Genomic DNA, 541,869 nt, shown 5'->3' on the forward strand with positions numbered 1-541,869 from the left:
TTTTGGCCAGCTTGAAGGAGCAACCTGGTGCTTCAATGCTGCTTTGTGAAATAGGAATAGAAATGCAGGAGAGAAACAGCAAGTCAGGTTTTAACTGAGCTAAACTTCTCAGGAACATATCTGGAACACGGACTACTGTGTGCTTAAACTCCAAAATTTCCACATCTGCATAACAGTCAAAGTACTTATGCAGTAAAACAATCCTGTGCTACCAGTGGCTACTAACTCCAGAAGTGGGTAGTTTGCATGAGCATAAATGCCTAATTTGCACTTGCAGGTGTCCAGGTATGAAAATCAGATGCAGAGAAATAGAGAGGAAATTGTGCCCGGCTGCAGTAAGTTTATGTGGCTGTGCTGCAGCTAGATCACTGAAAGCTCCCAGCAGCACATTTATTTTTGTTGGTGACTGATCTACCGAACTTCAGCTTGAACTGGTTCCCAATGAGTTTAAACTGATTCAAAATAAGTCTCTCTTAAGTAAGAATATGTCTCCCTCAGACTGGTTTCAGCTAAAAACAAAAAAAATCATATCCAACACTCAACAGTCAGGTGCTTAAAACAGCACAACCAACTGGTCCAATTAGGTGATCCTCCTGCTGTGGTAAGTGTTGGGGTAATCTCCCCTTGAATGTAGCTGGGTTGGGTCACTTAGTGATTGTTGGGTCAGCTGGTGACTGATCAATAGGTCAATATGTCAATAGCTATTAGGTCAGCAGATCAGAGGTCAATGGGTCAAAGGTAACCAGGCCAAAAGTCAATGTGTATTAGGTTAAATGGTCACTAGGTCAAAGATCAATAGCTCAAAGGTCGTTCTACCTGCACTGAAGGACTGTTATGACAGATTGAATCCAAAGTTGTGAACTAAATGAACATCATCAGCATTGTATGTGGATGGTCCATTGACTATGGGAATGTTATGTGTGTATCAAAAAGCAAGATAGACGATGGTAATTAGGATATGTAGAAACTGTGACAGCAGAGCATGATGTAAAAGGTATGGATTAAAGGGTGGATTTTGTCTTGAGTCCTGATCAAAAGCTAAAAAAATCATTGGGTCAAAGGCCAGGGGGTGAAGGGTCAAAGGCCAAGAGGTCACAAAAAGACTGAGTGCCTGAGCACAAACAACTTCTGTGCCAAGGACCCCCCATCAACTAGAGCTACCTTGTGACCAGACTGATCCTCCTGTTTCCTCCCGACACAGCTAATAAGGCTATCCCCCATCTCCTATTTTGCATTTTATGTTTTGTGGACACTCTGAGATGGCTGAGAGCATGGAAAGCAGCATGCAAAGGAGAGCTGCAGACCTCTTGTCTGAGTGGGGCTAAGAAAATTGCTGATTTGATTTGTGTGGAGTGGTGAGTCTGCAGCAAAGCTCATGGTGAGATTTGTGGTGTCATGCCTGGTGATAGTAAGCCAGAGCTGAAATTCAAAGTGCGATGTTTATTTTGAAGAAAAGCACAGGAATCACTCCCTGGAGCTAAAGAGCATGGGAAGAGCTCTGTGCTGATCCCAGCGGGCACTGCACACACACCTTGGGGTGTGCCTGGGGTGTTTCTGTGGCATTTCAGTATCTGTCAGAGCTGATTTTTTTTAAATCAAAGTCAGAAAAGTCCATGATGGCGTGAAGAGATGGGGAACAGAGATGAGGGAAGGGAAAGCAATGCAGCATGGGGTTCGCAGTAAGAATTTTAATGCACCCAAACAGCAATGCTGGACAGAAATATCAGTCAAACCCATACCATGACTGAGACTAAACATCTAAAACAGAGGCTAGAAAGAGGTGGATGAGAAAGTAATTGGCATTAGAGGTTCAGAGCTTACATTCAAATGGTGCTGAAACTAAGGTGGTTATGCCCAGAGACGTAAGTATGATCCTTTGGGTAGATCGGTTTGTGCTAAAATCTACCAGAAGTGCCTAAAAAACAGGTGTGTCCTGTCCATGGCACAGTGCTGGTTCATGCAGAGCCTTCTGAACACCAACCAGCCCAGCCAGAAGGGCTTTGTCACAGCTACAAACTCTTCAAGATGACAAAAGCACAATTCAGAGCCCCTGGATGAGTACTGTAATGAATGTTGCTTCTGGTGATTCTGGAACTCTGGGATTTTGAGAGCTGAGTCTTACTAGTTCTTCTAGGAGGTTCTGCTGGGTGCTCCAGAGCCCAGCCTTTGGACCTGGGGTTCTGGAAGAAGAAGTGAGCACTGTGGCCATCCATCTGCTGGACACAGCTGTGTTGACTTCAGGACAATCTCCCCTTCACACGTGGGTGTGCTGGGTGAATTTAGACCTGGCATTGCAGCTACCTGCCCAGGGTGGAGGAGATCCCTCTTGCTCCAGAGGATGTCTGTGGGTTGCCTGGCTTACATCCAACGGAGGTTTCTCATAGTACCACCTTTTCAGAAGTTTGTTCACCTGACTGTGGTCTGTGATACCCCAGAGAAGATCTTCCTCTCTCTCTTTCTCTCCAGGCAAGTCAAAGCTGTGCTGTCTGATTTCTTTCCGCATGCTTTCAAAGAAGTGAAGGATGCATTGGTGAGCAAAGAGCCGGCTGTGCTCACAGCAGGTTTCTTCAAAAATCTTCTGCTCGATGTCGATGTAGTTACTCCAGTGACGCATCTGGAGGAGGGCAGCCTGGTTGAAGCAAGGTGTGAGCCAGCGGGCAAGGAAAACAGCTATGATGAGGATCAACAAAATGCTCCAGCCAAGGGCCTGGGTGATGAGAAATAAGCAGAAGAACAGGATCAACATAAGCATAAGGACAGACGCAAGCTGTTTGCTTGTACTGCTGAGAAAGGACTTTGTGTGAATGTGCACTGGGACTCCTGTCTTTATCTGTCCTTTAAACCCAGCTCCTGAAACTGCATTTAGGCTCAGAGTGCTGGGGAGCCTGTCACCTCTTCCCAGCAAATACATGACATTTATCTGTGCATCAATAGTTCAGTAGAATAACTCTTTGCAAGAAGTCTGGAGCATTTGCTTTAAGCATGGGAGTGCCTTAGATGAAGGGGATTTGATGCTCTTCTGCTGGCACCCACTTATCTCCACTGAGAGCCACCTGCTACCTACACAGGCTCTGAGGCCAGGTGTCCCACTCTCACATTGTTCCTGAGCAAACTGCTTTCACCTGTCTCAGCTTTCACTGTCCTTAAAGCAGTGGCTCCTATGTGCAAAGTTAGAAAATTTCTTTGGTTCTAAGCAGGCAGGGTCTTAGCAGGCCCTGATATTCTTCACAATCTGCTTTTTACTATATGGGTTTAGAATGTGCTGGTTCTTTCAGAAGCAAAATTCTGTCAATAAAAAAAAATACTTTCCTTCCTTCTTTTTCTCTCTTCCCAGGTGACTTTGGAGATTGTCACTGAGGGCAATGGCATTTTGGGGGTGTAAGGCAACAAAGAACAGCCCTGCTACCAGCCAGTCCACAGCAAAGCTGTGCTGAATGAAGAGCAGGTGCCCTGAGCACCTCCCAGCCATGGGGCTGAGCTGGCAGCCACTTACCTGGGACCAGCAGCGTAGGTACCTGGACACTGCCCTGCGGGATGTGCTGTTCCTCATCAGCTCATCCTCCTTGCAGGGCACCCTGATGAGCATCTCCTGTGCCTGTGCCAAGGTGGCATTGGCAAAGCCCACAAACTTCTTGGGGTCCACAGAGCTGCTGAAGGCGCAGATCAGGCATTTGCCATCCAGGAGGGTAATCACGATCCAAACGGCTGGGGCAACCATGGCTCGCTGCATGATGGAGCAGCACATGTACCTGAAGTAAAAGAGAACTCAGCTTCTCTCTGGGAAATCCCATTTCTTCAAGGTCTTCTCATCGTGCTGTGTGTGACCTGTGTTCTGGGCAATGGTTTGTCTGTAACAGGGTGAAGCTGGTTGTCCTTGCCATTTTACTGGTATGTCTGCAGTAACTGAGCTGAAGGGAAGGAAATCACAATGCTGTTGATAAAGAATGACCACAATGGTAATGGTACTCTTTTTTGCACATACAAGCATATCATCCTGCACATTTATGGAAAACCCACACATGCACTGACCATGTCCCAGACTCCACACTCGTGGGGCGAAGTGTGGAAATGAGTTTAGAAGAAGTTGGCTTACCAGAAGGAGGAGAGATACAGAGAGAAGACAGGATAGAGGAAAGGTGGAAGGGAGGGCTCTGCTCCTGGTGCAAACCCCACCTGATGACAGCCAGGTCCTTTCTCCTGTGTCCCTGTGGCCGCCTCCACTCCTCCATCATCACCAGGGATTGTCTGTTGAGGATGAGGCCGCAGAGGAAGAGGGCGATGGGGGGCATAAACATGATTCCCAAGCCATATGCCATGTTGTAATGGGGCAGGCAGGGACAGCTGAAGTCAAGGCAGGTATAAATCTTTACACTGGCCAGGGCTAACAACCCACAGATCCCATTCATTACAGACTCTGAGTTGGACTGGAAGTACTGGAAGATCATCCGGAAGCGGTCCATTCTGCTCTTTCAGTCAATTCTCCTCCAAGGAAACTGTTTCCCTTCGTCCCCCTTTCTGCCCCCTTGGGGATGAAGAGAATGGAAGAGGATGGACAGCTTTCAGAGCTCCTTTTTTCACCCCGTGCTATCTTCTGGTATGGCAGTTGGTAGTTTCTGTACCTGATCAGGGGAAAGGAAGCGAGTCCAATTTGCTGATCTTCACCACTGCTGCCACTGTTTCTTTTTGGTGAAGCAGTCCCCCAGCCCTGGGAGTACAGGGAGGAGGCAGGAAGAGCATGCTTGGCTTTGAACCCACCCCGTTACCACTCAAACAGATTTCCCTAAATGAAAATTGCCTGGAAGGACCAGCCCTGCAGTCCGGTGGCTGCGAGAACTGATGGCTTTCCCAGTCTGGAACGGCACCTTGTGGCAAAGACTTTGTACTGCAGAGACATTCCTGGCACACTCACATCAGTATCTGAGACCTTTGCACTGGGGCAGCTCACATTTCCCATAAATGATACCGGCGTTGAAGCAGGTGAATGACAAAAGATACCATCTGGTGTGAGAGAGGTTGTTGTGAGAATATGGTTGTGTTTGCTTCTAAAGCCTCTGCTGGTGTTGCTGTGTGTCGTGCAGCTCTGCCTGCCAGTGACACTGCTTCCAAACGGCTTTAATGTTTGTTGGGGTTCTCATTTAATGGCTCTGTGTTTATGTGATGACTGGGGTAGGGAAAATTTTACACGCATTGTAGAATGATTACTTTAGAGAAATCATTTTGCCTTTCCAGCTCTCCTGAGCAAAAATATAGAAAATATTTCCTTACAGGTTAAAAAAAAAAAAAATATGAAAAGAGTAGCAAGCATCCTCTGTTCTCTGGGTGCTGGAAGATGCAAGGGAGTCTTAGTCTTGCTTCTTCGGAACAGTCACCTGGCCTGGGTGGTAGAAGTCCGAACATCTTGAACATCTTGTGGCAATTATTGTGCACTGCTGTGATCTGGGATCTTGCCAGTAACTCCAAGCTGAGATGAGGGATCATTGAATCACAGGAGAAAGATGATATTCTTTCTTTTGTTGCAAAAGGAGTTTTCTAGAATGAGAGAGAAAGAACCCTGGAGATAAGTGAATTGCTAAACACGGGCAAATGTTAAACATACCTCTCAAAACCAAAGATATGATTATTTAGCTTTCTCTTGTATGACATGGGCACTATCTTCTGAGCTAGACAGCTGCTCTTTTACAGATCATGTTCAGAACTGCTCAGCACACTTCTACAGACCATGTGGGACAGACATTTGGTTTTGGCCCAGGTAGCAAAAATGCTGAGTCACGAAGAAGTGATTGAACACCTGGTGAGAGGGCAGGGCCAACCCAGGGGAGCACAGGTGCAAGCAACAGGTGCAAGCAATGCCCCTGAGCAACTGGAAGGGGTGGAGCCAGGATCCGACCCTTCCCTGACCTCATTTAAGGGCTGACAGTGGAAGGGGTGGTATTTTGCTGGAGATCCCTGCTTACTGGAGGCCTTCCAAAGGTAAGCAAATTTTCTTCTTTTGTTTCTACATTCACAGCTGCTGCGTTTGGGCTTATCCTCATTTGCTGTAATTTAGAACTTTGCCACCCTGCTATTATTTCTGTGCTTTCCATCACATTACAGCATTACAGCCCAACACCACAGTATCGGAGCACTGGGAAAGGGAGAGGGACACCCTTCCCTATTTCTTTGTGGGTGTAAAATAGCATTTATGGTTTCATGGCTTCTTTATGTAAGATGATGGAGAGAGTGTTGTTATGGGCACAAGAAGCCCTTGCCCCATAGGTGAGAGCCCTTTTGGTGTGCCACAACCTTCTTGCTTTGGGGAAAAGGATAATTTCACTGATGAAATTTGTGTTGATCGTTTAAAGTAGGGCAAACTTGGTGGGATGGTGTGGTCAGCTTGGTGGCTGCTTTGCAGTCCCTGTGTTGTTCTAGGGCAGAGTTGGCACCCAGGAGTAGATATTTCACCTAACTCCTGGTCTGCTGGAATCAGGCCATGGCCACCCCCTCCTGTGATGAGGGAGATCCTGGTTTACCTTATTAGGAGCTGTTTGCAGTAGTTTATAACTTTAAAAAAGGAGCCCAAATTGTTGCCCTGCTCCTTTCTGTGCTTCTGCTCCATGTGGTGGGGACCACCTGAGTGCTTTTGCTGAGCTGAGCACTTCCCCAGGTGAAGCAAATAATGAGTAACAACCACTAAATAATTAATGAGATGCCAGCAATAATATTGGTAGCATTGTGAGATGTAGTTTGTTTCCAGTAATACTGTTCTCTGGTGATTGGATGCTCCTGTGCTCTGCCTTATAACTTCATTAAAGCACCAACATACAGCTAACTGCTAGTGAGGAAATGGCTTAGTTTTGTATTCTTCTTCTTAAGAACTCATTATATATTGCTCTCCTGGCCATTAAAGCTTAACTTCTTAGCTTATGTGAAAGCCTTCTTTCCTGATCTCTGCATTATCCCAACCTTGACCTAATTTGCACTATTTCTGACTAAAAGAGCTTTTTTTCAAGACCATTTATTTGCTTGGCTTTGAGCTGATGTTGCAGCAAGATCAGTTAAGACGGAGTCTCTTCTCATCTTGAGAATGAAATAGGGAATAGAGTGGAGAATTAGGGAATCAGGTTGACTGCTTAATATCCTCAGTGATTTTCATTCTTTTCTGATCTGCTAACACTTGCACATCTTTTAAGGGAGTTGCAGACCTTGATAGCAGACTTAAGGATGCTGACATTTGACTAGCTTGTCTTGTTATTTTTCTCAGACTCTTAAAATTAGGCTCTGGCCCTGGGGAGTCTACAGTTTGTTATCAGTGGTTTTCAGCCTGCAAACTTTTATTGATGCAGCAGTTTGTCTTCAGTATGCAGAGATGTCATAGAAACTGCTGAGGTGTTCAGAGGGGAATATGGCTTGGGTGAGGAAGCCCAACTCAGTGTGGTGACCCTGGGCTGGGCAGCCCTTGGTGCTGGCACAGTCCTACTCTTGTGTCACTTCCTCATTCTGGGCCTTCAGTACTGGAATCATGACTCCTACACCACCAGTTAAATTAACAACTGTACAGATACATCAAAGACCCATAGGTAAGTCAAGGCTAAAAGCTGAATCTACTACTGTAGTTTTTACCATCTTCTAGAGAAACTCTTGGTCGGTGAGTTTGAGTGCTCTCAATGTGTTTGGCTACTTTGGCTACTCACCTCTAGTGTTTGGGCTGGTTTGCTGTCATCCTTCTCTTGGCTGCTCCAATCTTACTTAATTTAACATGGTTGTGTTTCAGTACTTCCAGACAAGTTGTGCTGAGTAAGGTTTGTGTTGAATATAAGGAGAAACACTCTTTATCCAAAAGAGTGGTTGGGCACTGGCACAGGCTGCCCAGAAAGGTAGTGGAGTCACTGTCTGTGGGGGTTTTCAAGAAATGTGGAAGTGTTACTTAGGGATGTGACTTAGTGGGCAATACTGGTGGTGAGTAGATGGTTGGGCTAGGTGATTTTAGAGGTCTTTTTCACCTTCATGATTCTATCTCAGCCAAGAAGAGATGGTATGGAAGGAAGTACTTTCTGTTGTCACCAGCAACTCGGGAAGTAACCATTTAAGTTACTGGATGAGCCTCTTGAATTTACAAGGTGTGAACCATAGCACAGATTTCCTAAAGCTCTCCCGTGGCTACAGATATGCTGTTGTAACATGAATTCACCTGTTCTTGTTATGATCGGGCTTGACTTCAGGGCCTCTGGGGTGCACAAATGATGATATGAGTTCACTAGAGACTATCTGATTAATGTGACAGATCATCTGTAAGGAGTAATACTTTATTTCTGTAATTTATACCTTGAAAAGGAAAGGAGTTTCTAAAAACAAATTATCAGGAAATTTGACTTCCCCTCCTCTCCCTCCCACGCCACAGGGAAATATCTTTAACTGTGTCCTTCAGTAAAGCTGACTGTGGTTTTTGAGGCAGGCACAGAGTTATGAAGAAGCACCCCAATGTCACTGCTGTGGGATATGGTGCATTAGAGCTGGGGCTTTAAAACATCCACAGAGCATGTAAATCTGCTGCTTCACAGTAGCTGCAATTCATCTGCAGGCAACATTAGAGTCCTGTTTTGTGAGGTTGTCTTGTCGCCCAGCTCTTGCCCATCCCTGTGTACAACAGCTGCCTTCTCACATCATTAATAGTCTTGTGTGTATTTATGTGATTTATAGAGGGCTGAATGTCTTCAGAATGTGCAGAATGCAAGTGCTATTATCTGATTGTGGCAATCCTGCCTTCTTCCAAGGAAAATAGCAGCCTGCCTTGACTTCTCAGAAGGTCTTTCCTTTCACCAACAGCTGATTTACTTTTTGATGACTGATGAGTTGCAAATGATTCTGATGGTAGATTTCATCTATGCTTAGTCATGATATGAAAAACTAAGATATCCTAGGAAGATCAGGATACTTGGACTTATAGCACAATTTTTCTTTCACTGTCCAACTCTTACTATTCTCTATCATGCTCTGATTTTGGAGCCTGCCTCCGAACTTATGAATTTCAGAGCACAAGATCTAATAGCTGCTGGGAGGAAGAGGTGGCTGCAGGTTGCTGTGGGTCTGGGGCTGCAGTGCTGGCACCTGGCGTGTTTCTTCTGACTGCACCTAGGAATGTGACTGAGAGAATTCACACATTTTTAGAAGAAGCAATCCCAAGAAATCAACAAACTTATCGCGCAGTGATTTGGATGAAAAAAACAAACAGCCATCCCAACCCCAGCTAGTCCTTGTAGACTACTATGGACAAAACCATGCCATTTCCATTTGGTTCTTCACAAAGCAACTCTGTCCTCTGATCCTCAGAGCACAGAATACTTTAGGAAGACAAAATTAAGGAGTCCATAACTCTACTGAATTCTAACTGTTGTGGACTCAGCAGAGAAATGGTCTTGTAGGGCATGTAATTTTCCGAATCCTCTGCGTCAAGCCAAATCCTTGTGGTCCTGCAGGCAATGATTACCTGCTGTGCCTTCTGCCTTGCAGAGGATAATCATCTCCTCACTTTCCCTTTTGCAACATCCTCTCTCCAACCACTCCTGTGTTTTTGAAGCAAATATCCCACACACTGTGATGCTGGCTGATAGGATCCTGTGGCATTGTAATTACCACCCTCTGCTCCTTCATGCTTTAATCAAGACCCTCTGCTGGTAAACACTCCAATCTCTTCTCCTGTTGCTCTGTAGTGGGTGCTTGTCCCTTTGAGATACTTCCTGTCTTTAAAGCTCATGAAATTTACCTTTTTCTTTAGCTGATGGCAGCCCTTCTCTGCAAAATAACATGCTATAATGACTCTACAGAAAATACTTGAGGTTTCAGCCAGGGTCCCTCAGCAGCCTGTGCTCAAGAAGCTTTCTTGCAGCTCCCAAAGCTCCCAGCCAAAGAGCGACACCTCCAGCATCTTCAACCTGTTTAGTTCCCCCACACCCTCCATGGTATTTGCCCCATTTTCACCAGCCTCTCCTTCCCATCTGATCTCCTGCTTTCGTTGCTGAGAGCTACCCTTGTTCCTTATGAGTAAATATCTCTGTGTGGTTTCAGCTGATTTTTGGGAGGGAACAAGCTAGCAAACAGGCTATGAAATGACCACAAATTTGCCTTGCTGCTGCTAGTTGCCAGGAGCTGATTTTGCTCTGATATTTGCTGGCTCCAAACCACAGCTTTGTGATCTGAGCAGTGGAGCAGAACTATTCGCCATATAAGTGCAAGGCAAGGGTTGTATTTTGGATTATTTCAGATTATCAAATTCTCAATCTCTGGGTCTGATATAATCATTGTTTTGTTATCTTAAAGTGAGCTCTGGAAGCAGAAAGAAGCATTTCAACTCATCTCTTGCTTTCAAATTCCTTCCCAAAATGAGGTTAGATCCCATCTCAATGGGACCATTGTAAGGATGGAGAAGGTGAAGGTAATAACTCTAAGACACTGGAACAGGCTGCCCAGGGAGGTGATGGGCTCATCATCTCTGGAGGTTTTCAAGACAAGTGTAGATGTGGCACTGAGTGACATTGTCTAGAGCACTTGCAGGAATGGGCTGATGGTTGTACTCGATGATCTTTGCGGTCTTTCCAACCTTTATGATTCTGTGAAAATGCCTGTCTTGGCAGTGGGCCGTAACTGCTAGCAATGCTGTAGCTAGGACTTTGACCTTTTCAATTCGTGGAAAAGAAGGTTGAATGATGGAATCATAATTTGTAAGCATCTATTTTGGCTGCTGCATCAAATATAAGAACATCTAATGAGCTCCACTGGCATGGAACTCACATCTCAGCAAATTCAGACTGGAAAGGAGCTGCAAGTTTTAATAGACAGCCATTTAAACACTGTAAAAAGAAAAAAGTCTAATAGTGGGGTAGACTTGCAACTTTAAAGGAGATTTTGCTTTTCAAACATCTTGCAGACAGTGAGAATATCAGCATTAATTCGTAGGCAGAGAAGCAAATTTGCCTTTTGAATCCAGTACGTAAAACTCATGTAGAGACTTTGAGAAGAGATGATAATGTCAGGAGTATGTTAATCTGTAGATGAGAGCTGAAAATATCTATCTGTAGATGTAGTGAATAATGCTGCCTGCAGGACTGTAGTGACAGCGTGAACAACTGGAGTATTTATTCTTATGGGAAGGCAATGTTTAGTCCCTATGTTCACGTTCATCAGAGCCCAGTGATGGCATCTGATTTCATATTGTAATCCTTTGTGCAGACTGGAAATCTGGAGAAAAGAACAGATCTGCCAGCAACATTATTCAAATAATCCCTGCTGGGGACTTGTGCTTCTCCTCTGTTCTTCCCTGGTTTGGTTGTGCATTTTGAGATTTGTTTTGAAATGCACGCTGGCTGTTCCTGGCTGTCAAGCCAGAATTAAGGCTGACACTTGCCTGTGGGGTTTGTCTTCACTGCTAGGGCAGAATTGTACTCTGGTGAAATAGAATAAAAAGAATAGTTGCACCTGTTTTGCTGAATTCAGTAGTCCCTGATATTTTCCTGGTGAGAAGTGCTTCCCATTGTGAACACACTACAGACTGTCTTTGAGAATCAGCAGGACTACACAATACTAATCTTGACATTTCTGAAGTTCTGGCTGATTCCCACCATTTGAGTCAAAGAGTAAAGAAAAACTGTGACTTCAGATGCTAGCAGCAAATTGCACATCTGTGGCCATCGGTGTTACAGCCTTTGTAGACTGGGATGAGAAGGTGACTGCTTGTTATTTCCAGGTCCAGTCAAATTGAGTGCAATTAGATAGGAATACCAATGGAGGCAAGGAGGGAACTGAGCATTCAATAAAAGCATGGGTCTGTGTCTGGGGCCAAGAGCTGTCAGCAGCCCATCTGGTGAGGAATGTGCTGTGAGGGGAAGGATCTGGACCAAAAAGGTGTTACAACATTACCAGTCCTCAAATGTAGTGTGGTTGGGAAATAAAACTATAAAATAACTTTGCCTGTAGGCAAAGCAACAAATACTTTGACAGTTAACTTTTGGATAGCGTGCCAGAGTTCTTCCTTTGACAATCTAAAGCGTAGGTGCTGGGGGATGTCAAGCACATTTAGACACAGTCTAGTAGCCCTTGACACACTTGCCCTTCTCTAACTGGCCATGTTTCTAAAGGTTTGTTTTTCACTGTTTTTCCCAGGAGGCTGATTTCTCGGCAGGATGCAGTGTTGGTTAGCAATGACCCAATTAGAAATCTGAGCACCTCCACTGTTAATTTGGGAAGTAAATCTAATTAAAAGCAAATATTTGGATGCAGAAATAGGAATGGGATATGAGACTTGCACTAGTATCTGTTGTTCCTGCTTTAACAGAAAACCATTTAGATCTGCAAAGACTGCAGGATCTCCTTTGGAAGGGAAATATCACTCAGATTTCATCCTTTCCTCTGACTGCCACTTCTGTAGAAATGTCCACCATCTTGACCATGATGTTGAAAAGACTGAAGGGAGAGTCTATTGACAAAGGAGTTGTTTTGAGAGAGAAATTACTCAAAAGTCAAGTGAATCAATATGAAGACCACTGCAATGCTGGCAAATATATGAAGCTGGTAGATGCACCTCAGTGTGCTGGGGGAAGTCTGAATTGTTGTACTTCTGGGAGCAGGGGTCCGGTCTGCCTGACAGGCAGTGATACACTGAAGAGAAAATCAAAGAGCTAATTATTAGCTATGCTAAAATCCAGTTAGATTTCTCTTGTAGATCAAAGGATCCTTTAAAGAGGGAGGAGCTGATTCCTATGGAAATAACTCCTGCTCGGCACAGGGCTTTCATGTGAGCGGTAAGATCTGACTGCTGGGATATGGTACAAATGTGGTTGCTCTCTACTGGTTGGAGTTTTCTTAAGTGGGAGGAGGCACCCTTTGACTTGCTCTGATGTGCACATGGGGCTCAGCCCCAGTGTGGGGAGCACAAGAAGCTTGAGTTAAAAGCGACTTAAGCCATCCCCACCTAAGTGTTGAAGGGCTTTGGGTGAGATTTGCATGCCAGAGCTCAAAAAAAAAAAAAAAATGCGACCAGCAAGTCTAACAACCCTATTTATTCTACCCTGTTGATAGCTGTCTTCATACTATTAATTTTGAACATAGTTCATGGGAAACATAAGCAACGCTTTGTAAAATGACTGATAGAAATGTGAAGGATCTCTAAGTTCTGTTTGTCAGTGTGAGGATCAGACCCTTACTATGACTTCTGTCCCATAAGCAGACACGCATTGTTCATTAAAATTGAACATCCTAAATGAAGCAAAGGAAGCGATTCTTTTACTTTTTCTATTTTCCTTGCTCTTTCATATAGTGCTGTTATTGGATTTGCTATGGAACTTTTCATACAAGTGAAAGAACAGGAGAAACTACACAATGGTGAAATAAAGGTGTGTGTACAAGTAACTTGATCTAGGTCCATAAAAACCCATTTGGGGAGATGTGTGAATGCTCAGAGCTGTTTCATTCTACACACTACAGAACCAGTGTGTCATGAAGGATGGAAACTTCCTTCTTTTCCACTCACAGAAAACATGTACCTATATTTCTTATGAAAGAGTTGATACATGGTTTAGCTTTAAAGATCACCTGTTATGATTTCCTTTGTTGACTGATGTCTGAGCACTGTGTAAGTGTTGGTGAGGTTTTGCATCATCAGTCTCTGCACTTTAAGCTAGTATTTCTAGATATATCTTCTAAAGCGGTGCTGGATGCTGCTGTGAAATCTGTTGTCCATAGTTTTGTGCCCCAAAAGGACAAGAGCTGGTCATTTGCAAGCAGCCTCTTGTCACTCTGTTCCATCTTGATTCACAGTGCTGAGTTTTCTCATCCTTTTACCTGGTACTGCTTCAGTTTCAGAGGTGGCAGTGATGGGGACAAACCTACCCAACACAGCTGCTGCAGTGTGTTTTGTTTTGGGGTGATGCATCATCTGATCTGGCAGTAAGCAGAGTCCTGCCTTCAGTATGGACAAATCTTTCCAAGTGAAGCCAACCACTGCCAAAAGAGGAATAGTTTACGTAGGTATGAAATCTGACTACTGATAGTAACATTTTGGGTGAAGAGAAGGAAGGAGCAATGAATTCTGGGGTATCAAGAAGGCCTGTTCTCAGCTGCCTTTAATTCAGGCAATTTAAAAAGCAGCCAAGCAAACTAGGATATTATCCCAACTAGGCACAGTATCTCCCAAATCATCTTTTTCTCCCTGCAGCATGCAGATGTGTATGTTGTATGGATAGGTGTGCCTTTTTTCTTCCATGCCTGTAGAAATTCTGATGCTAGGCTGCTTATAACTTGGGCCAATAAAACAGCATCCATCTTCTGCAGATTCTTCGATATACAAGGCAAAGAACTAGATGAATGTGTGTTTGAAGCTAGCAGGGCCCAGTAAAACAAAGCTTAGTCTGGTCGTCCTTCTCTAGCAAGATCTTCTCTCACATGACAGTAGATGCTCCCCTCGCGCTGTCTCACTGCTTCTCCTCCTCCAGTCTCTCTGACATATGCCAGAGCTGAACAGCTGAAGCTCATCCTTGCAGCTGGCTTTTGGGTAATTCTTGAGAATTCATGGATGTTCTCTTGACTTAAAGCAGTAGATGTTCTGTGAGCAGATGAGACTGCGCAGCATTTTTCTCCTCACATTCATTTATAGTGATAATCAAGATGTTAGCATCTTTTGTGGAGCTGATGCTTGTTTCAGATAAAATTTGTGGGTGGGTTGCATTATCTTGATTGATCTCTCAGCACAGATTGCAAGTGAGTGGTCAGCTGCCTGTGCACAAATACAGGAAGGGAATGATAATGCATTGCAAACTCACCCTGCTCTACCATACAGCATAGAATTGCTGGAGTTGGAAAGGACCTTTAAAGGCTGTCTAGTCCAACTCCTCTTGCCATGAGCAGGGACAGCTGTAGCTAGATCAGGTTGCTCAGAGCCTGGTCCAGCCTGCATCATCTCCACCAGATCTGCATTCCTTGATGGGATTGGTGCCCAGAAACTGCATGTCTGTACTCAATTCCGTTGATACCACTCATACTAAGAAACCATGTTCTTACTTACTGGCATGGAAGTCCTACAGCTCTGGCAAGCTGATTAAAGGGTCTCTGCTGCTGAAGCACAAGAAAAAAGCAAAAACCCAGAATTGATATGATCCTCTTTTGCCTATTAAGGGCCCCTGTAGCAGACTGTATTTCTCATGCTGCTCAATATTTTCTGCAGGGAGAGCTGGCACAAGTTGGCAGGGACAGAAGCAGCCTCTCCTTGCTCCTTATACAAACAGAGCATGCACTAATTCAGAGGCTCTTTGACAAAGTGAACCAAGATCAGATCACAGCAGAACCTTGGTGCTGTTTTGTATTCCTCCTTGCTTGGTCCTTATGGAGTAAGCCCATCCCCACAGCAAGTTCCCATGGTGAGCAGTATGCATGATGCATGTGTGAGTGCCTGTGATTTAATGGATGACTGCACAGGGATACTCCCTGTGTAATTATATGGATGTACCCAATGCCTACAGTCCAAAACTGAAAAAAAAAAAACTCCAGAAAAGTATAAGTCCCCTCTCAAGAAATTCAAGGACAGGCACAGAGAGATTACAGAGACTGCTGGCTACCAACAATTAGATTCAGCAGGATGGAAGGTGTTGTATGGCAAAGTGACAGGGAGCTGCTTGCCTAATAGTAATTCTAGCCTTGTATTTGTGGCTGAAAATAGTGTTCACAGGGAATATGAATATGAACAAAAGGTGTGACTGTCCCACCTCTGCAAATGAGTTTCCTGCTGGTGGGTTCACTGTGGGGCCAGAGCAGGACCCAACATTCCTACACCTATTATTGAGCAGTGTTTGAGAAGGAGCTTCAGCCCTGTGTGATAGTAATGCCTGACTGGTGTAATCAGCCTTCCAGAGAGAAGGAGGAAGGGTGCAACACCGTGGCACACAGCTCGCCTGTATTGCAGAGCAGGGCCTCGTGGTTCCAGCTAGCCTGTCCTGTTGCATGGAGGAAGAATTCTCATCCCGATGCCAGCATCAATTTTTGTCACACATCTTCAATTTTTCTTATCTCTTACCAGTCAACCTCAGAAAGGCTTTCAGAAGTTTTATATCTGAGTGGTTTCAAAGAACAGTGCTTTTTGGTCTTTTGGGTGGGGGCTTCATGGCAGTAACAGTTGTATTGTGAAAATATTCACATGTAACCTGTGACATAGAGGAGATTTTCTGATATTCCCTTGAGGAGGCAGAGTGGAGGTAGACAGACAAAAATCACCTTTTGGAAAGCTGCTGACCAGTAGAAATGTCATTCAACTGGAGGAGGACTGAGATGTTCTCTCTGACACTGCTGAGCTGAAGCAGTTCTTCGCCTTCAGCATCTACTGACATCCCAGGCGAAGCATGCAAAAGCATCTCCGGAACCTACAATGCTCTTTGAAGCGAAGTGAACGTAAACATGCAGACGCACGTCCAACACAGGTGTTTCATAGCCGGGACTCCCCACCCCGTACCAGTCCGGGGTCCGAGTTCCGCTTCCACACGTGTCCCCACCTGTGGCACCAGCGGTGGCACATCTGGGCTGCGCACCCTCTCCCTCCCGGAGCGGAACAGCTGTCTCCATAGCGACGGGGAGCGGCGGGGGGGGCTCGGTGCCGCCGCCCCGCCCCGCCGTACCGAGTCGCCGCGGAGCCGAGCGGAGCCGGCGCGGCCCCGCGGAGGGCAGCGGCAGCGCGGGGCTATGGGGACGGGAGCGGGGCTGTGAGCGCGGCCGGAGCGCCGCCCCCTCCCCGGTACCACCGCAGCTCCACGGGAGAGACCCCGCGCGGTGCCGCCCGGCTCGGCTCGGTTCGGATGCGGCCATGGGCAGCCGCTTCTCCAGAATCCCCGCGCTGCCCCGCGGCGGGCAGGGCCGGCTGCACCGCGCCCGTCACCACCACCTCAAAGGTACGGCACCCCGTTGCGCCCCGAGGTGGGATGGGCACCCGGGCAGGACGGAAACCCTGCGCCGTGTAGGGACCCAGTTTGGGATGAGCACCCAGAGCACCACTGGGCGCTGCGGGGTGGGATGCCCTACGCTTGGCGCTCCACGTGCGGGTGCCCTTCGTGTGCGGCCGCGCCCCGGGAAAGCACGAGGACAGCGTGTTGGAGGTGACGGAGCACCGAAGTGTCCCCAGGTGTCTCTCTGCGAATGACTCCTTTGCTTTTGCATCTTTTCCGGGTGCTTCAGAGATCTATCTGTGTGGTGTGGGCTATCAGTCCCGTTTGCAGGAGGGCAGGGGATGTATGGGGTATCCTGCCCAGCTTGTGTGGTTATTCTGAAATCCCTTTGCCGAAATCCTGGAGCGCCATCAGGACGCAATCAGATGGAGCTGACTTCTGTAAGGCGAGCAAGTGGGAGCGACTGTCGATGTCTCCTCTGTCCCTGCCCTTTTTTTGCCCTCTTTTGCTCTAACAGAAAATAACCTGTCCTTCTGGAAGGGGATTTCTTGGGCAGCAGTGCACACTGTGTGTGTTTGATGTGACCTTTTGTTAAGCACATTAATGCAGATGAGGCACAGAATGATGGGGAGAGGATGTCCAACATCCCTCTGTAAGCAAGGAGCAAGGCAGATGCTGTTCCCACAGCTGTTTCAGGTGGTTAATACTTGTTGCATCTTCCTTGGTGTTGTGGAATTTGCAGCCACCAGTATGGGAAATAGGGATGTTCTCCCTCGTTTGTACTGAGATTTTGGATGCTTCTTTGGTATGGTTGAGGGGAGTGGAATGGGTTAATGATAAGCTGGGCAACTGGTTATCCTTTCCTTCCACCTTTCTGCTCCCTTCCTCTGTGCCTGGATGGTATAGAGAAGTTGCCTGAGCTGAGGATGATTATACCACAGCTTTCTTAATGGCCGTGCGAGGAGATGTGAGGAATGCTTACTGTTCTGTCACAGACAGTGGCTGTGCTTAGAATTAAACCTGCAAGGAGAGGGTATTGAACTCTCCATGGTGAACGTTCATCCCCTGTCAATGGAAACCAGAAGGTACATGCGATGCTGTAGTAGCTGGTGTGCAATTGTGAAGTGCCAGGGAGGATTTATCTCCACGAATTGTGCTGTCAGCTGGAAGTCTTTCTGGAGCAACCTTAAGCAGATAAGAATTTATAAACTGGAGCCAGAAGGGACACTGCCACTTAATCCATTATCAGTGGCTTACGTGAGCTTTCTGAGATGGATCACCCGACCAGGGGTGTGTGTGGGGGGGGACTAATGGCACTTTTGTTTGTCTTGTTCTTCCTTTAATTTCCATTTTAATTGAATTCCTACCTGTGCCAAGGCAGCAAGTAGAAATATTCCCTATCTGTAACGTAGCAGAACAGTAAAATCATTTTAGTTTTGAGTAAAGAGGAAGATTCCTTTGTTGTAAAAATCAAGCAACTGCCAGGGACAATATGTGCCTTTTCTGTCTTTTTTTTGAAACCAAACTGCCTCGGGTCCTACATTTAAATGCAGAATAAACAAGTCTGATTGGATCTGACAGGTTCCTGTAAAATGGTCTGGAGGCAGAGCAGTGAAAGTACGAATGTCACACAGTGGTGTTACAAATCTGCCATTTAACATTTGGTAATGCGTGTTTTAATTGAAGGTCCCTGGTTCTGCCCTGGATGCCTGGCTCTGCAAGCGGCACAGAGCTTTGTAATGCGGTCACCACGGAGCACTCTCCCACTCAGTGCCAGGGCTGATAGGCTCCTTGCTGAAGAAGCTGCACTATGGTGATCTGGGGGCTGTGATGTCAGCTTCTGCCTTACAAGCTCATCTCTGCTGTATAAGAAGGTCTCCATATTGATAGATCTGCTTCCCATGTGCACTGAAAGTTTTTGTTTTCTTTCCTATTTGTCCTGCTTAAAAATGTTTCTCTTTAGTTGAGCAGGTCTTCTGAAGGCCACGTGATGCTTTTGGTGATACTGAAGGCGTAACACAGAAATAAAATCTGGAACTCTAAGTTGATTGTTTTAGAGCTGCTTTCAGAGCTGGGTGGTGCTTAAAATGGGATCTGCCCAGCCTTTATAGAAGGGCTTTGAGTTGCTGTTAGATAGAAATCACTAGTTGCAAGGATTTTAGGACCTTTCCCAAAGCACTCAGTCCCCCTCAGTGCTGGTGTCACTGTTGTGCCTGCAGGCTTTAATCAGAGAATCACAGAGTGGTTGGGTTGGAAGGGATCTTAAACCCACCCAGTTCCAAACCCCTGCCATGGGCTGGGTGCCACGCACCAGGTTGGGCCCCAGGTGGCCTTGGGTGGCTACAGGGATGGGAGACCAGTGTGGAGACAGTGAAAACTAAAGTCAGTGGAACATGAGACATCCAGGACTTCAGCTGTTCAGATGCCACAGCCCTGATCAGGTGTTAACCTTAAAGTTAACAGCCAGTGGCTGGAAGGAGGTCTTCCTTTCGATGGTATAATGATGAGACTAAAGTGACATTATTGTCAGCATTCCTGTGAATTCTTCACTTCTCATAATGCAGATGTAGCTTGGGGTGACAGAAGATGATCCGTTGTGTACTTTCTTAATGAGCAAGAAACTGTGATTATCTGATAACGATCTCTTTATGATGTAGACTGATAACTCCAGCAAATATTTGCTCTCCACCCTCCCTGAAGCATCCTTTGTGACTGCCACCAAGAAGGTGTGTGCAGCTGTTTGGTGTGGAACGCAGTGTGGACTGCATACCCTCTCTGGGCTGTGGTGCTGCTGTTCCAGGATGCTAGGAATGATTTTTGCTGGTTCTTGGGTTAGAGGTGAGGTGTGGGACCTCAATTCCACCTCCCGGTCTCTGTGGAGAAGTGGCTTTATATCCTCACTTGTCCTTCATGTCCTCAGTTGTAAGGCTTAGCCAGTTCTGTGGACCGCAGATCAATATTACATTTTAAAAGCTAAGAGGCATTACTGTCTCCTCTCTTCAGTCTTCTTCAGCCTGCCAGGCAGGTTTGCTGCTCTTTCCTGATCCTCCTCTTGCCTCAGAAGGCTGCACTCCGTGGTGAGTGACAGCCTGCGGGATTTCTTCCTATCATTTTTCTCATGGGTTAATGCACCTGTGATATTTATGCTAAAGAATGCATGCACTACAGTTGAGACAGCCTGAGGTAGTCAGAGACACTCTTCTCAGTGTTGGCTGATTACTCATGGGTTATTCTCTATTATTTGCATGGCAGCGGCATCTGGAGTCTCCCGTGGAGATCTGAGTCATGCTGGGCTTGGTGCTTCTGTGGTCCCTGTCGGAAAACTGCTCTGTACATGCTGCTCAGATAAATCTAACTCATGTGCCTGGGTGGTCTCTGCAGGACACTGTGGGGTTTGTGTCTCTGGAGTACCGTGTGAAGCCAGCTGGTACCTTGCTAGGACATTTTTGGCCAGCGGGGATGCTAGTCATGATGATATACCTTACAGGCTTATGTAGTTTTTGTCTGCATTTTTGCTCTTGCTGTTCTGAATGTTATATGTGTCACTGACACATAAATAAGTCGGACATTTTTCTCCTTTCGCTGGTATTTTATGAGTCTCTGAAATAAATGCAGAAGATAGTGATCTGCCTGTTGTATGCACTGCAATAATTACATACTGTTGACAGGAAAGAATATTGCAATGCCAGCTCTGTTTCTTGCATTTGCAAGATAAAACCAAATAAAAGGACATGAGCAGCTGATGAACGTGGGGACTGGAGGTTGATGTGCAAGCATAGCACTGAGAGAATGTCGATAGTGATGCCATGGGTTCACCTCAGCTCCCATTCCTGTTGCAATTGATTCTTCCTCCAAGTATCATTTCATTTTTCTTCCAGCCTTAGGAAGTCAGAAGATTTGCTGTTCCAGGCAAGGTTGCCTCCAGCTTCCTGCCCTTCTGCTTTTGTTCTGCCTTGGGTTGTTCATTTCCCTCTGACCACTGGTGTGCCTGGCTTGTAGGTGGAAGGGTTAGGCTGGTTCTGGTTCTCAGGTTTATACGACCTTTTCTCAAGCACTCTGTTCTTTCCCCATGTTGCTGAACTTTGATTTATTGCATTTAAGCTACCTAAAATTGCTCAGTGTTCCAAACACAGCAATTTATTGATGTTGCTTTTATTTTCAGTTCTCCTTTTCATGAGGTACAGGAGCCTGTTGGTGAAGCAGGTAACGGTGCAGCTTGTCAGAAATTTCCCAGAAAATCATGTTGTTAACAAAGCACTACGTTTCTTAAGGGAAGACCTAGAAACCAAAACAGGCTATTGAGCTGAAAATATTAGTCCAAGTCTCAGTAGCAGTTAGAAAAAGCAAATGAAATATTAGGAATTATAAGAGAAGCCAAACAGAAATAGAGGCCACGAGTAAATTATAGTATAAATCTGAGTCTAGTTCTGGTTCTTCACCTTTCACCATCTTAAAGATAAAGGAGAACCAAAAACAGGAGGGCAACAAGGGTGGATAATCAAAGGTCTGGAATAATTTAATGTAAGGAATGATTGAATAAGCTTGAACTCTAACCTCTGATGCAGAGGGGTGGTAAATGACAGAGATCTAAAAGTCACAACTGACGCACAGAAAATCCACTTTTCACTGTTTTTTCCAGTACAAGGACCAGGAGGACATCTAATGGAGTTGGTAGATTTCAGGTCCCTTTGAACAGAAAGAGGCTGCAGTCATCTACAGTGGCTAGTAGCTCTCAGAGCTCATGAATAGTAGATGTTATAAGTGCAAAAATGGGTCCAATTTTACAGGAGATTGGAGGAGGTCATGAAAGAGGATTTCTTTGAAGTTTGCTAGATACAAAGACCGCACATTCACCCTGCTCTTATGGGCTTTCCTAAGACTACTCATATTCAGCTGATAATGACAATGCTGAGCTGAGAATTCAGAAATTCTCCACACCGGTGAGAGAGGGAGCTGGGATGTTCAGAGATTGCAGTGATGGCTGAAGGCATGCAGCTTGCCCCTGATGTTGGCCAGCTTCTAGCTGGATACATCCTCTTTGCTGTGAGTATCCCTGCCCGGGTACTTGCAGAGTGGTTCATCACCATGGCAGCCTCAGAGTCTTGCACAGAACAGAGCATCCAGGCTTTATCTGGGAGACAGCAGGGATTGCCATGAGGTTCACTTGCAAACTCCCACTATGTCTCTCATGGATGAGGCTGTGTCTCCTGCTTCCTGGAGTTTTTCACAATAAAGGTGCTTTTGCATGGGTTGGCTTTTTTGAATAAGAGAAAGTAGTTTCTCTTAGCTTGCTTTGACACCCCAAGGGGTCTAAGCAGCCCCCATTTTGTTTAGTTTCCAAGACTGCTGAAATGCCAGATTTTGTGGAGAACTCTGTATCTGGGGAAGGTTTCTAATACAGAGGCTTGGAAGGTTTCTAATACAGAGGCTTGGAAGATTTCAGATTTGGCAGCTGTTCTTACCTACTGCTGCTAGGATAATTGCAAGAACCAGCTTCTTCTGCATCACTGAAATTGTTGCCCATGGCAAGTACACAAGTACGTGTTGTTATGTTTACGGTATGTAACTTTGCTGCAGCTACTTGTTTCAAGGTGAGAATCCACGTGTTCTCTAGCTTAGGCAGCCTTGAAATTTTCAAACAGCTGAGGAATGCAGTTCTGAACTGTCCTGAGGGGTGGGGTCTGCAGTACCTGTGTTTTGGTAGCACCTCCATCCTGCAGTCTCCATCTATGGCTGATTTGAGATTTATCTGATTGATGGCACCCTGCTTACAATCAGTGACAAATCCCAAAGTTATTTCTGACTTTAATCACAGCACTGTGCAGGTGCTTAGTGCTGTGCTGCAAATTGACAAATCCCAAAGTAGTTTTGAGGACAGGAGCTGAATTTTAAACTTACAGCCTGGCAATGTTAACCACAGCTTCTGCTGTGACTGCAACATGTATACACAAACCTGATCTGCCTCCTAACCTAGCATCATAGGGTACTGCTGGCTGTGTAGCTGGGGATGAAGATAGGCACGTGAATCATATTTGAAGGTCCAGGTTGATACATCTCCATAGTTGAAAACTTGCCCTGGCTCAATTTTATCTCCTATCACTCTGGGGCATCTCTAGCTGGTAAAAGCAAGCTGTGTATAAGATTCTAGTTCATGTTTGTATAATATTAGTTATCTGGCCTTCCAGTGACAGGATTAAAATAGGATTGTGCTCTAAAATTACAGAGTAGAGGATGCCATGGTGGCATTATGTGCATACAACACTGTTAGACAGCTTTGGTTTATCTCTTTGCTGAAGCATAAGGAAGGATTCGCAGCTCACTGGCTCAAACCTTAAAGCTATTTTATGCAAAAATCTGGAAAGTAAATGCTAATAGTTCTCAGTCAGCCTCTTGGATAAACTACTGTGCAATTTTTTTGTTGGTTTAAAAAACCCAGTGCTTCACACATTGTGTAAACATTTTTTGGAAAACTAATACTAAGATCTTAGACAAAATAAATTCTGAAGTTCTGGCATTTCTTGCAGAGTCTCCCTTCTTTCTTTGTTCCTTCTTATTCAGTATTTGAGTTTCGTGCTGCTAATACTGACAATTCCAGCTGTTCCTGTATGTGTGGGCTTACACATATGTGCACGGGCATAGGCAGGGATTTCCTGCTGCCTGGTAAACTCATCACTTGACTGGTATGGCCAGAACACACACGCTGTCTAGCATGGAGTCTAGAGAAGACTGGCAACTTGCTTGTAATTTTCCACTTGCATGACAGTCCTTTTGGCAGAGCAGTGGATGGGGAGTTCTGTAACTGTCCAGGGCCAACTATTGCTGATGGGACAGGTCTGTGGGCTGGTTGTGGGGTGGCTGCAAGCATTCTCTGTCCAACGTAGATCTGCCTTTGCCTGGAATGACTTTGCCTTGTTTGTGATCCCTGTATTGCGCTCCCTGTTGCTTGTCTCATGAAGGGGGATTGGAGGCAACCTATCACGCATAATTAAAGATTTATATTTGATTTGGGAAACCACTGCTGCATATTTTGCTAGCCAGACCAGGAGAGTATGCTGGGAAGCAATTGTGTGAATGATGGAAGAGGGAGAAAGTTGATGAAAGGTTGTGTGGAAAATTGAATTGAAGAGGAAGAAAGTTGATGAAAAATTCTATTGGCCCAGTGGAAATGTTTCTACTGTTGGTGTATCTTTTAAAAAAAATCATTTTGGGTAATTAGAAAGGTGGTATTTGCTTTCAAACAAAATGCTTTGAAAATCTCTTGGGTGAGAGCAGCAAATGGATCAGATTGGCAGGTTTGGAGCATTTCCATTCATTTTCAAACAGGATTCAGAAGAGGCTATGGGTCCATTTCCTAAAATGGTGGGAAAGATGGTGCCAACAAGAGCTTTTCTTCTCGGCAACAGTTGCACCTATCCTGAAAAGGTGATTTTTTTTTTTTGTTTTTTTTTTTTTAGTGGTAATAGAATTGGATTTGGTAAACTGTGTTTCTCTATATGAGAGGTCTCAGTGCTTACATCCATTAAATTTTATAACAAATGAGAAGAATTCTTATCTGAAAAACATATTTACAGTCATTGAAAATACTGTATTTGTGCAGAGAACTTGCTAAAAGGCAAATAAAACTTTTCAGGATAGAATTTTCTAACAGGCTTGCATAAGTTTTTGTTTTGGGTTATGCTTTGAGAAGAGGCCTCGTCCTACTGAGGCATGAAGTAAGAAGCTTCTGAAGAGACAAAGCTCAGTGAGATGCTGAGCAAAGGTAGAAATACGGGATCCTTTATCCCAGAGAAATTGATCAGAAGCACTTTTGAGGTAGTGACTTCTTACCTGGGGAGCTGAATAAGAGCATGAATGTCTTTGTGAACAGCCTCTGTCTGGACATCCCTCTGGCTTCATTTTACTTGAAAGCTGGAGATCTCACCCTGACCCTGTCAGAATAAAAGTGATCATGTTATGCTTGATTCATTCTAATTCACATTGACTTCCCATATGTCAACATATGATTTAAATACCCCACTGATCATCTTTTATACTCTGTTAGGCATAAGCTCTGCTTGATTTCCCTTTAACTGCTACTTGGATGGAGATGTGACTATGTTTTGTGCTCTGCTGCTCATCAACACCATCTAAAGTAAAGACAGAATTGGACTCTTAACTTGCTGCTGGACAGCTTTGGCAGATAAGCTGAGTAGCAGTAAATCCAGAGTTTATTTGCTTTCCAGATTACAACCTTTTATCAGAGGTTCAAATCTCCTTCTTGAATGGTATCTGTGCAACTGAGTATTTAATTGTTTTAGTATTACTCTAAATTTCTCTTGTTTGAGCAAGTGGTGCAATTGCATTTTTAAATTACATATATTTATATCTCACAGAATCACTTTCTCCATGAGAAATGTTTATCTTTTGTACTTAGCAAGTATTTACTGGGTGGGAGGGAAAGAGATGGTTTCCCACAGAAATAGACTCCCCTTAGAGGACAGGATGCAAATAACTGTAAAAGTCACAAACAGAATCTGTGTTTTACAGAATCATAAAATCATTAGGATTGGAAAAGACCTCTAAGATTACCCAGTTCAATCATCAACCCATCCGCATCATTGCCACTAACTGCATTCCTCAGTGCCACATTTTCACGGTTCTCCAACACCCCCAGAAAAGGTGACCCCACCACCTCCCTGGGCAGCCTGTGCCAATACCTCACCACGCTTTCTGAGAAGAAATTTTTCCAACTATTTAAGGCAAATCTCACCTGGTGCAATTCGAAGCCATTCCCTCTTGCCATTACCCAGGAGAAGAGGCCAACCCCCACCTCGCTATGACTTCTTTTCAGGAATTTTAGAGCAATAAGATCTCCCCTGAGCCTCCTCTTCTCCAGACTAAACAGTCCCAGTTCTCTCAGCTGCTCCTTATAAGACTTGTGTTCCAGACTCTTCAAACAATTATATTCCTTAACGGATATAAAATTAAAGACCAAAAGAACCTAAATCTATGAATAGCTTTCATTTTTAAAGTTTTAGAGTTGTAATGCTAAGTAATAATTACAGACCCCAGAGCTTTACTCATCCACTTGAGACTTCAGGCCATGGCTTAGTGGGCAATATTGGTGGTAGGTGGATGGTTGGACTAGATCATCTTAGGGGTCTTTTCCAACCTGTATGATTTTATGTCCTGCATTCATTTTGACAGAAAGTCAAAAAAAAAAAAAAAAAAAAAAAGTAACCTATGCTGGATGATTTATGGTCTTTATGGACAATTTGGTGCTCAGTGCATTGTTTTGGGCAATTGTTCTCAGCCTGGATTGACTGCATTGGTGGACTTAGAAAAAGAGTAAAAATCTGTTTGGGATTTCAAGCAAAGAGGTCCTGCAGGTGGGATGTGTTGCAACGAATGAAGTGAGCTGTGCTGTTCCCCATGCTCTGCATTTGGTGGCTGAGCAGATATCATTGGCCTCATGTTGTCAGCCCAGTGTGAAGCCCAGGAGGAGAAATTACCGAATGATGTATGGGAATGGTGACTAAGGGTAAACTCCCAATTTGGAAATGTTAATGTTACATCCATTATTAATAACCCCACTATGAAAGAAAAAAAAAAAACTGCTGCAAATAGAGCTGTGGCACAGAGAAGTGGCAGGCAAAATTAAAATTTTATTCTTGCCATGGTCTTACAGTAAAGGTTTTGTGATACACACCCGGCAATGCCACTATAAATAGTCTCGTTATCTAATCTTCCAACTCAGACTATGACAGAAGATTACAAATAGGGAAACAGTGCCGTGTAGCTTTTAGCTATTTTCCCACTGCTTCCCTGGCTTCTGATGGAGCTTTATTGCTGTGCTCCTTGTAATTCAGATGGAGACAACATTATTCACGAGTACAGCATGTCACTAGCAGGAGAAGAGTTCAGATAAAACCCAGAAGATTTATGACATAGTTTAGATAAGGCCACATAGGAACTGGGAGGAGGGAAGCAGTAAGTCAGAGCCCAGCAGTGTATCTCAGGGTGTGGTGAGAACATCCTCATGTCAGCTCTGCTGGCTCACACACAGAGCATTATGAAGATGGAGGTGCAGGTGGAAGGGATGTCACATCCTCTCCTCCCCTCTCCCTGCCCTGCTGGGGATGCAGATGCTCAGTTCTGACCCTTCCCTGGAGCTCTACATCGCTTGTATCAAGGTACCTGTAGGCAGTGAGGAGAGCTGAGTCCTGGGAAAGGGTTAAAAATGCTCTTTTGTGGTCTTTGTATATGGACATGACCGATCCTTTCCCACAGAGGACTGCTTCCTCAACCTTTATTGAGTAATGCAATCTTGCTGTGGCCATGGGAAGAGATGGGGGGGAGTATGGCTGTTGTAAAACCTTAGCTCCATGAGACTCAGACCATCCTCTTTTTCCTAAGGTAGACTGATGTCTAGGAAAGTAAAATGATTCATTTATATTTTGCACAACTAAGTGTCAGGAAGACTGTGTTCGTCTTCTTTTATATCCATCAGTTCCTACAGAGTCCATGTCATCCAGTTTTGTTTCCCTGAGAGATACTGGGACTCAAGGGCTTCCCTTGCATCCCCAGCCCATGGAGGCAGCCAGCAGGTGTTCTTCTCCACATCTCTAGTTCACAGCACCCCCAGCATCCTGCTGAGCTGAGGCAATCACATTCAGCTCTGCTGACTCACTGCCTCTTGCAGCCCTCTGAAAAGCATCCTTAAATAGTGCTGAAAACAAATGAGCCAGAGGACGTTCCTGACTCTGCCTGGTTCAACTGAGATCTAATGTTGATAGCAAATTGAGTTATTTCCAACCCCTCACCCCATATTCTGGCATTTCAGCTTAAATTCCCAGGCATAAGCAATCAAAAGTTATGGATCAAAAACTTCCTGGGCATGGGCATTCTCAAGCTGTTCATCAGGAAGGAGAATTACCTTCTTGTGATTAGATTCTGCAAGCAGATCAAATTTGCTGCTGGAACAGAGGTTTTATATATAGTAAAATGCTCCCAGGTGTGCTTTTAGTAGTGCTTCTGGGTGCTAAGGATTGATTAACAAGAGGCACCCAAACCATATTATGGCTGAGGCAGAGCAGGGTTCTTTTGCTCTGATCCAGGGAGCTGATTGAATTCAGTGACAGATGCCAAATATTTATGTCCTTGCCTGAGTTTATCTGTTAAATTAGAAAGTGTTAAAAGCTGGAGTTATTTTGGGAATAAATGCATTAAATAGTGATGGAGAGCTCCAGATAGGTATTGGTGGGATGGTATTTTATTTTTATGGATGCTTGTCCAAAGTGTATTATTCAGAACATCAGAATAGAAAGCTGCAAGGATAACACATTGCACTAGATTTACAGTAGAATACTTGAGCTGAGTTTGGAGAGCCTGGTGTCTTTCTTTGTGACATTGCTTGGAATCATAAATAATGCAATTATAGAATCGTAAAATCACTGAAGTTGGAAAAGACCTCTAAGATCACCCAGTCCAATCATCTACTTACCACCTACCAGGGAAAGTAAGTTATATTTATTGTATATGCATAATTGCATATATTATAAGCAATTGGAATTTTTGCTGCAAGGTTCCTGGCAGTTGCAATAAGGGGAGAATTATTTTAAGTATGTTATTTAGCACGTTGATAAATGTCCAAACTCTAGAGAAGCTGTTATTTGCCTTGAAAACCATTGCAAACACATCTTTTGGTTCCTTTTGCTCATTCTCCCTCCAACCAGTGATTTTCCTCCATTTGATTTATTCTGTAGTGTTGACAGTAGTGTGGTTTTTTGTTTAATTTATTCTGTAACTTTACCTAAAATAGATTCTGACCTTTAATTTTGTTTATAGCTTGCATATAATTCTTTATAGTTTCAAATTCTTTTTTTGTTTTTTTGTCACCTTCTTTAATAAGTTGGGTTTTTTTGTTTGTTTTTTCTTTTACCCTTATCTAGTCTTTCCAGCTTTCCACGGGCCATCTTGAAACCCTTGAATCATATGATCATTCAGGTTGGAAATAACCTCTATGATCATCTAATCCAACCATCCACCTACCACCAATATTGCCCCATTAAACCATAAATGGTGACAATTAACAGCTGAACCAAGATTCAGGGTAAGGTTAAACATCAGACCCATAAACTCCAGGCAAGTTGTCCCATTTCCAGTGCCTCTAGGCCATCTTGTGCCTCAGATATTAATACATATCTGCTCCTTACAAATTGCCTTCTGCTATGCTCCATCAAATAATGCAATGCTGTAATTATTTGTGACAGTGAAAATCTCCAAAAGCATTCAAATAAAAGCCAAAGCATGTCCTGTGTAGGAAGGTTATAATACAAAGATGGCTTGCTTTGCCTGCAGGTCACATTGACACACAAGGCAGAAATACCCATACAAGATGAGCCCTAGATGTGCTAGATTTAAGGGGGAACTCCGTTGCTGCTGCCATGGGACTATTTTCAGGTGCTTGGCTGAATGAATGACCCAAATATAGTTTAAGTCTGCGACTGTTTAATTTTCATAGCAATGCAAATACACTGGGTGAAGGCTAGGAGCTCTGCATCTGATTTAGCAGTGTTGCTTTAGCAACATCGTGCAGGATGCAAATAGTCTCCTTGGTAACACTTCCTAAGTGGCATTAGATAAACGCTGGTTACAAACAGGGAAGCAGATCAGGAGAGACATGCTCTTGTCCTGTACCTTTTTATACCCCAGACATAACGATTAGTGGTGCTTCTGGGCTGGGATCACGTACAGGAGCTGCCTCAAAACCAGATTTGGGTTCCTCTGTTGAGTTTTAAAGACCTTTTTCTGGGAAGCAGCAGCACAGTGGGGACTGAAGGTGACAAATGGGGTTACTTAGTGCTCAGAGAGACAGGGCAGTTGCTTCTGCTGTTGACAGTGTCATATAGAAAGAGCCACGAATAGAGGTAGCTTTTCCAACTCTCATAATTGATTTTCTTTTTTTTTTCCCCCTGGGGAGAAACTGCAGGGCTTACACGAGAATCCTAGCTTTTGTTTAACCCCCACCCCTCCAATTCTGTATACTTCTCTTTTGTGTACAAAAGCTGCAAGGTATAAAATGAATATGACCTAATGGCTCAAAAATCAAAAAACATACAAAAGATCTGCCAATGCTTTTGTTCTACATTGATCTTTGTTTTAATCCCACTGGTTGATGTCTGAGGATCTCATCCAAAGAATGTGAATGCATGGCAATGTCAGCTGGAGCACATGAAAGATGGTGGTGAATTGTGCCAAGTTTGTGAGGGCATCAGAAGATTCTGGTTAAGGATGGAAGCTTGTAGCAGCAGATGGTTTTATTTTATCATGAGCTTGTCCTGCTTTAGCAGAAGCAGACATTTGGTGAACTTCTGCACTTTTTTTTTTTTTTTTTTTTTTTTGAAAAAGGCATACTATTTGGCAGAGTCTGTTGTGGTAGGACAAGGGGAAATGGTTTCAAATTAGAACAGGGGAGATTCAGATTTTATATAAGGAAGAAGTTTTTACAATAAGAGTGGTGAGGCACTGGCACAGGTTGCCCAGAGAGGTGGTGGCTACCCTAACCCTGGAGACACTCAATCTAATTCAGAGCCTTGCAGTCAAGCACATCCAGAACTGTGACATATAGGTCCGTGCACGAGCCCAGGGACTTGAGACCAGCCAGTCCAAGGTCCCCTCTTCATGCTGACAGTGTGCAGCACCTTGCAACTTAGATACATGTCAACAGGCTGACTGCAGTTTTTCCTCTTCTAATATAAAAGAGAATTCAAATGTCAATAGCCTCTCTTTATAAGGAGAACTAAATAAAATCAAAGCCACATCCCCCACAGCCCTTTTTTTTTTTTTTTTTTTCTCTCCCAGATCCTCTTGGAATCCATCCATCTTTATATCGCCCTTATCTCGTGGCCTCCACTCTAAATGTCAGCACTAATTAATGGGACCTTGGCCCTCAGATGATTAACAACAAAGCGTTTGTTTGTGAGATGGGGGCCCTCAGGTCTCACCTTTCCCAGGGTGAGGAGCTGGGGCTGTCAGTCTGGTGCGTGACAAGCTGCAAGAGGTCTAAAGCAACACTTTGCCTCAGGGTGCCATACACAAACAAGTGAAACTTGACTGGGTGGGAGAAACGTTTCCTAAATCTCGTAGAGGTTATATCAGCACTGGGGAGCTGTTTAGATGCTGGGATGCTGTTCCAGCCCTAAGGCAAGATGTTGCTGCAGTCTCTGTGCAGCGCAACGGCCTTGCTGCCATGTGTCTTGGTCATGGTGCTTTAGGGTCTCCAAGTAAAAATAGATGGAGCAGATAGAGCCAAGATGTAGATCACGGTCTTGCAATGAAGAACTGGTGACTCCTACAGGTGCAGGTGGTGTGGTGGCCACGTGTATGCTATAGAGAGGAACCCAAGTGCCCTATCTGGCACGAGACCCTTTTTCATCAGCCTCCTCCTGACCCTCAGCCCCGACTTATCATAGCATCATACAGAAAAGGTTTGGGTTGGAAGGGAACTTAAAGATCGTCTGCTTATGAACCAACTGGATATCGATAGGGTTGCTGATAGCTAGATCAGGGCCCAGGGCCCCATCAAACCCAGCCTTGAGCACTTCCAGAGCTGGGGCATCCACAGCTCTGGGCAGCAGTGCTAGGTCTTCACTTCCCTCTGAGTATAGTACTTCCTCCTAACACCTAACTTAAATCTTCCCTCTCTTAGTTGAAAGCCATTCCTTATTGTACTGTCACAGTTCACTACTTTCTCTTTTCCTTCCCCAAAAACCAGTTAGAAGAGATGACAGCCAAAACTTTCTCCCAAGCAGCCAGGGTGGTGCGGGGTGACTCTGGCTTGGACAGACATCTCTCATTCAGCATTCGCCCCTGACAACAGATGACTTTTGGCAGCCCTCTGCTTGCTCAGATGGGTTTATTAGCTCTTGTGTATGCTTTCTCTGCAGCTGGAGCTGCTCTCATGACCGAGCAGGCATTGGCAGTATCTCTTGTTGGTACCCTTGTCTGTTATTTTTTATATCTTTAGTGGACCTAAAGTGTTGTGCACTAACATAAATGATCTCTTTGATAAGCATCTTTTAGTAGAATATTAATGTATATAATTAAGATAGTATTTGGTTGTTGAATCACACTGTTCATCCCCAAATTGGCTTAATTACACAGCTACTCCTCTTGAAGGAGGCTGGTTTTGTTTAAAAGCTTAAATATGTAGATAGGGGCTAAATTTCTTCCTTTAAGGAGACCACCTCCATTTGGGATTTTCAGCTATTTCATCAACATTGTTTTCTCTGTTTTAAGGATGGGAAGAAGTAGATGGAGACACCCAGGGTCAGGCTGGATGGGCTCTGAGCACCTGATGGAGCTGTAGGTGTCTCTGTTCATTGCAGGGGAGTTGGACCAGATGGCTTTAAGGGTCCTTTCCAAATCAAACGATTCTATGACTACTGATTTTTCTTTTAATCCTCTACACAGAGAGCAAGGCACAGAGTCCTTTGATTGATTGATTTTGTAGTTTCTGAGCTACTGAGGGTAAAAAGCTTGAGGATATCATATCCCTTGGATTTGTTCTCATGTAATTTCAGTGGTTTTTCTCTCTCTGACACCTTGAAACTCAGGTATCCCTACCAGCCAAAGTCTGTGGGGTAAGGCACCCACTTCGTTAGCAAACAGTAAAACTAGCTAGATCAGCAGCCTCAGCCTCTCCATGTTATAATGACATGAAAGAAAAAATGCCTCCAGACAACTCTGCAGCATTATTTCAGCTTTCTGTGAGGCAGCTGAGAAGTTATGATCAATTTCACTATCAATTCTTCAGCTTTGAGCATTGCTGCTGTAAACTGTCAGTATCTCCTGTGAGTATGTTAGTGTTGGGAAGTATGCAGTAAATCAGATTATAGCTGCCCTTTATTAACCCAAAGCACAAGACTTCAGCAGTAGAGGCTTGATTCAGGGAAAATGAATGAGGATAGTTAAAGTCAAATATAAATAGAGCTCATTAAAAAACAAACAAACTGGCCTCTGTTTCATTATGTGACTCTTAACTGCACCAGGAGTACAGAAGCAGTTCTCATTAAAGTCCCCTGGCAGCCTTGTTCTCTTCATCTTCTTCTGCACACTTACAAGCTATAGGAGCTCTCAGGGATGTGAAACCAATCTGTGCCTTGTAATGGGGGAAGGAGAAGGAAAACAAACAGAATAAAAGGAGCTCAGCTCTGCCAGAAGCTCAGCCGTACCAGCACATCCACATTCCACAGAAACATGGAATGGTTGGGTTAGAAAGGACCTTAAAGTCCATCCAGTTCCATTTCTTCTTTGTGCTGGGTGCCACCCACTGGATCAGGGCACCATCCAGCCTGGCCCTGGGCACCTACAAGGATGGGGCATCCAGACCACTGCACCTAGGGCCCCTCTCCTCTGCTCTCAGCATAAAGCTACAGTCAGACTTACGCTCCCTGTCCTGGTGTAGGAGGTGCTCCTTTCTGCTGTGTTTTGAAGTACATATGTTTTGGGGGAAGAGAGAAAGTCCAAAAACTGTGATTTACTCAGAGTATGGAGAAAATCCAGCAAAAGTGATAAAACACAGTGTATAGCTGTCTGTGCTGAAGGAGCAAAGGTGGCAGAATGGCATCCAGAATACCCCATTCACCAGTGCTAAGTGAGGCTGCAATGATTGCTTTGGTGAATGGGAATTGCTTGCCTTCCTGAGGTGCTGAACTCGTAGGTACAGAAAGGGTGCCACATGTACCCTTCTCTTGAACATCTCCAGAGACAGTGACCTCACCACCTCCCTGGGCAGCCTGTCCCAATGCCTCTTCGCTCTTCTGAGACAAACTTTCTCATAATATCCAACCGGAAAGGTGTATTAAAGAAGAGATGGCATGAATCTCATTACGACTAGTGTAATAGCACAAATGGGAGATTAATATTCTGCTGAAGGGAAAAAAAAAACTGCGATATCTCTTGAGTAAACTTGTTCCCACTGGAGAACTGGAGAGCTTAACAGCAAACAGCAGCTGTATGCCATTTACAATTGCAGCTCTTGGAAGAAGTGTGGAGCCCGCAAGGGAAATGTCTGCATTGTGCTTTATGTTATCATTTCCCTCTGCTACAAGCACCAGTTCAAACGCACTCTTAACCCCAGTTCAGCCTCAGCTTTAGTAGCAGTGGATCAGGATACCTAAGCCTTTGGTCTTTTAAAGCAATATATTACCTGCCCTTGCTCAGCACAAGTTTAGCATGTATACCAGCCATGAGGGCTTCCTCCATTCTAATTTTACGTGGAAAATCATTCCAAAGTTTTAATTAATTTTAATTCATGATTGCAGAGCAATTTTAGCGAATGCAGATGGAAATCAGTAGAGAAATATTTGTCTTGCGTTAGCGTTTTTCATGCATACGTTTCACAGAAAGAGTTGCAGCTTACTCAGAACCTGGACTGGACCGTGCCTGGCTGTTTAATTACTGTTTACACAGAAATAATTTGCAAAGTGTTATTTTCTGCAATCAATGCACTCCAGTCCAATAAATATTTAACGCTTCCATCTGCCATTTTCAAGTCAGCTATCAACCCTCTTTGATGAAGTCTGTGAAACAGTTGTCTGCTGCTGATGCAAAGAAAGCTTTGAGATCCAGCTCGTGCAGAAACCTAGAAAAAAGCAAATTTTCTACACCCAGCTGGTTTCTCTTTTCTAGATTTAACATGCCTAGGGAGACCATTACGTATGGACAGAGGTTTTTGGCAGACATACTCATGCAGCATCTTTAGCAGGGAGGAGGGGTGGAGGACACCTCTGTCCACATGGGTAGGAGGGAACCGGGTGGGATGTGGACCTCTCCTCCTGCAGAACAGCTCCTCACTCCGGCTGCACAGTGACAATTTGATTAGTGGTATTCATGGAGGATCTGGAGCACTCTGGATGGCAGTGCCCTGTGCCAATGCAAATGTCATCGCTCGCAGCACAACATGGGGGCCTTGATGATTAGTTCTGTTTTACTGTTTTTCTAGTATAATTATGTTTAATTCATGTGTTGTTTCATCAGAGTGTCTGTCACTCATGGCTTGGCCTCATCTTCTTAAATAGCTGGATATAAAATTACAATGTGTTCCTCCAGTGAGACCATATTTCCCGAACATCATGACAGCTTTATTATGACACAGGGCTCTCTGTTTAGCTGAACAGATACAGTGAATTATCCTTTTAAAAAATCAGAATCGCTTCCATTGGGTCACTCCCTGTTCAAGGTTACTCTGAATCAACATCACAGGCATCTACAGCCATGGCAGTTGTGCGTGGCATTTAAGCTGGGTCAGGGTGGGCTGTACTTAACTGGGTGGCAAACTGAATAGCACCAGATGGAGCAGGGCTAATTTTTCAGCAGAAACTGTTCTGTCTTTGTGTCCTTCCACAGCTTGGTGGCAGCTTCCAGAGAAAGGAGAGAAATAGTGAGAGCGATCCCTATGTCCCCATGGTGCCTAACATTCCTAATGACCCTGGAAGAGGGTTGCTGCCAGTCCCAGCACATTTTAAATACCACTTTTGTAAATGGCCACCATGGGCTGATGGCAGATCATAGAATCATAAAGGTTGGAAAAGACCTCCAAGATCATGAAGTCCAACACCAATCTATCCCCACCATGCCCACTAACCACGTCCTTCAGTGCCACATCTCCACGTTTCTTGAACACCTGCAGGGACAGTGACTCCACCATCTCCATGGGCAGCCTATGCCGTGCATACAAAAGTGTAGTTCAGACAGTGTTTTTCCAATTTACTCAAGTTATCACCCAAAGCTCTTTCCCACTATACTCCTGAATGTGGTAAGACCAACCTGCCCAAGCCTAGTGGGACTGTAATGAAACTCCTTCTTGGAGCTCTTCTGCTGTGCAGCTGGACCTAGTAGCTGCAGTTGTTGCACTGGGGACATATGGCAGCAAAGCTCTTCTGCCCAGGAAGGTGGTGGGGTCACTATCTCTGAAGGCGTTAAAGAACTTAATGTGGTGTTGAAAGACATGGTTAGTGGGTGTGGTAGGGTTGGGTTGATGGTTGGATTGCCTGATCTTAGCGGTCTTTCGAATATTAATGTTTCTATGGTTCTATGATTCTGTTATTTTGGAAGCACTTCATGAATTTGCCGCAGTGGCTGGAGGGCCTTTGGGATGGTTGGAGATATCAATCAATTGAATAATGACATGTGTGGATTGAAAATTTCACTGGATTACGGGACAAGCATTGGAATACCTCTGCAATGGGCTGTTGCTGCGTGGCTGGGAACCACAGTCACTTGCTGGTTTTGGTGTTCATGTAAGTGGTGATGTCTCAGAAAAGGGGGGAAAAAAAAGATGGCTGTAGGGAAGTGTATTGGAAACATAGTTTGCAGTATTGCTTTGGTGCAAGACTTTTTTAAAAAAATATTTTTTATTCAACACAGCTTTTAAAATTTGTAGGGCATTTGCCGAATGGCTGGCTGCCCTATGTCTTCATTAAACAGCATCCAACCTCAGGAAACCCCCAGTGGCTGGAAACAAATATTAAATTAAGCAATGCTTTTGGCTAATGGCTAAGCCTCCATAGCCAGCAATGTGTTGTCCTGGGCAGTTTTCTTGCTGCTTTTATGTGAGTTTTGGGGGGAAGCCAGACCTACTGTGCGCAGGTGAAGGGTGGGGAAGATGAACTGGTTTACAGCTTCATGCACCAAATTGAGACTGAGACAGTCCCGAAGGGCCTGGCACTTTCTGTTTTCATCATCTCCTCTGCAGCAATCTCTGTAGGAAAACATAATTTGAACACTGCAGAAATCTGCTTGTTAATGGAAGATGACATGGTCTACTAGGCACAGCAGGGCTTAGTGGAGATAAATCCCTCTGCTTGATGTTCCCAGCTCTCCCACGCATACACCAAGGTATTCACCTTGCTGTGCCTATGTACAGAGATAAAGGAGAGACGTGGATTTGCACTGCTGTTGTTGTGGCCTAATTCTAACCAGAACCCAGTGGCAGGAAGGAGAAGGTTCCTGACTCCTGCTGCTGGCATTTACACCAATTTAGTTACTCTGAGAGATCCCAGGCAGTTTGAGCTGATTGATGTTGGGTCAGCTGCAGGTCACCATTTCCTGTACCCCATTTCTTTTGAAAGGATCATACCATGTGCCTTTGCTGAACATTACACTTAATTGGAGTGATGTATAGAAGACTGAAGGTGTCTTTGAACTCAAACTGTGGTTTGTCATTTGACCAACTTATGAGATTGATCTCATGAGCTCTTGTGAGATTTTGGGGAGATTGTTCACCTGCTGACATCTCTTCTACTTTCTGTAACAGTTCTGCATGAACAGGATGTTCCTGAGGATGACCACATTTGCACTGGTCTGTAGGAAAAATAAGATTTTTTTTTTCAAACTCATGTTCTGTACTGAGTTATTTAGGTTAAGAACAAAAACAAACAAACAAAAAGTAGGGTTTGCTCTCTACAACTCCCTAAAAGGAGGTTATCGTGAGGGATCAGCCTCTTATCCCAGGTAACAGCAACACGAGGGAATGGCCCCACGTTGCACCAGAGGAGGTTCAGGTTAGGTATTAAGAAAAAACTTCTCCAAAAAGGTGATTGGGCACTGGCATAGGCTGCCCAGGGAGGTGGTGGGGTCATCGTCCCTGTAAGTGTTCAAGAAACAGATGTGGCACTGGAGCACATGGTTAGTGGCCATGTTGAGGATGAATTGATGGATGGTTGGACTAGATGATCTTAGAGGTCTTTTCCAACCTGAATGATTCTATGAAAGGCTGGAACCTGGCTCAGGAGAGCAGGATGTTCAGATACAGCAGCCCCCAGCGTGGGGTAGATCTTTTATCCTCTGTAGTGTCTTGCAGGGCAGCCAGTGCAGAAGGAGCCTTGTCAAAGAAATAAGCAAAGGCAAACTGGGCAATACCAGCATTCCTTAGTAGTGCATTTCCTGGGTTTTAGAGTAATTCTGTGAAGCAGGAATTTAACAGAACAAACCTGGCTGGTAACTCTTCTGGTAAATAATAAAAAATTAGCTCTGACTAGTTTCCTTTCTGCCATTTGTCTGAAGTTTCCTTTCTTCCATTTGTCAGCTTTGCAGGTGCTGTCACTGGGTAACATTCAGGCCCAGAGACTAACATACGTCTGCACACCCCTCGGCCTGATATAAGCCTTCTTAAAATACCTTTTCTACGTCCTGTACCTCTGTTCTTGGTGCATTTCATCCACTGTATGGAAAGCAGCAGCCTCCTTCCCTCATCTAGCATAGGGATTGTTTCTCTATTTCTCAGGAAAGACTGAAATAAGAACCTGCACAATCTGGTTTTCCTTTCCTACATTAATAGCATTTGCTGGTGCTAAGAGACCTGTGGTGCCCAAGGCAGCAGTGTGGATTGTGTGCTTTTCTTACTTAATGACCAAGAGGTGTCAGAGACAGGTGATAAATCTCGTTAAGCATCAAGTGTTGATTGAAAGGTCTTGCATTTACCCAGGTGGGAAATGGTGCCTTTGTTGCTGTGCTTTCCTGCTTTTCTTCTGGCTCACTTTATGGCAGTAAAAGCTTGGAATTAATTTGCTTTGGTTGGAATTAATTGGTATTGACTGAAAGGGGCTGCTGAGTCATCTCCTCCAATCTGCATATTAATGCCACCCGGTTCTCTTTCACCCTTTCCAGCTGGTCTGAAAGCAGAGGGTGAGAAGATATTTGGACAGGATCAGCTTCTGGCTTTCAAAGTGGTAATAACTGGTGTTGATGGAGTTCATCTCATGGTAAGCTAGAGGATCCAGTTAAGAGCTATGGTCTATATGTTCTGATGCAGTAAGTAGGGCTTGGCGAGTACATGCTCTGTCTTCAAGGTTGTTCATCAGTCTTGCAGAGGTCTTCTATATAGTTGTGTGACTGGTCTGTCAAGTTTTATTTTGCTCTGCATCAATAGAAACAGCTCTAAGTGCCCAGAACTTCAAGTTTGTTCTTTTTTTCTGGCTGGTGTTTTTAAAGAAAAAGAGAATTAATTAGAATAGCCACTTGAGTAAGGTAATGTTATTTCCAGCTTTCTAAGAAAGTGTTGGAAAGGGAAAGCACAAACCTTTGCTATATTTGGCAGCTTCCTTGGAAACTTTATCCCTGTATGAGAATGCATTAAAAATAATGCTCTCTGGCAGCACTTTTGGAATCTAGAATTGAAAAGGTAGTAACCAGCTCTGTATCACAGGCTTATGTCTTTGTGAAATCTGCAATCGTGAAAATCTCAGAGTTGTGACTCAATCTTCTGGAGAGGAAAGCTGCTGGGCATGCTTAATTTTAATGACTTTTCAGTATTATGTTGTTCTTTCTCTTTCCCCAAGCTCCGGAATGAGGTTTACACTTCCATACGATAATAGAGGATGAACTCTACAGACTCTCTTTAATGACCAATTCTTCTGTTTAAGTTTCCTTGGAGCTTCTCCGCTGATGCCTGCTGCTATATTGTCTCTTTGGCTGGGATTTCATCCAAGTTTGCTAGCAGAGATGAGGTTTAGCCTCTGAGTTTGGACCTAGCTCTGAGTTTTCCTGGAGTGCCAACTGGCCTGCTGTTGGGTACCAACTGTACCGACTCGCTAATAAATCATATAGTCCTGGGTGATAAAAATCAGCATCTAAATTTAGGATACCAGGGAAAGTGGTAGTTGTTTTTCAGTGGGGGAATATTTTTCTCTGAGCTGCTACTAATCAGATGTGTGTTGTTGGAAACACACCTTTATTTTCTTTGTACCTCCTTTTCCCTTATTATTGTGTAAAGACTTCACCTATTCATTGCTTCTCACAATGCAACGGCTTGTTGATGTTTAGTGTTCTGAAACTGGACTACTGCTGGCAATCTACAGTTTAAAAGTGGGTTGGAATAATGAAACCACAGGTGCAATCCATGCTTGGAAATAGCAGTGGTTGATGTTGGCCTTGAGAGTGTTGTTTGTTTGTTTTTCAGGTAGCAGTGAAATCCGTATAGATGTGGTACAGATGCGTCTGGGGCTGTGGCTCCTGTTCATCCTCATCTGTTCTGGTACATGTCCTGAAGAATTGCTTTGCTAAGTGCGTTTAGAGGGAGTGACTTCACAGCTATCTTTGGCTGCAAGCTATTGCTCTAATTCCCTGAAGACTGGTCTCTTGTTGGAATCATTGTTTCTCCTGCTTTTTCATGTTCCTTTTTCCACAGCCATTACTTTGGCTCTCTGTCACTTTGAGCTGTGTGGTACGGGCTCAGGTCCTTGTCACATCCTTTGTTGTGCAGTGATTTGATGCTCTCTTGCAGTTGATTGCACTTAGTCTTTTGCATTGAATTTTGTGCACCTGGTTACTGGGAAGACTGACTTAGACATTCAGGAAAAAAAAACTATGTCTATGAGACTGAAGAGATATCTTAAAGAACTAAGATCAAAAGAGCTGAATGAGTACCAAGCAAAGCCTAAATAAGTAGGTTTGCCTATAATGCATTTGATAGGTGCAAACATGAAGGAGGCTCACTATGTTCACTGGGGATACAGAAAGAATGAAACAAAAGGGGAAAACTTGATGTATTCAGCAGGTAAACTCTGAGACATCACTGTGATAGAGAAGCCACAGGCCTTCTACAGTAGAGAAATTAACAGACTTTGAAAAGAAGATTATTCTGGTCCTGCAGTCTGCTCACTGGAATTAATGTATGGTAAGTCTTCATCACCCTTACACCTTCACCCTGGTGGTGTGAACACAAAACTTATGCTAACCACACAGGGATTTGAGTTTTCCTGGCTAATGTCTGAAAAACTGAGGCTTGTAGCAGAAAAGTCCGGTATTGTTATCCAAGGAGGTTGATGTGCTGCCCTGCCTTTAGCATGTCTTCTCTTGCTTTGTTACAAAACATCTTTGTCCTCTTTCTTCTCCAGTTTCTTGAGATCCATCTAAGAGCTCAGGATCACCCTGCATGGAGCAGAGCTGCCATTGCTTTCCCTTCAGCAGCCTCTAGCGAGGAATGATACAGCTGGAGCGGGGCACAGCTCCTCTTTACTGCATCCTGCTGACTTTGTGGAACAGCCAGAGCAGTGAGCTGGTGTCTGGAGTCTGGGATTAATTGTTTTAATCTCTGTGTTGTAAGCAAGGATTGATGAATAGGAAGAAAAAGCTTCTTTTTTTCCCCAGGCAGCTAATGTGGGGGATTTTTTTTTTTTTTTTTGTCATTTCAGATGAGGGAGAAATAGCACTATCTAGAGGTGAATGAGTCATTTTTCTGAGTCACCAATAGTGGGATGAGGGGATTTAATATTTGTGAATCAGAAGCAAAAAGTACAGCCTGTTCTCTACTTGGTTGAGAGAGGAAATAATAGACACCTTGAGAAAGCACCTTCCTTTCCAGCAGAAGCATGTTTTAGGTCCCACTTGGAATGACTGTGATTTCTGGGCCCCGTGGCCCTGCTGGTCTGACTGCACCCAAAGGTGCTTTTTGCCTCTGGGCTTTTCTGGACCTCAGGCCCCTTGTGTCTAGCACTACTGGTGACTTCTTTGGTGTCACCTTGCTCATAGAATCATAGAATTGTTAAGGTTGGAAAAAAACACTAAGATCATGTAGTTCAACTGTCATCCCACCACCATGCCCTCCTATTGCTCACTGCTCACCTTCCCTTCTACAGTATGAGGGCAGAGCTGGGAGTTTCAAGTTTATTAAGCAAGACTTTGTGCCTTAAGCATCCCATTCTCTTTCCCACAAAGAAAATGTGCAAATTACTCACAGGCAGCAGGAGGGGTGGCAAGCAAACAGAAGTGGTAAATAACGTGTTGACTGTGTGATAACTCCAATTCCTGCTCCTGGGTGCAGTGTGTGTGTTGTGGATCCTTGGTTCAGCTGAGACCATCCAGAGCAGGGGGGGCATGCAGCAGGGCTGGTGGAATGTGGGGCTGTCTCCTCATGTCCGCCAGCTGTCACTGTTGCAGCATGCACAGGGGTGCATGTTGTCTGGCTGTGATTGCATTTGCTCCCATGAGCACTGACACCCCTGCAAGTGGCCCCTTGGCTGCATCCTGATAGAGGCTGCAAAATGTATAGGAAGATGTTTGCTGCTCCAAGCAGCCAAGGGAGGTTTGGTTCACACTCAGAGTATTTAGCTTTGTCTTAGATTGTTCCTGAAGTTACAACTTCTTTGCCTTGCAAAGCCTTTTAATGGTTAGTGCTCCTCATTTGAATAAAATGAGACCTGTATATGCTTGTAGAATGAAGGAGCTGGTGCTTTGCTTCCCAGGGGGAGGCAGCTTGGAGGTGGAAGAGTTCTTCTGAAGCACTCACAGAAGCAGTCAGCATCCCTTTGAGGAACTGTACTTTTATATCATCTGGCAAACACAAAATTCAGTGTGTACTGATCAGCCTAAAGCAACAGGAGCCTGGAATCAGCCTGATGCTCACCTATATTTTAGGAGACCAGACACCAGTATTGTAATCATGTTTTGTTTGCATTCAGATGCCCTTGAGCCTGACACCTGAGTAGACTATGTCAGGATATTGATACTTTGAATTAACTATTCATGTACCCCTTAGAGAATATGCAGCAGCAAACTGACCCTACTCCATGTTTTGTGTGACTGTATTTTGGATGTGAGGTCTCCATCTGTTTTCAACAAAGATCTGCTGTAAGAGCTGCAGGTGTAACTAAATTCATGCCACACATTTGCGGTGCTTCTCTAGCCTTACGACAACATTTGACCTTTAAAATTTAATTCCAGTAAAAGCAAGCACCAGCCGAGACTAACCTCTGCATTTAGATTAGATCCTGCCTCATACAAATATAATTCAGAGGAGAAAATGAGCTCCTGGCAGGGACAGATGGGTAATCCCAGCCCGCTTTGTGCTCGTGTGCTTGCTGTTAACTCTTTTCAACCTATGTTCCTGTCAGTTGTCTCATGAAGCTGAGTGTTCAGAACACTAAATGGATGATTTTCAATAGTTTTCTCAATTCCTGTCCAGACCAAGCAGCATGGAGTACAAAAGGGGAGAATTTGTGAGAATGCTTGGCCATGGTGATGGGTTGGTGGCTGGACTTGATGGTCTTAGTGGTCTTTTGCAACCTTAATGATTCTATGATCCTATATTACCATGGGAGCTGCATGGGAAACTTCCTGGGGAGAGGTAGGTTAGGATTAAAATGCTGGGTGTTTTTTGATCTGTAGTCCTGTGTCAGTCAGCCCATATCTGCGCTAGGTGCCTGTACAGCTAGAAGGGGAAAAAAGCATCTTTACCATCTATGTTTCTGATTCTGATTTGGCAGCACAGTGGTCTGGTTTGCAGCCAGCTAAGTAGTTGTGCTTGCAGTCTTGCCTGTGCCATTAAAGCCATTAAACTCACTCAGGGTTTTGGGAAACTTCTATGTAGCCTAATCTGGATGGAATACCAAATTAATGGTGTTGATGGGATTTTATGCAGGAGTAGCTGAAGATGGAGTTTCTCCAAGTGTTGGTGAGTGGTGGGGTTGTGTTCTGCTGGACTTGTATGGCCTCTTCTTGTTTCCCTCCTAACACCCACCTCTTTTTGTTTAACCACCAGCACCATATGGAAATTCTGCTACTAAATAAATATCGCAGCCCTGGCAACATGTCTGTTTTCCATGCTTCTTTGCCATGCTGAGGCTTATCTTACCAGGTTTGAATAAACAGCCTGTGGCTGTTCAGAGATGGGAGAAGCAAAGGAAGGTTTGGCCACGTGGCACCCTGCGCTGCCAGCTGGGATGTAGGCAGATGTCTACATGCACTTTCACTCACCTAGGCTGAACCTGTATATAAGCTCTGCTGAGAGTTGCGTTGCTTAGGCTGAGCTCAGCACTGCACTGAGTGCCCATGCAGCATTCAGAAACAGGAGGGAAGTGGAAACAGTGGGGCTGTATGTTAACCTTGGTGCCCATCAAAAAGCAAGTTGATGCAGTGACGCTGCAGTAGCACTGGGGGTGGCCCTTCCTTGGGACTTGCACACGGTTACTCCCTGCTGAATCTGTCCCAAAGACTTTTAAGACAAACGCGATAACCCGATTCTGGGTTTGCTATGGTGTCATTCCCAAAAGAGGCCGCAGGGCTCTCCTTCATCTGCACTCTGAAAACAAACAAGCAATTTTTCATTTTTAGTGGTTAATTCTGCAAATATGAAGGTCTGTTTAGTCTTGTCTCCCTAACATAAACCAGCCAGAACAAGGCAGCTCTAGGGGAGTTTGCAACAAGTTCCCTTATTTGGAATAGCAGGCATTGTATTGATGTGGCTGCCTGGGACCCTCATTGCCCTGGGGGTCAGGTGGGGGTCAGACTGCATCACAGGGTTGTGCTGGGCACCTGGAGCAGCCAAGGCCATGGGGCCAGGTCCTCTCCTGCACTATGTGTGTTGGCTGTGCTCAGCTGGCAGGCACGGGTTGTGATGTGAAGGGCCTGGGAATGTGAAATGCAAAAGAAAGACAGTACGTTTTCCTTAATTTGTGTTCTTGTTCTCTGCTGGCATCAGATTTTCAGTAGCTTGCTGATGATGCACTCTTGTAAGCCTTTCAAACTTTCTGTGATCTGAAGTGAATTCCTTTGGTCCTCAGCAAAAAGGGGAATTAGTTTTCTGAGCTTGTGCTGGGAGTTTGATTTTTTGGTGAGCTAGGCTTGGCTTAAGCTATAACATAGAATCATGGAAACATTAAGATTGGAAAAGACTTCTAGGATCATCATCTAGTCCAACCACCAACCCATCCCCAGCATGGCTGCTAACCATGTCCCTCAGTACCACATCTCCACATCCCTGGGGACAGTGACCACCTCTCTGGGCAGCCTGTGCCAATGCCTCACCACTCTTTCTGAGAATAAATTTTTCCTAATATCCAACCTGAAACACATTCTGGACTTTGGAGGGCTGGTTACTATTTTCCTTTGACAAAGGCAGAAATAAACATGTGCATTTTGTTTCTATATCTGAATTATAAGTTATATGTTGTCCTTGAGCTATTTCTTTGCACTCTTCTGTAATGTCGCTCCCTCTGTGGTTGATATCCTCACCCTTTTTTGCACTGCAGCTGCTGGAAGCAGTGCTGCTTTATCCCACATCTTCCAGTGCTAAAACACCTTTATTGGTTTGGCTTGCTGGAGCTGCATTGCAAGCTAATATTTGATATGACAGATGCTAAGCACGCTTAAGATATGATGATATTTGGATATGCATTCATCAGTGAAAGAGCTAATATTTTTTTGTGTGTTTGTTCAAAAGCAGTAATGATGAGTCCAGATCCCAAATTCTCTGCTGTCCTTCCAAGAGCACTTGCAGTATCAATAGGCTTGGTTTTGCTGCAGCTGTCTCTATTGAATTTGTTCATAAAGTTGGAATACAGAACTGCTTTTGTAGGTAGATATCCATCATTTCATAGTCATCTATTTCCATAAATGGAGGATTAAGCTCTGTCTAAATTATTTTCATGCCATCTGAAATTTCTTGCAGACTATTTTAAAGTCCTAACCATGATACTAAGGTGATGGAAATGTGCATTGGCATGAAGAAATATTTCCTTTTAGCACAGCATTTCTTTTCCAAGGAGTCAGTGTAATAACTTGTATTCGTGCTCAAGGTGCTTTATGAATTCTGAATCTAGTTCAGCAATCCATCCTTGTTTAGCAAAGTAGTTAAGTGCATATTTGAATTCCACCTACTACTTGAGAATTGGTCCAAGCTCACATGGCAGGAGCCTGGAGACCAGAAGAATCCACTCCCCCTCTCTTGCTCTAGTTAGGGCTCTTTTGCCATGCTGGTGTTTCTTAAACAAATGGAATTGTGACAGTAGGAGCAGGAGCACCTGGTCCTATTCAGGCTGCATACTCCCACACCAATTTGGAGTAGCCACGCTCTTCACTTCTGCCTGCTTACTCAGAGGGGATGAACTTTTGTAAATTTGTTCCTTTTTTAAGCCTTCCATACTAACTCTCTAACTGACAGTCAGAACCATGAATTTAATCCCCTTTTACACCCACCTTTTCCCTTAACACTCCCACTTGCAGAGAGCAATAATTACAGATTCCTTTGGATTGCTTTGCTCTCTGTAAACACACAGCCTGACATCTGGCATGTTTTGAAGCTTTGATTGAATCTTGATTGTTCCTGTAAGTAGGCTGTGTGTCATACCTCAGTGGCAGTAAGCAGATATATCTCTTCCTGCAGGGACTGAACAGGAGATGCTCTTTGGAGTCACGGAGGATGCAGTTTGTGGGATGGATACCCCCAGGACTGAGCCTGTGGAATAGGAATTTTTTAAGAGGAGTGAAAGTGCATAGATTGATGTGCTTGTGACCATGTAGGGGTGGTGTTAGGACTCTGGTAGAGCAGATTATAAAATGAGTCAATACCATGGATGGAATCATAGAATCATGAGGTTGGAAAAAGACCTCTAAGATCATCTAGTCCAACCATCAACTTAGCCCCCCCGTGCCCAGTAACCATATCCCTCAGTGCCACATCTCCGTAGTTCTTGATCACCTCTCTGGGTAGCCTGTTCCACTGCCTGACCTCTCTTTCTGAGAAGAAATTTTTCCCAGTATTCAGCCTTAAAGAAGAGATGGAACAAGTTAGTTCTGGGGGAAGTCTTGTTTTTGATACTCAGATGTGGATGAGCTTGAAACTTAAAGTATCAATTCCAGGTTTAAAAGCTATTTTCTTCTGTGAACAGAAATTCCTTCTCAGAGCAGTAGGAAAATCTCTAGTTTCCATGTTAGATCAATGAGAGTCAGGTGCTAAAATGGATTTTATTTTTCCAAACTGGGAGATATTCTCCTGCATGGTTAAAATAAAACAACAACAAAAAAAGCTTAGAACCTTCTGGTGAGGAAGTTCTAAAGTATAGAGGAAAATTCAAAGGCAGTGACATGGGGACTAGATGAATGACCATGTTTTCCCTGTGACTAAATGTAGACCTAAAGTCTTTAATAGAGGTTCTGCTCATTGCATGCTGCTGAGGTGGAAGTGTTCTTGCTGACATCCAGGCAAAGGGAGGTGAGGTCAGGGATTGCAAAGGAAAGCTTCTAGGGTCAGGGTCAGACACCAGATATCCTGAGATCCTTTTTGACTTTTAAGCTGTGCTGGGGAAGGCAAATTTTCTGTGCTTACTGCAGGGATGGATTGAGGAAAAAAATATTTTAAAGTTATGTTTGGTATAAACACAATTCCTTTTCAATGCTTCGTGTCTGTACAAGTCTTGTGACAAACAAAGAATGAAAATTGTTATGAAAGGCTGTAATTCTTAGGCATCGGAGAGGGAAGGAATGAAATATTTCTCTTAATCTCTATAGCATATTCCATATTTTCCTTGCTTTGGTTACATTTCTGTGAGGCAAACTGTGAATTCCCTCGCCTATTATTAATTTATTGTTACTGGAACATAATAGTGCAGAACGCAGTTCATCCAGGAAAAAGCTTCAACGAGGAGTGAGTCATGGATGGTAATAAACTTCCGTCCCTCTCCATAGACCATAGGACTGCTTAGAAAAATGTTTTTGCCGTGATCCCTGAATTGCTTGTGCTTTGTGCAGCAGCTGGTAGAGATAAAACTGAGCAGAGCTGGGCAGACTCCCTGTCTCCCTGCTATTACTATAGCATGTTTCTGAATCATATGCAAAAAAATGTTTTTTGGTATGTAAAAGTGTCTTCAGAAAAGCAACTCTACTTGAAAACAGCCAGTCCTGCAGAGAGGGCACATTCTTGGAGCATGATAGTGAGAGTGCTATCTGTCATGCGTGTGCTGGATGGGGCTGGAAGCATGGACACATGGAGCTGAGCCCTCGCTGCTGCCCTTGCGTGAGATGTGTTATCTCCTGGGCCGTCTGCAGGCAAAGATGAAACGGATCTGATAGTGCTCCGCAGCTGCTTGAGAGGAAAACGTGGCTTTGCGTGTTTCCATCAGTTATCTCCTTGTTGGTGTGCAAGATCTCATTTGCGAAGGGCTGGTGTCACATCTAACTGATGTGTGTTGTGTGTTCTCTGCTACGCTCAGGGCTAGGAGAACCAGATATTTCTGACCATGATGTGTCCCAGAGTGGTTAGGCGCTGGATTGATGTGCAGCACCTTCTGAGGATGTTCACCAATGGCATCACTGGGGTGTGGAGAGCATAAGCAGTCCTTTGGCAGAGAATGCTTTCTGTGACATGGGTCTTCAGTATATAGCTGGAAGACTTTAGTGCTTCTGATACCATTTCCAGCACTCTGAGTCCTTCTAACACTCCTCCAAAACTTATCCATTGGACAGGGTGTGCTAGGGAGCCACAGTGTTATCAAGAGCTGTGTGTAACCACGATGGCTGGATTCCTCGCTGCTCATTAGCTAGTGTGTTGTGCAGGTGTGCATCACGCTAATGGGACAAAAATTTGCAGCCTTGGGTGAGCGAAAGCAACTCTCAGGTGGGCTGTGGGGCTTTGGCTGCCCACATACAGCTGGGAGCTGTAGGGATGTGCAGTGCTGTAACTGCCTGTGCCAGCACTGCTCGAGCAGTGCTTCAAGTGCAGTCTGTCATAGGATGTTTCTAGCTGGCAATTCTTATGATTCTAGCAAGCGTGACTGCTGTTATCCTTCAGGGCTTGTTTTCTTTGTAAAGCCTACAATTGGGTGAATCTTCCTGAGTGCAGTGGTGTTATCTGTAACGCTGCTTATTGCAGTGGTAATACAATCCTATCTTTTTTTCTTTCGCAATAAGTATACTATTTTTTTTTTTCAGAAGGTTTTATTAAATATTTCATCATTTTAATGATTGTTGGACATATTTTCCCAGATCCTCCCGCATTAATATTTTTTGTATAAAACAGGCAGAAAACAGCGTCCCTCAGGTGTGTTGCCTGTGTTTCTTGCATTGCCTTTGTCTCTGCTGTAGGGGAAAAACGAGGTACCTGTGCTGCTGGAGTGTCTCTGGTTCTCCTCTACCTAAAAGAAGGAGGCAAGGACTTGGTTCATTTGTTTTATCATTAATTGTTTAATTTCTGCACTATGACAGGCCAAGACAGTATAAACAGAAGGACAAATAGAGTTAGTGTGATTGTATTATAGCTGTTTGGAGTTGATACAGCAGAAGAAAAATTGTTCTCTCCCATGTAGTACACTCATTCAACTCAAGGAATGAGGGCTCAAGGAATGAATGGACAAGGGAGCTGGGCAGTGAGACATGGCATGGACTGATGCAGTCCTGTGCTGCTGGTGCAGTGTTTGCTAGGGTTATTTGGCCATGAGACATCTGGGCTGAAGGCATGGGAAGAAAAGGGCAGGAGGTAAAGAGACAGAACAACCTTTTCAGGAAGGCCAGAACTGTCAAGCTCCTTTTTGGAAAGAAGGAGCTTGCTGTGTAGGCAGCATTGTTGGTTTTCTTGTTGTTGTTTGTTTTTTTGTAGTCACAACAAAATGTTTTGTGAGTTCCACTAAATACATGTGCTGTCCTAATTTATTCTGGTTACTTCCAGGTGATGTGGATGTGTGCTGTCTGCCTTTATTTTATATCTGTAGAGCTATTAGACATCTGGGGCTCCCGACCATATATCTCATAATATCTCCCAACCAAAAATTAGTGGGGACGAAACTCCTAAATATCTTGTGTTGCTGATTTAAGCCCAGTGTCTTTGCTCTCCTACAGAAATGGGATGCTACTGTAACTAGGGGCCTTTCTGATACAGAAATCACTTTTGTTGATTATGTAATTCAAATATTTTGCATTAAATTTCTCTCATGGGTTTGCTATAGTTTTTTTTTTTTCTTTTCTTGTTTCCTACTTGTCTGATTATCTGATGGTTGCAACAATGAACTATCTGCAGGTGGCTCCCAGTCTTGTAGGCGTTTTTTATCCTTTTGATCAAACATACAATATTGCTGTCATTGTCACTGAAAATTAGACATGTAAGTAGCTATTGTCACTTGTTCTTGTTTGCTGCTCATTCTGAAAAATGGCAGAATGGCTTAGTTTAGGGAACTTAAACTCACCCTGTTCTGCCCCCTACTGTGGGTTGAGTGCCCCCTACCAGATCAGGACCCAGAGCCCCAACCAACCCGGTCTTGGGCACCTCCAGGGATGGGGCACCCACAGCTTCTTTGGGCAGCTATTCCAGTGCCTCTCCACTCTCTGAGAGTAATGGATGACTGAGACACAGTCAGGGTTTAACACAAAATCCTACCATGGTCAAGTGAAGAACGATGAGTCTGTTCTCAGATGCTTCTTAGTAGAGTTTACCCACATGGCCTTAGTCTGTGTTGTAGGTTCAGGATAGCACGTGTTGGTTTAAAGGGTAGAGAAGCTGTCACTTATGTTTTGTCCCAGAGCACTTCTCAATCAAGGATGGGTGAAATGGGAACTGTAACAAATGCTACACCAACAGTACAATGCTGCATCAAAATAGGAAGCTGTACTGTCGTGAGAAATTGTGCAGAAAGCTTATTTTGGATGTAAGATTAGGGCATTTTGAGCAGTTCTGTAAAAAGCAGTTGTGGCTTTGTCAACATGGCACGTTCTGCTGGCCCTGTGTTCATTATACTAAGCCTTAAAGAGGAGATAAGGCAAAGTCACTGCTTACTAGTTAAAGCTACGCTTCCCTCTACTGCAGTCATTTCTACAACAGGGCTCTGAGTTTTCTCTTAATGCTGTGCAGCACACTCTAAAATGCTGCTTGCTTGTAAATATTTTAGTGTTTGAATACATTTTAAAAGACTGTTAATATATATTTAAATCTTCGCCCTGAAATATTTCTTGCCTGGCAATTAGAGTGCAGCCAGAGAACAGAGCTTCAGTTTAATGACTTGTGAACTCGAACTGCAGTGATACTGCTTTCTAACAAGTGTTCCTGTAAGCAAAGACCAGTGGAAAGCTAAAATAGTCACTGTGTTGTAAAACGTGTTTAATTTGGTGATGATGGGTTGATGGTTGGACTTGATGATCTTGGAGGTCTTTCCCAACTTTAATAGTTCTATGACTGTGGAGACAGAAATACCACGTGTGACCCTGCAGGACTTTTATCTCAGGTGGAAGATGGTCAGCTGGGTGGAACAAATTCAGACTGCCTCAGTTGACTTCAGCAGTAATTCTGCATTATTACATGATTATTCTTATATATCTTCTGCTGAATTGGACTGGAAATTGCTGTGTTGACCACATAGTATTTCACGTGCAATCATCATATATCATGCAGAATCATAGACTGCAATCATCTCAGTTCTCTGCAATGACCTGGATGTTCACACTGGCCTTTTTCACACCTCTATCAAATTTATTTTTCATTTTTTGACAATATTTTTCAAATGGGCAGGTTTCTCTTCCCCATGAAACTTATTTATTAAGGATTATTTTCTTTAGGATGCACTAAGTTTGCAACCTTGGAGATTGCTTTCTCTCTGCTGCCTTCTGCCAGCCTTCCTAGTTTCTTTTGCTTATTTATTTAATCTTCCTAGTGATTAGATTTCCTAATTAGCATCTTCTCCCATTTCACTTAATGCGCTGTGTCCACTTTTGGGTGACATGCTGGATATGCATCTGTCCATCAAGTGCTGACACAGCTACCTGTGCATTCTCCCAAATGGAGGTGTTTGCTCTGTAGAATGTAATTATTAGCAAGCACTGAGTGGCCTCGCTTCTGCTTTATTGGCTCAGGTACTTATGGTTGCTAATGGACTTGGCTGATGGGATGTATGTGGTTCTCCATCAGCCTTTAAGACAATTCCTGGCTTGTGAATTACTTAGTTCCATCAAATTCCTCTCACCTGCTTTTTCATGTAACTGGAGATTTTGACTGATTTCACTTATTTCCTGAATTGAGACTTTTAAAAAGCAGCATTTTTTTCTTTAGTTGTCACTTTCGTGACATCTGGTAAAATATCTCCATCATCTGTCATATTTTTCCATTAATTCTTTCCCAGCTAATTTTGCTTGTAATTGCCTTCACTTCTGGGAGTTGAGTCTTCTATCATCTGTATTATTCTGTAATTACTGTTTTGAACTTACTATGTTTCATATGCAGAATGCAATCAAGTTGATGAAGTGGAGCACCTGGCTGCTACTATTCTTTAACTACTTATTCCATGCAAAGATGAGATTTGCTGTGGCATTTCTCCCCTTACTGTAGATCTCAGAAGGTGAATGTTCAAATTGCTTAGCCTCAATTAAGCCCTTGAATCTTATGAAACGTGCATGGGAGCTTATTGCTGATGGCACTTCGAGGTCAGGTGCTCATTGCTGCAGCTTCCCTCTTCCCAAAGCAGCTGCCAGCCAGGCACGTGTCTCCTGTGGGGCCCTCCCCGTTGTCCTCATTGAACTCTGCTGCTCAAGTACTTGCTCTCCCTTCTGCCCAGATGATTTTCCAAGCTGATAGCATCTGAGATCCTCACTGCTGCATCAGAAGTGCAGAAAGCACTGTGCTGCATCTGGCAGCATCAGGGCAGCTTTGAAGTAGTTAGTCAGGGATAACCTGTCTTATGCTCTACCTCTTGTCCTGCAGAGTCTTCAAATTCTTGAGCTCTTTGGTGAAATAACTTACTCATCGTGATCTCTCTTGCTGATTATTCTTTGTGTGATAATTAAGTTGCCTCTTAGGGCGGGCTGTTGATGCTGCAATGCCTCTAAAATGAATGCTGCTAACAAGCCTTCTCCCAGTATCAGATTTACCTCTGTGAGGAGGGAAGCTGTAGCATTTTAGTATGTGTTTCAGTGGGCTGATAGCTTGGACATCACAGATTACTGCAGCTCTCTTTCTGGGGCATAATTAGTTAAGTAGCTGGTTATATGCCCATGTCTTCAATCCTTTAACTGGATCAATGACCTGACCTAGCACAGCAATTCCTAATTCCTTTATGAAACCTTGCACTGATCCAGGTCTTCATCCAGTCCAAGAAGCTTCTACTTTTCATTAGGAGCTATCTAAGAAAGCAACTAAGAACAGCCTTTAGAATTAGTGCCAAGAGTGATGCTAAAGGAGTATTTGCTCTTACTTGAGGTGCGGTAAATCATTTTAAAAGCAACGAGTTGGTCACAAAAATCTCCCAGTTGATTGGATGCATGCAGCAGTTCTCTGCCCGTGAAAATGATCTTTCCCTGAACAGCTGAGTTCGAAAGCAAAGACGTGGGGAGTAACTGCTGGAGGCATCTATGAGATGGTTTTTTAGGAAACTGATTCCTTGACCACCATTAAAAACAACGGTATCCTTCCTTTGAGAGGGCTGTGGCAGAGCAGAGCAATTTCCTGCCCTTCTTCAGGAGCCAGATAAGGGCAATCACCTCTGGTGGAGTATTTCAGTCAGATACTTAGGAGAAACTTCTATAGATAAGCAGAGGTAATGTTAGGACTTGATAGAGAAAGTCCTTTTTAATCTGTAACCTAGGTATGCTGCAGTGGTGCGAGTGGCATTACAAGAGCGTGGTGGTTTAATCCTGACCTGGCAGGACCACTGTGGGGTCAAAGGGTGCTCAATTCTAGGGAAGAGTATTGTGTTATAGGATTAGGATTGGTTTGTATTTGGGCTAGATGGGCAGTTCTAGGTTTCTTCCAAGAGGTCATAACTGGAATCCATGTTGTAACTCTAACAGTAAAATCTAAGCAGTGAAAAAGCTTATCTGTAAAAGTTGTAACAGCAGCTTAGAGTTACCTTCTGACCCCATCTCTTGCTAGAAGGAAAGAAGAAAACTCAAGGTGACTGGGCTGCACGTATATCAGTGTTAGACAGGCTTCAGGTCTTGTCTTAGTGAATTTGTTTTACTTTCCTCTTAGATGTACTAGTTTGGTAGTGTTTTATGCCTCTGTATGCATGACATAATGATTTTTGTGTCTGTGACATAGGGTGTAGTTCAGGAATATCATTTCAGAGGTTTAACTCATTTAAGCTGAAATAATTAGCCAAATATTCAGAAGTTTTGAACATGACACAGCCCTCGTAAATCCTATCTGAAGCCTCAACCTGCCAGTATCCAGCCCCTGAATTAGGCCTAGCTGTTTGTTTACTGAGCGATGCTATTTTAAGTACAGTGTGATGGATGAAGCAGATTACTGAGATGCCTGAATGCACCTGATTTGTCGCTTAACCTCCACCTGTATCCAGCCCCTGTATCTAGGTTGTGTTGCAATATGGGAACAAGTCAGGACTGGGCAGAAATAAGCTTTGCAAGAGTAGATAAGAGCGACTTGCAGGAGCAGCAGGTGCGACTGTTCTCTGCAAGTAGATGATCCTTAATCCTCTTAAGGACAGCCTCAGTAAAATCCCCTTTGTGACATTAGGTATAGCTCTGGGCCAGGTGGCCTCAGCTTCTGTCACCAGCTTCATGAGCTGCTTTTCTCTGAGAAACTTTGTGCTGCTGTGAAAAGCCACCACAAAAACAGCCGAGCTGCCAGGTGACAACTAGCCTTGTTGGACAGACCCCTGAATACATCTAAGAGATTGTTTGCTTCCAGGTTCTTGGAGACCTTGGAATGGGTGGTACAGAGATGCTGAGTGCCCTTCCTAGTAGTTATGTACATAAATCAGTGTGAAAAAATAAACAGGGATGGCAGTGTGGGGCGAGGGATGACTGATATAATATGGGAAAAGTTTAGTAGTTGATGTGGTGTGAGCTGACCTGACATAAGGAATACTTGGCAGCTCCCTCTGCCTTTCTACTGGGACAATAGCTTCTCTCTTCTCTCTATGCTGTGCAGTTGCAAGAAAAGGTTTTTTGGTTGGATAAAAATAGTGTGGTGAAGGAAAATGCATGAAGGATGGGATGGTGGTCAGTTACCTATGATCACTTCTCTGCCCTAAGCTTTGTGTGATCTTGGAGAAAAATATTTTATGCTGGAACATGCAAGTTGCTCCAATTCTGTAAACTTTCCTCTGCCTGCCTTAGTTGATATTCCTTACACAAGCTGGTAGGGACCCTTCAGAAAATATTACTATCTATTATTTCGTGGTTAGTATTTCATACCCTTAACAGAAGTCACAACCCAAGCTCCATCCCACTGCTTTTCTGCTTCAGTGTCTATCATACTCTTCTCTTCCCCATCTCCTTGTATTATACTCAACCACCAAAATCTGCATCTTGAATATTCTTCACAAACCCATCTTATTAACTGCAATGAGGAGTGGTGAAGGCCATGTATGAATGCCATATGCTACCTTCATATTTGTAGCATAACACTGAAATTACTGTAAGGACAAATGGCTCTAAGATAGTTGTTTTTTTCTTTCAGTTTGGTAGGCGCTACTATTTTTGTTCCAAATAATTTTGATAGGCCAAAAGTCATCTTTGGAATGACACAAAATGTGCTCTGGGAGAATGTCAAGGCTGGCAAGTTCTCTGGATTTTGGTGAAAATAATTTTGGAGGGAGACATCTTGAGGGTTTATACTTGAGCAACTATCCCACTGATTCATCCATCACAAAGAGATTATGGAAAAGGACCGAGACCACATGCAGTATGTTTCTATAATGCATTGTTTGTGTATCGAAGATAGCTGGTATTAGCTCTCTTTCCACATTTTCTGGTTTATTTTTCTTTCACCGCTCTAGTTCATATGTTATAAAAATACCCTTCCTCATGTTAGGAAGGAGGCAAAAATTTCTGGCCTTGCTTCTTCATAAGAATAATAGCAGGTAATAGCAGGTTCTAGAGTTGCTGGTGATAACAAAATCATGGTCAGAAAGACAACATTTTAGACCAATTAAACACAGCATCTTCTCTGCAGTGATATCACTTAGCCCTTGTGATTCAATTCACTGTCCACCATGGAAGTACAGCTTTACGATTCAATCATTCAAGCAGGAACAAGTTATCCTCTGAGGGTATTTTTCACCAATGAAATCTGTCTTAACAAAAAGAAACCATATGATGGAAAGGAGTCTGAGGTCTGAGTTTCAGATATTGAAATGAGTAATTAACTTCAGAAGTTTGCTCACTCCTGGACCTGCTCCTGGCTATGCTTCTGCCCTGGAGAAGCCTCCATCATCTTGGGCTTCGTGAATAGGTAAAAAAAAAAAAAAAAAAGATTTAAAATAATAATAATAAAATTAAGGCAGTGTTTGCATCAAATTAGCTTTTAACAAATGTTAAGACATGATTCTGTTGTGGCATTATGTACTTTTTTATTTTTTTGCTTCAGTGGTGCTACCCTGCATTTCTACTACTGAAAAGAAATCCGAATCTGGCCACTTGGCTGCTCTACTTCAGCAATTGATTCTAAATCACCCTTGCTATCCAAACATGTAGAATTGAAGATTTGTTACTAATTATGTAGCTGCGATTGCTGACTATTTTTCTTCCTAGTTTAGTAAAAATCTTTCTGACATTTAGCAGATTGACATTCTCTTAGCATCTCCACAACAATCTGTCCAGTTTGTTTAAGACGACAGCGTTTTTGGAAGAAGCTGAAGCATCTCTGTTGGAAACTCAAGTACCTGGCAAGAGATGCTCTAGATACTTGTTGAGCTGGCCAAATTCTGTTGTGCTTAGTAATAGCAGTGGGCAGTTGCGTGACCTCATGTTTTTTCAGCTGTCTAGGGTTTACCTTTTGTTTTTTGCTGGAAAGCTTGAGAAAAAGTCACTTGGAGTGATGGCCACAGCAGGAGGCCTGTTGCCCTGAAAGGTTTGCTCTATGCAGTGCTGACTGCTTCCATTGGTGAGAGATGGCTGATGCTAGCGTGACACACAGTCATGTTTCTGGTTTGTTTGCATACTTCCTTTTTCCCGTGGTGTGGATAACCAATGCTGGTCAGACGTTGTCATCAACACTTGGTGGATGTTTGACTCATTTCACTGAAGGTATAACGTGTGATAATGGTTCCTGTTCCCAGAGCTTTGAGGGGAAAAGTCTCTATGTGAAAGCTGCCACTTCCTGGCTATATTTTGAGGGACTACCAAGCTGAGAACTAAGCTTGTGTCCTAGGCTAATTGTACTCTGAAGTCAAGCAACAGCTTCTGAATGGCGATCATCACTCTGAAAATAACCATGCTGGTTGAACAACTCACCCTTCACCCAGAGTTACACCTGGAGTTATGTTTCTCCAGCCTCTCAGCCTGTTTTCTCCACTGGTGTCTGACAGTGCTCCGAGTCTCTGTCCACTTAGTGTTGAGCTACCTGAAAATCTTGGCTTTGTGCTTGATTTACAACTGCTAATGTTGAAACGGCCTATCAAACAGCCTTAACAACTGTGAAAACACTTCTAGGCATATAAAAATACATGAAAGAGATATTCTCTATTGTCTTCTCTTTGGGCAGCACTTGAAGATATTTACATCTAATGCATCTCACGTTTTGAAGTGATCATACTGAACTCCTCTAATGCCTGTGCAGATCACGATGGGGATGAGTACATGAGGTGTGCTCATCATGTACTTATGATGTGTACTCATCAACATGAGGCTCAGCTTTTTTGTTTTTCTCTTTATTGCGGTAGATCAGTGGCTACAAGCAATTTTCCATCTTGTTGGGCAAATTGGTTATCTTGCAAGATCAGCTGTGCTCACTGTGAATGAGAAATGGTTCATGCGTCTTTTTTACATAACATATTGCACAGCAATGATCATTTTCTGTTGTACGTGATGACAGGTACTGAATTCCAGGTTAGCTGTTATGAGGTACGCACTATTTTTGCTACTGTCCTTTGCAGCCATTACTGAAACATGGTGGTGACTTTGGGTGTTACTAAATGATCCCACAAGGGTTACTCAGAGTTCAGCCTTTTAGCAGATACTTAGCTTATCTGTACTTGTCCCTATTGGAAGATGGCTGTTTATTCTCATTTTGAGCTCCATGATTTGGATAGCTTTTTACACATTGCTCATTATAAATTATACTTAGCGTGTTTCCATTTGGCCTGGATTCCTTTCTCTGTAAAAGCTTATTCCAGGATTTGTTCACTATCTCTGTTTCATATTTAAGTGGCCCTTTTATAACCTTGGTAAGAATTTACATGTAATTTAAAGCCTTGTGTCCAGTTTCAGTTTACAGTCCCCTTTCGTTTATGTTCTGCTATAGACACAGCAATTAAATCAGTATTGTTGGAAAGGCCATGAGGACTTGGTTGCAGAGACAAGTTACCAACAAACTAGTTGCTGTCTTAATTTTAGAATGACGGCAGCGAAACTATGAGGGTTGCGCTTAGCCAGAGCATCAGTAACAGCACAGTAGCCATCAATACCTCTCAACAAAGTATTTATTGATGGATCTTCAGTCCCCAAGACTTCTAGGTAAATAGATAAAGTCCTTTTCTAAGAGTCCAGGGCTCTTTGACTATATCTGTAAGTTCTCCTTTGTTCTTGGTTGTAGAGGGCTTATGATTTGCATAGACATTGCTTTACTCTGGCTGCTGCTTTGCTGCCTAAGAGGTCATCTGTTAATTAGTATGCTGGCAGAAACTTATACTCTTTTATATAGCACTTGTCATTTGAAGATCTCCAAATTTGTCCAAAGCGGAGAAAATTTATCATCTCTATTTTGTAAATTTAGCAACTAGAAACAGACAGACACTCAAGGTCAGAAAACCATTGCCAGAGCTGGAAATAGATCTCAGCTCTTTTGAGTCATGGTTTCTGATCTTGCTAAGAGCTAGATCACAAATGTGGAAAGGAAAATAGTTCCTAAAACCACTATTATTTACTTCTGAAGCTATCTTCTGTTGAAGTGTAGTTGCTAGGCTGCCATAGTCTTTATATTGTTATCTTGCATTGGATAAATAAAGCTGTTTGTACAGTGTAAACTAAGACATTGCCTTACACACAGTGGCAGTAAACCATTGCATAGCTTAAGAATTTTGGTGAGTGCTTTAGGAGGGGCTGGGTTGCCTGGGCCAGCATTGTCCTGTAATGCAGTGATGGTCCCTAAGGGATGGGGACTGCCTACCAGTGACTGCACAGAGCCTGGTGAGATGATGCCTCCAGCCTAATTGGATCTCCAAGATGTTGCTGAAATGTAAATAGCAAATAACTTACTTTTAGATGCAAAGGCAGTAAAGCTGTTAAAAAAAAAAAAATAGAATTTTGCTTTTATTTTTCTCATATATTGCAGCATCCAGTGAACCCTATGTTGTCTTTTGTTTTCTCGAAATGTTCATGCAAGCTGTCTCACTCACTGTTGTGTTAGGAAGTAAGGAAACACTTGCAAACATAATTTGGAACCATATGTAAGAGAAAAATAGTTTTTGTTCAGAATAGTTGGAGAGATTTTATCGTCTGCATGCAACTGGCAGTGTCTCTCTGGGAAAGACAGCCTCTGAAATTCCACCCTTCCAATAATGGAGAAAAGAGGATTTTTCATCCTTGTCTCTGATGAAGTCATCTCCTTTCTGTTAAATCACAATTTATCTCTGCTAGAGGTAGATGAAGCCTCAAAATAATGACAACATTTCAGTTGTTCCTGTTCTTAAGTTGATCCCCATCACTGTGTTCAAACATCTGTTCCCTGGGGAAGACCATTTTCTTCAGTATTTTGATTTGGAAATCGCTCTGACATAAATAGACAGCAACATCAGATTCAGCATCTTGAATGCACTTTTTGGTCTCTGCATATCTTCAGGCTACCTATTAAATTATTTTTTTTAATGTATTGCCGGTGAATTCACTTAGATTCTAAGTCATTTAAATTCTCAGCCTTTTTTAGCTATTGTTAACAGACATTTATATAATGGTACAAAAGAGTTTTCCCCCTCCATGTTCACTCCAGCATGTAGCTGTGTAGGCTTGGGAACAGCAGCTTAATGGGATCCTTTTGTTAAAATGGGCATGCCATCTCTAAAATGGAGGGTGCCCTGAATCTGATTTGAGATGGTGTTTTCTGGTTTAATGGAATAATGCAACAAAACAGTCTTGAGTCACGCTGACATAATAGGCAACTTTGGAAATCCTTGGATTAGCATATATCAAGGAAATGGTGCATTCATCTCTGAGACAGAGCCCACCTCTTGCTTGTTGTTTGTGGCAGTGCTGGGAGTATTATTTTTTTTTCCTAATTCTGAAATGGAAAGTAATTGAATGCTGATGACAATTTGGGCATGCTGCTGCTGAAGTGAGATGATAAAAATTCTTGAAAGATCAATTAGTCTAAAGCGAAGTGAAGGTTGATGATGTATTTTGCTGCTAGATCTCCCAGCAGGCTGCTTGTGTTAAAGACAGCTAGCAGAAGGGCTGGCCATCCTATTGTGTGAGGATAGGATTTTATCCTGCTCTTTGACACATAACCTTCAATTTTTTCCAATTTTCTCTGCTCAGGAGAGGTTACTGGTACAGGACACAATAAGAGCTGAAATGAAATGGCATGGGAGGAAGGATTTTTAAGTAGAATGCTCTGAAACTTTTTTTGTTAATACTTATATTGAACTCCAAAATCCAATGGGTATATCAGGTTCTTCCTTAAATGTTAAACACTATTTGAATTCCCTTTGATTATCCTCATCATGAACAGACTTGCTGATTGCTGGGGTCGTTCCAGCAGCAAAACCAACTTTGACCAAATTTCATATTTCATAAAACCTTTACTATATAAAGCTTAAAAGCTGCTGGAAATCAAATGAAGCCATTCTGTACCATCCAGACTGCCGAAAGCCTTTAGGATGATCAAGGATACTCTTCACTGTCCCAGCGTTGGTGTTTTACCGCATATTAGTAGCATCTCTTTGAAGACTTTGTTCATGTTCCGCTGAAGGACGTCTCACCTGGTGGATGTGCAGGTATCTTGTAGGCCTTGGGGGATTAAAATTACATGGGGAAAAAAATCATGTAGGTGCAAATTGCAACAGAGGTTTTGGCAGATGAGTAAGGTGGCTAAGGGTATAATAACAGCATTGACAATCCCTTTACTTGCATTCTTCTTAGACTGATATGTTACATATTTTGGCAAATTTTAATTCAGCCCTGCTTGGCTCGAGGCAGATGTAAGTAATAGTGAACAAGTTTAGGACAAAGTTAAAACAAAGCCATACATCATGCTGTGCTGTAACTGCAGATTTCTGCCCTGATAAACTTTTGGTAGAAGTGTGTATATATTTATATGGTACTGAGTAGCATGGTCTCTTAAGCTGTAAAACATCTAGCATCTGTGGGATCTAACAAAACACATCGCTGTTTTTCTCTCTGGCACGTTTTCTTCTTTCCTGTGGAAGTATATGAAAGGAGTAGTTCAGAGGACAGCCTGAGTCTATTCTAGATGTAGAAATAGGGCAGGTGTGCTTAGGTAATGGGATTTCCTGTAGTCTCTGCTTGCAGATGCTCCCCACTGCTTGGCTGGCTGCGCAGCCTGAGCTCACTGTCTCAGGCTCCTTCCAGAAGTCTGAGGTGTCAGATTGCTGTAATGTTAACAGTGAAAGGAAGGGTGTTAATCACCCTAATGCCTACTTGATCTTTATGTTTACATAACATAGAGTTGCACATTTTTGCCTCTGTAGACCAAGTGCAATGCATGTACAGTGGTTATTTTTGTACCTCTGCTCCCTCAGAGATCCCACCCTTTCCCACCAGTATTTTGGGAGCTCCCTGCATCCCTGGCCTAACACAAGGATTATGGTGACTTTGGGATAGCATTTCCCTTCCTTGCTCTGGGCTCTGTACATCCCATGCACAATTTCCCACTGGTCAGTGGTCTCTGTGGCCACACTTTTCTCTTTGAGAAGTGATGCAGTTTGGGATTTTTGTAATGAACTTCCTAGGGTTGTGACGCAGAAGATGAAGAGTTGTCACAATACCATTACCCTTCTAAGTAATTATACAAGCAACAACTTGTATCACCTTCTCAAGCATCTCTGACAGACCTGGGCCTCTGGGAGAAGGTCTAGTGCAGCTACAGCAATCTCCCTCTATTTATCAGTGACTGAAGTATCTACTGCTTTGTTTATTGAGCCGTGACAGAGTGCTGCCCATGAGCTCAGAGCAAACTGTGGCGTAGACCAATGCAGATTGCTCCCACCCTTAGCAAACAGTGCTCTTCTCTACAAACAGGATTGAGACTGTTGACTCCAGGGAAGAGCGAACAGCAACAGCTATGGCAGTAGTTGCCACCCCACTGCCACCTGTCCTCATCTTTGGAGGACAGAGCATTTGTCTCCAGGGCTTTGCCTCAGTTCCCATTGGGACAGCAGTATTAGGAATGACTTTGTGCATCTTTATCCCACTCTCGGAGCCACAGTGGAGTGAGCAGAAGCTATTCTGAGGATGGGAGAAAGATGGGCCTGTGAGGGAATGCTGCTTCACATGGGGAGCAATGAATGACAAGTGAGATCTTGGTCTCCATGCACAACTTTGGCCTGACTCTTCTGCCCTCTAAGAGACCTTTAGTTCAAAGCCTTGAGGTAACTAAGTGCATCAGTTGTATTTTGCCAACAAGTGGTGAGGAAAATGCAGTGAAATGAGCGAGTTGCTGTTTGAGTTGGTGCTGTGGTGGCTGTGTTACCTTCTATGGACTGGGTGTGGAGCAAATGCTAAACTTCAGCAAGGGCTGCAGCTGTGTTATTCTACAATTTCACTGCTGTTGACAGTCATCCTCCTGAGTCCCTCTGGATGCCGAAGATAGAGTATACTTACTAAAGTTGCTCTTGGGTGACCTCTGGGAAAAGAGGTTTTGCTTTGGATCTAGTTCCATTTTAACATCACAGGCAAGAAAATTCACTGTTAAAATAGCATCTTTGCTGAGAGGTGAGAAGCCCAGGACAGCAGAACCATAGGAAGGGTCCCCATGGACTGCTCCAACTGCATGCAATAAACAGCTGGAGCTGTCCTGTTCCTTCATTGCCTGCAGTGAACCTGAGATGTTTGTATCTATATCTGAAACTTGGTGGCTGCTCCGCCATCAATTGCTTCTGACCTTTTAATCATGAATTATTGTTCACTCACCTCCTTAGCCTGTGACAGATCCCTTCATGATAGGGTTTCTATTTATTGGTTGAGTGATTGTAGCTCTCTATCTGGGATGGGTACATTCCGATTAATGTGGTCTCACTTGTCTGTGCATTTATCAATCTTGAATAAAACATATGGTGGGTTTATACTTACCACTGGTGTTTATCAGAACATTGCAAAGCTGTTTATTGAGGTCAGACTGATGGAGAACTGAGGTGTCCTGGCAGTGCTGTAAGGCTTGGATAAATGAGAGGAGGGATTCACACCATTTAGTTCAGCATCTTTTAGCTTTAAAATAAATTTAAAACAACATTCTAAAAGATGTTATAAAGAAAAACTATTTGAATGTGAAGAAATAGCAAAGGTTTTCTTCATCAGGGAATCTTTCTGTGCACAAATGATCAGAAAAGATGCAGAACCATATGAGACCTGTCATGATTGGCATTGTCTGGGGCTGACAATTTCCAAATGTTACAGCTGGTCCATCATCAGCGATGGTCCATTAAAATATTTGCTGCTTGGCAGTACCTCGTTTCCCTGTGGGAAGAGGAGCAGAACAGGAGGCAGTTTTTGGTCACTGGTGGTCCTGATTCTGTGGGTCTGGCACTGGTAACTTCTCCCATCTCATCTGGGCTCTGACCCACATCTGGTTGGGAATGGAAGTCCTAGGTCTTCAATGGACTGAGGATCCAGTTTATCTGTGATGTCCCTGGCTCTTGCTGGCCATCTTCATGTGTCAGCATTCACCCAGCATTCCTGCTTCTCCTCTGCATCTCACCTGATGAATGGTCTCTCTATCTCTGTGGTCTCTCTTAATATTACTTTTTGCTTATTAAAAAAAAAGGGAAAATAAAGAAAACCAGGTGGTGTCAGGCTTCATCGTGCCTTCTGCCAGTTCACTCCCTTGAAAAAACACATGACCAAAGGGAAATCATTATGCTTAATGCTTCAGAAATGTTTTCAGAAATTATAATTGTTTTGTACTGAGAAAGAAAGTGTAGAGAAAATAAAGGAATAAGCCTCTGTATTCTATAATTTTGAATAAACCCCTGTGTTTTATTCCTTTTGAATAAAAAAACCTGAACACCTGACTTATTAGGTAAGAAACAGATGGCAGAGGCTTGAGGGACTGTGCACACGCAAAACATCTGCCATGCAGTTAATATTTAGAAAATGATGATATTGGAACCTGTTGCTTTCTGAGGGCTGTACAATGCGGGAACAACCGTAATGCAAGTAATTCCTGGGAAGGGGCTTAAAAACAGATTTGACTGCTCTGGATTGCTAGCCCTAATCTAGCTGCAGTGGCTTGGTACTGCTCTGCTATTTAGCACGTACTGATTGTCTGGGGCTAATGGGCGACGATGCGGCTGAGGAACCTGCAGCCTTGAAGGCCTCCATCCATCTGTGTTAAGGACGTCTGCAAGGCCAGAGAATGAGCAGCAGCACAGATCTGACAGACAGTCGGGATTTTAATTGTTCAGTTGTGGAGAAATTAGCAACGTAATTATATAATTGGGTTTTCACGGCCCATTCAATCTTTGTGACTCTGCAGGGACCCTGCTGTGATGGAGCTGTGAGCGGTGTGGATAAGGCCATCAGGTGGCATGTCACTGGCAGCCTCTGGGATGTGGTGGAGTAGATGGCACATCGTTCCTACTATTCTTTTCTGTTGATATGTCGTTACTATGAGAATCCTGGAAAATACTTTGTGTTTTAAAGCTTATCTACCTCCTCCTGGCTGGAGGATCTTAGCATTAGTGGATGGGCTGCTGTGTAGGTTTCTTTATGTAGTTCTTTATGGCATTTTTCTGTCTCTGAGTGTGAATCTGCTGTTGGAATGATCAATCCACTGAGCGTACCTGAGTTCTGACATGATAGTCCAAGTGCTGTTTGACTGTTCTGCCTTCTTATCATCTGTTATATGTTGTGTGTGCAGAGAGATTAATTCCTCAATATCATGCTCTCGATTCTGACCATCTCATTATCATCTTAAATGTACAGGGCCAGGTGCTTTGATTCATACCAGATAAGGAGTTGGTCTCAGAGGTTTGTATAAACAGTCCCCAAAAGTTTATAATTTGCAGAAATATTTTTCCTTTACGTGCAGAGAACTTAAATTTATGAGGTCTACTTGAACAATACATTATTTACTACAGATTTTATCTAAATTCTATTCTTAGATATATACCTTAATCTGTTGTATTTTTAACTTTCTTTCTCTCATATTATTTGTTTTGTGTCTCTATAGATTTAACATGATTTTCCAAATACAAAATCTTTCCAAATATGACTCAGCAGAAGCAGCTTTTACAAAGTGTCAAAACTTTCAAGATCGTGGCACTGATACTGGGAAATGGAGGTTTAAAATCAACCATTGCCTATGGTGTATTTACCCAGCTCATAGCTATTAACTGCAACAATTCGTATGGGTCTAACATAGCAGTTGTCAGATGTTGTTTCTATTTCTGCTTTTGTTTTGCTTCACTGGCAAAATTCTCACTGATTTCACTGGTGGCAGATTAAGTCCTGCATATGTTTCATTTCTACGAGCCAGCAAAAATGTCTTTCCTGCTTTTCTATGTCCATCTCCTTTAAATATTTTTGTCTTTGCACAACTTTCCCCTAAAATTTCAATGTCTTCCAAATCTCCTTCCTCAACTCAACTTGTCTAAATCCAGTCAAGTTTGGGTCCAGACTGCAGGCTTACCCAGAGACCCAGTTACCAGAGAGTTTCTCATGACTAGCAGGTTAAACAAGGTACTGAATGGTGTTGCTTGTGTTTTGAGATCAGACTGGTGTTTTACAAGCTTGCAAAGCAGCAATGTGCAGTAGGGTTTGTGGGGAAAGTAGTACAAGTCACAGAAGAAGTGAACAAAAAGAAGACTTAGGTCTCTGTGCATGCAGAGGACGGGCTGTCCTTCATGCTCTTCTCAAGAGTAGCTCATTCATGGGGGAATCACTAGGGTGTTGTCATATGGCTTGCTCAAATCTTATCTGTTAAACTTCTGCCTTGGCCAATGGTATCAGGATTTGTTTGAAGCAAAAACTGCAATCTGGGAAGTTCATAATATGTGGATCTTGAAGAGACTTCTAACTGTTGAAAGACTTGTCACCTGAAATAACATCCACACAACATGTAGATCTGTCCTCTTAACACTGCACATGCAGAGATAGTCTTTTCATGCCCCCATTTCTAATATTCCTATCTTGATCTAGAAGGACAGAAAAAGAATCGTACTTCTAAACTGCTGTACTTTTATGGGTGATGTTCTCCTCTCCCATCCTCCAAAAGCAGTCTGTTGAGTAGGGGAAATAGTCCCTAAAGTGGGGGAGAGAGACCCGTCACTAGACATTCCTTAGACATCACTAGACATTCAGCTGATATCTTGGAAATATCTTAGAAACTGTACATGAATCAGGAATGAGTCACGATGTAACTTGATAAGTATTCAGTTGAAAGAGAGGAGAACTGTGCACCAACTGTCCATGTCTACTTGGAAGGCTGAGTATGAGTCAGGTTGGGATTCCTGTGGGAAAAACAATAGTCTTCTATGGACAAGGACATGCTGTTGCCACCAAAAATGTTGGTATTAGCTATTAAAATTAAAGGGCAGAAAGAGATGTGAAAGTGTTCACTTGTACCTTGACAGGACAAAAACTTGGTCAAGAGCATGATCAATAATTCAAAGAGGCACAAGAATATTTACTTCCAGCAGAGCAGTCTCACTTAGTGTGAGAGTAGTGAAAGACCATATGAAGTCTCTTGCTTTAACTGTGTTGATAAATTCTTTGAAGCATGTTTGGTCTTTGTGGCTACAAAAAGACACAAAGCAACAAAAATCATCATAGCTGACACATAACTGTGCAGATAAAATGTTCTTTTGCAGGTACAACACCTCTGGAATATAAGAACAGCTCAGTTAAGATGATTTGATAGGGTGGGAGAAATGCTCTGTTTGTACTGATGGTGTAATTGCTGAGGTCACTCTTGATTTTTATTAGCCTGGGGTATAGCTTCCAGTTCACCTTAAGAAAACTAATAAATGCACAGATTAGCTGTAGGGTTTTTGAATCCTGTGGAATCTATACTGTGGTCCTAATAAACAATATTTATGCCTCCATTGAAACTGTTCTGTTTTTGTGTAGAAATCACAAATATTATTTTTAAAGCCTCAGGCTGAACAGAATTCATATTCATTTTGTCTGTTCAGTGACCAACTGTACTGGGGTCAGATTCTGGCTATTATTAAGAATATGTGAACTTCATAAAATATCTGGTTTATATTGTAGGCTATTCATTTTTCCTTTCTCGGGTATGATTTAACCTGTAACACTCTTGTATTAAAGAAATTTTCTTGTGCTCCACCAAAATCATGAGTTTGGAAGACTGAGAGAAGGGTGGGAAGATGCAGACATCTAAGTGAAACATATGTTGAATGGGAAGAAATCAGTCATCCTAGGTTCTGGGCCTGTGATTATTTCCACATGCCTGGACTGCATTGCTGTGTTGTGTGCCATTAATGTCATTAGATGCTTTATGTCAGAGTGGATTTTTGCATATGCTGATGAGATTGCAAGATTGGGACTGCACTGGGTTGAGACAATGTGGTTTCAGGGCTGCAAGTGGAGGTGAGCGTCCTTCTAGACCACTCCTCCTTGTGCCATGTGCCCAGCCCAGCGTTCCTCAAAGTGCCCATAAATGTCTGGTTGGGTTACAAGCCTCCAGGCAGCAGGGTTTGTCCTCAACCCTTTTCAAGAAAAGCAAACTGACTAATCAAACCCCACCTTGTAAAAACGGATATTTAAAACTGCTCCTTGGTGTTGGAAGGAGGCACAATGAAAAATAAGCTTAATGTTCCTGTTCAAAGGTGCCTGTGTGTCGGGGAGAAATGCCGGCCTTCCCCCATTGTTTGTCTCTGGGCTGATCTCTGAGAATGAGACTTTGGGAGCCATTGCCATTACATTTGGTTCCTGGTAAAAGGAAAAATGATTTGACTACTGCCTCCAGATAAAAATACTGAGGAGCGAGTCTTTTAGGCCAGAAAACAACTTATTTTTCTTTCCTTGTTTTTTTGTTATTTGAGCCTGCCAGATTGGTCTGTTCTCTGCTCTCCAACTGTGTGGGCGGTACAGAAGAGGATGCTGAGACAAAGAATGGGGGAGGGAGGAAAGAAGTGAAAAAGACCTTTGGACTGGAGGCATGGTGCATGGGAGGAAGAGAAAGTAATGGCAGTCAGAGTGTTTTGGTTTGCAAAAGTTTGCAGCAGGTCGGAAGAATCTGTGGTAGGTCAGAGACGCTCGGTCTAGAAGTTGTAGTGGTGAATATATTAGCATGTTTTTGATCCTAAAACATACAGATGTTTTTCTGCATTTGGTGATTTTATGAAGCTTGCATCCTACTGAAGTTCAATGCCTACTGCTGGAAATGGAGATGATGGATGGAAGGAGAAGTGACTGCATGGGAACATGACCATTGCTCTACTTTAGTAGAGTGTTTTACATTTTAAGCTAATCTGCTTTGTGCTTTGAATTACGTTCTAAAGAAAGTGGAATTTTATGAAGCTAAGGCTCTGATTTCGTCCTGACAGAATCCCATTTTCCTGAGCTGAAAACCAAATCTCATTTCTCATTCCAATAATAGCTACCTTCCCCAGTCTGCTGCATCTGGTTTGTGATCTTTTGTGGTACTTGTGAGATTGAATTACATGTGAAATATGATTTAACTCCTTTTTTTCTGTTTCTTAAATGAAAAGGGGAGTAAGGATAAATTTCAAATGAAACTTTAAAATCCATGATGAGAATAGGATGGGGAAATGCTGGACAGCATCTTCAGGTGAGGGAGGAGAGCAGAGAAGAGGTGAGTAGGAGGTGAACATGGAGAAAGAAAGGACAATGCATGTGTGAGGCATTATGTGGCTTGCTTCCTATTTAAACCTGCAAGATTCATCTTGCCTGGCCTGGAAGATTGACCCTTGCCGTGTATTTTGCCCTTGGAGCATTTGACCTCCAGTTCCTTTTGTTTCTTGTAATCTACTGCAAAAACTTGTAAAAGCAGGCCTATAAGGTCCCATTTCATACGGGATAGCCCAGCAGCAGGGGTAGGGAGATTCTGGTAAGAACAGAGGCAGTCTTGCGAGAGAGGATTCTTGGCTCTTCCCTATGACTCCAGGAGCCTTTCAGAGCCTGAAACTTAGAGCCTGGGATGTGTGGTGGGGATGCTGGTTCATGGACATGTGGCATAGCCCCTCTCGCCTGTCTGGCCAGCCCAAGCAACTTCTTTGGGACCTGCTGCCCTTCATTGCCCTCTGTGAAGGACTTTTGACAGGGTAGGTACTTCGGGTAATAAAAAGGTGTTTCTCTGCTGGGCTAATATTTACATCACAAACATATGGTGCTTTGGCTTGGTCACAAACCCCTGTGCGTGCAAGTGAGAGGCTTTTTCCAGAAAGGGTGGGACATAAAGCACTGAGGTTATTCTCTCCTGTTGCAGTCTAACCTTCATTTGCACCCTGATGCTTTCTGATTTCTTTACAATATGCAAAAATCAAAACATGCTTTTCTAGCTTGGACAGAGGCAGCACCTCTTCCAGGCGTGTTGTGAAAACAAATGTGGTGTTTGCTCAACATGCCCCATAAAAGTGCTATGACTTTTGCTGTAATTTAATTTTTCAGTGTAGGGTTTGGCTGTTGTCTGTAATAAAGTATGAATGAGCTACTTTATATAATCCAAAGGTATGTGCATGTATATATATATAATACAAGTGTTCTCTGTAGATCTGAGTGGAACAATACTTTTTGTTTTGTTTTGTTTTTTAACTAAACTATTATGGTGCCATGTCACATGGAATGATGCTGCTCTGGGTTTCCAAATGTTTAATAGCCATAAAACTGAGCCTGAAATAACACTTCTCAGTCCTGCCTTGCTGACATTATGCTGCCTGCAGGCAGAGTCAAAAGGAGGATATTCAAGTGGGACTCTGGTTCTGCTGTCAAGCAAAGATTTTTAACTAAAAGAAAACAGGCTTCTTCCACTTGATCTTAAAGCAAATGTCACTTTCATTAGGTGAATGGTACAAAACCAACATCTCTTTGCTTTCTTAGATTAGCGTGTTTCTTCTGGTGAGGTGCTTGCTTTATCTTCTTATTTCACTATACATTGATGGGTCTAAAATGCTTTTGAAAAAGCATTGTGCATGAAGAGAGAGCCTCATGCTCTCATTGCAAAATCTTGTGTTAATGTTAATTTCTCATGTAAATAGACGTGAGGACATTTGAAAATGCAATCATTGTCATGTACTCCATGATATTTTCTCTCAGCGTGGGCTTTTGGTGGATTCCAGGTCATGTTGCCCTGGAGCACAAACAGCTTTTTTTATGTTGTCTAGAAGTTCTGCTCAGAAATGCTGCTTAGCCCAGCACAGTGCTTTATGGCAAATTGTGTCTCACATTAGATTTTGTCATATCCGGCCTCTGCTACTTGGTGTTATTTTGTCAGAATTTCTGAACTACATTATTATTTGGTAGCTCAAAACTATGTAAGGAGGGGAACACTCCTGCCCTTGAAGATAAAATACTGCATCCAGTGGGCATTTGAGAGCATTTGCATGCTGATGGAAAGATGCTGTGCAAGCAGCCTGGGTTTGGTCAGTTCCTTGCCTTGGAAATCGTTCTTGCTGCTCAGCCCTGTGCTTCTTGCTAGCAGTCTTCCCTTCTGCTGCTTTTGTAGGTGGATGCATGGGGATTGAGATAAAGCACTGAGCAGGCAGGGCTCAGCTGAGCGCTTCTGTCACTGTGTCTCCTTCACTGAACCAGCCCACATCCTGGACATCCACTCAAATACCTCACTGATGTCTTCATTGCCCTCCTGAGCAACAGCCTTTACCGCTGTGCCGCTGTAGTTCCTGTCACCAAAGTGAACTGCACTGATGTCTTATTTACACTGAGTGCAAGTGTGAGGGAGATGCTCAGCCTACAGGCTTTCCTGCCCCTAAATCCCTTCCCTCCTGCTGTGCTGCAGCGATTTGCCCTGGGGTTCCCGAGCACCTGATGGTGCTGGATTTAGAAATGCTGGTCTTGATTTTTAAGGATTTCAGCTAGGATTTTGAATTTCCTTTGACTTAAGTATTGAGATTGGAGTTTCCATCTGGAGTAATACATAACTAATAACATTCTCAAATGGCTGCATGTAAGCATCAGCTAATCAGCATTCCTTGTGCTAGGTAGGTATCTGTATCATTGTGTTTCACACAAAGAATAGCCCGAAGATGTATCTCTACTTTCCAAATCCCCTCTATTAATAGCAATAAATTCAAACTAAAAGGGTGCTTAGAATGTAAGATATCCCAGCTCTGGTCTCTGTTCTTTGTGCACTAATGCTTGCTGGTGAGACATTTTCTCTTGGATGCCTTGCTGTTGAGAACATCACTATTCCTTCAGTTACAGTGGCTGAGGTTTCTGAAGGAAGCCTTATTTCTGTACAGGTCAGCTCTCTGCCCTAGCAGCAGTCTTAGGCTTATGCTGAAAAAAGACCTGAGAATATGATCCTCTGAATTCTCCCACCTCCCTCAGTCTCTAGCTGCTTGTTGAGAGATGCTGTATTGAGTGAAAAAGGGCAACTTGCAGTCAATTGATTTGTTACCATAAAGCTGAGGGCATGTGGTAGTAGCAAAATTGATGACAGCTTCTTAAACGCTATAGTCGTTAAAAAAAGGTTCTCTGCCCCTGGCAAACATCTGATTGATTTCCACAGTTCCCTGCTTTCTCCTACGGTAGTTTTTTGGGGAAGATTCAGACCATGTTGTGGAGAAATGCCTTAAAGCAGAGAAAATCCTATTAAGAGAGGGACAGGCTGAAGAAAGCGATGAGCACAAAGGAAGAGGGCAGTTCATAGAACCAATAAGGTTGGAAAAAAAACGCATAAACATAAACTTGTCCAGCCATCATGGCCACTAAAACATGTCACTCAATGCCACATCTGCCCAGTTTTTTTTTTGTCTACGCAGGCAAAGGTCATCAGACATCACAACTATTTTGGGATGTATTTCCCAGACCATGGTGGGTCCCTGATGTCCTCCTTGCTGACTGCCAGCCTTCTCCTGCCTTGCTGTGAGGAAAACAATGAAGCTGTCTCATCTTCCATGCCCCAAAACATTGCCCACTGCCCAGGGTTGTGGCTGTATCCTGGGGTTGTGGGAGAGGTGCCTGATTTTCTGCTCAAGGCTGAACCAGAACCATCCAAGGCTTCAGTCCAAAGAGGCATCCTGATGACTGCGTCCTTTGCAGCCTCAGCATCCTTATCTTCTAGTTAATAAATATATTTAGCAAGGTCAGATACTGCCTCAAAGCACACTCCTGCAGTAGATTCTTGCTTGGATCAGTGATGTTGCTTGAATTTAACTTGCTGGATGCTGTTCATGAACAGAAATGGATTTGGGAGTTGGGCTTCTGTTGGGCCACACTTTAATATCTCTGTCAGTAATTTGTCAGAAGGGAGCACAAGTGGTGATTGTGTGTGTATATGTGTATATATATATATATATATTTTATATATATATATATATAAATGGGAATAGGGATGTAGATAGAGTTGTTTTTGTTCTTTTTTTTTCACCCTAATATCTAGAGAAAAATCAGAAACATAGAAGAATGAAGAGAAATTTGGAAAAGGGCAAAGTCTGAAAGGGACATGGAGGTGATAGGTCCAGATCAGAGAAGTTCCAATAATGAGGTACAGAATCATAGAATGGCTTAGGTTGGAAGGGACCTTAAAGATCATTGAGCTCCAACCCCCCTGTCGTGGGTAGGGTTGCTAATCACTGGATCAAGCTGCTGATGGCTGTAGGAGAAAGCTTTACTGTATGGCAAATAATCCTTGAGGAGTTAGCATTGCACTGCCCTGGTTCTATGGGGATGTTGGGGAGGGGGGGGTACTATTCTATGGGTTTTTTTGGAAAAAAAGAAAAAAAGGCAATTTTTCAATCAACTGAAATTGTTTATAATTTTTTGCCAAGCAGGATGACTCATTCTGGCAGCCTGCCTGCCCTGCCCTCCCCACCCTCCCACCATCCCATATAAACAAATAAAGTCAATAAGTTAGGAACAATAAAATAATCTGAAAAGATAACCGCTCAAATTTTTCCTTTTGGTATACATAGAACAAAATGCTTAATGTTTTTTTAAGACATCATTTCAGAGCTGGATTCAATGACTGTAACTTTGAAAAAAATGAGGTAAAAATAACTCTTAAAAATGCCTCATTTTTGAGTTAAAGAAACATTTTGTTCAGTGAGACGCACAAAGCATTCAGTTTTGGGCCAACACAAAATGATTTTTTTTTCTAGCAATCTCTTGGTTGAGGCAGTGAACCAAAAACTCAATTATTCACAGAGTTGCAGCAAGATTAAGGTAAGGATGGAAAGCAGAGCTAAGCAAGCAAGGGAGAAAATTTGGAGTTGGAGAGTGGAGTAAATCTTAATTTCTTGGGATGAAACATGGTGGTTTAAGGCATCAGTGCCCATTGGTCACTTTGCTGTGAGTGTGAGGCACTGGGTCAGTGTGACCCAGGTGCTGCCCTATGCCAGCTGGGTTGCATGGGCCACGCTGCGGTGCTCCTGGGGACACGTCCTCGTGCTGCACCGCTGCTGCTGTAAATGCAGCATCGTCCAGGAGGGGAAGAATAAAAAGGGGAAAAAAAAAAACACCCAAGTCTCCTGCCAAGAAGCTGCTGTAAGCTCTGCAGTGTGTGAGTTCGGGCAGGGAGGAGCTGAGCACTGCTCATCCCAGGGAACGCTGCTGCTTGGCTCTGGGCGCGAGTCTCCTTGGTGGGGCAGAAGGAGCTGGGCGCTGGCGGTGCCTGCTGCTGCTTGGGGATGCTCCTCTGGCAGGTTCGAAACGCTTGGCACAGCTTTACTCACGCACGCAGCGTTAGTGCAAACACCCTGACTGTGCTTCTCTGGCTTGAGCTTTTTTTTTGCATTGCTTGTTTTTTTTTTTTTTTTTTTTTTTCTTTCTCTTACCCAGACATCCTAAGCAATAATCTGATTTCCCATTATCCCGGTGGGAGAGCGAATGCAGTGGGATGGCAGGCTTTGCCCAGCACCATGGTAAGGGGTGGGAGGCAGAGCTGGGCTTGTGGCTGTTTAAGTTTGAGTCCCAGTCCTTTGCAGAATGAGGAATGACTGTAGCATAGCAATAAACTGCATGAATTACTTTTAAATAAGCCAGCTTGGATTCACCATGGCTGGCTGTGGCAGCATGGTGCCCGCTGTGCTCATCTACCCTTGGAGCAGCAGACAGGAGAGATGCAAGGGAGGTGGTGCACGTGTGTAGCTGGAGATGGAGAGAGCTGGCTCTTGCATGGGGGAAGGGGAGCAGGACCATATGCATCTCCCCACTGCCCCGGCACCCCACTCCCTGCTTCTGGTGCTGCTTTCTCCCAGCAGAGGTAATGGGCTGCAATGTAGACGCTGGGCTGAGCGTGCAAACCTCGCACCAAGGAGTTGACTGGGGTAATGTTTTTATTATTCCAGTCTGTGGTGAGCCAGTCTGCATTTCAAGTACTCCTTTGCTATTAAATAACTAATAATTAACCAGCAGAGGCCGTTTGAAGACTCTGGTGCAGTGATGTCTGGTAATAATTTTTTTCCACCTATTTTATTTTAATTTTTGCCCTTCCAGTTCATTCCGAGGCTCCGCACTGGGGTCTCAAAGTGGTTTTCAATGCCCGATGCCGTTGGCTGTTTATATATAAGTTGTGAACGCGGTGAGTGAAGTTGGCAGCGCCTCAGGCTTTGTTCTGAGCACTCCTGGGTACCACGGCCACCTCCGTGGCTCCGGTTTTGAGAGCGCAATACGGGATGCTGGGGGCAGCGTGGGGCGGAGGGAGGGGGGGGGGAAACGCCGCATCCCCGAAGCGTCGGCAGCTATTTCAGGAAGACGCGAAGTCTCCTCCTTCTTATGTAAATAAACGTGACAGCTCCCAGCGCCGGTGCGGGAGGGCCGCGAGTGGGTGGAGGCAGCCGGCGAGGGGCAGCGGGGCCGGGGGCTGCGGAGCGGAGCGATGAGCGCCGGCGGTGCCTGAAGGGGCGGCTATGGGGGGCCAGGTGACCCGAGTGCCGCTGCACGGTGAGCGCTGCGAGGGGGAAGGTGAGGGCCGGGGGTGCGATGGAGGAGATGCGTGCGGTGTGTGCCAGCTTCCAGCGGGGGATGAAGGTTGCCGAAGGGGAACTCGGAAGCTTTGGAAGCGGTCACCTTGCGTCTCCTTCCCGTCAGCCGTTCCGTAGTGTCCATTCATTTCTATGTTGCGTTGATGCAGCGTGGAACGTACGCTTGTTTGAACTACTCCGTGTGCTCGGCTGAGCCGTGGAGCCTGCCTGCTTTGCTAGGTAACGTGAAGCCGTGTAGGGAGGGGGGGCTGAGCGCCCGGCGCGATGCTACAGCAAAATCCGGAGCAATAGGCAACGTGCGGCCGCGCAGATCTCATGCCGTAAATATTTCGGTGAGAATCCTGCGCTCGTTAAACGTGCCGACTGCTCCGCAGTGTTCTGCTCACCTCGGGACACAGCCCTTGTGCTGCACGTTCCGTGCGGGGGGGAACGGGCTGTCAGAGAAACTTCCTCGTTGCTATAGTAAATAGGGCTGGGAAAAGCGCAGATCGTGTGGTGCGGGCTTGGAGCTGCTCGTGTGCTTCCTTTGAGGTGTTAGAGGTATATGCTGAAGCTGTGAGTATTCACGTCTCAGTCCCGATTTTTTGTGGGATTGGGTGAAAAACACAAACTCTGCAGTTTAAGGAACGAACGGACAGAGTTAGGAAGCAGATGACTCTTCTCTAATGGCATGTCTCGAGTGAGTCTCTAATTTGTTCATCATCTGTGTTCCGAAGTGTCACCACAGGCTGACCTTATTTCTTCTATAATGTCGCAGTGTACACGTCATATGCAGAATGTGAGTGCTGTTGGGTCAATGTTTACAAAAAAGCAAGCAAACAAACAGACAAACAAAAAACAACCCAGAACAAACAGCTCTGGATGTTGTAGGTTCCATTTCCCTTTTGAAGTGGCATTTGAATGAACTTGAGAAACCTGGCTGGGAAGGAGCAGCAGCTCTGTGTGTGCCAGGGACTTGGCATTCCTGCCAGGGCTTTCTGCTGCCTGCTGTGCCTGCAACTTCTGCCCTATGGTGCTGCTCTGCTCTCCAGCATGGCTCTCCTTATTTTTTATTTTCTTGGCATATGAAAAGTAATGAGGAGACATGGGTAATTAACTTTGCTGAATTTTCCTCTGTGGACAGAGGAGCTACAGGCAGCGTTGTAATGAGAGGTGATAAGCTGCTGAGTCTTTTGAAACGTGGGTGTGCGTTGTATTTAAAAATAGGAAGAAGTCATCCAACAAAGGACACATAATGAAAATAGACTACATCTGCACTTGTGGTTCGTCTGTGGCTGCCATTCCTGCAGTTCCATGTTTCTGTTGAACGTTTCTGTTTTCAGATATGCTGGGGAAAGAGAACCGAAACCGTATCAGTTACTTGGAAGAATAAACGGAACTGAACGTAATGATAGCGAAAGGAGTTCTGTGAGCAGCCTTGGGGGTTAACGCCCCTTGCTTTTAAAAACCATGGGTAAAGTACAAATATACTGCTTTCAGATATTTCCAGTGATCTCTCTGTACTGAAAGAGTGGGCTGGGATTTTCAGGGGCACCTGAGTCATTTAACTCAGCTGGAAACGAGCTGGGATGGGGCAAAGCTGCCCTGCCCAGCTGCTGGAGGCTCCTGCTGGGGTGGGTACAGCTCCCAAGCCTGGCATGGTGTACAGGGGCCTGCCTGCCCCTGGTTGTCCACCCTCACTTTAGTTGGGTTGGAAAAAGTGAATTGAGAGATGGGCTCCTGAACTGGACTGTGAGGGTGGCACTCCTTTGAAAAGCATGAAAGCAGTGTGGCGGTGGTTAACAGCTGTGGGTTGTTTGAAAGAAGATGTCTTATGGCTTTGTATGTTGGCACACAGGAGCTCTTCATTCCTTCTTCTCCTTGAAGCTATGTGCGTTGCCCAAGTGCCCTCATGCCGTCTCTGTCCACATGCCCATATTCTCCATGGTGCTGTGATGGCCTCTGCTCCTCTTTCCCCCTTCCCACATCCTGCACACAAGTCCTTGGCGTGCTTTCCAGTGCTCTCTGTGCAAAAAGAAGAAAAGTTGAAATGGGAAGTCCAATGGTAACGCAGTCGTAATGGACAGGATGTTTACAGTCCATGCAAAAGGGAACATCTATACATGTGGTGTTTACGTTAGCAATATTTTAAACAGGAAATGTTAATATGATTGCTCGTGGTTCATCTGAGGCGAGTTTCTTCAAGACTGGCTGTGTGCTATAGCGTTCCTACAACATAGGCGGACTTAACTAAATATTTATATTCAACTACTTGTTAATAATCGTGCATAAAACATCTCTGATGGATGCATATCTCAGAACAAGTACGTTCTTCTTACGCATTTGGTTCAACTGTCACCTGCTGCGTTAGCTTTTAATTCTTCTTTATGGCTGTGAGTGAGATGCTATTTGCATTTGGTTTTAGGGGATTTTTTGTCTGAGAAAAAACGTCTTGAGAATTTTTTTAATTATTATTATTTTAAATATATTTTTATTATTCACTTGGAACGAAGCAGACAAAAAGTCAGGCTTCAGCCAAGGAAGCTGCTGAGCAGCGCTGAAGAGGGTTCAGTGCGTGGCTACGTGCGGAGGTTAGCGATGAACGCGTCCGTATCTCTTCAGAGGGCTTTTGACTAGCTGGAGTGCACACAGTGCATTAATTCATGTGCAGGGGATGTGTCTGCTGCATGCACATTTGCTCAATAACCTTCCCTCCTACAAGTCATAGTCGCTAATAAGTCCCTCATCGCAGGGCTTTGTCTTATTTTTATTTTAATTACTCTCGTGTCGCGGGTGCACATCAGTGATTTGCAGTGGAATAATTTCTACAAGGAGCAGGAAAAATGTATCTTGTGTCACATTTCCCAAACTGTAATTGTATGGAATCAGCGTATTTGCAAAGAAGTCCCTGGTGAGAATGCATCATTTTAGCCTTGGAAGCAGCAGTGACTGACAGATGTAACTTCTGGCTTGAGCAGTTGAGTTTTTATGCTTCTTAAGCAGATGATGCTCTGTAGCCTGAGGATACAATAAAAATAAGAGCTTCTGTCTTTGTCGTATGTATATATAGGTGTAAGCATTATGTATGGCAAGAATTTCCCTGTACCTATGTAAATCCTGGTGTGCTGCACAACTGTGTGGTTGAATAGCAGGAGGCAGAAAGGAGTGGTGGCATAGCAGCTCTACATCTGCTCTATGTGATGGTGAAGACTTTTGGGCATCTACTTGGGTTCATTTCCAATTTCATCGGCATCCTGTTTGAACACAGTCTTTTCCTGCTCCTGGCTGCTGATTTATTCCTGTGCACAGTAGGTGTGAAGTGCTGGCACTGTCCTTCCTCTGCATTTTGTTCTCATGGAGAGCAATCTGTGGGACTCACTCACAGGTGTCACCAGGATATTTGAGGTTGGCTGGGAGCCTCCAGCCCCAGTGAGCTGCTGCTGTAGGGCTTTGAGGAACAGTGGAAGCTGGAGGTCGTTTCCGGAGTGAAAAATAGCTATGGTGTGCAACTTCGTTTATTCCTTCTTTGGACAATGGATCTCTATTTTTAGCTTTCTCTTAATGCTTTGTAGTGTAGTGAATGGTATATCTATAGGCAAGTGCTGAATCAGCCCCATGCTGTATTTCCTACTTTATGTGTTCCTTGCCTATTCTGCAACAACCTTGCCAAATGCTGCATTTCACCCTTGCAGTTAATACTGCCCAACAGAGTTGTACTCTAGCACACGCCATTGTACACAACTTCAGATGAAATAATTTGACTTCTTTAGTCTGATTAAAACTGTAAAATATCCCAGAAGAAATAAGAAACATAAAAAACAACAATCTGACAGCACCAATTTAGTGAGATTTCTTTACAAGTTAATTTTACTTTGTATTTTTTGTCACGTCTAAACTCTAGATTCTGAGGTATTTTACCTAGCTTCCGTATGTGGAATGATTGAAAACTGCTTCACCCTCACTAGGGGGTTAACGTTTCCCATATTCTGCAGGCAGTCACTCACTGAGAATGAAGATGAGATGCAGAGAAGAGGGTCTTTCTAAGGTCGCTCTGCTTTCAGCAAGATTGGTATCTAGCTCTGAAAGCAAATGAGTATGTGTGTGTATGGGAAGTTAATCCTGCTCAGGGTTGGATTAACTGGTGCAGAAGACCCTGGGCAGAGTGCCAAAGCAGTGCTGGCATTTGCTAAAAGTGGGGCTCCCAGAGATTATTTCAGTTTGTGCCTCTGACCCATGGGTCACCTTCGAATGTCCTTAGGTGGCTGACAGTATTGACTGCTGACATTTTTCGGATGAAGTAGTGGCTCCATATATAGAGATTTTATGGGTAGCCACATTTATACTTGAAAACTCTGTTGTGAAGGGCAGATGACTTCTTCATTAGCTGTGGCATTATTTGACTCTAGGGATCTTGGTGATGTGAGCAAAGAGTATCCCTGTTCTAGTTTAATCTTTTGCTTTCCTGATATTATCCCTGTTCATTTTTCCATATCCTCTTGATGCTGGGGTGACTGAGGGACTGAATGTTTTGTTATTTTTCAGATTTGGTTGTCTTATTTGTCCCCTCTTTGAGCGGTCCTCACCCTCCTCTACAGGGAGCTGTTCTTACATCTGATCTGTTCTTCACTTGTTCCTTACTTAATTACTCTTTTGTAGAGAATTATGGATGGTATGTTTAGCAGTAGTTCAATTAATTTAGAGGTAGCAGGTGTCTCTTCAGAAGAGTTTGTTGGATCCTCTGATGAGTCCCAGGGAATCATCTTCATGCTTAATCAGAACAAATGTTCCCAGAACCAGAAGAAACATATTGTTAATGATGTAAAATAGGTTTATGGAACAAATACAACTGCCATTGCTGGCATCTAGGAGGAGGTAAGAAGAGGTGGTCTCTAGGCATGCAGTCTCAAAATTCACAGGCCTGCTTTCTTTTTATTAAAGAATTTTACATTAATGTACATACATGCTGAGGGTAGAATTGAAATCAGCCTAAAAAAGATTAACCATAGAGTAAAAGGGAACTTCTTGAAAAGTGAAGGCAAAACAAGAAATTGATCCTGATGGATTGCCCTGGGGAATCAGTAGGAATTTACTGATGGCACAGCAGGGAGTGGAGCTGGAGGTCAGGAGAGATCTCATCTCCCAGAGGCTGAACGAGGAGCTTGCCTGCCAGCCTCATGGTCCATGTGCCCCTGATCAGAGCATATGCTGCAGTGCTGTATCTGACGGTATTTTGCTGTAGGGTTGATCCCTATTAGTGTTGCTGTCTGTTTGTTTTTCTTCCCATCTATCCCTCTCTAAATTACAGTATTTTTCTTTGAAGACATATTTATCTGAATGAAGCTGGTCTGAGATGAGTCAGAGCCTTCTCCTCTGTTGCTCTTGTCAAGATGGCTTCAATAGTATTTCTGTTCCTTGACTCTGTCCTTGATTGTGTCTTGAAGGGATGCTGTACTTTGTTGGCATTAAAAATAACATTCAAGATGACTGCAACTGGTGTGTCAAGGAAGAAGAGTCCTTTGGTTTATCTGGGATTCACTGTGGGTCTGGCAGCCCAGCAAAGGAGGGGGAATGCAGACAGAGCCATTATAATTGATCAGATGCCTTAGTATATATTTCTATTGTAAAGGTTGATAGCACTTATATCTTAAAGAAAAAATTATAGTAATAAAAAAAGAAGGGGAGGTAGTTGGACATAATAAAAGCAATATGCATTAATGAATGTGATGCGGAACGTAAATGGTGTAATCCTGCTTGCTTCCCATGCAACAGCCTGTGTTGGCAGAAATCTGGAGTTCTTGCCCTTTTCCTCAAGCCCGTGGGATAAACCAAAGCTCCTTGCTATAAAAATCAGCTCCTTTTTTGTGGTTTGTTTTGCGTTTACTCATTTACTCAGTCAGAAAAGGATGTATGTTAATACAGAGAGGAAGCATTAGAGGTCAAATAATGCAGGGTGCCTAGGGTTTGAGTTGTCCTACCTTGCAGATTGTGGTGTCCCTCATGCAGCAGTCCTGCCCAGAGGCTGGCTGGAGTATGGAGACCTACAAACACACTGCTGAAGCCCTGGGGTACTACAGCAGACATTGTTGATGAAGTCTGGAGAAGAGAGAGGACCCTACACTTGACCAAACAAGAAAGATGTTCAGTGACCTCTTCATAAATTTCAACTAGGTGACAGAAACTGTTCCCATCTTTAACTACCTTTAAAAAGAAATCATTATGGATCAAAGCACACAGAGCCCTAGGTAGTTCCCAGCACTGACATGCAGACTGCACGGTGTGTTTTCTGAGAGCACCAGTTGTAGTCTCACTGCAGGTTTTGCTCCGGTTTGCTTCTTGTGATTGCATGAAGTCTTCTCCATAGGCACTGGGTACCACTCAAAACTAAGGTGGGTCTTGGTGTGGTGTGGGAGAAGCACAATTCAGTTTTGAGGGCAGCAGGTGCTCATTTTTGAGTTGCACCTTGGCAGGAGTGAAGGTTTGTTTTGGCTAAGCCTCCTGAAGGAGTCTATTCTTCTCTTCTCTGTGGTGTTTCCCAGCTAACCAAGCCCTTTGCTTGCTTTGCGAAGTTCAGATGCTCCTCAGGCTGTGGCAAGTCCCAGACCTGTGCTATCCAACAGCCATGAGAAAGCTGTGTAGACTTATGGAAAGGGAGTGGGTTTGAGTCTGGAAGTGCTCTCCCACCTACTGAGAGGTTTCCAGCAGTCAAAGAAGGATAGGAAGGTGTTGTGTAGAGCCCCAGTGCAATGCTACCCTCTGTTTGCAGGGAATTTGAGCCATAAACCACACCATGGCACACAGAAACCATTTTAATTTCAGTCTCTGCTGGAAGCACCGCATGGAAAAAAAATGTGATCAGTATAAAAAGAAATGTTTATGTTTCTAGGAGCATAGACCTCCCAAATAATTAACATCACTTGACAAACTGCTGTTTAAAATGCAAGTGGTTTAAGTGCTGCAGTTCAACAGGCATTTGTCACAGTTCTGGCGTAAATGTGATGCACGCCTTGGGTTGGTTGCTGCCTTAAAGTAAAGAAAATTTCTTCTGGTAAACATCTTTTGCTTAAGGAGAAAGTCTTCATAATTTTCTAGTTTGAAAAAGCTAACTGTTAGAGAACTGGCCAAATGGCAACTTGGTGGCAAGGGCATTGGGCCTGTGGTTTAGGAAAGAAATAAATCCTGGACTTAAAGGGAAAAGGCTTTTGGGAGGAAATTTTTGAAAGCTATAACTTGAGCTCTACTTTGTATATCTCTCATATTCACTCAACTAAAATAACTTAGAATTGAACCTTACTTTTCTCTAGGGCGAATTAATTTTCTCTTGGGTGACTGACAGGAGACACAGAGATTGTTAAGAATTGGTATTTTCAAAGTTTAAAAAATAGCATCCTGCAAGGAGACTGAGATTAAAATAAAATATGAAAAGAAAAAAAGTCTGTGGAAGATAGAAATATAAGGGTGCCCATAATGTACTGAAGCATCTCAGATCAAAATGACTTATGTCTTTGCACACCAGATTCATATTATCAAATATAATATAGAGCCTTAAGAATCTAATTACTTTTACAAAGGCATTATTAATGCTGTAAATTTCATGCAGCTTGGAAAAGGAAAATTGCTCAATTTATTTTCTGCCTGTCCTTAACTAGTTCAATACTGCCCTCTGATTTTTCACTTCCAAAGGGAAAGAGATCCCAGAAGGGGACTGTCTTTTCCTATTTCAATTCTAAGTGAAGCTGTATGCTTAGAGGGAATGCAGTTCTGGGAGTCCCGATGAATGATGGTCCCTCTCACATGATGAGAGTTGCTGTTCTTCTGCTTTCAATCCTTCTGTCCCTCAAAGGCTCAGCAAAACTGGCTGAAGAGACCTTGATCAAGTGACAGGGCTGTGACAAGGTTTCTGGACTGACTCCTGTCAGTCCAGCCCAGTGCTCTGTTGCTTGAGCATGGGTAGTTGATTCAGTCTCTAGATATCATGTATCCATATTCTGTGGCTTGGAATTTGCATGGTTACTGCCTGCAAAATATCTGATTTTCCTTCGCTTACAGTATTTTGAATACAGCTTCTAGCAGGCTTAGGTGGGAAAGTGGGCAAGGCTGACTTAAGGATACACTAGAAAATCTTATATTATGCTGTAAATTAACTCCTGAAATCTCATATGTTTTGATGAAAGAGGGCAGACTGCCCCTTGGTTTGTCAGGTCTACCTCTAGCAAAGTACCTGCCAGAACAGCAGAACTCAGTCGTTTTTATTCCCTACACCTGGGGTGCTTCTGCTTGCAAAAGATCCGATCCTACTGTGAGGTTTTCATCTGGGCTGAGAGTTCTCACTTGATGCAAAGAAATGAGCAGTTCCTTCTAAATTTAGTAATGAAGATGATCAACACAAAGATCTGCAAGCTCTAATTGCAGATCTCTGTGCCTCTGCTTAAGGTGTTAGAAGTGGGAATGGAGATGCAGGGATTCCAGCTCCCTGCATCCTTTTTTGGCAGCGGTGCATTGGCATTTATCATACAAAGGATAAAGCTTTCAGGCTATCCATTCCCATGGTAGCAAGGATAAAATGCAGAGAGATATCATCTGAGTATTCTCCAAATGGATGTGAAAGGGTGTGAAAGGCATTCAAAGACTTTAAGAGACGACTGCAGTTCTTCACCAAAGGTCAGGTAACCTCAGTCACTTTGCTGGAAGATGTTTCTACCCTTTTATCTAAGTGACTGCCTGTGCTCTCTTTACCTGTTTATCAGTTATCCCACAACTTCTGAGACTTTCTCTCTGTACATCCACATCCAGCAAAGCTGTTCTCTGAGGACTCCAAAGGCCATTCCATGCTGATCACAATTCAGACTTGCCAGTGCACAGGTAATTACCCGAAGGAGATTGAGAAGTTATTTAGCACATGCTAACTGGTATCTTGCATTTTGTGTATTGCCCATGACCATACATGTTTTGCATCTTCTAAGCTTGTACTCCGGTAAATCTGTGCTCGAACTGTCATGGACAAACCTTATCTATTAGATCTTTTGATGTAGCAAAATCAGTATTTCTGTGGCACGTATGCCTGGTTCTTCAACTTGTGTGATGCAGGAGGATGTGTGTGGCATTGTGTAGGAAGCTGTAATCAAGTACAGGCAAGTTACCTTGAATAATTTCAACACATTGGAGAAGTAACTTTGGAGTGTGCAAACTAGGGAAATATAGAGATGGATAGCAATTCTGGACTTGTGCAACTTCAATTTGATGACAAATAGTGTTTTTATGTATATACTGTATATATAGCAGTTGGCTTAAATTGTGCGTTGAGATATGCTTTTGAATGAAGAAAACCAAGCAGGGAAATGCTTCATGGTCCAGGGGTGCAGGCTCCTGTTCAACAGCTGCGTCTGTATGCTGGCAGAAGGAGTGTTTGTCAAGCATGAAGTGTGCTCCTTATTAAATTAGAGTTTAGGGTTGTGGCTTATAGAAATAGGTGCAATAATATATTAAAAAAAGTAATAACAAGATGGCTAAAGGATTTTCCATGACTTTTCAAGCTATGGAAAACAAGGAAGGTGGATGAATGTATTGGTTTCAGCACGTAATTGTTCCTTGCTCTTCTGTGATAGTGTAGATGTCTTTCCACCAAGAGGATACAGTCCCTTGATTCCTTTAAAATTGTTTCTTATTCCTCTTATTCTCTTCTGTAAGCTGTTTAGAAATAGTCATCTTCACTTTGTACCTCCCAGGTCACCTGTGTAAGTTACCCAACTTTGGTGAATAACTGATCATCTTGGTGTATGGCATGGTCATGAGAGCAAGTCTGAAATTGAAGATTATGTTGTAGGTTTTCTTCTGCATAGCTTGTGCATGTTGATGTTAACAAAATTTCAAGCAAGAGGTAGTGGAGCTTCCTAAATATAAATTTTGGGGTATCCTTCTCTACAAAAGGACTTGACAGGTTGACACAAGTACTAAGGAAATAACAATGACAGTTTATGGGAATTCTGAGAAGGCTTTTAATAAACAGACCTTGAGCTTCTAGTCTGAAGTATGTTTTTGCCTTTACAAAATCCAAGAGGATTGGAGCCCTTCCATGTGCTCTTAGAGTCACCTCCCAACTGTCTTCTGGCATGAGATTCAGCATAAGGATAGCAGGTAGAGTAGCTTTGAAAGACACACCACTCTGCATGCTCTTGTCCTCAGGCAATGTGGATTCAACACTCTTGGGTCATTTACTGGCTGGCCTGTTGCAATAGGCACTAAGAAAAACAAGTTCCTGTATGGACTTCTCCAGCACCTATTTATAGCAAAGTGTTAATAACTTCATGGACCTGGCATGGGAATTGCTCAGAAGGATGATGGAATAGTGTTCATGCTTTTTGTTTGGAATCAGCGCCAAGGATGCTGTTTGTCTTCGTTACAATAAACGGTAATTTTATTTCCTGACTGGCCATTGAAGTTTCAAGTTTGAATTCATAGGGCCAGATTCAGATGCAAAAGAAACAAAGTTAATGACTGAAAGGGGTGTTTAAACTGGTGCAAGTGATGTGCTGCAGAGCCAGATGGGACTGGCAAAGTCAGTAATTTAGATTCTTTTTCTGCCTTTGGTACAGAAAGTGAAGATTAATGAAGGAATACACCAGTGGATGGCCAAATTCTTCTGTAAGGGGAGAAATGTTGCCCTTTCTCTTGCTTTGCTGCTGCAGCACTCAAATTATTGGCCTGGAAAAATAATATTTTAATTGTATATGCTGGCTAGAATATCTAATTTTGGAGAAGAAAGGATGGCAAAGCAAGCAGAGGCAAAGTTTGTGTGGTCGGAGCTCTCCTGGAGAGAGAGAGAGAGGAGAGAAGAAATTAGGATTTCAGTAAAGAAATGGTGGAGGAAGAATTCAAGGAAGTACATTGCTCCTGTCACTCTGAAAGATTTATGAGGTGGTTAAACATGACCAAATAGTACAGTCACATTTTCGTGTACTTCTTAAGCTGTTAGATCTAATAACCCCATTCTTTAAGGGTTTACGTGCTGCCAAACATAATCAGAAAAAAAGCTGCTGGGATCAATATCTTCTGGGATGAGTCAGACTGTGTACATCAAATCCAAAAATTCAACTGCAATTTCTCTTTGTCAGTGAAGAAACCAGAAGACCCTCTGTAATTACATGTTTGAAGGGCTTCCCTTTAGGACTGTTTTGGTTGTATATTTTGGATGAAAGTCTTTGATATCTGGATAACGGATGTGGATGTAAATAGTTTTAAGACTGTAGCAACTAACTGCAAAGTGAGCAGATTTCTTGCACTGAAAAGGGAACTTTCAAAAGGAATGAAAACCAGAAAACATATTTAATGACAATACATCTACAGCTACCAGTGTGCAGAAAGCGAAAATCTGAGCATTACAACATCAACACAGAACAACAGAAGGGTTTTGCAAAAGGTTCACACAGCGATCATCGTGCTTGGAGGGTCATGACAGCAGTCAGGAAATTACTTTTCTATCTGTTGGGAGTGGAAGATCTCCATTTTGTCAAAACAGACTGTCCAAGGAGATGGTGGAATCCCTGGAGATGTGGCATAGAGGGACGTGGTTAGTGATCATGGTAGGGATGGATTGATGGTTAGACTAGATCATAGAATCGCCTGGGTTGAAAAGGACCACAATGACCATCTAGTTTCAACCCCCTGCTATGTGCAGGGTCGCCAACCACTAGATCAGGCTGCTCAGAGCCACATCCATCCTGGCCTTGAATGCCTCCATGGATGGGGCATCCACAGCCTCCTTGGACAACCTGTTTCAGTGCATCACCACCTCTATGTGGAAAAACTTCCTCCTAATATCTAACCTAAATCTCCCCTGTCTCAGTTTAAAACCATAGATGATCTCTGTGATCTCATTATGGTTTGAACCTTAATGATTTGAAGCTTGTAGAGCTGAGCACTGTCCTTTGGCTGTGCCATTGCCTTGCTGTATGCAACCCTGGCAACCCTGCAGGAAGGGAAGTACTGCTCCTGGGTTTGGACACATCCTTGCAGGCAGCCGCCCGTAAAGGAAGGAGATGTGCTTAAACCTCTGAGAACAGTGAGAGGGGAGCCTTTACAAAGCATTGTTTGGGTTTGGAAAAATAATCACAACATTTTAGAAGTGCTTGTTAAATTTTAAATGTGGATGGGGCAAGGAGCTGCTTTCAGCAGGTGTGCTGTCAAGAGACCCTGCAAATAACAGTGGCTGTGAACTTTAGAAGGAAGAGTAATATGACCCAAGCATTGCATTTTTAAAGAAGACTAACACAAAATGACCCAACTTTATAGTACCTCAAAGTGAATCTAAATGGATGGTTTATATTAGGAAAAATGGCACGCTCCAAATGTAAATGTCATGTATAAGAAGAAAAATTGCTTCCTGAGATTCTTTAGAAACAGCATTATGGCTTAAAACTTCATGGTATGTGGTAGTGAATGATAAACATAATCTACACTGTCCAGCTGGGTAAGAAGAGAAGTAAAAGAACAGGCTCTGGGTTATATATCCTGACCAACCAGATACTAAATTAAAGTGAAGCCATCCACACATGACATTTGCAATAAATTCAGACAGCAAAATGCAGAAGAGACAGCAAAGCCACTGGAAATTTCACTGTTTCGATCCAAAGTTGTCAGCGTTTCTGAATTGTAAGGAATGTTAATGCTTTGTTCATATATGCTGCTGCAAGGCAGGAGCACATGGATTCGGTTCTGGGTGTACCCATGCTGTGCCCAAGGATGGGTATTTGGAGTGGCACAAGGGGTGTTAAAGTGCTGAATCCCTGGTGTGGTTGAACCTGTGTGCTCTTGAGGCTGCACGAGCTCTTTCCTGATTGCTGTGATCTAAGCTCTAGCAAGTTGTCCTCAACCTTTTGTGGCTTTGAGGAAGTGGTAGTATGAGAGTTAAATCACTGTAACTTTGGGAATATTTCACTTAGTGCAAGTGTAATGTTTCCTTAGAGGTGAATGGTGCTGTCTGTGTGCTGCAATATTTTCCGGGGTCTTTATAGAGGCATCCGTCCAGCAGCCTTTGCTCTCTGCCCTGCAGCTATGGACACAAGCTTTAAATGCCCAGCACCTTTATCACCTTCCTGCCGATACTGTCTCTGCAGAGATGTTCCTGCTTTCTGGCCAGTTTTGGGGAGCCTGTACTATTCCAGTGTATCGTCCGCTTGCTTTATTACAGGGATACTCAGCAGAGCCACGTTTCTTGTAGAGAGCGTGGTAGGAAGGTGTATCCAGTCTGGAACTTCTGTCTTTCACAGTGACAAGTAGTGTCTGGTGTGGGAGTGGTGCTAAGAAATGAGAGGTAGTCTGCTGGAGGATGCTCTCCCAGTGGTCTATCCAGCCAAGAAGCATGATTCAGAGATGCTCATCATTACCCTCTTAACACCCTATGTCTTGTCATTGATGACAAAGGGACTGAATTAAGAAAAGCATCCTGCTATAGCTCACTGTATTATAAATATGCAGTATGAATGGCCTGCTATGGGCTTCACTCCACTTAGATGCTGAGTTTAGAAACACATCCTTGATTTCTCACAGGTACGCTTCAGAGGTAACTCCAGGGCCTGAGTGCAGAACAGAAGCTTCTCTAACTTGTATTTTCTTTGCACCGTTTTGTAACGTACTCCATTTTCTATTCTCTTAGATTTTAGTTCTGCTGGTCCATGTTATTGTTGCAGCCACTTTTAGTCTTGCCTTATGCCTGGTCTCCATTGTTCCCACCTTCCTCCTTGCCTTGAGAAATATGTGAAGTTGAACCTTGACAAATTACTACTTTTTGTGGTGAACTCTTAATATTCGGACTTCCAAGCTATTATACCGTACATGGAAAATGTGCCCAGGATAAACTTTCCATTAAACTATTTAAATTGGAAGAGACAGCTGGCACATCTTCAAGTATTCCAGAATTAGATCCCAAAATACTGAGGCTAGTTAATCTTTTGGAAGAACAAAAACTCTTACTGATTTATATTTAGCAGAGGGAATGCATTTTAAAAACACAGTCTATATGAGGCCCCTTGAAGAAAACATCTTTTACATTGATTTGTAGTCCATGGAAATACTACGTGGCCATAAAATATTTGCAGTTGGGCTCTGTTTTTATGTAGCCTCTTTGCAGTGTGAGCTGTCATTAACCCTCCTGGCATGGCTGCTCTACAGGCTATGCAGTGAAGCACAGCTGCCTTTGGGCAGCAGTTTTGCTGTTCATCACAGCTGTGTCTAACCTTGCAGGAGGGAATGGGAAAATGCACCTTATGCTATGCTGGAAACCATCTAAGCTGGGTAGATGAAACTTTGGTGGAACTCTAATGTTAATGCAGGTGTAAAGTGTTCTATGTGCATAGTCCTGCTCTATACTGAGAAAATGAATAACTGGAGTTACGGTTGGTTTCACTGGCTTTTCCCAGGTAGACTATAATGCGTGATCCTGCAAAGGGCAGTGACACAGAAGGAGGTCATAGTAATGTTGGTGACAGTATTGCTGCAGATGTCTGTGGGAGATGCTGAAGAAAGACCCCCTAATTAGGGGCCTACAGGTGGTTAGTTATTACATGGTATCATTACTGAGGGTGCTAACTTTAAAAATTAATTTACAAGGGAAGGGCTTTCTTTTAATCAGCCTTATAAACCTATAGAAATAGTTCTATATTCCTGCAACTCTCTTTTGATATAATCTTTTTTTCCCCCCAAAAGAGCCATCCTCACACTACTTGGCACTCCTGACTGCTCACAGTGCCAGCAGCTGGGTTGTTCTTCCTGGAGCCCCCCCAGTTCTGTCCTGCCCTGCTCTCCTTGCTTCCTGCCACTCCTGCATTTTGGGTCTTCCTCAACTTCCTTTGCACAGAGGATCATAAAATCATGGGATCATTAAGGTTGGAAAAGACTGTTAAGACCATCTTGTCCAACCGTCAACCCATGACCACTATGACCACCAAACTATGTCCCTCAGTGCCACATCTTTGGGCACTGCCCTGGAACACTTTCATATTTTTCATATCTTTCTCAGTAATTTCCACAGAACTAACCTTTCTACAAATAATTAAACAGATTCACTTCTCCTTTATGGTACCTATATCTCTTTTGGCTAAACGTATTTTTGCTCTCAGATTTTTTTTTTTGCTTAAAAAAAATACAACTCAGACTTCCTATATATTAACTGGAGCAGAGCTCTTTTCCTATCTCTCCTAAGCTTTTCTTGTCTCCTTTTTCAACCTCTGTGCAAACTGCCACTCTCCTGACCCTTGCTAATACTCATAGTCTCTGTATTATCTTCAGGCACACCCTCAGAAAGCCTTGCATCCAGACTGTAACCAAAGACATACTGTTTAATGGGTTCTGCTGAGGTTGCTGAAAAAGTTCCACGCCCAGGTCATTGCCTGGCACTCCTGCAGCCGAGTGCCTCCTGAGTGCCTCAGCATGAGGAGTGGCTAAACAGGATCCATCACTGCTCCTCAATGAAGTCGTATTATAAATTATAGCTGGTTCTACAGTCTGTCCTTACCGCCACTTTTATGTACTGCTTCTACTGGTTTTATTTTTCTCAGTGGCATGAAAAATAAGCTTAATCACTTGGAATGTTCCTCAAATACTGACCACTCCCCATCAGTCAGTTTTGAGAGACGGATCCATCGTGGATCATCTTGCAATGAGCTCTGGCTTTTGTTGCCTACTTTTCATAGTGGAGGGGCATCTCACAGGCATCTACAAAGCTACACTTGTCTTACAAGTCTATTACTTTAGACACTACTTTGCTTTTTTTGGTCTTTAGGGGAAAAAAAAAAAAAAAAGAGAGAGAGAAGTATAACTCTAAGCCTTAACCGAGCTGGTATTATCTCCTTTCATGTACATGTTGTCTGTCTGCACCTGTCTCTTGTCTCCTAGTTTGCAGTTTAAGTGGAAAATCTTACACTGTGTGCTAACCTACTCTCTTGATACATCTCATCACTGCTAAAATAGCACAGATGAAAATAAGTTACGTTTTGGCTTTGACTTGTTTTGGAGTCTTGGATGGGAGTGCTAGATCTGACCTGCTGGCTCAGATCCACCTTGTAGATAAGTTCCTAATTCACTAAAGTTTAACCCAAGATGCTCTATTATTTCAGGTTGCCTGGATTTAATGCTCCAGAATTAACCCTCTGCATTTCTATCATTCTGTGCCCCAACCCCTCCAAAGTTGTAGTCCTTGTGCAAGGGCAAAGCTTTGTTTCCTGGTTATCTTGTAATGCTAAGATCAGTAGTTGACCATAGTGACAGCAGTCTGATAGGGCCAATGTCCCCACAACAGGCATAGGGAGAGTTGGTTGTAGCCTGGAGATAAGAGATTATTTATTTCTTCAAGAAAAGCAAACACATTTATAAAGGCATTGAAAAATACTTTGTTTTTACATTAGCATTTATTTATGGTTCCTTCTCTCCTGTGCTAGTGCCCAGGATCAGGCTGCATGTGAAGAAAATAAGGTTTGCAACCCCTTTCAGTTTCCCATGGTGTTAAGCTAATATTTATTTTTAGTAAACCGTATCTTGAAATGTGCTTAGAAAAATGCATTTGCAAAGTCTAGCACAAGGAATTTGTTGTGGTTTTCTTCTTTTGAACTTTTGTAACAAATGCGAAGGATCAGTGGAAGTAGCTACTCTGTTTCAATACCATAATTTTCCAAAATAGGGAACCACCTCAAAAAGCAGGCTGCATAGTGATTATTCATCTTGTACTTGATTGTTTTGTCTCCCTGTGCCGCTGGTAACCGTGTAGCTTTGGAGAAACTGTGTAGGTTTTATTTCATGCTGCACTGATGTTCCCAAATCCATCCTTTTAAATGCATGCGCAATAAAACTGGTGGGCAGATAAAACACCTTTGTCATCCTCTTTGGATAATGTCAGGATTTTGGAGCCCTTTTCTCCTTTCACAGCATGGTGCTTGCTCTGTCTGCTCCTTTCCCCATCACTGTCCTGCAGGACAGGCACAGCTCTGTCACTGATCCCACACCTCTTCCCCAGGTGGACACCTGCTTGGACATTCCCACCTGTTTTGTATGTCAGTCCCTGGGCCTGGTCTGAAGTCTTCTTTTCTCTTTCACTCATTTCTGAATGCCATTCATTTCACACGCTTAAAGAAGTTTATCTTAAATACTTTGCAGTTAGTTTTCAGTCTGAAATGAGTTTTGACATGATTCTGGTAAGTGCTTATCAAGAATTTTTCAACTGGAGAAAAATGTATTTCTAAAAAATGAACTCCAGTCATTCTTTTGCTGCATTTAAGAAATCCCAAGCCCTGAAGATTTTCATTTTGCAGAGCATGAATACTTGTGGTGAAAACCTGTAGCAGGTTTTGGGACACATTTTCTAAGCTGAGGGCATCCAGTACCCCATTGCTGCCTTTTACAGAACAAATGGGTCTTCCTCAGGCCTTGAGATCCAGGAGCCCAGGGACTTTTAGCACACAGGGAGGGAGAACTGTGTCACCTCTGGGACAACATTCTGCTTTTTTAAACAGCCAGGGTTCCAGCAAAGAGCTCTTAGGATGCTGAAGGAAGAGTGGCTTGGACTGCTTCACACTGTGGTTTTCATTAGCAAAAGAAATGATACAAATGGCATCAGTTGTTGAGCATGAACTGGAAATGGCAGCCTATCCCATCTTTAAAACTATGAGAGTGAGCAGATGCTGATCTCTGTGACCCTCAGCATGAAACCTGTATGGAGACCCATGGTCCTTCACTAGGTTTGCAGCAGTTTGACACAGGCTGGTTTTCTGACATGATTTTGGTCTTATGACTTTTGTCACAAGATTCCAGTTGTTTGCGTGGCGGTGGCTTGTTGCTACAAGTCCCGTTTGTCAGCAGGAAGTATTTATGCCTGGCTCTTTTACTACCCTGCTGTGGCATGGGAAACCTGCAGTGCCCTTGAACGTGCTTTCAGATTTCAACCTTCTTGTTTGTTTGCAAATTTTATTTGAAGCAATAACTTCATTTGTTCTTTGCAAATGACTGATAAGTCAGCCTGTGGGAGACGAGGAGTCTGGTACAGACTTTCGGTTAATGCAGTCTCTTGTGTTTTGTGTGAAGTCAGAAGGACTTTTGCATGGTTTGCCAACAGTGGCTCCAGGTTTGTGATCTTCACTCAGTTCTTTATATAAATAAAAAAAATAATTGAAGCCTATTGCAAGGGCCCTGGATGTACTGTACCGATATTGCTGGTAGCAAAAGCTGAGGATATCAAAATGTGTAGTTAAATAAGTGAACTGGAGAAGGCTGTCGTCCAGGTCAAGCTCAGTTTGAACAAAGGACTTAAAGCTCATGATTTATTTTGGCTTTAGCTGGCCAAGCAAGCACAGTGATGTATCACCAGACTGTTTCCAAAGTGACGGTTTCCTTGTCTGAGTCCAGTCTTAGGTGTTTGTGTTGCAGTCTGAGGTTGTATGGTGTGTTCTCCTATTGGAGTGACATACTGTCCTGAAGAACTGAGTAAAGACATCATATTTGGCCTGTTGCTTTCTATCTTCTCCAATAATTTCTGAGGTGAAAATAAAATGCAAATATTTGTTAGTTTAAAATTAAGCCTTTTTTTTCTTTCTTTTTTTTTTTTTTTTTTTAAATTAAGACCTTTTCCAATCCTTATCTGTCCATGTTCATCATGTGGGAGTATAAGAACATGTGGGAGCAGGTGGAAATCTCATCCCCATCCACATTTTCTACCTGAGAAAGCTCATCCTGGAGTGGATTCTTCCATTTCCATAGAGCATACTTGCCCTGAGTTTCAGGCATTGACCGAGGGTGGTTTGACTCATTCTCACCCAGCAGGGCCACCTTGTCACAGCAAATAAGCATTCCACTAACATCCTTTCCATAGGGTCGGGCAGGACCCTAAGGCTCCATAACACGACTCCAGCAGATGCTCTGGACATATGCAGTGCTGTTATCAGAGCCTGTTTTGGAAGCTGTGAGTGGTTTTCATCACTTCATTACAATGTTTTAAAAGGGCATCACATCCTATGGAGAGATGCAGCAGTTGTTATAATCACAGCCAAACTAACCAGTAAAATTAGAGCACAGAGGCAAGGAAGTTAAAATGTCTGTGCGTTTGTGCTGCACAAGTTCATTTTGGTATGTGGCTGCTAGAAATAAGCTTGAGTTACAAAATTTAGATCTGAATGCACAGGTGACATGAATGTATATTTGCTATTAGCTTCTTGTGAGGAAGAGGAGAATGACAATGACTTATATTCCATGTAATCCATAGCATCAAATCACTTCCAGCTGGTTTATCTCTCATTTAAAGCATTGATGAGAGCTTTTAAAGGTAAAACTATTTGGCCTCCCTGCTCTCTTTTGAAGGGGTAGCACTGGGAGACAGAACAACAGGGGGATGACAGCAGAAAGCTAGAGTAGTTGGTGTGGAAGTTGAGTCAAAATGTTCTCATTGGAATCCATGTTCTGTTGGTACTTGTTGAGTGAGCCTGAATCATTGCAACTTCATGTAGCTAGAGACTAATACTGCCCCAAAGGCTGTGAGAAACAAAGTCCAGGCTTTGTATTTCTTCCTCCCAAGAATTATATTAGAGTTGTAACCACTATTTTTTATAGAAACTGTAGAAAGACATAACTGTCAGCAATGAATTTGCATGAAGAATGGATATAATTAGCTTATGTAGCTTGTGCATTTGAGAAATAGATTTTTAAAGTATACTGTTAGTCATGCAAAAGCAAACTGATGCATTGCTAAGGTCACATTTGCTTTTATTGCACCCCTCAGTCTATCCTGGAATAATTCATTATTTTGTTGGTACTCTTTCTAAATTTGAGCCTCCCCTCCCAAACATATGTGCACAATGCCGTTTATTTGTGCACACACGGAAAAGGAAGCAGATGACTTGTGTTTGGTATAATGATTGTTCTGTGCTTGAACTGCTGCAGATTCCCTGTTGAAAATAAACTCATGGGTCCTTCCATTCATGAACAAAGCTATTGTTGTGACTGTGTTGGTTGTGCGTTGACTCTTTGTATAGAGTCTTGGTTAGAGAAAGATGTAATTTCCTCCTCCCTTGATACCCTTGCTCCCTCTCTGCTTTTGTTACTGTGTCATAATTGCAGACAAGGACCTACATGGCAGATGGGACCTCAGCTGAGGTTACCATCAGTAGAGGGGAGAGGAGAAGGGATTGTTGGTTGGTGAAGGAATCCAGGTGGGTTATTGCTGAGTGGTGCTCAAGAATGATTTGAAACCTTTGTTCCTTCATTCTATTTTCAGATTCCATAGGTGGCTCATTCCCGGCCTCCTCCCACCGATGTCACCACAAGCAGAAGCACTGTCTCCCCATCCCACAGTGTGGAGCTCTGTCCATCACCCCTCTGCTTTTCCACCCCCACACAAAGGGGTCCCAGATCATCATGGACACAACACAGAAGGCAGTGAAGCGCCAGGCTAGCTTCTGCAATGCCATTACCTTCAGCAACAGGCCCATTGTTATTTACGAGCAAGTCAGGCTTAAGGTGAGTGATTGACACCTTCCTTTGTTGGCATGGTAGCTGCTGGGTATGTGTTGGAGTCTACCAGGTTTTCATGCTTGCAGCAGATCTTTCTCTCATCCACAATAAAAACACAATAGACAGGTCTTGGCCTTCAAATGTCCCCAGTCTTTGTTGGTACTTCTGCTTTGGTCTGTCACTATAGTTCAAGGAATCATTGAACCATTTAAGCTGGAAAGACCACTAAGATCTTCCCATCCAACCATCAACGCATCACCAACATACTATTAGACCATGTTCCTCAGTTCCACAGATAGTGACTCTACAGCCTCCCTGGGAAGACTGTCGATACCTCACCAATCTGAGAATGAATTTTTCCTAATATCCAACCTAAACTGCCCCTGGCACAGCTTGAAGAATTACCTCTCATCCTACGGCTGTTATCTGGGAGAAGAGGCCAACTACAACATCCTTTTAGATCATTGTGAAGAGCCTCCTCTTCTTCAGACTAAACAAACCCAGTTTCCTTAGCCGTTCCCCATAAAACCTGTGCTCCAGATCCTTCACTGCTTCATTGCCCTTCTCTGGGCAAGCTCCAGGGCCTTGATGTCTCTCCTGTAGTGTGGAGCCCAAAACTGAATGTAGTACTTGAGGGCAGTCTCACCAGTGCTGAGTACAGTGTATGCAGTGTATCTCTCGCCAACCAGGCTCCAGGGTGGTCTGGAGGTGGGAGTTAGCCTCTCCACAGCAAAAGAGGTAAGAGGTGGAAAGGCAGGTGAAGAGGACCTGGAAATGAAAGAGCTCGGCATGGGTGATAAAAGGGTTTGGCTGAAAGGAGCAGTTACTGCTGTCAGAACTGCTGTCAGAGAAAAGGATCTTTCTGACAGTCTGCTGACAGCAATAATGTCAGAAGAGAGAGCATTGCAGACATCATGTTTTTCTCACATAGACTGATATCTCCTCCTCTGTGTCTATTGTAACCAAGAAGATGGAGTTATAGCCCTTCTGCTGCAGCTCACATGAAAAGTTCAGCTCCTCCACAGACTCTGGGAGCTGTTTCCCAGTGGAATTCACCCATCCCCTTATGGGAATGAAGCATCTTTTAGGCACCCTAAGGAACTTGGAGCCCTTTGCATCTCATCTAGAGGTTTTTCCAATCTTTATGCCTTCCTACTTGCAGGACTGTTTTGCGTTCCTTACTCATTCTGTGCCTTCCATTGGCACAATGTGGTTCATCATCTTTGGCAGATTTAGCTTATAGCATACACAGAGGATCAACACGAGGATCTTTCATTTGTGCACAGTGAGTTTTCCAGGGCTTCTATCTGCACGTAGCAACTGGGTCTGGATGATCCTACTGTTGCCCATCACTGGTGACTCCAGTGTGCTCGGACCTACGGCAGCACATCAGCTTTCCCTGATAGCCAGAAGAGGGGAAAAAAGGGAGGAAGACACTTTCTTCTAAAAATGTAGGGAGATTGCAGAGATTTCAGGCTCAGGCCAGAGGCAGAAAATCTCTCCTACAGCTTTGCTTCATCTTCTGTGGAGTTCTTACTGCTTCCAGTCAGGCTGGAAACCCAGCAGGGCTTGCTCACATTGCCTAATGGGATTTTTTCCACATTGGCTAGCAGTTTGGGCAAACAACTGAAAGAAAAAAAATTGGGAGGAGATGAAAGCAACATTTCATTTTTGAAAACATTATCAAAGGTTTGAGTGGGTTTAGTGGTTTAGGCAAAGGTTCTGTATTATTTCTTTCTCATTCTGAAACAATGTAAATATCTCAGGAAATTTGCACTTGTTTCTCACTATATATTTTAGGACTTCAGCTTGCATAACATATATGAAAAATATTCATGCAAATGTTTTGTCTTTGCACATGAGGTTTGTGAGCAGAGCTCCTGCTGCATCTATTGGAAGGTCTCATGGGAGCAGGAAGCAGCAGGCTGCAGCAGAACTTGTTCCCTGCGGATGGATGGAAATATGAAAATGCCTCTGTTTTCCTATGAAGTCCATCTCACAGTTACCTTGTTAATGTGTGCCTGTGGAGAATAGACTCTTACAGGTTTTGTTTCTTACCAACTGAAGACCAACCATGAACCCAGTCATTCAGGTCCTATAAAATCTGAACTCCCTCCAGAAAACTAGAAGAAGGAGATCAGGAGAATGGATTCTGCATATTAAATATTGTCTCTGGGTTTTATTCTGAGGTTTCTTTGCAGCTTTAAGTATCCCATCAAACAACCAGAACTGTATAGGGTTCAGGAAGATTTCCTTTCTTCATTTCCAAGATACATGCCCCAATATGGTTTCTTCTGTGTAATTCAGGGTGCTGCTAAGGAGTGGGTTGACTTTTTCAGAAGTAACACAAGGCAGAAAAGAGTAGGAGCCTGGATCTGTGGGAGCAGTCATAGCTTAGCAGTTTGGGTATGGAGTGCATCTTTTCCTCCCCTCCTGGTACCCAGGCGACCTCCCAAGTTTTTCTATTAGCAGTGGCTGCTGAAGAGAGAATTTGGTCCACCATTAACCATTGCCTTTTTTAGCAAAGCTGTGTATCCTATGTCCAGCTGTGTCTAATTCTTGGCAGCCTTTATACTGGATTTTAATTTGAATATTAGTTTGCTTGTGGTCAGATTGTATTGAGAACTGTTTATAGGTGATGATTAATACATGGAAAGTGTGCAGTCTAGATTAGCATATGAATATTTACTTCATGCAGCCTCTGATTGCTGTAAAGCATTGGCAAGAGACTGTGAAAGAGTAAATTGTGCGAATAACAATGAGGCCATATTTATCTCAGTCCCAAAAGCTTTTAGGGCTTGCAGTAAATTTGCTACAATAAATAATGCTGGCTGCTTCTTGGAGTGCATGCATATTCCCTGTTTTGGCACACATATGCCTCATCCGACCCCTACCACTGGGGACATGTGTGATACCATCCCAACCCCAGGGATGTAAAAGAGCATCCCATGATTCCCGGGAGCTGAGGGCAGCTCCCGAATGTTTGGTGATGTCTCACGTAAACAGTTGAGGTGCTTGGCTGGGTTGAGGAGGGATAAAGAGCAGCACTTGCTTAACTGAGGAGCTGTCTGACGGTTGATAACTCTTTTCTGAAGCCCTGAGGTATTTTGTCTGAGATATTAATAAAGCAGAAATCTCTAGGCTTGTTGTGCTTGCCGGGGCAGATTTGTCTTGGAGAGGAACACGTGAAGGAAAAATGCAATATTTACAAATGTTATTAGAAAGGAATTCAGAAATCCAATCCCCAGGAGCATCATCTCCACCTGGGGTTCTGCTGACACCATGGAGACCACCTGCTTCTGTAGGAAAATGAAAACCTTGTGCCAGGGGAGTGTTTTGGGTGTGTTTAGGACCCACTGCCTGCTCCCCTCCTGTCCTCTTCAGACCAAGATTCAGTTCAGTTGAGAAAAAGCCAGTGGCTCTGAAGGCAACTCTGATCTTTTTTCTGATCTCTTTGAAGAACAGAAGGCTGTGTATGAAATATGCAGATTCCCAGAATCTGTTAACAGATGCTCCTAATGCTTATTTGGGAAAGCACAACACACAGCCAAAATCAATAGATTTTCCTGAAAAAAGATAACATCTATCTTTGTGCCCCAGCTGTGTATTTAATATGGTTAAATACTTTAAACTTTGCTTTTCCACCTGCAAGTCCTCTGCTGAAAGATATGTGCTTTCATCCAGTCTGACAAGATAGAGAGGAGTAAGATTGTCTCCATCTTAGCTGGGAAATCCAGAAAACCCTATGGTGGTGGCTGAGATTCTGAAGCCAGTGCTTTCCCTTCAGGTCCTGAGAAATCCCATCATCCAGCCACTGTGGAGGAACAGCTCTGCTGCTGCAGATGCTGCCTCAGCTGAGATACAAGCTCTTCTGGCCATTTTTTGGCACATTTTGTGAGGGGATTGTTCTTAGGGCAAAAGGAATTGCCCTAGAAATAGAAGTTGAGTCATCATGCAGCTGTAATTACATTTCATCCCTCCCCATGGATTTAACGTGATTCTTTTTTTATATGTGCGTTGTATCCTAACTATGCAGCCCCGATGTTTGCAGATGAGATAGCTACAGCAGTGTTTGGTATGTAAAATGATTCTTAAATCTGGTGGGCTCACTTGCATGGTGGCTTTTGGTATTTGCCAGCACAGATTCTATGGTGTGTATAAACGCAGATGTTTGAGTGCCAAATGCTGTTAATGCTGCCGTTATCTTCACAGATCACCAAAAAGCAGTGTTGCTGGAGCGGGGCTCTTCGACTTGGGTTTACTTCCAAGGACCCTTCAAGGATTAACCCTGACACCCTGCCGAAGTACGCATGTCCCGACTTGGTTTCCCAAAGCGGCTTCTGGGCCAAGGCTCTGCCAGAAGAGTTTGCCAATGAGGGGAACATCATTGCCTTCTGGGTGGACAAGAAGGGACGGGTTTTCTACCGGGTGAATGACTCTGCTGCAATGCTCTTCTTCAGCGGAGTGAGGACGGCAGAGCCCCTCTGGGCTTTGATTGATGTCTACGGGCTCACCCGTGGGGTGCAGCTCCTAGGTGAGTGCTGCGTGAGCTGGGCTTGTGACACTGAGCCATCCCCCTGCCCCTTCCACAGCATCTCGCCACCCTGGCCTGTATTAGTTTCAAACATGGCACTTAAATACCATACCAGTGGGAGGTGAGAACAACCACTGCAGTATATCAATAGAAGCTGTCTGTAAGTGGATTTCTGCTTGAAGGCGTCTTGCTGGCTATGCGCTGTCCAAGCATTTTCTGGAGTGTGGCACATACCTTGTAAAACCTTTCTTTATATTTGACTTACTTTCCCCATGCCAAAGTGGGGAAATGAATTTTACATTTGAGGGATGATTCCTGCCTGGATGACACTGTTGCGATTCTCTGTCTGGGTTACTGAACAGATTTTAAATATGGATCTCATCCAGATTACTGAAAGAAGCTGTGGCTGGTTTTGCCAAGGTGTTGCTTTCACAGAGGAGTTAGATTCATGCTCTGGAGCCCAAGGATCGGAAATGCAGATGGAGCTGGAGGACTGGGATTGTTGAATGCCCATGTCTTCTGCCATGCTCAGCTAAAATACAGGTTGTTTGCAGTCCTGAGGACTCAGGCTTGCCCCATGTGTGTGGTCTTGGCAAAGTTTGGGATTTTCGTGTTTTTTCCATCTTAAACAAGCCACGTTTTGACAGTTTTGCCTCCTTTCTGTACTTTTGTTGCACTAAGAAATACAGCAGCAGGTCTGCCTGTAGCAACCTATGTTGCATGAAAGAGGAATGTGGGTTCAGGATATGAGGAAATAGAACTAACCTCTTCTTGCTGCAGAAACTGCTGGCCCAGGATTGCACAAGGCAGAGGAATTGAGGGATTTCTCGGCAGCTTTTTACTTTCTTTTAGGAGTGGAAAGATTTATCTTTTGTTGTGAATCAGGTTGAGTCAGAGCCACTGGGCAACCATTCTTAGGCCAAGAAGGTGATATTTGAATTGAGCTCTGGAATTTGGGCAAATGTCACAGTAAAGACTCAGTGAAGAGCTTACAAATGACTCAAAGCTCTGTGTACTGCTCTGGTGAGATTTGGCACCTTGGGACTCCTCTGCCTGATTAATGAGGGCCCATAACTCTGGATTATGTGTTTCCTTTCAAAACACCCGAGAAATGGTTTCCTCTCTGTTATCCACCCCTGCATTGTCCTAGCGTCTTCCATATCCCTTTTCAGAAGGGAAATGTAACTCTTGCCAGCCACTGATTTGCCTCTAATTTAACAGGCTCCGAACTCTCACTGCAGCCCTGGTGGGTATAAACTCTCTGAATGAAGCAGGCAGCTTCTGAGTTTACACAGTTGGCGTGGAGCTCAGATACATATTTATAGCATGTTCCAGCAGCCTTCAGCAGGCTTTAATACTAGCAACTGTGCTGAAACATCTTAGGCTTGAGTCCTCTTTATCTCTATTCATTATTACACAGCACTAAAAACCAGAGCGCTGAAAGCCTTGGCTCTGTCGCCTCTGGATCATATAGGCATACTCACAGCAAAGCTCTGCATGTGTGTCAGTGTTGTAGACCACACATATAGTATGGGACAACTTGCCAAAAACTCCCGGGACTTGACAAATGGATTTCATAGTTTAGCTATGAACATATGGTCACATTCAGCCCAGCACGGCATGCAGGGCATCTGATGGAGGCTGGGGATGCTGGAGTGGTATGTTCAACAGAAGAGCCTAGCATTTCAGATTCCAGTTCAGTGATTTATTTCCTCCCCCCTTGATGAGTTCCTTGCTCTTGAGCCTAGCTGTTTTCCCAAAGATCATAGTGTTGCTGTGTCAAATTGCATGCACTGCTTCCATTTGGTTTTATGTGTGCTTCACCCAGGAATCTGACCAAAAGCTTTACCATTTGTGGTGGTTGTCTTTCTATTCATTGCAGAATTATTCCCTCCCTGCTCCCAATACGTAACTTGTTTTTCAAAATCAAGCCTGTCCTGGAGAAAGATGTGCAGCAGTCAGTGCTGTGTCACTGCAAAGTCCCAACCTGCGGGGAAAGCTATTTATGTCTCCAGAAGTCAACTTCTTAGCGTTTTTCTTATCTGCATTACAGTAGCATCCCAGCCATAATTGGGGACCCAGTAGAGCAATGGCCAAGTCCAGTGAGACTGTTCCTTTCTTAGAGATTTACAGGCAGAATTAGGCTTTGCATTTAGCTTCCATCCCTGCTGCTAATTGCACATTGAATTACTGCTGTCATTGGCATAGGCACATGTGGCTGTGGGTGTCCCTGAGTTTGAATGCCCCTGCTGTAGGCACAGAAGCAGAGTCCTACGAACAGCTTCTTTGACTGTTTGATTTTGTTCTGAAAAAGGTAAAAATGGCTTGTCTGTTCCACTGCATCTCGGTCTAAGGGAGGTTAAAATATTGAATATGGATTGTGTCTTGGCTGTCACTGCTGGAGTGAGCGTAAATGGGAGACCAATCCACATTAATCCACATTGCAGATAGCTTCAGAAATAAGGTTCACTGTTCCCAACCAGTCACAGTTGGGAAGCTGCTCCTTGCTATCATAATATCTACGCACATTATACAGAGGAAAGGTCTTAAATTCACCCAGAAAGCTCATGCTGCTATGACCACAAGGTCTCATGGGCTCACATAGGAGAGGTTGTTGCAATGAGGTGCATGGAGGATTGGTGTTTTAGAGCATGGGTTTCAGCACAGATGCAGGCTTAAGTGACCTGTAAACATACCCTTATACAGTGACTTTCCTGCTGACATGCCCAACTTGCAGGCAGGATTGTTTACAGCTCTGCTTCCCTTTTTGGGCAGCTAGTTTTGCACAAGTGCACTTTTACATTCCAGGATAATTTGAAGTAAAATTTAGTAGAATTGTGTCTTAGCCATATGCTACCACTTCAGCATACACATGTGCTCTTTCACTCTTTAAAATAGAATCTGAGAAAAATGGAATATAAGCATTGTACTGCCCTGCTGCAATAATAAAGCATAAAAAGGAGAAGGAAGGGACCAGCTGTTTAACTCTTGGGTCTTCAGTCTTGGAAGAAGGATGGCAGCTCATAGGAACCAAATGGTGTTGGTCTGCTTCTTCCAGGCAGTTGGCTAGTAGGGACAAGCTAGGTGGTTTTCCTCTTTGTTTCATTCATCACCAGTATAATCAGCAACGAAACACCTTTCCTGTTTATTATTTCCTTCATACTCGTCTCCCATCCATATTTTCAGTATTTCTAAGTTGTCTCAGTCTTTTATCAGCAGCAGCTTGGAAAGCTAAAGATCATTTTATTCAGATTGGCACGCTGAAAGGCACCTGTTGAAAGCAAAGCTTCACCACCTCTGGTAAATATAAAATATGTAAAAAAAACTGGCAAGACCTTGCAAACCAGGAAGATTTTAAATGTACATCTTTTTCTGAAGTAGAAACAGTATGAATATAACTTCAATCACAAATATGTACTGAGATCCTATTAAAGTTAACAGTCAATGCTGCCTATTACATTAAAGAGTTAAGAAATCTTGTCTTTCTCAAGATGCCCTTCCCAGCTTCTTTCTACTTTGTGTTTGCTAAGCATCAAAAGTGAAAATGTTGAACCATTTATAGATGAATATTTACCCATCTTGAGACTCAAGCTAGTACACAGCTGACAAGGAAATGGCACGTTTTGTTGGGAAAGAAGGAAGCATGTTTTTCTTTCTTTACCTGTGTCACTTCTTAGGTGAATTGAATCTCTAGCTCCAAGGCACCTTTAGAAGAAACATTAAGTAAGCCTTGAATGAGGTGGATTTATGAGCCAATTTCAGGTGTGAATGGTAGAAGACTGATGCTAAACCTGATTTATCACATGCATCTGTAATTTTACCATGTGGTTATTGCTATTTTATTTTCCATGTGCAAAAACTTACTTTCCATTACCTATGGGAATCCATTTCTTTTGCTGCTGTGACACAGGCAAATGAACACGCTGATCTACTGAGAGTGACTCTCAGTAAAGGAAATTGGATAATCAAATATGACTGCAGTGTATTTTTACAGTGCATTGTTGAAAGTGAAAGCTATAAACTATCTGCCCTCTCTGTGGAAGTCTGTGACTATCTGATGGAAAGGAATAATATGCTTTTAAACAGAGTTCTACTTAATGAAGGCAAGATATACACAACCTGCAAACAGTCAGTTGTCATTGTTTTTCTGCATCTCTGTAGGGGAGAGAGGATTTAAACTGCTCATAAAGTTTTATTGTCTGTAGCTCTTGTCTCTATGGCAGCTGCAGGAAGCTCTCTGACATGGCTAGAAATGTAAAAACAGCCCAATAAATAACTCATCTCATGCCATTTTAATCAATCCCTACTTTGACTTAGCATCTCTAGAGGAATGTATTTTTCCAGATACGATAGGTACCCAAAAGTTAGCTCACAGCTGAGAGTTGTCTGTCTGTCCTGCTGATGCTGATTAGGCTGCTGGGATGGCCCTTCCAAACAAACCTAAGCTCATCTCAGCTGTTTCAATGCAGTGCCCTTTTTTCTTCTCTTTGCTGGGGCAGTCTCTGAGGGATTGGCCCTTCAGTTTTGACTGAAGGTCAGTAGGTTGTTGGATTAGGAAACTGCGAGGAGTGTATTCCATCTGTTCCTCACAGGTGTACCATTGCTTTCTCCTGTACTACCTCTTCCTTACTGGGACTGCTCGGGGAGCTGAAGTGTTCCTTAATGAGAACAGAAAGGACAAAATCTGGCACATAAGGGGCTATTGGTGATAAGTACATGACCACAAATCGTATTCATGTTGGTGTCACGAGAACCTGGGTAGAAATAAACTGGAGAGCCTGGCTATTGCTGTCAAGGTTGAGAGAAATGAATGCGGTAACAAGGCAGAAGGATCAGTGGAAAATAAATTCTGTACTTTGTCAAGTTCCTTTAGTTCTAGTAAGCTGAAGTATTGTTCCTAACACAGGTGAGAAAGGCTATAAAGTATTTTCCATGTTACCCATAAAAGCACAAGGAACTGTGAAATCTCTGACAACTCTAACTGATGTTTACACAATGGGTATGTGGATGCTGTAGTTGTACTGACAGTGCATAAATATAAAACATGACATCTTCACATTAAATATCTGTTCTCATGATTGATTTGGCTGCTGCTTTAAGGAGGAGAATATTCAGCTTTTCACTAAGAAGTTTATGTTTCCTTTGCTAAGTGCTATTTCTTAGTGTAAGTATGGGAGCTGTAGTCTGGAAACAGCGATTCCAATTAAAAGTGCTTTGACCTTATCTTATATCCACCAGAGGTATAAACTCCTGGAATAATTGAATATATACTGAATTTACCACTCAGGCTCTTGTTAGTTCCAGAAGTTTCCAGTGTGGGCAAGGCCCTGGAGAGTAAGAACATGCTGCAAATGGTGTTCTCTTGGGAAAGCCCCAAAGAATTACTTATGTTAGCAGAGGTTTTGGTATTTTGATTTAAATCATTAGGGTAAGATATGCTGTTATTTCCTTTACAAAATATGTTCTCCCAATTGGTACTTATGCGGCGTATAATTGCAATTGCCTTTGTTTGTCTGATGTTGTTTCCTTTATAGTTGTTTAAGCAGTAGAAGTCTCCAAAAAGAAAGGCAGAGAATGCGCAGGTACAAGGAATTAATCTCTTCAGATTTATTAATATCTTTCTCAAGAATACTCAGCAAAATAGTTTAAACACAACATACCTCATCTTTTAAAGCTGAAAGCTGACTCCTCTTTGTTTATAAAGCTGTAGCTTGACAGAGTCAGTGTGCATTTACTCCACTGAAGACAGCTGAAGCTGGAGGTGAGTTATAGATTTAAGCTGAGTAGATGATCTGGTGGAAGAATATCAATTTATTGTACTAATCTTGCAATTCCAGCTGCTCCAGCTGTAGAGGCCCTTTCTCCTAAGGCCTTAAGACAGATGATGGCTAAACACTGCTGATAGGATAAAACTAGACGCTGGCTCTGTACAGTATGTACTCACTGGCATGAGGTAGCACTTTGCCATTTCAGTATCTAATTGGCATCACAGCCTCTGACTATGCAATCCACCATGCAGAGGATGTGACTGTTATCCCTCTAGGTGTCTAGATTATTAAAGAAGTTTGACACCTTTAATGAAATTAAATTACCTTTTCCATCTGTATCAGCAGCAGAGCTAAAAATGAGATTGTATCGTACTCTGAAGTCTCCATTTGTTCTACCACTTGTATAAGCAGAACTGTTGCTGGGCTCAGTCTGAAAGCCCTTACCTGTAGCACTACTCCTGCTGTGTTTTACTGGTCTGAGCTTGCAGCTACTTGTGGGGCTGCTCTGGTTTTACAGTGAGTGGAACCTCACCCCGGCTTTCTGTGTAGTCACCACTTCTCTTTGGCCAAGCACCAAGCAACAGAAGCTCTTCCAGACCCTGCCTGTCCTGTCTTGAAGAAAAAAAAGCAGTTTTGGCTGAAGAAGTCTTTGCTGATCCAGGACTTCTTCCAAGTACCCTTGTCAGGAGAAAAGACCCTCTGGGGGGGTCTACATGAGTGTAACTGGTCACAAGTGCATGAAAGATGGCAAAAATGCAAGTGGTGGTGTCTAGTTGCATAGAGCCAGATTTTCCATTAGCAGCTTGGATTAGCACTCACTGTTGTCAAGGGTAAACTGCCCCGATGTTGCTAATTCATGGTGCTTTCTTTCATCAGAAAGTTATTGTCCACCATGTGTGTATGCTTGATGCCCACTACAAGTAGTCGGCCTGAGACACTGTCTCACAGTAAATCATGAGGACTTTACCAAAATATTTCAAAGGAAATTCCCATCCTATTTGCTCCTATTTGATTTTGAATTGGTACATTTTTAGTCTGTAGCTAAGAATATAAGTCTGATGAATCAGATTGTTGGCCACTGAATCAAATCTTCTATCGTTGGCTGGTGCTGGTGAGTGTAGGAAGATGAAAACCTCTTGTGATGCATCTGGCCACTGGTGGAACCCTTCACAGACAATTAATTCTCTTCAGGAAAAAAATAAATGTTTAATTGCTCAATCTTCTTTTAAGAGGATAAAGACCACTCCAGGGAAAAAGCCTTTAGAATCCAGTAATCCTATTGCTGTGCTGGTGCCATGCCAATAAACATCCATGTGTCTTGCATGAAAAGAACCAAAACCCTTGAACTCTTGAATGCAGGGCATCCTCCCTTTCTCTGCACACCTCAGTCCAGAGGACTCGAGCAGCTTAGAGCCTTGTAAATGTTTGCCTGATCTGGCAATGCTGATGGCTCAATCAGTGCTTTTCTGCATTACCTCATTTTGCTATGGGGTTTCCCTGGTGGTTGTTCTTTGCTCTCTTTGTTGTCTTTAGGCAGCAGCCATGCCCTCCTGTGCCATTCACAGGAACCAGCTGACCACTCTGTTGTCCCAGTGTTGTTTGAGTGAAAGCATATTTTTGACCAGAACACCAATCCTGTTGGTTTCTATTCCTCTTTATAGACCCGCTTGGTTTTAACTGGATCTGACTAGTGACTCTATACACTGAAGTATGCTCCTGTCTGCAGTGAGCCTTGATGCTGCCTGCATTTGTCAAAACACTTTTTATTGCTCCATTCCTAACACGATAAAGTCTGCAGGCCTTGACTGTAATGCTGCTTGACCAGGTGGAAGGAAATTGGCCTCATGTTGAAGGTCAGTGCTGAAAACAGGTGGAAAGAATGCTGAACTGATGGAGAATTTCACTGTGGAGCTGCAGGGACTGGCAATTTCAGCTCAGCTTTATTGGCTCACTCAAGAAAAATATGTAAATTATTTGTTCATAGGCCACAATCATTGTCATGACTACTCATGCAATAATTTCTAGTACTTTGGTTTAAGATGTGGGGCTGAAATAAGTGTTCCATAGGAAAGAGATGAACTCCAGAGAGTCTAAGTAATGATCTGAGGGTGAGGCAGAGTGCTCTTTGAGGCAGGGCAATAGATGCAAGTTGGTGGAGGAGAAATTCAAGTGGGAAGTAAAATACCAGATTTTAAAGGTATATGGTTCCCAACTATACAGATCACACATTCTCATTTGGTCAGAAGACTGCATAGGCTGCAAAGCCTGAATCCGACAGGATGGTTAAATGCTTTCCCACCTCTTACACATATGTGGCTGTGTCCACTGTGCCAGAAATCAGGTTTATGGTTGGGTAGGTCTGTTAATTCACATTCCTAAAGATAGCTATGTGCTTAAGTGCCCTGCTGGATCTTTTTCTTTACCATATGCTTGTTATTGCGTTCTGTGCAGGGTTTGCTAGGTCAAAACCAGTGGTCTGTGGTTAATCAGTAATCAATGGCAATGCAGAGGGATCAGGCTCAGTGCTTAATGGTATTTCTGGCCTGAGAAGCAAAGACTCTTTCAAGAGGAGAAAGGTGAGTGTGAGTAGCGGAGGCTGGGATGTGCTGCAGAAGCTGGAGGGAAAGTGGGGAGATTGCCTCCCAGCAGTGCTACTTTTTTGTGGAAAACCTGGCTGTTTTCTGTGCTGGAGGGTCTATATGGTATCCAGAGGCATGAGGTGGGCAAGAATATGCAGGCATGGAAATAAGTGACATGCTGGCTGAAAATAGTGAAAGAACAGGTTTAGCGCAGCAGGTTTGCTTGTATTGACAGGGAAGGGAAGAACAACCCCATGACCAAGATACCGTCTTGCCTGGTTTCTGCACCAGTGCAAGGTTATATGTATAAGTTGCTGTCTTGCTTTGACTTCATGATGGTAATTTATGACACAAAGGCTTTGTTGTTTTTTTATTTCTTTTCCCTTTATCTGGACAGTACCTTGAATTTGTTTGTTCTGAAGTGTTAGGAGTCTTTGAGCTGCTTTGCGTGAGTCACTTTGGATGCCTAGTATGTTCCTTGCAGATAAATCAGCTCTTCTAGCATGCCAACTATGTACTACTGATGGTCTTCATAAAAGGGATCACTAAGAGAGAGGAGAAAAACAACCCTTGGTGAAATATGAGTCAGATATTTCTTACATTCCAAATTAGATTGCTGTATTTCTGTTCTTCTCTTGATAATACCTATTTCTCTTTGTGTTTTTATCATATAGTTAACTTATTATAGAAGTCTTCTGCTCATGATGGACATTGAGAGATCTGTCAAGATGCAAAGGCTCTATGAGGAAGGAGTAGATACTCTTGGCCAGTGGTTTGCAATGGGAATTTCACTCTAAGGCCGTGTCTGTGAAATTTGCTGCCAGATAAATTCCCATCCATTGAGCTGCACTTTAAAGTCTAATCTTCCACTTAGTAGCATCTCTACAGTACTTACTTGAGATGTATATTGAGTGCAGTGTTGTGTCTGTCCATTGTAACTAAACCCTCTGCAGCAATTAATGTAAATTAGTTGCAAGCATGGATTTAGAAAGGACTAGTTATGCCTACCAGCATCATTTCTTTTGACAAGCATTTGGAGCTCAAATAGCTTGACCTGGTGTGGGTAGATTCACAGTGAGCTCAGCTGACAACACTTGATTGACTTAAAAGCTTTGCTGACAACCACAGAAGTGAGGAGAAAAAAAGCCTATCCCATCTATGAGAATGGCACAAGGGTAAATGATGCCACTGGACAAACCCAGGCAGTGATCTCTGATGAACAAACCCCGGCAGTGATACCTGCCTGGCTTTAACAGAAGAATGAAAACCAGTGGTGACCAACAGCAGCTTCTCAAAGTGTCCCAACTTTACCACCCCTGACAATTTTTGTCTCAGTTCTTAGGACATAGGCGTTGTCTGGGCATACCCACAGCCTGCAGTCCCAGATGTTCACAGCCTCTGCCCCCTTCTCAGGATGTTCCTGTCGGTGGCTGTTTGACCAAGCTGCTATTTTATGGTATATGTATTTCCTTTTTATCTTTTCTCACTTCAGTCTCTCCAGCCCAATAATCATGTTTTCTTCTTTACCACAGCCTCCATATCCTGCTGTCATTCTAAAAATGCTTCTGTGATCTTAAATCTTTTCCAGTTACATGATGAGAATTAATTCATTCTGACACAGCCATGGAAATCTGATTCAGTTCCTTTTTTTTGGTATCTCAGTCACAGTCCTTGATCGCAAATCAGCATGAGTCAGAATTTCCCAGGTTATTATTTCCTCAGAAAGGCTGATTGCAGGCCTGTCTCCTTATTTAATATCCTTTTTCTGACTTCTGTGGAGATGAGTTGCTGAAGGTGCAGTGATTTTGTTTTGAGACCTGCCTGTTCTGACATTTAGAGCTACAGGTAAAAAAAAAAAAAAAAAAAAAGGGGTGGTGGAGGTGATGCAAAAGAATATCCCTGACCTGTTTTAGTGTTGCTGTTCCCCATCATCAGGTAGTTGTGTCTACATTTGCTTACCAGCATGAAGATGAGCACAGACACCAGCAGGATTTATTTCTCTGGAGACTTAAAAGTCGTTGGTCACTACTGGGAAGGAAGCATAGCGTTCTTTATCAGCTTTTGCCAGAACATGAAAATGATGGGTTTTCAAAGCAGCTGTATTGTGCTGAGATATCTCTCAAAATGTGCTGGAACACCCCAGATGGTTTTTGAATCCTTCTGGGTTCAATGCATTAGGTGAGTAGCTTATGTAGAGCTAGTAGAAGTAGACCAGAATGGAAAAAGTGTGGGAAATACTTTCTTTGGGACTTTTACAGTTCATTTATTCTCTCTCATCCCTTTGCCTTAAATATTCCAGCTGGAGGCCGGCTGCCACCTTGCCTTCCATGGAGATACTCTGGAGGCAGACACAAGAAAATCCTGCTCCTCCTCGCACTGTAGCTCTCCCTGCATTCCCTGCCCGCAGAGCAGCTGAAGCGGCTGCAGAGAGATGGAGGCACTGCTTCTCATTGCTTCTCACTGCTTCCCACAGCTCCCAAGAGCCTGCCCCAGGAGGCTGTCAGTGCACAAATTCAGTGGCCAGCTTGAGGACTGAGGAACTGCATCCATGTTTTCTGTTGATTGCAGCAGTTCCTTTTTGTGATTCTCTTGAGTCCCCCAAATGGATTAGTAGTAGCTTTAATAACCAGTTGGGTCTTTTGCTTGTTTGCTGCCAACCTCTAGGATTTTTTTTCCATGTTATAAGAGGAGAAAAAAATTGCACAGAGACAGGACCATTATTTTTATGAGGAATGAATGTTTATTAGAATTCAGTTGTTCAAGAAAAGCAAAGCAACCAAGCAACAGGGAAATGAATACCTTTACCCATTGATAAGATATCAGATCAATAACTAATTTTAACAGGAAGGAATGAAAGGCATCCTTCATTTTAGAGGTAAAGGATTTGGTTCCCAGTGGAGGTTCAGATTTCTCAGCATCCTGAGACAAGCCCATGTGTGTGTCTGCTTACTGCAGGATGGCAGTGCTGCCTTTCTTCCTTAGAGGGGAATCATAGAATCATTAAAGTTGGAAAAGACTACTAAGATCATCTAGTCCAACCAACTGTCAGCCCATCACCACCATATGCGCCAGGCCCTGTACCTTAACTGTGAGTTTCCTCTCAATTACTGGTCCCTACATGTGCCAAGGTGGGCCAACCTAGCTACTGGCCCAGCAGAAATGCTGTGTCTTTGACTTTCAGCCTTGAGAGACTGCTTCTGTCAGAGACATGAAGTGCTATTTTGTGGCTTGATTTTGTGTTGTATCATGTATGTGAAAGGTGCTGCTGTGATGCTCCTACCCTGATAGGCACTGCTGCTATTGACACTTAGATGTGTGAACTTAGTTTCTTCCAAAATTTCCAAACAGTTTTGGGTGTTATTGATGAGGATAATTAGGAGATGCTGGTATGCTGAGCAGAACGGGTGGCCTTTCTGAAGTTCATCTTTTATTAATCTTCCATGTAATTTCCCTTAAATGATGAGTTGTGATTGCTTTTTCTAAGGCCCAATTGGATCTTCAGACTGAGCAGAGATGAGACCCTCTAGCTTATATTACTGCAAATTACCCACTTGGGAGATGAGAGAGCTGTGGCTGGAGATACTGCCTGAGAGCATGCTTGTGACACAGACAGGCAGATGCTGAATAGGCAAGAAATTAATTCTTCCTTCCCACATAAGAGAGCAACTTGTTTTTGCTGGACCTTTGCCTGCATGCAGGCTGTGGTACAGAGCCAGTGTGTGCTGTCACACTTAACCTTAGGCAGAGAGCAGCCTCTGGCAGGGCAGAATGCCTGCCCTGGGTGCAGCTGGCAGCTTGGATGTCTGGGAGTGTGTGATGCTGAGATACCAGCGCTGCATTAAAACACTGGAAAACAAAGGTGAAACAAATGCTACCCTCTGATCTAATGCAATGTAGTAATTGTGCTTTAAATGATTATAATGAAGAGTAGGTTGGTATACGTTTATTAAAAAAAAGTGATGCCATAATAAACATAACCTTATTAAACTCAAGGAAGTGTAAATGACTTGTAACTCAGAAGCGTTATAAAAATTATTACAGTTCACTGCTGTATCGGCTCCACCTGTGAGAAAGCTCTTTATGTTTTGCTTTGAAAAAGGCATTTCTCGTAATCAAAGTTGTTGCAATTAGATGGAGCGGTAATGAGCCCCAAGGTAGCTGGATGGTGTTGCCTTGTGAGGATCTTCACGCCGTTTCTGTGGTGTCAAAATGATGCTTGGTGTTGGTGGAGAAGTTTCTGTGGATCAGCATTGCAGCAATTGGAAACGTTGTGTTTTGCAATACACCCCTCTTCCCCTAAACCCACCGTGCTGTTGAATTCCATCCACTTAAAACAGAGCCTATGTTTAACAATAATTTAAATCATTATCCTGCCTGTCAGCTTGGAGTTAAGGGGCTGCGCAACTGCGATTCTCTGTTTAGAAACTGCCTAGAGTAATAACTTTCAGATGTCTCAAATATGCACCACTTATCTATAACATCTAAATACAAATGTCTCCCCGCTGAGTGAGCCCGACACTGTTTACCTATCGTGTCCAAACCATTCCAGAGGGCTTGCTTGGCGCAGAGCGGAAAGCCCTATATCCGCAACTCCTCCAGCACTGTCAGTGTAATGTTTTTCAACTCCTCCTCACCTTTGGGTAATGGTGAAGACAGAAACAGCCTAAGCCTGGGAGTGACAAGTGAAGCACGTCCCTGTGCACGCTGTCCCGACACGTGAAGGGTAAAAGTGCACGGCATCCAGTGCTGTGCTTGGCAGACAGGATGATGCTCGCGTTGCTGGGTCCCAGCCAGCATGCTGAGAGATGATCCCCATGCTGAACCCTGTCTACTTCCAGCATGATGGGGTTGGGCATGGCTGAGCCTGTCACTGGTTCAGTGGCCCCATATGCTTTCTCTGCCTGTGAGTAATCAGAGCAGGGAGAGCTAAGAAATTCCTCCTCTCCTCACTACAGCTGACCTGTGGTTTCTTATGGCCCCTGTGATGACTTCTGAGGGCTGTCCCTGAGGTGTGGAGCCTCTCATGGTGGAAGGAGAGGAGCTTCATCCCCAAACATGGCGCTCAATATCAAAGCCTTTCTATGGATGCTCTGCAGCCTGATGCAAGCAATGGTATTTCCTTATGCAATGGGTGAGCCCCATTTGATGTTCTGGCTTTGCTTCCCTGGGGCACACAGAACACTATCAGCTGGCATGCACTGCCCTGATGCAGCCAGCAAAGGTTAAATAAGGGGAAGCAAGGAGTGTTTAACACATCATTGCCTCATCTGTGATCCCTAGGTGAAATCTGAGTCACTGCTCACGTGCCATGAGCTGAAAGCTATCGGATGTCTGCAGATGTTGCTGACAGTTCTTCCCGCAGTGACTTGGCTGCACAAGGCACTCATCTCTTTGCTGTCAGTTGATCACCTGTGGGCAGTGCTGCTGCTATCCCACAGTGGCAGGTTGTCTGAAATGTTGTGTTTCGAGCATTTAAAATTGCAATTATTTTATTAATTTTTTTAGAGTATGTGGAAGTTGGACTATTAGCAGAGGCAGGACATGGTAGCAAATTGTTTTACATGGATGTGGTTATGGAAGCAAGCATTTTCCATGCAGTTTTGGTGGCAGCTACCACGCACATCTCCTCCACAGTCACCCAGGGATGCCACAAAGGAGCACTGCTGATCTTCTGCCCCTGCAGCCAGGTTTAGCTACGGATGTATTTTTTGGAATGCACATAGCGAAGCGTGCATAGCATTGGCTGAGCTCAGAATATGGTTTCTTCTTTCCTTTTCTGTAATGCGGGCTTCCTTTTAGGGATGTGGCTTGGAAAGGAGTCCATGGTAGCTTGCTTAGGAAAATGGCCCAGTTAGGCTCAGCTTTCTTCATGCATCAAGACTGCCTCTGCACATAAATGTACGATCCACTTTACTTACTTGAAGTGCCCAAACTGCATTATTTTTTTGTTCTTCACAAAATATTCATCAGCTGAGATACATGAAACCTGTTTTTCATGGCAGGCTGTTTCTGGACCCAGTGTGCTGGGAATTAGATCCTGCCTGCACATCTCTTGCACCAACTATTTTTTCACCATCTTTACACCACATTTTCATTGACTTCCCACTATCACCCATAACTGAGGGCCTGGAGAAAGGCAGTGCAGCAGCAACGTTTCATACATTTCACCTGTTTATCCATTATCCTGATGTGCATCTGTGCTGCTCGTGTGTGACAGCTAAAAGCTATGTATATCAATGATGAGAAATATCACGTTTACCATTTTTTCTCTGCTAATGGTTTGCAACTCAGCCACATATGCAGGAAAATAATTTACAGGTACCTGAGTTTCATTTGTGCTGTTTGCAGCTCTAAATTTGCATTGGGTGTTTTGTTTTCAGATAAAAGATTGTGTTGTGTCATGCTGCTGATGGGCTTTTCCCTGTCCAGGTTTCAAAGGAAAATGTTGGAGGGCTCCTGGGAGAGGCTCAGGCACTTGGTTGCTGCAGGGGTGGAAATCTCTTGGAGGTGGCGCTGGCTGCCTTCAGCTTAAGTGTGCTGAGATCTGGAAGAGGGAGCTGGAAATCTAAGAATCTAGTTTCTATAAGTATTTTGACCCCTTGGATTGGCTGAGCAGGCTCCTGGGACAGCAAAATTTGTGTACGACATTTTGCAGTGTCATCTTTTTTCTTGCTTCTTAGAAAATGATGAGGCTGGATGGAGTTCAGAAGAGTGAAGAGGACAATTTGGGTTTTTTTTGTATGTAATAACTGCTGCTGCTTGTCCCTGAGGAGTGGTGGTTGCTTTGCCAGGGGAGGCAAGATGGGGTCTGTATTCTATGTGGTATGATAAGGGACTATTTTATTCACAGAACTGTCTGAATAATGGTAAATTACTAAACCTTGTAGAAATTTTGAATTTGGTTCAAAGCCTTCTCACTAACTGTAAATAATAATTGTGTTTTTTTTTTTTAAGCCTCTCTCTAAATATTTACAGCTCTGGATTTAAAAACAAAAACAAACAAAACAAAAAAACACCAAATCAAAACCCAAAGCAAGCACCCAAACAAAAGAAAACAAACTGTGCAGAGAACAGAAAGCTTCCTGACTTTTCATGTTTTCATGAAAAGCAAGGGGAAAGTAACCCATTAAGTTGCTCACACGTTTTTTGGTTGCCTAGACAGTGCTACACTGAAATACCACAGTGTGTCTAGCTGAAAAAAGGAGCCCACTTAGGATGGCAGATCGCATGCAGACACCGGGGAAAACTGTTGAGGAAGAGCTTAGGGGGCTGGGGGAGCACGCGGTCCACATGGGCACTGAGTCTCAGATGTGCTGCAGTTCAGAGTGGCTCCCAGCTGCTCACCCATGGCACCACAGAGGGAAGCTCAGCTCAGGTGGGACCCTGCTGGTTCGCAGCCTTCAGCACAGCCAGCTAACAGGAGTGGTGTAGGAGAAAGAGCCTTGAGTCTGCACCTTCTGAAAAAAAATTGAGTTATGCAATCTGAAGGTTGAGTGAAACTGAAAAGGAGGGAGTTTAGCTCTTGCAGGTTATGTGTTCACAGCGTTGAATGGTCAGAAAAAAAAGGAGAGTAGTGGATTTGTTGTTGTTTCTGTTGTCATGTGGCTGTTGTTTTGGCTCTGTACTTCTCTGCGTTGCACAAGCCTGCGATGCAGCTTCTGTATGAGGGGGAAGTGTGGCAATTCCCTGGAAAAATAGAATACCCCTTGATGTGCTCAGTTATTTTAGATAAATTACAGAATGCAGAGCTACTTCATATTGTCCCTCAACAATTACTCTTAGGGTCTCAGCCACGCAGAAGGCTACTAAAATGTGTGGTGGTAACAGCAAGGACAGGGAGGATTATACACTGCTCTCACTGGCTTCTACAGAACTGATTTATTTACAGTCTCCTGGGCTGTGTTTCCCACTTAATACTGCACAGGTTTCCAAGAGAAGTTCAGCTTCTGGCCATCTGCTCACCCAAGAAATGCTTAGAAATGGGATCTTTTTCCTTTTTAACACCTAAAATATTTCAACATTTAATGCGGCAATTGCTGGAGTCGCAATTGCAGAGTCTGGGACCTCCCTCCTGCAGACCTGCTAGGGACGTTCAGAGCATCATGGGATGCTTGTGGGAGGAAGACTCAAGTGATGGAGATGAAATGGCATTCCTTTACAGGAAGAATAGGGAAAGGAATGGAAACTGGCTGGGTTGGCTTTCCATCTCTTGTTCTTGAGCACAGTGAAGCACATCCTGTTCACAAACTGCAGTGCAACTGGGAGATATGGATGTGGTGGGAGAGCAGTGGGAGGGGAGCTCTGGACAGTGTTGGTTGCAGAGGGAGATGTGAGAGAAGAGGACCAGGCAGATGGTTGTGAATGTGGAGGGAACCTTAACTATGGATATAGAAGAGAAGCCCCCCCAAAACAGGTCAGTACAGAAAATTTCCATTTTGGTCAGTTAAGGGAATCCATAAATTACTTTAGAATGTATGTATGGGACAACCAGGCCAGTATTACTAATCTGAAATACTGTCCTCTAACATGGCTTTGGTTATTAGTAACTTCCAGTGTATTGTGTAAACAGAGTCTATTTTAATGTGTCTGTAAATAGCTTCCCAGAAAGAGCCCCATTCCTCCTGCCCGTCTCCGGGGTCCCATTGTCCCATGTTGGTGCTGGGATCTGATTTTTCCTTCCTGCTTTGTGTGGATGTGCAAAGCTTTGACAATTGCACTTTGTACTCTTGAAACATGAATGCCTTCCAAAGCTTGAAGGAGTGTTTTGGGTTTTGAGACTGACCTTCGATTTCCAGTGACAGCCAGGATGAATTTCTGCAATTTCTCAAGTTGCCCAGAGGCTGACATTGACTAATAGGGCTGGATATTCAGCAGGAGTGTTAGGAAACTCTCAGTGATGATATTTATTCATGCCTTCCTTGCATGCTTTGAAAATTGTAGGGCTAAACTCATGTTTTGGGTGAGTGGAGCAGTCTTACAACAGGGGTGTACTTACACCATCACTCCTAAAGCACAAAGCAACTCTTTCATTAACCCCACCCCAGTTCTCTCCAATCAACAGCAAGCAGTCTGGGTTGCTTCAAGGATGGCAATAACTACATGCAAAATCTATTGTATTCTGTTGAAAAACAGCAGTGAGTATTTGCCTTTTGTTTATCTTTCTTAAGATAACAGGATGATTCTGCTGAATTTTACTGGAATAGTCCTTTGCTGTCTGGAAATTAATAACTATATGAAAAAATGTAGCAGGGCGTAGCTGACTTTGAGAAAGGTTTGTACAGAGCCTCTGCACAAACACATTAGAGAGACAACTCACAGGAACTGGAGGATGTTGGGGGGCCTTTTTTGGTCTTTTCTTATTTGCTCTGCAACGTCTCAGAGATCTCTGAGGCCATTTCTAATTGTAGGTAAATGGAGAAAGCACTCACAGGATCTCGTCTGCAGAGCACTGGTGATACAGTGGTTTTGCTGGGACTCCAATTTTTCAGTTTTACATTTAGATATCTAGCTATCTGTGATCATAACATGGTTGAAGCAAAACTGGTTCAATAATCGATTCATTCCTCCCTCCATGTCCTTCATTCCTGCTCTATGTCTGGAGCAGGGAAGATGAACAAAATACTTTTTTTCACCTGTTGCTGGTTAAACTTTTCAGTTAACAGCAAGGGTTAAAAGTAGGTGCGTTTGATTTTTTTTTTTTATTTATATGTAAGTGAAGAATGTGGGAACAATCTACAAAATCTAAGGTAAATGTTCAAGGTTATTGCCATTTTTTTATGAAGCAAAATTTTGGACCAAGTTTGATCTAACAGTATGGCTTTTAGTCTAGGTTTGCTTAGAGACAGCCGTTCATCCTCATGCTGGATTTCACAGAAGTTGAGAATCACATCTGCATCACCTCAGATGCTCTCAGTCCCATCGTGGGCCCTGATGGGACCACAGCTCATCCATGGCATGGCAGCCAGTGGCAGCCTTGCCCCAGTATCAAGCCCAACTGCTCAGCAGTCCCTCTCATGAGGGTTACTGCTAAAGGATTAGCACTCATTTACTTGGCCTTTTTAAATTCCACTTTGATCAGAATTTGATCCTAGTTCAGGCAAAACAAGAATGGAGCAGCTCCCTTCTGCAGCATCCAGACCAATCTGAGAATGTGAAGCTGATGTCAAAGTGCAGATTTTCCACTCACAATTCATTTAGGCATAAACATGCCCTATCTAAAGATCCTCAGAGAAATTCAGCCACAATCCTTCACCTCTGAAGGACCCCAAACATAGCGCTGTATGCAATGCGCCTCTTTTTGTGGGTGAGATATTAAGAGCTTATTTATTTATTAGAAAGTGGTTTACAATGTAAGTAAATTAGTGAGTTCCAAGTCCCTCTTCTAGCTGCCAGATGCTGGGAGGATGTTTATGGCCGCTGTAAATAATTCCGTAGCTTAATACAAATGCATTTTTAGAAATCAAGAGCTGATGGTTGGCCGTTTATGGTGTGTGGTTGAGGATTCATCGGTTCCTCCAGAATATGAGAAAGAAAACAAACAGGCTTTCAGAGACTTTTAAAATTCAGAGGAAAGAAAAACCTCAAAGGTGTTCTTGATTCACGGTGCTGCAGGCTTGAATCTGCACTGCTGTGACTGAGCTCTCTCAAGTCTCATCAAGACAGGCAGATCAGAAAATGCTCAGCATCATTCATGACCCAGCACAAGTGTTTTGGAGACTGCAAAGGCTGGGACTTGGTGGTACAGAGAGGATTCCCTTGTGCTGAATATGTATTTGTGGATTACTTTTTGCTGCTGAGTGACCTTTGCTAAGGACAGCTTTAAAGGGAGATCAGATGCTTCGGAGTCAGAAGGAAAGCAGAGTGAACAAGTACAAAGAATGGGCTTTATGTTGTGGCTAAGGGTTGTGAGGACTGAGTAGCACCTGTGGTTCCTAGTGGAAGGGTGAATCAGGAGGGAAACCTGCTTTTCTGACAAAAATAGGGCATAGAATTAAAATGGAGCTGGAAGGAATTTCTTTTTCAAGGCACGCGCACAGTGAGGAATTAGAAATCAGCAGTGTGATGTCAGAGCACATGTGGGATGTTGGGTATGGCTTTTGTGAAAAGACTCTGTGCCTCAGGGAGGAACGGGAAGAAATGAAGTGTTACGGATGCTTCATTTGAGCACTAGATCTATTTTCAGCCTTGATAGGGACAGCAGCAGAGGAACTGCAAATATCAGCAGAAGCTGTGACTGCTTCTGCCAGAGCATATTGTAGTGGCTGCATATTCCTGTCCTGCACTCTCTGCAACATATTTTTGGTGTAAAACCTCAGAACTGAATAGTTGTTAGCACAGGAGAAATCTGATGCTGCTAAATTGTGGTGAGGCAAAAATCATCCTTGTCTCAACCTGAAGCCTAGGCTGGGCTTCTGGTATGGAGCTGAAATACAGTTTTGACACTGGGGTGTGCCTGGGTTCTTTAAGGAAGAAAAGTGTCCCTTTTCTTATTACCTGTGAAGTACCTTGTTTTAGAGTAGGAAAATGCCATGGATAGATAACAGGCTGGAGTTAAATGTCTGACTCAACAAGGTTGATGGTGCCAATATTAAGTATAAGTGAGAGCCAAATAACTTTTTGTGCAGTTTTGAGGTGGTGGTGGACTTCTGCTTCAGACCTAGTGCTGAGATTTGGCTGCTGTCATTGCAGTGTTGGCTTTTTTTGCAGTGAGTGTTGTCTGGTGCCATCCTGATCCCTTTCCAAAATGCTGCTGGATTGTCCAAGCCTTGAATTTAGCAGCACAGCTCACTGTGTCTGTTCCTTGAATCATTCCCATCCTGCTGATTTCTGGGGCTAATAATACATGTGCTGGGGATGAACTTGGGAGAGTTTGGCAGGTACAGAGGCAGCGGAGGATCCTCTGAGTGAGCATACAGCTGCTGTTGAAGGAGCCATCTTCCAGTGCTTTACCTCCATCCACTTCTGGAGCAGGAGCACTAAATGGGTTGGCTAAAGCACAGAAACAGTGACAGCATTGAAAATGCCCACGCTGAACGATTGGGACTACTGAGAATGAGGCTATTGACCTGGAAAACAGGCTGGGATGAAGAAATGTTAGATTTCTGGGGAGGATTGGGTTTCCCAGAGGCTGAGAGGTGGAGGCAATAGGCTCCGAAGGTTACTTAGGATGTCTGATCTCTAATGGACTGTGAAGCATCTTCTAGCACCAGTGCCTCTGGGAAGGACCTTGCTGACACCTTCTGGGATTCATCTTATAGAACAGGGCACTGGCGTCAGCAGGAGGATATGGATGTGGGGGTGACCTGCTGGGGACAGAGCAAAAGGATGCCCCCTGAGCCAGCTGACCAGCAGCTTTTGGGGCTCATCTTTTGCAGGGTTAGCATCCAAGCAGTGAGAACAAGCCACAGCAACATTTTGTTGCTCTAAGGACAAATTTATGCCTTCCCAACCAATTCAGGCCCTCAAATGGCATGCCGGACTGAGATTTAGTAGGCTGCAGGCACCTCAGCACCTGGCTGAAGGGAGCAGGGCCTGGTTGGCACCTGCATGGCTGACAGCATCTCTTAAGAGCTGCTTAGCTCCAGCACTGCAGGGCTTCTTTAGTTCGTGTTGACACTTAGAGGCTGCAGTGTGTCCCAGCCCAGACTGGGCATCACCAAGGGGCTGCCAGAAGGACACTTGTGAAACCATGGCGGTGTTTGATGGTGAGGAGGAAGGAGCTGGCAGGTCGTATATGCAACATCTCACCCTCTCTCCCCACCCCTGTGCTGTGTTTATTGCACCCTCTGCTGTGTTATGTCTAATTTGGGCTGTGAGCTCTCCTGGGATGGGACCTGCCATTTTTAACTGCCAGGCACAAGGCACACCTAAGCCACCTTATAAATAATATTTCTGTGCATGGGGAAACTTGACACGAGGACGTAAAGGGGTAGCCATGGCAACGGCTGTCCGTGTGTTTTGTGTCTCTAATTGACAAAGCAAAAGGGCCCGGTGCTGCGGCTCCAGCCTGCACCACAGCAGAGCAAGCATGGCTTGGTGGGGCCTCGATAGTCTCTCCCGAGAATAAGTCCTTATGCTCCTGCTTGGGATTTTTTTTAATGCTTACTTTGATACAAAAAACAGTCATAGAACAGAAATGCCACCAGTAGTAACCTTTTCTTCTCTGATTTAGATAGTGATGTTAGATTTGAGCGCGTCATCTGCTTTTTCTCCTCTTCAGGCTGTTAGAAATGTGTGGGTTTTAGCTATATACCTTCCCTGTACCATCTTTTGACAGCAATAACAGATGCAGATGTGAATTATCTGAATTATCCAGACCTTGGCTTTGATGAGGACTACGTCTGCACTTGGTAACAAAGAGTACTTTCCCAGTTGAAAATAAAATAAAGCATGCATTTTTAAACTCAGTACTGTTACAGCATCAGGAACAGTTGGACTGTACTGAGCAGAGTAGAGAGAGGGACTGTTTTTCTCTGATAACCAAGTCTGGAATCCATCCCCTGGGCCTCACCCATCCCTTGCAGTGGTGGTGATATTTCAGTCATTGTAAGCCGAGCAATTTTTTATTATTACATAGCAGGGATTTGGTTCCCTGCAACAGTTCAGAGCACGTGCAGAGAGGTTCACAATAACATTGTCACCAAACACCGCTTTAAAGTCTTCCACTGAAAGAGGCAAAAGCTGTAGAAAAATTGGTCTATCAATGCAATGAGGAATCCATGCATTTGGCAGAGCTACCCTATAGCAGTTACCCTCGCTCTAGCTCATGTTGCTAGGTACTGTGTTGTTGTATTGACTCTTGCTGCTAACTGTCCTCAGTCCAGTCTAATATTTGAAGGAAAGCTTATTCATGACTTTCTGGAGCTCAACATTGCCTTTTACAAACCATTAGAAAGTAGAGGGCTGATTAACAGTTTCTCAGATTAGAAAAGTGTGGCATTGTGGGCTAACAGAGTGTAAAAATAAAGATGTGGGAGTTTAACAGGTTGAAACTTGGAAGTGGATGAATGAACACCAGTACCCAGTCCTAGGCAAACAGTTGCAAAAACTATATCAGCAGTTAGGTAAGGAAAAGGCTTAGAGTATGCGTCAGTCAGAGAGAGTGACCTTTGGCATAAGCTGAAATGTTAAATCCTAGTGAAAATGCATTGACAGTACAATGGGACATCATATGGCAAAAGGCAGCTGCTGAGAAATGGCAGAGGAAGATACCTGCCGAGGCATTTCATGCGAGATCAAAGAGGAAAGGAGAATCACCCTGTGGAAATGGAGGAGGGACAAAAAACATGACTGCATTTTTAGATACTTGTGTGTCTTACTCACCCCAACCTCTCCTTGAAAGATCCCAGGCACCGTTAATGGCACAAATCAGTAGTAATTCAGGTATCTTCAGTGCTGTGTTTATAGCTGGTGAGGCATGTTTCCGAGGAAGCTATGAAATGGTCCCAGGAGGACCTTTCCCCCTAAATCTGTGAGTGGCTCGCATCTGACAGTCCAGCCTTGTCCAGCACGGGTCTGGAGCCATTCCAGGCTGCTTCCAGCCCCAGGGTCCCAGGATCAGAGATCTCATGCCTATAGCACCAGGAGGGGAAGGGAGGAGGAGGAGAAGGAAGAAAAGCGGTGGGAAGGTAGGACACGGAGAGAGGAGAACCCTTTGGCAACTAAGTCCTCAAGTCCCCTTCCATGGGAGGCGGAGGAGTGTTTGTCTTTGAGGCTGCAGCTGAGATCAGCATCAGGCATGGCATTCTGGATGGACCCTGTTTTCCATGTGAATCCTGTAGTTTCAGCAAGGTCACGCTGCTCTGACTGACAGTCAGACTGCAGCCCTCTGGCTTCTTTATTTATTTATTTGTCTTATTTATATGTTCAAAGCGTAGCTTCAGGAAAGCCTCCTGTTGTTCTGTCTGAACCTTCTGAGATCATGATCTGTGCATTTAAATCAGCTTTACTGACAGCCAAGGTGTTGAAGCTTTCCCAAGGGTGAGAGTGGAATTTGTCTCTTTGCTTGCTGAGGAGTTAGCTGAGGCTCTGGTAACAAGGTGTAACCCTTTAGTTTCTTCAGTTCAGGGCATCAAGATAATTTGTAAGGCAATCACTTGCCTGTTGGCTGTTTGCTATGATTGAATGTATAAAGAATTTCTTGAAGAGAGGAACTTTCCTTACACCTTGGCAGAATTGAGCACTGACTCTCTTTGATCCTCTTCTAATTTCATACGTCTGTTACAACTAGAATGATTGATTTAGGGCTGCTATTTTAGGAAATCTCTTTTGCTGCTCACTCCACTGGCTGGATGCAGTGGGACAACAGTGGAGACTGGAGTTGGCCATAGGAACCTTTTATTAATTGTTATGGAATGTAGTTTTTAAATCTTACTCTGTGTTGCTTCTGTGCAGAAAATTATACTGATTTGGGATTAGTGATATATTCACATGTATGTCTTGTTGCCTTCAGTGGGATATACTTATTTAGATGAAGTAAATGTTTAAGTGCTGTCATGAAATGGAATAGACCTAAACATGTACTGAACTTTTCTGAATTAGTACAGACTGCAGTAATTGTGCTGCTTTAGAGCAAGCTCATCACACAAAGCCTTGATTTGATGTTTCTGTGCATCACTGGCAAAGTGGCTCTTGCAGACTACAGCAACTCTGGAATAAGAATGGAGTGGATGGAATATGGTAGCTGTAATGACATTTTGTACAGAAGATAAGTCAGGAATTTTTTTTTGAGAGCTCCTTATTACTGGATTCTAGGGTGGAAATTCTCCAAGAAGTGAATACTGTGCATTAAAACAAAAATATTTTGGACAAATAACATGATGTGCTTTCTTCCAGAAATGTAATTGTTGGATCTTTAGGTGAGTAACTGGCTTTGAGGAAGGAAGATAAACTGTAAACTTAATTAGTCATATCTGAAAAATTGAAACCATTTTGGCACGCTGTATCTGCTTTCTTTCATTATTTTCAAAATGATATATTTCAACTTTGAGTCTTGAAATAACATTTTAATCATGAAAATTGCTGCAGCAATTTCCAAATAAGCCCCAGAAATCAGCTGGAGAAGCTCTTGATCCAATAGTCATTTGCTTTAATAAAAGGAAGTAAGATAAACAGAGTGCTTTGTGTTAGCCTGAAATACTGTATCTTCTCAATTTATTTTTTCTCCAGGCAGTAGACTGAAGTATTATGTTATCACTGCCCTTCATAGGTTGTGTCTTCATTAGAAAATGCTGCACTCTCAGCTCCTGTTAGAGACTGTGAAGAGGCAGTGTCCTCATGTTGCCCATGCAATTTATTATTTAGCAGTACTTTAGCAGATCAAGTGGGCCTGCAGCATGCCCCAAGAAAAGCTCAGTGCTATGTGTGCTTGGGTGATCTCCAGCACTGATTCTGTGCTACCTATGGGAGTGGAGAAGACCTAGAGGGGTATTTCAGGTCAATAAGCAGTGATGGTTTGCAGGGTGCTGGGCCATGGCAAGCACAAAGTGGTTGTCGGTGGATGAACTTCTTGCTGAGCAGCTGTCAGTAATGGGAGGAACCTTTCAATGGGCAACGTGGGGAGAAGCTGGGAAAAGAGCCATCATACCCACTGCTAGCACAAAAGCACAGCTAGAAATGAAAACAGGTGAAAAGGGATAAATGCAGGATACATAAATACCACAGAATGGAGGATGATGGATGGGAAGGAGGGAGAAAATGCTTATTTTGAAGAAAATTTCTCTCAGATGATTCAGAGAATGAAAAGATTTGTCTGATTCAGCTTGAAAACTGGTTGTGAGCACTAAGATGCTGTGGAAATGTTCTCACAGTAATGCAAAGAGTGTTGCAAATAGAGCTGTTGGAAGGCCCATAGCAATCTTCGAAACAGTAAATGGTAAAGCTGTAGAGTTAGCAGCACATGTAATGATGAGTCTTAGAATTGTAAAATCATAGAATGGTTGGGTTGGAAGGGATTTCAAAGATCATTTAGTTCCAACCCTGTGCCGTGGGCAGGGTTGCCAACTCCTAGATCATGCACAAGATCAGATTGCCCAGGGTCTTGCCTCAATGAATAAGATAAAAGGGGGCCAGCATTTCTTTAAGAAAAGGAAGGTGAAAGAGATGGTAATGCCAAGAGTAACCAGTGGTGTCACTGAGAATGAAAAGAGGTTCTGTAAAGTTATTAGGTAACCAGGAATTGCAATAATTGCTTTAATTTCCCAAAGAGAAAGAAAATAAAAACAAGAACTTTTCTACAGAGAAAAGTTTCCCTTTTCTATACCTCTTAAAGACCAGGAAGCTTTAGATAAAGTGACAATCGTCAATTTTCAGGAAGAATTAGGTCTTGCACAGGTAATTAAATACACAAGGAAAGACATTAAGTGGTAGAAAAAATATGAGGACCTATAAAGAAAAGGTGAGACACTGTACAGATTGAGATTAAAAATAATGTAAGTGTGACCCTAAAAGTGCTGATTGTTTTTCTGTATTTTGTGAGAGAAATAATAGTAGCTGATCATGGAGCCCTGCAGGCCCTGAGGGGAATGAAAGTGAAAATCATCCCATCAGGGGTGGGAGTAAAATTCAGACTTTTATGTTTGTGAGTGGGAGATGAATGAAGGAGAGAATGACGGGGATTAAATGGTCCCCACAAAACTCAAGGCATAAGACTTCTGCTGAAACCTTATTTCTATGACTTCATGGGGAACTAGGAAACATTAAATGGAAAACTCATGGACACACATAAGGGAATCGGACAAGAAGGTGGTGACATCCAGAGGTGGCTGTGGCAGTGGTGAAGCACAGCTTTAACCTTGAAGAACATCCACCATCTGCACGATGGCTGGCTGGGAGGATGACTTCATCCAGAACGAAGCCTTCCTGAATGAAAACCAAAATGTGTTGTTTTGTAATACAGGTTGCCAGCACCCTGCTGACTCGGAGCTTTTGTGGAAAAGAAAACAAATCTCCAGCCTTAACAGGCATATGGAAGTTTGTTCTTCATAATGTACTGTCAGGCCCTTTCAAAACATTCATATTTGCTAAGGAAAACAGTAATTTATTTTAGTTCTATGAAGCTATTTATGTTCTTTGTGCCATTTCATATGTTTGTATCAATTTGACATGCTTACAGAGCTCATGCAAAATTGCATGAATGTTTGTTATGAACCAGGCTGGTTTAGAGGACTTTGTTATATAGCTCATGTCCCAAAACTATGATTTATTAATCAGTACTCAACCTTTGTACATTAAACTATAATTTTATCCATGTATAAAATTGCATGCTTTCATTCCTTAGATTTTATTGAAAAATATGCAGATGATCAATTCAATTACTAAGCTGAACTGGAAAACATAGTTGTTTGCCGTGGCTTAAAACCCATCTGCAGTTTTCTTAAGCTCATCAGTTTGTGTTTATTTCTTTCTGAACATTTCAACTCGGAGGCTGGCAGTACATGAGCACACATTCCTTCCCATCTTTTAGAGTCTGTTCATTATTCTGTTAGTTTGTTTCTGATTTGTTTTGCTGTGATACTTAATCTGTACTGTGAGCACAATGTTGACCATCCATGAAAAGAAATCTGTGACAATCCCGTTAAGCCACGGGAGGATATCTGTATCTTCAGAAAAGTGTTCTGAACAGATCCCAAGGGTTTCCTGTGATTCACCTGGCAGGACATCAGGTGCTGTGGACCTAATGATAGAAAGGCACGACTGCTTCAAGAAGAAAAGCCCCAGGAAGCCACCAGGTTTGCACAGTAATTGTATCTAACATCTAGCAGCTGGTAACAATTAATTGGTTAAGTTTTTCTCTTCCATCCCATTTTTTATCACCTCTCCAAAACTGAATCATGCAAACCAAATGACTTTAGTGCTCCACCTTTGCCAGAATGTCTGGGGAGAAATGTTAATTTCTATCCAAACATATATATATATGAGGCAAAGACCAGTTCAGTGAGGTGCTAATTAAGCACTGTTGATTTCCACTCATTTCTGTTGAAGTGGAAGACATTTGTTGCCTTGCATCTAGTTCCACTGAGTCACAGCCTGGTAACTGGTTCCACTGAGTCAATGGTCTGGCTTCTTTTGTAACTCAGTTTTAAAATCTGGTGACAACTTTTGATGTGATCATAAATGATTTCTCCCACAGATGAATGCCAGCTTTAGGCTCTCTGTAACCCTCGGTCTGGGATTTGGCATCTGCTCCTTCGTTACAGCAGTAATTCTCTCATGCTATACTGGCAAGACACCTGAGTATCTTAACAGTAAGCTAATTTGGACCATGTTGGTCATAGGCAAATAAATAGACTTGGATGATTGATGTATCTGTCACTCCTGCAATGAAAATGGCTGTTGTTTTGGTTAGCTTGGCTTCCAAATTGCAATGAGCAGGAAGCCAAAATTGATATGTAGCCATTAACTCCTGCTTAACCATGTGAATACACATGAAAAGCATGTGTCATCTGTTGGCCGCAAAGTGATTTCAAGCTGATGTGTTGGCAGAAGAGGTGTTTTCCATGCTGACCATTGAGGTCCTGTGATGAACAAATGGGTCCCAAGGACATTGAGTTTGGAGGTGAAGAGAGAAACCTGCAGATGGAAGCAGAGGAGCAGCAGGTAGGGAATAAAGCACTGAGTGGAGGGGTAGGAAGTGAGAGGGTGTACTGTGGGGAAACCAAGTGGATTTGTTGCACACTGGGCAACCCCAAGAGATTTCAGTTAAAAGGAATTGACTGTCCCCTTAGACAAATTACCCCATCCCATGGCTTTCAGTCTATAAAACAAGAACACTGATTCTTCCTGCCTCCCACTCACTGTTTATCTCTCTTCTGTTCACGTGGCGAGGAGTATCTTCTGCTGTAGAACCAGGCAGCTGGGTCCTGATCCTGGATTCTGCTTGCTCCAGAGCAGATTTTGCTGACTCTTAGAGAGCGGCCCATGCATCCTACACATATAGCTGGTACAAGTGAAACCATCTGTTGGCTGTAGTTTTGCATATATTCCTGTAAGCGTGTGCAAAAAGAGAGGAGCCAGAGCACCGAGAGCAGAAGGAAGGAGCTTTATTTGAAATGTGCTGTTTGTACTATCAATGAAATGCAGGCATGTACATATGCAGGTACTGTATAAGTAGGTGTTTATTTAACTGATGTCCTTGATTTTATGTGGGCGTTTTGCAAGGAGAAGGAATGGTTGATCTGAGGTAATAAATTGGGCAGTTTGATTTCTCAGTTGTTCATAAAGGGAAATGTACTTTGTTGAAGTGAATTCCTAAGTATATGGCAAAGGAGGTTTTTAGTCTGAATCATTCCTTTGAGAGATTTTAAACATTTGCCTCCCACATGCTACAGTGATTCTCTGAAAGTGGCTTCATTGCATGATCTGAGAAGCTGCATTCTGGCGCCTGATGGTTTATGAGAAGTAAGCACAATGGAGTGGTCTCGGATCATATAAATTCAGGATTTAACAGTAACAGGCAGGACGGGGAGGGGCAGACCCACATGCAGCATCCCAGCACAACGACTGCCGGGATGGTGGGGCTCTGCAGCGTTACTGAGTGCAGTGCAACCCAGCCTCCTCCAGACCTCACATGGAGAGTACAAGCTCGCAGAAAAACAAATAGTTTTACAAGTGTCTGCCCTGACATGTTGCCAGCAGGCAAGAGCACTCTGGACATGCTCTGTGAGAGGAGCTCTGTCTCTTTGTGACTGCAAGTGTGGCATCGTCTTTCTTCACTTCAGTTTTTCTCCTGTGTTTATTTTAAGTAAGGGTGATTTTCGTTCTCCTGTTTGCTTAGCTCCTCCCAGTGCAGCAAAACAGTTAAGATACACATGACAGAGCTCAGCACTGCTGAGTGCAGAGCATCCCGTGGTGGTGAGGACATCTTGAACACCATTGAGTTCAGCAGGCTGAATGCAGATTGGCTTCCAACGGTCTTTTAATTAGGGTGAATTCTGAACCCAGGGCCACACAGTAGCACTCCTCATTGCAGATCCAGCCAGGGCTGCTCTTCTTTGCAGTGGAGGTGGTGCTATGGGCTGCCTGACATGCAAACACCGAGGAAGTTGGCACCCATGGGGATTTAGGAGCTGGTATTGCTCCTTGTCTCCAGGTCACAATGATCTTCCTCTTTCTTTTATGAGGGATAAGTGAGAATACAGCTTGTTTTCATTTCAGTGAGTTTTCAGTCCTCAATCACCTTAAAGTACACAATAAATGCAGCTATAAATGATGTATGGAAATTGCTCTGGTTACTTCTGGGCTGAAATGTGGTGGTTTCCTAGCTGCATGCCTCAGCGCAGTAGAACTGAATCAGCAGGGGAGCAAAGATTGCCTCATCACCACACGGGCAGACTTGGCAGAGCCGGCAGCTGTGTTGGAGTGCAGGTAGCATTAAAACCCACACTCCTACGATGGGGAGTATGGGGCTGTGTGTGACCAAGAGTTTCCAGGAGCACGGGTTTACTTCTTGTCTTATGACTGGTTGCTTTTTCCAATTGCCTTTGAGTGTGATGCTATTTTACAGCCCAGTACATCTGCCTCGTATTTCAGACACATCACCCTGCAATGGAGAAGCTTTGCCAAATGGGCTGTTAGCTGCACGAGTCTGCTGTAGGCTGTGGAGGAGATGGTGCATTCCAGCATGGTGGGAATATTGCGCTATAAATCTTTCTGCAGCTGTATATTTGCATAGAGTATTCTTGTGGAAGATGTCTTTTGGTAGTTCAGCATCTGTGAAATTCGTTGGTCATGGAAATTGTATAGCGAGCACCAGTACTTGCTAAAAATACTATTATCCAGTGAAATGAGGGATTGAAAAATGAGAAATGCATCTACAAAAAAAAAAAAAAAAAAAAATAGAGAAAGAACAGAAGGAGGGAAAGAACATAGGGCTGTGCATAGGAAAGAGCAAGCCAGCACGTTTCTGACTTTACCAATTTTTTACTCTTTGCTTAGTAACACAGGACTGAAATGCAAGGAATCACTCAGTTGTTCCTTGTCTTCTCAACATTTCTCTTTTTTAGGAGGGAAGAAATGTGATAGGTTCTTAGGTTGTCTATGTGATGCCCCATATCCTAAGGTGTTGAGATTTTTTTTTTATTATTATTTTTATTTTTTTTGTAATCCCAAGTCTCAAGTTTGGTTTATTTATATTACGTCTTCTGTAGCTCATTCTGGAGCACAGTCACAGCTCTCATAGTCTGAAGAAATACAATTTATGTGAGGCTTTAGGTTTGCACCTCAGAAAATTCATGGAGAGGAGATCTGTTTCCTTAGAACTTCTAGTTAAATCTGGAGTTCCTTGTGTATGTTTGTGTGCACCAAGTTTGCTCTGCCTGCTCAGATCCTGTTCAAGTGTGTGAATCCTAGCTGCTCACGACCTTGGAAAGTCAAGTCTTTAGGCAATGGCAAACAAAACTGAAAATGAAAAGAGAAAGGAAATAATGATTTGACAGTCTGACAGCAGTACATCCCCTCTGGGTTTGTACAGGGCTGAATTATCTGTGCGTGCTGGTGGCTGGTGTTTGAATGTGCATGTAGCTGTAGTAAACATGCATGTATATGGTATCTGTAATAAATATGTACTATGACTATTATGCATGTGTAAGGAAATGATCTTAAGAAGTCAGTGTTTGGCAGCAGTTCAAATACAGGGCAGCAGTGACATACTTCTGATCTGGATACAGTGACTCTGGCTGTATCTGGCTGCTCCCCAGCTACTCGTAACTGCTGCTTTCAAGTGTTACTGCAGTTGCTTTGAGCCTGCAGGAGGAAGAGCAGGAGGCTCTTCCATGCCCTTGGAGCAGAAAAACAGAGAGCTTTGAAGCCTCTGGTCTGAGGAAGATTCCTCAAGTTAATTTTGTATGCAAGGAACCAGCTGCTGAGAATATAAATTTTGCAGATAAACACTGCTAAAGAGGGAGAGAAAACAGAAGACTGCTGAACTGCTCAAGTGCCCTTCATCTCTACTTTGCTAAATAAATTACTCCTACTCATTTTTTTTCTTAAAGCCAGATAAAGATACGAAGGGATTTGTGAAGTTAGACATCCTTTGCAAAAATTCAGTGTCTTGGGTTTGTCAGCAGATGAGCAGAAAAACTGTGTTTAGTAGAAATCCATTCTGCTTTGGCTAAGTCTGTATTGCTTCTGGAAAGCCGAAGTCTATAAATCCAGCACTGGCATCAGGACTGCACCGGTGCAGCGCTCAGCCAAAGCTCTCTGAAAGGGCACCTGGACTGCCAGCCTATGTTGAGCTGTGCGTGGAGCTGGCCGGCTTGTTGCTGGTACCCTGGGTAAAGCTGTCTATGACAGCTTGTGAGAGCTGCGGTCTTCACTCACAACTCCATCTATTCTCATACAAGGGGATACAGCTGTCTTTTCCCAAAGAAATGCTGCCCCAGCTTTCTTATGCAAGTAATCTTGTAAGCCTGAATATTGCATAAAAAGCGATGATTACTAAATTCTTCGGGCTGGAATTGGTTGACCTCTTCAGCAATGGGCCCTTGAACTGGTTTCATATTGCACTGTCTCATCAGATAGAAACATCCTCTCTTTTTGATGTGTACTCCAGTTTTGTCTCTGCAACAATAAATGCCTTTACAGGCATTAAAGATGGCTTGTAAACGTTGTGCAGGAACAAGGCTGTGCAATGGACTGCTGCAGCATGATCTGCTTGATCTGTGTTAGCGAAGTGATAAATGAAGCTTTAGTGGAAGAAAACAACTCATTTCTGAGTTCTTCTAGTGAAAGAAACTGCTCCATTGCCTCATTTGTTTCACAGTTCACCAGAATTATTCTTATAACCCTCAGCTGTTATCAGTTACACCAGATAAGTGGCTTTCTACATCTCTTCTGACTTATCTACCACTCCAAAAGATGAATCCCACTGTTTTTTAACTTCATGTTCAGTGGGATTCTTTTTCTTTAGCTGAATATTTTGAGATTTGTGAAAAAAATAGATCCCTGGAGCAGGCCAGCAACTCTTAGAGACTCATCTCTAAATTTTCACAACCCCATTTCAAATGCCAGTCAACTACAATCCTTTTTTCCATGGATATTTGCAAACATTAATGAACTAACTCTCGCGTTCAGTCCCATATGCTTGAGACATCCCTTATATGGCTAGGCATCTGAGCTACTGATAGATCTGAGTAGAACAGTTGGAAGCATAGCCCTGGTTTGCTATCACTGCCATGTGTCTTGGCTGCAGAAGAACTTCATCTCTCTTAACCTCTTTTCAGATGGAAAGAGATATTTTGTCCAGTAGCCAAAGGGAAATGCAAGCATCCTGGTGGAAAACAAGCTGTTTCAAAACCCTGGCTGCAAGCTACCCACACATCACAGTTGTCAGCTAGGCTGCACATGCATGGTTACAGGGAATAAAATAGAGGGGACCTTCTGTTCCTATTCAGAAAGGTCTCTACCCATTCACCTATACCAAAGGATCATCGTCGGCTGCCAGTGTTAATTTGTTCTCCTATGTGGGTTTACAGCCAGAGGAAGGCAAAATAAGTCTAATTCTATCCAGCAGGGACACTTGCAATGCAAATGTGAGCCCATATATTAAAAAGCATTAAGGCAACCTGCTTCTATATCACTTGGGGTAATTTTTGATTTTATTTATTCCTCTTTTTCATTAACATCTGGGAAGAGAAGCCAGAATATAAGTATGGGGAAAATTAAATACGAGAAACAACAAAGTTTTGTTTTGTTTTGTTTTGTTTTTTTGTTTGTTTTTTTGTTTTTTTTTTTTTTTGACACTGTGCTTCCCATGTAATAGCAGATTATTTAAAGAGGAGCCTGGAATAATCCAGTTTAAGCAAAGCAGAGATCTCTCCTGAAGCCAAACTGTGGGTGGGTGTGCTCTTGTCAGGGCTCCCAGAAGAGGAGGGCAGGGAAGGCTGTTAGTCAGACCTTGCATGTTGCAGGAAATATTGGTTATTCAGTAGCTGGCAATTTTCCTTGGCATGCCAATATGGAACTAGTGCTCTGGTGTATCAGGGAAGGGTGCATCCCATTGGGAAAATTCTTATATAACTTGAGTTCCTGCTCCTTTGTTGCCATAAAAGAAAAACCCGGGGAGATGTGGCTGGAAAAGGTGCACACTGCAAAGGTCTTGCACATGGATTGGGAATGAGTCTCCACTCCTCTTCCTCTTCTTGCTGATCCACCTTGTGCCCTGTTTGCTGCAGGTCCCAACCTGAGATGTGGTGGTGTGGCTTTGTGCCACTGGTGGGGGATTCTGTTGTAAGGGGTAGTCTTATCTTGTGATGTTTGGAACCTGGCTTGAAGCCACAATGCAGTCGTAGAATCATAGTCCTGCTTGGTGCAGGCATAGCTCCTGTAGATCACTCAATATGGATCATAGCTTAATGTAACCTTTACAGAGTTACCCACATGCTCAGGTTTCTCTCAGTGTCTTTATACAATTCAGCTTCTTAAAGTTCAGGAAGTTAAACATATATATATATAAATCTTTTCATGATCTCACTTACTTTTATAATCTCCTCAAATAATGTTGTGGGTTGTTTTTTGTTTTTTGTTTTTTTTTTCCTCAGCTTATTGCTCTTTGAAATTTCTATGGCAACAGTGTAGCTAAGAATATGTTAAGTAATAGTAATTTATGCATTAAAGCCAGGCCATTACGATCCTTAGAAAAAGAATAAATTGATGATTAGCTCTTGAAACAGTAGGGGAAATGAGCAAAAAGAATAAGGTGCAATTCTGTTTCCATTGATGGATGCGCATGTGCAAGCACCATCTTTGTTATATATCTATGTGTTTGATTTTTAATCTTTTATCATGTCAATTATAGATGATTGTACGTTATTTATAGAAAACTGCATATGCCCAAGTTCTACTCTGTGAAATCCATATTTGTACTGATTTGCAGTAAGGACCAGACCACTAATGATTAATTATATTCAGGAATACAAATTAAATTTCATATGATGATAAATAAATTAAAACTGAACATAGCATTCATTTTAAAACAAAAAAATGTCTAGTTAGAAATTCATTTCCTAAACCTATGTGAATTATTGTAGACGATGAACAGCGCATGAAACCTCAGAGCCTGGGTAAATATTGATTGGCATGTCCGGAGTGTATTTCATACATTTACCCTCTGCTTCCCCTCTCCAAGGAGACCTTCCCCGGGTCAATTCTTTCCATCGATTTTGAGTCTGCCTACTCAGAAAATGATGCTGATGTGAAGAGCACAAGAACAGCCATTGATTGCAAATACGTTTTATGATACTCCGCTTCCATGTTTGAAAGACAGAAAATTTACTAATGGTAGTAGCTTTCTGATCTTCCCTTTTAAATATCTCAATCAAACCGATAGCATTTAGCTGATTCCTGGATGTTGTCACTCTCTGCAAAGCGATACCTATTTTTGCTTTCTCTTGTCCTTCCCCACAGACAGTGAAATCATTCCTCCTGACTGCCTGCGGCCCCGCTCCTTCACCGCCATCCGCCGGCCATCGCTGCGGCGGGATACAGAGGACACGCGCCTCTCAGTCAGCCTGTGTGACCTCAACCTGCAGGAGGAGAGCTTCCACGTGACAGCCACCACCTGCCCCATCCCGCAGAACTCCCTCAACTCCCAGCACTCCCACCTCCTCCCCTCCCAGCTCGAAAGCGACCTCCGCTTCCACCACCTCCGGGGAGCCCACGTCAAAATCCTCGATGACCAAACTGTGGCCCGCTTGGAGCACGCCCGGGAGGAGAGGACTTTGGTTTTCACCAGCAGACCCCTTCGGATCAACGAGACCATTTTCGTCAAGATTAACAAGTCCAACGCTGCGCGCACGGGGACGCTGTCCTACGGGGTGACGTCCTGTGACCCCAGCACCCTTAGGCCCAGCGACCTCCCCTATAACCCCGAGTCCTTGGTTGACCGAAAGGAGTTCTGGGCCGTGTGCCGAGTTCTGGTGCCCCTCCAGAGTGGAGACATTCTGGGATTTATGGTGAATTCAGACGGTGAGCTGCACCTGAGTCACAACGGGACCAGCACCGGCATGCAAGTCTGCGTGGACTCTTCACAGCCCCTCTGGATGTTCTTTGGCTTACATGGTGCCGTCATGCAGATCCGTGTGCTAGGTAGGTCTCACCCCCACCTTTCTCAAAACCTTGCACACAGAACAGGAAGGTGGGATCTGTTGTTGGTAAAGGGAGAAGGAATGGAAAAGCTGATGTTTCCCTTCCTATTCTAGGATCAGGTACAACTTTTTTTTTTTTTTTTTAAGGGAAAACACAGTAAAGGCATTTATGTAGCGCATGGCTATGACGTTCAAGACTTTTTGCACTTCTATAGCATCTTTCATCTGATGATCTCAAAGCTCTGTTCAGATAATAAATTAAACCTGAGAGACCTTCACTGAGTATAGATGAGTCACTGTGGACCTAGGTGAAGCAAGGGTGAAGGAGAGGTGGTTTGTTCTGAGCTAATCTGGGGCATAGCCAGCAAGACAAATGACTGATTCCCTTTTCTATGTGTTAGCTCTCCGACATGTCTGATTTCCAGAAAGAGTGGTCCCCTTGCTTCCTCCAGGCTCATATGTGAGAGGTAGGCTGGAAAGCAGAGAGAGAACCCTGTGCTTTGTAATCACAGAGATGTGCAGAGCATGGCGCTGAACAGTGCAACAGAGGAGGGATTTTGTGCTCCAGCTTTAATTAAGGCAGCATAGCCCACTAGGTGTGGTGGACTTGTCAAGCTGGCCTCTTTCTCTTGACGTTTTTTACTCTACTTTTAAGCTCTGTTGGCCAAAATACTTTTTATTTAAATGCTGAAGAGTGGAGGGAAAGGCCTTGAAATAGCATTTGTTTAGGAACAAATTGACTGATCCCCTTTGTGTCTAGATACAGGGCCATAGGCTTAGGATGTATTTGACCTTGAATTTGGAACATAATATGGATCTGCTGGTGTCAGTGTCAGAAAGCAGATAGATAATGGTTTCTTAGAATGTGAAGTCCTTCTCTAACTGGAAATTATCCTTTCTTGCTTATACTGTTATATCCATATAGATTTAAATATATATATATTTTTTGTTTTGTTTCAAAGCCCCTCAAAAGCCCCTTTTAACCAGCAGAAAAGAAAAAAAATAACCAACCGAAGCATAACCAGCACCTCTTTTCTTAGGATTTATGTACAGTCTTCGAAGATAAATCATGATGAACACACACATACGTCTGCAGGTCCAGTTCACAGTCTAAACCAGTCTGAACTGCCCTAAATGATTTGCTTGAAGTTGACCATAGGCCTATGCTGTGAGTGTTTTGTGGCCATTAACAGATCACAGATGACAAATGTAATACTGCAGTTTATTTCCAGGAGCCCAAGACTCAATCCCTGATAATTCAACCTGATGATTTTTGTTGTGGGTACAGTATGTAATCCATGGCTAGCTCTGCTCTCCACCAACACATCATTGTTATAATGGTAGGTGAAGTCAAACAGACCCCAGTCAAAGCAGGAAGATTAAATGCTTCTGTATGTGTAAGAAGGAAAGCCTGCTCAGGTCATTGAGCTGCTGGTCAAACTAGTAATCAGCATGTACTTCCTTTCATATGAGATCACCAATGTGATCCATTTTCCATTGACAATCTGCTGAGCTGGAAAAAATCCTTTCTACCTGTATTTGTATGCACATAATAGATTTTTCCTGACCTCTGTCACAGGAGAAGCTGAAAATAGGGTATTGTTCTTATGTGGAATGTAAATGAAGAGAACTGAACTTGTTGACCTCACTTTGTTCAGTGATAGGATAGGACCCCACAGGATGTACAGCTTTAGCCACATCAGCGTGGGCAGCAAACTGCTGTCTCCCAGTTAACAGCTATAGAATTGGAGTTTACCAATAACTTTTAATAAGTGTTAAAACGCAAATCAAGTTTTTCAGGCCTATTTTTCCAGTGTAATAATGCTGGAAGCAGTACATTGCCAGTATCAGTATAGTGCTGCTGCACTCGTGCTGTCCCAATACTGCCTATCTCTGTACCTGCAGTAATTATGTAGATCATCAATACCCTGAGAAAAGGTGCAGAAAATAATGAGCTACCATCTCTAGCTTTTGCAGTGCTATTAGGGAGGTGAGGTGCACTGTTTGCACTGCCGTGGAACAGATTATGGCACTTGCCATAAAATCTGTCATTATGATATTAGAAAACGTAAGAGGAATATAAAGTATTCATCTTTCTAATGACAAGCTCAATCTCCAGAATGCAAACAAGAGTAATTTTGTGTGATCTATCTTTTGTAGTTTGATTTTTATCTCAAAGGAGAAGACATGTTTATAGTCATCTTTTCTAGCTTTAATGGAAAACGTGAAGTTCCATATCCTTGAAAGAAATGAGACAGAAATACTGCAAGAGGCATAATTGTACCAAACCTATCTGAAATAGCAGATGCCATTCTTATTCTGGGGGCTTGCCATTATTAGAGCAATCAAAGCAGTGCTATGGAGTGTTAAAGGAACGTCAGGCATAGAGCAGTGTAAAATATAGCTAATGAAAATTGCTGTTTCTGCTTCCTCTCTATGTTTTCTGCTTTTCTGGGGAGGATGGAGAAGGTGGAAAGTGCCACTACCACCACTCTTGCAGCTTTTTTTTTTTTTTTTTTTTTTTTTTTTTTTTTTTTTTTGTATTTTTGTCCTTTTTGTTACCCTGCCATGGGGAAAAGAAATGAAACCCAACTACTGCTATAACACAGTGAGAGACCACAATCATTTGTAGTGGGAGGTGGAAGGATGTCAGTTTGGTACAAAGAAAATATTAAAAGGCAGCTTGGCCACATGGAGGGAAGATAAATGGAAGAGGAGGGCACTTTAAGATAGCAGATAATAGTATAAGAAATATCAAGCTTCTTGCAAATGAAGAGAGACAAATTTAAATTAGATATAAGTGAGGGTAATTAACAACAGGAACCAAGAATTGAAGGGGGCAATAGATCTTTTTGTCAGGATTGGAAACCTTTCTAAATATTTCATTTGCAAACCCAGAATTTTAGGCATGTGAAATGAAACAGATTTTGCACATCTTTTAGGAATTCCATTTGTTCTGGTTTAGGTTTTCTGTCTCTCTTTCTTTCTTTCTTTCTTTCTTTCTCTTTTTCTTTTTTCTTTTTTTTCCTCCAGTCATCATTTCTATACAGTAGACAAAACCAGCCTATTAAATTTGATTTACTGTTTTTAGGTTTTGCTGGTAAACATTTCGGCTCTCACGCAGTTTTAGCGACAGCTTTGCAGAGCTGAAATGAACCAGCCTGGACACACTGGTCTGGTTTTGGTGGTGTAATTCATTTATGAAGTTAAACTGATCACCCCCATAAGGATTTACAGTGTATGACTCACGTCTAGAGGAGCTATCACAGCAATGAGTTTATATATTTAGCATTTGGGGAGCCAAATGGTTGGGGATACTCTTTCATTTGCTTGTGCCTCAGAGTGAATCACCAGTATGTGAAACATTCTTCATCTCCTTTGCATTGTTTTTGTGTGTGTCTGTGTGTGTGTTTCCCATGTGAATTTTATCCTTTCCAGTTATATAGGGGTTCTCTTTTGAGCGATGAAATAACATGTACCATCAGCAGTCATATTGGTGAAGCTGAGTTGCTACCTTATCTGTGTCTTTTCTGTCTGTGCTCCTCAGTAACTCCAGCCCCACCACAAAAGCTGCCCAATACTGCAGCTCCCTGGATGTGTCCTTATGCAGGCCGAGAACCTGTACTTGGTGTGCGTAGATCTGTGCTTATATCCACACTGGTGAATGCAGATGTGTGTGGGCTAAGCTGTCCTGCCTCCTGCACTGTGAGTGTTGAGATGGAGCTCCTACATAGCTGCCCATTGCAAGATATTTAGAAATTAATTGCTGCTGAAATTTCTATCCTCTTTTCAGACTGGCTGAAATTTGGTCAGTGGGATCAAAATGGAAGGGGCAGCGGGGGAGAGCCTGGTGGAGGACTACTGATGGAACAACTATGAATCCTTGCTTCCTCAGGATTCCCTACAGCAGCAGTTGGCAAAGGACCAAAATGGAGGAGAAGAGGGGCTCAGGAGGGTACTGCAGAGTAGTGTGAAAAATGAGTGAAAAGAGTTACTAATTAATGCTTCCTGGAAAGTAGTCCACTTGTCCTAATGCCTGTTCATTAACTCTCCTCTTGTGTGTGGTTTTATCTTTCCTCGCAAGCAGCCTTTGGCTTGGTTCTAGTGCTGTGTAGATCCTTCCATTCCTGTCCAGTTTTCTGTTTATTGTTTTGAAAGAGAATTAGCACAAAGGGAAGCTGTTGTGCTAGAGTGGACCAGGGTGCTTTACACCTTGTCTCCAGGAAAACTGCATGCTCACAGAGAGTTGTATGCCATGAAATATTTGTCTTTTGTGATCCATGTCAGCCACCTGCTTGTGGCTTGTGCCATTCAGCACATAAACCCATGCTTTGCCTGGGCAAGTCAAAGAGCACTGCCTTGTGTACTGAGCTATCAGCCAGCATCTGGTAAAGGCTGCGTAGAACAAGCAGACCTCCTCTTAGTGACAGCCTCTCCCTGTCTATACTTCCCTCCGTAACAGGGAAGGTGATTATCACAACTGGGATAATAAACTGTTCCTGATGCAATGAGGTTTTCATAACAAGTGATGTATAGATCTCCCTTATCTCCTAATGTCTTTGTTTGCCTGCAGTGAATGTACAGGATACAGGATCATATACCAGCTTCTTTGAATTACTGCTCGTGTCAGGAGATAAAATCTGCCTATTCTTTGAACTAACACTGGCAAGAATTAGTTATTCTGGCTACTGAGAGAATGACACAGCAGACTAAACTCTTTCTTTTCCTTCTTTGTCAAATGCCTTTTCATCCAGCTGCGTGTCCCATAGAAATTCAGAACAGTGCTGGCTGAGGAAAGTGGAAATATTTATCTGTGTATCTGCCACCCTATTTAGACATGTCCCTCCTGGCGGAGTGCGGAGCTTGGAGGAGCAGGGTTAGGCAGTGGTTTCCCTTTTGCTCACAGAACCACTTTTTCTGTGGTATCTCAGTTACCCTGAGCCCAATGTCCTATGTGAGATGGAACGGAAAATGCACAGCTTATGAGCCTTTCTGGTCAGAGTAATTAATACCTGTGCTCTTTTAGCTCCAGTTCTCCTTTTCATGCATCTTGTTTGCTTAATCCAGGCTCCTTTTTTGACCTCTTGTTGATCCAAGTATCTGTCTGGGTGCTTTGTTGGGCTAGACTGTGAGATGGAGCCCCTTAGAGGCTCTTTCACTTCAGTTCAGCTAGATGCTCATTGCATGGTGCCCATGCCTGAGGGACTTTTCAGGATGAAGTGCTGAATAACTGTTCATCTTCACCCTTCGGGTCAGAAAAGACACCAGCTGGAATGTACATTTGCCATGTGCTCTTTGCCTTCAGAAAGTTCCAGTACTGTCTGGAGCTTTCATTTTTCTTTCTTAACCGCACTGTGGGTAATGGATGTGCTGGTGCCCTGCTGCCCTTCTGGACACAGCAAACAACAGTGTTCCAATGAAGCCATAAAGCAGCCTCCATTTCTGATCCACAGGAAAGTCTAAACTCTTGTTCTCTGTGATTTGGATCTAACTTTTACTTTCCCAAACTGTGGTTAAGTCTGACACCCATCTGTAAACATAAGTTTTATGGTTTTGCATGCAGAATCTGCCATGCTGCATTATGACCTATTTCTGGACATTTCTGTAGCATAATGCAAAATTCCTTGTGTTTTCATAGGCTTGCAAAGAACAAATTGTAGTATTGTTCTGCTCAGAAATGTAATATTGTTCTGTTCAGAATTAAAATCACCCAGGCAATACTGAAAGCAAAAACAACCATGGATCATCAACTGATGTCGATCACCTGAGAGGTAGAGATGCACTGCAGCACAGAGGCCAGGCTCTGAGAGCATAGCTGTCCATGAACATTGAGCCCAAGGGGAAGGAAGCTCTGGTTTCTGGTAAATGCTGTATTGTTCCCATCGCCGTGGGAACATAACAACTGGCTGTGTAAATACACGTGTTTTATAGCATTCAAAAGTGATGGATATGATTACATCCTTCCCTAGCATTATTGTTGATCTTTAACTACCATGTGCCCAGGCAACTGCAGGTGCTTTGTTCCTTTGTTTCAATGTGATCTATTTGAATGTCCCTCTTGGGCAAGACCTGGGTGGCCCCATGGGACAGAATAGCTCTCCTGCAGCCTTGGCAGGAGGCAAGAAAATGTGATAATGTGCATAAATTTATATAGCTGCTCTTTGGAATGGAGCATGCTGCAGAGAGAGCTGTCATTTTAGCATTGAGACAATCACACTGAAACTGTGTTTGGTATTTGCAACTCACTCTATAGTTGACAGAACATTTGCATTAGTGAAAGCTAGTTACTGAAATAAAATGTGGAATGATTCAGTCACTGCAAGGCTTGTCTTGCTAAGAGTCACCCCTTCATGGATGTACCACTGAAGAAATACTAAGGTGTCAAGTGAGAGGTGTTTGTCTGACATCTGCCTGGTGAATGCTAACAGAAAGAAACTTGGTCTTTCTGGGAAAGGGTGGGGGAAGAACCCCAAGGCACTTTGTTTGCCAATAGATTGCAACGCCAAGAGAAGGTATGTTAGGTACAGTTCCAGGTTCCCCATTGCATCTTTGGTATTGGCTTTTTCTCCTGCAATACACAGAATAGCTTTGGAATTCCACCAAATTCTGTGCTCTCTAATAGATAAATGTATCTACCTTTTTTCTTTTTTTTTTTTCTTTTTTTTTTTTTTCCCCTGTAATGGAAGGTTGAATAGAGCATAAAATAATTTGGGAAAGTTCGATGCAATCTACATCCATGAGCAAAAAATATGAGATTTTCCATTAAAAAAGGGTAAGGACAGAAACTGAGATCTCAGTCCTACTGGAGTCTTGCACATGGTTGTTTATTGAGGGTGGTCATGTAACAAGGGTCACTATGAAGCCAAAGACTTGTGGTAGATTAGATTAAGTGCAGCTGAGATGCTTCACAGGGTTGCTCTAATAACTTCTGTAATATGATAGCTAACTCACACTGCAGGAGCACAGGTGTTATGGGACAGACACCCATAGTCAGATGTTTACATAAGCTGAGTACCCACAATTAAGCCAGATTTTTTAAAGAGCCTTGATCTTACCAAGATAACAAAATCCATGGTCCTGACACATGCAAAGTGTTATATGTGAGAATGCATATTGAAGAGGTTTTGAGATAGGGAAATTATTTTAGCAGACCGGCTTAAAATCTGATTCCTAAGAAATAGAAATCAAACTGGGAGTTTTGTAAGACAGCTTACTGAATGGGACTGTCAGGTGCCCAGTGCTCACTGGCTAAAACATATGAGAAGTGCACATCTCTCTTGAGCACCTTTCAGAGTGCCAGCCGAAGACTGCAGCCAGATTTCAGCTCTAATCAAGTCATTTCCACTGTGTGCTGGGAGCACTGGAACCAGTGTATGGATGAAACAACACTGAAAATCAATAAACTTCTGAAATAGTCATTAAGAGTCTAGACAGGTTGCCACTTACCTTTCATTGGCAGATAGATGCTTTTATAGCTGGTTCACTGACTGATAGATACTGGATGGAGTTCACCATGTTGTCATTATTCAAGTCACACGAATAGAAGTCCCTGTCTTTCTATTGCTTCTCTAAGAGATGGATGCCAGATGAAGGAATGAGTTATGAACACCTTAAAAAGGTGAAGATTTGATTGCAGAGTAAATGTCCCTAAGCACATTCAGAAGGGAAATACAGACAGTGCATTTCTCCTACCCACCTGGTGTCATCGTGGTGTTTGTTGCATGATGTTCTCCCTGGGCCCACACAGTAAGAAGGTCAACATAATTGCTTTGCTATGAGGAAGAAATATAGAAATAATGTTTTTATAGATAAGTTAAGGAGGGTGTGCTGACAATTTTTCATGTATTTTTAGAGAATATTGCCATTGTATCTGGCCTGTTTAACAACTTAAAAGCTTTCCCCAGACAGCTGCCTTCAAGAGATGAGTAAAAAAATGTCTCTGTTAGAAGTGGTGACAGCCCCAGGGGATATCCTCTGAGAGTGGAATGCAGTGTTCTGGGAAACCACCCTGTTCACCACAATAGACACAGGGAGCCAAAAGCATCTCTGAGGACTACAGCTGTTGTGTTTTGGTCACAGTTAAGACCTTCTATAAAAGGGCAATTGTGGATATAGAGAACTGCTCTCACAAAAATCGTAAATGCTGGATGGGATCCCAAGAGATTACCTACTTCACTTTTCTGTTCTTAAAGAGCTCTAGTGATGGAGATGCCGTAATCTTTCTAGGAAGTCTGATTGCTTTATAGTGCTTTACTATCTATATAATGCGCAACTTGAATGCCTTAGGATTCTAAACCCGTGATTTCTTGTCTTTCGTGAGCTTTCACAGAGAACAGATTGTTTCTGCCCTCATTCTAGCAGCCTATGAAAACTGTTATTGTCTTGAAATCATACAACATTTTAGGTTGGAAAGGGCCCCTGAGAGTTATCTAATCCAATGTCCTGCTCATAGCATGGCTAATTTCCAAGTGAGCACAAGACTCACCAGTTGAGTTTTGAGTATTTCCAGGAACAGAGGTACCACTGCGCCTTCAGGCCCCTGCTCCAGTGCTTAACTTATCCTGGTTGAGCCTGGATTGATGTGACCTTTGCATAACAATATGGCATTGTTGATTTATTATTATCTGGTGACCTCCAGCAGTCCTCTTTCTGCAAGACAACTGTATTTCTAATTGAGCAGTCCAGTTCCCTGCCCTGTGTTTTGGTAGTTGATTATCTCTACTTAATTGCTATGTTTTGCATTTAAGCCAATGGAATACCATCCTGTTTTTCTGCTGACCCTAGCAGAAATGTCTTCTGGTTGGCAAGACCTTTTTGAATTACAAACTGCTAACATACTGGCAGCCTTTCCCTGCACAATGCTGTGTATTCTATGATCATACTCTCTTCCACTAAAAATATGGTATCTCTTTTCTTTTGTGGGTGGACACACAAATTAACTTAATACATCTCTCATGGAGCAATGACATAGGATTGCAGAGAAAGAGTCAGGCTGTGTTGGATTTTCCTAATGCTAGTGCTGCATAGATAAAATAGCAAATGGAATTGATTCAAATCCTGCTTAAAGGTAATGCTAGTGTGTTCAGCATGTTTGGGATCAAGCACGAGTCAAGTTAGGAGCAGAGAAAAGTTATCTGGGAGCTTTACAGAATGTTTTAAAATCAGTAATTAAACTGATTTACTTGCAATTTATTTTCTTCTAATCATGGTTTGAAAGCTTTTGGTGGGAGCTCTGTGCACACAATGAGCCTGTTTGGCCTTGAGCACAAGAATCTGGTTTTAGTTAAGCCAAGCTGGCCATGCTCATTCCACCCGGCACATGATGTCATTCCGTGCTGCTTGTCACGGTGTCTGCACACCATCCAGCAATATTTTAACAGTGTGAGTAACGTGTCTTCTGTTGATTATTCTGTCACCAAGGGAAAAGCGTGTCTTGTCTGGTAGGGAACTCGGATTGTTTTAAACAAAGCTCTGTACTTATGCTGGAGGAAAGTCAAGAACTGCGCCTTGTATTAGGAGAAAGAGCTGGGAAGGTGTGTGCTGGCCTTGGGACTTGGGCAGGGCCATGTTGGGACTCAGACCAGCCGCTCAGACTGCAGTTCCTGCGCTGATGAGCTCTCCTCACCCTGCAGAAGGGCCATTTGCACTGCTGCCAGCACGCTCCGTTGGTTCATATCTATGGCACTTGGGGCACCTCCAAATTCTCCTATCAGCCCAGGAAAAAATGTTCTTAAGAGGCTTTATTTTGCACTTAGTGAAATGACCACGTTGGTGTTAGAGATGCAATGTACTGTGTGCCAGCTGAATGGAAGAAATGTCTCCAGGCTGCAGGGAGAAGAGGGAAAGCTTGAAAAAATTGTTCAGCTGTTCAGTGCTGGCGTTTGTTCCGTGTGCAGTGAAGGAGCTGAAATCCGTGCTCCTGCTGGGCCTGTTTACAGCGTGTTACCCACAGGGCAAGTTTTCTGCTACGGTCATCTGTCAGATTGGCGGGGAAGAGTCATTGCTAGTGGCTCTCATTAGAGGCTGCATCATTCTCTTTGCATATTTACTGAGATGAGCTTCAGCCTCAGCTCCCATCTGTGTATTAACAGAAGTGATTCTCTACAGCATCTCAAGTGGGGGAGCCCCAGAGCCTTTTAGAGGTTAATTGATTGTGCCTGTAAGCAGGTGCTCCTCATTTGAAGAAGGGTGAAACTGAGGGTCTGAAGGCTGAAGCTCATTGCTTATTTTCCCATACATGGGCTTCAGAACAGATTTCAACCCAAACTTGCTTCCCCTGCTTTCTGTACAAGACTTGAACTTCTCAATCTTAATCTACTACAAAGGACAGGGGAATGTGTCACGTGCTGCTGCTGCACTCATGCTTTTTTGCACAATCCAGAGTTGACACTTGGAGTCCCCGCTTCCTGAGTTTGGTCCTCATTGGCTTGATAGTTCCCAGCAACAAGGAACAGAAGGACCTTTGCATGGGGTCCACAGAGCGTTCCTGGCCTTCTGCTGCTACTTTTTCTCTGGAGAGTAGCCTCCAGCTCATCAAGGACACTGCAGATCCCAACCCTCTGTGTCTCTTGGCTCCTTATATGGTAACATGAAGAAGTCTTTGCATTTTAGCTCTGATTTCCAGCCCACAACACGAAACTTTAAAACTGCAGGGAAACTAATTCTTATCACCAAGAAACCCTACCTTGGTTCATGTGTGTGCCACCACCTCACCGCTGCCATACTGAAGCACAGGCTGTATCATTGCAGTGAACCAAACCTTTGCAGCAATCAGAATTTTAAGCATTCCTGCTTTTCCTTCTGCCTTAAATCAGTTTCTAGCCAGATTTCTGTTCTCACCTGGTATCCCCCCCTCTTATCCTAAGTCACTGTACAAAAAAGGCAGGGCAATGAATGGAGCTAAGTTTTTCTGATTACCAAATGCTTGAATCTGTCTTTAGAAAGTCCTTGAGTGACTTAGCATGAATTTATGAGAGCCTGGGATATATTTTACTCTGGGTTAGCGCAGAGTGCTTTGACAAGGTGATATATTCTTGTGTTGGAGTCCAGCCTACCCTTCTGCAGGCTTTGTCCTTTACTGGCCACAAGCCCATTGCTGGGTATAGTGCTGTGCACACGTAGGAGCTTGAGACCATGGGGAAAGGAACTAAAGATTTGAGACAAAGGGCAGAAGCAAAGGGTTATGATGGTTAAAGGAACACCAGGTAGTTTCAGGGACTGTGGAAGCCTCTTGTCTTATGCCAGTTGCTAGCATATGAAAAGGTGTGAAAGGTCTTTTCTTTTTTTTGTTGGTTTTCTTTTTTTCCCTAGATTTCAATCTGATGGGTCATGAGAGGTGGTCAGCACTGAGAGTTGCACCCCTGCCACTTATCCCCAGGGCTCATCAGACTGGAGTTTTTAAAAGTAACCGTGGTTTTGTTTTCTCATGGCGCAGGTTCCACCATACTGGCTGAGCGGCTGGGGCCGTCCGCACCGAGCTCACCCACATCAACGCCCAATTCCCCCACCGTCCTCTGCAGTGGTGTTTCTGACCCCATACTGTCTACGTGTGGCTCTGGCCCACTCTGCAGCTCCATCAGTGGTAAGTGTGGTGAGATACCTCCGTTCTCTCCTCTGTCTCCCTTCACAGTCTTGTAGTTGTCTCTTGGAATGGATTTAAAAACACAGTAACCAACGGAGGCTCTTGTCAGCTCCCTTGGGGAGGAAGGGTGAGCCTCTGCAGTCTATTTTAAGTCTGACTTACGTGGAAGCTGCTGAGATGCCTAGACAGCAATATTTCTCTTACCCTTTTCATCACGAAAGGTCCCAGAGGACACAGCAAAGTTTCTGTTCTGTGCATTGGTCCTGTGACACACAGTGGAGCACTCTGTGGCAGTGGTGTTGCACACTGACTTAGGCTGGAGCTACAAATATGCTTAACTCCCCCCTTCCTTCTCCGCACACCTACAGTACCCAAAAAAGGCAGTAACAATATTTCTAATATTCCAGTGAGATTTAGATAAATGAAGTACAAATGATAGGATGTTCTGTTAAATTTCTAGAATGCCAGGGATCTACATGATCCCAAAGCTATGTAATTTACCAAGTCTTGTCTCTGTTGTCCTAACCAAGATATTTTTTTCTCTGATGGTACCATTTGAATCTTTGAGGGGCAAATAGAAATTCTCTCATTATCTTGCCACTTCATCTGGCTTGGCGGGGAGTCTTCACCACATTTATGTTGCAAGCACGATTACTGCAACCCTTGTGGCTCTTGCAGCAATGTGCCTGCTATGAGCTAAATGCTGCCCATGCCAGCACCACCCCACCCCTGCCCTGGAAGACCCACATGGAGGGGTTTGTCTCCAGGCACTGTAGACCCATATCCCTAGATCAGCCTTAGAGATGAGGCACTACTTGTCTTGGGAGCTGCTGCCACCTGACCTCCTCTTTTTCAAAGCAGATGGTTTGCTCCACCCCTTCTCATTTTTTCCTCCTTCGTTAATGTTTAGACAGAGGTTTGAAAATGTGAAAATGCTCTTTGTCCAAAATGCTTGGGAACAGCTGTCTCTTGGTTTGTTCTTTGTGGGTGGCAGATCTTAACAGATGCTACCTCATTGCTGCACCGAGTCTTGGCATGTGAACCAGGGCTCAGTGACCAGCAGATTGCAGGAAGGAGCCCTGATCCTGGAAGACAGCTGAACCGTGATATGCTGCTAGGGCACAGTTCCACCCTCTGCTGCTGGCTGCGGGGCAATTACTCTGGATGTCAAGAAGCCTTTTAAGCAGTGTAAGTGACCGTGTTCTTTGTCTTTCAGGCACAGCTCCCAACTCTCCTGTCAGCTTGCCTGAGTCACCCATCTCCCCATCCGTCTCAGGGCCCTGGGGAGATGAATGTACCATCTGCTATGAGAACATGGTAGACACAGTCATTTACTCCTGTGGACACATGTGTCTCTGCTATTCATGTGGTCTGAAGCTCAAGAAGATGGCTAACGCTTGCTGTCCCATTTGCAGACGGGCCATCAAAGATATCATCAAAACATACCGCAGCACTTAGAGCAACAGCAACTGCTGTGATGGGACTAGGGAGGTGGAAGGGTGGCTGTGAAATATCGCAGATCTTGGTCTCTATTCATCACCCGGAGATTTGAAAACCATCACCCACCACCACTCCTGATCCTCCACTTCCATGGACAAGAGATGAGACCAGCCCCAGGAGAGCTCTTTAGCTCTCCTGAGGCTGAACTCCAGTGCATCAGGGAAATCACCATGGACTGCTTCCCCCCTATGGATTTTAAACTTTCTCCCAAAAACAAACAAACAAACAAAAAAAACTAGCTGGAGCAAGTATCCCTTTTCTACATCACGCACAGAGGAGGGGAATCTACAGTGTTTAGTATGGACAGCAAGAGATAAAAGGTTCAGTGCTGCACATCTCCTTCTGGAGCCACCCTGTGTGCAAAGAACACCTTGGCGGAAGGGGAGAAACAAGCAGTGTGTTTCGATTTAGAACTGGCCCCTTAAAAAGTGTGGTGTGAGGCAAGCATGGACCCAGCAGGGGAGCACATCTGCAGTGGAAATGCAGGAGCATTGGGGACTTTTAAAGAAAACCCTCTCTGTGTCCACCGTGGCAGCACCTTCAGGGGACCAGCACCATGGCTGTTGTGCTGCTTCCTTGCAGTTCCTCATTCGTGATGGGTTTGGCAGCAAACACTGGACTCTCTCCTGCCCAGCAGCGTCCAGCCACCTCCTGGCACCATCCTGTTGCATGACAAGCATCTCTCGCACTCCACCACCACCGATTTGCTGTGGCTTGTCCTGAATGGTCTTCATGCAACACAAAGAATCCAGCAGCCTCCATGGCCTGCAGGAGGGGAAGATGCACCTCCCTCGCCTTTCCTCCCCTTGTCATCCAGACAGCAATTCTGAAGAAGAATAGAAAAATGAAGGAAAAAAACCACCCAAAAATACAAAAAAAACCAAACCAAAACAAAAATACACATACAAAAAAAAAAAAAAACCCAACCCCACTGGGGAAGAATGTATAAACCCACGTCTGCGGGTCTCATTTACTGGTAACTTTATCACTGTGCTTTAAGAGAAGAACAGCCAGGTGGTACTTTTAGCCCTTTACAGCCAGCCCGCCGGCAGGACATGGCTGTCCTTATGTGTTAGAGGGGGGAAGAAGAAAATAATTATAGCTTGAGGGGTTTGGTTTATTTAAATAACCTCCTTGCCCTCACTGGGAACTACACTGTCCCTATAGTGGGTGCCATGATGACCGTGGTACTGTCACAGCTGCTGGCCTGGCCGAGAGCTGCAGGGTCTTGGGCCATGCTCAGCTACAGCAGGTGCTCCCCAGCTGTCCTGGCCCCATCCTGGTGCCTCTGGGAGGAAGAAGCAGCACTGGGCCCTGAGGGGTGATCAGGGGCTGTGGTGTGGTCGCAGCCTTCACCCTGCCTTGTTGCTACCAGGCCAGGGAATGCCATGGAGCTGCACTCATCCTGCTGAGCCTTTTGCTATCGTGGCCACCACAAGTGTGGTGGGCGAAGGTTCTGGAAACTTGGCCTCACCCTGACCCTTCAAGGAAATCAAAGGAGATGCTAAGAGCTGGAGAATGCTTTGTAAAGCCTTTCTCTAAAGGCACCGCCATCTCTACAGCCTCCTGCAGGGGCCTGCAGCCACCCCCAGCGTGCCTGGTGGGCACTCCGTAACTTGAACACTGATCTTCTAGTTACAGGGATTTACGCCATTTCTTTGCACACCTCTCACATCCACCCCTAACCCAGGGGCCCTGCTTGGACAGGGGTGGGAGGAAGCGGTTACGGCCTCCATGCCAGGAGCATGGCCAATGTGTGGGCACAGAGCCAGCCTCCAGGACCAGCGGAGGTGGGGAATCTGTGTCAGTGCTTAAACACACCCCAAAATTTCAGAAAGAAAGAACCCAAGAGGTAGGAATGTGTCTGTGAATCAGTGGATGTGGGGAAATGTGCAATAAGCAGCCTCCCAGGCCTTCACCAAGCCAGTGGGACCGGTTCCCTCCCGCACAGGGCAAGCCAATGGGTACATTTTATTTTTCAAGAAACTATCTATGGGTACCAGTGCAGTGGTGTGAATTCCCTTTTCACCTTTTGAATTCAGAGTGTTTTAATATATTAACTGTGTTTGTTTTAATGTGGACCAAAGTCTAGAAGTTAGCAGAAACTGAAAGCTCCCCCAGCATCCGAGCTCAAAATTTGGGGTTCAGCCCTGCTCCCAGCATCAGCTGGCTCCGGTTGTGAGCAGAGAGGAGAGCAAGGCTCTCTGCAGGGAGAAAAAAACAGCAAAAGCAGTAACAGCAACAATCCTAACCTTTTGTTTTGTTTGAATTGTGTAGGCTCCCACGTACCTCTGTGTTCTTGTGTCATTTGCGTTTCATTGCTTTACTTTAAAATGTTTTGTGTTCTGTTTGAAGAGAAGAATAACTCATTGTGAAAAATTGGATAACTGTGATTGTGAATAAAGCTGATTTAGGTATCCTGCAGCACCGTGACCAGCTGAGTATTTGCCATCTCCACAAGTGTGGCAAAACACGATGGGCAGGGCAGAAGCAAGAGGTTGAGGTAAGCAATGGTGGCATGAAAGCTGCTTCTTTGGAGTGAGCCAGGGGAGAGCAGTCATGCTGAAGGATGAGATGGTGTATAGATCTGGATGATGATGATGATGAACGGGCCCTAAGGCACAAAATTAAAAGTGAGGACTAAGGGCATTCCTGCAGCTCAAACCCATGCTCCCGAGCATCTTCCCTGGTGCACCAAACCAAGTCTGAGTGTGCCTGTGCTGTAACTCCAAGCATTGTGCCCAGCTCCTGCTTTCCCAGGAACAGGAGGACCTCTAGTGGGTCTCAGGAGCCCTTTTCGTTCACGGTGCAGCCGCGGGACATCCCCTTAAGGTGGAAGCTGCACAACAGACCGCCGCTAGAAAATAGGGACACTGGCTTTGCCGGACAGCCCCTGGCGGATGCACTGAGCCCAAGCACTGCTACATCCTAGGACAAATGAGCTAAACCCAAACCCTCCCCTTTCTCGGTGTTAGCGAGAGGAACGAAGGCAGGTAGGTACTCTGTCGGTCTTGGCGCATGGCCCGCGCTGAGGAGGAATGAGGAAGGGGGGAGGGATGCTCCAATTTGGTCCAGGAGTGCAGAGCCGGTCCTCCATCGCCACCTGGTGCTCTGCCCTGGCACGGCACAGCACCGCACACATTTTTCAAACGCACACGCGTGGGTGCAGGGTATCTTGGTGGAGTGTGGAGAAAAAAGAGGAGCAAAGAGAACAATTAACAGTGGGTTATAACACACATGGGAGTACACTAGTAATATGTTGATCGTATGCTAGAGAAAAACCCTTTCAATCCTAAGGTTCACTCTACATGCATAGGAAGAAAAGACACAGTTCCGTGGCACACTCCTTGCTCAGGTTTATGCCTAGAAGTGCCCGGGACTGTGTGCAGCCTCATACCTAATTTCTTATAGCCTTCAGAGAGCTGGGATGGCTGAGCAGGAGCCCTTGGCAACCACTTACCTATGTGCTGACATGGGTGCGGTGAGCAAACACTGTGGCTCTGCTGAGAGCTGCTCCATCTCCAGTGACATCATTTCATAGAATCTTGGAACTGTTTGAGTTGGAAGGGACACATGAAGGCCATCTGGTCCTACTCTTCTGCAGTGAACAGGGACACCTACAGCTCCATCAGGTGCTCAGAGCCCTGTCCACCCTGACCTTGGGTGTCTTCGAGGACAGGCTATCCCCTCCCTCTCTGGGCAACCTGCGCCACTGCCCCACCGCTCTTACTGTAAAAAAGCTCTTCAGTTTCCCTCCACACCTGCTTCATGTAGCAGGAAACTTCTGCTTGTTATCTGGGACCTCAGCCTTCAAAGCCTGCAAGGTGTCAGCAGAGCTTGACAACCGTGCAGTACTCAGACCTTACAATGCCATGGTCAAGTTCTGTAGCATACGTGAAGGGGTTTGTAGGAACTCATCCAAGCATGTTCAGCCACCCTTTTTGTGATAAAAGGGCCACCCATGCAAAAAAAAAAAAAAGCTTCTCATTTTGGATCTGATGCCACATCACTCTCCAAAAAGAATATACTGAAATGTGTGTTAAGCCTTAAGGTCTTGCTCAACACAGACAGAGGGTCTTTGTGTTTGAGGACAGAGGTGAGCAGCCCATAAAGCTTTACAAAATACAGCTAAAGCAGCAATTCAGAGCTATAAGACAAAAAGAGCTCCTTTATCCATTTAAGCCTGAGCTTAAATTTGCAATTTCACACACATCCAAGTCATAAGTTTCTCTGGGAAACTTAAATTTAGTGGTTCGACAAAGAGAGTGGAATAATACAGTATCGAAAAGTTGAAAATAAAATAAACCAACCGGATCACAATTAAAAACGTCAAAAATTTATTTTTCCTTAGGGCATAAGAGACAATGTAAACAAAATACAAAATTAAAAAAAAAAAATCACAAGTCAATTCTTACAGTCTGCAAACATTTGAAGATAGAGTACCCTTTCCCACTTCCCCCAAAACACTGCAAGCCTGCTCAAATGTTAACAAGCAACCATTCTGGACCCTGAAGGTCCAGTGAGTTTTGCCAAGTCCCAAGCTGGGAATAAATCTCTCATGTAAGAAGGACACTGCATCTGTTTTATCAAACATTTAAAAAAAAAGTCCAAAAAAATATAAATATTACAGATGAAAATCAGATTTAGCACCACCTTTGGTCCAAGCAATCAATGAACTGGGAGATGACAGATACAGTCTGTTTAGCAAATCCCTTCTGCCTGAGTCTTTGAAGATGTTAGAGGTTCACATTGCAAGAACTTGTAATAAAGCTGAGAGAACAGCCCCCAAACTCTATCCCTCATAACCTCCACCAGTCCTGAGCATGCAGGAAGGTGAGCAGTCCTGATTGCCCATTAGTAGATGCTGATCACCTCCAAGCTCTGATAAGCGCCTAAAGAGGGATGCTGGGATCTACTCACAGGCACAGCAATCTTGAGTTCTTGCTTTGTCTTCACATGCACAACTGCCTGAAACATTTTTCTCATTCTCTATTGAGCGGACCCATGCAGAGTTCTCAGTTCGACATGCAAAGACATTAAAATCCCATGCCAAAACATTTCGTTTTACTACATTGCCTCAGCATGTGGGGAAAAAAACACCCAAACTTCCATTGCTTTACACTGCATTGCAGTTCTTTGAGCAAGCTCTTGGCCACAGCACATGGTTGTGGGGTAGCAATAGAAAAGAGGGCAGCTCTGAACCATTTCTGGACTGGGCACTAAAATAAATTCTGCAAGTCTGGATTATGGGGAAGGTAACACTTTGCTCAACTGTTGTCCCTCCACTGACAAGTCTAGAGCAATGGCAACACTGTGCTATGATCTCACTTTTGACAAGATGTACATCTGACCAGAGATGTGCTTCTCCTGTCCCAGTCACAGGATCAGGCCCACAGTACCGTATGTATCAGCTAAAGACTCACATGTCCCCAAAGATCTGTGCTAAACCTTGGGGGACATTTTACAGGATTGCTTGGCTAAAATGAGAACTACATTCTTGTGTTAGTCTCTAAAGAAGTTACTCGTCTTTTCTACCTACAAATCTGACCTGCATTGAATCTACGAAGATTACGTGCAGACTCAGAGACTGGTCACAAAGAGGTCTTCTGTTTTGTGCCAGTTCAGACGGGCATTTTGTATGATAACTCATGCCATCAATGACAAGAGATACTGCTGCATGAAAAATGTCATTTTCTGGCTTTCAGTTTTCACTGGGATGACTGGAAGGCCAATATTTTCTATCATACACCAGATTTGCAGTTCAGGAAAGCATCTCAAAGAGCCAAATACATTTGGGCCCTATCAGGAGCTGTTCACTGTACAAAATCATGTTGGTCATCAGCTCAAGTTCATTAAACAAAAACTGGGCACTCCATGAGGCTGCAGTACTTATTTCTGCTTATAGCTTCCCATCTGCTGTAGGTACATTAATGGTTGATGCCATGAATGTCAAAATACCTGTCAGCTCTGAAAGAATCAATATTTGGACAAAAAGCTCAAACATCTGCAGTACGACCAATATTCACTGCCTTCAAAAGAGCTGGACCACGGGCCACAAGTAAATATGGTCCCAAGCTGTTAAAACAAAAAGGGCTTCCTCCGACCCATTTTCTTTACCTCTTGGCTTAACTCACATCCTAGAACAAACGGAACAGACTCCCGCCTTGTAAACTCTCTTCATATGAAAACAAAACAGTTCTCAGTTATTCCTTTTCCATGTACACCACGACAGAAACCACAACAACTTCAGGACATTTTCCCAAGCAGAACAGACAAAATGGTTCCTGTGTTAAAAACAGCAACAAAAATAACAACCAAAAAAGCATCACCAACTTGACCACACACACACTAAAACCAACCACACATTTCTCTGTCTCTGGTCACCAACATGCTCTCCCAAGACACCATCAAGTACATTCCCACCACCTATCCACTAGAAAATGGAGTGCTACACCAACACAAAAATGACAACAGTGTCTAATATTAAGAAGATCAGCAACTCAGGAAACCCACTGCAAACCTTGTTTGGACCAGATTTAGATTGATTTTGTCATCAAGCGCAAGTTTGGGACAGTAAAAACCATAAGGCTTTCCAGACCGGACGTGCTCTCCTAGGAGAGGGGAGCACAACCACTCAACACATTCCACCTTCATTCAGCAACAGGCTTAGGCTCCATTAACTATCTACTGTTTCCAGAAATCATTTAAGCTAATTAACAGTTTTAGAAGCAGCCACAGATATATGTGCCCAACAGAGATATCTGCATCTGAGCTTTGACCGAAGCAGCAGTCAAGCTGCAGGCAAGACTTCTGATATGAACGTGTGATACCAACTCCTAACTGAGACATCCCATTAGTTTGATTCTCCCCAAACCTGGGAGCAAAGTAACTAATATCTCTGCCTGCAATTAAACCTGCAGTACAGCAACAGCACTGATGCAGCATGATGTGAGCCAGACAACAGAAATGCACTTACTCTGTGCACTGACCCCATAACAGTCAGCTTGTAGTACAGAAAAGCCATGGTAATGCTCCATGCACTCTGCTTCTGCAATACTCCAGGTCTGAACCCACCACGAGTAATGAGCAAGCCGCTTCAGCAAGGGGCAAAAAAAATTCTCCCACAGATTAGAAACAATTATAACATCTCCCCAGTATGAAAATCTAAGACAGGCAATAGTTAACATTGGCTATTTACTGAAATCTCTCATATTTTTAAAGGTTTTTTTTTTTTTTTAATTCCCTTCTTATTTGCTCCAGTTTGTTAATGGTTACAGGCTAAGTTCCAGTGACTGCAGTATTTTCTGCTATCCTGCTTCTATAGGACAGACAAGCCCAACCTGGATGCTCAGGGGATCCAGACCCAGAACCCAATTTGATGCCCCCAAGAATGACGATGGGGTTTTGGCAATGCCATGCGATTCTCCCTCCCCTCTGCTTCTTCCCTGCACCAAACAGGGACCGAGAAAGAAAAGTACAAAGTGCCTCCAGTACAGCAATCACATGGCATATATTTGTCTTGCTTTGGGGGATCACTGGCTTCAGGATACAGACTTCCATCGTCACAGAGTGTAAAACTCAACTTTTCTCAGTAATGAAAAATCCTAACACAGAGCAGTGATGTATGAAAACCATTTATACAGAGAAAGCACCTGCAGTGTCAGATCAAATAATTTACGGCCTTATTAGAAACACTTTTTCCCCTTGTATTTTATCTTTTCCCACCCCCCCACCAATATAGTTGCCTTTCATTTCTTTCCAAATCATTAATACAGTTCCCATTAGTTTGATTCAGTAACAAACAGGAGTCTCAACTCAGGACAGCGGTGGTTTATGCTGACAAAAACAGGTCTGTAAAAATGCCAGTGTGAAGCTTTAAACCAAATTTATTTATTAAAGAAAACAAACAAACAAAAAAAAACCCAAACACAAAACAAAACAAAATTGCACTCTTCAACTAGAATCAACACTACCTCGATGCAAGAACAAACGAAGAACATTGGTGATGGGACCAGCCCAGCCATGACATTATAAAATGGGAGAAGCTACTTTGTTCTGCCTGTGCCATCGGGTCTGCACTCAGCTTTCACCCCAGGGATCACTACAAAGCCCCGGCTGTGGTGTAAGGACACTCCACACAGCTGACACCCCAAGAAAGATACCCAAGGGGAAGTTCTGGGGAACTCTGGGTGCTCCAACTGGCTCTAAGATGAGGAGGGAAAGCAGCAACAGCAATCTACATTGCAACCCCAAGTCTGGGAGAGAACTCTGGATGCGGCCCTACATACAGTACTTCATCTGAAGCTACAGACAAACAACAGAGGTGGCCACTGAGCAGCACAGAGAGACAGAAAAAGAAATAGAAGCACCGGGCACAGCTAGCAGAGGCCATTGAAGAGTTCAAGCATGCAAACACATTCCCTATGCATTGCCACATTGGTGGTTCCTGCTTCTATCAAACAATTAAAAGCAAATGGAAGAAAAATAAACATTTGCTCTTGAACCATTGTATTGGTGCTGTTGGCAGCTACTGAACACTGAATTTACACACAACACTTTGCTACATGGATAAATAACATCTGACGTTGCCAGAGAAGGAGCTGCTAGTATTGGAAAGACACCGGCAAGACAGCAGCAAAGCTCCAGTGGGTCTTACAAAGCCGCACAACCTGCATGCAGCAGATGGTACATGGCAGCCCCAGGCTCAGCACTCCCATGCTCCTAACTTTAGGAGAATGGGCTGTGGTGAGCGCTCATGAGGGTTTCTGCCATTGTAACCCTACTGATGCTCCTGGACTTCTGGCTGGCTTGGACAAGAGCAAGTGAAAAAATTAGGTTGGCTCCCCAAAACAAGATTAATGTGTAAAGTGTTAGTATCAATGACAGGATTTTGAAAAACATCTATTTCAGTACTGCTGCAGAACTCAGTTCTTATTTGAATGCAAAGGTCTCTGGTAACAGCCAGGCCTTTTCACAAACTCAAGGGCAGCATGACAAGAATTAAGCAGAAGGTTGAGGTACAGCTGCCCTCCAGGGACATCAAGTAGAGCTTCAGGAGAAACACTCCCCAGAGCTCAAAGAACCCAATGCTTGTCTTTCACATTACTTTTGGATCTCATTAAAACAGTCCAGTTTTTCAAAGAGAGGTTTTGCTGCTACCTGGATGGTGACATTACTCTGGACAGGTGGAAATTCTCCATCCTTTCAAATTGGATTTTTTTTAATTTTTTTTTTTTTTTTTTTTTTTTTGAAGAGCAGAGTTTCTGCTCAGCTTTACTTTGGAACTGAATGATCATCCTTTGCAAGCCAGGAACTAGGATTTCAAAAATCAAATTAGCTGTGAAATTCTGCAGGTGAGAAGTAACCTGGATAAAAATGGGGACTTTCTTCTTTATTATTAACCTAAGAAAAAAAAAAAAAAAAAGAAATGAGGACATATAGAAATACATTTCCACAGCTCTAGAATAAATACAAATAACAGTACAGTATCAAAACTTGGGACAGCACCAGCAGAAGTATTTTCTTTTCTTAAGTTATTGATTCTGAAGCAAAAGAGGAAAACCACCGGCAGAGACAAACGAGAAGGCAGTATCATGCAAGGATGACATACAGAGTACTTAAAGCATAGCTCAGAAGTCCTGTATTAATAAGGACATTAATGCACACCCTATACACAAACCTGGCAACATGCTGCATAATCCTTACACTTTTAGTACCAGGTGATGCTCTCTATGACAAGCAGCCATTCCAAGACTAACAGCCCCAGCTATCCATCCCTACCGACCCAAGGGTCCCGTTTTCATCCACCTGCCCCTCCCCTGCATCTCCTGTTCCCATAAGAGTGCATGAATAGAGAATTGCAAACATTTCACACTGCACGTTCCACTCCAAGTCCTGGATGAGGGGCCTGTTTATTCGATGAATATTGCACTTATCCACTCACTGGATTTGATATTTTTTTTTTTTCCTCAAGAATGCAGAGTATTTGGGAAAAAAAATAGAAAAAAATAGTAGGATACAACACAGGAAAATATGAGTTATTAACAAGCTAGCTATGAAGATCTAAAATTAAATAGTACTAGTTCTATTCTGTTAATACTAGGAATATGAAAATAATGAATGCTTTACCAAATTCCCTTGTTTTTCATATAAGATAAAAGCAGTAACTTTCTTTTTAACTGAGGAAAGCAATGAATATATATTACAATAAAATACGATTCATTAAGATCTGAAAGTGATGGAAACAGTCATATAATGCCTTCGTCAAACTTTATAGCATTGCAATGGAAAGAGCCTTTGGAGTGCATCCATAAGGGCCACATCCTTGTTTTAGCTGTACTAGTGCATGTGAAAATCCATTTTCAAACCATGAGCCAATTTCAATCTGTAAAATTACTGAGCATGTGCTGTTTTTGTACAGTGATTCAATAACCTGGCACATGCCCATTGCATCCTTTATCTTGGAAAGTTTGGCTTGCAAAGGACTGGTACATATGGCCGCACCTACCCACTGCAAGACATGAGAGAAGAATTAGCAGGAACTGCCTTCCACGGAGAAGGGCAGCCAACAAACCCATATTACTGCTATTACAAGAAAGTGGGATGAACTGGGAGACAGAGGAAAACAGCAATTAAATCTTTCAGGCATTATATAAACCTCAATAACGAACTCAGAAGTGCTCATTATTATTAAAGTTGCAGTATACAGCAAGATGCAATTTTCACATTCTCAAATTTTGTTCTATGGTGTTGGGCTTGGGGTTCTCTGTTGGTTCCAATTCAAGGCTTTTGGGACAGCGAGGGCAGTGGTGACAGCAGCCACCTCTCCCCCAGATGAGGGCTCCCTTCTGCTGCAATTGGCATCGCTGGGGCCCCACTTCCTCTTCTGTCTGGTTCAAGAACAGAAAGAGGGAGATTTAAACAGTACTACTGATTTCTGCATTGAGTGCCCACTGAGGTGTATATTATGTTTAAATATTGCTCTTGATCCAGTGTCAGTTCTGACAAATTTAGTAAATAAAGCTTAAGGCGACATGAACATTTCAGAGAAGAGCTAAAACGCTTCCAGCACTGCACTGTCCTTTGAGTCCCCCCTTCCAGGTTTGCCCTGCAGTCAGCTTCTCTGATGGACTTCAGGGCCTTTCCCTTTGTTTCACAGCTAACAAAGAAAATGGCTTGCAATTTTGGGGAGCTAGCTGCTTGCCAATGGAAAAAAAATTAAAAATTGACCTGGTATCTTTCAGTTGCAAGAATAAAAAAATAACAAAAATAAATCACCTGTGATAACAGCAAGAGGAGAGGACAAAGAAAAGAAAATAACAGTATTTTTGGGGGCTGCTGGGGTATGGTATTTGCTTTAGAAGTGCCCTTCAGAGGTACAAGCATCAAATAAAAGGAAGCCCAAACCAGAGCCTTCCCACTGGGTGTGAAGCCTAGTGTGTCAGGCAGCAGCCCTCACTCATTGCTGACAACAAGCAGCTAATTTGCACTCATCCCTTCTGCGAGTGCAGGCTGAGAAAGAAGGGCAGGGGTAGCCACAACAGCACTGGCTTTGCAGCCTCATCTATAGGCTCTGGCTTTCCTCAGCCCTCACAGAGCTTTCAAGATGCGATAAAGGAGCAATCGGGCCAGTGTGTGCACTGGGCTGATGCTTGAGAAAAGCCTGGTGATATTACAGGCACCACCCATCTGTGCCATTCAGCATCATGCAAGACATGTGGCACCAAGCATCACAAACAGCCACAAAAAGCAGCTTTTCCTTCTCAAATCCTACAAGGACTCCTGCAGCTCAGAGATACTCCGGGCTCAACTTTGGCTGGATGCAAGTGTGACTATTTGTTGGAGCCTGGGCTTTCCTATCTGAGCTGTATGCTGCTCTCCTCTCCCTGGGCGGGGGGCTCACATCACTCTGCACCATACTTGAAGAATTCAGTGGCTCAATGCAGAAGATCTGGGAGCTGTGCTTCTACTTCCCCCCAAAGAGACGACTTGGTGGGAATGTCTCTAAACAACTTTAGAATATTTTAAATAATAAGTTAATTCTTAATAAATATGTGCTTCAAGAAAATGATAATTATATACTGCACCTTTAAATAATGCACTTAGTTCTCTGCATTGGCTTCCATTTTGGTTTCTTTTATTGTTAAAGTGCATTAATTCAAAATAATGAACCACTTCCGCATCATTATTGTTAAAATAAATCATAACATTAATACAAGTCACTAAGTCACTACTATTAGTACTGCAATCTAGCAGATAACTCTATGTATTGCTCTATTTAATACTGTCCAGCAGAAGAATATAATACTTCTATTATAATCTCACAACAGCTCCAACAGCCTTTTACAGCTGCGACCATATTAGTACAACTAAAGATGGGGAGAAGTATGAGACTGGGCCACAATGCCTCAGATACACATCCAGTAAGATGAAGCCAACTGGATAAATACATATATATTATATAGTAAGATGTAAGGTACAAAGAGGGCCCTGCACACTGATACAAGCTGTTGTGCAGATACACCTCCTTCTCCTGCCACCACAACTGAAAGGGATCCCAAACACCCACCCCTCCCTGCCTGGATTCTGAGAGCCGCTCAAAACACAGCACTGCTTGTAGCCTGTTGTGGCACTTCGATGTTGTTTCAGCCACCTAAAGGATATCAGACAGGTTAGCTGTAGGCAACTCTCTCAATATTACCATAGCAATTAAAAGCCCCACCTCCCCCCCCCCCCAGAAAAAAGAATAAAGACAAGAACAACGTATAAATTGTATAATTTTTTTTTGGCAGAGAAACATCCCCCATAACACAATACTGTTGTGCTATTTTACTCAGACCCTTGATCCCAGCTATTTTAAAGTCTTTGTAACCTTTACCTTCCAAGCCAAATCGTATGAAGCTCTGGTGGAAAAAAAGGGCATGTATCATCTTGTGTAAACCAGTAGTGAAATAGTATGCCTCTTCCCTCTTAAAACAGACACACAAGACTACCTATTATTTAAAAGAATTAGATTTAGAGTGATTAACAGAACCATTTTAAAAATAAAAAAAAACAAACAAGCAAGGCTTTCTCAAGTACAGTAGGGATTTGGCCAATGATGTTTACAGTACAAGAGTTGGCTACCTCAAGAATAACTTCATATTCCAAAGCCTTCTGATGTGGATGCCTCTTCTATTTCACACAACGCCATCTTCACCAGGTGCCACATTTCAAAGCATGAGTTAAAAAAAAAAACAAATAGAAATGGAACTAGAAGAGGCAGCTTCCCGGTTAATGTGTTTTAGACTTAATTACTTTGATATTAAATCCCTGAGCCTGAAAAGCCCAGGCACACTTTCCAGTACAAATGTACTTCTTGGATTCAAGTGGGAACAGAAACACATATTTGGCTCCTATTTCAGTTTTAAGTCTCTTCTGGTAAACCAAGACAAAAAAAAAAAAAAAAAAAAAAAAAAAACCGAAAAAGTTAACCCAGAATGCACAGAAAAGAAACAAAACATGGAAAAACAATTCCCCAAAAATATACAAATTAAGGATGTGCAGACCGAGTTTGATGGCTTTTTTCCCCCCTCATTGTAAACACTGATGTTGCAGAAGGTTACAGCTATTTCTAACTAATACCTCTGTGGGCCCTGCTAGCAGACAGTATGCTTGGATTTGGACCAGACTGCTAAAAAAGCAGAAGCAACACATTTGACAGCCACGTGTTCAGTGTCTTAAGGGACTTTTGTACACTTTGATAATATGACAAGTTTTGAGAAACCCAGTTCTGTAAAGAGACTCAACCAGGATCTCCTGGCAGAAGTCAGGCACAGAACTAAATAGGGAGCCTACAAAGTAATAAACGTGCTTAAGCATAGGGTTTGTAGGTTTGTTTTTACAAGCACCAGTAGGCATTGCTGCCCTAAAACACCTGAAATCAACTCAAAGGAGAAGACAGAAAGAAAGGAAACAAGGAGCCCCCCAACCAACACCACCTGATCGCCATTTCGGGTAAATTAGCAAAAAGAACAAAACACAGATGAAGTCAGAGACCAAATCTCTCCACGATGAAAAGGCTCCAACTCTGGACTAAACAACTGTTGAGAAGAAAAAAAAGAAAAAAAAAAAGAAAAAAAAAAAAAGCTTCTCCAAAGGATTCGAGTCCCTTTGTGTTTCAGAAAATTCCATTTGCTTCTCACTGCAAGTTGTAGAAATGCATCCGAAACTCTTGGGTATTCCACATACGGACAAGATTGAGGAGAAAAGGGAGCCAAGATTGTACAAGAGTTTGGCACAGAACTCCCCAAGTTGAGATGCATGTGTATTTCTCTCATGAAAGGCACACACTTGGTTTCCTATCAATAACGGGAAAGATGGGATGTCATACCCTGTTACACATATAAGATTATTAACAACTTCACAAAAAGGCAGTTGACTGCTGCATCTTCATAGTTGCTTACAACATGTTAACCCCACAAACCTCTCCAGAACATGGCAGATTCGTCCTCAGCATAGACTCCTTCGTCCCTTTGTACAAACTGGGGCACATGGGAAAGGTCTTTTTGTATAGCAGTTATTTTTTTCCACATGTACACAGCAGGAACAGTATAAATTAGGAAGGTTAAAGATATTGCAATACTAGTTCTTTTTCTCCAAATAATTTGAGGGCACCCAGCCCTTGAATGGCTTCACACCATTCATGATCTGGCAGTACCACCAGCCATTTGGGTTCCTTTCAAGGACCTCCATACAGACACCTTCTTGAAACCCTGCAGTCTCCTCATCCCCTTCATAGTCTGCAATCGAAACATAGATGTCCTTGAGATTGTTATGGATGAACTGCGATTTTTCAATGGGCTTTGGCCTGACAGTAGACACGGGGATCCCATTCCTCTGGGTGGGAAGGTTGGAGGTGGTCTCTGAACCCTCAGAGCCCGACCTCTCAGGCTGCTTTCCCTTTGCATCACCTGGCTGCGACCGTGCATTACTGAAGGAGGAATTCCGACGCACATTTCTAAGATGGTCTGTGGCTGTTAAAGACTCATTTCTGCGCAAGGAGCACGACAAGTTGTTATCCTTAGGTGGTGGGGAGACAAACACCGACTGAGGCCGGACAGCAAGCTGCCTCACACCATTCCGCATTTTTACAGGTCCTGATGTTTTTGAAAATCCACCTGGAGGTTTGCTTGGGATGGGTGGTGTGGCACGTTTGCTCTGGTTGATGGTGTTCAAAGCCTGAACCCTCTTCTCTATCTTCTCTAAGCTGTTTGATTTATTTTCATTTTTCCTGTTCCTGGCAAATGAGGCGTCGGTCTCTGCTGACATGGTTTCTTGCTGGTTATCAGGGAGAGCCAAGTAATGGGAAGGAGCCCAGCCTTCCATATCTCCATATTTCAGGTACCACCACCCACTGGCTTGCTTTTCAAGCACTTCCACTTCTACACCTGCTGGGAAGCAAATTTCAGAATCCTGTACCTTCTGGTATGAGTCAGTGGTCACATAGAAACACCTGGAATCATTTTCCTGCTCAGTTTTGGTTGGATGGCTAGAACAGAAAATGCCACGGGAAGGAACTGTGATGAGGTCAGCTGAGCCCCTCCTAACATGATCATCGTGGTTTTCAGAAGCTGTGTGTGGTGGGTTTTCAGACTCTTCACTTCTAGAACCTTTAAGTCCACCTCTGAGTTGCCCAGTCGGCCTCAGCTGACGCCTTAAAGTGCTGATATCCATCTTTTCTTGACTCTGAGAATCTGCCTTGTTCAGGAATGGTTTGGGCCTAACAATTGGTTTTGCTCTAATCGAAGGACTCTGCCCAGGCTCTTTCTTCATACCTGTTCTTGGCATGCTACGTAAGCCAACATCTGAAGCTGATCTTGGTTTTGTCTCCTCACTCCTAGAATAGTGACATTTTCCAACCTCGGGCTGGATGTCTTTTTCCATCTTGGGTTTCATGAATGATGATTTAGGAGAGAGAGAACACGGAGAGTTCCTTCGAATCAAAGAAAGAGAAGAGCTTTTCTGAGAATCAGAGTCTCCACTAGATTCCTTATTGGACAAAGCATCTTCCACATAACGTCTGAAACCCTCGTTCTCATAAATGGTCTCTTCTTCATTAGCAACATCCTCTGAAGACTCTCCTACTTTGAACTTTGCTTTCTGAAGTGATGACACAGGAGAGGGCTTGAGGGGCTGAAATAGCCGTTTTTCAGGAGTGCCCTCTTCACGATGACTTTCATTTACTTCACACTCTGAATCAAAGCCAAAGGCAGGCACATCATACTCAGGTTCTTCATATTTCACCTTGTGGGGAGAGTCCTGGGTATTCTCTGAAGAAACCATTCCAGTTGTTCCTTCTTCAGAGTCTTTAGGTTTACTGGGTGGTGCTGGGGGAGGAACTTTTGGGCGGGTTAAAGTACTTGTTCTTCTATTTAAATTTGGCTTCTTCCTCTTGTCAATATAAGATGCTGGAGCCCATCCTTCCTTCTCTCCAATCTGCACATACCACCAGCCACCAGAATTCTTTTCTATAACCTATGAGACGATAAGGAACACATTACTTAGACAAAAATCTCTATGAATTACTTTTCGCTCCTTCCATTTCAATCCTGGCCCCTACAACAGTCAAGCATTATTTTTCCACTGTTTGAACTTTAAGGCTCACCTCTGCCTTTTGTCCACCGCGAAAGCTTATCCCATCAGAGATACACGACTGGAACTCTGCAATGGTGTAGTATTCCACTTCCACAGAGGGTGGCTCTGGTGGTTTGGGCAACTGAAAACCCTATGGCAAACAGGAAGTTTCGTTCAATTAAACTATAGAAACAGCAGGCTGAACAGCAGTACGAACAAGAAATTGCCTTCTCAGACATTCTATTCACTGAACTCTTTCGAATTCTTCCTGTGCAACTTCCTAAAGAGATAGGACGCAAGAGAGAAGGATTTCTAAATATGCACTGTCAATGACATTTTTGCTAACTATTGCAAGTGTGATAATCTTTACCTGAACAGTAAAACATTTTACTGATGGGGCATATACTGTGAGCTGCCATACCAGTCACAGTCACAACAGCCCATTTGCTCTGGGACTTTGTCCAGTAACACTCCATTCTTGGATGACTTGTCACAACTGCAGAAAAATGCATTGCAACACGCCTATGATAGATTCTTCCTATTGCCAAATATACTACTATAAAAATGTAATCCTAATGAATTATAGCTTTTAATATGCTGTTGGATTTTAATTCTTCAATGATATAATCAAATGGGCATCTTCTACAACAAGAAATGAGAGCTTTGCTCAGATGAAGTAATAAAAGAAGGGGAAGAACGTCACTAAAAGATTCTAGTTTCTCTCCATAACAGTCCCAAAACAATTAGCCAAATACCAACATCCAAATGTCAATAAAACCCACATTTAAATTTTACAATGGCTCCATGAGAAACAAGACTGATATTTACAGCTATTATGGTAGCGTATCAGACTTCTCTAAAAGCTATATGCCTTCACGTTAAGCTATCACATTTTAGAGGGTATATTCATCTGGTTGCTTGAGAGGCATCTCAAGTAACACAAACTGATCAAAAAAGCTATAGCAAAGATTGAATACTATGTATTGTCTGTCCACAAAGAAGTTATTAGTGTGACTTCTGTGCGATAGATTACTTCAGATGAGAACTATCCAGGTGATAGTCCAAATGTCATAAATTGGTTCAAAATTCCACACTCCCAGCTTTGAAAACAAAGGATCATAGAAGGTCTTCTTCCTGCAGCACACATCCTTCCATAAGATCCCAAGTCATTTGAAACATATACAGACAGTGAAGCTCAGCCACCTCAGAGATGGGAGCAATGGAAGGAGGGAAGAGTTCTAAGTCAACCAAATGGGCTTTAATGCACATTCACAGGACACAGTGGATTCACAAAGTTCTCCCTACTTAAAACTTTTATTTTCCTGTGAAAATACTCATACCAGCAATTCTTCATATGGTTGAGGGGTTGGTATGAAACTGCTGGGTCAGATCAGTTTGAGTTCTACACATTCGTTTGTGAAGGCTTCTGATATCTAACTCCCAATAACTGTCTCATGTCCAACATGACTTTCTCCTCCTCTAAATATCTTTTCAGTAGGACTGAAAGTGACTATTTTCTAAGTTCAGACATAACATAGCATCAAAATATTCTGATATGAGAGGGGACTGCAAATTAAGAACAGTTCAACATTTTCAAAATGTTGCCCTAACTAAAGAAAACAGAAATCTCCCAATTAACATTAGGATATCTATGTCTGTTCAACAGTAAAATGAAAATAAAGGATGTCTCTGATATCTCCCACTGCGCCACACTTAGTATAATTGTAGGAAGCCTAATAAAGTACCCACACACCTATGCCCCATTGCTACTATATACTGTAAAACAATACAAACCAGACTGGATTCTCTTCGTGGTGGTGGCCTTGTCCTTAAATTCGGAGAACCTAAGCAGGAAAGATGAGGGGAAAATTTATTTAACTTGTTAGATACTGCTAAACACATTTCTCAGCAGCTCTCTTCTGTCACAATGAGAGTATTAGAAATCAATATTTGAAATATTTAAGCGACCTCTGTGAAACAAGGCAGGAAACCATGAGGATATATTAGAAATATTAAGGTAACTTTGCTATTCATCTCAGCTAGACTAGCAAATTTAAGAGGAAATCACTGCCAGAAAGTAGTGGATTGCATATTCTGCTGGAACTGACCAGGCCATTGGAGACAAGCCAGCAAAGAACTGGCCTAATATCTAGCCTTCCCCCCCAGCAGTAAAAATAATCCACTATATTAGTAACATTTATATTATCCTCTCTCAAAGTATCTTACCATTCCCTGCTCAGATGAGTGTTAGCATCTGCATTTTGCAGATGAAGTAGTACAAACATTATAGCAACTTGATCCCAGGAAAAAAGCAAAACAAATGCAAGATAAGATGTACATGGTCTCCTTGATTTGAACGCACCATCACATCATCTGCATTACTGGGGCTGAGGGGCAGCACATTTTATGGTGCTCAGAAGAGGGAAAAAAACCTTTTCCTGAAATAAAATGTTAAGTCTCCACATAGTGGCTAAGATAAACAAGCATTAGCCAATCTTTATATAAAGTCAAATTTTATCACTATTAAAAAATGAATGTATCTTGGAGTTCCTGCAAATCTACAGTGAAGTGCAAAGATCTACACAGCAGATCTAAGCTGACCTAAGCTAACACCAGCCCTGAAAGATAGAAAACAACAATTATTGCAAGCAGGTGGAAATCCTCACTACTTTAATGTCTTACTTATTTGAGCTCTTTGTGGCGCTATCCTTGCTATGGCTGGAGATCCCTGGGCCAGTTTGGAAGCCTGCTTGTCTGGTGTCATCATGGCATTACCATTAGAGTCATTGCAAAGAATAGGCAAACTGATTTCCTTCTTGGTGATATGTGTTTCTGAGGTCTCATTTTCTGCTTGAGTTTCCTTGTCAGCGGATTTCTTGTTCAGCAGGTTGCTGATCTCCATGATGTTTCCAATGATTTCCACTGGCCCAGTTAAGTTCTTTTTTCTAGATGGAAGATCATCTTTAGCCTTCTTCAGATACGAAGCTGGGGCCCAGCCCTCTTTGCCAAGATACCTGCAGGTGCAAAAGGAAATATCAACACATTGAACACAGCTTTCTCAATGCATTTCAGGTGCAACAACAAAGGCAAAATTAATGGATGATGATATAAAACAAAACTTGGAGACCACAAAAGCTGATCTGAGTACTGAATTTATTACCTACTGACATCTCAAAGTCAGCTCAGCTAGTAGCAAACTGCAGACTATTGTTAAAAGTCACTTATCATAAAAAAAGAGTCTCTCTGGGTAAGGAACATAGTTATTCACAAGACAAAGAGCTCGACCACTTTTGTTTTATGCCCCTTCTAGCCAGTACTAAAAAAAAATTTAGTATTCTTCCATGCAGCAAAAAATGCAAGCTAGTGAGTAAAAGATTTTAACCCTTCCAAGCAGCAACTCAAAATGGAAAAGAGTTAAAATAAGAATGAAATTCATCCCCACACATGCGCTCTATAAAAGGCCCTTGTGCAATCCTATCTCCTTGTAATTATAATAATGAATACTTCTCCTCCTCTCATAACTCCCAGTCCTGTCTGATCAGCTTTTTTATTTTTATGGAGAATACGGGATTGTTAAACCACTGTAGCTTCCTCCATCACTGCAAGGTCAAGAAAAAAATGTGACTAGAAAAAAATAAAGCCAGCTTTGATGGAGATTCATTTTCCTAAACAAGCTAGGGGCTATTTAAAGAAATAAACTGGGAAATCTGAAAAGACACTTGAATCCAGTACGTGTTCCTGGAGCATCAGACTGAGCTGCTTATGCTACACTTCAAACTGAAGTCATTCTTCCACAACTGGGCTTTTGGGAAGATGGTTTTTCTAACTCCTGCCATTCCTAACACCTCAGCAGGGATTTCAGATTACAATCAGACTCCAGGGAGGACCACGTGGATGAACTCTGCTTTCCCTAATGAAACCTTAACTTGCTACAGAGCGAGTCACTGAAACCCTTCTCTCTTTAATCTCTCACGATACCCAAGGCAGGTGCTTGAACTGTAAGTGGGAAAGCAGGCTCCATTAAATTCCTGGTGCTCAGGAAATCTGCAGTAAATACAAAGGCTAAAAGAGTAGGACTCCAAGTCTCTTCAGTGCAAGCAGAAATTCAGACTGTAAAGGAGGAAGCTGGGAGGGGAAATATCATAAAATAGTTTTCGAGCAGATTCATAACTGTTATGCAAAGCAAGGATTCTGTGATTCACTGTGAGATTACTGCACCAGGGCGTATCCTAGGCTCATCCATCACATTTGGACACTCAAGAAGGGCACCAAGACTTTGTGGATGAAACAGGAACACGTACTGTATGTTGTCTTCCTTAGACTTTTTGTTAGTATCCTGCTGTACAAAAACAATTTCTGTACTTACAGCAAGAAGTACAAGGGTCTCTGTGTTTCAAAAGCTTGCTTTTTCCTCCCCTCTCATCTATATCAACATGGACACAAAACAGAGATGCTGCTGTTTCCTACAGCAGCTTCTCTCTGTCATGCATGAAGGCAAAGATAAGGATCTTCCCTGTTCGGAGAGTTCAGCTATGAGTTTTTCCAAGGATTCTGGTATCAAAGAAAAACATCCCAAGAGCTTTGAGCTTTGTTTGCAGCAAGGAGACTAATAAAAAGTAATGAAGTGATAATGACTTGATTTGGCTTCTAACAGATATGCAACAACAAGCTACTGATACTGTATCAGGATACGACTTCGATCTACACAATTCCGTCCTCTTTGAGGATTTTCAGACAAACCACAAACCGAGCTGAAAGAAAAAAAAAAAAAAAAAGACTTCCATATGTTCCATACCCCCCGTTATGAAGAGGCATCTCAGTACCATTTTCAAGTCCTGAAGACTTTTCGCTCCGACTGCTTTTGCAGTAGAAGGTCCTTCTGCAAAGCTACAGATCAGTGCACTAGGTAAGTTTTTGGAAGGACAGAGAACTTTACATGATTTGGAAATGTCAAGATTTTAGCTCAAAGAGAAAGCTGGCCAGTGCACTGAAAACTGCAGTGAACACTGCAAAGGTTACTTCTAACAGAGCTTGATTGTGCAAAATCAGCAAGAAAAAAACATTCTACATCCATCTTAGTTTGTGGGTGACTTAATATGTTTAAGATCAGAAAAGCAGCAACAGGCAGGTTCTGTGCTGGCTCGTTAGTTCTCCTGCCAACTGTGTGTGGCTGTTTGGATCAGCCCATATAATCCTGCTGCTTCAGACCTCTGATCTCACACAGTTTCTCCCAATGAATAGAAGCAGCAATAGCTGGACAGTTCATAACTCTGGGCAACATACCCTCACAGCAGAGGCTGTTGCTAGCTTCTCCTTCCTATGAGTCAGTAAATTCAATCTGAAGTTAATGCTAAGCAGTAGCTGCCAGCAACTGCCAACTTATTTCTGCATCTCCACAAATAAAATGATGCTTATATAAGATGTCAAATAGGCTTACACCTTAGTTCTTGAACACAGTAATCTCAAGCCCCTTTTGCAAACATAGCTCAAAGAATACTCTCACCTACAAAATAGGGAGATCAAGAACTAGAACAAATGCCAACCAGCTTCAGAGAAGCCTTGAACCAGTAATGACCTTCACTTCACGTCCAAGAGCTGAATCACAAACATCCTTCCTTCATTTATAATCACAACCCACTGGAAATACCTCAAACCCCAGCGTAGGTCCCTCCCAGCTCTGGGGCAGCTACTTATCACCCCAAGTGCACCTCATTCACTTGGGCTCAGGCTCAGAACAAATAACTAAACTGAAGCAGCAGGCTGATAGCAAATTCTTTGCTTAGCGTGTGTTCATTTGAATGCTAACAGGCACCATAAGTTACCTCCAGGTGAGGGTTATGATGGAAAGCAAGATTTAAATAATGGGTGCTGTTGTCATCAGGAGGTGGACAGATCCACTGAATTCAGAGGAGCAGTACAAAGGATCCATGTCAGAGCATTTGTTTCATTTCTCCACATTTGAAACAATTTTTTTAAAAACACAATATAAAAAAATAAAGGAAAACACCAATACTGTCTCTAGCTTCTATAGCAAAGAAATGGGAGGGTTATAGAATGAGGTGCAATGATTTGATTCCCCGTGATTCCAAAACTCTCTGTTTATATTACATGAAGGAAAAAATGGATTCAAACCATAGGAATGTTAAAAAAAAAAAAAAAAGAAGAAGGCAGAAATGCCTGTGTGAGTCTAAGAGTCACATCTGCTTTCCAGCTCCAGAGCACTGGAACTACTCCAGAGGGAAGCAAACTGGGGGAGGAAAAAAAAAGAAAAAAGAAAAAAAAAAAAAAAAAGAAAAAAGAAGGACAGGAAATGAGGATCAGCACATGGCAAAGAATTTGGGGAAATTACATATTTAAGGTGGAACACGCTAACGTCTTTAAGGTGGATTCCATTTGCAAGCTGCTGGGTTTGTTTGTATTTCTGGACATTTATGCGTGTTCGGGCTCTGCTATCCAGCTCAGCAAACAACAAAGCAGCAGGATTCAGCTGCAGCCTCTTCCCACCTTCCTGCATGCTCACTGCAGGAGAGGGAGTTGCTGCCTGCAAGGCACTCAGTGCTCAGAATGCAGAATTGTTGAGGATGAGGAACCTTTTTTCTGAGTGGACCCAAACAGTATCATGGGGGTTTAAGTCTAACAAACAGCACAAGAAGTTCAAGATGGTTTGGGCTGCAAAGGAGCAGCTTGCCAGGGACGGATCACTGCATCAACATTTCTCAAAGCATTGCTAGTGGAAAAATAAGTTTCCAAGAGCTGACTAAACCTCCAGCCAGAGGGCTCAATAGTGCCCTAAAGCAGCAGAGGATGACTGGCATCAAAGCACCCAATGCACTCCTTTGGGAAGAGCTAACCCACCTTTCAACAAAACAGAGGCTGCTCAACCCCAAATGTCTCTTTAAGAAAAAAAGCCAAGGACATGTAGCATTCCCAGCCTATCAAGGAGAGGGTGGGGAACCCAGTGGCCTTCAAGTGGATGAATGTGAAGGAGCCACTTCAGCAAGCATCATTGTATGCCAGATTGCACTTCTGCTGTAGAGCCTGACAAGCACACACTTGTGCTTTAGTTCCTAGAAAACCGTGTGCCTAGTTGAAAGGAGAGTGCAAGGGAAAAGAAAAAAAGGGATTTCTATTTATTGTAGAGCTGTTGGCATGGCAAGGGGAAAACTACGGCAGTAACGCAGCTGCATTTCAAAGAACACTAAAATAAACTGGAGGTATCTTGCAATACTTCTTCCCTCACAAAATCTACATGCTGTTGGCTCCTCTATCTGCAGCTTTGGATTCCACTCCTGAGAATGATTAAAAGAGAAAAAAATGTGACCTGACCAAACCCAGGAATTCTGAGTGCCTCCTATCTAGAGTACCTCCCTGACTCCACTGCTATCTTTATTAGCCTCTTCTCTCTATGGGAGCATTAGATGGAAGACAAAAATCTATTTTATAACTACAGGACATCAAGAAAAACAACAACATTGCTTTGGTCAGCAATTTCAGAACCCTCATTCATTGCTAATGAATCAAGCAGAACTCAAACAAAAACAAGTTACGACTTGAGGAGGGAAAGGGGAAAAATCATTACATGCTGAACAGAAAGATGACTTCAGGCGATGTGTTGCATTGCCTGAGAGACAAACTGGCATTTTTAAGCTATCTGTTGTATCACTTCTTGTTTAAAAGGACCTGAGATCTCACAATACCACCAGATGCATACAGCTGAGCAATGCATTTGTTATGAAGAGGCAGAGTCCTATGTGCTGTGTAAGCTTAGATGCAGAAAGTTTTCAAAGTACTGACACCTTATATCCCTATCTTAGACACACTTAACATAGGTTTTTCCAGAGAAATCTCCTTTTAAAGTGCTTAAGCCTCTATGACTGTTATTTCAAATGCATAGTTAGACATGTGATGATAACTTCACCTGCCCTTGGAACACATTCCTGAAGGCCCAGTCTGGATAAGCAGAAGTCAGATGAATTACCTGAAGTGTCAATAAGTTTTATGAAGAGCAGTAGCCAGAAAATTGATCTTTTGTCCCTGAAAACAGCACTGTCTACCCCAAACAGCTCAGCAGACCACAATGAGCCTTTCAGCATTACTATAAATGATTTAAACATACTGCAGAAAAACTTACACTGGAAACAGATTAAAATTACACACAACAGTCAGGAGTGTCGTATCAACTCAGATATGGGCTTTTAACTTGAAGGAAGGAAAAAGTTTCCACAGGTTAAGGAATTTCCCCACTGGAAAAGTCCACAGCTTTTGCATACACTGTAGTATTACTTTAATCAACATCACATTGTCTTTGCCTTTTCTTTATGTTTCTTCAAGATGCAGTACGGATAATCTGGGTTTCCTTGCCCAGCTACAGAATTAGTTAAGCGCTAACATTAAGTAAACAATCAGAAAAGTCATTGCCACAGGCCCTGCAGAACCGTGGCAGTGCAGCTTCTTTACCTTATGTACCACCATCCTTCCAGGTTCTTTTGGATGACCTCCACGGTGACCCCTTTTTCGAACCCAATCTCATCCTTCCCCTGGCTGGCGTACGGCTGAATAGTGACATATTTCTCTTCTAGTGAAGGGAGAAAAGGCAACATCAGTTAGGGTCAGAATTAGTCCAGCTGTTTTTCTGTTCTGCTTGCTTTTAAACTGTTATGCAGTGATTACGTGGAGCCATTGCAAAAGGCGGAGCCCAGCTCAGGGGCCCACTGATTATTTATGCTGACGACATGATAGATAATCAGCCCCTTGCCACTACCCTGCTGCTGATAATCACAAAGCATTTCCATGCCAATAATGACACAAAGTCCCTTGAGAGCTTCCCCCTCCCCTCCCCATGTTCCTCGAGTGGGTAAGAGAGAGAATTTGTAGTTGGACTTCACTCCCATACTGTAACTTGACAGAATCAACCCAGCTGCCAAATCAGCAGAGCGTCACTGCGGGAGCTCCAGCCAGTTGGCTCTTTTGAACACGTACATGGCTGCACGAAGCGTTGTGTTACTGAAACCTGAGCCCCAGGGCCACAGAGGGACTGATGCTCCCCAGCACGGAAGAGTTGGCCCATCACACTGCTCTCTCTGCTCCTCCAGAGCAGCGTGAAGTGGCAGGAATGAGCTTGAACCAGCATTTAAAGAAGCGGCCTATGAATAGAAGGGTTTTGTGTTTAACAGGAGATCATAAAGCATTTTGAGGTCATGGGTTGTGAAGTGTTTGCAAACACACTTTTGCTAGACCTCACTCCAGAGAAGTGCACAAAGGGCAGTGATAAAGAAGAAAGCCAAGACATACTTCAAAAGTACAACCTAGATTTCAAGTATGATGTTTGAGCCAACACCCTACTCATCTCCAGCAGCTATTACATTTCCAGGCTAGGCAGAGGTGAGCAGATGCGCTGAGCCCAAGCCAAAGAGCAGAGCAAGCAGCCACCATCTCAGCATCTCCACCCACCCACGAGGAGTCATCTCCTGCAGTATCTCCATCATTCCAGGATGATGTTCTAGGTCAATCTTCAGAGAATCACAGAATGGCCAGGATTGGAAGGGATCTCAAAGATCATGAATCTCCAACCCCCCTGCCACATGCAGGGCCACCAACTTCCCCATTTAATACTAGACCAGGCTGCCCAGGGCCCCATCCAACCTGGCCTTGAACACCTCCAGGGATGGGGCATCCACAACCTCTCTGGGTAGCCTGATCCAGCACCTCACCACTCTCATAGTAAAGAGCTTCCCACACCTAAATCTTCCCTTCCTCAACTTAAAACCATTTCTCCATGTCCCGCTGTTATCTATCCTTTCAAAGAGTTGATTCCCCTCCTGTTTGTAGGCTCTCTTTAGGTACTGAAAGGCTGCAATCTTCTCTGTTAGCTTAAAGTACAGCTGGCATTGAAAACAGTTACCAAACTCCTCCACTGAACCCAAGCTACAGTGCATTTAACAGTATGAGTTTCTGTGGCTAGATCAGAGCAGGGAAGGCCATCACTGAGGTACAACCCAACAGCCTTTCCAGCACTTTCTGCTGGCAATCACAACAAGGCACGGCCAGGAGCAAACGGGGGGTTGTCTGTGCACAGGCAGGAAATTAAGTGAATCCAGAGTTCCTGATCACTGCAGAACAAAGGAGCTATGAGAAGGTTGAAAGCACTTTTAGAGAAAGAGAAGCAGACCGTACCATCTGTTGGGTTTTGTGGTTCAACTGCATCTTGTTGCTGAGTTAAGTATAGAAAATTAAAAGAAAAATCCTTACTGAGATAGAGTAAGAAACATCTGAGAAGTGGGGAAAAAAGATGGCAGGCTGTCTGACGGCATAAAATTCAGTAAAATGACATCTGAAATCAACTCCTTTCAATGGAATGCATTCGATGCTAATTCTGACAGAGTAAAACCTGTGAAAACCTTTGCTTCCAAAAGGAAAATATTCTCTCCTACTCCCTGTTAATGCAATTATTTTATTATTGCTAAGGAATTCCAGTTTGTGATCATCATCAAGGTACAGCATCTTCCCCACAGACGTACTCTGCTACAAGATAGGGTCCGATGAGTACTGAAGCAGCTAATGAAACCTGGCTTCAAAGTCTCAGGAGAGTTTTCCTTCTCTGTGCTCCTGCTCTGCATAGTAAAGGCAGACTTGTTCTTAATCTATTTAAAGTGATTGCTGCTGGTGGAGTTTTGCATCCAGTTTCATCACCCACAAAACCCCAAGCACTAAAATGAGCTCTAGAAAATCCTTGGACAGAGGAGAGGGCCAAGAGGAAATTCAGGTACAGAGCTGCAACACAGTCCAGAGAAACACTGCACCAGAAACTTCCAGAGACATTTCTAGGACAGCTACAAAGACCTATGTCACGTGCTTGCTTAGCACTGGAAGAAGGCTCTGCTTGGTCTCCCCCACATCAAAGCTGCTCTGTAACTGAGGCTGTTGAAGCTTGCCATTCCCCCTTGCCACTATGGCTACAGCAGGAGTCTCTCTGTTTCCCTTACTTTCTTCCTTACATGCACCTGCTGTAGCTAAAGCCAGTTCCAGCTCCTCTTGCCAGGCAAAGCAGTCCCACTGTCTCCAGGGATGCAACTTCCCTCCTTCTGCAGAGGACAGGGGAAGTCATGGCTCAGGCATTCACACCTGCAACAGAGTATTCCAAAATCCTGCTCCAGCACAGTCTCTTGTGGCTGAGAAATGGCCACAATGTTCACCCACCAACTCCAGCAGCAGCATGTATGAGTCTGAAAATGCAAGTGAAGTCAAAGTTTGCAGACAGGGTCCTTCGCAAACCAGGATGCAACCACCCTCTGAACATTAGATCTCTTCCTGCCCTACTGAAAACACTGTTTCAAGTCTACACAGGTTGCTCCAAAAGGAACACCTCCTATTTATTTCCATACCAAGGAGAAGCCACATCCTCTGCTGGCACAGCTGCAGCCTTTCCTGATCTTCCCACTATTACTTAGGTTTAATGGGGAGAGACTGCTCCTAAGCAGCACTCTGCCTCCAGTACTGTCATTGCTGCATGGCCTACTGCTCTCATCTTGCTGCCTTGCATCACACTCAATACTGCCTGTTAGTGGCTCCAAATGACCAGAGACACTGGACAACTCCTGAAATAAACAAGGAATTGCTTGGGAGGGAGGGTGTAATTCCATCCAGGGGGCCATAACACTAGGATGCACAGGTGAGACTGGTGGGTCTTTCTGAGCTGCCACAGTCTGTCTTACTCTGTCCAGGAACACCTTCATTCTCAGATCTTCAGTCTTGTAGCTTTTAACTCCTCTTTGAGAGAAAAGTCTCTGGGAGATTCCTCCCTGTAGGGAGGGAAGGGGAAATTAAAAAGAGACTGAATGGAAGTTGAAGGCTGAGAGAGAAGTTCTCTCAAGAAGCAAGACAATCATAGTTCTGAGGGTAAAAATCCACTCAGAAAAGAGCATCCTATAACGTTTGTCTTTCACAGTTCTATTTTTAAGCTTACAGATCAAAAACAGGAAGGCACCATTAAAATTTCCCCTTGCAAAGTGCTTTCAAAGCAAAAATTATGGTCGTTTCCAAGATTACACACGTTTGGTTTCTGTCAGTGGTGCAGAGGATACCACAAACACACATGAGGTTTGTAACTTAAACAGTACTCTGAAGACACGGATCCCCTTGCAACCCAAGTGTAATTCTGGTTTGCTTCTCAGAGACTGTCTCCAGGCAGAGGATGTTACGCATAAACCAACATTTGCTGGAAGGAGCAGTGGAGCTTTCAATAGCTGTGTCACTTAAGAGGATTGATGCAGCATTCAACATATCAGATTACTATTCACAAGTCTTTAAGAGAAGACATTTGACACTTTATGATTGATATGTAAAGTTACTGGAAAGACTTAACATAGATGAATGGCTTCATGAGAGAATCAGCAGAGCAGCAGCCAGTGGCAAGACACTGCATTGAATTACACTGGCAATTCTGAAATATGCTGCTTTTGTTCAGATATTGTGACAGGCAACAGTATAGGACACACATCAGTGAACCATCCCAGACCCACCAACAAAGTTACGTACCCCAGATCTGCAAAGAATTCACAAATGTTTAATCCTGATTCATCAAGTTTTGATTTAACAATTACCGGTCAAAAAAAAAAAAAAAAAAAAAAAGCAAGAATATAATTTGTATTCCCCAGTTGCAGCTTCCATTACATCAACTTCACCGTTGAGGTCAAGTGGGCAGAATAAGCTTTACTGCGTGATACAAAACACATACACCAGCTACAGGGCTGCATTCTGGAAATAAAGAGATGAGAATCTGACTCCCTTTCAGGATCAGTTGAAAATGGCACACTTCTGTTCTTAGCATGTGACATTCAGAGATTCTCTGTTAATAGTTCAATCAGACAACTTCCCTTATATTTCTATATTTCTAGTTGGCAGGTCAAAGATATCTTCCCCAGTTGAACTGAAGGAGATATCTCTACTGGAAAATCAGCTACCCTTGTAGATCTAAGCAGAGCACTCATGAAGAAGCAATGTCTGTTTGTCAGAGAGATACAATACAAGCCTGTCACATCATGCATTATTCAACTGCAACCCACTTAGCTTGGAAGGCAAGGATTATTATGTGCCATTCTCTCCTCCTGGACACTGACACATTTAAAACGTGCACAACAAGAATTTCTGCCCTGTTTGGACTACCAGACCCACACCACCCACCTGGAGCATTTCCAGAGTCTCTGGCAGCCCAGTGCTGAGTCCACTTGTTACTACAAAACCTGACATCTCCATCGGCCTTTCCCCTCCTTCCTTTTCTTCTCTCCAAAGGCAGACTTCTATTTTACTCTGTTTTTTCCTTAAGCCTCCTCAGGAAAGGCAGTAGAGGCTTGGAAGCAACATTTATATAAGCTGAGAGCTGAGGGTTTCCTATACACAAATGACAGGCTAGTGATGGTGCAGCTTCTCCTAGCTTTGAGATCAGAGTCCTGTTTGAGACTGCTGGAAGCAATGTGAAAGTAACTCACATCAAGCAATCCAAAACCAAGCCAAGACAACTTAAGAGTGCTCATGCATCTTTTTCTACCTATTTTCAGATGCAGTTTAAATAAAGTGCAACTTTTTGTATTAAAAGTACTTAAAACATCACTTTTAAATCACGTTATGATTTGAGAGGACTTCATGCCAACAACACTTATTCTTGTATAATGGCAGACCAAGACAATAATGCTTCACAGTGTTTTTTGGTCTAGAACTAGAGCCTGTTATTAAAGATCCAGCAGACGCATTCACTCCATCACCCTCCCTTTAATCAGCAAATACCCAAACAGGTTCCCTTTTGTTTCATCTGCTGTATTTTTGTCTACAGGAAAAAATGGGATCTGAGAGAAATTTTAGACATTGGATACGGCATTTTCCATACCAGGTGTCCCATTAAGACAGAGGAAAAACCTCAGAACAGCTAAGATGAAGAAGCTACATCAGTTCCTGAAGAAACTATTTAATTATCAGAAAGAACAAGGCACTAAACTTGACAGCCTAAAAGGCTTCTTCCAATCCCATCTGTCAAACCCAGACTTCAGATAGTGTGTGCTCACACTCACTCACACACACACACACACACACACTAGAGTTATGAGGTGTCTTGAGAAAGGGACTTGGTCCCTCCTCTGGCTGTCTGGATTTATACTTACTCAGGTCAAGGAAAGCAGACCTATGGTTTTACTGCTAGAGCTGTAACATAGAACTTCAGTAGCAGTTTCCAAATCTTCCTTATTCAATCTTCCCAATTCCCTTGGCACCGGTTATTTCAGATTCTTTCTAGTCTATCACCAAGGTAACAGCTCCTTTCCCCAACATCTTCAAAATCTTCTATCACTGCTGCTCCCCTCAGCTAAATCTCAGGCCCTTCCATCTCTTTTGCACAGCCACCTCCTCTCTTTCGCTCCCTTCCCAGCACAATGCTGGGAATCACTCTGGTTCTTCAACCACTTTCTATCAGGTGTGGCACCAAATTGAATTGCCCCACCTTGAGTTTTTAAGCCTTAGGGCTACCATCTTGCTTTAATATCCTACTACACATAACTGTTTCATTCCCTTTTCATTTCCCACTCCTCCAAATCCTTTCATCTTTCTGTGCTCAGCTCCATACCTTTCCCATGATGCCTCATCAACCTGAATAGGCTCCCTCCTCTATGATATCAAATAACCCAAAACCTCTCAAATCCTTACTGAAATAAGCTTCACCTACCCCAGTTTCCTGCCTTGCCAAACAAGCTTAGTTTTAGCCCTTCTCTAAAAGCTTTTAAAAATGCCAAATAAATATCACTTTCCACTGTGAAAAACCTTTTGGTCGTAATAAGATGCATGCCAAATTGCCACTTGCCCAGGCTCCTTTGATGCATGAGCTCTCGTTCTCTTTGTTTAGGCTGTAAAGTATTTGGGACTGGAACCTTGCATTTATGGCAGTGAAAATACCACGCACATTTCCAGCCCTGCATAATCAGTCTCAACTCTCCTAGGCAAATGGCCAGCGCTCAGACATTTCTGTTTCCAAGTTCTGAACGCCCTGCGCTGCACACCCCTCCTTCACCTAGATTTCAGAAGTTTGCTCTCTTCTCTCTCCATAAACAAGCGTGCAAGCTATCCACAGCGCTTCAGGAGCCAAGTAAGGGAGCAATTTCCTTTGCTCAGCTGGTGCCTAGACATGTCCCCAACTTTCTGTGACCCTAGGCTGGTTGGAAATGTTAGGGGGAGGACAGAGGGGAGCTGGGCTAGAAATTAGCCAATTAACGATTTCTCAGCAAAATGCAACAGCCCCAACCCTACATCTTCCAAACCACAGAAGAATTTTCTTTCAAAATACTTTCCCCTCAGTCAGCAGTCTGCTCGCCCTCCCCCCTTTGTCAGACCTGCTTCTGGAAAAAGTCTCCCTGCTCCAGAGAGAGACGCGACGACTCAACACCGGCTGTGCTTTCCTTGTCTAAATATTCTGCAGAGAAAAGAACTAGCCACAGCTATCAAATGTGACCATCTGCAGACAGGAGCTCTTCAGCTTTTGTCTCTCTCCCATTCCTTCCTGTCCCCTCTTTTTTTTTTTTTTTCTTCTTTAAATAGCAGAAACATCATGCCAACACACACACAAAAAAGAATAATGACATTTCTTCTTAACAGTTCTGTATTACACATGCTTGATATTCAACCAGCAAGAAGTAATAAACATTTACTACTTTCCTTGGAGAACCAGGGTGGGAGGAGGTAGGAGAAAAAGGAAGAAACTAACTACATCTAGTGTTCTGTGCCAATTTGATTTAGCACTTGAAAGTGGCAGTCAGGCTGCCACAGCTGGCAAACAGGCTGCAGAAAGATGCACTTGGGCAAGAAGATGGCTTCAAGCCTCAAGAGCAATTTGGTGGCTTCTGAGCTGCCTCCCCTCTGCTCCATCATCTCCCAACAAGTTAGGCAAGCACTAGGAAGACGTATAGTTTTCAAGCTAGAACTTTAACTCTTTCATTCAATAGCTTATTTCTTGTGCTAGCAGCTACTCTTACATAATAGGTTCATTTGACAGAAATACAGACTGCGTGTTGCTACACTGTTGGCACAAATAAATGTAAAGTACTCCCCTGCATTGTACCAGCTCCAATGAGAGTGCTGGGCACAAACCCAGAGAAGCAGTAACTTACAGCAAATATCTGGCATATAAAACAGCATGTAAACCCCCATTTTTCCCAATCAAACTCTAATAGCACAAATGACTTCTTGTGAAATAAGCTCATAAACAATCCCAAGCCCTCTTCTAGGCAAATTTCCAAGTAAATGCATCTGTAGAAACAGCATTTCACCTGGTGCAAGAGAATGTGAACTCTGCACCTTGTGCATCCAACAAGGGTCAGTCTGAGGAAAACTACAAATGTTCAAGCTTCTCCTCACAATCAGCATTTGTATTAGGTTGGGTCTCAAAACTACAGGCCAACATTTAGAATATATACCATATTTAGAAATATTCAACTTTAAAAAAAAACCCTACAACTACACAAGAAACATAAACCAACATAATCTCTTAGATCTGGGCACACCACAGACAGTTTTAAAGAGAAAACTTCAGCAACAAATGTCATCTGTTTCTCTTTGTAAAAACAGACTACAGCTGTTCTCTTCGCAGATTTTTTTCCAGCTTTATAAAAGGAACACTACTACGATATTCAATAATTTGTCTTTCATCTTTCTTCTTTGCAGACCCAGCAACATTACTCCCAGATATCTGAGTCTTGGGGTTGCTCAGCCTCTTTAAAGGTCTTTGGAAAAAGACAAAGTAAGCCTCAAGTTGCCTCCAAAGTCCTGGCCTTCAGACCCATCTTTAGTTAGGGCTTAAGCGGTTTGATCTCAAAACTAGACAGTAAAATAGTTTCTATTTATGCTTGAGTACCACTAATGAAGGGAAGCATCCTTTTCAGCTTGCCTTGAACTCCGGTGAACTGTCAGAGCTAACCACTCAGAAAGCTGGGACCATCTGAAGCAGAATATCACTGGGTGGGAAGAATTTAAGCCAAAATGTTTAATTGAATTTATTTCCAAGAAAGAGGCCAAGTGGGGGAGGGGAAGCTGTTTTCTCTGCATTAAGCAGTTTTGGCAGCCTCATATTTGAGCAGCCTCATGTTCTTCTGTGCTTTGGAGCACGGGCTCGAAGGCTAGCAGCAGCATATGCACAGTTCAAGTATTCTGTCATTTCTGTGCAAACCCACCCAAATTTGGCCTTGTTAGAAGCCTTTTGGGCTGGAATGGGAGGGGAAGAAGCAAAAAACAAGTCTCTACTGACCTCGCATAAACCGTGATCTGTTAGAGAGCAGTGGGCTGGACACCCAAAAAGACTCATACTTCTGCAACTGCAGTTTGGAAGGGATGGATGCCTGTACAGGCTGCAGCTATACCAGATGCATACTACCTCCAATGTGTCCCCAAGTGCTCAGATCACTTTCTTTACTTCCCATCAACCTGCTCCAGTAAGAACTTCCTAATCTCCCATCTCAAATAACACCATACACCTTAGTTTTAGCAAATGTGGTCGGTTATAGCTGAAATGTATCAGAGGGAACTCATACAAGCAGATCCTCCTTGGAAGATGCTCAGTCCTTGAGATGTAGCCATGATCTAGCTTGAGATAAGGCACATTGTCCAAGACAGTTTGAAATCCAGCACTGTTTGGGCCTAAAAGGGAAGAAATTTTTACAGAGCAAGACAAAGGCTGGGATAGAAGAGACTGTGTGGTGAGGAAGACTGCCAGGGAAGACAGCATGACACCAGCCAGAGGGTAGGGCTGGAAAAGATGTATGCACAGATGATGAGCAGAAGAGGGAAAAGAGGGGAATGCAACTTAGATCCTTGAGTATTACCAGCACACTATGCTACAGGATTGGCCCTGCAGCCTTAACATTTTTAGAGTTTTGTTTCAGTACAGTATGAATAGGAAAGAAAACATATATATATACATATATATATATATATACATATACATATACACATACATACATACATACATACAAATATATATATATAAAAAAACTGGTAAACAGAGTGCTTAGAAAACTGATTCCCCAAAGTTCTCCTAGTTAAAGTGTCAGGAAGCATCTGGCAGAGTTTGATATGAAAAAAATAAGCAGCTCCCAAATTCTTTGGGTACAGAAGCTGTTTCTCCCCCCTACATGCCAGCACATGTGCTTACTGTTGTTTGTTTTTTGACACCTTTGGTGTGTATCTGGTGCCTAAGGCAGGATCTTGCCTCAGGATTGGTTATTGCAGGGTGGTTATTGCAGTATTGGTTAATGCAGGGTGAAGCTACTCTAGGGAAAGACAACCCCTCTTGTTATTGTGGTTCCCTCACAGATACTTTGAAGCACAGGTTAAAAAAAAAAAGTCACTGAAGTTATTTGTTGCTTGGAATCTTAATAGGTCTGCACTCAGGACTACCACCAAAACCAGGAGAAGGTAAGTTTGAAACTTTAGAAGTACACTTTCTCTTTACTGGGAGCTGGTAAGCTTCTTTTTGCTTATATCTGGTTCCATTCTCTCAGTAAGGTTAAGTAAAACTCACACAGTGGTACAAGTGGAAGGCTCCCTCCCCCCCTTTATAAAGTGCAGCGAATACGTGGGTGATCCTGCAAGAAAGTGGAGAAGAAAACAGAAAGTGGTACTTTTATTCCAAGAAAGATAGAGTTCCATGCTCTGGAGAAGTGCTTGGTTTGGAAGATTCCTCATCAGATTCCAAATGCAACTTCAAAATGTGAAGTGAGGTTGATTTTTCCCCCCCCCCTCTCACCAGACCAAAGCTAAAAAGATGCTGCTAGTGGTGATATTTCAAAGAACTAGCACTAACATCCAGAAGCTCCCAGAACTTCCCTAGAAGTCTTCCTCCAGTACTAAACCCTGCTTACAGGGGAGAGAGGAGACTACACCAAGCACTTTTCCAGCACACATCTCTGATCTCTTTGGTCATCTCTGATCTCTCTGGAATTCTTTTTTGGCTCTTAATAGCCCTGAACGTATCCCTTGAATTTGCGGAGGTAGGAAAGACTGAGTACAGATGCACTCAAAGTTAAAACACAACAGATGTGAACTTTGCCAGTCTGCACAAGCAGTCACGCTACAGAATTACACATAATTATTTGCCTTATTTGCCTATCATTTTTTGAGGTGCCTAAGCGTGGCTCCAAGACACCCTCAATCTGTCATATATGACATACACATCAGAACTCTGAAGCTTCAGCCTCTCTCTAGCAGTGTACAGAGGGAGAAAGACCCCGGGGAGCACTCAGGTGCACAAAAGCGGAGGCAGCAGCATGGTATTTGGTGTGCCCTTGGGGCTGTTGCCATAGGAAGCTATTCATTCACCTCGACTCTGCTGCCTGTTGACTATCCCGCCCAGCGTCCATCGCCGGTCCAGGCGCCTCAGGTGAGCCTTGCGTCGCTTAGAAACTAGTTTGGAACATGGATGGAAACATAAAAGGAAAAAAAAAAATGGTGGGAGGGTGAGAAATAAAAACAAAACATGGCATTTACAAGCACCAGTCTTGTTAAACAAACAGATTAGGTGGGAGGCAGAAACCGGTTTAGCTGACATAGCACAGTGAAACAAGTTAGACTCTTGAGCCTGAGAAATAGAAATCATCTAGAACTGTCAAAAATTGCTAGTGTTGCTACTGGCTTTAAGAAAAATATGAAAAAACACACATATACCCAAAAGCAAACTGCACAACAGAGGAAAACTTGTCCATGGTGACTGCAGTAGCAGGTCAGATCAATATCACACTGCTGTTGCATCTCCTAATCAGGCTGAAGGGTCTTTGAAGAATTCAGTAGTTCATTCCATGCAACAGTCAAAACCAGAGCTCTAACCCTCTCTAAGCAAATTATCATGTTAAAAAAAAATCCAAGTAGAAAAACAAAGAATATGGCTTCTCATACGTGAGCACACTTAACAGCACTCAGGAACTGAACTCAACTGGAGACTGACGTCTCCTTGATTGCAACATATGACTCATAAGTACTGCCACAGATAACATTCATTATTCAAACCTCAATTTCTAATATATTGATTAAAAATATAAGGAAATAAAAACTTATTTTGATAACTAACCTGTTTTTGAGCAGGCTCAAGAAGCTAACAAGCTAGAAATGTGAATTAGTTCCGCACTCCAACAATAATTTATGCTTCAAATATAAACAAAGATGAAGGATTTATGGAAATGACACTGTGAGAGCAGCTGTGCACAGAGGACACCACTTGTTTTCCAGATTGCATACATGGAACTGAACTTCAGTTCCTTTGACTACTTGTGAAGATGTGAACACAGAACATTTGGATTTGCACATAACCTTGACACTTTCCTTTTTCCATGCTTCCAATGGAAGGCCTTCCTTCCTATTGGAAGCATGCTTGGTGCTATCAGATTAATGCAAAAGCTGTTCATCAGCTAATTCCTTTATGTTGATTCTGAAGTCATTTTGGGAATATGCTCTCAGACTCATGAGAGCAGACACCGTGGGATTCCAGAACTGCGCTCCAGAGGCAAGTAGGAACAGCAAAATGATTTGATCAGGGGAAGGATTGGCTGTTCAAGTAAAAAAAATATTAATTAACTTACCCAAACAAGCCTCTGCCCTCTCCCCCCCAACATCCCATTGTTAGCCACCAGAAGGGTTATTTGTCAAAAAGTGTCTAATCCTTTCAGGGGATTATTTCAGAATGCTTATTTAACAGCTTCTGTGGCTGCAAATGTTTCTCTGTATTGCTTTCCAAATGTTTTCCAAACTTCGTAAGAGGCTCTTGCTCTAACCACAGGCCCAGGTAGCAGCTGACTGTTTGCCCTCATCCTATAGAAAGATGTTGTGCAGGCTCAAATACAAGGAGGAAACACTTCTGCCATATACACTCTGCACACACAGACTGGGGCACTTAATGCAACCCAATCAGTTTTATTGGAACCCCCTTCACCTGCTTACTGAGAGTTGGCCAGTTGTCTGTGAAAGTACCTTTGGTTTTACACGTTCACAGAATCATAGAATCGCTCACGTTGGAAAAGACTTAAAGATCATCAAGTCCAACTGCAACCTAATCATATTACCCTAACTCTAACAACTCTTCACTAAATCATGTCCCTGAGCACCACATCCAAATGGTTTTACAACACATTCAGGGATGATGACTCAACCATCTCCCTGGGGAGCCTATTCCAGCACTTAACAACCCTTTCTGTAAAGAAGTTTTTCCTGATATCCAGCCTAAACTTAGCCTGGCACAACTTGAAGCCATTTCCCCTTGTCCTTCAAGAGTTGGTCTTTCCTTATCATAGAATTGTACAATAAGGAAAGACTAACTCTTGAAAAAAGCCTTTCCTTTCTACTAATAAATATTAGGAGGACATTTCACTACGTGGCAAGGAGAATAGCTCTAGTAAAGAAAAAAACCAAAGCAAAAGGAGGGAAAAAGAACAAAAGAAGCCTCAGCTTGTGGTTAATAACATAGAACAAAGTTGCTGAAAAGCAAAGAAAAGCTGGGCACATCAAAGCAGCTGTGGAGGTAACACAATTAGATTTGTCACTGGGATGGAACTGAACATGAGAAGAATGGTCTCAGGTTTCAGTGTATCTGGATTTGCAGTAAGACAGGGAATGTGACTGCTGACCATAGCTGAGGAGAGCAATGTAGCAGATTAAAGAGGGCCGAGAAGAAGATAAGAAACATTTGATGGATTTTCCATTACCAAGACTGACTGTCATGCAGCAACAACCCTGTGCAGAATACACTCCAGAGGGCAACATGAAAGGAAGAGATCTTAAAATGAAAGCAGTTAAAGCAATAAGGCTGTCAAGCACGCGCCATATTTAAGAGTCAGGAAAAGGGAGGCAGCTACAGATCAACAGACAAGACATTCTTCAACTCTTTCAGAGAACAGCAGTAAGTTGTTTGTTCTTTACCAGCAGGAACTTCACTAACTGCTTTTGCATCTGCTAAAACGTTGTGTCATAGCAGATTGGTTCCCTGTCTACCAGTAGGTCTCTAAATCCTAAGTGACCCAGGATATGGGTAGCTTTGAGCAGGGAAAAAAGAGTTAGAGCCAAAGATTTCAATAAGCCATAGATATCACTCCTGATGTCCAGCACAAAATAATGTTATGGCTGTTAGCTATCTTAATGGGCAGAATCATCCCAACACATCTCAAACGTATCTGACAGAAAGGTCTGTTTGTTTTCTACACACATTGTGGAATAAGCATCATGTCAAAAACACCTACAAATTTAGCTAGAGATTCATTAGAATGGAGCAAATAATAATAAAAGTGTCCTTTGTACACAGTTACTACATGAAAAGTCCATTAAGATGTGGTTAGTCTTTCATAATGGAAAAGGGGAACACGTGAGGCTGTACTATTCCATTTCTGGAACCTGAATAAGCATCTTTAGCCAAAAACCAGTGCTGCTGAATACATATACATGACAAATGGTATCTCATTTTTAGCAGAATATGACCTCCGCACACTCACAGACCACAGTAAGCAGCAGTTAAGCTAGTTTCAAGGATTTACTTAAAAAGTGTAATGAGAAGCCGCCATTGAAGTTGAACCTCTTTTTAATTGCCTGTGGCTTCAAAAAGCAGCATCTTCCAATTAACAGCTCTCATTTGTATAATTTCTGAAGATAGGCCATGCAAGTTCTCTCCTTCAGTAGCCAACACAATCCAAGATCTCTACAAGAACATAATGCTTGGACTTGCACAAAAGTTGTTTTCATATTGTTTAAGAGTACTAAAACGAACATCATTTCTTTAGAACCTTTGTTACAGTGACAGTATGAGTCACAAAGGGATTACAGGCATGTACTTTTCCCCAGTTTCTTCTGCAACAATTTATGTACTGATACAAAAAAGTCAGAAAAGTTCTGTAGTGGCTTAGCAGCCACAAATGGTGGTAAGAGCCTTCATAGTTGTTTCCTACAGGTGGAAAAGCATAAAGCACAGCAAGTACCAGTTTCCCCTCGATAACAAGAAGACTTTCCATACCTTCCCCAGTTTTGGATGTGTTGATGTCAGAATCATCTCTGGTTCCATTTTGGGATTCCAAGTACGTAGCAGGGACCCAGCCCTGCTCCTCTGCAGTGCTCACAAACCACCATCCTACAAAAAGAAGCAAAAGAAGTTGCTCAGTCAACAGTAAGAGCAAGAATAGTGAGATGCTACTGAGAAACAGGTATAGAGTCAGAAAATTTAGAGTAGGTTTAAATCACTCTGAATCCTCCTAGAAAGAGGCTGTTTCTATCAGATGCTCTCACAGTGCCAGATGAGTGCACAAGCAAGTCACAAAAATAAAGAAATAATTGTTAAGGATCAGTTTCTTTTTAGAAATCTGAAATCTACCCATAACGACTGATTTGAGTTATTCAGTTCGTTCTCTCAAAGTTTTTGCAATGTGTACATCTACAGACTTGAAAGACTTCCTCAGCACTGGGGAAATGAAGGAGATAGCACAAATCCTGATATGGTGCATCACCAAAAGAAAAAAAAAAAAAAAAGGAGTTAGAAAGAGTAACAGAAGGGCACACATTTCAGATTAGGCTATAAGTGCTTCTAGCACACTTATCACTGTGGCTGTTATTCAACAATCATGACCAGAATTCAACACTCCAGGAAGTACTGCTTAGAAATAAGAGGAGAAAACAACAACTGAAACATGACTTCAGGCTGTAAGCACAAGCTATTTGCCTTCTCATCTGAACCTCCATGTTTCCATCACCGTTTATAAAAAACATCAATGACAATGAACTCTATTGAGACAGCCTTTAGGTCACAGCTATGGATGGTTCACCTACAATATTATTCATCCAACTTTTAGTTAAGTGCATCCCTGTTGTAACTATCCTTGCCTCTTTTCTTCCTTGGCTGCATTCAGTTATAGAGTCTTGTGTTAAGCTCAATGTAAAGCTGCTCACCCAACAAACCGTGGCTCTCAGTTCCAAGTAGAACTACATTTTGCTCCCGTCAGGTAAGGACAGGGTTAAAATACAGGACAACAAAAAGCTAAGAAAGCAATAGAAATGTTTTATTTTCTATAATATCTCCCCAAAAATGCAAGCTGATTTGTCAGAATAGCTATTGTTCAACACCAGTTTCAGAGCCTTCCCAAAGGGAGATGAGAAAGCAATTATTTCTGCACAAGTGCTTCAAAACTGTTTACATACTTTAATGGCCATCATAAAACCAAGAAATTTCACAGGAACCTGAACCTGTCTGTAATGAGCTAAGACAGAGACAAGCTGGGCTGGTTTGTAAATAGATGGGGCACAAACTTAATAAATTTATGGCAAATCACAGACTCATGTGGTGGCCATACAGCCCTTCTGCAACCCTTCTCCCCCCACATTCATATCAAAATTTGTTAGGGAAGATTCTACTGGAAGACAGGATTTAGAATTCCTCATTTTCCTTCCGAGCCTGCTGCAGGGAGACATGTGGCCCAAGGAACAAACCCCCTCGCTTGTCACAGCACAGCTGCTAGGTTGCTTTATTTATTTACCCTCCAAGCTTAGACACAGCTTTCCATTTTCTGGCCCAGCAGAGGGTTGGAAACTTTGCTTCATGAAGCTCATGGTTGGAAAGTTTAAATTTAGTTATTCCTCCTCAGCAGGAGGTGGATTCTCCTGCCACGAAGGCCACAGCAACAAGCACTCAGAATCTGCCAGAGAGTTTCAAAAATGCATCTTCACGGTTGTTCCTCATTTACCAGTAATGTATTGACATGGGTAGCAAACACAGTTCAGTACATGCTTGTAATCAAGCACAAAAAGAAGAAATGTCCAAATGGATACTCACAAGAAAAATGTGGAGTTTTAGAGTGGACAGGCAGGAATTGCTAAGGTAGCTCATACTTTACAAGGTAAGAAATCTGAATTATGATGGCACACCTTAGACATATCCTTTACCAAAAGGAAATAACAACATATGGCAAAAACTTAGAGCCTCCTAGAAGAAGGTGGCTGAAGGGCAGGTAAGTGCCACGATGCAGCTTGTGCATGACACCCACAACTTGCGGAAAGCAAATCTGCCAAGCTGTTAATGCCGTAGCTTGCTCTGCACTACCAATCCATCAAAAATATGATGGCAGCTGCTATTTGGCCCCACCAGCACCACCTATTTATTTATTTATTTAGCAAGTTCACAGTTACTGGTCTACATGCAAGTTAACCAGATTGGCCTTTGTTTGCAGAAAGTTAAGACTAAAATAAGCCAACTACTGCTTGTTCCCCCCCTGCCATCTTTCCAAAACCATCATGGTATTGCAGAAACGCTGTTAGAAAATTTACTGTTGAAACAGAACAAAACACTGCATTTATTTTGAGTTTTCTCTCTATGCTGGAGTTTAGCTCGACTTCACAATTCATTATTAGAACCATTCTACAGCAACATCTGCATGGAATTATGTAAAGTTATCTGTGTGCGCTGCCAAGCCAGTCTGAGGTTCGCTATTGCACTCACACCATCTGTAAAAATTAGGCAGTGACTTGTAGCTCGAGTTAACCCTTACAGATACCTCTGACTCTCAGACATCAACATGCAGCTCTAAAGCTGATGTGGCGTGGATGTCTAGATGGAGATTATAACCCGGCCCTCAGTCCTGGTAAGGATTCAGAGGAAGTTTCAGTCCCAGAGGAGGCAGATAGAGAATGTAGAGCCATGGCACCAAGCTCTGCTTAAGTTTTGCTGCATTATTCAAAATTGTGCCTTAATATTAATCCAGGAATATGAATTTCTAAGGTAAGCATGCAACATTCTCTCCACGTGAGTTGACTTTTTGGTTGGCATATGTCAGCATCCTTTGCTGCAATAGCCAAGATATCTCAATACTCACAAGGTCCATTTGGTTTCTGATAGCTCAGATTTTGGTATGGGATGCAAGAGTTCCACTTGTACTACAATGATGACTGTGAAACAGATTAGCAACATTTAAGAATAAGTGACCCCAAAAAAGGAAATCATAATTTTGATTTTAATTATATTCCTCGTTCTCTCACCAAAAGGCTTTAAAAATGTAGAATTAAGGAAGCAAGGGTTATTGTCAACCAACCCTACTAGAAACCACTAGAAAACAGTTATAGGACTATATTTTGTGAAAGTTTCGCTTATGTTGACCCTCACCCATCTTTGCTTCCATATTGTCCATTTCTCCACACAGACAGGAAAATTTAGGGTTTGAACAAAAGTATCTTATGAGATGCAACAAAAAAATCTTAAAAAAAGGAAAAAAAAAAAAAAGCATGATCTTGCTGAATATTGGCCTCTAGTTCTCCCCTTAGCCATTAAGTTCTCTGCAGATCTTTACCGTCAATTTTTAGATTAACCAAAATAAGCAAGGGCAGCAAAGCTGTAAAAAGGGAATAGGAATCTCTCCTGCATGAGTGGACAACACGTTCTTCTAAACAAACACTTGAGTAACACTCCACCTCTCAAGAGTCTTGGAAAAACCACACTTAAGCAGCAGTTTGGTACATTTGACATGTGCTCTTTGCACTTCAGAGAGCTGCTACCTTTTAAGTCCTTTTGCCTTAGATCAAGAAATCTCAAAAGACAGTTCCAACAACTTGAGCTGCCCTGCAAAGCAGTACTAGATGCTATCAGGCTTCTTCAAACATGGCACACAGACGTTTTCTCGCCAACAGCTGACTATTTTCATTCAGAGATGTTATCTGCTTTTTTAAAGAATAGCTCGGTGTGAGTATTGCTGTACAGATGCAGGCACTTGCTTTTTCCTCCCCTTTGGAGCTCTTACTTCCCACACAGTGCATGTATATTTGATACACATAGAAAAGTCAGTTATAATTGCTTTGGACAGACCTCCAAAGAACATGCAGAAGAAGAAAGACATCAGAAGTAGCATTTCGCATGAGGGATTTTCTGCAGTAAGCATATTCCCACACCCACTTCCTAAAATTTCACTGCAGTGTCCATATAATGTTACTTATTACCATTGTACATGCTGGCTCTTCTCTCTGCACCGGGCTGCTTATTCACACACATTTGGCAACAGTACCTGGTTGACAGCACTGAAATCACATGAAATAAGGCCAGTGCCTGATTTCAGAGCATTTTACATGCTTGTGATTCACAAAGAAGCACCTTTCTGTTATATATGGGCATACATACAAGAGGTCTTCCTCACATGGCCCTTACTGTGGTTTAGGGTATAGAGGTCCATATGTGAGTCACTGCACAGCAGACTGAAGCTGTCATCTCTGGGTGAATTATTAAAGTCAGTGAAATATTAAAGGCAGCTTTCATCTTCAAACACAGGGTTTCTCAGCCTGTGTGCACCACAGATTTTACTGCAGCCACCATTCAGCCATAAGCAAGGTTTACCTCCTTCTAAAGATGGAAGCAGGGCTCAAACAAAGGATGTTCTAAAGGAAGAAAGATGTGCTTGTACCAGACATCCCACTGGAACATAATGAAGATTCACAGCACAGATTCACAGCCTTTTATGTGCCATACCAAACCAGACTGGGCCACGTTTTAGGATTTCAGCTCAACTGCGTGTTGTGATCCTTCCAACCGGTGCAACTCCTAGAGCTGCATCCCAAAAACCAGTATCTATGCATTTCCAGGGGCAAATCCACTTCCAAGTGGAAGCCTCATTTTGCAAAAGCAGTCATGCATACAAGGGTTCTAATCTAACTGGCAACTATTGTGGTTGACGTCTAGGTACATACAACTTCAGGAGTAAACAAAAACCAAATCCACTACAGCCTATACTATTGCTCTTCTCCAAGACGTTTTCAAATTTGCTGAGGAAATACCCCAAGAACCTTACATAGCTCTGGTTAGGCAGCAGAGTTGCTAGATTTCTCATGTGAGAGAAAAGAGAAAGGTGTCTTGCCTGCAGTTCCTCTTCTGGTAGTCCAGCATAGGAGAAAACCTGTCAGCTGCCCAGGTAACTGCAATTTCTATATGAGCCATGAAACAGGTTTTCTATTAGACCACCAAAAGCTGAATAGAGAACTACAAACATAGAAACTCTAGTACTGCTGTTTTTTTTTTGTTTGTTTGTTTTTTGAAGGAATGTGAGCATTCTCTCTCTCAAAGAAAATACTTAAGTTTGGAGAGTCAAAGACAGTCAAGAGTCAACACATGTAATACTGAAGAAAGTGGTTGCACAGCCCAGAGCCTTACTTCAGCATTTTACAAGAAACCCTACACCAAGATAACAGCAGCTTCAGCTTAAGAGCATCACTTAAGAGCCCTGTGAACCCAAAGCAAATATAGAATGCACAGGAGACACTTTTCTCTCTCCCACCTTTTTAAAGGAATCTGAATGCTAAGTTGTGTTTTCAAGGTAAAGGCTACAGCAGTTTGGCTTAATTTGGTGATGGAAACAAATGTCTGAGGAGAGGGCTTCCTAAGGAGAGGGAAGAGATGGGAAGTAGGAGGTGGGGACCTCTGGATGGCTGGTCTCTGCTGATATAATTTTTTTTGGCTATTAACAGAACAGCACTTCGCCTTATGGAGCTAAAAGTCAGAACAGAAGGCTAAGAACTGAGACCAGGGTTTGCTGTTCTCCAGCAATAGCTGATAGTAATAGCTAAACAGTTAATACTTAAGGCTCAGCAGCAGCACAGGGAATTGAATTCCTTGCACTACTTCAGTTATTACTGAATTCAGAGAAATGAGAAATGAATCCCAAAGTCTGTGTGGTGTTACAAGTGAAAGAGTTGTTTTTTCCTTGTAATAACCACCTGTTAAGGTAACTAGTTGCTTCCAGTCTATGTGGTTATGGACTTGCTATCCCAATCCTTCCAGTTAGCCATCTTTTTCCACCCCTACTACCAATCACATGAGCTTGGCAGATAGAAGCTCTTCAGCTGTGCTTTTAGTACATCTCCCCCTTGCTGCTATACTCAGTTCTTTTGGTTGCAGAGCTAGCTGGCATGAAGGATGCACTACATGTGAATAAAATATCTTAATTATTGCTGTCACACAAGTTTTTCCTGGACCAAGAGTAGCTAAGCTGCCTAGGTGTGTACATAAGTGCTCAATTGAGAGCCCCCAAGTGAATCTCAGATTCTGGCTTAAATATCTAGCTTGCCTGGATTTCTTCCACATCACATTATATGCACAAACATATGTAGAAATTCACACCCTGACCTCTGCATTCAAATAAGTATAATTCTAGTCTTCTACTGGGATTGGAGCTGTATTTTCTTGTACTTCTGGAATAAGCAGAAATGTTTAGAACATGGGAAAAATTCATGGGAAAAGCAAAAACTGGATAATATACAAATCAGCTCTAATACTTTATGGGTTACATCACCAGTAGAGACGATGGATATTCGGAGTCTTAGACAACGAGGAAATACCATATTACTGTGTTTGTTCAAATCTTATATGCAAGTAGGTGGTAAGTCGTCCAGAGGTACACATTTGGAAAAATACTTACATACTTATCTCTTATTATAATAGGGAATTTATGCACGTACATGTAAGTGTAAAATGCTCTGTTTATCTTAGCATTCTGATAACATTAAACTCCCCTTGTGCTGGATCTGCAGCTATTTGCTATGGCTCAGTAGATACCTAAGGGCTTCCCCTCCCTGTTTTTTTTTTTGTTTGTTTTGTTTTGTTTTAAGAAAAAAAGACCTCAAGCTCATGTATTGACACAGCTGGAATGAAGGAATCTGCCAAACACGTTCTCAAAAATTGGCACGTACATCCACGAGGCCATTGTATAATCCAGTACAAATTACACCAGTTGTGTCCTTAAAGCAAGGAAATAAATGCACTATTACATTAACAGCTATGCAAAAGTCTTGGAAACCTCCTGCAAATCCCAGGCAAAGTCCCACCAAGCTCTATATCACCAGCTTTCCCCAAATTATCAAGTACCCTGGGCTCTCAAGAGAGAAGCAGAAGAAAGTACCACTAGCTTTTCCAGTTGCAAAAAAATAGTCATCATGCCCAAACGTTGGCCAGCATCACAGGCTACTGAGGGCTGAAAGAGAACAGAGCAATGAAAAAGCCAGCAGATTGCAAGTTGCAAAAAAGTAAAGATATTTCCAGTTTCAAATATACTAATGCCTTCTGATAATAAATTTAATAGAGTCTTTCCCTTCCTGCTTTACTTAGTTTCATGAACACCTCATAATGAAACTGTCTGCAGTGTGCGCATTCCATATAAACCAAGCAGTTTGTGCTTCACAGCCTTTGCTCAATACAGAAACAAAAGGAACTAAGAGAGGAGTATTTTTCTCAGAGGAACTATCAGTCATGACAAGGAACAAAGCTTTCTTTTGGTGGGCATACTGTACTGCATAGGCAGCCTGGCTACAGCTGTCAGCCTGTGAATGCCAAGTACTGCTCAGTAACAGAGCAAAACAAGATCCACCATAAACAAAAAGCTTTCAGAAGGCTACTGACTTGCACTGGTATGCTGGCCAGCCTGATCCTGTTATGCGACCTGTAGAACCAACCTAGGTATTCCAGAAAATACTTATTGCAGATTTTCCTTTTTCCATCTAATTGGCTTGGAAACAGGACTTCCTGCCTGACCTTCAAGTCTGATTGCAATACAGATTAGTTTTCTCTTTCTTTTCCTCGATCTTCTGTCTCTTGTAAAGTGACAGATCTACACTTCCTCCTCAGCAAAGAAATCTTTGATTGTAGTAACCACAAGATAAGATTGCTAGAGAGCACACTGACTTAATAGCCAGTACAAAAAGCTGTGTGTGGGGTCTGTACGGGCACCATGTGGTACCTGTACAGTGCCTTCTTCTCTTGTTACACGAGCCCTCAGAAGTTAACCAGTGAGGATGCCAACTACAGCCTCTCTCTTTCAGTACAGCTTCTCTAATCATTCAGGTCATTCATGGGCCACTTTCCTTGCTGTGTCCTTAATTACAGCCTACAGGCTTTCATCTCTACTTCCAATAGGACTTCTGTTTTTTATCTACTTAGTGCTTTTACTGTTAGGAAGATCCAGCCCAAGTAGGGAAGCCAAACAATAAGTCCTCCCTTGCCCTACTCAAACCCTGTTCAGCCATCTCCTCTCCATTAACACATCATTTCTACATTTACACCTACTCTATAGATCTGAGTGAGGGTTCAGTGAACCTGCCAAAATGATATCATGGACTCCATGTCTGTAGCCATTAGTAACATAAAGAATCCCCAGCTCCAAGTGAGTTTGTTGAGGTGTGGATAGAGAAAGATTGATGCAAACAGTGCACAACATGCAGATCCAGGTGGTCACTCAGAGGCAGCAAAAGAGCAACCCACTGCCTTCAGAAAGCTATGCCTGCAGAAGATTTCCCAGAGCCAACAGTTAGTTACAGTGAAAGCATGCAAACAGATGGCTTTCCACCCCATAGGAGCATCTCAGCCCCAGGATCCAATGGAGACTCTCATTACCAGTTGTGAGGTTGTGTTTTCTGTGGTCAGCCAACAGGGTGCAATAGTCAAACTTGCATGTAATTTCCCTTACCTTCACAGGACTTAATCTTAAAGCAAACATATTTTGTGTCCAAGCTCTCTCTAGGAAAACACGAATAAGCTTTCAAATGGGTCTCATGGTAATCCTGTTCCAAAGATTACAAATTACTTCCTACTGGTTTAAAATGTTACAGACCCCCAGACCCAGCAGATAGGAGACAGCCTTCACAGGCAGCAGAGAATAGCCAGTATTCACATCCCACACAGACTGACAAGTTGTTTTCCTTTTAATTTCTTTTTATGAGGTCTTCATAGAATGAGATGTCATTTGCTTACTGAGAAATCCTCAAAGCCACACGGATTCAGGAAAAAGAGAGACTGTAGACAAGAAGTGATCCTAGCATAGTACAAAACAGCACTCCAGGTGCTAGAGTTGCATAAGTATCCCATATTTCAGTCAAAAATACAGCAGCCACTTCTGAGACAGACCAGTAACTTCAGGGCAGAATCCAGCAGCACTGGACAAGAGCTTGAAGCAAGGAACAAAGACCATACTATATCCAGCAGTGATATTGGCTCAGTCTGAAGTACAGTTGGGCTACCTAGCTAAAGACACTGCCTTTTACAAACAGCTCTGGAATCCTTCAGAGCCATGAAGCTCCTCCTGCTAAAGGAAGGGAGACACTTTGGTCTCCTGGTCCCCAGCTCAGTTGTGTAGAGCAGCACCACACAGCACTTGGCCATCTCAGAAATGGCCATTTCCATATGCTGCCTGTTCCCTGAAGCTCTGCTTTCCAAACACAGCTTCTGTCCAGCTCTATTTATTAGATCTGGCAAGACTGTAGCCCAGATGGTACATTATCACAAATACTGATGTTAGAAGCTGAACGCTCTGCTCGCCCTCAGACACCACTTCATTGCTTTCCTCCTGAGCTTCATTCAAGCCATGTTTCTACAGTGACCCCGGGAGCTGAGCCTCAAAGAGCTGCCTGCACAGGGCAGCAGGAAATGACAGCTTCGGAAACGAGTACCAGAGTGATGAATAGCAGGCTACAGAGCTCCCTGAGCTAGCGGGCTGCCAACTAATGAGCTGCGTTGCATTGGACAAGGACATACATGGCAAGTAGTATCACCCACATTCCCCAGAAGAGATTACAAACCCACTTCAGTATTTTCAGAAGGCTTTTTCTAAACCTCTCTGAAATTTAGAAACTTACAGGCATGTTACTATGTTTTGCTCAGCTGGACTGACCCATTTTGAGCTGCTGGAGGAAAATCAAAAGAAAAAAATAGAGAAAAAAAACAAGGAAAGATTTGCCTTTTTACCTTTAATTGTGATATGAATATCCAGGCTATAGGAATAGCCTGTGCAGGTGGAAACAGAAGAGGACATTCACCTTTAGGAAGGGGAAACCTGAGCTTATCTATGCAGAATTGAAAACCAAACAGGAGTTAGCAGGGTTTCTGCTTCCATTAGCTCAAACAAAAAGGTGCACTGGCAGTGTAAGAAGAGAAGGTGAATACACAGAGGCTGCTGAGACAGAAACTTCTGATAAGATGCTCATCTTCTCTCTCAACAGAAAGCACTTCTATGCTGCAGAAAATATTTAGCTTAGCCGCTGGGTAGGAAGAATGCATGAGCATCTCCACAGGGTTTTTGCTATATGGCAGTAAGAGTTTCCTTACAGCTTGCTTAGCTGTGTCACCTGGGACACTGACTTTAAAGGGAGGTATTTAGCCTTTGGTGCTCTATACTGATCTGAGAAGCAGCCTAGACCCAGAGAGAACTGCTCCATTTCAAGACTAAAAGCCCCTCATGAAGCCTTGCACTATAGAAGCAACAACTACTTTCCTATTATTCAGAGAAAGGCTGGCTTGCCACCTGTGTCAGTTACCACTTTGACTCCAGAAAGGCACAGTCAAGTATGCAATAAGTCAGAATTCCAATATTTAAATGTTCTCCTTTCTGTCTCTTCAAGCTTAATCAAACAGAACACAGATTTGCTGGCAATAATCACTGAAGTGATCTGATACTAAGTAAGGGTCAGCCATGCAAATTAATGAAGCGAGATTCAGAAAAACTGCTTATCTCCATGTATTTTACAGAGCTGAAACAAGACAAATATAACACTGTGAGGCTTATTCCTTTCCATTAAGAACAGATCAACCATGAAATAAGGGTAGGAATAACGCTGTCCTTGGGTGAAAAGCAGAGGTTTGCAGACCCTCCATTAGGAATACACATGCATTACACAATACAGACCCACTTAAAATAAATAAGCAGCACAGCAAGGGATTACCTAAACCTGTTAGATGGATGACACAGAGGCACAAAGTTTATCTTTTCAACAGACAGTCACTTAAGCTACCCTATGAGTGACTGCAACATCAAGCCTTTCCCTCTCCTCAGTCCAACGCTACCAAAAGAGGACACATTAGACTGTCTGGACACCCTGCTGCCAGTGCATCACACTTTCTTTACTTAGGCAACTATTTTTCTGGAATCACTCCAATGCCAACATCATAGAAAACTGAAATTCTGGCAAGCTGCAGATCTCTAGGTGCTTTTAACTCTGAGTAACAGCTGGCTAGAAGACAGGAGCACCATTAGCACATCCAAATACTGATGGAGTACACCAAGAACAGGTTTAGTTGGTTTGTGTTTGCTCTCCCCATCAGAGCTCAAAGCTGAGTGGCATCTGATGTGTTCTGGAAAGCCTTCGAGAAGCAATACCTCTTTAAGACTGCTAATGGGAGGTGGACTAGCTCTGGGGAATTCTCTGCAGAAGAATTGAGAACCAAACCGATTCTTTTCAAGGGGGAAGATTTTTCCTCCCCAAAATCTTACTTCCCTTCCCCTCCCCCACCATCCAATTTTGAACAGTGTTCCCTTTGTCTAACACTTCTGTAGACAACCATTCTCTGGAGACAAGGCCTAAATGTCTAGCACAACAGGACCCTGATCTCAGCTGGCCCTTAGGCACTGCCATAAAAAAAAAACAGATCATAGAGGCATGGCTCTGGCAGTGTAAACCAGTCTGGATAGTAAATAAGTCTGGGTAGGTCTGTTCGTTGCCATACCAATTATGATGTTGGAATGCTACAAAAACTTACATACCCTGAAAATTTATGCTAAAACATCCCATTTAGCAACTACGTGAACATTTGGAGGGGTAAGCTAGAGTTCACTGCAATAAAATTGAAGGTAAGCAAAAGGGCACCTCCATCAAGAGCAACTGAGCTATTAGCACCTTTTAAGTTGACTAATGAATCGATTTGCTTCTATTTGGATGCAACAAATGATGTGTGACAGAAGGAAGGGATCTCAAGAGCACCTTTGCACCTTGCTGGTCCAAGAAGCATTTAGTCAACTCTGCTCACATTTGTTTCTTTAAGTCCTGATCTCTATGGAGAAGATAATACTTATTAAAATTCAGAGCTCGGTATGACATTTGGTATTTGCTGATGTGACTTAAAGATGTCACCATGGCTATAGTTTATTTCCAGGAGCTGTCTTTCCATATTTTCCACCAGAAGATGCAGATATCCTCCTCTTTCTTCCTTGCTTCCCATAGAAAACAGGATAAACAACACCATTAACTAATCGACTTCACATTTTCGTACTAGTTTTGACATTTTTTTCTGGGCAGCCACTTACAGTGAGTCAGGGAGCTGACTACCTTTAAGCAGAGGCAATCTCTCTGCTCCTGGCCTGTTTTCTCTACTGCTTGCCAGCTTTTACTGCCCATCACCACAAAGGAATGGAGCTACTCATTTCATGCCATTTTCACTTCTATTTTTAGAGCTCTAACAAGGTTCACACTGTAGTTTATTTATGAAAGTAGGATGTGTTTGATTTTGACCTGTATTATCCAAGCAGCTCTGGTCTCCTGTTCAGTGAAGGTATTTAGCAGGAAAGTACAATGCCCCCAAGACCACATGTCCTAGTCAGGTGGGGGCAGAGTCATAGCCTGGGTCACATTCTCACAGAAATTAAAACAAACAAACAAACAAAACAACAAACATCTGCAAAGAGGCCTTGTTACCCCACCAAGGGCCATGCCTGCACCACAGAGCAGTTAGGCGTCGATCTTACTGCTGTTCTGGGCTGCTTCTTCCAGCCTGCCTCACGTTTTCCTTCCAGCTACAACTCAGGCCTTTGGATGAGCCCATGCTTATTTATTCACAGCTCAGTTTTCCAATTCCACGACAGAGCCAAGGAAGCAAAACAGCTTCTCCAGATGAGGTCCTGAAAATTAGCTACAAAGTCCTACAGAGGAAGAGTCCTGTATATGCTCACACTCCAAACTCAATGAGGATTTGCAACAGACACAGGTATTGCTTAACTGGCAACAAAAAAAGCCAGATGAAGGTTTGTGACTGGGGAAAAAAGGAGAAACTATTAAAAAAACAACAACAACAACAATAAAACAACAAACCACCACAAATAAAAACAAACCACATGCCAATATTTCTAGTCCAAACATTTATTGTTAAAGAAACCCAAAACATGGTTTATCTACCTATAACACACCTTGGGATAACGTCAGGTTTCATGTTGGAGCTCAGGGGCTCTCTCATTTGCTGCTGAAAACCACTACTGCAACTAGATATGATAACCAACATTTCATCTAAGCGAAAGTAGCGAGGAGTAACAGAAGTGAAGGAGGAAGGGCACCCACCAGCCCTGCCTTCAATCACTGCTGTCAGACTTCAGCATACACGTGTCTCATAGCTACAAACTGCACCTGAGTCTTTAGACTATTCTTGGTTTTTAGCCTTTAGGAAGCATTGCTACTTCATTACACGAATTATTATTATTTTTTTTTTTTTAACAGTTCTTTCTGTTACACACTTGTGTAACAGATTGTGTGATCCCATACCATTATTTCTATGCCTATAACTATACCATTTAAAATGGGATTGACACAGAGACTTATTTTGCAAGCAAGATGCCTGTCTTTAACCAGCATCCAGTCTCAGGAGCACAAGGTTTAATTCATGTATAGCAAAAGACTTACTACAGAGAGGAGTTATTGATTAAAAAACAAAAAACAAAAACAAAAAAAAAAAAAACAAAAACAACAAAAAAAAAACACCACTCAAAAAGAAAGAAAAGCAGCTAAGGCACCCCCTGCCAACTTGAGCCTGCTGTAAGTTTGAAGAGAGGACAAAATGAACTTTAGTTTGACTCCTCTGTGCTCAGAATTACTGTGTGACAACGATTCCCTGCTGCCAACATACACTCCAGCTCTGAGCATGGGATGACAGTGTCCAAGCCAAACACAAGCGTGGCTAGAGAGCCTTGCAGCAGATTCAACAGTTCTTCTCTGTACTGATACAGCAAGTACATCTGGGGCACCCTGGATATGATAGGGGCACATTCCTTGGCTGAGCCAAAAGTTGTTGAGCACCACTGCAGACACCACTGATGATTATCTCTGCAGCACTGATACAGCACTTCCAGCAAATCCCCAAACTGGCAGATGGGGATTCTTGGGAATGAGAGTTGCAAAAAGCCCCAAAAGAGTTTATAATCTCTCTCAGATCATCTCAAGTCCAACAGGGAAAACATGCCAAAAACATCCGTACTTTGAATCATAACGAAGTGCTCAGTAAGAGGCTGGACTTCCTGAAAGCCAGCTGCAAGCAAAAGCAGCTCTTGGTCATCAGTGTCACCTTTGCATCCTGAGGCCAACTCAAATATGATTGTATGTGGAATAGGAGTTTAACTGGTAAAGGCCAGAGCTTTCATTCATGTATCTCTAAAATCAAGCCATTTGTTTGTTTTTAATATTAGAAAAAAATATTAGAAACTGCCCTTACAGTGATTGTATCACCTAATGAAAGAAATAAATCAGAAAAGTGAAATACAAAGTTCTTTATTATCTGTTTCTTTAAACATCAACACTCCTGTAGCTACTTTATTACCTGGACATCAAGAAAGCTAAAAAATAAAAATAAAAAAAAATCATACTGAACTGGAGTTACAGTGCAACAAACCCAAACACACTGTATCAGACTCCCTTTTGGGTCAGTACACAGTGTCATTTTCTCATTACCCCCGCTGCCGTCCCCCACAGATTTAGCAGTACATAGATTCAACAGTACAGAATGACTGTCCAGCTAACATCAGCACGTACTAGTTAAGTCACCGCTCATCTAAATCAGAGATACTTTTGGTAGGGCATCAGAAGACTTAGGAAGACAGCAGATCCATCAGCAGTGAACTCTTGCCCATGCAGCACAGCCTGGGCCAACAAAGACTCCAGCATTTTTAAGCCCCCCCACTGGTCTCACCCCAGTGTTCACACTTTGCAGTGGTTTAAAGTTCCCAAATCAGAAGCATTGCTGGATTTCCAATTTCTAGATATCCCTATGCCAGCAGGGAAAAAAAACCTGAAGATTTTAATTATTTTCCAGATTGCATACCAGTCTTAATTCCTTATTCTCTGTTACTATTGTCTGTGAGTTCACTTGACAATTTTCAGCCCTTCAGATTTACAACCATTGCTAGCAAAGTATTTCACCCACAAATAAACGTAACCAGCCTTTTTTTTCCTGAAGGCAAGGGGAAAAATATATAGAAAGCACACAGATGTTTGGCAAGCACATCAAAGCAAAGCTAGTCAGTACAAAAACCCTCACCACGAAGACGTTCTCATTGCTTTAACAATACAATCAAGTTTTAAATATGAACAGAGGAGGATTCCAAATGGGTGCATAGCATTTACAATAATAAACTGGAACTGCACAGAAACCTGGGCTACAAAGAGGTATATGGTAAATCAAACACAGCCATACCACATCTTCATGTGTCACTTCACTATGTGAAGCCAGTCGCACAGAGTCTGTGCAAATCTTTGTTTTTCACATTAATGTGAAATTAGATGAAGTTGGGCAGATATATCAACTCCTGGCCGGTAGGTATCAGCTTAACTGTCTTTGGCACGGTCATACTTCTGTTCTCTGCATAAAATGGAGAGTACAGTTTTTGGCTCTCCAAGCCTTCAATACACCGCTGAACCATGTACATTCACTTAGATGCTCTTGGATCTTTGGAGAGCAGAGAGCACTTTCCCCTCTGACAATATTTCATAACTTCAACACATAATACCTTTTCCAAAGGAGGACAGATGTGCAGGAGCAGCTTAAGTCCTCCAAGAAGTTTTCCATTAGGATCTTGGTTTTCTCTGGCTATGTAGCCCAGTCGCATAACCATGGCCCCTCAAGGCTGGAGATGGGAAACCATTACTTGAGCTTTCCTTGCTGAGAGCAGACTGAAGCTCTGCTCAGACACCGCAGCAAAGAGATCTGCCTGCCTGCAGCTACTCACCCTTTTCTGGGAAGCTTCGAAAAGTGATTATGCACTTGTCTTACAAGGGACATTTCAGCCAGAATCCATCACGTCAAACATTCAAGCCTTCAAGGCATAGAGAGGTATCATATGGGCACTAGGAGAAATGGCTCTATTTTGCTTTCAGAATGCTGGACATCTGAACTACAGGAAACTCTCAGATCAGGGTGTTTTTGCCTATTTGTTTTGGTGTTTTGTTGTTTGGTGTGGTGGGTTTTTTTTGTGTTTTTTTTTTCTCTCTTTTTTCTCCTTTCTTCTCCTGAAGAGTTCCAAGCTCCAAGAATTTCATTCTCTCATGCCAAAGTCATCAGTAAAAATACCCAGATCTTCCACAATGGCTTGGATACATGCCACAGTAAGAGAAGCCACTTAATAGTAAGCTCCCATCCATGAGGAGAATCACACTTCAGGTCACAGCTACTTCCCTTTGCAACAGGGAGACCACAACTGCAAGTGAGCTCCTCCTGCACAAGCAGCATCAGGCTATTCAGTCAACCTGGAGGACAAAGTGCACAGGGAAGGGAGTTCGCCACATTCCACAAGGAGGCAGTGAATCCATGATGGTATGTTCAAGATAGACTACCACGGGCTAAAGTAGTAGAAACCTTTCAAAAACAAGGAGAGAGACAGATACAATGGGAAAGAACACAGACTTATTCCCTGAATTTCAAGGGAAAGTCAAGCTTTCAGTAGGAATTTGGAAAGAAGCAGAAAGGCAGCCACAAGTCAGCTTTCTGACATTTGTGTACATTCCTGTTAGGACTTGCTAACTTTTGCTTACTCTTTTTTGTTGTTTGTTTTTCACCAGGAAAGCCCGATGCTGCTATCATATGATTAAGAAGCCACTCACTAATCTCAACAAAAATCCAACACTTGAGTGTCTTTGGCTGTAGCCACTATACAAAAAGCATTTGGGATTCTGGAGCATTTGACAGCTTTCCCCTCCTCCAGGACTGACATTAACCAAAAGCCTCCTATCCAAAATAAAAATGCTAGACAGAACGCAACTTGCATTCCTCCTATTTTGGGAAAGTCTGGATTGGAAACCTATTTTCTCATCTTGAACCCATGTGTATCTGTCGAAGTGTAGTTCAGGAGCCATATGACATTAACAGCTTATTCCTGTGAATGCTACAGCAAGCTAATAAAAGAGTGGGAATCTTCAGCAAGATGCTCTACAAAATGCAACACAAATCAAAGGAAACACTGGTTGTATTCCCACTGCTGCCCACCAAGTACCTTTCACTGCAGAGAAGAGAACTGTTGGGAAAAAATGACAGTGACAAGCCTGCAATACTCCATTTGTGTGAGCAGAGGCTGAGTACTGGGCTCATATTTCACCCCGAGCCTACTTCTGATTTCCATAAGAAACTCCACTTGGATTTTCCAGAGACTCTGCCACCTATTCAGAAACCAGTTTCAAGCAGCAATGGCAAGTTCTCACTGCTGCCTGTTCTTCAGCCCATCGTTGATCACACCCTGAAGTCCTTTGCCCCAACAGCCTTGTACTATCTTTCAAATGGTGATTTCTGAACATTTCTGGGCAAAATTCCACCAACAAGATACAAGTGGCTTTGAAGCTGAAGAGGACAGACAAATATCCAAATACAAATTGAAAGCACTTGCTCAAAAACTCCACTAGTGTCTCAACATTTCTTGACTAGTCAACACCTTGCAATTTTATTTTTAAAAAGCACTTCTGGCATCGTTCTTGGGCCTCTTAAATCAACACCAACAAATTCCACTACAGATTTAGACTTCACAACGTGACTTCAGTTCTCCAAGTAAGAATCTTGTGAAAAAGCTCTGTTTCTGCCAGCATGCACTTCCAAGTCCTCAAGTCCCAGATAGCAGAGAAACAAAACAGGAGAGCTGCGTAACAGCAGTCAACCTCCTACACACTCAGAAGCATCCTGGCTACTGCTGCATTATGAATTTCATGAGTTGTCACTGAATAGAGCCAGTCCTGGTGCCCACTGGTTTTGAATCACACAGCTTGTGGTCCTCCGTGCCATACCAATGCAATAGCCTGTCACAAGCTGGTGACAGGAGGCACAGCTCTCTCACTTCAGGGAAGATTATGATGTTGTACACACCCAGCAAAAACACAGAAGCTTGTCACATACCTAGAAGTGTTCAAGGTTAGGTAGATGCAGTTTGGGAAAACCTGGTCTAGTGGAAATGAGCACACAAATACCAACCTCAGTTAGGTACCCAGTTATGAGAATTGGGATGATCAGAAACTATTTGTTGACTTGTGCAATGCTGTTACTCACACCATTCACTAAGACAACTTTACAAATCTCAGTCAACTGTTACCTCAATGTTGACTTTCCAGAATGTAAAGCACAAACAAGGGCAGAGAAATTTGGATGAAAAACAAGGAGTTAAAAGACTCCACTCCGACGCCATAATAGAAGTTATCACAGTTACTGTAGAGCAGGGGTAGCAAAAACTAGCCAGAAGAGAAAAGGCATGAGAGATACATCTGAATAATTTTAAAGATCTTCCACCTTTCACAAGGCACCTCCCGTAGATAACACGCATTTCCAGGGACACTGGCCACACACTTCTCATCAACTTTGTTGAATTAACAATACAGCTTATGGAATTAATCAGTCCTTTCTATCCCACTACAAAAACCTCAGAAGAAAGTCAAAACAGCAAGTTGTTCCCAAAGATACACTAGTCCCCAAAGACAAATGATTTGTCTTTGATTTGATTTGACTGACATTGCTAAGGCTTCAGATATGTTGCAGAGTACAAACTATGAAAATAAAAGCTACATTTATTCATATCATTATCTGTACCACCTCTGGCTGTCTCTTCAGCCATTTTTTTTTAATGGCTATTTCTTGTCACCAATGGAAAGTATAGTCCATAGCCAAGAATTTGGTGGAAGTTTGCTGTTTCCAGCCTTTACAAGTCAACTTTCTCCCAGAAAGAGTTACTGTTCAGCTTCAGAAATCAAAGATAAGCAGTTCTGAACTCCATCATGGCTCCAGCTGAATGACTACAGTTGTGAAATCCACTTTCTTAAGCAATGGCTTTTACTGAGTCTAGCTCAGTGCTCAATTACAGCATTCTAGGCTCTTCCCTGCCAACTCACTTGCAAGAAAAACACTAAGTACCAATGGATGGTCTGACTTCAGAGCTCTACCTTATAAGTGCAATTTTGGTCCAACCACCAAAACCCAATGAAGGCACAGCTTGGAGAGCAACAGAAAAAGGCCTCAGCATCATCACGCTGTTAAGGTTGATTGAGGTAAAACCTCAGTCTTGCTGAAACATGGGATTTCTGTTTTCCTAACTGAGGAATGCACCGCATTACATTTTCCTCAGATCAAAACATCTTGACAGGAGAAAATTAACAGAGGCTTTTGCTGTTCAAAAAGGATCAAAAAGCATTTACCATAAAGTATTCCCTGCAAAAGATGCAGGAGGAAAGGAATAAGAAGTCACTAATCCCCATCAACACTGCTTGTTTCAGGCCTCCCCTACCATACTCACTAAATTTCTACCAAATTTTCTATCAATTTACTTGGGGCCAGTCTGGCTATTCATGAGTCTGGTTAAACAAGAGGCAAAGAAGAAATAAATAGAAGAGGAAGGTTGATATGATCTGGGGATACACGAAAATAATTACTAGTTAGACAGTGGAAGCACTTGGTGGTACAGATTCAAAGACCTGATGCTGTTGGTTTACAGAAGCAAGAGCAACTCGCCTGGAAACCCTCAGCCTTCACTTAGAGATGTGGATGGGTCTGGCCCAGTGACTATTTTTGATACTGCACTTTCATGATGCCCTTAAAACACACATGTGCATGACGAGGCACTTGGTCTCCAAGCGTAATGACTGGAAAAAAGGCCCTTGTGCCACTCAAGTGCAAGACACAAGGAGGCCTCAATGCTGGCCTCCGTTACAGCACTGCAAAGGGTAGCTACATCTCAGCTGTAATGGAAATTTCCCTGAAACCAGTATCAACTTCTTTTAAATACCACCAAACAATTCCTACTAACATGAACCAAATTTAAACCAGTGACCAACCATCCCCAGGACTGTCCAGTCTCCAAATTCCCACATGCACATTCTGAAGATAGCAACCTCATTATGGGTGGTGGTTTCTACTTAGGACTGTTTGCAAGGGAGAATCCTTGGAGCACGATGGAAAAAACCAACACCCTTTCATATGGCTAGCTCTCAAACCTTGATACTTTTCAGAAAGAGGGGTTTAGTTTCCCAGTTCTCAGCTGAGTGTGAGGGTTCACATACCAACCTCCAGACACTCACTTCTTCTTTTAAAATTAATAGGCTAAAAGCCCAGGAAATGCATAGTCTGCTCCTAAAATACACCAAGGATGTCTGGAATGACTAAGTTCATAATTTAATTTGTAGCTGGTTCAGGAACCAGCCCTACTTGCTGTGCTCAGGAGGAGCAAATAGCATCTTCTGTAAGGCTCAGTTATCCCATTTGCCTGGTGACAGAAGTGACCATTTCTGGTCATTCTACTTTTGTTCAAAGAGGTTTTGGTTAAGAAAGGTCTACATGAAAGAAGAATCATTTGCAATAACATCTTGAACATGCAGCCATCCTGTAATTTTGGTTCTTCATGATCTGCTTAGTTTCCTTCTTGGTAAGGGCAAGAATTTTAGACAAGAGTAAGAAAAAAGATCAAACAAACTGGCTCTCAAGTTTCTGATCCTGTTTTCAGACAGACAGTTTCTGCCTCTAAAAGATAGAATTTCACCTTCACTCCTTTAAGTCAGTTCATGCAATCTTTATCCTGCATATACTCAAATACAGACTTCAAAGTGACTTCCAGAGCACTGAAGAAGATGGCCATGAGTTTGAACCTAGGGTTTCAAGTGGTCAGTGGCAGTTCATTTTTATCCACCCTGAATCTGCAGGTATGCTCAGCTAAGAAAAAAGCCTCCTTGAACATACAGGTGCTATAAAAGGTCATGTGGGAGATTAAATTGCTACTTAGGAACTATCCAAAGTTCAAGCCCATGATTCAAGTTTGATATTAAATGCTACTCTTCCAGACCTAGGCTCACTTCTGTATGGAGACTCACCCTGCTGCCACCCTCATCGTGTCCCACACAATGTTTCAGTATACTGATATTTGCTATTCCAATTTTGTATTTTGTTTTGTATGCAGCTAGAATTCTTAAGATACATTGTCCTTTAAGGAGGACAGATTTCATCTGTGCTTATGTTCATCATTCCAGCACAATGCCTCAAGACATCAATTCATGAAGGTGATTGCTTACACTTGTCAGACAGTGCATGTGCCTGCCAGTGTTAAGCCAGCTAGTCAAGTTGCTGCTAATCATGAAAATGCAGCAGCTTATTTTCTCTTTGATCCAAGTACCAAACCAGCCCAGGATTCTTAAGCAAATGTGGCAGCTGTGTCATACAGGAGCAAAGCTAGGTCTGTAGTGTGAGTGCATCTAGCACTGCCTTGTCCCTCCAAGCTGCTGCAAAATATGCTCTCATTAAAGCCCATCCCATGTGCTGCTTATCAGAAAGGGTGTGTGCACACAACACAAGAGGAGAAGAGCAGCAGGAGGTGATTCTGCAAACAGAATTAAAACAACTTTCAAGAGCAAGAGGCTGGGTCTCTCCAGCACACGTTTGCATTGTGGGGAGAAATAGAAGTGGATTCAAGCACAGTCTGGAAAATACTTGGCACTATTACCAAGTTGAAGTTCAACTATGCTGCCAATATAACTGCACTTCAGTTTCATTTGAAATAATAAAGTGATGTCCCATTGCATGTGAAACTTTCAGATGAAGTCACACAGTATCAAGATACAAGAAAACAAACCTGCCAATAAAAATAGTAAAGAGAAGCCAGCCAGTAAAACAGAGATCCCAGAGAGCCCCTCTCATCCCCTGCGTCTTCCAGAACTACTTCAGTTAATCCAGCCATGAGCCAACATCTTTCTACCAAAAAATAATTAGTCTCCATCAAGAATGTTGGAAAGTCTGATGTCCTTGCCTGAGGGGCAGAAGGGAAGACATATACCCCTCTTTCAAACCACCCCCCCAAATCTGATTGTATTATGAAACTCCAAAGCAAGGCAATTACTTTTATAGATTTTGCTTAATCTGAAGATGGACAAAAAATTGGTCTGCAGGGAAGCTGAACTCTTTTTAACATGAAAACCAAAAGTAAGGAGTTATGTTACTGGTTGTAACTGAAACACGTCTGCTAATGATTACAGCTTCCATTTTACTGCCAATGTATTATTAGAACTGCTTATTTTCTGTGCAGCTTGGAGGAAAAAAAATCTCCATCCTTTATTAATCTCGTCCTCATCTGACACAATAAAAATGCACTATCAGTCTTTTGCTTACTTTGGAAAAGAAAAACAAAAACAGGCTTGAAAGTCACCGCAAGAGCCAAAGCCTTTGTGTATAATTGCTCTCTTGATTAACTAGAGCAAAGGGCAGAAGACGTCAGTCACTGTGTATTAGGTTTAGTATTTTAGGGGCTTACTTAAAACTATTTCACTATGACTTGCTCTCTTAAGAAACTTTGATGTTACAAAGATCTAAAACTTTTTATATATATAATATATAGTTTTCTTAACATATACGTACCCATATACTTTTTTTTTTTTTTTTTTTTTTTTTTAATTAAAGATCACAAGGCAACTACGGGACCAATGAGAAGATCTCCATAACAGCCCTGTATCTTCTTGGCCCCAGGTAGTTCCTTGCAGCAGCGCTGAGCTTGTGACCTATTTGGCTGATATAGGAAACCCAATCATTAGAAAGTGTATGTATTCTAATATGAAAAGCAGATTTTCCTTGGAAACGTTTTCTTGGGGCAGGTTTCAGGGTCCCAAAACTGGCAGTGACTGCACAAACAGGAGGTAATGAATAAAGGCTCCAATCAGGGATGGTGTGTAAAATTTTTTCCTTCTCAGCCTGCCATCCTGGGCTCCAAACAGGGTATGCAGTGGAAACAGAACAGCTTTAACTATTCTGCCTGAGTATAAAGGCTCAGTGCAGCAGGATTAGATGAGAAGGGAAAAAGGAGTGAATTTGTAAGCAGCTGGAAATTTCAGAACTGAATTTTACAGAGGTCTGGGAGAGAGTCTACCACTCAGGAGCTCCTGGCTGTGCTGTACAGCAGACTTAGAGGTAGCTTTGCTTTTGGTATTGGCTTCTCCACACTTAGAGACAAGCGCAATTCCTCCAAAGCTAAATTGCCTTTGTAAAGAAATAAAGTATCAAGTCCATGGTTTCAGTAATCACTTCCCATCTTCTCCCAGAGCAGATAGATCATCAGGGCAGTCTCAGAAGTGCTGACACATACTTCATGTCCACACCTACCAAATGTGAAGTCCAGACATGTTCCCTCACTCCTCCTAGATAGTGCATTAAGGATCTCATCCCCTGGAATACAGGGAATTCATAGCAGCTGCAGACAGGAACAATCTTTGTGAGGGCTGACACTGACTTTCCCTTTCCCTTCAAACTACCCTCAAAGTTATTTGGGAACAAGAAGAGTGCTCATACTCACTGACCTGGCAATCTTACGGGATTTCTTTCAAGCCCACCTGCATAAGGCTTGCGAGTTGGGCTGCCCTGCTGGGTTTTTCCAAGTAGGGGAAATGCACTCTCTAGAGAAATTACAGAACTACACAACTCTAAACCAGTAGTAGTATTTTGTTCTGCATCAAGTTGAATAGAGTGAAGTTTAAAAGGGAACCCATTTACTTTACTTCCCAGATTAGTAGATGCATATGTAATAAATCTGAAGACTTCCTATTTACAGCAATAACCCTTCCCTTAACTGAAAGAAATTTGGGGGGTGGGGTGGGATCAGAAAAGAACTGTCCCACAGAGACATGACATTAGCTAAAGAAAAGGCAAATGAACATAGAAGTTGAAGTGGCTGGAGTTAAGATGGCTACGTAAAGAAGAAAAAGATGCATAACTAAGTTAACCCTGCCAGAATAGCTGTTGCCCAAGGTTAAGAGAAACAATGGGAACTGGATAAAAACATGAAAATGAAGCCCAAGGCATTTCAGGAAAGTATATGCTACATGTGTGATTTCAGATTGGAAGTTCATTTTTTGGTGTGTCTCCAACTGGAGAGAAGTACCAGGAAAGGCAATTTGAAAGCAAATTTTACATAGATAGGATGTGAAGCTCGATTCAAGAGGGGAATGCTTTAAAGTAGTACAACCTCATGGTACCTCATGTTAATCTTAACTGTTTTTCTCTACAGGAGAAATGAAATAGGGCCGCAGTGCCTGGAAAACAGTCATTAACACCTTACAACATCAAAAGTTTCTATGACAGAATTGAGGAAGCATACTACTAGTTAGCATTAGTTACAAATGCACTGAAGCTCACTTAAGTAAAACATTGAGCTGCTTCCAAATCAAGTAGGACCCAAGCAGCAAGCTGCCCATCAACTCCTCCATCCCATCTAGCAAAACATCCCTCCTAGCAGATCTCCAGAGCCATCTGGAGGTGTTCCAGGAAAGCTTAAGCAGTTAGGCATTGCAAAAGGCATAGAGTTAACACACAGCCATATTTCAAATGTTCCAGGTGAGTTTGTCATCAAGAAGAGCAAGCACACACTGCAATTCAGAGCTGCACAAACTAAGCAACAATATCTATGAAATGCAGAATGGCTTCCCAGCAAAAACGGAAACATCATCGTACAATTTAAAGGACAACCTCTCCTTGCCACAGGGCTGAACAAGTATTTTGAACAGAAAAGCAGAAGCCCACTCAACTCCTTTGCAGAGCCCCAAAAACACAGCCATTTCAGAGGCAGCAATGGAGGAAAATCTGATTTTCCACAGTGGGGGAAGATACCTATGAAACCAGAGCATTAACAGCCTTGCTTTGGTTCCAGCTTGGCAAATTCCCTTCCAAGGCCTGAACACAGAAACACATAATGCTTGCCATGTAAGTTACTAAGTAGAGCAGAAGAAAAGTATTTAGATACCACAAGATAGCAGCATGAATATTACAACACATTCATAATTCAAGAATTTTATACAGCAACCTCAGCTGAGATGTTGGTACCGTGGTGTTCAAGCAATAGGCAGGTTTAGAAACAGTAGCCTCAAATAACTTATCAAAGCACATGTACAGGGCAGCCTCGAACCACAGCTCAGCAGCAACTGCATCAGCAACACTGCTGCGTGCTTTCCTTGTGAATACAGTAAATCCAAGCTAAATTCTCAAAGCTTGAATAATGGCTTCAGCCATATCAAGACCGTTTGACTGAAAGTTTAACAGTCAGAAAGGGAAAGCAAACACCACTTCTTTACCCTTGCAGAGACACATTTAAAAATCCAATTACTTTAGGCAAAAAAAAAAAAAGAAAAAAAAGAAAAAAAAAAGAATAAAGGCAACAAAGAATGGATTAGAATATGCTTACAAAACAGAATCACCAGAGGTCAGAGTAGGCTGTCAAGGGCTGCTTCCAGCTTAGTACAGCTGCTAAAGTCATTAGACAGTGTCACCCCACCCTTGGGCTCCCAGGGGCAAAAGCAGAGGAAGAAGGGCTCCTCCTCATCTCCTGCTGACTTGGCTGTTTCTGGTGTGAGTGTTGAGTTCTCTCCATCCATTCAACATTTTGCAAACAGGCCACTGGAAGAGAGAGTGCCTGTTTTGCAGGATTGGTCAGTCTGTTCCCAAGAAGGACTGATCTCCAGTGATGACTTGGCTACAGCAAATCATCCCATCCATTTCTATCTCTGCTCTAGGCTTGTCTCAGGCTTCATCTGGAGTCAGCACAGAGCCTGGATTAGTTTAAATGTTCCAGTTCATCCTACCAATACTCCGTTGACCCCAATGACCCTTTTTCCATTGACTAGTTTAAAACAAGGCATCTCTGCTCCCTCCACAGACGCCAGCTTCCAGACAGCTAAAGCTTAAAATAAATCCCACCAGACACACCAACAGAATTTGCTTTGCTTATACTGCTGCAAAACAAAACATGAGAACAACCAGCCTTGATCACCAACTCCAAAAAGCCTGAAGACAGAGTCAAAGACGCTGCTGCAACTGAGACAAGCAAGTGCTCACAATCGAGCATTGCTTCCCTTAACACAGAGGGCTATGAAACTCTGCCAGCATGGAGAAACCTCCAGCCATGGAACTGCAAGCATCTGAGGGAGAAAGGCATCTATGCTTTGCCAGCATTGTCCTTGTTTGGAGGAAAAACTTCTACAAAGACTGTTTCTTAGGATATTAAACAACTTTCCAGTAACTTCTAGCCAAACATTCCTCATCACCCACCCTGCCTCCTCAGATGGCCTGTGTTTGTCTGCCTCAGTACATACACTGCCTTAGTACATATGCTGGGCAGAAAACCACGGTAAGACAGGAACTGATTCATACGTGGATCAAGTATCCTTTGCTGCAGGGCTCCCTGCAGAAAGGCAGGGAACACAGTGAAGCAGCAGTGAGCTCAAAACAGGATGCTGGGTGTCACTGCTGCAGTCTGAAGACAGCTCTTACTTTTCAAAATAAGAATTTGGGATGATCCTTTCTTAAATTCAGCTCCATTCATTGGAGAACTATGAACACTGATTCACACAAGAGCAGTCACACAGGCTGTTCTAAGCATTTAGCACTGGCCACTTACCTAAACCTGTCTTCCTGGATGAAATCACCAGTGCTAGAGGAAAGGCATTTGACCTAAGTGTTTGTTTCTTCTTCTAAAATTCCAGGCACAGCTCAAGAATGGCCCGCTATACTAGGCAGTATTTACTTTTTGTATCACAACATGGTCTCTTTCAAAGTTTGCAATTCAAATACACAGCCACGCTGGGAAGGAATGGAAATGCAAAGAATTAGTTTTCTCAGAACAAAGAGCAGGTCAGGGCTAGATGTACAAATAGAAATTAAGATAGGAGTCACATCTGCTGGACGATGTTCTCTTGAAATGCTCTGTAAGAAAAATTTCCAGGGAAAGCCAGCATGCACACTTGCACCTGAAATAAAGCACAATGATGGCAATTAAGTATGCAGTGTCTGGCAACACTTCCAACTGGTGGATGCTCAGCTATTGACATTTTAAAAATAAACAGAGTAATTGTATTTGTGATTTGGTGTAGAGCTCCATTAACATTAGGAGCCTAGGATATTGCTAACGTATCACTTATCTGTTAGAATAAACAGAAGCGCACTGGACTTTGGCCAATTTCTACAAGATAAATCTAATGCTCAAAGACATTTGTTACCATTGCACACAGTGCCACGCTCCTGTCATGTACAAATGAGGGAGCATGAAGATGGTAACATCCCAGAGAAAGAGGTGAAGCAGCAGAAAGCAGATGTGAGACAGGAAGTTGTCACTAGAGAGTTAATAAACCAAGACTCTAATGAACAGGACTGAAAATTAATGCTAGTTGGGATAGTGAGCTTAGAAGAGAGATCTGACACTGGGGACCCCAAAGCCAGGGCACCCTAACAAGCAGAGGCCTTCCTCATAGTGACACTTCATTGCCATACCCCACGTCCTGGCCTCCCTTCCCAAAGGGCTCTCTCATTCCTAAGGAAGCTACACTAGCTGCAATAGCTTTGTAGCTTTCAATATAATATTGGAAATCTGTCTGCAGTTATGTAATAGCAAAGGAAACAGTTACATCCCGCTCAGCCCCACTGAAGAGGCATCCCTCTATTCCCCTACCACAGAAGCAGCTCACAGGGGCCGTGAGGGAAGAGCTCCATCCCACCACACAGCCAAGCAGCAGAGGTGCTCGGAATGTGCTTATGCTTCCCTGTCTGTCAGGTTTTCCATTGCAAACACTGCTGCCACAGTTTATAATTTGACCGTTTCAAGCCACATCCACACAGAACTTGGCAAGGAGGGAGCTGCGAGCTGAGTCCCTCCCCCTTCTACCTCAAAGAAATCTGCATCAGATTCCTGCTTTAAAGTCACATTTCACTGTTCCAACACAAATACGTACCTTCAGATCATTCCACGAGGCTTTTCTAGTTAAGGTGTAAGAGAAGCAAATGCACTTGACAGACAACACTCGCGTCAGTTATTTACACTGCTATCCCTGCTACACAGAAATGTTTAGATAGAGCTGGCCGGTGCATGTTGGCTACACAGCACATTTAAACAAACCCGTCAGACACAGCCCTGCAACTGCAGCCTGCTCCCAGACACCAGCTGGAGAGAATGTAAACCTTCACTTCAATCCCGATGCGTTTCTGACCATTGCTACATACAGCTTTTCCCTCCCCACTTGAGTTTAAAAGCAATGATAATACCAGCACACCTTCCACTCGTGCAACTATTATTCAGAGGAAGGTCTGAAAGGCAGCTTTTGTTGAACCAAGATTTTTTTTTTACCCAGAAAATATGTTTCAAAGACTGGGAGCTGGTACATAACTGAGTAATTTGTTCTGAAGCACTGAAATCCTACACACATCTTCCAGTCCAGCAAAATTTGCTTCCATGGCAATTGCAGCAACAGTCAGGTTACAGTGACCCATGGGCTTCATAACAGAGATGAAAGGTTTCGGGATTTATTCACCACACATGCTACACTGACCTTGCTTTTAAAGTCCTAATATCAAACAGAAGTTTCTACTTGAAATGATATCCAAGTCTGAGCCATTGGTTCAGTAATGAAGACAACTTCATACAACTCTGTTTCAAATAGGTCTGATTGCAAGATGCTTCAAATCCCATTGCTTATGTGGCAGATATAACACTGAATAATGCTACATGGTAGGTGTAACACACTTAACATAAAGTTAACCTAATGGATAATAACCAGGTAAGAATTCAATATATGATACGCTGGAAGGTTTTTATTTCCTCCTCTGCTTCTACCTGATATATCAACCTTGGAAAGAATGGTGTAATTCTTCTAGAAGGATGCACAGGTTGGAGGCAAACAGGGAGATGATAATTAGCTCAGGCTCTAGAAACATTTCAGAAGAAAACCTTCAGAAGAACATGAAACTGGCACTGTTGTTTGGAAACAGCTTCTGAACATCACTGTGTAAGGGCCATCTGGCCAGTAAAGCCATGGTGTTTCTTCCCTACAAAGCAGTGCAACAGAGCCAGCCTAAGGTTCCACCCGCTCTGGAAAACAAAAGAACTATTAACACGTCCCTAGGCATCACCATGCAACTCTATTCAAGCAAAGCTTTAAAAAATAAATAAATAAAATAAAGTAAAAAAATCAAGCAGACAGCCATGCCTATTAGCTATCCTATTTACCTTTCCCAAAGTACATATGGAAAAACAAACAAAACCCCCTCCAAAACCACATATTAGCAGGTATACACACAAGAAAGTTTGCAACATTTGCCCAGCAGAACCATCACCACATTCAAAGCACACTGTTCAGTCTAATGGCACTGTAAGCTATCTAGTTATTCTTCCCTCCCTCCTGTCCTGAGGACCTACACATGGCAAAAGTTCACTGCTGACACTGTCCCTGGTGCAGTGCCATACTTAATACCATGCTTCATCACTGCTTTCTGGGTATGGGAGGAGAACGAGCCTAATTTATACCATCACAGCTCTAGTTTCACAACACTTTCGAAGACAGTACTACCGTACAGTGAGGTGAATTGCCACCCACATGCATAGTCCAAATGATCTTATGTTCTTTAAAAAAAAAAAAAAAAAGTGTATCCCTATGTTCTTAGAGGTCATAACCACATATTCTAGACACACTTTCCTACACTAAACAGATTCCGCATTCAAACCAAGCTGCAAGCTTAAAAAGCTCAGACTTCAGAAAACTTCAGCTAGTTCCTTTACATGCCATTTCCAGTTTCCAGAAAAGACAAGAATGCAAAGTATTGAAGTCATTCCTGTGATACCCCTAACCCAGCAGAGAGTTAGACTGTATGTTTGGAGTCCTGCTCACGGAGAAACTAAAATATTATTTCCTTGCCGGATCAGAGAAGCATCCAAAGCAAGTGATGCTTTGTACATCACTGACTGGTGCCATGGTTTCTCGTACAGGCATGATTACCGATCCGATGCTTCATATCTCTTCTTATCTATATGAGCATCATGAGGCCTAGGTGATAAGCATCTTGAGAATACAGTCTCAAAGACTGTAACCCAAGTTCAAGGATGTTTCCTCAGAGTCACATTTCTGGACCCACTCCTTAAAATTAAACCCTCTTGCATCTCCACATATCACGTGGCTCAGTATAATACACTGTGAACTATGCAAGGCAGAGAAGCCACATTAAAACAAAACAAGGGAATTGTAATTTGAAATTCAGAGATGCTTCTTGCATTATTTTAAACCTAGTTTCCTCAGTACCATAAGCCATTATCAAAACCAGGGATATCCTGGATATGAACACAAGTTGCCACAATAGCCAGGCTTGTTCTGTCAGCAGGCGTGCCCACTATTGACAATGAGAAGCCCTCAGACTCCAAAGGGAGGAGGCTTGTCCATTAGTCCAGAGTTGAAGAAATTGAGGCTCTTTTTCCCTTACAATCACAGTGAGAGCTTTGAAGTGGGGCAAGTTAGCACTTTGGCCTTCACTAGTTTTGTGAGTGATACAGTCAGTATCCAGAAGACAGGCATTTCTATTCACCCGAGTGAGTGCATTCCCACACGCTGTTCCTTTGGACACCACAGTAAGTCACTGGCCAGCAACTGCTTCACACAGCTAAGCCAGCATTAGGTTTTCATACAGCAGAGAAATTACCACTCCACTGAAGAAATACATAAATGCAACGCATGATCATCATTATGGACAAACTGACTCAGAGCTCTGAGAAATAGACTTAAGCCCCTGACCAGGGCATCCCGGTTCCCCTGCCAGCACACTCCAGAGCCAGCCAGCCAGGAGAGCCTGCGTGCAGAGCTCCCTCAGTGCAAGCCTCGCAAGCATGGCTCCAAATGCCAGCAGCTCCTCTGGATGAGGACACACAAGTCACGAGTGGGCTGGAGAACAGCCCTGGACAACTGCTCTGGATTAATGCACAAGGAGCACTTGAGGGAGGAGGGGAGCTGCTGAAGACAGGCAGTTATTTAAACCAGCTGCTAACCTGCTCCACCATGTACACAGTCTCATACATTTGTTTAGGCTGACTCGAAGCTAGCAGGCATCCAAGAGTTAAAGCACACAAAAGACATCTATACAAAGACTTGCCAAGAATCTCATTTTCCAAGTACAAACTGGTTATTGCACGGATGGCAGAAGAAGGGATTTCATCTTGCTTTTACATTACAGGCTCTGCCTCCTTGCCTCTAAACTCCCCAGTTAACGCTTCTGCAAGAAGTTTTGAAGCTGTACACGGCCATGTATTTATCTACGTACATTCCCTTCCCTCCCTATTGAGCTCTGGGCCACAGGCTAAGCTGTCAAGCCAAGTTTCACCCCAAGCAATTTTTAAACACTCATCCTATAAATCCTCCAAAAAGGGGAGTTAGTAATGGAAATGCTGACGGAGACTCGAAGAGACAGCAGGGCAACTAGATCATCTACTATACATCAACTTCATTAGCTGCAAACCCTTCTCTCCTTCACCTTCATTTTCCATTAGTGTACTTCAGCTAATTAACACACAAAACCCATGAAACATTCTTACAGTAGAAGGCAACATTTGGCCGCCAGCCCAAATCAACATTGAGAAACTTCAACATCCTCAGCCAGACATAGTAACTGTACCAGATGGAGCTAACGTACGGCTACGAGCAGTGAAGAAACTGAAAGAACAGGAACACATGGAAAAAATCTGACCATTGAAAGAAGGACGAGCAACAAAGTTGTCTTACCACTTTCGTTTTTCTCTATGACATCCACGACCTCTCCAGCTTGGAGGCTGATCTCAGAGTTCTCCTGCTTCTCATAGTTGGACACCACCACATATTGCTCCAGGATCATGGGTTCAGAACTAGCATCAGCACCTGGGGAAGGGAAAAAGCAAGCTGTAAGCCAGCTTCCAGCCATGGCTCCTCGAGAGCGACCTCCGTCCATCCGAGTCACAACAGGCCAAGTTGTCACCAGAGCCAAGCGAATCAGCAAACAACCTTGGCTCGCAGCATATCCCCAAATGGCTGGCCATATAGAAATAGCCTCCTCTGGCCCACAACCCAGCAGCACAGAGGGACATTGGAGAGAAGAGGAAGAAAAAGGGGAGGAAAAAAAAATGCTTTTTTGTTTGTTTGTTTGTTTTTTCAAAAAGGAGCTGAAAATATAGTGATTTAGTCGCAAAGTTTCATGATGGATTCTGAAAGTAAACCTCTTCCCAACATGGTTTCCACAATCCTTGCTCCCATTCAGAGAGAAAAATCCTGGGCAGAAGCAGCATAAATCCACAGCTGAGCCATCCCCCCAGTAAACCAAAAGAAAAACAGCTCTCCCCTTGGCGTCTCAGCTCCTTCTCCACTCTAAAGGCTTGAGCTGAAAGTCAAAAGGGGGCTGTAGATGCCAATCATATTCGTCTGCACTGCAGCCCTTAAATAGAAACACATGAGCGGGATTGAAAGAGAGGGAGGTGGGGTAGAGGGAGAGAGGGGAGGGCGGGGAGGAGTGTTTACTTGAAACAGAAGAAGAAAAAAAGTTATAGCGCCAGATCCTTGCTAAAACACGGCCACCCCCTGCCTGCCCCCTGCCAGCTCCGCGGTTCCGCATTCCCCAGTGCAGAAGCAGCCTCAGAGCAAAGCACAGTGCAGCGTCCCTGGCCAGGCACGGTGCGTCCCACTTCCTTCTCCATCGCCCTTTGGTGCCTTTTTGGAGGTCTTATAGACAGTCCTCCCTGTTTGCTTCTCCTTCGTACTGAAGGTTCTTGGCTGTCAGAGCCATTTATGAATGACTGCAGGCTCTCGTACAAACAGAGACAAAAAAAGGTGCAAAATAACTGTTCTCGGTTCCCCTGCTGCCTTCGAGCTTTTCTTGGCTGTTTTGGTTCTTTTTTTTTTCCTTCTTTTTTTGATTGTTTTTTTTAATTTATTTATTTTTTTTTATTAATTTTTGTACCTCAAAATCAGAACTGTACTCTCTGGGAGGAGTCACAGGGCAGGCACACTGCTGCACCAGGCATGGGGGGGGATCCCAGTGCTGCCACCACTGCACGGGATGTGGCACAGCTCTGATGCAACATAAACAGTACATACTCAGCTCCTCCAAACACAGGCACCACAGCACTGCTTCTGCCTGGAAACTGCCTTGAAAGGTCATGAAAGCCTCAAAGTTTCTTAATTTTCCCTCAAAAACACATTCTTCAAAGCGTCAGAGCAGAACAAAAAGCACCTTGGATTTCTGTGCTAAGAGCCACCAGACACATGCCTTCATGCAAAATTATTTTACAGGTTTCCTGAACTGCAGCATTGTCTATAATGGCAGAGCTGTCTGGACCAACAGTATATCATACATTTTACACAGTAAAAGGCAGTTCCCGTCTCTCTAGATTAAGATGCAGATGGAGAAAGGAGACAGCAGCAGATGTACGACCTGCTGAAAGTCCCATTTCATGTGATGGGGGCAGAGCCAGGAGCAGGCTCCAGGTCTCCTCAATCTCTGAAGACAAATTGGCTACAAGAGACAGGAAGGAAGCAGCATGGTCTGAAGCTGTCCGCTGGACAAGTTGGGGGACTAATAGCTAAGCACAGGATGCTCAGTGTTGCATTGCAGTTCCAAAAGCAGCACGCATATATGTATTTGAACTGCAGATGCAAACTAATTCCGCAGACAAATAATTAGCATTCCTGCCAAAAGAGAGATAAAGAGTGCATCAGTCATTAGAAAGCATCCTGTGCAAGGAAAATCCTTAAACAAAAAGCAATTAATTTAACATCTTCCTGAAAGGAAACACTGCCACGCTGCCTCCCTTTGGACCAGACTTAAGAAATCCAGAAAATCAGATGACTTTCATGCTTCCTAAGCCTGCCTCTGACTGTTCTCATGTTCCATAGGTTAACTTTCTTTAAAGAGGAGTCATCTCCTCCAGAAGCTTGTGTTTAAGAGATTTAGCTCTTCTGTGGATGGCTGAACCACAGCCAGCAGTAGGAACAGGGGAAGAAAGCAGTGAACTGACAATACTAAGATTTATTATTCAGTTTTTACCATAGCTGTTCACTCTAAAGAAGCATCATATTTCTGTTCACAATGAATCAGCCTGATTTGTGTGCTCTAGTTTAAACCAGTACTAATTGTGTTATCAGGAGTGTGAGGAGATGCCTTCCCCTGTTTCTCTGCTTCCCACACAGTCCCTTCTCCAGTCTGGGAAGGGGGAAAAGCAACAGCACCTTTCTTCACTTGATTTATGCAAGCAATGCCTACAGCCCCCACTTCATTTCTGCCCAAGAATTCTCTAACCAAAACCAAAAGCCATCATGGCAATGTATTTATGCACATGCAAAGAATTCAGCGTGCTTAGAAAGGCAGGAGGGACCAAACAGTTGCAAAGGGAGCAAAGGACACTCACAAAGCTATGTGCTGCGCACACACACCACAGATGTCTTCTCTACCTCCTAGGCAGTAGTCCTAGGACAAAAACCACCAGACAGCAGTGCCTCTGTGGCAGGAGCAGTGCTCGTGTGGTACACGTGTCCCTGCTGGGAACAAAGCCGGGCCATGGCCAGAGTGCAGGCTGGCAGACATCCCACACCAGCCACCCATGCTGAGCCAGGGACTGTGTGCCAGGGGAGTGCCCCGGCCAGCAAACCCAGAGAAGGAGCACTGCCAACCCACTTCCGCAATTCTCTCTCTAAAAATAAAATAAAATAAATAAAACAACAACAACAACAACAAAAAAACCCAAGATACAGTCCATCTGTATTCACATATCTGAAACTCAGCAGTCTATCCTGTCCTGGCTTAGATAAAGCATTCTGCATAGGAGGACTTCTTTGTCACTACAGTGTCTGGTGCAACACTTACAATTAAGAGACCATTTTAACAGAAGCTGATTTAAGCGTTACAAGACTCCTGTTAAGGCAAAAAAAGCCACACAACTCCTTGGTCTAACATGTAATCAAAGTCAAATAAGCCTGTTCATTTACAGCTACAGCAGATCATCTCACCCTGCTTTAAATTTGAAGTGCTGTACACAGCCACATGGAGGGTAACCCTGCAGTCCCCGAAGTGATCCTCTCCCAGGCTCAGACACTTTACAGTGGGAAAGGCTTCAACAGTAAAGGAAGAGAGAGCTGAAAGAGACGGGAACAGCTTCTCCCAGTAATCTGAAGCCTTGCACATTATCTGGGCAGGCTGGTTTCAGCTGTTCCATTACTCCCTTCAGACAGAGCCAGCAGGGTACAAACTTCAGCCCTTCTCAGTCCTCCAACCCTGACAGGCATCTTTAAATAAATGACTCCTCAGTGAGGCTCAGGATCCCCAGGATCACACCTGGGCATCATGAGCCCCACAGAGCAGGGCAGGATTTCCAGCAAGCTCACATGCACACTGCAATGCCCCATGGATATCGCAGCTCCACTTTTGGAAAGCCTCTTCAGTACAGGCAGGAGGAATGGAGAGCAGAGGGTAGGATAAGGCTGACACGCCAGGTAAAGCTCCCTTCCAACCCTCCCCCAAAAAAAGCAGAATTAGTATTACAGTTCAGTTCCAACTTGCAAGCCCTCCCGAGAGCAGAGCGCACGACAGATTGCTGGCTGAAATAAGAGTTTGCTTGCCTCTCCGTTTATTTTTGCCTTGAGTCCGTTTCCTGGTTAAAGTCTTGAGGATAGCCCTCCTCCTCTCCATAGGGCTCCACTTTACAATCCTCCCGCTCCTCACCTCTGCGATTACTTTCCCAGGGCTGGGCAGAAGTGTCATCGGAGCTTGTCCATGCCCCCAGAGCTGGCACTATGAAGTGATACTCTTGCGCCCTGACCCCCTCTCCAGGCAGCAAGGAGAGAGCATCGTTCCTCCCGCAGAACTCAAGAGCCCAGCGACTGTGGGACAGCCTCCTAAATAAGAGCACAAAGCTCCCGTTCCAAGTGGCTCCTTCCTCCTCAGTGTTGCAACAGCTAAGACCTATGATGGTTTTGCAATAGCCAAAAATTAAAACCACCAAGTGGACTCCAAAAATAAAATCATCTGGATATGGAAATTTGAGACTCCTGATCTTTGCCAGAGTACTCCGTTGTTATCAGGCTATAAACATGTCTGCTCTTTTAATCCATACAGTGTGCTGGACTTTATATTGCCCTTTTATGATTATCAATCAATTGTTTACAGATTCAGACTAAATGATGTAGGATTGGGCTGGTCAGTGGAAGTTCTGAAAAGAGCCAAAACCACAAACGTTCAGTGAACACCACAAGCATGAATCACAGCTGGCAGGTAGTCCTCCTTCCCAGACCTGAGCTGCAGCTGGCACATTCCCCACGGGCACACGCAGGGTTTGCATGCAGGCACTTGGCAGAAGGCACCCCAGTGCCACAGCTCACCAAGCAGCAGCACATCAGAGCTGCATACTTTCCAAAAGTAACTGCAGTGGCTTACATTTAGAGCTACGGTTTCTTTTTAAAGCCAACGAAGGGTAACCCTTCATGTATCTCAGGGAAATTCCTTTGGAGAAAGTTGAGAGCAGGCAGGGAAGAAAAGAAGGAGTATCCAGAACAGCAGCTATCCCATTTAAAATCCTCCAATCAGACTATCCCCTCTCAACAATCACATCCTCAGCTATGGATTTTCTTTGTCTAGCTAAAACCCTTACCTCTTTTTTTTTTTTTTTTTTTTTTTTTTCCTTATCAGAAGTTCTATGCCTCTGTGGTAAATAAACACATTGTATCTGCATGTTTTCTTCAAGCCCTCTGCCAGTGATACATCCTCAAGTAATTCAAGATAGCTTAAAAATTGGGCTAAGCAATTTTTATCCTGCACACGTGATGAAAAATACTTTTATATGAAAAGCACACGGGGTTACACTAGAGCTCGGATCCCAGAGCAAATTCAAAAGCAGTTCCTAAAATAACTAACTCACTCCTAGAGTAAGCAGTGGAATGAGACTGATAGAGCTTCCTACAGATCTCCTTGGGGAAGATATGGATTCAGATCAAAAGTAGAAAACTTGCTAGGACTAGAACCTATACATGCTCTAAAGAATCAGTCCTTGACTCATCTCCTGGATACTCCTGCACACTACAACACTCCAGTCTGTCCCCTCCCTCAGCCCCATCCCAAAATTCAGGCTCTAATTGCATACCAATGATTCACAGAGGACACTCACAGCGTGTGTCAGTAAGAAAGAGGATCCATCTCTATCCTTTCTGGTAGGCAGGGGTCTCCCCAGTTCTAACAGCACTTTACTTCAGCAGTCAACAGCTCTTGGTTTAACAGTCCTGAGCTCTGAAACTTCAGTACCACGTATAATAATTAAAAGAATTCAGTACAAGTCCATTTCAGCCTCTGGATCTTAGCAATAAAACTGTACTGGCAAAATTCCTTTTGTCTCATTACAGAGGAAAACAAATATTTGCAGAAGGATATCAAATGGGTTATTAATACTCCATTGTTTCTGCAGCTCATGGTCTGAGATCAGCTAGGTCATTCTTTCTTTAACGACAAAGCCATTTGATTGTGTTTTCTGAGAAGTTTCAGAAGCAGGTGACACCCTGCTATTAAACAGAGAAGACTGAATGCAGGATGGGAGAGCTTGGATCTCATCATTAAGTAACTTAAAGCCAAATAAGCTTGGCCTAAAACCTTATCCAACACCCAAAATGTCAGTGCCTGAGAGTAATACAGGGTTGAGCACCACTCTTTCAGGGATGGTCAAGTCGGTACACAAACCCCCTCATCCGAAATTAGGGGCCATAATTAACACACAAGGAGTTTCTCCATGAGCAAGTATTCATACACACACTTGAAGTCCACATTAAGCATGCACACTTCTAGTGCATGGGGCAATATCTTGCTCAGAGCAGCTGCAACTCCAGTCATTATCATTCTGGCTAAACATGCAGACACCAGGCACAGATGGCAGCTCCATGAGCCATGTAGAGTCCCTCCTGGCCCAAGAGGCTACAAACAGCTATAGGGTACCCAAGCCAACAACACACACAGTCATCAGGAAGGGAATATGCCTTGCTATCACAGCAGCAGAAAATAGGCTCTCTCTTGGATTCATCCCCCAGTGAAAGGGATGCACAGTATTTTCTAGCTTTTCCAAGAGGTAAGATCTGGCTGAGCCTTCAAGACCGTGGGACAAGTGGCAGCTTTAAGGCAGACTGGTTTCCAGCACTGGATGTGCCTGAAGCTCAACTAAACCAGCAGCAAAAACCAATTCCATGGACAGAGCACCAGGAGCTTGGCCCTTGGTAAATGCCCGGCACTCTCTCAAGTGAACACTCCACTTTAGTTTCTTCCTTCTTCAGAGTGCTCAGCAGCATTTCCAACTGAATCCTGACAAATGGAGAAATTCAGTGCTGACCTTTGCCAACTGGAGCTTGTTAGGATTTTTATTTTTTTATTTTTGATCTGCTGAGTTTTAAGGTAGAGCCAAGAAAAATTAAAGGCAGGAGGGCGAAAGGGAAAAAAAAAAAAAAAAAAAAAAAAAAGTTGAGTCCTCTCTTTCCACTCCTTGGAAAGTTGGCTTTCTGAACAGCCGTTCCAACCAACTAGGTTACAGGTAGCAACAGTTAAGAAAACTGAAGTATTTTGCACACTGATCTGTTAAACCATTTGTAGATTTTCACACAGCTGCTAGACAGGATCCTCCACCAGGCTGAAGTCACCTATGTACATTGGCACTCACCCCAGTCATGCTTGGTGTGGCAACACACCCACATTACTCTGCACCGCACAAAGCCAACCAGCCAAGGAATGCAACAGTAGTTGGGTCACCCAAAACCACCCTCCTGGCACATGGGTTGCAATGACGGCAAGGGGAAGTAGGCTGCTTAGCTGTGCGAAGCTCTGCATTCCCGATGGCCTGCAGTCAGAGACACCCACTAAATCCCACTGTGGCACTTCTCACGGTCGGGCAGTGTGGCACGATTTTCTTCCAAAATAAGACATTAAACCGCTTGGCTGGAGTCTGCATTTAATGGAGCATGTTCATGTCCTATGACTGGCTTCTCTTCCGCTCTTCTGCACTCTAAGACATAGATTGATACCACAAGGATAAAGAATCCCAGCTTGAGCATGTACCTTCCATATTACAATACAGCCCTCAGCAGGCCTGATCTGAAGAGAACCAGTGCTGGAGCTGTGGATTCATTTGAACAAGAAATCAACTGAATGACCATGTGAATTGGAACAGCTTGGGGAGCTAGAGACCTGGGCAGGTGCATCTGAAGACTTCTCAGCAGAAACGACGTATCAATATTTCCCTTTTTGAGCACTACACAGAGCAATCAATCACTTATATTTACCCTTTCATTGCACACAGATTTTGAAGCCAAGCTAGCAACATGCATTTAGCTAACAGAAGAGAAGGAATTTGTATTGATTAAAGTTTCACCTTCTCTTTCTTCAGAAGGCTTTAGTATTCTATTTGCCGTATTACAAACCACAACATAAAGCAGTCCCAAGAAATACAGAAAGCCAGAGAAAACAAGCCCTGTATCTCCCTTACCTCCAAATCAGGCCATTTGAGGGCTCCTTGCCACTCTCTCCAAGCAATATCATCTCTTCTCAACATGCTGCCCTCCTTTTCAGTCTCATTGTTTGTCTGAACTCCCAGATGACCTATTAACCACTATGCTTCTGTGATCGAATACTTCAGATATTTTTGAGCAGTTAAGTACAAATACCCTGAAATCAGACCTGTTCTGCTCAGAGTGGAGAGAACATCCCCCAGGGGTGTACTGAACTTCTTTCTAGGCCAGCATTTCTGAAATCACTGCAGTGTTACTTACTAAGAGCCTCTGACTAGCAAGCACTCGCCCACTGAGGACAGTGGGATTTTGCTCACAGGCTTTGAACAGGACATTGGCTTGGATATTCACCAAATTGAGCACAGGAAGCAGCAGGAGCATTTCCATTCTTCCTTGGCTTGATACCTATGTGTTGTCTTACTGCCCATATCCTTCACAGAGAAGGAAGTATCACAAGCCACGGACTTCAAGTTTGAGAAGCATGAAAGAATCTTCTCTGGCAGAGAAGTCCACTAGTTACTCAGGAGAGGACCTAATGCTTTTTACTCTAATGCTTACCTTTTGCTTTATATTGAGCTAAAGCAACCTCACTAAAAGTTTTGTCCCTGATCCGTCCTTCCTCCTGATTCCTTGTATGCCCATGACAATTTTTGCAGTTTTTGCATCTTCCTCAGTCTCACCTGTTCCATAAAACACCCTTTCTATATACTGTGAAAAAGCTGTCTTTTCTCCTTTATCCCTCAGTGTGGGCATAGGGTTGTGCAGGTGTGTTGCTGCTGGACAGGGTCAGCCCACCACAAGGCAAGAAACTGCTTTGAGCTGTAGAGCTGGAGTTGGGCAAGGGAGATGTCACACAGCAAAATGCCATCTACTGCTTTTGGAAGCATCAGGGTGCAGCAGAAGCCAAAAATTCAGCATCCTTATCAAAATCATGCATCACAAAAAACCAACACACAGGTACACAACAGATCCTGGATATTCACTGCCAGAGACAGTGAATTCACAGTCACAGTCCCAAACTCCACACAATTCCAAAACCACACACAATTTGAACTGCAGTCTTTTCTTTCCAGTAGCATGCAGAACAGCAAGGCACAAGAAGTTACCTGGAGCGACACTCTTTTTTGGAGTCTCAGACAAACTGGACATCCAAACTGGAAATCCAAGAAAAGGGCAGCGATAAAAGAAGGAAGTAATTAGAGAAAGAAGAAAATCATATCAGCAAGTCTGAAAGTTAATTAAAACAGATTAAAACAGAAAGGAACATCAACTTTTTTCTTTAGAGTTGGGTCAGTACAACGGGGATTTGTGTAAAGATCAAGTCATAAGAACTACCCAGGTAAAATAAAAGTTAGTGAACTTATGAAACTGACATGTAGTTCTTCAAATTTGAAATCTGAGTAAGATATGCTCTGAACTTATTCCCAATAGGACAGGAAATGCATACCAAGAGACAGTTTGACTCATTAGGCCTCAGACCTGCAAAAGTATTTAGCTTTGCAGCTGTTAATGATCCCCGTAAGACCAACAGGCAACTCACAGAGATGGAACTTCAATACATGCAAGCATTTTGTTACCCTGGAATTGCATTAAGTAATAGACATGGAAGAATACAGAGCTCATACAAAGGTACAGTTAAAGCACAAATAGAAATACTATTTTTAGCCAACAAACATGAGGCAGAAACCTGGCTAAAGAAAAAGCTAATACAATTGTTATCAACAAGGTCAAAAGTTTTCCCTCCCCCTCCATGAAATTAGGTTTAAATACTTGGCTTGGGATTCTGGGAATAATCTCCACATTTTTTTGTTTTGTTTGAGTACACTGGAAGCGTGTTTCTGAAGTTATCAGGTTTGCCCCTATTTCAAAATAAGAACCAGCAAACATTCCCATTATGTGGGATGATGGAACACAGGCAGATGTGTTACTCTAACACTGCCTGGGAGAAGATGCAAGGGGGGGGTGTTTATATGATAGACTAAGAACTTGCTGAATTCTGGCAAACAACTCCAAAAAAATGATTTTTAAAGCCCACTAGCAATAGCGAACCCAACTCTGGAATAATCAGTTTAACAGCAGGGAAGATGCACCCTGCAGTTGCTGGGAGAGAGGATCACTGCATACTGGCACCCTTGCTTATTTGACTTGCTACTGTCTTTTGACCCTCAGAGGATCATTAAGGCAGCCAAAAAACCCAAGTAACCAGTTAAAGATTCCTAGTACGTATGTGCTTGCGATTTCTCAGTTACAATATAAAGCAAGAGAAAGAGCTTTCAGACATTCCCACTGGAAACCAGAGCTCCAAGAAACACTTGCTGCCCTTCCTCAGCACTACAGGAATAGCAAAATTTTTGTATTTTTCCTTTATATCAGGCCCCCAATCTTCATCATGTTAGAGCAATACTGGAGGTCAGCTAGATTTGGCCTTCATTTTTCAATAAATTCTCAGTAGTGACCACCGGAAAAAATACCTGAAAACTGCAACCATCTAGCCCCCAAACCCATGCACTGCACTGTCACAATCCAATACAAAATACACCATGATAACTTACAATAATTTATTTTGGATTACCATTAAAAAAAGGGCTCTACGCTGGTAGAGTGCAACAGGAAATCATCTGGCAGAGTAACTCATGCTCTAGCTTACAGAGGGAATATACAGCATGTTTCTATTACAGACTCATGGCACAAACGGGAAAGGGTGTGAAGGAGCTGTTGTCAGCAACTTGTCTATGAGCTTTTGAATAAACTTCCACTGCATTCAGGAAAGGGATTATGAACGTCAGTCAGCTGTCAGATCTTTTTCCAGACAGAAGAACCTGAGTATTGCAGTGATAAATAATGCAGATGTAATGTAGAAACAACCAGGAAGATTCCAGTTTGCCCCAGTACAAGCCAGAAGCAAAATGCTGAAACAGCCACCAATTAAAAACAGAGAAAGAATAAACTGTGCTTTACACAAACTTAGGGCTTCCCTGGATCTGCCTGTCCAAGAAGGGAGGGAGTTTAGCCCCAGATTCACAGCAACCTCATCTACAGACATTTATGTGTTCTCTCATAACTGACATGGAACAACATGCCACAAAAACAGCATAAAAATGTTAACTCCTATCTATTTCGAGAGAAAACAAAAGTTGTTTTCTTCCCTTGTCAAATTCATAATCTATCTAAATCAGAATAAGACGGCAATCTAGAGCAATAACTGGGGAACAACCTCACTGATCCTGGGGCAGGTCCCCAGCCTGAGGAGCAGCACACAAGCTGCAGCACTTCTCAGCTGCTCCAGCCTGACAGCAGTGAGATGGGGCTGCTCCTGAAGCAGAAGGCAGCTAGCATACTTCAGCTGCTCCTACACATCTGCTTAGCATTAAACTTCCTTCTTGGGGATTTTTTTTTTTTTTTTTTTTTTTTTTATTCCAAGACATTTAAGCTCTAATTGCTACCAGCTTCTAAGAGTTCCTCCTACAAATAATAAAAATATCAGACATTAGTGATGGATTCCACTTCACAAAGAGCTCAAAACGAAGAGCTGTGGGGGGATTTAGGGCACAGGGAGGAGGTCAAGAGCCCCAGATGTGCGCTGCACCCATGCCAGCAACACACAAACTTTGAATGGCCCCGGGTTTCCCCTTCAGGAGTTTTTCTGGAATTCTGCACGGGGCTTGGAACTGGTTTCCAATGGGATTGGTAATGGTAAACGAACAAACCCTCGCTTCCTGCCTCTCCTCTCCCCCTCTGCTGCACAGCCAAGCGCCGGCTGGTCTCAGATGACTTGGGGGGGTGTGGGGGGGGGAAATCTCAGTGTTTGGAAGGGAAATTAAAACTGCCTGCTCAAAGCCAGCCACTCCTAAGGTAACAGCGTTTCGATTCTGCTCCTAACACCAACCCCCACGGTCCTCACTGTCAGCTTCAGCTGAAGCCAGAACAAACCCCTCCGCTCGGAATTATTTTTAAAAGCTCAAAAGAAACGTGGGTTCATAAATTACAGCTCAGCCAGGAGCCGAGGCACTGTGCAGAGTACTGAGGCTGTCCTTGGAGCCACCACACCACCCAGAAATAGCAGCACTGCAGGCTTTGGCAGCGACCACTGGACCCCATCCCTTTGGAGCTGCCCCCACTGAGGTGGGGACCGGGGATGGGTCAGCTGGATCCTCAGATGGAGAGGAAAGGAAGGAATTAGAGGGGGAAAGGCTTTGAAGGCTTCATTAAGCCAGTTGCCGTGGTGAACTAAACACAAGAAACAGATGACTGCATTTAGATTTCACCAGAAGCTTTTCTGCTGCCACTGAGACCAGTTTGTTTGCTGCTCCTCCCACTGCTGGCAAGAGAACAGGCGCCAGACTGCTGGGGACTAACGCTTTACTCTTGTGATACAGCCCCACTCATCTTCTTTTAGTAGCAAGCTATTTGTCTTGTATGCAGCTAGAGCAGAGAGGACTTCAGGAAAACCCACAAAAGCCAGAGTCAGTCTGGAGCTGAACGCACGAGCTCAGTGCTACCACAACCCAGGAGCTGCCACCTCCACAGTTCACATCAGTCTTGCACATCCAGGTCCTGGTCCAGCAGGTGCAAAGCAGCTCCTTCTCCTCCACAGCTCTCTCAGCAGCATACTGGATTTCTTTTTTTCTTTTTTGCCAGCAAAATGTTTAACTGTCAAAACATTCAGTTCAACATTGACTACAGCATCCACTATTTAATATTGCTGTATAGGCCAGAGCAACACACTACTAAAGACTCACAGGTTGCATGCAGCTGGGGATATCAGTTTTCTTTAAACTAGTACATGTATAGCTTTCTATCTTGTTAAGGTAAATATTGCCCAGTAATATTGCTGCAGTAATTCCCAGAGGTTAATTGGATCATACTCGTCCTAAGGCTCAGCATAGATATAGCTCTGACCATGCAGCCCTTGCACCTACCCAGCTCCTCAGCTATGCATGGAGATATCCTGGGCCAAGGACATTTCCCATGGAGGACCTGGATTTAGCTATCTTGCTTTGGAGTGTAAAAGAAGTTTAATTACATAGGTATGACCTGTTCTATAGAAGTTGCCTTTCTTGAAGCCCTACATCAAACATCATCTGGGAATACTGAAACCTCTGAAAAGCTGTGCAACTCTAGGGTACAGCATAAGATACTGGGAAAACGAATACAATGCCGTGCTGATTGCCTCTCATGAAGAAGAGCTCAATTAACCACAGACTGGAGTGGTGAGGTTGCAGTTGAGCATTTTGCAGATTCACTTCACAGGCATTCACCCTTCCTTTCTTGGAAGGATGAAAAGAGTAAGCAATACAGTCTTACAGTGAACTCAAATTACACTGACTTCCTGAGTAGTCAACAATCAGTGCTGTACTCCACTTCAGAGAACTTCACTGGTGGTCCAGTAACTGGCAGAGATTCCCCAAACTGGAGCTGGGGGAAGTCAATGCCTTTTCTTCTCCATCAAGCAAAACGCATTAAGAGGCAAACAGGGGTGTTGTGAATTCATCAGTGGTATTTGACAGATCAGCAAGAAAGAGTTAGAGTGGGCTATTTCTTAGAAGTTGTCCAATTCTTTGAACTGGCCTAGAGCCTTGCTCACTGTAATGTTCCCCACGTAGGGCAGAATGGAAAATTGAAGTTAAGCCTTCATTTCAATCCCGATTTTGGAGTTCAAGCACACCAAGAGATTGGTATAAATGTGAGTGCCCTGCTGTTGCCCTAGATGCTCAGGCAGGACCTTACTGCTCAGAGCAGGTAAGGAACCACAGAGAGCCAGGCTCCATCCTGACTCCTCCCAAGCTGCTTGTTGGGGTTTGGCTTTCACTTGTCCCCAAGCTTGGTTGACAGGGCAGAAAGGAAACGGTGGTGGGGCAACTTCCTCCTCCATGCCAGGCCACCATCTCCACCACCAGGAGCAGAAAGTTCAGTGAGGACCTCCCAAAACCACAGGGTTTGTTCCTGCTTTTCCATCTACAGCCAGAGCACTATGTTCACTATTTCCCCATACACTCGAATCTCCTTGAAACTTCTGATCCCTCACATCCATTGGCAATTCCTGTCAGCCTGTTGCCAGATTTCTCTTCATCAGCTCCTTCTCCTCTGTCTGGGGCCTGACACTGGTTAAATGAGAAGGTAATAACGTCCTGAAGAATAGAAGTAGCTACTTTTAACACTGACTCTGCATTGGTCACAAGCATAAAACAGCTTGGGAAAAAAAAAAAAAAAAAAAAAAGCAGATAAACCTCAGCCCGAGTTGGTACCATTTTCACACATCCCTGGCTCACACAATTAACTCATTCAATTAGGCAAAAAACAACAGATAGCCAGAGAGACAGGAGAATGGCACAGAAAGGCTACAAGTGTTTTGATCTATTATTTCAATCACCACTGCCCAAGGCATATTGTTTAATTGTGCCATTGATGTTTCTCCTGCAGGCCCCAGAGGGACCTACAACAAAACCAATATTTGTGCCCAGATCCAGGATGGGTCTGGTAACCACCCTGTCCCTTGCCACAGTGGCTTAAATAAGCTTCCCTTGTTCTTATGACTGCAGGGCATTGTTGCAGCATGTTCAAAGCAAGCTTTTTTTTTTTTTTTTTTTTTTTTAAATATAGATAGTGTTTGAATGAATATAGAGATTTAAGTTTTTCTTTCTCTAGAATGCAAGAAGTCGCAGTCTGAAGTAAATGTCTCATCCCTACAGGATGCCTTTCCTACATACCCAAAGCAAATCTTCACCTCTACGTCACACATTATCTGTAGATGAGGCAGTACCTTAAGAGCTACACTTAAATATTTGATTAGTTGATAACCTGTGATATCTTCCAATATGCAAATTCAGCTGAAGTGTGGGAGTAAGATGAGTTGACAGCAGGCAGTAAATAAGACCTTTAATTTCAGCCCAGCTCCCCAGGCCCAGCCCTCCTTCCTTCCCTCCTCTCCAAGCAGCTCATGCAGTGCAGATACCCCAGGAAGAGGGGCTGTGTGCAGGGGGGCAGAGGGCCAGGCTACAGCCAGGCTCTTCGCCTGCCCCAGCTCAATGCTGCAGACCAACGTCAGCCTCTCCCACTTGCCACGTAAGCAGAGCCGCCTGGCGCATGCTGGACCCACACACGCTGCTTGGAAAATGTTCCCATCTGGCTCTCACGTGACTCGAGCATGCTTCAGAAATTCATCATCTGGATAACTCACTCCTACAGGGAAGAAATCTACAACCAGAGAGTCCTTTCCTGAGCTGCAGGATGAGAGGACCGCCTGCTCAGTGCGCAGCACAGCTCTGTGCTCACCAGCTGCACTCCAGCAGCCTCATACAGCCCCCCGTCCTTTCTAAAAGCACCCGCTTACAGAAAAATGCGTTCCAATTTTCTACTCTGTTTACTTCTGCAAAAGCCCATTCTGATCCCATTTGCAAACCCGGAAGTATACAAGGCTGTGCAGTTCTTATATTGGCATCCATAGTTTGCATTAAGCCTTTCTACATGGCAAGCAAAGACCGCTTCCCCCATGACTGCTTTGGTCCTTGCACATACAGTTCTGTAGGAGATCCTAGAGAGCCCCCAGCCAGAGTCAGCCCCTGCTGCAGAGCAGCCCCGCTGCCAAGCAGAGCACGCTGCAGAATGGACCTGGCCAGGCAGCCTGCCTGAACTGGCAGCAGGATGAGCTGCACACGTCACAATCCCTGCTGAGTGCCTTGAAGTAATATTTTTGGCCATCTCCAGGAGAAGAGCCACTTCATCCAGAGCAGATTTTGCATGTCATGTAGCTAGCCCAAATGACAGTGAAAGTCATGCCAGCCTGAGGTGAAGTCACCCCAAGCTCTGCCCCTTGGGCAGTCAGGCCCCACACTTGCATCCCTGCTAATACCAAAGCCCATCGGCTTCCACTGCAGCCCAAGTGTGCATCTCACCTGCCTTACCTCATGTGCCAAAACCAAAGCCTGACAGCACATGGTTCCCCGGGTGTGAGAGAGGAAAAACCCACGCAAGCAGTGCTAACACCATCTGCCACTTGACAGACAGAGGAGGGAGGCAGGACAGGAGCAGATGGAGCTCCCTAAAACCAGAAGAGCCATTCCACCCCAAGAGGCACTCAGAGGGTTCAGGCTGTCCATGCAGACCACACCTCATCCTTGCAGCTCAGCTCTGCCTTGAACTGGGAAGCTCAGAGAGCACAAACATTCCTCTCCCTAATCCTGTGCTCTATCCCCACACTTCAGTTTAAAAGCCATACAGCCAAACCACACAAGGCACAAACAACTGTTCTTCTCTTACCCCATCTTCCACCCTCAGTATATGGGCCATCCAGAAAAGGACAGTAGGCCCAGACATCCAGCAGGCTACACAGCTCGTCAGCAGAAAAGTGAGGCAGTGCAGAAAGAATAAAAGTTCCTATCTATCTGCTCTTCTCTTCAGTAGCTGCAGGCATAAGTCTAAAGCATTTTGATTTAAACAGTGACTTCAAAAATGTGATGCACAAGAAGACTGAATGGAGAGATCAGTTTCCTTCTGCCAGAAGGCTACAGAATTGGAGATGGAATTAGGCTGGGCAGGGTCACACATTGCCCAGTGATGCAGAACAGCATCACAAGTGCTGTGAGGAGATGAAGGGTGCCTGGCATAGCCAAAGCTCTTCCTTGGAGCTCTCTAAGCAGAGAGCAACAGCCTTGCTTTGGGAAAGGGCAAGTGTTAGCAAGCAAGAGCTAACATGTTGCTTCAGCAAACTAGTTAAAACTAGTTAAAAATAAAATACAATTTAAAAAAAAAAAAAATCAAGAAAGAAAGTAAGCTGTTTTGGGAATTATTACATTAAGTAAAAGCCAGTAAACTGAGCAGCAGTTATAGTTCAGCAAATTCTAAAGTTATTCATCATGAGAAAAGGGAACTCCACCATCAAGAACTGAACTGAGGATGCACATTAAGCCCATTTACTACTAGGCTCAGACTCAGGAAGTACATATCCAGTAATTACAAACTAAGCTTTGTTTGGACTTTTGTTGCTATGCTTGTGCTTACTCTATCCATCTTTTATAACCAAATCCCTTTATCCTCAAAAAAAAAAAAAAAAAAAAAAGTAAGAAAAACACTATGTGAGAACCAAGATGTTCTGCCAGAATCTGCTGTTTTTAAATTCCACATGATAATTAGTACATACAGTCAAGAAGGTTAATCATATGATGGGAGAAGAGGTCCCAGGTTTGATCAAGAGTAATCCTGCCAGTGCTTGTGACAGTGCAGAAGAGCAGCAGACAAGCCACCTGCTCCAGCCATTCCCATCAGCAGGGGAACAGCAACAGAGCTGCTCCACCATGGCTGCTGCCGCACTGACTGATGGCAGACAGCAATGCAAGAAACAGCACGCGCATGTGATTCATCAGCACACACACAAGAGCACGTGTCTTTGTCTGCAGGGACCATGTTGCAGCACAGACCTCTTGCAGGGATTTGGACACCAAGGCCAAGCTGTGTACTTTACAATGTTGCTGGGACCCTGCCACAAGGCTTGAACAAACTTAGATCCCTATTTGCCACCTTAAAAAACAAACAAAAGCCTGCCTAGCTTAAGCTTTTCAAGAGGGAGTTTGGAGAGACAGAGCTAGAGGTGAACAATGAGAGCAGAATGACTAACATTTGGTTTGAAAAATCACATTGTAGCTTTGCTGTGTTATCACCTGGGCTTGGATTCATCCAACAGTAACCAACTGCCTGCCTCACTGCCTACATATCAGCACTGGTAGCCACAAGATATCTGCTGCAGTTACCGCCACAGGAGAGAGTGTTGCTTCACAACATGATTTACCACTTCACTTTACTGGATGTATTTTTTTTGACATCTTTAGTACCACCCTCGCAGATTGGGCACTTCAGAAGTGACATATAAAAGATCAAGCTCTACCTCTTGGGTCAGTCCTAGGGACAGGCAGAAACAGCTCCAGCTATGCTGGTCCAGCTAATGGTTCGCACATATGCAACCCTGCTGAATGATTAAGTACAGAAGGGCTAGCACACACCACTTATTTTCTCCATATTACCTCAAAGGATGCAGTTCAAACTGAAGTTAAGAAAATAAAACTCATTTACAAAAATAAAAAAGCATGCAAGACATGCCATGGAGCTGTAAGGGCAGGCTGGATGTGTGGTATGACAGAACCAAAGAAGTTAAGCTCTGGAGGGATGAGCATAACTCAGCTGTAAACCCAGGAAAAAAAAAGCCAAGAGTTCACCCATTTCTCTTCATAATTACAAAGAACATGGACAAAACCCATCCCTGATAACTCAAACAAACAGCAATTAAGGCATCTCCCTAAAGCTGACAGAAGATGTGCCCTCAGTGCACAAGCAAGTTTTCCTTAGCAAGAAGAAATGAGTAAAGATCTATGTCCTGCTTGCAGTCCAAGGAGCAGCCCCACAACGTGACAGGCCGTAAGGGCTGCAGTACTGTTACAGCAATCTGCTTGTCTTTCCCCTAGAGGCCCCACTTCCGTAGCTGCCTTAACTCTCAACTCCACTTAATCCTCCCGTTGAGGGAATATTAAAGAGATGTCAATAAAAAGACAGTCTGAGTGGCTTCAAACAGACACTAAAGTTTTTATTTACATCCTTCCTCATTTTAGGCTACAGAAGGGAAAAGAAGCAGATCGCAGTCTGGGTGCTGCAGTATTCTGCTTGTCCAATAACCGAATGTGGGAACAGCACTGAAGGATGCTTCTCTCTGCCGAGGAAGCCAAGCTTCATCAACAGCCCCACCGAGGCACCGCTGGCTTGGAGCAAGCTGCTAAGCTAATGCTCTGAGTGCTCAATTACAGGGGCTGTTTAAACAGACTACAGCTGGCAGGCTCAGCCAGAGCACGGCCAGCTCAATGCAGACAGGATCTGATCAATTAGGGAAAGGAGACACTGCGGTGTTGATGGAGCCATAAACTTCAAGTTTATTTCCCCTCACTGTAGGGACATCCTACCTCACAAGAGCAGGGAGTAAGAGAAAGCCATCAAGCAGCAGCTTGGGGCCAGGGCGGCCAGGGCAGGAGGAGTGAGCAAGCAGTGGGGTTTCTGTTATGCTTTCAGAAGGGGGGGTGGCCAGAAGGGCTTTTGCAAGCAAACACTGAAGCAGGCACAAGGGCTTGGCTGCCTACAAGGCAGGTGGCAGAAAGATTCCCTAGCACTGAAAGCTAAGGTGAAACAGCATCTTCTGCTATCTGTAACCCCACAGTAAGCAAGGGGAACTCTCTCAGTAACAGAGGAGTACAAAGACTGAGTGTGGAAAATCTGTGGAAGACACATCACCTCCCTAATTACCACCAAATGCCTGGTTCCAGCTGTTTATTCCAGCTTTATGACCAAAGATCCGACAACAACTTTGGCAGTGAACTACCAAAGAAAAATTCTCAGCAAGGGAAGAGGGCCAGATCATCATACACCAGGAGTATAAAACCTGTTGTAGCCAGTAACAATCTAAGGGAGACAGGAACATTTTTGAGGATAAACATCCTGAAACTGGTTTCACAAGCCACATCAGGACTGGCAGATGTCTCAAGGGTTAATTAATTCACCATGCACAGATGGTATCTGGTAGGGTTTGGAGAGTGGATTAACCTAATTTGTGGTTTGTAATGTACCATGCAAATATCCACTACCAGACTTGGAGCAATTCTGCCCTTATTTTGATTTCAGGAGAGAAAACCACACATTGGATACTTGCATAGAAGTAATGCCTATTTCGAGTGACAAATGAGTTGCTGTTCACTTGGTTAATAGCAATGACAAATCAGTCTGAAAAGTAATCCCTTCCCTTTTTGCTACAGAGCTTTGGATGAACCCAGACGAGATCACTTGCTGTGGGTATGCAGAACGTGTCAGCCTTAACCGCTCCTCACAATTGTACTGAGGCCTCCTCATCACTGATGGATGGACCTAGAGTAATAATTTAATTGACTGAAAATAAGAAGGCAGCTCTGCAGCATGTCACATAAAGCCCCACAAATTCAAAGCAACAGCCCACGTGGCTGCTCAGGCCATAGCAAATGGCCATGCCTACACAGAGCCCAGCTTCAGCAGAGCTCCAAGCTGACTGCAGGTTAAAGCATTTATAATTAGATTATAGCCAAGGAAAGGGCTGTGTTTATACAGCACTTTGCACAAGAGGAAGCCCTGGCTCAAGGCTGGCATACAGAGATGCCGCAGATCAGCACAAGACTCTTCTGTTTAGCTAAGTTAGGGCCATGCTGTTGCACTTTGTTCAGAATGTCCCCAGATGTTTACAACTGCTATCAGCTGCAGTGATAAATGTGTCCCTAGCTCCTATTAAACTCTGAACTTCCCCAGTTTCTCCCTGCTTTAAGGGCTCAGTGCAGGACTAGCCAGAAATGCACTCATTGGCAAGGCAGAGGTCAGGGTAGAGGCAACAGTGGCTATCAGAGGCATTCCCCAAATGCTTCTGCCATCAGCCACACTCATGCCCTGCCTGCCTAAGATGGAGCAGCTGTGAGATTCCTGCCGCTCACAGCTCTGAGTCTCTTCCCAGCATATCCTTGGTCAAAAAATGGTATTCTCAGGTCTGATCTGTTGGGAGGCATGGGCATTCAAGTGTCTATTTGTACCATTTAAGATTGAGTAGTGTTTGCACCTACAGAGGAAGCTGCATTTCAAAGTTATTAGTTATCTTTAAAGGCTCTTCACAACACAGCCTTGGAAGCTGTGTTCATTCACCCCATCACTAGACCCAGTGTCATAAAGCTGCTCTTTGTTAGAGGCTGTAACCACCAACTCTCTTGGCATATTCTTTGGCTTGTTGTATGCACACTCCCACGACATCAAGCTCCAAGTAGAATGAAGCCTTCCCCTGCCACTCTAAAGACAAGCAAGAAGATGTTTGAGAACAGAGTCCCTTTATATAACTCACTTCAGTCAGACTGCTGCTTCACATTCCTCTTACAGTGTAAGTGGAGAAAGAGCATCCCTAAACCCCACTGCATCCAAGCCCTGGCTGTGCAGTCAGCCACCAAGGGGCAGAGAAGAAGAAACTCCCCAAACGAGACCCAGCAGTGGATGGGAGAGCAGCACAGAGGAGCTCAGCCCTGGGGATTGATGAGCATGCTGTTCGGGGTGCCTCAAGGGGAACAGACAGAATTCCAGCTGTATTGACTCAACTCAGTCCCTCTTCCATCATTGTCACAATATATCAGCTCCAGCTTCTCCCCAGAGTTGCTGGAATGGAGGAGAAGCAGCTTCTCATCCTTCTAAAGCAATCCCTCACACATCTTACAAGAGCAACATTGCTGTTCTAGGTCAGTGCTAAATCAGGTTGCCCCAGAGACTTCAGCAACACATTTCAGCAGTCTTTATGTGGCCTTAAAACCCCAGTGCTCTGCACAGGGCACTGTGAGCCAGGATCTTCTGCCCTCAGCTCTGCCTTCTGTGTACTCTCTCACACCTTTACAGCCTGTTCCTCTAGAGAAACTTCTTCTGCCCCTTTAATTCACTGTCAAATTTTGCAAACAGTGCAAAGTTTATTTAATATTATATGCTAGAAGTGCAATCACATCTCTGTGGATGGACCTGCCTAGAACTGCAACCCAGAAAGAAGGAAACGAGGAAGTTAAACGTTCTCCAGGTCCCAGTGTCAGCACCCAGTGCTCCACCTGCCTCCGATTACCATCACCCACCTGCACTTATGGTAAATTTAAAAGAATTCAGGAGGAGAGCACCACAAGCACCAGCCTGCAAAGGGAACAGCCATAAATGCACAGGATGGCAGGGTCAAGTAACAGCTCCGTGTTAATGTACCACTTAGCTTATTACAGGACTGCAGCATAAAAGCTCTCATAATTAACAAATCAATCTAGGCACTGACATTCTTTAAGTTCAGTAAGTTACATTCATCTTTCCCAGAGATTCAGCCATTGCAGCATTTCTTTATCATCATCTCAAAATACAAGAGGAAAAAATCCTCCCCTCCCCTGCACACAGGCCAGAGTATTCCAGAGCTTGCAGAGGGTTTGAGGGGCCTCTTTGGATGCCCTGGATGTGATTCAGAGCACTCAAGACTACAAACAAAGTCAATGAGAGTTGCAGGTGCTCAGTACTGCTTGGGAGAGGAAAGAAAAAAAAAAAGGGAAAGAAAGAAGCCCTATCACATCCAACTCAGAACAGCCAAATGCAGAGGCCCATAATCACATGTCCCTGTTGAAAACATATCTGTATAAATCACTAAGAGCTATAAGGAAACGGGAAAAATTGGTTTTATGTAGTTTCAGATCAGGATTTTATAAGACATTTGAATCCAGGATTTAAAAACAAAATAAGGAGCTATAGCCTTTGAGTCAACCCAAATCCAGAAACAGGCAGTGAGAACATTTTGCATTGAATGCTTCAACAGATCCTTTTGATAAAGCAAAAACAAGATTCAGACTCAAACAGAAAAGCATCCTCTTCCTCTCCCGTCAAAAAAGACCTCCAACTCTCAAACTACATTTTGACTTAGGTAGAGATAGACTTAAGGAAAAAAAAAAAAAAAGAAGAAATGTAACCCCATTAGCCTCTTAGATTGCAGAAAGAGCTCTATAAACACCAATGTTTTAACTGCAATACTATGTAAGATGAGTTTCTTGTCCTCTTCAGTAGAGCAGAAAGAATTTGATGCCTGGCTACAGCAGGTTTCAGCAATGAAAAGTTAAATGGCTATGTAATTTCATGCAACACAAGGGAAGGTTTAAAAAGGAGGAAAAAAAACACTCTATAATCATGCAGTAAAAAGCTCAGGATCTTACCTGATTTTCTCTTTGAAGATCCATAGTCCCTGAAAAAAAGACAACAACAAATAGACATGGTTAGAGCTGGAAACAGTGAGAGAATGGATGCGTCCCAAATTTCCACCCATATGTTCAAGGGCTCATTCTGCCCGCTCCCCCCTTTAAAGAGGAGCTCAGGGCTGCAAGGCATTGACGGGCAAGGGCTGGGGCTGGGACAGGTCCTGAGCAGAACCGGCTCATCGGCAGCAGCTGGGCTTCTGCAGCACCGAGGGCTGGGGGAGCATGTGATCACTGAGACAGAGCCAACCATCCTCCGGCAGCAAGGCAGGGGAGAAGGATGTCACTTTTTCCCCTTTAAATCGAGCTATTAAATGCATGGCTACTGGATTAACCCCTGCGGTTCCCCCGGAGAGGAGAGGGAACGTGAACTGCCTGCTGTAGGGGTGCGGCTGCTGCGGGCTGGGCTGGCACTGCGTGCCGCTCCCTCCTCCCATTAATTGGTGCATAACCTCCAGATCCCTTCCGGGCATCTCTGACAAGCACGAAGAAAAATACCCAAAAGCCCCAAACTTTGCCACTTCTTTCTTCTGGGATGGGAAATGCACCCCGAATTTCCCACAGTGCTTTAAGGACCCTCTGCTCGCTAGAGAACAGCTGCAATCTCAGAGAGCTGCTGCAAGAGTGGGCTGAAACTACAGAACACAGCTGCAGAAGTGAGGACAGAAACGCTTTGCGGTGGCTGCACTTCCCCTTGGTGCCCTGAGCCCCATCCATGTGCAGACGGGTGCGGGCACAGTGCCCTCCATGCCTGGAACGTGTAGGATTTGCTCTTGGTGAGTAATGACTCCTCGGGAGTTTTTTGCACCCTCTTTGGATTTTCCTGTTCCTATTTCAATTAAAGAGTTTTCTCAGCCATGCCTTATGTTTGATATGAAGATGCTACCTACTGCTGTTGCTTCTTCTGCAGAAGTGATATTATATATCCAGAAGTAATGCTCGCTACACGATGCCCAAAACAGAGACCCCTCAGAATGAGCTGGGGAAAGGATGGCTCCCAGAATGCAATCATCAGCCCCAGCTCTGCTCCCACCAGCACACCAGAACACCCTGTGACAGTCTCTATAAGAGAGGCATGGCCACTTTTCCATTCCTAGCCAACCCATGCCTGCCACTTGTATATATCATCCAATTCACACGACTGGAAATGGGCTGTTGATGGATGGTTAGAGTTAGCAAGCAACCAAAAACAGATAAAAATGTTCCCAGCATCCCACCACATCAAGCCAAAGTCAGTACTCAGGTCTAGAAAGCACAGTGCAAGAAGATGATTTGCCTGTGCCCTCGCTCTGCTCCAGCAGCAACCACCATGGAATGCTCAGAATTCAGCCCTCCATCCCAGATGTCCTCCCACATCTTGCAGCCCAATCTCAACCTGTTTCTCAGGGCTTGTGTGAGAGGCTGCAGGAAGCTTTTAAATGAGGCTTTTTCTTTTAATTCTAAAGGATGACTCACCCATACAATTTCAAGAAGGCAGAGATTTAAAAAGGCAAAATTTTGAAACTGTTTTCCTCTTTCTCTATGACGAGCTTTTCCATGCTTATCTTCGTTCCTGTCCTATTCCTCATCCAGCTGGCATTTCTTCCATAGCAAAAGCACATCACTTATGACAGCATGATTGCCCTAAAATTGAGTTCTATGAGCCCTGTGGTGGGCAGGCACATCCCACACCACACTACTACTGCCATTACGAGCGTTGTACTCCACAGGATGCGACACCACAGTTCTGGTCAATGGCAAACATGGTGCCAGCAGAGGCATAACTGCTCAAGGGAGCTTTGACCCAACAAATCCCATCTCTGTTTCTCTTGGCTTATGCTATGAGTACAAACTCTGTCTTGCTGCCCCACATTCAGCCAATGCACACTGGTCCTCCTCTCTGAGTCTTCTCCTGCATATCTATCCCACAGGTTCCTGCATTGCACTCAGGATGTCCTTTTATGTGCTACAGTGTTTTTTTCTTCTCTAGCGTCCTTCTTAAAATTTATATGTAGACCAAAATGAAGGTGGGAACCTCACTCCATTAAGTACTTTGCAAAGAGAAATGGCTGCTGCCCCAAACTGACAAAGAAAACCAAATGATAGGGGGAAAAAAAGTATTATACACACAGCACTGATGAGGAATCATAAAAAAAGGCTGTTGAACCTGCACCTTCTGCTCTTAGTTTCCAGTCTGAAGCGCAGGATCATCCTTTCATAAGAAATTAGATGATTGTTACAAAATATTTGTTTCAATCACCACCACCTTCCAATTGTGATGCTCACTCAAAAAGAGAGCCAACAGTCAACCTGAAGGACAGGTTTTCATTCCTCCTCTAGATTTTCAAGTTATCACATTCTGACTTGGGAGTTCCTGAAGCCCTGAACCCCATGTCTCCCTGTCTCGTAAGGCCTTGTACACCCGTATTTCAATCACAAAATCAGGACAAAGCAGTATCAAATAAAATGGAGCTTAAAATAAAATCCACATTTCCTCAGTGAATCTCTGAAAGCCAAAACTTGTTTCTCGCACCAAGGATGGGAAAAATATCATTGCTGAAATAGAAAACCAACATAGCATAGCAAATAATTTCTCTGGCTGAGTAAAGTACTCTTCTCTTTTCTGCTAATTAAGGAAGTAGCAGCAATAGCAGCAGCAAGGAGCCATGCCTAGCTTCATATTTATTTTTTATGCCCTATTATTCAGTGATTCATTGATGTCTTTCCTCTCAAGCAACGGCCCATAGGTGAATACCTTAGTCTCACTATTTCCAGAGGAATATTATTGTGAGGTCGAAGTATCAGATTATGTCCAACACAATAAAGGGAATTCCTTAATGGTTTCTCTTAACTGTAACAACTTCAAAGCAGAAATTCTGATCTCCTGCAGCATGGGCTGCACCAGGCACCCTGCTAGCCCTTACAACAGACTAGAAGCCTGGCCTTGCAGAAAGAAAAACCCTTCCAAGTGAAGGTACAAGGTCACTGCAGCTATACGGAGAAGCTCACTTTTCTGTAAGCTCTGTCTCTTTCCTTTTTCTTTTCTTTTTATCCTTATACATACACACATATTTCCATTCTGACTTTATTTCTGTGTGAGAGCAGACACTACCATCCTAATTCCACTTTATGCTCTGTCTACAAGAAAAGCAGTGAAAGCAGCGGGTGGAACTAAGAATGGCACCAGCAGGGCCCTTCTTCATTAGCCAACATCACTCCATACTTGAACAAATGCCTTTCACAAAAAATAGTGTATTTCTAGCTGTTTTTTTTTTTTTTTAAATTAGAATATAGCAAATCTGTCTAAAGTCTTCCTATGGGGTATCACCTTTATTTGACACTGAACCTCATTACTGGCAAAGAAAGCATTTCCCGCTGCTAATGATATTAAAATATTGCTGGTGCCAAGTACATCACAAAGACTGAATACACTCTTCTTGCTTTATTGACAAGGAGAGAGAGGCTGGATCTCCTTTTTCATCAGTGTTACACCAGGATAATGCTACTCATTTGGCTTCTACCAACAAATGTGAAAGGAGGAACACATGTACTGCCACAGAGCTGACTGCCTTGTTGTCATATTAAGATATCCACAGTCGGTCAAGGATATTGTGAAAGACTAAAATATGTTATAAATAATGTATTTATATATGTTATATAAATAAATTTGTTTGCCACTTGCAATCTATTTTAATTGAGGTGGTTATATTAATAACATTACAGAAAAGTGTTTTGGTGCATCCTTTATTTAGGGATTAACTTTGCTGCTGCAATCAGTGAGATTTCATGATAAAAACAATGATGTGTGGGTGTTTTAATCTATCTAAATATAGAGAGATACATACAAAGATGCAGTGACACAATTGGAAAATTGCTTAATAAATGAGGAGCATCCTGGCATTTGTTCAAGAAAAGCCCAGGAACTGTTTCACATGGAAGAGAAGACTGACTGTGTACAAGCATGTCTGTAATGGACTGAGTCAATCTCTTTAGCAGTATTTCTAATTCAGTTTGATTTGTATGTGGCCTGGAGGGTTTCTTTTCCATCCCCAAGGAGATTCAGATCTTTCCATGCAGAAGCCCAGAAAAGTTTGCAGAGCAGCACTGTAACAGCGGTGGGGCTGCAGGGCTGCAACTTTGTCCTAAACAGCTGCCTGGTGATGGACTGCATTGGGAAATCCCTTCCCTGCTACTCCTGGAGTGTAAAGGCTCTATTCAAGGCTTCTCCCCTTCACCACAGGACAGCAGACCCAAGCAAGCTTACCCTGTGGGATTCGTTCCACTACAATACATCACCTTGAAGCCCAGGGCCTCTGCATGCAAGCAAGGCTTGGCTTCAATTCATCTAGCACAGATTTCAGACAAGAGATTCTCAACTGTGAGAGAAAGCAGTGCCTGCAAAGCAGGGGGAGCTGCCAGAGCTCAGGGAGCAACACGGTCGGGGGAGCCACAGACATGTCATCAGACGAGACAGAAGCTGAAGGGAAAGTAAATCTTCCTGCTGTCCGCTTCTCAGAGTTTGCTGTCCAAAAGAGATGAGACAGTGACAAACTCTGAGTAATAGAGGTTAATCTGTATCCTCTGGAGCGTTTTAATACATAAGTTGAAATATTTCTGTATTTGTTGGCTTTAACTAACTCATGTTTAAATACATTGTAGGCGTTTACGTTCCCATGCTCCTTAATTCCTAAAACTCTCCGGTGGTGCGGAGAGGTTGCGGTGGAGATGTATGACATTTCAAACAAACAACTCAGATTATAATTTAATCACCAATGATTTGCCAGGCAGATTAAAAGCACAGAAATGTTTTAGCAAGGGAGTCTGTGTTCTCCCACCCAACATCCATATGGTTTGCAGTCAGTAATGAGGACTGCTGCCTTTCTCAGCAACTGTTTTTCTTAACACCGCTATCAGATTCTGGGACAGTGTTTTCAAAGTAAACCAATGCCAAAATACTTCGCTACTGCTCTTTACACATACAGAAATTCAAACCTTAAAAATATTCTCCAGAAATTCTCCTGATTTCACTCAACCGCCAGACTGACATCTTCAGTTTGAGACAAACCCATAATGAGGTGTGACCAAGAACCAATACTGGTGCCTTGGCTGCTACCAAGCTGGAGAACCTCCCAAACATACTAACACAGTGCAAAGACAGGAATGTGGACTGTGCAGGGTTAACACTCAGATCCGTGATGCTAAAAGTGCAAAAGTTTAACCATGTGCATTAGGGGATCTCCATTCCCTGAGCTCTGAGCCCCATGCGACACATTTAAACAAAATTAGCTCTCTCTATATATAGCCCTATATGCTATGCTATCAGGAACACAAACTCAAACACACAGAGGCATACAGCTATACATTTTTCTCCTCCAGCACGCCAGCAATCATAAAAGCACAGCTGATCTCTTCCCCAAGCCAAATAAACAGATGAAGCCTTTTTTTTTTTTTTAAATCAGAAAATATTCTGTTCATTTCCTGATATAAATCGTTGCATTGTGGAACTCTCTTGAACATGAATCTGTCCTTTCTGAACAGAGGTCGAGCTTTTCAGCCATGTCAGAAAGGCACCCATTGTGGCAGCCCTGAGATTTCAAAATTCCTTGCCGGGGGCAAACGGGAGTTGGGGAGCAAGAAGGAAAACTGTCGACCTGGCTTTGAAAATGAGTGTTTCTTGCTTGCTGGAAGCAGTCTCTGCTTGCTGCTGTTCAGAAGGGTAAGCCAATGTTGTGCAATCAGCTCCTTAAGAGAAAGAAGACACTACAAAAGAGAGTTTTGCCTTCCTGCCACTTTCCTGTTGTTTGCACAGTGTGGCTGTAGCACTGGCACAGACAACCAGCACAGCTTCATATATTATATGTTTCTGGTTAGATTGCAGTGATTTTCTCAGCAACATAGAACAACAGAAGCCTGGTATGGCCCACCAGGACCCAGCTGGAGGTCCTCATTTAGTGCTACCTTCCAATAACTTCTTTCAAGCCAACAAAACAAAAATCAATCCAAGTTCTCCTTTGGAAACTCCAAGTGCAGCACTGGAAACTCTTCCATATGTGCAGATGAGATCTTCCCTGCCCAGGTAATCTTAATTTGCACAAAAAAGCCATGGTTGGAAGGAGATGGGCACTGACTCCTCTCCAGCAATGCTCCCTGCACAAATCCATGAATTTATATCCCAAAGGAGATGTGCAGGAGCCTGAAGATTACCTAACAGAGGATAGCTTGAGCTCTGCCACAGGCGGGAGGTGCCAGGGAGCAGACAGTTCTGAGACAAACAGCATCTCATGGTGGCCTTTCAGTACTTGAAGCAATCTTACAAAGAGGGGGACTGACTTTTTACAAGGTCTAACAGTGATAGAACAAATGGGAATGGCTTTAAGCTAAAAGAGGGGAGATTTAGGCTAGATGTTAGGAAGAAATTCTTTACTCAGAGGGTGATGAGGCCCTGGCACAGGGTGAGGCTGCCCATAGGGGCTGTGGATGCTCCATCCCTGGAGGTGTTCAAGGTCAGGTGGGATGGAATCCTGGGCCCTGATCTGGTAATTGGCAACCCTGCCCAAAGGAGGGGGCTGGAACTAGATGCTTTTTATGGTATCCTCCAACCTAAGCCATCCTATGATTCTATGTTCCCCATGTACCTTCCAGCCTCATGCAGACCCACAGTACTCAAGGGGCAGCTTAATTTTCTTTTGGGTGTATAAAGGATATAGAAAGAAGTAGGATGGGTTCGAGGCATCCCACCCATTCCCAAGTGATTGGGAAACATCACAGATTTGTGTCCCAAGATTCCTCAGTGGTGAAGCTGATCGTTTGGCTTCAGCGCACATCTTTGGCTTGGGCTGATGAAATGCAGAATTAGCCTCTTCAATTTTTCACAATTACTCTTTATTATGATGAAATTATTCTCCTGGAAGAAGACAGGGCTCTGAAATTGTACATTCAGCATTTCACCAGGCTGTGAGACAGTGAGCACGCTGATCTGACAGCAAAGCCAGGCCACTCTGGCACCAGAGGGAGATGGCTTAACGCAACTTGGAAGTTGTGGGACACTGGGGCAATGAGCTAATTCCATGTGATCCTCCATTGTGAGGCTTTGGTGGCCTTGAAAAAGACAGCATGAGTGTTTAGGGCAGGCTTCTTCCTGGAAAGAAGGATAAAAACAAGATCTTGCCTAAGAGTCACATCCTCATCTGGTTTTGCTTTACCCTGTTTATCCCTTCAGATTGCAAATTTCTCTGCAGGACAGGAAAATGTATTTACCTTAGCAAGAACTCTGGGTTGAGGTGCTCTTCGCCTCCTATAAACTGACCTTGGCTGTCCCCTGTGGGGAGGCTGAATTTATCTCTGCCTTCCAATGACCAAACATGTGTCACTTTATTATAGTATTTATAGCATAAATGCTGAGTGATAAAAATGAGGCAATAAAAATTAATCACTTTCATGTGCAGCTTTTCCAGTCGTGCTCTTCACTTTGGGATTTTGCTATACAAATATACATGCGCATACGGTATATATTTAAAAGATGCAACTAGTCTCAGTTTCAAATTAAGTACTGAATAGTAGGACCATAAATTCACATGTAGCTTACAAACTGGTCAGGCTAATGAGCTCTTACATATATCATACTGATCTGGCTAAGAGCTTAAGAAGATAGCATGGGCTTTGAATTTTTATTTCATGTCTTTTAAGCAATTCCTCATTTGAGGGTGGGCTGTTCGTATTCTATTAGGAGAGCTGGGTCCAACCCCTAGTTGGCAACCATATGATCCACTGAGGCTCCTAAACTGCGGCCCTAATGGCAATTAGAGGCAGAGATCCTTTGGTGTGGATTCCCAGTCCCTAGAGACAGCCAAGGTCAGGCTGGATGGGGCTCTGAGCACCTGATGGAGCTGTAGGTGTCCCTGTTCAGTGCAGGGGAGTTGGACCAGCTGGCTTTTAAAGATCCCTTCCAAATCAAGGGAAATCCTGGAAAAGTAGCAAGGGAAGGAAGGGAAGAGAATGTGCAAAGTTAGAGATCTCCAGGCTTTTATCTGAGGCCCAGATGTAAGTTGTTTGAAAAGGACACTGAATTACCATACCAGGAAAAATACTGGGAGCACACTGGTGATGGAGGAGTAGAAGGGGAGAAAAAAAATGTTTCCCCAGGGAACTGACTGGGGCTTCTTGATCTCCTTGAAAAATATGATTTGCCCTCAAATTGGATTAGCCTCATTAGAGGAAAAGAATAAACAGATAAAGACTCTTGAGTAGAAAATATGCTAATGAGCAGGAATTGTGCTTGAAACCTTCAAAGCCATGACTGACCCACAGAAAGAGAAAATATTCTCCCTCCCAAAAATACCTGCAGAATTAACAAGCCACCAGTTTAAATTAAAGAGAAGAACTTCTGCATATGGCACAGATGAATCATGGTGCTCACTGGCATTACATGCTGTAATCACCAAAACTAGGCATGGGTCCAAAGAGCAATGAGATAAATTCAGGAAGAAATAAATGGTGGCCATTGTGTTCCATGCTCTGGATGCTCTGACCCAAGAAGTCCCATAACTGCTGAATGCCAGAAGCAGGGAGGATACACAAGGGAAGCTCACTCTGTGTTTTCTTTGTTTCTTGTATTGGCTATGAGCCACTGCTGGAGACAAGAGGCCAGATGGGGCCCTGGTCTCACCTAATTATGGCCTTATAATATATTCTCCTGTAAAAGATCAGACTGGATTAGGATAAATTACATCCAAATCATGCTGCATTACTCAGCACATTAAATTGTCCTTAATCACATACTTTGATGCTCTAGATTCCTGCTTAAATCTGCCCTCTGTGCATATTTCTGTGCCTGTTCTGTTGAAACCATTGCCGAATTTCAACTACGCATAACAGGGCTATAATGAAAAGCCAATAAGGTTCTTTGATCAAGCTTTACTAGGACTCATCATGGGGACATCCTCTGCAGTGGCAAAATGGTTTCCTCATCCTGTCTCTTTCAGAAATGTTTTGAGGGCCTTTAAAAGCAATTTAATCCTGATTTATGTTAGCTAAGTGATTTTTACTGCACATGTGAATTACAAGAAAAGGGCCCTCAACTCCATTTTTTACACTGCTTAGGAAATCAGTTATAAATGCCGCAGTGCCTTCAGCCTCTCTGATTTCAATGCAGCGGAAACCAGCAATATGGGTAAGTACTTCATTCCTAATTCTCCCATATGCCTCATCCAGCAGTTGACCAGAGGCAACCTAAAGAATTATTACTGTATTTTTTCTTTTGTAAATGGTATTGAACTTCCTGTCTAAGCTGTTTACATTATTTCCAGAAGATGTGCAATGAAAGAAACATGCAATTCTTTAACAGCAAGCACAAGAAACTTGTTGATGGCTATCTAATAAAACTGAGCATGCATTCAGTGACAGCGAGTCACCTCATCACAAGTTTAGAGATGAAAGGGATGTAAAACTGGTTACCACACAAGCTCCCAGAGGAAGCAGTGGAGCAACAGGAACACAAAAGTTTGCTGGCCTGATCCAGCCAGCCAGCCCCAGGAACAGGCTCACGCCAGGGGCAGATGGTAGCAGAAGGATAGAAGCCATTGCAAAGTGCATGCAGGGCAGCCTACAGCATATGGCCAGTGGTGGTAGGTGCTACAGGGCTGCTGTTGCTTTGCTTACAGCACTGCTAAGCTGCCCCCAAACTGATGAGTCCCTGAAGTAAAGGATCTCAAACTAAGACTAGATAAGACTAGAGGGAATGGCCTCAAGTTGCACCAAGGGAAGTTCAGGCTTGATTTCAGGAAAAATTTCTTTTCCAAGAGTGATGAGGTATTGACACAGGCTGCCCAGAGAGGTTGTAGAGTCTCCACCCCTTGAAGTGTTCAAGAAATGTGGAGATGTGGCACTGAAGGACACGGGTTAGTGGTGTGGTGGTGATGGGTTAATGGTTGGACTAGATGATCTTAGAGATCCTTCCAACCTTAATGATTCTACGATTCTTTTAATTCCCCTTCCAGAGGCTCTAGATTGCTAGTGGATAACCACTTTACTCTCTTTTGCCAGACAAGCAGCAGAAAGACAACAAAAAGACAACAAAAAGACCAAAGTACTTTTTCTCCCATTTCTCCACATCTTGAAGGAGCCCTGGGGAGACACCAAGAGGGCAGAGCGGAAGAACTCCCAACTATTGTAGTCTCATGGCCAAGCCAAGGATACAGGGCCATGCACCTCTCCCAGATTCCCACTTTGCCCCCAGCTGTCCCAGACCTTACGCCACCCCATGTTTCTGTCCCCATGACATGCTCTGTATCTTGGTATCACTGCCAGGGATTCCCCACAGCCATCCTGGCACATAGCTGGCACCAGCTCACATGCTGGAGCCTCTTCCAGGGAATTCCCAGCAGCCAATGGCATTTTTGAAATTTTCAAGGCTCTAAATGAACAAAGCAAGAAATGAGTTGCAGACATGGCCCAGGCCCCATGAGACCTCCAAGTTCCCAGTACAAAGGAAAACATGCCAGATACTTGGTGTTATACAATTTTTTGTTCATTTCTGGTGCTGTTCTTACGGCATCTAGCACTTCTGCTTACTCATCTAGCTTTTTAGTAATGTGCTGGTTGGACCTTTTGGGCTTGCTACTCCTGCTCCAAGGGAAGTGCGACCTGAAAGATTAAGACAGTAGTGTGCATAGACAGCAGATGGCTGTTGCATCTGTACTTACTTTGCTCTGCTAAATACCCTATTGCCCTAGCTAGTTTTATATCCCCTTTTAGTGGTAGATCTCTCCTAACTTTTTAGTCATCTGCTGTACATATGACCGTAAGAATTGTAAGTAATTTTTTCCAGGAGAGGCAAAAACTTACTACGCATGTGGGAAGAGAAGAACAAGCCCACAGTTTGAATTCCACCTTCTTCATCTGGTGACTGTAGCCTTGCCTCCCGTCATTACCTTTCTTTCAGTTAGATCACCAAGATGAAAACAGGCATTTCCCAAATCTGCTGCAGCAGTATGTTCTCAGTTAACTGTCTTGCAGCATCAAATGTCTTTCCAGGGTACTAAAATGTCGTTCCCTATAAGACACCAATATCATATACCTTGGAAATGTTTTCTGCCTGTTTCTACAAGGCAGCACGTGGAAATATCTTTCATGTCATTGTTTTTTTTAATTTACTTGTCAGAGACATAAATAACAGCATGTAAGATCTGTGAGTTCATGAACTCCAGGAATTTTTTCCAATCGGTGTCCTTTGAACTGAGCTTTTTCAGACATTGTAAGACTCCAAAACATATCTAGTACGTGCATCTTGTAAATTTGCTTGATTGGCAACTACTAAAACCAGACTTGTCTTTCCTGATTACCTAGCAGCATTAGGCAGATTTACAACATATTCTAGGATTCTTACACTAAAACATAAAAGAAAAAAAGATGTCTTGATCTTATCTTGCCCAGTATAACTGTTCAGATTCATTCATTAAAAGATTTTAAATTAACCTTCATGGGCATGCCAGAAAAATAGGGACAACTTCCCAAAGATAAAACCTTTCCAATACTGGGGTTGCTTTCAAGGTAATGAACATAACTTATTTCACATAACCAATTTCGATAGCAAGTCCCACTCTTTTCTGCCCTCTGGGAGATTAGCGAGCTAAATCAGGAGACATCTGCAAAGCAGCATCAAGAGCATTTCCTGAACATCCCAACCTTGGGAGTATCAGACCTGAGTCCAGAGAAGGGCCACAAGGCTGCTCAGAGGGCTGGAGCACCTCTCCTGTGAAGAAAAGTTGAAGGAGTTGGGCTTGTTTAATTTGGAGAAGAGAACCTCATTGTAGCCCTTCAGTTCTTGAAGGAAGCTTAAAAGCAGAAGGGGACCAACTGTACGTGGGCAGATAGTGATGGGATAAGGGGGAATGGCTTTAAACTAAAAGAGGGAAGATTCAGGTTAGATGTTAGGAAGAAATTCTTTACTCAGAGGGAGGTGAGGCGCTGGCACTGCTCACCAGAGAGCAGTGGATGCTCCATCCCTGGAGGTGCCCAAGGCTGGGTTGGATGGGGTTCTGGGCCCTGATTTGGTGGGGGAGGTTGTCAGGGAAGTTGGAACTCAATCTTTAATCCCTTCCAACCTAAGCCATTCTATGATTCAATGACTGTGAGCGTCCCAAGAGTGAATGGCAATGCTTTTTTTTGATACTGTGGGTTGAAATAATAAAAAAAAAAGACTTTGACTTCAAGACAGTGTGAGAGATTGTCTCAGTGTCAGTGCTTGTTTCATTCTGAGAAGGAAACAAAGGAAAACAGCGCCACTATTAGAAAGGCAAATAAAAAAATCGTACTGACCTCAAATACATGCCTATCTACTTACACAAAAACACCCCTCATCATTCTGACTGACTTTCTAAGGTGACCAGAATTAAATATTAAGTACTTATGGAAAAAATAAGGGAAGATCATTCCCTTACAGGCATTAAAAAGTGCATTGTGCATTATTTAAATGATGTCAAGGCACCCTGAGTACAGAAGTAACATCACACACTATGAAACAGTGCAACCTTTGAATAGAGCATAAATTTTGCAGTCCAGTCTATTTACAAATTTGGATGTTGTTCAGATCAACTCACACAAAACCAGCCAATTTCTCCTTGTTCCTTTTATGTAACTCTTTTCCAATTCTCAATCCAGACATTAACTTTTAATTCACCTTGTACACTTCCAAAGAGGGTGTGTGTGGTATTCTCAGTATCTTTTTCCACATTCTAAGCTCATAAAAGTGAAGAGACAAAATGAATGAATTTAATTAATTCCATACAGTCAGCTGGTTATAGAAGACTTATTAATTTGGCTAAAAGAGAAATTAATTGTTCTTTCAAAATGCACACTGATTCTGGAGTATTTCTGGCCTGGAACATGACAGATCTCTCTGTTTTCTGGGCTGAAGTGCCACTGGTTCATGAATCCTGAAGTGAAGCAACAAATCTTTTGCTCTCAGCTCCCAGCACTAATTCTGAATTCAGTGCTATTTTGAATAACCTCTCATTGCTGTAAAATACCATGAGATCCAAACTAGAATCCGGGCAGATCAGACATGAGATGAGGTAGCAGTGACTAGGAATCAGAATATGGAATTATGTCCTGTGGCCAATAATCTACTTAATAACAATTTCTTTCCCACTCATCCTCTGGGACAGAAGCTAATTCCTAGGATGGGCCAGTTCTGTGTTCCATCAACTGCCCTCCCCAGCAGCAGCCATCCTGTCCTCCAGGATTTGTACTGGGGTAAATGGTCAAACCCTGCTTGTCCTGCTCTGTGGGATAGAAGGGATCTGCCAGGTGTCCTCTGAGGCATGTCCCAGCTGAACAAATCTTTATCTAACTAGCAATACCATGTGCAACACTGGAAACTCAACTCTTTATTTCATGCAGCTAAAATAAAAATCCTTCAAGCTCTGCAATGCATCCCATCCATTAGCGGAGCCTGGGGAGCTGTGCTGAGACTTAGCTCACAATTAGATAAAAGCTTTTCCTTCTAAATCACTGTCCAGAAGAAACCAAGGCTTAGGAACAGTGAACTCCACATACATTAGAGGTCAGGCACATCCCCAATATTAGTTATTTATGTGCCTTTGTTTTACGCTGAAGGCTGTGAGGATTTATGGTAGGTAATGAGTTGCTTCATTTCTATACCAAGATAAGGATGCCGAGATCCTTCTCTCAGTAAAGACACAGAAAATACGAAGTGCTCCAGTTCTCCTAAAGAAGAAACACTTTTAAAACACTATTGTTAAAATACTACTGCAGAGCCCTGTGTGTACCAAAAAAGCCCTGGGAGGGTGATGGGGATGGGTAGCGCAGGGATTTGGGGCCACCTCTTTGCCCTCAGGGTCTAAAGTCCAACTCTCTGAAAGGCAGCTGAGCAACGAATCAATGACTCATAGAATAGCTTAGGTTGGAGGGGACCCTAAAGATCACCTCCTTTCAACCCTCTGCCATGGGCTGGGTGCCACTCACCAGATCAGGCTGCTCAGGATCCCATACAGTCTGGCCTTGAATGCCTCCAGGGATGGGGTATCTACAACCTCTCTGGGCAGCAGTGCCAGGCCTGGGCCTCAACACGCTCTGAGTAAAAAAAAAAAAAATTTTCCTAACATGTAACCTAAAGGAGCACCCGGTCTAAGTTTTCATTTCTTGGTCTCTCACAGATTCTGAATCAGCTGGGTGACCTTCATCTCATGCCATATTGAGAGTTTAAAAATACACCGCGCCTCGGAAAAATGTGTCAGTTCACAGAAATAAGAAAATCAGGTTGTGGGTGGGTGGGACAACTGCACAGTATATTTATATAAAATTCTGAGTGACAGTCTTTTAAATTCCACTCTACAGAAAGTAGATTTTTCTGCACTTCAGATACTAAACGCAGTTATTATCATAGGCTTGAAGCAGAACCATTTTAAGAGAGAGGGGTCACTTTCAATTCATTTTTTAGGGCAAAGATTTTTTTTGCAGGTTTTTTAGAAGAAATTATTTTACGCTTAATCCCAGGTTTTCACTGGTAATGTCACGCCCAATTTAGAAGATACAAGCATCAAGTAACTTGGCATGGGGATATACTCAAACAAAGGAAAAGAAACCGCTTACAATTTATGACACACTTTGATAGCTGCGATTTAAAAATGCCATTGATTCATTCCAGCAAATGTTACAATAACAAGCACAAGACTAATGACCTGATGCCTTGTCAGAGATGTTCACAGGTCAGATAAAATGACCACATTCTATCGGCAGGATCCAGCCTTTCAAAGGCAGCCCTGTTTGAGCTTCTCCCAGGCTTTGATCCCCGCAAGCTGTTCATCAGCACTGTCCTCCCAAAAGCTGTCCTCACACTGAGGGGTTTCTGCCGACACACTTTCTGAAATCCTTTTGGGCTGCCCTACCTTCCATCCGCCTCCGTCCCGCACACCCGAGTGGTTTCCTGCTTTACAAAGAAGCAGCGAGAAAAGGGAAGAAAACCTTCAGCCCACATCAGGGCTTGCCAAACAGCTGGTGAAGAATAGTCCTAGAAAAACTGATATTTTAACAACTGTGGGGAAGATTCGTCAATTTAAGAGGAGCGGGGTGAGATCATCCGTTGTCTTCTGTTGTCTTTTTGCTGAAAGCGACCACGGACAGCTGGATTGCCCCGGATCCTGCACTTAAACACATTTGCGGAAATATTTGTATTTCATCATCATGTTGCATTTTTCCTCTCTTTTCAGAGCCCTTCCCTCAGCACACTGCGGGGTTTCCAAGCCTGTATCACATCCCTTCACACCTGCTGCAGTCTGTTCACATTTAACATTGAGCAGAGCATGTGAACAGTAATAAATACTTCTCTCAGTGTATTTAGTGTCTCCTTTGCTCAGTAAAGGTCTCCATTTTTTCAGAATTCCTCATTACTTAAAATTATTGGCTATCCAATCTGGAGAAATGAGGCTCAATAGGTGCTCTGAGGATGGGATCCCAGGAGCTCAATAGCATGGTAGCACACTGCACCAACACAAACAAGCAATGTACAACAAATTACAGTTGGGTGACACAAGCAAGATCTCAGTAGCACCTGCACACCTTGGTCACATAATTTGCCCTGGACAAGGCTGTGTTTCTCTGGGAACAGAGGCACTTGTCCCTCCACTTCCACACTACCAACCCACGCTACCTATACAGAGTCTGCACAGAGATGGCGCAGGCAGACATTCCCTGCATCATGGGAAGGGAATTGCTGCAGTTCCTTAAAATAACCTGAAAGACAAGTGAGGTTTTCCTTGGACTCTACCACCTGTCTTTACATGGGCATGGTCCAAATTCCCCCACTGGGCACTGCAGAACAGCAGCAGCAGCTCCTGTTCCAGACCCTGGGACACACTGCAATCATATTTGGGCTTTGGCAATTTCACTCTTTATTGATTGACACTTCTCCCCACAAAAGACAGGGAGAGACTGCACAGGGTGAATCAGCATGTGGATATTGGCTACGTGCTGGGAACCAGTTCCACTGGGGTGACCAGCAGACAGCCTCATCAAGGCCCACGTACCTGCAAGAGCAACCTCCAGAGCCAAGCTGAGGGTGAAGGCTGTGAACCCCTCAGTGGCAGTAATTCAGTTTTCCTACAGTTTCTCCGAGCACGTCAGAATCACTCAGTGGGCTCTGACGGGCAATATGCCGGGGTCAGGGCTGAGCGTGGTGTATGGTGTCCTGCTGGCTCCCGGTTACTATTCCTGCCCGAGCTCCCCAGCTGGGCCTGCCTCTGCATTCTCAGCTGTTCGACAACCGGAGACAAACATGCGTCCCCTCCTGGCAATGGATTCTGTTTTCCCCGCTGTGGTACATGGCACACCTATTGTGCTATGGGGCCTGGCATGAATTGATAGGCATGGGGGACACACTCCATCCCTGGGCCCCGGCAAAAGCCCCGAGTCCCCGCTGTGTGTCAAGGTTGCTGACCTCTGCTCTCTGCCCACTGAGTCCCACTGTGGCTCATTTGACCGTGGCTCCTGCTGCATTTCAGGCTCCTTTCCTTGATGCACTACCACACACCTCCTCATCTCTCTGTGTATGAGTCATTCCGAATCAGCAGACCCACAGAGGGGCAGAGGCTGGTGTTAGCTTCACTGAGTGCTCATAACCTGGCTGGCCATGGCTCCCAGTCCAGGAATCACTTTTCAGGAGGTTGTGGCTCTCCACCAAGACCTGGTGGCACCTAGCCATCACGGGACGGGGCTCAGACACATCATCATCTCTTGCATCCTTTCCCCTCTCCATATGGAATCAGCCATAACATGGATGGGCTTGAGCCAGACCCACGGGGACATCAAGCTTGGGCCCAAGCCCAGACAGCGAGGCTCTGCTTTGTCTCCGTCTCAGAACGAAGCACAGCAAAAAGCAGCTCTTGGGATACTGCAGTGACCCATTCAAATTAACAGGCTTAAATCATGCGAATGCAAGACACCAACTTCAAAAGATTTACACAAGGGATGAATCTGAAGCCATTATTTTTCTTCTTTGAGCCTTTCAGAAAGATGATCTACTTTCCAGACCATGGTGCTCACCTTACACTTGGTCAGCCAGGCTTGCTAACAACCTTCTTGCCGGTCTTTTATTTCATGGGCTCCTCTTCCAACCAAACAGCTCCAAGAGCTGTTCACGAGCCCTGCTTTCCCCTGAACAAAACAGTCCTTGTGTACTTCCGACTGGTATAATCTATTTTCTCTATCAGGTGCATATAAATACAAAGAGAAAAAAAAAAAAAAAAAAGAACAGAAGTAAAGTATCTTTAGAGAATCAAGAAGGCTTACAGACACACATTTCTTCTGTACCTGAGGATGCAGGTAAAAGGTGCAGGCACACATGCAACAAGGAGTATCCTCTACCTCAGAAAACTACAGTGCATGAAATTTGAGCATGATTGATGAATGCATGTCCCATATACTTTGCTGTAATTGGAAGCACTTGTAGCTAAGGCAGCGAAGGAGACCAATGAGACAGGCAGAGAAAATCTCATATGTAAAAGATATAAGCTCCCAGCTATGCTGTGATCTGCCAACCAGTCCTGCTCCTGAGATGGCTCATTCAATAAGAACGCCAAGGAAGATGGCCTTCAACTTTTTCAGCAAAAAGCTCAATAACCTTAAAAAACATAAATCAAGACTGCAAAAATTGGCAGATAATTTGATAGGAAGAAGTTGTCTTTTGGGGACTGCTTTGTGCCTGCCAAATTCACCCAGACACAGATCCACATATGGATTTCTAACCTCTCCAGGTTTCAGTGGTGATTACAGCAGAGACTGTGGTATGAGCCATGCTAGACACATTATTTTGGGAGAGCTGATTCATTAGAAGTAGACAATGAAAAGCACAGGGGTTATTTGGTCCCACCTCCATAGTTCCCAGGTATTCAGCTATGGGGGTTTTGGCACAGGAAAAGCAGACTTGAAATTCAGATCCTGAACTGGTTTCAAACTTTGCTGAAAGTCTGAAGGTGTGCAGGTCTGGGATTTTGACTACTAGCTCCCCAAAGAGGTAGCTAACTTCTCGGGGTGAGACAGCGAAGGATGGAAAGAACCGGTGTTATTTCGCTTTGCTCTGAATGCAACACAACCATCTGTGCAGTCACTGCACTGTGGGGCCTTGAAGGAGCTACAGAACAGTCAGACTGCAGTCAGTCGCTGAGCAGCAGGCCCTGCCAGGCTGACCCAGCCTGCTGGTACAGCTCAGACCTTGGGGAGAAATGCTGCCTGACAGCTGCTTTCCGTCTGCGATGCTTCGGCCCCATCACGTCTCCGCTAAAGCCTTTCACTGCCATGGTCAGACATACACCAACAATGCCTCAGGATGAGTAACAGGCTTAAAGCAGAAGTACAGAGCGATCAGGAGCTGCACAAAGCTGCTTGTAAACACACAAGTGGCATGCTTCCATAATAAACAATGCGTTATCACGCTGCATTCTGTGAGACAGCAGCAGGCAGCATGCAATGCTCTGTGCTCCCTCTGCCGGCTGCAGCCGTAGCGCTCAGCATCATCCAGGTGCTCTGGGATGCTTTGTGCTCTGCTGGAGGCACCATGAATCCCTCCATGAACGGTGGCAACATCTGTGCAAGCATTGCCTATGAAGTGAGACTCGCTCTGCCAGGATTTATGCAGATAAGGAATAAAGGCGACAGCCCTATGTGAAAGATGAGGTGTCCGTGGCATGGCACAGAGCTGTGAAGGAACAACCTCCAGCTGGGATCAAGAAGCTCCTGGCTGCTGCCTCCATGAGATGCAATCCGTCACAGTGCATGAGATACACAGAAGGCATTTGGGGATGGGGAGGGGAACTACTCCAGAAACAAAAACACAGGCACCACTTGCCCTGATGGATTCTTTTGCCAGCATCTTGAGACATGCAGGGCTCTGTAACTGCACACAAAGGTCCACTGGTGACTTATCCTGCAAGTGTTCTTGATTGTGTCACAGAAAAGTGGCAAAACATGAAAATACAAACCTGTCTACATACATCCAGTGATAAAACCAGAGATGGAGAAGCATGTGGAGGTGGTGGAGTCACTGTCCCTAGAGGTCTTCAAAAAAGTTTAGATGTTGCATTGAGGGACATGGCTTAGTGGGAAATATTGGTGACAGATGGTTGGACTGGATGATCTTGAACGTTTTCTCCAACCTTAGTGATCCTATGATTTTGTGATTCAGTGTATGTCTGTCCATGCATTTAATGTTTGTAAAATAGATATTTCCAAAGCATAATTTTGATGGCATTACTCTATCACAAGCAGTACTTTGGAAATTCAGAATCAGAAAGCTCAAAATTGCTGTTATCCATCAGCCACAGGCACCCCACAGCAGTTGAAAGCTACCGTAGAGTGAGCCACGCACAGACATAGAGCAGCTCACAAAGAGCAGTAACATCAATTCATTCCCTGCAGCAGAGAGAGAACCTGAATTCAGGACTTTGAGCACCCTCCTCCCTCTCACCCCACAAGCCCTGTGCACATGTGGCCCCATCCAGCAAGGTTCCTGCTGAGCCCTGCCCACTGATGGCACCAGTGGGCACAGGGTAGCTGCCACCTCCATCAAACTGCTTCCTGCTGAGTAAATCTTGAAGGCTAACAAGCTTTAAAAGTCTACCTCCAGATTTATTTTTCCTGTGTCACTTTTGATATAATGGGGGCAAAGCAACCCACATATCTTTTACAGTATCAGGCAATTTAATTTCTTGCTTCTCTGCTGATCTCTAAGCAGACAGAGCCCTTTTGATGTCTTGGTCCATGTTTTAAAAGGATGTGGCAATCACAACAGCTTAGAAATGTGCATACAATTAGTAATGCTAATACAATTAACAGTGAAAGGCTTACACATGGACCACAAACACAGCTCTTTTCCAACCCAAGCCCTCCTCACAGGCTCCCAAGTAAATAGGTCAGATAGCAGTACAGAATTTCAGACAAAGAAAACTCATGTTTCAGACTCAGAGAATGCTACAGAAAGCAGGAACTTGGCACTATCAGACAGATTAAAGATGTGGTCACATTTCATGCAGGGTAACTAGAGGCAAGGCTGGCCTGGGGATGCAGAGATTTGAAGCCATGGGTGACTCTCACCCTGTGCTGGATGCAGCTCCAGGACCAGAGCCTATCCCGCATGTAAGGCACGCACGCACTCAGAGCAAAGGATGAAAAATTCATGATGGAGTTTATTGCAAAACGCCCACTGAGGATCAAAGCTGCTGGCCCAGCCAGCTCCACATGCTGCCTCTTTAAATGTTCTAACATGGGAAAGCACATCAAAAGCCTCGAAAGGAAAAAGGCAGGGAGCAGCACCTTAGGCAGACGGCCACGATTGTGAAGGAAAGGGGTTTGTCAGCACTCTGCAAATACCATGGGCACAAAACCAGCTGATTTCTCAGAAGAGAGAAAAGCCCACTTGGCCAAACCCAGAAACAGTCACAGGCACATCCCGGGTCCCGACAGGCTGACACTGCAAGGGCAGCCCATGCTACCGTCAGCAGAGGAGCTGGGAAAGCTCAGCACTTCTGGGAACCAACCCGTTGATAAAAACAAAATGGATTCGAGTAACTGGGCTGAATTTGGAGCCACTTCTCAAGAACTTCAAAGACATTTGCCTTCCCAGGCCTGGGAGACCAAAAGCAGCTGGCTGAAATCAGCCTGTGGCACAGCCTGGGTCAGTGTATCCATCGCTGGAAGCTGCCCCCAGATCCTCCTCCCTTCCCAGATCCCAGCCACCTGCACATGGGACAGCAGCACCTTGCCTGGGCTGCGAGCCCTGGTTCCTCTGCTGCCAGGAGGCAGTGCTGCAGATGGGCACCTGCTGCCCGGTGGGCATGGGAGCTGCTCCAGGAGCTGCTGAGCAGCACGAGGTCGTGGGAAGGGCAGTGACCCCAGGCCTCCCAGCAGCAGCTGGACATGGCTCCGAAACCTCAAGAGCTGCTGTTCAGGTTTTCAGTTCATAATCACAAATTTGTTTTTCTTCTTCAGATCGTTTTACCAGCAGTTCATAACTCTGTGGCTTGTGAACTGCTCAGCTCTGGGTCAGATGGTCTCACACAATTGCAGAAGTCACTTGATTCAGTCAGGTTAAAAAGACCCAAACCCCATTCCCCTTCCCCTGGGAGCTCTCAGTTTTTCCTTTACTTTACTGCTTAAATCTTTATTCTGCAACACTTCCAGTCTTGCAGTGAGCCTTCTATTTTACCCACAAATGAAGAGCAATTTTCCTTCAGAGCAGCATTTGGAGGGCTTTAATCGGAAATTTGTCCCTGTTCCATCATTTTTCAAAGGCTCTGCAGTTCCAGTCTGCTCCTCACTCTGGTTAAAGGGAGCAACTTGGAGAGCTGTTTGTCTGGAAGGGTCTGGCAGAGGACAGCTCAGCACAGTGAAAAGGGATCAACTGCTGATGGCCTGATTCCCATAAGGACAGTGTGAGGGCTGCAAACACCACACTGCTGGGAATGGATGGATGGATGGATGGATGGATGGATGGATGGATGGATGGACGGACTGACAGTAGATGGATGGATGAACAGACAGTGGATGGAAGGACAGTGGATGGATGGAGAATGGATGGATGGATGGATGGGAATCATATAGGACAAGTGAGTGCAGTCCTGCCACATAGGAAAGAGCTATGCTTGAGAAGTTTGGTGAGAAATATCTCCTCTGAGATTTGCTAAGGAACATCAGTGTGAATAAGAAGTGGCCCATGAGAGCCTGAGCAGATGCGGGGTGGAGTTTAATCCTTGCTGGGTCAACCAAGCAGGCCAAAAACAGGATTAATATACAGTGTGTCAGGCTGCACATGCAACACACTGGCAATACTACTTGGATGAGAGCAAACATCCAGATTAGGTGCTGACAACTCCCTAGCAGGATCACGCATGAAATCTGGCTAAAGGAAGAACTGTCTCTATGACTTTCACAGCCAAAAATCCAAGAAAGCCAGTGACACCTTCACCCTGAAGCTCACCAGAGTGCCACAGCACAGCCAGTGCTGAGGATGAGAAAGGTTTCCTTTTCCACATCAGCTCTATGGTATCGTACAGATAGAGCAAGGAGAGCTTAGTGATCAGCACACTCCCCAAGCCTGGGGAGAAGATTCAGTCCAGCACTGACGGCTGAAGAGACAATCAGATCCTCCTCAATCTCTTCCATATGCTTACAAATATCTGATCCAGATGTGGTTCTGGAGTCATTAGTAGTAATGTCCAAGGCTGTAAGTCTGCTTCTTCGCAGTTCCTTGTCAAGTCTTAGATGCAAAGTTATTAAATTAAAAAAAAAAAAAAAAAAAAAAAAAAAGTCTATCATAAATCAAATGGAAAAAGATAGAGCTGTAACACCTACTAAGAAGCCAGGTGGAAAAGCTATTTCATATCTGTTCATAGCATGCCACATGCCACAGCTTTCCTGCTGCTGTCTAGGGGAATTCCTGCCCCGTGGGACGACAGAGCCAAGAGCAAGCCAGCATCACCAGACAAGCATGGCAAGGGTGTGAGGCATGGCACATTCCAGGGAGAGCAGAATGCACAACACCACGTGCCTAACATCTGCACACACCAAAGGCTTTAATTCCAACTCAGTGCCTTCTACTGTACAGAAACAGTGGATGCAAAGCACCATCTCCCCACAGTGTGGCAGCAGCTGCCTGCACAGCTCATAACCCAGGGCCTCCAGGTCCACCTCTTTCCGCCAGAAGAGTGGTTGGGCACTGGAACAGGCTGCCCAGGGAGGTGCTACAGTCACTGTCTCTGGAGGTGTTCAAGAAATGTGGACATGTGGAACTGAGGGACATGGTTTAGTGGGCAATATTGGTGGTAGGTGAACAGCTGGACTACATTATCTTAGAAGTCTTTTTCAATGTTAATGAGTCTATGATTCTATGACTGTACAGCAAAAGACTGCCCAGACCCCTGGTCACCAAAGGGGGTCGTTAAGCAGTGCAACAGAAGCAGTTTTGCTAAAGGTAGGAGAGTTCTGCAAAAGTCACTCAGTGCAAACTTTAAAAATCACAAGTTTTTATGTTGCCTTGGGTTTTTCTTTTGGCTGGACTGATTTGCAATCATCTGTGAAATTTTAGCATTGCCACTCATTTTTAAACAGAAAGTCAGACAGAATGACAGTGAGCTACAGCTGCGCTAGAAAAATTGTACACAGATACAAGCATATATCAAGCACACAGAAGAGAACAAAATATTACGGGACAGATGAAGCCTAGTGTGCCCTGCATGGAGGCCAATGACCCTGCTGCACAGTTCAGCTTTCCCAACACAGCCTGCAGCAGCAGGGCTGCTCTGCGGGCATCAGGTGCTAACTTGCCTCTGCATCTCATGCGGCTTGGACAGCATTTCAGTCTGTGCTGCCAGCCCACAGCATGCTCAGGTATCTGCAGGCAAAGCTGGCACGGGGTCTTGTGTCAGGGGCAGGAAAAGCGGGACGGGCTCCTCTTTGGCTGCCCCCACCAGGGCTGTTTGCTTGTGATAAGATCCAGCCCCAGCGCTCAGCTCCATTGCAGGAAGTTTGTTCCCATCGCCTCATTTCCCACCTTCCTCCCCTCTCCCTGCAGGCTGGGGAGGTCACAGCACAGGAAGGAGGCACTGAGGAGCTGCCACCCCTCTTCCCAGCAACCCCAATGCCTGCAGCCAGACCCCAGCACAGCACTTCAGGGAGCAAAGCCAAAGGGAGAAACTCCAGCAGCGATCAGAATCAGAAATCAGTGGTTGAGGATGAGCCTTTTCAAACGGTAATAAAAGAATAAATCATAGTCTCATAGAATCATAGATTCATTAAGGTTGGAAAAGACCACCAAGATCATCTTGATCACCTTCAGGGATGCAGCTCTGCCAGCACCTCATCTCCTTCAGAGTGACAAACTTCTATGTAACATTTCACCTAAATCTCCCTTCTTTTAGTTTAAAACCATTTCCCATTGTCCCATCACTATCAGATCTGGTAAAAAGTCAGTCCACCTCCTGCTTATAAGATCTCTCAAGCACTGGAAGGCTGCAATGAGGTCTCCCCAGAGCCTTCTTTTTATACTCTTTGCCCATTGCCACCATTATCACACCCCTCCAGAAGAACAGGAAGGATCACCCTCAGGTCTGGGAGGTGGCTGTTAGTGTCAGCACACCCTGGCTGTTAGTGTCAGCACCTGATACTTTCTGTGAGCTGCACAAAAGATCAAGCTCTTCCCACAGGTCAGAGCAGCAGCAACACCCAGCAGAGGACAGAGTAAGCCCTTTGGTGTGGCACAGAGCTGTTCATATCTCCAAAAACCTAAGCCAGGGCAAAGTGGATCTGTTGGCATTACATATGCTACAGCCCATTGCAATCAGAGTGCTGGTGCTGCCCGATGCTTACATTTCTCCTCCCCCTGTCTCTGTTTGACCCAAGGGATGTCAATAGCCTCAAGGTCGAAGAGAGGAGAGTGCAGCAGAAGGGATTTCTTCCTTAAATGACCTTGCACCAAATGCATTCATGTTTTAGAGGCCATAGGAAAAACCTCCATCTGGAGAAAACCACTGCAGAAGATGCTGTCAGCCCAGCAGATGCCCTATTCCTCCCCCTGTTTATCTTAGATGTCAAAACACCACAGTATCTTTCAATGCCCTCATGCTCCTGAAGAGCAGGGCCTAAAACTTGAATACTTCCGTACCCAAAAGGGTTGCAGTAGGTGCAATGTGTAGCATTCAGCACTGGGCTCCAGCAGGAGAATTCTCTGAATACAGTAAGAGGTTTCACTCCTATGGTAGCACAGCAATAACCCACAGTTTAACCCTTAGTATAAAGTGATAGGGAAGGAAGAGAAAAACATCCATTTTTATAGCCATGAGCAATCCAGCTCTGGTTTTAAATGCATATTTTCTTCCCTTCTTTTTCAGCTGTTTTCCCCCAAGTGAAGCGTTTGGGCTGATAAAGAGAGGATATCCAGATTCTATTCCCAATAAAAAACAAGCTCACTCTCAGCAGTGTCTGAAGTGTGTAGCAAACTAAGAAATGAACACTGACCAGCACAGACTTTGCAGTGTCAGATTCCCGCTGCTTCTGCACTGACCCCTCCCTTCCAGCTCTATCCCCTTCTGCCTCCTCTTTACCCCTCCTGTGTCTCCGTGAAGCCTCTGCTATTTCAGCATGCCCCCAGCAGAAAGCAATTATTGATGCTATATGTTACATCAAGCCTAATGGTCAGCACAACTGGGGGCCTGCCTGTCTGTGGCAGAAACTCAAAACTGATTGTTTCTGCCCCGAAACTCACTATCTGAGTATCCAGATGTGCAGGGGAGTGGGAGCAGAATGTTCAAACGGAACAAACTCAGTGCTGGCAGAGAGCACAGCAGTAACGTTGTGTTCTTCTGGGGTGAGAGTGGTTAGTGGTAAAAAGTGAAGTGACGGTGCTAAGAGGACAGGAGGAAGAGGATGCCATGCAAATGAAAGCCAATGACTGAACTGCAGGAAGTTCCCTGAAGGTCCCAAGGTCTTAGCCTGGCTGCTTTTCCAGCTGTTAGCATTGGCTACAGCCTGGCTGGCTTTCCCTGAAGTTTCTTTCCTTGGGCCATCTGGGATAGAAGAGAGCAAGGACACCGAGCCGTAGGTCCATGGCACTCTCCCAGCAGCACACCCGCTCCCTACACGCTGCCGGGGCTGAGAGTGGCTCTCAAAGGAAGGTGGCTGGGGCTGCTTCTCAATTCCACCCCTCTGACCTCAAATCAAGTGGCACTGAACAGCCAACCAGAAAGCTGAACCAAGAAACTCATCTCCAAATGCAGTGATGGCTGCCTCAGTTCTAACAGTCCCCTTGGAGGCTCTTCTGCATCTCAGCTAAGCACAGTAATACTGCATTACATTTATTCAGACCATATGTAATACACACAAGAGCCCATAAAAGCTTAAACAGCACAATAAACATTTGGAAAAGCGTAGTGACCAGATTTACGGGGCTTGGATATTCGCCAGCATGACCCACCAGAATCAGATCCTGAAGTTTTGTGTAAGCACAAGACGTATACACAACACACACAAGCACACATCAGTGTGCTGTTATCCCCTAAGAAAGATAAGCAGACCCCAGAGCCCATCCCCAGCAATGGAATCTCATGGCTTTCCACTGTTACTGAGTGGGATTAGTTTAAATCAAGGCCATAAAGAAGGTCTTGGCAAGGAGCAGTTGACGTAGCATGACAAAACTTTGTCCCAGAACACACAGTAAAATTGAGAAAGAGGGAAAGACGAAAAGATTTAGACAATTTCCATTAAAGGGAAGATGAGCCCTGCTGCAGAAAGAGGGCTTTGCTTTGCCAAATTCCATGCTAGTTTTCCTCCACAGGGCTGATGCGATATCTCCTGAGCCACCTACCAGGCTGGAGGAGAAGGGATGATGGCTCAGCAGAAGGGAAGAGGTGTGAAGTGATGACGGATTGTAGGGGGTATAAACCAATAGCATTTGTCCCAAGAATATCCAAAAACCTTGAACTGTCATTTGCACAAAGCATCTTGGAATAGTGGGAGAGCAATGTTGGAATGTAAAAGCTCCTCTAATTTCCAGTGAAACAGCTGAAAGAATTTTGATTTACTGATTTCTTGGGTGTTTTTTGACTCATTTTCTTCTATATATAATTTAAAGCTAAACATAGTATTTTGTACACTTATAGTCTCTATCAGCTCACAGAGACTCTGCACTAGCAGGAGTTCATAGAATCATAGAAGTTAGCACAGATGTGAGTATCCTGTGCTCAGGACAGAAGCCTGGAGTCCTGGCTCCATTTCTTGTGCAATAAAAGCAGCCAGGGCACAACCTCAGCATTATAGCAAAAGGAAAGAGATAAAAGAAGGGCACAAGATACAGCTTTTGAGAAATCTGCTTCATTTGTTATGATAAAGGAGAGCATTAAACATTAGTTGGCAATAGATGGAAGGAGTTGCCCACCTCCCACACACAACTTCCCAGAAAATGTATTTACAAGTTTAAGACGAGCTGCTACATTAAGTTATACAAAAGGAAGAGCAAAGAGTGACAACAGTTTTACTCACATGAGGCTGAGGATGTAAAGATGCCCTTGCTATTAAGGAACTGGCTCAGAAGCACTGCTCCCTTTGCTGGTTTCACAGACAAGAAGGCTGTTTGTGCTCATCAGCCGCACAGGGAGGTGGGCAGTGCCCTGCAGCTGAGGACAAAGGCTACATGCACAGGCACATTCCCTCACCCACTGGCACGAGGGGGAAGTCAGGCAGCAAAGCATCTATCCGAGGCAGATGTACTTGTGTTAGCTCAGCAGCTAACAGGCATCACAAGAGTTATGGCTGCGAAACACAGACAGGCAGAGGCAAAACAACACCAGCACATTTCTGAAGCATCCCTCTTCCACCTGCCTGAGATGGTGACTTGCTGCCCAAGTACTCAAATGGCCCATCCAAGCCTCCCCCTTCCAACAGCCCCACAGATGGAAGCCTGAATCTGGAGGGCATCTCCAGCTCAGCCATCATCAGCAAACACAGCTGCAAAGGACAGAGGGAGCAATAGCAGAGGAGGCAGCCAACACAGGGAGCATCATGCGACACATAGGGCTGCTTCTGCACAAGGGTTTGCAGATGGAATAATCTGTCCAGAAAGCAGGAATTTGAGACTAAGGAACACAGCCCTCCCCAGATAATGTCCTGGTGTACGGAGCAGTATGGACTGGTCTTTGTTTCTCCTCCACATGGCTATCTGCTGTTCATTGCAGGAGAGTGACTTTTAATGAGATAATTTGCGCCAGTTTGGGGTAAGAAGACAGGGTGAGTCTTGAGCCAAAGATCCCCCTTCACATGCTCACACGCAAGGAAGGACTGCTTTCATTTGGTGACATTCCATGGCATCCTGAATCCCGGTCCCCTTATAACCTCATTTCTCAACGTCCCTTTGCCCTGTTATCTTCAAATACAGCACTTTCAAAAAGCTGATATGGAAACTGATCCGTTCCTGCAGACCCAGGGAGCTGCAGATCACCAGGTCAACCAGCAGGAGTGCTGACGGGACGAGCAAGTATGCTGAGAGCCACAAAGTGAAGCAAAACGCGTGGCCTCCTGGCCGCTGTTCCAGTGCTGGTGACCTTCACAAAGCACTTTCATACTTCTGTTTCCCCAGTTCTAAAATAATGCCAGTGCTTCACAGTCACACAGAGCTTCTCTTTGCTTGGGCCATACCTTGAGGCCGATGGTGAGAAGCTCCACAGAACGGCAATGCCGTAGCAATGCCAATATCACCACCGCACAATTCACACAACACTTCAGCATTATTCTTTGGAACGATCCCTGGGAAGATTTTGGTTTGACTAAAATAAATCCGATTATAGGCAGACAGAGACAAAAATAACCCCATTCCCATGTGTTTAGTACTATTTAAAGGGATACAACACCTATTTTCGGAAAGTCCAGCTTTCTCTGGTTTCAGAAGACAAAAAGATGCCATCTTTCAGCACAAAGAGATTTAGAAAAATAGACGTTAATATCATTTTCCAAAATCTTTAAGTATGCCTGAAATGAGCTAAAATATGGGAGCATGGGGCAGAAGCAAACTGCACGACAGAGCACAGCAATCACTCCAGAACATGAGCAGGGAGCAGTTTCTCTAACAATTTTTAGATGAGGATCTTGGTTCCAAGCTATGGGGTGTAAGGGTGAGCCCAGCAGCATAGCACCGGCAGCACAGGGACAATGCTGGGATGCAAGGGTGAATGCTGGAGCTAAAGGATGTGAACTGACAGCAGGAGGAGCTGAGGGAAGCTGCTGGGAGCACACAGACCAGGCAGGCAGAGTGAGAGGTGTCTCACACACCTTCAGAAGGATGCTCAGTAAGTCACCCACTGCTGTATCATTTATTCTAAAGACTTAAAATGAAAGGACAGACAGGACAAAGCTGAACACAGAAGAGCAAGGTTGCTTTTGTTCATCTATAATATTAATAGGTGCATTATGCAATTTCCTTGCCTTATTGATGGGGCAACTATGGTTACAAGATGGGATGGGATTTCCTTGAGGTCATTCCCCCAAACTGCGTGAGTTGTTATTTTCCTGGCTCACCCACAAACAGAGCAGTTTGCTCTTCTGAAACACTGATGTCCAACTGTTGAAAGCCTTTGCCAATCAAAACATTGTGGCCTTACCCCGTTTTAATAATCTAAGGCATCAATCTCCCCCTTAGTGTTTGTTTGATGTGTTCTGCGCCCTGCTGAAACATCCCCTGCAGACCTCCCTGAGCTCATGCTCCGACTGAAGAGAGATGCCACACATCAGGCCCTGGAGCTTTCTCTCTGAAACTCTTAACAGGGGATTGTGGTAAAATGTATTTATTTTCATGTATTGAGGAAAGACCACATATTCCAGCCTCTTTTTTTTCCATCACTCAGAGATGGGCCCAAGGCCAAAACGGTGCTGCTAAGCTTGTTTTCTATTTAAAACCTTCATTTTTATTAATAACCCTTTACAGCCTACACACCAGCACTGCGGGAGTTGCATTTCCGTGTTATGTCATCATGAACCGTTATGTATTTAATTCCTGTACCCACAAACCCATATGGACATCATTAAACACGTACCGTACAGTATTAAAACTGTGTTCCATAAAGTGTGATTTAAAAAAAAAAAAAAAAAGACCTGTGAAGTGCGGATTTTTTTTTTTTCCTAAGGTCATGGGAAAATGAAGAAGTAGGGGAGAGAGAAAAGGTTCAGTGGTGCTGTGGGTTCACTCACAGCAATCCGTGCCTGCAGACTGAAAATCCAGCCCGCATTACCCGCCAGGGATGATTAATTACCCAGCAACTTCAGGCTAGATATGACGAATTTCTGCTTGACAGACCGCAGAGACAACTTCTACAGAAATTACAAGTTACAAACCAGCACAGGACTTTGATGACTTTATTTCCCCAAGTCAGGTTCCCATCACTTCTCCTGGAGCTGCCCGCAGTGGGATGAAATAGCGAGTTGCCTCGAATTGCTATGGGCCAATTACTGGAGCCACTAATGGAGAAGAGGCAGACCGTGTCCTGCGTGCAATGTCTGCATGGCACTGAGTTTGCCCCGGTCTCTGTTACCGTCCCAGGAAGGCTTGGCATGGCTGTAGTCTATCCTAGCTGCAAACCCTGCACTTGGGCAACTTCTGCAAGTCAGCCTCAGCCTTGGGATTCTGTCTGTGTCCAGGACACCCCTTTCATCCTCCTGTTATCTGTTTTATGGCATTGGGGATGAAAGGATATGGTAGAGAGAAAGTGATGGAAGAAAGATAGAAGACAGCATATAAACCCAACATACAGACTGCTGGTGGAAGGAACAAAAATGAGAGTAGAAATGCTGGCAGAAGCAGGGCAGAATGCATCAGGAGAGATGAAAACAGTATCCATGGGATGTAAGGAGAATGAAAAAACTCCAGGGACAATTAGACACAGCACAAGAAAAAATATGTCAGTGTGAGGCAGAGAAGCGGATGTAGTCAGGGATCATAATAAAAAAGAAACAAAGCTAGAGGTAAGAACAAAGTACAACAAAAAAGGGTATCAAAATAAGACTTATCTATGTATGTAAAATAGGAGAGAAAAAGTCAATTGCTTACAACACAAACTATACAGCCTAGGACAACCTAGTTCTTTATACCAGAAAGGAACCTATCGAGCCCCACAGCAACCACTGGGCAGCCCAGGGATTTTTCCCCATACCAGTATGTGAATCTTGGAGGCTGAGATGGAAAGAAAGAGGATAAGCACATGAAAAGAAAAGACTATTCATGTTTCCCCTTGTCTGAAAACCTCCAGAAACTCTTGAACCCAGCAGAAGCTGCTTCATCTTTCCTTCCGATGCCCCAGAAGTGTGGCTGTTTGGTCCTTGAGTTCCCTTTGAACATGAGCAAGCACTAGCCAAAGTGAATGAGCCACAGCAAAAATGGTACTGATGGCACCTTGCAGCAAATACAGCCAAGGAAAGGAACCCTGCACAGTTCTTATGGAAAAGGATCAAAGACACTGTTTTGGTGCTCCCTTAATTTTACTGCTACGTGATTAAAAGGTCCTCTCAAAGATACAGATAGAGATACACACCTAAACTGCTTTACAGACCCTTTCTGGTTTTCTTTAGGAAATACTATTAAAAGCAAATTCTCATAAAAGAGTGTTTAGGGCAGAAAGAGTTTGCTATATAACTCCTCTGCGGTCTGTTCAGGGCAATTGAGCCTCTCTGCTGGCTTTTCTGTTTTTAGGAACCCCCAAGAACAGGTGTCAGCTACCTTCATCACATGAAAATTAGTGACTTAATTCAAGTTAATTGGCCCTGGAGCCCATGTGCAGGTACTCACACACGTCAACCTCTAGGCAAGAAAGGAGAGAAGAGTTAACATAACTTGCAGAGATTACTAATGAATGAGCCTCCTTTGTATCCCAGCCCTCTCCAGAATTTTTCATTCCCATCAAACAAGCAGGCAAATGAATACACAAACACACGGATAACTTTGGGAGCACATGTACTCCCGTTGAATTCAACACAGTTATTCACTGTGCACAAAGTACCCACATGCATAAATGTCTGAGGAGCAGGGCTGCTCTCAGGATGAGGCTGCCAGCAAGCTTAATCTTATCTTGCTGCATTACTCTGGAGCTGAAATGTTTTTTGACACGTGCCTCTGTAGGGTCATGTCCTACTTCTTTCAAAATCTGGAACTTGCTTTGGTGTTTCAAAACTGAAGCATTAGAAGAAGCAGCAGATAAATTCTCCAAGGAATGTGCAAGGGACCCTCACAGCCCCTGGATGTTAAATGCTCTATTTTGGGCATATGCCCTCTTAAACTGATAGTCACATCTGCTTGTACAGTTCCCCAGCATGTGAGTGCATCCGAACTGAACATATCTGAAATGCAAATAAGGTCTTTCTGAGTGCATATTAAGACAGAGAAGACCATGTCAGAAAGCAACATTTGTTTCTTGAAGCCAGAAGTTCTCTGCTCACTGATATTAATGCAATCTTCTCTCACAAACATTAGTTACACTGCCAGGGATCGGGGTTTATTGGGCAGTAAACCAGGGCTCAGTATTTTATATGCCTGTCAACAACAAAAAAATCAAATAAAAAACACTTGTCACAAGTGTACATGGTCAAAAATTTCTAATTTATGAGGATGCTGAATGGCTGAGGCAGGTGTACAAAAACTGTCTTAGGAGAAAGATGATTAAAAAAAGGAAGAAAACAAGGTAATAATAATGCACTGAGAGCAGCCTTCCAAAAGAGGAGGGGGAAAGGGACTCATCTTACGGTGCTTGTTTCATCCCTCACCTAATAGCCAAAACCCACCTACGTTTCAAAGCATTGCATTTTTCATATGCTGGAAACATCACAAAGCATCCTTCATCAGCCCTGCCTTTTGGCAGCTCTCCTGTTCCACATGCAAATGCTACATCTGGAAAAGGCAGGAATCCTCTCTCCTGCCTGAAAGCCTCCTTTTATCTCCTCTCCTCTGCGGAACTCCTACTCCTTCCAGCTGCTCACTCCAACATACCACTTTACCAAAGGCATTCGAGGCTTTCTCCCCATCTGCTGCTCTGCGCAAAGCCCCAGCTCACCTCCAGAGCCTCTCCAGCACACAGACAGCAGATACAGATGAGCACAAACCCGATAACAATGAAGATGAACAGAAGCTCATTTGTCAGCAGAGGAACCCGTTAGCTGGGGAGCAGCTCGGCCAGGGTTCCTCCTCCCCCCCCAGGGGATGACACTGCTGTATCACCAGCATTACTGACATTGTTAGTGCCTGTCCAACAGAGCCTGGCTTTGTGCACTGAGGCAACTCAGCTAACAATAGGATACTTTTCTCCCGACCTCTTGCTGGAAGAGTTTAAAGCTGTTTGCAGGGATGTGAATGAATCTTGCAGTTTTCTCTATCTGTCCCACTGCTTTGAGCTTCATTGTAAGATGGGCACGAAAGTGAAGGAATTGATCCAGGCTCATCAGGATGCCTGAGCACCCAGGTTACTGATACAGGGATTGCAGAGGTTATACACAGCCTGAAGAAACTCATTATTGGGACTGCAGAAAGGAAAGTGCTCAGTTCCACTACCCACGTTTACCCAAATTTGGGAGATACACTGCTGAAAAGCCCTGTCTTATAGAAGGCAATGCAGATTGCTGGTAAACGCACTGGTCCCCACTACAGATTAAAAGCTCCTCCATTTGTTATATCTGAAGTCATTCTCCTCACATGGGGTGAGAATCTCACTGTGCCACTCCCAGTGCCAGGGCTGTGGCTGGGCTGTCTCACTGTGAAACCCTCCCTGCTCTTTTATTTAGCAAACATTCATAATGACCCAAGGAGTCTGTCCACTCGACAGCCATCCTACTGCTCAGCAGAGATGATGAAAGGTACCCAAATTTTGGGACCATGTGTCAAATGAAAGCCAAATACTCATTTTTGGTAAAACTTTTTAATGAAAACTCTATTTCTACCCACAGTGGAGGAAACACTCTACAGCTTCAACCAGGTGTAGGCCAAGAGAGGACAATGTGAGGAACTACTCACTAGAAGAAGAGCAAAAGCTATGGCAACATTGCTGATTCACTGCTGAACTGTGACTGGTTCAAGTCTCTGACAAACTCTGTTCATGGTACAAGTCACTCTCACTTCATTCTCTGCACGCTTGGATGGGAAAGGAAAAGCTTTATCTGTTAGATATGGTGCCCCTGCAGCCCTGCCATCCTAATTCCACAGTTGTTGCAATGGGTTTCTTCTCATAAAGCATTTTGTCCCCCAACATTTTTTTCTTCTGTATTTTCAAGCACTGGGTAGCTCAGGTTACTAGTGATTTTTTGTGATGGTTCCCAAATGAGCCTGAACTGCACTGATTTTTCAAGACCACAAGACTGTAATTGAAAGCAAATGTAATCAGACATATACAATGTTCTGAGGTTCACCACAGTGCATTGCAGTCAGCATTACTGGAGTGGCTATTAAAACTTCTTGGAGCTGGGAAGCAAATACAGCTTGCAAGAATCTAGCAAATAACCAGCATTTATTAGATTAGACTAAAGCATTGCAAAGCCACAGTCAATCCCCTATTCAGAATACATCTGAGGTCTGTTTAAACGAGCAGCTTTCCTAGCTTAGGCCAATTGTTTTAAGAGCCGTGAATGGAAAGAAGGGAATAATTCTACTTTTAACACAACAAATTCTGCAACATTACATCAGTGTAAATCTCAGAAAGTCCATTACTGTTGACAGGTTCGTTCCAATCAAAATCTGGTATAACTGGAGAAAGAAGGTGGCCCAAACACAAAGGGTATCTTTGAACCCAGACACTGCTCCAGTTGGAGATAAGCAGTAGCAAATCCCTTCCATAAACCTCCTAAACAAAAATGCAAGCACTAAAAGGGGCAGGGGAGGGCTTTAAGTGAATTCCCACTGGCTCTTGAGTCTGCACTTAAAAGCAGGTCTGGGGTTATCTGTGAAATTTCAATTAAATCAAAAGCTTTGATAACATGATAAGTCACTCCAGAGTTTGGAGTCAAAACATGTTGTTATTTGATCCTCCGCTTGTGTTTCTGGGCACAGCCAGCTTGAAAGACAGTCAGCTGCACACCAGTCATGAAGATGGAAAGGGTGGAAATGAATCTACCAATAGATCATTGTGTCTTATACGGCCAGAACCACTTGAGATCTGGTGTTTTTATACAACCTCAGTCCTAAAGAGGGATCCCCATTATCTCAGTTGAGAGGACAGTGCAAAACAGAGCATCTCAGATGTGTGCAGCCCTCCAGGGCATGGCTCCCTACTGCCACAAACATCTTTTCTTTCTGGGCTTGCTACAAACAAGGTTTTAACCAGCAACAGCATTGAGAGCTGAATGCAAGACGTTGTGGACATGAGACACCAAGCCCTGTCCTCCTGTCCAATGGCAGTACTGGATGTAAACGGCTGTGCTGGAGATGCCAGAGTTTAAAGTCCTGTTTACAAAGGAACGTCACTTCTGCTTGAAATGCTCCACCTTAAATAAATTGGAGATGTCATATCCATCTGGCCTGTATTACACAGCACTAAAACACACTTTAAGCAATATAAGTTATATATATCCTATATATAACAATGCCTTGTTATATATAGGATAGCATGCACAGCATGATAAAACCTTATCAAATTTAATGGGACATCTTACATTGCCCCCAATCAGTTCAGAATTGCATATACAGTTACACTAGGCTTGGATACAAGAGAAAAACACTTTTTATAATCAGGGAGGCCACTCATCTGCAGCAGCATGGAAAATAAAGGGAGCCTCCAGATAAGCAGCATCAGAATTACACAGCAATCAACAATAGGAAGCACAGGGCAGCAAGAAGTCCCATCTGACCCCAGGCGCCAACAGGGGATAATTTATCACCCTTGCAGCAAACGCCCCAGTGAGCACGTCTGTCCTCAGAGCTCTCCTCCTTGGAGTGGAAAAAGATCTCCATTAAACAATAGCTGGGCAATATTAAATATAGACGTGGCAATGACAAGCTGGATTCTTCTCCGTTATATAATTACGTTTATAGCATGAGCTGCCTATTCTTGTTTTTCAGAGACGTGACACATGGGGGATAAGATGGGCTCTCCCCCACTTTGTCATGTTAGTGCAAAGCAATGCCCAGCCCATCCCTCCTGCGATGAGTCAGCGGTGACAGGCAGCCAGTGCTGCAATTAACCTGCTGGCAGGGGCTCGCTGGGAGCAAGGAATGGAGATAAGATGAGGAAGTTGCCATCCCTCTTCCTCTCCTCAGTCTCAGGTTCATCCAGCAGTCACAGCAATGCCAGATGCTTTGCTCCTTACATAGACCGAAATATTTTCAGTGTGCTTATCCACATCGGTAATTCAGGCCAAGGGACTACCCCGTTCTGGGGTGTCAAAGCAAGCATCACCAGCCCTACATAGGGATCAGAAGATCCTATTTCACTGGCTCGGGGCTCTAGGATAACAGGTGTCCCAGCTCCTCTACAGCCAGGAGATGGAAGAGGCTTTTCCAATATCACAAAATAAGTAAACAAGGCAAAAAAGAACAGACTTCCAAATCCCCTCCATTAGCCATTAACCTTCATTTCTCTGGGAGGAAGGAATTTCATGGGTTAATTTAAACATAAACTGAACTATTACTTTCTAATCTACAAAATAGGCATCGGCAAATTTATCAGCAGTGACTGTTCCTTTAGGATATGAGGAAAAATTACTGAACAGGAAAAAGGCCCTCGAGCCAACAGCCCTAGCATTTAGGTTTTCTAAAGGCAATGTCAGCTTTTCAAAATACCTCTTCAGTCCCAAATCTTTTCTATAGAGAAAGACTTGTCTCAGATTTGTAAACCTTTACTAACTCTGACACTACTGCTACGCTCGGTCCAAACAAGCCAGTTCCCAGCATCAGCAAAGCAGGAGCCTGTTGGCAACGCTCTGATTTCGGTTACATTCGGATGCATTCAGAATAAGTCTGGTTATTTTAAATCCATCCTGTGCCTGTGACAGCACACCACTTTTAAACCCTGCAGTGTGGTCATACCCAATCCAGGCAAAAGCTATTTCTGTGTGCCGGCTGGCCAGTGCCAAGTGGCATTCACTGAGATATCTTCGCTCACCTCAGCCCTGTGTCCTTTCACAGACAGATTTACAAAGCAAGCACAAGTCCAAATGTCATACTGAAGACAAGGAATACAAGCTCTTGCTGAACAGTGTACTGTTACAGCAGTGCTGTATGCTGTTCCAACTGCCATTCCTCCACATCTTTTTGTTGTTCGGTTTTTGGTGGGTTTTGGGTTTTGTTGTTGTTTTTTTTTTTGTGGTTGCTGAATCTATTTCATTTAACATGCAGTCCGTTTTTCCCCAGCATTTATTGTGTGATATTTATCTACACGCAATTTCCCTTTTATTTTTTTGGCCAAAGAGCGGAAAGATTCAAATCTCTCAGGCAGGCTGCATTACCTCCTGGTACCACGGAGACTGCAGCCAGCAGAGAGTTTCAATACCCTCCATTTGATATGCAGCCCAAATCATTTATATGTTACGAACAAAAGGGGAAATTCCCATGTGAAACTAAAGAAGAGGATGAGTTGTGCATGTGTTATTTCTTTTTTTTCCAGACCTAGAGAGCGCTCCATCCATGTGTTGGTTTTGTTTAAGATAACCATCTCTGAGTAAGACCTTCCTAAGAATCCTGGCAGCAGGCAGTGATGGAGGCCAGCAGCCAACAGGGGTATCTGGAGACCATCTGACGGTGACCTCGCACTGCCAGGACTCAGCAGTGCTGCTGGGGCAGCAGACTCACCACAGCCATAGATTTCTGACATCCCACACTATGGGCAGCATGCTGTGAAGCACTTTCACATAGCCATTTTCGCAACAAATTTAGGTGTCGAGGATAAACATTTCGTAGCAAATGCTCTTCTAAAAAAGGCACATTTGGTGCTCCACTGAACCCAGATGCTCAGAGACCTGTGGCAGCTCATTCCCACGGCAATCCATGACACCGGATGGCTGGGGAAGGACAGCCAAACAAGGTGTCTGGCAAACAGCCTTCACAGGTTGTTACATCCTTACCTACCAAATCTCAGCAAAGGTGAGTGAGCAATTTTTTGAAAATATAAAACTCTTATTCCCATCAGAACAATGGATCTTAACTGTCTTATCTTCAAGTCAATTTTTTCAGATAAATATCAGATATATGTCTTTCTTTTTTCATGTTCTGTGTATTATGACTTACTTCCCAGATGGTGAATCACATGAAACTAAAACTTCCACCACTTGCGGATTTTGCATTCCTTAGGGAAATTAACTTCCATTCCGCATCTCTCAAGTGGAATGAATTTTCCTGAAAAAATGAGTTCATCGAGAGATCCCAATACTACCATCAAGTAGGGACTGAAATACTGATTGTCATGAGATGGTGCTGAACTGCATTCCTAAATGATGGGAAAATTCTCTCTTCTGTATGCCCTGTAAGAAAGATCAATCCCAAACAAAGAACAGCAGCCTTCCTTACAGCACATCTGCTCAGAGAATCCACTCCCAAATGTGTCATGAAACACTATTCTAAAGGGATGGAATACAAGAAAAATGATTAGCTTAATATCAAACAACTGAGAATAAAGATAGATGTCCTACAGATGAAAAACTTGCCTCCTCTTTTCTTAGATACTGCAGGGCAGATCATTTGGGAACCTGGAATAGTCATATGTAACACAGTCAAGTTAATGGATAGAAAACAAGTCTATTGGAGAACTGTACTTTAGCACTTCCAAACTCATACACTAAAACATGATTAATGTATTACCATGGCAGCTTCTTTTTAGATTCTTTACAAGAAGTGTGTAATAGATGAAGAACAAAGGGAGAATCCAATTTGCATTCACAGTTACTGCCTAGCATCTGCAACCTGGAATGGGACACTAGGATTTATGTGATGGACATATGATGCAGAAAGCCCACAGCTATGCAATAAATTTCTGTACTTCAGTAAAGAAACTGCCATTAGTAAATGCATTTTCTGCATCAAAACACAGAATATTATCTCTGTACTTAGTTAAGTGCCCCACTTTGTCTGGATTTGCATATTGTTTTAAAATCACTTTATGACTTTCACAATAAAATAATTTCAGATAATAAATGCTGCTTTAAACTCAGTTGTTAATGTTATTATTGGTAGTTTAAACAGAAATCTTGCTTGAGCCTGCCTGAATTTCTGCAGGAGGAGGACAGCAGAAATGCACCAACGGATCTTGGTCTGCTTTTGATATTGGAGTGAGATCAGAAAGGAAAATGAACACTCATAGGATCAGTCTGGCTGTGATATTTTGAATCAAACAGCAAAAATGCCTTAAAAGCAGTAGACCGTATGCAATGTCGAATTGATTAATACTCCTCTTTGGGTATTTCTGTTATTTTTTGTAAAAAAAGAATAATTAAAAAAATGGTTTCTGAGATTCTGTTTGTTGACTGTGAGCCCTGGCCTGACCTTAGCCTCAAACCCAAATCCCCAGTAGAAGTCTGAAATTAATCTACCTCTGGCTTAGTTATTAGTAATTATAATTATTAACAGAAGCATCCAGGAAATGAATGGCTTTCAATGACATGGTGTTTTAATGTAGAATACTGGAAAAATAAAAAAAGTCCTTTCTTCTTTCTTTACAGTAACTTTTCCCATAGCTCTCTTACAAAGGACATGTTTTCACCATGGCTAGCTGTCCAAGATTGCTCCCAAACTCTGCCACAGAGGATTTAGTGTGATCTGAAGGTCTATCCCATGCTGCACAAAAGGAACCTGCTGTTGTGAGCTACCTGACCCAGCTGCAGCACCGCTGTAGGCACAGCCCAGCTATGCTCTCTGGAGACACCTCTCCAACTCTGCCTGCAAGCTGCTGGACAAGGAAGACTTTTAGTGGTGCTGAATGGAATACCTTCTGCCTATTGTCACAGAACTCGAAAGCTTGGACCATCACCAAAACAGGAAAGAGAAAACATAAGCAGCAAATCCAACCCAACAAATTGGCCAGATTATAACTGTGTTGGAAAACCCCATCTTTTATTATAACTGGATTGCATGCTGCTCAGCACCATGGGAAACCAGAGTACAGAACACAGCAGTAGTAGGAAATGACCCTGCAGGGAGCATCCTGCAAGCCAAACGGCTGCAGCCCAGTGAGGAGAGCATGCAGGGGCAGTGAGGGATTCACTCCAGGAGGTCAGCTAAATGAACTCCAGGTCAGTCTTTGTCTTATGAAGATGAGCTTCTGCAGAAAGACAGAGCAGGCGATCCCGAAACTAAAGCCCATCTTGCTGCACACAGAAAGAAGACACAAAAACAGCACGAGCAACACCATTCTGCCATCCCTTAGTGGCTGAATCCCTCACTTGGTGACATTTGCTCTCCTTTAACACAGCCAGCTGGGTGCCATATGTATGCTACATCGTCACTGCATGAACAATTGCCACACAGTGCTAAAAGAAGCAGATGAATAAGGAGAAAATAATTCTGGTAGCCTAGATGCTGCCCTCGGGCTACCCCCTACCACCCCCAGTGAGATAATGGGGCTGTGAGTGAGGTCCAGGGAGGGCTGATTTCACAGGGCTCAGGCAGTGCTGGCTTGCTCCTTCTGAAGGGGCTTGGCAGAGTACAAAGCAAGGGAATGAATCAGGGATTTCTCTGTCGGACCGCACTCCTTCGTGCAGAGTCTGACAATCTCCCTTCTCCCAGACCCTACGCAGAGGTCCAGTGAGCCCCACACCTCCTCCATCCCTCCTCAGTCCACAGAAGAAAAACACTAAGATGTTTCCATTGGCTTTTACATCATCTTTTTGTAGAGATTAATCTTCAGTTCCAACAATACATCTTTTGTGAAGCGCTCTCAGCAGAAACCTTAGACACCTTCCCTAAGATCTGTTTGCTTACAGAAGACGAGGTAGGATTTGTTTAAACCCAGCTAGATTAATGTCTTGCAGACATTAGTGAAGTGAGATTTAATCAGGTTATTGCTCTACATTTTCTAGGGAAATAAATCACACTTATTACTAGGCTGGAATAAGTTGCAAAGCCTGGGCTGAGAAAATTTAGGCTTTTTTGTTTTTCCTAGGGTGTGTAAATGAGTAACTTGAAAACTGCTTCAATGCCATTGAACTGGGAGCTCAGCAAAAGGCCCTCAACAAAATGTAGGAAGGAAAAGAGAAAGAAAGCCATAATGGCTAGTGCCCTGCCCGTCAGGTCCAGTCCCAACTCTGAGACCTAATGCCACAGGCTCTGAATCAATACAGAACCCAAGCAGGAGCTTTAAACAGTGTTAAATGCAGATTCCTGAGGTCCATGCGGGATCCTCCAGGCAACCTCTCCTGTAACCGTGGAGATCCTACCCCTTCTCTGGGATCTGATCCTGTCTAGAACATGTGGATGTCTCCCTGCATCAGACAGAAATTGTGGAATTAAACCACAAACCTTCTTTACCAGACTTAAATGAAAATCATGATGGTCTGTAGGTTCCACAGTGTAGATATACCCTGCTGCAACACCTTCTGACTTTGCAGCACATGTTTAACAATGAACACGCAACTTCATTTTTTCTGCTCACCCCAGAAATTTCTCCAAAGCAAGCCTGTCTAGAAAGAAAAAAAGAGCAGCTATTTTTGCAGACTTTTCATTTTAAAGCTGCTCCTTTTCACATTTTACAAACAAAAAGACTTTGCTCTCAGCTGCACTAGCAGTATTTGCTTCAGTACAAATATCAATATGATCAAAGCCATACATACACAATAGAGAAAGTTTGGAAATCAAGCTGCAAACATCCCCTCCTCTACACTAACATCACAGCTACAGATCCAACATAAGACAGCTGAAGTCAATGGAAAGCTTTCTGCTATCTACAGGTACTGCATGCACCAAAGTGGCAAACAACCCCCTCAAATTTTATATCCATCTTCTATTGGACTGGATGATCTTAGAGGCCATATCCAACCTTAACATTTCTGTGAGTCTACAGGAAGTTGTAGAGAGATGAGGGTTGGTCTCTTCTCCCAAGTAACAGCGATAGGATGAGAGATAATGGCCTTAAGTTGCGTACTGGGAAAAATTTCCTCTCAGAAAGAGTGGGGAGGCATTGGCACAGGCTGCCCAGGGAGGTGGTGGAATCACCATCCATGGGGGTTTACAAGAACTGTGGAGATGTAGCACTGAGGGATGTGATTACTGGGTATGGTGGGAATGGGCTAGGGCTGGACTAGATGATCTTAAATGTCTTTTCAACCTTAATGATTCCATGATTCTGAGAATATTACTGGGCCATGCTAATACAGGTGAGACCAAATTACAGAAACACTGCCTGCAATCAGGTTTCAAATCATGCCACAGAGCTGCACAAAACACAAGGGGACCAAGTCAACATATTACTGAAGAGCACAACAAAATATGTCCTGCTTGTTATACAGGAGAAAAGGCAGCACGGTTGCTTGTAAATACTCTCTTGCCAATGCTTTCCCTGGATAAATTAGTTCTCTGAACTGTGACAATATCACCATGAATCAGCCTGTCTGTTCCAAGGTAAAGGCTATGATTCTGCTTTGTGTTCAATGGAAACTCTTTTCCTAGCCTTTTTCTTAGCTTCCTGCTTAGAAAGAATAGGCTCTCCAGAGACAATTTTGGATTTGGACCACAATCTTGCTCCCTTCAGATAACTAAAGGGAGGGCAGGAGTACATTTAAAGTGGGCAGGAGAACATTTAAAGAAGCAGCTGGTAATTATTACCTGAGTACTTACTGGCAGGATTTCCCCCTGCTGCCGTGCCAACTAAATGAGTCCTTGGTGATAATTATCAGGTAATACTCACAAGCAAGGGGAGGTTCCCTCATTAGAAGCATCAGCAAGAAACAATGCAAAAGTGGGCGGGGGTGGCTGAAAAATGTGTTTGAGAGCTGCTTGACTTCTCTGTCCTCCACACACCCAAGGGGTTATATGTAATTGCTGGGCATTTTCTAAGGTACTGCTTGAAAGCTACAAAATCTGTTCCCACATTTACAGTAGCATTTAAGTGAATGACCTTCATCTTTCTTCCAGTCAACTAAGAAGAACTGGAAATGCATGCAGCACTTACTCTTTTGGAGGGTTGAGGTCTTCTGGACGAGCCTCAAAAAACCTGAAGACTTCATCACACTGTGAAATGTGAGGGGGAAGTCGAACCAGCGCCTGCAGAGGGAATCAAAAGGGAGGGATAAGCACTTAGAAAAGCCAGCTTAAAAACATGGCCTCAAGTATTTAAACTACCAAGCAAGAAGTAGCAAAACAATATCTTGGCAGGGGGAAGGAAATAGAAAAGGAAAGCATCAGGTCCAGCTACTTGTCTGAGAAGAAAGGGAATTGCACAACTTGACTGAAAATGTCAAGTAGGAAGTGATGAATTCAGATAAGTGATGGTACCTAGTGTTGGCCAGTGTCACTTTTTCCTACGTGCCCAAGAGCAGGATTCGGACCGTGTGAGCAAAAGCATTACACTGAATTGATTTAATACTCTGTGGCAGGATCTTTGTGACAGGTTTGAACAGTACCTCAAGGCAGTGTGGCTAGGGTTTAGAAGCTCTTAAGTCAATGCATACAAATACAAGCAATGAAAATCTGCAGACTCAACACCTACTCATACAATAGATTAATGTTCCCCATAAAGCTTTCTGTTTAGCACTGTCAACATTTTTCTGTTTTAGCAGAGTTTGCTAGAAAACAAACAAACAAAAGCACACAATTTGTTCCTAAATTAATAGGAAAGAAATTTGATCAGTTGCCTGAAAAAAAAAAAAAAAAAAAAAAAAAAAAAGCCTGGAGGCTATTTCTGCACAAAGGCAGCTTCACTGCAGTGCATCCGGGCTAACAATATCCATGTGCTTTGCAAGATACAGATATGTAGCACTTGTCACACTCAGCAATAGTGAGTATAATTTGGGAAGAACCACCCTAACGTGGAAGTGGATTGGAAACTGGTGAGACAAGCACACAAGGCAGAATCATGCTGTGAATTTGCTGCCCAAGCTATAGATCCCAACAGTGCCCAAGGAAGCCACGCAGCCATCCCCAGCCCGCAAACAGCAGCTTCACGTGTCATAATTCTGAGATTTACTGCAGAAGAGACCATTAGGAGAGGAGAAGAAGCTGGAGTTAACCTTCCCCTGTGCTAAGTTATAGTGAAAATAGGCCACGGGTTAAATATAGACCAAACTTCTTAGAAGTGCTGTAAACCCATTTGACAAAATGAGATTGCCTGGCTCATCTGTTAGTTGGAAGTAGGACAAACAATCTTGAGAGATGGATGAAAAACTACAGCAGAGCTAAATGAAGGTGCATTAGGGCAAACTGGTTATACTAACCCATGAAACATCTGCTTTATCTTGGTCAGACAGCCAAGGAGGCCCAGCCAAAGTACGAAGACAGGATGGGCAATCTGCTAATGTGTCTGCTTCTAGGCAAACTTCAGAAGAGAACAAATTTGTTTCCAAGACTACTCCTGCTTGGGGACATCACGGAAAATAGTCCCCCCAAATAAAAACCTAATCTGAAGCAGCAGTTTCCAGTATTAGGCAACCTGATCCTGTTTGAGGTGGCCTGAAACTACAAGATGAGTGCTTCCAGGCCTAAAGCTTACATATTCCTGCTTGAGGAATACTATACAAATGCAGGGAAAATTCAGAAAATTCATGTGATATCAGCAAGCCTATGAAAGAGAAGCTGACTTTCGGCCACAAGCAACTGTTCCACAGAGCAGAAAAAAACACCTTGTTTCAAGGAAGCAGCATCAGCAGCAGAAGCCTGGCAGTAGCTGGGCATCGCTACACAGCACTGCTGGATCCTGCAGCTAATGGAGGATCAAGTGTAAGAGATGGAAAACTGAAGTCCTCTACTTTGAATGAAAGACACCTCAGCCTCCGTTGCTATCCACTCAATCCTGCTGTTTTGCTCAACAGTGTAAGAAAGGTGTGAGCTCTCTGCCTTTATTCCTGGTGCATAAAAACAGGAATAATACTGGGAAACCAGCAGATGCTCAGGGAACAGTAACGATGCTGAAAGAGAAACAATGCATCATCTCAGACACTGGAGCACATTTTATTCAGCTGAAACCCAACCAGGCAGCGCTGCTGTCTGAAGATCAGCGTATGGAGCCAAGATCCATTGCTGGCTCCATTACTAACGCCCTTCTTGGTTTGGACAGGTTACTTAACCTCATTCCATGAAATTCAGCAGGGATACATCTTCTGTTATCCATTTAAAATGCTGAGCAATAACACTTACCTAATCTGCTGAAAGGTTACAAGGCTCAGATACTTAATATCTACAGTGTGTTTTGAAATCTCTAAGGGCTTGATCTTGTGCAGTCAATGGGTCAACAGCAAATGATACGTATCATTACTAGAGAAACATAAATACCCAAGTTAAATGTATCACAGGGGGTCCTGGACATCAGACACCTTCTCAAAGAAACATCACTTCCCTACATGTTGCAGGTATTTGCCCTTCCTAAAAAGCAGGCTACAGATGTCAGTACTGGATCAGAGCACAGAGTGGGTTTTCAGTGATGTAGGAACACACCAGCAGCGGCTGTGTTGTTTTATGTTTCTAAATCAATGGAAGCTTTAAGAAATCTGACTCCTCTGATCTGGTGGTCCCCTGTTTGGAAATCTCCAGAAGCATTAAGGTGAGCATCGTGGTCATGCTGAGCTGCAGGAGGACAGCTGGTTTCAAACTAAAAGAGGAGATACTTAGATTGGATATAAGGAAGAAGTTTTTACAATAAGAGTGAGGAGGAACTGGGAAGACTGCCCAGAAAAGCGGTGGGTGCCCCATTCCTGAAAACACCCAAGGTCAGGCTGGATGGGGCTCTGAGCACCTGATGGAGCTCTGTTCAGAGTAGGGGCGTTGGACCAGATGGCCTTTAAGAGTTCCCTCCAACTCAGATGATTTGATGATTCTATGATTCTAACTGAAAAGGCCCTCCTTGGTTCTTCTCCTTCCCAGGCAGAGAGCAATGGACAAGAACCAAAGAGCTGAATCTGTTCCACACACAGCCATCAGCTCACAAACCCTGGGGACACAGTGGCCCTGGGGCAGAGCTGGCTCTCACGCTGCAGAATCACCTCCAAGAGTGCTGATGTTTTCAGCCCAATTAAATGAAAACCACCTGACAATAACCTGCCATCGCATGTTTTTGAGGAGCTCAGGTGTAAGTCTGCAGCCAATCACTGAGGACATATGCAACATCTCTGCTCCTCTGCAAGGGGGAAACACACATTTGGGCAAATACACATTCTAGCAAAACGGCTCCAGGCAGAACTGCAGCAAGCTGAAGGCAGGACTGCGAGGTCAAGGAGAAAAGAGGAAAACAGATGGTGAAAGGATGGAAAGGATAGGGATGTGACATTCTTCCTGGTAAGCAGAAAACAGAGGTAAATACATGCAGTTACAAACAGCACACATACAGAAACAGCAAGGAACTTGCACAGGAAAGGTGAGAGATAAAAAGTGCCAGTGAGCAGAATTCATCCTTACACCACTGCCGAGTGTTATCAGTGAGATTCCTTCTTTGGAAGGCGAAGGCAGACGTGCGCTGCTAGACCTCACACACTCCTCAGAAGATATGCTTTTATGTGCTATTTCAGCCTGTAATGATGTCTGTCTCTCTATATTACAGGTTTCAGACAGTCTCATGGAGACGCAGGTGACTGGAAAAGCTATTAGAAAAGCTGTCACGTCAGGCAGGGCGTTAGCAATCAGCCCCTGGCATCCAGCACGACCGGCTGTCTGCCTCACACAGCACCCACAGCAAAGCACAGCACGGGGTGCAGGCTGGGGCTCGGTGCTGTAGGTCACATGGACTGCAAACAGCTCGGTGGGAACTTATTACATTAAAATGCACGCACATGGATAAAGAAACACGCAGTATTTAAGCATGCTTTGAGTGCTGCGTGTTGCATTTAACGCGGATACATTTATAAAAACCAGATGCACTGACATGCGTTTATGGAGATATGCAGGAGGTGTGTGGATATGCATACAAGGATATTCACCCCGCTGAACCTTTTGTGTCTAAAACTGGAGACTGGTTGCACTTGCTTAACCACTTGTACAACCATTGGAGGAGGGCCAGCACTCTTGGGGGGAATCTATCTGCCCCACTGGGGACACTCAGCTCTGGGGGGTGAATCATGCACAGGGTTCAGGCACCCGGTTTCCCTGTGCTCAGTGGGGTTAATCCCAGCTCCGCACACAGAGACAGCTGACTACTGCATGATTACGGCTCCCTGACTTTTCATATTAAGTATCCTGTTCTCAACTGCTTATCATCCTAATTAACAATAATTGGTTGTGGCAGATGTTTAGGAATGGTCATGAGTTCACCAAGAGGGAAAGTGCAATTATCGTAGTTCACTTCTCAGAACAGAAAAATAATTTTACTTATCTGAAAATACTTTTTGCATCTGTTTTGTTGAGAGCCTCACATTTCCTCCAAGCTTAAACCCCAAAAAAATGAATTGTGGAGGCCAGATGGCAAACACTGACTGTCAGAGCTGTAGGTGTCCCTGTTCACTGGAAAGGAGTTGGACAGTTGGACTAGATGATCCATAAAGGTCCCAGCCTACTCAAATGACTCTGTGATTCTGTTCTACCACGCTAGAGACTTGGGTGAAGAGTGCATGGCAGTGACTCAGGCTGGAGAAGTAGGGAGATGTGAGAATAAATAAAGCATTGAGGTGAGGTGGAAAAAGGGTGCAGTTTTGGAAATGATTCACACATAGAAGGGGCTCTGACATGAAAGGGCCATAAGAAGCTGGGAAGTGAAGTTCTACACCAGGTACCAAAAGAGACATTGCAAATAATTAACTCTTACTACTGAAGCTGGTCTAAAAACATCAGGATTCTGAAAGGTAGGGTAAAAATGACTGATGAAGTTCAAAAGTTTTCCACTTAAACCCTCCATTATTGACCAGGACCAATGGCTATTTTATTTTAATTCAGCCCTAGCTTAGAGAAAGGTAAAATCTTGAAAGAGAGCCTGGACTGAGAGATCAAGAGGGAGGCAATTATGTTTTTTCCGTTTTTGAAGAGTAAACTTGTAAACTTTCATAAAAGAATGACTAAAATTTCCTGGAGTTGATGCAATCTGCTCATTTAATTTTTGTTTAGGCGGTGTGCATTTGGGCACTTTGGAAAAGCCCATAAGCTTCAAGATAAATCCACCTCCAGCTGGGATAGCATAAAAGCGCGTGACAAACTGAAGTATTTATGACAAAGGGACTCATCTCTTCAAAGCTCTCCAGCATAGAGATGCTTCCATCAGTCAGCACTGACACAAAGATGCCAGGCTGCAATGCTGCCCTGGGTCTTCCCAGAGGGCTGAGGAAGGAGACCGTGTGGTTTGGTCTTTCTTCCACACAGGGTGATGCATAGTGGACAGGCACACCCAGGAGGTGTGTTTGGGAGATCAGAAGCTTACTAAATAAAATGCCCCTAGCAAGACAAGACTGTGAAATTGGTGTTGCTTTCACATCATCAAAAACTCCAAAAAAATTAAGAAAACCAGGCCCATGGGGCCCAGAAGACCTTGAATTGCACCAGGCTAATTCCAAGCCTAGAGTTAGTAGAGTTAGGAGGGAAATCATCCAGAGATATCAATTCCAGTTGGCAGCACATATTTACAGGCAAAACTGAGCTTGTTTGCTAACTTGCTCAGATTACATCCTCTCTCAGACATCCAGAACCTCACTTTCACGTGTTTACAGAGAAATGCCCTGGATATCTTTCCCTGTATGTCCCACTCCACTTTTCATCACAATGTTAAAGCTTCCCGAGACTTTACCAAAAGCAGTAGCCTGGGTATCTCTATGATGCCATGCCCTCAGCTGGCACACAGCAGCAAAGAACCCAACAGGCCTGCAGGGCTGCAAGGCCCATGCTGTTGGCCAATACTTTTTGCAGGGCTCCCCATATTGCCAGCGTCCCACAAAGTGTGGGACAGCTTTTGCCTGCCTGTCCTTGCTCCCATGCCCCCAGCAGGAGCCACAAAACATCAAACCAGAAGTCAGACATGCTTCTCAGCCATGCAAATTGCTGTGCTCTGTCAGAGACAACAAAACAACAAATGGTCGAACATTTGCCTCATGCATTTCCCAGGGCTCATTTGTGCTTCATCTTTCTAGGTGGATAGAGTCTCCTCATCTGGCAAAAAAATTACCACAAACTTTGCATCTGAAGCTGCCTGACTCCTCTACATCCTCACAGATTCCAATGGACAAAGCCCTGTTGTCTCATGTATTCATTTCACTCTCTCACATCAGATTTTCTCCATCAACTACACCCACATCATTCCTTTTTTTTTTTCTTTTTTTTTAAATTAAGCTTGTTGTCTGCCTACTCATTTTAGGACCAGCATGGGACAACTCTGCCCACGACAGCTGGCTGGAGCTTGATGATCTTTAAAGTCCCTTCTAACCCAAGCCATTCTATGACTCTGACATAAGCTTTGCACTCCTCTTTCAGATGAGCAGGATTAACCTCTCAAAGCAATACTCTTTCTCTACAGCTCTGCACAATTCTTAATGAGTCAAAACATTCACTGGACAGGCTAAGAAAGGTAGAAAAAAAAAGAAATTACGCGAAGAGGGACATATGACCCTATTCACAGGTCCCACTAAGACCCATGTGCACCAGCTTTGTGATGCCATGCTCCTCAGAGGTGAGTGGCAGGGCAGTGCCGGACTGGGGCTGTCTGGGCACAGACAATGGGGTCCCAGATAAGCAGTTTCCAGCCTGGGGCGGGGGCTCCCACCAAGTAAATCACTGCTTTCTCTGCCATGCATCTGCTGGGTGAACCCTGACATTCGTCCTGGCTGCTCGCGTCGGGGGCAGTTCCTGTCTGAAGGAGGGAGGCTGGCGACGCGGTGGGACCATTTTGAAGCAGCCACTTGGCCGTCAGCAGGAAGACAGCATGTTAATTGTTGTGTAGAAAGCCTGATCTCATGTGATAAGACTTTGCTTACAGCTTCCTTGCCCGGGTGAGGCAGAAGGCAGGGGTTTGCTGGGGCCACGTCATCACTGCCTGCAGTGTGCCCCAGGCACTGCAGGGATCTGCTCACTGTGCACATCTGCACTATCCACATTGCTGTGGATGAGCAAATGTCTGACTGGGAACAGAGGTTTTCCCCTCCACGTTGTCCTCTGACTTTTTAAAAATGGAAAGAAAATGCCATGGGACTGAAAAGAGGAAGTATGGGGTTTAAATTATACACTGACGTGCTCAATACCTCCCCAAAAGTCGGGTATCGGTCCTGCATAGAAATAACTTTTAATCTGCTGTCAGAGGATCAATTATGATCGAATCATGAAGTCTAAGCTGGAAAGGAAAGACCAGGTCACTAAACCCTCTCTTCCACACAGCAGGCTTTTCTGTCCTGTCATAAATTTCCAGGCTTTCACTTCTTACAAGAAAACACTCCTGGAATCCGCCAGTCCATCTCTAGCACTGCACAAACCTGAAATTTCCCTCCTGCAGCACAGATGGGCAGGGGAAGAAGAAAATGCCATCTTTGTTGTGCCTCTTTGCCTACTGAACTCTTGCATTCATCAAGACTGAAGTAGAAATATAATCCGCTTTTATGTGAAGAGACTGTGCTTATGGATTTTTCTGATTAAATAAGGCACCAACATGGTGCTTCAGATGGGCAGCACAGCTGCCTCATTAATCTTGGTGGTGTTTGGGATGGACCATATTTGCTTAAAGAAGACCCCCCCCGCTGCGATGGGCTCAACACAGATGAAACTCTTGGTAGTGAACATGGAGAAAGGTGCAGTGCAGCTGATGGCTGTGAGCCACCTGGCAGCTCTTCTACACCCTCCCTGGAGCTCCTTACCCTGCAGTATTCGTCAATGGGCTTCAGCCTCTTCACAGCTACATCTCGGACGTGGCTCCTCCGGAACAGGATCTTACCTGAGGAGGAAACAGAGAATAGGGGGGGGTTAGGAACATCACCTCCACTTTGGGTAGCAAGTAGCTGTATGTTTTTACATTATTTCACAAATAATGTCACCTCCACCATGGTGTTACTCTGGCATGTTGGGACCAGTGCTCCATCACAACCCCATTGCTGCCCATCTAACCTCCTCCCATGGCAGTGCTCCCAGCCTTGCACACACAACAGCAGTGCACACGGAACAAGGTTTGGGTGATAGATACCTTATAAACCTACAGAGGAAAACCAAATAATAAGAAGTACAAACAAGCTCTTTTTTTCTTCTTTAAAGTGAAAAAATAATAATATCAGCATCCTTAATGGATGACATTTCTGCAAGTCAGCTAAGATTAAACAAATAGCTGGGTTTTGTGTTATATTACTTGTAACAAAGTTTATCAAAATAATCGAGGAGCTGAGTTTCCCCACATACAAGGATGTCATGGAGTTGGTATTTTTTTGGCTCTAAGGGATTTTATCTTCATATCCTTTTTTGGTGGTTTTCTTCCCTTTTTCTTTTGTGCTGTATTTCTTTTAATGTATTGAGACAAGAATAAATTATATGTTATCCTTGTGGTGCAGAAACAGTATCTGCCAGCATTATTTAATCCATGAAATGTCTATGTGAAAAAAACCGCAGGCATATATACCACCTCCTGATCCAAACTTCTTTTGCCAGCAGGCAAGTGAGATACTAATCCATAGATGGTGGGATAAGAAAATGGGCTACAAGATGAAATCAGATCCCAAATCCGAATATGTGGCTTTGATTTTGTCATGGTTACAGAAGTTGAGAGGTAAATGACACCAATGCCTTTAACAGCCCAGTAACAGAGGCTCTGCACCCTCCCAGGCTCTGCCCCTTCTGTTTGCCTTTCCTCGTCCTGGCTGCTACTCTGTAAACTGTTAAAGCCTTTAGTCCCAGACAGGACAAAGTGCCTTATCAGAGTTGATTTCAGGATCAAACCCATCAGTTGGTTTGTCCTCTGAAGTCATCATTTCAGAGTGCCACCAATCTTTCTTGTTCCAAGTGGTTATCTCACCACAAGGTTGGCGCTGAGCCATCCCTGTAGGATGTGATGCCTAGAGGTAACAGCACAGAGCACACAGGAAACCTTCAATATACATCCAAAGCATTCATCTACACTTATGTGATTTAAGCAATGGTTGCAACATGTCCACCTTCCTGCACTGCCTGATGTTGGATATACCAAAACCTTGCTGCTTTCTTGCTTCTACCCCCAATAAATGAGGAGAACCATCCCTACTTACAAAATATTTCTTAGTTTCTCCAGGATCACAATGTACTTGTACTGCATAACTGCAGTAAGGCTCTTTTCCTGGGAAGGGGCATGGGGTAACTGTAGAGAACAGACTGCTTCCCTCCTCCAGAAATGCTGCTGTGGGAGATTTTTGCATTTCTTTGCAACTTTTATAAATACACTGCAAAGAATAAGGGACATTTTGGAAACATTTGCACTTTTTGGCTTTTCTGTTTTCAGTTCAAGCCACGAGTCAAAAGTAGAACTGGTGACCATATAAAAACATAAAGGAACCCAAGACTTAAACACATTAAAGATCTACTGCAAATGTGACTCAATTTTCCTAAAAAGACAGTTTACAGGGAGGCCCAGTCTTCAAAGTAACATTATAAATGAAAGTCTCAGACATAAGAAACAAGATAAATATAATAAAGAACGTTATATTAAACATAGAGTACAAAAAAGACCCCTGGATATGATAAGCCTTCATTCAGTCCTTAAATGGATATGGAAAATATCAGGATGACTGCGGTGTTTGGATGTACCAAAGCCCAGGAGGTGCTTCCATTTTTATCCCTCAGAAAAAGGGAATTTTCTAGCTTTCTTCTACTGAAAGCTAGAAAAAGCTATGCAGGGGATATGGAACAGATCTGTGGCTGCCCAATCCACGGCATTGAGAACTGAGATCTGGAGAAGGCCAAATAACTCAGATCAGCATTGCCAAGAAAAAAAACAAAAAAACAAAAAAACAAGAAGGAAACCAGGATGGTCAGAAAGCACATTCTGTTCTAATGGGCAGCGGGGATGGACCCCAACCAGGCAAATATGGGGATGCTTGGGCAAAGAAGCCTCCTTGCTGGGGTACGGGCACATTGCTAAGGAGGGAAGGCTTCCCAAATGCCCAGCTTCTCCCCTCCTCTGGGAAGAAAGGCTGTGCCAGCAGAAGTTTGGCTGTGACCACACAGCAGGAAACACCACAGACCATGTATGAGCTCCTACTGTTCCCTCAAGTTCTCCCATTTCTTCAGAGCTGTATGCTCCTCTATGTTTTCCCAGTGGGTGCAGCTGGATGCAGACCACTGGCAGGGGAAAGCACTGACTAACAAGGTAGCTAGGATCACCTTATTAGTGAGATAAACCAACGAGCAGCAGGCAGAGAGCAGAGTATGGCTTGTAAAAGCCCCCAGAAAGGAAATCTTGGGGAGGCAGCGGATGGGAGCACGTTGAGCAGCACCGAAGTGAAGCGGGAAGTCCTGTGGTGGCTCTAAATGGGTAATTTCCTTGCAAGGGCGGAGTGCTGCTTTGCTTGCTGCTTGGCTTTTCCTCTGGGTAGTTTCCACATCTCTAAGGAAGGGGCCTGCTTAAACGCTAGTACATCCAGAGCTGCTTCCTCCCTCAGTGACAAAATGAATTTTACTTCAGCTCTTCTAACACTCCTCGGGCACCACAGCCCTACCTCAGGCTCGACTTGGAAGCTATGGGCTGTAAGGCAGCACTGCCTCATATACCACTTTCATTTACCCACATACAACGCTCAGACCAGGCCAAGGATGAAGAGAACGTGTGTGGGAAGGACTCAGCAGACAGCAGCAGTGGGAAAGAGAGACGTGAGGAAGAAATAGGGCTCCAGTCCTGCTGCTAGTGCAGGATGACAATATTTATTTTTATCTTTTTTTCTTTAAAGAAAATATTATTCCTAGGAAATTAATGTGGATAAGAGGCAAAGTATCAGGTTTAACTTTGTAGGGGACATCTTAAGTCATCCCTTCATCTGTGTGTATAGAGATGTAGCCTTTAATTCCATGACCACACACCTCTTCTCCCATAGGACCTGGTTTCCTCCCATGCACGCAGCGGGTACACAAAGTGGGAAGAAGAAAGCTGTCTCAGAGACCGCCAATCTGGCAGCTGCTGATTCTGCAAGCTTGAAGGTATCCTCTGAGCACTGCCAGTCTCTCTGTCAGAAGTTAGGAAGTGCCCAAACACAATGTAAAAGGGGCGATGGACAAATGCATGTTCACATTTAATCTTCCACCTTGAGCAGTCATTGCACTTCAGAGGGCTCTAAGAGAAGCAAACCATATGATAAATACTCAACAATGGACAGCCTGAATACAAATAAGTATGTTAAAAATACTATAATGTCTCATCTGATTTGTGTTTATAAAGACATCTGCTGCCTCCAACTATAGAAACTACAGCTGTGGAGGCTCCATCAGTCAGCTGTCTCCTAAAAGCAGGAAAGGGCTCGCTTCTGCCTCTTGATGTTTCTGTTACTGTGCTGTTCGTTCTCTCCTCCTTTCACCCAAGAACTGGAGAGGTACGAGGTCTGCATGCAAACTGCCAAGCAATGTATTCAACTTCAGATCAAATTCCTGAAGAGTCTTACAAGGTGCAGTTACAGCTTCTCCTTTTGGGCTAAGCAGCCTCCCCCAGTGTAACCAATACCATTTAGTGGCTAAAGTATTTTTAGAAGGTCCTACTACTTACGCATAGCTGTTCTTAATTTTATACACCGAAGGAGTGTAAATGTGCAATCAGATATGACTCCTCAACCTGTTTACACTGCGAAATCCATGCCAGAGCCCCACAAAGATCTCAAGCACCTGTCATGCAACATAACTCTCAAATGGTGCATTTAAATATGCACTGCCGCCTTGCAATGTAAAACACGTAACTCAACTAAACAAGACTACGGGAGAGAATAACAACTTTACGTTTCTCATGGACGTACGTGTGACTGTTAGCCAGACGGCAGATCTGACAATGGCCAAAATAGAGGTGTGTTCCTCATAAAATAATGTCTCGCTTTCACATGGGGATCCCAGTTTCCATGGATTGTTTCATCCATGATTTCCTGGAGTCAGGGAGCCAGTGCCAGGGTCCTAACACTGATGCCATTTGCTCCTGACAAAGAAAGGGGAGGGAAATGATTCACGCTGTTTCCACTGGTGGGAGGAGGAAGGACTTAAGTAGAAACTTGTGACTGTCAGAACTGCTGGTTGAATGTGGCTGCCAAAGGGCCTCAGTTGATAAAGGCTTTGCTAATCAGCAGAAATTACTATGGAAGGTGACAAGAGGTGATGGAGACAGATGGGGCTGCCAAGAGAGTCAACACAAGCAATAATAACATGGTGCTGAGATAGGGGGGACAGGGGGTGTCCTTCTGAACTTGGATCCTGCTTTTAATGTGCAATGTTAAAGAAAACTACTGAAAAGAAATAAAGCATGGGAAATAACATAGCTTGACTATAATATCACTAGGAAGATAAATATTCCTCCATTAGAACTGATAGCAGAATATGTGAATTATTACAAGGTGAAACCAAAGACAGGCAAGAGACAAGGTTGATTGCCCATCAGCAAAGAGCTCCTACCTCTGAACCTGGCTGCCTTCCACTGACTGTAGGGTCGGCTACTTATCCTCCTGGGATACAGTGCCAGTTCTAGTGCAGCTTAGCCAGTACAGACTATGGGAATTCAAGCACTTGGCACAACTGAAGAAGGAAAAAAGCCATGAACACTGATGCTGAAATTCAGAAGTAACAGATGGGGGCCACAGGGTGCAAATCTCAAGCTAACAGCTTTGTTACTGTTTGTACAGTGTTCTGCATAAGCCAAGAGCTACTTCTTGCCACTCCATGTCATGGTGCTATCACCCAAACAACCTGCTGCTTCTGTAATCTCCTTTTCAGTTGCCTCAGCTGCAAATCTCTCACCGCTTAAAAGCAAGGTAGGAATGGAGGTGCACGCAAATGGTACATTTGGCCTGAGAAGGGCAGGCAAAAGTGCTACAAAGTTCTCCTTGCTCTTTTCTTACAGTGGGATGGCTTCCTTTACATTGATCTGTACATACCAGACACCCACTGAGACCCACCACCTTATTTACAGCAAAGTGTCGAAGTACAACAAAGTAAAACTACCTCACACAAGAAGAACTCAACTGGAGCACAAGATTCCAGATACCTCAAAATTGAACTTCCCATTGTGGGAATGGCTGCAGAGTGCTGGGTGTGAGAGGAGCCTTCAGCTTCTATGGTGAAATTGCTGTCTCCTTGAACTGCACAACTCAGCTTCTCCAATGTGGAAAGCGAACTCTTTTGTAATTACTGGTTGCAGCTGTTCAATTAGAATGCAAAGAGTTCACTGCTTTGAATTGCAGAAAGCAGTCAGTTTGTCAGAGGGCAGAAGAAGAATAGTATTTACACCTGCAGCCAGCAATCACTGGGAACTCCCTCACCTCGAGGAACCCACCTTAGGGTAAGCCAGAGTCCCACAGAGATGAGGAGCCAAAAGAGGGCCAGATTTTCAAAACATGAGAAACACAGCCTAAGGAAACAGGCAGGGTTTTGTTGTGCAGAGGATGCAGGAATATCCTTCTCTTTGCACACAAGCTTTGCTACGCCATGAGCAAAAGGCACAGGAAAACAGGAAAGCTTATGCAGATCCAAACAAGCATCTGCCTTGCTTATGTGTACTTCTTTCCTAAGACAGGAACCTGAATGCTGAGACAATGACTGCACCCTCTATTTCTCTGAATGTTTTCTAAAAAATCCATGTCCAAAACTTCAGGATCGAGTCATCTAACATATGAAAGCAGAAGAGCTTAATCATCACTCAAGTTATCAAGACATTATGCCAAATCAATGAGTAAAACATCAACCACATCTCACCACTTGTGCTGAAACACTTGGCTTATCTTCTGTATCAGCTGACACCAGTTGCCTGCTTTCACACAGGTTGTTAGTGGCTCCTAACCTGATCTCCAAATCACCAGTGGTCCACAGGCACTCTGCAGAGATCATCGTTCATTGGTACAACAAGTTTGAGAACCAGCAGCCCCTGCTTTGCTCTGGCTGTTTGCTAGTCAACATGTTCATATCATCTTAGCTACTCCACCTCCTGCCCCACAGAGTGCAAAAATGAGTGTCAAATGCATCTGTACCACATTTCTTAGCCAAAATGCTCTTCCTGAAGAGCTGGAATATGCCCCTGTTGCTACACCAACTCTTTATCTGCTGGGGTCTGATGAAGTCAATAGGCTTCTATTTGCTGACACAAGTCATGTCATGGAAGGACCATATGGTCCCTGCTCAGCTTTTTAAAGCACAGGCCTTAACGAACTGAGCCTATTAAAACATTTCCAATGTCTTATGAGCTTTTATGAGATTTGCCATCAATGCAAGTGCTGGTGTGACACTTAGCCAGAGATACTGGACCAGCGCCAGCCCCACTGACAGAGCATCTCTCATACGTCCACTGGGGCTGGAGACCTTGCAGCAAGGTCACTGCAGAGAGGTGGGTTTGCACCACACCCTTGCCAAACAACACTGGAAAAGCACAGCAAGGTCCTAGCCACATCCTCTGGTGTGACTGGCAATAACACCGCTTGGGAGACTCCACCCTTATGCTGGTTGGAGCTGCGAATAAAATAATATTTGCACTCACACCACGTAGATCAAAGTCTTTCATTATTATTATTAGGAGGTAGGTCTTGCAATAACTTGGTGTTATGGCTTATGCTCCTATAGGAATGCTGCAGGTAGAAATTGAGGGGTAGGGAAACAAAGATGACTTTGCAAGATGACAAAATGAGCTCACAGTAATGGCAGCAATAAAGCCAGTCCCCAGATTCCTCTGCTACACAGGGATGTAGAAGGAAACTACATCTATGTTAGCATTCATGGCCAGAAAATCTGTCTTAAACATTTATTCTAATGAAAAACAAATCTTCAATCTGCCACAAAAGAGGCAAAATTCTGTCCTATGGAAGACCTCAATTAAGTCAGCTGCCAGGTACACATGTACCACATTACAGGAGGTGAAATTCAGCACTCAGATTGGCAGGGACACTGCTCCTCAGAGCAGCTGTGGTATCTGGAAGGCACCAATTAACACAGAAATTGAACAAACAAACAGCTTGGCGGCAAACATAACTAGGTGCCTGTGCTTGTCAGAGTCTGGAAATCAACAGTTAGGGTTTCAGAGAGCAGTATTCAGAAACAAACTTCCCTGTGCTTCGAAAACAGAGCACCGTTCTTTCTTTCCAAATGGAAATGCTCTCCCAGAGTCCTTCAAGCTAAACCTTGGACCAGTTTTAAGCTGAATTTTCAGCAGGCTAAGACATGGAAGCAAAGCACTGAACAACAACCAGACCACTGCTGGCCAGCCTGAGACAGGAAGCTCGTCTGCAGGCAATGCCACATCTGAAGGGCATCATTCTTTGGTTCCAGGCATCTTTTTAATGTGTGACAAAGACAGTCTACTGTGGGTATTTCTTCTCTGCCTGTTCCTATTCCTGATAAAAGTGCTGTTGATTTCAAAGGTGCAAGGGCACATCGGATTGACAGTACACAGACGAGAAGGGCATTTTAACTTCCAGCTCACATTTAGGTCTGACCATGCCTACCCCTTTCTGTGCTGACTCTGAAGGCTCTTTCCCTGCCTCCCCTATGCTTACAGCACAATGATCGGCCTCTGTTGCATGCAGTTCTCCCAGATGGGAGCATTTCAGCCATTTCCAGCTCATGCCACTTAACACAAAATAAACTCATCTCAGCACCAGCACTGCCTGCTAAAACTGCACGAGAGCTGAGACTCATTCCCTGAAAAATCAAGTTCTTTTTCCAGATTCCTCCACAAGCAAGTAAATTCACCGCTTATATATGCAAGAGCATCTCAGAAAGACAGAGCTGCTGTCCTAGATAGAACCTCCCCTGGGTAATGCAAAGAGCCTATGTTTGAACTCAGGAGAAAACAGCGCTGTCAAGCAACAGCAGCTTCCCCCACTGGAAGATGCAGAATAAAAAGCCCCTTTCAGGGATTAATGCTCTCACCAATTACTTGCCCCTTGAAAGGAAATGTGCCCTCAGTCGAGGTGACAGCAGGACCTATGCATGCTTTCATTTCCCTTTCATGGTTAATATGGCCTTTTTACTGCCCAGGAAAAAGGAAAAAAAGGCAGACTGGAAACTAATGTTTTGTTATTTTTTATTTTTATTAAGGATCACTGGGCCAAGCAGCATAAAAACATAAAAATAACCCCAAATTTATTGCTAAATTAAAGAAAAAACAGTAAAATGAATAGGCATAGAAATCTGAATTAGGAATGTGATCTGATAACTACCCTTTCAGGCCCTGATTAATTGCATTTGAAGCCAAGGACACACAGAGCAGCCAAACGGGACCGACTACTAACAAAATATACATGACCAAACAAACTGGTCTTTCTCCTTCTGTGCCACCACACTGGAATGGCAGCTCCCCAAGTGCTGTTTGCCTTTGTGTCCTGGTGTGCAGTGCTATGCAGGTCTGGCCAGAGTTATAAAGTCCCACTACTGGGTACCTTGGATAACCCTGCTGGGGTGGTCCAGCCTGCAGACTTGTGGTCTCCAAGTACTGGGTCGAGAATGGACAGATGCCATCTCCTGCATTTCTAGATGGAGAATAACCATCCGTGTGTCTAGCTGCTACAGTTCAAGACAGCAGTTTCACCAGTTGTTACCACACACTGACAAAGGACAGAAGATTTAATCCACTCTGTTGCAGCAACGTAAGAGTGTTGCGTTCGGTTGGGTCAAAGATCTATCTGTAATCCTGCTCCCTGTCCGCAAGAGTAGTCAGAAAAAAACAAGGAAGAAATTCGAAGAACAAGATGCATGCAATAGGATCCATCTCCTGACATATATTCCCCATTCCTGCACATCAGGCGTCAGAATTTTTCTGAATTAAAAATTGTTTATAATAACCACTATTGACTCCATCCTACAAAAATTGCACTGGTGCTTTCTTGAGCTCGCAGATGGTGCATTCCCTGTGGAGATCTCTGGAAACAAATTTCATAATTTAATCATATGGCATGTAATTACATACTCCCTTTTCACTTGAAGCTTGTTTTCCAAATTTCAGAGGCTGTACCCGTTTTTTGCATTTTGAGAATCAAAAATAATCACATCCTTGTCATTTTCTCAAATCCTTCATGATTCCACAAAATTCTGTGTCAGACAGAAGACTTCTCATCTATTTATTCTTCTCATGCAGAAGATAAGTCACCTCTCTAATCCTCTCTGTCATCCCTCTCAGTACCTTATTACACGTTTCTTAAGAGGCAACACACAGTGCCCACAATATGGGGAAATCATAGATTTCCACTATTGAAGCTCTGTGTTTTCTTCTCCACTCTCTGTCTAAATCCTTCAAATGCCACGTTTGGCCTTCTGGCTGCTGCTGACTACTGAGCTGTAGTTTTTGTGGAAACATCCTCAAATGTTCTGACACTTCACTCCTGGATTGCAATGAATCTTCTTCCTCCATCACATCGCTTTGTACTTACCAGCACCAAATTGCGTTTCTGCTATCAGAAGCATGAGATCCTCCTCCAGCTTTTAGCAGTCAGCTCTCAATTTGAATACCCTCAGTAACTTTGTGACTAGCTAAGTTAGTTATAACTCTAACATCCCCTTTTGCAGATACTGAGTTAATCCTAGAACAGCTCCTTCAAGAATCTTTGCTGATAAAAACAACTTCCTTTTTGGATATGAAGTTTTAAGATCTTTGTTCCAGGAGAATGCATCTTTTTAAACTGTGGACTCATCTGCACCTATTGGCTTTCAATCATTCATTTTAAAAACTTTCCTGTAATATTTTTAATTTCAAGTGTCAGAAACCAAGGATTATTGTTAGTGTCCACAACCATCAGAGCATCCAGCCTTAAACAGAGTCTCCAATCTGGCAGAAAATAAGCATACAGCCTATGTCAGTCATACATCAAACAACAAGAAATGCTGTTAATATAATTATCTTCTTATTGCTATTTTGGGAGGCACAGTAGGTTTTGATGGAGCTTGCAGTAATAGGATCTCTTATGCCATGATTTACAAGCACGTCTGTCTTGAACAATTTTCCACATGGGAAATTAATCACATTCTGCCTAATGGGAGGGAAAATATCCCTTTGCAGTTTCAATTGGATTTGCCATGGTCAATTGGACATGGGATTCTCCTTTATCCTTAGTTATAATCCGAGGTGTAGTGCTGTCATCCAAAATTTGCTGCTAGACTCACAGATGGAGATAATTCATTAATTGGCGATACTTTTACAGAATGCTCGTTGGCCCACAATGAGTTAAGGCAAATCTACCAACATGGTATGGCTGAAAAATTGGACTCTGGCATATGTCAGGTATTGTACATAGTCATTTCAGAAACTACACCTCAGTAAATTTCAATTACAGATTTTGTACAATCCAGTGCCATTACTTCTCAGGTTTCAGAAGCAGGCAACACATCTCCCCCACCAGTGCATCTACACAGACCACTCGGTTAACTGACACACAAATTCCTGAAGGTAAACTTCTGCAAGACGCCACAAGAAGTGAATATGAAGTCCTCCATGTGCCTGGCCAATGACAAACCTGGAGGTTAGCTGTTCTTAATTTTCTACAAGGACTCAAGACTAAACTATCCAGAAAGTGTAGCTGACTTTCCCTAATATCATTACTCAGATCATTTGCAAAAGGAATTTTAATCCTTTCCCCTTTTCTGCAGGATGCAGAGTGAATGTCTTGGTGTCGATTCATCTCTACTGCATATCTTTGAGAAACACTTCAGCTCAGAAAACCCCAATTATGTTTTCAGTTCCAGTGGAAAAGGGGTGAGAAAAAGAGAACCAGAAAGAATGAGGGAAAAGAAGATAGAAAGTTAACAGTTAGTTAACTGGCACCACAGATAAAGAAGGTATTTCCAGGTAGCAGGAAAGGACATCAAAAAGATTTGTGTCTCTGGAATCCCTTGACTTTGCCATTAAGAAGCAGAATGAAGTTACTCAATGTTCCTTTAAGGCTGAAAGACTAAAGGAAAACAGGACGGCTTAATGTAAAAAGAAGTAATCGTATGACTGGAAACTATGAGTGCCCCTAGCCAAGCACCCAAAGGAACTGAGTAATGTTCATTAGTCAGTGACTTTATTGGTACTTGGGACTTTCAACTGCTGAGCAGGATTTAGACTCAAAGATATTCTGGGGTATGCTACTCTATTTATGTTTGGACAGAATTCAGCCTCACCCCGCGTAACATTTTTCCATGGCGATTCGAGCAGAAAAAGCCCTCACATTTTCCCTGGGCAGGACAGAAACAGGGCTCTTCTTGGGATCAGCAGAGTGGAAAGGGAGAGGGGAAGTGTCACAGCCCACCAGTGGTGTGAGGGCAGAGGAGACAGGGTGGAGAGGAGCAGGGAACCTGAAGATGTTTTCCAAAATATTTTTTCCCATGGCAGAACCCACCATCACAGTCACTGTACAAACACAGGACAGCCCAACGTTAATTCATCCACAGTCTTAATGGTCAGTTCTACTGGGGCTTTTGAACAATAAATCTGCCTTTGCACACACTTCAGTAACGGTCAGTTCCAATGCCTTTGCTCTCCAAGGTGAGTGACACGATGAGGAAGGGTGGTGATGAGCAGATCAGCAGTGGACAAAGAATTCTGTGCTGAGAGCCTCAGCTCAGCTTGCAGACCACATCCAGAGCACAGGGGGATTAAAAGGACTTTTCCATTCTTTACTGCGGCTGCATCAAGCCTTAGCTTACGTATCCATCTTGAGAATTTCGTAAGTATGCATTTTCTAGCACAGTCTTCTTATATTACCTTCTCTTCAAGGAGAGCCATTTGAATCCCAAACAGATCCTTAACTCACTCTGAGTTAATATGCAGATCTTCTTTCAAGTACCTTCTTTTTCATGTTATTTACCCAGAAGAAATACCAGACAACTCTTTTTCACAGGTATTTCTTTGTAGTTTAGCAACGTTTCTGATTTTTCTATCAATGACACTGCTTTCCACATAGTTTAGCTCACAATTTCTCAATTTATGTTCATGTGCCAAGAGGATAAGACAGGCGCATTTCAGCTACTGCTTTCAATTTTAATTATATAACCGTTACTTGAAAATGAGGGCTGTTTTGAAAATACATTCAGTACCAAAAAAACTAAGTTACTTCCAATATTTTGAAGGCATGCAGAGCATTACCTTTAAGGACACACTGACTCTTCGCTGCCTGGGAGTGATTCAGGAGGTTCAATCCTGAGTCATTCCAACAAGTCACAGAATCATAGAATCATTAAGGTTAGAAGAGACCTCTAAGATCATCTAGTCCAACTGTCCACCTACCATCAAATTGCCAATTGAACCATGTCCCAGAGTACATCTACACATTTCTAGAGCACCTCCGAGGACGGTGAACCCACTACCTCTCTGGGCAGCCTGTTCCTGTGCTTCACCACTCTTTCAGAGAAGTTTTTCCTAACACCCAACCTGAACCTGCCCTGATGCAACTTGAGGCCATACCTTTTTGTCCTATCGCTGTTACTGGGAGAAGATGCCAACTCCCATCCCGCCACAACCTCTTTTCAGGGAGTTGGAAGGAGCTGACTGCTTTAGATCATCCTATAACCCCCAGGATGTACCCCTATGTTGGTAACAAATCTACAGCTCCTCAAATTCCCTGAGGAATCACAAGCACCGAAAAAAGCTGCAAAGAAAAATTCTTTCCTGGCCCTTTAGAGGCATTGCAGTAGACAAACACTGAAGAATGGGAAGTGCACGTTTCCAAATGAAAAAGGCATGAATGAGAGCTGAGTCTGGCCCCAGCAGCAGTATGACTGCAAAGCAAACTAAACTGACTGACATCAGAGATGATGTCTCATTGCTGGGAGTCAGAACACAGCTCGGATACATGCAGATTAGGAACATATGCAGCATCTGTGATCCTGTGGCAGACATCAGCCAGCTTCAGGCTGCTGAGGAGAGGAGAAATGAGAGAAGCCTAGAGGGGACAGTCTTTCACCAGCACTGAGCAGCACAAAAAGGACTTTGGAAAGAATACAAGCACCCACATTAGGTACTCTGCAGCACCACAGGGCCCTGCATGGGTGTAAGGAAGCAAAGAGATGCTTTGCCGTGCCCCTGTGCTGGAAAGAAGCAATGTGCAAGAATGACAGAAGCAAGAGACAGAAGTTAATGGGACTCAAAAGGATTATCCATGAGGAACCATTAGTAAATAGAGATTTTCCTGCCAGCAAGCTGATGCTCTTGATGCTCAGGATAACTGTTTTCCTTCCATTGTATTAAAATAACTAACCAATTTGAAACAAAAGTTGAATTTCCAAATACACAAACGCAGCAGGAGCACACTGACACTTCAGAAAAAAGGAGCAGGGGTCAAATGACACTCAGGCTCTTCTGAAAATTTCCTGCTGGAGTCTCACTCTGTAAAACTATCCTGAAGTAATCCAAACACTCCAGGTGGAAAAGCCAGCTGCTTCCCTAGGTCAGCCTGAGACCTGCTCCTGTGATTCTTCACTTGGCCACCCGATAGAATGGGAAAGAGGCTTTCACTGGCTTCCTCAACATGTGGAGCCTAGAAAAAGTTCAGACTGTGCCCCCTGTATGCCAGTAGGAGGTTCCTATACCCTGCCTGTACCCTCTGTTTGCACGAGGCCATGTTTCATGAGCCTGATGCAGGATAAAGTCAGTAGTTTGCTCTACCATACATCCAGCTCTGTACCCATGCGCTTTTACCGTGGCCCCAACATCACAAGAAACCACACCTCCAGCAGCCTCCTGCAAAGCAAAAGCTACTGGAAAACAGCTGGGACAGGGGTCCTCTGGTCCCCTTCATGCTGTCCTGTGAAAGCCACACTGTATCCCCATGCCAGCCCAAAGCCCTTTGATGCCCATGTTTATATCTGTCCTTGACACCCTCCTGTCCTCCAAAGATGAAGCGGTGGACCCTCCTCTCTTAAATGGCCTACTACACAAGGCAAGCAGCCAAAAACATTCCTTTCCTTTGCAAAGAAATCAATTCACCATAATGTAGTAATTTAACACCCCAACAATTAAAAAGCCTAAGCTCAAACTTGCACTTCCACACATTTACTCAGAAGGGAAGAAAACCAATAAAAACACCATATAGCCATCACCAGAACCACCTCCATGAAAGCCCTAATTCCCTATACTGCTTTAATTAAAAGCGTATGAATAGCAGCCTAGAAACTTTTAAGAGGAATACAGCCAATCTACAGGCTTGTAAGAATAAAACAGGAGGAGGGAAACAAACAAAAATCCTGCCATTGTTAGGGCTTACCAGAGGATTACAACACCTCACCTCTCTTCTCAGGAGAACCAGGGAGCAGAGAGGATAAATCTGCATTGCCCACGGGAACGGGTTGTAGGAGCAGAATGCAGTTCTTGGGACATCAGCCCTGTCAGCACAGCTCATCTTCATGGCTCCCCAAGTAATGTTCCTAGAGCTGACACTGCAAAACCAAGGATCTGGTCTAATTGCAAAAGAAAGGGGCGCAGGGGGAGAAAATCCTGTCAGACGATGAGTATAGCTGACCTCTGGAATGGATAACAACTCGACGAGGAATAATCTAATCCGTAAGAGTGAAGTATTTATCACTGCTGTTACAGCAACAGACCACCCTGCTCCATGGGATATCTGCAGACAGATGTGAACATGGCTTGTAAGCATGGCAATAAAGGCACCGTTTTGTCACAGGTAATTACAGAAGGGCTTTACTGCTGTATTACTTGAGTGCTATGTGATGCTTTATGGATTTTTCTTTTAACACCATGGGGAGATGTGGAAATTCTCATCTGCCTCCTTTTTCTGCCCCAAAAGTTAGTGCAGTGAGACCAGGTGGAGAGCCAGACCTCCTATATCCCACCCATCTTCTGTTTCTGCCTTCAAAAACACCTGCAGCAGAGGGAAAAACTGGAGCGGTGGGCAGGATTACTGACTAACCTTGGGATAACTGATGCTTTCCAAGATCACACCCTACAGATGAGAGAGGGAGAGAAATCGAATCCAAGTGCCTGCGTGGGCTCCAGCCATCCCCGTGCTCCCAGCACTGACCCACACACAGCGGGGAAGTTGTCCCAGGGGCTTCATGAGAGCAGCATCCCCACACACCCAATGTGCACACATGGAATGAAACCAAATCGATTGTTTTTCCACTTGGGTGAGAGAAAATTAAAGCCTTGTGAAAGTCACTTTGCTTCAGAAGGAAAGCAAATTGGCTTTGCTTAGCTTTACTCCATCTTAGCCTCCTTATCAGTTTGATTTCATTCTTAAGTCTTTTTAAAACCTAGTGTCATATAATCTGGCAGCCCCAGCGATGGGCTTTATATAGAAAAACACAGGGAAAGGCTTTTCAAAAGCACTCACACCCGCTGTAACCACTCCTGCTGAAGTCAACAGTAAATCCAACGATACTGCTGGGAGCAGAGGGTCAAGGCTGAGCAGGCTTGGTGGTACAGAAACTTATGGGTGGGATTTGCAATCTCTTCAAAAATGATTACTAATAACAAAGTATATTAAAAATAAAGAGCTGAGCCATGACCCTAAAAATATTTACATATCTGCCTACCTTGCAGCTTGACAGTAATTATGGGGGAGCTGATTTCTCTAATGTAAGCCAGGAATAAGGGTTCAGATGGTTGTGGGAAGCCTTAGCTCACAGAGGAGGCAGCTACAGTGATTACTATGAAGGTGCTCGAGCTCTGCAGGACTGTTGTTGCACACACACACAACAACACTCCTTAGGTGCACCAGGATGTTCGTAAACACACAGTCACACCAGTACCAAATGTGAGATGGGACTTCTCTGGCTGAGATGGTGCTGGATATCTGGAGAAAAAGCCCTAAAATCCATTCATTTCTCAATGACCACAACAGAACTTGGATCAGAAAATGAGGGCTAGTTAAGAAACTCTAGCAAAAAATACGTATTTTATTATAGCTGTGCAGATCTGACTATGTGACATGAATTAATCTAAACTTCAAAGGATGAACCATTGTAATTCCAAAGCATTGCACTGACTACAACCATTTCCAGGCTATGATACAAGTATGACTGGAATAATATTGTGGGTACAGGATTACTCTAGTTCTCTATTAATGCCAAAAGGAAGAAGGATGTGACTTATATTCTCTTCCTGACAAATCATCCTAAGACACTGCTGAATAAGATATGCTTGCAGCTTAAAATGAAATAAGTAAAAAAGTTTAACTTTTATTACTAAGTTTAAGGATGCATTAACGAGAATGTAAAACTAAATCTTATTTAAATCCCTGCATTGTTCATGAAATAAATCCTTAGATTTAGTAATTACTTCAGAACAGACAGTGAAGAGAGCTAGAAATGGTCATTTCCACTGTTATTTGTTGCCATGCAGTTTCACCCCCAGGTTCCTGCACAATACTGCAGTCTTCACAGCAAACATTTCAGGGGAAAATATTTTAGGTGCATAAAGGCTACAACTGTTCCCACTACATTAAAGCCATAAAACTATTGCAATTGAACCAAAACTTGATAACAGCTTAATGGCATAGAGCAATATTTGGAGTAAATTGAAGCTGATCATATCATTCTAAAGCTCTTTTCCAAGTTAAAAGGCTCTTATTTACAGTTTTTACTTACACCCAAAAGACTGACATATTTTAACTAACCCACCTTCCTTTCTTCTTAACCTTGGTCCCTTTCCAAGAAAAGAGATGTCATCTGGCCACAGATGGGGTTTGATTTCCAGCAGCAGAATTAATCCACAACACAAAATCCCTTGTGTTTATTTACTGAATTGTGGTGCATATCCTGAGAAGTGAGATTAGTCAGTATTTTCATGGTTAAACAGTTTGGGGGAACAGGCTTGAAGTGCCTCTGATACCACATCAACCACTTACATGAAACAAATCTCTAAATCCTATTTTACATCTTCTGGCATCAGACACCACCATAAAGCAGCATACGCCAAGGCCCACCAATGGGTCAGCATCACCATCACTGCTGTTCACTCAATCTCCTTAGACACAAGTCACCCCTGGGGGTATCTGCTGGTAGGGATATCTCAGCTGCTTGGTTTCATGTAAGAAAGACCATGGAGTGGGAAGAAGCCCAGGCAGATTGCTCAAGCAAGCTTCAGAGGGGCAACAGCGCATCCCCAGCTGTGGGATGCTGCAGTGAGTTTGGATGCCAAGCAGGGCAAGTATCAGGCTAGAAAGCTTCTTCTTGGTTTTGCAGCTGCTGGCTTCCCACTGGTGGCTCTCCTGTCCCCTGTCACCACATAACAGAGCCAGCAGCAAGGAGTCCCTTCTTTGCCCAGCCCCTAGGAGAAGGAGGTGGCTAGGGCATTGTACAAAAGTAAATATTTATGTAGCTGGGGCCTTCCTTCCCCTGTCCTTTATTTTCTCCCCCTTCTTAAAGTGCCACAGATCAGCTGTTTTCATAATTGTGCAGGAAATGAGTTTCCCGCTGGCTGGCAGCTTAACACCCTCGTGCACTGAGGCTGCACCACTGCTGCCTGCTCCCACATCCACCCGGGATCTGCAGTGGATGGCTTTGGCCAGAAGGGAGATGGGACAGGGCCAGGGAAGCAGGCACAGAGCAGCACAACGACTCAACAATCCTTGTGGTACTGAGGAACCCCACTGCCTGGTCCACGGGTCAGCCTAGGATCCCAGGGGATGCGATGCTCTGTTTATGCCACTTGGGAATAAACATCCACAACATAATAGCACGGCTTCCTGCCTGTATGCCACTCAGGAAATTCAGGCATATTTCAAGCTTGCAACTTTTTCTTTGTTCTTTGGACAGTTGTCCACTGGTGAGGTTGCTAAACGGCTTATTATCTATAGGTGACTTCTCCTTCCAAGAGGAAATCTGCTAAACACAATTTGGCCTTTTCTGTGTTTGCTAGAAATATTTTTCCTTCTGGTCTCAGTATCTTGAAAGCTAAAGACTTAAATAGATCAGCGATGACAACTCTGCATGGTGGGAACAGGCAGCAGATGCCTTTTCCTTGTACCCTGTTCCAATGGTTTTACTGCTTACCTGAGAGCTCTTCTGCATTCAGTGAGAAGAATGACATTCAATTGCATCCCTCACTCTGACAGTGCCCACAGCAAAGAAGTGAAGTCTGGCTGCCAGCCCCAGCGCCCGCCATAAGAACGCATTGAGTGTCAAACCAGACTGCCAACATGCTGCTTATTCCGGGTCAGCCCCATGCCACTCGCAGCCCCGAATATGAGAAGGAACCTGCAAGTCTTAACTTGCTGATGATTAGGATGTAAAATCAGCAGGAATGTAATTTTCTGCTCTTTATTTAAAGGTGGCAAAACCCTGATAGAAAATGACATGGTGAAAGTGCTTAACTTCAGACCCAAGGAAATCTGAGAGCAAACATTAATTACCTCCATCCTGAGCACAAGCCTGGGGCCTGCATTAGCACCTCTGTGAATGGGAGAAGCTCAAGAGGATTAAGTTTCCCACTCCGAAGACTTTCTTTTCCTCACCTACCTACCCTTGGTTTCCTCTTTCTAATTCCCATGTTATTTCTTTCTCTCTGCTTCAGTTTTCCCTTTAAACAGGACTACCACTCTGAAAATGTTGCAGGTGGGTAGAGATTGCAATGGCTTATTTCATTATAATGTAAGCAGATTCAGTATGGCAAGTCCCAGCCTGCAGTATCCCCTCACTCAGCTCCTAAATATAAAGATCCCCTTATGAGTGAGAACAAACATACTCACAAGAGCCTGAAAATAGCCACATTGTGGAGCAGGAAGTTCTGCAAACATACCATATTTAAGGATATCAGCACCCAAAAAGCTTAATGAATAGTGAAAATAGAGTGGCAGAAATCACTTGTGATCAAACAGCAAATTCCCAGGTTCATTGTTTCCAAATCCTCAGGAAAAAAATAATCACAGCCTATTTTAAGCACATGAGTACATAAATAAATCAGCTGGTCCAGCCTAAGGACAGAGTGGGATGAAAACAGATGCAAACAGAGGTCTAGGCTACTGCTTAGCCTGTGAATCTCAGCTAGGCTCTGCTGTCCTATATTGCCCAGGCAGCTTAACTCTGCATACGAGAGACAAGATGTGGCAGAAGAGAAACATCCAGAGGGAATCTCTATTGCCTGTGGGATTGCAAAGGCATCATAGTCCCCAGCAAGCCTGACTCCTGCATTAAAAAGCACTTTCATTATATGGGTCATTTGTTGATGGATTGTGGGAAAAGTCACATTTCAACCCAAAGATGAAGACAAGCAAACCCTTATATAAAGCCACCTTCTCTCCAGCCTGTGGGTTGAATGCAGAATGCTCTCAGACTTGCTATGTACCACCCACTTTAGATTACAGACTCAGAGAGTTATTTTTAAAAAGTAATTATAGTAGTCGAGAGCACACTCATCTGGAACGGCTGCCCGAGGAAACGGCGAGCCCAGTGCAGCTCAAACTGCTTTAAAAGTCTATAATCGTGTTTATTTATTGCCTTTAAAAACAAGAATCAAAATCCAACTAATTTCTGAGTAAAAACGTTTGTTTATTTCCCCAAGGAATGCAGGCAGCTATACTGCACTGAAATGCTGCCCTGGTTGCAGGCAGCTATACTGCACTAACAACCTTTTTGGTTGAGCACTGAGCATTAAAAACAATTCCCATTAGCTCTGGCTTCAAGCAAATCCAAACCAAAATCTTTTCCATTCTTTGTCTGCCCTAGAAACTGCGGGTTGGTAATTACAAAGCTCATCAGGAGACTCAGATGGTCTAACAGAGGCACACCATGTTCTGCATAAGCTGATCTCTGCCCAGAGGTGGTTTCAGTGTGAACTCTTAATGCATGAGGGAGGAGAAAAGTATTCTACAGGGTTTTGCCAGTCCAGAATGGGCATTGTTCTTTATTCCATTTGCTGCCTTGTAGATGTTGGATCTCTACACTGAGAAAGGACTCAGGAAAGATTGAAAGAGACAGAAGAGAACCAGATACTCGCACAGAAGTCACCATCACTTCCCTGCTAAATTTTGGGTAGGAAAGAAACCAAACCCAGACCTTCAGCCGTGTTGCATGCCGGGCTCTGCTCAGCAGAGGCTGAACCCACAGAGACCTCAGGTAGAGCAGTACTTGCAACAGACGCCCGCAGCAAGCAACAGGGACAGTGCCCAGCTTTATTAAAACAACAAGAAGACAACAATAAAAGCACTTAGAACAACCCCACTCATCCACTCCACCTTCTTTTTCCTTCCTTTTGTAAGGAACTCAGGCTTTTGGCTCAAGCCCTATTAACACTCAAAGACCTCCAGGACCTTCAGGAGACTTGACAATGCCTTTGAAACAGACTCAGTATGCAAAAGCCCATTGCCCCCCTGCACCCAGTTATGTGGGGCTCATTACAACTCCAGCAGCTCCTTTCTTTGAGCACAGTGAGTGCTCTAAAAGCCGGGGGTTGTTGGCGGCTGACTTTTTTTTTTTTGCAGGTTCTTCAATAGGAAGCAGCCTGAGGGCATCCTATGACCTCATGCTTGACAGCCGTTAAGACTTAAACCCTAAAAATATCCCCACAGAATCTGAAGAATATAATCCTCCTGCCTGTCCCCCTCCAAACCATCAATCCTCCCGCTGCTCAGCTCAGGAACAGCCGCTTCCTCCCGGCAGTCCTTGTTTTCCCTTCAAGCCTGGAGCCGACAGGAAATCCATTCTCCTCTTGTAAGAGACAGGAGATGAATTTTCCGCAATAGCTCTCCTAGCAAAGCAGAAAATAGAAAGAAACAATAGAAACTGCTTTCTCAAACAATAGGAGCTTCTGAAGAGCAGCTTGCCAGAAACCCAGCATCACCCATTTATCTGCCAATCCTAAATAAGCCCGAGTGGAAAGTGGCCAAGGACCTGTTAGCTATCTTGGCCCAAATATAAGGTCATTTTAAAGCTAGAGTCATCCTCCTCTTTCAAAGAACAGGAATGAAAACTGACAAAACCTATATTAAAAGGAAATTATATTGCACTATGGCATAGCTCCCACAGAGCTCAAGCTCCCAGCATCCTGCACTTTGGGCCCATTCTCTAGCAGCTTCTCTGGTGTGGACTGCAGTGCTGACTAACTGCAGGGGGGTGGAAAGAGATGGAGGGGTCAGGGATCCCTTTCTCCACCCAAGCTGTTCGCAGCCTGTAAGCCCCAGTCCCATACCCTTTGCACAGAGTGCAAGGGGCCAGACCCACACAGCAAGCATGTGGAGAAGGCACCAGAATCTTTGCAGATGTTGCTTGGTGAACCTGCTCTTGCAGCACAGATCTTATCTGGGGGAATGCTTGCTGCCTCATGTTCAAGAAACGATGGCAGAATATCTCCTTAACTTGTATTTTGCAGGTTATTTGTCATTCGTATTACTCTTGTTTACGCAGCAAGACAGACATCTGAGACGTGTGTGTGCCCATCAGACCTGCAGAGACTACACCCGCACACAAAAGGAACACTGTTTAGGATTATCTGCCTTGTATTTTAATCTAAAAAGTCAGATATAACTACATCCAAGATAACTTTATCTGACTTCTTTTCTTTTTTTTTTTTAAACTTCATATTTCTTTTTGACTGGCTCTGAACTGCTGCAACTCTGATCCTTTATAAGTGGGTCAGGAATTGAAAATGATGCTAAAGAGAAGTTAAAATAACCTTGCTGCCCAGGCCCAGAGAGCTGTAGGAATGGATAGCTGAAAATGAGAAAAAAGCCTGCAATTAAATAAATCTTTCTGCTCATGAAATCATAGAGTCATTAAGGTTGGAAAAGACTAATAAGATTATCCTGTCCAAATCCCACTAAGAATTAAGACATTTCCTTTTAAATGTCCATCCATCAGTAACACTCCAAGGGAGAAAGGAGCTGGCAAGAGGATCATCTCTGATTCCTAAGTCCCTCCTCAGCTGGTGCATGCCCCAAATCCCCGTGTGTTGTGCCTGTCGCACAGTGGGGAGTGAAGTAGAACTGCCCTGCATGCACGGATCACTGCTGAAATTCAGTCTCTTTGACAAAAATACACATGGCCACATCCTCATTTTGCTGATCCTAGTCTCGATTTGCACAGGTGGAACAGGAACCACAGGATCCCAATGCCACCACAGACCTGGCTAAGGGTGAGCCCAACTGCTCTGCTGCAGCACAGAACAACCTCCGACCAAATCTGTGAACAAATGCAACTTCTCTACAGCCCGGGGAAAAACGAAAGGAGCCGAGTTGGAATGCACACAACCGAGAGGAAAACGACCAATGAAAACCTGTTGTCAACCTGCTCCAGCCTCTGTCCTCGCTTCTTCTTCCCCCCAAAAAGACAGCATTTGTAAGGGAGGAAAAAAAACAACAACACAGCACCAAACCGAGACGGAGAAGCAGACGTAGCCACCTGGGATGCAGTTCATCGGCAGGAGCTCTACCCTCTCTGCTGCGGCCCACGAGCGGCAGGGACGGGGGCGAGGACGGTCCCGGCCGGCGTTTGCTGGAGGTTACTCCCCAGCCTCCCGCATTGTGCAAAACGGGGAGGCTCCCGCTGCGCTCCCCAGCTGGCCCAGCTGCCTGGGCGGTGCTGCCATCTCCTCCTGCGCCCGGGGCCGCCGCGCCCGTCCTGACGCACGCGTGCACGCAGGTGGGGCTGCGGCCGCCCTCAGATGGGGCTCACGACCCCAGCGCCTGCTTGGTGTTGCGGCTGAGGAGCCGAGCAGCAGAGCTCGTTCTGGCCCACCTGGTTGGCTTTGCCTGGCAGTTCCTTCATCTCCAAACCACGTGCCCCCCAGGGAAGTGCATCAGGCCGCGGTGGGGCCAGCACCATTTCATCCAGCACGACGGCACTGAGCTCTGCCAGGTGCCCCAAAAAGGCTCCTTTCTGCTTTCCTCACCCTAACCAAGGGAGGGAGAAAATCTGAGTGGGAAACAAAGGAAGTGAAAAGAAGCCTTTCTGAGAGCCCCACCAGTGCTGGAGGAGGGACTGGGTTGGCCTCTGCAGCTGCCAGGATGATCTAGTAGGGCTCCCCACAACATAAGAGATCAGACTTCCCAGTGCTAAGGAAAATTAGTCAAATGGAGCAGTCCATCTCCCTTTTCAGGCAGCAGAGAAGATGCTGGAAGGAATTTCCAACAAAACCTAAGCAGAAATCCCCAGACTTTTATTATGGCTCAAGTCCTCTTTGAAAGTCTAGGCTCAAACCACACTGCTACATGGGCACAAAGCATCAGGAGCCCACCTTTGTCTGTGCACAGACCTCCACAGCATGGAGCCCAAGCTTCCCTCTCTTCCTCCCTCCCTCACAGGGCTCTGCAGCCCAGTAGCCAGCACGAGGGGACGATTTCCTACTGTGCACTGTGTTTTCCCCAAGGCCACACTTTGGAAGATGCCATGGAACAAGAGGAGCTGACATCGCTCAAGCTTCAGCTTTGTCTCCAGACTGCTCTTCTGTTTAGTGCCAAGAGAAATGAAAAACAATGCAAGCCATGCAGTCTCAGGGTCAGCCATTGCAAAACTGTTAATCTTGGGGCTGCATCGCTCAGACTCTGTCATTTATATTTGCCACTGTATTTGCCAGAAGCACAATAGACCAGTCTTTTCCTTTCGGTTGAATTTCTTTTATTACCTCAAGATCCTTGAAATAGGAGTGCACAAACCAACAACCTCTTCTCTCTACTGATGCATATAGAGAAGACACGGAGGGAGCAAGGTTTCACATTCACAGTCCAAGGACTGTTCCTCGGATTTGCAGCAGCAGAATTGATGGAGAAATCAGTGCCTTTCAGATGGGCTCAACAAACAGTTCCACAGTCAAACAGCACTTCTCATCTCTGTCTTCTTACAAAGAGTCTTCAGTCTAGAAAGGGTTTTTGTAGCAAATTTTATTCTAACTTTTTCACAACCTCCTTCCACCTTCCCTAACAAAAACCTCACACCACTACCTTAAAAATTAAGTCATGCTTTCTGGGCATCCCAGAAAAATTTTCCTCTCTCTTACTCCTTCAATGAAGGCTTTTTCAACAGTAAAAAAAGGAAATCAGAGAGAAAAAAAGAAAAAACTTATAAGAAGATAAAATGGGAAAAAGATAGGAAAAAGTCTAAGTTCTTCCTCCTCGTTATGATTAAAAAAAATTCAAGAAAAAAAAATCAGTGCAGCAAAGGGAGTCTCAAACATAAAACAAAACTACAAAATAATCCAGAGAATATAGTCGATTATTTCCTTGCTCATTTCCATGGATATGAAGCTGCAGAGTCTTTATTTGTGTAGGAAGGAAGGAAAATATTTGAAGAAAGAAATTGATAGAAATAAGATATACAAAAGGTGTCTAAAGGAAAGGAAACTGCCCTTTTCCTTCTTTTGGACCCAGTCCAAAAATCTCTCCTTGGAGGGCAAGGCTCTGTAGTCTTCTACACTTTTCTTGTTCTTACAGGTAAAAGGCTTGATTGCCCCAACAGGAAAACACCTTGCCTAGTAACTCACAGCAATATAACCACAGCAAAACAACAGTAGTGAACGCAAAGGGGGCTATCAACTGTGTGTAAAGCAAAAATCACAGCCAAAATGTAACAGGTCACCAAAGCAGTGGCCATCTGCAGAGCTCCATCATGTCCAAGTGGGGATGAAAACACACTGGCTCCATGTTCCTCTGCCTTCCACTGTAGCATATGGTTTGGGTATTGCCACCACCCAACTCCTGCATACAGGCCATGTCTGCACAGGCTGCTATGGCTCCACTGCACTACATATGACCTGTCAGCCAGTCCCACATGCACCTTCTCGTTTAGCAAAGTGACCTGGTTCTTAATTCTCCAAGCTCAGATCATGCCGTTATTCCAAGAGATCATCATGGCATCACTGACAAGCAGGAGTGCTGATACCCCGTAGCCACTGAGTCAGTGTCAGCTTTCTACAACAGACCTGATGGGAGGAAGCCATCAAAGCCCGCAAGCTGCACAGGCTACCGAGGGCACTCAGCACCTGGCAAGCAGAGTCACTACAGCTTGGCTGAATCAAGCCAGTAATAAGCAAGCATGATCATAACATCTTCATAAAAGTAGGATTTAAGTGCAAACATCTGCCTTGCTGTTTTTTAATTAAGACAGTTTACATCTATTCCTTTCAGTGATCCGCAGCTCTGGCAGCAGAAATACCATACGTATTCTAATTAAGGAAGCTAGTTTATTTAACAGTTTGACATTGTTTTACATTAGCTGAGTCACCTTGTTGCTGGATAAAGCAGCAAATGCTTTTCAGCAGTTCAGCAAGAAAAAGGGAGAGATTCTGTATCAAAAGTAGAACGTGTATCACAGATACTTTAAATTGAATACAGCTGAAGTATATTCTACTCCAGCAGCTCCTCTCTTTGGGACACTAAGTCAACCCAAATGTTTCCCAGATATAACTCTTCCTCTCAAGGACACGCATCTCTCTCATGTTCTTGGAGGGTGGGAAGTGTTATAACAGACATATGGGATGTATCTCATTCTCCACAAAAATCACCCACCCATATATCAGGACATACATCACTAAGAACTGCACGCAGACTGAGCATCTGTGCCCTGGATTCAGCCAAAATTTTTCTAGGACAAAGTAAAAGAAATTGGCCAGTGACAGTCAGTGCAGAGGAAAAAACTGTTACCCACAGATGGAGATTTTCCTACAGCACCTCACCTAAAGTCATTCGCACATCTATATGGTGCTTTTCATGGATCTCAAACTGATTTGCAGCAAGAAAGGCAGGCAGGCAGTTCCCATTTTCATTGTATAGGGATTTCACAAAGTGGTTCATCTATGAGTTTGTTGATGGCTCAGCTGGAAACAGAGGCTGATCTTGGACTCCTCTCATTCCACATTAGAAATAAAGGGCAACACCACCTCCCCCTGGCTACACAGGGTCTGGATGCAGTACAGGGAACTGTACAGAGCAAATCCTGATCCCTGGGGCCATGTTCTAGAAGGCCCATGTAGGCTGCCAGGCTGCCATGCTGCCCTACTGTGGCTTCGATGCTTGCGTCTGTATTTGCACTGCTGGCGTACAGTTCCCTGCTAGCTCTGGAGCTGTGCTAACCACACACCAGCAGCACATTCTCTGCCTGAAACAGTGTCACAGACCACAGCATGCTCCCAGAGAGGACTAAGCTCTCCCATCGCAACTTCTTTTTTAGGGGAAGAGCTGGGATCTCCTTTTTATAGTTAAAGGCAGAACAGACCTTTTAACAGGCTGAAATTACTCTATTTATCCTAACACTCAGTGCAGTGAGCCAGATTTTAAGCCAACAGCTAGAATTGTGCAGTTAAACAATAGAGAGCTGGCCTGAGTCTGAAGTTCCAAGAGCACGTTGCGGTCTGGCTCATCTCCACCATGCCAGCGCTGCCATCGCTGCTAGAAGCGTGTGCTTCCCCTGAGTAGAGGGCATCTATCATGTCCAGCCCCTCTCTGAAAGCTGTCAGGGAGATAGTGGCTCAGGCCAAAGAGATATTTATTTATTTTTGGCCAGTATTGCAGTAATCCCCTTTGCATTTTGTCTTCTCACAGTTTTTTTTTGTTTTGTTTTTGCTTTTTAAATATCTCAGTGGCAACTCTAACTATTCATCCTTTATTATACAGCGCATGCAGAGCTGTGACACACAGAAATGAAGACAACGGTATCTTTGGTTTCCAGTGGCCTCTCCCTGTTTCAGGCTGTGAAGTTGTAGTCCATGGGCACAGTCCCACAGAAGCCACCAAAACCCTTTGTGCAAGAGGGCATGAGCCAGCCTGAACCTGAACAGCAGATATATAAGACCCCCCTGGGAGCCCTAAAGACCATGCCAGTTATGCAGGAGGAAGAGGAGACCTGGTATCACAGGGCAGCATTACAAGTTCCCAGGGAAAAGGTATTTGTAGGACCAGTCACAAAAAGTACTAAAGACCATGGCTGGGGAATTGCACGTCCCAAATCATAGCTTAGGTTGGGAGGGACCTTAAAGATCATTGAGCTCCAACTCCTTGCCATGGGCTGGGTTACCAACCACTGGATCAAGCACTCTCATTCATCTTGCTTAGGGCCTTTGCCATGATGTTACCTGGTAGAAAAGGGATGATTCTTTGCTTGGGGTCTTTCTGTCCTCCTTCAATGGGAAACTTGTCCAGAAGCTGCATCTGCAAAGGAAACAGAACAAATGTCTTAGGGGGACTTAGGTACAGACTGGCCGCTTAAGGATGGAGGATTTCTTGGTCTGTGTGTGGTTTGAAAGGATTAGCAAAGCAAAGCAACTGCAGGAATCCCTCAGCCTAGTTGCAGAGGAGTATGTACATAAAAAGGTACGATACAGCTCCCTCCAAGAAAGGCAGGGCAGGTTTCTGGCAGCACACAGGAGCTGGGATGGGGCCCAGGCAGACATCTGAGCCTGGCCTTGCCGTGCTTCTAAAATTAGGCTCTCATCCTTCATTACAAACACACGCCTGGTCTCTAATCCCCAGTCTGCCCAGGTTGGTGGAGACAGTTTTTTACCTGTCCCCATCACAGACCACCCGTCTGGCTAAAAATGCTGCTCAGGCAACAAGGATTAAAGGCTTTTTAATAAAACAACCTATCTGTCTTCTTGCTGGTAAGGCACTGCCCACTGCCCTGGTCCATTCAGAGCATTCCAGCTTTCCCATGGAGAAACAGATTGGTGTCAAGCACCCTTGCAGACATGGTTATGGACCACCCAAGCCAGCATTTCACCCAGCTCAGTTTGGCCCTGCCAACTCCCAAATACTGCCCACCACAACCACTTGCTTCTAACACACCCCTAAGGGCCTACTGAGCACAGAGCCCTGTTGGAGATAACCAGCCTCTAGTTTGAGAAGCTCAAAGAAGCATTGATGGCCATGGCCAACTTACATGGTGGAGAGACCACACCACCTGTGCATAGGCGAGCAGTACGCTGACCCCATGTTCCTAAAGGACCCTCATGATCCCTGTTTGGGGACCCTTCATTCAGCATTAACTGAAGCATCACTACGTGTTCAGCAGCGAGGGTCTGCGAGTTAAACAACCCTTTTGCTCAACAGATTGCCTTTAAAAAATATTTTTTTGCTAACACAGGAAAAAAAAAAACGATTTTTTTTACTGTTTTTGTTTTAAGCACACAGACCCCTTCTTCTCTTCCACCGCACACAACATCTCCACCATTTTCACCATATGGTGCAGCAAACCAGAGATCAAGAGGAAACATGGGAGTAGAAGGAACATCTGTGCGGGAGAAAAAGTTAAAAGATCCCACATGTTTCCCCATCAGGGAATCAGCCTGGTAAATAAATAGACCGTAGCTTTGCAGATTGTTAGCTCACTCACTTTTCTGCCTACGGAGACATGATTTTTATTGAAAATGGGAAATTTTGTTTTCTTGTAGATGGAGCTCCGGGTGTCTGAGGTCAGGAGTTCTGTTCAAAGAGAAGAAAAGGGAGGGGGAAAATCTCCACTGACTGACTTGAAGCTTCACTGCTCCTGCACTTTTAGCCAGGAATGCGATTCTCACTTTACTACACAGAGACTGATTCAAACTGGAACCGATACAGTCAAATTCCCATGGTTGTTCTTGAAGTTAGATTAGATTGGCTCATACAAGCCTTGTTAACCACATCAAGAGAGCCACAACGTGTATAACTTAGTGCTATTTATCTAAAGGGTGGATATCAGCAAAATAGATGCAATAAACTACAGCTGGTAGAGTCTAGATAAACCTTCCAAGACTTTCTTGCCCCAGTTCCTGCTTCTACTGGGAGAGAGCAGGGAGTGGGAGAGCCATAGGTGCTCAGGAGGTCACCAGTACAAATCACAGGGACATGACCTGTCCCAAAGGTAAAGTCCTCTGGAAACATGGCAGATTTCTTATCTTCTTTCATAGATGAGACAGTATCCCAGTGGGCAATACACACTTCTGTGCAAAACCAAAGACAAGGAGTGAAGCTGCATGGTTGGGCACCCCTGGAGAAGAGTGACAGTCCCTTTCCAAGTTTCTGACCCCAGACAACACGTGCTGCTGGCCTGTCGCTCCTGGACGAGTCAGCTGAGTTAAGCATTTGCAACACCCCATCAAGAGTGATAGGCCTGTGCTGGACATGTGGGCTGGAGGGTCAGGATTAAACTATCTGGCATGACACAGGGAACTTAACTGAGATCCTTCAAAGGATCTGAGCAAGGATATCACAGCAGTCCAGCAATTATGTACCTGCCTCTATCCGCAGCTGTTCTCATTAATGCCTACAAGTCATTCCAAACACGTCTATGTCTGTATAAACAAGTAATAGTGACAAGGAAAAACTGCAACACAGACTGGAAGGTAATGGCTTCCCAACAGTTTCTGCAATGAAGGAAACCCTTCAGGATGCCAAATCCCAACAAAAAGCTGAAGAAGCATGGGGCCTTCTTCAGCACTTCCCTGCACACAGTTCTGCTATTCACAACCAACACAAGATCTAAAATTCTGGAAAAGCAGGATTTTGTGCCCTTTCACCCTTGACAAGGGTGCAAAGCAGAAGAAAACAAAGAGATGGGCTTAGGGGAAAAAAAAAAAAATCAGCAACATGTCTGAATGAAACGGCGCAAATCATAGAATCATTTGAGTGGAAAGGGACCCTTAAAGGTAATCTAGTCCAACTCCCCTGCAATTAACATGACTGAGCCACAGAAACTCCTGATAGCCACAGCACTTACCCCATCTGAATGACTAACAGCCAAAGACCAATAAACAGATTGAAAATCCACTTAGTTTGATGCCTGCAGAGCATCTGAAAGTTGAAAACTCTTCATGACAAATGGTTTCCCATGAAAGGAAATTATTATTATTATTGCAAATATAAATATGATTAATTAAAAAAAAAAACAACACAAGGTATCCTTTACTTAATCATAGAATCATTTGAGTTGCAAGAGACCCTTAAAGGCCATCTGGTCCAGCTCCCCTGCAGTGAACAGGGTAACACCTACAGTTCCATCAGGTGCTCAAAACCCCATCCAGTCTGACTTTGGGTGTCTCCAGGGATGGGCATTCACCACCATTCTTGGCAGTCTTTGCCAGTGCCTCACCACCCTTATTGGAAAACACTTCTTCCTTATATATAGTCTAAAGCTCCTCCACTTAATGTCCCAGGTTATTCTGCTCAGATACAGGCAATCTCCACAAAATGTCACTTGCATGTTTGATACACAACATTTAACTTAGGATACAGGATTCACTGTGTAAGAAAGTCACCTGTCCCTCAGACTAAAACCAACCCACAGTGAAGGGAAAAAGGACAGTCTGGATGTGGAGGCTTCCCAAAGGATGCAGTTAGGGCTGTAGCTGGCTTCAGGCAGACAAGAAAACACAAGTGGGCAATGCATTTTCAGGAAACCTGTGTGAGCTTATACTCAGTTTGCTTACAAGTATTAATATACGAGCTCTATCAATGAGGGAGCCTCCAATTGTATGACCAATGTGATGAGCAGAAAGAAATCTGTTAGCACATCCCTGTGTCACAGGGTGGGGGATCCAGTTGGAAACAGGGAGGGAATATGGAAAGCGGGAAATGAGCTTCCCACCCATTCAGGCAACACGTCTGGAGTCAGGCTGAACAAACACACCCCATTCCTGCTTCTGGCACAACAGATGCATGTCCACAAATAATTAATCACCAAAACCACATCCCTAGGCTTTCTGTCCCCAGATTACTTTGGGTTTGCTAACAGCTTTCCTAAGTTAGTTCTCTACTGAGTCTTGCCTTGTGCTCTGAGCAGCTCTGCTCTTGCTTCTGCTCTAAACTTTTAGTAGATCATCCATAAAGCTTACAGTCCAGACTATTACTTTCTTACAGTAAATGATAATGCAATTAATGATATTAAAAATCAAGGGAATCACTTGTGTGAGTTGCTACTCACTGTAATGAGAGCACTGTCCTACCTCACTCCTTTCTACTTGCACAGATGCGTGAAATCATTTGACTTGAAAGAATGGAAGAAGAAAAGGATTTCAGTGATTTCAACTTACACAAAAAGGCCAGTTCTTATGCAAGTCTCAGCTCCTGGAAGTCAGCAATTGTTTGAGATTCATTGTTCATTATAAAAAAAAAAACAAAACAAAACAAACAAAAAAAAACAACCAAAACCAACTAGCTTTTACACTGCCAAGCATAAATTTGCAAACGTCATCCAAATTCATCCTTAAAGGTCCAGAAACTGAAAGACAGCAAACACATTCTCCGCGCTTTTGGTATAAACATAGGTTGTGCTGGAAGCTGCCTCACACATTTTATTTGTATGGGAAATGAGAGAGATGCAGACAGTGTCCTAACTCACAGCTAAGCTTCAGAAACTTCTGCCTCAGCTCACCTTTGTCAAAGAAGGTGAATATGCAGCGAAGAAAGAGATGCTTCTACCAACAAGAATTTTATTGAATTATTTATTTTATTATAATTATTATATTTTTTAATTATAATATTTTTAATTATATAATTTATGAAGAATTATTATATAATCTTGAGGACAGGTAGGCCCAGCAGTCAGCAGCTGATAGCATCTGTGATCACCTCCCATCACTTCTCTTGTGAAAATTAGATTCAGCTCCCTATCTGCCTCATGATGGTACCACCTGATTAGAAATCTAACAAAAAAAAAAAAAAAACACACACCCTTTGAGATGCCAAAAATAAGAATCTCTGACAATGAGAAGCCAAGCAACTTCCTGACAATTATTTACTTACTGCTTTTTTTTTTTTTTTTTTTTTTTTACTTTGATTATTTCACAAAACAAGACTTCCTTCCTGTTTAGATACAAGGACTAAAAGCACCTAAGTCTAAGGGGTGATGTCTCTTCTGCAAGAGATCCAACTTTCACTCTGCTGTAAGCCAGCCAGGACATGAAAATACCAACTATTTAATGGCCTGACCCTGTAACATTTGCTAGTGGGACCTTTGTTCCTGATTTGATTATGAGGTTTTGGAAGTGTGTGACTAAATCCATCTCCCTGAAGCTAATCCGTTAGGACAGTTACCTGATCTCCATACATGCCATACACACTATGGACTCAAGCTGGAGTTTCCTGCTGGGCTGTTAATTCCTCCCCTTCCTTTCCTGCAGCAGCTTTAACTCTCCTTCAGTTAAAAGAGTGAAGTTCTCCACACCTCTTAACATGAGCAAATTGGGACACCCACATAATCTCTTATCAGAACGCATATCTTGCTGATTCTTTTCAAGTGGATATAGGATTGCCTTATGCACAGATAAAATCAAAGTCCTCCAGGGGGTCAGTGCTGCAATCACAGGAGATTTACTTTAACACAGAGAGACCCCGAGAACGACTTTCATCCAAACCCATTACTTTGGCAAGTGAAACAACATCCAGAGCCACAAACAGATGTAGAACTCCAACCTTTTGCAAGAGATGTGGGGCCTCTCTCTCCACACTGCCTAATTTACTTTTGTCCCACCCAGAGAAATTGCCAGCTGATGACAAGCAAACCATGACCACGAGACTGAGAACAGCACGCTTCTGGCAAGGCAGCCCAAAAACCCCATCAACTTTACCTTACTCACAGTCACTTGAGTGGTCCCAGTGTTAACTCTTCCTACACTTCATGTGTAGAGGTGTAACAGCTTCCCACCTCCAGAGTGCTCACTAGAAAAAGTGTTTTTCATTAAAAAGCAAGCAAGCCATCAATAGCTTTAACTTTGCCACTGTTTGACTTGAAAGGTAAAGCACGTGAGGACAGGTAGGCACCAGGCATCTGGGCTGAGCTCTCAGGAATCTCTTCTCATGTGACTTATCTGAGCTCAATTAGAGTCCCAAGAAGGAAGGAAGGGCAGAGACGAGGAGGCATCAGTACAAGAATGACACAAAAAAAGCAATGCTTCTACCAGCGATCTACAACTGGAGGTAATGAAATTCACACCCTCACCCAGATGGAACTGGGGCATCTGCAAATCAAAAAAGTTGAAAGAAACTGATGTAGATAACAAATGTTTGGATGAGAAGAGAGGGTAAGATACCAGAATGTAATGAGTTATCAGTTAAACTCAGAAGAAAACCAGCCACATTACTCGGTTGTAACCATTGGTCATCATCAGCTACATTTTTAGTTATATATGATATGATCTGTAAGAAGGGGAAAAGCTGGAACCAGGTTGAATTCTGTTATCTGCCAGAGTTTTCTCATGGATAAACCTCTCTGTGGCTCTACCCCTGCTTTTTCAGCAGGGGTATATAAATATGAGACAGATCTCAGGAAGGTAACAGGAGATTTAATCAAGAGCCGTCAAACACTCAGCCTTATTTTGCAGACTGGAAGTCAGAGACCCCATCTGAAGGAACTGTGTTCATTCAAAATCAGCAAGACAAAAGTAAATGCAAGGATTATTATCAGTGGTTTTCAGTTACACTTATTCTTGCATTTGCAGGCTTGTCCGTTTGTAGTATATTCCAAATTCTGGTTAACCAGAGCAACCAAGGGCATTTTTTACTTAAGGTAGATGGTCAGCAACCAGTTCTAGCAAATGGATCTCATTCTATTAGGTAACACATCAGCATTTTAAGGATCCCTAGCTCTGTCTGCAGGTGAAAACAAGCAGGAATTTGGACAATATGTCCCAGACCCAGGCACCCCTGATTCATCTTTTATCTGCCTATTCAGAGAAGATCAATGATTCAATGTTCCGATTTTGAGACAGCTTTTCTGTTAAGGTTCATCAGTGGAGCATCCATGACATAAGTAGAAAGACCAGATTTACCCAGCTCAGGATGTATCTGCTGAGATCAACAACAGAAGCATGTACATGATGGAGAATAAAACTGCTATCTTGGGGACAGGTTTTTTCTAGGGCACAGCTCCTGGAGAGTTTCCCCTGGTTGCGGGTCACACAGAACTTTTTCTTCATCCTGCTCTGCTTCACCTTTTCACAGGAACAACACATGAAATGGTGCAGCCCATCTGCTGGCCACTCTCATGCAACTGATATCTTATGCAGCAGAAGGAGATGAAACTCCATCTCTTCTAAAAGCAGTAACCAGCTCCATAATGCAGCTGGAATAATTGCATCAGGCAGCCAGTAATGCTGTCTCTCTCCCGGTGTTACATGATGCCACAGCGTGCGAGAGAAGCACATTAACTCAATCCCTGAGAAGCAGCAGCAACTGGCTCCCCTTTTATTTTGAAAGCAAAAAGGGAAAAAAATTAAAGCAAAAGCCATGCGAATAACCGGCTGACATGCCTGACAATTACAGCATTATAGGATGTGTTCTGAATTAAATACAGTGCAATCCGTGAGAAAGTCAAACAAAAGCAGGAAAATGCATATAAAATAAAGAGAACAGACATTTAAAGCATGGTGTAATCCCCAAAGGGAAAATGCATCTCTCAGGTCTGAAAATTTCCACCAGAAATCTTGGAAATCTTACAAGCCCTTCAGTATCCAACTAAAACAGCCAGGGAGGAGAAGGGGAGGATGCAGGGAGTGGGGGCGTTTCCCCAACATAATCCATCAAAAGAGGGAACGCTGTTTCCCAGCTGAGAGATTTGGTATTTTTCTTAAAGAAAGCCTTCTCTAAGGGCTCCACGAAACGAGCCCAGCATTTGTGGCTAACACAGACTGGCAAAACATTCGGAGGTGCTGGTTTGGGATGACAGAGGCTCTTGGTGCATCTCTAAAGAACTTTTCAGAAAGCCCCCAGTGTCCCTTCACAGAGCAGCTATTGATGCGTCTTGCCAGAAGCATTTTGTTTCCCCAGTGCTAAATTAGTCTGGCCTCATCTGACTTAACTGCACTGGAAGATGCTTAGACAAAGGCTACTTCATACTTTTCCATCATCCATGGTGGTTCTATGTCCCCTGGTTACTCTGCTATCCACAGCACATTTACCCCGGTGACATCCCTTGGAAGTAAGGCCATACCATAATGCCTGTTTTGTAGGGAGAAAAGAAGAGATGAATGCTGTAGTTATATGGCACAGCAAGGTCACATGGAGATGTCAGAGACATGGTGATGCTATGCCCCTGCAGGTCAGTTAGCTGAGCTTCTGAGAAAAGCTGCTAGCTTTAGAAGGGGGTGCAAACATTTTGCCTTTTTTGAGGTGCTGGTACATTCAGAGATAGCCCATGTAATGCGGCTGCACCATCTGGACGTGTCCTAAAAGACTCACTGCAGGTCACAGCAAAAATCCAGAGTGGAGAGAAGAGCTGACCATAGCTGTAGGGCACCTTCCTGACCTCCTGTTCAAGAGTGATGCAGGTTTGCAGCACAGGTGGCAACATCCAAGAGCAGAGCACAAAACAGATGGGATGCAGCATCCCCACTCCACTGCTGAGCTCATACTGGTTTCACCACAGGGCTAGAGAATCACATCTGAAGCAGACAGCAATGCCCTTGCTGCCCTTACTGCTCTCTCATTAAGATGTAAGAGCTGATGTCACCTGTGTTTTAAGATAGAACTGCTCATCCAGACAGACCCATTTACACAAATCGATTTTGTTGTAACCAGCTCAAAGCCTCTCAAACCCCATTTATATACTGGATTGTAGCTGATAGTGCAACACAGAGTCCATCCTCAGTGAAATTGCAGCTGCTCATGCAGCAGTGACCACCATTTTGATTAAACCTGCTTAAACCAATCCCTTGGTTCATTTTGAAGAACTTCATGAGTCCTAAGACTATTCCCCTGCTTACACTATTATGAGTGATGAGACTTTAGCTCCAAATGTATGAAATTTAATCCCTCTGTTTTCATAATCTACATCTTCTCTACAGCCTGTTAGCTCTGCTTGATATATTGTCCCTTGGAAACCACAAGTAACTTTAATACTGAAAACAGAAACAATAGCTCTGAACACAATAGCACATTTCACTTTAGAAGCGCCATCTGAAATGGTATCTAGTCATCTCTGTAGGACACTGCTCATAGCTCTGGGGAGACTGACTGCACAGTTCAGTACAACAGAGAAACAGTGCCAAACAAAACACAGCAGCAGGTTTTAACTACACGCTGCAAGGAGGCTCCTTTGTCTTCTTTCTCCCTACCTCCAAACCTCGAGATGTTTTGCCTGCGGATTTGGTTCCAAGCACATGTGTCTCCTGCCTTTGGGGTAATTTAGAAAGGAGTACAGACGATGAATCCCATCACCCAAGCTGTGCATGTAACAGATATCCTGCTCTGGGCCTCGGGGAGGTAAGCAAGCAGCCAGTAAGACAGGCATTTCAAACAGCTCAGACCCAGCTGCAAGGCTTTACATTCCCAGCCCCACTGTGTACCCTTGCCAAGCTGCCTGCTACCCAGGAAGGACCGATTCCAAGCTGGGATTACTCCCTTGGGCTTGCAGTAGAGAGAGCATTTATGATCTGGAACGTAAGAACAAACCTAAGTTTGCAAAATTCTGTCATTCTTACCAGTATCTATCATGCTGGCATCTCACAGATGTGCTTTTATCCACACGTCTACCTCTTCTGGTAAAGTCCACAGGCAACAACATCTCACAAAGCTGCTTTTAAAAGACACCTCCTGTCCCCAGCACACGTACATAGGATGGGTGCCTTGGCTGGGCACCCAAACCCACGTGAGCTTCCCTTCTATCACTACCCACAAGGTTCTGTGCAGGTATTGGTCTGTTTTAAAAACAGAGGGATTTGGGCAATGCCTGAACCCAGACACACAGGAGCCCAGGGGACCCACACAGCCACTGGGATGCCCCAAAGGACCTTGAAAACAGACCATATTGTGTCACAAGGCTGTATGGTGGTGTATGGTTCCTACAGAACAACCCCATTCTGGCTTCCAAAGAAGGGATGCCAAGACCAAAACCTTATTTTTGTAAGTACAAACGTGCTTTAGGGACTAGGTTAATTGAGAATGAAAGCAAACCCTAAAAAGTAGTCAGGCTGGCCTACCACCACCAGGTTGCTGGGAGCAGGGTGGGCACTGACTTTACAGACCCCTGCATTACACCACGTGCGCTCTTTTGTTACTCCAGCACCTTTCACTCAGATAACAATCGCTCAGCCCCAACGCGCTGCTCATACACCAGATGGTATTCTGTGTATTAAACCAACTAATCACATGCAATACTTGGCAGAGTATTAAAAGCATCGATGGAGGTCTTTGACAATGTTGTTTTTTGTTGTTGTTTTGGGATCTTTTTAAAATCTCAGTAGCTTTTAAGTGGTGCGGGCACACTGTCAAGAAATGCTGTTGGGGCTGCAACTTCTCCAGACTTACAGATGACAAAACTGCTGAAAGCTGTGAGGGACAAGGAGCACATAGAGGCCAATGTATGCACGTGGGAGGAGAGGGGCTCCATCCAGCCTGTCCTTCGCAGCAGGAGGCTTTCAGTCTGGTTCCCTGGTGGTGGCTGGGAGATGGCCATGCTGCTGTCTGCCACTAACACCAGAACTGCTGTGCCTACGTGATATGCCTGCCATCCCTGACTGCCAAACTCGAGTTTTCTTCAAATTGTCTGGCCGTGCATGCAGTCTTCTGCAGGGTAGGTGAAGAATGCACATTCATTAGGTGATGCAAATGTGCTTGGGTGACAGAAGGGTACTGGGGAGAACAAGCTGCAGAGAATGGGCAATCACAATTCACTCCACCCAACTGTCCATTCCCAAAATTTTATGAGACTTTTAAGGGAAGGAAGAGACCTATAGGCTGCTTTGGTGGCCAAGCCGATGCCCATCAAGGCAGGACAAGTGAGGAAGCAAGCGTCTCTGCCTGTCTGTGCTTTGTGACCAGCTTTAGAAGCTGGATGGGTCAGACAGGCAGGACAGACAGGCATTACAGTCATCTTGCATCAACCTTGCTGGGCACTGTGCGAGTACTTAGGGCTATTTCTCATCGTCCCCAGGGGTTTTCATGTCACTTCTCTGTTTTCTTCCCCACCACAAAAAGCCACAATAAAGATACATGGGAAGAACATCTAGATGGATGTGCTGGAAGGCCCATGTCTAGCCTCTAGACTGCAGGTACCACACAGCTCTCCCGCTGCCCCTGGGATGGGACAGGGAGTTAACATTTCACAGACTTCCCACCAAAACTGCCCAATGACACTTTGCCAAAGCAAGCACCCAGGAATGTGGTAACTCACATCAAAATCCACCACTCAGGACCACATCCAGGTCAAACTGGACAATGGCAGGGTGGTATCCAGAACCAGCTGCTGGTCTAGGGAGCCCTCCGGTCCCAACAGGCTCTGTAGAGTGATGTATCTGAATTTCAGCAGCCTGATTTGAGGCTTAGAAAAACTTCTACGATGAAGTTCCTTGTTATCTTCAGTGTATTTTAGATCAGCACCCTGGCATCAGAGTTATAGGGGATCAGGATGCAGCTTGTCTAAGGAATTGTATTTTCAGCCATCTGCAGAACCTAACCCTAAAACTTCAATTAAAAAAAAAAAATCCCAAAAAAGAAGTGAAGTGAGGGGGAGGTGGGAAGATCAACACCAACTGCTATCTACCAGAATGCAAGCAAATTTGGAAATTAAGTTCCATGCACGCTGAGGACAAGGCACACTATTGCAGAGCAGAGACGGGGCCACTTTTCCCACCATAAAGCAATACATCAGCCTCAGCAACTCACAGCCCCTCCTGACCTCCATTATCAGACAGGGAGAGAAAAGGGAAGGGCAGGAGCTGCCCTACTGTGGCCAGCACTGCATGCAAACACGCTCAGTTGCTCTTTGCCAGCAACCCAGATGCAAAGTTATCTTGCTTAATTAGGTCTTCCTTTGGGGAGGAAACTTTGGCTTAAGTAACTGAACAAATAAATTACATAGCAGGCACACACATATAGGCACAAATAACCTATTTTGTTAAACCAGGTGCAGATGATTGTTCCCAGCCCTTCATCTGGGGCTGATGCTCGTTTCTCCATGAGGTCAGATGCAGAAGAACCTCGTGCTGACCACAAATGGAGAAAAATCTAAGAACAGCTCAAGAAAAACAGAAACCAAGCTTAGAAGAAAATTTCCTTCTCCAACAGGTGTGGAGATGTGATTCTGTGTGGTTCCACACATGGGCTTTCAACACAGACTGAATCCCCCACTGCAGATCTAACATGGTTAAGGAGGCTTTGAAATCTCACCCCTGCTTTGAACCTTGCAGATTAGTATCAACGTGGAGAAGGATTTGAACTCAGAGGAAGATGCTCATATTTCGAAAGCAAGCACTAGCAGGTAAAGGGGCGAGCAAAGGGATTGTTCTCCATTACAGGCAGCAACACCAGCCTGGGCAGGTGATCCCCTTGCCTGGATGTGGGACTGAACAGGATTAATCAGTAAAAATACAATAGAGGCTTCAAAAGGAAAACAAATTTCCCTTACTAGCCATATTGAAGCATGCAACAAGACAAACAGTTGCATGGATACTGCTTCTCTTGCCTTCCTGTTAAAACTGAGCTGAAGAATACGATTCAAGCATCAAGGCTTTCAACGGCAAACAGGCTGTCACTGTAATAGCATCTCGTCTACTTAAAAGCATCTCTCAGATGTCAAAGAAGGCAGAAAAAGAACTCCAGACTTATCCTGATTCTGAATGTCTCCCTCGAGGTCTTGCTTCCACATTTGATGCACACAGTGAAAACCTAACATCAGATCAGAATGTGGAGAAAGGAAGTAAAACTGAAAGGAGGAAAATATACTGATGAGGGGCTATAGGACTGTCCAGGAGACATGCAGATGCTTTACCTGCAAACAGGTAAGGGGGAAAAAAAAAAAAAAAAAAAAAAAAGAGAAACTACTCAGAAAAGCAGCAGGAAGAGCTGAGATGCATTTCTTGATTTCAGCACAATAATTAAGGATTTAGATGTTGCAGAAGCACCACTTTCCACACAGCCCTTCATGCCAGGGCAGTTTATTTTGCCATGATGTGAGCAGATTTTCACATATAACCAAGATTTCTTTCAAGGGCAGCTTCTCTTCCAATGGCTTTTTGCACTGGGCAGTTTCCAGGAACTGTTATTTCTTCATCAACAGCAGTGAGCACATAGGATATCATGTAGGCAATAAATAAATATAAAGTGGCTTATTCTTGAAGAATATTGCAGGCCTGCAAAATGGACACAGAGCAAGAAAACGGCTGTTACAGTATTTCTGATGTCCAAAATGATGACAGTCTCACAAGATGAAAATTGGGTCCTTGGAGCAGAATCCAGTGCCAGGACTGAATTAAGACTTCACATGAGAACAAAATGATCAATCTGAGCTTTCACCGTGGCCACAACCACTGCTGCAACTGAGCGCCTGTTGGTCGTGAGTGTATTTATCCTCTTAAAATCCAAAAGAGATGAAAGCTCTTATAGAAAGGGCAATCCAAAACCCAAACCTCTAACACCCAGCTTTTCCCGCTTTAGTCAGGACAGAAGGAAAACAAAACAAAAAACCAACAGTTTTTTCCCTTGTACTGCTTCAGTCTTTCTAAGAAAATAAGACTGAAGGGCAACACACCTAACATGTAATTACATGATGAATTATAGTTTGCACCAGATGTAGAAGTGCTAGAGACGGCTGCTAAAATTGCATCCCCACAGAGAAAACCAGCTGCAGTGCGTGTGGGCTGCAGCACAAGGAAGGTGAGCACACAGCCCTTCCTGTACGATGCTCTGGCTGCTGTAGTCCTGAAGTCCCACTCCAGTTGTCCCCATCTCCCTTTCCTTCTTCAATAAAACAGTGAGCCATACAGTGCTTTTATCTCATAGAGCACTTGAGCTCACTTAATGAACGAAGGGATTATTTATTTCAATTTGTACCAAGCAGGGCTTGAAGCTTCTCGTGTATTTTCCACCCCAGACACCAAATAGACCTATGTCTGCTCAGAGCTGGTTTGTGCTCCTGAAATACAAATAAACACAGGTCACCACGAGGGAAGGAAAGAGTTAGCTTTCCACCCTAAAGACCAACTTACTTGAGGGCCTGACGGATCTGAAATCAATTTTTAAAAACATACTTAAAGGGCTATGGAGGGACTTCGTTATGATGTGGAAAATTCACAGCTCCTAATATTAAGACATGGGTGGGGGAAGCCTGAAGTATGAATCAAAAATAATGTGACTGTTCGCAGAAATTAGCAGCACCTATTTAAACCCACACCCATCTCCCTCCTCAAATAATCACCCCATGAGCAGAGGTAGTTTATAGAGCCCTTTGGAAAATGTTCCTCACAGCCTGCCTTCCGAGCCCAAAATAAAATACATCACAGCCCAGCAAATACTTTACCAGGGTGCTGCTCTCTTTTCCCCCATCCCACGCCTCCCATTTGTTGCTAATTAAATGAACCAGCAGGTGCTTGAACCACAAGTTCAGCACAGTGGCAGTGAGTGCTGTAATGAATCCCCCATGGAATGTCTTCTTGGAGAGCAGCACCCTTCCAGGGACTGAGCTGGGAGAGGAAAGATGAGACGATAGCAAGGGATGGGTTGAGCTTCGGCTGCGAGTTCAGCTATCAGTGTGCTTTTGAAGGATAGGTTGTTAGAAATAGCAGCATTCTGGGGAGGATGTTGGTTCCTCTCTGTTTTGCAAGCCACCTTTCCCCGCAATCCTGCTGCAACACACAGTGTGCTCTGCTGTGGGGTTGGCCAAACCTATCACTGTTTACCCTTGTAAAATCTTGTTGCAGTACGCGACATCACACATCTGTATGACATCAAGGCTCTGCCATTTTGTTGCCTGTTCTCCACATGCAAAGTCTATCTGCAGAGTTTCACCCCAACATGGGTAGCAACTTTGTGCTCTTTCCCCCATGCAGTCTGACTCTTTGCACAAGACTGCTCCAATCCCACCTGCAAGCCCTCGAGATCAGTCTCTGCATTTATCCCCAGGGCAGCACCCCTTACCCACACTGAAGGCAGGAGGAAGCTTTGGCCAACACATGCAGGAAGAGACAACATCCATTCCTGCTGCTTAGCAATACTGGGAGATCAGTGCCCTGCTGAGGCAATCTAGGACCAAGCTAAGTGAGGTACCCATACAGGGGCTTCAAGACCAGCATCCTACACCAGTGACCCACTGGGATAACATGGTACAAGCCTGGAAATCAGCTTCTCATCCCTTCTACAAATTTCACTTCTAGCAGCGAAAGGCTATCTGACCAGGATGTAATATTCCAAGAAAGAAAAACACTATTTATATTTCTGCTGAGCAGTTTGCTTTTCTTTGGTCACTCTGCTGACTTTTCATTTCTTCACTGAATCCTGTTAGAAATGGCTGGGTTTTGGGGGGAGGAGAGGGAACGTGGTCATTAAGGTCTGGCTTAGCTACTATAATACAACTAATATTTAGTTCTGTTAAAAAGCGCAAGACTTCAAAGTGCTTTATAAACATGAATGAATAAACTTTCTCCAGGAAGGCTGCCATATATATAGCCCCCATTTATGGGAAGATAACCTCCCTGCTGTGCCACAGCAGCAGCTCCCCACTCCCTTGTCCCACACCAAAAGCTCTCAGCTCCTAATGACACAAAAAACACTCCCACACTAAGGCAATGAATCCCTTCTGACCTCGAAATGGAAACCTCATGCTAAATCCTGTTCCTAATAGCAACAGGCATATCCTAATGCTATACAGCAATGATACTCCTGCAGCCCACAGCATCCCATGCTCAGCCTCATAACCCAGGGTTGTCCCATACCCAATACAAAGCCAAATTTTGAAGGATTTCTCTCTAAATTGCAAACTTATTGCAAACTTCGCCCTTTGTATAAGGGCAGCCAGGGACTGTCAGTGTGGAACACAACACCCTGTATTGCTCTGTCTTCCTTATTTCCAGATCCCACTGCTAACAATCTCCTGAGACACCAAATACCAAATCCTATCCTTATTTGCAAATGAGACATGTCAGAGACCAGCACCCTCTAACTCTCAGTGTGACAACATAAGCATCACATACAACTCTAATGTTTTCCCAAAACTGCACGAATAGACACCAACACACCAAAACCTGCACAGTGACCTGGATTTGTTACAGGGATGGAAGTACTCACCACGTGGCATCCCACGACATATTTTCCTCCCAAAAGCTTTTAGCTGGATGACACAGGTACCAGTCTTGCTGAGACAGCAGCAGCACAGCTATGACAAACACAAGCCGGTGTTTGGATTTCAAGGCTTTGCAGACCACACAAAGGCCAAAACGTGCCACTAGCTGGGCTGTCCAAAGCCAGAGATTAACCAGAAAAAATGAAGAGCCTGTGAAATTATTTGTTCCAGGTGAACAATGCACACTTCCTGCAAGAATTTCCCAATGTATGGGAATCATTACACTCTTCAATCATTACACTCACATTAGTCCTCCAAAAGATTTTTTTCCTGTTATCATTCAAGTTAGTCCTTTTCTGTTTTGCTTTCTAATTCCTTCTCATTTGGCATTTTCCCCTCCCTCTCACATGTTTTTGTGGTCATTTCCCTCAGAACACCTGGCTGAAGGTAGCGGCTCAGCAAGTCATACTGGTTTTCTTAACACACCCTTTAAAAAAATAAAATCAAATACACCAAGACCACATGCAGGGCTCTTTTGTCAACTCAGTGTGCACAGATGCTGCTAAATGCATTAGTACCTGCCCCTGAGTGCACTTGCTGAATCAGACATCCCCGCACAGTCACCGATGCTTCACCAGCAGCTCTTATACAGAGACATGTTTGCATTGCAGATCTACAGAAACTGTACCAAATACCTTGGTGCTTTCCTGGGCCTCTGCTCAGACCTAGGTGAGTTTGTTCACAGCTTCTGCCAATCATGAATTTTTCAGCAACTTACATAAATGGGCAGGGACAAGCAAATGCTAACCCAGCAGCTGAATGGGGTAGCATCAGAAAAGTGATGTTGGAGGCACTCACTGCCCAACTATGGGAGGGGAGGAAGCAGGTTTCCATCCAGACGCTGCCAAAGGATCTGGCATGCTACAAAAGATCAAGCCTTCCCTTTCCTGCACAGATTCTATCAAACAGGTCTCTCTTTTTCACTCAAAAGCAAAAGGCAGAAGCAAAGCCTCTGGGCTTGCAGGGTTTTCTTCAAACAGAGCACCCAGGAACAAATGTGCGAAAAAGCTGTGGTTTTGCAGACTACGGGTATTTTTGCTTTCTGCAAGACTCATCTGCTCAGTGGTATTGCTCCTCTGTGTGTTTTGCTCCACTGAAGACTCATCAATGCTTCCCCTGAAGCAGGGAAAGGGGAAATTGCAAAAGACAGTTCTGCAGTGGGATACTTGCATTTGCACGAGAAACAAAACCACTCTGGCTCCAGAAAAGGAGAAACGTGCCATGACTGTATGCAGGCAGGAAGGCAGTAAGGTGGGAAACAAACTTACCACTGCATTCAGCACTTCTGCAGAAACGATCAGTTCTTAGATACTATGGGAAGAAGCACGCAGCCACTAGTTCTCAAAAACCAGGCTGGGGGGGTACCTAAGCAGGTGTGTCTTCTATGGCAGGCAGTGCTGCATTCAGCACATGGAGGAAGAAATGCCGCTGACGGTTTTGTTTGCCCTATAAGCATCAAGAGCTACAGCCCCTTCCAGACACAGCCTTCCCACATCAGAGCCCTGGGAGCAGAAAGCCGGCAGGGGCGAGGTGGCAGGGACAAGAGCCCTGGCAGAGCCCCGCATAACCTTTTCATTTTGGCTGGGTGATTTTCTATTTGCACTTAAATGCATTAATGTAAATAAACTCCCTATAACCTTTGCAGGGCTATTTAGGACATTTGCGGAAACAACCAGCTCCTCTCATCGTGAGCCAAGGGATGCTAACACAACAGGCACTTCTCATCTCGGTCTGCGCACACTTAATGAAAGTGAAGGATTGTGTTCTGCACACAGAAGTGGAATTGTGTAGCAGGGCTGGGGGTGTGAACTCCATGCAATTTTTCGGCAGTATAAATAATGGAAAGCTGAGAGCGATTATGAGCAGCAAAGCGGCAAGGAGGGGGAGGACTGTCATTGCCCAAACTCTTTGGGCTTGGAGTGCTTTGGGGAAAAAAAGGCCCAACAAGGAATTCAGTTTTCCCACAGAAATTGCAGAAAAAGGCTAATCTTGATCTCTGGAAAAAGGAAATACGCTAATAAAGCAGCACTTGGAGGGAGAGAAACCCTGGGGCCGTAGCTGGTCCCGCAGCCCAACTGCTTGCCTGTGTTTTATTGTTCCAGCAAACAAAACCTGGAACAAGGTTAACAAACAAGTGGGCTCCTCCCAGGGCTGAGCTTAAATCCTGCTAGGGATACCCAGCAGGCTGTGGCAAGAGCTTCCAGCAGCAAAGTGACAGAGGTGGGATACCATGGGAGCAAGCTCAAAGTCTCGACACTGCTGAAGAGCAGCATCCAGCCCCATTCTACCACAATTCCACATAATCCCATGTACAAGATGTGGGCCAGGAACAAAGCCAGCACCCACAGGACCAACATAAAAATTCTGACAGTGTTCCATATTTTTGGTAATTTCAGGCAAGTTTTGACACTTCCATTAGCAGCCAAAACTCATGTTCCTGACACTTATACATTTTTAACACAAAAAGCAAGCAACAGTAAGGAAAATGGGTCTGAATCCTCCCTAGCTATTGTAAATCGACTCAATTCATTTGGGAGAACCTGTTGCATTTCCTCCTTCTAGATGTATATCCTCACCATCCTAACAACATAGGTGTCAGCAATGGGGCACAGGTGCCGATAACAACTCGCACAAACCAAACCTCAAAAAACAAGGGAATAATTTACAGCAAGTGATCCTTTTGACTGATTTCACTGCTCTCTCTGCTTCCTGGAGGTCCACAATTAGAATTTGATATTCTTAAGGTATTCCTTGAAGGATGTTTACAGGGAACAAGCTTGCAGCTCAGATAGATGCTGAGCAGGCACCTGACGCTAGTGTGCCAGCTACCCCTTCTGCTTCCCAGCAGAGCGATTTTAATCCTTTATCAACCAGGTTCCCATTCCAGACAGTGAAAAGTCATATACTGGGAAATCTGCTATCCATTACACTTCTGCAGTGCTCCCTTGAGATTTTTTAGTTTGGACAAATCTGCTCACGTTAAACTTGTTCTAGATGATTAAAAAAAAAAAAGCCACAGCAAAGTGACCTAGAAAGCAGGTAAAACAATTTGTCTATAGCTTGCAAATAATATTCACAGAGATTTCTTCAATGTTTGCCCTGTTCTAAAAATACTATCCCATGAATATGTCAGCATCTGGTAACGTGGCACCACTTCACAGCCATCAGATCCGCAGTGGAGAGGGATGCTGAAGCAGGAGCTGGCATCATCTCAGCTGCATTTTCCCACATCTTTCCCCAGTGCTTACACTGCTTTGGGCCAAAACCCTTCAGTGAACATTTCTCTCTCATACTCACACAGACAACACCTTTTAAAAAACACATCTCACCGGGCTCTTAAATAAGCAGTGAGAGTACATCACTTCTGAGCTCTGTCAATTTTCTCATCTTTGACGTTAGCATTGTTAAGAAGAAATTTCCAACCCGTCTCCCACCTCAGATCGCACACCAGCCATGTGCAGCACTCTGCAGCTGCTCAGCGCATCAAAGAAGAAGCAGACTGAAACCCACAGTGCTGTTGGCTCCAGGAGCCCAGGCTTTTCTCTGACAAGTAACATTTACCTGCTGGCCAACAGCACACAGTTGAGTAATTCTGAGCAATGTCAGTAGGAATCAGTGATATGTTGGTGTACATCCACACACATGCACTCCCTTCACACAATCAAGTGCTCAACTCATTGCAGTTTCATGCTTTGCCTTAAAATACCAGCAGGCTTTATGAAGTGTCTAACTGCAGTGTCAGACACACAGCATGTGGGCCAACTGGAAGATGTCCCCTAAGAAAGTGGAGGAACACTAGTAGCACACTGCATATTTTAAAGGATGCAGTAAAGAAGTCAACAAGAAGAGGTAATGGCCTCAACCTGCGCCAGGGAGGTTCAAGTTGGGAGCCTGACTAAAGAAAAACTACAAATTGAATGCTAATAAAGATCTGCCAGTATTGAACTTCTGTTCAAAGGCTGCAAAGGGTAGGGAATCAGCAGATGTAACACATCACCTTCAGCAATCAGAGCACTCACTAATTACGCAGCCCCTCCAAAGAGACTCAGGTAGGCAGAGCACAGCATGCAAGAAGATGACAAGGATGGAGAGGAAAAAAAATTTCTTCTGAGCAGCATGCCAGTTGATGTCACACTCCTGCAAGATTTTAGAAGCAAATTAGTATTTAATTTGGGTTGGATAAAGTAAAAGCTTTCTGATGGTATAGTGAAATGTTTCAATACTGCTGGTTCTACAAATAGGATAAAAACACCAGGGAAATAAGCACACATGTAAACATCTAGGAGACTACCAGCGTCATATGGAACAACTCCCACGTGATAGTGACCCCAAACAACATCCATCGTGGACATGCACTTGCACCACAACCCTCAGAGATGCAGCTTCCAGGAACCTTCATCCCACACTGAGCTCAGGACAACCCCCCACAGCAGCTCCAAGACCTTCTCCATAGGATGGAACAGTCATGTGAATGCTCCTGGTTTGGTGATCTCTTTTGTGCACTGAAGATGACTGAGATGGTACTATAGGGACTCATTTCTCCTGCTGGGGTACATCCCCCAGAGAAAATAAAAAAAATCTTAACCTTTTGACAGCAAAATCCATTCCCCATCTCTATAGACTTCTCCAAGGACCAAATCAAGGTAGTGTACATACCACCTCTGCTCTTGGCTTGCTGCCATCACACTTGGAGCTAAGCTCCCACACCACTTCCTAAACTCACCCCATGTCCCTGCCTGACACAGGGCAAGCTGGCAAATGCAGTAAATTGGGGCTGAGCAGCAAATATTGCCTAGCAGCCACTATGCAGAAAATCCCGTGGAGTATGGGCAGCATTAAAGGTTTATGTCTTAACAGCACTCAGGTACAGAAGTTCAAAGGGGAGGGTTCCTACAGGCCCAGTCTCTTGCACTGCAGGTTATCTGTTGTAGGTTTTTTTGAGTGTGGCCTCAATTGTAGCTCAGCAGGCACTCTGCCATTTCCCCATCATGGCCCTCATCTTTGTCTGACGTGCAATGCCTCTTCAGAAACAAATACTGGAAGCTGAGCAGATTGTTTTGCCAGGCAAACATTTAAATAATGATGGAAATAAGAAGTATAAACAATTCCACTCATTCACCGAAGACAAAGATACTGCCCCAAGCCAGCTGGTATCCTAAGGCATTGGCTGAGCCCTAAAAGAAAAAATGGTATTTAAACAGTCTTCAAACCTGCTAAGACAATCACTCCCAGCTCAACAACCACATCAGCTACATTTTATTTATTTATTTTTCCTCCAAGGAAACTTGCCCCTGGGCCATTTTTCTGCAGGGAGCAGCTGGAGTCTCTACTACCAGGAGCTGAACTGGTCTCACCAGTGCAGCTTCTGCCATGCACGACCAGTGCTCACAGCAATGGCTTAGGGCTTATCCTGGCAGCCTGGTGTTCTGTACCACCTGCAGGCCTCGCTGCTGCCAGCCTCTCACTCAGGACAGCAGCAGCAGACAGACAGCTCGTGTTTACCCAGAAGAAAGGACATGCCATTTCTCCCCAAGGAGCTGCCGCTGACCTTTGGGACCAGACATGTTGACAGAGCCACATTCTGATTTCCTCTGAATTTTCCCAGGGTAGGTTCAGTTTCAATCCTGTCCTTAAGGAAGCTGTTGTCAAACCAAACCCATCCCAACTGCTGGAGTAACTCCATCCCTATGGCCCTGAGACCATCAAGAAGGACCTTGAAGCCAAACCCTGGCTCTGAACCTCATGGTTGCCAAGCACCTGCTCCAGGGGAGGATCCCACAGCAGCTCCCACAGCAGGACCAAGATGCTGAGGGGCCCAGGGTGCCACACCAAGAGCAGAGGAGCATTGATCCTGAGGCCATGCTGTCCTGCCTTACACCAGCATAGCCCAGAGCAGAGGGAGGCCTACACTGCAGAGCCTGGATCCCCTGCTGGAGTACAGCCCAGCAGGAACAAGGAGCAAGGACTTCCCTTGCTTTCCCTATGCCTCATGTTTCACAATGCACTCACACCACAGCTCTATCTAGCCCTCTGCCACACTGCTTCTCCCCACCTTCTCCCCTTCCCTATTTCACCCCACCTTTTCCTCCAGCTCTTCTACCTGTTTCCATACACACCCTCATACGAACATGAACACTCCCCCAAAAGCTTGTCAGGGGCTGGGAATCTTCCTAACACAAACCTCCCACATGAAAGAAACAAGCTGCATCATGCAGGGAGCAGCCCTCCTTCCCCTCCCATGGCACTGAGTGCCCTCACGCACTGCAGCAAGCCCAAGCCAGGTTCCTTTTGCAAACTCGGGCACACACTTGCCCCACTACATTCTCACCCATAGTCCTCATCCCTGATAGATTCAGTACATGCTTGAGCTTGCTGATCCCACCGCTTCTATAGACCTAGAAGCACGAACATAATAAAAAAAGTGCCATACATCCTACCAAAGCAGACATAATTGGACCAGTAGATTTGGTGACTGTGGGTCTCCAATTGGGCAATTAACCCAAATCAACTAATGTCAAGAACATTTCCATCAGGGTTACAGCAGACATTAATCTACAAGCACCCTGTGATGATCCCCCTTTGCTCTGTCCATTTGCTGAAGCTGCTGGGTACTGTTTAAATCACAGTAACCTCTGAGACACAAGACACAGCTCCAGCCACAAACTGAGAGGACATTACAATATTTGATACAGCTTGGGGTAAGAGAAAAAGGCATGTTTGTACAGAACACTACCTTGCAGACGGATCAATAGCAGCAGCAGTCAGATGAACTCCAGCCTGAATAAGAGCAGCAGAATTATAGAATGCAGTGCTTTTTTTTTTTTTTTTAATAGTACCACTTTTGTTTAACATGCTCTTCAGTGCTCAGTTACTCCATTACAGCACTATAAACAATCAAGATAGCCCTAGCAATAACAAATGAAGCTCTTGATGTTTTATTGTCAGCCTGGAAACAACTTACATTTCTTTCCGCTCCCTAATAAAATTCTTGATTTTTTTTTTTTTTAATGTTCTAATTGGCTGCTAGTGAGTTCCTCTTTCTTCACTACTTTGAAGAAACCTGCTTAGATCAGCAGTCGGCATCAGGCAGATAATTTTTTGCTAACTGATGCACAAAGCAAATACTTGAAAAGAGCTCTATTTATTTGCCTTTTCAGAATTGTGACATTTCAGATGTCTCCTTACAGCCAAAACATCTGTGTGGGTCATTGTGTGGAGAGGCTATCTGCCCACCTGACATTCCTGCTCCAGCAGGGCCATTGTTCGCCTTTCAAACAGCCAAAAACACAGCATGGAATTACTGCACGCCGCTAAAGCCAGCTACTGTGTTTTGCCCTGGAGAAAGCTGCATTTTGCTACTGTAAGAAAAGCTCCTTTCCCAGTTCTGTGCACAGAGATACAGCTATCCTGACAGGAACAGCAGAGACATCATCACCTGAGCACAGAGCTTGGTTCCTCTGCTCACAGTCCAGTCCAGGCAGCAAGTAACTGCACAGAATCAGACCAGAACATCTGGAGTCACTGGGTAAAACGCACAAGATGCACTGCTGGGGATGTGAGCTAAGATACCAAGCTCTGAAGCATGGCAACATTTACTCTGCTCACTTTGCTGGAGCAGTGGATTTCTCAGCAGAGAGGCAGCATTCAGCTGGGGTCACAGTACCTACAAAATGCCCAAAGTGACACTGAGCAGCTGGCAGAGTAGGACAGGGAGCAGGGAAAGAGCCACTGTGCATGCTTGCCAGTGGCAAACCCTGCTGCTGCTTCCCATCCCAGCATGGTCAGTGGAAGGATGAGATGGCTGCATCCTCACTCTTCTTCAGCTTGTACTTTGGGTAATTATTAATGCACACACTCAGCTGCAAATCCCCATCCTGCTAATAGCCTCCAAAAGCACTTCCCAGCAAGAACAAAGTAGGCTTTGCACCTGTAAACGTCCAAGTGGAAATACCAGGAATTACTCTGCTATCCCAATAAAACTGTTCTTTCTCAGCTCCTTTAGGGACAATAGCAATACTACCTACCAGAACTACCAGCTCAGAATAGGATTCTGCTGCCAGTGATGGTGGGAGGCCTTGTCTGATGCTCGTGGAACGTGCCTGAATGAGCCACCAGCCTGCCACAAAGATCAGTTTTCTCTACAGGCAGATGCTCACATGGCTCTCCCAGCAATGAGCAGCTCACAATCCTTTGTTCTGTGCAGCAGATGAGAGTCAAGGACCCAGGCAGAGTATAAGAGAAAGCAGCACTTAATATATTACATTAAGAGGTGGTTTTGACCCCACATGGTGCTCAGGTGCAAACACCTCCCCAGGGTAAAGGACAACAGAAAATTGGACTTGACAAGCAATTTATCATACTGCTTTCATCTATATAGAGTTAATTCAATACTTTCAATCCTATTTACTGAAACACCAGCACCCACACGGAGTCAGCTGCTGTGATTTGACCCACACTCAACAGTAGATGTGACTGGGTTGCACAATCATGTGGCGCAGCAACACCATGATCTAATTTAACTCCACGTTTAGATCTCCAGGCCTCATTGAAGCAGCACAGAGCTGGCATTTGGCTCATTGCTTTGGCTTCTGTTTTCTGTATGTCCCACATCTTCATGGGGCAAACTCCAGCTTCAAAATCCCATATGTCCATACCAACTGCCCTATTACTTACCTTGAAAACTAATTCAAGCATATACACTGCTGAAATAGCACGACAGAATGCTTTTGGGATTTGAATTCTTGGGACAGGGCAACCTCCAAATGCCCATATTGCCTAAAAAGATTTGCTAGGAAGCATTTAGAAAAGAAAGTAAAACAAAGGTTCTCAAAAAGCTCTGAGCCATTTGCTGCAGACAGCTGTTCAGTTAAGGGTGTGCCGTAGTGAAATTAATTGTTTATATTCCTTCCTCTTCACCCCTAGGCAGCTCCCTACATTTTCCTGTGGGTCCTATCTGGTGTCACTCCCAACATCAGGCATTGAAGCCTTACAAGTTAGCCCTTATTCCTTCACTTCAACTGAGGGAAAATGAGACGTGCAGGCTTAGAAAGCACTGAAATCCAGCTCTGGGATGAGCACAGTGGAATGAGTGAAGCTGCAGGCTCCAACTGTTTTGCATATGAGTGGTGCCTGTGAATTAGCTGAAGATTTGCTGGAAGGGCCACATCATGAGAAGAGTGATATCACCATTTGCCAGGGCCATGCTGCCATGCATGATACCAAGCTGCGAAAGCAAGGTCCAACTAGTCACACAGTGCTAGGTCAGAAGTTCAGGCTTCCATCAAGAACATGAAAATCTCAGGTCACCTCCTTATCTGGAGCAAAGTGAGGGGATCAATTCATCATCAACACAAACCAAACATTAGGCATAGGGAGCAAGAGCTCCAACCTGAGCCTTTCAGTGCCTGCTTACACATGCTAAAGCAACTGCCACTAAGCAAGAACTACTGCACGTGAAGCCAAGGATACCTCAAAATACAAGTGTTTACCAAAATGCCCTGATCTTACAGTTATTTTTCTAGCCTCCACTGCAGCCTTCCAAATTAGAATCATGAATACAAGCTGCAATTCAAGATTCACAGCCTGTTTCCATTGCCTCACCTAGAAGATGCTCTGGTGAGCACGAAGAGTTTAGGAAAAAAAATAATAGCAAGGAAAGGAAAAACAATAATAATCTCTGGGAGTTTAAAATCTCATTATGGCAGCATGAGAATAAAGGGCCTTGTGCCCATATTACAGTTGGGAAACTGAGGTACAGATAGGCACAGTGGCATGCCAACAGAGAGCAGAGAGGACCCCCAGGTGAAGACCTGTCTCAGTAACTCGCAGTGCCTCATCCTGCCAGGGCAGAAGAAGCTGCTGCAGAGGGCTGTCACTGCTCATGCAGTGGTGACCCTGTCAAGCACCTCCAGGAGAGAAAAGGGTTAAGGAAGGGAATTTTGTTACTTTCTTGTCGTATTTTCTCGTGGGGGGAGAAGCGTTGTGCAAGCAGGAGTTTTCCACTGGCGCTAGGCCCCCTTGCACTTATCAATGGGACCTTTCAGGGCTCACTCCCTGATTGAGACATCATTTCCTGTCCAACACACTAACCCCATTGATAACTCCACACTTGATGGGAACTTTTCAAACCTACCAGGAAAGGCCAGGAGACCCAGAAGAACATGCGCATGGAAACAGAACTGGGGTGAAAAGAAAAAGAGAAATAAATAGTTCTGGGCACAAGCCACGTGCTGACAACAAATGTTTGTGATCATCTTTAGGAAGTACATCAAGTACATCAGACCCTCTGTACATAAGACATATGATTCATGACAAGCCTGGTGCTTCAGGCCAGTAACAAGAGCATCCCTTCTTTGGCCTTCCAGTCACACGACAAACCTGGACATCAAGACTGGCTATAAAAATGATACAGTCTTCCACCAGAAAAGCCAGAAGAACATAATCAATATTGTTTTTAAACCATGCTAGAGACTTCAGATGTCTAAGTACAACAAAGAGCAGTGATGAAACCAGTGCTCCCCAAAGTATCCCTGCCCAGGCACTCAAGGGAGAAACTGTTTCTTTACTGATTTATCATACCAAATTGTGTCAGCATTATTTCCCAGGCTACAGTCCATCAAGTTCTGTACAGCCTTAACACTGACTGTACGGATTCACTTGATATTCTAACCACAGCTCAGCTCCAATTACAAGCTGCAGCTTAAAATCTGCATTTCCCCCAACATTAAGGAGTCTCTCAAACCTCAGCTTCTGCTTTCACTTGTTCCCAAGCAGAAATTTTAACCCCAGGCAATTATACAATTAGAGTCTATTGGTACCTACACAAAAGTATCAGTAGATCTGGACTATGGGTAAATAGGACACCAGCCAGAAAGCTCTCCCTCTCCCTACTCCTGCAGGTGCATGGCAGCAGCTTGGCACCAGAAATGAAGCAGTTGATGCCCACAAAGAAACTTTGTAATTTACGTTTCCAAGTTTTCTGGCCTTAGACTTCACACAGCAGCCGTGCAGCAGAAAGCTTTTGATGAAACCTAAATACACAGGCATAGGATAAAGCAAGGGAGCCACACTGGGTATTTAGAACAGACCAGTAGGAGCCGGGACACTGGCTGGTTGAGTAGGCGATTAGAAGGAGGAACAGAAGGTTAGCACCATCATCTCCATTACTGAATTGCTGTGGGAGTGTGCAAAAGCTCCGTTGTTTTCAGCAATTCAGGGTAAGTAGTTTCTGGGGACCCAAAATGTAGCTCCCTCTCTAAATGCATCTCAAGCATTTAAAATTAGATTTCTTCCTCAATAGGAACTATTCATGAAAATGTCAGCTTTAAATGTCTTTACAATGCAAGTGAGCATACCACCCACTCATCTCATACCCTACAAGGACAAAGTCTGAAGATCATGACATGTAACAGACCAAACAAGAACAAAGCCTTACTTAAATGTATGAGCTGGAAAGATAACCAGAGACATGAGTAGAAATAATATTTTACGTAAGAAAAAGACAGACTTACCTGCAGGTCAAAGAACTTGCTGTATCTTCGGTAGATGATCTGGGAGGTCAGGTCTGACCACGTTACATTGATGATATAGACCTAGGAAAAGAAAACGCAAGTCGACATGAGTTCTGAAGAAGGGAGTATGTCCAAAGGCTGAACAAACCGAACAGGTAAACTCAGCATCTCTCTGGCCACCTCTGTTCACAGCGAGGAACACAGCCCTGGGTACAGGACTAGCCCAAATTAAAGCTATTGCCCTGCTGCAGCTTTCAGCAGAGGTCTCAGGAGAGCTCATGGTGGTTTTCCACTCCACAGCCAGGAGAGCTATTCCAGCCCTGAGGCAACAACCCATTGTGAGATGCCAACCTCCCATCCCCATGAATTCAAGATTTCCTTCTCTACGGAGATGCAGTCTTGGCCCTTCCCAAAGCTCTGGTTCAACAAAGACATTCAAAGGAAACTCAAAGGGGGCTGAGGGATTACAGCTCTGTAACGCAGGTACTGTCATGCACCCAGACACTACAGCAGCCCAACTCTGCTGACACATGTCAGCTCAGCACCTCTGGTACCTATCAGAGGTGATGTAAAGCAGGTCAGTGAGGGGGAGGTCGTTCTCTTACACTCCTGGAAAAAGCAGTGCGTGTCCAGAATAAGCCCAGGATTTCCCGTCCTGCCCCAGAACATGCCTAGTACAATCAACTTATGGAAACACTCATCAGAAGACACGATAAAAAATTATTCACAAGTGCACACACAGATAAATACAGATACATAAATGTAGATACATACTCTGCACAAATGTTTCCTTTTGACCCTAGCGCCTCCAATACATTTAAGTATATACAAATAAAAGAAAAAGCAAGATCTAAGTGCTGCGCTCAGACGCACTGTCCTTGAGGCCAAGCGTGGGTCCTGCTGCCCTGATGACAGACACACCACAAGACTTGAGTAAACACAGGATGGAGCCACTGATGGTGACTACCCGACTCCAGTGTAATGGAAATCCCAGCCAGCCCAGTTCTTGGGTCTTTAAAGCGATTTCGACGTTTCACATATGGAGAGAGATAAGGATCTGGCAGAGGAAACAGGAAAGCATCCCTCCTCCCTCAGCCCCTGCACTGCAGCAGGAGCTCTCCCTCTTGCCAGGAGTAAAGGGCTCTGACTCCAGCGATTGGGAACGGACAGGCATCATCCTCCATTTCCCCCAGGACACCAGCCCATCTCCCAGGGTCCAGATACTAGGTAGTCGCTAAAGATGAGATGCATGAAAGCTCCTGGAGTGATGCTGAAGAATCAGAACCACTGAGGGGCTTTTTTTTTTTCTTCTCCTACCAGGCACAAGCTCATGTCCTGGAAAATCACGAAGACCCTGCAGCCTCATTTTCCTCTCTGTTATACAGTGACAGGAGGGCTGATCTGCTCCATTAGAGGTAACCAGAATGAGTAACACAAGATCTCAGATCTCCTTTAAGACCTTACCTGAGCAGGCAGCCAAAGGTCAGAGCCTGGGAAGGAAGCTATTGCGGGCAACCTTCAGATCAGCCACACAGTGCTGAATAATATTTTTCCATGTGTTTGTTGTGCAAGAGAAAAAAAAAGTTTGTAGCTTCACTCTGAGCTAATTCACAACACAAATATTTCTGCTGGTTCTCTGTCCAACAGCTACTTTCAGATGGAAAACCCATTCGATTAAAAACAGATCATGACAGATGGGAGCTGACTACAATCCAAAAGCAACTTCAGATCCTGTAATTCTGGCCCTGAATTCTCTCAAAGGGAATGAGACAAGGAAGGGAGAACATATTTCACGTATAAATGGAGTCAATGCTTTTTGTTTAATTACACATCTTTTCTCCAGAAGCTAGAAGCAAAACACACTGCAGCCATCCAGGCATTTTGAACCTGAGGGTACCTCTTTGTGCTATCCTTCAGAACCCATGAGAGCCACGTCCTTGCCGCAGGCGGTCAGCACTGCAGTAAGCAGCACTGCACACCTATCCCAGAAGAAATGCCCTGTGTGCAAGGGGGCATTCAGGGCCAGCCAGTGCATTTGATGCAGGAACAGGGCCTGTTGCATTGTGCAGACACGGTCCCAACCCTGATCTCCAGGCTCTGCAAGAAGGAAACTGCCACAGATTAGCAGTCAAGTCAGGATTTTGCTGCACATTTAAAGCAGGCTCTTTGAGCCTTAGGTCTCTTCAAGCTCAGCAAAACATAAATTGGATAGCATACAGAACGCATTGACTATTATTTCATAGGAAGATCATAACAGGAGCAAAATGAGCCTCTAATCAAAACCTGCAGTTCTGCAAAGCAAGAGATGCACAGGCTCAAAACCTGCATGCCGGGACGCAGGTGCACAAGCTGAAGCGACCATTGATTTTCTTTGCTCATTTACATAAATCAAATTGCTTCTGGGAAGCCACCACTTCACACAACAGGGAATAGGGGTTTGCAGCAACACAGAAAAGATCTGTAAAATGTGTGATATTAAAAGCAAGGTCCAGAGATCTCAAAAAGCCTTAACTATCACATTTCCCTCCTTTAGAGATCAGGGTTTGGGGATTATTGCCTTCTGCTGCCTGAACCAGACCCACAGCTTTCTCACAAGCAGCTTACTTTGCCTTTTTTTTTTTTATTATTATTTTTTTAAATATGCTCAAATCTTGTAATGGGACACTGCCAAAGTGACCAGTGACATCCCAGGGGAGGAGGAACACAGCAGTCCTGTGGGAGCCTGAGGTCACACATATGCACGGCGTAGGGAGGCAGCAGGAAATGTCAGATAAATACAGAGCCGTCCCACGCTCAGGGCCGGCAGAGCCAGGGCTGGGCTTCTCATAGCATTTGATGGCACCCCAAAACTGACCATGACTCACAGAGCAGACAGAGGGCAGAAGACCCTGGTAAGGAAAGATGTTCCTGATGGGGATGCAGCTCAGACAAAGCAGAGACATTCCTCAGCACCAATGGGTGCGATCTTGGTCCTCAGTGCTTGTTCTGCCCATTGGAGGATTAAAATCAAGCTCTGCCAAGTAAGAATGGTGTTTTCCTACAGTACTTCACAGAACTTCACTGTAATCACAATCACAAATTGTGAGTAACTACCATAAATAATTGCTACAGGTAATCTGCTTTGCACCTGTTTATGAACTTGAAGGGGTCAAAACACAGCTGACATTCAAAAGTTTCATCCCTAAAACACTTAACAAAAACAAGCCCTCAACAACATATATTAATTGAAGTACATTACAAAGAACTCACTGCACAGCCCTGGGATGTTCCAGCTACGAAGGAAGTTCAATTCTTCATTTCACAAATGCAGTCTTTTTCAGACTATGTATTCTCAAATAAATCCTTTCTGGAGGAAACAAGGAGCAAATCCTGCACAAACTGTAGAATATTAATCAGGAACTGGGCTTGACAAGCAGCTCTTAATATTCATGCTGCATGAAGGAAGGTGCAGGATGTCAAGGGGGTTTTTATCAGCTGCTAATTATTGTTTAATTCTAGCTCTGGGAAACTTCCATTTTAAACACCACAGAGCAGAAAATTTACTGCAAACTGAAGTTACAGATCTCCTTTTACTGCCTACACAAAACAAGAGATTATTTCCTACCACTACTACTACAAAAAAAAAAAAAACAACCAATCATATTACTTCAAATGTCATTGTGCATGACTTTATCACCAAATGTCTCATTTTCAGTGGAAAATATCCAGTTCCAGCTGACACAAGACCCAGAGGTGGGGAATTCAGGTTATTCTCATGTGACTGATTTTTCAATTGGCTTTTTAAAGGGTAATGTTTTGTTTCCTACAGTCAGATGAGCTGAGTGGAAGATAAATGCCTGAAATGAGCAGTGTGATGAGAGCAAGATAAGAACCTCTACAAAGAGGCAAGCGGTTGGCAAAGATCCCAGAGCATTGACTAGAAACAAGTCTGTACCCATAACAGAGGGCACTGTTAGCCTTTAATAAGTAATTATAGTAAATACTAACTTTCTTAAAAGTTTTATGAATGCAACAAACAACAATATGGTGCAATTTGTATGCAGATACCATCACGATAGCCCCTTTTATCCTGGAGAATGTCAGTGTCTTCAAAGCATTGTACTAAAGCACTGGATGTTTGTCCTGCAGTGAATCACAAGCTGGAAAAGATCCTCCTTCTCCCTCATGTTCAGATGCTATCGCAGCTTGCGAGCTGGAAACTTCCCACTAGCAGAGCTCAGCATGTGAACGCTCCATGCTCTGCTTCAGTCAAAGTCAACACAGCTCCTGCAAAGCTGGTGGCAATTGCAGCTGCTTCATTTAGCTGCTGGAGTTTATACTGAAACAGCGCAAACTACAGCAACCATCCACAGTCAACATATGGTTGTGTCCTAAATTACAGGAGTACAGGCACTGCACCAATTTACCATTTGCATAATTATTTTAATGCCAAAGACCCTCCAGTGAGTGGAAATCAGAGCTGGCCCAGACATGAATTTGGAGGGATAACAGCCCAGAGTGAACACTTTCTGCACCCATGAGGCTGAATCAGCAAGGCTATATGCGCCCCAGGTGCATTATGGCTGATGTCGGGTACATTCTTTCACCGAAAAAAGACACAGGTACCAAGGTTTCCCCACCTGAATACACAGGGTAAGGAGTCTCCAGTTACTGCCCTATACAGATCAGGGCCAGGAAAAAACTCAGAGATCAGCATCGGAACATAGGGCCTCATCCCACACACACCACCTGTGCCTGCACTTGGCTTGGATCACATTCAAGCTTTTGGAAAATTTGCATTTGACTCTGGATCCAGCAAGCACAGCTCAAGCTCCTCGCCCAGCTTGCCAGCATCCAAGAGACCCTAAAAAGCTCGGTGAGACCTGGGAAATTCCCAGAGAGATGAAGTCAGACCTTTCACCCGCAGTGAGCCCACCACCGGAGCCATGCCATGATGTCACCTTTCAGCACAACGGCCTCCAGGGAACTGCAGCTCAGCCAGGCCAGAGCTAAGGGAAGACTAGTCTCAAAGCCAGGCCAGAGCTGTTCTCACCCTGGGAACGTGAAGGGAGAGCTGAGAAGCAGAGACGGTGCTCAGTAGAAACACACAACACAAGGAAATGGGAAAGCTGCTCTGGTGGTAGGTGCACAGCAGCCCTGAATGCAGGGCTGGTACAGGTGTGGGCGTTTGGCTCCTCTGGAGCAGATGTGGTTTCACAGACATCCCTAAGCAGGGCTCACCTTTCCATTACCAACAGGGGAAGTGTAACTGAGAAAAAGCCAGATCAACCCACGAGTCTAGCAGACAGATGTTGCACGTACCCAAGGTCTGGAAGCAAAGCAGAGCTGCAAGATGCTGGAAAGGAAAAAATAAGGCAGTCTAATTAAACATACAGAGAGAAAAAACAACAAGGGGAGAGGAGTGTTTTCCTTCCTCCACTACTTTTCTTTGAGGATCTTGTTACAGCTGTGAACGGTGACAAAATAGGATTAATGCCAGATTAATGCTGCTTGCCTTTTCAGCTGTATCACATCAGGTCTACTCTATATACAAAGAAAATAAACTCTCTTCTAACTCTGAATCCTGCCACACTCTGGAATCCAACTACGTCCTTTCCAGTTCAAAAAACCCCACTACTACTGCATTCACCTCCATGGGCACCGGCCTTCCTCTCTTACCCAAATCCTGATGCCTAAACATTAACAAGAATAGCAAACAACTGATTTCAGGTAGCCAGCAGACATCCCTGGGGACGCACGAAAAGGAGCTCACTGGAGTACAGAGCTTTTTTTGTCATTTTCCCAGCTTTATAGGTATGGACCAGACAGGGCTGATGTAGGATGATGAATCCAGCTCACTGTGTTTTCACAGGCAGAGCAATACAATATTCAGTCTTTTTTTTTCTCTCTTTTTTTTTTTTTTAATAAATGGATGAGCTTTCCAAGTCCATGGTTCCAACTTGTCTTTAGCCTTATCTTTACATTTCAAGATTTTTTTTGGCTTTTGCCAGTTTGGATTCTTAAGCTCTAACTTCATCAGGCCTTCACCAGCACCTTCCTGCTACAGAGATGCTAAATAAGTCCCACATGCAGTCAGAGCCCTAAGCCAAAGGGATAAAATTCTCTCCACTGTATTTCTTCACTTGGCCACTTGCATGGCCAAAAAGGTAAAACGTGGAAATTCTCTTTGCAATCAGTGACAGTAACTTAGAGGGCCACAGACCTGGACTTGCTTGGCACCCTGATCACTTCATTTAACCTCACTCTTAGGTGTGTCATAGCAGAATGACATGACTAGTTCTCGCAGGCATGAGGTATGTGTTGCGTTAGAAGGGCTTTGTTTTTTTAACTAATATTCTGCATCACGTAAGACTTGTCAAGGCTCCAATCTTTTCTCTAAGACATCCAGTAACTGCAGCTTGTGGAAGAAGAATAAGAAACAGGACCAGTAAAGCCTCATTGCTACCCTGGTTATCACCTCACAGCTTCAGGAAGCCGAACAGCAGCCTCTCTGAATGGGAAGAGGAAAACATCCTCCCACTAGAGCTACACACGTGCACAAGGGAGACAGAGCCATCTGTGCAGAGTACAACAAAGAATCACATTTCTGCTTCCATTCCATTTCTGTCCACCTGCATTTACTACTTCCACATGCAATGGAACCATTTGTGAAGCAGAATAGACACAGGACTGAGTTTCTGCCATTTTATGTATTGATAGACGATTAAGACACAATTCACAGCAAGTACTAAATGGAAGAACTTGTTCTGATAAGAAACACATATCAGCCCTGGAGAGCACGGCTCAGCATAGCTGTGCTTAGCACCAATGCTGAACATAGAAGTGAGGTGGAGGTGAGGGCAACATCTATGGACTGCATTGATTGTACCATTGCACAGATGCTTTTTCCCAATGCTGGAGCACAAACACAGCGCTAGAGCTAATACAGCTTGTGGCTGCACAAAGAGAGCACTCCTTGACACTGCCAACTCCACTTCGTATAGCAGCACTGGGCAGGCTCGTGCTCTGTAAGTACACAACCAATTACTCAAATCCCAAAAACTTCTGGTTATCCCAAAATTCAACCTTCCTTTAGATTTTTTGCATTAGGGATTCCTGCACTGCACCAACACTTGCATGTAGTTTATATTAGCATGCAAATCTTGCAGCTTTGATTTGTAGCCTTCCATATAACCCCCAGACACAGCGCTGGAAAAGCAAAGTGAGGGCCTGGGAAAAGGAACAGAACTGCTCCAGGCCCTTTCAGAACAATGACAAAACTCTGGGACATTCTTAGTCCAAATAATGGAAATTCTCCAGGGATTCTGCCATAGAATAGTGGGATTTCTTTTTCTTGTTATTTTTGAGTAGAGAAAAACAAAGAGTTCACGTAAACCAAAAGACCCTAGACTCAAAAAGCCAGATCTGAGAGGTACAGTACTTCAAGGGTAATCTACTGACCACGAAAAAACAACTCTGAAAAACTCTAATCTCTGTAGTTCATGCAACTACATTTTTTATGTGTCACTGGAGGATAAAACTTGAGGTGAAATCAACTGCACCAACCAGCAAAGCATGACAGAACGGTCCGCGCCATGCACTGACAGATGTGTATTTGCATTTTATTTGCAAAATGCTAAAAAAGTGATGGATTAACAGACTTATCCTTAATCTGTAAATACTGTTCAACGAGTAGGCAATGCATACAGATCTGCCTATTATACGGTCTGATGACCATACGCATGTAGCTCTGATTGCACTTTTTCCTTTATAGAACAATACTGAGAATGTTAAAACATATCTAATTAAAAAGGGAATAAAGCTACACAACCTTGGAAAGATGCAATGGTGAAACTACTGGGAAAAAATTATTTCATTGTGGTGACCTTTCACTTCAGGCTTATGTGAAATCCAAGTTTCTTTGTGAGAACTGTGAAAGTAGATGATTTTGTTCCAAGTCACTCAAAGAATATCCAAATTTCACTGTGAAATGCTACAGAGAAAGCAAAGGTGGAGAGCTCTGCTTATTTGCTCCTGTTCTCCTGGCCAAGGCAGGAGAACTGATAGAAGAGTCCTGCATAGGTCAGATTCCCAACAGTGATGGCATGACACAGAATGAAACACAAAAAATCTTCCTGTGGAACTTGAGGATTTTCAGGAAGGCACTGTCAAATCCTCACACCTTCCATCCCTCTGCCTCTTTGTTAAAGACAAACCACTGTCTCTATCCTTTCCTCCTCTTCTCACAATCCTTTTCCCTCCTTTTCCCACGCTTGGCTTCCTGCCTCCTGACTCGCAGGAACACTCTCCCGCCCCAGATGTGCAGGACTATCCCAGACAGCCTCAATACATCCCGCTCCAAATCTGCAATTTGCAGCCCGGGCCACACACATGCAAATGCACACACAGCCCTTCTCACAGGTTTCCAGGCTGCATTCATTCAGCACATCAGGCTGTGGACTCTGTGGATGGGCAAACTGTGCATGGGTGAATCAGGGACACAAAGGATATGCTTCCTCAGTCTGGGGCAGCTTCACACATCACTGCTTTGCACCGTGCTCCCCCTTTAAAGCCTGCAAACATAGGAACCTTACAGCAGGAGAACATGTGTCATTGTTAGGCACCCACACTAGGCTCTATCCCTCACCCAGCTCCCCTTTGTCAAGGGTGACATGACAACAACCACCAACCACATCAGTTCCTTCTCATTTACCTATCACAGCCCGCACATACCCAGGGAGTTACTCATTTTTGGAAGGAGTGTGTGTGGCTACAAGTCAGCATGTGTCACCTTAGAAATAGGCCTTTTAGAGCCATGCCTCTATTATAAGTTCTGCTGAAACTGGTAATAAAATGTGAATCAGCAGAATGACCGTACGCGTTTACATTTCTGTCAAATTCAGGGTTTACAGTGCCTTGGAACAATAAATAAACCTCTTCCTTCCAATCCTCAGACATGAACATTCTCCCACTCTTAGCCACTTTAAGGGAATTATTAATGTTCCACAGAAAGAAGCTCTATTAAATCTGCTTAAGTGACCACCCAAAGCCCAGCAAAATTACTGCCTGTAGCAGTAGGCTTTCAAGAACTAAAGCAGCTGCACCCAGCACAAACAGCATCTGGTGACAGCAGGAATTTACTACTCAAGGTTTGGGGAACAATCGATGTATCCCGAAGTTAGGATCTCTAAATGGTCAAAGTCACTCATCTCAGATCTTTCTCCAGGTACACGGCTAAAGTGGAATGGAGGTCTCTGGAAGTCTCTCTTCTTCTGCTGAACAGAGGAACCTATGGCATACAGACTCCTGATGTCTGCAGGGCTGAAGTTAAGATAGATACGCTGTAGGAGATACCTACGGAGTGCAGAGATGCCCACATGGGTGCTGAGAGGACACAGCACCAGCAGTCCATGCTGGGTCATGCAATGGGGCCAGTCCCACTCACAGTCTAAAGCTCCACACTTGGCAGGGGGCACTTAGCCCCAGCAGAGCATCACTTGGATGCAGCTATTGTGCTTGGTAGAACTCATCCCTGCTGCACATCTCAGCCCCAGTCACTGGGCCCAACTGCCAGCAATGTAATACTTCCAAGTGTCAGACCCTTTTAAAAACAAGGATTTGACTGCAATCCTCATTCAGAGGATTCAAAGTTTTTAACCTGGGTCCCCAGAGGGATTTTAAAACCCAATTTATGAAGTGCTAAGAGAGGAAGGAGCTGGAGGCACAACTATAACTTACCATTAAGCAGATATGCAAAGATAATAACAAAAAACAATATCCAGACAGCAGGCCAGGCTCAACTGTCCACACACCAGCTTGGGCATTCAGTGACCCTGGGCAGGCATTAACATGTGCTCATAGAGCCTGGGAAGAAGATAAAACATAGATATGCTCAATAACTGCTTAATCCATCTCAGGCTCCAATTTTGCTTGCTGCTCCCTAACACCAACCCCTGCTGCCCTCAACCTTAACAGAAGGGTAACTCATTGAGCAACATGAAACTTCCATAGTTACTTAACACGCTTTTGACTTTCGCTAAGACCAAAGTTCTGCTTATCAGATAGACACACCAAAATTGAGGTGGATTAGAGTGATGCCAGACCTGTCCCAAACAACCACAATTTTGACTGCCAAAGGGAGAAATGAAATAAAAAGCAGTGGGGGGAGAGCCAAACACTACAGCTACCTCCATGCAGACAACCCTGCCTGAGGGCTGAGCTGGCCAGGGGCAAGCTGAGCCAAAATTCTCTATGCTATGTGTGCAGGGCATGAAGCAGTCGGCTGAGTGCCACGAAACGCATGAGGTACGACTTACAGCATCGTAACTCACACCCTAAAGCATCTTATTGCAAAATGGCCCAGGGCAGAGCTGGGATTTTCTTTCAGTGCTGTAATTCCCATGCCTCCTTTTTCTCCTCCACACCCATCTTTTGAGTAGAGATATGTCCAAAGAGGATCAAATCTCACCCTGTTAGATGTGAGTAAAACCGGCAAGGCTTGGCCCACTGTGTCTTTCCTTAAGGCTTCAATAACATTAGATGAATGCTCTTCAAATATAAACCACTTGCTGGCTTGGGACAACATTAACACAGACAAAGATATGTGCTACCAGCAGGCTCTGGTAAGAGCCACAGCAGTGCACAGTCCAGCAGATTGCTTCCCTTTCCACTTGTCTCCACGCACCAGAGAGGGACTGTCCTGGAAACCATGGGGCCAAGGAAGATCTCCAGGTTCAAGGTATCTTCCACAGGCCCATCTCTCTTGCAGCTCCCTGACAAAGTCTGGAGCAGGAATCTGTTCCTAGGTCAACTAAAGCCCACTGGAAGCAGAAAACACTGAGAAAGATTCCACTAACAGATAACAAACCCCTTCTGACACAGCTGACATGGCTGTTCTCACTGAGGAAAGAGACAAAGTCAGACAAAGCGAAGGCAGGAGCTATTCCAGATGAGAAAGCCACAGACTTGGGTGCTGGAGACAGAGCATCAGGCTCCCATGGTCTCTCCTCTCTGCTAACCAGTCAAATTATTCCTGAGGGTAAGCAGAGGAAGCCAGCTGGAGAACTGAACAATACTTTTAGCAGAGGATGACCACCAGCCCTGAGACACAGCTAACCACAGGGTAAAACCACTGCTCCTGTCAGCATTCTCTGTGAGATCTTGGGAAGCCCAGGACTACCCTGGATAGGAGTGAAACCCAGGCTAGCATGTCTGGGACCCACATGTCCATGCTAAAAAGGGGGGGGGATATCTGCTGCCTGGAAGGTTTTCCTGAGGCTTCTTTCCCAGCCATACAAACACAACTAAAAAGGTCCCCAGATCTTATAAAGACAAGGTGAGTCTTATAGGAAAGCGTAGCACTTCCAGTTCCTGGTGGTCCCAAAAGATCTCAGCAAGTATCCTTTTTCCAGGCATTGGGATCATAAAACTTATCCACGAGAGCAAAGCAAAGCTCTCATCTGCTCAAGACAAGAAGTCTTCCTGGAAAGCACAGGGCAGAGACTGAGCAGTCTGTGGAGATCACAACAGTGATCCCATCAGCTCATCTGGAGGCAGCTGAATCCTCTCCACATTGGTTCACTTACTGCAACAGCTGTGACAGCCTGCTCACATTTCCAGTCCCACAGCTCTTCCACAGTGGCAAGAAAGTTGGGTCACAACTGCAGTCACTCAGCAGCCAGGACTCCTTAGAGGTTGCCATGTGTCCATCAACTACACTGCATCTTAACCTTTAGCCATAAGGAGTCACAGTAAGTAGGCACATCACTGACTCTCCAAGTCAGCAAACCACTAGCACAGCGAGAAACCTTGATAGGAAAAACACAGAAAATGGAAAAGCGGCACACCCCTTCCAGCTAACTAGCCCCATTTCTGTCCCAGTGATTTAAGAAACAAGATGGAAGAAAATACCATTTGTAGGAGGCTAAAGGGTTTTTCAAGAGTTCAGAGAAACCTCATCTATAGGAGAGGCCCGAATTCCTGCCTGCAGACCTGGCAGCTCAGCAAGCCCATGGTTTACTCAGCAAGCCACTCAGAGGCCTCGCTACCTGCTTGCTGACATGGAGCCCTCCTCAGCTACAGCACACTGCTCAACTGCAAAGCTCCTTGGCAGGGAAGATTATCCAAGTATGATTTAAGAGTGAGCTCTGAAGGTAGGGAGCTCAGCCAACCGCTGCATCTGGCGTCCACAATACTGAGAGTCAATCCCCCCAGTTAATAACCTCAGACTCCATCGAGGTGTGACATTAAAAAACAATCTCAATAATATCCCAGCCATGTCACTCTATTTTTTCCCTCTTGAAAGGACATCTGGTGTGTAAGGCTCGGGTTTTTCCTCATCCCACGGAAACCAGCAGCACATTTTCCAAGGATCTCTGTTTTTTAAGCAGGGAATAGGAAGGGATGCAGTCAGTTCATGCACGACTGCAAACATTTTTCCAGCCAGCTGTACTCCCATCCCCTTCTCGTCTTTCCTCTATAGAAACACAGTTACTGCAATCCTTCAGGAACAAGGAACTTCTCCTTCAGGAAGACAAAACCATCTCTCCCACCTCACATAAAAAAAAACCAAAAAACAAAAAAAACACACCAAAACACACACACACAAAAAAAAAACCCCACAACTCTCCAGGAACAAGAGTCTCAGTCCGGAGATCTCTATCTGTGCAATCAGTCTCTAGATCTCTTCCTAAATTCAACTCAAGCAGAGTTTCCTCTGTGTCAGTGCTTTTGCACCCACCTCTGCGATCCTTTCTGAAGAGCTATTTTGAGACTACTCTGGTGAACCAAATGCTGACTTCAGTTGCATGGTACCAACAGTGTAGTTCTTATTTTCCCTGCCTTTGTTGTGTGCAACAAATATAGGACAACAAATAAGGTAATATCAAGTATTTGTGTGCCCTTCCTTGTTTTTGTTGACATGAGCTGAAATTCTCCTCCAGTTTTGCATTCATGTGATTTTGCCAACTGCCAAGAAACCATCTTTCCCCCCAAAGAAACAATGGAAATGGGCTTGGCTGTATATCTCAAGTACAATCTCCTCTCCACAGAAGCAGGCAGGGCTCAGACAAACAAGACAGTCTTGACTAACTCTTACCTCAAGTGAGCACACATTAGCCACTGCTGCTGGGGGATAGATGCAGGAACGGAGGGTATGAGAGGCCCCTTTTGAAATCTGACTGTAAACGTTACAGAATTGTTTTGTAAACATCAGGGCACAGCCTTAAAAAAAAAAAAAAACCATCACACTTCCAAAGGAAAATTCAATTGAAGTTACGCCTCTGAAACAGTATCACTATTCTAAAGATGTTAGAAGCTCTGCACCAGGTACTGCCTCAAAGCTGGGGGGCATCTAGAGGCGCAGCCAGCAATATACAGTTTCATAGAATCATTAAGGTTGGAAAAATCTCTAAGATTATCTGTAGTTCAACTATCCACCTCTTACCAGTACTGCCCGCTAAACTGTGTTCCTAAATACCACAATTTGACCAAGAAGGGAAGAAAAGCATCTCAGGAAAACTGCACTTAGGTCTTAAAGAGCCACGAAGCAATGAAGTGAAATGCAGAGAAAATTTACAAACCAACATCCCTTGGGAATGCCAGCATTGGCACACACGGTTAAGACACATAAACATGAGATAGCCAGGCTCAAGACACAGAAAGAACATTTGAGGAACAAGATTTTTTCTCCCAAGGAAATAAAGAAACAAGCCTATTAAAAAAGGACATTTTCATGCCAAATTTATTTTGAGCCTTGGGCTGCTCTCACCTACTAACTGCCAAACAGGCTACTGTGCTCCTCTTCACTCCACAATATTTATTTGACCGGCAAGATATTACTTCAGCCCTATAAAACCCCTCTGGAACATGCTTTCAATAAATTGAATTTATTTTCTGACTAATCATTTTATTTGCCTAATTATTAGCACTGCTTGGAACAAGTTAGACACCACGAGCAGAATCTAATGGTGTCCGGTCCCTCCCAGCAGCTCCTCACACACCGCCCCAGGACCAGCACTGTGCTCAGCTTCCCAAGCTATCTTTTCACTTCGACAGAGGCAAGCACACTCTTCAGGTGTGCAATATTCCCCTGTAATGGAGGAATTTGGCAGGAAAGCAGCAAGACAGTAGCTGTGTTTCCTTACACAAAGCCCTCTAGCAGTAACTTAGAAGCAGAATTTGGATGCAGTACCTCCTGCTTGATCTCCTCTTCTACACACAGCACCTTCCACCAAAAGCCTGAGTTTGCACATGCTCAGTTTGAAGTCCAGGGCAAAGACAGCCCTGGGGAGAACATGCTCTGCATGACACGCAGAGGACAACAGAGATATTCCAAGAACAGGAGAAAACACTCATGGGAGAAACAAAAAAGACAATACCCTGGAATATAAGAGCACTTTAAACACATTTGTTTCACAGTTGCTAGAATATAAAGCAAAGCCCTGGAGCTCTGCCAGCCAGTCAGTATTTTTACAACTATACCAAAGCACACAACAACAACAACAAAAAAAAGCTTAAGGGTCAAACTTAGTACAGGGATTAGTAACCAGGCTGAAGCAAATAGCATGATGCCAGGTCTGGACAGGATCCTCTGATCATAGGCCCTGAAAACACATTTGTTTTTCACACAGACAGGAGTCACACATGAAACCCAGGTGCCAGATTCCTCCTTCAGCCCGTCGTGGTGAGAAGCCTTCATCACCAGTAAGTGCCAACAGAGCCTGCGGCTGCCTCAAGTCATGTATATAACCCAGGAGAGCACAATGACTGAGACCCAGCTGCTCAGTTCTTCCCTCATTGTTATTTTGGACCCCCACCTCCAGAACCATCCCTGTGCTGCACGCTGCCCCGTGTACGACACGTTCACAGGATGGAGCCTGCAAGCACTGGGGAGGAGAGAAGGGAAGAGAAGCCACCAGTAAGTGATAGGACAGTCACAAGGCTTAGATGCTGCTTGCTGACAATACCACAGTCCAGAACACAAGGAGTTTGCAGCAGCTCCAAACTGAAACACCTGGATTTAAAAATCAATAGACACCTTCTCATCCTGCAGGTATCAGAGCCTCTGTCATATTCATTCTGACAGGGCAGGATGCAGCAGTTATGGGTGAATGAGATGGGAAGAGGGATGGGGAGAAGCAGTGCTGCCTCTTGCCATTGCAGTTCCCCTCTGCACGGCTGCAGCACCAGGGTGCCTAATGCAGATTACACTTCAAGCTGAATTTTTCTTTTATCCAAGGGGACAGGCGGCTTCTCTATCAAATAGTCTGCAAGAGAGAATTTTAATGGCAGAGATCAGAGAGAAGCTTAAAGCTCAGGGTGTTTGTTTTAAACACTTGATGTTCCCTTTGCTTGGTTATTTTGGCCTTTGGTTGAGCTGCTTTTTATGTTACACACAAAGATAATTTTTTCTTTTGTATGTTAGGGCTGATCAGAACTGGGAGTGACTTCCTTCCAAAATGTTTTTGTTTTTTTTTTCCCCCCAACAAATTAAAATGATTTACTCGTTGCATTCAGTATTTTTCACACTGCTTTTAGTTTCTGCAGAAGACACTCTATTTGATTCCAGAGGGTACAGCTTCATATACAAACCCTTTTCTACCTGCTCTTCAAAAGAGAAAAAAAATAACTTTTTTTTTTTAAAAGATATGAGATGATTATATCAAAACTGCAATTCCTTGCTTTCTATTATTCCCCCAAAACTGAAGTTAAAAATACGTGTTTTTCAGCCCTGATGCTTTTAACTACAGACAGGAGCTGTAGGTGCGTACCTCCCACAGCAAGCATAACGTACCACGGTCCAACATAATTTGGGGACCACGTTATGCACAATGGGGCTTTTGACAAACATGCTGCTGTGACCCATGAGCTGTAGCAGGGCTCTGAGCCTCCACAAGTGGCACAGCCTGGTCTGAAGCCAGGTCTCAGTGGATTTGAGGCAGCAGCTCAACTCCCAGAGCACAGGAAGATGGCATTAAGCATCACTGATAGACTCTGCCGCTGGCAAACTCTAATTTTGATTAAAGGAGCAACATTTTTTGCTCCCTAAGCAGCCTCAGCTTCTACTGAATTTTTCTTTTGATCCATCTCTCAGTCAGAATTTTAAGCAGCTATGGTGTTTTCTTCTCCCCTTCCTGACATCTCTCAGCCCACAAGGCTTGGCGGGGATAGTCTCGAGCACATCACACAATATGAAGCAACACACATCTGCAGAAGTTGATGGAGTTATAGCACGCATTTGCACAAAAACTGAAAGTAACTTTAGGGAAGAAGGCACAAGGGGAACTTTTTCAGGAACAAACTAACAACCTGACACAAACTGCATACACAACAGTTTCTCTACTACCTCCAGCGACAGAACTGTCTGATGGAGAAACAGAAAAAAGAAGTTGCTTTAATGAAGTAATTCTGACCTTCCCTCTTACCTGAAACTTCAGCTGATATTAGCAGGGAGAATAAAATCTGACCATGGGATACAAAAGCACAGTACAACCAGGAGATTCAATCTACACCCAGCACATGCTTTATATCTAATTAACCCCAGGCGTGAACTCCAGAAACTCAGCATCACCACTGCCACATACCCACTCAGATGGGTAGGGATGAAATTTGCAAGGACCATCCTTTCTGACCACACATGTCCCTTGTACAATCTCTGAGGACACCTTGTACTTGGTAAGCTGAAAGCATCAGACAAGAAATGGAAGAACTCTAATATCCCTGCAAAACTGAGGAAAGAAAGCAGAGACAAGGAAAAGGCAGTTTGCTTCATGCAAATAAACAAGAGCAGCTACTCAGATCTTCATGAAGGTAATTTTGCAATATTGATTAAAAGAAATAAGAAAGCTAATAGGAAAAGCAGCATATACAGACCACAAGTGATTTATCAACGGTCGCATGGCAGGCGGCAAAGATAAGAACAGAAGCCATGCCTTCTGACACTCACAGTGGTCCACTTGTCCTCAAATTGCTCTCATGGAAGCCACAGCTCAAATATTCCCTTACTTTAAGAAGCTGAGGTTTCAAAGGAGATGGGCCTTTCCATATAATTCATCCCCAGGCCCCAGAGAAGGGCAAGCCATTGTGCTTTGGGTAGCCTGCCCAGCTACAGACTTTGGGCACAGAACTGCAGACAGATCCCAGAGAAACAAAGGCCATGACACCCAAGTAACATCTTTTATACCTTGTCTTCTGGACCACAGCTCTGGAGACCAGAAGAGGCCAATTTACAAAGGGCAGCACCTAAGCAGACAACTTTGCACTGTGCACCACCACAGAGAACTCCAGAGTCTGACTGCTTTCACCCTCCTGATCAGGGATTCTGGGAGGACGCTTACACAATACACACAACCCAATTTTAAGCACTAGGGAAACTCTCCCTCAGGCCCATCCTTTGTGACACACATGGGCACATGCTTCAGCCAGGTCAGACAGAGCGAGGACCCCTACCAACACATCACCTCTTCCCACCCAAAACGGGAAAAAAAATGGTGCTGATCCTTTTCAGTGCTCTGAGGACTAACAAGCCACGTTACAGCACACTGCTCACGTTGACTGCTGCCACTTGCTAAGTCTTATTACAACTGTAAAATTAAACAGCTCATTTAGAAGTGCTAAAATGACTCCTACTTCAGAACACAGCTCTCAGGGGAAAGAAGAAAGTTTGTGATTTCAGCAGGCAAATGCATAAGATTGTCTCTTAATTACCAAAGGAAAGGCAGCTGGTTTAGTTCACGCTATCTCAATAATTTCCCTCTCTTTGATGTCTTGATCACATCTTTTGAACAACACGCTTCATGCTTAACACTGTGAGAACACTTATTTTCATAATGAAAGGGAAATATTTTGCTCCATGCATAATATTTAGTTATCCCGATAAGCCTATTGATAGGGATTTAAATATTGTGTTTTCCAGCTAGGGCTGACTTTAAAAGAGGCCTGCAGGGGAGTGCAAGACTTGTATCTAAATGATAAATATGTAATCAGTGTACGTGTCTAGCATCCTTTAAAGCAACATCAAATGCTATCTAATTGGAAAAATATAAGCAACCCCAAACTTTCCTGTCCTACAGGCATAAAAGGGAAGATGACTCGTTTCCATTTCAGCTTTAAAAGCTAAAATTTCTAGGCCATATGAAAATGATGTTAAACATTTGCATAGCATGACAGCACATCTAATGTTGTACAACAGAAAAATCAGAAATTCTGCTTTCCACTGACACCAGAAACAGCCAAAATCTGGAGAAATTGCACAGCTTTGAAAGCTGCTGATAACAGGATGGTATATAACAGGATGGTGTTTCATGAGAGTTGCAGTGATTCACAGAAACTATATTTGCATTTACAGATATATGCTCCTTTGCGTTGGTCTGCAGTACCAGAAAAAGCATGACAGACTAGCTTCGTATAGGTGGCATCAAATTCCTCGAGGCAGCTGACCATGCATTGAGAGGCCAACTCCATACAGCTGTCAGCAGTTAGGTGCTGTTTTCTTGATAAACAGAGGCTACATTCAAGGTGGGCTGTGATTCGATTTATTCTAAGCGTAAAGTCTTGTAAAACCTAACCTGCAGTCAAACAGGATATCCCTATTGGGCTGCACAAGAGAAAAAAGGGGTAGTTACTTTTGGAGAACTCATTCAGAGGCAGGAAAAACACCTCCCAAATGCTTTTGACCAGGGCCATTGCAGACAATCAACCTTTACTCTAATTCTCCACTATAAGTTGAGTCCTGATCTAATAGGTTACGTTCCATTTATCTACACAAAACCTGGCTACAGAGGAGTGACTTCAGGATGCAGACCTCATTCTAACCACAACACCCATTTCCTCACTATTTTTGCTTTAAACCAGATGTTATTATTTTGGTGTGCGTGACATTTACACTCAACAATGCAGAGGCTGGTTGGATTTGCTGAAACAGTGAACAAAACCATGGTTAAACTACTTCCTATATGTGAAGGCACTTTGAACATCGTGTGTGTCACAGAGTCTGGCAAACCAGAGGCACAGCCGCGCCTGGCTGAGGTCAGATGTGCTCCAGGCTGCAGCTGGGCAGATGTAGAGGCAGCTGGTCATGGTGACACTGCCACTGCCCCTTCCTTGCATCTGCCTGAAGGACCAGGTGTGCTGCCCCTTAAAGATACAGATGAGATAAATCCTAGTAGGAAATGAGCTGCAGCTAATCTCCATTGGTCTGGGAGAAGAGAGGATCGGGACTGTAGGAGGATGTGACCTCTGGCCAGGAGTAGCTGGAAGTGATGACATTTTACTCCAGGCATAGGACAGCATCCCTAACCACAGCCCCAGGCTTCCAGCAAATGACAGAAAAGCTTTTCTTCCAACAGAGGAAGTAATTTGGGATTTCTGTTGCTCTCTGAATTGGCTAACCACAGTCTCAGAGAGGTGCCAAGACAAAGTGAACACAGGGAAGAGGACCAGGGCAGTTTTTAGTTTCAGCTGCTCCTGATCTGGCTCTGTTACAGTAGTACACACCAGGAGCCTGTCTGCCTATACGTGCCAGCCCCCAGAGCCTATGAATAGCAACTCAGGCCCTTTACAGCTCTTGCTTCAATGCTGCAAGGTGAAGAACCCCTCTGGGTGTGTTGCTGTCCTACAGGGAAGCAGGGCAGATATGGTTTCATGGCTCAGACCAAGATCCTTCCCCCTGCAATCTGTTCAAGAGCCCACCTGTGCTCTGCCAGCCACTAGCAAGCTCTCATCAAGCCTAGAAATCTCATCAAGCCATAGAAAGTCTATGACTGCAGCTATTTCACAATTGCTAGCACAATTTGGGACCTACTTCTTCCCACATCCATTTTATATCTTCTTCCTTGCCCCACTATTCACTTCACTGCTGAGAAGTTTCCAAACCTTTCCCACTTTGAGAAAATTTGCCATCCCACTCAGGATGCAGATACAAATCCAGTCCAGGTTCCTTCACAGCTTCCCGTACCCTACTCATCCCTCCTCTAATGAGCTCCAGGAATTGGAAGAGGCTGGGACCAGCACTATGCAGCCTTGGTGCGAGCAGTGGAAGGCACTGACTGGCTGTAAGCAGTGCTCATCCTGCCCTTGGAGAAAAAGTATGAAGGAGAAGTCACTACCATCTGTAGTCATTCTCAGAGGGAGCTGGACACATGCACACCCTGGGTACAATTTCTTCCCCTAATTTAGCAGCGCATGGAGCAAAGCCCTACCCAGCCAACCTCTAAAAATAAACTGAATTTTGTCGCTGAGATAGGAAGGCTTAGCTCCTCTGCCCCCAGCACACTGAGCCAGCAAGGGGCTTTGCTCTGCCCCACTGCTGCTTCCAGACAGCTGAGGGTTGTGATGTGCCCCAGGAGCTGACACAGCTGCAGGGACAGCTGAGAGCCCGGAGAAACCGAGCTGTGGGTTCTGCAAGTTTGGTACAACAGTTGCTCCAGCGACTTCAGTTTCTTATTCCTTAATCAGAGACACCTCTTCCTCAATGCTAAGAAGATTTGCCAGTAGAGAACATGTCATTTTTACCAGCATCAGCCTGTGCTACCTGCAGAATGCTAAACACGCAGCCGAATTCTGTTTAAAAGAAGCAGTTGTATTTATTAGAAAATTTGTAGTAAGAAGCTAACAAGATATTTCACTAGGGGAGTCCCACCCTTTTTCAGCATGTAGGAAAGATCTTACAGTCTAAGCGCACAGCAACAAACACAGGATAATAAAACCATAGACTGCTGAAATATGAATGTATGATATCACATTAGGAGTTGTAATTTAAGAGAGGGAGGCATCCTGAGTTCTGATAACAGTCTTCTGCTGGCAGATTCATAGCAGTATGCGAGAACCATTATCAGCATGTTTCTTTATGAAGACCATTTAAACTAGGGCAGAAATTAAAAGATCCTCTTGAGGAAACCCAGTGAAGCAGTAGGAATTGCAAAAGAGACCTTTGATTCACTTTAAGTTCACCAGGTGAATCACTTCATGTTGAGCAAACACTAAACCCAACTGAAAAGATGCAACCAAAAGCTGCCATTCCCTGAAGCCACTTTAGACAGCTCGCTAAAGCATGCAGCGAGCTGATCTGATGTACTATCAAAGAGCTGTGATTAACTTTATTACCGTGAATTAACTAACACCTGTAATTACGCGTCAACCTTGACTCTTGCATACAATTTGGGTCAGTTTATCTGCAAAGAACATTTGTGCTGCAATGGACTTGAGCACACAGTGAGCTTGTAAGCTTGTTCACCCCGCTACCCATGCACTGTTACTTACTAAGATGCAGTAATTTGCCAATGTGATTTAGCCTGACATCAAAGGGAAAATAATCCCACTCCTGTAATTTGGGCAATAGCAACTCTTTGCAAGATCAGTGCTGAGTGTCTAGAATCAGATGCACTACTGCAGTTCACTGCTCAAGCATGAAGAACCTCAGTTCCTCTGCCCAGCAAACCCCCATGGCCACAGGCAGAAATCCAGATGCAGCAGAATTAATTGGCAAGAGTCAATTGCTTTTTCCCTCAGCTGCAAGAGAGTGAACCAATTACTGAAAAACCACCTGGAAGAAAAGACCGCAGAGGGAACAGTTTTGCAACAAATGTTCTTAATTTTGACCTCCTTTGAATAATCTTTTTTAAGTATTACAGTAACAAGCCTACAAAGTATTTTATAGCCAGAGTCACACTGCTGAATGTTAGCCACTCTTATTCCAAAATAAGTGACAGCTGTTGGTAATCTCCCCAGCTCCTCCTGCTAATTCCCAACTGCCAATGAGGTAACACGGCCTCAAGACAAGGCCGGGTATCTTAAGCATGTTATCACTAATGCTGTCCTGCCCTACAGCCTTCTGCTTTGTTTCCATGCCTTCACGGGCACAACAACTCGGGGGGCTGCTGAGGGAGCCAGGTGTCAGCTGTGGGACCTCCATGCTTATAACCACCACCTGATAGCACATGGCTCATTTTACACTGAGAGGTCCTAGCCGTGGGGCTCTCAGGAGACAGCTTTTCTCATTTGCTGCCTGCTCAGTTGGCAGAACCGGCTCCAGACCCTCAGGCTGGCAGCTAAAATGACCTGCTCCTTGAATATTTAACAATCAGTTAAGAAAGCACTAAATGATAACCCTTGTCCTCACCCCAGAATACATTCCAGCAGTTAAGAGTACGTGACTCTGGTTGTCCATCCCCAGATCCTGGCCAAGACTAGCAAAAGGGATTTGGGAATGGGCAGCTCAAGAACTTCCAAGAGCAATCCAATTGTCAACATAAAGGCCTCCCAAAACCCCACAGAGACCCCAAAGCCAATCTCTTGAGGTCACTTCCCTAACATCAACACCAATACACTCAGTGATGAGAGGCAAGTTGTGCCAGGTCTCCCAAGCTTTTCTGTCACGATCCCATACAGTGCTACCTACAGCTGACACAGTAAACACATGCTCCAAGGTGCTCATGTAGTTTCACTAATGCTTGTGGAGTAGCACAAATACAATGAAGATACCAAATATGACATTAACAAATGGTCACTGCTCATTTTTGCTCAAAGGAACAGTGAACTTAAACCTAAGAAAGGCAAAACTACCACCAGTTGCTACTTCCGCTGCTGCTTTTGAAACAGGCTACAGTTTCAAAGTACAAATTATTGCTTTGAAACCTAGGACACTGTGATCCCCCCCCCTTGGGTCTAGTAAAGAAATGAATCAAACACAGGAAGGGTACACAGGCTTCTCAGGTTGTTTTGATGAAAGTGAGTTGTGCCCATCACAAAAGTGTTCTTAGCTCAACTGATAAGAAGATCTATAAGATACGTAAAAACCAGCACCAAGTGTAACATCGAAAACATTTTTCAACGCTCGTGTCGGGTCCTGGGAATGTTTCCCAGCAAAAAAGGATAGAGAAATACCGGCCAGGAGGGTGGCTGGCCAGGGCCACCATAGCTCTGCAAGAAGAGCACGATCCAAATTTCTGGAACAAAATCAGCACCCAGCTTTGTAAAGGGGACAACTTCAAGTGAAGCCGATTTCAATGACAGCAGATCTGTAACTGCAAAATCTGGACTCATGGGGACTGAAATCTCAGGGGTTGCTATGGCCTCTCCTTCACCCCAAAGGCAAAAGCCAAAAATATTAAAAAAGAGCAGATATGGAAGTTAAAAAGAAAACGTTCTTCTGAAACATCTCAGCATCAGTTTCGGATCATCAGCATCACAAACCAACCTCCAGAGCAGCTTGCTGATAATCTCCCTGGTTATCTCCGCCAACACATGTGTGATGTGGCACGTCATCTCCATGCCTGCCAGCACTACAAGCTCTGAACATGACCCTGGCTCCCTTCCCCAAGCCGAGAAACTCAATAATTGTTTTATTTGGCTCCCCCCTTGTCCTCTCTTCACAAAAGTCAGCATGCTGCCACAACGTTGATCTGGAATTATTTACTGTTGCTGAAGCTCAGACAGAAACCACAGGCCACCTTGGCTCATCTCAAGTGGGACAGGCTTGCTGTGCATCCCCCCAGGACAGAGGATGCCCAGGCAGGACTCACCAGGAGTTCAGAAACTTTGCTGAATGTTGAAAACTCCTTTATCCATATTTTCCGAACATTAAATAGATACCATCTGCTTACAATTACCCTCATTAAAGCTAACGTGGGAACATAATCAGCCATGGCTTCTCTTCTCTGCTTTTGTAAGGGAGCATCACTTGCAAGACTTTAGTACTATTTTCTTTGAGACTCCCCGAAGACAAGAAAAAGAAACCATGACAGAACTGCAAGGTACTTCCCAACAAGCGTTCTCCTTCATGCCGACACAATGCTCAGCTCAGGGACGGGGCAGTCCTAAGAACCCCTGTCCTCCAAATCACTTCTGCTACATCTGGCAAACCACCCCGCTGGGGCTGCATCTGGCTCCCAACACAAGGTTGTGCACATCGTTGTATATGTGCCTACTGCATGCCTGAAGCTGCCTGCACTGAGCTGTGCCTGAGCTGAACAGCTCACTTCTATTCAGCCAAATGTGCACAAGAAGTGTGGGGCTGGGACACCTGCTTACTGCACACCTTTGAAAGTGGCCTCTTCTACGTGAGGATGTCAGAGCAGCTCAGAAGAATGAGAGCTAGGAAGGGACATCATCACTACAAAATAGAAAAGTGGGACAATAGGTCAAACCAAACTAAGAGGAAAAACCTGCTTATGCAGAAATGCAAGACTGGAATCAAGATAGCTGTGAACAAAAAACATCTACACTGGTACTGAGGCTCCCAGTCAAGCCAACCCAATCACTCTGAAGGTTCATATGCAGGAACGCAACGTGCTCATACACCATTAACGACCTAAGTCTGCCCTAAGTCTATGTTCTGCAGTCCCAGAACCCGCTTTCAGACATAAACGAAAACTTTTCCATCAGCCCAAATTATCTGCGGCTCTGAAAAAGGCACTTCTGCCAGGAGGTATATTAATGTGCGCACACAGCTCTCCCTTTCTAAACTGCCTACCTTGCAAAGAGGTGCCAATACACAGAGTGTTTGGGGATTCTTTGATGAAAGGCATTAGATAAGTTCAAAGCCTGAGTATATATTAATAGCAGTACCAGATATGATACCTCTACAAAAATAAATTGCCACTTGACCCGGGGCTGGGAAGCAGAAACTGATCTGCCAAGACCCAGATGTGTGACATCAGCCCATAAAAGCACAACGGCCCCACAGAGGAGTATGGAGCACAGGAGGGAGCTGACGGCGATGATGGGAGGCTCACTTCCTTAACACACACGCTGCTCTTCCTAACTTCAGCTGGCTGAGACTCAACAGCTCTCACCGATATTAACTACGTGCAGCGAGCCTTGGAAGCCTGAGCTGGTGCCACACAATTGAGGGGCCTAGAAAGCATCAGAAAGATGCTTTTATCAGAAAGAAAGAGTCTGGGGAAAGCATCAGAAGACCCAAGCTGGGCCAACATGAAGTTGAATCTAAGCTCAGTACTCTGTTTTCAGTGAAGCCAAATGATAATTACATGAAAGAGAGGACAGTGTGCTTACTTTGTCTTTAATAATCAGTAGATCAACGACTTTCTCGTTCAACTACACATCTAATATATCTTGTGTTTAATAGTCATCAGCCTTGTCCCCAGGAATTCATTGATTCTTTTCTAGAACTATAAATATTTTTGGTCTGCATATCAATTTTCAGCAAGGTGTTCCACAGCTTAATTTATTTATTTATTTTTAATGCTACGTAATACTCAAGAATGCAACAATTCTCAAAACCATTGCCAAGAAGCTGAACCTGTACCTCTCTACCTGTACCAGAAGAACTCAGGATCTGCATTCAAATGAGCACCTCTCACTCTTCACTTCTCTGCTCCCAGAGTACCTCAGCTGGGACACAATTTCAGGCAGATCACAGTATGAGAAGGGTTGGACCATTGCCAGGCCCACAAAGACAAACTAGAGCTAGAGACAGAAAGCTTGTTTGTTTTAAGCAGATTAGCTTCAAGCCACTGAAGGTAACTTTATAAATCTTTAATTTCATATCCTTTGCAAAGACAGCTGGAAATAAGTCTAGAAGCAAAACAAGAAACAATAGTTACAAGAATAGTATAAATGGCTTTATTTCATCTGTGGTGAGTGCTGTTTCTGAAACCAAAGTTAGTTAATTTCCAATATTAGCAATTTGACAACCAGCCTTTTTAATAGGAATTCAGCTATCGTGTTTGGAAACGAGGAGCAGGAGCACTGCTCCTGGCTATGGCTTGGCTACTTTCAATTTGGAGGAAGGCTTGGCTTGCAAATCCCTTCACCTTGTCTTTCACCAAGAACCCAAGAGATTGCTCTGACTACAGTCATTGGAAAATGAAGCTTTAAAATCTTTGCTAAATAGATACAGAAGTACCCTCACAATAATGCTCCCAGTCTAGAAGCATTAGCCACAACTTCTAAAACCAACACATTTCCCACAAAACTTCTGTAGGCTTTGGATGGACACAGAGACACAAGCAACAGTGAAAAGAAAGAGCCTGGGAACTCAGATAAAGCCCCAAAGCGAATGGACACTCGCTGACGACAGCACTGTGAAGTTGGCTTTGGTGTTTGGCTTCTGGTAAAACAATGACACAACACCATGTTTACTAGCATACTAGCAGGGAAATACGAGGGTTGGAAATGGGTCTGTAAAAAAAAAAAAAAAAAAAGAAAAAGAAAAAAACAATCACTAATAGGGTTTTCTGACAAGCCAGATTAACATCTATTGTCACTGGGGCAAGGCCAACTCTGGCTGGAAAAGGGCCAGAAGTTTAATGTCATTGAGAGGCCCTTCAGGACGTCAGCTGAGGAGAGTTCCCATGTCATCTCAGCATTCACTGCTGCTGTACTGCCTAAAGGAAGCTATCAGCTACCACCACCTTTGGTTTAACCCTTTCTATCACAATATACAGTAAAAATGTGTCAGCCTTTCAGCCATAGGGGTTTGACTCAAATACGTCACAGCTCACGTTAACCAGATGCAAAAGAATAATAAAGAATCAAGCAGGAGAGAGTGCTGGAGATAAAATACATATTCAACTAGGTTTGGACCATTAAGTCCTGTGTTAGAACTAACAAGAGTCTCTGTCCTTCTATAAACACAAACGGCAGGCATCATTTCCTCATTTGACTACTTGCATGTTTTCAAGTTCCCTGTGTTCAAACTGTTACCAATTGTTTACACTTGACTTCATCTAAGTCAAGGTCTTCACCATAACCCAGTCAACACCTCTTACACACATAGCAAGACAATAACCAAGAATGTCCAGCTCTCCACTATTAAGATCCAACTCAAGGCCAAGGTCACCCAATCCCCTATACATGCCAGTGCCTGGTGGCAAACAATCCCTCTACTCATCAGACGAGTTGGAGCCCTAATAGCTTAGCATTGCCGTGTGACACCACAGTGGGAAGGGCCCTCAAAAGACCTCGGCATACAGCGGAGGTATCACGTTTTGGTATCACCTCTCCTAAGGTGCAAAGGCTGCTGGAAGCACATCAGTGCTGTATCTGTTGTACAGATCCTCACATACAGTGGAAGTCCCTGGTGTTTGCTCACAAGGTGCTCTTCAGCCCAGCACTATCACATTTGGAAGGTCAGCTAGAATTAAAGAATTAAAATATCAGGAAATAACAGCATGGAGAGACTGAAACTTCTTAGATGAAGGAGGAAAAAATGAGAGTAAAAGAGTATTCTTAGGGTCTGACCAGGATTGTGTTATCAGCTCTAATGAGACCTAAAGATTCACTGCAAACGCCTGCTTTCTGCCCTACTTTGTTGGCCAAGCCCCCTTCTAGCACAAACAAAGACCAACATAGATGTTAGAACAGAAGCAAAACGCACACGCATCTTCACATCAAAGCTCAATGCCTACCAAACAACTGCACACTCCCCCAAGACAAGAAGACTAGAATTATGTTCAGGATAAACACAGGGATTACTGTTCTACAACATCAGGGCACACAGATACAGAGTTACCCACCCCTGAGCAGATGAGTAGTAAATTCAAGACCAAGCCAAGGGCCTGAGAGCAACGCCTTGCTCCCATCCCCATGCTGTACATACTTCAATCCTGCTGTTCTGGATCAGAGCTTCATTTCTTTTTTTTTTTTTTTTTTTTCTTTTCAAGAGGCTTGCAGTGAGACTTGAATGCCAGTGCATAGTAGCACCCTCCAGTGCCACCTCCAAATCACCACCAGTGGTCCTTATGCCAAAAAGATAGAGAGAAGCTGCAAGACAGAATGGTAGACTCTTCTTCTCCTGATCACAGATGCTGTGGTCTTCAAGGTTTGTCACCCAGGACAAATTCACTTCAAATATTTTTAGTTAAAAACAACCTATTTATAGTTAGTTACCTTTACAAATCACAGATATCTCCATTTAAGTATGCAGTGCAACCTACATGACCAGCACAGAAGCAGGTGGGAAGCTGCTTCCTCAGAACAGTCCAGAGTTTTGACATAGACTGTTACAATCTCAAAGGCAGCAGCAAAGCATTAAACAGAAAATTTCTTCCTGAGCAGTAACAGCTGAAGACTCATCCATATGCTTCAGTTGAAAGCATTTCGGAGGCTGGCTACTGCTCCAGATTCCCCTGAAGTAAAGTTGTCTTTCTAAAACTCCTCCTGCTGAAGCATGAGAGGAAAAATAAATGAGATTTAGGGAAAACAAATTCTACAGGTTGTCCCAGGCTAGTACAAAGCAAAAGACATAGGATTGCTAACTTTCAGTACATAGAAAATCAGCATGGATGCTACTTGGGTATTCAGGCACTTTTTATTCTTCTCTACTTCAGCCAACAGCTCTAATCTCCCATTACTAACAAGAAACAAGCAATCCTTTCATTACCAGAAAGAGATAATAGTAACAAGGTTGGTTCAAGGATTCCAACAGTTTCATCTGTCATCAACAGAACTACATACATATGTAATTGTTTATAAATATCAAATCCACGCACATGCACAGAGCTACCCTGCTTCTGTCTGTCCTCCTTGCCCCACAGATCAGTCCCAGAACTTGTTTTAATCCCACTGAGGAAAATGCTAAACTCCAATGTCTCTTCCTGTGATGGGAGGAGGGGGGAGATGCACTTAATCTGCTTTCCACAGCCTTCTTCCAAGAAAATACTTCACATATCCTTGTTTGTTTGTTTTCAAATTTTAAGTAATTTTAATGCCAGTGAAGGCTGCTGGAGTGACAGCCCTGGGAAACTGCAGGCCTCCAGCTAACTCATGAGCAGGAGCTGTGCCAGCTGCCCAGCTTCTGCTGAGGACTGGGAGCCCAGCTGCCTCCCGCAGCATCTATCCCACGAGCAGAGCTCCTCTCAAGAGGAAGCAGGTGTCAGTGCCAGCACCCAGGCAGAGGAAACACTGAGCCCACTGACTGCGTCACAAAGCACTCACAGACAGGGGAAGACTTAATGTTGATTTCTGGAGTACTTTGCTTGAGGTGACAGAGGGTTCGCAGAGGAACAACACATCAAAAATATGTGCCTAGATTAAGTTAGAAACAACCATAAACAGTCTGAGCTAAGGAGTAGGAAAATCTCCTTGTGCTGAAGAAGCCATTAAAAAATTCTTACCTTCACACAGTAAGGAACATGGAGATTCAGATGCTCCCTGCCGCATCAAACCCCCAGTGGTGCAAAGGATGACTGGAATAACGTTTCACCACTGCAGCTGAGCTTTCTTGACATGGAACACAGGAGCATCTATTTGTTGGCAACCAGCCCACAAAACAATCTTTGAAGTCCCTTCCAACCTAAGCCATCCTATGATTATATAAATTTCTGTAAAAACATTCTACCAAGTGCTAAAAACTTAAGAGCCTAGCACATCATTGTATTTGGTTAGCATTTTTTATAGAAAAAAAAAGAAAACCACACTCCACTGGTCAGGGAAAACATGATAGCAAAATGCCAAAACATAATTACTGCCAGTTAGATTTCAAATACAGTATGTTCAGGACCATATACATGTTCATGGACACTTAAAGTCTATCAATTCAATCCAACAAGTCAATCACCACAAACTAAAGATGATGCATTATAAGAGAGAGCACAGCTACAGAATTACAGCCTTACTGTGAAACATGGCATGGCCTGATCCTGTGCTAGAGTTGTCAGCGACTACTAAACCCATTTAAGAACACACCTCACCTTTCCTAGAGCAGCACGTAAAATTGTGAAGACGACACAGATTCGGGGATATAAACCTTGCTCACAAAAGTAGACCGCTCCCAGTCTAGACAGTTAATTAAATAAACAGTGACCTCCTCATCCAAAGAAACTGGAATGCGGAGTAGCTTTGTAAAAATCAATAGCTCAATGAAATCAAGAGGAGAATCTTTACAACTGTCACAAAGGTCATCCTAAGCACTACCACACTCAAGCCCTTAAAAGCACTACAATTAATAGAATATCTGCTGTTCTGCCTTCACCCTGGAGCAGTTTAAGGTGTTCTTACATTGTCCTTCTTCCTATCTATCCTGAGCCCATCCTTTGCAACAATGGATAAGGACAACCAGTAGCCTGAGTCACTGTTGTGCTGAGGACATCTCCTGCTCATCCAGCTGATATTGCCTCACTGTCCCTTTCTGCATGCACCTGTGTGTCAGCACTTGTCTTCCCTTGCCTAGGGCAGAGACCATCTTTGAAGTCTGTCCATGTCCTTATTAGTGTGAAGCCATCCTTACTGTAATTAAGGCCCTTGCAAATTAAAAAAAAATAATAAAATACATAAAATACATGCAATAAGCATACTGCGTTGGTGACATTTAGCGAACACGACTCAGAAAGACTAACGAGATCATTGGTATTCAGGTAGAAAGCGCAAAAAGACAGCAAGCAGGCTGAAGCCAGTAGGTTCTAATTAGGTTGTGAGATTTTCCACTTCAAAATCCTTTCATGTGAACAAATCCACCTGGTTTCATTTCACCTCCCCCCCCAGCCCTTCAAAACATGACAATGAGGTCTCTGCCTAGAAGAGTAACAGATTCTGCAGCGTGGCTTTGCTTTTATAGCAAAGAGAAAAGGTGATGTGCTATGTAAAAAAAAAAATAAATAAATAAAAATCAGTAAATAAAATAGAATTTATCAACTTCTCAGTAAAATTTTCAGTAAAGCCTCTCTCTGACAGCATGAGCCAAGGCCCAGGGAAGTCACTGGGAGTTTTTCCGTTGACATGACCATATTTTGGTCTTGAGTATACCTGATCAAGCAGCAGACACCTCCAATTTCAAACAGTATGCTACTGTGCAGCTGCCTGCCTTTTTCATGCAATATTTACACAGCACGCTCCAGGCGAGAAGGTGTCACTTCTAGCTACAAGAAAGCATTCAGCTGCACAATGCCAAACAGCATAGCTGCTGTCAGCCTCCTCTAATAATTGTGCACTTCTACATGGCTACCAGGAACCGAGACCCTTTGTGCAATCAGGAGCTCATTAAGAGGGCACAGCATGAAAAAGGAAAAAAATAATAATAATAAATCTCACATATGAAGGTCCAGCTGTTTCCTCCCAGTTGACTAAATTAGAGAGCTTGCACGTCACCTCCTGTCTCAGGTAGGGTCACATTGAATCCCTCTTCCTGTTTAATCTGTGTTAAATGGGAAATTTTTTTTTTTTTTTTTTTTTTTTTTGAGGAAGACAATAGCAAAATATGAGGGCAGTATTTTTTCTGGCTCTGTACTTTTATCAGATAAATTGACGCAAGATTGCTTCAACAGCCAAAGAGAAAAGAAGAATATACTGCAACACACTTCATGGGCAGCCATGGTCCAACCACTTAACCTTTCTTTGCCCCATCTTCCTAAGGAGGCTACCAGCATGCAGCAGCCTTGCAGAGACAGGGAGAGGGCAGTACATAGGAGATGCCCATGGACAAAACTGAGCAGTGCAGAGTATCAGCCAACAGGCTGCTCTAGGAGGCAGGAAATCTGGGCTCTGTTTCCTATTTCATCATTTGCTTTCTTCGGATGTCTGCTCATCTTGCACTTCAGACCGACTCTTTGGACAAGGGGCACAATCTGGTCCCTCAATCCCACTCCCCTTTAGCACAAAGTAGTCAAACTGGGGTAATTCTGACTAGGTAAGTGGGCCCCAGCACCCTTGCATCTAGGGCTCTCAAGAAGCTCCTCAGTCCACCCTGAAGCTTGGAGCACTGAGAGCATTTTGGCCATGTCTTAGGTCAAAACTTAACTGGAACTTGGCTACCAGGGAAAGTCAGTAGGGGCATCTTAATCATTTTTGAAATGGAACTTTAAGGCTTTGGGAGCTTTTACCCCCAGCTCATGGGCTTGCTAAAAGCTTTTCCCTGACTTCCCCTTTGGCTGCCATCCCAGCACACTGCAGGCTCAGCCACAAGAGAGCCAATACAGACACTTGCTAGGACTTCAAGCCTCCTGCATTATTTCATCCCGCCCTAAGCACAACAAACCAGGACAGCCTTGCACTTCCATTGGTTTTTAATCTATTTCTAAGGCTGGGGGCAGCCATTTACTTTGCAAACTATTGAATTTAGGCATTGCTGCCTCTTAGCCAAACGCTACTCATCCCCAGCTCTGCCATAGGAGAGGACTGCGAGTGCCTCTTCACCTGTTGGACTACCTTGCCATCCCCTAAAGAAACCTCGAGTTATAGAGGTAATTGCCAGGCAGCGTATGATGAAAAGCAGGTAGATGCCTAAAGTATCTCTCGGCTACTTTGCAAACATGCCTTGAACAACTCAAAGGACTGCGCATCTCGAGTGCTGCCTAAGGTAAGGCAACAAGAAAAAGACCCTTAAGGGGCAGAATCACAGACATGACACTGGGAGACATAAGAAATGCTGAGAGTGGGCAGAAAGTCAATGTTTCAAGACAGTGAATAGGAAAAAAACTGGATATCAAACTGGCCTCATAAAACAAAGGTGTCTGAAAAATGAAAAACCCAACAGGACAATCTCTGATGTTAAAGAAAACTTTGCTTTCACAAGCAACACTTCCATCAACAGGTAGCTACAGTGATAATAGAGAGATGCTCACTGGGTGCTACTAGGTGCAGGCAGCTTTGGACTGATGAGGTCTGATCTCCCCCTCCTGCTACCTCTGCTCACTAGGAGAACTACTTATCCACATTGTCCAGATTTTTTTTTGGAAGTAACTTTTTTTTTTTTCCCCCTCAGTATGTTTTATCAGACATTAAAGCAAAGACAATTGTGTAGCCAGCAAGGTCATAAGATTTGCATCTGAAACATGCAGAACAGTAGAAATCATCCCCGAAGACATAAATCTACCCCCAGCAGGATGCCGGCCCAGAGTGAGGCAACGTTTGACCCTGAGCGGCTTTTTCTCCTGACCTCTCCTAGGCTCTGCACACAGGAGATCACAAACATTTTTCTGATGTAACCCTTAGTCCCATTCTGAGGAATGATGAAGTCACGAAGGAAACAAGCAATCCTCCGGCTTCCTCCTAGCACCCCAAGCAACAGTATTAGAAATGGCAATCATTCACACCAGTGAGTCAAGCTGGATCATGGGCCCTTGGAGGAAAACCACACAGTGTTTCCAGTCGGGGGGGAAAGTAAGGGCAGAAAGATGGATCACAAGTCCTCAATATGTACTCCAGCTGCTCAAAGAACACTGCCTTCTGCTTCACATCAGGTCCCTCACATCACTGCACCTGTGGGCCACGATCTGTAGGTCACATGAGCTCCAAGTAAGCCATGTCCTCTGGAAGAGATCTGGCTCACAGTGAGCCAAAGCAGGGGGAAATCCAGCTCTTTCTCCCATGGAGCCATGAAGGGTCCATACTAGAACAAAGATCCTAGCGGTCCATAATACATCTGGATCTTCCTTATCAGTGCTAGCTGTCACATAACTAGTGGCCTGCAATGAAGAGAGATGAAGCCAAGAAAAGTCTGAGCCACTCCTGAATGTAAGCAGTCAGCAGGAGCAGACAAGTCATAGGGAAGAGTCAGATCCTAACAGCACATGTTTTTTCTTCAGACTTCACCGACATTTTACAACAGACCACTGGTGACAAGTGCATATGTGCTTTCCTGGGAGCAGCATTGAGACCCAATGCAGCAGAATACAAGCCTTTACAGCTCAACAATGCCCACAGAGTTTAGTATCCACAGCCATACAGCAGGACTCCTACAAGAACCCATCATGAGCCATTCAGAAGTGACATTAGAAAATAATTACACTGCTGAGAACTGGGACTACATGCAGGTAGTGCAGATGACTGAAATCAGCAATGCACCTCACTCATTTGACTGGAGAGAGACAGCGAGGCTATTTCTAAAGCAAGAGTATTGTGTGCTTTTTTTTCTTTTTAAGCCTTCCCTCTATACTTTACAAACCTGAAAAACACACAAAGCCCAACTGCAACTGGAGTAGAGCAGTGTTGAAAGAGGAAATCCATGCTGATGAACATATCCCTGCCCTCAGAATAACACAGGCACACTTAGAGACCTCAGAAATGACCTCAGGCATATAAATGTCTAGCAACACACACACATCAGTAACTACTCAATCCTTTGGGGAAGAGCAAATGGTTGGGATGGGAGGGGAGAATTCTCTTCGTTTGGCTTTTAATGAACATTACCAATACCCAGATGCTGTGAAACCGTGAACAGGTGAAGGTGTTAAGCTGTTCTCACTTTGCTGAGTGCAGGATCAAGCACATCTGCTAGGCAGAGCCTCCCTGCAGGTCTCCCTAAGGAGGCAGACAGATGGGTAACTGGTAAGCTAACTGGAGATAACCCAGAAGCAGAGAGGGGAGCATGTCTTCTTTAAGCTTTTCTATGAATGATTGAAGGAGGAAAGAATTGACAATGGATCTTCTTAGAGAAACCATTGTTGTTTTGGGATCAATTCAGATTATAAGCTAGTGAAGCAACCCCACAAACAGGCTGAACTTCTGCAACTGAGAGAAGAGACTTTGACATGGCTTACAAAGTAGCAAGGGACAGGAAAGGCACTAGGATTTTGTTACCAGCTTTTTTGCTTCAGAATGGCTAACTGATACCATCAGCCATGCACAAATGTCCTAATTCACCCATCTTCAGAACAACATACCTCAGTCAATGGATGACCCCTGTAGCACCAGGGGTCTTTCCAACAAACCCAGACTTGACCTTCCTGACATTGTTCTTGTAAAAGGAAAAGGGGAAAGCACAGATTTAACATTTTTACAGTATTACCATCAAGCGCAAATTAATTCTTAAAAGACCATTGGTACAAAGAAAGAATAGGAAATGAATTCAGAAAACCAGAAGTTCTAAGAGCAGTAGTAGCTTATATTGGGATACACCATACAAGAGGCATGGAATTATTCATCCAGCCCTCTCTTTATCCTTCCATATCCTGCTGTCCAGGCCCACCAGCTGAGCAGGTATCCTTGTGCTCCTCCACTGCTGACAAGAATGCAAAGAGAGGCATGGCAGACTCCTTCCCCAGCAGCGATTTCCTACAGGCATGAGTGGCTGGGTTCATATCAAATAGCACTGGATCTAAGATCTTAATCTCTTCCCATGCACAGAGCCCTACAAATCTTCCAGTGAAGTATTAATCTCTTTAGAAGTTTCACATGGAGAGAGCACAGCAAAGGATACACAAAGCACCTTCTTGTTTTATTTCTTGAGTCAAGGCCACAAAAGCTGTGCTATCATGAAAGACACCTGCTCCAGGGCATGATTCCTTCTAGGCCAAGCACATAGGGGCTTATACGCCACTCACAGTTAGCACTCTCCATATGCTCTCAATGCCTAAAAACCTGTCTTCATCTCTCCAGACTCCACCACAGCCCTGAGAGATCACAATTAAAAGGAGTTCAAGCTAAAATGCCTGAAATACTGACATCACCATCCACCAGAGAAACACATCATTCATCTGATGCCAAATGCATCGCGTGGCCTGTAGGCACGGCATGAAAGTGCGAAGGGATGTTGGAAGCAGAAGGGCTTTCTGATATTACAGAACCAAAATACAACAAAGAGCACCAAGTTTTGCACTGTCCAAAGTACACACAGGCAATGGACAGAATCCCAAGCCACATTTATGTTCATTTTGGAAGAAAATAGTTGTTTTGTGCTGAAAGAGCACAGAACCAAATCAGTAGTGACCAATGGATCGGATCCAGGGAGTTAAATTATTTGACAGAGCAAGTTCACCCTGAGTGAAGTACTCCAGCCAAAGGCATATGAACGACTGCAGCATATTCATCTGCAGCAAACTGTAATCTAGGAAACAAAGCAGCCGCCAAGACTTTTGGACCTATGGGTTAATTCACTCATCTCAAGTAAAGAGATTCACAAAGACATGGATCATTTTTAATTGAATTATTCCAGAGTTTGTTTATGAAACAAGATTCATTGTGCTGAATGCTGTTCATTCAGGGTTACTCAGATAAAAAGCACATACTACGCTATTTGCACAACAAACCATTTTCTTTTTTTTTTTTTTGTCAAGACATGGAACTGTACTGAAAAAGATAATATTAGAAATAGCATACAGAGAGCGGGGGTGAAGGGGCAGGAAATAAATTCCCTACTAGAAGCACTGTATAGAGCTGCCTGTAAGAGTTCAGGTTGCTGTTAAAATGCAGTGACAACAGTCATCAAGGAAACACAGAAACATTCCTGCAGGAAAACGAGGGAAATATTTTCTTCCACGCTGGTAAATAGAAGACATAAATCCCTTTTCTCCTGTTATTTTCCAACAAAGAAGAAATTAACTTTCATTCCTCCTAGTGCTTGGGAATTTGTACTGTTCCCAGTCCTTTTGTATAACTTGCTGCTTGGCAGTCATACACCTCTAGAGGCTTCACAGCCTCTGATGCCAAATCGCAGTCACCTTTCAGGTGAGATAACAGACTGCAGTGGCGTCAGCCACAGCTCAAAGACAATCTGCAAAAGCAAAGGCAACCTTTCCTGCCTGGAAAGCAGTAAATGAGCAGTAGGCTGAAGACAACAGTCCAGCTGGCACACTGGGAGCAGACCCAGAGCTCCCACTCTTATGAATGGGGCACAAGATGTTTAATTGTAAAGCTGAAGCTCTGATGTGCTGTGCATCTGCAGATCAGCATCTCTCAGCGACATAGTGCCCTCTAGCCTTAACCTGGGTTGCAGCTTAAGCCTTAGAGGAAGACGCTCAGCGATGTGAAATACTAATACAAAACTTTACACACAGTCTTCAGCCTTATCTTCCATGCACTCCATACAAATGCCCACCAGTCCAAAGAAGTCTGGCAGGCACGCAGTGCCAGGAAAAAGCGCGCTCAGAGCAGTTCCACACCACAGGCAGCACCCCTCGGGCTTTTCCTTACTAAATCGAGACGATCTATCTTCTGCACACAGAAAATCTGTGTATTTAAACACAGGTTGTACTTTGAGAAGAAACTTAAAGGACCACGTGCAGCTAAAACCCAGGAGAATCAGAGTCAGGGAACGAAGAAAAGATGTGTTTTCTAACTATGCCGATGGCCAAAACTCTACTGCACTACCTGCTGTGAACTCCCGCAGGCAAAGCCACCTCCACACGGCGCCCCGCAGCCCGGGAAGGTCGTCAGAAACCCGTCTGCGCTGCTCCGTTAGCAGCAAGGTGTGAAAAGAGGAAGGCAACGGAGATGAAAGGGAACCCGAACGCCGCGTCCCCCTCGAGAACCGCGCGAGCCTCCTCTCCGTCCCTCGGAAAAAAGTCCGTGTGCAACTTCACGGGAGAAAACGAGCAAAGCCCGCTCAGCACCGACCGGCTGACCCCGCAGCGCTCCCCATCGCCGCGCTGGGACGGAGACGAACCGGGGAGCTGCGAAACGCGTCCCACCCCAAGTTCTGCAGTTCATCTCCCGAAGGGAAGACAACTCGCGAAGGATAACGGCCCCGCCGGGTCCCGGTCCCGCAGGCACCGCTCCGCTCCCACGGCACACGTGCACCGCCCGCCCGCGGAGAGCGCCGGGCCCCGCCGCCACTCACGTAGTGCTTCGAGGGGTTCCTTCTCTTCTCCACGTCCACCACGTTGGCGTCCAGCACGCTGTAGGACAGCATCTTCGCGCGCCCCGAGGCTCCCTCCCGGCGCTGGCAGCACCCTCCGCCGCGCTGCCCGCCGCGGCGATGCCGGCCGGCGCGGCGGGCGGGAGCGAAGGAGGACGCCTCGCTGCCGGCTCCGCCCCGTCCACGGCTCTCTCCGCTCCCGGAGGCGGCCCGGCCCCGCGCCCGCGCCCTGCCCGCAGCCTCCGGCTAAGCGGCGGCGGGAGGGCGAGGCCCGCCCCGCCTCGAGGCGGCCCCGGGGAGAAGGGGCGCGAGGGGAGCGGGAGCCACCGCCCCGTGCGGCGGGGGGCGCGGCCTGCCCTGAGATGGCGGCCCCTCGCGCCCTGCCGGCGGCCGAGGGCCCCGCTCTGTCCCGGAGCTGCTGCCTAAGACTGAGGAGGGCTGGGGAGGCGCGGGATGCCCGGGGCCCCCCCTCACTGCAGCGAGTGGCCGAAATTTGGCCGGCCCGAGTCCTCAGCGCGGCGGGGCCGATGCGCCGGGGAGGGCTGTGCGACCTCCGACCGGGCTGCAAGGGGATCGGACTCGGAGGAATGCTGTGCAAACTATCCGCCGGGGGGGCTTCTAGCGGTAAACCTACTTCAACTCCTTCCACATACGTGCAAAAGGAGCCTCCTCTTTCCCTGGTCACATTACAAGAAGAGCTAGCCCCAGAAATTTCACGTGCTTCACAAACGATCATCACTTTGCGTGTGATTATTTTGGAGACGCTTACCACTGAAAAGGGAACGTGGGTGTGATCTCCCAGCCAGCAGCTCACTTCATGAATCGATATTCACCAAGTTAACTGAATTCACCAAGAGCTCTGTATCCTCCACCAAATGAAGTCTCCTCAACAGCAGCACAAACAGATTTCCCAGTAAGCTCCCACAGCACTGCTGACAGCTAAGACCTACAAGCCTAACAGTGTAGAAAGGCCCCAGCTCCTGGCAAAAGGACGTTCCCAATTTACAGCAAAAGAAGGGTCAGCCTCAGTGGGGTTTCATCATATGCACTACAAGCACACTTTCTGAATCACAGCTTTTGTGCTCCTATAATGCAACAGAAAGCACAGCAATGAGAGCTCAGCAGCAAGGTCCTAAGAGGACGTGCTCAAATACAACAGTTATAGACAAAGAAACAAAGGAAAAAAGTCCACTTACCTTTGGAAGACCTCAGGTATACAAGGATCTCCAGAGAGATCCAGAAATCCCCTTGCTTTCAACTGCCATCCCTTAAATGAGATCAGGGAAGGGTCGGCTCCTGGCTCCACCCCTTCCAGTTGCTCAGGGGCATTGCTTGCACCTGTTGCTTGCACCTGTGCTCCCCTGGGTTGGCCCTGCCCTCTCACCAGGTGCTCAATCACTACTTCATGATTCAGCATTTTCACTACAGCTGTGTTATTAGCTCTCTTAGCCATTGTAAAGCACGCACTGAAATTACAAAGCTACCAACAGCTGAGCTTGAAGGCTGATGTCTGAAAGTAAGAAGTTGGTAGCTGGATGCCACTAGCAGCTTAAGAAGTTGAAAAGAGGAAAAATGGGAGCAAGGCCATAGCATAACTACCTGCTGTATAATGCTGTCCTTCCAGTACACGGTGGGAGATGCTCTGACCCTTCTCCAACCACACACAGTTCACCAAAACTATAGAGCTAATAGAAAATGCTCACATCCTGGCACCCCATCCTGAGATGTGTGCTAATGATAGATTGCCTTCTGGTAACCAGGTGGCTGGTAGAGTGGAGATGTTCTCACCTCTGCCATTGCTTTTTTCCTTCAGTGCACTCCCTGCCCTGCTCTTCTTCGAAGGACATCCCACCTCCAATCTGCTTGCATGACACAAGGCAGTAGAGAAATTATTTATATTAGAAACCTTTAGTGTTTAGACTGGCCAAGAAGTCCCCGGTGTGTAGAGCAAACAAAGAAAATTCTTCCCTGCAAATGTAAATATTCAAATAACCCATTGATAAAAATATGCTCAGCATGGCTGGTCTTTGGGGTCTTGGATGCCTCTTTCCTGTGAGCCATTATCAATATACAACATTACACATTCCATCCTCTTCTATCACTCTGTCCAGAACAGAATAAAGGGTTCCCCACATCGTTTAAAACACTCAGGATTTGTTTTAAATCAGCTTTCAAAACATTTCATTGTGAGGGAAAAAGAAAAACATACATAATTCTCCAAACATTTTGCCCCATCCTTCCTGACATTCTTACTAACTGGCATCTCCTTACAGATACTCCTTCTCATCTACTTTTGCAAGGAGCTGCTATTTTCAGTCAAACCTTAATGGCACTTGGAGGTTCGTGCACCGTTGGCGACAACCCTGTACTTTCACAGCATCTGGTTCACTGTTCACCTTCTGCTCAAGGCAGTTTAATTGCTTGCTGCTCCAGACAATCTTCTCCAGCTGCAAAGCCTGCCCAGCCCTTGTGTGTGTACAACCTCCTCGTCTCCTCCATCTGCTGCTTTTACTCTCATCGTCACCTTCTGCTCTCCTTGTTTGTCTGCTGCAGCCATCCATTTCCATAGGAAAAAATGTATGTTGCTAGGGGCATGGATTGTTCTTTTAAAATATGTACAACGCCCAGTCTAGTGGGAGTCTGATCCCACACCAGTGCAAGACTGGCAGAAAATAACTGAAACCACTTATTATGCTGCGGGCTTGAGAAAATCTGCTCTTCTCTTTGGCAGCAGCTGGGAAAATGGAGCTGACAGCACCTGCCCAACCCTTGTGCTGGAGAGGCAGGCCTGGGCTGCCCCTCGGACTCAAGGAGAGGAAAGCACCAAGGAGAGCACAGCAGGCTCCTTGGGCTTTGCACATTAAAGAGCCTGTACTTGAGAGGGACCATGAAAACATAGACCAAGGCACTGCAATTTCATAGGAAAGTTACAAGCTCTAGAAGTTCTAATCTTAAGTCTCCAAGTATTCATATTTCTTTAAGCCTCTGTTACCAAATTCCTGTCATGACAAAGAATCTCTCTACTATTAACAATAAGTTTAATATGTATATGAATATCAACAGCTGATTTAATAGTTCACCTCTACAGACTCGTGGTCCAGTAAAATCCATCTGAGGAGTAGTGTGAAGGATTCGGATTTCTGAAGAGCAATTTGAAAAGCTGCAAAGGAGCTTTCTTTTATTCTTTTTCTTCTTTTTTTTTTTTTTTTTTTTTTTTTTGACCGAACAGGTAATCACATTAGCCTCTCAGATGCAGAACAGCTTCAGTCCAGCAGTCTCAATTTTACTCTAATTCCACAAAAGCTGATGTTACAGAATGCACATGTGATGGTCTCAGAGCTGGAGCACAACTCGTATTTTCATACTGCAAGAGGACTTTGTCATGCTGGCTAATTTTTGCAAATAAGCATTTAAGTTGTAAATTGAAAACACTTGGATCGTAATGTCAGCAAGAAAATAAAACAAGGACCTGATTTTTCTGTGCTTCATTAAAGCCATTTGTAATGCCTCTTATTAATTCATGGCATATCACTAAAGATATCATCCAGCACACTATAGCATAACGACCCCTTCTGAGTGGCTTGAGTTACTGTTTAAAGACAGTATTTCCTTCCCACTTCTGATTTTCTATTTGCCAAGGTCTGCCCTTGGAACACACAGATATTTTCTTGTCCCATTTACTATGAGGAGCCCTAATGGTGCTCATCACCTTTGGGGGAAGCAAAGCGCCTCATGAGTTCAGCCGCCTGTGGGGAGTGTTTCAGTGCTGTGTGCATGACAAATTAGCCACACAACTCATGACTGGCAACTACAGTTGCATGTGTAATCTGCTAGACATGGTACTAGAGATGTGCCCCTTGGGGTTTTCTTGGCTCTGATGTATAACAGCACACCACAGAGGCTTTGTTACACCCCCATCTCAACTTCTGTACTTAGAAAACCTTCAGGCTGCTTTCGATGCAGTTCTTCCACTTCAGGTTTTCAACACATGCCTTTTGATATAAGTGACAAGAATAATAAAGCCTGTCTGGCATTCAGATCTTAAACTCTGAAACACAAAGCACAATACAATCTTTTTTTTCCCCTATTTTTTAAAAGCGAATCACATCTCATCTTCTTGGGAGATTACTGCTTTTCAAATGAAATTCACTCTTGGGATAAATAGGCTCAGCTAATGTAGTAGAAAGGAGCTGAAGAAACCAGCTGCAGTCCCGCAGAGCAGCCCCACAAGATCAGTAATGAGCCCCTTTGCCTCTCAGCCTCCTCACCAGTGTGCTGGTTTATCAACCCAAGTGCAGCCTTGTACAATGGGAAAACTTAAATAATCATTCTCCCTGCTAGCAGTGTACGTGCTTTCCCTATGGTGTAACAGCTTACAATTGCACTGTAAAAGAGCTGCTTTACTCTCTTTACTTAAATTATACATTATCCTTTCCTTGAGACAGCTATCTCAGAATTTAAACTTCTCATGGCTAACATTATTTTTCAGTCCTCTCTTACCAGAGTTGGGGATTAAAGACTTGAAACAGCAGTAGGTGCATCTCATGCTCTGTTTAGGGTAGTAGCAGCACATTGCAGACTGTTTTTCATCCATGTACACCTTGTACTTTTCCGTTGTTATGAAGGTTTTGTAGCTATCTGATGACATAGTTTAAAAACATAAAATAAAACAAGCCCAAACGACACTTTTCTTATGTATTGTATAAACATCAGGCTTACATTTGTGGCAGCTGAAGTTTATCAAACTGATCACAGGTTTGGATTGGGATTCTCCAGGCTAATTCCCAGATGCTGTCCCTGACTTCAGTTTCCCTCACTGTTCTCAAGAGGACATCTCAATACTGGCTTCAATCTTATCCTATGCAAAAAAAAACAAAACAACTTGACAAACATTTGTTGAAAATACAGGCTTGTTACAAATGAATTAAACCTAGGAAGCAGTCGTCTTTATTTGCATTTTCTTCCCATATTAGTTCTAAGTATACACATGGACACTGTGTTCTCAGTATTAAGATTTAAAATTTCCACCATGTCCCATTTAATCTTTAATTTCCTTGTTCACTGTTTTTACTCTCTCAACCCCTTCTAAAGCCAAATGGTAATTTTATTTGGCTGCACACCCATTAGAGAAAGTAGAAAACTTTAATAGCCAATACCCCAACTAGAACATTTGATAGGTAGACTGTGAGTTGTGAAAAAGCATTGATAAAATCTTATGAAAAGTTAGCTGTAGAACTGCAGTTAGACCACAAATGACAAAAACACAATCTTAACACTACAAACTACTACCACAGTGAAGTGCATTAGTAGTTCTCTTTTACTTAAAGACACTTTCATACAAAAGCAAAGTGGTTTCCCCATCACATAAAAACTTCTTTAGGAGGTGCGTTTTTGGATCTCCTGAGCATCATGGGCAGATACAAGAAGTATTTTTCTTTCTCAGTCACTCTCAGCTTAGGCTTTGCAAGGCAGTAACTGAGATGTTTGGAAAACCAAACACCTTGTAGGATGTTTATTGCTTGGAAAAAAAGAATGACATTGTCCAAAACCAGAGAACTGGAAAGCAGGACCTGCCATAAGCATGCTTTTCCCCTGTGGAGTGTTGGGCAGTGCCACTACCTGCTATGCTATTCAGGTAACTTCAGTCATCTATTTGGATCCATCAGATTGCAACAGCATCTGGGTGACAACCACGTTGTCCTGAATATTTTGATCTTTAAGACACACTAGTGGCCAATTCCTATGCTAGCATCTTGTTTTGAGCATGAAAAGAATTGGTCTTTTAGAAAAGACTTGCAGAACACAGGAACTGTTAAGGACAGTGACAGGAATGCAGAGGAAGAGCATATACATATTGCTGTGCTCCAGATAAATTTGTGCAGCTGTTTATGATAAACGTTCCCTTACTCCAATTTTTTCATGCCTTCATTTCCTCCCTTTCTTTCTATTTACAGAAAATAAATAGTACAAGTCCTTGCTTTCAATTACATGCAGCACCTGCTGCCTGTTCTGAAACAGATGTCTGAAGCATCATTAGGCAATTATTTCCTAGCCTTTTTCAGTGGGACTAATTTCAAACATCTTTTTGTTAAATCCTCCTCCCTCTGCTTCCTCTCTATTTCTCATCCTTTCCTACATTCAGAGTTCCAAGAAAAATTCCTCTCTGTATCAGTTTGTCAGTTTGCTCCTGTTCTGTTTGTTCTGGATCTGTACCACAGAAGAACAAAGAGGCTGTAACTACTCTGAACCAGGAATTAAGTTCAAGAGACAGTATTGGAGAAAAAAAAAAGACAAGGTGAGGGAAGAAAACAATAAGGGAGTATTAGTCAGCAGTGGAGGCAGCAGTTTCAGAACACCAGCTGGCTTGTAATGGTTCAGGTTTTGTGGACGTTACAGCAAAGAAGTTTTATGCACATGCAAGAACAACTCCTACACTCTCAATGTGAATGACTTAAGTTTTGGCAGTAGGAGAAAAAACGAACTCCAAGCACCCTTTTTCATTTCTTTACCACCTTGTATACTGGCAAGAAAGCACATTTTAAAATTGGGAAGGCCTGTAGGGCTTTCTGTGATGACTATTTTTGGGGAAGGCATTTGTGGGAACCAATCCCTCCCTCTTGTTTCCAAATATCACCATAGTACTTGGATGAGGTCTCCGCTACTGGGAGGAATCACAAACGTCCCAGCTCATAACAGACTTGCACATGCTTCATTTAATCACATTGACTGTTATGCAGAGGCATCTATTTGTGATTTCTCTTACCATTCTCCTAGCAGAGATAAGACAACTTTCTGCTCTGCTTTTCTTTATTATCTTTTTAATTTTCGCAAATTAAAGTAAGTAAATGTCTCAGCCTATCAAAGAAGTAGTTTAGCTGCAACTATTCCTCCAGTTGTTAAGAAAGACAAGCAGATGTTTGGGCCCATACATGCTCACACATTCACAGCTTGCTCATCCCAGGCTAAGCTGGCAGACAGCTCCAGTTCTAGCTTGTAGGAAGGAGTGCTCATTCTTCCAATCAATAACAAAAAGCAAGCTAAAACAAGTGCTGTAGGACATGTTGTGCCAGGTTAATTGGCACCACACTGTTTGGTGGTTCAGCACTTGTTGAAAATTGTTCCTTAAGGTTATTTCTTCCACTGGCAAATGCCAGGTTATGCTATGTTCAGGCAATCTTGTTAATCTGGGCCTATTTCAACTTGTAAGTTACTGTGGCTAAATTAGTATATTCTCCACTGTGCATTTAAAATATATTAGCAGGAACAGGCTGGTGGCATCCCTAACAATTCATTACACAACTCTCTACCTTGATAGAGATGCTGCAGTTTCCCATCACGCTCGTCTGCCTTGGGGAGACCTCTGCCAGCAAACTTCAGGAAAAAACAGTCCATTCAGTTCTATAAAGAGCACTGCAGATCAAGTAAACAAGTAGTTCTCACTGCAGAAGTAACAATTTTTTTTTCCTTGTGATCACCTTGTGTGTGATTTCTTTCTTATCGTATGACAATTTCTTCCTTCCCCTTACTGTTGGCACTCACTTGGCTCCCCTGTTCTATCAGTGCATCCACTTTCTAAAAATGTGCAAGACTGTAAGATCTTCAGGTTCTTCACGCCTGTTAACTCACCAACAGAGTACAAAATCACTTGGGACAGTGTGACAGAATTTGACAAATGCTCAGACAGCATAATTACATCAAACACAGAGTATAATGACAGTTTCTCATTTAAAAAATATCAGTCTAAAAGAGGAGACATTACCTAGAAGATGCACAAACTAAAAGTCTACATCAACTTGACAGAATACCTATATGATAAAATTTGCAGAAGGGCTTGAAAGTGTCAGGGGGAGGCAGATGACTTCTGCCACCTGGAAGAACAACTTGTACTTACTGCAGTTTGGGCAAGATACAGGTGTTTTAATGTTTAATTTTATTTGTTTCATACTTAGACAAAAGCAAGAACTCACACCTAGAAACCTTCAGGGTTTTCCTGAAATTGCAGTTTGTTCTTGCTGCAGCCTACATGGTGAAAGAAAGATCAAGGCTGAAGGAGATGATGTCTGCCTCTTCTGGTACCTGGACAAGCAGCAAAGCACAGCCTGCTGGAAACTGAATGGGCTGTGAACAACATCAGGTTGGTTAGTTGGAGGGATTACGCTGATACTTTCAGTTGCCAGCAGCTGACAAGTATATTTGAGTTAGGAAAGATAAAGGGAACAGAATGGGGAGGAATGGAGTTTGACCACAATCCGTGGTATAGAGATAAATGATGAGACTCCGAATAAAATGAAAGGCCTGAAAAATGACAATTAGAGGAGAGAGCGGAGAGCAGAAATAGGTGGAAAAAATTGGGGAGAAACCCTCTGTGCCTGAGAGGGCACATTGCTGGGAATTAAACCCAAGATTTCTGACTCAACGTTTTCCTGCTGCCAACCAACATCCACAAAAACATTTCTGTAAAACCAGGGCTCCTCCTAGAAGAGGGTAACTAATTATTATAACTACTCTTTTATCTCCTGCAGCTGAACTTTTGTTTGCTCACCAGTCTGCAGAGTTGGAACAGGAGAGATGGAGACTATGCTGAAAGAGCAATAAGAAACACAGTGCTACACTGAAAAAGGAAATTTCAAAATTCAGGTTGCCTGTGCTGTCTGAACTTGCTCCCTTTTCATTTAGAAGTATAAAATACTGGGGACATCTTTTCCCCAGTAAGCCCAGGATCAGCTTACTCTCAAAGTAAAGCAAATAGCCTTTACTTGACAAGCAGATTTTCAGTACTTTGTCTCACTTTCCACACAGCTCCATGACTTACTGGCTGCTCATTTATGAACTCTCATTCTGAATAACGAATTAGCAACTTCTCTGTACAGCATTCATTGCTGAAATAAGCAATTATAGACAGATCCACAAAAGTAACAGCTCAGGTTCATATAGCAAATCATTTTCATTTATTACTTAAAAAGAAAAGCTTCAGTTCTCAGGTAGTTTGCATACGTGCCCTCATGGGTACAAACATACTGTCCAAAGAATTGATAACAAGTTCAGAAATCATCTGGATTTCTACTTTCAGGAAGCCATCATTTGCACTAGAGGACCCCTAATGACTTAATGAGGGAACAGGATTCAGCAAAAGCATTCTATACAAATATGAATCAGGATACCGTAATTGCCTCATAGGACATGGAGATCAGAAAGACGTGACAGGCAAAGCAACATGCATGAAAGAGTCAGAGAAAGATAAAGCTGATAGTAAAAGCAGGATTAGAGCTAAATCATGCTCCAGCCTCTAGCCTTCATTCACACATTACCACTCAGCCACAGAGTTCTCTAACATTTCTCACCTGCAGATCTCAAGAGTTTTTAATGATTGGTGTTATCAAAAAACAGGGCTTGTGTCCTACAACATAGGGAACCATATTATCCACAATTTACAAAGAGGGAACTGAGGCATGAAGTTAACTATTTTTCCTCTCACGTAAGCAGATCTGAGGAACTGTAGGCAGAATTATGAACTGTAGGCAGAATTGTTCTGTCCTTTGTCTCCTCTCCAGAAAAACAGTCAGCTTGCATTCTGCCAGAATATTGAGATATTAAATATTAAGATTCTATGGTAATTTTTTTTCTAAGGAATTCCATTTCTATGGAAACACACATTTTTAAGGTAATGTAAAAATGCTGACTGCTTTTAAAACCTCCATTTTACTTACCTGCCTTTTACTGCCATAACTGTTTCTATGGAAACTAGAACTGGCCACGAAGCAGTCCAACATGAATTCTCACTTGTCAGTTTTACCTTAAAGTGCCACCTTCAAAGTCCTTTAATAAACCAGTAATGGCTGCATTGCCTAAAGAGTTTTCAAATTAAACAAAAAGAGAAAGCGTGCTTTCACTGAATGTTCCACACAATATTTTGTAGGTGTGGTCTAAATCTAAGAATTTTTTTTAACAGCGTGCATGATATGACTTTGGTTAAGGATATGATCTGTAAACAGAGAGACAGTTTATTAGCAGTAAAAGCCCTAGTGTGTGTAGTTCGACTTACATAAAGGTGACTTATACCAATATGGGTATGTCTAGACTGCTGTCACAGAAGCATACTGTAGAGATGCTGAGTAAACAGGTAAATCAGCCTAATGTGAGCTCTGTGCTCCCACAGCTAGCTGGGGTACTTCTGTGCAGGCATATGCATAGGGTATTCCCTCTAAGTGCAGGAGGGGGAATGTACTCAATCAGAGTAAGTGTTAGTCTGTGCTGGGTGGCTACTGAGGAGAAAATAAGGCACAACTATTCCACACTATTGTTCATAATTACAATCTGCATAACTTGAAACTAGGCCATTCTGTTAAGTTTTACCTCGACCTTTTCAGTCTTGTAAAAAACTGAAAACTCCCTTGCGTTCATTCATGTTATTTCCCTAATCCAAGTGAGAAAAATCCCTTCTTCCAGTTCTTGAGGAACAATTTCCAACAGAATACACCCTTTCAAGAGTTGAGTATTGCCAGCAAGGACCAGCTTAAAAACTTCAAAGGAAAGGTTCTTTCCAGAGTGACTGATCTGTCTTTCCTGAGAAAAGCTCCTCACTCTTCATCTCTAAGGCTTCAAAGTTATCAGTGCTTTTAAATCACACAGAGGCAGGACAGACAGGGCACACTTTTTGTCTGCATTAATCTATGGTGCTTAGAAAATAGGAGGTCAGGAGTTTCAGGCAGATTTCATATATAGAAATACGTTCAGGTCCATATTAAGATCTGACTAGAAGATACCTAACTCTAAGTACAGCAGTTAACGCTGGGAGTAGTGGCAGCTTGCAGGGAAACCAGATATTAAGCTCTGCAGCAAGCAGGGAAATGACAGTGAAGTAACTCACAGTTTTCCACTATGAACACATACACCATCTCTACAAAGCTGGGGTTTTCCACAGGTCTCTGAATGCAAATGCCAAATAATTCATCACTCCTTTCTCTTAGTCTCACTGAAGCCATGGCTTGGAATGAGGCATATAATATAAAAACAAAGCAGAAACCTGGCACACGAGGCTACTCACTGGCTTTCCTCATGCATTCAGTTTATTTTTCCCTGCTATGTCAACCCTTATAGGGCTTCACAACTACATCTGCCTCCTGGAAGCCTGCTGTTTCAACTGTTACAGGGAAGGTGCTGAGCAGAAAGAAGGAATATATTCTTCCCTTCCCACTTTTCTCAAATTAATAATGGTATCGTCTCCACACTATTAAACGGATGACTTAGATGATCCCCTGCAGCAAGAAGCCCTCCAAGCACAGATGCTGAACAGCTCCAGGTTTTGAACAGTGGCACATAACAGAGTTCTGATTATTCCAGGTCAAATGTCTCGCATGGCAACCTTTTTCAGGCCAACATTACTTCATTCATGTCTTCTGTTCTGCTGCAAGCAAGGATATGGATAGCATTTTTCCTGAAAGCAACAAGGAAGAAGACAAAAGGCAATGGGAAGCATGGAGATCACAGTGAGTCTTGCTTGCTTTCATACTTTCTGCTTCAAAACACTAATTTTTTGCTTGTATTTTGTGATATACAAAGCAATTTAAAAATAAACAAAGACATTGATTTTGAAAACTTCTGGTCTGTACATAATCCAAAACAACATGCATCAGTAGTGCACATGGTAGCCAGGGGAATCCAGACAAGCTTTACAAGAAGTGGGGGATGCTGCAGAATGGGGAAGGGGTGCAGTTCCTCATTCCTGAAAATTACTTTTCAGAGGAAGGTGGGTCTATTTTAGTAGTGACAAAGCTATGCACATTCAGGAATACACACATATATATACACACATGGGTGTGCCAACATTACCAGGAAGAACAGGTAACCTTTAGATTGTTTGCTTACAGGTGCTTTTCCTATTGTAAAGTATTTATAAAAAGAACAGCTATCACTGTAAGGAAGGATCACAGCATCAGTCTTTAAGTCAGAAAGATGAGTCCTGGTGTGACCACTGCTGCAAACAGTACTCTTTAGCAGTGACTTCTCTTTAAGGCTCACTGGATGTAGATGTGAGAAAGGCCAGGTCACATCTCACTGCTAATCAGGGAAGCACATGCAGGCAGAAGGCCTGTGGTCTCTTCCAGCTCCCCTGCTATAGAAGGGTGTCCAGAATTAGTTAGATACAACATTCCCCAGTAACAATGAGGAAGTCAGCAAGAATATTAAAACAAATATTGGGACAACTTCTCAGAAGCTGGACAAAACTTGCAGTTACAGAAGCGGCTCTTTTTTGCCCCCACTGAGAGCACAGTAGGTAATAGCTTTTAACTGCCAGAGTTCTGTTTGAGACATTCCTTATTCTTTTTACTTTACCCTGACTGGACAAGAACTAATGCATCTTATCTTCCCTCTTTAAAATGCCATATAATATCCATCCATAGTGCTGACAATATCGCTGTTGCTCTCCAGCAGTTCCAAAACACGTTGAATCACCACTTCAGCCAGATTGGGATTGTAACTCTGCCGAACACAACGCAGGACATGAAGAAAATGGCAGCCTTTTTCAGCATCTGCAGGAAAAAAAAAGAGAAAAACATAGCCAAGCATGAAGGAGAGACCTTGGCCTAACTGCCTCCTTTTAAATATCATAATCCAAATAAATATTATAATCCAAATAAGTTGGGAAAAGCCAACAAACAAACAAAAAATGGCACGAGATGCATGTATTCAGAAGAAAGAGATAGAGTCTGTGCCAGCAGTTCTCCAATCACCAAACATCCCTACAGATCTCACTAGGAGGTGTCAGGGCAGTAACACTCATCATGAGTGTGAATGACAGCTAATATATGGAGCTCATATAATACAACATGACAATGAGGATAACTTCAGGGGCACCTCCAGAGCCCTTCTATGCAAACCACCTACTTTCTGCAACTGCAGTTCATCACAGAATCATAGAATTGTTTGAGTTGGAATGGACCTTACAGGCCACCAAGTCCAACTCCCCTACAGCAAACAGGGACACTGACAGCTAGATTATGAACAGAAGAAACCAGATACAAAGTTCTTTTGCCCATATCCAGTATTAAAAACATTTAGAACAGAAGGCAGGCCTATGGCCAGATGTGACTGCTTTCCCAATGCTGGCATCTTGTGGAAGAACTGTCACAGTGCAACCTTCATTCAACTAGAGATGCAATCCCATTCATACACTTCACACTTCTCAAACAATTGCTGGAGTAGAAAGTCACAGAATTTCTCAAATTTATCTCATTTTAAGAGGAACAAACCCTGAAAAATGTACATCAGAACAGAAATATATCAAAATACAAGAGATTTTTTTCTCCTCCATGGCTAACAATGGAAGAAAAAAATGTTACCATAAATGAAGCACATTAGCACAAGTGATTTTCCTTCAACTTACTCCACAGCTCATAAGGTAAATTGGACAAAGACACTGAGAAATTTGCACAGAGGTCTGGGATCAGGGAGATTCCTGTCCTTTGTTTTTGCTGCTTTTGTTTTTATTTTAGCCAATTCCTACCTGAGAATTGGCTAAGCCCCAAAACTGCCTTGGAAGCTGCCTAGAAAAGTCACTGGTAAATAGGAGGAGCTGCTCAGTACAGGTAAATACACAGCTCAGCCCAACTCCTATTAGACTATGGTTCAAGCAAGGATATTTCTTTAGAAGTCAGTGGCACAGCATGATGAAAGACCTTTGTGGCTGCTAACCAAAAACACATTCACCACCCTAGGATGGATAAGGACAGAGAACAGAACAACGCACCTACCCACTCTTAGTGACTGCTGATACAAACAAAGTGGGTACCTGCATTTTGCATTAGTCACAGGTTTGTCATAAGAAAGTCAGCATGCCCATCCCTGATCTACAGTACATAAATTTCAGTCTTGAATTAGTGACTCAGGTATTACCCAACAGTATAATGCATCTTTTGTTCTAAACGCTGGCAGAAAATAGCATTTCAGGGTAGTTGCAGGTATGTACAATAATTAAAGTAGCCCAGATACATGCCTAGGCATCAAATGAAATTTAATAGAATACACACTTTGCAGTGACGTTCCTCTTTCATTGACATGGAGTTTGTCTTTTGTCCAGGTAATTCAGGCTACGATTAACTGTCTTGCCTACTAGAATCTGAAGGGATAGAGTTACAGAGTAACTTCCACTTGCTGCATTTAAGCCTAAAAACAGAGTAAAGGAATTAAGAAAAGAAACAAGTCTGAATTAAGTCTACCATTTTGCAGCTCAGTCTGAAGTTCAATTGTACTGCCACATTTTTCTGACTGTCTTTAAGACTCTAGATAGACCCAGAGTGGACTCACATAAGTGAACTTCAAATTAGGCTGTTTAGAATTAGAATTACAACCAAGGGCTATCATGCTGGCATACTGAAAATCAAGGTTTGTGGAGCTCGGACTAGTCACACTAGGACTTTTTATTTGTACAACAGTTCCAGGTAGCTGGGTTGGTTCTGAAAAATGCATCAGAAAAAAAATTATTGGGGTGAAGCAGTGCCTTGAAAGCAAGCAGAGAATTAGTTGACCTGGATAGACAACTTTGGCTTATCATACAAAAAACAGTCTTGCCGTCACGGAAGGTTAGTGTTGTTCTTGAAAAATGGGTTAGAATTTCTTGCAGCAAACAAGGAAGCATTATCACACTTGAGGTTTTATCACATTCATATTTTCTCACTACGAGCCTCCTCACTATGCTTGCCAACCACCCAGCAGAGGGGGCCCAACAGTCACATTGATCTGCACTGCTGCAGCAATGCCCAGAGAACCCTTTTGGTTTTGACTGAAGCTTTTTGGTTTCCCTTCTCAAAATCCTTTGTTACCAGAAACCAGAACACTGAAATGACCCTTCTGAAAACCAGCAGAGAAAGAGACTGACTTGGGAATTGTGCTCTCTACAACAGGAAACTAAACAGATGGAAAGCTTCAAGAAAAACAGGAGGCTTTGCAAAGCAACTGCTATTATTTTTCTGCTCAGTATGAAAGATGACTCCGAGAACTAAAAGCTCTGCAAAGTTTTTTCTGTGACCCAACTACCAGTTTCTGTTTGCTGCTGGCTGGCCGAAATAACTTTTCCACCTATGACAGAGAACTGAGAATACTTTACCACTATGATAATGCATATCCAGCAGTCACTCACTGCCCTGTGTCAGTTGTATGCATGTTCTGGGTCTCTATATAGTGGGCCAATTACAAAAAAAAGATGTTTCCAAGAGAACTGCCTGATGCGTAAAATGGATGGAAGAATGATTTGCCTTTTACAGAGGAGGTATTTGTATTTGTTAATTGGATAAAAGATAAAAAAAACAATATGACATGGCAATATCCTCAGGCAAATGAGACCCATCTTTACCTGCTTGCCCAGTAGCATCTACTTCCATCATCCCCAGAGATACAAAACTTCTGCTTCCATCTATAAACCACATCTACAACCGCACCACTGCTTAATGCAGCCAGCTGAAAACTCAAGTCATTTCACTTCACTAATCCTTTTTTCTCTCTACAGGATAACCATCATCAATCAGGTCCTACACACACCATTGTAATTATGATGGCAATTTAATATTATATCTTATATTCTAGTCAGTCATTTACTCTTTTGTACATTCTCACCCACAAACAGCTACACCTTAGCAGCAAAAGATCCCTGCTGACACATTCTACCCAATGAATTGAGACAATTCTCTGAATCAATCTGTACCTGTAATAAGCAGATAATCAAGCCAAGCACCAGCTACTGCTATGGCAATTAGACACAGTAAGGAACAGGGATCACTCTGAAACCAGACAAGCTACATGACATAAAAGAAGTGGATTGGTTTTTTTTTTTTTTTTTAACATTGAAATACGTACCTCTAAAGAACAACCACCTGAGCTCTTGCACTTGCTTAGAAACTTACAGAAAATATCCTACTGACATACGTGAATTTTATTGTTGACTTAATGGAGGCTGTCTATACTGCCACTTTTCTGTCAGCTCCCATAGAAAAACTGAAGCAGAAAGATTTGCTACCTACCCAAAGTGCAAAGCAACTGCTAGTAGGTGCTGACCTAACTTCCTTATATTTGTTTCCTCCCCAAATCTGTATATTTTCAAAAGATACAGATTTAAGATAATGGCCGCTTACTTCAGATGTGACAAGTTTGCTTCCTTCTAGGCACATGCTCTCTCACTCTGCTTACAGGAAGCTGCAGCCACACTTCTAATTTGCACTTACAGGAGCAAATTAGCTTCAAGTTCAAGGGTAAAGACAATAAGCAAACCAAATCTTGCATCAGGAGAGTTTGTCATCAACATATCACCAACTGCTCATCAGAGCCCCTAAAGCACCAGTACTCACGCCTGGGTTTTTGACAGTCTTCTTTAATCACATCAAGGGTCACTTTAAGCAGCTCTTTATCGTGGTCGGTCACCTGGAGGAAAAAATAGACTGCTATACATTGCCAGTTTATTTCACAGTAGACAGCATCAATATTAAAAAGGAATCCAAGGTTCTGATGTATTCTAAAAACTTACATCATCATAACTACAGTCTGCATGATACGCTGCCTCCAAGATTAATAATGAATGTTAAATTTTCAATTACCTTTCTTAGCAATGTTAGCAGCATTCAAGAGTTAGGAGAAGAGAATGAAATACTAGAATTCAACCCAAAAGAAGGGAGCTGACTCAAGGCAGCAGAATCCCAAGTTTCAACCTAACCCCAATAAAAAGACCTCTCCCGGTCTTCATTGTGCTCTACTGCATCAGCACACAGTTCAGTAACCCAGTAAACACTGACTGCACCTAGAAGAGCAGGAGAGCTGAAGAATGGTATTGATCTACAAAAAAAAAAAACAACCCAAAACAGCTCAGTGAGCGATATGGGGTAAAAACAACAGTGAAGAAAGCTGCAGACGAGGCTGATAAATATACATACAGCTTCTCTTTCTGAAATATTTCTACCTTAAAGCTATAAAATTGATACCATTGAAAAAGTTAGCAGTCTCTGCTCAATTCCTTACATGGTAGTACAAGTCCTTGGAGGTACTGGGTTTCTGGAAAACCACTCCTTTTTCTTGTAGTTTCTTTATTGCTTCCTTGAAAACACTGTGAATCCTTTTGGAGCTGGATTCACTTCCTGAATTCACCTGGATGGGAAGATAGGAGTGAAGCAGATGGTGAGAACTCTCAGCCCTACTGAAGCTGACAGTAACAGCTTCTGAAGACTTCAAGAGCAAATGAACTTTTGTTGTGATTTTATTATGCATTTTTATTCATTTGAAAATTCAGAAATCTTTTCTGTTACATACGAACTAACCAACACCTCAGGCTTGAAAAGAAAAAAAAAAAAAACAAACAATAACCCAGAAGCTGTACTGTTCTAAAGAAACCAGAAATCTTTAACTGCCTTCTTTGTATTTAGCAACTATTTAATTACATACTGAGAGTTCTTTTCTTTTGGAATAGACACATGATGCTTACAGAGAATTCAACTGTTAAGCTGATCAACTTTGATGATATTCAGACTTTTCCTGTAATAAAGGGATATGGGAAGAAGCCAGGAAGACCAGTGCTTTGTAAGGTGATATTGAGGAGGAATCCAAGTGCTGCAGATTCAATCTCCATCTCCTGATATGAAAATGTGGCAGTGTCCAAGGAAAACAAAAAAACTGGTAATGGCAATATTTATTTCTTGTCCCTTGGACTCCAATTATTTATTTATTTATTTAACATATATTCTGGTCTTGCTTTTAAGAACTTCTCCATAGTTCCAATGAAATGAAAAGAGAAAGCACATGCAAGAAATTAAAGCAGGTATATAAGATAAGGAAAGAAAAGATATAGTTTATAAGGCAAGTGAGAAAACGAGTTTCTTGTGAAAGAACAACGTGCCTGGAAGCCTGTAACTGCGGAGGCTATTAGAAGAAAGGGCTCAGTACAGTGCTAAAAGGGTAGGAAGGAAGAAATGAGGGGAAAAAAATAGGGAAAAGCAGGGTTTGTTTGAAAGCAGAGCTAAAAGAGTGGGATGACAGAAAGGGAACTGGAAGAAAATGAATCAATGGTGGAGAAAAGACTGTACAGGTAGATAAGAGTAAGATCATAAGTTTACTCTTTTCCATCTCTATCAGCCTTACTGTATCTTTCAACCTCACATTTACCTACAAAGCCTGCTTCAGTTCCTCATTTGCTGTTTCCACATCTGCTGGGTACACACTGTGCTCCCTGTGATTTCCTTCAAGAAGACAGCTAAACTGTTTCCCACAAACAAACGTGATGAATGGAACCAGACCACACCAGAGCAACCAAAGCAAGATTTGCCAAGCCATGTTTTCAGCTGTTACCATAGATGCTCCCATTCTGACTTGAAGACAAGTATCAGATATCACATATCCTACTTCATTCAGCAGGGCAACTCAAAGAAATCTTGGGAGTGAAATAGGCAACCATCGTGCACCAGTATGAATTCACATGGACATATGGTAACACACACATTAGTAATGTAAGAATATCTTTTCACAAAACATTACTTTCATCCATTTGTAAGTCTTGAGTGAAACTCAGACTACCTCTAAGACTGGGAGCTGATGCTTCTAGCCAGGAACAGTTCACAGATCCAATGAGGCATGAGCACACTCCACATTTTTCTCCATGCCCTTCCCCTCAATGTTTCAACAGGCCATAATCACAGCTCTCTTTTTTTCCTTCCTCTCTCTGTGCCCTACAGCAGCTAACTATCTTTTTTCCTCTGAAACTCTTTGCCAAAAATAATTACCTAATAGTTCGAGATATTTAACACAGAACAATGGCTATTATTCTCAGTCTTTATTGGCTTCAAGTTTTCTCCTGTTACAGAATTCAGTGTCTGAATATTTGTCCCCCTAGGCACCACAGCTATATCGGTTTGTGCAACAACAAACACTGCTTTCAACGACAAACTTGACCTTACATTTGGACATCATTCCAGTCACACCATTAATACTGCTATAATATTTCTCTTCATAATGCCTCCTACAATGAACTGAAGAAATAAACATTAAATGTGGTAGGAAGGGGTTTTGTTTGCAAATGTTTTTTTTGTTTGTTTTTTTGTTTTTTTTTTTTTTTTTACAAATGAAGAGTGAATATTTTCTCATAGAAAAGCACACTCATACCTAAATTTGATAGACTTTGCCTCTAACAGATGCAGGAATAAATCTTTAAAAATTTAAGAAACTGCTTGCAAAGCAACCACCTCAAGATTGATCAATTTTTAATGTGAAAGCAAACATTTGAGAAGAAAAAAAAAAGATAAAAATATCTCCAAAGAAGCATGATAATTACTCAGTTTGGCTTAACAGTGAGATCCCGTCAGAAAAGGGAGATAATTAAAAACAGACTCTGTGTGAACTGACACACAGCTCTGCCTGGATGGATACTGAAACAGAATCACTGAGAGCGGAAGTCAAGAGATTGACAGAGAGAAAGCAGAGAGGCACGCTTGAGAGTGAGAAAATAAGCAAGCAGCTGCTATATCTCAGCATTCCCCCAAACATGTGAGTCCAAGGGAACAGGCTCAAGGGGAGAACGACTGCTGCCAAAAAACAAACAAGGGCTCTTGCCCTCTTTAGGGGCTTTAACAGTATCCTAAGATGGAAGAAGTTATTTTTCTCTAGCATGGACTAGAGTGCACTTCTACCTCTCTTATCTCTCTGAGTAAATCAACAATTTAACAGTTTCTTTGTGCACACAACCTAGAATTCCTTAATCTGTTCTTTTGTTCACCCCAAAAAATCTCCAACTTCTCATCCTGCCCATTCAAAAGTCAACAGCATGTCTCCTTAATTCCTTGTCACTTTCTTTTATACCAAACCAGGCCCTCATTTCTTCTGAGCTTGCACTGTCCCCCGAGAGGCAACGTACACTGACGCTTGACTGCTGAGCAGAGGTCTAGAGGAGGTTGGACACAGTGCCATACACAGACAAAAGAAATCTGAGACGATGAAATCCTAGCTGATTTCACATTCCTGCTTTTATTTCAGGAGATTGAAAAACGCTTGCATTTCAACAGTTATAAAAACTTGTCTTTTGTTGTTAAAGTAGTTCCTTCTGAGTCACAGCTTGTTAACTATCGCTTTACTTTTATGAAGCTTTTCATCCAAGAAAATTCAAAGCATTTTCAGGTATTAAGTAGTTTAACTGCTGATCCTAAGCAATAGCAAGATTTGAATCTGGATTTTGAATTAACCCCTCGCAATGTTCACACACCATCTTTCAAAACATCTCCCCTCTGGCAAAGCTAAAGTTTCAGAAAGCACAGTTCAAGGTTCTCTGAAGTGCTGACAGCAGCTGTTCCCCCCAGCTCTCCCAGATCAGATTCTTTCTAAAAATGAAGCTGTACATTCAAACACAGGAGCACCCTAAAATCATTCACCACCTTTGTAAAGTGCACCTTCTTCCCTTTATCCCCCAGCTATTGAATGATGATTTTACCATCCAGAGCTTCCCTCCCAGGGCCAGCCAGGAAACATGCAGCAAAGCCAACAGAATGCATGTCTCCAGAATTAAACTGGTATTTCAACCCACATATTCTAGTTGGTGGCCTCGCTTAGTTTAGTGGACTGGTGCTGTGCAACCAATTATTCCCTTGACAGCAAAGTAAACTTCCTGTACAATCAATAATTGGTCAGAGAATGAGGTGGTACAGGAATTAGGTTGAATGCTGAAAGTATATAATTGGCTCTTTATGAATCACGACACACCCTGATTGTGTTAAAGTTTCCTGGTATAACCACACCACTGTGATACTACTAATAGAAACCGTGCTTTGCAATTTCTCTTTAAGCCTTAGTTTAGACAGGTGACAATTTTAGTGACAGTGATGATAGTGGTTCCGGACGTGTCAGTACTGAAGTCCTATAATAAATAAGCTTTGCTATGTTTAAAGTAGCAGTGAGTCTTCCTCTAAAAGCAAGAAGACAAGCGCTGACATCCAGAACGTATAAAACAAGGCACTGTGTTATACCTACAGTATAGTGTGCATGGCCATAGTAAGCATAAATAATGCAGTAAAACTCCTTGCTTCAACTACCTGTCATTGCTGACCTTGAGATAACATTCAAACCAAAAGAAGCGCAAAGAGCAGAGTTTGGAAAACACAACCAAGTTCAAGCTAGTGACATGCATGAAGTGGAATGATAGTACTAAAATAGCTTATGCGTGGAAGAAGTAAGAAAGAAAGGTTAATCAAGACTGGCTGGCTGCAAATTGAATCTATTCTCATTCAGAAACTGCACATATCAAGCTCACATGAACAGATTTACTTTTTTTTTCCTGAAAAGAACAAAAAATTAATTGCCTAAGTCCAGCAAGGGAAGGCTAACACTTAGAAATAGAAGGGGTACTGGTTATTGAAATAAAGCTTCACTATTTTATTTACTACAAAATGGCATAACATAACTTCATTCTACACTAGCAGCACCCTTTATCCATTTGGTTTAAGAGAGATGCAAAACTGAAGACTACAGAGGGAAGGAAGGGAAGGAAGAAGGATAGAAATCAGATTTCCCTCTTATTTTTTGTGAATCAAACTGGGTACTTGACCCTTTGCCAATTGAGGGAAGTAACACTTTCAAGAGACTGAGCAGAGGAACAACAAAATACATTTCAAGAGCATTACTAGGAGCACTCTTAAGGCATTCAGGTCACTTGACAACTGAATGTTGTTTCTTATGCAAAGAGATATAAGCCTCTTTGCAAGGAATTAATACTAAAGGGCAATGGGGAGAACTGCAATTTCTAAATAAGCATCTGTGTGCCCAAATTCCTGGGACATACACTCACGCTTTTGCATCAGGGTCAGGAGCAACAGCTATTAATTACTATGACAGTTCCTCATGACTATTAGCAATGCTGATGCTGGAGGAGGAGGGTTGTGCCTTTATGTTTGCTCTGCACCAGTTCCTACTTAGAATGGCTTTGCAAGTCTTTCATCTTAATCTTTCTATAAATGCTAAAACTTCAGAGATGGACATTTCCAGCATCAGTTACAATGAGCACAACTTCCTTATATGCACAGACTTTGAGAACTCTTTAATATTGTTCCAGCTGGTTTAAAAAAATACCCTGTCCCATTCTGGATATTTTAGTAACAAATTTTTCCTGTCACAAATCCTACAAATTCCTGTCCTTGTTTATATCCACAATTGCTTTAAAGCAAACAACAAAAAATGCCCTTAAAAATTAAAGAAACAGTTATCAAGAAGCAGTTATCAGAAACAGTTCATCGAGGCAAACAAGAATAGAGATTGTTTTCATTATTATTTAACCTCATCTGCAATGGACTGGCCTTTGTTGTTTATTTTTAAGAATTAAACAAGCATTATCTATTAACATAACACAACACTTATGTCTTTACAACGTATGTCAAAATCAGGCTCTGAAATGACTGCCATTCTGTATTTCTCTACAGAAAACCAGAAAGTAAACAAGTGAGTCACAGTATTCTGGTTTAAATGTCGAAGTTGCCATTGGTAACAAGGTTAAATTCATGACTGTTACTTTTGCAGAAGTTTGTCACTCCAGTAGAGAGCCTGGCTTGCAATTTATCCAAATACCAAAAATAATATGAAGCCATTTTACAAAATGTTTTTTGTTCTATCATTTTGTAGTTCATCAAGACCATGGTATCTCACTGGAAAGCTTCTTAACAATTTGGCTATGTACAACTGCATGTAAACAGACTTCATTTAAATCCCACCTTCTGATCCTTTCAGTCACAGCATTTCACAAGGCCATACACATTTAACAGGGAGCATTTTTCATTCACTCATTATAATCTCCTTTTGAAAGCAACATTGATATTAATATATTGCACTTCAAATGAGAAATAAGACAAAGAATCTGTCCTCCCTTTTCCCATTGGGGACATCTGCTCCAAAGAGCCCAAGTACCTTTAAAAGGATCTCCTTTTCCAATAGTGACATTATTCACAGATTTAGGTGAGTTAGACTAGAAAGTTACTCAGCTCACATACAAGATCACCCTTAACAATAGAATTGTAGCTTTCTTCACTCCAGTTTTAAATATCCCAAGTGACAAGGCTTCTCAAACCCCGGAAATAATTTGTGCAGAAAGCTAAATCAGGAATAGGCATTTGTAGTATTTCAAATATTATTACAATATTAATATTGTATTTCAAATATTATTATAAGGCATTAATTTCTTAGCTGATCGCTTAGACTTTCAAAAATGACATGGTTTTCCCCAATAAAGAACTAGAAACAAATACTTTCACTCACCTGGCAGCTGGGACTAGATTTAGGCCCATCAGCTAGGGATACCAGAGAATGAATTGTTTCCAACTCCTGCTGGTAAAAGGTCTGAATTTTGTTTTCTAGTAGGAAGTCTCTCACTTTCTCATGCAGCGTTTGGACTAAGAAATCCAAGCCTTCTGGGCCACTACAAAAATACAGAAAACAGATTAAATAAATAAATAAATAAATTGAGAAATACGTTACAGTTTTTAATAACAACTGTCTGAGCGTAGCCAGATTGACTGGTTTTAAAAGATCAGAAGGTATTTTACTGCCCTTAGACAGTAAGGAGTTTGAATCTGAAATCCTAAGGCAGACCATTTTAAAATGCACTGAACACCACGGTTCGGATTCCCTTGCTCCAGATTCCCTTTCTGTCAGAGATGCAAAAGGTCTGTCTATGCACAGCATTTTAATGTCTTACTAATAATCAGTTTGGTGCTTTTTAATTCTTTTCTCAGCTCATGGACAGGTATCTTATCTGTACGGATTGTTAATTGTTCAGAGAAAAGAAGGCTGCTATTGTATGATTGTGCAGAGTACAAATCACAGTGGGACCCTGTTCTACCTTCCTCCAGTTATTACATTAACAAATAAGCATCAATAGAATCTCACACTTTGCCTTTAAACCAGTCTGGTTACCACATTTACCTCTGTCCAGCCCCTGGGCTTTGGAAAGGTTTATCATAAACTTCTCTATACAGGCAGGGGAGCTCCAACATTCTTGAAATCTGAACATCACACACAGGATCATCCACCTTATCTGAAGCAGGAAAAAGAACAGTTGTACTTGGCTTTTAAACAAGCAAACCTCAGGCGGCACAACAAAGTTCCACATGTCAGTATTAAATTGATAGATTTTGTTTGTTGCTGTTGTTACAAAAACCAAACCAAACCACAAAGGTCACTCCCACTTTTACAGTCTAGGAGGTGGTAAGTGATCTGTCGTGGTGCAATGCAAACTGTTCTTTTGCCTGATAACTGAGAATTGGGTATTCTACCTGAAATAGATGAAGTTAGCACACAGTAAGGAACTTTATTTGTGCTGATGTTAAAGCAATTTAGAGGTTATGTAAATTTTGTGGACCTCCTTCAATAAAACAATGGTTTTATTACCAACCCTTCAATAGTTTATATATTCATAAAATTTCTGTTTGGAAAGGAGGGCTTTCAGATTTTGCAAGAGCTGAAAAAACTGATTTTTTCTCTTTCTTTTTAATCTGAACTACACAAGGTCTTTAAAAGACAGGCTTCCCCAATTACACAGTAGCACAGACGCTAAGGAGAAAAGCTGTTATGCAACTGGAAGATCCTAGGATATAAATAATTGATTGTTACCCAAAGAGCTTTGAGATACAGGTCAGCACCCACAGGTCTCTGACTGAGTGACTCAAAAGGGGGAATAATTTTCAGGCATTTTGTAGAGTCAGAAAGTTTAGCAAAATGGGCCTTAATGTAAAAATGTGACAAACTGTTGTCTGTCCTTGGAATGGATGATGTGGGCTGTAAACAACAACTGTTTCTTCAAAGCAGTTAACATTCTTGGTTAAGTGTGACACAGAAGTTCATAATTTTATTTCCAATGAGTTTTGGCTGTTCTATTTCAATACAAAGAGAACTGAAGAGCACTCACAGATATCCAGTTATAGTATCTTGTATATTCTTGTATACCTTCTATTCATCTGTTATAAACCTTTCAGGAATTCCTCTTGTATAGGTAGTCTTCTAGTCCCACACATTAAGCAGTGTGTAGTTTAGTTTTAGCAATGTAAGGTTAAAAAAGAGGCATAGGAATGCAAAACTCATTTTTCTAAAGAGATGCTGGAAAACAAAGTGGAAATCATTCAATAAACTACACAGAGCTTGGGCACAGATCCCCAGCACTCACAAAAACATGAAGACTGAATTTCTCTTTGCTGCCTGAAGGTCCGGACATAACCTCTGACCCTGATGACATCTCCAATCTCCAGCTTGGTTTTCTGGCTCACCATTTCCTGGAATTTCTTCATCTGTTCAAGCACTTTAAGACTGCTGGGGGTGCTTGGGCAGTCTGTAAGAAGTGATGGAAAAGCAAATCAGGCATGGAGGCCAAATGCCTACACATTACTGTAGTCATATTGCTAGAAAGGGGAAAGGTCCCAGGCTTCATTTGTACTGGGTAGCAAAACTTATGGATGATAAAGTTAGCTTATAATATTACATTTATTTAAACCTGGGGAAGGTATAAAAGGGAAGAGATGTCAGAGATAGATTGAAAAACTGAAACATGAATTGGAAATTGCCAAAATTGATTTTGTCATACTAAGAAGGAGAGGATAAAAAAAGGAAAGAAAAAGGTCAGCTGAACGTTTATATAAAAGAAGCATGAATCATCTGAGGTGAGGTCAAACCATTCATGTGATGTGATGCAATACGGTGAGATGAATGCAACTTGACAGAACTTCATTTTTATGTAACACACCTTTGCAGGACAGTAATTTCTTCATTATTTAAAACTTGAATAATGACCTAACAACCTCTGTTCATCATTACCAACTTTGAAGAAAATTTCTTGTGCCTCCTGGGAGCTATTTTCTTTACCTAACACAAATTAATTTTCATTAATAAAATAATAATCAACACTATTGTACACGTAAAATAATAGCATACAAGCATTCAGAGTCCTCACTGTGTGTCAACCACTATGTCATGCAATTTCTTTCACGAATTTAAAAACTAATTTGTGAATCCCCATTTCTTTTTTTGGAAAACGTTAAGTTAGTATGAATTACCTGTGTGAATAGATGTGCTTGTTCCACAGATATCAACACTTTTTAACTCCTACATCAAGCTTTCCCCTGCCTTTTCTATGCACGTGTAGTACTGGGAGATTACACTAATGGCATTTATTTCAGTTTGTTTAGCTTCAACCTATTACTGGAGCTTTCAGGAATGTCGAGTGTAGAAATTATCCCACACTTTGATATATAAGAAGGTAAAGGGAAAGTCAGACATACTGAGTTCTTCTGTTACTGAGTACAAAAACAGATTCACTTCAAATGCACAATTTTTGCTCATTTCGAACTGTTCAAATCACAAAATGCATGCTCCCCCTGCATTTAAATCCACTTTTGAGTTCATCAGGCTAGCATACACATAAACAGAATGCAAAAAAAGAGGAATTCTGAAACTATTGTGCCACAAGGGTAAGAAATGCAGATCAAGTTGGTGGTCAATTGACTGGCTGTATAAAGTGTAAGAAGAGGATTCTCTGAAAAATTTAACAGCATGGAATTGAAATACATTATGCTAATAAGGAAAAGGCATGACAAGTCATAACGCAGTGTTTTTATTGGCACCATCACTAGCAACAACACAAAAAGTAATATGAAGCTCTCAAGATGGCCCAGGCTGTGGGATATGGTTGTTCTGCAAGTGAGATCATTTACTAATTTATTTAAGTTACAAACAAGAAGTACAGTCACAAAGAGGAATTACTTAATAAGTTACCTGATAAAGATCTTTCTGCTACCATGGGATTTTTCCAGCAGACACAATTTATAACCCCAGTACTATCATCCACTGTAAAAAAAAAAAATAAAATAAAATAAATTGCAAGAATTACAATTTGAATTTGAAATTACAGGGAATATGAAAGTAGGTAGTGATGTTCCAAGAAATGAAAAATATATAGATATTCTTAGCAGTCATCTCCCTGCATATCTCATTCTAACCAGTCTGTAAAGGAAAGTGGGGGCTGATCTCCTGCTTTTGGCTTTGAAGTAGTCTCTTATTTGCAGAATAGTTCAGTGCTAGACAACATGCCTACATGCATGGCAAGCAAAATAACATCTAGCTCCTCAAGAAATAAAATAAAAAATAATCTAATACTGACAAATGATGATGATTTACTACATATATTGGGTACTAGAGGTTTCTAATTTAATTGATAAAGTCAGAAGCTAAATCAGTGCTGAAAGTTGAAGCTAAACAAATTACAATTAGAAATGAAACACAGTGCACAGAAACATTAATATCGAAATGAGAGAACAGCACATCAGGGCTGGTGAGGAGTGAGGAGATTAAAGAGAGTCCTATCTCCAGCTACCCTGTTTTTTACACTAATATTGCCAACAAAGTCTGCTGGCCTTTCCCATTTAAGAGATTAGAAAGGCAGCTACCATATCCAGACAGGACAGAAGACATGCCTATGATTCTGCCCTAGGCCAAGGATTCCTAATTTAAGGTACCACTAGTGGCATGCAAGCCACTTCCATATTAAAAAGCTTAACACCTACCCTCTCCTGAGCATGTCAGCTATCTGGCTTTTCCTGTCTTACTAGTACCTAGGCAAAATAAGTCCTGTGATTCCTGCCCTAGGCACTGTATTGTTCAAGACACCAGAAAAGAAGAAAAAAAAAAAAAGAACAAAGAAAACTATAAAGCTATCAGAACAATCAACTGTTCTATAGATCAAGAGGCTTTATATGGGCAGCTTGCCCAGCAAACATCCTCTAAGTAAGAAGGTACCAGGTGTCTGTCAAATCATGGCAAAGATCACGTTTCCACGTTGCTTGGAGTTTAAGCATAACTGCCTCCAACACTGACCTTCATAAATATGACCTCTTCATAAATAAGAATCCACAATTTTCTGCTGCTCCTCAAACCAGATCTACAAAACCAGATACCATATATAAAAAACAACAACAAAGAAACTCCCCCTAACCAGTTACTACAAAAGCATGAGTGGTGTTTACCAGGAAGATACTGATTGGTACTTGCCGTCGCTTCCTCTGGGAATCGTAGCATCAAAGCAAAATGCCTTTGCATTGTCTCATATGTTTTGAAACAATCTCCCTTTGTGAGGGTCTGATCTCAAGTCATTGCCTCGTTTTCCTGTTTCCCAGTAGGTATGCTGAACTACTCTGGCACAGACACATTCTTAACAGCAAACAGCATTTATAAGATGCAGGCAATCCCAGATTCCATCACTAGAAGTATGGTTGTTTCACTGCTATCCCCCTCCTGAGCTCCCGTGTCTGCAGCTATTTCAGTAGATTTAGTTCAGCACTAGTGTAGACAATGATCTAATTAATAGGGTTTCCTCTCTTCAGTACAGATGAAATGCAACTATTTTAGTAGGAGGAAGAGCCATCATACACCATATAAAGCCACCAATGCGAGCCAACAGTGACAATAAGAAAAAGGGAAAACAACATTTCACCATTATTTTACTGCACTATGTAGATGTTTCCTTAGAGACCAACATATACGTTTCCTAAGAAGAGCTTGGAAGCCAAACAAACAAGACTGAAGGATTAGGAAGCCAGAAGATTCCTCATCAATGTGACTGTTAAAAATTGAGTCCTAGAGAGACCGACCTATAGGTGACCACAAAGTTGACCTTGAGTTGCAGAGCCAGGCCCTGAAATAAAGCTCACAAATAAACCTTTGAGCAAAAACAACTCCTGAACCACAGGTGAATGAAAACTATTGCAATTGTATTCTAATTAGACAGGAGAACGTTAATCTATTTTTAAATGCTCTCAGGGCACCTACAGGCTTGTGAAAACTTCCTGGACTCCCCATGCCGTCCTGTCTCATCTCCTTGTATTTAATTTTATTTACTTATTAACTCTTACACTGACTATCTCACCCATCTTGACTCTTATGTTAACTGCTTGAGAAGCAGTCCACTCAAAATTACCTGGTAAATTAGTAACTGTGTTGGTTTCTTTATAAGAAGTAGGGTTTATTTTATGTAGGGCCTATGTGAGTCTACTGAGGCTCCAGGGAAATGTTTGGTTGTTTGTAAGGCAAGTGTTCAGCCTTTCAGAATGGTCCTGGAGAATAAGAAAAGCCACATTTGATGTTGTTTGGTTCTCTTAAAAAGGAAAGAAAAGATCAGAAAAGTGCATTGGCTAAAAATATGAGCTTGCTGAAAGCAAGGCTTTTATTAGATATCCTTTTCCTAACTGATCATAATAAGAGCAATTACCAAACAAATCAAAATGTCAAAATGTATGTGCTGTTTTACATGGCATTTAGAATTATTATTAGCCAGGAAAGAGTTAATTCACTCTCTTCTAATAATTACTTTGCTATCAGCTCAGGCTGAATGGATTTGCAGCACAGAGAGAACCTAAGACTCTCTTAAAATAAAAGGTATATATTCTGAAGTAGACAGATAGGAAATGAGTGGGAGAGATGGTAGCAGTGACACAAAGACATTTTAGTTCTATCGCAGAAAAACTACAAAGGGGCAATTGCTTTGTAAGTCACTTTTAAGCAGATGGAAAGTGAGCAAATACTGAACAGCGCTCCAATTGATGCAACACCTGCTCTGTGACTCACTAACCAGAGTCTGTTGAACTGAGAGATGCAAGAAGTTACAAGCAGGAAACTGTCTAAGAAGTTACAATTCTATGCTGCTGGAACCAGCCTGCCTGAAAGAGAGGGCCGGCTGGGTAGAGGCACCCTGGCAGGTAGCCTGAGAATTCAAACCAGGAACTGCTGGAACAAAGAGCAGAGTTGGATGTGAAAGGACAGCAGGAAGGCAGGCTGAGAGCTGTACTTAAAGGCTGGCTGATCTAACACTAAGTTCTTTTTGTTTCTGGTTTCTTTTTATTTCTACTCCTCCATTTTCTGTTCCAATCAAACATTTCCATCAAGCTTTACGTAACACTGAAGCTAGCATGAACTGTCCATTAAATTGCTTTTGTCTAGGTCATTGTGATTCTATTTTCCTCTGTTCTTATGAAACACTGTCTCCATTTGTACACTAGTGAAATAACAGAACAACTGCTGACGTTCAATTTGTTTCAACACTTCATTACATCATCAGTCTCATCATTTCTTAACTTAGGTGCTTGTTTAGTTCCTTCTACTTCAACTGACTGAGCAACTCATGCTTTAAAATACATAAACCTGTTATTTGATGTAATGGCAGGGTAGTAACACAGAAATTAGATGGGAAAAAAAACATACGAGATATCCTATTTAATAAACTTGCAAGGACATTTATGTAGAGTAGACTCAGCTCTAAACAGCTACACTCTGTTTGGGGTATGTTTCATGCACTGGCAGCCAGTGCTACTCTGCAGTGCTGTGGTGCAACTGCAGGTGTTATGGAAGTAACAGCCTGGGACCTGGCTCTAAGCTGTCAATTCTATCTTCTCAACACTGCTCTCGGAGGGGGAATTACTGCTGCCTCCATCTTAAAAGTGGAAGAACTGGGTACAAAGTGGCATTCCATAACTTAGCTCCATCAGTTGGAAATTCGTGGCAGAAGACACTGGACACAGGTTCTTCAAATGCCTGCAGAGTAATCTACACGTTTGGTTCCCCTTCCTACTGTGAGATAACCATTTCCCCACCTCCTGTACTTCCGTTTGCTTTTTCAGCACACAACCAGATGGCTCCAAGTTAATGAAATAGTCTGAATGCAATAGGGAAAAGCAAGAGGGAGGAATCGACTCTGTGCTGGTGGTGGCAAGGTCTGGTGAGTACCACGATGGTTGGGTTGGATTTGCTGAGACACTTTGGCAGCTAACTATAAACAATCTCAACAGACACTAAAACCTGGCTCCAACACACAATAAAACATACAAAGTCAGAAGAGGTTTCTGCAGCTCAAAAAAGGGAGAAGTAACTTCTTACTGAAATCATTAAAACCATTTACATGTGACTAAAGAAACAGCATATATGTAAAAGAAAAACAGTGGGGTACAGTGGCAAGGCGATAACAAAAATTAAATTGTTCCAGATGACCCCAAATCAGTTACTTAGCTTCATTTATTTCCTCTATTTTAAAAGTAAAGAGAAACTGTAGCTTGCTAAAGTATTCTGAGCTGGGCATATACTTCATATAACAAAATAAAGTAGATTTGTTTCAAGAATAATCAAATAAGGCAACTTTTAATTTCAGTAACAGTAACTAAGACTAGAGGGCTGATAAATGCAAAAACAAAGATGGAAACTCTTCTTACCTCCATAACTGTGAAAGGCTTCTCGCTCTTTAGTCTGAACCACCATCCCGACAACATCCACCTGTCTCACTGGATGTCCATTATAGAAGAAAATACCTAGACAAAGAACACCCTTGATAAGTATAACTACTTTTTCTTCAACATCCTGCCCTACATAGGTTTGACTGACAAATGTGACTTCCCTGCACACTTAATGTGCCTCAAAGTTAATTAATACCTGCTTATGTGAAAAATCCCCTCGATTAGCAAGCACTGGGAACACAAGAAGGAAGTATCAGCTCTACATAGGATACAAAAATTGTTATTGTAATCTCAGAACTCTATCAGCCTCTTGCTTTCTTCTACATTTGGATCTGCAGAACTGTTTACTGTGGGCTTAAGAAGGTTTTTTTGTTTGTTTTCTCTTGCTGTTTGTTTTTGTTTGTTTTTTACAACTTCAAGTCTTCAGAATAAATAAGTGAATACAATGGAAGCACTTTGAGCTTCTCACAGCGCAGCTGTTCCTGATTAAGGCATTGCCTCCAAAAGGAAAACTAACACAATTCTGTCTTTGATTTCTAGAAGAACAGGAGCCATGGTGTGGGGTAGGGCATGGAGGTGGGTGGGGGTTAACAATCCTCTCACATCGCAGAGCACACTGTGCAGTCATCATGGAGGTATCCTGAGCTTCAGTTTCTGAAATAACATGTTCTAAAAACATCCCTTCGAAGCTATTTTTGCACATCTATAAAGAAGACTTGGATAAGAATAATACAAAATGAAGTTCAGGAAACGGTGAGGAATGAGAGCCCAGGGGACTTCCACAATACTGAGGTTGCCACATAGAGTAATTTCTTTCAAGAGCGTGACCAGTGTTTTTAGCAAACCCTGATGTAAACATACACTGAAGCTTCACAGTTCACTAGCAGGAGAATAACTGGGAAACAAGCTCTAGTTAAATCCTGGTCTAATTTTCAGTCCGTGTGTTTTCTTCAGTTTTGAGAGTCTTGTTTTACTGAAGTATGATGCTATCTGGGACATTCAATAACTGCCTTCTAAAAACTACATAACTCAAGGGTCTCAAAAAGGAACATTTGTCTCAAAGCACTGTGGCAAATCTTATAAAGGGAAAGAGAAACACTGCAACAAGGGAGTCACAAAAACATTCTGTATTTAAAAAAAAAAAAAAAAATCAAATGTGAAATCCAAAAATAACTTGTCCTACATAGGCAGCAGCCCTAAGTGGGCCTGGAATTAGTTTTTCCTCACACACAAAACAAAAACAGCAGTTTCAGAAAAAGTCAAAGGTGATCAGCCAAGCAGGTCACAAACAGGAGTTTTGCTGACACAAGTCCACTGTAATATTTTGAGATGCATCTACTGCAGTCATCTCAAAACCATGCAGTCACCGGTCAGATGCAGTATAAAGAATGTTTAGCAGGTTTGTCCACTTTTCTCGTTCCATTTATCAGGACACAAATAAACACTGCTAGAGAAACTCTCAATGAAGGTGCTCCCAATGTACACAAGCATTCATTAAATCTTACAAAACATACATATGAGAAGGTCTGGGTCACTTTCAAGGCAAATCTATGAGGCAGAGACACCAATCTCTTCATGTGCTAACAAGCAACATGTTATTATGTTCATTTCACAGTTAGTAAGCTGAGTTTTGGCAAATGACAGTGACCAGATAGAACTGGTTCTCTATATCCCCACAAGCTTAAACTCCACCCTTACTGTCTGAGAAACTACCTGAATTCATACAAAAGATGACATTATAATTAAATTATCAATCAGAAGCTGCTGAACTTGATGACTTGAAGGTGTAAAGAGGGAGCTTTTCTCGTCCCAGATTATCTGTTTAAATTATGTTCACATCAGTAACAATAAAAGCACACTACACATTTGAATGCACCTACACAGGGCTTCAATCAAGCTCCAGTAACCCAGTAAATAACATGTACATTAACATGCTGTTATCACAACAGGAAACCACAGCTGCACTTTAGGGGGACTATGGATACAGAGAAGGCAAGTTCTGGTCCTGTCGTTACCATACCAAGCAATGAGGTGTTTGGCATTGCTTTAATTCTTATTACCTCCTTTTGTGTTATTTGCAGCTTCCCTTGCTTGTTGATAAGCTGTCACAATGCTGCACTGCATGATAGCTCTGCACACATTTCCATGGTGTGATTATGTGTTACAACTGAGTTTGACACCCACTCTCCTTTCAAGGCCTCTAAGTCAACACAACTGCTGTATTTATCTGGGTGGTTTTCCAGCCTTCTTGTCACCATTTCTAGCAGGAGAGTAATTGGACAGGTTTATTGCTTTCCTCTGTTCTTTCAAGGGATTAGTCATTGTTGCATCAAATCCTAATGCTTAAAAATGGAAAGAAAAAACTTATTAGGTCATTCAGTTCATTTCCTCAGAGCCACTGCAAAATTGTTCCATACAGTAAATTCCTGGCAATTTGTACAGTCAGGATATAAACAATCCCAGTGAATGGGATCCCACCTTTTTCCTGGGGAGGCTGCTCCATAATTTAGGAAAAGCACTCTTAGAATATCTGCTAACACTTAGCCTGCCTTTCTTTCTATTCTTCCTAGGTACAACTGTTTTGCACTCACTCATTCTTAATTATCCTTACTTAATGACTGATTCACTGCTAATCAGCTCCAGCTGGTCTTCAATAAACCCATTAAATTCAGGGTTTATTGAATTTATTATTATAGGTTTATTGGCAGCAAACACCTACCTTCCTCTTTCCTCAAAAAATACTTTTTTTTTTTTTTTAAGAAGTTTCCATTGAGCCAATGGGTGAGATATGCTAAAAGATGTCTTCTGTGGTACGTACACAGCAACAGGACACTGAACAAGATTAAGGATGTTTTTCTATGAAATTTCATTTTATTCTTTAAAGCCTGGTTAGAAAATGACACAGGATTGCAAACAAGCTTAGTTGTGCAGAATGCCAGATGCACAGGAAGTGAAGAAAGCTCACATGCACCAATTTTAAAGACTGATATCTTGATATGACAGATACCACTTCCTTAGGACAATCGTAAAAAGAAAAAAACACAAACAAATAGTTATGAGGCAGAAGACAACTCACTCAACTAAAAGAAAGGGAAGGGAAGTGAGAAGGAAAAAACCTAAGCTATGTAGAAGTGAACAAAAGAGCATGCAGGATTGTGCCTTCAAAGGCCAGTCATGTTCTTTTGAAGCATGTTTATTGATGTGCACAGATTTAATTCTTCTGAGTTTATTTGTACGTGGGCATGCATGAACTGTTTTATACTTTGTTCAATAACAATTAAAGTGTCTCTGAATAAAGGAACAGCCTTTATCAGATGCACTTGCTATACCAGTCCTACAGTAAGACTGCAGAATTTTGGGAAGCCTTGAAGTACTGCTTGCTTGAGTACAAATACCAACACTAGACTGTAGCCCCATTCCTGAAAAGGCTTTAAGAAAAAAAAGCAGTTTGAGAAGTCCCAATGAACATAAGGGTGGTTGTAAAAAAAAGAAGAAAACCACCAGTCCTTCATTTCTACATGAGTAGTACTGTTGTTATCCTTGCTGGTAAAGGAAAATAAATGAGAATCACAAAACCTACAGGATGGCACTTATTCAAAGAACCAAACAGATGTACCTTTTCCCCTGTGGAAAAAAAAAAATAAAAAAACAGCCCCAGCAAACTAAATGGAAAACACACTCTGCTTAGGGTTTCCTGCTTTTCATCATCAATTCTACGTTTCGTGGGATTCCTCCCCACTTTTTTCTGCACCTCAACACTTTCCAATTTGAAGTAACAAACGCTTTTCACAAGAGATCACACTGCAGTCTGTTTAGATTCTTTATAGCGAAAACAGAAACTGAAGATCAGACCCACAGTGCTCTACAAGATGTACACACACGGGTGATATTGGCTGAAGATCAGCAGAACCAGACTGTAAAGCATACAACTGCCAGTAATGGTTAGAAAACAAAAGGCATGGTACAAGACTCAGCCCAGGTGCCAGAGTTTACAAGCAAGTCTTTCAAATACCTGAAGAATGTTGTATCTTTCATAACTAGAAATTAAGCAAACAAAACCTATTTTTTATAGTATGTTAATATACCATCAACTAATGAATATTATATCATAATAAAGAGGCATAAAACCCTCCTCAAGTATTGTGGACAGAGTGGCAAGATACAACATGTATGGCCAGAAAGGACCAGCATTTTTAGAACTATCAGAATATAACAGGCACTACCACACAGTGGAAGTACACTACCTTAATGTAAGCCAGTTTACGTGTGTATATACACATACACACACACATACAAAAGAAGGAAAGGCTACAGAACTTTTTTTTTTTTCCACCTGTATTTCTTCAAGGTATACAATCTGTTCTTCTTAGAACTACAAAAGGTACTCCTGTCATGTAGTTTCAGAGTACTGAAAAAATAACTGTGCTGGTGTCCATGAAGCATTCTGAAATCCCTCAATGAAAAGATAAACACAAACCAAATACAATTCTTTGTGTTGCATCATCTGCACATATAAGTACGTACCTGGAACTTGTTTAGATTCTCTCATTTCTTTTATATCTTTAATATAAAGTCTTGCAAAAGCAGAAAATACAGGATCTAACCCCCAGAGCAGGGAAGGAATCTCTTCTTCATACTTCTTGGAATCAGACTGCATTAAAACCTTTGAATGCAAGAAAAAAATGTAGTTATTCTCTACACAGGTGAAGAGAAGCTGTTCTATGTTTTAAATGAATGAAAAATTGGCTTGTGATCCTACATACAGCAATACAACTGAGCTGCTGAGGAGTCACAGGAACTTATTAATACAACATCACCTTTGCTTCACCATAATAAAAGACACAAAATAGCACTTCTGACAGTTTACTGAAATATTAAGACTCAACTTCAACAGCATTCTACTTACTACTTCAAATGAAAGAGGATTTCCTCATCTATGGACAGAGAGAAATAAATATAATACTACTTTAAAAGCGAGACTGTGGGATACCTATTAGTTATTTCCTCTGTACTTCCATTTCCTCCCATCATTCCCTTCCCAGTCCATAAGATATTCTCCTCACTGTTCATCCTGCATTTTACTGGAGGAAGGAAGGCAGGCTTACTTTTTATACTCCCAGCCCCCCCAAAAGGCAACAAGCTCTTCTGTATTTTGATTAATTCTGTAATGGTTACTTTCCTCTTTTACCTCTTCAGTTTCCCCTGTCTAATGTCTGCTATCTTTTGTCAGTACTGGACTCATTCTCAGCTTGATGCATTTGGTTTCAGGAAAAAAAAAAACAACACACACACACACACACACACACACACACACACACAAAAAAAAGTTCTCAACCTTGAAGGTTTGTCCAGAACATCCTGTAGAGGTTTTGAGGCTGAACATACTTCTTATTACTTTCTCCCATATGGGTAGCTAGATTGTTCCTGTAAACCCTTAGAGTCACGATCAAATAGACATCAGCTGCTTACAGGTGTGGTGCAAAGGTGGCAAGCAAACTGATTTTGAGCAGCATGGAGAGCTGAGAGCTGGAAGCCATAGTCTTCAAAGAGAAAAAAAGCTCCTTTCTATGGGCTGTCAGTGATCTCTGTACTCTGCACAAGATGTTTATACATAGAGAGACAACACGACATGAATATCATGATAGCATCTTGCATTACTGGGAAACAACAGAGCTTGGATTCTGCTTCATTCCTGTTTTCACACTTAAACTTTATTTGGGGCCCGAAAATCAATGCAGCACAACATGCTAGAGCATAGCTGACATATGCTCTATGCTGTGAAAAGAGCTGCAGATGACAACTATACTTATTTCCAATTTTTATTTTATTAAACATTAGTGATATTTCACCTTCCCTAGACTGGTCATTTGTCTTGCAAGACGGTGGCGGTGTTTGAACCCCTCAGTTCCACCAGACACTTCACTTTTTAGTAGTAAGCTGAGGATTTTTGTAGACACCTGCATTTATGTCTCTGCCCTATATACAGGCAGGTTTTCCCAACCCACTCCTTTTACATATTCAAAACATCTTCTCACTCTCCTTTTCTTGCTTGAATCTCCCCAGGAAACACATTTTTCCTCCTGCTGGATTGCAGTCACTCATCAGAAGAAATTTCTAAACTAAGCTATTGACTGCATGATCTTATTATTGCAAGGCTGTTGTTGCTCCATATGGCAGTTCTCCAGTTTCTTTCTAAATGATCTATAGAAAATTTAGACTATAAACTTTTCCAAGCAACCATATAGTTTGAACCTTTATTTTATTTAGCACATGCATTTCTATAACACTTTCAGTCTTCCCAATCCATCTCTTTTTCCCTATAGCCTCACGTACACTGCTGCCTGCCATGTCCCTATACCCAGCATATAGTATAGAAATAAAAACCCCAAAAGATTAGTCCAACAAACGTTCATGGCTCACACAAAGACATCACACACCAAACAATAAACACATACCAGAAATAACGTGTGATACATCGGAATAAGGAGAAGCACTTCTATTCAGAGTCCCACTCCCAAACAGGAAATATTACAATAAAATTTTGTCCTTTTTGGTGCTATAGTTGTCCAACTATTCCCTTCCAGTAGCACTTCTCTCAGACACATATCCCATGGTACAAACATAGTTCTTGTTGTCTATCATGATCTTTTATACAAAGCAGCATTTCTTTCTGCAGCAGCAGCTCTCTCTCCATTTCAGAAACTACTGAGAACTGAACCTGAAATACTGCAGCTCCCCCCTGGCTCACACACCTCATGACAGCTCACACCCTCCGTGTACAGCACCACTCTGCCTGCTTCCAGTTGCTTCATACATCGTAAGTTCTACCTGCAGACCTGTTGATTCTTGGAGAAGAAGTAAGACCCTTCTCTAACACTATGAAAGCACAACTTCTCGTTTCTTCATTTGTTTTCAAGGCCACACAACAAATCCACCGAAGTCCCAAGGTAAGACGGTCCATCCATTCGAGGCTGGGAGAGTGAAGCTGCACTCCAGCCGCTCTCTGGCTGACAAGCAGGTGAGCAGCATCCCACAGAGCAGCCCTGCCTTGCCCTCCCTTGGTTCTGGCAGGCTCCTCAATCACTGCCACACCCCGAAGCCAAGCCCACTCACTCCCTTCCCTCCCAGTGGTCCACTTGGCAACCAGGTTTGAACCTGTTACAAACCAAAACTTTGTGGCCTGGTAGGAGGCAAAGACCTTTGCTATTTCCTGTGCTGCTTGCCTCCATACATTCACTACAAATCCCTTCTGCTAGGGTAGAAGTCTTATAATTCTGTACGGAGCACTTAAACCCAGCCCACGGTGTTAGCAGCAGTTCTCCTGCAGAGACACGTCAATCAACTCTACCCAATGCATCTTTCTGTTAGGTTATAAACTTGTTACATGCACATTTATAGCATTAGTAAATACAATGCTTAAAGAGCTGATCAAAATGCTTCAAACCAACTTCTATTTTGCCACTGAATGGCATCTTCCCGTAACTGAATTGGCACAGGAAGCCTCTCCATGCCAGGGGTTAATTAATTACTGACTCATCCTGGCAGAAGTGTGACTTGCCATTACGTTAGGAGTGCTTGCAGCTCCGCACTGTGCTGTTGGTGATACGCTGTCACCAAGGAAGATAACAGTGACTTTGTACAACGGAGATCCGAGGGCTGAATGGCAGGCATTGTGGCTACGTGCAGCTCACAATAAACAATCCCAAACAGATAGAAGATGCACAAATGTTTAAGGATTAAAATGACTTTTGCTAAAGCATTGTGACAATGTTTATCGATACAAACAATACAGAGTCGTAGAAAAACATCATCTTACTCTGTTTCATTTTAAATGTCATGTAAAATGGCTTTACAATTGCAGTGGTACAGGGAATTCAGTACTGCTAGCAGTGCAAAATGCAAGAGAGGCATCAAGTCCATAAGCTTAGGAGAACAAAATATTCCTTTTGCCACTGTAAAACATCTCTGAAGAAGGGCAAAAAGGCACAGTAAAAGAAAAAAAGAAATTGGAATTAAATTTTACTATCTGAAATATTCCTCTGGAAAAGAGTTCCGTTTCAAAGGCAAAAACAAAGTTGATATGTACAAATAAACAAAAATGGTCTGAATTTGATACCACTTTAGGCAGTACTCTATCCAAATAAAGGCATTTCCTTGACTTCCTTCTATAATGTTAGCTTTCCTGACTGCAGCGAGAACTCAGACAAGACCGTAATCCTCAGACTCCTTGTGCACTCAGCAAGGTATTATCCTAAAAGGAGAAGAGAAACCAAAGAAAGCTGGTGGTCTTCCATCAGTTGCCACCACCTAAAACCAAGCCATTTGCTACATTCCCTGCCACGTGGTCCACCCAGGAGGATGGCCCAGGCTTGTTAGAATAGCTCCTAATTAAACCACCCAAACTATTTGTTCAACAGAACCAGTACAGACCAATAATATCTCGGCTCCTAGTCCTGTGTTCACCGTGTATCTTTGTCAAAAATGGATAACACATTAAGAATTGGTTGTCTTCCAAACCCAGTGAAACAGGAACCACGAGAGAAGCACCTATTTTAATTCATCTTATGGAGTCTTTTCTCCAGATGTGATTAAGAACCCAAGCTCTTGAAGGAAATTTCCTTCATCAGAGATGAGCTGTTTGGAGTCATCAAGCCATAGAAGAAGCACCCTGCCAGTAGTTACCTGCAACCAGGCTGCAACTACAACTGAGCTCAAAGACTTCCTCAAGCTGGCTTTGAATCAGAAGCAGAGGATATCACCTACCCAAGTGGGCAGTTTAAGCATCCTAGCAGGCATCTGCTCTTCTCCAAAGCCCACAGCCACAACATTCACACCAATCATTTACATGGGAAGCACTGCTTGAACTGCTGTGGTTAGAGCAGGCTACAGACTGGCTGTGAGGGGATTGCTTTACGGGTCAGCCATCACTGCCACAGAGAAAGCAAATTGTGGAAAGTGGGACAGCTGGGTTTTGTAACCACCTCAGTCATCTGAATTGAACTCATCTGTGCTTGACTCAACACCCTACAGGACAAAAGGGTATTATTCAATTCTTCATGAACAGCAGAGGCACTTCCAGCACAGTGCAGTTAAAAATGGTTTTCATTATCCAAAGCCACATACGACATTTTAAACTAAAACCAAGCAAAGAAAATCAACATTGTATTATACAACTAGATTCAAGTGAGCTTGAAAGTAAGACCTTCCATTACAGATAATATCAAATAAAAACTCCAAAGCTGAAGCTCCCCCACAGACTTCTAAAAAAGAAAAAAATACAGAATTAAAGAACATTTTCAATACTATCAACAAAAACAATGCACTGCCACCAAAATAAATCACTTGAATAAAGCAGGCTGAGCACTTCCAGTCTCCCCTAACAAACTACCTTCTGCTGCTCACAGCCAGCTGTAATCTCATCATAAACACAGTAGCAGCGGTCGCTACTGATAGTCCTGAGCTTCACTTGCTATTTGTATTTTAAAGCTATGAGATAATCACACTGAAGCACCCTCTTCGCCTAATTCTCTAACCTGTCTGGAGTGAGGACAAGAGGAAGTCTATGAAGGCGATTAATTCTCTCTGAAAGCTCTTAATCTCCCATGGTGCTGCTAGAATGAGTTGAGCTGCTCAAAAGACATTCTTTCACTGGGAAAGACGGTTCTCAGCTGTTGGTAAAGTAAAAACAAGCAAAAATAAAAACACCACACTTTTTTTTAGTATAATATTAAGTCTGATGGCTGAAAATAATGCATTATAGAAGAGTTGATAGAAAAGGATTCCCAAAAGTCTCCCCAACGACAGCCACGTGTAATTCACTGATCCGACATAAAGGGGTATTCAAGTCAGCTAACAAAGCAAAGAAAATAAGATATCGTTCACCCCATTTGAAGGCAACAGGTAGCTTTCCTACATTGCTATAGCAGCAATAAAGCAGATTTAGTGCTGCTCCTTGAAGGAACATTTTTGAATTCCAGGGATTTGAGCAGAAGTGGCAGGCATTGGTCGCCAGCTTCCTTCCTAAAGCAGTTCACTCCGTGCAAGGCTGCCTCAAGCTGGAGAGACAAGTTTTCCTGACCATTTTTACTCCTTCATATCAGTTTATGTATCTGGTGTAAATTAAAAGAGCCTCTGCGTTAGGATCAGAATCGATGTGAATCTTCATCACACAGAACATTCTGTTACAACCAAAGACTTCAACATTATTCACTTGGGGTTTGGTTGAGTTGCACAGATGTGTCAAAATGCTTTCCAAACATTCCCAGTACCTAACAAAGCACCAGGCTATGTATGGCAGATCTATTTGAAGTTCTGAAAGCAATTTAAATTCTTCTACACTGTACGTACAAACATTTAATTACATCTGAACAGCACGAGGCTGTGCTTGAGTCCTGGTCTCCAAATAACACAGTATTGGTACTCACAAAAGAAATTAAGCCAGAAGAATGCTGAAGTCTCAGATACAAACAGGATCATCGTGCAACCTGTGAGCATAACTGCATGGTGAGATTCACTCCTTTGGAGCTCTTTCGGAAGACTGAGTTCTGTTACTCTGCTTACAAGGAATAATAAAACTAGTTGGATGTTAACTTTTATTTCTAACCTGACTACTGTACTTTTGTTTGTATCTTTTTCTTATCTCGTATGCAATTTTTCCTCCTCCCAATTATGACTTGTAATGCTTCCTGCGTTTTCTCTCATACTGCAGGAAGTTCAAAATTAATCCATGTAAGAACCAACTTTTTGTTACACTTTTTTTAATGCTCCCTGAGTAAGTTACTTGTTCTCTCAGCTATCATCTAAAAAAGTATCAAAAGAGTGGTTTTCTACCTTAAAAATGCTGCAATTCCCAGCCCTCCAGCCTCTGAATTTCTTTCAGAACTTCCATGTCTGAAATCAAGGACAGGATTTCCTACTCAGACTGGGCAGCTCTGACCTACAAAACCAAAAGCTTTCCTAGGTAAAGAAATCTATTTGATTTCCTCTTGTTCTTCAGATGTTCAAACTAGGAGATACAGTTAGAAATGCCAAAGGTGAATAATTATTGATAACTTCAGAACAAATTACTCTGCACAATCTCTTACACTGTGTTCAACGAACTCTGAATGACATGAAGAGTGATTTTTCCCCACTAAGAAAACCTGGCTCACCATCCTTTAGCTTCAGCTGCTGAATTCTATTAGGGCTATTAAAAATCCAGATACTTTGCCCTCTATCAAATTTTGGTTTATAAGTTTCTATAACTCTCAAATGATGCTCTGAAATAACAACCATTGTACAAACGTTCCCACTGAGTGCTTTCTAAATGCCATCCCCAAGTGATGACACAGAACATCAGCCCTGTGCAGAACAAACCCAGAACTGCACAGTTCTGCAATAGGAATGCATGCTTAAAAGCTTTCCTCCCCATAGAGCAAAGAAGGCCAAACAACTTTCTAGTAATAATTTTTGCCCACCTTTGATAAAATCTCTCTGAACCCAGTAGAAAGGTAACAAACAGAAAACACCTCACTGACTCCTGCATCTGAAACTGCTCACATTCCTTATGTGAATCACTGTCACAGCTACCCAGCGACTGAGTTATTAGTATTTCTGACCTCTTGGCATGTGGAAAAACACAACCAAAACATCCTCTTATAAACAGATTAAAGCATTTCCTTAATTGCATTTCAATAGATGCCACTCATGCTTCTGAAAGCCAGTCACTGCTGTACACAGCATCCAAAACATTGTATTACAGCTCAGCCAGAAGCCAGAGAAATTATTTTTTTCCGTTGCTAATTCTATGGGTCTCTGCTACAAGAAATTCAGTTCAAACTCACGTAATGGGATTGTATGGTTTAATCCATAGATATGGAGTGGTGTATCATAAAACACGGTTCTGTAGATGGGAGATTAAAGATCCATTCTGACATATTAAAAAAAAAAAAGTTCAGGGGACTCGAGATAAAAAAATGCATCACATCACAACACTCTGCTTTCTGCTCACCAAGTCCCAGTGTCCAAAGTTTGTGTATGCTATTGTGAAACATACAATAGCTGCTGTTTGCCTAAACAATCCACACAGTACAGTAACAGCATATGCAGCTGTAGTATTGAGTAGAATTGTCACAAAAAGCCAAATTATATTCCTCAACTTACAGTATTTTATTTTTTGCTTCAAAAAAGATCAGAATTACACAAGTGTTCACAGAAATCCAGCTTAAGGCCCAGAACCTTATACAAGCAGAAACTACTTTAAACATGACTGCAACATAAAAATGACATCATTTATCAGTGAAAAGCTATACTGCTTGCTCAGTAAACTCATTTCAAAGTCGAGCTTTCCATCAGTGAACAGCTGATCTCACTGCAGCACTAAGGCCTGAACAGCAGGCTTCACACCAAAGCTCACCCCTCGATGAGTCTCACAACCCAACACTACCCACCCTCAGCATCCAATCATCAGCAAAATACGTATCTTGGACAAAACATCTCATTAGCAAGAGAAGTAGCTTAGATAAAGTGTTATGAGAGTGTATTAACCTTTCCCTGTTTAGAAGCACAGTATCAAGGCCTATTAGTACACGAAGTCCCTTGGTTCCTCCTCAAGCCTTGGCCAGGCTGGATGTGGAATCCAAAGTAAGAATGAAAGCAAATGTTCCCACCTAATTATCACTTAAACCGGTTTATTCAACAATATGAAAGCTGCACCTTCTTGCAGTGAAGTTGGAGACCTCACAGTTGAGCAGATGCACTGCACAGGACATCCCAGTGGCTGAGGAAGGCTCTCCAAATGCACGCTGCAAACAGGGCTCCCCAGTGACTGCTGATCTGGATGATGGCAAAGTACGAGGGCAGTTGGTGATGCATCTTAATCGCTATCATTGCCCTCATTTAGTAATGGTTAGCTGCACTGCTTTGTTCTGTATTATTCTTGCTGTATTGTTTCACTTACTATTTCATTGCCTTAAACCTCAGTAAAGATAAACACACTTCTTTAAGTTGATGTCTGTGACCTCTGTGCTGACCCTGTCCACTGGCAAAACGATCTGACATGCAAACACTTCTTGTTGATATCAGACATGTTTGTGATATTACCACATGGCAATGCCTCCCCAGGATACCACTAAACAGTCAGTGCCTTTCAGTCCTTTATTTGTGTCAGACTGTCAAATTTTGCAAAATGCTCCCTCCTTTCAGTGAGGTATATTTAATAATATATGAAGAAGGCATAATAAGCATCCTGCCTGTGCTGCTGTGTAACCAGAATTGGTTTTGCTGCCATAATATCAATAAAAAATTACAATAACTCCTGCTACAGAACAAGTCGTTCCATCCTAAGATTCCAGAGGTGATCAGGATCACGAGAGAACACAACGTCCGCTCTGGAAAACGATTCCTGGGAAACAGAGGACAAAATTCAGGATTTGCAGAAAGAAAAGCAGCAAGACGTGTGGATTTTTTGTTCAGACATTTTCGTGCCAGTATTGACTGAGATGCAAAGCTATCTTTATCCCTTAATAAATTTCTAATCCTAGCTGCTATGTGAACCAATGCAAACTTGAAAGCCACAAGCAAAAAGAACAAATCAGCTCGTGACTGCCATGCAAGAGGCAAGGGGCTCATTACCATCTGGAGGAAAGGCAAACACGGTGAAGCATTTGTAATGCATGCTTTCATGTGACTTAACCAAAGCTAACAGCCATCAGGGCTCTGCAAGTTTTAAATACTATGCCTTGCATTCATGTACAGTTTTGATCAAATATTTTCTCCTTTAAAAAAAAAAATCATCTTAAGTGATTAAAACACTTAGAAAGACACCAATATAGCTAAGAGCGTAGTATTTTAACTGCATATGTATATCTTTAAATCAATACTTCAGATGGACTCATTTGTGTAGTTCTGTGAGGTTATTAAAGTCACTGACACATGGAGTAAACAAATTTAGAATAAAAACTGTACTTTAAAAAAAGTATTTATCTGCAATGCAGAATACTTTAATACAGCATTACAGTTAATCACAATACTGTCCAGAAACTTACATTTGGGGAATTCTCAAGTTAAACGTAAAGTGGAAACCATCTGACCTTCTCATCTTTATCATGAAAGAGGACCTGAAATTTTAACTGCAGCAGTCAATCAATCAATCGAGACTCAGCTACACATGTTGACATTTTCCATTTAAAAAAATGGCATAATTCTGCTAAGTAGAAAAGCCCAACTTATCCCTCACATTACGTGTGTGAGCTTGGCTGTCCTTCACAGCGTTCATCTCAAAGGTGTGTTTGTAGCAGAGCAGCTGGCAGCAAGAAGGCAAACTTCCTTTTTGCACTCTACCCTCAATTAACATCTTAAAGAATGAATATATTTGACCCTCTGTTTTTCCCCATTGACCATCAATTTTTCTCAGATCAAAACTGGATTAGATTAATCTGAATCCTGATATTTGAAGGCACAACTTCCTTATTGCAAGTAATACCAATATGTTGAAACTCCCAAATGCTGTATGTGTTTCTATGGCAATTCTCAGATTTCCCATGGAAGTGCATCAAAAGCAGGAAGCACTATAGGGTATCATCTCCAGGTTACTGACAAGAGGCCGGAGGAGCCATTGCAGCTGATGAGGTACAGGCAAACAGCTAAAAAAATTCTTCTCTACTTCTGGTAACAAGCTTCTATTGTTCATATTTGTGCTACACATGACCAAATGACTGCTATTACTCATGTCAGAGAAGGCCATAAAGTGCTGAACACAGAACTGAATCTCAGGCTTTTCTGTTGAAGACTTGTTTCTACACGTTCCACGCAGAACAGAAACACATACCCCTAAGCTACAGATCTATCAGCAGTACATTACATAGAAGGGCTTAAGAGCACTACACATGATACAAAGTCTCCCCTATCAATGCTTCCAACAAATGGGCAAGCTGACTTGATGCTCCTTGGAGAAAAATGTATCAGCCTTTCGGTCACCTTCTTATGTCATAAAGGAATAAAAGAGTTTTTAACACTCTTTCATACTTACATCCTTCTTACATCCTTACCTGCACATAAACACGAGTTGTTAACTAATAATACTACTAACGACAGCTCCTCTGTATTTGACCATCACTAACCAGAATATAAGGACACAGGAATCAGGTACAGTAGGAAAGGTGAATGATTGATGAAATGGGAGACAAGATCAGGTATGGACGAGTCACCAGAACGTTTCCATAAGCTAAATATTGTCATACAATTAATAAAACTACACTGGTACGAGATGAAGCATCAGAATTTCATTCCATGAAATCCCCAACTCCAAGGGACAGGCAGCAAATTCAGCAGGAAGCAAAGCAGACTTTGGGAACGACTTCAGAGGCAGACGCTGGACAGATGAGATCTTGGCAAAAAATCAAGAATATAAGAAAGGAGGTTAGAAAGGAATGTCAAGCATTAAATAGAAAGATCTGGAAGTTAACACCATAGAGCTTACAATCGAAATGAGTACCTTACATAAGAGACATCACTAATACCAAGAACAAAAGAGAGTAGAAGATACAATCTACAGAAAAACACCTCCATGCAACTGGAAAGTATCAACAAAAAGGACACATACATCAAGTAAATAAAACAGAGGAGACAGCAGCGAGTGCCAAGGGTGGCAGACAGAGCAGAACATACAAAACAAGAAGTACGTCTGGGATTAAGCCACAAACAAATCACCTGTGACCTCTGAGCAGTTCAGTGAATTCAAACATCAGAACGAAGGTCGGAGGAGATCAGTGGAAGTGTCGGTGGACATAAAACTCAAGACAATATGAAAACACAGCATTAAATATTTTGAAAGAACTGAGAACAGGATGTAGGACTGCAGTTAAAGGGCAACTTATGCTGTGAAGAACACATTTCTAATTAGATTTCTGAAACAAGCATGTATTTCCAATGAAGAGAAAAGGAATAAAAGTAGTTCACACAAAATAGAGGCAGAACTTAAGGGGGGGGGTTACAAACAGTACCAAGTGTAAGCAATTAAGTTAAGAGGAAAGGATGGTGACATTTAGCAGCAGAAAGTAGGTAGGAGACTTCTAAATCTTAAGAAGGATTGCAGTAAAGAGTTACAGCTATTTTTAAGCCCACTGGTTTGATGCCCAGCTAACACAGTTATTCAACATCAGCCTACTCTGACATTTTAAGGAAGCACTGAATTTTCAAAACACATTGTTTTAAATTCCTGCAGGAGAAATTTTAATGTACTTACAATTCACTTTTACCTTTTTATCCCTGCCATCTGGAAACAGTTATGGCTGTTAAAACCTTCCGCTACTAGGAGAGAAGAGGAGGGAAAACAAAACAGAAAAAAACCAGGCAGGTTTCATACAGCCTCCTCTGTACCAGGAAGTCAATGCAAATTGGGAATGATTTGCTACCAGCTCTTAACCTTCACCTGAGAGCTTATTTTTTAGGAGTGAGTGGCAAGCTGTAGCTGTAGAACACAAGGATGAGGGGGAAATAGAAAACTGGCTCATTCCTATTTGCAGTTATGTTTAAACCTCAAATTACTTAGAAAAAAAAAAAGAGCAAAACTTTGTCACCAGATTAATTGTTCATCAGTTGTGTCAGCCTCTCACCTTATATTTTCAATGTCATACCAGTTAAAAGCTCACAAAAAACAAAACCTCACGTTACCAGTAGAGCTGAGAAAGAACACAGCCCTAACATCCCAGCAACCTCACTGCCAGGACTCTTAAAGAGCAAACTCAATTATGCTCGTTCACATATAGCTCCAGAGCTTTTCTTAGTAACAGAACATGGATGCCAAACTATTACAAACTCCAACACCATACGCACATGCACCTTCTGCTGCCCCAAGACAGCCCTGGAGCTAAAGAAAGGCTGATCCTGCCTCAATACCAGGATTTCATAATATGGCTGTCAGACTCCCTTTTTCCCCTGTCCTCATCAATTACTTCAAGTAACCAGATGCACTAGATTCACCCCTAAGCACTTTTTATCCAAGAGCAATTTAAAATAAAAAATGTGTGTTATTAAACTTATTATTTTAGCATCCAAATCAAAGCTATCATCCCACCTGAATGAGTACCAATAATTACCAGAGAGAGGAAAAGGAAACTGCATTTTAAAAACAGAGATTCCACAAGCTAAATTGGCTCTGGCAACACTGAGAAAACCTTATCAGTTACTTCCTCCTTCCTTATTATAGTCCAACTATTTGCATGAAACTTCTAAATGAAGTTCATATGGGCAGCAAGCCAGCCAAATTGTTAAGGTGAAAAGAAAACAGTCCATCTGCGTGCAGTTGGTTCTTGGCATTAGCTTTAGACATGTGGACAGCTTGGTCTTGAGCACCATAGAATGACTTGGGTTGGAATGGACCTCAAGGATCTTCACGTTTCAACCCTGCCACAAGCAGTTTCCAGCTGCTAGATCAAGTTGCCCAGGGCCCCATCCAACCTGGCATCACGTGGTTTCACACCACGCATCCCAGCTGCCAACACCAAGGAACCAGAAAGCTCAATACCATGTCTTAATAATGCTGATAGCTACACCAAATCAGGACTGCTATCAGGTTAGCAAGGGCATTTGACACAAAGCTGTCACTTCATGGCCATCTTGCTCTGTGGAGGGGACGGTGCACAGCACTACACCTTCCTGTACATCACAGATACCATCAGCACCACCATTTGTTTGCAATGCCAGCATATTCTTAAAAAGCTTCTACTCCAGCATCATTCAGACACCAAAACCAGTGCTAAGACATGACCAAACGTTCAGTACTGGCCCTCTGTTATGCTCTTATTTCCTTCTGAACAACCTTTCTTTGTTAGCACAAGTATCTGTACAATTCCCTTTCTGAAATCCTGTTCTGGGCCCAGCCCAGCAGCTTCTAATCCTTAAAGTCACGCTTCTTTCAGTGAGGCTGCCTACGCTTCCACAGTCCCGATAACTGTATCTCAATGCTCCATTATTATTACACATAGACCACGTTCCTGAGATAACAGCCTATTATCATGCTAATAAAATGGTCTGAAGAATGAGAAGCACCGGAGGCCTGATCTTTAGAAGCTTTTAATGCACTATTTAAATTAATGGTAACCAGAGGCACTCAAGTTCAGATGAGGTTAAGGTGTTACGTGATTCTCACGCACTGTATATCTCATCACTGGGCTCTTAAGTCTCAAATCATTGCCTTGGCTGTAAAATCAACTCGCTACATCTTGCTATAGCCTAAATCTTGCCTCCAAGACATCTGCTTACTGCTAAACTCACAGGGTAGTAAACGTACATAAAAACACGACTCCCTACAATGACCGAATGCTGCAGCAAACGAGCAGCACGTGGAAAATCAACACAGGCAAGTCTCCCAAGGCCATCTTTCTCCATCTGGAATCAGACGAAGCCCAGGTGCCCGGCAGCCCTCCGCACAGCTCCGAGCGGGCGATGAGGGCTCACCGTGCCGCCTGAGGGGCTGCCTGCGCCGACAGGAGGGCTTCTGCTCTGCAGGCAGCCGTCCTTCATGCAGGAAACGCAACCCACGGGGCCAGGAACCCTTCCGTGCAGGAGGCAGCCAGCAAAAAATAACGGGGCGTTCGGAGAAAGGCCCGGCCCCGTCCCACCAGCCCCTCCCTTAAGGGCTCTTCGGAGAACAAACAGCCCTTGCTCACTTCCCAGCTGCGAGTGCGAGGCTGACCGCCGAGATACAAACAAGGAAGGAAGGAAGGAGAAGAACCTCCTCGAGCGCTCGCTCCTGGACCCTGAGAAACGCGAGAAGGGAGCGGGCCTTTCCTCCATCTTAGGCGCAGACACAACTTACCCGCCGGACGCCTCGGCGCGATGCTATTGGCGCGATGCTATTGGCGCGCTCCGCCGCCGCCTCGTCACGTGGATGGACGAACCCGCCTCCTCGCCCCGCTGTTGCCGTCGCGCAGCTGTTGGGGGGGTGGCGGCGGCCGTGGAATGGTGTTTGCGCATGCGCCGGAGGAGTCGTGGCGGGGAGGGCGGGGCGAGGCGTTTCCGGGAGCGCGGGAAGCGGGTGGGAGAATGGGATGCGCACGCGCCGGCGGCGAGAGGAGGGGGAGGTGCCGTGACCGGCAGCGCCCCGCCCCGCAGGAAACGGCGCCGCCCGGGCAGCGCTCCTCGAGAGGGCGGGGAGGGGCGGCCAGGGCGGGAGGGACAGCGAGGCGAGGGGAGCGCCGGCCGGTTCCGCGCCGTCACTCCTGGACACCGCGGGCCTGTCGCTCCATCAGACGCTGGGCCGGCGGCGGGGCAGCCCTCCTCCCATCCTCCTCGTTCTCCTCATCCCGCGGGGCGGCGGCGATCGCTCGGCCCCTCTCCTCTTCACGCTCCGTGCCGCGCGCGCAGCCCGGCACTTGTTGCCGGCGCGATGAGCGCCGGGAGCCCGGCCGTTGTCGCTCAGTAGGCGCTGATCGCGGCCCTCCCCTGTCGCTTCGGCTCGGCTCATCCCGTCCCCCGGAGCGGCCGTGAAGGCAGCGCCCGAGGCGCCGGGCGGCCCCGTCTGCGAGCGGCCCGGCCGGGAGAGGCGCGCCGAGGGACCCCGGCGGCCGCCCCCCATCGCCGCCTGCAGGCCGGCCCCGCGGCGGGAGGAAAGATGTCTTTCTTCAACTTTCGGAAGATCTTCAAGCTGGGCGGCGAGAAAAAAAAGAAGCAGTACGAGCACGTCAAGAGAGACCTGAACCCGGAGGAGTTCTGGGAGATCATAGGAGAGCTGGGCGACGGGGCTTTCGGCAAAGTGTTCAAGGTAAGGGCGCGCTGGGAGCTGAGCGGCGGCTGGCGCTGGGATGCGCTGAGCTCCCGCAGGTGCGCGCCGCGCCCGGCCCGGCTGCGGGTGACGGGACGGGACGGAGCTTCCGCGGCGCCCGGGGACTAAAGATAGAAAAGGCCCCGTGAGCTCATCGGCCCGCTGCACCCCGCCCTCCCCGAGTCGTGCGCTTCGCCCGTATTTTGGTCCCGCGTGCCGGATGGCTTCCGTTCTGTTCGGCTGAAGGGCTCCCAAGCGTGAAGTTGGTGGTGGTTTTTTTTTGTTATTGTTGTTTCGTACGTTTCTGTACGGGAGGAAGGCTGTGGATGTAAAAGTGGCTTGTGCCCCCGTGCATTGCTTATAGGGCCGAGCTCATGTTGCTCTTAATGGGCCTTCTCCTATCTTGTTCCTTACGGAGCAGAGTTAAAAGGTCGTGTTACCCCACTGTCATTATGTGGCAGAATTTCTGTATTTCCTTACAGCTTTTTTCCTTTGTTTCATCATTAAAGGGGTATTTCCAAGGTTTGTCATGTGGGATTTCTCAAACTAGGCAGTATAAAATGAAAATAGATTTGATTCTGTAGATGTCTGGTGAGACCAAAGCTTTCAGACAAACCTTCAGCTAATTATTCTTTCTGAATGGAGATTGCTGCTCCACATTGGGTTTAGAGATAGCATGGAATAAGTGTCATGGAGGGCGAGCATGAGACAGCCAGGAAGCTGATAGGGATTGAGACCCCAGAGCAGGTTCTCAAGACTGGACAAGCTGGCATGAGTGTACAGCACTTGCAGTGTTTCTGGAGGCTAATTTGGTCAAGAAACGTTTATTTTTAGAGTACTGCGCTTGAGAGCTCATGAAATCTGGGTACAGAGCTTGCACTCAGAAAACTTGTGCTATTTTTTGTATGTCTGTTTTAAGTTTTATTGTATCCTGGTGTTACCTGTTTGTAAGTTTGGGCAGAAGTTTGTTGGCACTGAGAATTCAGAATGCTGGGTGTTTTTTTTTCCCCCCCTAGGAGTTTCTGTCTGTATTGCATATTAAGAGCATCTAGTTTATTTTGATGGCTGCGTAAGGCATAGTCTGGGTGTCAGCGTGGAAGATCAAAGATTTCTTTACTGAAATGACTGTGAAATAAGACTGAAGCTGCTACATCACAAAGCTCAGTGACTTTAGAAGATAACGTTGTCTCTAAAAGCATTTGCAGAGCGCTCGAGTTTTTCTTGAAACTTCACATGGAGTTTTGATTCCCTTTCTGTCCCTATTATTCTCTGTGCTATAGAGACGACTGGGAGAGCTTTAGAGAAGCAGCACTGAGTGTGTTCTCCCCCACCTCCACGTGCATTTCCTTTCCTCTCCCCACCCCTCCTCTCTGGGTGTTTGTAGGCCTGTCAGTCTGGGTACTCGGCTGTGGGTGAAGGTGTCTGAGCAAGAGAGAGCTTTTGCCTTCCAGTGCGCTTCGTGCACCACAGAACTTTCAAGTTGGGGACTTATATCTGGCTGTGAAATGACACAGTTAAGTGGTCATCTTGTATTTTTTGAAATTAAATCCTCTTTTAAAAATTGTGATAGCAAGAATTACTCATGCGGTTACATAGCTAAACTTGGTGAGTGCAGGACGTGTGAATGCTGACAGGTATGAATACTCCTACAAAATGTTCCCCTTCAGAAAAAGAGTCCTCCTGCATTCGTTTTGCTTCCATCCAGTTTGAGGACAAAGGATTGCAGGCAGGCACTAACTGTACTTGTTTTCCTGCATCTGAGCATGCTTGGCGACGAACTGTTTCGAAAGCAAGGGTGTGTTACGATGTTCTTTCTTGGATATATGCCTCTGTTGAGAAACTGCTCTCATAACCTGTTTGATACCTTTTCAAATCTTGGAATCAAAACTGTTACCCAGAGCAGAGCTGTCAATTCGGAAAGACTTTGTGTTTAAATAAAGCAAAAAGATAATACTAATGCCAGCTGCACCTGACAGAAGTAAATCCCTTTGTGTATTGTAAAGACTGGAAGCATTCACTGAAACATGCTTCATGAATGTGCCTCAGTAGCTTAATCATCTCCATCTCCCATCCCTGTAAATGGTTAATCGGGTATGAATGACTTCTGCCAAAAAAACAGTGGGAGCACTTTTAGCTGCAGCCTGGTGAGGGGAGCTGTGGTCCAGGAGGCTGCTCTGGAATCACCAGCCAAACAAACAGTGACAGAAGAAGGGTGTCAGAAGAGATTTCTGTGCACTTCTCTCTTTCCTTTAGGAATATAATCAGGTTTAGCTGTTTGGCAGAGTGTTCTTGTTCTGGTTACTCCTGAACAGGAAAATGAATGGGAACCAGTGTGTGTTGGTACGGAGAGGTGTGCTGTGTTCCTTGCTGTAACTCTGTAGCTGGGATTCGCAGAGGTGAAAACATCTTTGTAATTAAGATTGTAGGAGTCACTGTGTGATTATCCTTGTCCTCAGTGTTTTAGACATATACACAATAAAATACATTGTCAGATAGATGAGGCTCTGTATGAGTAAGTTCTCAGTAAGACATAGGTTGCATGGCATGTTTTTTTTTCCTGGAAAAGTATTTGGTTTAGTTGTGAAGCTGGCTGGGATGGAAGCATCAAATATTTAAGTAAAAGCTCAATACCAACTTTTAAGTTGCCCCGACACTCATGAAGCCAGCCTGATTGTATTGTTGACATTAGACACGCTGTGCCTTGTGAGACTGGGGTTTTGTGCACAAGCCTTAAAGGGCACTGAAGACTTGTGGTTTGTTTCCTTCTTCCCAATCAAGTAGGAGAGTCGTGCTGACTTTTTTAATTGCTAAATTACAAGAAGAACTTATTTCTTCTGAATCTGCTCTCATTTTCTGAGGCTTGCTTAGCTCTTGCAACTCATGCATTTGTGTTCACTAACTTCTGAATGATGTTTAAAAGTACTGTTACTTACTCCAAAGCCTTTCAACTCTCACTGCATGCCCCTCTTGTGATTGGAGAGGCTGCCTCACTGCAGACTGCCAATAGCAGAGGCTCACTGCAGTGCAGCACGCAGCATCTGACTCTTCTCAGCATCTTCAGAAGTTTTCAGGCTGTTTTCTTTTTTTGGTCTCGGTTAATGAATAATGGGGTATTTTTCGTCCTTCATTTTCTGCACTCTTACAGTTTTTCATTATGAGGTGATGGCCCTCATAATGTTGAGGTTACTTATTATGGACTTCTTTGTCTTTTTTTTAAGTGCAGGTTGTGAATTATTTAGAATTCTTGACTGGAGTTTTGGGGTGCTGAAAGCCACTGGAGAAGCAGAGATTTCAGTTTGTATTGGGAGTTACATATCTATCAAATAACTCATTTTATTTTAAAGATTAGAAAATCTTATTTGATAAAGTTTGGGGAGGGAAGGGAAGGGCAGGTTTGGGCTTCTAATGTTCAAATTAATGGTAATCAGCTTGCTGTGGAAATGAGTTACAGTATTATACCATGTTACATTACTGTGCTTTATATTGGCCTATATGTATCGAATGCCAGTTCAGTGTGCGTAGCAAAGGTTGCTTTAAGGTAAATCAGTGTCAGTAACTGTTGAACTGTAGTCGTTCCAAGTAGCCACACGAAGTCTCAGTGGTTTCAAGCTGCTCTCTCCCAGGAGAGTTCATGTTCTGGTGGTGCAAGAACAGCCCTTCAAAATGCCCAGCGTGCTCTGCAGCTTGCTGAAGCTCCTGGCTGAGAATCTTTATCGTACAGCCGCACATAACTAATTAAAGTGGAGATATCTTCCTGAGTTAACATTCCAAGAAAAATAAAATGCTTGGACTGTAGTTCAGCAAAATCTGCCAGCAGGTTTTTTTTGGTGCTAGGAGTTCTGTACACCCCAGTGTAAGGGCACTTGCACTGCAGAGAGACATCGGCTGTGTTTAGTTGGTGTGAGCTCTGAGCCCTTCTCTGAAGATACTCCTCCAAGAAATCTGTGGTCTTTTGGCTGTCGTTGTGATAATTATGGGTACCATCTGTACAAATATACTGATTTCAGGTCTTCTGAGGGAACACACAGTAGCAGAATATATGACAGTACACAAAGTACCTATATGTTTATAGGGAAAATACGTGGTATACATACACTCTTGCATGGGCATTCTTGGGTTTTTATGACAGGGCTTTTCTTAGTTGCCTGACTTTGAATTGCATTCACACTCATTGTTTTGAGTAGGAATGTTCTGCCCATTTAGTCTCACGTTTATTATTCTGAATGTTGGATGCTGGGAGCATCATGTGTGCTGGATTCTTATAGGAATTTGGGAATCAGATATCTGTATTTCATCTGAAGTTCCCAAGGCAGACCCTCCAGCTCTCAGCTGTTAACCAGCACTTGGTTAAGAGCCGCCTCCGCTTCCTCTTCAGGCTGCAGCTGAAATGTTTGGAAGCTGGTAGCTGTAATTAGGATGAACAGCGTGACCAAATGAGTTACCTTCTGAAAATTACAGCTACCTTCAGTATTCTTATATACTGTACCTGCAAAACCAGCCAATACAAACTCAGCTCTGGCTAATGAAAGAGAAGTTTTGATAATTCTGTTTCCTTTAAATGAAATAAAGTAACGATGTAGGTTCATTCAAGTTAAGCTTTTGTTTCTGCATTTAAAACAATTTTGCTTTAATTGAACCATATGACTTCTGTGGGAGCTTGCTTTTGCCTTACTGTCTTCTGCAGCACCCAGAAACATACAGTTTTTGAACACTGATTTAATAAACCTGGACTGATTTGGCTGCCTCCTTTAAGCAGCATTAACTCCTTTTAATGCTTAAAAAATGAGCTGATGAATGCTGCTTGCTTACAAGTACTTCTTGTCTACATCATAACTTAATTTCTAATATTCAAAAATATCAAAATTAGTCTGGCCTGAAAACAAAATGAGGGCAGAGCAAGGAGAAGTTACATTTTCTAATCTCAGTGACCTTACAGGCATGTTTATCTAAATCACTGCTGCAGTTGGATATTGCTGCTTGAAGTTATCTCTAGGATAGCAATGTATTGTGCTGTTTACTCGGGTGGATATTTCTAACACGTGTGACTTCATAAGAGCAGATTTTACTGCTTGCTTGATATGTGAGATGAAGCATTGGGCTTTTCCTCGTCTGCTCTTACCTTTTGGTTTTACCTAATGCCATTAGCACCACTGGAAGGTGATTGCTTAGAATGTTAGAGCTGTTGGAACTCAGGAGCATTCTCGTGTTAAAGATGCAATTCCACATGCAAGGGCATTGCTTGAGTTTGTCTGAAATTCTGCCTGTTTAGAGTTAATGCTGGTTCAGGAGCCTGAGGCTTTGTGTGTGACTGCAGTAAGGCTAAAAGAGGAAAGAGTAAGCAGGTGGAAATGTCCTACATTATTTCTTATACATGAGAATGAATCAGTTGTGAACTTCCACCCATCTTGATTAAAGTTGTTTGCTATACCTTTGTTCCAATCTATTTTCATTCATGGCTGGCACTGTGAGTTGACCCCTGATTAAACTGGAGCAGTAAAATAGTTCAGTTGTCCTCCAGAGATCTGAATTAATAATGTTCCCTTCAATGCCACGTTGCTTTGTTTCTCCATAGAGGCATCAGTAGATAGAGGAGAGAGAGGAAGAGAGCTGCTGTACTCTCAAGAGAGCAATGCATACCATGATAGAGTTCGATTTTTAAATTTTTAGTCCACGTAAAACAGAGCTGAAGCTTTACTTAAAGTTAGGTGAGATCAGTCACAGCCATGAGAGCAACCTGAGTGGTTTGGGACTGCTGTGTGTGCTGTAGATGGGAGGCAGACATCTCACCTCACCTGAGCGCTGCTCACAGGTAACCTTCCTTTCCTGCGCTCTGCCTGCTGCTCCACTGCCTGGCTGTGCTTTCACAGATTGCACTTTGAGCCCGTTGGAGATAGCAGATAAGGAAAAGGCAAAACTACCGGCTAAATGCTGGAAAGTGCACTGTGGAAAAGCTTTGCAGGTCTCTGTGAACGCACTGCCACTATCACTGAGCTTTCTGGGGAAATGGGGAGTGTAAAGAGCTATCTGTGGGCTGTAAGCCAGGCAGTGTTCTTGTTTGGAGTGGATATTTGCATGTAAATATTCCGAAGAAATAAGAAAGAAGCATCCCACATGTGAAGTGCCTCACTTTTTGGACATCTTCTAGTAACTTGGCTTGGAACCGGCATCCCAATACTTAACTTATGAGTAATGTGTCATCTGCCTGTGGTAGTTAAAGCTGCAGGCAGGTTTGTGGAGGAGCAATGTAAATCACTTTTGGTCACTGCTTAGTAATGCACTCATCTTTTCCAAGGTGTGAGCACAGTTCTATAAACTGTATAAAATTCCAACTTAATAGGAAATCCTTTTTTTTTTTTCTAGTTTAAACTATGTTTATAAAAGTTGATATATTTTCCATGTCATCTGATACTTTGTATTTCTTAGCTGGCTATTTGTGTGCTTGTTTTATTGCCTGGCCATAAGACTGTCTTTGGATTTCAGGCTTAAGATAAAGGTGATCACCTCATGTTTTCAAATGGATTGCAGAAGGAAGCTTCTTCTTTAAGCTTGGGGAAGAATTTTTCATGTCTTCATGTCTAAGTTTTGTGAAAAAACCTGTGATTCTGTTTGTTTACCAGTTCTTAGAATAAATTGGTTTCACCTTCTCAGCTCAGTTTTGGGCAGGGAAATGTCCTGCACTGGTGCAGCCCTGTTAGCACCCATGCGTGCCACTGCTGCAGAGCAGGAGGAGCTCATGACTTTCTTCTGGTGCTCACCCAGACTCTGAATTTGACCACCCTATAAAAAGTGCTTAAGGAATAATGTACTGAGTTGATATTTGGGATTGCCACATTTCCTAGTTTGGGTTTATTATTGTTGAGACAAACAAACAAAAAAATCCCACAAATTTAAATGTTTTGAAAAGCATCCTGGAAGTAATATTTGTACATGTCAGTCTGAAATCTTGAAATAGTGAGAAATGCTCCTTGTATACAGCCAAACTGTAGAAGATGAGAAGATCTGTGAGGTGTCGAAATTGGTTCTCCAAAAGTTTTCTCTTGCAGTTCTGTTGATTTCTGACCTTGGCTGTGGCAGTTCCCCCCAGTACGTGCAGGAAATGATAGGAAGCAGAAGGAACCTCTGTTCTTCTGCCCCCACGATCTTCCAAAATTGTGTGTCTGGAGAATGGCTGTTCCAGCAAGTTGTCTGAGTAGCAATGCAGAAATGCAGCAATTTCTAAATGCACAAAGTCATCAATGGATTTATTTCTCTCCAGACCTTTGGTATCTCTGGGTTGAAGTCTTTTTGTGCTCTGTAACAGCATTTCTGTTTTAGGATAAACTGAAGGAACCAGAATAAACACAAGTCTGATGTGAACGCTATGTGTTATAAGGTCTCAGTTGTGTTACCGTTCCATCTTTTAGTGTGGTCTGAAGTGGAAGCAGAAGAGCTTTTACAATCCACATTAGTATTCAAGTTGCAGGATGGTACTCTCTTAGTGTGAATTATGTGTACTTACAGGCTGTATGTATGGTTTAATGACTCCCACATCTGGGAACAAAATCTTGCCTTGCTGTATGTGGATGCTCATCGTACATCTGAGCCACGTGCGTGGTACCAATACAACATTTGCTTTGCTCTTCTGCATGATGGGTAGCAGCTTTGGAGCTGTTTACCAGTTTATCCTAATTACTATCAGTATTGAATGCAGCTGTGAGTGGTCCTTCTGTATTTCATACACTGTGACCCATGTTTTGAGAATCTGGTAAGATTATAGACATCGCTGTCCTTTAATGACAGCTGTGTGGCTGTAGAAGAGGCAGCATGTAATTAAATCCTCTGGTTTGTGATCTTGAATGCATTGAGACCTCAGTGACTGAAATGTAATTTGTGAAATTTTTTTTGGTCTTTGTTTCTTTGTGCTCCCCGAAAAACCTTTAATTATATTCAGATTATAAACTCAGTTGCCAAAGCCATAGTTTCACCTCTTCTGTCTATAGTTTTACTTCACAGTAACTGCCAAATTACACACTTTCAAGGCTTGTGCTGTCTTTACATTTGATACTGGTCAGATTGTTTTAGTTCTCAATGCTTAGCGATGGAAAAGCCATGAAATCTGCAGGTAGACCACAAACCTGGTTGGATTAACCAGGGAAGAAGGAAGGACGGAGAAGATTTTAGCATTTGTCTCAAAGCCACTATAAAAGTAGGGATTTTTATCTGCCTCTGTCTAATTAACTTTTAATGGCTTTATAATGTGATTACAGCTTGGAACGCTTAAAATAAATTTTTAACTGCCAAATACACTTCAGATCTCTTACATGGAAACACACTTTTTTTTTTTTTTTTTTTTTCTGCTCAGAAATGGAAAAGTGTCTCTTTATAGATGCAGATCCAGCACTTGGAGAGTACGTTTGAATGCTGACAGGCACAAAGAGTTGACTGTAGGTAATGCTGAATAAAATCTGGTAGGCTGCCTTCAGCTGCTCCTCGGTGGCATCAATACTTCAGCAGCAGCCCAGGGCTTTACAGCAAAGGTGATTTTTTCAGTCACACTTTGAATTTTCTGTTGAATATGCACTACACTTTTTAATTCTGTTTAATGCTTGGGTAAACTGTTGTGTTTGGTTTTAGGAGGGCACTTTTTTTTTTTTTTTTTTTTTTTTTTTTTACAGCACTTTTAAATGTCCGTAAATGCGAGCTGTAGTGTGAGTCACAGTACTCCTTCAATTTCACTCTTCTGGATGAAGACTGCATTGCAATATTCTGTGGGATTGCATAGTTTTGTGTGGAGAGGATAATGTAAAACAGCTGAGCGTGAATGGTCAGGAGAAAGACACAAGCCTTTTTCCCTTTATATTCCTATGTTTGTATTTCTGAGCCACTTCTTGTTTGCTTTAATTACCTACAGCCTAGAGAAATAAATTGCTCAAGAATGGCTCTGTGCTGGAGCCAAGCCAAAGAAGCATTAAAAGCTTTAAAGAAGCATTTCTACCTGAAGCATTCCATCACAACACTTAATTTTTACTGACTTTATGGGCAAGAAAGTGAAAAAGTAGAATTGTGCCATAGTAGGTAGATCGATTTGTTGATTAGCATCTAGAACTTGCTTTAGCAAATTCTCCACCTAGTACAGATAACTCGAGTGACTTTTCCCTTCAGTAGGGTGTCCTGAGTTACTCTTGTTGTTGTTTCACAAAGTCTTTGTATGTGCAACTGATGGAGACCAGGCAAAATAAAGGGAAGGCTCTATTCTTCATGAAGATTATGTTCTGGAGTTGTCTCAATGCAGTAATTTAACATGAAGGGGTGAACTGAGGCTGAAATTGGAACTGCACACTCTGCTGTGGTTTGGGGGAACCATTACCCTACAACTGGAGCTGTGCATCAGAATGGTTTTACTGGGTGTGACAGCAGTAGTGAATTGCCTGTGCCAGAATCATTCCTGAATCCATCTAGCTTGCTAATGCATTACAGGAGACTTGTCCCTTTACTTTTTTGGTATCCTAATTGAACCACATTTTATACATGGGATTTGCTTGTTTAAGGAGGATTTTAAGAAGCCTTGTCCCTAGAAACAGTTGATCATAACCGTGACTCAGAAGACTGTTCTGAGGGAAGCTGCACTGGAATTTATCCTTTCTCTTGTAGGCAGTGGTCCTCTGAACACAGACGATTTCTGTCGGAAATCCAAGGCTTTCCTCCAGCAATTGTCTCGATTTCACTGTATAGAAGATGACTTTTCACTTGCATTTCAAAGCACTACTTTACAAAGTATTAACTCTCTGCTAATGAAGAGGTAAAACCTCACTAAATTCTCATCTCCTTCAGTTAATATGCTGCCTTTTTCATTTTGTAAAGCTTGGTCATGTTCCTGTCCCACCTTTAGCTTTTTTGTGTGAGCTGAAGAGGCCCAGCCTTTTTAGTGCGTATTCTGAGACCAACTACTTGATCCTTTAGGAGTTGCCATTATCATTTTCTCTTCCTTCTCTCTTTATCTTAGTTACTTGACTTCCTAGACACCAGAGTTCTTGCAGTTCAGCACTCAGGTGCAGTGTGCTGCTGTCAGTGCTGGGCGCTCATGGGTCAGAGCCAACTACTGGGCCTCAGACCATCTCTGGGAAATGTGATCAGATCCCTAAAGCAAATGCATTATTGCAGAAACACAGATGAATGGCTACTCTTAGAGTTCAGCCCAAATTAGGTTTCGTTTGTGCAGCCCTTCCAAATAGTTTTTACTACTAGTGAAAATGCACGGAGCTTAGAAGTGACCCAAAAGAAGAAAGCGGTCTGATGTTTTTCACTTGTTTTGAGTGGGAAGTCTGAAGACTTAAACAAGAATGCTGCTAAATGTTTCGTATGGATAAGAAGAGCTGGGTTGCCTGAAAATGCCTCCTTTGCTGTAGCAAGAGCTTTAAGTCAGTCTTTAATAGCAAACATAGATGTACTGCTTGGCTTAATGACACTAGGAGTTGTTCACTTCGCACATTAGGCTTATAATAAAATCAGAACCAAAAATACCCTGAAAATTAACAACAAAACCTGGTATTTAGAAGTATTAAAATGAGCTGGTGCGCAGACATGGCAGGTCCTCTGTTTCAGCAACATGAGTTTTTGATCTTTGACAGCGGTGTTAATTCTTAGGTTTTGTTGTCCTGAGTGGACCAGCACAATACAAAGAAAATTGAGTTTATTCTTTATCTTATCTTATTCTTTATTGTGCTGTGAATAGAGCTTATTTCTGTGATGTTAATACAGGTCAAACAAAGAGATGTTAAATAATTCAAGGTGCTGCAGTGGATCAGGAGAAAATCGGAGAGCATAACTTGAAGCACTGGAGGGATCCTGGTACTTAGGAAATGGATGTTGAATAGCTGATGACATGAAAACTTTTTAAACTGTCATATTCAACTCTCTTAAGGTTCTTTTAAATCTGAAAGGCATTAAAACTGTATAGAACTGCAGTAACAAGTGTAACAGCCAATAAAATGCTTTATCAAAGATGCTTTCCAGTAGCTTTATCATAAGTACAGAAGTGACTTCTGAAGTTTCTGGTTCTCCACTGTGACTGCTTTCCATAACAGTGTACGATAGCACAACTCACCACAGGCAGGTCTGGCACTGCGTTCCTCTTCTCACCTCCTATGTGGGGCAGTTCAGTGCATGCTGACACTGTGATGGTCTGAGTCAAGGGACTGAGCCCATCCCAAAGCTCATTTTAGGAGGCCATTCCTGTCTTCTGGCTTGGTTCCCCAAACCTGCTCTTGTGGCGGCCAGACAAGGGACAGCACAAATGCAAGGGAAAGAGGACAGGACAGTGGAGGTGTTGGCTCAAAAGTTGGACCATCAGAAACAATGTGCCTCACTACTGCGCTTACTATGGATCAAGTTTATGTGCAGAAGCCAACATGCTGCTTTTGTTGCACACAAATAGCCAATTTGCAGGGAGTACCAAATGTTTGTTTGGATGGCTTTTCCTCATCTCTTGAGCTGTGACACTTGGAGTACAAAGAGCTACAGCTGGAATAGCACTAAATCTGAATGAGAGAGAATTCCCGCACTGACTGTCAGAATGCTTCCTGCTGCTTTCAAGAGGTGGAATGTACTTTAAGGATCACTGACGTAAAAGACTCGCAAGAGAACTACTGGCAGATCACAGGCTGTGGGAGGTCTGAATAGCACACATCATCATGCTGCACTTTGTAGTTAAAATCTGAAGATAACATGTTCCTATTACAAAGCTGAATGATGCTATTTCAATAATACTTTTGTTTTGTCTTTGCAGTTGGTTACTCTTAATTTATTTTAAAGATATGAACTTAAGTAGCAATAACTTGGCTAGAATTCTAAATCTCCTGTTCTTTATAACACACGTTAATACACAAAGAGAATTCTGGATTTGTCTCTAACAATTTTACTTGAACAAGGCTGATGATTTACAGTTTGTTTGTTTGTTTTTTAATGACAGCTATCAAAAGCCATTTCACTTCCTTTCCCCTTCAGAAATGGGGGAAACTCCATTGCTAAAACCCAAACATGCAGGGAGTAGCTGAATATATGGTTTGAGAGTTTTGCAACAGCTATTGCCAGTATTGGTGTGGTATCGATGCAGCCATGTTTCCTTTCTTGCTGTGGTCATCAAGTGACTTCTTGTACATGTGAGCTCTTCAACTGCTTCTACAGCCTGTATTTCTTTCTTCATATATGAAGTACACTTTATGTATTATTCACTTTAGGAAGACAGAGGGAGAGGAGGTGATGGTGCTTCATCTTGGTTGGTTTCATCTCACCTGTGGCAGTTCAGCTGTGCTCGCTGCACTCCAGAATGTGGCTGACACTGCAGAATCAAACTATAAAGAGCCATTTCCCAAACTGTGCCCCTATTCCTGAACTGTAAATGTTAATTGCAGTTCAGTAATTCTGTTATATTCCATCACCTTCTCCAGCAAATACAGTTTCAGTACAGAGCCTCAAATGTTTTTTCTGCAATCTGAAATATAGAGCATTTAGTCGTATTCTTTACTCTGACAGCAAATGTTTTTAACTTAATGACTGTACCACATTTTGCTTCTGTGACTGTAGTTTCCCTAGTAACCTATCAGAAGGCCTTTGTTGAAGTGTTCTTGAAGTGCAAAGAAATTGTCATTTATTCTTTATTTGTGATTTTGTTGACTGGTTCCTTCCTAGCTAGAAAAGAACCCATTTTCTATGCTGGAGTCAGATACATTTTTCTGCTTTGGGACATAAATGGCTGCACTGGGTTGGAAGACATTTCTCATCATGCCACCTCCAGTCTGGGCAGAGGAGATCCCCATTTCCATCAGTAACCCAACCCAAAGCAACAGGGTAAGGAGGAGCTGAGGCCTGACCTAGCTGCTGTATTTAAATTAATGAATTCTGGGCTAATATGTGTAGCTCAGCGAGTGTACAGCGTGTAGTGAAGCACGGGTAAACAGAGCCACAGTGCCAGGTGAAGCCAGGGTGCATTTGTTGGCAGAGAGCTACAGAGTTACCACTTACAGCTCCAGGTGTCTCCCTGGGAAAGTAACCCTGTCTCTGGGAGCCATAATTCTCATGGAAAGTAACCCCATCTCCAGCGACCTGCAGCCTCTGCTCTGCCTGAGGCGAGAAGCAAGAATGTAAGGTGGGGACTCCCAGGTAAGGGAGTCAGATTTCTGAAGGCTTGTGTTCAAATAAATCATGAAATCATCGGGAGTGAATGACAGATGTCACCCATCAGCCTGGTAGTGTGGGATTTGTCTGGGGAAAAGCCAGCAAACAACCACAGTTGAAGACAGCTTCAACTCTGACTTGCTGGCTAATGTCTTAAAGGCAGTTCTAATAACAGCTAACAATTGTGGTTTGATTAAAAATTATTAACAACACTATTGGAACTTTATTAATTTGTCATCTGTAATAAAGGTATGCTTATTGCTAAAGATTTAAGCTACAGTGACTCAAATAAACTTATAAATGAATCACTTAAACGTTATGCTTTTCCCAAAGCAAGGATGTCTGGAGCCCAAGGGGAGGATATGAGGGGCAGTGCTTTCTGGGAAGCTGCAGCTTAGTTTGGGGCTGCCGTGGGCTGCTGCTGGCTAAGCTGCAGGAAAACCTCTGCTGGCAACTGCTGGTGGGCTGTGCAGGAGGAAGGCCCTGGCAGAGCTCAGAGCTGCACGGACAGCTCTTGGTTTGTCACACCTCCCCCTTCTCTATTACTGGAGTTGACTGTCATGCAGCATTGTGTGTTTGAATGCTGCATTTGGAAATGGTTCGTACGGTTATTGTAACTGAATTAACAAAAAATAGCAGTCCTTTGCATTTATGCCTCTGATACCACTTAAATATTTTAGTTCCAAATGTTTTCTCAGTATTACCGGCTGGATTCCTGTGAGCTGTCATGCAGCAATAGAAGGAGTCAAAAAGAAAAGTATATTATAAAATAGCATGCTATCTTTTGGACTTGTCTTGACAGTTTTTTTTCTGTTTTATTTTCCTACATGGGTGTGATTAAACAAAAGAAGTGCTTCTATAATCAGATATCATTGCCACTGTGAAGCTGTCTGTAAAGAACCATTTCAGCTATTTTGCACCTCTTTCTCAGTTCAGCCCTGGTTGTCTCACAGATACGCTTAGAAATATTCCTTCCACTTTCAGGGAAACGATACATGGACCAGGATGCAACTCTGCTTAGCTCGTATGTGAAATGCCACAGAGTTGATGAAAATACAGAGGGGAAAAATCATGAGGTTAAACATAAAAATTATATCACATACCACGCACAAAAATAACTTCTGGAATCCTCAGAAACCAACCATGGGGGAAGCAGAAGAACCACAATAAATACGAAGTACAAGGATAATGTTAAAATAATAAAGTTGTCATGGAAACAGCTCCAAAAACAGTATAGCCACAAAGGCAGCACCACCCCACAGTGCCATGAGTACACACTGTGTGCTGGGCATGATGGCACTGTTAGCAGTACCTGCTGGAAGGAGTGGCACTTATCTGTGCTGCTATTGCAGTACGTTTCCCTTGGCATTAAGCATTTACTTACCTAAGGAAGAAATGGGATAGTAGGTAGCTACAGCATGCTGTGCAGGCAGTGCCATTTCTCTCACTGGCCATGGTTTAAGGGCACATCACCTTCCTTGGTGGATGCTGCCCTTCGTTAGCTGCTCAGCAGCTCTGTAAGCATCACCTCTGTGTTGGAGCAGGTACAGCCGTGCTTGGCTGCCCTTGAATTCCTCGGTGCAAACGTGTCTGTTGAATCTATGGACCCCTGGATTTTCATTTTATTTCTTTGTGTGAGATACTCAAATGTTGTTCGGTGAAAACGGATGCAAAATAATGTCACTTCTTTGCATTGTCTCATCTTCCTTCGTTTTCAGAAGCTGCCATCTCCTCCCTTGGTGTAACTTCTGGTTTATTGCAAAAACAGTGGTTTAATATTGCAGAGCTAGCTAGGTTTGCTATTAAATTTGAATTGATGCTTTTAATTGTGTATCTCAAAATTTGCTGGTAGAATTAAGCCTTCCTTTTATTTGATTAATGCATTTTAGAGAAAAATCTACTTTTGTTAACCAAGAATGCCTTTTCACATTTAAAAGATACTGAACAATTAATGCTGATCAGTCACGCAGGTTTTTAATTTCAAAAAGCACAGAGCATTATTAGCTAAGATGTAGGGAACTTACACAAAAGAGCCCAGTGTAGTTTCTCCAGTAGGCCCAGCTGCTGCATACACATTTCTTTGATCAGACTGTTATAATCTGCAATCATGGCAGCTGTTTCTCCTTGATTGGTGTGGTCAGGGGAGATTGAGCTCTGCTGCCTTCTGCCAGCTGTAACAATCAGCTCCTGCTTTGTCTCACAGGGATGGTTTTCAGTTCTGATTGCTCAGATCAGACACCAACAGGACGCACACAGGGAGCTGGATGTTATGCAGAAGCGTAGCATTTTACACTGAAACCATTTTTTGCAGGATAGGGATGTGCGTTTTCCACTTCCTGGCAAGTCTGAGTGCTGTGAGTGTGACTGTAGTTTTGTTGCAAAGAATGAGTCAGAGAGGCAGAACTTCTCATCTGCTTGGTCTCGCTGCTTGCAACACATTCCGTGTGGTTATGTAACGTCTCAGAGGAGATCAGGCTTAGGGAAGGAAAGTGACAAATAATGTTTTATCTCTCATCTCAGCAGTGACTGGGCAGCAGGTAAAGGACGTGCTTCTCTCAGCTGTAAACAGAGGTGTAACGTTGAGGTGCCTACGTGCTGCATCACGGGCAGGAAGCTGCGCTGGTGGGTAGGCAGCATTTGCTGGTGGTAGGAAACTGAAACAGGTCTTCCCAACCAGGGCCAAAATTTCCTGGTGGTCACATGAAGATGAAAGACGGTTATCTCTGAGCTGTAATCCTGTTAGTGTGCAACAGGGGCTCTGCTCTCCCTGTTGTCCGTGGCTGGGAATATGTAACTGCTTGGCTGGGTGCCCGGACAGTAAACCCAGCTCTTAATGTTCTGCTATCAGTCTCTTCACAAAGCTTCTGGATCTGGAACTTTTTTGGATACATGACACTGTACAAAAATCCAGGAGGAGGAAAGAGGGGTCACCAGTTTCGTGCACTCATGGATCCCAGTTCACGTGAAGTGGTTGTTCCTTTCTCTGGTACTGATATGTTTCCAACTGCTTCCAGTGTTACTGTACAGTAGATGTCATTTCCATGTTAGAGCAAGGGATGTAGGTTCAGAGAAGCGATTTGCAAGTTCTGATTTACAAAGTAGTATTTATTCTGTGCAACCCTGCTGTCTGTCTTTCTCAAAACAGAGTTTGGAGAAGAAAGAGATTTTTGTGTTCTCTGCCAGCAAGGCTGCCCCTTGCATTGTAATGGTGTCCCATAGAGTTTGCTATTCCCCTGTGCAGACTGTCTCTCTGTAAGCTAACATTTGCTGCAATAGCGTTAAATATTTAATCCAAATAGAGGTTTGGGTGGAAGGATTACAATATTTATATATTGCCATACGTAACATTAAATATTGTCATTGTCACGATGTGTTATGTCAGATTTTGAAGGACTGTTATTTCAGTTCAGCTTTCAACCGTGTCTATATAACGCTTGAGAGAAAATTTTCTTAGTGCAAAGACAGTCAGTCTCTCTGTCTCCCTTCCTTCCCTGTTTCCACATGAGGCAGGACCGAACCATAATCATAAAAGACAGCAGTTCAGATGTCTCAGCATAGGACTGAAGCTTAAATCCACTGTTATGGAAGTGGAGTCAAAAGAACTTTTTTTGAGTGTGCACAACCTCTGAGAAGCATTAATGATTCTTTGATTTAAAATATGAATGTGCCCAAATGCAAATCAAGTAAATGCAAATCAAGTTGCAGCTCCACTAACAGTTTTGCTCCTTCTCTGACCTTTGGGGACTGTTACGTGGCAGAAGAAAAGCTTCAGCCAAAGCCTAGAAGAAGCCAGCATGCCCCCACAAGGCTCTGAGTGCTCTTTGCTCCTCTTTGTCTCATGGGCTGTTATCCCAGGAAATGCAATGCTAAACGAGGCCGCCAGAATAGAGGCTTTCTCTTGTTTGCCTAATGAGTTTTAGAGGTAAATCTTTCATTGAGAGAACACCTTTCCATGTTTTGAAGAGATGTTTGAACAGTTAATACTGCTCAATCACGCAGGTTTGGGTTTATTTCTCAGTCCAAATGCCCAATATTTCTTACAGACTTCTTACAGCCATTCACATAAATTGATGCTTACTGCAGAGTGGTGTGTGCATTGTGTGATGGAAACTGATTACATCTTACTCAAAATGAACCTTTAAAATCACAAAACATTAAGATGTTCTTTATTTTCAGGTGTAACTTGACGTACACTTGAAATATTTTGTCTGCTCTCAGAAATTTGGTATAAATACGCTGATTTTAAAGCTTATTTCTTTTGAGGAGGAAAAAAAAAGGCCTGAATCTAGGCGTACAATTACTTCTGCTACTGTTGGAAGTCAGACTGAGAGCATATGTTGGTTTTGTTTATAATTAAGATGCTCAGAAAGATAATCCTCCAGTCTCTATCATCGCTTCTGTTTTGTAATGAGATGTTTTAATAGAGCTACAAGGAGGAAATCAAAATTTCATTCAAAGCAGATTTCTGTCGACTTCAAGGTCTGGGGGAAATCAAAGTAGTGCATAAATCTGACCAGGGAAAAAAAGGCAGCATGTGCTAGAAATGCAGGCAGCCCCTAAAGTGGAAGTGTGTATCATAACGTGTTGGTGCTTCTTCCTTTCCATCAGAGGTGAAATTGAATCTGGAAGCAGCAGTATCTCTTAGTGTAGAAGTGGAAATATCGCTCCATTTAAAAAAAAAAAAAAAAAAAACAAACATTATGGTACAGTTCATGTGCAAATTTGTGTGAAAATGAATGTTATGGTCTTCTCATGCTTTTGTGAAGTATCTTCCTAATAAACTGCACATTACTGCAGAGAGTGCATTGCCATACTTAGTTCCAAAAAATAAGTGTATAATTGAGATTTCATTGTTTTAGAAGGCACTTTCACAACTTGTTTTCTGGGCATATGAACCCACCATGTCTAACTGCTGTGATGTGAGACATCTGTAAAGCTTCTGGGTTTTCATTTGTAATGGAGCTCTGAGACAGAAGGTTGGTCTTTCATTCCTGCTGTAAAGCATGTAACCAAACCAAATAATTTCTCATAGTATTAAGCAGACTTGTTTTTCCCCTTCATATTAGTAGACTGTGTGTAGGAAAAGTTCTGAGTAGTTTAAGAGGAGTCCTAGCGGATTCATCTTGCAATTGTTTTTGCTGTTATGGCTGTTTTATGGAAAACTTTCATAAGCTTTCATAATGGTTTAGATCTTCTGTTTTGTTCTGTTGAGAGAACTCTTCACGGCTGTAGAAGTGTGCCAATCTTCTTTAAAGCTTGAGGAATTCCGAGTTATTCCTTCAAAGAACTTGCAAGAGCATCATTAAGTGTGCATAACTGTGTGCTTGTATGATACACATCTACGTGGTGCTTATTGTGAGCAATCACAATGAGGTGTCCCAGCAAACTGATAATAACTGCTCAGCATCATTTTAACACAGGAGCTTGAACACAGCCCCTGGCTTGAGAAGAGCATAACCTCTGTGTTCTGGTAGAAGATGGTTTTTGTGTGGCTTTACAGACAGCTGTGCTGCCACAATGTGGGCAGTGTCAGAAGGGGAGGGTGGAGCTGCCTGATACTCCTTGCCAACTGTTGGTAAATGGTTATTTGAGGAGTAGTGCAGAACTTCATCCAAGGCATACAAATAGCAATGGCCCTCAGCTACTGACTGCCTTGTGGCTTCAAGAATGCAGCTGGAACTGAGTATTGCCATGTCTCTGTCTTACACTGAGTCTCAACCTTGAGAGAAATTTTTCTGCTGGCGTTTATCTAGTCTTTATAGTAAAGCTATTCTCTTTTGTGGAAAAGGCAAACTAAAGATAGAAACACAGCACAGACTTATCAAGAGCAACGAGTTTTGTTTTGTTTTGTTTTTTTGCTAGTGACAACTGTCTGCTGAAATCCATATCTAAATATTTGTTGTGACTTTTTTTTTAACAGGCTCAGAACAAAGAAACGAAAGTGCTGGCTGCTGCAAAGGTGATTGATACAAAATCAGAAGAAGAGCTTGAAGATTACATGGTAGAGATCGATATTTTGGCATCCTGTGACCATCCTAACATTGTTAAGCTCCTAGATGCCTTCTACTATGAAAACAATCTGTGGGTAGGTATTTTTCTTCTCTAAATACTTGCATTTGTTTCAAAAGAACATTGACATTATGTATTTTCCTGATTTTCTTGAAATACTACTTATCAATCACATTTCTTCTGGCTGTCTCTATTCAGATAACTGTACAGTTTCAAAACTAATTCATAAATTGTAAGTATGACTTTTAGGAAACTGTCACTGTAAAATGACCTACCCTGAGTTAGCAGTTTGAATCTAGAACTCAGAAATGAGCAGCTCATTTTGCTGTATGGGGAGAGTTCTCGGTGCTGATTTGTTACAGCAGGATTCAAATGTTAATTACATTTGCACAGTTCAGATTGAGACTCAGAATTTGCAGCTGTGAAATAAATAATAGGCTGAAAAGGTCAGCTTGGGATGTAAGTATTTTAGACACATACAAGTGGTTTTGTTGGTGCTTCCAGCAAGGAGAGTTCACCAGGACTTCAACAGTTATTATTTGACTGATATTTGCAGATGGAAGTGCAGTGGGTGTACGTGTGACTGCACCTCAGTTTTCTGCTGTGTCCTATGCACAGACTCACTTGAGCTGTTAAAATAATTTTTTTCTTCTGAATGGTTCAATGCAATAATTTTAAGTGCTTTGGGGATTATACTAAGAATACATGTCTCCTTAAAAGGAGTTTGTAATCCAAAAAGATACTCTGAAAGAAATGTAAGACTCCATGGAAATCTTCTTTTAATTACACTTTTCTTTTATGCATGGAAACAATTGAATTGCAATACCATGTTTCCTGGTAATTCTGATTAACTCTGTGAAGAGTTTGTGTAACCCAAATGTAGAGTAGAATGACATTGTATAACAGAGTGGAATAATGGAATGGAATAATTGGAATTATGAACAAATTTCAATGCAGAGAGGTGAGGATGAATGCAACTGTGCATAGAAGGAGAATGGGAAACTGAGTTAAAATAGACTTGCTGGCAGATTAAAGTTAGAAGGGAAATGAACAGTGTAAAATGAAATGATACATCTGTAATCACAAAGAAGATAGAGAGCTGTGAAAGTGTGAGAGAGAAAAGGCTCAGAGTGGTTTGCTCACCACTGTGATGTGGTACATAAATGGAACTTAATAGAGGGGGAAAAGAGAAAATGAAAGAGATTCGAACATGAAGTGTATGGTTTTGCATTCCAGCTTTAGAAACACCATTTCTGTACCAAAGGGACCTTTGTCAGGTTGTCAGATGAAACTTAAAATTGTACAGAGAAGAATTTTTCATATAGCATTTCCTAGGCTTTAATTACTTGGCAGTAGGAATTCAGAAGCATCAAGTCAGAGAATGGTTTGAAGAATTCAGAGAGTTACATTGCATAATACATATGTTAGTATCATATTAATTACAACAGTAATTTCAAGTGAGACGTCACATGAGTGATAAGAGTGTTATTGTGCAAGCTGTAATCTGAAGTTTCTTACTCTCTGAGCAGTTATGCTCTGATTCTAAAAAAGACTTCACAGGGGCTCGTTAGATTTCTGACCAAAATGCTCTTCAGCTGTCAGACTGAAAACTACAGTTTAATGTTCAGAGTTCAAATTAAGGAAGAAAAACACACGATGAAGATTGGGGTGGCACTCTTGGATGACCTCTTCTCATGTCCCTGCTCCTCATTCACTCTGTCTGCCCTTTTTTCTCCTTTGTTCTTTCATGTTCTACATGTTAGCAGAGTTTGTGCCCCCAAGCAGTGACAGTGCAGTTGATTTCTGTTTCACACATAAGCTTAGAACTCAAGACTGAGTTGCTGTGGTATTGTTAGATTCTGGGATAAAAGCATCGATGTGTTATAGAGAACAATGAAAATGGAGGAAAATTGAAATTATTCATTTTCCATCATTTTAAAGATTATTTGTCCAGGTTTTCATCTCACCTGAAGCAAATTAACAAGCGATAACATCTGCTGAAAAATCATGTAGCTCTTCTACTTGGACCATTCAATTGGAGATTATAGTATAAAAGTGCAGTACGATAACTGAGAAATGAGTTTGCAGAGATTATGAAAATCACGTTACTACTAGGATTCAAGCTGACCTTAATACTTTTTATTGTGGAATTTTATCTTTGGATTAATACTCTGAGGATCTCCAAGCGTTTTTCAAATAATTTACTTCAGCTTTGCAGCCCTACTGTTAGCTTGTTAATAGTATCAATATCTTGTAGAGGTTAGTGCAAAAATTGTCAAGGTCAAATAGTCTGAAGCTGTAGTCTCCCAGTAATGCTCCCTTAATCAACGCTTCAGCTCAGCAGAACTACTTAATTTGTAATTGATGTATTCTTTTGTTTATATACAGATCCTGATCGAATTTTGTGCAGGTGGAGCAGTAGATGCAGTAATGTTGGGTAAATAAGTTGTTTCAAATATTTAATTTCATAACATCTTTAAAACGATAATATTAAAGTATTTTAAGCACAGATTGTTGACAGACTGTTTTGAAATACAAATGTATATGTAATAGGTGTGATACACGTGTTGAATGTTGGGGTCCTTAGAAGTGTATTTACAACAGTATCTGTGGATGAATTCTGTGGTTAGATTAATTTTCTCTCATTTTTATATTGTTTGCTTATGTCTCAAAACCCACTTTAATGTCTCGGTCCTTGAAGTGAATGTGATGAGCTGTTTTCATATCCTCATGAAGCTCTCCTTCTGTTTTAACATGATCTATACTGATCCTTTTTCAGGATCCCGTTCTTCCCCTTCTCCAGTCATCCTCCAATTTACTTTGTGATAACTTTTTATTGTGCATCAATCCTAGTTAAGTTCTATGTGCTTAATCCTCCAATTAGTGCATGCTGATACCAGTAAGGAATCTGTTTAACATTTATGTGCATTGCAGAAAAGGTACCCAATCTCTGTACTCTGTGGCTTTTTCACAGTTCAGATAGGTAGGTGTACAGAGTTCATCATGAGGACGGGTTGATGAAGAGATGAAATTTTTGTTTCACTGGAATAATTGGGAATGTTGCTATTAACCCAAACAGAGCAATGTGGTGTTCAGAATCTGTCAGATTGATTTATTTTTTTGGACATATATGGTGGTTGCTATAAACAAATAACATAAAAATGCAAAAATTGTGTGTTTATTTCTGCCTCTTTCTTTTTCAGAGCTTGAAAGGCCATTAACAGAGCCGCAGATCAAAGTGGTGTGCAGGCAGACACTGGAAGCGTTGAACTACTTGCATGAAAATAAGATCATCCACAGAGATCTAAAAGCTGGCAATATTCTTTTCACATTGGATGGAGACATTAAACTAGGTAAGCATGTTACATATAAAACTTTCCTAGAACGTGGCATGCTTAATTATACGTTAATTTACCTTATTGTGGTAACTTCCTTTTTATAGTTTTTAGTTTTGAAAATGAACATTCTTTGCAATACTGAAAAGGGGTACCTGGAAGTGTTTTCTGTTATTTTTATTTATAACAAGAGAATAAATTTAACTATCTCAGTTTTTCCAGTAGAAAAAAGATAGGAGTTGTCTGGATCCGTTAGGTTCAGGGCTGCGTACAGGCAGATAGCTATAAGCTATTAAGATGACAGCTAATTAAGAACCTGCCCAGCTAGATTATTGGTTCATATAGGTGTGTTTTTGCATGGATTTCCTTGCACAAGGTTATTCTTTGTACCTATAGTATTGAACGATTTCATTGCATAAGGGTATTATTTGTAGCTCTGATATTTAGCACATGCCTTTCTCTTCATCCACAAATGCTGCTGATCCTTTTGCTTTTTCTTGGAAGCCTGAAGATTTTAGTCATGGACTCATTCTCATGGGGCATGTTTATAAATATAATAGAATCACCCCCTTAATTTCCAAGTATTGCTGTATAAGACAAAAATCACAGTAAGCCTTATGTGACGGAGACATGAATTTCTGTTCATTTTAATTATGAGCTGGCTCTTCCTCATATGGACTGTAACTATTTTAAGCTTTTGTCAAACTTGGCTGTAACACAGCACTGTGCAGGCTGTCAAGATACTACTTTACAGTTCAGACCAGAGTTTTCCCCCATGTATATATTTAGTGATGTATTCAGGCTTGCTGATTAAGATTTATATAAAACATTTTAAACATTTTTCAAATCTAATTTACTTTCCTTTTCTGAAGCACAGCATCCCTTGAAAAAGCATTTTAGCCCTTTTAAGTTTTCTGTACTTCTTGTTTCAGGTACAGGCAGAAGTGGATAATTTCTTGCTTTATAAATACTTGAATGGGAAATGACTTTTTCTATTGCATGTGTGCTTCATTATTTCAGTATCCGTAGTCCCCTCAATATTTCTGGTTTTGCATTTGAACAGATAGCTCTCTTAATCCTTGTTTTTTTTTTTCCCCTCATAGAGCAAAATTAGGCTTCTCAAGTGTTGAGCCCATCGAGTCAATTGGTACTGATTAAAGACAGCAGCATATGGCTATTCTGTTCCTTTTCTATAATCTGTGTATTTTCATTAAGGAAAGTCACATCCACAATAAGCCTAAGTTTATATTTAAATGTCATCTCTTTCTTTTCTTTTTTCTTTTTTAACGTAAAACACACAGTGCTTTAAAGACAAATGACAGAGAAGAAAAAGTGAAACATAAAACCTCACTTCTGGAGAATTTAAATAACAAAATCAAAAATTGAATGATTATTTGAATTAATAAGAGAGTTAATTAGCTGTATCTGAGCAATACAGCCTTCCTATACTAGTCATTTTCTAATTAAAATAATTTAACATGCTTATTCTTATTGAAATACATGCCTCTGTCCTGCCACACACAGCTCAACGTTGGCATCACTTTTTTTTAGCAACAGAAAGTAAGATTTACTCAGTATCTTTTACTAGAAATACTATGAAACCTGAATGCCTGGGTAGGCAGTTATCAAAATGCAAGTACTTCTATTTCCCTTTGAATTTTCAGTGCAGCAGAATGCCTGCTTTGGAACATAAAACATCTGAAAAACAGCTGTAAAATTGAAAATATAATGTATTTCCACCTCTGAGTTAATAGTACTTTCTCATTCATTTTAAGCGGATTTCGGAGTATCAGCTAAGAACACAAGAACCATACAAAGAAGAGATTCTTTTATCGGAACACCATACTGGTAAGTGTGCTGTTCTGCTGCATTTTAGTTAGAACCAATATCCTAATATTGCCTTTGTTGTTAATGCCATAATGCCATAAGCTTGAGAGAGCGTAAATGTATTAAGAGCAGAATCTGCTGCTTAAAAATGCTGCAATAAATTCAGATTGTTTAGAACCTTTTCCATAAGATTAGAGCGCATTTTCTAATCTGGTACTTCATTCCTCTGTTTGCAGGATGGCTCCAGAAGTAGTAATGTGTGAGACATCTAAAGACAGGCCTTACGATTACAAGGCTGACATTTGGTCTCTTGGCATTACTTTAATTGAAATGGCTCAAATAGAGCCACCTCACCATGAATTGAATCCAATGCGAGTGCTCCTGAAAATAGCAAAATCTGATCCACCTACATTAGCACAGCCTTCTAAATGGTTTGTATTTCATTTCCTACCCTCGTTTGTAGAACTTGACCGTAAGGCAATGTGTGACTTAACTTCTGTTCAGAGACACAGCACTGCTGAACTTTATGGTACTTGCTTTATGTATAAAGCCAGGTACATTTTCTATATATACTCTGTGTGTTTCATTTGTTTATAATCTGATACAGCGGGGACTATGGTGACTTTGTTGTAGTTTTAAACAGAAGACTTAATACTGAAATATTACAGAATATGAGGACTTGCCAGTTTTGCATTAAAATATATGAAAAATAGCCTTTTACAAATGCAGTTCAGGACCATCTCAAAATTGGGAAACAAGAGAGTTAAGTATTTTTATACTGAGAAGACATAAAAAAGCTGTTATCTACTTGATGACTGTGATATCCTTGTGAGATTCAGTTAATGGTATAGCAGATGGGTTGTATTGTAAATTCAGAGCCAAAAGTAAACTCTTCTATAAATAGAAGAATGTATTTAAGATGACATGAGCCACATTGGTCTTTCCATCCATATACTGTCTTTGTCTAAATCAATAGAAGGAACTGAAGTTGTAGTGTAGGTGCACACGAAAGCAAAAAAAATGTTTCACTATGCACTGATCTCATGTCAAGACGAAAGAAAAGACACTGCTGGTTTGTTTTGTTGTAGGTCATCGGATTTTAAAGACTTTCTGAAGAAATGTTTGGAAAAGAATGTAGATTTGAGGTGGAGTGCAACCCAACTCCTACAGGTATGAGGAATTAATTCTTCAGAACTGTTGTTTGAAGACAAACATTTTATATTCGTTTAAAAGCAGAGTAACTATTTAAATATATTCAGGTGTTTGAGGTATTTGTATACTATGATTTCAATACTGTTGGAAGATATTTTTCAGTAAAACCTGATGAAATAAAACAAAGTGCAGATCAAATTCTCTGTTTACATGTTTGGATGAGTTGTAATTAATTACTTTGCATAAGTATTTAAATTATACTTTGATGCTTCTAATGGGTAGGGCTGATACTTACGTAAGTAGTCATTTGCTGACAGGTGTTCGAAAAGCTTTAGTGCTCGGCTGCCTCCTGTAATGCTGTCACTGCAGAATAGCTCAACAGAAGTAGATGTGAGCAGGTGCATTTGATTCTGTTTAACGTCAGCACACATTTACTTTATCCGGAATACATCTGACATGTTGAATAGGTTTAAGGAGAAGGGCCAATCAGAGAAAGAAGATTAAGATGGTAGGAGTAGGAGAAGAGCGGGTATCTGCTTTCCCTTAAAGAAAAATGCAGAATTCTATGTTCTTGTTAGGGAAAAACATTACAAAGGAAAAACCCATTTTTTTCTAAAAAGTATTTCTAGATAAAACTTCCCAGGACATAATTTTACTGTGGAACTGAAAAGAAATGAAAACCATTTCCAGGAAAAATAACCTTTTAAAAAATCTTTCTACTTTTATTCTTTGGACTATGAAAAAGGTTAGTAGAAATGAATAATGTGTGTTTTTAGCATTTTTGTTAGACTTCTTACACAGTCTATTTGATTACAAATGTTTTGAATTTAAAACTTGAGCAGAAAGAAATAAAACAGTTATGATTAATGTTAAAATTAATGTGAGTTTTAAAGTTTGAGAGAATCAGTAATGTTTCTCTGAAGCTGATATTTCTTTTAAGATGTATTTTTCAAATTGTGTACAGTGAGGTTAGCACTTAATGATGAGCTTTTTTTTTTTTTTTTATTACTTTCACAAGCATCCATTTGTTACTGTTACTTCCAATAAGCCAATAAGAGAATTGATTGCAGAAGCTAAGGCAGAAGTTACGGAAGAAGTGGAAGATGGTAAAGATGAGGATGAAGAAGAGGAAACAGACAATTCTCTGGTCAGTTTGAAATTTAGTTGTTTAAATATACAGATAGTTTCAATCACCAATTTTCTATGGAGTTCTCAATTTTCTGATGTTCTACCCAACTTTCACTTCAAGTCATCTAAGCGTTACAGCATAAACATAAGATACCTTATTACAAAACAGTCAGTGCTTTCAAAATTAGTTTGCTCTTAAGCTCATTAAGAACTAATAATGAAGTCTGTTGCCTTCATTTATTTTTACATGTATATGCAGTGTAGAATGTTTATGTATAAAATGTTTAAGTCTAAATGACTAGATGAATAAAAAACATATTTGTATATTTCATATGATGCTTAAACCAAGAAGGAAAGTGTGCAAGTGTAATACAGCAAGCTAAGTATGACTGTCAAAAAAAAAAAAAATAACCCAAAGTCAAGGAAACAAATTTACCTAGAGGAGATTGTATCTGTGTGTTTTTAAAGCTGCTTAAGAGTCCTACAGCAGATTCAGTTTGTTGGAGCACAAAGCCCCGACGTTCAGTTCTGTGGTGGCAGGCTGCAGTGTACATGTAGTGGCTCTCTGGTACAACTGATTCAAGCACTGTCAGCTCTGACGGTGACCAGTACTGCTAGTGGCTGCCATTACCAGCACAAGAAGTACACCTCCATTCTCTCCTCATACCTCACTGAACCGCTTGTGTTCCCTGGCCTCCATAGCACTTTCACCCCAAGAAAATCTCCAGCAGTGTGTGTTCTCACCAGCTTTCTCCAGGACTTATTCTCAGTCCCCTGGAGCATCACCCACCACCTCCATCAGCTGATTAGCAGTTAAGCTATCGATCACCAGATGAGTTGGGGGTGAAGGTCACCATGCAACTCAAAGAAGTTGCACAGTAACTTAAGCAATTGTGTCTCGGTGCTGTGGACTACTTGAGAATGGTTCCTGGCCCAGCCTAGGGAGCTGTGACGTAGATACATTTACTGTACTGCATTTGTTTTAAAAACTGCTTGGAGAACACTAAGCTTCTAGAATGACACAAACAGAAGGGTCTGTTACATGCACTTTTAGATTAAAAAGTTGTTTTCTTCCTGCTTAGGGAAGCTGTCAGGCGTAGGACGTGTATGGTCGTAGCCATGCTTGGTACAATAGCTAGCCTAGTACATTCCCACTGGCAAATCAAAAGCCTGATCTGGAAATTACAGGGTTCTAGCAGTAAGTACAGCCAGAGGTAATCACTTTGAACAGTGGAAGAGCAATTATGGTTAAAATGATTCTTCATGGTATATTCTTTTTTACATCTGTATGTAATCTCATAATCATTCAGATTTCAGCAACAGCAATTTCTACAGTTATGTAACTGTTTCTATTCCAGTGCAGTAACACTACTTACTCAGCTGTGCTGGAAGTTTTCACCATTTTAATGGAGCTTTACTGTGATTTAAAAGACAAAAAGTGTTTCTATCAAAGAACAAAAGGAGAGATGATATATTTGATGAAGCGGAAGGGATTCTTAGTATTGAATTTTATCAGTTCTACACTAATTAAAACTGTGTTAGTCCTTCCTACCAAACTGACCCAAAGACGTGTTTTTCAAATCTGGATGTAGATGGGACTACCAGGGAAAATAAAGGAATAAAATAAGGAGCAATGGGATTGCATAAAGACTCCTGAGGATTCCGTGAAGTCTGCTGCCTGGCAGTAGACTGACTGTGATCCCTTTTCTTCAATCACAGTATATTTTATTAAATTCTGAGGAATGGGAGAGCATTTTCGGGAAATGTTCTGTTCAGAGCCCAGCTACAGTTCAGGCATTTGTCCTCTGGTAACACCTAATGAAGTGCTCTCAAACTATAGCATTCAAGTAATGTTTTCTGTAAACACAATGTATTCATCTCTTTGGATATTCTTCAATAGAACTGTGCTTTAAGTAAATTTGAAGTGATTAAATATCTTTCTTCCTTTAATTTTTCAGCAGTTACCTGCAGACAAGCGTGCATCTTCTGACCTTAGTATTGCCAGCTCTGAAGAGGATAAGCTCTCACAGAATGCCTCTGTTCTGGAATCACTTTCTGAGAAAACAGAAAGTAATGCAATTGAGGAGAAAAGCAACACTATATTTCCAGATGGTAAAACAATTGAAGATGACTCTCAGGACATTAAAGTTAGGAAAACAGCTGAAAGCATACCTGATGTTGTTGGTGGTGATATCAAAGTGCAGAATGGTTCTGTGCCAACTGGTGAAGTTGAGGAAGGCAAAATATTGCCAGCTGAAAAGAATACAGAAAGTCCGGAAGCAACAGCTGAAGATGCAGAACCTCAGAAAGGAAGGAAAGAACTTGATGCAGTAACAATATCAGAAATAAAGGATGAACACAACTTAAAAACGGAGAAAGAAAATGACATAGGAAATGAACAAAGAGAGGAAAATGAACTGAAAGTAGTTCCTAGAGTTGATGACAGTGTAGAAACTGGAGAAGCCGTTTCTGAGGAAACTGGTGAAAAAGAAGAGGAAATCAGAATAGATCTCCCAGAGAGTGAAAATGAAAAGGTCACTGCAGAAAATATCATAGAGCAAAAGGAAGATGAAGACGAAGCTCAGAAAGAGACAATAACAGATGTCACTACAGACTCTGTACCTAGTGCTGAGGATAAAGTGTCAGATGAAGAAAAGGAACTCATAAAGCATGGAATTGAAAACATTAAGGAGATAGGTGGTATTGCTGAAACACAGATCAGCGATGGGGATAAAATACCTGAGACGTCGGATAAGCCAGTGGAAAGTCAGGCTAAGCAGGTCCTTGAGATAATCAGCTCTGAAGAAACTCTATCAGAAAGCCAAGATAAAGAGATCAAAGTGGAGGAGAAGCTGGCAGAAAGTGAAAATGAGAATATCTGTAAAATAAGTAGCATGGAGGAAATGGAGAGCAAAGACTCTGGAGAAGATGATGTAGGCCAGAAGGCAAAACAGGACAAGCCTGAGGAGATTTCTCATAAAATGGTGGATGAACAGACTGAGATGGACCAGAATCCAGAAGAGCACGGAGCTGAGAATATCCAGGAAAACAATATCCGAATGGGCAAAGAGCAACCAGAAGTTTCTTCTGATAAAATAATGAAGAACAAGCTTCAAGACACTACCAGCAAACAAGCTGATGACTCTGAACTCACTCCAGTTCCCAGTATTAGTATTAGCACTGAAGAAAATAATGGGAAGGTCAAAATAGATAATCAAGACAGTACTGAAACGTTACAGCAGCTAGAATCTGAGAACCTGAAGGAAAATGATGCAGATTCAGGCACGGGTTCTACTGCAGATAACAGCAGCATTGATTTGAACTTGTCAATTTCTAGTTTCCTCAGTAAAAACAAGGAGACAGGATCAATATCTTTACAGGTAAGTATAAGCAACATTTTTAATATAAAATCCCATGCGAATCCTGTATGAATACTAAATGGAATACTAAATGCAATACTAAAACCATCTCCAAGTTTGACATTTGTAACTAAGAAAACAGACTGAAAAACTTCTATGGCTGTGTGGAATATAGAAAAGTGTGTGAATGGGGATGTTCTGCATTATGCATTCAGTGCATGTCTGGGTTTTGTGCAACCAAGCTAGTAGCTACAGAACTGCTCATTATCTCCTTAATTTGTTTTATGGTTGTATTCTAATAAAACAAAGTATATGTAACAAAGTTTAACTATTAAACACAAAGATTTGTGCACAGCTATAATTCAGAGCTAATATTAGAGAATACTGGTTTGGTGCCTTACCCTGCTCAGAATCCCTGCTTTACCAGGACAAATCTCTTTCAGTGTCTGAATCTCATGTTGAATTCCTGTCACTTCCATCTTATATTTCTGTTTAGATTTAAAAGATCTAAGGCAGACCATCTTGAGTTTGTGAATGCCAGACACTGCTCCTTTGTACCGTATTGCAGCAGTAATGCTGGGATGAATGAGCTCATTTGGATAAAGCACATTTCAGAATATGAACCTGACTTATATCTTTATACTGATCTGATTATAGCCACACTAAGATAGTAACTGTGTAATCATGAGTTTGAAATAAAACAACAACAAACAAACAAAGGACAACTTGAAATAGCTGTGCTATCACAACTTCAATGCGTTAGCGGTAGCCTTAACAAAATGGAGGCAAAGTTTCAGCTGGGGTCTCTTTTGTCGGGTAATGAAACAACAGCAGCCCTGAAAAGTGGGAATTACTCTCATTCTGTCAGCAAGGTCCTCATCACGTGAGTACTGGCTGCCGTCCTGTAAGAATTAAAATCAAAACCAACCAAAACAACAGCGTGTTGCTAATTGCATTTATTTCCAAAGCGCAGGTGAGCAGATCAGTAAAACAGCGCTGGGTTTCAGTGTTGATTTTCTCAATTAGATTCCTTTATTGCTGACTGAGAAAAATTATAGGCAAAAGCAGGCAGTAATTGTGACTCTTCAGCTCTTGAAAATCAAACTGAGTCTGTTTTGGTCAGGGCTTATCAGTTATTTTTTCCTCTGAATGGCAATTTGGATAACCAATAATCAGTTTTCCTTTGAGTAAAGAATGTTTCATTTCGTGACAATTTTTCAAGTTCTCACTAAGTAAATCAGGTACTTGATAAGCAAGATGCCCTGATTGCTATACAGGATGCCTCCATACAAACACTGAAATAATTTAATATTAAGATAATTAAAAAAAAAAAAAAGAAAAAAGAAAAAAAAAAAAGGAAGAGTGAATACAGCTTAAATACAGACCAATTTCCCTATGCTTTATTCAGGAAACCAGGAGACAGAAGAAAACTTTAAAGAAAACTCGGAAGTTTGTTGTTGATGGAGTAGAAGTGAGTGTAACAACATCCAAAATAGTTACTGAAAATGACTCCAAAAGTGAAGAAATGAGATTTCTGCGGTAAGCTTTTCCAAAAGTAAATTTTGCAAGAGATTACAGTGTCTTGAACGTAACAGTTGTTTTTTGTCATATTTGAGGACTTGTGTTTTTTTTCTGTCCATAGAAATAAATGCAAACTGTTTCTCAATGAGAGGATTCAAAACTAGCTTTACTGGATCTAAGTTGTCAGTGCTTTTTCTTTTGTAATTTTCTTCTGTTTTCCTGTCAATATGAACTGTTTCTTTTTATTTTTAGGCGTCAGGAGCTGAGAGAACTGAGGCTTCTTCAGAAAGAGGAGCAGAGAGCCCAACAGCAGCTCAGCAATAAGCTCCTGCAACAGCGGGAACAGATGTACAGGCGTTTTGAACAGGAAATGACAGTGAGTTTTTGAATTTTGGTGCCCTTACAATGTGTCATCTTGACAGTCGGCAGAATGCTAGTAGCAACAATATAGGCATTTCCTTCTATGATGGCTATGGTTCAGTCATCATTCTTGCTAATAACGGCAACGGGTTTGCATTACGGGGTCCTTAGCTCATATGCTAGAACGTACTGCCTGCCAGCTGTGCTTTTTTGTTGTCTTAACAGAGTAAGAAGCGGCAGTACGACCAAGAAATAGAGAATCTGGAGAAGCAACAGAAGCAGACAATAGAGCGCTTGGAGCAGGAGCACACAAATCGGTTACGAGATGAAGCGAAGCGCATCAAAGCAGAGCAGGAGAAAGAGCTGTCCAAATTCCAGAACATGCTGAAGAACAAGAAGAAGGAGGTAAGAGGCAAGGATGGTTGTACGGAAAACAAAGAGTATGGCCACAGCAAATGGTTGAGGTTAGGTCTCCCAAAACCCTGTGTGCTGTTATCTGAAGTGTCAGTTATGTTGGTTCTGTTCTTTAACTCCTAAGAGAGAGCTAAGAGAAGAAAATCTGATGGTCTAAAATCTTTTCCAGTTAATTTCATGTGTGTTGTAGAGCTTAGGCAAAGTGACGCTGACACCTCATGCTGTTAATTTATTTGCATTCGAATAAGAGGAGTGGTGTACCTTTGTGTATTTAGTATCATAGAAGTTGCCTTATTTCATTCTCAGATAATTTTTGTTGTGCTTGTTTGTATATAAATGTCTCCAGTGTTTGCTCTTAGACTTCCAGAGATTTCTTTAAAAAAAAAAAAAAAAACTGTACTGCCCGTACTTTTGCATAGAATGATCCCATAGTACAAAAGTGTATAGAAAAAAAAAAATGTTGTGTTTAGTGTGAACTGTATGCTTGTAAATAACCATTTTCTTCTTTTTGTGGAACCTCTTGCATTTTTGAGTCTCTTTCTGTTTACTGGTGATTGGGTCCTACATGGGAAAGCGGGAAGAATTTTATATATTGCTCTGAGCTAAAAGCAATTCTTTCACAGAAACAGGAATAGCATGTGGTGATTTGGACTCTGTTTTCTGATGATGCTTCCAGTATTAAACAAACAGACATTTGTTTCTGGCTGTAGGGCTTTGTATTTACAGCTTAAGAGGGCGAACTAGAGTTTGAAGGAAAACGCAGCTGGTGCTCTAAGCTACCCGTGCTACATTGAGGTGTGTGCAGTGTTCATTTTTTGAATTCTTACAATTTAAAAAAACAAAACAAAACAACAGCAAAAGCAAACAAAACCCACAACAAAACGACCATCAGCAAAGTAACGGATTCATGTGCATATTAGCCTGATTAGCCAGGTTATATTTCTTCTATTCCTGTCTCAAACTGAAACCGTTTCATTCCAGCATGTGTACCGAAAACTTTCTTAAAAACAATTAGTCATTGGTGGTTTTTGCTTTTAAATTCTTCTGAACATTTACAACCACTTAATATTTTTTCTATGATCATTGTTAAGACTTGCCCTGCATAGATGTTGTTTGTGGTTGTGATGCTTAACAAGAGCATCTTATAAATTCATGTTCTGGATAGTGTCAGAAATGGCTCTCTTTACTGAGGACTTATTTAAGCTTCCAACAATTTTTCACAGCTTTACTGTGAAATAATCATACTCTGCAGTCCCTTTTACAGTAGTGCTTCAAGAAAATACCACTTTTGCAAGTGGTGTTTTTCTCAACTATTGCCTATTCTAGCTGCTGCATGAAAAAGCAAGCAACTGCCATTTCTGAGAGCACCAGACAGCATGTGCATGCAAAAAGAAGCTGTTATACACCTCCTTCCTGCACTGGCATACCTAAAGCATGCATTGCTCTGTCTCTTTTCACTAAGCTCTTTTCACTAAACTAACATCCCTGCCACTGAAGTATTGCACGCTTTCCAGTATACCTCTAGTGCTTGATCTGCACATCTTATGTTCACAATAATGCTTGCTGCGGAGAAAGTGTTCTTTTTGCCACCTTCTGCATGCTTATATACACTGTAGGTTTTTTGTGAAGTGGAGAAAGCACCAAAAGAGCTGAGAAAAGAGCTCCTGAAACGCAAGAAAGAGGAGCTTGCACAAAGCCAGCATGCTCAGGTAACAGCGGCAGCTTCAAGCTACTAAAATACAAAAGGCAGCAGTATTTGCACAGCTCCATAATTTCACTTGTTGTTGTTGAGTGAATATGAAACTTAACTCAGACTAACTCTATGTATGCTCTTTCTTCAAATACTTCCCTATCACTTCCCATACAGTATAGTGTGTAGAAATGCAGGAGCAGTGACTTCCAGGTTTGTGCTGTTAAGCGTAACATTATGTATGGTGTGTCAGAAAACTGTATTTTACTATGACAAGTTCCACTGCAGTGCTTTTATGTGCTGTGAGTACTTCCACAGGTCCATCAAATTATAAAAGAAGTTATTTTTTGAGTAATATAATCACAGAGGTGGAAAACACATAGGATCTGTAAGCACAAGGCATCATTCTAAGCAGCACAATAGATTATCACAGATCACAGAATGATTGGGCCGGAGGGCATCCTAAGGGCTGTTCAGTTCCACCCCCTGCCATGAGCTGGGTGCCCTCTCCAGATCAGGGCCCAGGGCCCCATCCAACCCAGCTTTGGGCAGCTCCAGTGATGGGGCACCCAGCGCTCTGGGCAGCAGTGCCAGCACCTCACCTCCCTGTGGGGCAGAGAGTATTTGATCTAAATCTCCCCTTCTTTTTGTTTGTCCTATCACTACATGCCCTTGTGAAAAGTCTCCTTCTAAAAGATTAGGTCAAATGAGTTTATATAATGCCTAAACACAGGTGAATGGAAACTAGAAGATATTGTAGCTTCATGCCTTCAAATTTGCTGCCTTTACGTGAGCTGTCTGGAAAGGGGCTTGCTAATATTTCAGAATGTGTTTGTGGTGGCCATAGCCTGTACAAGAGCAAATTTGCCCACAACAGAGCAGTTTTGGATCGAGTAACTTAGATTAAATGTTCATGTGAGTGACTTGGCAGAAAATAACAGCAACGTTGTTTGATTACATGTCCTGTTCAGGAGGGGATTTCCCGGCATAGAATTTGATTGAGTTGCAGCACTCTCCATGCTGAGGATTTGTGTCTCTGATGTTGTTAAGGAAACAATTCAGGAACTGAATGTTTGCAATGTTTGTGATGACTTTGTTTCCTTTGCTGGTTTCAGTTTGTTGAAGAAAGTTTTAAAGGTGGAAGATCCTTACTTGGAATGGTGCAGTAGTAGACAAAGTGCAAATGTTCCATTTTAATATCCAAAAATTCTCTGTGTCTATTTTGTTCCATTAGCCTTGAGGTTTTAAATGTATATTATTGACACACAGCAGAGACTCGCTGCTTCTTTTTTTTTTTTTAAGACCAGCACTATATTTCATTGTATTCTGACATAGGAAGTACATTGTGTCCCACAGGGCGTTGCTCAGGTTATGATTCAGTCTTTTCAGTTGTCTTCATGTACGCTTTTCAACGCACAAATGCAGGATGTAAGTCCCGAAATACAAACCAAGAAGTTTTATTTCCCTAATGTTCCAGATGTTTTCTCTTCTCTTTTTGCTCATATGTGCTGATCAGTTTCACTGCTGCCTCCAAACAAGTTAGCACAAATAACTACACTATATATAATAAAAGGACAGCATCGCTAACTCTGGGCAGAGCACTCAAGTTTCTCACAAAGGTGATACAGTAATGTTCTCAGGTGTTTATTTGTTCAGCACATGTGAGAAACACTTGTGTGACTTGAATGCTGTGTGTGCAGTGAAATTTTGGACTGTAAAGATCCTGGTTTAAGATACTGGGCAAAACCAAGCAGTGATTTTAAAGAGGCAAACTGGCTTTTGCACCATCCAGCATGTTTCTGGGTAAGATCTATGATCTTTGTTGCATGACTGCTTTCTGAGATTGCCAGGTTTACCTCAGTGCTAACAATTAGCAAGGATTTTTTGTGTGTGTTTTGAGGGTTTTTTTAATGTGTTCTAGGTAGATATGGAAGCAATATTTAAATGATTGACAGTAAATCCCCAGCATAACTTTTTTGACTGTGACTATACTAGAACAGCTCTGCACTTTCCAGATAAAAAAAGATTACTAGGAGATCAAACATAGTATTAATTCTGTGCCTGCTTGCTCAAAATCAACTTTTAGTTTTCTCCTTTTCCAACTAGAAAGGGAAACACAACAGTTTTTCCATCAGTTCATATATTTGATTAGGAATGCCTGATGTCATTCACAAACCTGGCCTCCCAGTCTGTTTTGTACCCTCAGCTCTGCTCCTTTCTGAACTTGCAGCAACTTATTCCACCTCTGGTTTTCTGTTGTCTGTGTAAGCTTAACTCTGCTGCCCACTGGGAGACACGAAAGACTTGTCTATTTCTCGGTAACGTTGCATGAAAATGAAGACCAAGATTCTCCTGGTCATAATACAAAGTATTTTTAATTCACATGTAGTTCTGCATGTTGCTGATGGCTCTTAGCAAGGCTCAGTAAAAAGAGAACAGATCACTAGCTCAGGAGGCCCTTGCAGTGTTCACCTGCAGTATTTTCAGCCTCACGCCATCTCCCATCCAGCAAGCCATCTTTAACTTCACTGTGTGTAACAGCAAATGCCTCAGCTGCCTGTTTTGGCTCAGAAAGACACTGCCATCGTGGGTTTTTTTAACCTTTAAGTCCTAGTAGAAACATCTGCATTAATTTCTTGAAGTGTGTGTTGTGTGCATGCCTGTGTGCTGGCAGATGTGGTCTGAGGTTGGGTTTTCTTGATAGTTGCAAAGAAGAAATTCAGTGGTATGTTCTTGCAGTGTGGACTATTACTATTCTCTGTTCTTCGTGATGTGATGCAGAGCCTGAGGTACCTTGGACAATGGGAAGGTGCAGGAGATACACAGACTGCATCACGCAGAGGCAAATCATTTGTGAGCATCCAGGTCAGCTCTGGCATGCTGAGCGCAGTAGTGCTGCAGAGTGCAATTCCCACAAAAGCCATTGGGTGTCTTCTTTGCAGTGTCACAGGACCTCAAACCTCAGTCAGTATCTTTGCATTCATGAAGTGATAAACAACTTGACATTGAGACGCAATTCTGAAACTAACACATAAATAACTTGGCTTTACCTAATAATTCAAAGCAAAAAAAAAATAATCATAAATGCTTCTGTTTTCTTACACCCACAAATCCATAACCGTTGATACAACTGAGATCAACTATATGTTCAGCATGCTTGTCTTTGCTACCTTTAAACTGCAGCTTTTTTAGAGGAGAGATGGAATGAATTGTAGGTTATTGGTTAGTCTGTTGTCCTTGGTCTTATTTCTGAAAGTATAATTAAATATTAAGCATTCTCTTGTCTACTCTATATGTAGAAAATTCAACAGATAATTCTGTAGCTGAGGCACGTTAGCTCAAATCTCTGTAGCTGAACTTGTTTTCGTGTATCGTTCTCTCATTCTGAGAGAATTGGGAATTTCATTCAAATGCCACGTGGCTGGAAGTACAATATTTAATTCATTGCTTTTCACCAGGAGCAGGAGTTTGTACAGAAGCAGCAACAAGAACTGGATGCATCTCTGAAGAAAATTATTCAGCAGCAAAAGACAGAACTAGCCACTATTGAACGAGATTGCCTCAACAGCAAACAGCAGCTCATGAGAGGTCAGTCTTTCCTTACAGGTAGATATTTGTGCTGCATTTCAATAAAACGATAATAGGGAATAATCTGCTTATAGAATAGCACTGCTCTTAAAATGTGATTGTAGGCCACTTGTAAACATACACTTGCAGGTGGGTTAGAAAGGATTGTGTTGTACTTTCTAAACCTGCCTTCTCTCTGCAGCTCGCGAAGCTGCCATCTGGGAGCTGGAGGAGCGACATCTACAAGAGAAACACCAGCTCCTCAAACAGCAACTGAAGGATCAGTACTTCATGCAGAGGCATCAGCTGCTTAAGAGGCATGAAAAGGTCAGTGTTGACTTTGACACTTTCTTCTGTGTAATATAATCTCCTTCTTTTCTTTTTTTTTTTTAATCAGTCTCTGTGGAAGCTGTTTGCTTAGGCAATACCCACGTGGGTATTTCCATGCTGCATAGATTCTGTACTTCTGTTGGAATAAAGATAAACCTTGATCTTGCTTCACTAACAGTAGTACATTGAAGTATGAGGAGTCCTATTTTTACCTTTTGATTCCTTTAAAAAAGAAATCCACAAAATAACAACAAAACCACCACCATCCTTTTGCTATTCAAAATAACAAATAGTGCTTGTGCATAAAAATTAATAGAGTTTTGGCTTGTGGTTAAATAAATCTAATCATTAGTAAATCGTCCTGGAATTCAATGAGCAGAATGAGAAACTAGATGAGCTTTGGGCCAAGAAATCTGTCTCTGTGTAGCTAAATCCTGTAAAAGCTCAGAAGGCAACACATTTACTACAAGGCATTTAACTTTTTTCTAATAGAATATACTAAATAAAGCAGTACAGTTCTTGGAAATCTAAACCCAATACAGAGAAAGACAATAGGATTTCCTTGGTCACTGGATCAGAATTGGCTTCCACTGCAAACTGACCTCTATGTATTTGGGCATTTGTATTTTAATCCCCATAATGGCTGCTGCTTTCATTGCAATAGTGGAAGTTCAGTTCTACAGAAGCTTCTTCTCTTGAATAGCACAGACACTTTAAAAAATACAATTCAGGAGTTGAGCAACCATGGGTAAAGTGTATCTGTCTGTCTTCAAACATTAAAGAATTTTCTATGGGTTGAGCATGATCCAGAGCTCTCTGGAATTAAAGGAAGACCTCATCCGCCCCTTTGGTATCATAAGGGCAGAGTCTCATTTCTCAGACAACATGTGCATTGATGAGAAGAGATGCTCTAATGTAAGAGGTATTCTGCAACATTTCCATGTGGTTAATGTTTTAGGAAACAGAACAAATGCAGAGATACAACCAGCGCCTTATTGAAGAGCTAAAGAACAAGCAAACTCAGGAAAGAGCCAGACTGCCTAAGATCCAGCGAAGTGAAGCAAAGACTCGAATGGCTATGTTTAAGAAAAGTTTAAGAATTAATTCATTAGCCTCTCCAGATCAAGATCGTGAAAAGATTAAGCAGGTAATTAACAAAAATGATCTTAATGGTGTAAATGCTTGATGTGACATAAACACAGATGTGATCATGGGACAGAATGCACTCTACAAGCCTGCAGGTGGTACAGAACTAGGTTGATGTATGGATGTCTGCTGCCGTTCAGAAGGACCAGTCAAGCTGGAGAAGGGGGCAGACATGATCCTCATGAAGTTCAACCAAGTCCTCCACCTCATGGCCATTAAAAATATGTAAATATTTTAGAATCATTCAATTCAGTAATACTCTATGCCGTATGTATTCGTCCTGTCACATACAGTTTATCTATTCAGATAAATTGTTGTCTCTAGGGGCATAATCTAAATTGTTTTTTCAATTGTAGTTTGCAATCCAAGAAGAAAAGAGACAGAAAAATGAGAGACTGGCGCAGCATCAGAAACATGAAAATCAAATGCGGGACCTTCAGTTGCAGTGTGAAGCAAACATCAGAGAACTGCATCAGCTACAGGTTAAAAATAGATGATAGTAGATAGACATCCAGTGGGAAGATTTTGCTTTGCATGTGTCTGTTACTAACCTGAAACATTTTTTCCTGTATTTTTCCTCACGTGAATTCTTTCAATTTTGCTTTCAAAGGCCTGCAGTGTACTATTTAACCAGACTCAGAAACTTGCATTACTAAGAAATCATTTTATGCCCAAGAAGATCATGAGCCATAAGCAAATGATCACTCTCAGACTATTTACCAAGTTCCTAGTGCTGTTCTGTGTAGGCAACATCTCCTTTTAACCTGCTCTTGCTCAAATGTCAATAATCACAACAGAGGTAGGCAGCACCAGGCACTGCCCACAAGACATTCAAAGCAATACAAATCTTTTAGTGGCCAAGGAAGCTAGATTTACTGATCACTTTTCTTGCCTCCTGTGAATGCCCCCTGGCTGTGCTAGTAATATACCTCAGTAAAACCCCAAATACTGTGGGAACTTGTATGAGACTCAGCTCAAGTAAAATTGAGCAGATTAGGGCTGCTCTGAGCCTCCAACCAAGAGAAGTTGGCCCTTAGCTGCCAAGTGCTTTTTATTCCTGGTTGTTTTTTTTTCTTTTTTTCATACTCTGCATCAGACCCAGTAGGGCCTGCAGCTATAGAAACGAGAAGGGTTTTAGGGGCTGCAATTACCAGCTGCTCTTAATACAAAGATTTGATGCAGCCAAATACTTAACTATTAACTTGCCATGCTTCAAAGTTTCCTCTGTAAGTTAAGCAAATGCGTGTACAATTTAAAGAATGTGAAGCTGGTGTGTGATTTGATGACCTTTCTCGTTACAGGGTGTTCTGAGGCTGCTTCAGTGCAAGCACCTCTCTCTCTCTAGACCCCATTTGTTAGGCTCAGCTCCATAGCACTGACAGTTGAAATTCTCAGCTCCTATGCTGCAAATCCTGCTTCGTTTCCAATGTCATTAATTTTAATAAATTAAAAAACTTTCTTTAGGAAGCAAAGCAGAAATGCTGCATGACCTCGGATAGCACTATTAGGCTGTAAACTCAGCGCTGACTAACGCTGTCAGCTGCTCCTTTAGTGCCAGTCAATGGTGTGGATTTACAAGTATTTCTTATCTCAATTGGTTCTGATGGAAAGATCAGCTTTTGATAATGCAACCTCGTAACATACTTTTATCTTGTAATTATGTACGTCAGTGTTTACACAGAATAAGCTAATTAAAAAGAATTAGGACAACATATGTCACTGTACCAACATTGAGTTGTCTAATCTGAATTAGTTTTATAAGGATTATCTTCATCTTGTTTTAAGAATGAAAAATGCCATCTACTGGTTGAACACGAGACTCAGAAGCTCAAAGAACTAGATGAAGAGCACAGCCAAGAACTGAAGGAATGGAGAGAGAAACTGAGACCAAGAAAAAAGGTAAATTGGAGCAGTCACGAGTCAGAAAATAAGGAATTGTTAAATCGTGCAAATGCGGACCTTACAAAAAATAACGCAGAGGAAAACTAAGCAACTGTACAAAACTGCCACAGTTCACTGTGTAATGAAAGAAGCTGAAATATGTGCAATAAAGAAGGCATGCATGTTATCAGGCTCTTACTGTGTTCATTTTGCAGGGCACGAGTATGTATTTCCATATAAAACAGCTGAAGTAAATCTGGTTTAGGAATGTATTTCAGCGGCCATAGGATATTACAATTGAGAGCTCAGTAACAAAGAGAGTGGTTGTGGTAGTTGATTTTTTTTTATTTTTTTTTTTAATTTCAAACTGGAAAGCTCCAGAGTTTCACACAACTTAAAGAATAACCTACAGGCAGATGATGTTGGTTCTTATGTTGCTGGGACTTGGTAGTTTTGCAATCTGATAATTGTAGGTGACTTTTTGCAATGGTGCGTGCAGTTACATTGCATCAGACTGGCAGCAGTGTAATAGGCTGTTTGTGTTTTGCTTTTATTCCTCTGACAATCCGATTTTGTTCTTAGACGCTGGAAGAAGAATTTGCCAGAAAACTGCAGGAACAGGAAGTTTTCTTTAAAATGACTGGAGAATCTGAATGCCTTAACCCTTCAACACAAAGCCGGATTTCCAAATTCTACCCAATCCCCAGCCTTCACTCAACTGGGTCGTAACTCTGGGAACTGCTGCAGGTTTTTCATATTTGGAATTCTTCGTTTCTTCATCCTTGTCGTCTAATGTGATCTAACTGCAGTGTGCATTAAAGGACCTGGCACTTTTTGTTTTCTGTGGAGACAATCAGTGTCATGATCACTTTTTTTTTTTTTTTCTTTTAAACTTCTTTGAATGGAAGAAAGGAGAAAAGGAGTTGCTGCATAATGGTAATGTGACGTCCTGCAGATGTTTCAAGAATACGTGTTTTTTTTTTAATCTCGGTCTCAAAGTAAGTTATCTATGGTTTTGACTTTAAGAAAGTAAGTCTAGAACGAGAATTATAATATTTCTTATCACAAAAAAATGTTTATGTGAATTTTTAAACGGTGTAATATTAGTTCTGCTACTGTGTTTTCAAGTCTCATTTCTACACAAGAGAATTCCAGGACTGAAACTGCCCTGAGGGGTTTAAAATGTTACAGTCTTGAGCAGTGTTCTCAGAGCAAGGACTGAAGCAGATTACTCAGAGCATGCCAATAACCAAAAAAATGAACCCTTGTGCTTACATGATTGGTAACAGTGAAAGCCTTTGCAACTTTTTTAAAAGAGAAACCTCTGGCATAAATTAAATTGAGCTGATCTCCATTGTGCGTTTTGTCCATTAGTTCCATAATGAAATGGGGTGCTAGTTTAATAAAGACAGTGCCTGAAACACTTTGGTATGCTAATCCTGGTGACAGGGTGGTGTTTTGTCATTTAAAAACAAAACAAATACTCCATTGCATTGCTGTTACTGTACAAAACAGAAGATTTCTTGCTGCTACTGCCATTTTTGTTGTAAATCCTCACCCTAAAATATTTTGCACTAAAATACATAAAGGTGAAAGAAATGCTAACTTTAAAATACATGATTTATTAATTTCCTTATTTCCAACCTATTACAGGTGATTTTTTCTACAAATGGAAAACCTGTAGAATGTATTTTTTAGAAAGCAATGTGCAAAATGCACGTGGTCTCTCTAACTGTACCTGTAAAGGGTAGAGTCATCTTTCTGTTCTCACCAAAGCCTGTTTGTTTAAACTCCATCAGAGCATGGAGGTGGGTGGTCATTTTTACAGGTAACCATAGCAGAGTCTTGATTTGATTGCAAGTGTTAAGAGTTGGTTGTTTTGTTGTTGTTGCTTTAGTCATTTTATTTTATAGAAAGATTTAAGTTAAATATATAGACAAAATTCTTAATGAAGCTGAGTTTTTTTGTTGTTGGTTTTGTTGTTGTTTTTTTTTTTGCTTTTGTGTTGCCACATACTAACATAGATGGTTTTTATTTTTCAAGTTTATAGATGTACAATAAGTTATTTACCTGACTGATCTGCAGTGAAAAAAGTCTGAAATGTTTCTTATATAGCTGGTAGGGAAATAAGTGTGTTAGGTCACTTTTACTGCACTCCTTTTGGTGGCAGTCATATCGAGACAGTACTGTAAGCTGTACTTTGGTATGCCGTGTGAAATTTGTAAAATAGTATTTACTTTGTTATTTGAGGCCTAACTTCCTATTCTCTTTGGGCATCAACTGTAACATTTGTTTTGCTAGCTCGCATTAAATGTGAAGCTGGTGAACGTGATATGGTGTTCATTTCGTGGGAACAGCACTGATGCATGTGAATGAACTCTTAGGTTAACATAGGATTTGAATCAGATACGGTTGAAAACTTGGATGCTGAAATCTTTGGATGCTGAAGCTATACTTTCTCAATGAAGACACTTAACATTTACAGCACAGTATCAACAGTTGGAAAATGCATGTTTTAATTTAAATTTTGTAACTTTTGATAGCATAATTACTTTATTAGCTAGCCCTAATTTCCGACATTTTATTATATAAAAGTGTATTGTGTACCATTGTAAATTCACATACCGTATCTCTAGAACGTTATCTATTGCAAAATGCAGTGTTCTTTAAGTTGTTTCTTCTGTAGGGTGAAATATGTCTCCGGCCTTCACTTTCTAAGCTCCGCTGTCATAAATTGACTTACTAAAATCAGCAGGTAATCTTCATCTCTGTATTTAAGAATTTGTTTGCAGTTCTGTATGCGGTAGGCTCAGTGACTTATCTGAGGAGTAGACGTGGCAAGCAGGTCTCCCATTCTGGGTTCTCTCTGCCTTTATCATCATTAAATTCTCAGAAAAATGTTAATCTTTTTACACTGCTGGCAGTCTCAGTGATAACTTGTTAATGGTGTAGCAGTTACCTCTGTCTAAATCTTTAATTTGAAGATCCTTTTCATACAAGCTCCTGCAATCTGATCTCAAGTGTAAATTGTACAAACAAATAACAGTTCTGTGGTGAAGGGAGGGACTGAATGTAGTGATTGCAGCTTTATTGAGTCCTTGGTGAGGGCTGGAGTTGGAGGGCAGTTGCAGTCTTGTGAACTGTGCTGGGATTGGATGTCTGGTGTGAAAATACATTTATTCTGGGATAACAGGAGCTAACTTAGGTACTTACACACTTAGATTGATAAAGTTGTTGCCAGTATTGTGCAATGTAAAAGAGGAGGTGTATGCTATTATGTCAATGTCAGAAAATCCAGTTCAAGTGAATTTAGCCTCACATAGGCCTGGCAGAGCTCTTCTGAGATATGAAATCCAATCTCTCTACTATCATATCACATAATCCCTTTAATAACCTTCAGAAGTTCAGTCTCAAAGGAAATTGGGTGTATTTTCCTTAGTCAGAACAACGTACTTGCTTGCTGAGTTCTTGGCACATCTTGTTTTTCCTACAGGCCCTTCAGAAGACGAGCAAATATTGATTTGTGATCAACTTTGTTTTACTACACTGGCTGCTCTGAAAGTAATGCCTGTCATTAATTTCCATGGAAACTACAAGAGCTACAGCTCTATTTGATAAAGCAAATTCTCAGATACAATGTACTATTTTTCAATATAGTCACCCCCATTAGCTTCATTTACACCAGCAATGACCAAGAGCCTGCATGCCATGCTTGTAAAAAAATAAAAATAAAAATAAATCTACATGGCTGCCCACAACAGGGCTTGTCTTCCCTGTTGCTGGTGCCACTGCTGAAATGCACCACCTCACTGTGCTCACATCCACTGTTTGGTCTCCATGAATGTCACTGGGTGCCAATTTTTCTGTAAGGAGGAACTCAGTGACACACTTTTGCTTCACCCACTCTTCCACATCAGACCCATTCTCTCAGACTGCCCCTCTGCTGCCATCCGTCACATGGCAATAAACTGTAATGGAATATTGGTGGGAAGATTTAACTTCTACTGCCATCCCACCAACAACCACCTCTGACATCATGGAGCAACATAATAAAATAGGAGGCATTACTTTGAGAGCAGCTCTTGTACCTCATAGCTGGGAAAATGAATAATGGCAATCAAGTGCATGCAGTACAATGCAGTGTAGTGGTTGTCCTCTTGTATTTACAACTGATTAAAAAAAAGTTGGCCATCTTCTTGGCAAGCTCATGGCCTCTGATAGATTCAGACTTCACAATTTTTCTTCTTCATCATTAAATTAGCTTTCTTGGGATGAGGCCTTGTAAATACAGGAGTTGGTGGCTATGCCCCAAAATCAAGCCATGTTTCTGAGAGTATTGGCTGAACTCTGACAGCTTTGGGCCCTAGCAGCCTCTTCCAGGGCCTGATGATCCTCTGGTGAGGAACCTTTCCCTGGTACTCAACCTGACTCTTCCCAACACAGATCTGTGTAGTTTCCCCATTTACTGGAGTTCAGCTGTTTGTGGCATCCTATAATTCTCTGCCAATGCAGTCCTTAGCATTTGCAATCCCGTCATTTTACTTCATGATCTGTATTTCTGGATCTCAGAAAAACTTCCTTATGTTGATGTGTCCACACATGTTCCTGTTCCCTGACTTCTAATAGCAGCTTCATATCAGATTCAGAATAATGCTTGGTGAAAATTAACCTTAATTCCCAGACAAGCTGAGGATGCTCTGGACATTTCTCAGTCTTACAAAAGATGAGAACAGGTAAAGGGAAGGAAAAAGAAACTTCATAGCATTTGTCTAGCTAGGAAGGGGATATTGTTTGCAGACCTTTTAGTTCTCTATCCCCTTCCTCTCACCTCAGTCCTCATCCTTTCTGCAACTTTCTGTAACTACTGCACTACTGAAAGGGCAGCTGGGGACTCTGGAGAAAGGAGAAGAGCTCTTAAGTAAAATGTGCTTAAAACCACCTATTTCCACTCTGGTGAAAGCAGAAGGGAGGTACTGAGCCCTAAGATGCTCTCATTTCCCAAAATCTCTTCCAGTTTCCATGCTAGGTAGAGCCTCTTTCTTATGGATTATCAGCTAGGCTGAGAATGGTGGAAAGAACAGAAGCCAGAAGGAGAGAGCTGCTGAACTGTCATACCCTCAGTCTGTAAGAAAGCCAAGCAGAGTGCTGTTGTGTAATAAAACCTCAAAATCCTGGGCAGCTCCAAGCTCATGTTGTACCAGAAGTTTGTTGAATGTTTTGTGTTAACAAACCAAGTCATTTTGCCTTACAGGAAGCAACCAAAAATCATGAGCCAGATGAATAATTGGCAAAGGATCTCTGTATCTTTAGCTCATGGAAATGAACTTGCAGTAGCAGCCATACAACAGTTTTGGTTGTTTTTTTCTGTTGTTCTTGTTTTTAAAATTAATTTGATTTCATGGCTTTCTGTAGAATATTGTAATAATTCTGCTGTAAATACAATAAAAATCACAATTTGCTGAGATGGTCTCTGTTTTCTTTTCAGAAATCTCATATGAACTTAAGTGATCTGTGAGTGAGCAGGACAATTTGTAATTTTTATCAAGTGAGGATAAAAAATACTTTAACCTTGTGTGGTTGCATGGACCCTGGCTGGAATAGCCCATTGTGGGAGTAGAGATTGAACACAAAACCTCGTTCTGCCTGACAGCCTGGCTTGCACATCACAGCAGGCTGAGTAGCTCTGGCATTGCTTGAGACACGGGAGCAGAGCTGCTGCACTTAAACATGACTTTAGGTGAGTTTTTTTTCTGTGGTTGTTTTTAAGATAGATTTGAAAGAAAATGCCTCAGAGAGCCAGGTAAAAAGTATGAGTCACCCAGAAGGACACAAGTTTAATGGGCCAACACTGCAAGCTGCTGTATACTTTGAAAACCAACCAGGTTTGTATAGAACCTTGTTCCATACCCTCTTGAAGACTGGAAACCAGAGATCCCAAGAACTGGCTGCTTGGTCACATACTGGTGATGAGAATGAAGGGCAACTACCACCATTAGCCACTCAAACCCCACAGCATGTCTGCCCACAATCACAGTGACTCTGGTACAGACTTTGCTGTAATACCAATAGGCAAACTTGGAGTATAAAACGCACTTTAATTGGGATGTTTACATTAACAAGTTTTTCCTAATGTTTCAAAAATAGAATGCAAAAATGTTTTTTAAAAGTCAACAAATTACATTTAAGAAAAGTGCTTCAGTTCTGTCCGTGTGCATGTCACAGCAGGCTGTGCTGCACAGCACAAGAGGCCCACACTCCCTGCAGAGTATTTGCATGAGCTGTGCCCTGTGTGCTGCCACAGCCTCTCTGTAACAGGACTTTGACAAAGGAATCAGGCTTGGGAGCGAGGTTAATACATGTTGAGTGCCAAAGCACTGAAAAATTGAGGTGGAAGGGAACCACTTTCCAAAATGAGTCAAAGGGGGGTGACAAAAAGTGCTTACCTCACAGATCTGAAAGCACTCCCAGCCTCAGCCAGACCCTGCTCAGTGCCATCACCACCTGATGCACCAGCCCCTGCCTGACTACAGCCAGCGTAGTGATGTGCTCAGGAAGCTCAGTCCTGGCACTTCCTGCAGGGCTTTTGGTCTGACTCTTACCACTTGTTTGGTATGGGGAGGACTTTTTTTTTTTTTCTTTCCGTATGGCTTGTTGTTTAAAACAAGTTTTTATATAGCTCGAAATAATACAAGACTGGACTGAGAGGGGTAGGAAGCCCTTCTCAGCACAAAAACACAAACCTGGATAGGCTCAGGGGCCACACATTTGCAACAGGAGGAAACATCCACACTAGAGCAACACTGAACATATGTAAAAGAGCCATTCAGATCTCAGCAGAAACACTGAACTATCATGTCTAAGTACTTAGCTGACTGGCAAGGACATTTTAGCAGTAAGGCAGTGAAGATCCACACGAAATCTCTGAGCTGCTAGGGATGCTGCCTGGTACAGAACTGACTTTGCTCTTCCCTTAAACCCCAACACTTCTTCTTTTCCTTCTGCCACCATACACTTGTTCACCTGTGGACAAGGAGAAAGTCAAAAGGAGGGCTATTTGAAGAATTCATGTAGAGAAAAAAACGAGACAAAAAACACTACTCCATAAAACAACCAAGAAAATCAACCCATGCTGTGTCAGCATTTCCCACAGAGGGGCTGGTGTCCAGGGAACACTTCAAGCCCTAACCCAGCTCTCCCCTGGGGATGGCAGATGTCCATACCTTTCTCGCCTTTCTCTCCTTTTGGTCCCCTGGGCCCATGGCGTCCTGGTGGGCCCATCGGCCCAGGGTCACCTGAAGGAATGAGAAAAAGAAGTTTGTCTACAAACGTGATTGAGATAGGTCTGTGTAAGGAAGACCAAATTAGGCAGCTGCTCAGGCTGAGATCGTAAAGGCACCGCCTTCACTACATGGAGGCTCTGACCTTTAGAGCAGCCTGGTTCCAACCATCCCTTTGGTCACAGTGCTGCTTCCTGGGCAGCAAGAAGTTACTGGCATCATAGGGCTTGAGGGGGAAAGGATGGCAAGCCTTACCTTTGGGGCCAGGATAACCCTGCTCTCCTTTCTCACCAGGTGGTCCCCGGACAGTACCGTGTGCTGGAGAGGAAAACAGAGCATGAGTGAGTAGATAAACCACCCGCAAAGACTGTGTGTTCATTTAGAGAAGCAGTGAGTCACACTGGAAGGACACTGCTCTAGGTTAAATGAGATTAGACAGCAGGAGCAGTTTTTCAAATATTTTCATTCCCAACAGACCTGGTGCAGGCTGGGATCTCATCTCACCAGCACTGCTCTGCCACCCAGCCCAAGCATCCTGCCTATCACCTGTGCTGAAGCTGGTCCCTGCTTAGGGGGACTTTGAGAGCAGTGAGTAGCTCTCTTTTTCTGCTGTACATGTGCCAGTACAACCAGCTTAAAATGAGCCACAGGGGCTGTAAGCTCAGTGGCCTTAAGGATTTGGGGTGAATTTTCTGCATGCAGTGGGAAAACTTGATGTCCTTCATAATGATGAGACTACACATCCCCAGAAAAGGAGGAAGAGGGATCTGCCTCCAACTTTGCATCTTGACTGTACTTTTGTGGCATGCAAAAGTGAAAGAATCATTGGCTCCACAAGAGGCTGGAGAGACCTCACATGCATGAGCCAGAAACATCAGGTCAACATGTCACTTACTTCTGAAGAAGTCCATGAGGTCCTCAGTGACATTACCATAGGCTGCAAAGACTCTGCTTATTCCAGGAGGTCCAGGAGGTCCTGGAGGGCCTGGGGGCCCCTGTCCAGTGTAAGACATCAAGTCCTGGAGAATACCTTGGTCTGAAGAAATAAAGACATCACTCAAAAGGAGTTGGTGCTAGATGGTAGGGCAGGAGAGAGTAAGGGAAAACTACAAGGAGCAGGAAGTTACCCTTACAATGTAAGGGAAGTGAACAGGTAACAGCATGCATAGGGAGCTGGAAGTTGTATACCAAAAGAGGAAGGTCCAGGAAAAAAAAAGCATCACACTCACTTTGTAGGTTCTCTGACACATGTCGAGCCAGCTCACTGTAATCCAGGGATCCAGTAAAGGAGTGGCTATAAGATCTGCCTGGACCTGCTGATCTCCTGTGTGACTCCTCAGCTGTCAGCAGCCCATCAAACGACCCATCACTGCCCATGGACGCACCGTAAGAGCCATCGTTGCCCATGGAGGCACTGTATGATGACATGCTGCTGCTCATGGAGCTGCTGTAAGAGCTCCCTGTGCCAAGTGATCCCCCATGGGATCCCTCAGCACCCATGGATCCTCCATGCAACCGCTCAGAAGCCAGTGAATCGTGGTATAATGAAGACATAGACCCAGCCACCAAACCACTATCTCCTTTGGGTCCTGGTGGTCCCCGTGGCCCAGGGGGCCCAGGGGGCCCGGAGATGTAGCTTCGAACTTCATCACCTGCAAAAATACAAGAGGCACTAAGAGGACTAAGAGGACCAGAGACCCCAGGCTCCACAGATATCACGTGCTACAATCTGAATGAAGACGAGTGTGAAATTCTCCTGACAATCGCTGCAGTAACCCTCATCCACTACCATGCATCAGGCAACAGGCACATAAATCAACCTGAATCTCTACAGATGGGAAAACTGAGGCCTGACATCCTCCTCTGCCCCCATCTCTCCCCACAGTTTTGGGTGCCTCACTGCAGAAACCTGCGCAATGATTGCAGAGGGGTGCACTTCTCTCAGGCCAAGCACAGCACCTCTGCTGAGCAGCATTCTGTGACCAGTCTCCCAGAAGTAGCCCAATCTCTTGCTGTTGAGAGGCTCCCCTGGATGACTTGCCAACACGAAAGCCCAGACTGATGGTGCTTACAACTGGCTTACCGTTGCCCTCCAAATTTCACATCATCATATGGTCTGTAGGAAGATGTTCACCAAAGAGATCACTTTTCCAATAGCAAAGGTCTGCAAACGACCTCACTAACAACTCACTGCTCAGTACAGGTCATTTTTAACTGCACAGTGCTTGTTCCTTTAGGCTCACAACATGGACTTTGGTCTTGCGGTTGGACTGAGAGGAAATCTGCCTACAGAGTGAACTGTGGTCTCTCTACAGCCTGTAAGGTGAGTACTGGGATATGCAGTAAGCCTGTAGGAATGAAGTGTTGCTCCATCACTTCTTCAGGAAAGGCTGTCTCAGCTGCAGCAGAGCCAGCAGTCTACACAAGGCAAAGCATGGCTAGGGACATGTGCAAAAGGGATGGACAGTGTTTCCTTACTCTTCAGGTACTGGATCAGCTCACTCCTGAACTCATCACTGTTGGTGATGTCAGCGTAGGACAGGAGGCCGGTTCCTGAGAAGCCTGGTGGCCCCGGAGGGCCAGGAGGGCCAGGTGGGCCCTGGATGCCAGAGATGGAAGAGTATCCAACACCTTGAGAAATAAAGAGAAAAGAATGATTTTGAGAGTGAGAGAACAAGGACATTGCATGGTGTAGTGGTTTCAAGCACAACCAGAAGGGGATAGGGGGGAAAGGCCCCTTTCACCAGGGAGAAGGAAAATGTCACGATTTGGAACACTGATATAACCAGGATACTTGGCTAGGAATCTTAAAAGTTTAAAGGCTCCAACCCCAACTTCCAGCCCTTTCCAGCTGACATTGATGAGATTTTAAGTGACCTTGTTCCCACTGAGCAGTCACAGGCCCTAGTAAGCTAAATCTCAGGCCCAGTCCCTCCAGCACCTTCAATCAAAATCTCCCTGCCAGCTGTGATAAAAGCAGGTGCTTTACTTTGTAAGTAAGCAGAGATGTCCTCCAGAGAGGTGCCAGATGATCCAGGGATCCCTGGAGGTCCTGGGGGCCCTGCAGGCCCAGGGGGTCCAACAAGACCACTGAATTCAGAGTCTGCAAGACACAAGGAAAGAGAAGATGTTATCAAAACCACTGCAATCCTGATGAACTTTCCTGACAATACAGATAACACCAACTAAAACCAAGCGTGAAATTTTTTTCTCCCTAGTTCCTAGCACAGCCTTCCTAGCATACCTCACTTCCTTGAATTGAGATGTCATACATGGAAGTCAGAAGACCCCACAGAGTGTCAAAGTCCATATTTTCAAATATGGAACTACTTTTAAAAAGTGACATAAGAAGCTCTTGTATGCTACCACTCTCCACAAGATCTCAGGATCTGTCTGCAGCCACTCACTGTCCTAGCAGAGCACAGTGCTGCTCCCAAGGCAGCTGTGATCGCTGGAGATTTACAGAGGGTTATCTGTGGTGACAGCCCAAGGGGGAAGTTCTACACTTAGAAATGAGGCATTTGCAGATAAAGGATGGTGGCACTAAAAAGCCTGTAAAAAGATCCTGTGAGTGTGTAGGAACCTGTATCAGGGATCAAGAAGTTGGCTTACTTCTCAGGTATGCTGTCAGTTCACTGTAAGATATGCCTGGTGATCCCGGAGGCCCAGGAGGTCCAGGGAGTCCAATGCTCATACCAGAACCTGCAAAATCAAACATATCCAACAGCATCACAACAGGCTGTGTTGTAATGTGGACAGACAAGCTGAGGGCTCGCTTGCAGGCAATGCAGGAGAGCCTTCTGCATCAGCCATCTGTGCTAAGAAGCAAAGCTTAAGCCATTTTCTTTTTGGGAGTTAAAGTTTGCCCCTTAATCCAAATACAAAGGTATACACAGATAGGCAGGCATCAGGCTTCTTCCTCTATTCTTAGCAAGAGCTCAGCATGTTTCATGAACCTCCAACATTAAACCTGCCAGGACATGCAGTTCATCTGTGGAGCCAGACATACGTGCTGCTTTCCCTGTGCCTGCCTATCCGCAAATAGCTCTGTTGCAAAATTCTGCATCTTTGTGATTTGATTTAATGAAATGTCACTGCTGATAAAATGCAGTTTTTCTGCTTAAGCTGTTGGGGGTGCTGCTGTTAAACAGCATTTTCCTTCTTTCAGAGTCAAAGAGCAAATGCCCATCATCTTTGGAGCAGTTCATTGATGGAATCTGGTAGTGGTTCAGGGAGACTGAGCATGGACCAGGCTGCTTCTTCAAGCAGGCAGTTGCCACTATCAGGATTTGACATCTTAGCACTCTTGTAGAGGATGCTCCAGACTCCTTTCTGCCCAATGGTTCTTAAATGCCATATTCATCCCTTTACAGTCAAGAAAATGAAGCACAGAGGTGGAATTTGTTTCACTTTGAAGTTAACCTCTCAGAGTTAAAAAGGCATTGACGGGACTTCTAAGTTGGCTAAGGCGAGGTGATGTCCCTATGATCAGTTTTTAGCAAGGCAAAACTCACTTCTAGTGTCTGTGCATAATATGTTAGATGCAGGACATCTTTGTTCTTTTAGAAGTCTATCGCAACCCCTGTGAGGAGGTCTCTGTATTTAGGGATTCACTCAGTCAACAGGAGAAGATCTTTCACTAACGCCACAAGCTTTTTTGTCAGCTTCCAAAGGAACAGAGAAAAAAAGCACACTAATAAAGACAATTACTTGTCAAGTAGTTAATAAACCGTCTGGTCAACTCATCATAATCCAGTGACAGAGACATTCCATCTACTCCTGGTCCAGGAGGTCCTGGTGGGCCCTGAGGTCCAACTAGATACTGACGAATTTCTTCTCCTGCAAATAAAAGAGATATTTTAAAGACTATCCAGCTGCTTAAAAAAAAAAAATCAAGTGTGAGGACTTCCCAGTCTGAGAGCTGAGACCCAGCACACTAGAGAAATCATCTGAATCTATAAGTGCAAAGCTCCCTTCACCCTTCCCCTCCCTTTCTGAGTGTCATCTGCCCTCCATATGGTATAAGCCCACAACTGCAAAGTGTGTAGGAAAGAATATAGGGCTGGGTATGCTGCCCATCTTAAAAACAAAGACATAGTAAGACTTTGGGGTGGGCAAAAAGAGATGGGAACCTTAAGAGACTGGGGGAGTTGGAAAATGAAGCCCCAGGCATTAGTGGGAGACTGGGAAAAAACACTGGGAATTCCTTTAGAAGAAGGATGTAGACAGATGCCACCTAGAGAGTCAAAGAGAGTAGGAAACTGCAGTTACAGCAGTGGGTACAAAAAGCAAACCAAGTGAACAAGTATAACTTTGGAAAGCATGCAAACTCAACAATATAAGACACATAAATTTGTCTCCAAAGGACTTGGAAGGAGACATTGCGGTTCACTGTGCAGCACCTATGGCAGGCCTTTGCCTTTCAAAGCAGCTGCTGGTAATCACAATGGGAGACAAGAAGGAAAGGACAGGCAACTGATGGGATGCTTTACCCACATCTCCACATTTCTCTTCATGGTCACTTACTCTGCAGCATGTTCAAAAGTTCTTGGTACAAAACAGATGTAGTTGACACTGAACTGGCAAATGACTGATAATGATCTGAAGAGCCTGGGGGAATGAAAAGGTTTTATGTTAGGCAAAATCAAGAGAAGATAGAAAGTGAAGAGGGGTAGAGGAGGAATAAAGGAAAGCTGAATTAATCCAGTTTAGCTAGTAAAATGGGCTTCCCATGCAGGACAACACAAATCAGTTGCAGTTTCACATAGCACGGCCATTTCCACAGCAGCATGATCTCTGCTCCAAGATTCTAAGCTGCTTCCAAAAGCATTAGGAATTTCATCTACTTTAGGAGTGCTCCAAGAAGAGAAGACAGCACTAGAAATCTGACACCACATATAAAACCAAATACAGCCACTTGTACCTGGGACATGGGGACATTAAAGATTCTAACAGCTAATGTTTAATGTGAAACTACTTAAACAGCAACTATTAGTTAATCTAAAGGTTCAGAGATCACTTCAGCTGTGTGAAGTCCTGGGCCAAGACATGCAAAAGACGGGCCCGAGGAGCTGCAACTTAGAGTGTTGTCTGTCCTCATATTCTATCTTCTTGTACAAACTTAGCAGAGAGTGTTGCCTGATACTCACAGAGTTTACCAGCACAGGAAAATGATGCTTACTTGTCATATAGCTCATAACACGGGTAGCCAGCTCTGCAAAATCAAAGTTCTTCCCATCTGCAGTGGTGAGGATTCCAGGTGGGCCTGGAGGGCCTGGAGGACCTTGAGCACCAGTCAAATAATGCCTTACATTATCACCTACAAGGGAAGTCCAAGATATGCCCACATCATTAGGTGAAGATGATGGCCAGATAGACAACTACTAAACTCTTTTCCCTTAGGGAAAAATCAGGGCCAATGAAAGTCAGTTCTGCAGAGGCTATAGTAGGCAATGGCACTCCATAATATTCAACAAAAATCAAGTTATACTCACTTTTCAGGTAATCAGTGACATAATGCTGAATCTCTTGAGAGGAACTTCCACCTGGGCCAGGAGGACCAGGTGGCCCAGGAGGACCTGGGGGTCCCTGGATTTGTCTGGATCCACCTACAGAAAATATTGCAAGGAAAGTTTCTGGCATGTCTGCATTAGACCAAGAAATGCTAATGGATGCTTGCAGTGAGCCCTTCCCTCTTCTGGGAAGAGTTTTGGGAATGAACTATAGAGTCCTTCTATCTCCAAACATAGTCTAAACATGGACTATTAAGCAGTCTAACATTTTCAATTCATTTGGCATATTATCAATTCAGCCTACTCAACTTTGCAGGGCTGAGCCCAGAAACCTCCCTGGCTTCAGACAGATAGATAGCGCACTCTGTGCACTAAATGCAATGCTCTGCAGAAATATGGATAGAGATCTAAAAAGCACTCAAACTCTTTAGGTTAACCCCACTGCTTCTAATCCCATCTGGCACGTGGAAAACCAGCTTATGGACCTGCTATCTGGTCTCCACAGCAAGGTGTAAAAGTGGACCCTGCATGACTCCTGTCACCACAGCGTAGAGACACCTCATGTTCTTTAAGGTTTTGTACACAAATCCAATCAGCATTAAATTTACATCCACATTTTCATAAAACTCAAAGGAATTTTTTGTACATCTCCACCAGCAATGTCAGCATTTCCTGATAGTATTAGAGCAATGACAGCCTCTCACCTCGAGATGTTCCTGGGATGCCAGGAGCGCCTGGGACACCTGCATCACCTGGAAACCAGAGTGAGGGAGACAGACAATTATTTGTAAGCATCACTGCATCCTCTAGACCTGGTTTGTAAAACAGCTGAGCTATGTGTCACCAGACAGGCAACCACCTAGCCCTCGCAATAACCAATGACTAAATTGGATTAACAGCTTGTTGTTGGGGAAAAGCAGAAGAGGCCACGGCAGCCACCCAGGGCCATGTACTTGAAGAAACTCATTTGCCATGCTTCTGTGGTGCCTGAAAAGGCAAGGGTGGGAATAGCTTTAATCCTCTAAAGGCTAGGTTGCTCCCTCCTTCAGTTTTAACCAGACACGGCTGTGTGAGGCCACTAACACAGAAAGAAGGTAGATTTTAACTTCACCTTTAGGTCCTGGTGGGCCTGGTGGGCCTGGAGGTCCCTGCATGGTGACTGTGCCACCTGTCAATTGCAAAGGAGAGTCAGAAATTCAAAGGTACAAACCGTTTGGAGAAAGTTCTGGCTCCACCAAAACTGAGTTAGATTTTGCCTCTGGCTTCAGCTTATAGACAATTTAAATGAGAAAAAAGGGTACGGACTGACCATGGGAAGAGAATCCTGGAAGGCCAGGTTCACCTGGTTCACCTGCATGGGACACAAAAGGAAGAGGTGTCATATACAAAACTACACTGCACCTCAACAACAAACCCTGGAAGCTTCCTTACCTGTGAATCCTCGTGGACCTGGTTCACCTGTGAACAAGGAAGTAGAGGCACACTGTTAGCTTTTTTTTTGGCTCTGACTTGCAACAGCATCTCAGCCCACACTGCAGAATACTCTCATGGCCTTCAATTTACAAGGCAGAGTGGGTAAAGGGAGTAGATCCCACTTCTTCCTGCCAGGAAAGAGCTGAGCTAAGCTTAACAGGGCCACCTCCTTACACTGACTACCAACTCCATGTTGTATTTTTAAAAAAGATTGTTCCTCACTGATCTCCTTTAATGGCAAATATGACATGACAGAAATTTGGGATCTGAAGAGAGCAACTGTCTTGAAACCAGCACTATAGACTAACAGATTTCTTTGAAAATGCCTTTTTTTTTTTTATGGAAGCAGACAGGAGTCCTACTTAGCAATCATTCTTATAGCCGCAGAAAGGCAGGAGAGTTTCTGCCTCCAAGTGCTTCCTTCCTTCTTTTCAGTCTGTGTTGTTGTCACCCACCCAGTAAGGCAGTGGGACTCACCTTGGTCTCCCTTCGGGCCTGGTGGACCTGGTGGACCGGGTGGGCCAGAGACAAATGTTTCTGTAATTAAAACAAAAACATTTCTTTATTACAACCACCACGACATGATACAAGTTTCCTTTGGCTCCATCTGTTCATAACCAAGGACAGACTGGAACCAAAACAACAGGACATTCTCAGGGCACAAGGAAGTGAATGAATCTGAGGAGGCTACCTGAGGTGGACATGGAAGATCCTGGTCTCCCTGGTGGGCCTGAAGGTCCTGGCAATCCTATGAAAGAGAGACACAAATAGATTTCAGGAAGAAAAAGGTTCAGTAACACGAGTAAATACATCAGAACTGTTCCACCTCCAGCTATGGACATAACTCAAATATTTCCAGGTATAGCATAGTATCATTGTTTTTTCCATGCATACCTATCCATCCTTGTTAGTTTTTTTTCATTATCATCTGCTATCACCAAATGTAGGACAGAGAAACTTGTTTCTTTGTGGTGCAGTGTGCCTATCCCAGATGGCCTCTGCTTCACCTGACAGGGAAAGTTCATAATCTCACTCATTCCCCTTTGCTACTGACTAGAGAGCAAGGAATGGGGTTATGCTCCTATCTCATGCCTTCCTGCAGTATTCTCTTCTGGCCGTGTAAGGTAAAATTACCATTTTGCTACAGGAAGTGGTGTAAGGATGTGTTCCTCGTGATCAGTGCTGCTACATCTGTCTCCAGATGGAAACTAAGGCCGTACAAGAATTAAATACAAAATTATTTCGTTGCGTCCTATGGGGATACGAGCACACTGAGCATCTTCCCTTTATGACTCACTAGTCTGTCTAGCAAATCTTGTCCAAAGCAAATCTCATCCCTTGGGCAGCATCTTACTGCTGTGAAACTGCATTAGTAAGAACCCATCACTATGGGAGATTCCACTTCCATTATAGTCAGTCCTAACAATTTCCAACATGTCCAAGATTGTTACATGACATTCTGCAAAGCACAGGACAGAGGAACTGAAAAAACCACCCACTTTCCAGGGTTGTTTCAGAGAAACAAGCTCTTACCTGGGGGACCACGAGGCCCAGGAAGTCCCTGCACAGATTCACCTGACAATGAAATAAACATGATTGTTGTAGGGTATTTACAGAGCCAAATGCACAGCCCAGAAGTGTGCTGAGGTGGTGGTGTGTCCCTGCTTACACACTGATCTCCACTACATTACATACCTGGTGGTCCAGGGGGACCTGGTGGTCCTGCTCGCCCTTGTATATCTCCCAGCACTGCGCAAGTGAAACACAAAAAAAGGAAAAATTGTTGTTGTGAAGCTAATGCTGTTATGGAGACAGTTGTTGTGTTGCTGATAGAAGTTCTTACAGTGAACAGTTGACTCAGGTAGGACCTGGATGACCTAAGCCAAAGTTGAAGCAGAGATAGGAAAGGAGGGATGTCTGGTTACCAATATGGGGCTTGGGACAGAAAGCAAAATACAGTGCTGAGCAGTCTGGAAGCATATTGAAAAAAATGGGAGGTAATCTCTCTAGAAGGCAACAGGTGCTGGGGGAGTGAGCAAAAAAAACTCAGACTCAAAGGGTAGAGAAAGAGAGAAAAAACTTTCAAGGAGAGAAGAAAGGAGGCAATTACACATCTATCATTTAACAAGTATCTGCACCATGTTATTATTAGAAATGGATCTTCACCTTTACATGGAGGCACAAACTTAAAGCTCAGTGATGCAGAGGTCCAAAACTGCATGAGGGATGGGATAGTACAGAAGCACAGTCTGGGATTTATATGACCTCATTCTGGTGCACAAAGATGGCTATTTGGCAAATACCATTTATGGCTTTATGCCCTTCTTTGCCCTGCCTCTTTTGCACACTTACAGAGTCCCTAGACCCTAGGAGCACTGATTTTAAGTGCATCACATATCTAGGACTGCACAGAGCAAGCTGGCACTTTGCTCAGGACACTGCTAAACTATTCTATTCTGCTCTGCTCTACTAATTACCATCTTGAAATAGCATTTGTTCTCCTGTGAATTCACCCTCTAACTTGCTGAGATATTCTTATTTCCTTCCTTCCCTGTTCTTCAGATTAACATGCTCTTTTAAACTTGTTCTCCACTTACAGATGGCTCTGTGTTCATCCAACATAGGGAACTGCCCTGTGCAAACATGGTGACCAAAAGGCTAAACTGAGGCCCTACTGGTTTCCTATTTATGTCCTGAGCCTGGTACCACCTAGTTAGTTTTGAAAGTACTTTGGGATGCACAGATGAGAAGCAGGGCAGAAGAGGAGGTATGTGTCCCGCCATGGTAGCATCCCACCACCAAACACATGCACACACACTTGCCCTATGGCCTGCTGAGGGCAATGAGGCAGATGCACCTCCTGTTAGCTGTAAGCAGGCACCAAGACATCCAGCACCTGTCCAAGAAAAGAAAAGGAGTAGAAAGCCAGGCCTACTTACTCTGAGATGCTAGTGATGAAACTTCTGTCCTGATAGTTTCTATCACAGCTTCACCTGCAGATCCCTTCTCACCCCGTGGACCTTTTTATAAGAGAAGAGGAGAAAGCAAATTAGTTAACAGAGAGAAGCTGACACTTTGTATCCACTCCTCCTCCCCCTAACAATGGGTTCAAACTTTGCTTATGTGAACTGGGAGCCTGAATTCAGCCTCTGAGTCTGAGGGATGCTGGCCTCAAATGTGGAAATGACTATACAATTTGCTCTAACAGGATCATAGAAAAATAGCTAAGAGCTCTTAGGAGAGTCAGCTCTGCTCAGGCCTTTCCAAACAGATGTCTATCTAATTGACAGTGGTTTCAATGACATTATTACCAATTTCACTCTAGTTTGTTCTTGCACTTCTCTAAACAGTAGGAAGCATCCAGCCAAGCTATACCCCTATTACAGGAAGGCAACTGCAGCTGAGAAGTACAATAGAAATGCCAGCCTCCAGAAAAAATAACAAGAGGAAAAAAACCCGAACATTTTCAGCTTTCACATCACATTGGTTTTCTTACTATTCCCCCCCTTCTCCTAGAAACGAAAAAAAAAAAGGAAGAATGGAAATTCTTTAAAAGATTAATTAAGCCCAATAATGCAGTAAAATGAACTGAAAGGAAGAAAGCCGCAAACAAAAGGGAGCGAGATTGTGCCAACGGCTTAGAGACTAGAAACAAAAGAAAACTTGTGAATTCCATTTCCATAAGGAGCAAAATCAGGCCTGATAGAGAATGGTACCTTGTTGTCCAGGGAGACCAGCTGGCCCAACAGGACCTGGTTTCAAAGTTGTTTTTTTTTTTAAAAGAAAAAAGAAAAAAAAGATTGTATTAGGTTTTCCTGGCTGTATTTTATAGTAGCAGAAGAGAATCAATAGGTCTTTTATAAGAACAGAAAATATAATTATTTATTTGCTCAATTAATAGAATTGCTATGGGGATATGAACTCATCAGCATCTCATCATGTATTACTTGAAGCTCTGGAAAAGAAGCTTATTATCCATCCTCCAGCAATTGATATGCTCAGTGCCTCTTGGACTGGGGAAATTACCAGAATAGCACTGACCACAGCAGAAATGCAACAGACTGAACCCTCCTCTTGCACTGTCTGTTGCAAAGTCTTGATCTACCAAACCAGCTCCAGGATTAGTTCCAACTATACAGCTGGGAGAGGCACAGAAATGCCATGAAAATCAAAGCCCAGTGGGATTTCTGTTGTCTTGAGATCAAAGGTAAGACTGGAAAACACATACTGACTTCAATTCTAATGCAAGGAAAGAAATCAGACATAAGCTTCTTTTCCTGAGAAGCAATAAAGTTTGCATTGAGTTGCTGAATTTGACCTCTCTCTAGCTGGTATTCATCAGATCAAAAAAAAACCAACAGGGTTCCCTATTTTTTCATCTTTCAGCCCTCCCTTCGCCCCACTCCTTTGTAACTGCCTCCCTAACTCTGCCTGAGATATTGGTCTTTCTGCAGGGAAGGGTGAGAACCATGAGTATCTAGACTGCTTGAGCAGTCTTGCCTCCCAGACAGGTTAGTGTGGAAGAGACAACAAACATTACATATTAAATTAAAAACTGGATACACAGCAATGCAAGGTGCCTGCAAGAAAAAACTCTGCAGAGGAGCAGCTTCCTTACCTGGAACACCAGGAGGTCCAGTGGGGCCCATTGGTCCTGGAGGACCTGGTGGGCCTGGCAGAGCAATAGTTGATGAACCCTCTGAAACACAAATACAGACACTTGTACACATGCAAATACACACACACGCTGCAAACATGTAACAAATCTGTTCTCAAGGAATGATTTGACAATCTGTAGTATGTGTGTTCTCCCAAAACTGAGAGCTGCCAGTATGGGTCTGGCACACAGTCAAAATTAATTTGGAGGGGATAACAAAAAACAGAAAATTGTCCAAAAGTGGAAGTGTTTGAACTCTCACAGCAGTACGTACCAGCACTTATGACTTTGCCTGGAGCTCCAGGTTCTCCTAAGAAAAGGAAGAGATAAATGTGAACTTCATTTTTGGGAAAGATCTGTCACTAGCTCAATTATATTGTCTTATCTCTCTTATTAAACATGTGATTTCTATTCTCTTTGCCCTTGATCTCTCATCTAAGAAATCATATTATTAGAAGGTCATGGAGGAAGTAAAAGAGCCTGCTTAATCCAGAGATCATTCAGATTCTCTCTGATCTTTCCAAGCACCATATCTGCCAGAATAGACAACAGGCCTAGAGTTATCAGAGGCAGGTGCACAACTTCCATTGCAGTTACCACACATCATACTCAAACATCCAAGGTAGAACAGATTTTGCTAAGATTTTCTCTTCCAGAGCTATGCTGAGTGCCTCAGCAGACATCCTGCATTTCATGTTTGGTCAGGGAGGTTCTGGCTATTGCTTGTTCCACAAACCTTCCTTTCCTAAAGCCACTAGATGCCACTGTTGATTCAGAGACTGGTCAACAGAACAGATAATCCTCTCTAAAATGAAGTGCTTAGAAAGAAAACAAGTATTAAGGAAGAAACAATACCCACCTTTAGCCCCTGGCCTGCCTGGGTTGCCTGGAAGTCCTAAAATTAGGAAGAAGAACAATTTAAAATAATTAGTAGAAACATTGTTTGTTCGGTTTTATTCATATACTCCAGTGAGCTTCACTAATAGATTTATAGAAGGCATTTCCTGCTCCAGAATCTGGCTTTCAGCATTTGTAAGCAGGTTGTGCCTACTTCACAAGGCAGAGGAATTCATGGTGGACTGAGCTGGGAGTGTCCTTGGGCACAAGTAGGAGCTTCCCATCTTTCACTATTCCCTAGGTTTGCTTGTAACTTCTCACAGATACTGCTCCCTTTTTAGAGGCTCCTGGATAAATTTCCTGGTGATCTGGCCCCCCCCGACTATTCTGCCTGTGGAACGTCACATTCTTTTTTCCATCTCTACTACAACCCCCCCTCACTCCTCTGTTTCTGCTGCTAATTACAAGGATTTTTCAGTGATATACAGGAAACTAAACACATGCTCCAAGGCTCTGCATTCCTCAAAACTTATGCACCAACCATAAAATCTATCTCAATGCAGAATCAATGCGGAATTGCAGAATCTAATCAATGCAGAAACCTCAGGACATTACTTTGGAAGCCCTGAGTTGTAGAGAGGGAAAATTAGATTTTTTTTATTATTATTATTAATTTTTTTTTGAGTCCATACCAAAGTGCATCACTGACAAAAATCTGGAACACGGTGAGAAGCCTACCTGGTGGTCCTTGGGGTCCTGTGAGACCTAGGTGGGAAAAAAAGGCAAAAAACCAAGGATTTTAAAACAATTTTTCAAACAAATGTTGGGTAGAAGGAAGAAAAGGCGAGATTACATTTGCTTAAAATCACAGCACACTAATGGTGCAAGTCAGCTTAGCACCTGGTATATAAACTGAATGTTGGCTTCTAGCAGCTGAAATTCTTGTTTGCAGTGTGCACAATCCTGAGATCACAAATGGTCTCAGATTCCCTTTGTATTTTATTTTCATTGCTTTCTTACACTACAGAGGTCCTCCGCCAGCATTAATTTCAAAATAAGACCAGAAATTTTTGACAGAGGTGGATTCCTGACCAAGAAAACATTGTTTTTGTTCTCTGTATGCTTTTACCTGGCTCTCCTGCATCTCCAGAAGGACCTGGAGGGCCTCGGGCTCCTGGCATTCCCATGAGACCTGGTTCACCTAGAAATATAATCATGTTAATGACATGTAATTCACAGATTTATAATCTACCAATTCATTCAAAACTTCATCACCTGCAGCACTCTATCTATTGTATCTCATAGCCAAGTGGACAGTTTCAGCATCATGTACTTGGAGATGAACAGAAAAGAGTTGTATAGCAAGAATAATTCTATCAGATTTACAGCCAGCTCCATTATATGTTGTATTTCCATGCTTACAAGGTTGATCTTATATAGTTTTTCTGAGACAGTGAGACATATCCTGCAGCATAAATTTACTGCCATCTTCTTCCACTCCTTTTACAAATCAGCCACCAGCCATGTCAGAAGGTATTTGCTCTTCTACCTCAGAGGAATCTCTTACCTTTTTCACCTGGCTGTCCATCACGGCCAGCTTGTCCTGTTCAAAGAAAACAGATTATTAGGGACTGGGGAAATAGTACCACAGTTGCCCTGTCCCCCTACTATGCAGAGTACAGCCTTAAACACAATAAATCTCATTGCATTTGAATAAAGCCTTAGCTGTAGTTACTGAAGATCCTGAAAAGGTTCACTTGAAAGTGTAAGGACAACTTTTTGAGCATACAGATTAATTTTAGCTATTTAGAGAGAAGATTGGTGATCACTATCAATGACTCCACTCCCAAGCTCTTCCCTCATTTGGACTCATAAAAACAGATGAATAGTAGAAATTACAGTGGCCAAAAACCCAGCTATTTTCTGTTACACACCTGCAGGTCCTTTAGCCCCTGGCTCTCCTGGAGGACCAGGTATGCCTCTTGAGCCTTGTTCACCTGTAATTAGATGACATAAAAATGAATCAAATCTTGGTGAAGATATAATTTATGACTGCCAGTAATACTTGGTGCTTTGCAATTGAAAAAAGCACTGATAGGATGTTCAAAGTTTATGATTCATGACTTCTCTGGAGATTAGAAATGCTCAAGGGAAGCGAATGCATGGCATATGAGGGAGAATTTCCATCCACCAAAAATAAAATCGCTACCAAGGATAGGATCTATTTGATAAGAACTCAGGTACAAAAATAAAACTCCTATAACCAGTAACATCTTTATAATTTTTCAGAAAGCTATCTAGCATTCTCTGGACTATATATATATTATTTTATATATATTTTTTATTTTTTTATATATATTTTATATATACTATTTTATATATATATATATATATAAAATAATAAATATATATTATATATATTTTATATTAAATATATATATAATATATATAATATATATTAAGTGTATATATATATATATATAATTAAAACAATGCACATGTATATTTTACAAGCTGATACTTCAAGAATACAAACTACTGACCTGTCATTCCACGAGCTCCTTTCTCACCCTGATCACCTGCAGTACAAAAAGGAAGGACTCTGTGAGATTGCTTCATTGTGAAATGTTTCCATCAGAGAACAAGTCTGCTCTCTGACCAGAGCACAAAATAAGAAGACAAAGAAGAATACAGCTAACTCCCATGAACAATATCCATATCTGAAGGAACCTAAATAAGAGTCATATAAGATTTAATTGATTGATATACCTTTGGGTCCTGGGGATCCAATAGCTCCTTTCTCACCTGAAAGATACACGGATAGGTAGTAACAAGTCAGAAGGGAAAGGAATTTCAGGTACCAAGGAAATTCACAGGGAAATACAGGAACTCCATATCCAAGAAACTCAAACTGCAACTTCCTTTTCTTTATTATAGCTCCATCCATCATTATAGCACCCAGATCTCAACTAATCCTCATTCAGACTTTTCTATTACCTGTCTCTTCTGTTTCTCAATATTTGCTTGTAATCACTAAGTCTGATACTCTTCCCCTTCCCCTCCCCCTTATGTTTTTCTCTGCCTCTTACATCTCAGTGTGCCATGCTCAGGTCAAGTCTGTTGCTCAGAGTACTGCTGGAGAAGAACATCAGCTACTACCACTGTAACTGCACAGATGAAGGGAAGTTTACCTTTAGCACCTGGGAGACCTGCTTCTCCTCTAAATCCTTGAAGGCCAGGAGGACCTGAAGAAAAATGAGGTGAGGGAGTTAATTCATCCCACTCAACACTACAGAAGACAAGAGAAGGTATTGCTCCTTTTCTCTCTACTCTATAAGATGCCATAGCAAATAAAGGCAGCACTCACCTGGAGGACCTTGAGGGCCTGGAGAACCTATCGGACCTATGAATAAGGAACATAAATTTTCTTTCAGTAGCACCACAATCAGAAAATGAACAAACCTCTTCAGGTTTGCTCAACAGCATCCATAATCAAGTAGGTGTTTAGCAGATCAGAATGTCCCCAGACCCTAGAATTGGCATTATGGCCTCTTGAAAATCAGGATATTGAATCTATAAGCTTAATTCTTATAACACATACAAAGTGCTTTTCTTTAAAGTAAGGAAAAGAGATTAAAACCTTCTATCTTTGCTGGGATGTTGGGATCTATGGTTCAGGTACGATTAATTCTTTTGATCCCAGTTACGTGGACTGTAAAGCTGTAATGTCATGAACAGCCCATTAGGGATATGGAATTTATTATTTCTGAAAACAGAATAAAAACAGCTGGAAATGTAATACATCTTGGAGATTGATGTTTCAGGAAACCTCTCTGCTGACCCCCCCACCCTCCCTAAAAACCTCCAGGAGTTTATTGCTCTGAACATTATGTGTACTTACAAAAGTCAATTTTAGTTAAAATGAGGACTATTGAGCCACTTTTCTGATAACTGCAGTGCAACACAAATGAAGTAAGAATTTTAGAGAGTACATTTCCTCCTCATGGAGCACCTGGTTAATCTGCTAGGCTCTCTCTGTCTATCTTGATACTTACCTTTAAGGCCAGCAGAACCCGGGGGACCAGGTGGCCCTGGAGGACCTGCAGCACCTGCAGAATAGGAACATAAATAGATCCCATAGAATACAACTGTGATATCATTTTTCCATCCCCCTGTCTTCCATTATTCTCTATTCTGGCAAGAGTCATGAATAATCTTCAGGGTAATCTGCTGGTCAGTCAAAAACACACAAATAAACATGCACTGTACAAGAAAAAAATCCCATCTCACTGGGCTTTAGGATGAGCAAGATAAATTTCCAAGCTTTGGGAAGATGATGACCTTGATACTAAGTGGTTCTGGTTCTCCCAAACTCAGACTTGACTGTGAAATGCAATAAAACAAAACAAAACAAAAAAGCCTTATTTGTCCTTTGCAAGCTTGACACAAAAACCCTTTAGGACAGATTTGTCCATTCTGGGAAACATCTAAAAATGAAATTTAGATTTGAATAATCAAAATCAAATTCATGAAGTAACTGAAAACTCAGGACTAAACTCCACTTTTTGTCTATCTCTGTTTTATCAAAAAAAAAATTGGAAACCTAGTTCCTACCTCTATCTCCTTTTTCTCCAAATCCAGGTGGTCCAGGCTCTCCTCGAGGTCCTGGTAGCCCTTCTCGACCTCTCTGTCCCATGGGACCTTCCATGCCAGGATCACCTATAGAAAACAAAAGCCTTGTTAGAATAGTTGTCTTTACAGTTGGCAGTGGGCAAGCAGGATCCATGCCTACTTCCATGGTGGAAGGTAACGATCACAGCCAGCTGACGTCTGTAATTCCCCTGTCAACTATCAATCTACTGTGAGAGACTCAGCATTGATACATATGCTTACCCATGCTGCCCTTCTGTCCTTTTGGTCCTTCTGGTCCTTGGTGCCCTACTGGACCAGGAATGCCTGGAAAGAAAAACACAAAAAATGTTCACAATCCTTACCTGTGTACTGTGAATTAATAACCTGCAAATTAGTGTAACAACCTAAGGGACTCAGCAGCTGGTAAAGGATATACTACTTGCAACGTGGGTACTCGAACAGGGATCTCTTTAGAAGAACCCAATACATATAAGAGCACGAGAACACTGTACCAAGTATTCACATAAATGTGGAACACTTTCAAAGGTAGCCTGGGATCTTCACACTCACAGATTAGACATGTTCAACCATACGGAAGTCAGGCTGAGACTTTGCTTATAACCAAGTATCTGTAGCTCAGCATCAAGGCATTAATCAAGGGACTAAATCTACCTTCTAAATACTGACTCTTCAGAAAAATCACTTTGAGCTAGATTTCTAGTGCAAAATTTGTTCTTGTCAGTGGTAATGTCACTAAGAGTTCACCCCTCAGAGGGGAATTGTGCTATTGCTCACCTGGGACACCGGGAAGCCCTCGATCCCCTACAGGAAGAAAGCAATAGGTCAGTTAGGAAAAGGTTTTCACTGTTTTTCACACTGACTAATCCTCGCCCCCATGTAAAAAGGAATTTATGTTCTTGGTGTGTTTAGAAGTTCTACCTTCCCAGCAACGCCAGACTGCATCCTTCGTATTTATGCAATAGATTGAATTATTCACGCTGCATGAAATTCTCTCAAGCACTCTGTGATTAAGCCAGGTATGGTTTCATTTCAGGAATGACCGTCAACCAGATAAAGGAAGTTCCAAGATTCAAAGTGACAATTGATCTCTCTCCAATTGTGATCTCTAAAACTGCCTTTGCCAGGAAAATTGAAGATAATCACAAGAATATCTGAACCATCGGATGCATGTTTCCATGTCTAACTTCAGAAGTAATAAACATTCACATAGGCTATACATATATGCCAGGTCCTATGGCAGGCTGCCACAGAACCAGAGACAGCAAGAAACTCCAGACTCACCTTTAGGACCTTGCAATCCCATGTCACCTGAGAAAAAGGGAAAATAAAATAAAATCAGGAGAAATCCTGGAGATATTTCTCATTTTGTTGTTGTTTTTCTAGTTGTTCTCTAGCCTTCAATAAAACATGAACAAGTTTTGGATGAACAAGGACACTTCACAACTGCACAGTGCAGGACCAGGCCCATCACAGTAGTGACATACAAGATCTGGCCTTTCAACACTCTATAATGCATTGCGTGATTGTTTTTTTTTTTTTGTATTAATTCTGCATGAAACAGGTCCCCCTACAGTTTAAATGGCAAACCAGCTTCATATTCTTTAAGTATAAACCAGTATCAATTTTCTCACTGCCAAGTTCCCCTAGCCCTAGTGGCAACATCCATTCCAAACTTGAGCATTGCTAGAACCAAGTAATAGGACAAGGGAAGAGAAAGACTGTAAGGCTATACCTTTCATCCCAGGTTCTCCTCTCTCCCCTCTGAAGTAGCCTGCAACAGGAAGTGAAGGTGGTGTTAGACTGCATTACACAACAAAATAGCTAATTGCTTTGCATACAAAGATTCCTCTAACTGGATTTTGAAGCAGCAGACAGCACAGGCTGAAAAACAATGGGAGTTTCCTTGAGAAATTTGCCCTTTGCCAGCCCTTGAACTCCTTGGAATTACATGAAACTTCTGAAGCTGGAAGAATGTAGACTCCTCACTTCTTAGCCTGCTTCCATCAAAACAAAAGTAAATAATATTTTCCCTTGCTACTAAAAGTAGCACAATAAGCTGTGGATTCAATTTTATGTGTGCAGTTCTTTCAAAATGGAAAACTCGCTTCAGCAAACAACACATTCTCGTGCAGGATGGCATTCCCAATTTCCTTTTTTCTCATCCTGTTAGCTTTGATGGATGCAGCACCAGCATCAGTGGCAGCATCCTGTGCCCCAGCAAAGCTTATCTGTGAGGACAGGTGAGGGCTCTGTTTTTGAAAGATTGCATTGCAATCCAGAGGTCATTGTCTTTTGGCCCTCAGGAAATAAAACTCATTCATTTCCCTTTAAATAATCTGGTCCAATGCACCATCACAGTATTTACACTGCTCACCTCGTTCTATTTCCTTGTTCAGTCTGCTCTTCACCATCAACCAAACTGATTCTTCATTTTCAAAAGGGAAGGTTGAAGATGGTGCCACACCATGAAGAAAGTCCACTTTAGAAACGTCTTTTTCTAAATATGGATTCCCTTGGTTAACTGTCAGGAAGCTGTGATTTATTTTTTCCAGGTTGTCCACACGAGATTTCAGCTTTCTCACTTCTTCCGCTGGAAGGTTAAAGTAAAACACTAGTGAAACTGTTGATGCAGGCATGTGCCTGAAATACCAATTTCTAATAGCGGTGACAAGGCAACACCGTGACAGCTATGGACAATGAATTTAGCAGGATATATTTGCAACTCTTTTTTTAGCAAGGAAATCTGGAGTTTCAATGATAGCTTTGGAATGTGTTAGTCTCTGAAGAGAAGACATCTCAGGAGTTTCCCTACCCTTCTCTCCCCAGAAGTATATAATCTCTTATAGAAGGTTTATATTCCTTATTCGTTCTTTGTCCATTTGTAATATTTTGGTGGTGGTCACAATTCTGAGTACTGAATGTACTCCTCTGGTAGCGAGTTACAATTCACTTGGCTTCTTTCTGCCCCACAGAACATTTTGTTCTTCCATATAAAACTCAATCCTGCCAACAGAAGGAAGACCCTATCTCTGTATCTTACCCTTCTCTCACCTTAGCAGCAATCTTTCTGGACAGGGATCCATAGAGGTGGGATTCTGTTCAGTCTCAAATTTAAATGCACAGAGGCCAGTGACCCAGGCTAGTTTTAGTAGTCATTTCTTACCCAGAGCAATGAGTCCAAAGAGTAATCCAAGGAGAAGCAACCATGCCAGCAGCAAACCCAGAAGCCATTTCCACCAGCTACAGCAGGAACCACAGGGACACCAGGACGGTGCTGATCCAATTGCACCGCCTGCATCACCATTTCGTATTTCTGGAAGAGGCAATTAAATGGTAAGTAGCTCCTTAATTTCAGAGTCAAGAATATCTTGAGAATAAGGATTACAAGGTCAGATCCATTATACAAAGGGTAATGGAGAAAAATCTTTACATTTCACTCTGTGAACACTGGGTGTTACTCTAATCCCTGTGGAAGCTGTAGACAGCTTCCCAATGGGAATTCCAACAGAGTACAGCAGTCAGCGCTTTTTAAAATAACTGCTGCAAAAACACAATTGCTCTGGGGTCTATTTGTTCTACAGTTCTGAGCTGTAAGTAACAGCAATAGCCAGAATGGTTTGATCCCTCTCCTCCCCACAAATCTATACCGATAGCAGATGCACTCTGCTGTCAGCTAGCTCATTTTCTCCAGCAGTTAAGAAGTGCCACAACTGGCCAATCATCCACAATAAAATCACAGGTAACACTTTCTGTGGCATGTGCTTTGCTCATTACAGCCTTCTAAACATGACCTTCCTTCGATGTCATCATGCAGAGATCATTCAACATGCTCGAGGATAACAGCTTTTTGTATGCTGTGCTTTGATGCTCCCTCCAGTGAAAGTATGAATAGCACCGCTTACCTGCATATGTTTCTTTGTCCCTTGTTGGCGCTGATTTCAATCCTCCTGTAACAATAAAAGAAGATTTAACAGTCTTTCCATACAACACCAAACTTGGAGCATGGATTTGCAGGGAGAAGGTGTTAATGGAGGCAGCAGGAGGTAGTTCTCTTGTATTGCCACAAGCAAAAACCCGTACCATTTGCATCTGATTTCAGGCCAGTATCTGCCACATAAGAGGAAAGCCCCTGCTTTTCTTTCTTCAAGGTGTCTTCTGCAAAGGATCCTGAATGGGAATGAAATGCAACTGAAAACATCACAATTGGAGTTCAACCAGGCCAATTCTTTTCTCGGAGTCTAAAAACATGGTTCTTATTAAGTAGCAACAACAGCTCTCTGCCAGTTTAAGCCAGCTGCTGATCTACCTGTTGCTTTTGAAGTTCTTGAAATCCCAAGCTTTGAGAAATGTCCCAGGGCACACCCTGGAGCTTCAAAGGCAAAAAACGCTAGGCCTAGATGCTGCTGATGTGGTTAAAGGCTAAATGCCTGCCAGAGATTCATGGGTGGCATACAGGCGTAGCATCCTGAACTCTCAACTCCATAGATAGACAAGACCCTATACTGGCAGAGTTCATCTGGCTGCATGCATAGGGCTGTTCTTATTATACATACTCCAGCCACACTGTTCTCACTTCAGCTACATCAAAGTCCCTTGCAGGGGATGTTTCTGATTCATATTCCCCCTCTCCATTTTTCTGTTCTCAGCAGACCCATATGCTAGTCACACATCCCAAGGAAGAAAAATTACCTCCATTAAGCCCAGTGGAAGAGGCACTAAAGACTTTGCCACTATCCTTGGTCATGACTAAGAGCTCCATCTCCTTCTTTGCTGGGGCATTCTCTTTCTCTAGCAGCAGGAACTTGCAGTCTTTGCGCAGAAAGTCGTCTCCCTGGGAGTTCAAAATGGTTCCGCCTGGAATATTGGTGAAAGACAGGAAAGAGGAGGAGATGGGTGCATATAAACAGTTGTAACTACAAGCCACAAATTTTTGTTCATCAAAACAGGGAGTCCCATTATGACTGGGGTTGCCGCTTCTATAAGGAGCCAGCAGGATACACATCAGTCACTTGAAGATAAGAAGAGCTGTGTGTCTCATTAAACTTTAGAGATGTGTATTTCACTAGCATGGGAACAACTTCTACAGGATACGAAGAGTGTACAGCATTCAGTGTACACAATGAAAGAACTCGCTCAGTGACCTCCTCTCTTTTCAAACACATCTATTAGAGAATCATAGAAATTCAGTCTTGAGAGATATCCAAAGGTCACAAGAGCCATCTCAAGCTAAAGAGCACCTTAAAAGAGACACTCTGTGAAGCACAAAGCACTTCATATACTTGGGAGCCAGGCACGGTTATGAGGCTTTAAACTCCAGTTGCAGAGGTTGAGTTCAATATAAATAAGGCTAAAAATACTAATGTGGCCACATTTCTGCCATTGGACAGTATCAAATATTCCTGGAAAAGATAAATCCCAGCCACTCAGGGACCACAGGCCAGTAGAAAGACCTCAGTTTCTCTCATAAAATAAAACAACCAAACAATAAAAAGCAAACAATCTGATCATGCATAAGTTAGTTCCTTGATTTTCAAGTGGTCAAGGCTGATACACCTGAAAAATAATACTTAGGTGTAACCTTGCAAATATTTTGGTTTCAAATGAAACATAGTATCACATGCCATCTTCTATCAGTTACTTATCTATTGAACAGAAATAGCTGCAATATAATTCTCCAATTTACCACAAAGTGGGAGAGATCTGAATCAGGCCAACTGATTTCTCATTCTGGCTCATTTACCTTCTTTTCTGAAAGCGACTAATAAGGGAGCTGGTGACAAGTCATGCTCCTGAAGAGCCACGTGTTAGTACTACTCAGATGGATGAATCTCTAATTCACTTTTATCATGAAATGTTTGTACAAAAGCTATGTCTAAGCAACTGTGAATGATAAACTCACCTGCTGAGGCAGACACACCAGTACTATTCATGGTGTTTGTCTGAGAAGTGTTCTTCATCCCATATGCTGCAACAATGAAATCCCAGAATGAAAAAGATGAAGGATAGCAAGGTACCTACACATACCAGACTTGGGCTATACAACATTCATGGATCTTTTCTCAATCAAGGCACCTAGTAAAAGTCGAAAGAGCAAGGGCCTTCCCAGCAAGCAAGTTTATAGTGCTTACACAGGCACTGGAAGCCACTCCTCTATGTGCAAAAGAGAAGAAACGTTCCTCAAAATCTCCTCACACCACATTGCTCCACACCAGAAGATGGCAATAAAGGAACCTCTGTCCATATGAACATCATAGTCACCACAGAAAAGGTGGGAGAATGTAGTACACATCAGGGACTCCCTTATTTGCTCATGCTTAAATGGTTTCTGACCTGCAGAGGCTGCAGTGGCATTCAGGGCTGAAGAGCTTGGTGACAGATTGTTTTGAACTCCAAACACTGCAAAGAAAAATCAACGCAATGGGAGTTAGAGAAGTCCTGCAGTGCAAGTGGTGTTCTGGCAGAAAACAAAATAAAACCAGTGATAATAATAATGACCTCAGAGAATCCTGTTGGTTAGAAGTCACCCTTAGGGCTTTCAAGGAAATTTGTCAGCTAGCTAGATGCATCACAATTCTAAGCATTCCTGTTCAAAACCTTCCTTACGAAACATTTTTCTTTAGATCACTTTGCATTATGTTATTATTGGCCCAAGAATATTAACAGTGACAATTTTAAAACATCAACTCAGGTTAGATTGGAAACCTACTTTCATGGCTGCATGGACATTTCTGGAAGTATGGGACTTGGGAAAACAAGTACATTTCGGAAACCTGCTTGGTGTGACTGGAGGAAGTTTAATGAGACAATGGCACACACTGTGCTTCAAAGTACTGTCCAGAGAGAAGTAAGCACTTGAAGGTGGTGCCTTCAGTGTCAGAATCACTGTGGCACTATCAAATGTAGTTTACAGACTGCTTTCATACACTCTGCTCTCCCGAGGCTCAATCAGAGAACCTGCATGATGGCACAACACACTGAGTAGGAAAAATGTGCGACTGTGTAAGGAAGAGAAGCACTCTTGTGACATGGAACAGCATCAACCAAAAGTCATAAGTTAAGTAAAACAAAGGGTAATTATAGGGAAAACTGACAGCAGTAGGTCTTTATGGATTAGGACACATGAGTTTAACTTTCAGAGGGTTATCCTGAGTTATCCTGGGGAAGAAACAGGCTGCTTCAAAAGTCAAATTACTAATCTTGGAAAATAGCTGTTTTTCCTCACTACCTAAACAAAAGTACTTAGGACCTAATGTCAGCTATGCAAGCTATACAGCATATACAGAACAAATCCTCTGTAAACAGAGAATAACTGTGGTGTACAGACAAGCTGTTGACATTCAGATGAGGAAAGAGAAGAAACAAAGTAATATGGGCAATATTTCATTGCATGTGTCTGGCAGGTACTGTGGCACTGTGAAAGTGTGAAGGGAAGAAGAGAAAAATCTGACCTGTTGAGGAAGTGCTCAGGCCTGTGTTCAGAGTATGACTGCTGGGAGCCAGGTTATTTGGAACACCAAAAACTGTAAAAAGAGGAAGTGAAATGTTATCACTTCTACAACCCACAGAAATTAGTTAGCATGATTGTAAAGTAATTGCACAGAGGAAAAATACTGGAAATTGTGACCTGAAATCACTCCCTTTACTGAACTCACAAAGTTGAGAAGAACCTATATCAGACAAATTGCAATCATGAGATAATGTGAGAAAGCAACACTTTTGCTAGCATGGCATTATAAACTTTCTTGTACTTCTTTTTTTTTTTTTTTTTTACTCTAACAGCATCCCCGGCATTTGGAAGTGGGTCTTGCAAGTTATAATCACTGCCAACATCAATTGATTAGATCTTTAATGTTAGAGGACTGCATGGTTAGGACTAGTTTTTCTTTCAATTGACCAAGATAATTCAAAGTTCAATAGTCCAAAACTAGTTTTGATAGACAGTCTGGCCTCATTTAAGTAAATAATAAAGCTATAACAATTGAGACAAATCAGGCAGTCAGGACAGCCTATCCTCACAACAAAAGACTTTCAAGTACAAATGTCGTAGAATCAAAAAGCACATAATTACAGAAAAGCAGAGAAAACCCAAGCATATCTTTGCCACCTCAGTTCTTCCCTCATTTTAATTCTCCTAACTGTGCAGATAAGAGCACTGCTATTGACCCAATTTCAGTGTGAAGTTTTGTTCTTACAGACTCGGCATACCTGATCCTGTAGAGTGAGACATTGCATTGATCAAGGAAGAGCTCTGGCCCATGCTGTTATGGTATCCTCCAAGGGAAGACCCAGCAGGCAGAGTTGAGGACCATGTGTATGGAGGGAGGGCTGTATTTAGTACAGTTGTATCGTATGTCCCTGACACTGTAAAAAAATAAAATAAACAACAAACAAACAGTAGGGACTAGGCTTATGACTTAGTATGCACTGTAGGTTTACATGGCAGAGAACTTGATTTGCCTTCAATTTCAGTTACTTTTGTTGAGTCCATGCAACAACTCCAGGTTAATGCAGTATAACCAATCTCAAATGCCAGCTGATTACAGCCCATTTGAATTTAAAAAAAATGGAATAAAGACTGACATGATAGCCTGACCATTCACAAAATACTTTGAGAAGATTTCATTGTTTACAGATGCTATGATACTACAATAAAACATTTAATGTACTTTGGTCCACAATTCGGTTAATCCTGGACCAGGAGACCTAGAAATTTTGCTTCCCACACACGTGGCTCTGGTTCAAAATTCCCAGTTTTAGAAAAAATTTTAGTCATCTGAAGGTAAAAAGGCATTGCTTTTCCTAGACTCTGGTGGAGAACAGTGGAGTGAATATGAACAACGCTGCCTCAAGCACCACAGGGAGGCTTATAGTTAATGAAAGCCAGTTATAATATTCTAAATAGTATTTATAATACTATCAAGTTCTACTGATCTCTGAACCTGCAGTATGGCCAATAAATTGAACACTGATCCAAATGTTGTCTTCACTGCTATCATCATTTTGCTCAGCAATAAGAAATCATACTGCTCTAAGACATTTATGTAGAGCTCTTGTCTCTGTCAGCAGCGCCTCTGAATCAAACCTGCTGTCAGCAGGATGTGTCTTAATTTTATAGAAGTACACAGTTCACCACCCAAAGGTGGTCCTGGACAATCCTCCAGCATTTTGCTCCTTTTTCTGTGTCTGGGACAGAGACCATGCATTCTTACGCTGATGTTCTTAGCAGCTGAGAATTTTTATGGTAAAAATCGATAGTTTGCAATGCTGGACTCTTCCAAACCTCTGCCACATACCTGACTGAGAGCTCTCAGTAACCATTTTTGTCTCCACCACAGCTTTTTTTGGTATTGGAAGGGTACTTGATGATGATCGAGTCGGGCTGCAGCTGGCTGATCGACTTCCTTTCAGTAAACGTTTTACATCATCCAACTCTGTCCCTGGCATGAAAAACAAGCATCCAGATTTATCCAAAAGCCCTTGTTTCATTGAACAGTAATCCTGCCCTGGGGATAAACCATTCAGTGGAATTTACTCAGGAACATCTCAGAAGCTGTATTTTTCAGGAGTGCCATTGACATAACAAAACTTCATAGGCTGCATTTCAGGGACCGAGCACAACTCTACCCTTGCAAGACAACCATCTAACCCACAGCATGCTTCCTTGTTCAGTATGGGGAAATAAATGAAAGTTCTTACAGCGGGAATAAAGGATGACATGCTGCTATCTGTCATCATGAAGACTGGATTCACAAGACACCATAGACATATCTAGAGCAGCAGCACACTCTACGTTATACCTGACCCCCCCAGAGTATAAGCTGTGGCACTTACATCTGCCAGAGGGAGATGCGCTCTGCAGCCGGACTCGTATTTCACTCTCTGTGAAGAGAAAAAAGCAGATCATGAATATGAAGCGCAATGTATTTATGCCTTGAGCTGAGAATGAATCTTTATGCTGAAGCGAATTCCTTTCTTCCTGTTGTCTGTGTTACCTTGCTGCTCGATCTAAGCAGCACTCATGCCACATATTAATTTCTTTTAAATTGGGTTATTTTTGTTTTAGGGTTAGATTTTAATGTTTTTAATTCAGAGAGCTGCATTTTATTTCTTGCGTGCTTCTGTTGAAGTCAATAGCATTGTCAGTGCCAATCACATGAAAGGCCTAATTATACAGTCCTCAAGCACATTGATATTCCCACTCATCACAATTACTACTATTGTTCTACTAGATAAAACCTAAAGAGTCAAAAGAAATTTCAAGATTTCAAGGCTTACTAAATACAAAAGTTCCCTAATACTTCTTGGGTAAAATTCATACCATCATCTCTATAATGGGCTGTAGGATTTAGGCTCTTGCAACCTGCTGCCTTCCATTTTCGCTCCTTGAATGTAACCCCCTACTTTACCAAAGTTGCATTGAAATAAAACTGTCAAGTCACAATCAGACATTTATTAATCCAACAATCTTTCCAGGTACTCCAGTTTATTACTTACTGGCTTTTACTGTTCAGCACAAGAGTCTACAGAGTTAATCCGATTTGTTGGGAAAAGCCTTTAAGCTTACTACCTACGAGCAAGGACATGTGACTCATGCTCCTTAAGATGAAATCTGACAGTGCATACACTCTCAAAGAAACACTGGCTTCAGCATTCAGGTAGAGAAGCTGATTGATAGATTGAGACAATTTTCTGAAGTAACATGAGAAGCTGAAGCTGATTCTCAGGTATCTGTTTTATTACATATGGCCTAATTCTACTGTGCCAGAGGAGACTGTGAAGACCTGAGGTAGAATAAATGGTAACTGTGACATCCTCCAGGAGGAGAGTGCAAGAGCATACTTTGATTTATATCCACTGCCAAAATTAACTTGGATAAAATGGCATTATAGTTTTCTCCTCAAGCAACTGGAAACAGATATTAAACTCTTAGTAATATAAGCTTGCTTTCCCCAGTGCTGTTAATAAATTACTAGAAGAGCTAAATGATTTAAACAACACAGTTTCACAGTGAGCTCACTAAGCAGACTGCAGCAAGTCCATAATTTCTTCAACCTCTCTTTACCACCAGCATAAGACCATTTCAGGGAATGGCCGTATGGTTTCCAATATAAATCTTGGGGAAAAACATGCATGTGATTATTGTAAAAACACCAGAGTGGAGTCACAGAGAATGGCTGGACTGAGTTTGTGGTAGTGAACAGTTAAGATGGAAAACTACGTTCTACACCCCCAGAGTTCCAGGTCCCCAAAGAGATCCTCCTTTCTGGCACAATGCTAACCATTACGACTTTCACTGGAGTCCTGCACTGAGCTTGTTTAATAGACTGTTCACACGTAAAATGGTTCACACCTGCAGTGGTGTAAATCCAGGCACCTCATCAGACTCTAGACTCGAACCACTTTGATTCCAAATAAGGAGTAGGTCCATCTGACACACCCTGAGTCACATCAGGAAAAAACAAAGAAAACTTCTAAAGGAAGAGTACCACTCACCTCGACTTTGGCTTCGCCCTCGTGTGGAAGCAGATGCTGTGAATATAAGAGAAATAAAAGCAATATTAGATTTTTACTGCATTTGACACCTTTGAAAATGAACAGATGGATATTTGAATCTTCAAATCTTTCTCTGAAGGCAGAAACTCATGCAGTAAACTTCTTTACTTGAGGCACAGCTGGGGGGCATTGAAACCCCAGTTTTTGCCAGGACTTCTTTAGACATGAGGTATCTCAATGAATGTGTAGCACCTTAGTATTTCTGGACCAATTGCTTTTTCTATTTGCACACATAAATGTTGTTCAGAGATAATGATTTTCTATTTCAGTAAGCCAGTAGGAAGATAATAGGCCTGTTTACACCATCAACCATGGTCAGACACTATGAAACCCTGCCTCTTCCCTAAGCCAGAAAGACAGCCACATCATATTGCTTCTCTACCTGCACTGATATAAGAAGCATCCCAGAGTTTGGACAGAGCAAATTCCTACACGCTGGCAATATTCAGTATAAATACAACACTCGATAGCCAATTCATCTTTCCAATTACACCACATAAACACGTTGAAGTCTAGAAAAGAGTAAGTGGTGGAGTATATTCAACAATGGTTCAAAATCTTAAGGGACTGCACTTTCTTGCTTGGGGCTATTCCCCAAGGTATGAAACAGCAGATGTTGTCAAGTGTCTTATGTTCTCCTGCTCATGCTCTATACCATATTGAGACCTTTTAAAGAGTAGCTGAAGGCAGTAGGTGTATTGTATTATGCAGCCTCTGTTGGATCTGTACTAGCTGGAGACCCTGCTGTCAGCTGCATTAACAGTAACACCTCTGAAGTCACAGAGTTGCAATGGCTATCCAATATAGAGGTAACATGCAGAAAGTCTCTGCAGTCACCAACTCACATGACCTTGCCATAATGTTCAGAGAGACAGTTCTGTAAGAACATACCAAACTCTTTCCTGGGGAACTCTGGAGAAGAGTTAGCACTGGAGCTCCCTGCAAATAATAGAAATGGGTCATTAATACTTTTTAGAAGATCATCAAGAGCTTTCCAAGTATGTTTCTCGTACCTGTTTAATTCCACTGAATAACAAATGTTTCCAGTCAAAAAGTATTCAGGATTACTCATGAAATAGTATTCATGAAATAGTATTCATGAAATAGTATTCATGAAATAGTATTCATGAAATAGTTGCTAACGTCAACAAATATACTCCTCTTAGGAATGAGTGATAATATAAATAAGACTCAATCATTAAAATGCCTCCCTGGTGACTTATTTCCCAGCAAAACCCTGTAAGATGGGATTCTTGCGCTATTTAAGACAATTCTGAATTAACTTGCTGGAAGACCCAAGCGACCTCAGACTGCACAACATAGCTCCTCTTTTCTATGGAATATTCTGTGATACCTTCATATGTTGCATGGCGGTTGACATGGGTTTTTCTTTCAAATGTTGAGCCAGGTGATTTGGTGAGAGTTGAGCTAGGAGACTGTGTTTGTCTGTAGCCAGACGACGATGAATTCAATCTACCACTTCCACCTATTAGCAAAACAAAACACTCTCAGCAAATTGAAGATATGATCTACATGTACACTCTGTATGTCCTTTATGTTTGTGTCTTCTGAGTTGGACAGATCTGCATTAGTATCTCAGACCTACAGATGAGAAGAAAAAAAACCCACCACATTTGGATGTAACTCTACTGTCCTCAGCACTCCCTGCAAAGAGGAATTTATCTTTATGGTTTAAAAATGACTTGTCAATGATTTCACTAACTGCGGGTTTTGGCCTAGGGAGATAAATGAGACTTTTGTGCTGAGCACCTGGTTATAAATTGGCCTGGATTTTGGTTTGGATACAAATCCACCTGTAAACTCCAGTGTTACAGGACAGTCTAAGAAATCTTCAAGATGTTTAAACGAAATGTAGTATTGGAGGATGCCATTCACGAGGCAAGGGAAAGAAGAGATGAGCAAGCTTCCCTTTCAAAGCAACTAGCCACAATCTCACTTAGTCATGCCTTAGTCAATCCATTTCCAGGAAATGTGATAGAAGCATGAGTCAGGCCCAAGGCTGTTTGGAGATTATTAGCAGCTGTAGTGTTTAGACAGATGAAAGTTTCCTTTTCTAGTTCATATCACTGCTGTGCAAAAAGAACTGGGCAGCCATAAAGAATGTGTGGTTTGTGGAAGGATCAGACTCTTGATTGGACTCTTCTATGAAATCTACATTGGAGATAAAAAATACATTGGAGTATGATCAGAGTGACAGTACAAGGGTAGCTCTGCGATGAAGGCAATATATGCAAGCTGATCAGTGGGATCAGACTGATCAGACTGGTTATTGTTTAACTATCGCTGTAAAATGAGAACATCCTTGTGATCTCAAAGTGTTTTCTAACTCATTTTCTCTTCTACGGGGATCTATTCTAGTTTGCAACTTTCCACTTAATTGGGCAAAAAGAACTACAGTGACAAGCAGACCTCTTTTGGAGATATTTTGCCAGCAGAGTGGGAAAGCAAAGATAACCAAATGCTCTGCAAAACTTAAAGAAGTTCAGATTCTTTTCTCTTCTTCCACACACTGAAAATAACTAACACGGAGGATACAATCCCACAGAGTCATTTAAGTTAGAGCTCTGAGGGATGGGCACTCAGAGGGATGGGTTCTCAGTTAAACTGGTGCCAGTCTAGACAATTAGGTTGATATCTGCACCAGAGTTACATCATATTTGTCCAGAGGGGAAGTGATTCCACACTCTGACCTTTAATTGAAGAAGATGAGTATATGCCAGGTCTAGAGGGTATGCCTAATTCTTCCTTTGAGCTTCCATACTGCACTTTCCTCTCTTTGCCAGCTCTTCTGGAGAATGTTCCTTGTAAGGATTGTTATCCAGTCTGTCCTACTGTGAGAGAGGTGCACTAGAGAGGAATTGTCTTTATGGAGTAGATTAGAAGTACTGATTCAGCACATCCAGAAAACACGTAGACCATTCAAAGTGCAAAAGCCACAGATACCTTGACAAGAAGATAGATTCTATGAAATTATTTTATTCTACTCTACTATAATATTCTAACATCAGCAAAATCAACAAACATTAAACAAAGCCATCTTCTGAACAAAAATGCTCAGAAAGACTGTGATTTGAAAAACTTGAATAAAGAAAATTTTCATTTCCAAATGACTCAAGGGCACCTGAAAGAGAGTTTTTCAAAGGTTACCAAAAACTACCCTGAAATCAAGTTTTCCTTGCAGAAAATGAGAACTTTGCCATTCACTCACTCATGCTCACAACCAGCTTTAAGGAGAGAATACCTTTGCTTTGAGTATTTGCCTTCTCTACTTTAAGAGAGAAGGCATTCTTCTCACCCCTGCCCTGACTCTCTCCTCAGTCCATTGATGCTGCCTTTGGTTTTTGTTACTGATATTTTCATTCCTTACTTGAAGTCACATAGCCACTGCTGTGGGTGTAAGACCTCTTTTCAAATCCACTTCCTCCAGTGTGGGACGATGTCTTGAGTCCACTACTGCTCCCTCCTTCTGGAATAGACGAGGGCAAAATGAGATTCTGTCACAATTAAAGATGAGAAAAACAAAAATACCACAAGATGGGGCAGAAGGTACCCAAAAGCATTCTCGTACTCAGTTCCATGGACAGCTTAATGTCTGAAAAGGCATTAGAACTGCAGAGAAGTATCTCAGCAGAGCAGATAAGCATTCAAGATGCAGACTCAGCAAGTTTGTAGTCAAGTTTTGATTTGGGCATGGGCTGGAAGATGCTCCTGTTAACTCTCATCATAAATGAGATAGTGCAATCCCTTTCCAACCCTACTGCAGAATAGACAATTCTTCCCTATTTGTTACACAGGCATAGAAATTAACTGTGACATCTGATACTATGCAAAGGGATTTATTTGCATTTGTAAGCTAAGATGGCTAAGATGGAGGCCAGAGACTCATCACTTTTGATGCTTGTTCTCAAGAGACAGTCACCACTACAGACTCTATCTGGGTGCCACTCTTGAACAGCCAGGTCTACCAGTCTTAGTGGACTCTGGGGCTTTGTTACTGCTCCTTCTCTCCACCAACAAGAATTTTGGGAGAAGTATTTCTCAAAATAGCTTGTGTTAGTATTTCTGCACTGACACCTGCTACACTTAGGGACTTATGAAAGTAAAGAAGCCAAATAACACAGCGGGGCAGCAGTCACAAAGCAGAAGTAATGCAGTGGATCACAATTACTTACTGGGTGGTAAAGATGTCAGTCTTGTAGTCACCGTCTCTGTAATAACTGAGGAAAGAAAAGTTATAATTCAGAAGTTATTGCATGTTCATCTAGTCAGACAAGATCAATGTTCCACTTCATTCCATGGAAGAGCATGAATTATTCAAATAAGATTAACTCATTTAAGGAGAAGTCCTTTGAGACTATATTGGCTGGGGACTGAAAGCTGTGTGTTTTCAAACTTCTGTCATGCTACAGTAACTAAATGCATCACTGCCATGAAAGACTTTTTTTTCTTTAAAAAATTCCTGGAAACATGACAGTGATATTATTTCAGGGCACTACTGAACCACAGCAACTGCTGTAAAAGTAAAACCCAGGTCAGACTCCTTACTAGCTTTCTATGGAACCAGCTTTAGCAGAGGGGTAGGACTAGACAATCTCCAGAGGTCCCTTCAATTCTGTGATTCCTACTAGCTAATTCCCACAATGTCAGCAGAATCCTGTTTTACCCTATTTTTACACAAAGACAAGAAAGATATATAATAAACAGTTTGTGCATGGCATTTATCTCAGAAGCAGAATCCAAATGTCTATACTACTAGCTAAAAATATGACCATGGGGCAATAATTTTTGGTTAAACAATCAGGTCATTGTACAAGTCTCTAAATGCCTGTTCTTGCCCTGTTCTATCCCTTCTTTTCACTTTGACTGAAATATCAAGGACAGGTGCAGAATTTAGTTCTGGACCCCTGGCCAGCATTCAGTCCCTCACAAAAGTATCAATATGGTTGCTGTATTTTTGGAGTGTGATCCAGTCTTGTGATATGAAAATAAAAAAATGTTCTCCTTACGTCTCTCTGTAACTTCTGATCCATCTTGCCTCGTTTTCTTTGTTACAGAATCCATATCATTTCCACCTGCATGGAAGCCATAAATACAGAGCTTTGTGAAGAGAAGAAGATGACAACAAATTCCTGTAGGTCCCATCAATTTTCTCTCTTCAGCAGAGGAACTGCTGAGAGTTTGAAGTATCTTTCCAGAACCATCTGAGTACTACTAACAGAACAGCAACAAGTCTCTGCAAAACTGGAAGCTACACAATGCATAAAGGCTGAAATAGCAGGAAGGGCTTTGAAGCCAGCAGGGGAGCTAAGGGCAACCAAATTCAAACAGAAGCTCAAGAGAAAATACTCCTGTCAGAAGGAAATATACAGTTGCTCACCCCTACCGCCCCTACTCTAAGGTAACATTTCATTTTGCACAGTTGCAAACACTTCCAAGATTTTAGTTTGTGTAGAAGGTGATAATAAATAAAAGTTCTCCACTGCATTTGATGACTCCTTTAAACTGAAAGCTCAACGTACAGAAAACAACACTAAGTGTAGTTTTCCACAGGCTGAGTCTAAAACATTTAGAGCACAAGTTCTTTCAAGTTTCCAAAGTCCAGCTTGAGGAAGAACACAAAATTGTACCTTCCAGTTCAGCTACCACTCAGGTTTGGTCCTCATGACTCCACTTACCCTTCTGCACCTCCATGTGTTTGTACAGCCCACACATAGGAAAGACACAAGGCAGGAAGCAACAGAGAATCTGAAGGAATATCTAAGTTCAGATTCAAATCTGCCTTTGAATAGCACCCAATATTCCCAGAGCTGGAGAGGAAGAAGATGAATGTAGAAGGTAGGCCATCAGGCAAGCCACTGTAGTTCATGCTCCCATCACAGACTCAACTGAACTTTACACAGAACACTCAACAGGGCTCACAGCCCTCAACCTCAACACCTCAGCCCCGCAGCGCAGCTAAGCAGCCTGGCACACGGTGGCCACGTCCAAGTCCTTACACAACACCGGCAGCAGGACACTACCCAACCCTTACAGCATTTGCTAAGGCTGGGGATTTCCAAGGGATTCTCCAGAGAGCTGATTCCAAGTCACATACAAGTCTAGAGTTACATGTGTTAGGGGAGCTTCTCCTTAAGCAGGATTCCAAGTTCCTGCACTGGAACGCCTCCTGGTCATACACTCCAGGAAAAGGCAGTATCTGCTACTTTCCCTTGCTACATCAACAGTGGAAGCATATCTAAAGCTCCTTCTCTAAAAGCACACGCTGAAAGTTGCTGTCTAGATGTCAGCAATTCCGGCTTTGCCAACATCTTGACAAGGAACACAGCTTTACATTCAGAAACTGCTTCTCTACCACTTTGTAGCTCCAGAATTTCCCTTTTGCTATTGGGAAGCTGTGCTGGTTATGGATGCTGTACCATAGGCCAGTACCACCACTGAGTGAACACATCTGCATCTTTCCTCCCCTTGAGAGAAGGGAATATCTTGCTCTGACTCCAAACAGAAAAAAAAATAAGGAGAAGAGATTAAACAACGTCTTTGAATCCACACATCCCACACAGCTCAGCCCAGCCCTGGCACACAGCGCATTTTGATCTTGCATGTGTTTTTGCCACGTGAATTCAAAAGCCAGCCTAGGTTCTAGGGGGCTGACTAAGCTTGATTTCCATTATCTGCTAGTAGTGACTCACTTCACCAGCTCCTCCTACCTGGATTCACAAAGATGTAGCTGTAGGCTATGTCTGAGGTAAAGGAATAGCACTGTTGAATCAGAAAAATCACCAACAGTTATTTCAGATCGATAAATAGGAGCTCATGAACTGGGATCACTCACAAATAGTGGAGGTGCCTAAGGCAGGGCCGACCCTAAAGCTGGTTTAACGTAAGCTGGGGCTGAAGTGTGTTAGTGACCCTCATAAAAACAGAGAACTTGCACCAGGAACCAGGAGAGCTCTTGCAAGACCACAGTTGTGCACACTGCTCCCTCTCTGAAGCACTGAAAAGCAGGATGGTGAAAGCAGCCCAGCTGTACAGAGCTTGTTAAATCTCTGCTTTCCATATAGGACCAGCGCTGCAGTCTGAGATGAAACACTCCAAATTCTTTTATTGTTTTATAAGCTACATATTACTTGCGTGCAATGGCAATAAAATGCATCACAAGCATTTGTCAAAGGGCGGGGGGGGGAGGGGGGAAGCTATTTTATAGCCATGAAGACTAATGAAGACTATCATATAAGAACAAAAGCAGGTACATTTCAGATCCTTTTATTCCTCCACAATGTCCCTCCAGTTCTCACGTCTGAATGCTGTTACATTCTCACAACACATCCTTTCAGCTCTCTCCTCCCTCCACTAACATGGCTTGTGCTGTGAGATACTCCTTCAGGAGAAAGAGGTACCTGCAGCTACTAAGATGCATTACACTTAATGTCAGAGGAACCCTCTGATCATAAATAATGTGAAACAGTAGAAGACTCCAATCAATGTCATTGATAGCGTTAAAAGCAAATGCCACTGTGCTGGAATTTATAGGATTAGTTAAAAAATGCTCCCTTATCTTTCTTTCACCTCACCATCTAGGAACTTGACCTTTTCATTCTGCTTCAAAAGCTATTCCTTTCATTTCCAGTTACTCAACCAAAAGCTACACAGTCAGAAAGGATTTTTCTTTTTTAAAGAAGCTTCCAAAATGGCTCATTCAATAGGTTCCCTCAAATGATGCTAATGCCAGGAAAGCAAGTTATATACAAAGCTTGGATGTGCTGTAGGACAACTCATAGCCTCAAAGCCATGCACCAAGGCAGTCAGTCAGTCCAACGGCTGGAAAAGAAGACAGACCTTCTACCTTTTTCACTGTGTTCAAATTGCTTAAACCAGATACAAAATGGGGAAAAAAAAAAAAAAAAGAAAAAAAAAAACAGGTCTCAAATCAGACTTTTCTGACTCATTGTGATAAAGCTTCAAAAACACTTCACAAGGCCTCCTAACCTTCTGTGACAAAATATGGCCCAAAGTCCATAATGAATGGCTCATGGCTGACTAATAAATACAGCTGTATGACACAAAGCAAAGCCTGTCCACATGTCCACAGCAAAACAGACTTTGACTCAAAAGTACCTCCTGGTGCTTTCAGGACCTATTCCTTCATCTTACATTCTGAAACCATCATTTGAAGCTTCAGTTTGCAAACATTATTTCTCCATCACTTTTCAGATCCTCTCAGTTTCAAAAATAGCCAATAGATGATCCACATTTCACCATGCTGCTGCCCTTATAGAATGGAGAACATTCAATTAACTTTATCTATTTGCATGGTAGTTTCACAAAATGTATTAATAATATGCACTGAACTTGGCTTCACATTTCTTATCTACCAGCAGATACATCCATTTAGCTTGATAATCAGATTTAAAAGCTATATTCACAGGTAAATACAAAATCTAAACAGACCCAGCTCTACCACAATCTTAATTTTACACTGTATTCTCCCATAGGAGTAATACAGCACCTCCACTATTTCGCTTTTTATTCTGTTTTGTTTCATTTTTCAGTAATGTAACTTACCTTGTATGCTTTGGTTACTGAACTGAAAATCTGATTTTCTCCTCAACCGTTTCCCGTTTCCTATATAATCTGCCACTTATACTATCAGGTCCCTCCAAAGGTGCGTGCAATCTGAGTGATCGTCCAAAAACATTCAGCTCTTCTTAATTTTACCTGTTTTACTCTCACCCTTCTTGTGCTTTTCTATTCCCCTGCTCTTAAACAAGTCCCGACAAAGGCGTGTCGTGGTTTCCTGCCTCACCCTACCCTTCCAATTATCTGACACTCACTGGAAAAAAAAAGTCTGCCTCCAGGAGTCAAACTTCACCGAAAGCACGAACGCTCCTACCTATTTGCTCAGGTAGATTAACTGTGTAGATCCCAGACGGGCAAAGCTAGGAAGGCTTAAGTCAGGGAAAATGAACCATTATCACTGCACTTTCTGAGACACAATCTGAGCATTTAACACATGAATTACACCTGTTGGGGCATTTTCTCACAGAAGGTTATGCAGCACCTGCTGATATTGCTGCAAAACTGATGGTGAGATAATCACATTTTGCCACTTGCATACAATGGATTAAACTCCCAGCTACCAAAAATAGGCTGAAAACCATTGGAATCAGTACCCTAAACTGGCTTGCACAGATATTTATTCTCTGCTCAAGAGGCAGCATTATCATTAAGTATCATAACCACATACACAAAACTGAGTAAGCAATATTATTTCTTCTGTATCTATCACTTGCAAAAGGGCAACCAGAGGAGTTGTTAAAGAAATGTGTGCAGATATGAGCCCAGTGTTCGCTGGAGACTTCTTGAGTCAAAGGCAGAAGTTTTGCAATCATTCCTTGATGGAACTTTTTCCATTAATTTGTCCAATTAGTTTTGGAATCTGTACAACAATTTAGCATACCCAAGGTCTTGCAGCAAGCATTTTCACAGTTTAGCTATGCCTTGCAGGAAGAATTTTCCTCCTCCTCCTCCTGAACAAAATAATGTCGTTTGGTGTTTCGTTACAAAAATCAGGATCTGCCATAGCTTCACTTCCTCTACACAGACTTTGTCAGACTTGTACCACAGAATGGAAGAGAACTTAGGGTCATAGAATTGTTAATATTGGAAAGGACCTCCAAAGATCATCTAGTCCAACTGTCAACATGTCACCACCATGCCCACTAAACTATGACCCCAGTGCAGCATCTTGAAAACCTCCAGGAGAGGTGACTATCACTTTCCTATTCCAAAACCTCACCACTCTTTCTGAGAAGAAATTTTTCCTCATAGCCAACCTGAACCTCCCCTGGTTAACTTAAGACAATTGCCTCTCATCATATAACTTCAGGAATAACTTAGGAAATATTTTTGCAGTAACGTTTTGAGAAACAGTAGCTGTGTATGGTCAAGATCATACTCTATTTACACCGGAAATTTTCAAAGGTGTTCAGGAGCACAGTTGGTATACAGCACTACACAAAGAGTTGGCCCTTCTTTGTTGATGGAGACCAGAATTTCATCAGAATTCATCAATGCATCTCTTAAATTCCAGAACTTGTTTTCACATTTATCTTTAGTCAGATGTATGCTTATAGAGCAAAATTTCCTCTTTGCATGGAGGAAATATCCATGACTCTGCCTTCTAAAACAAATCAAAGGATATTTAGATGTCTAAACAAGATGCATGTGGTAATTAAGTCATTAAGAGGTGTAGAGCTCAGTCTAAGACCTTACCAAACTGCTCTTGGCTCATGACTCGACATGAAACATAAAAATAGCTTTAGCTTTATGATCTTCATTGCTCCTTAAAATGGTGCATCACTGTCCCTCTTATTATCAACTTCCCTTTTAACCCTACAGTTGTCATCTCATTTAGATCTGCTCCCAGCACAACACACAGCTGTGTGCCTCAGACATACCTTGGCTGCTCACAGCAATAGCTCAAGGAAAGGACTGAATACACTGGGCTATTCTACGTTTTTATCACCCACCAGTATGAGATGGACTCACTGGAACAGCAAATAGACCTTACTGGAGGAAGAGATGGGACTTCAAATTTTCAATGGAATGCCCTCAGGACTGGAGGAATTCTCTTTTTCCATTACCTTTGTCCTAAAGTTCACTTCTTTTGCTCATACAGGTATAAAGAGAACATAGCAACTTTGGGTAAATAAGCAACTCACAGTATTTTAAGTCCTGAAACATGATTGGTGACTAAGATACTGGTTTAAGGCTTCTTGACAATAAAGCATTAATGGTGCTGCTCTTTGTGAGTTATTTTGCCAAATTCTTTGTAGAAAGAAAAAGGAGGAGGAGGAAGCATGACATACAGGTGTCTTAAAAGGAAAGTAGAAATAAACCATACCTCGACAATACTGACACTGCATTTAAAAGTGAAAGTGCAGCAAAATATGAAGTTGAGGAGGATACTGGTAAAATCTGCCTGACGAAACACACTGATTTGTATGCTCACATTCTTAATGGGCAAGTACCAACATCAAGGACATAATTTAGAGAGGTAATGAGCTGCCTCAACTTACACTGGTCAGTGATTGCCTCAGGTATTCAGAGCCACTGAAAGCCAAGTGCTTATCAACCTGGCTCACTGCAATGAACTGCAGCTGAGCTCTCTTCAGGCCAAGAGGTCAGCTGTCACTTCTGCAGTAACAGTGGCAGTTTGTGGAGTGGTGGTTAGAGCTGTGGAGGCAAGGTGAGATTCTCCTGGAGGTGGCAATCACCATCCTTCTGTTTCCACATCCATCCTGCTTTAGATTGTAGATGGTGGAGTCTGCAGATGTGGGGTCACACTGCTGCTGCATGTACCTGGGAATGTTCTCCCAGAGGCAGAATTTGCTGCTATCCCTGTTCCCAGCACTACAAGTCACACAGACTTTGATTGTTCCATCAGTGCTTCCCTCTTGCAACTAGAAAGATCAAATCACAGATGGCACTACATTCTCTGGTGCTTCTTTTACCCTTCAGTAGCTTGCATGCTCTTGGGAGGTGCTGGAAAAGTCTGACCTGAAATCCAACGTGAAGGTCTCACACTCACAGAGATTCCCTTGGACAGTGAGTAGCAGAAACATCTGGTTTTCCAGATACTTCTGATGCAAGGAAAGTGCAGAGATAACATCCAAGGATCCACCCTTTGGGCAAAATTGCTTCTATAGCAAAATGAAGCTAATTGTTAAGGACATCAGCAGTAAAAAGCCTTGTGAGTTAATTTGGAGATGGCTGCTTAATTATAAAGCCCTTGCTTAGAACTGGTTTAAGATCTATGAAGATGCCCTAAAAGCCTGCAGCAGCTAAAGCTGGCAGGAAAAAGGCTAAGGATCATAGAATCACAGAGTGACCTGGGTTGGTAGGAACCTGAAAGATCATTAAGTTCCACTCCTCCTGCCATAGGCAGGGTAAGAAGTTAAGAGAGATCACACCGTGCATTCGCTGCACATGGAAGTACGCAGTGCTATAGCAGGATCTGAACCACTTCTCCCTCTGCAAGTCAAGTCCAAAGATAAAGAACCTAGAAATTAAATCTTGTCACAGCCATACTCTAGCACCTTAAAGTATGTTTATGGTTTAGAAACAACCAATTGATAACTATTTGATATCTAACTTCAGAGGGATCTGCTTAGCACAGGATAAATTGCTGACAACACATAAATTACACTGCTAGTGAATCAGCCGTTAATCTGGTTAGAATATTGCAGGCCAACAGAAAGATGGCAAACACAGGGAAGAAGATACAACACCTATTTCCAGGTAGCAACTGCAGTTCCCCATGTGCCTTGGTTTTTGCATGCTTGGGCCAAGCAGCAACAGAACCACCAGAGCACCCTGAGTCACTCCTTTACTCAACATCCCAAGCCCACAGTTTGCACATCACTTGAAAAACTCATCATGAGCAACCTCAGGCATGAATAAAAGCCTTGTGGGGATCTGATCATTTCTTTTAAGGTGCTGAGAGATGAGTAATGTCAAGATGCAAAGAACACATTGCTAATGCAGTCTCACAGATCTCAAGAGAGTTCAGTGATAGACAGAAGTCTCGTCTGTTTGTACTTATTAATATAAAAGCTATAGATCTAAGGACCGTCTTTCCTTTCTCCTTCTGATTTATACAGCACTTCACACAACAGGAAGCTTGTTACAGCTTCTAAGGTCTATCACAACGCACCTAATAAACAGCAATAATTATAATAAAGCCACGTATGCATATGGATCATTAAAAAACACTGAGCTTAACAGTATAGGATAAACTGAACTGCACTGATCCAGAGGAAGGACCAGGCTATTCTGGTGGGGGACAGAGAACAGGAGGAGGTGGTTGAAGGCTTGGTCTTGTTGCTCTCACTATCACTATGCAGATGGGAGCAGCACTTGGCAGCTGTAGGCAGCTGTCTGCCTCTGCCCAGAGACAGGCCTGTACACACAGACAGTGGGGCTGTGGTTCTGTCTTGGTGCTCTGAATACAACTGCCTAATAGTTACCTGCAAGCAGCACAGCCTTACAGCTGGGAATGGACATGGGCATTATCTTGTGTATCTGGGACTGCTCCTTATAACAGAAGTTTTGGTGAGAAACAGATCCAAACAAAATACACCTGTGATCTCCTAAAGTCTGCCTGTCCTCTGTGCAGCCTTTTAAGTGCATTGGTGCTTGGGCACATTTTACATCTTGGTACAGGTCAGTCTGCACAGCAGGAGCAGGCTGTCAGGACCAGCCACATCAGATCACCTCAGATGCCATCAAAGCTGGGATGTTAACCAACATGTCTGCAATGTGACAAGCTGTCTGTTATCTCTGTTTCTTGCTCTGTCTTCTTCCTCACCCGAGGCCACTAGGAGCTCCCACAGCTGACCAGCAAACCACAGCATCTGCCAGGGAACACAGTCCTAAAGCAGATGGACCTGATCACTGCTCCTCCGAGAGTTTAAACTACAGAGCTTTCATTCACAAGACTCCTCTCCTTCTTGGTGATGGAATAATGAATAATCTCTTCCACTTTGTCTTCTGGGTAAGAGTTCCCTCCAACACATTCTGTACAACAGCACAGCCATGAGCTTAACTGAGTGTCTTGCTTGATGCTGCTAGTTACTTGCAATCAGACCATTGCCCAAAGTGCTTGGTCAATGAGAAAGGAAACCATTCACCAACTATTTTATTTAAGAGAGTGCACAGTCCGATAATTTCCTCTTCTTTAACTTTTAAAAAACTACCTACTGCAAGTGCAAGTTCACCTGTGAACTCTTTCTCAATTTTAGGACTAGTCCAAAAATGTGCACCAGAAAATGCATGATTTGCTGCCTTTGCATATCAAATGTTTCAGCCAGCCAAGCAGCAAAGGGCAGATGACTCGGCTGTGGTGCTGCCAAGATAAATAATGGAAAAAAGACAAAGCAAACTATTTACAAATAACTGGCAGCATGCAAAAAAACTTTCTGGCAGCCCCAAAAAAACAAGGTTGATTTGTGAATTGCAGCCCAGCTGTACCCATGGTCAAAATTCTAAGCAATTAGTATCTCAAACAATTCTACTAGTCCTACCAGCTGCCAGTTGGAAGCCTGCAATTTTTCAGCACCATCGTGAAAAGCAACACAGGAAGAACATTCAATGCAACAGTACGTATGGGATAAAAGTAAAGCTTTGGATAGTTATCTTATAAATCTGACTCAGAAAATACTCACTACTGTTGAGAAAGAATGATTTCTGTCTGCCATCTTGACAGAAGATTTAAATCCCCTTTGGCTAAAAAATCCTGGCAGAAAATGTCTGCCAGGCTCAACAACAGCGTGCAGCAACTCACCTCCTACCTCAGGAGAAAGACTCTCATTAGCAGGGTTGGAAACACATGGGAAGGTGATTGGAAAGGCTGCTGGAAGCAACTTTCTTTTTTCTTCCTTTCTCCAGCCCTTTATGTCTTTTTCCCCAATAAGTTTCAAAGGGTCACTTTTGATCAGTGATTATTTCACATTCCAGAAAGGATTTTTAGGAGGCCCTAGGAAGAGAACACTGATGTTCTGACACTCAGATGAGTTTGTCCACAATACAATTTGAATATATTTAGTTACAGGCAATTAAATGAAATGCTAGGACATACACAAGGTTGTGCACAAAGCCCATAGCTGATAGCCAGTCCAGGACGACTGGACAAGTGCTGAGGACTCAGTAGGGAACTAAGCACCAGCACTGATTGTTGCTAGATTAAGCTACTTCTTGTACTCACATAACTAAGATTTAGAAATATGAGGGTTTTTTTTTTTTTTGAGTTTCAGTCGTCCTGTTTGAACTCTGGAAACCAAATCACACAGTAGATATTGTCTAGCACTACTAAAACTGCATAAGGCGGCTGTGCTGAGCACTACTACAGTGTCACTTCCTAAGTGCATTTTTCCTGCTATCAAAAATGAGGGAAGTTAATTGTTATCATAAGCACAAAGGTTGTCAAAGCCTGGGTAGGATGATGAAAAATAATGACCTACAAAAATCACATGAATTCTGAAAACTGTATTGCAGGCTGAGTTTGTAGATGTGCTCCTGTTTGTGCAGTCATGGCAGTAGGTTTGCTAATTAATACTAACATCTAATATTGAAGGGCTAAGAGAGTCCCCTTAGTTTAAATTTAGATCAAATTGAAATCATGGCATTATATTTTTTTATGAAGAAACTAGAAAATGGCATCCCAGTGGTGAGTACGTAGACTTGGAATATGCAAGATCTGGCACAAGTCCTCTCTCTGATACACCTGTAACGTAGATTTAAAACTTAAAATTTTCACACTGTTCTCTCTACTCCTCTGATCAGATAGTATGCTCTGGGCTAAAAAGGCTTTCAGAAAACATTTCCTTCAAAACAGTAAGTTTTCTAGGAGACGTGTCAAGCTTATGAAGCCACATTTCTGATTGAAATTTAAAAAAGCGTTTTTGTAAAAACATGTTATAAAATATGTGCTTTGTGTACCCTGAGAATTTCTTATCATTTCTCTGGGACCCATGCATGATGAAGACTGAAGCTGCTCAGCAAACTTCCTGACTCACACTTTGAATGAAAGATCAGAACTACAAGATTTCTCTCCCAGAAGTCATCTCTGTTACACAGCAACACACTCCTTCCTCTTCCTTGCTAGCAAGGTGCTATCTGTGATTAGGCTCTCAAGCATTTCAGGGTGGTGCTCACTTTTCACTGCCAAACTAAACAGAATGAAAAGCTCTCGATGGGCCACTGAGGTGCTCCCTGTAAGGAAACATGCTGTATTGTGAGCCACATTTATTGCCAGTGATTAAAAGGGATTTTCTGCTCTGCTTCAAAACCATAAATCAATTAGCTTTCAAACACGTGGTTATCTGACTATTGGGAAAGAGTTTTGAACCAGGAGGAGATTGTTTTCCATTAACATAAAGCTGAATTATGCTTGTTTCTGTTGCATTTGTTTTGATCTGGTTTAGCACCGCACACTATGGAGCAACTCTGCACCTTTATTTGGTACAAAAGATAATATCATAGCACATGCAATAACTGCCTGGGGCAAGTAGTCACGTGAAACTGATTTAATTCCAATTTCTGCTTCTATTTATTTGTTGCACTGGTCCCCAATAAAGGCTTGAATCCCTCACCCTGGCTTCTATCTTTCTGCACCTGCTTTTCCTGGGGCACAAAGCCTCACCTGCCGTGTACAGACTTGCAAAGCCTGAATTTAAATGGCACTCCTTTATTAGAAAATACATTCCAGAAGCATAAAATATTATTATCCAATACACATGGCTAGAAGACTGCTGATCTGCAGGACTGGGAGCACAAGACAGGACATGAGACTTTTGGTAGCATCAGTCTCCAGAATACACCATACACGGCAGCTGGAAGCACATGTTTTCAGTACTGAAGTTGAAGACCCTTCTCTTTCACACTGTACAAAACACTGAACTAAAAAAAATGCATTACTCTCATGCAGAGCCAGTAGCACCTCTTCAGAGTTGCCTTCTCCTTGGAAACACAGAAATTACAGAAATTATGCCTCTGCCACTTTTTTTCTCTTTTCCCAAGAACTGCTAAGTAACGTCTAGGACACCTCAAAAGAGAGGTGGTCAAAAGGAAAGGGAGGTGGCTGCCACCTTCTACTCTGCCCTTGCGAGGCTCCATCCGGAGCACAGCATCCAAGTCTGAGGCCCCCAGTACAGGAAGGATGCAGAGCTGTTGGAGTGAGACCAGAGGAGGCCACAAAGATGATTAAAGGGCTGGAGCACTTTTCCTATGAAGAAGGATTGAGAATTGGGCTTATTTAGCTTGGAGAAGAGAAGGTTCCAAGGAGACCTCACTGTGGCCTTCCAGTACTTGAAGGGAGCTTACAAGCAGAAGGGGAACTGACTTTTTACACAGTCTAACAGCAGTAGGACAAGGGGAAATGGCTTTAAACTAAAAGAAGGGAGAGATTTAGGTTAGACATTAGGAAGAACATTTTTATTCAAAAAAGTGGTGAGGCACAGGCTGCCCTGTGAGAGGCAGTTGAGAAAAGCTGTTCCAGAGGCACAAGTCCAGGCTGGGCAGCTTGATCTAGTGACCGGCAGCCCTGCCCATGCCAGGGGGCAGGAACTAGATGGTCTTTAAGGTCTCCTCCAACCTACATCATAGAATGGCTTAGTTTGCAGTGCATTGTTTCTACTCCTTGATTTAACACCTAACATTTTTAATTTAATTTTTTTTAAATTTAAATTACAAGTGCAATGATTTTTAGCTTTCTGTTTTTTATTTTTTTTTTCAAATGTAAGCTAGCTAGCTCTTCTGAAAAGACAGTAACCTTCATAAGGTGATGCACCAACAGATCTATGGAGTAAGTTGTGCACAACACCTTTGATACGACTTTATTCCTGTTAGAAGTAACGTGTCAGATATTACAAAGAAAGACTATAGTAAAAGCAACATTTTCAAAATGCTTTTTGTAGGCTACTATGCATGCTTTTTCTAACTCAAACTAAAAGGTAAGCTCATGGTGGATTTCACAACAGTTTCTACATGACTTGTGCACCAGTACAGTATCTTTCTGCTCCTTATTAAGGCTTTAGTTCATACAACAACTTCCAGTAGTAAGGTATTTCAAAACCATCAACTATTTTCTTAGGAAATGGAACAGGGTGGATGGACTGAATGACTGCATAAAATATATGACTCTTTCAATAAATACCATACAGAGTCAAAGTCAACAAGTCCTAAGCTTTCGTCAACACCAAGAGTTAAAAACATCATCACAGGACATTATAAGCAGTCCTTGACTCCCTAAGAACACCTCAGGAACAGGCACTAAAGGAGTCACACCTCGAGCTTCCGCTTGCGGCTGACTCAGTCTGCCAGTAGACTCTTTCAACAGAGGATGATAGATGTTACAGATGACTCTGCACAGAACGTACTTTTCTTCTGACTTTTGATATGAATTGACTGCTTATAAAAAGTCTCACTTCTAACAGCTTTGCAGAAAGCACAACAGTCTTTCTCTAGCCTTGTAATTGCAAGCATCTAGACAGAGGAAACTGTCTACAGTGTGCTGTTTGTTCTGTCGTTGGTTGTCCCTGTCACAATCCTGGTCTTTGCTCTGATCGTGAGAAAGCTGGCACAGGCTGAAACTGATCCAACTTCCTGCCCCACAAGGAATTTTCTCTAAGATCTAAAAGTACAACGTCTACTTTTCTCAATTTCTATTGTTGTATAAGGATTTTTATGGTTTATCATAAGAACTATATATTTTACCTTTTATATTTTCACGTCGTATTTTTATGCTTAAATTAAAATATACATAAACGATTTTTAATTCTTATCATTTTGTCTCTTTCACAGTGCTTCTCATTTGCATCTTGTTATGTAACCACAGAGTGGTTCCTTTCATTTCTATATGCCAGCACTTCAGCATTTTTGATGTCACATCTGTATCTCACAGCCTGGCACAGAATTCCTGACCATACAAACAGTCCTGTAGAGACGGAACTACAGAGCAGACCCACAGTATTCAACAGTCGCAACAGAGACTCAACATTACTCTTAAGAAGCCTCTTCTTAAGAAGCCAGTCTCCATTTTTGTTGTTGTTGTTTTTTGCCTTGCCTCTGAGTTAATTAGGAACAGAAGTTGGAAACCATGGCTGAGGCTGCAGAATAGTTGGAGTCACGCCATTTATCAATAGCAAGGAGAACAAATATTTGAACAGCACTGTTGAAGTTGAAATTCACAGCTAGAGTTTTTCAATCAGTTTTAGGATTCCTCACTGCTCTTTAATGTAGAGCATCTTTCAGTTTGTAACTTTCTTCTGATATGGGTTAAAAACAGTATTTGGCATCATTCATAGCAATTTTCTTTCTGCTTCCATTCCCTCATGTCTCCAAGCCTCCCACCTTTCCTTAGAGATCATGCTACTGCAAGCAAATCTGTAGCCAGACACACCTTTCCCATACAATACCAAAGTGATACAATAACTCCAACCAAGGTCTGTTCAGTGAAGGATAAGCAAAAAGAAAATTTGTGACCCAGCAGAGAGCAGAACAGATGCTAGTCTGTGGTATTTCCACCTGAACTATTCCTGCTTCAAAAGAGGAACATCTATCTATGTTTAATGGTGCAGCAGTACCAACAACAGCAATACCATCTGCAGAAATCAGGCAGCTCTGTCACAAATGCTGGTCTGGTAGTTCATGCAGAGTTAGAATTGAGATATCTGAACTGCTGCTGCATTGACCACGACTCATCTAACTAATCTGCAACTCATTTCTACAATCAAAATGACAATGGCAAGATAGCAATTGTAGCGCAGCTCTCCAATATACCAGATTTAATTGGGATAGTTTTGTTTTCTGCAGGACTCCTATGTCTTCTGGAGGCAAGAACACCTCTTTATTTTTAACTGCTGACTTTTCATGTAGTTCTCATGATGGTTACATAGAAAAGAAGATCCTACATTTTCTGAGATCATACTGCCTTGCACAGTTGGGCTTTACCTGCTCAGTGTTATTGTAAAAGGTGCTACAATTTCAGTTTCAACAAATAAATCAGTGAGGATATAAACAAAGAATATACAGAGAAGACAACAAGCAGTAGCTCACTTTACCACAAGAGCTTCTTAATGTAATCTGGCTGCTAGGCTCATCACAGCTAATGTTTTGCTTCTTGACCTCCCCAGTAATGGCAACACAGGGATTCTATCACTCATACAACATTGCCTTCAAGAGGATCTCATTTTACAAACCAGATTTCCTCAAGTGCTAAGAATCTTTAAAATTGTAAGCAAAAGGAGAAATGGCAGCATGATGACCAGTATACTGCACTGTTCAGCTGGCATGGCAAAACCTTGGGGTAAAAGAAAGCTTTTATTTTCTGTTGTTTTATTTTCTGTGTTGCTTGTATAAGGACTTGAACTTCAGGCTACCAGATAATTTTTGAAATAGTTCTAAAACATCTGCAAGTGAACATTCAAAACTTAGAGCCAAGATATTTAAGTAGCCTTTACTTCCAGTTTGTGGCAGATTTTCTGACTTAGCTCCGAGCCTTCTGGCTATGCCCATCTCTATTTCCACGTCTCTGATTGAAAAGTCTCTTTTCTAACAAAAAAAAAAAAAAAAAGCTGAGGCTTTTGTGCATCAGCAAGATGACTAGCTGGAAACTTAGCTGTCATTCAGACTCTTCATTTCAAAGTGATTCAAGAGACCTGTGATAACATGCGGTCTTTCCTCATCAAAATCAAGGCACCTTGGGCTCATCTTTACTCTGTACTTTATGGATTTCAGATATACCTGCAGGGATGGATCTTTCTGGGTATACTTAATGTTCTAGCAGGGCTGCCAGATATGTGTTATGGTAGATACCTTACTTAGCGTGCATCTGCAAAGGAAATGCTCTTTGACTCCTACTTTATTAACTTCCATGACTCAAGTTGTCAGCTGAAGGCTTTGTAATCTCTGTACCTAAAAACGTTTTTAGTTTCCAGCACAAAGAGTTCAGAACAAAATAACAGTCTTTGTTAGATCATCATGGATCAAATGCAGTGGTGATATGACATCAAGAATCCTCACAAACAATTAAGTGTGTGTATGACTGGAGTTTCCTCCACTGAGTTCATTAAACCGAGTTTCTCTTGCAAAAACAACCTACTGACAAGAAGCTCAGTGAGAACTCCGTTCCACTGCTCCCCCTTCTGACAGAATAACATTTGCCTAAGCCGGTAAGGACATTGTGAGTCTGTATACATTTGGTCTAAAGTGTATGTGTAATTCGAAGTATACAACATTGTACAACTATAGAAAAATAAGAGTAAAAAAGCCTTCAAGTAGGTATTTAGTCCATCTTTCTGTCCCACGATCCAGCTCCAGCCTAACTTGACAGATTTTTCATTAAAAGACTTCAAAACCTATAGAGGTTTCAGAGCCTCCCAAGGCAACCCAGTCTGCATCTCACTATGGTGACTGATACAAAATAACTGGGGAGTTTCAAACCAAGTATCTCTTGCTTCAGCTGACGATCACTTTCCCTCTTCCATTCATAGTGTAACTTAGTAACTTTTTTTTTTTTTTTTTTTTTTTTTTTTTGCATCCAGCTTTTATGTGCTGGAATAACACGGTCATAGACGCCAGTAGGGGTCTGAACAGCAGGCTATACTTTTCCTGCCCCAGCAGCTTTCCCCAGATCACTGCGAACTAATCATTAGCCTTCACGGGGACTACCCCTATGCTTAAAGTAAAATGCATATTTAAATATCTCGCTGAACTGGGGACTTCATTCCCAGCACTGCCCAAGGCTGTTTAACACATGCTGGTCTAGTTTAATTGCACGACGCTTCAGTTAATTGCTGTTTAGACAATAACAATCTGGCAGTTTTGCAGATGTCTTTAAACTTGCAACTGCAGGTAAAAACTACCACATTTTGCTGGTAAACGACTACCAGTGCCAAACTGGTGAAGCTCATATACCTGACCAACAGGCAATGATTAACTTTTAGTTTCATTAGGTATTTACTTAAGCAATGCAGGCATGAAAATTGTGCACTGGAAACTGATTTTCTTAATATTCCCAGAAGCAAATAATTTTGTCAACCAACAGTTGTATCCAATACCTAATGCTTACTGATATATATGTATATCCCCAGACTTGTGTATAGGTTTTGATACCCCTCAATCTCAGAACAAAAAATGTGGGAGAGAGAAGAACATCTGTAACAGCCAATGCATGCCAGAAGTATGCAATCAAACAAAACAAAGAAATCAACAAGCCAAAACATGCACATAAAATATTAAAATGAAGCCATAGAAAAACAGAGAATAAATGCAATGGAAACAGATTGAGCAAGTGCCAGAGTCAAGAGTAGTCAGCTCACATGGGGAGGTTAGTGAAACTACAGATGGGACTGGAGTTTATAGGGACTATCAGAATGACACGCTCCTACTTCTATTCTTTAGTTTACATTACCTATTTTCTGCACCAGTGGAATCCCTCTGCTGTTCCTAAAACAAATGCATTGTGCCCAGACAGCTGAACAAACTAGTGAAAAAAGACAGGCACCTAGGAGCAAAGAAGTGTACAGGGTAATATAAGGATGTACAGTTCCCAACTTATAAACAGCTTATTAATAAATGAGCAGATGATCAAATACAAGAAACTGTTTGTTGTGTATTTGTATGTGAATTAATCCCGGAATATTTCTGTATCAAGCATTGAAGGAACTTACAGGACAATAAAGAGTACTTTAAAGAATTAGAAATAATACCCTAAGAGTGTCCCTTGAATGCACTGTTTAATGTTTTACCCAGGACCTGTAGTTTTAAAACTGCAGTGGAAAAAAAAACAATAAATATTTAATCAATTTCAGTGAAATCAGCAATACAAAAGATGAAATGGGTTCACGTGCTTTTGGTGTTTCAAAAAGAAATGCAGCAGTAAGAGCAGCAAAAGAGCTGCTTCACAGGGTGTGTACGACGCTCAGCATCGTAGCTGGGAGTACAGTTTCTGCACATACTTTTACCTTTCTAAGTAAACCTAAATATTCCTCTGTAAGATACAGAAAACCAACGGTTAGAGCCAGGCACACAAGCTGGTAATGCAAAGTGAAAAAGAATTTCTCCTTCCAGTTTTTACAGAAAAGCTTAACACAGAGAAGTGCTGGACTAGAGCTACTTAAACAGCTTTTACACTCCATTTTAGAAAGGAAGATTCCTGCTTTAAGGAAAAAAAAAAACAAAAAACAAAACAAAACAACACAACCTGAAATAAAGTTTCTTGCTGAAATGGAAAAGAAAAACACTGTCATGAAACAAAACAAACTACACGGGGCAGATGACAATACTCTTGATTACACTTCATACCCATGTTTCACACACCACTAAGTGGATGCACCTATACACGCACTGTTGATCTTCGAAAAATGAAGGATCCCACAGAGGACTCTTCTACCCACACATCAGTGGGGACAGTTGAAGGTTAGTCATGCCCAGTTTCACATGCTCCAAAGGCAGGGTACACGTTAGGTAAAGATCACAGATCATCCTGGAGCAATCTGTTGATCTCACAGCCGCAGAGTCTTTCAAGAGAAAACCTGTCAATGCATACCCATGTGCTGAGTTACCACCGAGTATTTAACAATGATGAAATACCATATTCAGGCATGTGTTTTCCAATACAATATTTGTCATTAACTCAATGAAAAAATGCACTAAGCTTGAAAACATTAAAACCGAAGTAACTCTTCTTTCAGCTGTAAATGGAGATTTCCAGTTGCAGGAGTGGCACGACTGCCATCAAAGAGGCTGACAAAGAGAGCTGCTTCCATGACTACTGACACATGTGACAAACGTTACTGATGCCAGGACTTCAAAGCTGTGTGGTCCACCGATAGGAAAACACTCCCAGATAAAGTGCGAATAGCCATTTCTAATCTGGTTCACCAAAGAATTTTCTTTCTATTCTTACTATCATTTCAGCACTCCTGAACAAATGTTCACCACCCAAGCATGCTGAGGGGACTGGTTGCACTCCCTCACATCACGCTGATAAAATCAGCAGCAGTTGAAGTATCTCAACACCACATGAAGCAGTGCTGTTAGCTGACCCCACCTGTCACACTTCTGCTAACTCAGGACAACAAACAGCCTTGCAAAAACCCACTTCTGCAGACATTCAACATGAGGCCAGTTCTGCTCCACTTCACAGAATCACAGAATCATGGGTCGGATGGGATCTTTAAAGGTCAGCCAGCCCAACTCCCCTGCAGTGAACAGGGACACCTACAGCTACATTTCAAGTCGGTAGGAGGTTTCACCATGGCCTCAAATGTCACAAGGACTAAATCCAACCCATTCACGTAGTATGAAATCAGTACAATTTCTATAACTCTCTAGTAAAGCTCCTTCTATACGCCTACATGGAGAAAGGAGTTCAACATACAGTTATTTCAGACATAAACACAAAAAGGAAATTTGCACTGAAATTACTTTGTAAATAACCAGAACAAAACATTACAGTTAGCTCACAAACACTGATATAAACAGTTTGAGATGAACCAATAGCTGACACAGATGATGTGTTCTACTCAAGAAACTTAGAGCAGCCAAAAAGTCTCAGCACATGTATTTCACGTTGAACGGAATGGGACAGAAGCATTCTTATTGCTTCCTCACAGCTGAGCATTTTGAAAGGATGACTGACAAACAAGTATTTATTTAGTTCTCACTGTCTGTAAGTATCTTAAATCTTTTGACTTTAAAGAATTTGCTTCAATCTTTATATTAAAAAGCATGTTTCCTACCTTTTCACAATTGCTGACAGTTTTTTTTTCTTTCTAATTTAGCTGTACTCAGAAGGGATTTTGTTTGCACAAATAATAAACAGCCATACCCCATCAATTACAACAATAATAACACTTCAATTATCAAGTAAGTTATTAACTGTATGAACAGGAAAACAAAACAAAAAAACCTTTCAACCAGCTCTGCCACAAGTATTTTGGATTTTCAGCCTGTCTGCAGTATAAGTTATGTATTTGACAGCATTGCCCCTCTGATACCTCAGCTAATTAAATGGCACTTTACTGTCACCAGTATCCAAAGATGCAAAATTCTCTGTACACTTCATCCGTATTTCATCCTTAGGAAAACACCTCTAAGTTTTTACTTCATAAGAGTTTCTGTAGCCTCGGGTAAATGAGTTATTTTGTTTCTTAGTAACATGGAGGAAGTGTATTTTCAAATCCTGCATGCTGACACAGCAGTCTGGGAGGGAAGGAGGTGTGGCTCAGTATTATGGATATTTTTCTAAAACAAACCATAATGAGGGATGTTGATGAAGTGATAACAGACAAGAATCACTGTTGTCTACCTTCAGAGCCACAGTGAGACCCCAGGAGTTCAGGAGGAATGTAGGGTGTGCATCTCCACCTGTGCTTATCTGCTTGCTGCAGCATTTGATTGGCATCCCAGCATGGCACCCAGTGGGTAGTGCGTGTTACCTGCAGTCCTGCAGTCCATCGGTAACAGACCTCAAATTATCTCCATCTGCACTTGCAATCAAGCCACGTCCGAGCTTTTAGTTTCACTCATATCATGCAAATACACCCCCAATGACTCTACTCAACTGAGCAATGTCTGTCATTCTCAGAGAAGACTCTGTTCTGTCAAATACCAAGGAGTCTACTTTTCCCCAGTAACAGCTGAGGAAATTGCAAGAACCTCTGTTACTTGAAGACATGGAACATTAAGACACCAAGACCAAGCCAGATTTCACCCACAATTTCTCCAAGAACATCTTCCTTCCAATCTCATTCTAAAAGTTAAAACAGACTTTTTACAAAGCCCAATTTAACAACTACCTTGAGTGAGCATTACAGGGCAGAGAGATGCATGTTCCTTAAGAAAAACAACAATACCTTTAACACAAAAATATGATTAGAGCATCACACATGACAAAAAGCTGTACCAGGTACTAGTCTGGGCATGGGTTTAGATTTAAAAGGCTTATATTTTCTTAAAATAATGATCATTCAGTTCTCCACCAAAGACAAGAAGACTGAAGGTCTGTTTATTGTTTCCTTTCACTGCCTGCTAGTCTCACAAAGACTTCAAACACTGTAATTTTTGGCAAGACTATGTCAGAGAAAATCCCACATGCGAAATGAAAATAAAAGACATTCTTATGTTGTTCCCTTTTATTAGCTCTGTGCCTCACCCACTTGGTTATTCTTGCATGCAGCAGCAAGAACTAGGAAGACCAACTCAGTTGGCTCTTACATTGTTATCATTTGTTCTGGCAAATTGCAGTACCTCTCAGCTACAATAAATTAATTCAGTTTTTCCTTTCAAGACAGGTACCTTGAAAATTGAAGGAAAAAATAAGGGGTTGTCCAAGCAAGCCCCAAGTTGCACAGCAGAAAAGGCAGCACAATTCTACTCTTGCTTTAGCTTTATGCTGATGACATTCTAGTGACTTCAGTGTAACTACTGGACATTTGCACCATTACAAGTGCAGAATCTATATCTCAAGGTCAAATTCTGTTGTAGTCTAAACTGGTTTTACTGTGGGAATCTATGCAGCCATTCCTTTAAAATACTTAAACAGCTATAAACAAGTCAGAACATTTTTGAGGAGTGAATTGCAGCCAGTAAAAACACAGCCCCAAGGCCTATGCAGAAGTGGGTAGGAACTGAAAAAATTCTGCAGCAGTTAGTGGTTGGATGCTCAAGAACACTCCACCCTGCTGCCTCAGGCAAGAGAAAACATGTAGACAGTGCACAATACTTCATGCGTCAGGATACATCATTTGGCTTTAAGCAAGATCAATAGATTTCAAAAAATAAGGAAAGGGGACAATGCACAAGTGCCTCAAGACTCAGCATGTTGGCTAACATCTCAATTACTCATGGGCAACGCTTAGAGAGAAAAGGCACAACTGTTGTGCCCAACAAGCTGTTCAATGGAAGTTCTGGCACTCCGAAAACATTTCTGGTGCTCTGGAAGAGAAGAATCTGTAAAGTTCAACACCAGAGTCAGTATCCTTTCTCTCCCCTTTGGATGTGCTGCAATAGATAATGCCACAGAGGCCCATAACATGTTCTTGTCATGTCAGCACTGATGTTTAAGCCCTACTGCTCCTCTAGAAATGTAAGGTTAATGAAAGAGACCTTAAAAAGAGAACACTTGTATAGGTGAGTTGTCTGCCATTCAACTGGTGTAAACTGAAAAAATCCAATCAATAAAGCCTCATCACTGGAAAACCAAATAAAACTAAAGTAGTAAGCTTTCAGGGATGTCTTTCATGGAAACAAGTTTCTCTGAAGGGAAGCAGTATGCTCAGCAAACACATCTCGCTAACAGTATTACCCAGTGCTCAATTTCCTATAATTTTTTCCTTTAATTTTGCATAACTCAAACTATTTTGACCACAAAAACGAATAAAAAGCAATCAATCAACAGCTATTATAATGCTTAACTGTAAGCACATATTGGTGAGCTTAACTGAACTGTTGCAAAATGCTCTACAGAATGCCATAGACGTGCTGGTATGGTAACACATACACAATCTCTTTTTCCTTGAGGGAAGCAGACAGGCAGTTTTTGAGAGGAAGATGTTGGTCTGACTTCTGTTTGCCACTGTTAAGATGTGATAACATGATATCAAAAACTACTGCATTTTTGCAATAAAAGTTCTGGACAGTGACTGAGATGACTCCAGCTCTCAGCACAGCTCCAGGCCTCCTGCCCAATCCTCAACCAGTCACGTGCTTTTGCAGGACTGCTCACACATGTAAGCACAAAGTAAATCCCTATAAAAACTAGGTACACACAGCTGAACACTTAACACTAACCTAAAGCAGAACCTCCTCCTAGAGCGATTACCCATCAGCGAACACTAATAATAAAATTTCCTTTTCTATCCTCTGTGCATTAAGTTAAACACATGAACCTTACATGTGGAGCCATCCTTCTATATCCACAGTCTCAAGCTCACTGGAATCCTTACCTGGGGTGGGGCACATGGGCGTTGCTCTAATAAGGCAGCAATGATAATATACAGGATGACTTTTTCATGCGTTATGTTCTTGTAAAATCTTACTGGAATCTCAGCTGGCAAATGATCTAAAATCTTAAGCTTTCTGTTGTTCTTGTGCAACTCAATTGCTAGCGTGTCTGTACAACAGAGCATGAGTAATTTAAAAACGGGACCATCCCTGAGACAGAAGGAAACATGTTGTGAAGTTTGAGACATGTTGTCTCAAAGCTCCAGTGCATTTGAAATTCAACTGATCCATTTGCAGAAGTTCCATGAGCAATTTCACTGCTTCACTTGAAAAGTCCACTTTTTTTTTTTTTTTTTTTGGTATTATACTTTAAAATATACGACATGAATTTAGCTGTCAAAAGCACCAGGTCACACCAGGGTTTAAAAATGCCTCACAACTGCCTCAAGCAACAGGGGAGATATTACATTGTATTTCAGCTGTACAGTTACAACTGATCATATGGTTTAATCACATAACCTAACTTCAAACATTTGGTAAATACATATTTGCTCATATTTCACATGGCTAAACATTTGTTTCACACACAGACAGTCAAGTAATCTAATGGTATTCCGATCTCCCAGACCAACTCACAAAAGGGTTATGAATGCTTTGACACCTTTACTGTCGATGTTCTGAGAGAAAAAGGCTCTACTGTCACTATGAAATTCTATTTAAAGTAAGTAAGCATACCTAGGATCAAACTACTAATGTTTCCTATACTAAGCTTACTCACCTCAGTGCAATCTTGTCTCCACATAGCTGGAAGTCCAGCATTCTCCTCTATAGCTGCATGGAGCAATCAGGCAACAAGTTCCCGTCGTTCTGCTACAGAAATTAAGAGCACCTACAAGCTCTGTGCAGGTGTGCCTGCT

The 541,869-nt window shown here is 42.9% G+C and overlaps 6 protein-coding genes across 33 annotated transcripts; 2 read left to right on the plus strand and 4 right to left on the minus strand.

Moving 5' to 3' along the window:
* Window positions 1-1,548: 1,548 nt before the first annotated feature.
* CALHM3 (calcium homeostasis modulator 3) lies at window positions 1,549-4,787 on the minus strand. The gene is made up of 3 exons (XM_031554492.2): window positions 4,174-4,787; window positions 3,494-3,749; window positions 1,549-2,707 (listed from the first exon to the last, which is right to left on the minus strand). The coding sequence occupies exons 1-3, from the start codon at window positions 4,458-4,460 to the stop codon at window positions 2,255-2,257; spliced, it is 996 nt and encodes a 331-aa protein (XP_031410352.2). The 5' UTR covers window positions 4,461-4,787; the 3' UTR covers window positions 1,549-2,254.
* An 11,820-nt stretch (window positions 4,788-16,607) lies between these two features.
* On the plus strand, window positions 16,608-161,811 carry NEURL1 (neuralized E3 ubiquitin protein ligase 1). Of its 11 annotated transcripts, XM_085229183.1 has the most exons (7): window positions 73,438-73,561; window positions 74,207-74,307; window positions 95,067-95,308; window positions 99,515-99,836; window positions 134,584-135,264; window positions 146,698-146,844; window positions 148,061-161,811. In XM_085229183.1, the coding sequence occupies exons 2-7, from the start codon at window positions 74,301-74,303 to the stop codon at window positions 148,300-148,302; spliced, it is 1,641 nt and encodes a 546-aa protein (XP_085085309.1). In that variant the 5' UTR covers window positions 73,438-73,561; window positions 74,207-74,300; the 3' UTR covers window positions 148,303-161,811. The 11 variants fall into 11 exon arrangements, with proteins under 11 accessions (XP_010712960.1, XP_085085305.1, XP_085085309.1 ...); XM_010714658.3 differs by lacking the exons at window positions 73,438-73,561; window positions 74,207-74,307 and adding an exon at window positions 16,608-16,898; XM_085229179.1 differs by lacking the exons at window positions 73,438-73,561; window positions 74,207-74,307 and adding an exon at window positions 67,861-67,961.
* SH3PXD2A (SH3 and PX domains 2A) lies at window positions 152,659-384,769 on the minus strand. 10 transcript variants are annotated; one of them, XM_010714665.4, is made up of 15 exons: window positions 384,574-384,766; window positions 347,145-347,225; window positions 319,688-319,763; window positions 292,434-292,510; window positions 284,642-284,733; window positions 242,016-242,044; window positions 228,375-228,422; window positions 219,499-219,630; window positions 187,970-188,083; window positions 184,303-184,386; window positions 173,416-173,533; window positions 167,641-167,972; window positions 166,753-166,802; window positions 164,990-165,109; window positions 152,659-164,859 (listed from the first exon to the last, which is right to left on the minus strand). In XM_010714665.4, exons 1-15 carry the CDS (start codon window positions 384,643-384,645, stop codon window positions 162,967-162,969), a joined length of 3,318 nt encoding a protein of 1,105 aa, XP_010712967.1. In that variant the 5' UTR covers window positions 384,646-384,766; the 3' UTR covers window positions 152,659-162,966. The 10 variants fall into 10 exon arrangements, with proteins under 10 accessions (XP_010712967.1, XP_010712969.1, XP_031410353.1 ...); XM_010714667.4 differs by lacking the exon at window positions 184,303-184,386 and having other exon boundaries at window positions 384,574-384,769; XM_031554493.2 differs by lacking the exon at window positions 228,375-228,422 and having other exon boundaries at window positions 384,574-384,765.
* Window positions 384,770-389,515: 4,746 nt separating this feature from the next.
* Window positions 389,516-434,799, minus strand: STN1 (STN1 subunit of CST complex). 6 transcript variants are annotated; one of them, XM_010714672.4, is made up of 10 exons: window positions 434,647-434,799; window positions 420,375-420,513; window positions 415,830-415,925; window positions 411,352-411,423; window positions 409,751-409,912; window positions 408,514-408,625; window positions 407,848-408,007; window positions 401,593-401,718; window positions 400,929-401,001; window positions 389,516-397,121 (listed from the first exon to the last, which is right to left on the minus strand). In XM_010714672.4, exons 2-10 carry the CDS (start codon window positions 420,505-420,507, stop codon window positions 396,964-396,966), a joined length of 1,092 nt encoding a protein of 363 aa, XP_010712974.2. In that variant the 5' UTR covers window positions 420,508-420,513; window positions 434,647-434,799; the 3' UTR covers window positions 389,516-396,963. The 6 variants fall into 6 exon arrangements, with proteins under 6 accessions (XP_010712974.2, XP_010712972.2, XP_085085312.1 ...); XM_010714670.4 differs by having other exon boundaries at window positions 434,563-434,767; XM_085229186.1 differs by lacking the exon at window positions 434,647-434,799 and adding an exon at window positions 434,498-434,631.
* A 151-nt stretch (window positions 434,800-434,950) lies between these two features.
* On the plus strand, window positions 434,951-481,924 carry SLK (STE20 like kinase). Of its 4 annotated transcripts, none has more exons than XM_085229161.1 (19): window positions 434,951-435,591; window positions 454,664-454,828; window positions 457,141-457,189; window positions 457,956-458,105; window positions 459,863-459,935; window positions 460,151-460,345; window positions 461,003-461,084; window positions 462,085-462,213; window positions 464,156-465,574; window positions 466,962-467,092; window positions 467,327-467,450; window positions 467,660-467,839; window positions 469,465-469,557; window positions 472,997-473,126; window positions 473,308-473,432; window positions 474,394-474,582; window positions 474,938-475,063; window positions 476,367-476,480; window positions 477,045-481,924. In XM_085229161.1, the coding sequence occupies exons 1-19, from the start codon at window positions 435,442-435,444 to the stop codon at window positions 477,189-477,191; spliced, it is 3,771 nt and encodes a 1,256-aa protein (XP_085085287.1). In that variant the 5' UTR covers window positions 434,951-435,441; the 3' UTR covers window positions 477,192-481,924. The 4 variants fall into 4 exon arrangements, with proteins under 4 accessions (XP_085085287.1, XP_085085286.1, XP_085085288.1 ...); XM_085229160.1 differs by having other exon boundaries at window positions 434,952-435,591; window positions 464,153-465,574; XM_085229162.1 differs by lacking the exon at window positions 469,465-469,557 and having other exon boundaries at window positions 434,952-435,591; window positions 464,153-465,574.
* A 613-nt stretch (window positions 481,925-482,537) lies between these two features.
* Window positions 482,538-518,719, minus strand: COL17A1 (collagen type XVII alpha 1 chain). Its single transcript, XM_010714675.4, has 56 exons — window positions 518,452-518,719; window positions 517,618-517,662; window positions 516,813-516,911; window positions 514,779-514,910; window positions 514,316-514,363; window positions 513,365-513,400; window positions 511,703-511,750; window positions 511,165-511,308; window positions 510,077-510,232; window positions 509,320-509,391; window positions 508,202-508,267; window positions 507,771-507,836; window positions 506,561-506,725; window positions 505,952-506,038; window positions 505,774-505,818; window positions 505,035-505,184; window positions 504,246-504,461; window positions 503,604-503,642; window positions 503,153-503,179; window positions 502,646-502,672; window positions 502,112-502,174; window positions 501,833-501,937; window positions 501,274-501,327; window positions 500,586-500,621; window positions 500,410-500,463; window positions 499,988-500,023; window positions 499,762-499,797; window positions 499,153-499,215; window positions 498,786-498,821; window positions 498,348-498,419; window positions 497,957-497,983; window positions 497,241-497,276; window positions 496,656-496,691; window positions 496,343-496,423; window positions 495,441-495,476; window positions 494,664-494,744; window positions 493,420-493,473; window positions 493,258-493,299; window positions 492,416-492,472; window positions 492,202-492,261; window positions 491,683-491,709; window positions 491,561-491,602; window positions 491,363-491,419; window positions 490,956-491,003; window positions 490,234-490,347; window positions 489,921-490,058; window positions 489,266-489,349; window positions 488,450-488,578; window positions 487,352-487,441; window positions 486,729-486,842; window positions 486,218-486,370; window positions 484,969-485,391; window positions 484,635-484,775; window positions 483,995-484,057; window positions 483,683-483,754; window positions 482,538-483,482 (listed from the first exon to the last, which is right to left on the minus strand). Exons 1-56 carry the CDS (start codon window positions 518,585-518,587, stop codon window positions 483,433-483,435), a joined length of 4,614 nt encoding a protein of 1,537 aa, XP_010712977.2. The 5' UTR covers window positions 518,588-518,719; the 3' UTR covers window positions 482,538-483,432.
* Between the last annotated feature and the right edge of the window lie 23,150 nt (window positions 518,720-541,869).

Source organism: Meleagris gallopavo, chromosome 8 (genome assembly GCF_905368555.1).
Source record: "Meleagris gallopavo chromosome 8, MGAL_WU_HG_1.1, whole genome shotgun sequence".
Classification (NCBI taxonomy): domain Eukaryota; kingdom Metazoa; phylum Chordata; class Aves; order Galliformes; family Phasianidae; genus Meleagris; species Meleagris gallopavo.

Bases quoted from the DNA above. Each gene is read 5' to 3' on its own strand.
- COL17A1 (XM_010714675.4), bottom strand. From the start codon at position 518,587: ATGGGACCTACAGGAATTTGTTGTCATCTTCTTCTCTTCACAAAGCTC. The intron at 502,175-502,645 runs GTGAGCAATAGC...TTTTCTTTCCAG, and splicing joins AGGGCTTCCCGGTGTCCCAG to GCATTCCTGGTCCAGTAGGG. The intron at 500,464-500,585 runs GTGAGTGCTGCC...ATTTTTCTTCAG, and splicing joins AGGCCCTCAAGGTCCTCCAG to GTCCTCCTGGCCTTCAAGGA.
- SH3PXD2A (XM_010714665.4), bottom strand. From the start codon at position 384,645: ATGCTGTCCTACAGCGTGCTGGACGCCAACGTGGTGGACGTGGAGAAG. The intron at 347,226-384,573 runs GTGAGTGGCGGC...TTCTTTTCCTAG, and splicing joins GGAACCCCTCGAAGCACTAC to GTCTATATCATCAATGTAAC. The intron at 228,423-242,015 runs GTAAGATCCTGA...TTGGATTTCCAG, and splicing joins ATCTTCAAAGAGAAAATCAG to TTTGGATGTCCAGTTTGTCT.
- NEURL1 (XM_010714658.3), top strand. From the start codon at position 16,814: ATGGGCAGCCGCTTCTCCAGAATCCCCGCGCTGCCCCGCGGCGGGCAG. The intron at 135,265-146,697 runs GTAGGTCTCACC...CTCATGGCGCAG, and splicing joins CATGCAGATCCGTGTGCTAG to GTTCCACCATACTGGCTGAG. The intron at 146,845-148,060 runs GTAAGTGTGGTG...TTTGTCTTTCAG, and splicing joins ACTCTGCAGCTCCATCAGTG to GCACAGCTCCCAACTCTCCT.
- STN1 (XM_019617777.3), bottom strand. From the start codon at position 434,351: ATGAAGGACGGCTGCCTGCAGAGCAGAAGCCCTCCTGTCGGCGCAGGC. The intron at 411,424-415,829 runs GTAAGAAGAGTT...TTTTTTTTACAG, and splicing joins AGCCTTTCACAGTTATGGAG to TGGATGATAGTACTGGGGTT. The intron at 397,122-400,928 runs GTGAGTACTGGT...TTTTTCCTGCAG, and splicing joins AGACTGTCAAAAACCCAGGC to ATGCTGAAAAAGGCTGCCAT.
- SLK (XM_085229160.1), top strand. From the start codon at position 435,442: ATGTCTTTCTTCAACTTTCGGAAGATCTTCAAGCTGGGCGGCGAGAAA. The intron at 469,558-472,996 runs GTAACAGCGGCA...GCTTTTCACCAG, and splicing joins CACAAAGCCAGCATGCTCAG to GAGCAGGAGTTTGTACAGAA. The intron at 474,583-474,937 runs GTAATTAACAAA...TTTCAATTGTAG, and splicing joins ATCGTGAAAAGATTAAGCAG to TTTGCAATCCAAGAAGAAAA.
- CALHM3 (XM_031554492.2), bottom strand. From the start codon at position 4,460: ATGGACCGCTTCCGGATGATCTTCCAGTACTTCCAGTCCAACTCAGAG. The intron at 3,750-4,173 runs GTGGGGTTTGCA...CTTTTACTTCAG, and splicing joins AAGGACCTGGCTGTCATCAG to GTACATGTGCTGCTCCATCA. The intron at 2,708-3,493 runs GTAAGTGGCTGC...CTCATCACCCAG, and splicing joins ACCTACGCTGCTGGTCCCAG to GCCCTTGGCTGGAGCATTTT.